The 560,941-nt window shown below is 37.5% G+C and overlaps 2 protein-coding genes and 1 non-coding gene across 4 annotated transcripts; all 3 read left to right on the forward strand.

Moving 5' to 3' along the window:
- The first annotated feature begins 21,599 nt into the window (after positions 1–21,599).
- GALNT18 (polypeptide N-acetylgalactosaminyltransferase 18) lies at positions 21,600–281,810 on the forward strand. 2 transcript variants are annotated; one of them, XM_062576816.1, is made up of 12 exons: positions 21,600–21,684; positions 50,843–51,108; positions 159,596–159,788; positions 171,196–171,362; positions 207,843–208,026; positions 209,318–209,515; positions 211,599–211,713; positions 226,824–227,009; positions 232,326–232,463; positions 236,927–237,022; positions 262,471–262,635; positions 281,343–281,810. In XM_062576816.1, exons 2-12 carry the CDS (start codon positions 50,874–50,876, stop codon positions 281,487–281,489), a joined length of 1,824 nt encoding a protein of 607 aa, XP_062432800.1. In that variant the 5' UTR covers positions 21,600–21,684; positions 50,843–50,873; the 3' UTR covers positions 281,490–281,810. The 2 variants fall into 2 exon arrangements, with proteins under 2 accessions (XP_062432800.1, XP_062432801.1); XM_062576817.1 differs by lacking the exon at positions 21,600–21,684 and adding an exon at positions 50,456–50,702.
- A 241,875-nt stretch (positions 281,811–523,685) lies between these two features.
- On the forward strand, positions 523,686–549,658 carry EIF4G2 (eukaryotic translation initiation factor 4 gamma 2). Its single transcript, XM_062576313.1, has 23 exons — positions 523,686–523,733; positions 537,463–537,501; positions 539,361–539,425; positions 539,600–539,665; positions 540,133–540,258; positions 540,615–540,717; positions 541,358–541,489; positions 541,595–541,661; positions 541,744–541,895; positions 542,318–542,428; positions 542,961–543,044; positions 543,133–543,231; positions 543,504–543,645; positions 543,731–543,891; positions 544,342–544,455; positions 545,231–545,356; positions 545,577–545,681; positions 545,759–545,974; positions 546,310–546,568; positions 546,793–546,997; positions 547,389–547,600; positions 547,958–548,079; positions 548,382–549,658. The coding sequence occupies exons 1-23, from the start codon at positions 523,686–523,688 to the stop codon at positions 548,445–548,447; spliced, it is 2,820 nt and encodes a 939-aa protein (XP_062432297.1). The 3' UTR covers positions 548,448–549,658.
- LOC134141725 (small nucleolar RNA SNORD97) lies at positions 544,497–544,658 on the forward strand. Its single transcript, XR_009958708.1, has one exon. It is a non-coding gene; the product is annotated as a small nucleolar RNA SNORD97 (small nucleolar RNA).
- Positions 549,659–560,941: the final 11,283 nt, after the last annotated feature.

Consider the following 560,941-nt stretch of genomic DNA (forward strand, 5'->3'; position numbering starts at 1 on the left):
AAAAGTGCTTAAATATGTTTTTGAGTCTCAAAGCAGTCTTGCCACTGACTTGACTTAGACTGCATTGTGAAGTTAAGCGTATGTCTCTGTTTTTTAAAGAACTGAGACTTAAGGACAAATTCTGTGTAAGTCATTAAGATAGTTAGGTCCTGTCTGTTGAAAATGTTTTTTCTTTAGAGTTGATGATCAGACATAAATTGATGATAGCAGTCTGAAGCAAAGTAGTTTCACATTGTTACATGTAAACTTGCTCAGTTATCAAGATGAGGTAATTCACATTTAAAAAATATTTATGAATTACTTTTAAAGTGCTGTAAATATATATATATATATATATATATATGTTCTTTGTAAATGTGAAAAGAAAGTAACTATTTTTTTTTTTTTTTAGTGCTTTACTTCTAGAGGCCTGTGGGTTACAGTTATACCAAAGGAACAAGTGAGGTATCGACAGAGTCTCTTACAGGATCTGATTTAAATTATTTTAAAGGCACTGAGAGACATTGTATCGACCTGAGAGTCCACAGGCTGTATTCTGTACTGGGAGTTCTTTCAGATTTGGCTGTGAGAACATATTTAACTGGAAGGAAAGTGAAGTTTGAGAGAAACTGGAGGCAAATTCAGACGTAATATAGAAATATGCAGACACTGTTTTCAGTGGAATTGACTGTAAGCGAGACTTAGTCTTTTGTTCAAGTAGTGACATCGCAATTGATTTGTTTTTATTAAAAATTTCATGTACTTAATACTGTAAAAAAGCCAGTTGGGTAAGATCTGAAAATTATTTATGGGTTTTTTTAGCCTGTAGCAAATTTTAGTCACTGATCTCTGGAACAAATTCTGCTGTAAATAAAACAGCAGTGATATGTTATGAAAGCAGAAAAACTTTTTACTGTGGCACTGCGCTCTTGAAAGTTAAGGGTTTTTAACCCTTGTTCTCATGAGTACCCATAACTCCAATACTCCAGAGTGAGTAGTTACAGGAGAAGTTACCTGGCTGTAACTACAATATAAATGCTTATCTATAAGGTTAAGGATTTTAAGAACTGAACCTTGACTACTATGGACCTGTATGTCTTCAGCGTGGTAGAAGCTCTACGTTAGGGTGAGTGAGCAAATCATGTTTTCCCTGAAATAAAATGAATTTATGATACAGAATTATGTACAGCTGTAACTCAGGTGAGTTGAAGTTTTGGTAACATTAAGTGCATTGGTAAGGAAACACTAGAAAAGCAGTTCTTGGATAAGTGTTTATATTACTTTTGCTTGCCAGAAGTTAATAGTACTAGACTTTATTGTCAGATAGTCCTCAGTTGCTCCATGTTTATTTTTGTAATATATTTGTGTACAACCAAAAAGGCCTTAGTATTAGATTTATGTTGTATAATACTGGTGAATCTTATTTTGTGCAAAAAATTTACAAATTTGCCACATGTTAGTTAACAACATGATTTTGAAGGCAGAAATAGGTCTCAGGAGTTAGTGGTAAAAGCAACAGAATGGGATGTTTGTTAGTAAAACTTCACTTCCCATGTGTGTTAAAAATATTTCTATATTGGCTGGAATATTCTATTATATCTTAGGAAATGGCTGAGTCTGAAAATAGGAAGCTTAGTGGACCTGCAGTGACTCTTGTCATCTGTAAATCCAACCTCTTCTTTTAAAGGTCAGAACTGCCAGGAACTATTGGTATACATGGTGTTAAGTTACCTTATTTTCACTGACATCAAAAAGGAGATACAAATCAAGTGTTTCCAAAATAAGATACAGTATTACAAAGTCTTGTTGGTCCTTTCCTCTCTCCTGTGAGTCATTCGTTTGTCTGCTCTTTAGGCACATGAGGAACAGGGATTCACATTAGTACAAATAGAGCATGGACTTGTATTCCATTCCTGATGAGATCCAGAAATTAAATTAAGCAAAAGGGATGTGTTGCAACCTGGGCACCTTCATTATTTTAGCCTTGCAGTTTTGCTGTATTAGACAGAGTATCAGTTATAGGATATGTATCTCCTGTGAGAGCAGGGCCAGAGAGAGAAGACTGAGGGGACATCTGAGCAATGTGTATAAATATCTGAAGGGAGAGTGCAAAGAGGATGGGGCCAGACTCTTTTCAGTGGTGCCCAGTGATAGGATGAGAGGCAACGGGCATAAGAGAAACACTGAAAGTTCTGTCCAGACATAGGGAAAAACTTATTTACTGTGAGAGTGACTTAACACTGGAACAGGTTGTCCAGAGAGGTTGTGGACTCTCCATCCTGGAAAATACTCAAAAGTCATTTGGACAACCAGGTCCTGGCCAGGCTTCTCTATCTGAGCAGGGGAGTTGGACTAGATGATCTCTAGCGGTCCCTTCCAACCTCAACCGTTCTGTGATTCCTCTCACTCTGGCAGGATAAGACTGGGAAAAAAGCCTCTGTCTGCTTTTCCAAACAGTATCCCTTCTACAATTGTTAAAAAAAAAAAAAAAAAAAAAAAGTCAGTAGTTTCATATACCTTAATAATTAATTTTTCCTTATGACCACTGAAAGCTATTTAGCTTTTGTGATCTCAGACTGCTAAAACTGAGCTCAAGCTGCTGATCTTTGTCTACCTTAAAGTTGACTTCACTGGTGATCATTGAGCTGAAAGTTTTGTGTTTCTAACTCTTCTGAGCATGTGAAATTAGTTCTGACCTTGCCTAAGGAAGTTCACTGGGAGGGCTGACAGTGATGATACAGTCTGACTTGGTATTGTTTAATTCTGAACATAGATCGGTAGGCAAAGAACTTTTGGTCTGCAGTTGTTTCTCTCTCTGTTTATGCATTCCAATTCTTAATAGTTTTGTGAATTTCAAGATCACTCTAAAGATCATCTAGCTTGACCTGTGTAACACAGGTCAGAGATCCTCAGACACTTCCCCCCCCCCTTTTTTCCTCTGTACAAGCTTTGCACTGCCTGTTTATAAAGAATGAAATCTTGTCTTGCAGGAAAAATCTACCAACCCATAAGCAAGTTGTTTCAATAGTTAATTAACTTTTTTGAAAACTCTGCATTTTATTTGTAACCTAAGTGTGCCTGGCTTTATTTCTGAGGTACTCCTTGGTACTTGGCATACATCTTTCAACTAGATTCATGAGCTTGCTCCATTATCACTTGGGATGTGTTTGTATATTAAGACCAAATGACCCCTTAACTTTCCATTGACTAAAATGAATAGATCGAACTGCTTTAGCTGATTGTTTTGAACACCTTGAAGGACTCCAAACTGTAAATATACAGAGATGATTTGATGGAGCAGTCTGTCACAAATCTCCCAATATGTAACAATAATACATTCATTCTGTTACATGCTTTTGTATGATCTAAAGTTCAGAATAAATAACAACTCCTTTAAAAAGGAGTTTGTATTCTGACACCTTGTCTTAAAAATCTAAAACCTTGACCATGTAAAACCTCATAATTCCAGCATGTTTTTAATGTAAATTAAATTTCTTTTCCATGCAGTTTGGCTTTACCAATATCTGGTACTGGTAAAATCCTACAGTGGAAGAGGATCTGTAATCTTAAAAAGCTAAATAAAGTAGAGAAAATATATAATGAAAAAAATACGCTTTAGCTTAGACCTCTCTATACTAAGCTTTAGCCTGGAGCACATTTTTATAGCTGAGTTATAAACCTTTAAAACAATGTTTCTTGAAAAGCAGAGCCAGTGATCTACAGTAGCTGAAGGCAGACTTTATGGTGTAAAACATCCTAGAATTGGTTTGAATTACTTAATGCCTATTTTAAGCACAAATTTTAGAGCTGTGTGAAGTTTCCCTGGCTGTTTGATTCTCTGGGAGACATGTTTTTACTGACTGACTATTTGTTAAATTCAGCAAAAATTAATTCAGCTCATAAGAAACATATTTCTGGTGAGGGACTCTGGAAATCATCCTTTAAAAAGCATTATTTTTTAAATCAAGAGACAAGTCAATTTTAAATAAAATGTTCGGTAGTCATATAAGTTTTAATATCATATAACAGAAATTTTAGGTATGGAGAGGACCTAGTCTGTCATTCTGCATATATTCTTTCTCATTCTGTCACCCTGCCTTTCTTTGCTGAATGTTTGTTTCTTTTTTTAAAAAAGAAAAACTTCTCATACTTTAAGAATAGCTTCAAATAAATAGCACATACAAAATGAGGGCTTATTCTACTTTAGACTAGACAGCCTTCTTTACTCAGAACTTCCACCAAAATTAGTTCAATTCCACAGTGTTCAACTCGGAATCAGGTTAACTTGAGTAAAAAAAGCAAAACTACAGCCTGCCCTAGAAAAGCTGCTTTATTGATCTATACCAATGTCATTGACAGGCAAAGATGCTGAAGCCAAAATCTATTTATGTTTTAGCTAGAAAGCAAGGAAGAACTGAGAACCTTTCCTACTCCTTGGATTCCCCCAAAAGAGGGGAACATCAAAGGACATATTTTCTATTTAATTTCTTAGCCTTTGTTCAAATTTGTTGCCCACACCAGTGTGGAACGGAGGAGACAGACCAGCCCCTTACTGAAATCTGAGCGAGAGGACAGGCCCTGCCAGGACGTGACTTGGGGCAGGAAGGACTCCTGTGCTGGCCTCAAAGGAAGCCTGTGCTTAACCAACCTGTTGCAGCCCTTCACTGTGACTTATTCAGCAAAATGGTGAATAGGCCTTAAATTCCAAGTTTTGGAATAGTGTTGTTCTTATGAATGGTTGCTCAGAAGTGGTCAGGAAAGGAGGAAGAAATGAAGATCAACTACTGAAGGGGTGTGGGCAGTGTTGGTACAGTTCTTTTCCTCGGAAAATATTATTCCAAGTAAGAAGATTTCAGTATATATGTAATAGATTAGGATTCAGGCTAAGCTGATGACTAGAAAGGGAGTTATATTTTCAGTTACTTTTAATAGAACTTTTCTTCAGCTATAGATTTACAGATATGAAACCATAAATGAGACTGTCCTCTTACTATGCTTTGCTTGCAAATGCAATTACAAGGTAAGCTTTCTGTGGTGGTGTTCTCTGCCTGAGGCTAGTGGCAGATCAAGCAAGTAATCTCTATTCCTATTGACACTGATGCAGTATTGTCTCTTTTTCATAACTTCAGTATACCTTGTCAGTAAAAATACAGTAATTCCCTCTGCACTCACCTCAAGGTGATTCTACAAAGCCTTGACAGGTTGGTGAGTTGCTTTCCTTGCTCCCAGCAGAATGATCACTTGCAGCTAGGTTAGCTTATGTCCCAGTTGTTGCTGTGCTGATGATATGAAGAGCTGCTACAGTCATCTGTTTGAGTTGTGTGTAACTAAAACAATTGAGGACAGCAGACAAAAAGCAGTCTTCCTATCTAGATTCTTTACGTTCAATATAGTAGATGGCCACAAACTTCTGTGAATTTTGTTTTGAAAGTGCTCCTTTTTGGTCTTTGTAATGTGTGAAGAGAAGCTTAGGAGAGGATTTAAACAAGAGGATTGAGGCTTTTTAAAGATTTTTTTAAATGATTTTCTGGAAGTTTTAGCAAGCAGTAGGGGGAAAATAGGATCTTAATATGACCGATGCCAAGGAACATTCCCTAAAAACGAAATAGGAAGAGTTTGTGTGCAAAGCCCACAGTTCTGGCAAGGGAAAAGGGACTTTAAAGAGGGGGTGGAAATGACTTAAGAAATATCCCTGCCTGTGTCTGTTCTTCAAACAGTGGGGAGCAGAAATAGTGTTGTGGCTCACACCAGCTAGATTTCCAGCCCTGCATGGGAAACTTATGACTATATAGGAAGGATAGTCCCAGGGTGAGATATACTGTGCTACAGCTGTTTTCCAGGGCCTGGAAGGGGCTCTGAGAAACAAGTATAAGCTGTTGCTAACTAAGCTTGTGCCAGAGTCTAGGGAGAAACACATAATCCCCCATAGCCTGAAAAGGTGGCTTCTGAACCACTCTTCTGCTCCATTTTTGTCCTGAGCACCTCATTTGGAATGGAAACAATTTCTTATCTAACTCTAACTGCAAAAATGTTGCTTGAGGGCAATCAATGTGTGAATAGGACATGAAAGCTTTGATTACTGGATGAAAATCGATCTTGCACATTGCTATAGCAAATGGTGGCAATAGGAATTGCTATAGGAGATGCTGTAGCAATGATGGGAAGAAATTTCGAGGTTCTTGTTCTAAAGATGATACCTTGTTTTCATGTGTATTTTTTAGATACCTAGTTTCCTCCATGTTCTGGTATTCTGCAGTCACTGTACTCTTCCAACAAAACTTAGGAGGATGAATTTGTCTTAACATGACATGACAGGTCCATGACATCTGTGTTTGAATAGCGTGCTCCAGAAATGAGAAACAATGCATTAAAGAAGCCTTATTCCCATGGTGTACCAATCACTTCCTGACAGTCTCCCTTACAGGTTATAGAGAGACTATAAAGGATGATGGTGAATCATGCTAGTCCTTTTGCTAGTGTAGCAGGAATTATTAACTCCAATAAATGTATTATTATGCAGCCATTAGATATTATAAAACTGCTTAATGTCTGCATGATTACTTATAAATGTATTTGGAAGGCAGCTAAATTGGTTATCTATTGACTGTACTGAACAGCATTATTTATTGACTTGACTCACTAAGCTTTTTTTTTTTTTCTTTTTTTCCCCCAAGCTGAGATAAGATTGTCTTTAATGGTCTAGCCAGTGTGTGTAAATTGATTTAGGAACACAAAGCTTTTCTATAAAACTACTGAACTTACAGTAAAAATTATTCTAGAATTAACCAAGTTTCTCTTTCCTTCCAAACCTACTAATTATTTTTAACTGTGCTTCTGAGAAAAAAGTCTGAAAAACAGGAGGAGCTTATTCTAGCTGCATTGAAATACTGGCTCCACGTAGCGTGCAGTCCTATGAGTCAGCAGAAGACAAGGCTATCAGGCCTTTGCAGACTGTAACAATGTAAAGTTAGAGCACATACCGCATTTGTCTGGTCTCTTTGCCTGGTAGATTGTTTGTTGTTTCAGGCTGCTGCTGTACTTTAAAGGTCTGAATCAAGTAAACAAGTTTAATTTCATGGGATGTAGTCTTTCCATTTAAGTTGATTATATTTATCTTCACAATATAAAAACTCATTTCAGTCTAATTATTTTTTCCAAAAAGGAAGGGCTGAGGGTACAGGCTACAGATCTATCTCTAATAAAGAAAGGAAAGGCAAAGAAAATGCTAAAGCTATCATGTTCCAGAGTTTGGGGTTTTCTTCTTCAGTAATGTGTGCATGTGTGTATCTTGTGCTACAGACAGACACTGCACATGCATACACCCCTAGAGTATCAGAAGGAAAAGAGATTGTCATGTCAATAACATTTTAGCACTTTAAGAACAACCCTGTATATTTTAAAATAGAAAAGACTTTTGTGACTATAAGGAGGACTTTGGCAAGCATTTTGGGATTTTATCCTTTTTGCAAAGTAGTAAAAATACATTCCTCTTGTGAAACTGATCAGCATTGTTTGACTTCTGTTTTTGGTGACTACACAGCTCAGACTTTTTAATTAAACATAGCATAAAAATTTCTACAGATTATGGCAGAAAAGAATAGGGAGTTCACATCATAGTAAAAAGACAGGACTTCATGAGGTGGAACATATTAAAGACTTTGAAGAGGTGCAAGCATGCGGAAAATCTAACTGAGGTCAAACTTTAAAAGATGCTGGAGAATTTAAACAAATTGTTGGATGTGATGCTCTGGAAGGCTAAAGTCACGTTACCCTCACTCTTGTTCTCCCTTCTGCTCTGTTCCACTGCTTTTGCACTGCAGCAGGAGACACAGCAAAGGCCATACTCTGGTGTACTCTTCACTATTACAGCAGACATAATAATGACAATCACTGCTTCAAACACAAAACACCACAAGAACAGAAGACAAGTATTGTGAGATCAGCCATGTATGATTGCCTTTTTTTTTAATTATTTTTTATTTTTTTATTTCCCTGGGGCTGCAGATAGGGTTGTGGAGCACGTGACTGACTTGTTTCTACACCCATGGCTCTTGAGAAAGGATTTGAAGTCCTTCAGAAGAAGATTGTGTGTGACTGGGTTATCACTGAACCTCCACGAGTGTTTGGTGTTTTCCTTGCTGCATTTGTCAGTATATAGCGAAAGATGAAATGCAGGCCTGGTGTTCCAGCCATAAAGAAAACACTGGAAATTTTTCAACTAAATGCCTTGTTTTTTAATTGAAGACTAAAGCTTTTACAGGACAGAATAGGTTTCAACAAAAACAAAATATATATTTTTAAATGATGTTTCAATGTTGTAAAAATTCCCCCATTCTTTGAATGCAAACCTACTATCATTTGTACTAAAAATATTTTTGCTTCCATGTTGAAGTGAACATGGAGCAAAAAATGCTCTAAATCAAAGTCAAATATTTTCAGGTCATTGAAACAGAACGTACATCTGAACTGATTGCCTCCCATCCCAACTTCTGTCTCTGAAGTGTTTTGCATTGTCTAGTTCTAATAACTCTTAAAAATAAAATCTCTAATATTTATGTAATGGATAAAGCTTTTAGGTTTTACATAGGAACTGTTTTGCTAGTTAGAAAAAATTAAATGTGAATGAGAAGAGCTGACTTCATCCCTTAAACTGATATTTTGTCTTACAGATGCACACAGGTTTGAATGTCTATGCAACTGTGAACTGTCTGGTGTGGGCTGCTAGATGATACCTATCCTTTTCTATTACAGCTTGCTGCCTCTATTTCACAGTATAGAGGAGTTAACTCGGAAATGTCTGTTAAATTCACAAGGATGGGAAGAAGGAAGAACTCTAGACAGAAAAGGCATGACATGCTGATAACAGTGGGGGTTTTAAAAAAACTGTAGTATGACAGTGATGTATTTAGAGGGAGACAGATAAGTACTTAAGTGACCTTTTGGGAAATACAAGAAATTAAACACATTAACAGCATTTTATATCTTGCACAAACAGTTCTAGACATTGGTAGGTTTCTGAATTCCAGTAAATATAGAAGCACCCAGTGATTATTCAGAGGGTCTTTTTGTAATGCAAAGAATATTGTTTCTACTTTGAAAGAAAGGAGGGTCCTTTCTTGTCTTAATGCATTAAAGCACTAAGTTTTTAGCTCCCTTGTACTAGCTTCCTTCTGTTTTAAACCGAGCAAAGTGTAATGAAAACATGTGGGTATTCCCTACTGACTACAGCAAGAGCACTCAACACTAATGTTAGGAGGATCTGTCACCAGAGTTCAAGGACTGTGTCTGCTACTTGGAAGTCATAGCAGTCAGATTCTCTATGGGTTGCTGGCAGAAAGGAAAATGTATATGCTGTATTCACAAGTATGTATATTTTCAATTCTGCATCAAAGCTTGTTGCCCATTATTTGCTTGTAGTTCACTGTTAAGGATTGAGGAACATTTTTCTAGATTTACAGCTCTATTAAACTGATAAATCAATCACTTGTATGAAGAGAGGCAGTTTGTTGGCAGTTGCTTTACCAACATACTGCTTCCCACAACTGTTTTCACAGGTCATCAAGGATATGCTGAGAGAGAGGAAGTTTTCCCATAACTTAATTTTCAAAACACAAAACCTGTTTCTGGTGCTCTGAGTAACTTTAATGAGAATATTCTTGAAGAGCTGACATCTGTTAATCCAATGTTTGACTTGCTTTGCTTTTATACTACTGATTAACAAGATAGCTGTATTACAGTGTAAGAGATTAAAAAAAAATATTAAAGTCAATTTCAGGCTATTTAAATTCTGATTCCCAAAGGGGAGAAATCAAACTAAATGCTTTGGGAGTTGCTCAGAATGTTTTTGCCCCAGTGTTTAAGTTGCCCTACCATTGTACTCTGGGATTTTCATGTCTGTTCTTTGATTGGATGCTTATTTCTGGAGTAGAAGTAACAGGCTGATTCTTCTTAGAAGCATCTTGGGATTTGGGTTTTTTTTTTTGAATTTAAGTAGTGATGAGTAAATAATTTTTACCAAGCAGTAGCTAGGTAGTCTGAGTGAAGTTAGCAGAGTTCACCATACTCTACTGGAGAGTTGCAGGAGAACAGTGCCAGATTCTGAAGAAGTGCAGAGAGGTCTCTCTGGGGAAAGTGTGCTCTACTAAGCTTTCTTGCTGGAGCTTGCTTTCCAACAGCAGATAATACAGACACAGAAAAGGAGTTTTCCTTTCTTATAATGCAGATTGAACAAAAATAGCCAGCTTCCTTTTGTTAACACAATTATCTTTGTACAGCCAAGGAAGAAGAATCGTATATAACTGTTCTATCTTTTCTAAAACCGGTATTCTTTTCCTTAGGTGCTACAGAGAATGTTTAGGGATAGTGCTAAATTTTATTATTCTGATCTATCACTTTTGTCAAAATAAGCTTACTATTACCTGTTGCCTCAGAGTTAGAATAATGTATTTGTACAGTTTTATTCTTTGGCGTGTGTGTAACTGATGGAAGACCAGGATGAGCAAAAAAGAATGAAAAGACAGAATGCAAAACCAGAAAATGTAGAGAGGAAGGACATGTGTAGACAGTAAGGTTTCATATGTAACTATGTTTATTTTAATGTGTATCTCATAATTTGTTGTAATGTCAGGATGAATCCTTTCATTTCTTCATGAGATTTAAATAAAATTAATAGGAGGCTTCATGAGACTTCTGCAATAACGTTATGAAGGAAACAAATGTGTAATGCACGTGATTATTTTCCATGATTGCAGAGACAGACTTAGTTATTGGTTCTTTCTTTGCATTTGACGTACAATTCACTTCTCTAACGCTTACCTGTGCCATTGCCTCCGGTGTTCTGTGGCAGACAAAACTGCATTGCCAGTAAATGTCATTTTCAGCAGGGCAGTTAGAATACTGCAGAGAGCAAACAGGAATGTCTCTCTTGATCTCCTGGTAGATTGGGTCATGCCAGTATTATAAGTTGTGAAACATGAGAATGCTTAGAACAGTGTGCTTGTGGCCGTGGTTTCCTTACTTAGGCAGCCATTCAGAGCATTTGGATGGAGTCTGTTTGTTCTTTGTGATACAGAAGTAGAATCGGAGAAAAATTTAAATTGGTAAAAATGTACACTTTATGTACATCTCTGAATGAGACAGGATGGAAGATAAGAAACACTTAAAAAAGGAAAATTTTAGGCTGCTGCAATAAAGTAATATTTGTACTGATAATAAAATAATATTTGTACCGATATACTTGTGCATAAGCCTTGCTTAACTTTCATATCTGGTTGAGTCTGGTAGTTCTTATTTAGATGAACTTTCAGGGATGACAATAAGATGTTCAGCACTTCTGAAAATCAGGTGTAAGCATAAGAGTTTGTCTAACTTTCAGTAGCCTACCAGGAACAATTTGTCCTCTGTGATAATATTATAGAGTATTTTGAATTCTGAAAGTGTTTCATTTCACTGCATGAAAATACATCTTTTGAGAGAGGGTTGTTTTTAAACCTGCTTCTATTCTGCCTCTTCACTCAGCTGCTCTGTTACTGTCTGTCCTAAACTGACCCTCTTCATACTGTGCAGTGAATTATACAGTCCTTCCTTTTCCCTGAAGATGGTACACAAGAAACTCAGTTTACTGGTTTAGAAGATCTGCCTGGTGCTGGTGTGCCTTTGCAACTGCATTACCAATGAAAGTGTTAGAAGAGGCTAATCAGAGGTAGCCACTATTTATATTTGGTACATGACATATGAAGACCTGTATGAGCTGTATCTTGTGCTGCCTATTCTGCTTTCAGAACAGACTCTTTCACTTTCCTGTTGTCATTGGAGATGTTATTTCCATAGGTGGGAACTCAGAAACTGAGATCTTGTTATGGAACAATGTTACTTATTCTCAAGAAACATTTAGTCAGTGGTGACCCAATTACTTTAATATAGCTTAACTCTGGGCTGTTGCTGAAAGAGGAATTTAGCCTTTATTCTGTTGCTTTCTTTGTGCTGGTGTTAGCTTTTGTGCTAAACACAATAGCTGCACAGTGTAACCAACCATCTAAAAAACAAATTGATGAAGTGGAGTGTTTGACTGGCCTGAGCTTGTCTCTCAGCCACATGAGTACCAGAGCTTACACAGATAAGGTGATGGGACTGTGTGGCTGTGCTTAAGGCAAAGGGGAGATGATGGAATCTTGTTTATGGAGAATTGTATCACTGTGGCATAAGAAACTTTGGGTTCTGCTGGGTAAAGAAAGATATCAGGGAGAAATATATGTATATACTCAGTATAGTGAATATCAATGGTTTTTATGGCGCTATTTCTGGACAAACAGCATACAAACAATATTTGGTTTTGAGGGTTATATGAAAACTCTAAACGTGGATAGAAAGGCTTGAATTTGAGAGAGAAAGAGCTACTTACTGGGAGTATGATGGATTTTGCAGAAAGACTGAAAACATCACTGAAACTTGCGGTTCATGAAACTCTTGAAGATACTAGTTTCATTCTTTGAATCACTATGTATATGTCCAAGAAAATCTTTCCCTTAGGTTGTGTGGCCATGATGCTGAAGTCAAAACATGCACAGGTGAGAGGACAGACTCACTAAGCTGCTACTTCATTAAATGTGTGATGTTGGAGGGGAAGGGGCACTGAGTATGATTAATTTAATTTTATGCAACAGTAAGTACATTTTCCAGTTGTATAACAAGCACTTCAAAACTGATCAGTCTTACTGCAGTGTAGGTTTCAAATTCACCCTTGCTTAAAGCACCTGGCACTGCTGGCAGTTACTGCTCTGGAAAATGTCACTTTTCAAATACATTGTCAAATTGCAGGTCGTAGGTGGATCAAAGTACACTTAATCTCTTAGACTAGATACTTTCTTGCAAAATTTATTGTAATTATCCTTGACCCATGAATGCAAGCCTGGGCATTAAGACACAAGCTTGCTCTCAAAGTTTCAAATACTGTTATTGTTGTGTTGGAGTCTGTGGTATTTTTAAGTGAGAGCCTATAGGGAATAAAGCACTTATCACATCAAACAATACAATCAAATTATTTATATTTTCTCCATTTAGATGCTTAGTTTATAGCATTGCCTAGTCCAGGTGTTATGAAGTCTCTATGACATTTCTCTGACAAGAAGATGACACTTAACTTTTCTGTCTTTCAGAACTCTTCCTGGAGGTCTCAATTCCCTAATGTATATTCACTGCTCTGTGCAATAAAAGAGGTATTGGATCTTGCGGGAAGTATGCATGTAAATGAAGTAATGAAACTGTTTCTGTCTCCTTTAGTAATAGGACCAGTTAGCTTTCTTGGATGCAATGGCAATGTGGGGACTGCACCCCCCCTCATGATAACATTGCTACCTCTGCTTCCTTGGTCAGAGTAAAGATAGAGAACTTTTTTCCCGGTTGAACAGTTTGAAAGGTTGATTCACTACCCAAGCAACTGGGCTTAGGCTCAGGAAAATGTTTGGCATTCAAATTCCAAGAGTTTGTATTCATTTACTATTCATATTCCAACTGTCATTTTCCTCAGCCAAGGAGTGTTGTTTGGATCATTTTGATTTGTTCCTCATGAAAATATCTGGAAATGCTACTTAATCAGAGCAGAAATGACTGAGAGGGAAAGCTGTAAGTGACTGCTGAAGGCCTACAAAGGGAAGAAGTTCTAGAAGGTAATATAAAAGATTTAGAGAAAAGAAAGGGCTTGAAAAAGTTACCTCCAAAAAACTGTTCTGCTGAATCAACCCATGCTCAGCAATATAATTTTCTATTTGATGTGCTGATGCTTGTTTCTAAGTAAGGATCTGTTTCGATTAATTAAAGCCTGCTTTGATTTATTTATGAGAAAAAAAAATCTACATGAAGCACCAAACCTAAGAGCAGCAAAAAGTTGAAGTGATTTAGAGACCCCCTATCTGAAGGAGGGGAACACTCCCCTTCCTATTACTGTGTCCAGAGACAGACATTGCTGGAGCAAGTGCTATGGAAATCCTTCTTCTGTTGCAAGAGATACTTACTCCAAAGCATTGCATAGAATTGTACAGATCTAAAATGCAAATCTTTGGTGCTTATCTTACTTTCAGGTGTTCATCTATCCCATGACAGCTAGTGTATGACTGAGCAGCTCTGAGAGGTGTCTGGAGATTTTCAAATTGAATACTTGCTGGTGAATAAGGAATTATTTTAGTATGTACCTTTCACATTGTAAGTCATATGTGCCACTGTATACGGTTTGATGAACAGCTCCACAAGTCAAACTAAAGAGCAAACAGAGCTGAAGAGGAGCAAAATAATTTGCATGTTTTAATCATTGGAAATATAGTCTTTCAAGAGGTGCAGAGAGAGGCTGATTTGTTTTAAAGTTGAACTACTATTGGCTACAAAATGTTAGCATTTGTGGTATGTTTCTGCATAAATACTATTCCTTTAATAGCCCTTCCTCTGTTGCTGAAGGTGCCTCTTGATATCTGAGATTTCAGGAGAGTCCAGAGTGAGAACACAGCTGTGCAGTGGGTAGAATATATCTGCTCTTCACTTAAGGAACCATTTCTGGGATACTCACTTTCATTTGTTTATATTAAAACAACTGACCTGGATTGCCCCTTTAGCACATATGCTGGATAATGATTATCTCCCTAAAAGCTGAAGCTGAAGGGCCAGCAAACATTGTTTTGTCTGGTGCTTATCTGTAGTTTACAACAGGAGGTGGCTGTTAAATATCATATTTAGCATTTAGCTTCTGGATGCTTCTCCCCACCCTTCTCTCCCTCCCTGAATTATTTTCTGTATCAGCTTGGTGGAAAGGAGGCTTCATAAGACTCCTTTCACTTCCTTTTCTGTAGCGGAATTTCTCCTGGGCATGATGGCGATAAATTAATGGAGTGGTATGGGATAAGCTTGCACTCCAGTGTTGATAATGTTACTATCTGTACATAAATTGAATACTTCAGCTGCCTGCTAATAATCTGGTACTTTTCACAGAATTCAAACATTTTAAAAATTGTGTGTTCTGGACAACAGAAATTGGTAAATCTAATCTGTAATAGTTTGGAAGTTTCTGAAATTATGATCAATTGTTCATGAACAAGAAAAAAATTAACATAATACTCAGTTTAAAATTATTTAGATTTAGATACTAAGAGATTTAGATGCATTAGGAACTCAGGAACATTTCAGGGCAAGAGGAAACTGTACAGGAATGAAGGGTTGAACCTGGGCTAAAAAGGATTACTGAAAACTAGAAGGAAGTTGCAGGTGCACCAGAGAACCAGGGTTGGACTGCTGTGATCTCCCCGCCCCCCTCCCCCCCCCCCCCCCCCAAAAAAAAATGGTTAATGTTCAGTATGGTCCTAAAAAGACTAGGAAGTAAACAGCATAACTAATCAACAGGCAAGGCAAATCAGACTGCTTACTATGTCAGCTGGTGATGCATCCAATATTGCTGGCAATAGACCAAGGGCAAAATTTACTGGTGCTTCTACATCAATGATAGAAGCCTGAAACCCAGAATGGGAGAACAAGAATGCTTGGATTTGTATGGCATGCCTGACAGAGAAGCAACTCAGAGATCTTGCAGGAAGGGGGTAGTCCATAGCAAGTGATGTTCCCAGACACCAGCTTCGCATAAATGACAGCATATGGTGTGTAAGTGGAGTGGTGGCATTGGTTTTGAAGTGTAACAGAATAAAATTACTGTTGAAAAGGAGAAAACAGTGTGAAATTCCTGTGGGAGGAAGTATCATATTGTAATACTAAAATTCAGTGTTAGGATTGTACTGTCACCTATTTCCCCTCCCCACCCCCAACTGGTTTATAGATGTAGCATAGAAATCAGGAATATTTAGTGAGATTAGACAGCCTGCAAATTTTGGACAAGTAGTAATAGTGGGATGTTTCAACTACATATAGAATCAAAGCATTATCATCTGTGATGATGTGGAAATAGTTTTGTTGAGGTAATACATAGCTACTTCCCAGAACAGTTAGTCTTCAAACCAAGAAGAAAAGATTCTGTTCTGGCCTTGGTCCTGAGTGTCACACAGGTCCAGCTCAAGAGGTGTTAGAGATCTGATCTGTAATAGCAATTGCAGTGTGATTAGTTTTTTCACTGTAGCGGGAGTGACTTAAGTGAAATAAATACAGCCCACAAGTATTCAATTTAAAGAAAAGGAACTGCATACAAATGAGACCTGGTTTAAAAGAAAAAAATAAAAGTAGGAGTAGTCTGAAAAGCAAGAAGCCTAGAGGCAGCCTAGGCATGGTTCAAAAATTAGAAGTCAAGGCAAATGATTTGCCTAAATTTGAAAGGAAAACAGTGGTCTAATAAAACTCCTATGGAGCTCAATAGAAATTTAAGGAGATTATCACAGAGAAAGAACTGGCATTTAAAAATCAAAAAGGTAGTCTGGAAAAACAGAATAGGAAAGCCCATAATTCATGGCAGATCAAATGTAATCAGGAAGTTAAGGCTAAGGAAGAATTTGAGGAGCACTTTGCAAAGGATGCTCAAATTGATAGTGAAAAGTTATTTAAATACAGCACAAGCAGGACATTTGCCAAGGTAAATCTTGCCCACAAAAAGTGGCTCTAAGCGTGTTGCTGGGAATGGTAGGCCATGAGTCTGACATATCCCTCATAATATGATACAGTCAGTAATAAAGAATAAAATTATTGAGCACATAGATGAACTGCCTGGAAAAAGATCTCCATCAGAACCGGAGAAATGTTAGAAACAAGAAAATTCTAACTAGATTTCCCAGTTACTCTTCCCTTTCAGTAATCTGAAATAGTTTAAGGTGACTGCAATTACTCTATCAGGTACTTGCATCTGCTATGTGCATTCTCACGCGTGATGAATTTGGTCTTTCTTGTTTTCATTAGTCTCAAAAAAAAGAAATTTTGATTTTTCGGGAATAATTGGGGAAATAAATTACAATGTTGCTAGCAAAAGGATTGCCAGATAAGAAAAGAGCAAATAGCGAAGTGTAATTGTAAGGGTGTAGAGTGTGTGTATTTGTGTGGTTGGTGAAGACAGACTGGGATGGTGTTTAGAACAGCTGGCTGAGGAATTTTGGAGAACATATCCCATATGTAGGAGCCAGCAAAGCAGATGGAATAATGGAGAGCAACATAATCCCTGGCTGTACAAAGTGTCTGTGGCATATGCAGGATAATTTATGAAGAAATGCAATTACTTACATTGTTATTTTTGTGTCTGGGGCTGTCGTGATCTTTCTATGTGCAGCTGACTGCATTGCCCTCTGGGCTATTACTTGCTGAACCCTGTGTGTGCGTCTTTCCCAGCTAGTCTAGCTCTAAATCTGTGCCTACCCTTACTGAATGCAGAAGATGTGGGTGCTGAGCAAAGGTGATGGTAAACATAAAGCAGAAATTGAAGATGATTTCAAATGTATGGACAGGAAGGACTCTGTGCTCCTGGACCTTGGGATTTGGCTGTTTGAACTTACAGATAAGCTTTCACAACACTGACCGGCTCTTCTAGAGAGAAAGTTTTACATTTGTAACTCCCGAAGCTGCTACATTAACCAAATACACAATGAGGTTAAAAGGTCTAAACAGAGCTCAGGATCTCGGTAAAATCAATGAACTTAAGTGTATTTTTTATGCTTTTGGACAAATCAACAATAAGCTGCAATTATTATGGAATCATCAAAGCTAGCAGCTCTGGTATTTTAAGATTTTTAAATAGCACATTTTGTCATTAAAAATTATTATTCTGGGGAGGGTGAAACTGAATTCTTCTGCAGTTAGTGCCATAGATCCATTAGAGAAGCATGTATGTTTTTCAATTGTCTGAATTATCATTCTTATCTGAACTGATCTATTGATCATTAATGATCTGGAAACCCTTAAGGCATGACAGACAAGCAGGAAAAATTCAATAAGCTCTCCACCATTACAGAATACCAAGAAGTTAGAATACTACTGTTGTAGCCTTACAGCATGCTGAGAAACGCTGCATGAATTAGTAAACAGGATCTTCTGGATGCTATAGGCTGACCTTCAGTTCTGTTAGCATATACAGAGATCTGTTGAGTACAGCCTCTCATTCAAAGACTACATATTTTCAGGTAGTATATTAAAAAATAAAATGATATTTATGATGATACTAGTGGAGTATAAAATGCCTACAATCTAAAATTAGTACCTTATGAATGCCATTAATTAACATGAACACAACATTCCCTGTACTGTCATCTTTTTAATAAAGTCAAACATTTTTAACAACTGTGCATGTTCACTTATGTGAAATAAAGACATTACCAATAAAGACATGACTGAATGTCAGAGTTATCTTCCTTGTCTTGCTGAGTTAAAATCCTGGTGGATTAAAATCCCTTACTCTGAGACAGTAAATGGAATGAAAAAAATGTAATTTGACCCTCCCATCATATATCACCAAATATCATAATATTATTGTTGGCTTTCAGAGATTTAAACATGCTTAGTTATTTATTAAGAAGCAAAAAGTACATTAATAAAGAGGACCTCTTAGATTTTACCTGAAGTGTGAGTTTATACCATGCATTTTAACATCAAGAGGGATTGCTGATCAAGGGTATCTGGGGCTAGTTACTCGAGGCTTGATTCAGACAGAGTATCTTACCCACTATCCTCTGTCTAACCAGTAATTTTAATGGGTTTTGTACAAATAGTCTCTTAAACATGTCCTAATTCCAGAGCCATGCTGAAAAATCTTACCTCTTCCACTAGGAAATGCAGTTTGGATTAAACCACTTTTTTAATTAAAGCATAAGGTTTTTGATCTAATTTCTACTCTTACTTAACAAATGTGTTTGTCTAAAATGTTTTTCTTTGTAGATGTCAGTAGTATCAAAATTGGTGTGTGGTCACATGGTTTGACAGCTAACATTTTCTGTAGGATTCATCTACTTTGTAACCACCAGGCTTGGATGCCAAGAGCTCATTATCTAGATACTTCAGTGCAGCATGGTGAACAGGTTTTTCAGCTGTGTTTGGCACAGAATGTGTCAGCTCTGAGTAGCTGTAGCAGGAGTCAAATGTTTTTAGTATGGGCGCTGTGATGTTCTATCCTGCCTTTGGTACTTTTGATGTAGACAACCTGGTCTGTATTTGTGGAGGAGTTACTAGAATTGTGGGATTAATGGTTTTCTGCTCTATGGCATAGAGCATAATATGCCCTCTCTCTGTTGTGAACTAATTTAAGTGTGAGAGAAGTGGGGAGATACCTACCAGAAGAAATAAAAGAAAAAAAAATGTTTTGCAGGTGACTCAGGGAAGGAGCGAAGTTATTATTTGTAGGAAGAGTTTTGCAGATGTTGGAGAGGTATCTAATAAGCATAATATGATACATACATACATAGAATCAGCAAGGTTGGAAGGGACCCCTGGAGATCATCTAGTCCAACCTCCCTGCTCAGCAGGGTCACCTACAGCATGTTAGGCAGGGTTGCATCCAGGCAGGCCTTGAAGATCTCCAGAGAAGGAGACTCCACAACCTCTCTGGGCAACCTGTTCCAGGGCTCCGTCACCCTCACAGGGAAGAAATTCCCCCTCACGCTCAGGCGGAACTTCCTGTGCTTCAATTTCTGCCCATTGCCTCTTGTCCCATCACACAGGACAACTGGAAAGAGTTTGTCCCCGTCCCCTTGACACCCTCCCTTCAGGTACTTATACACGTTGATAAGATCCCTCCTCAGTCTTCTCTTCCCCAGGCTAAACAGACCCAGCTCTCACAGCCGTTCCTCATAGGGCAGGTGCTCCAGCCCTCTGATCATCTTTGTAGCCCTATGCTGGACTCTCTCCAGTAGTCCCATGTCTCTCTTGTACTGGGGAGCCCAGAACTGGACGCAGTACTTGAGATGAGGCCTCCCCAGGGCTGAGTGGAGGGGCAGGATCACCTCCCTTGACCTGCTGGCAACACTCTTCTTAATGCACCTCAGGATCCTGTTGGCCTTCTTGGCCACAAGAGCACCTTGTTACCTCATGGTCAGTTTGTCATCCACCAGCACTCCCAGGTCCTCCTCTGCAGAGCTGCTCTCCAGCAGGTCAGCCCCCAGCTTGTGCTGGTGCCTAGAGTTATTTCTCCCTAGGTGCAGGACTCTGCACTTGCCGTTGTTGAACCTCATGAGGTTCCTCTCTGCCCAGCTCTCCAGCCTGGCCAGGTCTCTCTGAATGGCAGCACAGCCCTCAGGTGTGTCAACCACTCCTCCCAGCTTGGTATCATCAGCAAACTTGCTGAGGAGGCACTCTGTCCGTTTCTCCAGGTAATTGGTGAAAAGGTTGAACAGGATGGGACCCAGTACAGAGCCCTGGGGGACGCCACTGGCCACAGGCCTCCAACTAGACTCCACGCCACTGATGACGACCCTCTGAGCTCTGCCTTTCAGCCAGTTCTCAATCCACCTCAATACATAAACAGGGAGAGGAAGAGAAAGAGAGAATAAGAGAGAGAGGGAGGGAGAGAGAAAGATCATCTCATACTTAAGTCAGTTAAGTATTACCCTAGATATCTGGATTTCTGTCTTCATGTTTATAAAGCAGTGAGGTGTTGCAGTGAAGAGTAGGAGCTATAGAGGCAACTACAAGCAGTCTAATACTCCTGTTTTACAGTTGTATTGGAATAGTGTGCACTAAGTAGAGTACTGGCCATTTCCCAAGGAGCAAAAAAGAACAAAATAGAATATTGGATTGTTGCTCATTAAGAGAGCGATCTGTGTAGCTCTGAATGAGATGTAGATCTTGTAGAAGAAATAGTGTATGTGCATGTAATAAAGATGCATATCATAAGGAATATGCGCAGTCTTAATTTTTGTGTTTACTAAATTCTTGGTTACAGTTTTCATATCCTTACTATTATTTCTATGTATTTAGCATATATTTTTTTTAATCTCAGTTTAGTAATAGTGTATTCTTTCTTCTTAATAACTGCTTACTATTTTTTTTTTTCATTTTGGAGTGATCGTCTTTTTTTTATTTGCTCAGGTACCTATATATGTTTACAATATGCAGGATAACAATTGAAAGAAGGAATCCTATGTATACTTTTTGCATGCAGCTGGATATCTCTTAGGTTACTCATTATTTTATCAAACACAAACAGTACTTTCAGGATGATATGCCCAATAAACTTGCCAGATACCTTTTAAACAATGAAGTAGAAAGAAGACCTGACCCTGAATACAAATCAACTATGTTTTATTAATCTAACCCCATATTAGTACAGTCTAGAGGAAGACAGCTTAAAAAACTTTCAAGAACAAAACAAACAGAAAAAAAAAAAAAGAACAAATAAATGGTGTGGCAGAAGCAGCAAGAAATGAAGCTTGATGCCAAGGTAGACATGACAAAGTTCGTGACTGGAGAGAGGAAATGGGTTCTGCACCGTAACTGTAACCTCTAGATAATGAACAAGGGGGATGGAGTGGAGGAGAAAAAGGAGGAAAGAAGGTCTTTGTCTAACAACATGGGGAAACAACACAAGAATTCAGTCTCGCCAACTTACTTGTAGTAGATATTAAACTAATTTGGTGTATCTTGTAGTGTTTGGTAATTAAATCCTACACTAAGTGATGTGATGCCTTACTCATTTTGTGTTTTAGGGGCTCCTGATAGGCCAGGATAGCAATTCACCTGCTTATGAGAACTCCTTTACACATCTTCTCCAACAACCAGTTGGTGACTGGACCAAAAACATTCCAGTTCTGGTTGGTAGGTATACACTCCTTCAGCTGGCTAGATTGTTAGGTGGTCATGCTAATTAGCTGGCTTGCAACACAAAGCTAAGGAGGTCTTTAATCTGATTTTAGGTAATAGTAAAACATTCTCTTTGACTAATGCAAATGACTGATTTGTTCATCTATATCCACTGTTGTATTTTAATAAAAGTATGATATATATAGATTTCTGTGCTATATATAGATTTCTGATTCTGAAAAATAACAAGCATTTTCTTTATTTATCACATCCAGATAAATTAATAATAAGATTATTTGGATAGCTATTTGCTGTTGCTGGAAACAGTTTCTTTGTGTGGCTTTTATTGAGGCCACTATATTTCAGGTCAGTTCATCTTATTTTGTCTGATTCTGATGTAAGTCAAATTCTTCCCCTTTAGTTCTGTGTTAAATTATTACTGTCTTAGGCAAACATATGTGATATTTTCATTAATGACCTTTGTTCAAAAATGAAGAGTTTATTAATGAAACCTGCTATTGGCATGCAGCTGGTAAACACTGTCACTATGCAAGAGACATAATATCATAAGAAGGAACTGAATAACCTTGAGGATAGGTGAAAGATAAAAGAGATGAAATTCAGTAGCTGAGAGAACAGGTTCATGCCCTTGCAGATTGTTCTTAAGAACTTTCCTCTGTGAGACAGTAGTTGCCACCTAACTAAGTCAAAATCAGGAACCACTAAGTTTCAGACACTGTTCATGTGAAAAAGTATTTTTGACTTGAACATCACACCTTGAGCACTTTTCCCAAATCAAAACTATTGCAAGTTTTACAAATTATGTATTTTCCTGTTTTTCCTGCTTACACAGCCCTCCAGGAAACACAAAGGAAGTTGTGACATCCCTTGTATATTCTCAATAGCATAACCTTATGTCATGTAGCACAGAAGAAAAGAGAGGCTCAGTTCACTTGCCCATTCATTTTGGAGACAGAGTCTGAGTCTGTTGGAAGACTATCTTAGCAAGTGGGATCGAGAATATTCTGTTGCAAGTTTTCTGTAGCCTCCGGTTGAAACAGTTTCGCTACATAAAAAGTAACTTATTGCAACAGGAACTGGCGTTTGGGTCTTACAAGTAAGTTTTCCAGCTACCAAGCTGTGGAGTCATTTTCACTCACTTTCTGGCCCAGAGATTATCAAGTTTTTGTCTGTTTGTTTTTGACAAATAACTACCTGTCTCAGTATTGTAGTGTCTCAGGCAGATGTGTACCTCAGGAGACAAGTTTCTTGAGGAAGGTCTTGAGTGTTTGAAACTGCTATTTTTTTCCAGCAGCATTAGGTAGTCTAATGAGAGGTGTCTCCTGCCTTGACAAATGTTACTTTCTATTCTTTCAGCATGAGAAAGTGCAGTTTCACAACTGCCTTCTGTGCTGAAGCTAAAAGGAACTATCTAGTTCCTACCGTCCTCCTGTGTGCTATTTCTAGCTATTTCTACCATTCATGTAGCCCTATGGTAAAACCCAAACAAATACTCAAAACTTTCCTGCCAGGTCAACTGACAAATGCTAGTAGCAGAAAAGAGGTGGAGACATGTTGCAGGTAGGATGGGACTGCCCCTTAGACCAGCACTGGCTGCATGGGCATGAAGAAGCTGTGCCCAGATTATCTCCATTCATAGTCATGTGTTGGAATGCTTAGCGCTATGATGGTTAAGTCTCTGTTTTGTATTCAGCCCCCAGTCTTTGCACACCCATTTTAATTTAGAAGTGAAGACAGGAAAAGGTATTTGAGATGTCTGTCGTAAGAGCAACATCAGTAATTCATAATTTGTACTGACAATAAGTATTATATTGATCCGTGAGGATGGAATCTGTGGAACAAAATGCTGCCCAAAAGCTGGCCACTTATCTTTTCTTATTCCTTCTTAAATATGTTTTATCAGTGGTCTTGTGGTGGCATCTCTCTCTGTGACTGTTTTTCAAAATTGAAAGGCTTTCTTCCTTTCTCATGAGATCTCTTGTGCTGTGCAATAGGTCTTAGATTTACTGTTGTTTAAAGTTCCCTAGAGCATTTTTTCCTTTTCAGAAAGTTTCAAAGTAATCCTTCTTTCGTGGTCTTTCACAGTCACTAAAATGCTCTGGCAGACAATAAAGTAAAGGCAATTCATGGCTGAGTATGATATGGCACCATGTGGCCAGCCATCATGTGTGTTTGGCGTAAGTGTTGGAGGGATGTACAACACTTTACATCATTAATGAAGGATTTAATGTTTGGGGCATTGAAATGCTTCTCTTTCCTTTTAAAGCAAAGCCTCATTAGATTTTTTTTTTGGTGGGGGGGTCAAAATAGGCAAACTGTCTTGTCCCCACTGCAGAATAGTAACCTCAGGTATGGTTTTGTTTGCAGCTGTCAGTAATCAGTGACAGACACTCAGCTGTCCTGAATCCAACATGTTTACATTTACAAATCATAACCTCTAAAAGGTCAGATTCCTAATTGCTGAAAAGTAGACTAGGTTTCAGTGATAGCAGGTGCAAAACTGAGTCCCTGTTTTAAATCTTTAATTGCTTTTGTCCAGCTATTATTTCTACTTGTGGGACACTTTTATTCAAGTGTAGTAAAATTCTGGAAATAGTTGTTTGTAATGGAAATTGTAACCCGACTTTAATGTTGGCCTTGCTGACTTTCTACAGAAATAGCTGTGGCTTAAGAGATACTGTTATAAATCTGTGTCTACAGAGAAATACAAAAAAGAAAACTCATGTACAAAGAATTTACAGGATCTGATACAAGACCAGAGCAGCAAGAAACTTAAGGAAGAACTGATTAAAACTATACTGTGAAAAATGCTGGAAATAACCACTCTTATCACGTTAATGTTACTTGATGTATTTAGATAATTCTGTTGTCTCTACAGGGCCTTTTTGCACTTTGTGGCGTGCTGAAGAGCCCAACTTCAGCAGCTGCCCTAGCTTCACTTGTGTGCGCACAGGATAAGCAGGGTTTTACCCTGCCTTCTGCCCACCCGCAGCGTTGCCAGAGCCTTCCAGGTGCTGGGGTCACGGGGGCTCGCTGTGCTCTCGGCGAGGCAGCGCCTGGGGAAGGGCTCGGCCTCTCTTGCTCCCAAAGGAAGTGTGCTCTTGAAAAATGTGGTTGTTTCATGTTGTAGCTCATTTAGAGCTCTAGAAAGAACTTTTTACTGCAGGAGAGATAGAACTAAGAGTGGTTGCAGAGCAGAGAAAGGGCAGCTGTGTGGCCAGGTGTAGCTGCTGCGAGGGACTGAGGATAAGAGCCTCTAACACTGTTTCTAAATGTGGGAGATGGTAAGTTGAACTCTCTTGCTATCTCTGAAGTCATGTAGTGTTTTACTTTTCAATTTTGAAAAAGTTCTGTGGTCTGGGCTTTTCTGTGTATAACGAGCCTGCAGAAGTACTATTTATTGTGAGATTTTTTTCTGCAGTCCTGTGAGAGCCCCCCAAGCACAGCAGAAAGCTTCGGCGTGGCTGCTAATACTTCAGGCGGCCTCTGGTCGCGGAGGGGCGGCGCAGAGAGGAGCGGGAGGCGCTCGCTGCCCTCGGCCGTTACAGCTTCCCCGGGTGCTGGGCGCGCGCGCGGCGGCCGTTAGCGCCGCTCGGCTGCGGCGGCCCCGGCTAAGTGCGCACAACGGCCACAAGATGGCGGCGGGGCCCGGGCGGCGGCCGCCTCCGTCCCTGCCCGTTTGTCGGCGAGGCCAGCGCTGCCCGGGCGGCCCTTCAGGCGGCACGGCACCGCCTCGCCTCGCCTCGCCTCGCCTCGCCTCGCCTCGCCTCGCCTCGCCTGCACTCGGCCCGCGCCGCTTTCCCGGTGAGTGTACAGAGCGCACGGCGGGCGCGGCACTGCTTTTCAAACTCTCCAACTCTCCGAACGCTTCGAGCAGTGCCTCTAGCGCTGCGCAGAGCATGGCCCATGCTAAACGCGGAACGTGCCCGGCAGTTTTCTGGTCTGGGCATGGAAGCCCAGGATTCTGGGTTCAGCTTCCATTTTCAATGCCAGTTTGTGTTAGGGCCACAAGTAAGAGGCTGGTGTAAGCAGGCTTCTTCTGAAGGGACTGACAACATAGGTACTTGGATTTCTGAAAGCAATGAAGAATGCTTGGTCATAGCTTTAAAGCAAAGCTTTCCAATGTTGTCTTTCACTCGATGCAAAGATGTGTTATTGTCAACACATCTGTGGTGGTTTTGGAAGTGTCTTGAACTTGCTTGATGGTATGCTGTAGGAAAAGTAGTTTTGGGGGAGAAAAGAAATTCTGTTTATTTTTGACTCTCTCAGGCTTAGAAGAGGTGAAAGCTTCCTACTGCCCCCTTTCCCTCCCCTCCCCCCAGAAAAGGTTTTTAACGTGCAAGAGAAGATGCTCTCAGTGAAGAGTTTTGAACAGGTGGTTCAGCCTACTCAGGAAGCCTGTAAGAAACTAGGTTAATTCAATCTTTTCCAAGGACGCTAAAAACAAAATTCTCCAGCCATACTAGCTTTATTCTTTTCTTTATCTTCTTTTTCTTAATGCAGCTGTAGCTTAAAAAGCAAATGAATACCCTGCCTTAATCTGTAGAAGGGATCTTACTTCCAAATGTAGGGCCCAACAACACAGTGGGAATGAGGTTATGAAGTTCTTACACTCAAAAAAAAAGGGGGGGGCAAAAAACCACCCCGTCCCCTCAAAAAACAACCTACTGCAAATTTGGAGCTGGATGATGGAGCTGGGCAGAAGGGGTAAAGAGTTCTTTCAAACTGGGCAGTAGAAACTGGCCTATAGTGAGGAGTTCTGACCACCAGAAGAACCCTTAAAGCAGAATTCTGACATGAAGAAAATGCTATTTAAGGGGAAAAGAAAAAAAGGCAACTAGCTAATGATGCACAATATATTTATGAAAGTAACCTGAGTGTCTGTTTTTGAACCAAGTTTTCTGGTCTAGAGGATCTATTCCAATTCTAACACTTTATTTTAAGAATTATTGCAGTAGCTTAGCTTGTTTTGAAGTGTTGAGTTTTCAATGATGTCACTGTTAGCCATCTGCTATTTTGCTAGTTCTAGCTTATATTTGAATAAATCTGTCTTGCATTTGCAAAAGCATGTTCTGGGACTTGTATGTTCTGTCATTGCATGATCCTCTTGTTTTTATTCATCGATTGTGTGGGTGCTTAGGGGCAGGGTGTATCAGTGTGCTTACAACTCAGAACTGAGAAGGTTCCTGAGGGCTGTTCCCACCCTTCCCTTTTCCCAAATTTAAGAAATAGTTCTACCTAGCTTATGTTTTATTTTTCAGAAAGGGAAGTGGAAGGAGGATCAGTCACAGTAATCTCCGCTTGGTTCTGCTTAACTTCCAGCATTTTGACTTCCAGAAAAACACTGCTATTTCAAACAGTTACACTGCTCTAAATAAAAGGATATACCCAGAGTTTTCTTTTTGTTTTGTTGTTGTGGTGAAAGAATCAGCTGCATAACTGATGGGCAGATTTCCAAAATGTATTATTGCTTAGCAAAGTTCATTTTCCAGAGGAATAACAGTATGGAGCATGTCTTGATTCTGGTTAGCCTAGCTGCTGCCAACAGTTGGTTCTCCTATCTGTGTGTATTAGTTACTTGAAGCATTTATTGTATTTTTAGAACCACACATAAAATTCATTTTTTTCACTTTGGTTTTCATGTTACTCTATCCTATGAGAAATGGGTTTATGTATTTGAACTAGGATTCCAAACTGCACAAAGAGTAGGGATGATTGGGTCAGACTCCTTCACTGGCCTGTTACGCCTTATCCTCTCGTGACTTCTGTCCTTATCTTTTGGATCGCCTATGCCTCCTATATCTTGAAAGTCTTTCATACTGCTCCTTATGATTACCAGAGAGACAGCAGGAAGGATGTTTTCACTGTGCTACAGACAGACCTAATCTTGTTTCCAGTCACACAGCTGATATACTTTGGTCTGCCTGAGAAGGATCTGTGTTTACTGTTGCACTGATTAAGCACTAGGTACATTATATGTGAATGCTATTAATACTGAAAACAACAGTTTAACAATAAGCTTTATTGTACAGGAAAAACATGAAGTAAAACAGAAAAATGTCTTCATCTTCCCATTTTGCAAACCAAAGCTGAGTAGCTGGAGATTTGGAAAATAAGCTGCTACTAGGGAGCTCCGTGAGGAAAAATGAAATGTGGTATAACTAACAGATTTTATTAAAACTCTGGAAATTAAACTACCTGTTTTGAAGCATAGTAAGGTGTAGTGCATCTCTGTAAGAGAGCATTGAAAACACTTGAGTATTACAGATATACATAAGTCTTGTATATCATGTGTGCACTTCTTGCCTGGCTGTAAGTCTGTAGTTGACAGTTTACTTGCAGGAACAGCCTGCTTTACACCAAAGCAGCATAATTGTGAAGTGAAAAGGTCAAATGTAGTTTTACATATAAACCAGTACCTGAGACTGTTGTGTACCTTGCACCCACCTCTCTGATGCAGGAAGCTTTGTTTTTGTCATACCTAGCTTATAGAGAATTAGCCAAGTTCCAGAGCAGTCAGGTCCAGATAGGGCACTGAGGGCACGTTCTTCTAAACTACTGCCGCTGCGGCTTCCATCACGGCTGCTCACCACACAGACTTGCCCTCTCCTATGCAATGGCTCCAGGGCCTGTCTGACTCCACAGTGAGTCAATTCAGAGAGCCAAACTATCTGCCAAAAAGCCTAACTGTGCAAAAGAAATGGCTTCCTGCAGTTTAGCTTCCTGAAGTCGCTCGTTATTGTGTCAGACAGGAACCAGTGCTAGAAAAAGAGCTGGCATGCATTATATGGGGTAAGCAGTTTCTGCACTCAGCTATGCATGTATTCCCTGTATGTTGTTATCTGAATAAGGAATAATCAAACTAAGACATTTCAGTGTAGAAAAGAGGTGACATTTAATCATCAGCGGAGTGAGGTGGTCTCTAGAGAATGCTTGCTCTCTGTCTGCTAGTGCAACTACTAGACACATCGAATAGTGGAAGGTTGGGAGGGAAAAACAGAACCAAGGAGGGAGACTTTCTCTGCATTTGCATTGGGCTCCTTGCTACACAATTAGTCAGTCAGGGCTGTAGGGTACCCAAGCACCACATTTGGCTCAGGAACTCTGCAAACCATACATCAGTGGAGACTGAAGGGATGTTCTGGAGAAAAATTACTGTATTTTGTGCTCTCTCTATGCTCTTTCGAATCTATATTGTTCTGATACATCATTCTGATGTTCTGCATGTTAAACATTAAGCTGGCTTAGGAAAGAAGTTGGACTCGCTGCAGTTCTACTGCCTTTTTCATAGAACCACCTCTTCTAGTAGGCCAGCTGTAGAGAGGTATAACGTTAGGGGCTCGTTCTTACACCCTGATGGAGTTAATACCTGCTAGATTTTAATCCTGTGAAGTACTGAGCGCATTTTATCTAGAGATAAGTAATCTCAACTTCTCTTGAATTCACATTGTGGATGGATACTTAGTACCTCATGGCACATGGTTCTGATTTAAAAAAAAAAAAAAAAAAAAAAAAAAAACAACCAAACAACCTCTCAACTCCCCAAAACCCCACCTCACAGTGTTATGAGGAATGTAGTATTCCAAATACTACATGAAAAGAATCCTGTGCCAATACCCCTTCAGGCATTTAGAATAAAGTATATGGCAAAATATGATACTGAGGAAGCAAGCTTTGGTTTGCAAGAAAGAAATGGATTCAGTCTTTTGTTTTCTTTCTCAGGACTGTCTTACCAAATCATCTATCTTCTTTCTTGCTTTTTCTTTTTCTTTTGCGATGTACTTCCTCAGACCTGATTATACTAGTGATCAAAACAAAAAAGCTGCTAACCTCTTACCCTTTTGAAGACAAGGAATTGGGAGTAGCAAACTTTGAGAGATAAGTGAAGAGCAAATAAATAATGAGAAGATCAGCCTGGCAAACACTGCTAAGTTGTCCTCTTTGGCAAGGTGCTTTCTATAGGTGTTAACCTTTCAGAAGCTATTTTGAAAGAAGACAGCATTTTGGGTAGCAAATGCTTGGAGTACAAGTACTTGCAGCCTGCAGGTTTGCAGTGTCAAGCTACGATAGAGAGGAGCAAAGAATTCAGTGCTATTTATATTCTTTCTCATTTGTGAATTTCAAAGTGCCTTGTGTCATTTAAGTCCAAGTGTTGCCAGGTGTTGAATATTTTCAACTGCTACTGAAATCAGTAGGACCTGAGGTCGATTAGGATATAATGAGATGCCAAGCAGCTCACAATGTCAATCCTACTCTTGACTCTTCAGAGGGATTTTCACTGGAGCATGCAAGTGTTACTTTCTTCCTCATTTTCTTCTATATTGTTAACAAAGGCTGCTATCTAAGTAGAACAAATCTGTACAGGTAAGCTAAAGAGAATGCTAACTATAACCATGCTTTAATAACCATTGTTACGGATATCTCTGTATTCTGAATTAGCAGAGTCATATTGTGATTAATGACCTTATCAAAACTCAGGAGCCTTACAAAACTTGCCCAAAGCAATGCAGTAACTGCTACCACCATAGAACTTAATAACAAGACAAAGTGTGAAGCTGTATTTGGTGTTGTTAATAAAAACTAATGAGGTGTAGAAAAACATCTGTAGCTGCATCAGTTCTTGAGGGGGAAAAAAACAAATAAGATAACTGTGCTGATAGTGTAGATGATACATTAAAGGAAGAAGTAACATATCTATGGAGATCTTTTTAGGGGGAGATGCAAGGAAGCTTTTCTTCATGGGAGAAAACTGCAGGTGTCTCAAAGCATGCAGGTCACTGGGCTTAGAAAACTTGCCTCTTAAAGCAAGCACTTTTCTTTGGGAAGAGACCTTTTCTTTGGTATGTGTTGCTTTAAGATTTTTTTTGTTGTTGTTTTTAATTCCTTGAATGCCTTTTTTGCTGCTGTGTTTCATGTACTTTTATCTACTCTGTAACATGTTGTTACATGTCTTCTTAGGTCTCCTTAATACAGTTTGGTAAGTTTAAATGAGCCTCAGAATAGGAATTGTTTTGCTTTATCCTAGCTTTGATAGTTCTTTCTCTTCTTGAAAATGCCACCTAGATAATGGTGATAATACTTCTTGTAGGTACTTTAAGGAAGAAGCTTATGAGCATCAGTTAATATAGGTTTGAATTCCAACATTTCTGGAAAATAGTGTAGATCTCAAGTCAGTGTACCTCAGGGCAGGGAAGCTGGCTTCCAGGGTTACGGATTCCTTTGTACATCCTACCACTCAATAGGTTTGTAGAGGTGAAATTTCTTTCCCTCTCTCCTCTCAAAAAAAGACAAAAAAATGAGACAGTATTCTGTTTTGCAGAAAAAAAAAAATTAGCTCTAAACAGCCAGAGGTTTTGCTTCCTCCTGAAACTGATCCAGAAAGACTTCAAGTGACAGTTTTGATAATCTTATTTTATTTTATTTTATTTTATTTTTCCTGGAAAGTGGTAGCATCCTTTTATCTACCAGAAGACAGGGTTTTCTGCCAGGGCACCTCAGGGCTGTTGCTGAGGTAGCGTTGTGGCTGATGAGGATTAGCCAAGATGGTACAACCTAGGGACAGAAACGAGACAGACCAGAGAAACTGATATAAGTCATATAACTGGCCTGACACACAAAATGGGGCAGTTGTGTACTTATTCTTTATTTATATAGCCAAATGTTCTCCCCTTTGTAAGCCGGTTCACGGAGATTGATGGCATCTGCCACCAACAAAGTACTTGTTCAGTACTTTAAAGTGGAATATTCTTGCACCTTAACGTTTACACTTGACTGAAGTCATGACTGTGTTACTTTTTGTGTAATTTGCTCTGCATAATTTGTTGTAATGAAGACTATTGATGAATCGACTCCAATGAAAAATTGGATCTATGTCTGTGTCGTGAGTTCAGAGAAGTGAAAGTGTGAACAGCACAGCAGCAGGAGGATGTTTGGGAAAACAATTTTTGCTCACTGCTCCAATAATTATTTTGACTGTCAACGATGCTAAGAAATGTGTTCATTGATAGTGTCCAAAAAACCAGACAGATATAAAGTCAGAATTTTTTTATAAAGCATTTTTGCTTGAAAACAGCAGTGAAAACTTTGTCATTTTGATTCCTTGGTTCTTAAACAAACTCAAAGAAACTACTCTTATTCCAACTGAAATACTTGTCAAGTTCTAGCTTTGTTGTATTTGAAAGTTTTCTTTATAGTACCATCATTATAGAGGGAGAACTGCTTGGATGATACTTCTGAGGGGTTTGTTTGTTTAATACATTTTTCTTTCAGCTATCTGTTAGGATTTGAAATAGATAGGAACAATCAAAACCATAGACAGTAATAGCCAGAATTTCCACTAATGTAAAACTAAAATGATGTTAGTGTACATTTTCTGATGGATGGATTGCTTATGTCTTCCATCTCGTGATGGACTGGCCAAGAAAACTCTTTGTTCTGAGTAAAAGGTCAAGTCCCTTATGTTCCTAGATAGTTACTTTTACACAAAATGCAACTATTTTAATAGTGAAGCTAGCATTTACTAGTCTGGGTAATGCTCAGCTGGAGTATTCTAACTTGAAAGGTGGAACTTAATTTTGTTAGTCATGTAAAGCTATATGTAAAATAGTATATTGTATATTATTGCTTGCTGATGGCTTAATTTTAGGAGTACCCTTCAGGTTACTAAGCCTTATTACTATGGTATGTTGCTGTTACTACTCACAAGTATGTGGATGATAGGCAACATTGGGGGAGGGAGGAAGTTTCCTAAATCTAAGCTCTTTGCTCTGTATCTAGGCACCTAAAGAAGTCACCTACTTCACAAAAGTTCAAAGCACTTGACAGCTGTCACTGGCAGATTCTGTGCTTTTATCACTTGTGGAAAATCTGGTGATTATTTTTTGCCTACACATAGGTTTAATATCCAAGGTTTTAAAAAGAAAATATGAATGCCTACTGAAAGAGAATCTTGTGACTTGCAGTGAAATTGTAATGTGTGTTTTTAATCTTTTTGTCTATATCTTTTATTTTTGGCTTTGACCTTTCCCACGATTCAGCATATCTTAGGACACCTTCAAGTATTGAATTTTAACCATGATTTTTTTTTTTAAATATCTGCCCTGTGGATTAAAGTAAATAAAGTGATGTAGAGAGACATTTACTGGGAAGGTATGGGGGGGGTAACTTTTTTTCCTTTTAGAACTTCACTTCATAAATGTGGAATCTTGATATAGTAGGCTTGTGCACTATCAGTTCATTTGTGTGCGTCAATAGTCATTGTTACTGTGGACTTTAAATCTGTCTTCACAGCATTAGTTATGTGGTGTGTTTTTAAAGGATTTGTGCTTTTCACTAGATTATCAAATAAGCTACCTGTAATACCTAGAGCCACACTCTGCAAAGTATGAGTAAGTATTTGTATAAGTAGCTGTAAATGTGAAGCTACAGATGTGGTTCAGACTTTGCAGGGTAGAGAGGTGATTCTCATATCAAAAATCTTGAAGCAATTTTCAGTAATGGTTCACTTTTTAAAGAAAAAGAAAATCTGTATTTGTCAAAATAGTTATTTTTTCCCCCAAAAAAATTCTTCCTCCCTCCCCTCCCCAAAGAGGCAGCTTTAGCTCTTCCAAGGTCAAGTATCCTAAAATATGCTAGGAATACTGTTGGGTAGTTGTTTCAGATGCAGTTATGTTTTTGCCTTTGTGTCATCTACTGATTCCATACAAAGAATACACCCACTATTTTTCTCCTCAATTTCTGCATCTAGTAGTAATAAAATCTAATAACTAATAGTAATAAAAATGAAGTGAATATTCAGGTCCTTAGTCTTGACTTTAGCCAAACTACACTATAAAACTTTTTAAATCTTCAGAACTTTGAGTCTATCTTTGGCAACTGAGAATACACTGACTTGTCTTCCCCAAACAGCTGCCTGGCTTCCCCTTTCCACTATCAAGCAGTGAATGTGCAGGTTTTGTGACGTGACCGTTCTTTTTTTGGTGCCATCTCCTTTGAAAATGGACGTGCCTTTATAATTAAGAGATTGCACATACCTGTGAAATAACAGAAAACAACAGACATACTGATCAAGTTATGCAAGTTGTGAGGCAGAAGCATCAATCACTACAATTTGGAATACACCAAGATCAAGAAGGCTAATTTTAGTATCCTGCTAGGAAAATCACTTAGTAGAGAAGTTGCCCAAACTTGCAGAGAGAAAATTACATGCTGCCACTGTCATTAAGCTAATACATGTGCTATTGAGATAAAAGCACATGCTCCAGGTGCTCAAAACCTGGCATGAAATACAGAGGCAGAGTTTGCAGAAAAGGAGCAATGCTTCTCTTGCAGGGGTAAATAGTGCAAAGTGGAGGGAAGCAGAGAAATTTATAGGGCACAAAATGTCTACAGATTTTTAATGCTCAGCACTGCTGCTAAAGCCCAAGCACAAAGGATTTCTGGGAGATTCCCTGTAAGGGGTTTTTGCTGTTGTCAAAGTTTTCAGTAACTTGACCACCGCCTGTGTTTAATACTGCTGATAATGACTGCCACCAGGCATAAAGTCTCTGAGCCTTTAAGGAAGGAACCCCCCTCACTTCAATCTGACTAACAATACATACATGATCAATTCCTCCACTGGTTCAGGAAGTAAATATCTTTGAGCTCAAATATCCTTGTAAACATGGCATCTACACAATCTCTTGACTTCAGACATTTAAATGATACTGGCTGTGTTCAAAGGAGGGCAAAAGTTGCTTTCCAGCATTTCTTCTGTCAGCAAATCAGTAATACGCTGTCCTTCCCAAAACTCTAAACTTGCACTTATACATCTTGTTCTTATCTTCCTAATGAGGAGATGTTTTCATTCCTGTAACCAAATGACTTTAATTATGAGCGCTTACTGGGCAGATGGCCAAAGCTCTGGGCTAGAAAAATCAAATCATTTATGGATTTTTTTTTTTCCTTATTCAACCCAGTTGAACCACCTACTGATGCAAGGCCTGGAGGTCACAAGTTGTCATAAAACTGAATGTGAGGATGTTTAAGATGAGTCTCATCAGGTTGGCTTGGATTCATATAGAACTTTGCCGTATTGCTTTAATTCAGCTAAGCTTGGCTTTTTGTGGCATTTTTGGCAAAAGTCTGAAATATCTGATTGCAGAAAATCTGCAGAAGGATTGTACAGTGAGTTGTCAGCTATTTCCAACAAGAAGCTTGTTAGCTTATTGGTAGCATTCAAGCACTCTCTTTCCTTTGGACCCCGTAGTATAACTTCTGTAGCTACTACTCACTCTCAAACAAACAAACAAAAAGAGAGAGAGAGAATTTACAAAACCTGAAAGGAATGGCAACAGGGAAAATATAATTATACAAAAATTGCTTATAAAATCAAGAGCAACTTCTCCTTGCTCTCACCATATTTGTTATTCTACATATTCAGGTAAGAATACAAAGTACCCATTTCTCCCTCTCTTTATCATGAAGGATATCTTGTGTTTCTATGAATATTTTCATTTTCTTTGCTGTTGCATGTAGACCTCAGTAAACCCTTTCTGTGTGGTAGAGAGAAATTTTTCCTCAGCACTTCCTGAGCCAGGCTCAATATAACAGTGTTTTCCTACTGAAGAAGCAAAATCAGTGCTCCCTAAATTCCTGTCTAAAATCTGGAGAGATTTTCACTTTTCTTTTTTTCTTTCTCCTAGTTACAAGCTTCTTGCTAAGGAAGTCTTATTCTTGCGAGCTGATGTCTGTGTAATGCTCCTTTTCTAACTGGAGTCTGTAGCAGAAATTGTAAATTGAGCTGTATGAGCCTCTGCTGCCTGAGGGAAGAGAGCCTGTTTTGTCAATCAAGATAGTAAGCAGCATCATTAATCTCTGTGTGAGAGGTTAGAGAAGGACAGAGTGACCCATGGACTGGGGAGGGTTATACCTTAGTCATCTGACCCAGATGCATTGCTTGGGAACCATTGATGGAACGGGTAGGGGGCAATCGGTGTTTTCTTTAGCTGTAAACTCTCCTTCTGTCTAACTTGACCTCTTCAGTTGGTTGTGACTAGCTGTATTGCTGTAAGGGAATTCATAATTCAACTTCTTACTCAATTAGTAAAATGGAAATAAACTTTGTACGTTTTGTTCTGTTGCTACAGAACAGAATGTAGTCAATTTCATATAATGTTCTCCAGTGCACATACAGTGCAAGAACATTATATCCTAACTGATATGAAAGATATTCCCTTTCCAATTCATGAAGATGGATGTGAATTATGTAGCATTTTATGTCTGGATTTATGGTATCCTTTCAAAGTGGCTTAAAGGTTGAAAATAAGTGTTTCAGTTATTTTCTAAATACTTAGGTTTCTCAGATACATTAAAATTTAAATGCATATATATATATATATATAGATAAAAAAATAAATATGTATTTTATATATAAATATTATATATATGCCTGGTAAAGACTCAGAAAATTTTGCTAATATCTTAGGAGGTTATGAACTTACTCTTGGTTAAGTTTCTGTAAGATAGTCCAGAAATACTTTGCTCTTAAAGGACTCATATTTGTGTGCAATTAACTGATAGAGCTTTCTTTTTATTTCATTCCAAGAATGCAAAGCAGCTGAGAAGCAATACATCATTAAAAATACCATTTAGTGGAAAATGAACTGTAAGTTAACATCGCTTTAATACAGTTGATTAGGAGATATATATATTTTTTTGTAGTATTGCCTTTTGTTCGGTTGAAATCTTCTATTAAAACCAAAGTTTTTAATTAAAATTAAATTTTTAAAATTAAAACAATTTTTTATCCACAAAATGTATGCTTTCTATGGAAAAAGACGTGGAGATTTGGGAGAGCTCATAAGCTGAGATTTCAGGCAACAGCTTTAAAATCAGATCTGAGATTTTTCATCTTTGTGAAAATTCTCCCAGGGAAGAAAAGAGTATTTCTAAATGAGGTATTCATTGTATTTGTGCCGCATGTTGCCTGAATTTAATACCTTTAATATTATTTTGGTCAGATTCGAGGGTGCTCACACACCTTTGCTCTCGAAAAACTGAGTATCTTCTTAACAGTGGACATGAATTAATTTGAAATATTTTCTGCTCTTATTACCCAGAGTAACAACATTCTCTATTTTGTCTGACAATGCTAATGGTGAAATTTGGATTTCAGTTAGCCAAAATGTGAGCTATTTCATTGCATATACCCACATGTTAGAGCAGACAGAGGAGTGTTCTTTTTTTTTCTTGCTTCTGGAATGAGCTATGTTGCCTCATTTAAACAAGACAAGAAAAAAACTGAAGCAGTGTTGGCAGAGTAAAGATTTTCCTAGGCTGTTTTACTGGACATGGAGAACTGGAAATCATGCTTTAATGAAGGAAACTCACAACACTTCTCTTACTCTTCCTTTTGTGTTTATCCCAGGTGTTAGGTTACTTTGCTTTAAGAAAAATAACAGAAAATTGTGAGTTCTCTGCCTTCTCCAGGAGGACTGGCTCTCTTTGTCCAAAGTTCTCTGAAGGGTCTGCATTCTTACTGCCCTTGAAGATTTAAGGGCACTTATTTCTAAACCCTTGGGGTTTTTTTTGTTTGTTTGTTTGTTTGTTTTTAAGCCCTTTTAACAGAACTTTCAAGATATTAAAGGTATTACAGGATGGTGTCAGTTTTACTTTTCTGGAAAATGCAAAGAATTGAAGTTGCTAGTACTGTGGAAGAAATACTGTATGTCTCATGAGTTCTCTTTGCTACAAATTAACTTTAAAACACATTACCAACAGCAATTCCGTTACAGAACACCAAAGTCACCTTATTGCTGTATACTGAATATTTTAAATGTTGTCTGATTATCAGAACAGAAGAGAGTGCACTTGCTAACCCTGAATAAATATCTTCTGAGAGAAATTGATAGTAACAAACATTTATTCAGATTCTGAGTAGCAAAGAAGGGCGTGACCAACTCCTTGACGATATCCCTGATGATAACTCCCAAATTATGGTTACCTATTTTTCTTATAACTAAAAAATGGCAACTAAAATTATTACTGCTCTTAATAGCTAACAATGTATTCTGCAGCTTGGCATCACTTAATTCTGAAGATATTTTACAGAAATATTATTTTACTCAAGTCATCTTCAGAACATAACATTTTAATGAAATAATGTTTGGTATGTGCTAGATGTATCTGTGTGAAAGCTGGTAGATATTGTTTGAGCTGGAGGAAAAGTTGCATTCAAGTAAGTAATTTTTCTTCAAGTTTCATTATTTAAAACAAGTAAAATAAGTGAACATTAGCAAAAAAAACCAGAAAATATGGATGATTCTCTAACTTCTCCAGTGGTCATTCCCTTTAGAGATTGGGGGGGAATATTCATAGCTCTATGCTGAGTCACTCGATGAAGACCTAATACTAAACATACGTTTTTAATTACACTCCATTTTCTCTTTCTTACAGTTTAGTCTGTTTATCTCATCCTTTTTCCCCCTGTATTTCTCCACCTTTTGTCTACCCTTTGTTGTTTATTTTCTTCCACAAAAACTGAAAATATGCTTTCTATAGATTATTTATCACGCAAAATGGTATGTTTGTTTTGGTTGCATACCATCTTGTTTCTAAGAGACTTCAGTTGAGGAGAGGAATCCAGAAGCAGAAAGCGTGGAAGAGCCATCATCAACTAGGAAGGTAGTAGTAGTGACACTTTACATTACTTTTCCTTGGTAGTAGAGATGCACTAAGAATTGATGTTGAATCTTAGAGCTGAAAAGTGCCTGGTTTTAATGGACTTTATTTCTGAAGCATTTGCAGTGAAACCATTCTAACATCCTAATGAAAGAAGTTTGCCAATGCTGGCCTTGATGAGAAAACCTGAGACAGTAGTAATAGTTTTTAGCCGCAGAAATTTGGTTCAAGTCTCACATGCTATTTCATATACATGCTATAGAGAAGCAAATTCTGCAGCAAATTCTGCACTTTACAAATTGGGATCTATGGTTGGTATTGCAGATGATGGTGTAGTGATCTCTAAATCTGATCATAAAGTGGCATTTAAGATTACTGTAGTTAAATTTATGGTTTTTATGCAGTGTAGTCTGTATGTGTCACACACTGCAATGGCCTTAAGACATTGGTGTACCTGGTGATAGAACATTTCAACTTTGTACTCTTTGAATATTTTTGGGGTACAGATGTCAATAGAATATAATCCTATGGAGGAAAGAATCTAAAGAAATCTGTGCCACAAAACTGAATAATTGAATAATGCTGAGAAACGTATAAGATGTGCTAAGAAGGAAGAGGCAGCTTGTAGGTTTTGAAGTTCATTTTTTCTGAGTTAAACTTGCACCTTACTCTTAAGCCTGTATTATCTTGTAACTTTTTTGAAAATAAGATTAGATTGGCTAACACAAGCTGCTGGAATCTTTAAAGTGTCTAGGTACCAATTTTGTAGCTGAGCAATAATTACTCAAATATTCTCTATGACTGTGTAATTAATTTATAGTGTGGGGCAGGTTCTTAGATTTTAAAAATCTCCATTTTATTCACTAAAGCTATGGAACCTAAAGAACTGAACTGATGGCTCTTTTGTGTGAACTATTTGGAAGTAACTCAAAAAAAAATACAGCTCTTAAAGATCTCCTAAATTCTTATACTGCTTCCTTTTGTTGACCGACAACTTCTAATTCCCTCCCCGATTAGCACTCTGGAATTAATGCGTAAGTTTAAACTTCTGAACCTCCTTTGCTCATGAAATTCCGTGATAAAGTCATTTTGCAATTGTTTTCATTCTCAGAGCATGGTGTTTGGAATTTAAATAACAGGAAGGATTACAGTAGTTCCTTGAGCTGTTGCTTTCTATTTTGGACTCCATGAGCCCGTAATGTTTTTCTGAAAGGTTTCTGGTGGACAGAAATGAGTTTGGAAGGGACTGTTCCAGGATGTACAAAGCGAACACTATTAAGAACAGAAAGGTAAACTGCGCAGGAAGCCTATGCAGGGAAATTCAGCTATTTACTTTTTTTAGAAGACCTTGTAGTATTGCTCATGACTTCTTCCATGAAGTGACTTCTTCCATGACCGGAAACCCTTTGAGCTGGCATTAGCAAATTAGCTGGCAGAAGCAAATAGAAATTCATGCCCTTTCCTGTCTTAGCTCTTGCAAAAGTAGGTGATTTTTGTAAAGCAAAAGGATCTTTCCTAACATGCAGGCTATTTAAAACAAGCAAAGGGATAAATATTATTATGTTTTTCTGACATCCACTATCAATTTGGCAGAGAACAAAACAGTAAACATAATGATGTGATTCCTGTTTAGTTCTGAACTTCGCTAAAACAGAAAATACAAAGAAAGATGAAGCCATTTGCAGGGGGGGAAAAAAAGGTCTCACTTGCAGTTCTTCAATGAAAATGCCAGAGCATATTTGTAATCTTCCTCTAATTTTAAGATCACTGGTTTAAAAAAAAAAAAAAAAAAAAAAAGTTGCGACTTACTTAGTTCTAGGTGTCTATTACAAAATGTATTTTGATAGCTTTTATTTGGCAAAACTTCAGGGTTTTTCTGTGTTATGCTGACAAAAATTATATCTGTAAATTGAGCTGTAATTAATGTCACAACTGGCAATAAGTGTAATTCTGGGAGTCCAAAGTTTAGTGTATTTGAAGTTAGATTCCAAACTGGAAACCTTCCTAAGTATGTGGTAACATTTTATTTCTACCTTTGTTCAGTCAAACCACAGAAGTACAATGTAGTAACATTCTCCTCAGCTTCAAATAACTCATAAGCACCTAAACTTGTCATCCAGAATTTCTGCAGTATTCCCAGGCACATGGTAACCTTTCTCACTAAAATCCTCATTCTCTTTGCTTTTGCTCCACCTTTTCCTATATACCTGTTCGGTCATATTTCAATCATGCTCAATCATTTAATCTACCAAGTGAAGTCTTAGGGAAAGTAGTGCTCCGTTAATCATTGTAAGATTGCCAAATTATTTTACTTCACCTTTTTTTAAATCGGCTTACAATTCTTTAAGCTGAAAAACATACGGTAGGTCTATAAAAGTTGTTACCTTTTTGCTTTCAGCTTGCTTGAGTGGATTATTAAATCCTCCTGCTAACGCCTGATAGATTTTTGATTATTTTAGTAATTGAAAACTTGTTGATTTATATGGACTATTCAGAGATTTGGTTAAGCCCAGGTCCCTCAGCCTACCTTTTATTTATAGCAATAACATTCATTTAATGTCATGCTGTTTTCATTTTCCAAATCAGTGTCTGATGGGGTTGGAATCACTGTTTGGTGGAAGATCTCCGAATTGCATAGCAAACTACAAGAAGCTTTTCAGTGTGTAGCTATGTTTTCTTCAGTCAGTGTTCAAATGCTGTTGTTCCTCTGGCAAAGTATTTGGACTCTATGCTCCTAATTGTGCCAGGTATTGGATATGGAAGAGCTGATTTTCTGGAAGACTAGCTAGGATGCTTAAATAAAAGTAAGTACTAATGATTTGGCCTAGGTCAGATTCAAGTAAGCATTTAGATCTGTGTTACCATCCTCCAACATGGCAAAGCATGCTAATCTCCTGTGTTGATCTTTTTAAAATGTTGCTGTCTGTGTTGAAAAGTGATATGCTTTGATTTGGGCTCCACAATTGTGATAGATGAAATATTTGCTGTCTGTTCCTAGAGGAATGCTATAGGTTTTAATTAACAATGTTTGTAGAGTGCTTTGTGAGCTGCAGATTCTGAAAATGTAAATTAGGATTTATTTTAACTGGTGCAAACATACTGAAGCCAGTGGTTTTGTGGAAGCCCACTGTGCTATAATCTAATTGTGAGTGTTTTTCTGATCTCCCATTGGAAGATGCAAGTTATACAGACCTACCACAAGATGACAGGCAGAAATAAGGGACTGCCTTAAAAAAGAACTTTACTACCATGTTGAAACTCAACATTTTGTTGAGCAGTTATAACATGGAAGTGGTACACTTGATTTTTTATTATTATTATTTTAATACCAAAAGACATAGAACATATGTATTCCAGTGAGCAAAATGCAAGGAAAGTGACCATTGCATCCATGATTCCAATGTGTACTATCTGGAATACTGTTATTTAGTAAGGAAAGAGTATGTTTGGAAATGCATATGTCGTTCTTAAAAATGTTTTTTGTGGCTACCAACCTTTCCTGTATTAAAATAAAAGTCATGAGTTGCCTGAAGTTATTTATTCCTTGATATATTCTGTTTCAGTTCTAAAATCAGGAGCACCATATGAAGGACTAAAGACTGTTTATATATAAATTTCTGAATCATATACTGAATGAGCAAAATCCATCTTCCAGTCTATCCTTTCTCCCTCCACTCCCCCTTTTATTTTTTTGGTAGTTTAGTTGCTATTGAAATAACTGTTGGCTCTAAGCCATTGTTTCCTTAGCAGGCTTCCTCTTGGCTCACTTACAGAAATTTTGCAAGCATTCTTCTCTTTTAAAAATAAAAATTTTTTAGTACTGTTAATATGCTGCTTACTTTTATTGGACATTCTTGCAGCAGATGACTAGTGTGGCATTCCAGGTCCAATCAAATGAAATTTCCATCTCATCTCATTCTGTGAGGGTTGTTTGAACATTAACTTGGACTTAAATCTTTCTTGAATCAGCTTTCTTTAAAAGAGGCACAAAAGAGTGAAGTTTTTTTTTTTAAGATCTTTTTTAATGCAATGGATCAGAGGAAAGTTTACTCCTAGATACTGTCAAATCCTTAAAAAAAAAAAAAAAAAAAAAAAAAAAAAGAGAGAGAGAGAGAAATTGATTGAAGAATTTTTCATCTACTCAAATGATTTTCTAAAATAGTCTAGAGAGTGTAAATTGTTAAGCTGTGGCTGCAGTATCTAATGAAATAATATGTTGTTCTAGAAAATTGTTTCAGCAGTCTCAAAATATGATATCTATATTTCATCTGAATTACATGCTTGGATGTGAACTTAGCAAGAGAATGTCAACAGAGGGTCTTCTGCAGTGTATTCCATGGCCATTGGTTGAGGGACAGCTAGCCAAAACTGATCTCTAAAAGACTGGGGTAATGTTGATTGGGAAAGGAACAAATTAAAACATTTGCTTTCACTAGCATTACACTTTGAGGATGTGTCTCCTACCTATTGTTAAACCAGTAAACCAGAATCATATGGATTCCTTGTGATTTCTGGATAAGCAATTAGCTGAGCCTATAGAAGTCATCCATTTGCTCTAACAATCAATTCAGATTAAAAAGGATAATTACTTTAATATTGTGTTCTCTTTATGGCTTCATCTTGAGTTTTCAGTCACTTTTGAGGTTCTGCTCCTAAACTCAGTAATAGTTTGTGTTACCTGAGGCTCTGTTGTAAGATTTCTGAATGCCTCGGTGTCCCCACTCCTCTGAAATAAAATGAAGCTTTGAGCCTTTAGAAAGAAAAATATTTCTTACAACAAGCCTAAAAATGTATAATGCTTTTTTTCCCCCTCATTCCTTTAGGTTTTTCTTCTAAATTCTGTCAAGATAAATAGGAGTATTCTTATGAGCAACCGAGGGACTCAGCAACTCTTCATCTACTTGCTGAAGTTTTTTGAAATGTCAGTAAATGTATGGATAATGGTGGTCCAGTTGGTGCTGGATTTAATTTTAAATTTAATATTAGTGTTTGGACTGCTTCCTATGAGTTTCCTCTCCAAAGGCTCTTGATGTCTGTCATGAATAAGGAAAAACTCCATTCATGCATCAAAAACTGCTTCAGGCAAAGGAACAGAGAAAGGGAAGAAATCATTAGTTTTCAAAAAGATTGTCACTAGAAGGGGTTGTTAGGATCTATGCTGTTCATCATATGCAGACATGCTCATAAAAGGGCATAAATAGTGAAGATAACCAAATTATTCACTTAGTTCTAAAGCTAACTGCAAAAGATTGCAGAAGTCATAACACTGAATGACGAGTTGATGAAATAGGAAAATGTGAGGTAGTCTATACCTAGAAAGACATACAAATTTACACCTAATTATAACTGGGCTTTTTATTTATTGTTAGTGGGAAGAGATCTTTGTTTCTAGTTCTCTGAAAAGGTTAACTTGGAGCTTGGGGACAGTCAAAAAGCTAACAGTGGTAGGAATTATAAAGGAAGAAACTGGAAACAGAAGGAGAACATGAAACTGTGTATTAAATCTGGGTTGTAAGTCATGTCATCCCATCTCAAAAAAAATTTTTTTGAAAGAAAAGGTTAAGAATAATTGAAATACAGAATTCCTCTCTTGTGAGAAGTTTACGTATGTGAAACTCAGAGATTGCTAAGAAGGAATATGATAGGTCTGTAAAAGCACAGATGGAAAGGTGGCTCGAAAGTGATGGTTCACTTTTTTGGGAATATGAGAATGTATGGGTTCAAAAAGTTACATTAATTTGTGAAGTAAAGATGTATCAGTAGCTAGTGCAAACAATTGTTTAGTTATAGCATCTGGCACAGGAAGTTATTAAGCCAGTAAATGTTTTCATGCTTTGTCAGGCATAGTATACTTAGCCTGTTCTAGTCCCTAGATGTTCAGAGCTAGGCAGTCTTTGGAGGTAGGATATCACTTTGGAAACAAGATATTCACAGGACAGTTGAGGTTGTAAGGGACCTCTGGAGATCACCTAGTCCAACCCCCCTGCTCAATCAAGGTCGTCTAGAGGAGGTTGCCCAGGACCTTGTCCATGTCACTTTGAATGTCTCCAAGGATGGAGACTCCACAACCTCTGGACAACCTGTTCAGCCTTGCAGTAAGGAAGTTTTTTCTCAGATTCAGACGGAACTTAGTTTGTGCCTGTTGCCTCTTGCTCTATCACTGGGCACCACTGAAAAGAGAGTGGCCCCATCCTCTTTACACCCTCCATTCAGATGTTTAAACATGTTACTAAGATCTTCCTTGAGTCTTTTCTTCTCCAGGCCAAACAATCACAGCTCTCTGAGCCTTTCCTCATAGGAGAGATGCTCCAGTCACTTATTGATCTTAGTGGCCCTTCACTGGGCTTACTTTAGTAGCTCCATATCTCTCTTACCATGGGAAACTCAAAACAGGACACAGGTGTGGCCTTTCTATGAGCAGAGGGGAAGGATCACTTCCCTTGACCTGCTGGCAATGTTCTGCCTAACATCATCAAGGAAGCTCTTGGCCTTCTTTACCACTAGGGCACATTGCTGGCTCTTGATCAGGTTGCACACATCATGACTCCCAGGTCCTCCTCTGCAGAGTGGCTTTCCAGCAGTTCAGCCCCCAGCCAGTACTGGTGCATGGGGTTATTTCTGCCTATATGGCTGCATTGGTTTTTGGTTGATGTTGTACAAAGTTTTATATGATGATATAAGATAAAAGATACGAGAAATAGCATGGAGAACTGGACTGAGAAAGTCAACCAAGATTTTTAGATATCACAAATGATTTTTTTTTTAACTTCTGAACATAAAAAGATAAAAGATCAGAGATTTGATGATCCCCAGTCTCTGAAAATCTGGTTCATAAGTATCTAAGGTTTAACACCACAAAATGAAGGTACTTAAGGTCACTTCAGAGAGCAGAATATAATGCTTCTCTGGGTAAGTGTAGGTGTGTTACTTACAAAGTGCCATATGTTGAATCCCTTACTCATTAGTGAGTTGGTAGTTGCACATGATTCACTTCAGATGGATTGACTATGAGTTTTGTGGTAAATAAATAGTGCAATGCTGCTAGAAAAAATAAATCAGATGAATGCATAGAAGTAACTAATAAAACAGCATAGCAGAGATCAATTAACATATCAAATTATTTTAGATGTTTTGGATGGAAAAATGTTTTAGAAGGATAAAAGGATAAGAGAAGACTGACAAACATGAGACAGGAAAATGCCATATGGAAACAAAATATAGACATAAATTTTATAGCAACTGAATGAAGGAGATGACAAATATTTTGTAAGGCATTAATGTGTCAGTGAAGGAGAGGAAGGCATGTACCCATGTATTGCTCTCTCTTGCATGTTGTAGGTAATTAGATATTCTAATATTCCAGCTGGCTCTGACATTTTCCCTGTACACCTGGTGCATTTTCTGATTGTTTGAACTGCATTGAGAGCTCAGTCTGGAAGATAAAAAGGATCCAGTTCAGTTCTTAATCTGAGATAACACTGAATCTCTCTCTTGTTTTTGCATCTTCTGGGTTCTGTTTCATTTTATTTTCTTGATGCTAGGTGAATGCTTTGAAATAGTACCTCATGGATACTAGTCATCCAAATGCCATCGAAGGTCTCTGAGTTGAGTACCACATTACCTTTGCTCCTTGAGAGGTTACAGCATGGTGGTATGGGGTTGAATTTCACTGTATTTGGTAGTTTTAGTAGTCTTTGAGCATGGAAAATGAGAAGTTCTGTGCGGCCAAAATGAAGTGAAGGTTCATGAAAATGTAACAAAGAGTGATTTGTGTCAACCTAGTAACTGCTGTAAACTTAAAACCAGTTATTTTGAAATGGGAGAGGGAAAAGATGACAGGGAATAATGAAAGAGAGCAGATGTGGACCCCCAAAAGCAGGAAGGAAAGGAAAGGAAGAGGAATGAGGAAGAGAAAAAATGCTGGAAGACTAAAGATCATGATAATGCATCCCAGCATAACAAGAGGAAAGAGATTTTTATTTTTGTCTTGTCATCTTCCACTCCTTTTTTTCATCTGTTCAGCTTTTTTTGTTTGTATTTTCCTTCTTCTTCTTTTTTTTTTTTTTTTTTTTCATTTAGTTCAGGGGTCCAACAACAACATCCGTAGAATAAATCTCTTGCTCCAAATCTCCAGAATCTGCACAGGCATCTCTACAATACTCACATATGTCTTTTTATAATTTGTACAAGTTCTGAAATTGGTTTAAATATGGTGAGAGAGATAACTAGGGACAATATATACCAAAGTGAGTCAGATCACTTCCCTGGAGACTGAACTCATGGCCTTTACCTTTAAAATACAGAAACCTCCCTCTGTTCAGGAGCTAAAGTGACAGCTTCACAACTTGAACTGTTGGGAAAAGCTGATCAGCTGAAGGGGTGGGTCTCTGTTTAAGAGAATGACAGTTTTTGCTTCATTGCAATGTCAGAATTATTATCTATTAAGGGTAATTCAGACTTACTTTTCTATTTGGTCATCTATTTGGCCCTCTCGCTCCAGAATATAAATCTTTCCAAACGAAGATGTGATCATCATGGGAGAGGGAGGAGGAATAATGGAAGAAAATCTATTCAAACTAGACAATAATGAAGATTATATCTCCATAAAACAGACAGGATTTTAGCTAAGAATCTGAATAGAATACAGTAGAAATAATGTTATGCTTGTCCATTGATTTCTAACAAGACATAAGAAATCTATTTTTGTGGATGGGATGTAAATACTGTTGATAATGTTGTGTTTCACTACTGTTTCCTTGAACTACTTTGCTACTATTCTCTTACTATTAAAAATGTTCTAGTCTGCCTTAAAAGACACCAAAAAAGTAGTTCCTAAGCATATCCTTTTTTTTCCATCCTTTTCCTTCTTTGAATAGGATTGGCAGGTATGAAAAGCTAATTCAGTGGTTTTCCTTAGAGAACACTTTAATGCAAGGTGGCTATCTTTACTAGGTGATGAGACTAATATTTCCTTTGCATGATTGAAATTGTGTCCTATTACAGCACTGGGGGTGGGGGCAATATACATGTTATGAGATTATTTTTTCCATATTTTTTTTTAGAGAGGAATAGCAGTGAAATAATTTGCCGAGCATGACGTGGCAGATGTGTATCAGGGCTAGGATAAAAGCAGACATCTAGTTTAATGACTCACCTAATAGATTATGCTGTCTCTGCACTTAAACACCTGACACAGAATTTTCACAAATGCCGGTGTGATGTAAGAGAACAAACCTCATAGGCCCTGGGGTCCTCATAGCTTAAGGGCTCAAAAAAAGAGCCATTTAGTTTTCTTATCACCTAATCTGCCTGTAATTTTTATAGCTGGCCATAACATGAGGCTGGCAGCCTTGCTTTTCTCTTATTGCTCCTTTTCCTGTTTTTCTTCTAATTGGATTATGAAAGAGGACTGCTTAGGCATTTGTATAGTATCTTGCACAATGGGATCTCAAATCTGGATTGCAATACTATGCAATAAATCAAAATGGCAGAAATAGTGGCCAGTTTCAAAATAGCGTGCACTTGGATACCTTCAACTGTGTAAACTAAAAAGTACTTTTAAAGAGACCAGTTCAGAATTTTGTTACTAGAGACATGAAAGGCTTTTTTTTATTTTTCCTTAATTTTTTAACATCTTAAAATGTCTGGAGGTTTTGCTCCAAAGTCAAATGGAATTTTAACACTGCCTTGACACTCTGCTATTTAGGAGTGCGGCGTTGCTAATAAGAGAATAAAGCTATAGATAAAACTATTGTAAATATGATCAGAAAACTGTTGGGAGCATAGGGCTAATGAAATACTAATAGATACTGTAATAAAAAAAGTTAATTATGTGCTATTATAAGCAGCACATTGGTCGTCTTTTTAGAACATATATGTCGCTCATGAATGTACTGAGTCATTACTAAAGAAAAAATACTACTCATGTTTCTTCATAAAAGCAGTTAGTCAGTTGTTAATATTCTATAAACCTCCATGGAAAATATAACCTGCTTGGTAATGGATATTACTAGTCCCTTATTTGGGTAGATTTCAGATCAGTTTTGCTTTGAACTGTGAAGTCTAAGGCCAAATCCTGGATGTTGCTAAATTACCAGTGCTGAAGAGTTTGTATTTTGTGAGCACAGATGGAGCTGACAAAGATTATAGCAAGTCTAGGTAGCACTATTAAATTTAAGAATTCAGTGATATGCATTTACTGCTCTCTGTTGCTACCAGATGTGAAGCTGGAGTACAAACACAGGGAAATAAGCAATGTTACAGACAAATGTTCGTTGCAGACCAAGCAGGATCATTGACTTATGTGATATATTTGTATTAGTATATCATATACTGCCTTTTATAAAGCTTGGAATTTTTCATTGACTGCAGTGGCTGGTTTGTCCTGCAAATTTGTGTGTTACAAAAATAATTTTTTCTCAATAATAAATGTATATTTTCACATTCAAATACTTCAAGTCATATTAGCTCATATTCAAATGAGTTCTGTCATGCTACCCTGCTATAGAGTGTCACTTTGGAAATACTTACAAATGGGCTGAAATAGTTGTTAGTTTTCAGGGAGGCTTAGAAACAAGACTGAGGAGGCAGTTTGGTTTTTGAGGTTCATTTGGCAGAGTTTACTATGTAATTTATTGATGCTGATTTTGCTTTAGTTGTTACTAGTTCTGTGGTGTACCAGCTGATGGAAAGGAAGAGGTCAATCTGGCTTTTGCCAGGACAGCTGTCTGCCTTCCCTCTTGAATACTGGGTCTCACTTATGATATAGCTAATTGTTAAAACAAAACAAAAACAAAACAAAAAACAACAACAACAAAAAAACCAGTAACCCCAAGCCCTAGGACAAATCATCTATATTTACTTGTATTATGATACTGAAATGTAAATTCAAGGTAGTGCAGGGTTTGAAAGCTCACATATGCATGCTTCAGATCAGTAAGTCTTGATATCTGCTGAGCTTTCTGCGCATAAACAGGATAACTCTTGCTTAATCTCGGTTATTTGGTATGATTCACGTAGCAAAATAGATTTGTATGTACTGCAAGTGCAAAATTACAGTATGACCCACAGCATTTGTTACTTCTTGTTTTCATTGGATAATATTTTTATTTAATTGGGTAAAATATTTTTAGTGTGTTAATTAGCAGCTGCCTTATTATGCCTAATGCCAACATTCATTTCCTGTTTTGAGACTACCAAAAGTAAATGATCATGTAAAAGTCAGCTATTTGGTACAAAACCTTGTTTAATAGGAATGGAGAAGATCATCTATACTATATTTTTCTTCAAATCAATGAGATTTCATATTGAGAGGAATTTGCCTTCTTGCCTCCCTAATATTTTTCTAAAAGTGTATGCAAGAGATGAGGAGAAGAAAAGATAAAAGCAGCATGAATCTGCTGAACTGAATTGTGAGCTATTAATATTGTCTCTGGTACTGAGGCTGGTTCTGCGGAGGGTCTCCTCTGCTGTGTGCTATTCATGTGGAAGTCAGGGGGGCGATGGGTGGGTGCTGGGGGCTGCTGGTGTAGATGCAAGCAGCAGTTAGCTATTACTAACATAACCCGGGGGGTGCAAGCAGGATGAAGGACAAAGACAAGCATAGGCTAATACTGCACACGCACAGGTTAAAAGACAAGCATATACTAGTAGCGGGCAGTCATCGGGTATCTGGAGCTGCAGTACCAATGGCTTCAAGGAGCCGAAGGAATTTCTCTGGTTTCTGTCTCTACAGCCGAGCAGTGGCGCGGTCACCTAAGCAGCCAGCGGAGAACGGGCCGCTGCTTCCTCGCTGGGCTAGAGACTGGGCGGCCGGCTACAGAAATAGCAGCAAGGCAGCCGTCCCCGCCGTGCCGCCCCCTCGCCCCGGCTTGCAGCACGGCGGCGGGGCGCCAGCCTGTGTGTGTGTGTGCGCGTGTGCGTGTGGGAGAGCGAGCGAGGAGCAGGTGGGCCGGGCTGCGGCTCCGCCCCGCGCGGTTCCGCTCGGCCATAGGGCGCCGGCAGGCAGCGCCGGGCCGGAGCGGGCTCTGCATTGGCGGGCCCGCTTGTCAGTCCGCGGCCGTGCGAGCCCCACTCTCCCGCAAGCTGCTTCCAAGGTCTGATTCTGGAGCGCTGGCCGGTGGCAATGGGAAGCGGCGTTGGATGGAATAAAGTTTGCAGCACTTTGGCACTTGGCTGCTCACATCTTCGATGCCCATGGCAAGAATCGGTGCCTAAGCCCAGCAGCTAGTGGGGAGGCAGGCACGCCTTGCTGGTTCGCTGTTTGTGCGGCTATTGCAAAGTTTCAGCTATTTTAATGTACTAAACCAAGGATTCTAAGTATCAGCCCTCCCCACCCCCACCTCTCCTTCTAGGTAGGCAAGAAATATTTTTATTCTGTGGATTAGAGAACTTTTTGCATGGAAATTCACTGACTTCTGAGTGGTCTCCGTTTTGGGGAAAAGGGGAAAGGATTTATTTTCATCGCACTTTATTTTTGTTTTCTGGATCGCAGGATTTTTGGAGCTATATGGAGGGATCTCAGGATGGTGTGCACCAGGAAAACCAAAACTTTAGTGTCCACTTGCGTGATTTTGAGTGGAATGACTAACATCATCTGCCTGCTGTACGTGGGTTGGGTCACCAACTACATTGCGAGTGTCTATGTGAAAGTACAGGAGCCGATCTCAGAAAAAAAGTTAGAGGAAGACAAAGGGGACACTTTAAGGATTATAGAAAGGCTGGACCATTTGGAAAATGTCATCAAGCAGCACATACAAGGTACCACCTTACCCTGCGCTTGCTTCCCCCCACCTCACCCCACCGTGCTCCTTTCTGTGTGCAGACCTCCCACCCGCTCCCGCCGCGTTTGGGGGGGGACAAGACACATTCCTGTTGCTGTGGGGGGAGAGGCTTTCCTCAGCACAGAGGAGCAGTGTAAGGCTGCGGGGCGTGCGGAGGTCCCCAGAGGACCGTGCCGGGGCGCGGCGGTTTGGGGGCCTCTGCGATCCCCCCTGCTCCAGGTTGGCCTCTGCGCAGGGTGGTGAGCCGGGGAGCTGTGGAGACCCAGGCAGCTGGGACTCCTGGGCCGGCTTGGCCTGAGCACCCAGGCACTTCAGCTGGTGGCAGCCCTTCCCAGCTGCGCTCGGCTTGTTGCTTTAATAAACCTGACCTCGGCTCTGTGGGTGTCTGTGTCATGTTAAAATAGGGATTTCATGGGGAGGGCTCAGCACGAAGGGCAGAGGAGCCTCTTCAGGTCTTGCTGTTGCCATCATTGGTATTATCTTTCTTTTCCAAAACGGGTTGCTGCGAGGGAAATTTTTGTTCCCCTCCCCCTGCATGCCTGACTGTGCTAATCCATGCTGAGTCTGTGTGTGTCCGGGTGTGCTCAAGGTTTTTCTGTAGTGCCAAGAGCCCTTTGGGATTATAACTGGGACAGTCTCTCATCTGTGTAATGCCTTTTTAATTTGATCTACTACTGAGGGGAGCTCTAGGGGAAGGGTACAAGTAGGAAGGGGGGGGAGGGAGTGGGAAATAAGATGATTATTTCCTGGGCGTTTGGGATTTTACATGATTTTGCTTTTCTAGGTGATATTTAGCTAGTGTCTTCCTTTTAATGTTCATCTTCCACATCAAACAATCCCTCCCGCACTCTGTTAAGTTGATAAGATTCTAAGGAGGTGGGGAAAAGGGGTAAATGAGACCTCTCACAAAATCTAAAGGGACTGTCTTTTGCTGTTCTGCAAAAGGTCTAATGAAGGTTCAAATCCCAGGTCTGGCCTCTTTGATATGTGTCTTAAGTCTGCCAAGGTTGAGCAAACTATCTGGTAAATGATAATTATCACCAGTACACAAAATCTTGCCTGCTTCCAGGCAGCTTTGGCCAGCTGGGCTTCTGTGTTCTGGGAATATGAAGAATGGTGGAGTAGGCAGAGTGACTGATCGCATATGTACTGAGCTTCCCCCTGCCTAGCTGTGCTCAGGACTGTTAAAGGCCAGCTACTCCATTGTGACTTGTACCAATATTTAAAACTATGACATATCACTGTTCAATATGTATGTCCCTCCTTCTTTCGGATAGTCTTGTCATCTTGAGTACGTTAGTAAAATATTTCTTCTTTCTGGAAGATGAGTGATAGGGAGGCCTGCAAGTTTTAAACTCGAGGACTGCATGAGAGAAGTTATCTTGATTCCTGAAATGGATTTTGAAAAGGGAATAGATTTTTGTCCGTGTGCCAGTGGAGTGCACTGTGGAAGCGTGTATGAAGGGAAGCATTTTTTTCAAAAGGCCCTTTAAGAGCTAGATGTATGAATTTCATTGACTTTCCATATGGGTTTGGAGCATAAGTCCTTTTAGCTCCTTTGCTTTTGTCAGTGTGATGCCCTAATAATACTTTTTTCAAGGAAAATAAATGTTTGTATCACCATGTTACCTCAGTTATTGGTTTTCCTTAGAGTAGTGTAGAAAGGTTATAATGGTAGAGTATAGCATGGATTAGAACATAAATTTATTTTGTGACTTTTTGTGACTATTAAAAGAGAAAATATTTTTAAAATAAAATTCAGTATGAAAGTTGAAACTGTCTTCTAAAAATATATATTTAGAGGAAAAATGTAAAGTTTACAAAATTGTTGTAGCTTATTGGAACCATTAGCCCTTAACAAAGGGAGACAAAGAAACAAGCATAGATCATTATTCCAAAGTGAAATTTTTTTGTGCTTGTACTTGCCATGTCATAGGTGCTGGGGTCTATGAGGAATTTTTATGGCAGAGAATGCAGAGTAAGTTGTTACTGTAATCAGGTTTTGCTTATTGCTCTAAGATGCTATGACTTCAAGGCCATGCTGCAAAACTCATTGAAGTCATTGGAAGGAATCCCCTGAACTTGAGTGGGTTTTGAATTATCTTCAAGCTAATCAGCTTGAAGATAGCTTCAAGACACAAGTTTGGGATTCGTTGGCATAAATTGGGTAAGCCACTTGCCATAATGGTTCTGGACTAGTTGTAAGTTATCTCTAGTTTGCTGTTAAACTTTTGCTTGAACCACTTCTTTCTTTAATTTTGGTGAGAGCTGTCAATAGCTCAGATGTCTGTGACTGTGCATTCCCCCCCCCCATCCCATGTGCTCTCTTCCCAATTTCTTGCCCCTCTTCTTTCCTCCCTCCTTCCTCCTCCTCCCCCGCCTCCCCCCCAAGGTGGTACTCACACTGGTCTGCAGCAATGTTCTGCAATGCTGAACAGACTTGAGTTAGCAAGGGTAATATAATCACATTCTGTAAGATATTGTGCAAATACCAGAAAGCTAAACTGCAGTATTTTACACATGGGACTATGCTAATATTCTATTTTAATTTATTTTCTGATTAAACAATTCAGTTAGATGCCACCTGGGAATTCTTTTAGAATATAAGTTGCAATCTTGTAATATTTTATCAAGTGTCCTGGAAATGAGAGGCTGTAAGAGGTGCCTTCATATAAAATACTTTTTAAACTATGTATTTTAAAAAATTAACATATTTTCATGGCAAGAAAAGTATTAGACTGGAAATGGTTTTCCAGATGAGAGAAGCTGAGAGAATGAGAGTATGCATGCTTCCTGTGTTTGGAAAACAATATGAAAAGGATACTGGTCTTACATTGGCAAAGAATGGAAAAGTCTGGATACAGAAATACGTATCTGCCACGTTGTAGATCTTTTTATTCATGCTTTCTCTGTTCTGCAAATGCTGAAAGGCAATCATCTCTGTGTGCTCTATTTCTAGGCTCTGGAAACGGAATAAGAGTAGATACCCTCAACCATATCTGCTCTGCTTGTATGGTACTCATCCCCTTCTTCCTTACATCTTAATTTAGATCCTGTAGTTTGAGAGTTACGCAAGAGTCGCTACAGAATTAGTGCTAAAAAGATTCCTCCCCCACCCTTCATATCTTTAGTAGGAGGCATGCATTTTATACAAGCAAGCAACCTATTGAGAGAAAGTTTGGATTTCCATTTCCTTTCAAGTTTGCAAGCAAGATAATGTTTTTTTCTTTTTAAGATAATTGTGTCTGTATGTGTAAAAGAAAATGAGAAAGAGACCGGATGGACAGTTTTACGCAAAATGCAGTCTTTTTTGTTTAACAAAGGAGTGTAGCAAATATGTTATTTTTTACTCCAAGCTTTATTACCAGAAAGTATACTTAAAGGACTAAGGTTAATGAATATTGTATTAAATGACATGTTTATGGTTCCAACTAGAATTTGAAATCAGTTGTCTCAATTTGATCCAAAAACAGTATGTTCTATCAAATCCATAAGGAACAAACCGATTAAAAAAAAAAAAATCATTAATATTGGTACAAGAGTGCCTCAGATCACAACATCATTCGTCTTAATAATGCATCATGTATTTACTCTGTCACTTGAAGAAGTGCCCTGAGTAGAGTGTGCAGTAGGAAGATCATGTGAGCAGATAGGCTACCCTTATTTTGTAACAACAAGGGGAACAACATTAAATTGCTGCCTTATTGTTGTTCATATTTTCTGCAGCCTACTTTTAGACTGTCACAGATGGTGATGAGTGGAACCTTTTCCTTAAAAAGCTGTGATATGGCAAAGCACTTAGAAGACTTAGAACCTCTCATGCGTTCTATCCTGTTTGCCTTATTACACAATGTCATTTTACGTTGTTCAGCTTTCCTCATTTTAATCAGATGATGTTTGACTTCCTACATTATTTTAAAAGATTATGGACTATGAAATCTATGAAATTAACTTCTTTTCTTCTTATCCACTAGGAACCTAAAAACATTTAACATGTGTATCAAGTGTTTAGAGTGTATTTATGTTGAAGTTGTGAAAACATAGTACCTTTCTGAACCTTTTGAATTCTTTAAGACAGCAGTTAATCACTAAGATACCTGTATTGTGCTAGGCATTTTGTCTCTGATCTTTGCTGGGTGCTGCATTTGTTGTCGTAAATAGAAGGTCAAGCACTGTGTGGATATATATGGGGGATTTTATGAGAGAGGAGATGTATATATTGCCTCCTAACTTGCCTCTTAGAATGATTTGCTTGGTGGATTTTACTTCAGCTAATGTTAGACGTCTAGTCGTCATGTGTGGTCAGTTAGAGGGAGGAGAGATCTCCAGTGTGTGATTCATTCTGTGTGTCTTTGACAGGTGTAGGGTGGAAGGAATTGCCTTCTGAAAATGCATATTTTGAACCTTGGAACTAGGTTAACCCAGATTCTTTACTTTAGCCATCTAAACGTTTGGGTAAGTAAATCCCATGCTTGGTACTTCCCTTTTATTTATTGATCTCAAACATGTAGTATGCAGTATGAAATCCACTGCTTCATGGTAGCTGACTATTCTTTGCAGCCTGGTTAGCTAGGATCACGCTCCAGAATTCCATAAAGTCAGACTCACTGGCTTTCACATAACTGCTCCACCATGGCTCTTATTCTTGTAACCGTTTCCTTTTGGAATAGTTACTTGAGAAATCCACCCAGCCTATTTCCCTCAAGCACAAAAGCAATTAGACATATTTATTACTTGCTGCAGTACGTTTATTCTGCTGAGAAACAGAACAGCACTAGACCATAGCCCTGGGACCCCAGCTCTTGCTCCGCTACAAAGGACTCTACATTCACAGTGTCTGTACAAGCAACAAGTGTCAGCTGTCCTGTGTAACTAATTGCAAGAGAAGAAAGTATTTGGTTATATAAAGAATGCGGGATAAATCCCATTATTTTTTCTCTTTAGGCTGTGACTTCTCAAGTCACCCTAGATTACTGCATGTCAGTGCAGATTAAATTGAATTTAACTTTTATGTTCTCCCATGCTTAGAAATGAGTATACTAAAGAAAACTTCAGTACAGTGTTTTCAGCTAGCAGACTGTTACTTATAAGTTACTGTAAATTTACCAGCATTGCTGGAGGTTTAAGTCCACTGAGGACTTAATGCTGTTAGTCATATTGACTGCAACTTAAAAATTCTTATTATTAAAGATTTTTTTTTCATGCTTTTCATGTCTTTAGTTGCCTAACAATTGTATTTCTGGTGGTCCTTCCAATAAGGATTTGTTTTACTACAGGTAGGACACAAAGGCTGAAATGCAGAAGTTTTAGTCTTCCTTCATTAAAGTAACTGACTTATTACTGGAGATAGGATGACTTCTTTTATGAAATTTTCCTTCTTAAATTTATTTCTTTTTCTTCTAATTATTTTAGCTAGATTGGTCTGTTAATTCATAAGATTTGTGCTGTGGAAATGACAATACTATTAGCAAAAAAAATCTCCCATCAATCTAAACTTTTGCTGTTCATCATCCAGTTTGAGAAAGGCTTTAAAATTAGAATTAATAATAATAATAATAATAATAAAGCCTACCAACAACCAAAGAAATCTGACTGACTTATATTATCAGTGACATTAGTGCTTCTTAAGGAAAGTAGAAGGTGGAAGAAAAGCTTTCTCAGAGTAGTAGAAGTTTCTTTTTTCCTGAAAATACTGAATTCTGCAGCATTGACACTGGCGACAAATAACTTCAGGAGTAGTGAACAGTGAAGGAAATGATCTTTGTAGAGACACTAAGGTGTTTAATTTGTAACAGATAGTACAAGAAGCTTTGAGATTGTACCGTTGCATGGTAATAAGAAAAGAACTGTAGGATGATATAATGGGCATACCTAGGAGAAAAGTAGTAGTCAGGTATGGTTATTTTAGTGAAGGAATTGTTTGCAACAGGTAAATTTAAAGGGCCAGATGGAAAAGCTATGTGAGCAGGGCAGGGAATGCAGGAGGGAAGAATTTTCTCTTACAGAAGAAATCTTACATTGAGGAAACTGTTAGAGAGAAGACCCTTTTAGGAAGCTCTTCTTCTATAGTGTTTATATGCTTATTCTACAGGACCATATGAAAACATTTGTCAGTGATGATTACTTAGCAGTAGCTAAATATCCTATTTGAACTAACGGATCATGGAGTAAACTGGCTGACCTAAGAAAGGCAAGTAGAGATTTTTGAACCAAAAGCATGTGAATGTTTTCATCAGAATTTAGACTACATCATTAACTACTGTTTGTGTTCATAAGTGGATTACACTGAGATACGATTCCAAGGTACCTTAAACTAATCTAAGTCTGAGAAGTCCTGACACTCCTCTCCCATCTGTGCCCAGCTGAATCTCTTTACCTTCATCTTGCGCACTAGCAATCAACACAGTTTGGTGAATTGATTAAGGAGTCTGGTCTGGCTGAAAACGAACCCTTTCCTGTTGCGATTGTGCCTTTTGAGCAGGAAACACAAAGTTGTATTTGGCTGCAAAGTGAAACTGAGTGAAAGCTCTGTGGTTCGGAGGGAAATTGACCTGGATTCTGTTTCCTTCAAGCTAGGCAATTTCTGTAGTTCACATGAAAGCCTTGAGAGAGAAGGCTAAAAAATGAATGTGGAGTCTGGAAATTGTGACTTCTTGCCCTCCACAAGTTCTGTAGTTGCTAAGCTGGAGAATTTTGTCTTTTCTGTCTGGAAAAGTTCATCTTGTGTTGGTATTTGCTTTCTCTGCGTGAGGGCACAGCTTCAGTGGAAGAAGTAGATTGTGTACTACAAGAGTAATCTTTAAGTGCTGCACAGAGGTGGGGATGTGTTTTTTCTGCTTAAGGTTTTGGACTCAGCTCAGTGCTTCGTTTATGCTGGGTTGGTGTTGCTTTTGAAAATTTTGCCTAGACTGACACAAGGAGCCTGCAGCTATGCAGAGGTTCAAACTTAGGTCTCTTGGTTTTCTACTAGACTGTTGCTTTCATTTTAATACTAGTGAATCATTTTATCTATATGGCCAAAATATTAAAAAAGAAACACTTAAAAAGAAACGTAAAGCAAGACCTACAGATAGTGATTAGGTCTTATGTATTGTGTGTGTGAGATCAGCTTGGCTCGATTTGTCATATTTTCCTGTGACAATACCTGCCTTTAATAATCTAATACAATAGCCATTCTTCCACTTAGGGATATTGTGGCTATGGGATTGATTGTAATCTGCTGACTGATGGTTGGTGGTCTGGATCTATCAAAAGATTGATAGAGTTGTATGTGAAGTATATTTTCTGCATTCCTAAAAGAAATACAAGAGTGTTACTGCATGTAGAGTTCATGAATGCACTTTGAAAACTGGCTCCTACATACTAATGATATTTATTCTCTGCATTTTGGGAACCAGATAAAACCCTAGAACCATATCCTGTGTTTTGTTTGTCTGTGGCTGATTGAGTGCGTTGTTTTGCGTGAGCTGAGTGCTTATGAAAGAGTCTGGTACTTTGCATCCACTTGTACAAGCACACATGCACAAAGTATGGTGTGTTCCATTGTATTGTAAAGACAGAGACTGGAAACAGTTGTCTGTCACTGAGCCTGGCATAAGCTGTGTGGGTTCTCTGTTGTTTCTAGGGCCAAAAGGATTAAGTTATTGCCTGCCTTTCTAACCTTGCTTCTTTGCCTGTGACAGACCACAGAAACAATTAAATTTAGTTTTATGCTGAGCAGAAAGCTCTTGTCATCAAAATTATGATATAAAAACATTTATTAACCGCAATATGGTGCGATAATCTTGTATTATCCATCTGCATGCTAGAAAGCATAAAGAAAATCTGTGATGATCTTTAAAAGTAAGTATTGGGCTCAGATCTTGAGATGACTGTGGCAGTCACAAAGAAAGCTTAACTACCTCTCCAGGGACACTTATCACATGGGAAATCCAGAGCTGCTGTTGAAACAGCCCAGGATTTCCTCATCGGCTGTTAATGTGTGGAGTGTGACAGGGGGCATAATGGGACTCAAATCATGTTTAGCTGTGTTTCACAGCTGTGCTTGTTTATTGTAGCCACAAGGCTATGATAATTTAGTTATGCTTGTTCTGGAGACTGGAGATTGGACTTCATGCAGAGTACTCTAGTGCCATAGTGCCCTTTAAGTTTAGAGCAGGAATTATGTGAATGCTGCTAGGAGGTGTAGTTTGCTGGTCCCCAACTATGAAAACCACTTATTTAATGGAATTAAATTTCAGACTGATGAAAAAGTGAAAATTGACTTCAAATACTGTCAGGCCTCTTCAGGGACAAATTCTTTTTCATTTGTCAGCTATATTATTTTCCTTTTAAGGTAGATTTTTCCCTCATTCATTTGTATTTTAATTTCTCTTCTAGTCTTCCTTGTTTTATTCACTAAGTTGTATTGTGGACTGAGGTCGGTGCTACTTCTTTCATACTAGACGGTGGAGGAATCCTTCTGTGCTGTCCTTGGCCTTCTGATACTGTGACTGCAGCCTGTATAGAACCACTTCTGGACTTCTTTATTTTAGGAACTTGAGAAGTAGCTCAGCAACAGCGTGCATGGTGGGACTCCACTATGCCACCAGATCCATTGAGTAGACACTGGAATTGCTAGGTGCCTGAGACTTAGTGTCTTCATGTTGCTCACACCGTTAAATCTATTTTGACTACAGTTATACATTTTGCTGTGCAGATGTATTCTCTGCATAACAGCATTGCTTTTGTTTTCCTAATAAATTTTCTCTACTCAACTGGTGTTTTGTAACCAAGGTGCTATTTTTATCATGGTATCTTCAGTTTCCTGAGGCAAAGGCAGAGTAGTCTAAGAGCCAAAGTCTGTAATTATTATAGTTCTTCAGCATCTCTGCCTGGCTTTAAAATAAGAAAATAAGAATATTATACTTGTTATTTTTTTCCATAGTATCAAGTTGCTACCCCGGACCCCTCTGCCTTTAAAATGCCAAAATATGTCATCTTAAATCAATACTGAATTCTTAGTATTTTCTCTACTGAAATTACGTGAAAATCTACCTTTATTCTTTCAATTACAATAATACTGTCAAAGTTATCTGAAATCTGAGCTGTCTTACGATTAGAACTGTACAAATGTATGGTGGAACACTTACCTTGAAGTGATCTTACTCTCCATTGGTAAGATCAGCACAAGCTTGGCCAAGGAGATGGATATGTGGTTAAATTTATACAGATTCTTAGTGGCAGCAGGTTCGACTCCCTATCAGAATTGCTCAGACAGATCGGACAGAACATGCTCTGTTGTCTTATTCAGAGAAAGGTTGTGAATCCTGTAGGAGGCAAATGCCTTAAGTGTGTAATAGCCAAGTCTGTTCTTCCATGTTAGTTTTTGGCCTGACTGATTCTCTCCCCAAAACTCATGTTTTAATTAACACATCTATAATACAACATAACTGCATAATTCCATAGTTTTACCTTTTGAAAATTCTTGGTCTCAGTGACATTCTGTGTAAGCAATAGGGGTGAGGAGGTAGAAGTCCTATTATAGTTTGGTCTTGCCAGTTCCTACCTCCTAAACTAAAATCCTTATTTTGAATATGAATATTTGGATCTTCCTTTTATAAGAGCTGTCACAGATGATCTCTTGGGGAAGGAAAAGGAGATTTCTATAAGCAGCTTTCTGAAGAATGTAAGAAAAAAAGATAGTATTCCTCTGTATTTTTTTCATAGAAAAGTGGCCATTGTAGCCTTTACTTTAGGGAAATAATACACGTTTTAGGCTGTGAAAGGAGCTATGTTACTTGCCGTATGTAACCTGAATCTAGCTAGAGATCTGTTTCATGAATCATCCAGCTGGTACAGTGAAGTACCTGTCCCCACTTTCATTGCGGATCGTAGCCTTTGAAACTTTTCTTCCTGCATCAAGTTACAACTTGCCAAAGGCCTGTCAACAACCTTTGATAAGCCGTATGTAAAATAAAAAGTACTGGATAAACTTCTGCAGCAGAGAGTCTCTGTGAGTCTGCACTGCCTGCTAAGGAATTATCATTACAATATAGTTCTCATTAGAGAAAGCACCTGTTGGGGTTAAGCTGGGCCAGAATAAGTAAGACTTGCAGAAGGGAGCATAGCATAGTTTTTAAAATCACTTTGTTTGTTTGTAATTTTACTAGTATATATATTGCATGACCACAAAACATGAAGTCAGCATTTTGCCCTTCTACTTGTGCTTTCAGCTGCTAACATGCACAGTGGGAAAGTTTGAGGCCTAGTAGCACACTGTAATTTTTACAGTATTTTTGTCTTAGAAAATCCATTCACTTCATGTAGAGGAATTTCGAAGATGAGAAGGATCAGAGAGGAGACAGTACAGAACAAACTGAAGGCTGCATAAGAATACACTAATAGTTTATCTTTTTTAGTTAATGTGAAACTCTTGCTACTGAGTGGAAACTCAATGTTTTCCATTAGCGCTATTGAAACTGGTGAAACTATTGTCACAGAGTTTACACTGAGTGGGCGAAAAAAGCAATGCAACATTTCTGATTCTATTGTGAAAGCTTTTTACAATCTTGTTGCTTTCAAAACCAGCTTAACATTCAGTAGGTTATGAGAAATATTTACCCGAATTAATTAAAATGAAAACCAAATCTAACTTTCAGACATGCAAGACTTAAATCTAGTTGATCTAGTTTTAATATACAGGTCTTTTAAAACAGACTTCTGAATCGGAAGCAGGCAAAAAATACTCAGATTGCATACAGTCAGAATTTAATAAGCAAAATACAGGTATTGTCACTGAAGTTGCGTCACTTTTGGTCTCCGGTGGTGCAGTAACGTCTTGTTTTCTTTCTTGTCGGAGTCTTTTAAGAGGCAGTAGAGTAAGTGTTCTGTGACTTTGCACATGATGTCAGCCGTAAAGGATTATGACCTCTGTAAACTGGGATATAACTGAGAGATTTTAAGTTTAACTAATATCTTTTCATGGTTGTAAAGTTGTACAAATTTAGAATGAATTTCAAACTTCTTAAATGTAAAAGTAATATGTAAAGTTCCTCAGTAATGTATAAAGCTATGGAAGTTATACCAGGAAGACTAGTGAATTCTTCTAAAAGAAGCAGCAGGAAAAAGCAGTAGCAGAATGGTACCAGAAGGCCTGTGTTTGAATACATCGTTGCCACCCTCAGCTTTCATTGCCCTAAATGTGGCCTCATAACAAGAGTACTTTTACTGCAGGAACATTTTCCATCTCATTGATTTATTGTTATACCTCATAGAAATGCAGTTCTATCAACATAAATGAGTTTATTAGCACAGCTTGCTTTTTCTTATATGAAAATTGTTAAAAAAAACCCCACTTTTTTAATGCTAACACTAGTATTCTGTTTACATTTAATTTGTAAGTGATAAAAACATTTTGTAAATAAATGGAGATATGTGTGTGTGTATATATACACATATACGTAAGAAATGTGTATGTATACATAAAAACATTATGCACCCCGAAGGTCTAACAGAGTTCTCCTTATGTGTAAAATGGCTACACTGAGGATTCTTAAGTCATCTCTTGAGGATGGGAAGGGTCTTTGCCATTGCCACATCCAAGCTGATGTGGAAAGAAAAAGGAAGAGTTCACAAAGGATAATAGAAGCACTGAAGTAAGGACTTGATTAGAGCAAGTAGGAGCATGCTTGCGAAGCATCTCCGTATGGGGGCAAAAGGAACAGACTACCATCATCTGGGAGTGCAAAGGACAGAATATTGCCTGAAGCATGTTAGAGTTGAGTTTTCAGAGTTGTTAGTGCTCTCAGCAGTAACTGAGTAATTAGCTGAAGGCTGGAGGAGTGAACCTAATGTGTTTCATTTCACCACTTGTAAGAGGAGACATGACTCGAGAGGATTGGCTGTAGTAAAAGTTTGCAGAATACAGGGTCACAGAGTGAATGGGGAGTCACATTATTAATTTTACATTTCAAGAAGCAAGCAAAGGTAAAGCTTTTTATGTTGCAAGTTCTAGTAAGAGTAAATTTTTAATCATTCAGCACTGAATTCTTTTTTCATAATTAGGAAATAAGCTACTGTTGGCGAATTATTAAATTTATGGAAGAGCAAAATTCTTGCTTGTTGTGAGGAAGCCTGAAAACCTGAAAAGACATGAAAGGAATTTTAACTTAGTCATAAAGTGTCAAACAATTCCTTGGCTCCTTACAATAACATGTCAATATGTTTTTGTCTGCTTGATGATACGTAGGAAATACTTTTTTTTTTTTTTTTTTTTTTTTGTAAAATGGCTTATAATTTTTCAACACTACTTTTAATTCTATTGATTAAGGCTTTTCTACCTTACCTAGAGTCATTAAATAGCAAACCACCTGCTAAAAGCAGATTGGCAACATTTCTGAAAATTAACACATTAAAAAAAAGTTTAGTCTCATATTCTGTTTCTTGAGATGAAAAGAAAAGCTTCTGATATGGTCTTGCAAAAGTTTGCATTACTTGGTAAAATATTGATGTTTTCTTCATCATGTGGGAAGAGAAATGTGGACCACAGCAAAAAAATCACGTAGGTAATAGATGATACATTGTAAAAATTTCATTGCGAACTCTGTTCTGTGTGGCCATACATTTACCACTTTTATCAGTAGTACAGGAGTTGATGGGTAGTCAACCATTCAGCCTGAAGTGCCCTTTGTATGGCTGCCAGGAGTGAAACACATTACAGAATTACTAGCTATGTGGATGTCAGCATAGATTATGGAGTAAGCCTTATCCTCCTCAAGCTTTGTTAATATAATAAGGTGGTAAATATAGAATTGGCATGATCATGGGTGATGATTTTTTGATTATACTTTGTTATTGCTTACCTGTGTCCAAGAAGCTCTTAGGCTGTGAGTGGTTATTCTGTATTTGGAAATATGCTTATGTGAATAAGGACTGTCAGTATGTTTGTACTACTGGGACAGAAAGAAGGAATGTTCTCCTTTGCAAGTTGAGACAAGGAGCTTGTGCTTTTAGCCTAGCTTTTGCACCCAATTCTGCCAGATAAGAATGCCACGTAATTTACAAAAGTTTTTTTAGCTGCCTTGGGGCAAGAAAGTGCAGAAAGGAAGTAATATGCGGTACTCTGTCTGTACAGATTGAGTGGAAGATACTTCTGGAATCTTTTGCATCTTAGTTTAGATGAACTATAAACAGTAAAGCCATTTACACAGGTACTGTGCATATGTACCCTTTCTTCCCCTAAAAAGATAGGGGATCCTTATGTGAAAGTGAGAAAAAGCAGCTCCTGATAGAGGCTGTTTTGTCTTCAGATTCTGCCTTCTTTTAAAACCCTTAAGGTGTGGATGGAGATTAAATTCTTGTTTGGATTACATTCTTTTTACATAACAGAGGATCTCTAGACTGAGCTCTCAGTTAAAGTGAATGTACCTGAATTTCTTATTCTAAATTCTTTTCTCTGCTGCAGTCACATAAATAGCTGTCATTGGTACACTGCAGTAATTCATACATCTACACTATTGTGGGGCTTGGGGGTGGGAGGGATGACCTCTGCAGAACTGCATAAAAAGCAGTAACTTGCTTCCTATATCCCCCCATCTGCTGCCTAAGAATTCTTTCCTTGGTACCTAGGGGCTGGGTCAAGATCAGGAGGGGTAGCACTTGCCTCATATTTATGGAGTTATTTTCCTCATCACTGGGTAAGCAACTGAATGTGAAGTGTAAAGAGAAGGTGAGAAGAAAGAATCAAAGTATCCTCAAATACAAAAAATGATGTGATTATTGAAGGGTTATATTAAATACTGTCACAGAGGCGTTATAAGGCAAATGCAAATACTTGGCAGATTGCTCTCTATCTTCTGCCTATTTTTAAAATTTATGCTTAGGAATCTAGCTTGCCAGGCTGTTCTTGCATGTCAGTATGTAGCCACATAATTTCTTGGATGTTTTTATGATGAACATGTTGCAGAGAAAGTAAGAGTTTTAGCTGTAATGACAAATTGTGGCAGTGTAAGGTATACCAGAAGAAATGATAAAATAACCAAGCTGGATGTAGTTGCTTAGCTTTGCTATATTAAGCTAATAAAAAGAGCATATTTTAACTTTTTAAAAATCATTTTTGATGTTTATCTTCTACTCTCAGCTCATATTCCAGATTTATTAGGAGTAATTAATTTGTAATTTGTCTTTCTGCTGCTTAATTGGAACAGGCATTATTTTCTGCTACCTCTCAGACACCTGGAACTGGCAAAATTCCCCATGCTCGCTCTATTATCATCCAAAAAACAAGGTTCGGTCCCTGTTCAGTCCATACTTTACATGTACAGAACTGTATGTATGGATAGGTTCTTTCTTTGGTATGTGCTCCCTCAGACAAAATGTCTAAGTCCTTCAAAGCTTTTATAGCACAGGTCTGCTCTATCTCGCTTTGTCTGTTGTTCTTGCCAGGCAGAGTAACTGCATGTTGTTTAGCCAGGAAGCTTGCTAGTGTTGCTCTATAAAGAGAGAAAAGGAGAGGATAGACAGAGGCTCCCCTGAAGCTGCTGCAGTTGCTCCTCTCCTCTGCCTTTATGGAGGATGAACTCTTGAGCACATAAATAGAAGAGTTGATTTTATTTTGGTACTGCTAATGAAATTTCTCTGGCTTGTGTTGTATAGCTCTTTACATTTGTGCAAATTATGCTCAGGATTTGCATTACTAGTAGTTCAAATTAAAATGTGATTCTCTTGTTCTTCTATACTTGAAAGTAAAATTTTCTTAAGATCTGGTTGCAACCACTTTCCAGAAACTTGAAAGCAACCTGTTTGTCCAGCATGCTTCCTTTCTGCCTGCTGAAGAATGACATTCTTTGAGTAAAAGATATCCTGTTTAGTGCCTCAGTATTGAAGTACCATATAGGTCCAGCAGGAGATCTCTTCTTGCAACAAATATTCCAGAGTTCCAAATGCAAGTTGTTAGGCATATACAACTTATTTGTTGCCAACCTGTTTTGGAGTGTCAGTAGTTATTCCTTGCTTATTCACTGACTTTTACACATAATCTTTTAATTTCAGAATTGAAAGTTGTAAATGTGTGATATTGCCTGTGCTACATAGCTATCCCTATTCAGAGAACTAGAGCTAAAAGACCAACAACAATAATTCTGAGAAATTCATGTAATGAAGTTTGTTTATTATATAATTGCTTGAAATATTGCTAGTAACATTAGCATTAAAAGAAATCAAATACTTACTCTGTTTACTGTTTCAGTCTATTACATCTTAATCTGATTTTATAAGAAAACATTGCTTCTTCTCTCACTCCATCTTTCTAGTAATTTTGGAACCTAGTAGTCAGATTGATGGGAATTAGAGATTAAAAATTTTAGAGATAATCCCATCCATGTGAGTCTCCTGGAGGTAACAGAGGGAGACTCTGTTAAGTGCTCCCTCTGTGCCAGCTGAAAGGCTGCATTTATTTATACTAGAACCAGAGAATGTACTTGGAAAAAAATCTCACCCCGACCCCCTCACCCTCCAGCAGTATCCTAGTAATATCCTTAACTTTTGGAAAAGCTTCAAAGGGCTCACCTAGCCATGAAGGTAATTCCAAAGGAAAACTGGCATTATCAGTTCTGTGCTCTGTGAGCTGATTTAGTTGTGTCCTGGTGTTCTTTCTAAGCTTCTTAAAAAAGAATCCCTATTCAGAAAAGGGGCTATGCATTCTCCTAAGAAGACTGAAACTCCCTGATTTGTACTACAGTGCACTTGCTTCTGTATCAGTTAGATTGTGTTCTGATCGTAGATGGTCCAGAAACTGGGACACAGCAAAATTAGCAGCACTATTAATGAATGAGGCAGAAAGTGTACTTTGCTATCTTTGTATATAGTGCAGAAGATCTTCTGAGCTGGTTGCACATTTACCTCACATTCAGGATTGCCAGCGACAGTGGTGATGTTCTGTGATCGTAGGTTCTTTTGAATGTTGTGATTAGGAAGTATGGTGATAGTGTCTCTTGGAGTGGGACAGTGAAACATTAAACTGATTCTTCATTATGGCAGTCTTAGTTTCAAGAGCCCACTGATGCATTTGTGAGGGTGAGAATGTAAAAATAACGGAAATCTGCACGGAAAATTACCAGGCTGCGTGTGTGTACTTGCAGAGTTTGGGGAGGATTGATCACTGGAAAGAGATGTGCTCTTGCCAAGTATTGGGCTAAATTATTTTAAATTTGGACTTGTCAGAACCTTTATTGTCCTTATGGATTGATTTCCTTCAAACTGCAGGTTTTTCTTCTCTGTGCTGCCATGCTGTCTCTAGGCTGTGTAATACTTATTTGCAGCAGAATCTGACTAGGATTTGAGAATCAGGCTAGAAGTCTTTAGTGTCTTTAAATGGTATATGTTCACACATACAGTTTGGCAGGAAGTTTTCAGAGCAGTAGGTAAGATGTGGGAAACAGAGACACATTATATATGGAAACTCTGTGAAGCCCCCGTGAATAATCTGTGTGTGTGTGTGTGTATGCATGTATATTTATAGAAGAGCTATGTAAAAATGTATATGTATATTTAGATATGACAACTTCGGAAGACTTAGTTTGGAAAAAAAATGTCTTCATATATGTTGTTCAGTGGTCTGCAGAGATTTTCTATACAGATGTCTGGATGTACTGTTTTGGGAGGAAGAACAGTTTGAGACAGTTCGCAAAGCCTCAGATTGTGGTCCTAGATGGACGTGATAGGTAAAAGGTTTCATGTCTGAACTCACGAAATAGCTCTTTCAGCATAAGAAGTTTTTCGCTGTTTGCTTAGGATGTTTGCTACCTCCCATAACATATCAGCAATTTTCAGCTGAGGACAGCATTCTAGCTTGCTGAATGTGGCCAGCTGATTTTTACATAGTCATTTGCCACTCTATGGGAACCTAAAACTGAGAACAAATATTCAGTAATGTTCTTATCTTTGTTTTACCCTGTGGCAGTAAAGAATCTGAATAAGACTTACTGGTGGCCAAGCTGCAATTAAGAGAGCTTCATGTACCAGTCCGTGATACCTTTGTTTTCCAAATATTCTTAAATTAAGACCAATTTTATACGACATGCAAGTATTCTCAATGTAGCCTACACTGTTTTCACACTCTGCATTAAGAAGCAATTATAGGCCTTTGGATCAGTCTGCAGGTGAATTATATGATATATCTGAATTGACAGTTCTTAGTTTCCAGCAAGTTATTCCAAGTTTCAGGTTGAATCTTCACAGCATTTAGAGGAGGATCATTATTACTAATACACTGATCAGTTACGGGAAAGATGAATGTCTGGTGAAAGCCTGCCACTTTGGCGTTTTGTTTTTTATTTTTTTATTTTTTTTGGATACTTTTGAGTAGCTGGGATCTGGATTAAATCTCTTTACTAATGGACTTTCCTCTTTTTCATATTACCAGTGGTTTTCCTGCCAGCAAATGGGGATGATTTTTCCTTCCATTCTGGCACAGGTGACACGTTTGGCTTGCTGAGCTGATTTATATCTCTAAACAAAAGCTTCAGTGTTTACTCTTCTAGAAGGAGGCCTGTCAAATCCAATCAATCATTAATTTTACCTGGCAAATTGTGTTTGGGCTACACTGTAATCAGCCTGTGTGTAGTCTAAATGAAATGTTTGTATAAAAAAAAGCACAGAAACTTGACAGGAATATAAGCATTGCTACATTTTTGATAAGTGTTTTTTGGCTCTGATAATGGAAATTCTTTCCCTATTTTTGTTAGAAGTCTTCTTTGTAATAGCGCAAATTTATCTTCTCTTGTTTAGGGTCAAATCCTATGCTAACTGCTGAAGTAAAATGCCAGTTGACCTCCTGACACTTTTGTTTATAGGCACTAAGAATGGCCATCAGAACTGGGGCCCTGGATTGCTCTTTGCTGACATCAGATTGGGTGATGGATGCATCGCTTTTCTTGCTTTGCATTGCACAAGGAGGCTTTATATGTTTAAAATAGTAGATAAGGAATAAGGATTTGCCAGAAAGGTGCTGGTTTTGAGAGTAGCCTTATGATACGTAAGTAGTTTATTCCAGCTTTTGGGGTTTGCATAGTACTTAAAAGAAGGTAAGAAGGCCTTTGCAGGTTGGCATGTCCTACTCGGGGGAAAAAAAATGTTAAATCCTACTCAGGAAAAAAAATTGACAGTTACTAAAACTTCTAAAAAAAAAAAAAAAAAAAAAAAGAGTCCATTTGCTGACTACGATATTGTAGTCATATACTTTCCACAATTTCCTATGATTTAATTTAGCTCTATAGCAAAGGCTTTACGTCTCATTAAGAGTGCTTCCTCAATGAAGTCTTAAAAATCACAGTAAAGGCAATTAAGCTATTAATTTAGAATTCTAGTAGTACTATTCTTGACCAAGAATTCCCATTCTTTAGGGTAAGTTTATGTTTATTACAATAAAACCCACTTTAATTCATGCTGTAATAACAATTGCCTAGCAACTTACTGACTGAAGACAATTATTTTTCTTCTGAAATTTGGCTTTCATTAAATTCTTCATATGTAAATCACGAAAACAAAAAAAGGATTGTTCCTCCAGCCCTTAAATGTTGGACCGGAGGAACAGTGCGGGGAATTACTGTGAGTACCTAGGAGTATTATATGTATGACTTAAGACTTCAAACATAATGCTGTAAAGAGCTATAGTTTAAAAAGTCTGAAGGTCAGCATTAAGTTGATCTGATAGTACTATATTTGAGAGGTGTAAACAGAAATCCTTAAGTCTGAATACATACTCACTGAAACCTGTGTTTGCCCATTTTTCAAGGTATGTCTGATCTTAATAAATGTTGTTGATTAGTTTCCAACCCACACGCTCTGTTTAATTATTAATACCTCTCTCAGCAGGAATCACAAATTTCTTGTTTAAAAGCAAATACTCCTTTCTCCACTGACTCCCAAATCCCCAAACTGACCCTTGTGCCTTTACCTGACTATGATGGTCTTTACTCAGAACAGCAAATATAACTTACTGAAGAACTGAGTTGCCATTTACTCTTTTAATATCGTAATTCCATTGAGCTTGTGCTAATGACCTCAATTCCTTGAATACTTTCCTGCTAATAGAATAATTCAAGCTATTGATTCTTCAGTTGACTTTACTGTATGCCTTAACATGCCAGCAGTCAGGGGGTTCAGCTCTTCGTTCTGCAGATTTACACCAAAAGTGCTTCCGTACAGTTCAGAATAAGTATTCCAAATCAAAGTTGTCTAGCCCCAAGTTCCACTGAGTTTTAGGTACTCAAAGAAATTTAATAAACAGGCTTTTTTTTCAGAGGAAAATTCAATTAATAGAAATGATCATTTTGTACATCCTTTTTGCCCTCCTCACGTATCGTTTCCCATAACGACACTCTAGAATATAAGTGTCAAACATTTGCATGTTTGATTTTTCTGGTCTGGTAAATGTATACTTCGTTAGGTTAATCTCCATCCTGTGTAATTCCCTATGAAAAAATAAAAAGGTAGTAAATGTACTGTTGGAACAGCACTTACCAGAGCATTGAAGTAAAAGGCAATGTGGCTTAGAACGAGAGCTCTCTGTAGCAGTAGCCTGAGAATTCAGGTCAATGGGTTTTAAGCAGAATCTATTTAATCTGCTCTCTAGATACAGTTTTGCTGTCATAACAGAATGAGGGTGTAGAAAAATGTTTTTTATACTCCAATCTTCTCTGCAACCATGCCAAAAAGTGTTTATCTCCTCCCATAGTCTATTTTGAACTCTCCATGTATGAAGCATAAGTTCACACCTTTTATAGAGCAGTCCTAAATGCAGAGAGCTTTAAAGCAACTCTTTTCTTAGGATTTTTCATTCATAAAATATACTTGCAGTTTTTGTGTGGTGCCTCCTCAGATCTTATGCCAAACAGTAGGAGGATCTGGTGCTCTTTTACTTGAACTGATTTGTAATGTTGGGCTTTACCCTCTCCTGATCTCCTTTCAGAAAGAAGATTGTTCTCATTAAAGACCACCTTGTAGATGGTGGATATCCGTAGGTGTCACAAACAACTTTTCTCATTTGAGGGAGTGTGATCTGCCAGTTTCAAGATAAATGTCTCTAAGTCCTCTCTTCAGGATCCACTTTTCTGTCCTCCCAGTCTCTGGATGTCCAAACACTAGAGAGTAAACTGTCTGTGCTGTGACTTCTGGGATGCTGGTTTAGGAACATCACTATCTTTTGAGTGTTGGGGTTTTTCTGTTTGTTTTATCAGTCCCAACCTTATCTGTATATTTTCTTATCTCACGTTCCTTTTATTGGAGGTGGAAGTTCTAGCTTTCCAGATAAAATGTTTTCTTACTTGCATTGCATAGTATTTTACTCTTCCTGTAATCCTAGGGATTTAGGACTATGGATCAGTAAAGCAGTAATCAATGAGTAAAACTAGTATAATCTGTTCCACTATGCATTTTAGTAGAAATTAATCAAACTTTGACCTTGCTGTTTTTTTCCAGAGCAATCGGTAGTATGTTCCTTGGGTAGTTTTAGGAAGGCTGTGCTTGAAACACTGAATTTTTTCAATGTTTCTCTTGAATTTTTGTGATTATAGAGAAGCCTGTTTTGTTTTGTTTTTCCCCTGTATATTCCAGATTATTATGAACATGTACTATTTCTCTTCTTGCAATTTTTTACTTTCTCAGTCATGTAAGAATATGAAAAGTAATACCTATGGAAAAAATAGTTACAATTGCTTACATCAGTGGAATTAATGAGTTCAGCTTATCCCTTTGTGCCAGTAAAGAAAGGTGGAGAAGGCAAATTTTAATCATTTACCCTGGAAAAAATGCATTTATTCCCTCACAAAAATGTCCAAGGTAAACTTCGAAAAAACACTTTTAAGAAATAGCCATCTTGAGAGAGAATTTCAAAGCAGCATTTATAGATATTTATTTGTTTATGCAGCCAAGAGGAAGAAGGAAAGAAAAAAATCCATACCCAAATGTATTTGTACAACAGAATGGAGGAAAAAAAACGTATTAGAAGCTTTCTTTATTCCTAGTATATTTGCTGAATGTTATTTCTAGTACATTTTCTGCATAAAGTTAATGACTTTTCTTTGAAATCTCTTAAAATTTTGCCTGAGTTTCTTAAATAAGTCACAAATTAAGGGGGGGAGGAGGAAGAGACAAGAAAACCACCCAAATCCACAAAGATAGCCAAGAATCTCTCCCCTCCTACCTTTGACTTGATGAATCCAGGACATACTTTAAAAGGCATGCTACCTTTTAAAACCTGCACTTGATTTCTTAGTTGACTTTCTTTTGGCTAAATGAATGACCGAAGTTCAGCTTGTTTGTAACTTGGGACAGTTTATATAGAGTAGTTTTCTGGTCATGACACGCATTTAAAACTTCACATTTTCATTTTATTTGTTGCCTATGTCTGGCCTGTAGTGACTTGCTGTATTAGACATGCATTGAGTAAGATTACCAATAGGAAAGCAAAATATTTCTCTCCACTTCAATATTTTGTTGAAGAGGGAAGAAAGGAAGTTCAGTTTTTGGGGCTAGGGCTCTTTTGTTTCTTCTGTTTCTCTTGCTTTTCCTGGTGAAAGAGAGTCTTTCAGTGTCTCTTGCTATGAGACTGATATTTACATTAGTGCAAAGCTCTGCTCATAAGTTGCTTAATAAGATCCTAGTGACAATTAAATGTATGAGTCTACTGAGCATGAAGTTACCCTAAATGGTTGTATTTTGCCTGAAAGAGCAGAGGATGTGAAAGAAAACACAAATGACAAAACCTCATTTTTTGTTTTCAAAAACAAACCTGAGAGCTTAACTTTTAAAGGAAGTGTATATTTAAACTTGACTGCTATACATTCATGTTAGTATGGTTTTGGTTAGCAGTTTGGATGACTTTGAGTTTCACTAACATTTCACTATTTTGTTTCAACTTCAGTAGCTGATTATATTGCATGATAACTTTAGCATTGCTGGTTTTTTAAGTCAGTGTTTTAGAGGATTTCTCCTAAAGCAGTGACGGTTTCACTGTACAAAATGGAAAGGAACATAAGAGTGCCTGAAGTGCTAACTTTTAGAATGGGTCTCCAGAGCTCTAGATCAGGCTCTGCTTTTTGTTCTTTCTACTCAGAGAGGTTTTGATTTCAGATTAGAAAGAAAAGGTATACATTTAATTATTTTTCCTTAAACCCTAAATAGCACTCTCAGGTTTTCACTTTTATTCCTCCAATATGAGCACTATGGAGAGTGAGAGAGGGATTCATCTGACTGAAGGTTATGTCAGGACCTCCTTTAAAGGAACAGGCTCATCTAAATCCAACACATGCATCTAAATTTCTCTGTAAAAGCACCTATCTCTCCTTTAGCTCTAAAAGGAGCTTAAATGACTAATCCACATGTAGATATCTGTTCTGTAAATGCTTACAGTTAAATGAGATGAATCTTTAAAACCCTATCAATCTAAATCTCTTGAAATCAATAGAACTAATTACATGAGCAAGGGTGGCCAGTTTTGAGCCATTGTGTCTTCTAGCAAGCAAATGAGGCTTTTCTTTTCTTTTTTTTCTCCTCTCTTTTTTTTCTCTGCATGAGCTAACCAATATCTTGTTGTATTGTGTGTTCTAAGCTGTCAACTCTTCTTATGAGGTGTTCTAGATTTTCTAGGCTGGCTAGAACAGCCATATGTCAGCAAGAGCTGTATTGTTGATGCATATAGTCCCAAGATATTTATATCAGTGTTTTAGCAGTATTGTTGCTATCTATCATATCCATGAAAGTATGAGAGAGAGCAAATGTCCTTTTTGCAAGATAGTCTACTGTTTAAGTCCTACTTTGCTATGTTTTGAGAAGACCCTGTGTATTTCTCCAGATTTTTTTTTGTCTTTGACCGCAAAGTAAAATTGATGGTCCAATTGATGGTATGCTTTATTGTCAAATACTTTATATTTCTCCTAATAGCTTCTTTTGAAGCTATTAGGAAGTAGTTAATGAAGTCTGGTTTCATTAATTCTTGAGAACTCTTTCAGGCATACAGAATGGTACTTTGTACAGCATTCTTTCTTTGACATCATTTGCTGTAGCATGTCATAGGAGAAGAATAGAGACCTTGCCTGGCTAAAAGTCAGTGTCTGTGACTAAAAAGAGTTCATGGTGTATATATTCCAGTGAATTCCCAGATCTCAGACAGTAGCAAACGTTCTTTAAGTATAGGAAAAATTTCTAAATTACTAACTTTTTTCCTCCTTATTTTTCAAAAGCTATCAAATTTATCACCTAGAGTTAAATATGGAGAACATTAGCCCCTGGCATGCAGGGAAAATCAAAACAATCTGTGAAAACTGCTAGAGAAAATTCCTTTTGATTGTCAGGCACCTGCCCTGGCTTGAAGTTTTAACTCTTCTGCAAAGAGTATATATAAATGCATTGATATAATAGCTCTGTGTTTTAGTAACCTCTATAATAATCCACTGTTTTACTGATAATTAATTATTTTCACTAGCATGAGCTTTGGACTTGGACACTAAGGCTGATTAAACAAACCCCTCTTAAACATTAGACTTAGGATGCATTGTGCATGGTTGTAATAATGGTGCAGATTTTAGACCAGAAAATAATACATAATATGATGCCAGTAAGCAAACAAAATGTTTCCATGCAGATTGGTGATATTAATTTATATAAGAACTACAGTAAATTATTTCTGTTGCCATTTGGGAATGATGAGCAAAAAGCCACTATGAATGGGGAAAAAAGCAATTTATAATAATGCTTCAGTTCTAGCTTTTCCCTCAGGATGCGGGTATTGTTGGGTATTGGAATATTAAATGGAGATCATTTATTTTGTGCAGGGTTCAATGTAGCATCACAGAAATGTTGCACAGTGCATGTGCCACCGATTTCATTACTTGCCTGTTTTGTTTTTATTCTGAACCCTGAAGCTGTTTGAGTGCTGTTTGGCATGTGATTTATATATAATTAGGTGCATGCTGCTTCACGGTGGATACTGCGCTTTGAAACCTAAGGAGCTTTCACATGAGTAGAAACAGTTTGACAGCTCCCAACTTAATGCAAGAGATGAAAAGCAGCCTAATGGCAGGTTATCAGAAGTATTATGGTAGGGTTGCGGTCAGCTCATATTGTTCTGTTACAAGCTTCTGGTGAGGATACAGCTTAGCTTAAAAAAGCAGAAAGAAAAGAATAAAGAATGAGTCACAAACAGGGGGAATTTGTTGTGTTTTGTTCTTTAACATTGGAAGCTGTGCATAAAACATATGAAAGGTGGTAGTGACTGTGGCAGGAACAGGAAATCTTTCATCTATGGTACAACATGGCTAGAGACTCTGTCCTGCTGTATTCCCACCATGTGTTCTTCTGGCTTGTATTGCTTAGAGCTAAAGGGTGCTTCCTTTACCATGCTGATTGTTCCTGCTCATAAGGATGTGTGTATAAAGTTACCATGCTTTCTCCTGTTTTACGCAGTGGGAAAAGTGAAAATACAAAGCACAGTGATCTGGATCCTTGACTTCCATGGGAAGCAGCTTTGACTGTTATGGGCACCCTCAATGCAATTTGGGTGGTTGCCATCCTTTGTTTATATACCGGCGGGAGAAATAGGAAGTCACACGCTTGGAAAACAACTTAATTGGACTGAGTCTCTAGAGATCCTGCTCTGGTGCCTTTCACAAACACAAAATGACTTACTCATTCCATTAAAAAAAATGAAAGCAGGAAAAAAAAAAAAGAATAAAAGGCAAAAGGAAAGCATTTAATTGCTGCTGCTTAGGAGGAATTTGTAATGTAAAAATTATGGGATGTGGGGATTTTTGCATGGGACAAAAAGCTTTGAGAATGAACTGTTTCAGTGGAGGCTTGGCCATATGAGATAACCTGACCTCTCCTTATGTGGTTTCTTTTTAGTATTTTATTTATTATCTCTTTCCCCCTGGGTATCAAAAGGACAGCTGCTCTTCAAGTCAATACCATATGCTGGCCTTTTATATTGTTTTTAAGAAGGAGGAAAAACACACAAAAAACATGAACTATAAATACTCAATATGCTGTAATTAACGTATTTTAAAATTCTTTAAATAGCCTTCAGTTCTCTTGAGATCAAGGGAATAATAAATTTTAGTCTACATAGTTAAAAATACTTTATGCTAATTTTAGATCAGTCTGCCTTCTTAATTATCTGGATTTTATATAACAGGGATCTCAGCTGCAGTAAATCGGAGCCATAACTAGGTCAGGCCTTATTGTGCTAGGCATTCAGAAATCATGCAATAAATAAGTACCTGCTCCCAAAGAATTTAGACTGTGCCTGCAGCGTACAGCCTGCAGTGCTGATCAGGATAGCTGGCCTGGTTGCGCTGGCTCTGATACAAGGAGGAGAGTGGCTCTGCTGTGTGCTTGGACTTCGCAGGCCTGCTCCTGGGTAGGCTGCTCTCCTAATGAGGTTGCTCCCTGCCTCTGGAGCTCCAGCCTTGCTCTGCACTATGCCAGCAGACCGGCCAGTTCAGAGCTAGTTTGGACTTTCCTGTCTTGTGTGACAAATAATCCTTTAAAATCAATGCAGCCCGAAAAGGGTGGTTCTGATAGTTATGATGCTAGTCTGCAATTCAGAAAGCCTGGATTTAATGAAATTCTATACCTCTTTAATCCGCGAATGAAACAATCTAAGAAGCTGGACTAGGTAATGAAAAGATGAATGTAAATAGGCCTGTGTTTTAGAAGAGCATTTAGAGAATATTACACATAGTTCATTGCTAGTTGGTTGTCACAATTTAATGCCTGCTTTGGCAATGTCAGGCTACAGGTGTGCAGGTGTGTATACTTTTTTTTTATTATTATTTATTTACCTGAAGATATCTTTAAATTTTTTCTGTCAGATTAATTTTGTTCAGTATACTTATTTATTTCCAGAATGGCTCCCTGTGTGATTGGGAAGATGCAGAGAAAATATAAAAAAGCATAAAGCAAAATGCATACAGAGAATGATAATTTTTGCACTACATGCACACTTCAGGTTAGTTGAACGCCTAATTTGAGGCATTTGGGCAAGTTACAGCTCATGGGTCCATCCACTTACCTGTGGTTCTATACAAACAGTTGCTGCTTATTATACATGAGACATTATTTAGGGAGGATTAAACTATAAGGGAAACAAAATATAATATGTTAGCCCATAAAGGCATCTTTTCTATTCATAGGATTCATATGAAATTTAATAATGTCTAATTTATGGACATCATAAAATGAATTAATTCAAGCTAAATCTAAGATTCTTTTGTGAGATTACTATGTATTTGGCCACAGCACAGCTGATTGACCACAGCTTGCCAAAATTTTAATCTAAAAGTTTTGTGAGCATGTGGTCTTTGACATCATTTCTTCTGAAGGACTTCTTGAGGTACAGAATTAGTTCAGTCTATGGTGTTACAACCTTTTCACAGCATTAAATATGTCATTGGAAGAAAGTATGTGATGATGTTTACTGATTTGAAATTAAGGCCGTCTAAGAAATTTGTAACTACCCTCTTAGAAAACAAATAATCTGCCAGTTTTTGAAGGAACAGTCTGACCTGACTGAATTTCTTACCTCAGATGAACAATGACTGATGTACTGACTTTGTCTTGTGGGATTTTCTGTAGATTAATGTCTTTGCAATTTTTCTCCTTCTTTTTTTCTTTCATCCTTCATCTTTCACTTATGTCTTGCTTGCTAACTGAGTGGACAGAGAGAATCATGGATGATAAGCCCTTGAGGTTTTCATCCGAGAAACACACAAACAGGTATAAATTCTTAGTTTCTAACTTACATGTAAAATACAGTAAATCCTCTTGTAGACAAAGTAGAAAAATTGCTGTGGGTGACCTTTTATTTGCCTTCCACCTGGTTACTGTATGTTGATAGTCACTTCCCTGCAGCAATATTAACTTAGGTAATAGGGCAGTGTTAGCCTTGTAGCACCTGAGATTTTCTGACTTCTGACTTAATTGAGCAAACAGTCTGCTCCACAAGAAGACGTGAATTCTCTAAGGAAAACAAGTTTTATTTTGATGTTACAATTTTTGGCAAACTGAAAAATCAAATTTTGCGCTTACAGAATGGGTTTAGGAAGGAATTGGCTTTTCCAAGGAAATCAAAGCCTGGAAATGTTAGTGTTTTATGGTATTGATTATTCAAAAAGTCAAGGAAAGAAAAGGAGGATTACATCTGGTTTTCAAAGGAGGTTCACTTTGCGAAGTGCTGCCATTATCCTTATTAACACAGTTGATTCTGTCCCTCTGACTGCCAGCACAAAAATAGAAAATGAGTTTCTCATCATGCTTGTGATAAATGACCCTACTTAATGTTTATCAATCTTCAGTATTTATGGTGTGGAAGCCAGTTAAATCTCTATACACAGGGGTATCTAGGTTATTATCTAATATCACAGGCTGTTGTTTAGTACTTATGAAGATTTTGCAAGGACAGTTTTCTTTGAGCCCTGACTTTCCCATGTCTTTGTAGACTGTCATCTTAGAATCTGCTCTTGTTATCTCCTTTACATAAAGAACCACTGTCAACTGCAGTGAAAGTTGAACATATGGAGAGAATGAGCAACTGATCTTTTAGTCTGTCATTTTCGAGTGGTTTGAATCCCTTTTTTTAGGAGTAGAAGATACATGTAAATGAGAAGAGCTTTGCAGAGCTACGATGTTACATTATATAAAATCTAACAAATATGTCCTGTTGTAGAGTATGTTAATGTCCTATCCCTGAGTAATCCTTTTGTTCTTTGATCGTTCAGTTTTCCTTCAAATAGTTGATTTCTGTGAGGATTTGCAACAAATTGAATGATCTTGATTTTGTTAAGCAGCCAACAGTTTTTAAAAAATGAAGGGGAGGAAAAAAAGGAATTTCAGATTAAATGTAGGTGAAATATTTGAATTGTAAAATGGAAGAGGAAAGTCAAGATGACATAAAACTTGAAGTTTTTAGTATCTTCTTACTGTATGTTCTTTTGCAGTGAAACTGCTGAAATGAGTACAAGTGATGTTGGAAAAATAGGCAGTCTGGAACCGTGTGCCAGTTTTAGTGGCACGGTGTTGGTTTGAAGCCTGCTTAGCTGTTTAGAAGTGTGGTAAGGGAGTGGGAGTTTGTAAGTACAACATCAGCTCCTCTGTGTGTCTCAGGGATGTGTTTGCTCCTTATATTATGAAGTCTGAATGCTTCCCAAGCTTGCAATGCTTTTATCCTCACACCATTGCTCCTGACATAGAGAGATTATTGTCGTTTTACTGGTAGGGAGCAGAGATGTAGGGAAATGGATACAACAAGCCCAAGGAAGTGTATAAGCTGCTGTGAATTAAATTAGGGTCTCCTGATTCTAAAGGTTAATACATTTAACTGCTGTCACATCTCTCCAACTTTGGGCTATCTTGTGCTGTTGTGAAACTATAATTATGCTAAAGTGGGCTTGTTTTTCTATTGTTTTCTAAACCTGCATGTATCTGAGCATTGCTGAAGCACACATAGTCAAAGAAATGATTCATAGCAAGGTGTTATGTGATATTCCATTTTTTCCTTGTATCTTCTAATGAGAAGCTAACCGTTAAATGCATGTTTTGCACTGAGCTAGGAAACTCCCTTATGTGAACTTAGTGGATTTTTACAGAAGTGCAGAACTTCTCTGAATGATGAAATCCCATTTTGCTGAGATCTTTATCTATTCTATTTTCCTAACTGGTAATTTAGATTCCCCCCACCCCCCTGTTTTTTTAGAAAAAAAGCTAACTTGTAACAGATTTTTGCTTAACAAGAGTTAAACATTCTGTAAATGGAGAAAGTGTCTGAAAGTGAATCAAATTAATGACTGAACAGCCAGTCTTCTGCTTGGGCATATGTAGCTACCTCCATCTTACAGAAAGAAAAAATATTTCCATAGCAACCTATTAAAAGCACATAATGCTTTTGCCATGAGGTAGTTTTTTATTACATCCTTACAGCAGAGGTTTTTGATAGCTGTAACTGAGCCATAAAAAATATCAAATGATAACACAATATTAATTTGTGTAAATAGTTTATACTGTAAACTTGCTCTTTCTTACAAATAATTATAAACAATTATTAATTAAATTAACTCCAGCTTCAAAACCAAAAAAAATAAATTTATAAATAGCTATATATGTTTTCACATTATCCAGCATTGCTTTTGAACTCTGTTATGCCAGAAGCTGAAAAGACCTGAATATTTAGATTTTACTTCAACTTCACTTCACTTTTCTTCAAGATACCATGGGAGTGTTTTCTCATTCAAGGCATTTAGTCTTTTTTTATTATTATTATTTTATTATTATTTTATTTAATGGTGTTTCAAAGCATTTGTAACACTAACCATTATGGCTGGGCAAGCACTAATAATAAGTAAGATTCTGGACCATTCCAGTCATATGGAATGCTTTGCTGTGTTCCTGGATTAAATAAAGCCAGATAACAAAACTGCATTATGCTACGTAAGCAGAATAACAAAGCAATGCAGCTCTTGAGTAGCTTCTTGCTCATGACAGTGTTGGTCAGGCTTCCTGCTGCCAAATGAGGAATTGCTATATTTTGCATGGGTCTTCAGTTTCATGCCACTTGTGCTCAGCTTCTTTTTTTTATTATTAATTTTTGTATCCAAATTACATTATTATTAACATCCACTTGTCTATATTTAAATCTCTGTGTCATGGAAAAATCAAGAAAACTATTTGGTATACTTCTTTGGATGTCTTTCCTGAGAAATTCTGTATCCGCTATGGATTGTCTCTTACTTTTTACAGTATCACCCAAGCCATTGTTTACTGTCTCACCCCTGTTTACAGTATCCCAGTCACAGTATCAGTGCTCTAACCGGCTTTGCATCTCTTTGTAGTGATATGAGGGAATAATAAAGAGAGACAAAACAGTATATAACTTATTCTGTTAAGATAAATGGAGCCCATATACACAAAATGATATTATTTGGGCTTTGGTTCAAAGAATTTGTTTCCTTGGGTATTCAGCTTATTTTGCAGTGATAATCAAAATATGTGACTTTTTCCCCAGCTTCTGCAGTTCACTCCTCTATTGCAATCTAACCCTGTTACCATTACAAAGCCCGAAAGTCCTCTACAGGTTTTTGAGCAGATAGTGGTATAAGAAAAGATTTGATTGAAATATAGCTCATTTTATGTGTGATGCAGTAACTGTGATTAACAAAGAGCAAGAGGTGAGAAAAGGCAGGGAATACTACTATAATCTGATCGTTACCTTATTATGGTTATTTAGAGGACTTGCGAGTTCATTTCAGAGTGATATAACTTATTTATTATTTGATGTCACTATTTATTGAATAAAGATGTTAAGGGAAAGTTGAGTATCAGTTGGGTTTGACTGACTGCGATTGTGACCATTTTGCAGCAGGTAAACTTACTCAAATTAATTTTGGTTTTGCACTTCTCTAGATTTGTAGGCTGATATATTTTAAGATCATTCAGAGAATGCATACTTGTCATTGCTAAATTCAACTGTAATGTCACTCCACTGGTATAAGTCAAATGACACCATATTAAGTTTGTGTCTCTAGCTTAGGTAAGTCGTGTTGGTGATTGAGGCTGCTTACGTGTTTTGTGGCCTACTTGTTTAACTAGTGTTTGTATAGTTCATCATATGACTGATGAGCCAAGATGCAAGCCTTATTTAAACTTAAGACATGCTTTGTAGATTCTTATTAAGTAGTTCATACAAAATGTTATATGCTAACTGCAAGAATTGGATGATACACAATTTCCTTGCCTGAACCTTAATGGCAGTCAGATTCAAGACTGGGAGACGGCTCTTTATATGGCCCGTTTGTGAACCTCCAGCTTAAGTCTGTTAACCTCCAGCTTAAGGCTATTAGCTCTTTTGGGGTTGGAGTCCAGGGATGTCTTTGAAGAGCTGCCAGTTTAGCTAGCAGGAGTTTATGCTGCAATGACATTATCTCTGTGCAGTGCTCATGTGCGAGTAAGCCCTCAGGCTAACAATTCTTGTTGTTAAAGGCCACACTATGAGAGGAGTTTGAAGGGAAAACACGGCTTTGGGAAATCAACTGTTAGCTTAGTTAATGGCTAACATGTTCCAGTTTGATGCCTGCTTGGATTTCAAGTCTATCCATGCTTTGGTGATCATCTTGTACTTCTTCGTAAAGCTCCCTCTATAAGGATCCTTGTTCTTAGTAGAGTCTAATATGCTGCTGCTTCCGTTCAACTTCTGGGGTTCTGAGAAATGTATTTTCTTTTTGACTGTAAGAAGAGTTTGATTCCTGTCATTTTGAGGTAAAGTGCCTTTTTTTTTTTTTTTTTTTTTTTTTTTAGCAGATTCTTTTGTTATAGTTATTTACAATCTTGATGAATTTTGTTTTTCTTCCTTTTCAGCATTGGCCAGTTTGCTGATTATCTACATCTTTTACTTGGAATGTGTCTGTGTGGCTGAAATCACAGCATATAGCATATTTAAACTGAAAATGGAATCTTCTTGCAAAATAATTTTATTCATAGTGTTTTGAGCATATTTATTTTTTAAGTTGATACGCTCCTGCTAGCATTCAAGCTAGTGAAATTACATTTAAATTGTAGTAGACAATGTTTTGGCAGTGTGTATATAATGCCAATAAATAGGTTTGCTTTGTAGATAACCACCTGAACTTCATCCCATGATGAAATTCATGTTTAGTGTGACTTGATGTGAATGGAAACCATGTTTTGTGGCTTTGTTGTAATTCGGTCAGTATAAATAGTATCATTCCATTGCAGTGCCCCTTAACTCTTGAGTTCAATCTAAATCTTTCTAAAGTTCAAGATAATGTGTACTTTTTCTTTGGTTTCTTCCTTATTCAGGATCTGATAATATTCCCACAGGTGCCTAACACGTCATTCTACTTTCTCAGTAATATTCAGACAATTAAAAGCAGAAACCCAAAGATTGGTTCAAATGATGACAGAAAGTCTGTGCTCAGCTTTGGGTCTGTTCTGTGTGGACGTTCAAGGTCCGGGATCTCTGTCCGAATTGCCCATGTGTAAAATTTTTTCCTGTTTTCATTAGCAAATGTTAAGCTCTTAACAGTGCCTTAAAGGGACTCTCTGGTGTGCTTTTATCATGGTTAGCTGCCAGTTCTTCTTTCAGCTTTGTGTTTTCACTTTGTCATTCACGTCTTCTGACTGTGGTCCAGGTGGAAAAGATTAGTGATGATGTGGGAGTGTAATGACTAAACAGGAGATAGATCTAGCTACATTTTACAGGTGAATCACTTTGTAGCCATTAAGAACTGTGCAATGAAGAGCAAGAATGATAACCAATTTGTAATTATAAAAGCATCAGATGTGAAAATTGAAGAGTGTCTTTTATGTACTAAGAAAGAACTCTCAAGAGAGCCATCAGGAATGTGATAAAACATTTTGTAAGAGTGAGTATGTTCCTGGAACATGTTGTAAGCCCTAGATAAGAAGCATGCCAGGCAGTTTTGCATGCATAACAGTTATTTGAAGACAGTAGGTGTGAAAAAGGCAAACTACTGCAAAGTAATTTCTCTATTCTGACTCGCACTCTGTGTTTAGTTAATATCTGCCTCTTCTATAGACACATAAATCTGTGTAGACTAGCAGTAGCACTGCACTTGTAAATATTGCTAAAAATAGCTATATGGTTTATGTTTTAAAAATGCCTGTTTCGGGGGGGATGGATGGATTCTTGTTCAGACCATTGTAGATGTACAGATTTTTCAGTTACATTTTTTTTTCAAACAGAATCTACTTGCAAAATTGTGCTTCAGAACTCTCTTTTATCAAGCATACCTTTCAAGTCTGAATTATGTTTTCATAAAACAGTGTAACTACACCTCTCCTAGTCAAAATAGCTTTTAAATCAAAACAGCATTATGAATTTGAATATTTCAATATCAAAATCATTTAACTTAATTATAGTATCTCACAACACTTTGAAAGTTTTAATCAAAGCTCTTGCCTGTTTTCTCGTCTGTGTAACTTGAGGGAGACTGTCCAGTTCCAGCTTGCTGTGGAATAGATGGTGCCTGGAACAAGTGACAGATGTGGAGAATTTAGGAGACATCTAGGTTTAACTTTTGAAGTGCAGTCACATGTCATGAAGTTTGAATCCATCATTTCTTTACTCAGTGGTGATCACGCAGGTTTTCTGTGGGAGAACATACTCTGTTTGCAAATTCTATGGGGCAGTATGTATCTCTATGGTAAAGAAGTTACGCAGGCTGGCAGATCATATTGTGAAGAGGGTTTTTGCTTTGATGCCTTTTGCTTAGCTGCATACCTCCTGAGGCATTCAAACCAATGAAAGCTGAGAATACTATGGCTCTTTTTGTTCCTAGTGCTTTTTTGATCAGTTTATTTGAAGTACTTCTGTGGTTCAAGGTAAACGGACAATTAGTCTAAGCTTTGATAGCAAATTTAAATAAAAACTTTTTTTTTTCCATAAACTCTGTGAATAATAACAGCTCAAAAAAACATGAGTTTTAAAATATATATATGTACTTTTTTATCTAAAAATTTAGTAATGTCAGCTTCCTCTTCGTTCTTGATTCAGCGTGAAGCTGAACTCCTCTGCATCTCTGTGTCTTTTTGGAACCTTCTCCTACACAATAGACATCATTTGTCTCTGGTGTCCTAATTCCCTTCTGACTCTAAGAGCAACAGGAGCATTTGCAAAGAATAAATCTTTTCAGTGTACTGACAAAGCTTCTTCTATAATTGTGTTAACTGAACCAGACAATGCATCTGAAATCCCTTTTAAACTGGAGTTTATATAACAATATCCTAATTCCCAGCTAAGCCTTGCAGACTGATCTGGACAACAGTAAGCACTGCCCGCTTGTGTTTTACTGCATACAGAAATGTGTGGCCTAACAAACTAAGTCTGGGATTTTCCATTTTACTTTTTGTTTGGCAGTCATTTCTGTGTGGCAATGTTAGATGAGAAAGAAGGGGGAAAGGCTCAGTTTTATCTTTGTAGTCATTTCTAGGTATAAATGGTTCATGGTAGGGAAGAGGAGGATGGAGGAGAATCTCTTTGACTACTGGTGTTGACTTGTACTGTTTTCAGAAGTTCTGTGTGCGTGCAGCTGACAGAAGTATGGTACTCTCATTTATACTTTTACTTGAAATCATTCTCACTGAAATCGGGTTGACAACTAACAGAGCAGGCTGTGCCTCAGTGTGAGTAAGGGTGGAGGAATCTTTCCTGTCCAGGAGTAGGCAGATCATTTGGATTCAATTGAAAAGGGGCAAATACATGATTAACTCAACTTAGACATTTGGGAGGACATATAGGAGAAGTAGAAGGGGAGTATTTGTGTTTGCTAGTGTGTCCTATAAGGCTCTTTCCTACTCTTATTAAAAATCTGTCTAAAAAGAAATAACATGGGAAGTATAACAGCTGAATCTTGTAATATTGGCAGCTCAAACAGATGAGCATGAGAACATGGTCAATATCCTACAGGGACCGCCAGAATTGTAAGCAGGGTGCTAAGCCTGGAATGGTCCTTTCATGGTGAGAAAAGGCTGGCTCTGTGGTCTTCAGTGCTACTGGACCTCTTGAAGTTTGTTCCAATTTTAGAGGAAACTGGGATATTTTCAGTACAGGAATGAAGACAAGACTTCACTGAAATATCCTTTCCTTTGAAGGTTAGAAAGGAGTTGTTACCAAACAATTCATGCTTCAAAACATGCTGTAGGTCACCCTGCTTGAGCCAGGGGGGTTGGACTAGATGCTCTCCAGACGTCCCTTCCAACCTTACCTATTCTGTGATTCTGTAATTCAAACATGCTAAATGCAAGAACAAAGAAATGTGAAATAAAACTATAGAAAGAATACATCCAAAAATACTATGACAAAGAGTGGTGGTAGAAACTCTTTGGAAATACTGCCTTTTTTATAAGCATTTTTTTATATAGGCTTTTTTCTGAAAAAAAAATGCAAAGTGGTTAATTTACAGACCTGGGAGTAAAGGCCTTCCATGCTTTGCTTTCTTTACCTTCCTACTGTTACGTTCCTTGACTCTGATGATGATTGAAAAACACTGGAGAAGAATAAGAGGGCAGTAGGGTACATAGATGTAATTTGCCTTTACTTCCTTAGCATTACCAAAGGTGTTGTAATGAGTGAATGCACAACAAAATTGAATGGAAACCTTTATTAGAGCAGTGTGTAAAGAAAGCAGCTTCAATTTCTAAAGTATCAGAATAAGACTGTGTTTTTTGCCTGCACAGAATTACACAAATGCTAATGAGGTCAGTTGCAGAGCAAGTGAAATACTCAATGCCAGTCATTAGAAAAGAGGAGTTGTTTGATGCTACAGGTATCTCAGTGACTGAAGAATAGTAGCACTTGTCATATAAACTGTATGAACTTTATGCTCAGTAAAAAAGAAGACATAGTTTTATGAAGAAAATGCTGATGGTCTGAATTTTCTTCTATTTCATAGGCTCAAGTGGAACATATACTTTTTTAAAAAAAATTTTTAAATAGTCATGTGATTTTTAGTTTTCATATTCTGCAACGGAGTAATAGCTAGCATACTGTGTCCTTTCTTACACTATGTATTTGGAAAAATTACAAAGTGAAAAGTGAAGCTACAGCATTGAAAAAGACCTTTCTGGAAAAAAAAGGGGTAAGTTTTCCTGCCAAATGTTACTGTTTTTTTTTTGTTGTTGTTGTTTTGTTTTGTTTGTTTATGGAAATTAAAATGGATTAAAATGTCAGTACAAAATTAAAAATGTAATTTTTCTTCACAACTTCTTTAATATTTTAGTCTATTTCTAGTGACATTTAGTTTTGGACAAATTCTGATTTTGGTAGGAAATCAGTAAGAACAGGAACTGCTTTTTTACTCATATTTACTCTTTGAGGCAATAATTGCTTATATTGGATTAATATCCAGAGTTTTATCAAGATTATACAAAATACCCTTCAGTAGCTTCCAAATTCCTTGTGTTGTCTGAAATGTCATATTATCAAGAGTCAAAAATCTGAACTGGGAAAGATCAACAATAGTTACATTTCACGACGAATTTCTTAGGAAAATTAAAGAACTCCCAGGCTTTCCATAATTTGTTTTTGCAGAGTGGTAATAAACTCTATATTAGGTTATAGCTGATGTTTTTCTAGCTCTTGAGGACAGAAAAGGTTATTTGAAAATGTCAAGGAGGTTTTTGTTTGTTCATTTTTGTTTGGTTTGGTTTTGTTTTTTTTGCAGTTTCAGTGATGAAAATCTTCCCAGAAATGATGAGTGAAAATTTGGAGCTATGTTAAAAGTGCTGCTTGAGACTTATATTCATAAATATTCATAAAAGATTTTTCTCGGAACTCATTAGGAAGGAGATCTATGGAAAGATTTTCTCATGAGAATTGAACTCAGACTAGCAGTGCCAGGCAGGTGCTGGTGTCGAGATACTGCTCTAGAATAAGACAAACTAGAAAACCCCATCTGGCATCTTATTCAAGTTGACCATGTGGCGATAGTTTGCTAATGCTGAATTTGGAGTTTAAGGATGATGCTGATGTTGTTTTTGTGAAAGAGGCACATATTGAACAACATAAGCAAAATATTTGCCAGCTTGTATTGTAGACTTACAGGAGGAGTAAATATTTTTATTTATTTATTTATTTTTACTATACATGAGATTTATTAAGTATTCTAATGCAGTATTCTGTTGACCTTGTGCCAGGCTTACAAGGCTGTCTTGGATTTTGAGTTACCAAAACAGATACTGTAAGCATATTTCCCAAAGGTCCACAGTGGCAGTAGGTAAAATATAGCCGATTTTTGACAGTGCTGATGAAAATAAGTCAATCGTCGTTTTCAGTGTCACTGGACACTGCCAGCAGGATGTCTGAATTAATACACCGCACTGCAGTTGTATTCTGTAAGCCTGATGGTCTCTCCTTGTTGTTCTGACTCAGAATATTGATTTCTACATTCAATGTTTTCTCTATTGGCAGTTGTTCACACCACTAATCTAAGGTAATGTATGAAAAAATGATCGGAAGCATTTCTTTATGCTTTCTTGGGGATTAGTGTCATACACGTCTTGGTCTTTAGCATGGAAAATGACTCCTTGCCACACTGCAATTTTTGTCACTAGGGAAGTTAACATATATGTACGTACATATATGAATATATATGTATGTATGCGAAGAAAAAACTGCTATGAATAGTGAGCTCTTTCATATATCTTCAATTTTCACCTATTCTGTGTATAATATTCCAGCAAAATTATCTTTTTTGGAGTGTTTCCCTACTTCCCTCTAATATACTCTGTAGTATGTAACCTTCTGTGACTTGATTATACAAATGGTATAGTTGCTGGCCCAACCAAGTATTTCTCTGGAAGTGTGGTGTTTCCCCCCCACCCCCAGCTTTGAAAAAAATTCTCACAAGGAGAGTGATCACTTCATCCCTCACCTATTACTACTTTCCTTCCAACAAGATTACTGAAAGAAAGTTACTTTCCCTTGGTTAGATATCTCCTAATTACTGGATTATAGCAGCTTGGTCAGGGTACTGAGTACCTGTATCCAAGTAAAACAAAAAACTTGCAGATGCAACTGAGCATTTGAAAATATCTTCAGGCTTTCCAGTCATAAGCTCCCTTTTCCTCGTTAGGGCCAGGATCGATTGACATTAGGGTGGGTATTATGTAAGAGAATAATTGTTTAAAAGGGAGCCGGCTCTTGGGCGTAATGCTCTCTTTTCCTGCCTCTTCCTTTGATTGTATTTTTGTGTGTTTAAAGTAAATAAATGCACCTCTGAAAAATGTTTCTTGTGTGCTTTGGCCACATGCCCTTTTACTGTCACTCTACCTTAACAGTAATGAATTGAGTCTACTCTGCTGAAATACTGGAATGGAATTTTAAACTTGCTCCTTCAGATATTTCTGCTTAAGAATTAAATGTTCATATACTCATCCTAGCAAGGATCAGAAATAATAGGCAGTGACATATTTAACCGATTACTGCCTCACAGTTGTTGGTAATATTCAGCATTATTACACTCAGTCCACAGCATTGAAGAAATTGGCAAATATTTTTCATTTCAAATAAAATCTGTTTAATGATAGCATTGCTTAAGAATATGCTGTAGGCAATATATGAATCTTGAAATTACCTTATTTTAACATAACACACACATGTTTTCCTTCCTGAGGTTTATAATCATTTATTATCAAATTTAAATTTTAAGCTGAAGAGGTTGGCATGAACAAGCACATGGAGTTAGTGTGATTTTTAAATTTTCTTCTGGGCTGTTATGTTCCAGATTCATATCCTGACTTCTGTATTCTCACAGGGCAATGCGCTTTGTGCTACTTCCGTGCTATATAATAGCTAAGATTTTTTTTATTTCTCCATATACATTTTGGTCAAGAGTATGCCAGCCTGTCAGACCACTGGGTGGTTGTGACTGTTGACAAACCGGTATACAGCATGAGCTGCCCCATGTTTGACAAGCAATGCACTTTTAGTTGTTAGACTTTTCATTACACATCATTAGTGTAAAGCCTACTACATGGCACGAGGACAGCAAAAATTACTGGTCCAAAAATAGAAACACTCTCAGCTCAGGCACAACCAGTACCTAAATGAGGTGAATGATAATACCTTGCCAGTCAGCATGGATTCAGCTCCTTGCTGCAGTGGTGCAGTGGTTTTCTGGTACGCTGACTTGGTCTTTCATCTTGGATGCCTGCACTTTTGAATTAGACAGAGGACAGAAGGTGCCTGTTGTCCTCCTCCTCCGACAGACAAGACAAGATGTATTATCAGCTAAACTTCCCCAGACTGCTCAGCAAAATAGAGGTGCAAATTTCACAGGTGTTCTCCAGTCCTGCCTGGCAGTCTGCGCTCAGTTAGGGCATCTCTCAAGTTTCTGTCCTTGTAAGGAAACAGAGCCATGGAGTGCTTTGCTGAGGCTTCAGAAGTAAATTTCTGCTACCACTTTTGAAGACTTGGGGAAGAAACTGAAGCTCTGCATTTGTAAAAAGGGGAGGTTAAGAGAGAGGAAAAATGAGAGTTTAGTGCAAATTCTAGTTTGTTTATTTACTACTACTCATCATGGCACAGAATCAAGTGAGATGTGTTTTATTCTATAAATACTAATAGGCTACATGTTTTCAGTGTCAGTGTTAACTAAAATGTACTTTTTTGTTTTTAAGCTTCTCTTTTGTCCTTTTCCCTCTGATTGCATGAGATATTCTAGAGCTGTGATGACTGCTTTTAACTCTGTCATTCTGTTACTTTGCAACCAGCTCTTCTAGTTTTACCAGCCAGATAGTTGTAGTATTCATAAATTAATCTTGTTTCATCTGACCATGTGGCTGCTTGTTCTTGATGTATAATTGCTTTCCAAAGCCAATAACTCTTCTGTCTTTTTTTTAATCAACTTTTTTCTTCTGCTGAAGTGTTACCAGAGAGGCTCTGTAGTTCTTTTATAGCCTAGAAATCTGAAGAGGATCAAGTTTTTGACTTCTGGGGTTGCACTAATTTCAGAGTGGTATAAGGATGATTCTCAAAATAGGAAGAGAAGAGAGTGAGTTGAAAAATACTGTTATCTAACAGGCCATGTAATATTCCCTTTTCTGCTCATGTTAACAGTTAAAAATATGCTAAAAATGCCATGTGTTACAGAAGACGGCATACTAACTTTTATGCCACCAGAAAGAAAAATCTGTTTATGAAACTAAGAGTGAAGAAAAACAGTACTTCATTGTGTTTGGGAGACAAATCAGACAAGTTCTCTTGAGCCATGTTATTTTCAGGTCTTGTATACTAGATTTGAAAAATGTTTTTTGAGGCATCTTCTCTAAAAGATTACTTGTGCACAAATCTTAATGTTTTGGAAAGGGAGGCAGCCGATCATTTAATTCTTGTTGAATTGGGACTTGAGACTTAATTCCCCCTTGTCATACACCTCTTGTGTGTGTGGTTTTTTTTTCAAAAAAAAAATAAAATAAGGAAAGAATAGGATCAGGAACACCAGTTTCAGAATTTTCTTCACCTTATGAGAATACATTAACATTAAGCTGTTGGAAACTACTTCTATTTGACAATATGTGAGCGGTATGGCACAGATGGGACTTGAAGATAAGGCCTAGCAATTGTATAAAATTTTGAAAATACTCATAAGGAGAGTATTATATTCTCGGAAATCCAAGAGCTATTTCAGAGAGAAATGTTCAGGTGCAAGACAAAGTTAGAGCTGGTGTAAATTGTTTTAACTTCATGAAGGCAGACGAAATCATGTCAGGCCTCAGTTGTTAGAGGGGTATATGCACTGGTATATTAGAATTTAAGCGGACTAACATAGTCTCTTGACTTTATCACATCATCATCAAAACAAGAAGTACAGATGTATCAATGCTATTATCAAAGTAGCAAAGTGTAGCCAAGTGTTACTATTTTGACTTCTGAGGTATTATAATAGGAAACCAAGACTTGTGGCAACATTTTTTTTTCTTAAAACTGTTTTCTTCTGTGTTGAAAGTGTCTCTCTCTCCATGGTGTTTCTTCTGTAAATTGTCTTCCTTTAATCATTATGATCAAAGACAAAACAACGTCTCCACTGGTTAATTTTTGTACTTGTCAATGCAAGAATTCTAAACCAAACTGAGATACGAGAAAATGCTAAACCCAGTCTTTACCATAAACCATAAAGAAATCCATAGGATATTGAAGTTAAAAATGTTAAGAACATAAGACTATAAAAAGAAAATCTTCTCCATTTGGAATCAGTATAAAAGCTTCCTGATAATGCTGTGATGCCCTGTTCCTGTGCTGATTTTATTGCTTTCTGTGAATTAACATGAATTAAAGTGAATTAATAGAGAGGCTCATGACTCAAGGGTACCTAACAGTCAGAAATAGAAGAGCCCTTTTTATGGATGTGTTGTATTCAGAAGACAAAATAGAGGAACAAAAGTAGAAGACAGAAGGCGAGTGGGAGAGAAATTAGGGTATGGCTGTAAATTAACAGAAACACTTAAAGGTAGGCTTTGTTGTGCAGCTGTTTTTGTTAATAAGGAATAGGTGAAGTTGTGGACAGCAAGAGCAAATTGATCTTTCAGCAAATAGGAGTTTTAAGAAGTTAAAATGTGAAGAATGTAACCATGTGTCAGAGCTGGAATGTTTTCTGCATTACTAGACTTTCTGCTACTCACTTTAGATCTGATGATGTGTTCAGTGAATTAAGTATTCCATTAGCTTCAGCTCCCATCCTGTCTCATTTTCTATCATTCTTGCTTTAGTAGAGGCTGGAGGCTTCCAGTGATTGCTACCTACTATGTAAAGCAGTCTATAGATATCAGTGACAGTTCCTGCCCTGAAAAGCTTTACAGTGTAACCAAAAAAAAAATAATAATAATAAAATAAAATCATAATATGCAGTTGAAACAAAAAAGTGGATGGGCAGAATGAAAAGAATGAAGGCAAGATTAAAGGATAAGTTATTATGGACCTTGCTGTGTGAAGAATTACTTAATTGTGCAAGCCTGCAGAAGGACACCTTGCCTGTCTCTGCCCAGCGGTGATAGACTGAGGCCAGCTGGGCTTGGTCAGATTGCCACCAACTTTTGAACATAGATTTGGATCAATTGTTCGTTGTTGACAGGAAATTTTGCAGTTTTCCCTTTGGAATTGCTTCTTTTCTAAGCAGTGGCAGTATTCTTTGCAGTATTTTTATCCAGTCTACTTTCCTCTTAGACCACACATTTCATTACCTGAAAGCATAAGAAAGGCTATGCAACATCAAACCAAAAATACATCTTGTCCTTTCTCCTGTCTTGAGCAGTGGCCATAAGCTATCCAGAATGAAAAATAAGAACAGAGCAAGCATACATGATAACACCTTCTGTTTCTTTCCAAAACTTCACCCATTTTCAGCTCATGGATTTAGTGAGCTATGTGGTTTTTGTTTTTAATAACTGCATGTGGGTTTCCATGAACTTGCCCAGCCTCCCCTCAAACCTGTGTAAACTGCTTCCCCATTCCATGCTGTGGAACCTTACCACACTAGTAAGCCACCTCCAAAGCTAAGTTACAGTGCAGAATTTCTTCTGCAAGGTCTTTTATTAGTCTCTTATGAATGAAATTTTGTACAAACTTGACAGTCTGGCTAGCAGGCAATAAAAATGCACCCAACTGAACTCTTTTTATCACATAAACATATGAAATATTTAGTATACCAGTCACTTTATTCTGTGTTTGAGTGTTCCATCCCTGTGTCATGTAACTCTGACCTTTGTTCGAATAAACCCTGATCTAAATGAATGTCTTTTATTATTGCCCCTTTCATCATGCAGCTAATGCTAGCATTGATATTTGAGGGTGGCATGCAAACAAGGTGACTCACTCTTCAGTGTAGCTTTCTTGATAGTGTGTTAAATAAAAATGCTATTATCGGCTCAGTGATTCTTATATCTACATAACTAGGTACTCTGAATTTTTCTCAGCCAGAACTGTCTCAAATATCTCTAAAGCTTAGGAGTGAAGAGTAAAAGGAGATGAGCTGCAGGGTCTATCCTAGATGGTATTAGACTTTCATTTCAAATAGCTTTATTATATCTTTGATTTTTATTATTATTTGTTTCTCAGAATTAAATTTCTCCATACATTCCTGTAACCTGCCTTCTGTCAGAAAGAATGAAAATATATCTGCTGGAAAGACCAGCCAGAAAACTTAGAAAACTAAAACTCTTAGCTCCTTTCTGTGTGTGTGTGTGTGTGTGTGTGTGTGTGTGTGATTTCACTACAGGTGAGAAGATAAATCTGTATATACTGAAAAAGTTTCCTGCAGAGAAGATGAACACTTGCACTGATGTACATTGTACTTGAGATTTTGCTGTGTAAAGCATTTGTACATATTTCATCTGAATGTACGTTATGTTTGGCAAAAATAGCAAAAAAGCTGAAATAAGAATTAGGGTGATTGAGAAGGCAATGATGTTTGCAGGAGAATGCTGGTGATGTTACTTAGTTTACCTTAGGCAGTTATTCGTAACATGCTCTCTTGCACTCCGGGAGGAACTGAAGAAGCCTCCTTGCACTGCATGTTTAATTCCAGGGCTGCTAGGCTGCAGTGCAGGCTTTGTGTTCACGAACGTGGTGTCTGACTGCACTGGTTAGGATGTGCTTTTTCTCTGATTCCACGTATGAGGAATCTACTTTTATTAAGCATGGGAGTCTGAAGAAAGACCGTGCTAGCTGTTCCATAGATTTTTTTTTTTTTTTTTTTTGAGCTTGAAGGAAAAGGATGTCACAGTGTAAAATTTCAGAGAATTGAAAAAGCAAACAATATTGCAATATTCTGATGCCTGTTATTTAAAGCCTCAAATGAGATAAATTAAAACATATTTAAAACATTGGAAAACATATGAAAGCACATTCAAAACACCTTAAAACATGCTTCCTAACAAAAACTGCAACTCTTTTCCTTGTACGTTCTATTTAACACATAGTAGCAACATTGTGTAAAGAAACTCATTATAGATAATTGAAACAAATAGTTTGAATAACTATTTGTTCATTTACACCTTGATCTAGCAAAACATTTAATGACTGCTCTTTTAAGAAAGTTGTTTTGCTGACTTGAAGTGTATGAGTAGCTATAAAGTTAGGCAACTGTTAATAGGCTTTGGACAGAATCCTGGAAGTGTGAAGAAAAAATAGCATACAACTGGATAACTATTACTTTTTGGTCTTGATAATGTACTTTTCTGCAGTATGTAGTTGGCTGCATGTCATTTTCCTTTATTTCAAGAGCCATTTGAACAAGTTTTCCAAATGATGTTGGTTACATCTGTGTGCCCAGTACTGGGTGACGCTTGAAAACTGGCTTGTTTTAGTCCTGCAAAATTCTTAGAACAATTATGCCCTGAAATCAGTATGTTTGCAGGTCCCTCAGAAATCATTATGTATGTAGCCCATGGATGCTACAAGCTAACTGTTATTCTCTAGAAAAACATTTCATTTGCTTTAAATATTTTTTATTATGCTGAGGAGTGCATACAACTGTTTCTTGTATAGAACTTCTGCTTTGTGAATTTTGAGTTTTCTGGTTGTGTCAGTTTTGAGACACAGAGTATTACAGGTGATAAATTGCCCTGAATTGGCTGACTATATTTTTAGCTCATAAATACCCCTTAAATGAACTAATGATGAGCCAAATCCTATATTTAGACTCTGATTCTTGCTTGTATTGTGAAGTGCTGAGCGTTTACACTTCCACGTAGGCAGAAACAATGCAAGGAATGCTCTGCAGGGAGGATAGTTGCAGAAGAATACCAATTGTTGGTCAGTGGTTTTGAAATTTTTACATGGCTTTTTCCATTTAAAATTACCAAATGCATGAGTTGTGATGAAATCTGAATTTGGACAACACTAGTCCTGTTTTATTGTCTTTGTTAATCCAGCTAACCTTTATCTCTGAGATGACTTCCCTACTCTCTTCCTTTCTCTTAAACCCCTGTTACACTGACATGGCATTCCTTCGTGGCATTGCTGGGATGTGGGTTCCACAGAAACGTGTTATTTACCTACCTACTTGTGATAAATTTACTTGTCTGGATATTCACAAATATGTTCTCACAAGTGGCACACTTTGTTTTTTATCTGCAGGCAAACCTTTTGCGCCAACAAAGTGCTTTTAACACATGCACACATTTTCAAGAACTAGTCTAAGATGTAAACTATCTTTAGATTATTTTAGAAATTAAAACAATTTTAAGCCTGCATGAACAGAATTAATAGCATTTTAAAGAAAGTGTTCAACAAATACTGTATAATTGTGCAGTCAGCCCAGCTGCGACAGTGTTATGTAGATAAGAGAACTGTGAAACAAGACAAAAAGGAAAAGGTTTTGTTTCCTACTTATAAGTAGGAGGAAATAAAATAGAGCAAACCAGCATTTGATTTCTGTTAAAGTAATCGAAGGTTGTACTCATAAGAGACGTAGGGTGCTGTTGTGATTAGATGGATGGATTTCCTTTCCTGTGGTGCTTGCAGTGTTTCCTCTGTAAGAATAAGTTTTATTAACAAGCTGCTAGAGCCTGGATGGAATAATGTGGTAATGCCGCTCCTCTTTTTACGAACTGGAGGAGGCATGCTACATAATTGTATTTTGGATGATAGTTACTCCAAAATTTATTTTCTATGATCCCTCAGTTCAAATAGGTTGCTCCGTGTCACAAAATGGCAGGTTTTTGGTCAATCTAATTAGCCCCAAACAGCTCTTCTCATCTGTTTCAGTGTAGTAGTAAAAATAGACTGGAAAAATCTTGTTTTTATCTGAATTCTCTTATTCCTATGAATAGCTGGAGGTAGCTTGAATTTATGAAACCAAAAGAAAAAAAAATGTAAGAGTCTGGTGTGTTTTCAAGATAAGACATTTTTCATTTTCTGTCTGGTGTTTAGTTACCCTTTCCTGCTGCTCTTTGTTAGTGGCTTGGCAGCAGTGGTATTATGATAAGTGAAAATCAGCTGATAAGAATAATATTACCAAACAAAGGCAGCTTGTTACAGGAAGCAGCTACTCAACATATCCTTCTTTCCCCCTTGATGCTTTCCCCAATACACCAAACTTTCATTACTTCTCTGATGTAACACATCATGTGGAACACAAACAGGGAAGCAGAATGAGCAGATCAATAGCAAGTGAGCAGAGATCAGTGTTTTTGTTGAGGAGGATGTACTGAGGAAGATGATCTCCTGAAAAATTTTCAAAAACTGTGAGAGGTGGAGTGCTCAAGTGCTGTTATTCACAGCAGAAACTGATGGATTAGGTCTTTTTTTTCTTCATTATGCTTTTATTAAGAATAAAGGAATGGTGCTTGAGTGGGGCTTAACAGGGTCTTCAGAATTTGTTTATGGAACACTTTACAGCATAGCTTATTTTTAACATATAAAGGAGCAAGGCGAGTTTTTAGCACTTAGCCTTAAACAGTTAGTGTTAGCTGTTTGTATGCAGTATCCATAGTAAAATAATGATTAATTTAATCTCAAGGGTTAATCAGGAAATAATTAGCTTCAGTGTTATGGAGAACAAGAAACTGTCTTAGCTTGAATATTCCTTTTTTTCCTCCATGTTTTTTCCTGAAATACCAAATGTAGAGCACTAACAGAATATTATGTTGGATCACAATGTTTCTTAACTGCTGTTCATTTTATTCAGATGACAAATTGTGTAACAACTTGTTTTATTGCTATTCTCTGGAAGTGTAAACTTGCATGGGAACGTACATACTAACATGCAACCTATAGAAAGAAAGGAAGAACGATGTATTGGCATAGAAAGGGCCCCTATCCTGAACGAAATCTTCTAGTGTCGCTGTAAGATGCATTAAGGTCAATGAAGACAGGAATAATATGCTGGGCAGGCTGAGATCAGATCAGTATTAGATGTCTGCACGGTAAGCAGGATTTGTGAAAAATGGTAGAGGTACAGGGAAGAAGGATGCTTTCTGGACAAGTGGTAAGAACCTGCTCCAAATAGAGAGGACAACATGAGAAAAGCCAAGAGAAGAGATTTATGTACACATAGAAAGATAAAACAGAAACTGAAATTCAGAGTCAAGTGATAATCTAGCAGTGGCCTACCCATTGAGCACTACTAATGCAACTGCAGCAGTGTTACGAGAATATTTAGGTGTGCTGTGTTGGTTTCTTTTTATGATTATCCAGAGGAGTTCTGAGACTTTGTTGCTTGGATCAGCCAGTCTTACTTGGTTTGTGATGGTATTCACAGAGGCTGTGACATTGTATTTGGCCTTTGCACCTTGCCAAAGTTGGTCCTTGTCAGGTTTTATGTTGTTCTTGGTTGACTAACATTCCTGGTCTCAAGCTCAAAGTCTTAAACTTTCAGCTCTCTTTGAACTCCCACAATAATAAAGTGATAGTGGTATCTGCAGATATGCCTGTAAAGTCCACACCTTGACTTAAAGTCCAGTTAAATTTATTTGAGTCATCTTCAGCTTCCCTTACCAGATAATCCTCCTTCTTATTACTATTCCTTTTTCATTCATAGTATCTCCCTAAGAATGACTCTTTTGAGAGGTGGCTTTTGTGTTGCTGTCTCATGCTAGCAGTGGGAAGGCAAAAATTTTAGAACTTACTTATGATCAACAAAAAATATGGGGCGCACATATCCAGCACTCATATCAATAGCAACCTGCATAATTGGCCAGATCTCTTTCAAAAGTTATCCCTGATGAAACGGGGGGTGATGGAGGTCAGTTCTAGAAAACCAGAAAATAAAATACTAAACCAAGTGGATGGTATAGACAGAATGGAACTGTCAGACTCTGCAAAATCATATACAAATGTTACCACTTTAAGTTATTTTGATGGTGGTAGACCACTGTCTAACACTATCTCTGAGAACTTCATCAAATTCTCAGCACTGCAAGTTTTGGTATGTTTCCAGTTTGGGTAATGATATTTTTCTTTCCCCATCTATTTCCTCAACTTATAAAAGCTAAGTTACTATATGTTGTGTGAATGCTGGTTTCATCCATTAATTGCATACTTGTATTTCATTTTAGTTATGAAGTGGGAAAATTACCCACCTAAAGTGGGTGGAAAACAGTAAATCATTGATTCACCAGCAAACTCTCAACAGAGCTTGAGAACATGATGCCTGATTATACTGTCACTTCAGAGTAGAATTTAGTATTGAATAAATAATTTAATCACATAGAAAAGTTTTACTTTTAGATTTAGGAATAGATGGAAAAAATAGAATATCACAAGTGGTGGTGTTGCTGGAGTGACCCTGAAAGGAACATCTTCATTTTCTTTACATACTTGAAAAGAAAATTATGATGTGTTTTTTTTTCTCTCTCTGTCAAGATATGGAAATTTTTTTCTGTGCAAAAAATGTATTAAAATATCAGGAAGTTGTGTCTGAATTAAGTGCCTTAGTTAAACTAAGGCTGAGTAATGATGGATTCAGTCTTTTGCATGGTATGTCTTTGCTTAGCTGTCTGGAAGGGGTTAGTGTCCCATTTAAATTGAATCTGTTTGGGATCTGGTCTTTGGCTTCAGCACGTTGCCATTGGCCAAACTGTGGGGCAGACTGCTGCAATAGAAATGGTTTCCAGGCTAAAAACTCTTCCTCTTGCTATGCTGTCTGTGTCAAAGCTGCTAGGGATTTGCATGATTAGCAGAGGAACTGATTGTTTCTGAGACAGTTGCCGTGACTCAAAGGCCAGCTTTTGCAGATCAGCAACACAAGAAAGAGCTCTGTTCCAAGTATTTTCTATGGCATGGTGTATAGGCTCCTGAGGGGGAAAGGGATAGCATGTATGTGTTAGTGATGGGGTGACTACTGCTGTCATGCTAGTGTTATGCCTGCTGCTCTAGGCAATAACACGCATCAATGATACCACATCAAACCAGCTAGGATGCTTTGCCTCAGCCTGGGTCACCTGACCCTGCTGTGCCTCCTACCGCACTCCCAGTTGTTTTGCATAGAGCTTGGATGTGCAACCGTAGAGCAAAGAGATGGGGTGCTGGAGAGCCAGGCAGTCCCCTCCTGCCCACCCCATCCATCCTTGTCCTTGATGCTCTTTGACTCTCTTTGCCCATCTTGGAAGAATTTAAGAATAATGCAGCATTAAGAATATTGCAATATTTCTACCGGAGAGTTTGAAAGATACAAAGGTGTTTCTTATTGCTCCTGTGTACAGAATGTGTCTCTGATATGGAGCACTGGAAATAACAAGAGCTGTAATACAAGACTATAAACTTATTGAGGTATCTTTTAAGATATCTTACGGCTGCAGCTGAACGTGTTGTTTGTCTTCAGTTACAGAAACTTGATGTCTTTAGGTTTTTAGCGTTTGCTTAGGTTTGTTCTTTCTTTGGGGGAAGCGGATTTATTTAGCATTTGTGACTGCAGATCATCTGTTAAGTCTGTTTTGGGTCTACTTGACAAATAGTCTGACAGATGATGAAGTACATGTGGGCTATATGTTTTCAGCCTAGGAGGATAAACGTTCAAGAGTTTGCAGTGTTTTTGCAGAGTCTGCTCTGTTTGCAGTTGTCAGTCTTAAGTTTCTGACAGCTGTTTCTTCACTTTTCAGTGCATGTGTTGCAATAGTGAGAAATCTGGAAGTGAGAGCCAGTAACACTTGTTACTGATAATACTTAAGATGTCTGAACACGAATCAGACCTTTCTGATGAACGTCTCATTATTTTCTGCGGTTTTAACTAAATGACAAGCTTGTGGCCTATCTTCCTTTCAAGTTTGACTTACAGTTCTTACTTTGGTCTTAGCGCCTCTCCATCTCTTTCTTAACCAATTGTATACACTAGGGAATGGCAAATGCTATTGGCATAGCTGGTAGGGGATGTGGAAGGAAAGGAAAGACATTTGTTTAACCTTCAGCTCCGATCTGGAGTATCATTTCTTCAAATTTAATCACCAAAGACATTATTGTTTCCTGTTTCAAGAATGGCTGCTTTGATCTGTTTAAAATGTGAGTAGAGGACAGAGACATTTTCCCCATATTACTTGATTTATATTTCAGAGTGTCAGAGGTGCCAGCAATCTTACCTGTTTTCCTTAAGTCAATCTGTAAAGAGGATATTGCTGTAATTATAAAATACATTATTTGGTAGGGAACAGGGATTTTTTTTTTTTAAAAAAAAAAAGGTGGATAGTTTTTTAATTTTCATCATTATGGAAATGTAGGATAAGAACTATTTAATGTTTTAAGGAAATAAAGGTGCCTATAGGTATAAAATATGTGCCTATAGGTATATATATGTGCCTGGTATTCACATCCAGGAACTTTTGAACTTGGCTAGTTCATTGCAGCTAAGCTTTAGAAAAAGGAGGAGGTCTCAAAGGTGCTAAGTTCACGCAGCTTTTTGGAAAATAGTTGGTGAGACATAGAAAGGCCTCCTGTTTTTGCCTTTACTGCAGAAAATGCTTCAGGATAAGCTCTCACTGAAAAGACTGTGTGTACGTGAAAGTCTCCTATCAATGTAGAAATGGGCAAGTAGGCTTAGCTAGAGCTCATATCTTATTAGCAAATCGAACTACCAGACTGGAAGTCATGGGAAATCAGGCATTGTTTGTTCTCTTTGCTCTGGACCCACTTAGTTATCTTACGTTTTGCCAACACTACTCTGCCCTTTATTGACTCATCTTCTAAATTGTTGAGATTTGATGACCAAGCTGTGTTCTCAGTTAAATGTGCCCACTTCCTAAGAGAGTGGGCAAGAGGGATCTTCTGCATTACACTTGGCCTGTGGATTAAACCTTTTATTTAGCATCCTGTCTTTGTTTTACTTTCTGCTCATAGAATGGAAAAAGCAGACCTTTTTCTGGACTGCCTTTCAAAAGCATGTCTTCACTTGCAGTGCCACAGCAGCCCCGCATGATCTTGGAGCCTGCGGAAAGTAATACACAGATAGCAGTGTGTGGGGAGCAAAGAGCTTGAGGGTGTATTATTAACATTTTCAATAACTTGTTCTTCAGCAAATCTCATTTTTTGGTGATTGTTTTGATTTAGTCTCTTCACTAATAAGTTAGTGAAGTTTAAACTTTCTAGGATTTAAGTTGTGCCAAATACATAGCAAGAGTGGGGAGATAATATTAATATTACCAATGTATATGCAAGGCTGATGAACATGTGCAGCTAAGTTTACTCGTTTAATTTCAAATCCTCAATTGCACTTCTGTAAATACTATTAAAAATAGACAGGGATCACATCTGGCAGATCCTATTTCAGCCATCTGCATTTTTATTCTGTTCCATACATTGATATTAATGCCTACGCCTACACTTATACTTGCTTTCATTTTATATGTCTGTATTACAGAATCAATTCATTACAGGGGCTGCAGTGGAGTCCTTAATACTGTTGTATAGATTGCAAAATTTGGATTTAATATAGTACCAAATAGTCTTTTTAAAGTCATTGGAGACTCTAGTCACTGGTGGATATAAAACTCTCCTGTTCCTTTGGGTTATTGTATCTTATATTTAGTGAAATTTATTTGCTTCCTTTTGTACTTTATAGAGACTGGATGAAATGACTTTCTGATTTGGTTATATTGTTTTGTTTTCTATGTTAACTGTTGCCAGCTCTATGGTTAAGATGTCCAGTTTGGTATGTAGAGTTCCAGGAATAGTCTCACTAGTGCAGTATAAATGAGAATTTGGACAGAAAATGTACATTGTCCATGGTGGCAATGAGTAGGGGAAGGTGCATCAATGCTAGTCATTATCTCTTTGTGATTTGCAGTCTAACCAGTACACATCTGGTTCATTCTGAACAGTTACAGTGACCCATAAAGTTACCCTTGTTATGTGTATTCCTAAACTTGTGTCAAAATGCTGGAGCTTTTCTTTAGCTTACATCTCTCTCATTTTGCTGTCCAAAAGCTGTTGATAACGAGTGCTCCTTTGATGACTTAGTCTTTGAGGTTCCTGATGTCAGTGGTGTTAGTCACATAAGTGACTTGCAGTCAGGAAGGATGCCTGCCAAGATTGGAATGGAAGAAGAAAATTAACAAAAAATTATTCCTATTAAAAGCATATTATCAAAATAGTTCTTTAAAATTAGTTTCCCTTGATTGCTCTCTATATGAAAAAAAAAAAAATCCCTTGGGCGTTCTATGCACTGAACCAAATTCTAGGTTAATTATTTGCATGGGATGCCATTGAAAAGAATATGGTTGCACAGATGCAACTTAAATCAAAGTTTGTCTACATGTTTTCAGTTTAGACTTGTGGAAAGTGTGGGCAATTAAGCTGAACTAAAGAGAGTTTACACACAGTCTGAATCTGGTTTGTGATGTTCATGTTCTTTCCTGTTGCAACAGTTGTGAAATCCAACTTATTTACAGCAGCAGCTAATGGAACTGACTGGAGGTCTTCGGGTTTGCTCGTTAGAACCCGGAGGATCTCCTTTGCCACCCGCACTCCCATGCAGCAAGTAAAACCGTAAGACCAAGGCAATGAGATGAGCAGCTTTTCAATATGCATCAGATTTTAAGTACTAGTCACTGTGCCTCCCTTTAATAGAGTGACATGATACCATGTTCCTCATGATACTACTGCCAAATGGTTTGGGTATTTGCAGGAGGGGCTATAAAAATAGCAGTAGAATTATTTTTCGACTCTGAAGGCATCTCTGGTTAAAATAAAGAAGGCTTTAAAGACTTCATGAAGAATAATTATTAATTCACAAACAACACAATCTCCTGTCTTGGACAAAGATGGACAAGCACACACACGTGCGTGCGTGCACACATGCACTTTGCATGAACGTGACCATTAGGTGTGTCCCTTCCAACTGCTTGATGTACATGATACCAATATGGATTTGTGCATGGTTTATAATCAGTTTTCTCATTTGCAGTAATGGATATTGTCTCTGTAGGAGGTAGACATTAAAAAGTAAGATTTTTTATTTTAAAAGACTGTTTAACAACAAATATTAAACCAACATCTATAAATTGTTGCCACTGGGAACAACTAGTAAAGCTTCTGCCTTTCTGAATTACTTCAGACCATAATTGATATGAAATGATTCTTTTATTTTTATTTTTAGTGAGAGAGATAAAAGTGGAAGCAATGGAAGAATGCTCAGTAATCAAAATCTAGTCAATAATTCTGTTGAAAGTGCATTGGTCAGTAAAGAATCCATCTTCTTTTCTTTATTTCCAACACTGGCATTGGCTTTAGAGTGTAACTAGGAGAAATAAATCACTTAGATTTGTATCTATACTTATTTTCTCTTAATATGCAGTTTCAGGTCTGTGGGATGAGAGCAGCCAGCTAGTTGCTATGCCACTATGAGGTCTGAAGCTGAGACTAGGTAAATTTAGATTAGAGACTAATTTTTAATATTCAAAGTAAAACACCTAGATTTTTAATTTAATTTAAAAATCCTTACTGCTTTTTATCCTTAAACAAAGACTACTGTAGCTGAAACAGTGAGTTAGGTGTGAAATTACAGGGTAAAGTACTGATCTGGATTTATCTTTGGAGAGACTGTTTAAGATATGATTCCACCAAATGCAAGTCATTGAGGTCAGTAGAAACCTGAGTGAATGTCAAGAACTGCTGTGCAGGAGGTAGAACTTAATGAGTCCATGGTGCTTTCTGGCCTTTGTAAATCTAAAGAACTGTTATAGAATTCCCTTGTGTGTGAAATAAAAGTATAGTATTTGGCAAATATAGGGGTTTTTAGGTCAATATAGTAATATAGGTTACATTGTTCTAAATGACTTAAATGTTAAAAAAGTGTAATAATTTAAAGGCACTACTTTTGCATCCTTGCAATGAAGAACCTCAGCAAATTGTTACTGTGTTGAATTTGATGTCTCATAGTCTCCAGAGTGCTTCTAGTGCTGTTACTCCTCTAAGTCATAATATTCTTGCAAAAAAATAGTTTTACAAGCAAAAACTTCAAAGCAAGTTACAACAGACCTGCTTTTTGAGATACATACCTTTGCATCCAACAGTGCATCTTTCTTTTTTCTTTTTTTAATGTAACAAAAATAAGCTGAGTTGGTGAAGATGTTCGCTGCTCTTTCAATAGTTCCCCCCTGCCAAGGGATCCAAGAATTTGAAAATGAATGTTCCCCCAGTCAGAGCAGCAGCAGCTGTTGATAGTATATCTGAAATGCTGTTTTCTATTTCCAGATCATTTTACCTAGAAACAGATGAATAAGTTTCTTTTCTGTCATATACGAAAGAGGGAATTTTTAAAACATAAAGGAAGACTGAGGAAATAGAGGTAGGCATTTTGGAGCAGAGAAGTGAGAACCAGTCATGCTTGTCTCTTACTGCATGACTCTGTAAAAGCCACAGCACATTTCTGCCCCACTACTTTCCCCTGTTTCTCCATCTGTAAATATAGTGAATGATATTTATTACCTTGTGAAGTGCTGGAAACATAAGTGTTATACAGGGATGATAATGGGTGTGGATAAACATACATCAACACAAATTCTTGATTTTCTGATGAGGAGACATATAGAACATCTGACTGTGCAAAAATATCTTTTCTTTTTTTAATTATAGACAGTAGAAATTCAGACCTCTAAACTGAGAGTTCATAGATGCAGTCTCCATAACTTCACCTCCAGGAACTTTGCTTTAAATACAATGCTAGTGTAATTTGAAGGGCTAGTAGTGCCAAGAACGTTCCATTTTGGTTGGAGGTCCTCAAAGATTGTTTAAAAAGAGAACAAAAAAAAAAAAAAAAAAAAAAAAAAAAAGATAAGATCCGTTCTCCACTTAAAAATACATTTAAACCATAATTAGAATTTGGAATGAAATGGAGCTCTGTGTATAAATGAGAAAACAACAATGTATTAGTATAGCACTAATGTGCTACAGCATGTGCATTGTATTCCTTACAGCAGCAAATTGTGAGTTTACCACAGCGAATCATGGCTATTAAATTAACAAACAGGAGTGGATAACAGACCATAAAGGTAAGTGTGGAGAGCAGAGAATCTGCCCTACTTCAAACATCTCCCCCTCCATTTCTGTACTAGTCTTACAGTATTTAAATGAGTGTACTCCATCTCCCTAAACCAGTCTTCAGTGTACTCAGGAAAGAGCCTTGACATTTGGAAGTGAAATCCAAGGAAGGAATTAGTGTATTAATTAGTTTTGCATGCACAGATATAAATTGGAATGCAAGGATCATTAACCATGCATCTCTGATAACTTAAAATTTTTAGTTTCATTTGAGAAACTTCTTTTCCATTCTCTGCATAACTGGAAAATTAAATGATTGCTCTGTGTGTAAAATCTGGGAGCTTAGAGAGTTGTAGGAAGTTGTATGCAAATCCATTACTGAAATAAATTTATATAGGGAAGCCATAGGAGTGTCTTATGAGACAACAACTTCTGGTGAGACACACAAGAAGATAAAAGATCATCCAGCAGCAACATGCATAGTTAAGCTCTTAAACTATTCTCTGATTTTTAGATATATTCTCTTTTTCAAGATAGGGGCAGGTTTTCAGTATTTTGTCTCTTTCTCAAGGCATTGATGTTGGGGAATGGAACGTAAGCATCTCCTTGGCATCGTGTTGCAGCCCTTTGGGCTCATTTAAAAGTATATGTTAGTAATGATTCCTCACAGATCATGGGCAAACTGAAATTCTACTATGCTGACTTCACTGCAGGTTTTCCCTGATGCCTCCCATGTTCTTTGCTGAGGACCCTATGAATTAGGTTGACTCTCTTGTCGTTTGGCCATGGATTGACTTGTGGAGATTCATCTCCTATAGTTTCATAAAGTAATTGTATCTTCAGAGTTCTGCAGGTAGTCGGAAACTTCATGAAGTATCTGCAGTGCCTTAAGTGACCAAAAAGTATGCTGCCTGTCCTTTCTAAGGCACATGCTTAGCATTTCTGCTGGGTGTTTTAAGTGCATTTTGGGCAGATAGAATGAAGCAGTATCTGGTACAGCAGGCTGACCTGCCATCTTGGCACCCAGAAAGGCAACTGGGATGGAAGAAACCTTGTCAAGGATCTTTTTCTGTGATAAGAAATTTACCTTGTGTTCATTTCAACTGCTTCCTGTTGAGCTGTTTCTGTAAATGTGTAATTTTAAGACAGTCTTGCAGTGCACCTTTGTCTATATCCAGAGGTGAACAGAGCCTTAGTCTGCCTTATATCTCAGTTTAAGGTTACTGTCTTTCATAGTGTTTTAATAGATAACAGATGTGACACATCTTTGTTCTTGCTCCATTGGATCAAGCGCAAGAGAAATGATGGTGGTGGGCTTTGGGAGGCAGGACCTATTACTGTAGGGCAGGAGACACTCTTGACTCAGTTTATTTCTAGAAGGGCACTGGTAGCCCTGAAGAATGAGTAACAGCTATCAGTTTAACTTTGCAGCTGAAATTTCTCATTTACTATTGGTAACAGTAACTAGAAGGAATGAGCACATATATAGCAGAAGTGTTATGAACTGGCAGCTGGTGTAAATTAGCTTTGTTTCATTGATTAGTCCTTGATGTCAATGGAGCTATAATAATTTATATCAGCTGCAGATTTGACCTGAAGGTTTTGATCACCACCCATCTCTGAAATATATTAATCAGAGTTCTGGGTGTGGGGGTTTCATAAACACTATTTTAAGGCAGACAGCTTGTGACTGTTAAGTGACTATACAAGCATTATGTAAGTCCTCTTCAGTGTGCTGAAAGATGTGGATTTTCCCTCTTCTCACCCAAGTGAAAGAAAACTTCCAGACACTTATGTTTTGCATCAGCTTGTGCCATTGGGCTACTGCTATAATGACCTGTTTCCCTAGTCACCTTAGTTGGGGGAGCAGCTTTTAGTTCAGGCCTGACTTTGCAAAGGCTCGGAGAAGCTCTGATGGAAAGCCCAATGCTTCTAGAGGAGGAAACAATCCAGCGTTCTTTCCATGCCACAGCTTCTCCTGAGTTCTTCTCACACTGTCAGGACTGCGGGGTTATTGTATCTTGATCTTTGAAATACATTCCCAATCTGATTTCTCCCTTTCTTAACTTTCCTTTCTTTCAGAACAAAGATGGAAAGATTACTGACTTGATAATATTCTGACCTCATTGCAGAACAGCTTTGCACTTCTGCCTACTATCTGTCTTCGGTTCTATCCTGTTTTACCCTGAGATTCCCCTTCTGTTTACTAAAATGGTATTTAATGGTACAAGTACAGAGGAGGCTGTCTTGTGTTTAGTGCATACGTGTTATTCCAATAAGCTCTCCATTCTTTTGAAAATCTGCAGTTCGTGCTTTATGCTGAGGAGTAGTAGTAGTAGAGTGTTTTCAGTGCTGGTTTAAGGGCCCTTGATGATTCACTGACATTTGAAGTAAATGCAAGACTTTCAAGGTACTACAGTTAGTTCTCTGATCTACTCTTTGTCTTGTTTGAACATTATTAAATGCTTAAAGTATTTAGTGTTTTTTTGATGAAAAGAAAGGGAAAAGCCACATAAACATATACTGTACATTAAGAAAAACATAGCTGGCAAGATTTTAAGGATACTTGCTAAATGTATGGCAGTTCCCTCAGGGATTTGCTGTATCTTGTCAAGAGACTGTGAAGCACTCCCCTGTATCTGCATACTGAGAAGAGCCAATGTTTGTTGTCTTGTGGAAGATGTGATAAAGAAGGCAGATGGTTCACATTGTCTATGTTTTTCAGGAGCATCCTTGACTGAATATCTGTTTCTAAATTGTGACCTTCACCAGGCTAAACTGATGGATTACCCATACTTTTTTGCCAGGCAGCTGGGAAGAGCAAAGCCAAGAGGCTCTACTTTTCCCTTCTTAGCACTATTACATAGTGAATATTTGGTTGCCTTCTTTGTCATCTAGGAGATGGATTCTGATCCCAGCTGCAGTAATAACAATCTCTATCAATTACAACATTGATGAAATAATTGGATTTATATTAGTTAGGTTTATATTTAAAATAGATACAGATTTTATACAGGCTTTTAAAATGATATATTATGGCAAGTTTACTTGTTATGTGTATTGAATCTGAATTTCTGTGAGGTGAGCATTAGGAGGGAAGAGTTTAAACAAATTCTGTTCCATTTTATAGAAGTTTTTTCCCTTTCCCCTTTATCTGTTAAGTGAATTTCTATGCCGATTCAGTTGACTTTAGAGGGAAACATCTCCCTCCAAAGATATAATCCCGTTATTTCACATTCTACAGAATTTATACTTTTATGTATTTTATAAACTAGAAAAGATTAGTTCTTCAGATATGTTGTTGAAGCTGTTCCTGACTATGTTAAAGATTTTTATATTCAGGCTTTAGCATTTATGATTATGGATGTTTACGAAAGAAAATGGTTAATTTTCTGACAGATCTACCTGAAAGTCTTTAGTCTCTCATTTTTATGAAGGACATAGTGATACTAAAATTAATAAGGATATACGTACTGTAGTTTACTTTGACTTGGGAAAAGGTATGCTTTTGCTGGTGTGAAAGGGAAATTCATCTGCTAATGAGCCAATGTATGAAGTGAAAAATCTGCATGAATAGAATTTAATGGAGATGTTTTAGCTTCCAGTATCCTTGAGGCATGCCAAGATTAGACTGCATTGTCAAGATTCTGGCCAAGTTAATGCTTGAAAATATTGTGAAAGGGAGGAAATTGTTATGCAGGAGCAGTGTTAAAAGTATATTGAAGTAGTTAATGAATGGGTGTAACTGTCAAATTCAAGTGTGAATCTGATGCATTCAAGGCAAAAAGGACCAACTGCTACTCCTTCAGGTCTGAGAGCTGGAGAAACAGTTGCTTCCTCAGGATGAGATCTTGTTAGATGTCATTTTTCTCTTGTTCGTATCAATGCAGAGAGATTGTGACTATGAAAACCAGGAGAAAAAGGTTTTCTTGGAATGTTTACATGATGTCTATAATGAAGAATGTTAAATTTATCTTGTTTTCACTATTAGGCCAACATACAGTATTTGTAATAACTTTAACAGTTCAAACCTGTCACAATATAGAAGGTCGCTAGCCATCACTGTAGTGACAGCTTGGAGAAGCTCTACTTTCTTCATGGCAAAGGCCGTTTTCAATCCTCTCCAATGCAAAAGTATCTTTTTATGTAAACCTATAATCATAAAACCTATGAACCACTTTGCGCTGTGTCCTCTCTCCAGTCAGCACAGAATCACGTTTACGACTATACTACTTAAAGTGCGGACAACCTTTTCTTCCCTAATACAGACAAACAAAGTAAATGTTTGTTTATCTGGAGCATGGAGAATATATAGGGGTCATGTACAAATAGGAGATACGTTTCTTAAATGATTATAAATTTGATAAAACAGTGAAAAATGGATTTGGGCTGAGGATGGGGAATTCTGTAGTACCTGTTCAGGTTCATAAATTTGAAACTGTCCTGAGATTGAAGACCCAATAAAGGTAAATGATACGCCTGCTCTTAAGACATACTTTGGTAGTAGAAGTGAATAATGAGATACAGGACTTCCACCCTTGCAGCGCATGGAATTCTTTAGTAGTTTTTTTTTTTTTTTTTTTTTAACAAGAAGGTAAAGCAGACAACATACAGAAAGCTTTCCTCTCATTGTGCTTAATTGGTCTGGGTTTTTGTTGGCATAATGCAGCATACTGAGAATCAGTTGCTGGATTTGCCTGATACATTTGCCTGTTCACCTATGCCCTAACCCCAGCTTCTTGTGCTGACCTTTAATGCCCTCTGAAAAAGGGTAAGTCAGTCCCAGAACTCACAGGTAAAGTTGATAATTTCACCTTTTTTTTTTTTCTTTAATACCTTTGTATAGATCAGCTTCTGCAATTTTACAAAGAGTAGGAGTCCAGTGGTTCTGTTTATTCTATGGTTCAGCTATGTATTTAGTGAACAGAGCACAGAAGAGGTTATTCTACTGGCTTCCCAGCTAATATTCTGTGAAAATAATACACTGCATTCAGCCTTGATCTGGCACAAGGTGCCCTTTTAGCAAGGTTGGAGTTTTTTGCTTTTTTATTCATTTGTTTTATATTTTGTTCATTTTTAAATGCTGATATTTGTACGATAGTTTCCTTTGCAGTTTGCTCCAGTTTGCTGTCTGTGGCTTAGAAATCATGGTGTAATCACAATGGAGCCCATAGAATTGCAAGTGCTTTTCGTTTGTATGTCTGTGGAATGTTTAATAAGCTGGTGATATTTTGCAATGTTGCATAATGTTTATTTAGTATCAAAAGAGCAGACTGGTTTCTGAAAATTTATTGTTATAGCCTGTATCTGTGATGTGCTAAAATGCACAGTTTGTAGTATAAAATAAAACTTTCATTTCTTTGTTATATTAATATATGCTTTTAGCTTGTTCATATAGTTTATGAGAGTATTTTCTCATTTTTAACCATTTGTAGCTCTTATGCCTAACATCATTTTTATTTTACAGGCAAAGGTATGTAGAATTTTCACTGTATGCTTCCATTTGGGCATTGGAATAGGTGACTCAAAGGAATCTTCTCCTTTATGCCAAATGGGATGTCTGTATTAGTCCTACAAAATTCTGCACATTGAGTAGTGTGGCATTGCTGTTCTGTGCTGTTGGCCTTTTATCTGTCTTTTAGGGAAAGTTCAAACTAGATGTTGATGAAGGGAGGCAAAAGGTTGCTGTCACATCTTGGAAACATCAGGGTCCCTTCAAACCTGCTGACAGAGAGAATACAAGTATCAGTGTTGGCTTTTACGCCTGGAGGGTAGGTCAGACTACAGCACAGGGCTGCATGAGGCAGGTCACTATTGAGAATGTAGTTGTCGGAGCTTGCTGGGAAGCACTGAGGTGGCCAGTATAGCGAGCCAGTGACCGCTTGTATCTGACAGCAGACTAGCAGTAGCACACTGTGCCTGGCAGTGCATAGGAAAATTCTTGATAGGTATTGCAGTAGTAAAATTCAAGAACAAGGATCCCAGCCTGTATTAGCAGTGATGAAATGTTTTTCCATTGCTGGTGTCCTATCTGTTGCTAGAGAGGCATGGCAATCTTGGACAAGTTATGACTTCCAGTCCACAGGCTAAAAAAGTGGCTAAATGCCGGGCCTTCTCCTGCTGGTAGTGTGAATGTCTCCTCAATCTGGGGACACATATCGTTGGGCAGGGGTAGGCAGTGGAGAAGTTAAGGCACTCTTAAGGCTGCCCAGTTGCCTTTTCGTTCCCTTTTAATTTTGTTATTTCCATTTCTAATACAGAGTGACTCCTGTTAGCAGAGGCAGTAATTCATTCAATGTAGGAGCTGCTTACAGTACAGCTGTGTTGCTTTGATGATGCCATCTGTCTACCGTGGGTAAAAGCCAGCTTCCCACAGCCAGTTCGTTGGAAGAGAAGCCTTTCTTGATAGACCCAAGCATTTGTGCACAGAGCATGCATGCATTATAAAAAGTAGGAACAAAGTAGACTGGAGAGCTGTTGGGCGTCACTCAGTTGAGATCTGTATCTTCCAACTGTGGTGCTGGAATCTGGAATAATTATGTCTAATGGAGGGAGAATCATCAGAAGCAACCAAGCTGGCCAATTTAATTTCTCCTCTTTTAGATTAACTAATTCAGCTTTGTAAGGTACAGCCAACAGTGCGCGTCTGGGCATAGCTAGAATAACAGAAGTCCTAATCACTATCTAAATATATCATCCTCTTAATTGCTGCCAACTTAATTCATATTCGGTGAGTCTCTTTTTTTAGTGCTCAATCAGGAAGATACTGGAACAAAATATTTTTGGGAATGTATCTGTGTCTCAGATTACTCCTGGTGTTTGCTGTGATGCCTGTGTCAAATGAGGATTCCCAGTTCAGTAGGTGCATTACTGCTAGGCTCCTTGTAATTTAGAACTATGTGTGTATGCTGTGGCCAAAGTTGGTGGTGTTATTTGCCATTTCCTGGGACAGGCGAAGCTAATTAAGTGAAAACACCTGCTGATTAATTTAGCCATTTGGGTTATGTTACCATGTGCACTGGGCAGTGAAAGTCATCTTATTGGGACCAAAGGCCCTAGCCAGGATCATACATCACATCAATCAAGGATTAAAGCTGTTATTTGTTCCTTGTTTGCTTCACTGTGGTATTGAAGATTGTATTGCAGAGAGCAGACCTCAAAGACATCTTGAGCTATACAAGTAGGAGGAAGATATCAGGCGGGCTGAGCTTAACAAGTGTTTGAAAAATACTTGGTCTAATAAACGAGAGTGTGAGTTTTGTCCATGTCTATTTTTCAGAGGAAGTTAGTGAATGCTTTTAATCAAACTGTTTGTAAGGCCTTACACAACTAATTCTATACTTACAAGAAGAAAATAAAGTTTGTTTGTTTTGTTTTTTAGAAAGCCAAACTCTTTCTCCATAGGTAGCTGGATATTTTTCCCCTTAATTTGGTAATGCTTGTTCGGCTTGTCATGTCAGCCAGTGCTTGTTGAGCTAAATTGAAATGGATGTAGAAAAATTTTGTCCAAAAAATTGTCCAAAGAGAGCTCACTGATGAACTTTGCTCTGAATGCCGCTTGTCTGAATGCACTTCTGGCTAAAAGGAATAAAATTTACATTGCCCACTGTGAAAAGCTTGGGGTTAGTTTGCCCAATCCACAGATGTACAGAAGGACCATAGTATCTGGACTGAGGAGAAACTGTATTTGTTCCTGCAGTATGTTTCTTTTCCAATACATTGCAATTACAGAGTTTTTCCCAGTGGAATGAGGATCTGTTTGTGGAAACAGGTCAACACAGAGAGCAGTGAGTGCTGATTAAACTGGAAGCTCGTTAGGTGCGCAATAGATGGATGTTGTTTTTCTTCCAAAATGTGTTTTTTTGTTGATATTGCTGGAGGCAGCACACTAGAGCTGATTAACCAAAAATCTTGTCTGATATGATAACTGCTTTGATTTTTTGTTTATAATATTAAATAGCAGTCTTGACACTTGTGTGAAAGCAGTGTCAATTTACAGTGATGCTCTCAGCCATTAACGTACGGAGGCCTTTTCCCATCTGCCATTTATATCAGTCCAGAAATACACATCTTGGAGTTGGCTGGATGGTCTAATTTGCTCTGAGTATTTTATGAAGCAAATAAATGTTTGTTCTGTTTCTGCTTTAGACTTTTTCCTCCAGATGTAGTCCTTCTCAGTTTTGTGAGAAAGAGGAAAGCACAGAGTAAGGCATGTCAGCCGCCTTAATGACTGTTCATGTTACGAAGCTTAAAGCAAATGTCTATGTTTATCCAAGAACCAGGGTGAAGAAGCAGCCAGACGAGGCTCATATTTACGGCCGGCAGGCAGGCAGGCAGGTGCCCGGCCTTTGTGTCCTGTTTGCCATTGAGATTCTAATTCCTACAAAACAGTAGCTTGGAGACTACTGAGGTCACTTGCAAGGGAGTGATTTCAGGATGGCAACTGAGCTGTTAGAGGAGAACAGCAGTTGAGAATCTGAAAACAGCCTAAGGGTGCCAGACCACTAGTTTCCCTAGAATATTCTTGAGCTCCTTAGTTCAATGAGCCAGCTTATACTTAGAGGTATTTCATATTTCTGACTTACTTCATCTTGGGCAATATGAGCCAACCTGCTCTTCCTGGATTTCTATGCCATTTCCAGAACTAATTAGACACTCCCTTGCAGTAATACGGTTACAGTAGCTCAGGATTAGGGAAAAGAGTATAGCTGAATCCTTTATCAGAAAGTCAGCCAGGACACACAACACCCTGAGATAACTGGGAGACCAGTTCAGCTGGCTTTGAAGTTCTAGCTCAGGGTGCCTTACCCTCAAGTGGATATTTCAAAGCTAACTGATCTCTAGTCACCTGCTAATAGTTGTCTTTGAACTAAAAAGAGCAGTCCAGCTTACTACAGGCATAGCTTGATATCATTGCAGATGTACTGGATACTTAAAAGACTTTAGAATTCCAGCAAGCATAAATGGGTGGGAGAAGGAACTTACTGAGACAAATAGGAGTTGTACTTAACCAGAGTGCAGATAATTAAGGTATGGCTGTGTTTATGCATGTAAAGTTCTAAAAAAGTAATTCACACATCTAAAATACTAAAAAAGTATTATTCACACATCAAGGTGTTTAGCCTGTACTTCTGATACCTAGTCTTTTCATCTGCTGCCTAAAGTCTGGCATTGCTTATTCTGGTGGTCTGTATTTGATTACCACCAGTTAAAATAGAATTGCTGTGTTGAGTAACTTCTATAAAAGATCTGTGTGAGAAGCAGGAAGGAACAAAAACGCAGCTTAATAATAATAAAAAAACCTGCTTAATTGCGTAAACACAAGGTACAAAGTACTGTTTTTCCTGCAGAAAATGTTGTTTTATGCCAGCCTGTTGGCACTGTTAGTGAATAAATTTTAAAATATACATGCCAGAAACAATTAATTATGTATTATGTATTTCAGACTCAGAACCTAGCTTAGTTAAAAAAAGTGGGAAAAAAATGGTACTTTATAGTTAAACTTTTGGACTCTAATGAGAGTGAGTAAAAAGTGAGTGTGAACTTTTTCTGTGAATAACTGTTAAGCAAGCAAGTTTTTAAAAGCATCTAAAATTCTTTGACTAGCAAGACAGCATTTAGTAGAGTTGCAATGTCAAGTTCATATGCTTGAATATGGGCAATATCTTTGAATAAATGATATTTCTGGTGGTGATGCTGCACAAGCTGCCTTCATTAACAATCTTCCAAAGTTAAGTTAGAGAGGTTAAATCATATTCTAAACAGCACAAAGGTAAGAGGAAGAGGTTTTCAATTCTGTGGATGTTATACTGATGGTAGATTTGAAAGGCTGCTTTATAAAGAGGGAGACATGTTGCAAGGTCTTGGATATGGCTGTGAAATCTTCCAAGACTTCAAGCCTTATTTCTGCTGTATCTGAGTGCTCTCCAAGGAGGTAAAAATATCTTTTTGTCATCATTCTTGCTGGAAGCAGGAGGCTTAAAGTTGGGACTAATTTTGTAATATTTATATCGTATCATGATATTAGTGCAGTTGAGGGAAAAAAAAAACAAATAAGCAGAAGTGGACCAAATCTATCATAATTATTTTTTCCCTCCCCCAAAAGAAAGAAATATGAAATATTTTAAGTGGAGATGCCTGATGATATATTATTATACGCAGTCACCTTTGAAAGCAACTGCAATTCTGCTGAGCTGGACAAGCGTGGGAAATGCCTAGAGCTGGTGACTGCTTCTCACAGAAACTAAACACTGGCGGAAGGTGCTGAAAAATAAATGGCCCCAAAGCTGTGTATCTCACAATGCCAATCTCTGTCACTTTTGGCATTAAATGTGCACAGAGATTCCGAAATACAGAACACACTATTTCCTTTGATAACAGTAATACTGCTAATAGCAGCAACCTATTAAAAAGGGAAAGGACCCTTTTTGCTTGTATCTTAAATATTCTGTTTTATTGTGCTTCAGGAGGTGCAGGACAGCATGTGTCATCCTATAAATGCACATGAAATCAGTCAGGGAACATGCTCCTTGGGAAATCAGTTTCATTATGCTATAGATATAATCTCTGATTTTTTTTTTCAAGGTAATCTAGCATTCCTCTCTGACTGTCATTTATCCATGGGACATAACCTACTGATTACACAGTCCTGCTTTTTTAACAAGCATACTTTTCAGGTTGCATTTTAAAATTATCTTTTCCTCAGTATTTCTCAAAGTATGATACTCCCACTAATTTGGGAGAAAATATTTTTAATGAAACTATTTTAAAGTTTATGTTGAAATTAATAAACCAAAGTTGCCATTGTTTTTAGGAACATTCTGCATTTTGATGAGAGAAGATACTCTGTTCTTACTGTTTTGGATGATGTAGAACTATATTGTCATTTAACAGGAAATGTGAAATTGTTGCAATATTTATGCTGTGTCTTTAAATTCTCTGTGTTTTCAGTGAATGGAACCTGGAGAAATTTCCTAAAGAATTTTGGGAGAGACATTAAGTATTATTGAAAGAAATGATAATTTTAAGTGTTGAAATTCTGAAATGACCCTGGAATGGATATCTGCAGTCTACGTTGTTTTCTTGCAAGTTAAAAATTGCCATTGAAATATAATAATAGTACATTTTTAATAGTAAAATTAGCCTTATATTTTAGCTAATACTGCAAGTAATTCCTAGTGGGTTTAGTGCATATAATTCAATCTCTTGCTACTCAGGAAAAATTAAATGGCAAGACATGGTGTTAAGGAGTTACATTAAGGCATAAAAATTTCTGGGATGAGACTCTAGTGCTTTTTTTATCTAAGGCACTTAAAGCCAATCAGCAGAGTTACTTATATCTATGTATCGTTAATAACATTGTAAGACTAAGGCCTTAATCTATCAGTCTAGTGATTTTTTTTTTCATACCACAATAGCTTTATCTTGATGTGAATTTTCAGAATGTATTAATTAGTTTGAGGCATGTAACTTCATTAATTTCATGTATTTAAACTGAGGTCTGGAGAAAGCTCCAAGGGGCTGTATGCTCCTGGAGACTGACAGGCTTTTTGGTGTCGTGGTGATTCGTAATGGGTTCTACATCTTATCCCATTAGCCTTATGGTGCCCTCAGTGTTTAGTTACATGTCTACACCTTACCGGATCATAAACTATTGCTATAATAAGAAAGTAGGTGTTTTTAAACGTATCTGTTGTCAGAGTCGTCATGGTTTTAAAGCACTCTGTGAACCTTTGGGTTCTGCTGTTTTGGTTCTAGAACAGAGAAATCCAGTATGTGATGCTGCAGCAGTAGTTGAATCGTCCAACCTGCGGTTTAGAGCTTTTGTTTCTGAAGTTGTCTCAAGCTGCACATTTTGTGCTGAGACTTTTTGCTGCTAAATCTCATCATTATCTATCAAAACCGCTTGGATAATTAGGTAGTAGATTGAATAACATGTAGTAATTATCTAATAATTGCAATATGTAACATATTATATATGTGAAATATATAATAATGAGTTAAGACTAGATTGAATAGGTGTTGCACATCCTATGCATCTAAGAATAAAAATTAAAAATAGAAAGGCATTGCGCCTCACATTCCTCAACAGTACTGTCTTTGTTCTGAAGATACCTGAAGGTAATTGATCGATTTAAGAGTAGCTGGGATGAAAACTGTTTTGGGAGGAAAGGAAGATCAACAGAAGGTTTTGAAACAGCAAATTCAGGAATGAGGGTTTTTTTAAGTACTATTGTCAGTATGAGCACATACTACAAAAATCAGGAAAGAGAAGGGAAAGTATTATCAAAATGTTCAAAAAAAGTTACAAAATGACCTTTTTTTTATTATAACATCATCATTACACATTCTCAGTAAATAGCAGGAAGGAGAGCACTGGCAGATGACATTGTTATGCTACAATTCACAGTGCAAATTTACTAGGTTCTACACTCTAATTACAGAGATGGTGTCAGTTTTAAAGTTGCTGTCAAATTCATATTAGATGCATTTATGTAGATGGAATCTGGCCTATCTTCTTGAAGTAAATTATTAAAAAATACTGTGTTAATAACACAAGTTCATTATGGTTTTTGATTTAAGAGTCTCGAAGTGCAAATATCTGTAATTAAAAGAACAACAAACTCCATGTGATGTGCTTACAGTTTGCAAAGAATTTGGCATCAGAATTACTCTTCAGTACAGTTTATCTGTGAGTGAAATGTATGCAAACAACAAAACACAAATACAACGCATTGTTATGGAGAAGTCAGAAAATTTAAGAAACTTGGAAGTATTCTAATTAATTAGTATTTTCACAAGACAGTTCATTAAAATGTGTGAGTGCTTAACTAAACAATACCTTAATTGAAACTGTCAGAAGTGATCCATGGTTGCATTGCTGTTTTCTCTTTCATGCATTATTTCCTTTACTATTTAGTCAGATATAAAATACTACTTGACCTACTCAGTTTGGACACAAAATGTTTTTGTCTGATTTCTTTGTGCTCTTTAAGGAGAAGAACTAACACAGGTTTGGACTGAAAAAGGTATGACCTTATCGGCAAATCTTTCTGTAAACTAAAGTCAGTGTTCTGAAGAAGTGGTCAAAAGAAAATTTCTTGGATGCAAAAGGCTTTGTTGCATACTCTTACTGTATGTGAATCTGATTTACAAATAAAATTATCTGCAGAAGGTGAGAGGAGGGTATTTTAATTCCTTTAACTGTGTTTAACTTTTAAAGCCAGTGATTTGAATAAAATGGATGATTTAAATATTGTTTACTTGAGTTGATACAGATAGAAATATTGTCAATCAATATTGGTTCTAGCTCATTTTTTCCAGTATAACTCGATCTTCTGACAAAGATTTTTGTCTACAGCATAAACACTTTTGAGTAAAAATATTAAGTAGCGTACTCACCAAAAATACCTATCCATTACCCTGTCAATTATCAAACAAGAGTCAATTATAAAGCTAAGTTTGAATAAATATGTATAAAGACTTTCTACTGTACTATATGATATTTACTGCTCATTTAGATAGAATAGGTTCTCAACAGGCTTTCTGTATAATTCTGCAGAATTAAGTGGAATTACTCTGCCTTATACCAGCTAAGAATCTAACTGCATTATGTTAAAAGCAATCACACACGTCAGAGGGTTTTTTTTTTTTTTTTTCTTTTTTTCCTGAGGAATCCCTGCCTCTTACAGAATTAAAGAATATTGACCTTGTGTCCAAGTCTGCTTGAGTGGAAAAGTTATGTTGGATAGAAGATGTCCTTTTTGCATCTCTGGCGGAAAGAAGCTCTTAAATAACCTGAATACATTTTGGGGGCTTTTCAAACCTTGATCCGTTCCTCTGAATGATAGGTGTATCTTACAAATGTCTTGCAACATATCTGGCAAAAACATGACAAATTTGCTTTTAGCAATTTCTAATTGAATTCCATTCTAATGTAATAAAAGTTTTTCATGTGCTTTTGAAAGCTGTCAGGCAAGTTTACCCTGTGTTCACCTGGGCTGCTCTACTATGTAATGGTTGAATATACTGGTTGAAAACCACTCATTTTGATGCAGAAGAGGAAATTTATCTCTTGTAGCTTCACTATGCTTTGCTTGGTTTCAAAGACTCGTGCCGACATAAAATATTTTAAAAGGAAATCGCCTTGGTGTTTTGGACCCAAATAGTTTTGCTTAGGGCAGTGTAGGATACATCTGCCTTTTGAAGTTGACAGTTCTATCAATTCACATTTTTTACAGTTTTATTTCCTGAAGAAGAAAACACATGATTGTGTTTTGCACTAAAATCTTTCTGACTATCTCTGCAGTGGGAAACGAAGAGGGGAGAAGAGTTTTGAAAATTATAATTATGAGAAACTAGACTCGTAGGCAAGTTTCCACTGTACCATCATGCTGGGGAAATATGGAAGTTACGGATTTAAGCCTCAATGGAATGAGCATGAATTTTGGCCCTTTTAACCCTCATGGTTAATCAGATATCTTTCCTCACAAATTGCTATAATTGTGTAATTAAGGCTTAATACAGAAATTCCGTTTTCGATGATAGCTGATAAATAGCTGGATAGTCTTTGTGAAACAATCATGCATTCCTCTTGGAAGTTAGATGTTCTCATACCAAGTTCAATCCTTAATTATAAGGTTACTGAGTAATAAATATTAAATATGATAAGTACTAGATCCAAGTCCCTTTGTATGTTGTGACTCTTAGCTCAGATGACATTTGTGCTAAAGGAAAACCCAGCTGGAACATGGGATCCAAGGAACATGGATCCTAGAAAAATTGAGTATGGAAAAGAATTGTGTGGGGTCTATTTCAGATGAAGGTTGATGGAGGCAAAAAATGCAAGCTTGGATTTGTAATCTCACGTTCTGGCACAAAGATTCATGTAATAATGTTCCTGGGTTATAAATAGTTTGGTGTACGGAGTTCTCTGATAGACTGAGTCATTTCTTCCCTGTTTGCCTAAAAGCAACAAAACCTTTTATGTATAAACCAATCTTAAACTGGAAGTTGAGCATATTACTGGATTTTTCTTTGGGACATAGGCTGCTTTTCACTTCTATTTTTAATGGCACTTAATGGTAAAGCTATTTATACATATGAAACAATACATTTGTGTGTGTGGCTTTCCCCCTTACAGGTTTTGCTGTGTATGCTTCTCTGTATATGAAAACAGGGAAGGCTTTACTGATGTACCACCTCTGAAAGGTACTTACTGTTCATTTAGGGATTGCCTTGGGATTTTCACAACAAATGTATTCATAAAAGTCCTTCACCAAGTCTTTATTCAACAGGGAGGTGAGCTTTCCTTTTGAAAACAAGAGATGTTTTATGTTTGCATCTTTAAAAGATTGTTACTAAACTTGTCTTTATAGCCAAGCAATGTTGTACACGGAAGGACATAAAAGTATGTCACTGTTGGCTTGAATTTGTATGCAAGCATACCCAAGTGACATATCAATTCAGTAAGATATAGTTTGCTTGGAAATCTTATCTTTTTTATGCTATCAGCTTTGCTTTGTATAAGGTGATGAGCTGTGCTGAGTGCCTCTTCCCTCCCCCCCTGAAAGCATTAATCTGCAGGAGCTTCAGGATGTTGCCTTGCGATTCTGAGTGTTCGCTATTCCCTGTCACGTGGTAAGAGTCACTGCGGGCAGGTCACAGAGATTAATGTAATCTGTGTTGATCTGAAACACCACAGCACGTGCTGCAGATCAGTCCCTCACTCAACGATTACAGATGACCTCTTTTTCTGGCATGCTTATATTTCTGGCTCATATATTAACTTATAATGAAGGTATGCCGCAACCAAGCATCGTGTTAATTACCCCATTCAATACCTGTCATGCTTTGACCTTTTAGCACAGCTTCATTGCAAAGATACGCTCCAGAGATTCTAAAGGATGTCTTGTTCGAGTTGGAAGGAGATCACATTTTAGTTTGATTATTTTGCTTAGTTACTAAGGCTCTCCAACAAATTCTTTGCTATTATGAATAGCTAATATTTTTCATTTCACTACAGTGCAGAGCAACAGAGATCCAACTAAATAGTATCTCACTAGTGTGACAAAATATTCTGATGTGTTTTAAAAGCACTGCCATTTAAGATGAAATGAAAGCATGCACATGCCCCTTTTATGCCTGTCTTTGGCCAATACACAAGACCAGACCGTTCAATTTTTTTCTAAAATATGTTTCTGTAAATACTAAAAACTGGTGTGTAAGGTGCATTTAGTTTGTGTATTGCTGATGTTGCATGAGAAATAGTTGTGCATTTCTCAGTCTGAAAATTCTGCTGGTGAAAATGCAATTCTGGAAATTCAGCTGCAGCTTTGCATACCTGACTCTTGATATAAAAAAAAAAAAATTAGTTACTCAGATCAATCTTCAAAAAACTGCGCAAAAAGCTGCATTGGTTTAGTATGCTTAATTTATATTATTCCAAATTTTATTTTTAAATGTTTTAAATATTTTTTTAAAAAGCCTGATCCCACTGTGAAAGAATCACAGTTTACTGCATAGATTTTGGTGGATAAAGAAGTTATGCTGCATAGTTACCTGCTTCTGCATGTTCTGTAATGAACATTAAGCTAATCTAGTCTGTTTAGTCTGTCACCATGTCTCTGGCAGCAGACAATGCATACAGAGGAAAGAAAGAATGTATTAAATGGTAATTTTTCTTGAATATTCTTCCATCATTCAGCAATTAGTATTTTGGGGAGCTGATGAGGTAGATATCCCAGACAGTCAAAATAACCATTCAGTGAACTCAGAAGTATCAGTTTTCTTTCTGAATTTGTGTGTACTATTGGCCTGTGATAATGAGCTGTATAAAATAGGTGACGCTGTACTCACAGTGACACAGTTAATTTGGGAGTTAAAGTAGTGAAAAAAGGTGAAGGAGAGATGCTAGTTTCCTTACAGGATGGCCTTGCAGGGAAATATCATACTTCTATCACACACTTTGTATCCTATGGAATGTGAATCGTGAAGAATCCTAAACTCACATCTGTTGAATTCTTCAAAATTAAAAAGGTAATAAAAAGGAAAGAAAGATCAGAAGATTTCCCATACTTGCCAAATTTTGAGCTTTAACTTTGAAATACAAATAAATAAGCATAACAGTAGACTATTACATTGCATCAACTACAAATAGGGTGAAGCTGTGATATACATGTTAGCCATTATAGTATTTTAAGGGGGGGGGGAAGTATAGATTTCACCATTACATTTGAGTATAAAGTGTGAGGTAAGTTTTTCTTCTGTTTTTAAAAGAAATAAATTTGATTCTTGCTGTTTTCTTGTCATGATATGCATGAAATAGGCATTTTCTGATCTGGGAACCCAACACTACTGATGTCGACATTTCCCTAGTGTTCAAGGTGAACGGACTGAGTCACAGAAAGGCTTTAAAACTTTTCAGAGACTTCATGCTGCTTAAATAGACATATCCAATTCATTGCAGAAAATAAAAACTGGCAAGACTTATATGTTTTATGTTAAAATAGGCAAACTTCTTCCTCTGGAGTACAGCAGCAATAAACAAAGGAAAATATAAAGCTTCAGGCTTTTCAGCTGGTAAAATATCAGTCATCTGCTTAGGTCATCAGGAAAGAAAATGGACTAACCATGTTTTCATTTTGTTTTCGTTCTATTGTTTTCCCTCTGCTTCCTCTTGCAGACACTTTTCTCTTGCTTTCTAACATTTTCTACTGGAAAACTGTGGAAGAAAATCTAAAAGGTTTGGTTCTGTTTTGGAGGGGATTTATTCCCATACTTGTCTGTTTTTTCAGATGGGAGAGAATGCTCTCCCATTTCATTTTGAAAGCTTTGGTCTTAGACGTTCTGCAAGTCCAGAAAAAAGAAAACAAAGCAATATGAAAAAAGAAAAAAAACTATAATAAAGGAAACATTTGTTCTTGCAGGAAAACAAAAGCTACAGATAAAGTAATTTATGAAAATAGCTGTCTCTTGGGAAATAGCTGCTTTATCATTAAAAAGGGGGGAGTGCATTTAAAATCTGTGTTCCCCTCTTCCCTTTCCATAGATATTTTGAGCTTAATCCATACAATGCATTGGTAATATTCATTAGTGACTGAGAGAAAATGAGAGATTTTGTAGGGTGGAAGGATAAAAGATCTTAAAAGCTATTTTCTATTCTGGTTTATTGAGTTTATGGATTCCTTTGGAACAAGTCAGTCAAATATCTAAGAACTGAATACAGAATATCAGATCTAGGCCAAAAAGAAATAATTTTTTAAAAAGACATTTGAACATCTTCAGTACACCACATAGTTACAGATGTACTTTATCAGTGCTGCCTCTTGTATACTAGCATCCTTTTTTTTCTTTTTTTTTTTTTTTTTTTTGATTCAGTTGAAATATCACTTTGAGTTTCTCGCTTGCTAGAATTTAAGGTCCTCTTAGTTCATGTGATATGGCACAGTCTGAGTAAGTTTCTGCAGTTAGAGTGAAATTCTACTAATTCTTTTCCAGCTACCGTTCCCTAGAAGATTAATTCTGGAGATACTCTATCAGAGCACAGACTATGGGTTTGGTGTATAGCCATGTACAATTGAATTTTGCTGTGGTAGAACAATGTATCAGATGAGAGAGACTCCCTTGCAACCATGGCTATGGCTGCAAGATTGAAATATTGCGCTACTGTCAAGAAAACAATACTCATTTTGGCTCTGAATAATGGCAGTGTTTTCTAGATTAATTTCTTTGATTGTACTACTGTGCAGTTGCTATGAGAGATGGAGTATGCACGTCCATAAAGTGGAAGAGGAGCTGGTGTATCGAGCCAGTCCGTAAAGCTCTTTCTTGTTAAAAGTAGCAGTAGGGCTACCTATGTTGCAGTGTGTCTTGGAAGACTAAAGTAAAGGCAAAGTTGAATGAAGTCTTATATTTCAAGGTGGTAGTTTTCAGCTGAACTGCAGGCTGCAACTCAGTGTATATATGAAGAGACTAACTTTGTAGAGCCTACCGTGATGGTAAGTTTGGTTCATTTTGCTTTGAAGTTTAATCAAGATACTAGCTGGCAATTCAGAGCGCCTAGAAGATGCGATGCATCTTGAATGGTACAAACCTGGTGGGTTTGTACTTTGAGAGCTTTAACATTCACATCTTGTATTGCTTTCAATACTCAGCACCTCATAAAAAATTTTCTTTTAAGGGGGTTTGCATCCAGTCATTCGCTCTCATTCAATGCAGTGATATTCAGACTGTTGGCTTTTTGCCACCTGCAACCTCTTAGGAAGAGAAAGGACTAAAACAGTATGTATCTAATACAAATTTTAGTCATTCATGGGGATGGATAATCTTTCTACTACTGAGAAACAATAAGCCTTTACTATGCATGGACAAACTTTTATATACCTTCAAGGAGGAATATGTGTTTCAAAAGGTATAATTAATGCACTCCATAATTGCATGTGCAGACTCTGGTGCTAAAAACCAATTGACAGGTGCTATCCTGCCACCCAGTAGTAAGTTGAAAATTTGCAAATTGCTTTTCCACCATTGAACTTGTGTGAGATCTCATGATTTAATTTGAGCCAGGGGATGGATGTGGCATTAGTTTTCTCTTGGTAACTGAGAAGTATATGACACCTAATTCTAAGAATCGTATTCATTTTGTATAGCTTGTTGTATTTATTTCTTTAGAGGTTATTTATATGAAAAGTAGACAGATTTGGTTAATAAATAAGATTATTTTCTTTGAGGTGCAGTGCCTGAAAAATCAGCAGACTGCAAACTGAGTCTTTAAAATAATATACATACAAGTACAAGAGCATTTGTGCTTCTAATAGGTAGCAGGAAAGATGCCTGCTGTCTAGCATCCTTCTAAACTAGTTTATCCTATTCTTCTGTGCCTTGAAGCAGCATTTCCAAAGATTTGGAAAGTACTTGATCATTTCCAAATTGAGACATTCTATTACAATCCAGGCATTGGGATCAGATTTTGTGTGTAATCCTGAAATTCACCAAATTCTGCCTTGGGTCATTGGAAATTGTGAGAGCAGAAGAAAAGCAGGCTTTGAAGAAGGGTTTTGTGAAACTATAATTTGTCTTCTATAATTTTCTCAAAGTGAGATAGTTCCCTCTCCTCAAGTAATTATAACTTAATTTGTTTATATTAATTTTGCTTTGCTATTCAGAGAGCTTTATCTCTTCATTACATACTCTAGCTGTACTTTAGCTTTTAAAGTATTGTTAATTAAGAAGAGATTTATTTCACTGTGCTAAACATAATTTGAAAATGGATATCAAGACATCTAGGATGCACCTCAGTATTTTTCAGTAGAACTATGTAGGAGTAGAGCTATGCAGGAGTTGATTTTGTCATGACCAGAAGCTCTTAGGGATTTCAGAAATTTTCACTATAAATGGGACAAAATTCAAGAGTTTTATCATTAGGAAGGGGATTGAGAGTAGATTGAATCTTCAGGTAGTAACCAACCATTAGTAAGAGCAGTCATGTGGTATGCGATTTTTAACTTCAGGTTAGATCTCTGCTCAATTTGATACTTCTCCTTTTAGGATTTACATCTTAAGCAAAAGTTAGATTCTAGAGCTAAGAAACCTTTCTCAATGAAGCTTCATGATCGTGAATATCTTTCAGCAAAAGTTTCAGTTCTAGTAATTCGTTACTGTCTGTGTTGTTGAAAATTCTCGGCAGGTTATAGTTACAGGTAAAATATCAGCTCCTATAAGTTCTGCGAAACTAGTTTAGATGTTTCACGAAAAAAGAAATTCCATAGATGTGGCTTCCACTTCAGGAAAATTAATGGGTTACTTTCTAAATTTTTGTGCAGCAGACAAAAAAAAGGTCTTAGTGATTTGTGTCCACATTTTGGATCAGCCCTAGTGTGTACAATAGTTATAACCAAAATCATCAAAGACTTCCTCATTTAAAAAAGGAAAACAGTAGCAATGTGTCTGTAAGCTGAAGAAGCTTTGGTTTATTTGTGTATTACTAGGGGAGAGAGGGAATAGTCAAATCAGAAAATCAATTCAAACTGTGCAGTCTGTAACAATTTATACAATTAAAACATGGGAATGCTGTATTTCCATAAAGAATTTGCCTAGGTAACTGGACATTCAGTATTTGAATATGCTTTTTTGGAGGAAATCAAAATAGTGTTAAAATGACACCCCCAGATGTCATTTGCACTCCCTAAATATGTACTTGAAACTCTAATACTAGGCTTTTATGGGGAAGCTTTTTGATTACTTGAATATACCCAGTATCTTGATCTTCTGATAAAATGACAGATTTTAGCATTAAAAAAATCTATTGAATGATAGCAAGATGAATCAGTAAAATAAGCAGTGCTATTATCCATGAGAAATATGTATCAGTAGGCCTCTATTTGTATGCTTCATTTCCAATATTAGCATACTTTAATGTAAAAATTCGCACAATGCTTTTGTGTACTAAATTAATTTGTAATCCATGTAAGATTTGTTTAAAGAAAAAAGTTTTGTCTTTAATTTTGCAGATTATTCCCCTTATAATGTGAAATTGGAGGTAAACTAAAATTAATACTTCAGTGTTATTAAAATAGAATGTCATCATATTAATTTAGTATCCTTTCATGCATTTTAGGCTTAGTTCTGTTTGGAAATGTGAAAGGTGATTTTGGATGAAACATTCAATGACTATGTTGTTTTTCTAACATATCCGTTCTGTAATATATGGTTGAATAGTGCTGAAATCTAGAGAAAAATCTTAAGTGCGGCATGAGGCACTGAACGGGCACATGAATATGAGTAACAAAAAGTACAAGGCAAACTGTTGTACTGTCTGCAGACTAGGCATCACTAGTGAAAGAACTGTAGTACTGCTATGAAAAAAAAAAGATTATTAAAGGCTTATGTAGCACGTTGTAGTCTGTATCTTGGGCCAGCTGCTTGCTTTGCTCACATTGTTCAGATTGGAATAGTAGGGAATGGCCTGTTGTTTTGTTATTTTGTATCCAATGCAGCTGTTTGAATCTGTGAAAGGGGTATAATAGACCATCAAGTGCAAAAACCTGCATGAATTACAAAGCTGTGGAGAATCAGGCCCACAGTCAAAATTAGGTTTGCTATCTTTGTTTTACTTACGAAGATATTTTGAAAGTCAGTAAAAGAATGCATTCTGTTCTTAAAGAGAGTGTGTTCTTTTGTTTTAATCAAGAGTTAAGGAGTGTAAGAGCTTAACAGTCATGTTCATTGTAAAGGGATTTAGTTGTTTGAGCTACTGGCACTCATGTTTTGTTGACCAGTAATACTGTCATCAATACCGCTGGAAAGCAGGAGTCCAAAGGCAGCTGCTTACCTGTTTTATACTCGCTGTTGTGTGCTGCAGATGATTATTACAAGTAGTGCAGGGCAATACTATTACTAGTACAGGACAGAATTACTGCAAATAGAGCAGGTCTTACAATTTTCAGATTCTTTGTATTGTAAAGTGCTTTTTCTGGGTGAAAAATATAGAAGAAGGGCTTGTTTAGTGAATTTGATGGTGGCTGCAGCAAGACAACTTGTTTGCTAATGATAGCATTTTCCCCTTTACACAGTTGTGTCCATTGAATCGTAATCCTTTTATGCTAGACAGATTATCTTAGTATGTTAGATGTTGCAATGATGATATAGTTGTGTTTGGAAGAAAGTTATGAAATTGGATTGAATGAAATGAAAGAGTGCATTTGAAGCAGCAGCACAAGGATGGTGAAATAGGCAGTGAATCTGTTTCTGGGCCTACTGGAGTAAATATAATTTTAAATGTAAACAATACTGAGTGCTTGCTGTGGAAGAGGGTATACTGAAGCAGACAGAGGGCTTGTCAAATATGCCAGTAATCATGACCCTTGAACATCTTCCCACAAGGAGTACTATATGGGCTAAGTTTATGAGTCCTTTCCAGGGGGACGTTTTGTAATGATTTAAACTACATATGAAGAACAGCTTGTCCTACTGCACCCTAAATAAGAAATAAATAATGAGAAACAAGTCTATTCTTCTCAAACGAAATACATAGATATTTATTGACAAAAAGGAGGAAAGGTAACTGGCAGAGAAGGTGAGAAGACTGCAGTAGTCTTGGTCTTGACACAGGATGCTCTCGGTGTTTGTCCGAGGCAAGAGAACAAAAGGAATAATTAGGTGTGGCTAGAGAGAGCTGGGACAAGAGCAAAGAGGGAAGGTACAGCAATGCGCTGGTGCAAGGACAGCCTCTGGGAGTGAGGAAAAAGTGAGGCAGATAGGAAGACATTTCAAGATTGGGAAACTTTATACGAAGAAAATCGGGCATGGACAGCCTACAATTGTGCGACCTTTCCAAAATGTACCTCTTGTCTCGCCGTGCGGTTGGTTGTGTGGTTTTCCAGTTTGTACCTGACAGGGAAGAGGAAAGGTTGAGGCTTCTTTTAATTAGCCTCTGCATTGTAGCAGCAGAATGTTTACTAAAATCTTAGTTAAAAAAAAAAAAAGTCTGCATTTTGTTTAGTCAAAGCAACTCAAGTTAGTATCCCTTCTCACATATCACTGAATCAAGTTTGAGTTTTGTGGCACGGGGCATTGCGACAGCGTGATCCTGTTTGACTCTGCAGGCTGACAACACACTTCCCAATAACTTACAACCCAGGATCACATACTTCTTTGGGAAGGGTGACTGTGAGTACACTCTTAGACCTTCTGGTTATGATATAGTATCCAGTGTAGGTAAAATTAACTGTATGTAACTCCTCTATGACATTTAGAAGAAAATGCAAGATCAGCATAAACATTGATGGGCATAGCCTCTGTGGCTTGATTGTGTTGACAGCTATCGATAACTTAATTAGGTGCTGAATAAAAAGGCTTCTGGAATCATTTGTGTGCTCCCAGCTTAAGTGAGTCAACTGAATTCTCCTTTTTCTGTTATCTCAGTGAATTCAAAATGCTTAGCACTGAGTCAGGCTCTCAACCCCTTTGCAGTGCTCTACTTGAAGGAGTTCTGTTGTCACTTCAAATACTCATTTGAATGTTCTGCCAGCTGTAAGAGGATGCTGAATATGGATGTAAAAGTCATCTCTCTCAGAATTTTGATAATTTGCCTTTTGAGCCTTACAGAGTTGCTTTTGTGTCGGAAATGGTATCTCAGAAGTGACTAGGTCACCCTATTTTGACAGAGGAAGCCATCAGTCAGCAAAGTCCTCTGACCATTCCCCATTTGGTGTCATGATGAGGGCATGCTAGAAGATCTAGCTGGGCCAGCTGTACGTTGTCTTCAACTAGCTTGCAGTGAGTGATGACGAGGAAGTCACAAAATGCAACTGAATGGAATGGTGCACAGCTTGATTTTTGAACTGCAAAACTTTGTAAAAGATGCTTAGGACAATTTTTTCACCTTTTTTCTTAATTTATCTTGCCAGTGGGAAGGACAAGTGAACATGACTTGTATGATAATGAACTGCCAGAACCTATTCTTGTTCCCTGAAAAATGTTAACAAGTATTAAAAGAAAAGGAAGGGGCTGATTTTAGCTGTTAGGCAGAGGTCCACAGAGGGATTGCAGATCTGTTGAGTGCTAAATGTCAGTATCAATGTAATAAAGATGACGCACAGTAAGTAATAAGTTTTTTCACTTGAAAAAAAAACCATTTTCAATAAGTTGTCAACCTTTCTGGAGTTGTAAATATAAAAAACAATGGAGGGAGGGAAGGGAAACATGTTTTGACCTGCTCAGCTTTCAGAGGCATTTCTGCAAGTTTATTCTGTTGCCCTTTACAATAGGGTACTACACTATTTTGATGATCTACTGGTTTGGAAAGCAGTATACTTTAAATCTGTCGTGTTTACAGACGTTTCTTTTCTTGACAAGAGAGAGATAGATAAAGCACAACTGGAGCAGAATACAAGCCAATATCCTGTGGCATTTATTCAGCAAAACTGAACTGTCTGAAGTGTGCTCTAAGCGCTACTGCCACAATAGTCTGAAAAGAACAAAACAGAAAATTCCTGTCTATACACCTGCTGGATGGAAAGTTATTTTATTCCCTGGGGTTACACTTTAAACACTGAAAAGTTTTAAAATAAGTGTGTATAGCAGCTAATAAGATGTTCTAAGAAGTCAGGATGAGAACTGCACAGTTGTGCTCTGAATGAGACTTGGAATTCAGCCTTTTCAGCCCCACCACGCGATGCCTCTCTGAGACTCTCCAAGGATGGATTTTCAGCGGGTTAGGACCTAGTTCAGCATTTGCTGGTAGAGATAGGGGAATTTGGGTGGAGCTGACAGATGCCGTTCCTGGCTGATGGTCAGCAGAAAGGTTGCTGAGATGAGGCTGTCTACTAGCATCTGTGGCTGTGCCAGTTTGTTCCTGACAGGCACAAGAATGCAATTGAGTTTATTTTTCAGCATGTGAAATCAAAAACCACTGTGTAATTTATAACCTCCTTTGCTGACAACTCTGCTTTGTAAACTCTCTGGGCTGATGGTAGTCTTTTCAGGTTTTTGTTATTCTATTTGATCTTCTTAAAACCACAGATGACAATGCCTTAAACAAAATCAGCATGCTAAATGAGCTGTTAAGCAGGTATAGCTGTCTTATGCTTGAAGCTTTTTCTTTTCAGTTTCTGTATATCACTTACTCTTTCAGCTTTTCTTCTTAATTTCTTAATTCAGTTTAGTTTTTCAACAAAAATATCAGAAACAAGCTAAATTAGAAAAAAATCTTCTGAACCGTATTAAAGACCTTATCTAAAGGGTTTCAGCTCTCTTTAAATGCACTACCTTATCGATGCCAATACCAAGTGCTAATTATTAGTCAGTTCAGCAGCAGCTGCAGACTACATTTTTTGAAAGGCTTTTTCTACTGTTTGAGGCTAAAGACATTTCTGTGTGTTCCCGTAACTTTGGTTTTTGTTTTTCATGACTGTAATTGCATACATTGATCACTGACAACATATGAATCACATACCAAACTTGCCTGTGCTCTTATAAAATAGATCCTGAATAGAAGAGCCCTTTTTTTTAGCTGGGTACCTAATAGGTGATATTTTGTCACTAGAGGACAAGAAGCTCAGTGTTAGAGCTTCCTACTGAAAAGGAAAAACTAAAGCAATGCTGAATGTCATGAAGTGATGAGATTAGTAGCTGTAAAGGTACAAGCACTTAACATTTTGCTGAAGATGAAATTGGGAAGGAAACCGAGGCAAACTTCTGCTACTACTTGAACTGTGGGCTCAATGCTTTTTTTGCTGTAGGGAATATTTGATAAGCTTGTGTATTTCCTGTTCCCAGTGGGTGTCATTAGGAGCCACAAGTACAGCTGAGCTGTATAGAGGTAGCTAGCATGTATGTTTGTGAAGAGAAACTAAGAATGTCTATGCTTGTGACTGTTACAGAGACTTGGAGTCTGCTACTCTGGGCCTTTGCAAAAATGCAGTCTTAATCAGGTCACTCAACAGTGAGGTTTATGTAAATGCAGTTTAGTGTGTAGAAGTGGAAATGGAAAAGCTGTTTGTTACATGATTTGTTTGCTGGGTACAGTAGCAATAGTAATGACTAGCAAAAATTTAGGCAGATGATAAAATATGAATCATTTACCATCTTAGTCCCTAGAGGTAACAAATTAAAAAAAAAAAAACATGCTGATCTAGATGATATTGAATAAAGAGCAGTCTTTAAGGCACTGGGACACTTCAAGCTAGGGGACAAGGAACTTTTATAAACAAGAATTGCAATTTTGAAGTAGAACTGAGAATTAACGAGTAGCTGACAGAATGGTGGGATTATGGTTCTCTAGTACATGTAGAAGAGCAGGCCTCTTAATAACATATTTAAAGATGCGGGGAGAAGAAAATAGAAGAGGTGAAGTATTTTACTAAAATGTCTGAAGGATGATAAAGCAGCTTTTCTGCTTTTGGAGGGAAAGTTAGTGTTTCAAATTCTGCAGGAAAGTAGTGAAATACCTTGTTACGTTTTTTAATGTAGCCTTGCTTAATTATTACTGTATTGTATTTACCTTCTTTGCAGTAGGTGTCAACTTTCCAAATGTAACGCCCATCAAGTAAAATCCCTCAAATCCAACTCTGACTTGAGAATTTAAACTGACAATAATACTGATTGGAAAGACTATTGTCACAAATTGTCTTTTGAAAAAGTTAATAAATATGATAAATGTTTTAGCTCTATACTATTTTCCACATGCCACCATGGAGTTGTTCTCATTGTACAAAGACATTTGAAAAGAAGCAAAACAGTTGCAATGACAGAGTATGTTCTAATTAGTAAGCTGACGTATCTGCATCATCACCAAGCTGATCAGTATGTGAGACCGTAGTTTCACAAGTTGTTTATGGGCTTTTAAAGAAGGACATAAATAGCACCATCAAACTCATGGAAAATGCATTTAATTCTTTTTTATAGATTGCTTCAGTTTTTGCAAGGTACAGAATAGATAATTGTGCTCAGTACCTTTTAAAATAAAGTAATCTTTCTTCTGGTATTCCAAGGAATACTGCATGTGTCTGATATTCTGACCTTGCAGATAAATCTCTAGCTTTTTTGTATGTTTTGCTTTTCTCTCAGCCATTGCCATAAAGATCATCATCGGTGCTTGTCGCCAGAGAGCATTCTTGTCTTAAAGCTGTTTCTTCTGAGTCACCAGTACTGGCTAGATTGCCATGATTAAGAAGTGAGCTTGATAGTTCTAGTGGCTGTTAGGAGTATAAACTGCTTTCCTAAATTGAAGAGGCAATTCTAAAGCCTAATCTAAAATCTCAGTCTATAATTTCTCATTAGCTTTTTTGGAAATCTCCCGTTTACTAAGGAAACAATTTGATGTTTAATATTCACAGAAAGAGTAATGATCTTTTCAGAAGTTTTTGAAGTTAATCTGAAAATAAATCCATTATATAGAAGCTAAACACTTTCATTAGTATATTTGCATCAATGAATGGGATCAGAAAACGTTATGATCTTGTTTATGTTTTAAAATGTTATGTTGTAAAATGTTTTAATTGTATATATTCTATGAATGCTGCAGTTATTCCTATCCTTTACTATTGAGGATTACATTTTTAAAAATGAACTAACAAAGCTTTTCTTTAATATTAGAATGTTATAATGAATTATAACTAATGAGTCATGCATGAATTCATATGTAGTTAACTTAGTATATAATAGGTCTCTGATATATGTAACTTTAAAAATTAAGATTTTTTTAAATCATAAAGGTCAGATATTTTCTTGTGGTTCTCATCTGAGCTTTTTCCTCAGAGTGTTTTGTTACAGTAGCTTTTTCCTTGGAACAACGCCTCTGGTACCCTTCTACCTGATGTTCACTTTTTTTGTAATTTTAGATGTAGCTGCATTTAAGTGTTGATGGAAATATGTATTACCAAGAAGCTAACATTTTCCTAAGCTATTGGTCATGACAGTCTGTTGGATGTTGTAAAGAAAACATGATAGTCATCTTTTTCTGTGTTACAAATTTAGACCTATGTAGAATTACAAACTGCATTTTTGCAAAGTCACTTTGTATAAGGTAAATAATTTTTAACAAAAATACCTTACTCCAGGAATGCAATTGGAAAATGTATCAAAATCGATGCAAAGTTCATTTTTCAATAAATACTGCGTGTAAAATAAGCTGTAAAAAGGATAAGTTTGACTAGTTAGCATTAGCTCCATCAGTACAACTCCAAATACTTCTACTTATTTAGAGACTGATACAGAAACTACTCTGAGGAAGAACAAGCGAAAAATGAGATGGGGGCAGAAAACTCAGGCCTATTGTGGCTGAAGAATCGATATGTATTTTCACAGCCAACCAACTACGTTTATACTTTTGACTTTGGATAAAGACTGATTCTGGTTATTATGTAGAGTACAGCGATCACCTATAAATGATCATGTGTGTATTTGGGTACCATTGCAGATATGATCATTATGAGCTATTTGAGATTCAGTGACTGTAGTATGATAATGAGCTATCATATTGAGCAGGTAGAAATCATTGAAAGAGAAGTGTCATCAAATAGAATTATATGACAAATAGGACAAAATCTCCTTTCCTTAGTCTCCTGATCATTTCTACTGACAAATATTAAATAAGAATTTTTAATTCTGTTTTTATAAATGGACATTCTCTGAAGAAGCTAGCATCAATTCAGACTACTTAATTTTGTTCATCAAGAAATGCTAGAAGACAAACAGCTTATCATGTTAAAGCTAGACCTTGGAAATAAAGTTCAGCATCAGGAATAAAGTACCTTAGATCCATCAGAATTGAAATGCTTTTTTTTTTTTTTTTTTTTTTTTAGAGCTGCTTATACCATAATATCCATCAGTATTTTCTTCTGTCAGTACATCTTATTACCACTAAGAAAGATGTATTGAATCTTATTTTGAGTCTTGTACTCTGCAAGTAGTTCACATAATACTATTATTTAATTTGTTATTCTTGAAAGAATAGCTTCTTTTCGTTAAATAGTAAGAGAATTTGGGGATTACTGTTCCAATGTCTGTTTGCATTTTATCTTCTCCTTCACTAAGGATTGTTGTCTGCCTCAAAGGTGTGGTTTAAAAACTAGCCCATATTTAAAAATTAACAAGGCCAGTGTTGGTCCCTAATAGGAGACTCTGAATAGTCATTTCTGAAAACTCAGGAAGGAACAATACTGTGACTTGTAGACTGTACTTTTGCTCCAAGAGGAAATAGATTTTTAATGAATTTTTTCCTTGCATAATTTATTTATTTCTGTGTATCAATTTTGTTTTACTGATCAGTGTATCAAAGGGAATGTAACGAAGGCTCTTCCTCTTCCACTCTTACCTGTCCTCTGCTTTTACTATTCCCTGTGTTAGCAGCAATGTGTCTGAAGAGATATATTAAGAGATACCCAAAGACTTATAGATAAATGAATGTTATTGGTAGGAAATGCAAGTTCAGTGGAAGTTACTATGTTCTCTAAAACATTGTTTTTCTTAGTGGTTGGAAGCTATGACTCTTAATGTGAGTGCTAACAGCAGAAAATGCCTTTAGTAAGAAACTCCTTTTGAATCTGTCGAGTATATTTAAGTCAGGTGATTTTTCTTGCAAACATAGAGGAAAAAGGTTTGTTTTATGAGAGAGGTTTTTCCTTTTGTCAAAAGCATATCCTTCTCCTATCATTCTTCTGATTCTTGAATATTGCACTTCAGAGATGGAGAGCATAAATGCCCTGTAATCTCTGTGATTATTCTGAATATTTAATTTTATAAAAGAGACAATAAAAAATAAAAGAGACAATAAAAACAAGCTTACGTTTCTGTATTACGCAAGTGTCATGAGAATAAAACTTAAGTATCTTGTCAGTAAAAAAAAAAAGTGTTAGTTTTTAATGAGCTAGCATTATAAGAACAAATTGTAACACTTTTATTAGCCTTTTTGAGAATAAGAGTCTTCTCTTTCCTCCCCTAAAAAATGATTAAATAAATCTGATTGTAGCATTGCACAGTACATATGGAAAATATACGTATATACTGGACAGTATGTGGTGAATAAAGTGCCAATGTGTCTATTTAAAATAGATGTTAGGAAAGTCAGTGGAAAAAATTATTTCAGTGTTGCTCTTTTATACTGGATGTTGTAATTTGAGGTGAATTAAAGAAACAAACTCATTTAGTCGAAATGTTGACATTTAAATTTAAATTGCTATGCTGTGGTGTTATGAAGTCAACAAATGTGCAGGTATGTTTGGTCTGAGCCTGAACTCTAGCAAACAGCTGGCATATTTGGCCTTCCAGCTTTGATAATGTCAGTTTAAGGGAGTCTGGTTCAGATAGTTGTTAGACTGTATTAGACGGATGTACAGATAGTTTGCATACCTCTGAGCAAGAAAAGAGGAAAAGAGGGGAACAGAAAAAGGTGAGGAAAGCAGGCTGTATAATTAAGCAAGAAAATGTTAGGCTAAAAAGTATAATTTAAAATGAAATGATTATGCCCCAAAAATGTACTCCAAAAATGATTGGAGTACAACATACTCTAAGTTGAAAAATAACATTTTTACTCATTTATATGCTGTACTGTTAGGTCAGCTGATGCCTTCTGCCTAACGCTTCACCATTGTATCAAGCTGTTTTGTATTAAGTTGTAAGACAATGAATAGCTGAGTCTATGTATTTACTTGAGGGGAAAATAATTCTGCTGAAACATTTATTATTCCTCCCAACCCATACTCTAAAGAAATTTTAAAATCTAGTTGATCTCCTTACACACGGAGAAAATCCACTGTTATTTAGTTAAGGAATTGTAGTAAACATCTGTTCCTTGTAATACAGACTGTTAGAGACAGGCGGCAGGTAAATAGTGAGATGAGCATCTTCCGTATTAACTTCTTGAGGGACAGGGACAACAAATAATTGAAGATTGTTGGTGATATTAACTTTTTGCTGCTGAGGAGTTTTGCTGGAGAGGAGTTTGTGAAAAACCGCTACTCTGAACCTCTTCATTAATGAGGGGAAAGAGGATTTTTATGGTTTTACATTTTTCTTTCAATGATGGTTGGTAATGAGTAGCTCAGAGGTGTGGCTGTATTTTGATACTCCTGTGAGAGAGGGAAAGTAGTATTATCCTTGTTCTGCAATGGGGAGCTGCAGTCCAGGAGCGGGGAGCACGCTGGCTTTTCTGTAAGTGCTCAGCTGCACGAAGATAATTGAGGAATTACTTCAGGCAGAGGATGAAATCCTCTTCTTCCTTCACCTCTGTTGAAAGGCACTATCAGGAGCAGCAGGAGAAAATTACCTTCAGCGAAAGTTTTCATTGCAGCATGAGATACAGAAGGCCAAAGGATGTGCTTGCTGTGGTGGTCTGTTTGGCTCTTAGTCTTTGCTTCTTTCTCTTCTAGTTTAAGGCAACAAGCTAGCTTGGGAGTAGCTCTTTGAAGGTGGAGATTTTTTTGCTATCCAAGTAACTTATCCAGTTTTACACAGCTTTACATATTGCATGTGCCGTTAGGTCTTTGTTCCTTGCAGAGTTTGAAAGCACACCAAAATCATTAGTGAAGTTAAATTGGGAAGGATAGATGTTGGGAAGAGCAGAAGAAAAACTGTGCGCTGTATGTGAGATGGAGAAGATCTTTTATCAGTATTTCCTTGCTCATATTTTTTAACTTCTGCATTGACATAGATACAGCTGCAAAGGGAAGGTAATAAAGACTGAAGCGCTCCTTTGCCGAACCTTTTTTCAGGCTGTTCTTCTGAAATTAGAATGGATAACAATGTCGAGGTTCTCTTGGTATCGGTTTTAACTCTTTCCAGCAGTGTTGGCAAGCTTACTGGGCCCTGACTAGCACACCAAAGAACTTTCTGTCTGGGATTGCCAAGCTCTGAAAAAGGAGGCACATTTTTCTGAAGTTATCCTAAAATTCAGCATACTGAAATCCTGCAAAAGTGACACTGGAGTGAATTCTCTAGCTACCTGTAAGTCTGCTGAGCTGTTTCAGGCAACAACTGCGGACTAAGCATCAGTGTGGAGCAGAGAAGCAGCCTTGATATAACTTTTGATAGGGTGGTTGTCAAGACTGGACTGATAAAAGTCAGAGTCAATTGTATCAAGAGACAGAGATTGCACATGTACACACTGAAGTCAAATGGAAAGAAAAGGAGATTTATGACAATGTCCTCAGCAAACTTGTAGCTCTGCTCAGTTAGAAAGCCATGCAGCCTCAACAGGCTTAGAGAATCACTTTTCCCCAGTGGCACAATGAAAGAGAGTTTCCTAAAGAATCTTTACAGCTAAATTTTGGAGATGATGCTTACGACTACCACAATGAGCTTTAGTTCTGCTGTCAGGGAAATTACGTCCCCCCTTCTAACTGGCTTCAGTCTCTCTCACAGTTACTCTTTTATTCAGAGATTGCATTTAGAAAACAATTCCAGTAAGACAAAACACTGGTGGATTAAAATACCCCAGATTCCATTTTCAGGTGAGAAGTTAATTCTCTGAACACGAACCAGGCCACGAACAAGGCTTTGTTCACAAAATTCCTGGAGTCTTTCCTGATTTTTGTCATTAATCCATGCCAACTGTATTTAAGGCTGAAAGTATTAAAGGGCAGCTTTTCCACCAGGAGAGAAGATTAATTGGAGACAAATTGTTGAGAGTCTTCATTTTCTCTTAGAGAAAGCTACAGTCACTGTAGCTGTAGAAAATCTTTGGATTCATTGATGAACAGTTTTCCAAAATAGCATCAGACGCTCTCAACTCTTAAGAATTGGTTACTTCTAGCGTATTTTTCCTTCACTATTTCTCTGCAACCAATATCCTAACTCTTTTGGTGAAAAGATCTGCTCATTCTTGTCTTTTTCAAATAGAGTTTAATTAGCCCTTCCTACCCTAGCGATTTGTCCGTAATTAACTTGCAAGCCCTGCAGATTTCAAACACCTGCTGGGCAGTTGGGGCAAATGAGAAAAACACTAAATTTCATTTTAGGTACAACCTCAGGATTAATAAAATCTGTTATCATGCATAATAATTCTGAAAAGCAATACATAAATTAAGAATTAAATGTCTCATAATTCTCTGGTGTTTTATCAGCGTTTCTGCTCATATTATCTATCCTCCTGGTCCCTGCTGAAAATAAAGATAATAACAAAGTGACTTTTCCTCTATTATTAAAGGTATTCCCTAAATTTAGTAAAAATCTATTTTCATTACCCAGGTTTTTAGTCATTTTGGTGACATTTTCTAACCTTCCTGGATAATTCTATTTCTGCTTAGAATAGCCAGGATTAGTAACCCCTGTTTATGATTTTTCTCTATATGAAATATCTACTAAATGCACTACTGTATTTAATACAAAGCATAGGATCTGAGTCTGATTCTACTCTGTTTTGTAGTGGATTAGAAGAGTCAGAAGAAGACTTGTATGACATTACAAGAAATACAAGCTGCAGTTTCTTTTGGCAGTTGTTTAAATTTAACCAAATTATACTCCCAGCCATTCATTTTAATATTTCTTGGCTTTCTCCTCATCTTTTTCTGTTGCTTTTAATTCCAATCTAAAATGAATTTCTAGCCATAAATTTGATTCATTCCCTAATCTAGCTGTATTTTTATATTAAAGTTTTGACAGGGCTATGATGGCTTTAAAAAGTAAAACACCTTTATATGTCTTTAATTTTCAGTGTAATGACAGTGGAGTTTGTCACACTGCAGCAATCAGCACCTACTTAAGAAGATCCTAATGTGTTCTAGGCTTTTAGATCTCTCTCAACAATAATGATCATGTTGCTACTCCTTTTTTCTTTTTGCTGTAATGATCATTCATGGCATTACAACTCCCTTAGCCGTAAAACTGCACGGTATCTTTTCTAAGGAATACACCCAGTGTGTTAGTGTGTAGTAAAGAACAAGGCCTGACAGTATGAAATAAATACTACTTTATCTCCTAACACTGTTCAACAAATATTGAATAATTGACCTGTGCTGTTCTGTTGTTTTTATTACTTTTATTATACTCTTTTCAAAAGTAGGACCTGATTATGGATATAAAGATACAGCTTTTCAAGATTGTGCCTATATTTCTTTCATCTAAAGATGATACTCTTTACTGTCGAATGTCACTCTATGTATAGTTGTTGCCTCTTGTAATGGTCATCAAAGTCCTGAGGCAACTTTAAGCTTTAGTGAGGAGCAACTTGATCCTTTTACTTACCTAGAAATGAAGGTGGTTATAGAGTTTACCAATATTCTTTATTACACTCCAACTTTTAAAAGATATTCATCCTTGATAAGGGAGACTGGTGGGGAGATATCCCCTTTCATTTAATTTTTAAAATATTTTTACCAAATTCTGGAAATATTTCTGTAAACTCATCAAAAATTATCATCTTGTTGATGGAGCAGGACTACTTAGAGTGGACACTGGTCAAACAGTTCCATTCTTCGTGCACCTAAAGCACTGAAAGACTAGAGTTAATACAGCTTGAAATAGAAAATAAATTTTTAAAGTTACTCTGATTTTGAGGTTGCAGATAAAGTGCAGAATGTTGTAAGTTTTACAGCCATTTGATCTGCAATTCTTGAGATAATATATGATAGAAAAAATTCCTGTGATAGTAACTATATATCATAGTGACTAGTTATGGGATAGACTCTGCAAACAGCTGAGAACAGTAAACAAACTAAAGTATTTGTTGAATTTAATCTAGAAAGTCCTTTTTGCCTTCTGTTTATGGCAAGTTGTTAAGGCAGTTGTTTGTCCAGGTGACTTGATGTCGTCTTTTGCATACTTTTGATGACTTACCCTTTTCCCAAAAGTAAATTAAAGACAAATGTAGTCTTACAGCAGTTACCAAATACTGTCAGGTTGAAGACTTGATTTGACTGCATTTTCTTTAGTTTTTCTGATTAATTCAAGGAGAATTCTTGTAGTCTTTACAGTCTCAATTTATTAGTGCTATTAAATTAGCACAAATCTTCTACTTGGTATCAAAGAGTAGGTATCAGAGACACTTGGGAGAGTGTTTTTAATTTGTCATTCATCCTTTTCTGCAAAGAGAAGCTATATTATGCTTTGTTTTCTGTTTTTGTTGTGTTGTGCTTTGCAAATCTTTAAAATGTATTTACTGCCTGCAACTGCCTTTGAGTATGTCTAATGCTTTGAGCATGAAATAAGCAACAGCAAATGGGGATGGAAGATGGTATTGCAGAAGTTCATACCGACTCTTCTTTAAACTGCCCAATTGTTCTTCAGATTAGTCGAGGTTTTACTTGAAAAGCTAGTTAATCTCTGTGTTACGGTAGTTTAAAAAAATCTTGAAAATGTGAGCTAATTACCAGTGTTTGTGAAGTGCTTTTGAAATAGTAGCCCTGCCAAGTGCAGGGCCGCTTATCGAAATGGCTGTTTACTGTGCTGCCTGTGATGCACTTTGATCGGAAGTGGTCAAACTGCTTAAAGTGTTCATCGTAACAGCATAAGCAAAAGGTGAGAAGTCTGTCTAGGGGATCTGCTGCTCCTTTGAAATGATTGCCCTTGTGAAGAAGGGGTCAAAGTGAAGTTCTTCGGGGAACTATGTAAATTGGTGAAGGAGAACGAGTCCGAGGAAGCTCAGTACAGCCCAATAAATAGGGAAGGTCTTATAAAAATACTCAAAGAGGAGGCGTATTTTTGGTGTCTCAAGTTGATTGTAGAATAGTGATGGTTCTAGTCTTCTCTGCGGACTTTACCTCTGGGTGTGACTACTCAAGTTTTGTATAAGATTAAAAACTGTACGCATTACTGTAACCAGCATTATAGCCTGATAGCTTGTGGAAAATAATGTTTTCATGATAACTGAGTACTCTCGTCTGTGCTTCAGGTGACATGGCTTTGGCTTTATGAAATGAAAAACTGCGCTTTTAAATACTCTTAGCTGCACAGATGCAAACTCCATTAACCTCAAAAGAAAAAATGTAGTTTGCTCTTCATTAAAGGCAGATGCCATTCCTTATTTAGTGAGCATATAAGTAGATGCTTAAATTTAGGAACATGTGCAGTTGAAATCAGTGGACTATTTTCGAAACTCTTTATCTCCTTTCCTGCACTGGTGTTTAATAGCTGCTCTTCTGGAACTCCCTTTGCAATGTCTTTGAAAAGTCTCTGAGCCTAAGCCCTACTGTGGAATTTACTTAAACATGATTTATTCTGTTCCCTTTGCACAGTGTTCTTCATATGTAGATTTTGTTGAGGTTTAAATCTTCCTAGCATTTTGTTACTAGAGAAGCTAGGAGATGTCTGTACTTCAATGCTCATTTTGTAAACATTTCCATACTGCTAAGAACTGAGGAATGCAAGTATGTAACCTGTTCAAGTATTTGCTGGACTACAATAACAGGAGAAGCAGCGAAAAGGATTTTCGTTATTCAGTAACTCCTAGAATGGCCAGCTTTTTTTCAAGTAGGAACACGCTCGTATATGGCCTAGTGTTTAAACCAATGTACTAAGCATGTCATAGCTAGCCTAGAGTATCTCAGCTGAGAAGGGAAATTTCAATGTTTGTTTTGGTTATGGAGCACAGGTAAGGGTGGGGGAGGCTGGGAGGAACTTGGTGGTACTAGGGAATGAGAGGAGATGGGAGGAGGCTGCAAGTCTGCCTTTCCTCATCTCCCCATCCCAGCAGGAGGTTGTGCTGCTTTCCTTGACTCCCCATTTGCTCTCTCCTGGAACTGCAGCTGGGTGATCCATCACCTCACTCCTCCTCCTCCTCCTCTTCAGAATCGTCTCTTCTCTTTCCATCTCCCAGAGAATCTCTGCTTACCCTTCTGGCTTGCTGGGAGGAGGAGGGAAGAAGAAAGGACCAAGGACAGGGTCAGATTAGGTAACCATTCTACCAGTAGGAATTGAATTTTCTGTTGGTAAAATGCAGAGATTTTGGTTTTGTTGGGGTTTTTTGTGAAGTAGATGTTTCACAATACGCAGGAATGTTACAAAGCAATTTAGGAAATGAAGAAATTGCATGACATTGTCAACTGCAGTAAGAATTTTGTCATGTAGATCTTTGTCATGTTGGAATTTGGTCAGGGCATTACAGGATCAATGTGTCTGCTTCCAAACAAAGAATAGGAGGAAAATGCAAACATTTTAACAGGTAGAAGAATGAAAGTTCTAAATAATGTAACAGGCCTCAGCACTGTGCTTGGATAATGAGATATTTGACTCAGAAGACTGACTGACGTGTACTAAATGTGAAATATCTACTCAATCTGAATAGATCACCTTTAAAAGATTTTTAAGAAGGCTCTGTGTCCACCTCTCACTCATCCTACTTTGCTAAATGATGAAATTTCTACTGCCTTCTATGACAGTAGAGCTTGCTGAGGAGTGAAGTTTTGAACAGCCTCCTACTGTTTCAGAGATCCTGCTCTAGCCAGCGGCAAAAAATACTGTGCATTATGAGCACAATCTTTACAGTTTTATCTATGATCAGTGCTTTATTTACTGGTCTTACCCCAGAAAGTTTAATCCTGTCTGACTGCACTTTAGACTGAGGTCTAAATTCTCTGAATTAAAAGCAAAACTTGCTTTCAAAAATTCACCTAATGAGCATCAGCTATGAGCAGTCTCTCTGGTTCCTGTTTGCTTTCTGGTCCCATGACTTTGTCATCTTTCGCTCTCGCCTGGAAAAAATTTGCAGTGTAACCAATTTAGCTAGTCATGAACTGCTAAGCAATTGTGAGATTGTATCCGTGGTTGTAGTTTGTTTGAATTCACTTGAAGGAGCCAAAGTTAATGAGGCTTCTTGTTTGTGAAGTTACTTTGGGTGTTTGCAAAATGTGAGTTTAGTTAATACATGCTTCTCTATCTTTTTATTTATATAATGCTCAGTGTAATGAAGTTTAAGTAGAGTTTTGCAAAATATTGTTGCTAATTGAAAAGGGGCCATTATATGCATGACAGCATGCTCTCTTTTTGGACCAAGTCATGAAATGTGAAGCCAGTGCCCCAGCTCTCAGGAATCAGCACAGATGGGTGATGATCAGATTAATCTGGTTTAGCACTTAATTGAGGATCTAATGCATTAATAGTTCTGCAATTTAAAATGAATTTCTTGTAATTGAGAAGTCCTTTAAGAAGAAGTCAAGAAATATTTCTTTTGAAGACCCATTATCTAGAATGCCTGGACTTAACCAGTTATATGTTACTTTAAAAGAACCTACGCCTTTTTAAAAATTGTTTTCCGAGTATGAGAAATGTTTTTGTGAGATTTTCTGCTTTGAACAATCTTAAAAATGTGTTTTAGTGTGTCTGAAGACTTGGAATGTCTTAGCAGCCTTGAAAAGTCCTTCTAATGTGTTTTTTTGAAAATTGGCCTTTTAATCGTTTGAGAAGACAAAATTTTTGTCTTTCACGTAGTAAATGTCAAAACACACAGAATGTCTTAAAAGTGCAATATGGTATGGGTTAGAGATGTCTACGTCCTTATTCAAGTTTATTATCAGAGGAAATTATCAAAGGAAAACATGCATTTCCTTTGGTAATATCTTTAGAGTAAACCAAGTTCTTGCACTATTTCTAGGCTGTGCGGGCTTGTAGTACATTTATGGTAACTTTAGCAGAGCGATACGAGGACTTACCTAGTCTGATTCATCATAATTATGGCTAAAGGGGAATTTAATGGTAGTAGTAATGAGAAGGGGTCTAGTAGAAACAACAACCATTAGAATTTATAGTGTTTTCAGATCAGAGTAGGCTAATTCTAATGTATATAGGAGAACTCTTACCAAGACTTTGTTCTTGTGAAGTGTTATTTACATGCACACAAACAATTTGCTTTAGTATTTGCTTGATGATGTAATGATAGCCTTTTTTTTCATTTAGGAAATAACTACTGAAATAAATTTGCTGGTTAATTAGCAGTTTAAAAGTTCACTACTGACAGTTCTGAGAGCTCTTAAGCAAGTTCCAAAGTCCAGCAAACTTCACCTTTCTCTTAGAAGACATTTTTTCCTGTTTGGTGCACTGACCTCTAGTGGTCAGCACGTTTGGAGCGTTATCTTCAAATCTCTTCCAAGGTAAAACACAGGAGCCTTTTAGGAACTGTGAGGTTATCAAAGCCTGCCAAAGCTGCAGGCATCCCACTTCTCTACACTAACTTCTATCCTTCTGGGGCAAGCACTCACATACATTATGTAGAATATACAGAGTTTTATTAAAAAGAGCAAACATCCTGTTGTCAAAACCCCAAAGCTGCCCACAGTTTGCAACCTGACATCTCCACCAGTGCAAAAAGAAAAAAAAGTTAAGGATGCATAACTTGGGTATATAGGAAATCCTGCAGGATTTATACCAACCACCTTCATCCTTCTGTGTCTGGTGGCTTCTCCTATGTCTTCCTCCCTGTGAGAAGCAACTGGATTGCCTTCTTTTTGTAAATGTCTTGATTCTGAATTTAATCTTTAGCAGGAGTGAGCTGCTTTCTTGCAGTTTCCTGAGCTGGGTCCAAGATTCCTGTGAAAGCTGTTTAATTCAGTGACCCTTCGTTTTACTGTAACAGTAAAATTAGGATTGGGGAGGGCAGTGCTGAAGATATCGTAAGACCTCTTGCAGACTTTTGGTTTTAAATTGTATAGTTGATTTCTTGGCCACCATACCACAAGCACTTGATGTGTACTAAGCTGCAAAAGGAAATAACTGAAGTTGAGAATGCATTCCTGTATGCTATCTGTATGTGGATAACAAGATTTAATTTCATTTAACAGTAAAAGCATCTATGTGCATACATTAAGAGGAAAAATAGTGCTCTTGAGTTAGAAAAGTAGACTACAGTGTATCATTAATAACTGCTTCTGTTACAGCTCCTAAACTCTCAGCAGGATACTGATTTTGGTTTACAATGCATCAAATCCATATTATTATGATGATTGTTCTTGGTCTGATTAAGCTCCATGCTCTGTCAGAAACAGATACTAAGGACAGACATTTTGCATTTTATCTCTTTAGGGAGGAAGCGCCTTGCAATCTGGTGAGCCTCTAGAAATCAGTGTAAGCTATCCAAACACTAGTGACTTAAACTGCCATTTGCAGGCTTTTGCCATTGATAGTACTCTTATTTGTGGTATTTGATAATTGATGTGGTAAGTGAAAATGTATATTTGTTAAATAATAGTTGAAGAATACAACCATTAGATTATTCCAAGGTTTCCAATACAAATACTGTTTGTAAAAGAGGTATGTAGATAAGGGTAAAGATGCCTGTACGTTTTCCCTGACTTATATTCATAATCCTTCTTGAAATTTTGGGAGGATTTGGTTGGGGTCCTTGTGAAGGATCTTGGACAATGTTCTACCGGTACTGCTGCCTTGAAATATGCAGTGTTGATCTTTCTTTTCTTTAGGTCTATTTTCGCTTTCCTTCTATGTTTTTGCTTATGGGTAAAAAAAAGCATTACAGCTACCGGATCCTCTCAGCTATAGTGCACAGGCAATTTGGCCCTCTGAGGACACAATTTGATTTGTTTGCTCCATATAGTCATATAATCCTTGAAACATCAGGTTTTAGTTAGCTTTCAGTGCTGCAGATATTGAATTTTAAATCTCTCTGTTTTGAATTTTAAAATAATTTAAAATCAGTGATCTACCTGTGACGTTTTTGAATATACTGTGTTACAAAGACAGTTGCAGACAGCATATGATATTGCAAGGATGGATTTTATTAGTCCTCTGTTAGCAATTGAAAACGAAAACAGCATCTTTTGAGCTCACATGTAGTGGCAAAGGGAATCTCTTGTAAATTTAAGACATGTCAGGAAACTGCTTTGGTGAGGATGTGGATGTCTGTTACACTTTTAGTTGAATTTTAAGAATCAAAACGTGGGAAGAAAGACTACAATGAGAATTCAGTATCCTTTTTGTCAGCTAGGCACAAGAAAAGTAGCCCATATGTCAGCAAGCTGTTTACAGAAACATACTTAGCTGCTCTTAAGAGATTTATATGACACCTGCAAGTTGCTTCTCTAATCTCGAACCTTAGTTCTAATCAAATTCCTCGTGGTAGAGAATTTGAATGGGAACAAGAAGGTAAAAATGGTGTGTGTGGCCTTTCTACTTCTTTGATTCTCATCATTTTTTTTAAGGGATTGGGTTGAAGATGCCTCAACTGAACTGGTGTCTCAGCACCTCTTGAGTGTTGTTATACAGCTTGGGGAGTGATTCTTTGAATGCAGGTGAGATGTAGTTCTGCTGGAGTTCCCCTTCCTAAGCCATTCTTTGTACAACTAGGAAATACTGAAGGAAGTTCTGATCTGGCAGTGCTGATTTTTCAAAGAGCCTTTTTTTCCCCTTAATCTCTGGTTTCTTCAGCTACAAGGCTCTACTGTAGTGCCACTATAGGATGAAAGAAATGTGCTGTAAAGGGTCACATGCAGGCCCGTAGTGACAGATGTGTTGTCTGATGATGCACACAAAAGAATGAGTTGGATCTGTACAGGAATAACTCATTTTCCATTGCTACCTTACACATTACCTGGAAATGAAAATTGCTGTTACCCAGACTGTCCATGGGGGATTCCTTCAGGCACTCTATGCAGTACTGGCATCACTAAAGCTCCAGGGGGAGATGCCTGCTGTATCCATACCATCTTTTCTGGGGCCCAGCATTCCCAGGGGCTCAGGAAGGCCTATTTGGTCAAAAATCAGAGAGAAAAAAAAAAAGTGCAGAGCACTTTGTGGGGTGTGAATCTAGATTAATATTCCAAACACATCTACTTTTTTTCTAGTTTTTATCTACTTGTGTAATTCATGTAGGGTAAAGCACAGTCCAGTGTTTATGTTTCTAGAGATTGTAAGGGACTTAAATGAGAGAAGGCTTAACTAAATAGAAGAACCAGGCTGAATTTCTGCTTTAATGAACACAGTGCCACAGAATTATTTCTTAGAGGAAAAAATAAATCCCTAAGAGATTGTTTAGAAACAAATGAAAACACACATTAATGGTACTCTGAAAGCTTACCAGTATGCGTGTGTACTGACTACATTAAAATTCAGTAGTGATGTCATTTTAAAAAAATGTATTTGAAGTTCTCAAAAATGTCAAATTTATTGAGATGGATTTTGGCATTTCCCTCTTCTATATGTGCTACCCTTTAAAGTTTAATTTTTAAATTTTCGTGTTAGTTGTGCACTATTCATAGTAACATGGCTCCTTGACAGTTAACTTTTCAGGAAAGAATCACCTGCTTGTGGGATTTTGATTTTTTTTTTGTTTTTGTTTTTTTTCCCCATTCCTTATCTGTCCAGTGTTGACACTAACTATAGAAGGTACTGGAATATGCAAAGGCTAATTACTGAGTTAAGTTTTCTCTGGTTTGCATGTAAGTTGAGCCAGTCTTACTTTGTTTATGTTCCTCTTACTCTGTACAGAAAGACTGACAGATTCTTGCTGTCTCTGAGGAATTCTGGCAATGTCAGTGAGACTTGCTGAGATGCAACTAAGCAGTGGTACCAGAATTTGACCCTCTTAGATATTTCATTTTTTCTTGAGTGCTCTTCCTTTGAACTCAGTTCACTGGGAGCAAAACTAGATCCTGGTAAGAGGAATTAACTCATTGCAGAGATGCATTCCTCTGATGAAGGCTTTATAGCAGCAGCCTGCACAGGACTAGCTTTTCAGGGCAAGAAGTGTTGGAGCATGATTATTAAGGATGCTGATAATGTGTTTGCATTAATTGCAATGGTCTTAAAAGTGGCAAGTGGCATCTTTCTCTGTGACAAAATTTACATAAAGCTTGACACTTTAAAAGGCAATGCCAAGGTGGCATGGCACAGGGTGGCTCCGAGACTTCTACCTGTTTTGTAAAATGATCTGTGGCCAGAGCGTACCAACTGTCTAACAGAAGGGGAGGTGCACGGGAAAAGGATGAAAGGTTCCCTCCTTTACAGAAAGCTGAAATGCTGTTGCTTACAGGGGATTGAGTATATGTGTTCTGAGTGCTGGAAACTAGGGTCTGGGACCATTATGCCTGTGAAAAAGTCTACCCTTAAAATCCTGAAACAGCTTCCAAAGTACAAATAGAGAGGATCTAATGAATAAAGCTGCTATGTTTTCTTCAAGGTCATTGCAAGAATCTGAAGGTTGTTGAAGTTGTGTGAGAAAGTTAGTCAAGCCATCACTCTTCTTTCTGTCTTAGTATTTCTTTAAACTTCTTAAGATCATTCACTAGTTCATCTCTGCTTCCCAGAAGTCTAGCTATAAGTTTATTTTGTCCACCTAGATTTGCATCATTATTCCACCTTTTCTTGTCGTGGCATGGTTCCTGTGTTAGCTCTTTCGTCATTGCGTATTTTTTGCTTTCTAGGCTGGTTACTCAAAGCAACAAGAATTACAAAAGTAAAAAAAAGTGTGTGATCAAAGGCTTCCTGCCTAAATCCTGCCATCTTTTCTAACCCACCTTTCGTTTCTGAGGAACCTATTACATATGCGTGTATTTAGCTTTGCTAAATTTTTGGCACATTCTGCCTATCTTTACCTATTTTTATGTTTCTGTATTTTTGTAGATGAGGGCACTTTTGCTGGCTTACTATCTCCCTGTTCTAGTTACTGGCACTCATTTAAATTGGCATATAAGGTTACACTGCCAGTGAAGCAGCTCTGATGTCAAATATGATATGAAACACTGCCCCTTTGGTGAGAAGACCTTCAGTCAAACGAGGGGTAGTATCAAAGTCAGTATTATGGATCTGTAACAATAAACAATATGTTTGAGTCTTTTTCTGCAACTGTTTTCACAGCCCTATTTTGCCTTGATCCTTTCTCTTAATCATCAGCCTCTTCATAATAACTTTTTTTAGGAAGATAAGTTGAAATTTGAATGAAACTGGAAAAAAAAATATGAGTGCTTCTTAATGAGCTTGAAGAGTCATCATGGAGATGGAATTAACGATGCCAGTTTATTTTATATCGCAATCTTTATGTTTTGTCAGCCCTGTTCTCAGCAAAGTTCGTCTGAAAAGAGATTTTCCTTTTCAAAGTACGCAGTACACATGTAAGTGAGATTTTACAAAGTTTTACTAGTTCATTATATGGAAGCATATGCTTATACTTCCAATTACCATAGTATATGACACTGCTCCAGAAGTCCAAGTTGTCGTTAGTGGCCGTCCAATCTTTCTGCTACCATTTCCTGTTGCGTATTCTGATCTCGGTCCTTTAATTCAAGGTTTTGTGGTAGTATTTGTAGGAATGGTTAGTAATAGTTAAGGGGACTGCTTTTATATCACGGAAATTTAAGGAGACAGAGACAGTCCTGAAAAATAATGAAAAACATCACCACGGAGAGTGAATATCATATCAGTCATAACCTGGAGGAAAATTGTGCAATGTACAGTTTAGGAAGCTAAATAAGAGGAAACAGAAAAAATTTGTAGTAGTGGCAGCATTTGATGGTCTAAATTATGCAGCACAGAGGATAAGCACATGCTGTATACTGACTTGTGAAGTATTGAATTATTGCTCAATGCTGTCTTTATGGCCTCTTTCATAAACTAAGTAATTGTTAACTGCAGATGCGTATTGGAAGGGAAGACAACAGATTTATTTTAAGGCATGAGGGCTTCCATGGATGGATCATGGTACAATGGAAACAGCCAGAGTGCCAATTACAGATTTAGATGCTTAATTGCTTTAAAATTATTCCTTATGCTTTATTGTCGTTGTGCCTTAGCTACCACTGAAATTATATAAGCATAGCAGTACTCCATACCCATTCAATCTGCTAAATGCCAGCTGTTAATGTGATTACATGCATTCACTAACTAACATCTGAAATTTGAAGCAACCACTGAAGTTGTGATGTTTTTTTTCTTGATAACAAAGTATAGAGGGGAAGGAGCAGCAGTTGCATGGCAGATATGCAAGAAGTACATTGGTACAACATGTACTGGAGATAAAAACTGAAGACACTCATGGTAAGTCAGCACTGAACCTTTGCATAGTCAATACATCAGTGCTGTTAGAGATGCCGTTTTTGGTTCTGAAACTGAAACATGCATTTGTAAGGTATATGTAAGGAAAAAATATGCATGTAATTAATTACATTATGCCAGTAGTAATTAAATAATTATATTTTGCCTTTTACTTATCAGCAGCTATAGTTACAATTTTATACTACAGTCTTCAATTCTTTCCTCTGACAACTTACGAATGTTGTTATAAGTTAAGTGGTTGTCCTGTACCACCTTGGAAATAGTTGCGTTTTTATGGGGACAAGAATGATCGCTATGTCAGTAGTAGCTATTACCAAATGATGCCATGAATACACTTGAATAGTAGTCAAGAATATCCTTTCTGAAATCCTTTTTATCTGATGAGTTTCTTTTTTATATTGCTGCTCTTTGACTACCAGTTGTATGAGTTGCCAAACAAAGACTGGAAGAGACAAATATCTATTAGGAAAAGGTAGCAAAATAAGTGTAGCTTATAGATAAGGAATGAAGGAGGAGGAAAGAAAAGGTTACAGTAGTAGCACTACAGTAATTGAGGTCAGTAAAAGTGAGTATGTAACTTTTGATGGGATAGGCTGTGTCTTGCCTTTTCTTGTAGAACAGCTTCTGACACCTGAGTTTCTTGTCCATAGTTCCTTGGTAATTATGACAAGAGGCACTTTTTTGCTTGGTTGTACACCCTCTGAAGAAAGCAAGTATCTAGACAAAACTTTTGAAGCCTGAAACCTTTATGTGAATGAATGAGTGTTTATGTGTTTGTGCACATGCGCACGCATGTTTTATTACAAGAGCAGTTTAAATACAAAATCATTCTAGCTTCAGTTAGTAATAAAAATATCCTTCTTTACTAAGAAGAATTAATTTCATGCCATGTATACCCTGGGTTTCACTGATGTCTTTTTGTCTGGTATCTGTGCCTTGCACTGTATAATGAGCCATAGAAAGAGGAGAGTGGATTTCTGACTGGGAAGCTGAAATCAGTGACATAAGATGAAGCAATAAAATTTTGTATTAAGATTATTGCATAACTGTTAAGCATAATCCAGAAAGTACAAGGTATAAGGTTTTTTGACCTAGCTATAAGCAACCTGTGACCAAATCCCGCCAATCCCATGACTGGTCTGGTTTCTGCTGGGTGTCCTCCACAGTGCAGGGGTACAGCTGGCTGACATCTGTATAATTTACCTCTGGTACCAGTTGTTTCAGCAGCGCAGCGCAGCCGTGCACACCAGCCTTTTTATCTGTGTATAAAGCTCTTTGCATGATGTGAAAAGCTAATGTAGTGAAGACCCTGTGTTAACATTTACAGCAATGTGGTGTGGATGATAAGCTTGCTTCCTGCAGGGAAAATGGAATCAGCAGTGAAATGATCTTTCCTCCATAGTAATAACTAAGCACATAAATGTGCCTACCTTAGCATTGCTTCAGGCGGTACTATCTGCTGGTTTACGTTTGAGTCTTGGCTTCTCATGATAATTCTGCAATTGTAGAAGAAGGGATAAGAAGGAGAACTGACTGTGAGAGTTGGGGCTAAGTTCTGCTCTCAGAGACAAAGATGTAGAACAGCCCTGATGACTAGTCGAAAGCAGATGGTCTTATAGTAATTATTTTTTACTTCTTTTGAGAGCCTAAACAGAGTCCTTTCCCCAAAGGACTTTCAGCCACATGGAGGGAAGAAAAGCTTTGTCATCAGAGATTCGTGCTTAATGCCATTGATTGATATTATAAGTGAAAGTATTTAGTACTGTTTTGTTTCCCTGTAGAATAAGGAGCTGAAATAATGTTTGCTTAGTGTCTGGAAAAATAGCAATGTTAGGCAAGTGGCATTAGAGCTTCTAAACTAAATTCCCCAGTATCAGTTTGCTTGAAAATCTTGCAGTCTTGGGGATATCACCTGGATTACTGAATGCTACTTCAATCAGAAAATAGCAAGAGATTCATAGATCTTTTTAGGAAATACCCTTACCCACAGAATGTTAGGTAAAATTCAATGTATTTTCCGAGGACAATTGTTTCTGGGATGTTTCTGTTCATCCTGGAAAATTATCCTTGGAACTGTCTCTATTTGTAATTGCATGTGTATGCATGCGCCACTCTTTTATCATTTTATTGTGAGTTTTTTTTTCCCTCTTTATGGGGATTCATATGCTATTTGCAAATGGGTAGAACCTACATTGGTTGTTCATCTACCGAAAGTATAACAATAAATACAAAACTTAAAACCTTCAGGGGAAGTTTACTTGATTTGGAGAAATCCCGATTATTACAACTTTTAATTGTCACAAATAATAGGAGGAAGGGAGGACTCAGTCTTGGCTTCAGAAAATGTCTTTGTGCAGTATGGATGGCTCATGCTTGCTTCCTGCTCTTAAAGACCCTCCCCTCGCAGTTCTTTCAAGGGATTGTTCTGCCTTGAATGTGTTAATTCTGTACAAAGTAGGAAAAAAAGTGACATTCTTGTAGGTTAAACTTCTAATAGATGAAAAATAATTACCAAAATATTTGTAGAAATTATACTCTTTTAGCATTTCACAAGCAGGATGCAGAGACTCAGGCTTAGCAGCACAGAAAGTGGAGGAAAAGGGAAGATTGCATGTGAAGCTTTCCACCTGTTGGATGATAGTGCAGGTCTGTGGCCTGTAGTGGTACAGAAATTTTACCCTCTGGACATATTCTGCGATAATTTTATTTTATTTTATTTTATGCTTGCTTGCTTTTTAAATTGGTTTTACTTCAGTGTCGCTGTGTCCATGTCCCCAAACCCGGCTTCCTCATTGTACCTGCCTTTTCAAACGCAATTCATTTTGTAGAGTTCATGTCTGGTGCTGTTCCTTGCTCTAAGTTTATCTCAGGCCAAGTTATACCCTTGATTGTTTTCTTATCATGTATCTCCATGAAAGATTTTGATCTTTTGTACTTGCTTTTGGAATTTTGGAATCTTCCTCTTCTGTGTTTCCTATCAGTTGTCTTTTCCCAACATCATTTTCATCTCTAATTGTGTTTCTATGCCTGCAACTCCTTTTCTCCTGTAGTCCTTCAGTCTGCACATTTAAATGTGTTGGGTGCTGTGTTTGGGAGAAAAAGATCATTTGTATTTTAAGCATTTATTTGTGGGAATCATGAAAATATTTTTTGCCTGGACTAAGAAGAGTAAGGCAATATTTTGCTACAAGAACTAGATAATGGCAAATACCAAATACTCCCTTGGAAGTGTCACAAATGCCCTGAGAAGTCACTAACAAATATGACTTGCATTTTGTATTCTATTTCCTGTAAAAATCTTTTTTGCTAGAGAACTTAGTGTATGTGCTGAACATACAACAGGTTGAACAAATACTTGCCTGCTTTTCTTGACAAGCATGTATGTGTATGTCCTTGAAATGTGCCAGGCAACATTCATTTCTGCTGGCTGGGATCAGGAGCACATCTGATCTGCCTGTCTCCTTTGAGGTGATGGTAATTGGTGAGATTATTTGCATAAGTTCAAGTTGGTTTTGTGACAGTCATGTAGCTGTTAAAGAACAGACAGACCTACCTGTGACTTTCTCCTCTGCAGTGATTTTCAGATGGATACTTAAAATCTACTCTGCTTTTCTCAACTTAAGACCTTCTAAACATGGTCTAAAATTATTGAGCTTTCTTATTTCTGTTGCAAACTTGTATTTCAAATCACAGGCTCTATTCTATCACATTTATCTAGCAGGGCCTGTCAGAGTAGTTTCATCATTAGACTGAAGGTTTAGTGCATCTTTCTTCTTTGCAGAAATGAGACTGAGTCCAGGATTCAGGCTACAAAAAAGTGCCTTGACAGGTTAAGAAATATTACGTATTTACAAATGTTGGAATCTAATGTGAGAAACCAGTGTCATTATTTTCCTGTCAGTATTGTCAGGGGGAAAAGGAAAGTATCTTGAATGAATTAAACAACTTAATCTTCTCAATTTATGTTTTTGTTTTTGTGGATCTTTTTAGTAAGAGATCAAAGAATGTGCTTCTTGACATATTTCAGGAGTTACATGCCTGGTGCTGTAAGCTATTACTAGATAAGAAGTTCTTTTTTGATGTTTCTGTGCAGCTAGCTGAAGCCAACTTTCAGGTCTGTAGGCGACTCTGTGGGTGCAAAGTATGATACCGTACTGTCTCTGGGGACAGTGTCAGTGAAGCTTCTGCACAACAGATACTTCTGAAGGCTTTTCAAAGTTTGGCTTCCCTGTCTGCCATCCCAAGTCTCTGCATGACCAATACTAGTGAGTTACAGTTTGTGAGTACAGCTCTGCAGAAATTAGAGTTTTTATTTATTTGGCTAGTTCTTTTTGTCTGTGGAGACTGTTCATAAGTAATTTAGACTTCCAGAAAATGAAGACATTTTCTTTGTGAAACAATAGGTTATGATAACAAATCAGGGACAAGTACAGTGTTTGAATGGTCTTAATATTATATTCTATGCAAGAAACTGTTTATGGAGACAAATGTGGTCACTGGTCACCTGAGAAAAAATTGAAGTGTTGGTTGGAGATGAGACAGTGCAGCTACAGAGAACCTTACAGGTGACCTTGAAGAAAAATCTGGTGCAACTAAATGCTGCAGAAGAATGCTGTGATTTCTTTGTACTGAAGCTCTTCTTAAAATAAGGTCTAGGCATATAATTTCCCATCTTCTCTTTTTGTTGCTCTGTGGAACAAAAACATGTTATAGTTAAACAAATATTACAAAGTAAGGATTCCAGTAGCACCATTGCACGCCCCTAAATTTGGACCAGAAATTAAAGTAGACTGGATTGATAAATTGGACTATAAAAATACTGTGCAACTGAAACTGATTTCATATTTAAACATAGATGCCAACTGCAGTGAAATTTTTCTCTACCTTGAGTCTGTAGTTTCAAAGAGGGTGTTCTGTGTATAGGGTTCAGTAGCCATAATACGCATCCTGTACAGACTCTCTTTTCTCATCCTTTCTCTTTGTTTTCCTTCCTCAAAATTGTATTATTTTTCTAATGTGATAATTTAGTCTGAAATTAAATAGTTCTTCTTTGTATTTAAAAATAACATAACTTCTTAGATTTATTGTAGGTTAAGAATTGTTTTGAAATTTAATTCATTTAGAGTTATCAGTCCTGGCCTTTAGTCATATTGTGATGAGTAAAAATTGTTTTTAACTAACTATATTTTGAATATTAAATATTCAGCCTCAGAGGCTGATAGGTATGCTACCACAGAAGGTATATGGGGACATGTTATGTGAAGATTTACAGACTGCAATAAGCCAGCAGCATATGCTGTCATAGGTATTCTTTTCCCTAAAGGTATCATAGAATCAGTAAGGTTGGAAGGGACCTCTGGAGATCATCTAGTCCAACCTCCCTGCTCAGCAGGGTCACCTAGAGCATGTTAGACAGGGTTGCATCCAGGCAGGCCTTGAAGATCTCCAGAGAAGGAGACTCTACCACTTCTCTGGGCAACCTGTGCCAGGGCTCCGTCACTCTCACAAAGAAGAAATTCCCCCTCACGTTCAGGCGGACCTTCCTGTGGTTCAATTTCTGCCCATTGCCTCTTGTCCTGTCACATGGGACAACTGGAAAGAGTTTGTCCCCATCCCCTTGACACCCTCCCTTCAGGTACTTATACACATTGATAAGATCCCCCCCCCTCAGTCTTCTCTTCCCAAGGCTGAAGAGGCCCAGCTCTCGCAGCCGTTTCTCATAGGGCAGGTGCTCCAGCCCTCTGATCATCTTCGTAGCCCTACGCTGGACTCTCTCCAGTAGCTCCATGTCTCTCTTGTGCTGGGGAGTCCAGAACTGGACACAGTCCTCGTGATGAGGCCTCCCCAGGGCTGAGTAGAGGGGCAGGATCACGTCCCTTGACCTGCTGGCAACACTCTTAATGCACCCCAGGATACCATTGGCTTTCTTGGCCACAAGGGCACATTACTGGCTCATGGTCAACTTGTCATCCACCAGCACTCCCAGGTCCTTCTCTGCAGAGCTGCTCTCCAGCAGGTCAGCCCCCAGCTTGTACTGGTGCATGGAGTTATTTTTCCCCAGATGCAGGATCCTGCACTTGCCCTTGTTGAACCTCATGAGGTTCCTCTCTGCCCAGCTCTCCAGCCTGTCCAGGTCTCTCTGAATGGCAGCACAGCCCTCAGGTGTGTCAGCCACTCCTCCCAGCTTGGTATCATCAGCAAACTTGCTGAGGAGGCGCTTTGTCCCCTCCTCCAGGTCACTGATGAAGAAGTTGAACAGGATGGGACCCGGGAGCCCTGGCGGACGGCCATAGCCACAGGCCTCCAACTAGACTCCACGCCACTGATGACGACCCTCTGAGCTCTGCCTTTCAGCCAGTTCTCAAGCCACCTCACTGTCCACTCCTCTAACCCACACTTCCAGAGCTTCTCTAGGAGGATGTTATGGGAGACAGTGTCAAAAGCCTTGCTGAAGTCAAGGTAGACAATGTCCACTGCTCTCCCCTCATCCACCCAGCCAGTCTTTCCATCACAGAAGGCTATCAGATTCGTTAAGCAGGATTTTCCCTTGGTGAATCCATGCTGGCTACTCCTGATCACCTCCTCCATATGCCTGGAGATGACATCCAGAATGAGCTGTTCCATCCCCTCTCCAGGGATGGAGGTCAGGCTGACTGGCCTATAGTTGCTTGGGTCCTCCTTCTTGCCCTTTTTGAAGACTGGAGTGACACTGGCTTCCTTCCAGTCCTCAGGCACCTCTCCAGTTCTTCAGGACCTTTCAAAGATGATGGAGGGCGGCCTGGCAACAACATCCCCCAGCTCCCTCAGTACCCGTGGGTGCACCCCATCCGGGCCCATGGATTTGTGGATGTCTCGCCTGCTCAGAAGGTCTCTAATCCTTTCCTCCTCAACCAAAGGAAAGTCTTCCCTTCTCTGGACTTTCTCCCTCATGTCCAGGCTGCAGGATTCCTGGGGGCTGCCCTTAGCAGTGAAGACTGAAGCAAAGAAGGCATTCAGTAACTCTGCCTTCTCTGTATCCCTTGTCACCAGGGCCCCCGCCCCATTCAGTAGCGGGCCCACATTTTCCCTGGTCCTCCTCTTGCTGCTGAGGTATTTGAAGAAGCCCTTCCTGTTGTCCTTAACATCCCTGGCCAGACTCATTTCCAGCTGGGCCTTAGCCTTCCTCGCAGCATCTCTACATACTCTGAGTGAGTTCCTGTAATTCTCCCAAGTAGCCTGTCCTCTCTTCCACATTCTGCGTATTTTCTTCTTCTGTCTGAATTTGGCCAAGAGCTCCTTGCTCACCCATGCAGGTCTCCTGCCCTTTTGCTGCACTTCTTACTCATAGGGATGTGCCACTCTTGAACTTGGAGGAAGTGATATTTGAATACTAGCCAGCTCTCCTGGACCCCCCCCTTCCCTCTAGGGCCTTAACCCATGAGATTCCGCCAATTAGGTCTCTGAAGAGCCCAAAGTCCGCTCTCCTGAAGTCCAGGGTTGCAATCCTGCTTGTTGCCTTACTTCTTTCCTGCAGGAGCCTGAACTCCTCCATCTCATGGTCACTGCAGCCACGGCTGCCCCCAACCTTCACATCTCTAACCAGTCCCTCTCTGTTGGTAAGGACAAGGTCCAGCAGGACACCCTTCCTCATAGGCGCCTCCACCATTTGTGACAAGAAGTTATCATCAGCGCATTGCAGGAGCCTCCTGGACTGTTTGTGCCTTGCTGTGTAGTCCCTCCAGCAGATGTCAGGGTGGTTGAAGTCCCCCAGGAGAACCAGGGCCTGTGATTGTGAGGCTACTTCCAGCTGTCTATAGAAGGCCTCATCAACTTCCTCTCCCTGGTCAGGTGGCCTGTAGTAGACACCCACAACAGTGTCCCCAGTGTTAGCCTGCCCTTTGATCTTCACCCATCAGCTCTCAGCTGCCTCCTCCTCCTCTGTCCCTAGGCAGAGCTCGATGCATTCCAGTTGCTCTCTCACATGAAGAGCAACTCTGCCACCTCGCCTCCCTGGCCTGTCTCTCCTGAAAAGCACATAGCCATCCATGGCAGCATTCCAGTCATGTGAGCTATCCCACCATGTCTCCATGATTGCAATGCAATCATGGCCCTTCGATCTCCTGCTCCTCCTGTTTGTTCCCCATGCTGCCTGCAGTGGTGTACAGGCATTGCAAAGAGGTTGTCGTGCCTGCAGGTTTCCCAGGAACGGTGTACAGGGGTCCCCCATAGCATGCACCCATTGGAGGCCCCGCAGCCCAACTTGTGTTTTGTTGTCTACCCTGTCTGTAATACACCCCTTTCCCCCCTCCTACCTAGTTTAAAGCCCTCTTTACTAGGCTGGCCAACCTGTTTGCGAAGGCAAATGTGCCTTGCTTGGTGAGGTGAATCCCATTTCTCCTCACCGGTTGTTGATCTTCAAACCATGTTCCATGGTCATAGAATCCAAAACCCTGTTGCCAACACCAGCAGCGTAGCCAGTTGTTGAAGTATACTTTTGTAAGTAACATGCCCTAGAGCCTGTTGGAAAGGAAGGTCTAAAATTGTTTTTTTTTCTTTTTTCTTTTTCTTTCTTTTTTTTTTTTTTTTGTAGAAGCTCCACCAAAACTGGAAGAAAATCCTGCTGAAGCATTCACTGACTCATCTCTCTTTGCTCACTGGGGCCAAGACCTCAGTCCTGAAAATAGACGTATTGCTCTTAAACAATTCCAATATTACGGCTACAATGCTTACTTGAGTGATCGCCTGCCGCTGGACAGGCCCCTACCTGATCTTAGGCCTAATGGGTAAGTGTTGTAGTTGAATCTTGTACTACAGTCCCTAAGTTCTAGACTCTTAACTCGTTTTCGTCTGAAAGTTTTACATTGTGTGATGACCTGGTAGGTAAGTTATACTGGATGGACAGAATGAGTCATCTGTATAAAATACACAAAGGTGAAAGGTTTCAAGTGTATCCTGAAACACTGAAGTGCCCAACTTAAGTCCTACTGAAATTCCACTAAGTACTCATCAGAAGTCCCCAAGTTGTTTGAAAGCTTAATGTAACCTATAATTTATAGTAGACAATCAGTATTTCATTGCTGTAAGAATGATCTTTTTATTTAAAATTTCAATTTTATGAATAGATCTGTTTAGGAAATGAAGAAAGTAAGAATTATTCTTTTTGAAAGCCCAGGACTGTCTGATAAAGATCAGTGAGCACGTGAGGCTGGTCAGCTACAGTAGTAAAAAAAGCAGTTCAGTCAAGCAGTGTGAACCAGCTGGAAGCCTCCAGTGGAGTTTCATTGAGCTGTTCTCTACTGAAGCATGTGTTTCTGACAGGATAAATACATCCACTGTTATGCCACATGGGCTTGGTGAGATGAATGGGACTGGGGAATGGAACTCTTTAGTACATTTGAGTCTTATTCCAGTAAGACCACTTACATGGAGAGTTTCTTTTGGCCTTGGTATTACATCTAATACGATGAAGCTGTGGGTGGAGGAGAATAGTGGGTATGTGCAGCTCATTTTTTTCAAAAATGTCATAAAAATAAATGCAGTAAGTAAGTACTAAATTGAACCAGTTGAGCCAAAAGACTCCTTGCTAATCTCCAAAGCAATCCAGATGTGATCTTATTCACTTCTTTTAACTGAATGTTTTAATAACTAGAGCAGTGAGCAGTAAATTTTATTGTATATTAATATGGTATGTTAATATGTTAATTATATTAATACACTTTAATATATTGTTTGCATATGTATTGGTTATTAACATACATTAATATAGTGTCCAATATTAATGAAAAGATTTAAAGTTTCAGGCAACAATTTAGCAATTAAAGATATATCTATGCTATAAAATGTAATATATAAATACAGTAAATCTATTATATATATTTATATAATAGCAACATAGGGAAAATGACAGTATGTGCAATTATATTTGTGTTTTAGTTAAATCAGTTTAACACGGTCTTTAGGGACAATCTGTCTCTTGTAATTGTAAACTAATTGAGAAATCTTTAGTGACTAACAAAACATCACTGCCAGAGGTATGTCTGTTCTTGTATCTCCTTTGAAATGATTCTTCTGAATGACTTCAATTTAAATTTTTTATAAGTATAGCTGTAAAAGATTAAAAAGACAGAAAATGAACATTACTGTAGCTGAAAGAAACGAATTGCAGTTGGAATTTTGAAAGAAATTCCAGTTAGAAACAAATTGTGGTTCTAATTTCTGTGGAAGTTTTGATCCTTAGTTAACTCTCTGCCAAAAATGTTAGACATTGTAGCATGTTTAAGGATTCATGCATGCAGAATAATAGCTTAGTAATGATAGCCCCTACCTCCATCATGGTTCATGAGCAAGTGGGTAACACGATACTGAAATTCTGATACCGGGGAAAATTAAATGTGTTTTCAGATGGTATGTACATTGTTCACTGTATGCACCATACTGTGGGGCGCACTACAGCACATTATTGTGAAGCCAAATTTCTGAAAAAAAAAAGAATTTCTAGTCCTGATATGTGAATTCTTATTTATGTGAGAGAATTTCTGTAGCTATTGCAGGAAGAAACCTAGGGAGAGTTATGTTTTCCTCTATAATCATCCATTTTTAGGATTGCTAGCAGCTATTTATAAAGCCTATAGCCTTAGTCACTTCCAGACTCTGTATGGATACATGTAAATTATCTATGGGCAGATACTAGGCTCAAGCAGCATAGCCTGAAAGCAAGGGCAGCTTTATCTGAAAGGCGCACACAGCTGTTTCAAGTGGCATGGAAACTGGGTTAACCTTGCTGGTTCTGTTCTGACAGAAATGCAGGAGAACACAGATATTGCAGAGATACCAGAATAGCTCAGGAAGGAGATAGCCTAGATCTAACCAAGTACATTAACTGGTGTTTAGCAGTGGCTCAGCGTCAGCATGACCTAGGAATCCCACCCAGTTAAGGCTTTTTGGGAGGTAGTTGAAGGGAATGCAGTTCGCATGGATATGTCCAAGCTGAACCATGGTCTATCATCTATATTGTTATGTATCACATGAAATATAGGATGTCTGTAAGGCAACAGAAATACATGTATAACTGAAGTCTAATGCAATTCACACATGACTGGCCCCACTTGAGACTGGGAATTAAGCAATCTGCTAAGAATGCGTGTTGACAGTTAGTTGGCAGGTAAGAACAGAAGGAGAATATCCTATGATTCCCAAATTAGGTTTGAACCAGGAAAAAGTTCCTGAGGAATCTACAGAAACCCAGTGATGTCAAAATGCTGTCCTTACTGGCTGTCAGTCCAAGCGAAGCATCCACGTAGCCTCCTCTCTTCTCCCTGCAGGCTCTTATGCTTGTACAGGACTTTTAGAATATAGAAATATGAGGACAGTATCTTCATTTCATGTGAGTGCCTCTTAGGTTCACAGCCTCAGCCTTCAGTGATGTATTTTTCCTCTATCCCAGGCTGCTTGTATTCATTTCAAGTTTAATTGGAAAAGCAAGTGCAGTAGTATCAACAACTAGGAAAGTGGCCTTAAAATCACACACAGGAAGAACACTTTCCACCAAGGGAAGCTGTCTGTGCAGCCAGTCTCTTAACTTTTCCCATGTCTTATGTTTTGAAACTTAGTGCCTGCAACCAAGTAGGCGTGTAATGATTGAATATTGAGGAAAAGGCAAGCAGCAGTAGAGGAAAACAGGGTCTGTGGTAAGGAAAAGCTTGGGTTGTGAGGGAAGAAAGGGTAATAGAACAAGGGCTGACTTGAGCACCAAAAGGTGCAGCAGTCTGCCTCCCCTGTAGGATTGAACATCTGTGCAGTACTCCTCAGGCTCCAGGATGTCTGGGCGTTCTCACTGTCCGTAGCATTCCAGCTTCCCATTCCCTTAGATAAGGCAGAATTGACCACACTTGTATTATTTACTAGGTTATTAAATTCTTAGAAAACAAAGCTCTAATTTAGCTCTGTTTTCAATGTGATGTTTGACTTAACACACCAATCCAGAATTATGTTATTCATGATATTGAGAATGAAAATACCAAGAAAATGCTACTATACGTTTATTTATTGTATATGAATCTGTTATTGTTAATGGATCTGCATAAGATGCACTTCAGACATTTGCTGGCAAACAGGAGACAAAATACCAGTAGTATCCAGGTGCTTGTGCATGTGTGTGTACTTCTGAGGAGGAGAAGCAGGCAATTAAGCCTAAATCAATATCTTTCTGTCAATTTTAGTGCTTATTGTATACTAGAATAGTTGTTCTGAAAAATAATCAAGCAGCAAGTTTAAGACAAATTAAATTCCTTCTTCACCCAATGCACCATTAAGTGGGCAAGCAAGCACACCATGTAAGCCAAGGTAGAAATAGATTCAAGATGGGAGCAGACGTTAAGGAATACTAAGAAAAAAACATAATGCATACAGAATCGCAGAATGGTTGAGGTTGGAAGGGACCTCTGGAGATCATCTGGTCCAACTCCCCTGCTCAAGCAGGGTCACTTAGAGCATGTTAGACAGGATTGCGTCCAGGTGGGCCTTGAATGTCTCCAGAGAAGGAGACTCTACAACCTCTCTGGGCAACTTGTTCCAGTGCTCTGTCACTCTCACAGTGAAGAAGTTTTTCCTTATATTCAAGTGGAACTGCCTGTGTTTCAGTTTGTGCCTGTTGCCTCTTGTCCTGTCACTGGGCACCACTGAAAAGAGTCTGGCTGTATCCCCTTGATATCCTCCCTTAAGGTATTTGTAGATATTGATAAGGTCCCCCTTAGTCATCTTCTCCAGGCTAAAGAGGCCCAGCGCTCTGCAGCTGTTCCCTGTAGGGCAGGTGCTGCAGTCCTCTGATCATCTTTGTAGCCCTACGCTGGACTCTCTCTAGTAGCTCCGTGTTTCTCTTGCACCAGGGAGCCCAGAACTGGACACAGTACACCAGACGTGGCCTCACCAGGGCTGAGTAGAGGGGCAGGATCAATGCACTTTGTTTGAACTAGATGTATTTTTGCCTTATTGATAACTCAAATAACAGCCAGCAGACATGAATCCTTATCAAAATAATGTGTCTGTGTCCCTGCAAAGCCTCTTGGTGCTGAAAAATACAACAGATCCTTTTATATCATTCTAGTATGACTCAGCTGTGAACCTCTTGTTCCTTTCTGCAGTGTTCTGACAATTGCCATCAGAATAACTTAATGGGGGAGCCCAGTATCTCTTTGTGAGGTCCTACAGTTAGAGATGCCTCTCGACATACGTAATAAGCAAAAATTGTAGCACAGAGGATTTTCTAATGCTGATTTTGTCAACATTTAATGCAATAAAAATATCAGAGGATAATTAGAAATTACTGAGCCCCACACACATGCGTAGGAGAGGGCAAGTATTCAGCCTTTCCCAGCCCCACAATGTGGGCAGCACAGTCCCTGTGTGCAAATACAGGAGACTGCATTCATTAGCTAGGGCGGTATGTTCTGCCCAAGCAGATTTTCCTAGTCTTCTCTGGAAGAAGGGGGGGGGGGGGAGAAGGATCAGTCAGAAGCATCCTACAGACTGCAACTGGGTCAAGCACAGATTGTGGCAACTGTCACACCTTGCAGTGGGATTTTCTTCTACTGTGGGTAGTGCACAGGGATAAGCCCTCTGCTCTATGACTGTAACTTTCAGGATTTGATCACTTTTTGCTGTGAATGTTTGCACTAGCACAGTGCAGTCTCCAGACAAGGTCGTGACTCTAGAATCTGTTATAACACAGGTTATAATAAATAACTGTCATGAGTATCTGGACCTCCTGAAATAATTGTCCTGAAATAAGCACTGAAGTAGTCCCAGTTTTTGTGGTACTTGGCAGCGCCAGCGGTACTGTGGAGGATTCCTTCTGCTGACTCTCCAACGCTTCCCTTTGTTTCCAGTGCCGGAGTTGTGGTGAGCTGCTGCTTACCGTTGATAAACCTATCTGTCAGCCAGCGGCGCATCTGCGTCACCGGTTAGCAAGTAACTGCTGAAGCACTGAGGAAAGCAGCGTGCAGGAAGCGGCCCTGCTGCGTTAGCTGACGTTCTGTTGTGCTCATTACTTTTAGCAGAGGGCAGGGAGTAGCCACCAGCCTTGTTGGGAGTGAAACATTGAACAAGCTCACACAGAAATACCTCATAAAAAGTTGGGTTAATTAGAGATCCCAAAGCTGTGCGCCAGATCCCCTTTTGAGTGAATACAGTATTAAGCTGCTTCTTTGTCGCCTTTAATATGTTTTGGGGATTTTTGTTTGTTTGTTTTACCTGATCTAGTTCACTGAAGCACATCTGTGAAAGAACAATAACGTTGTCTTTTCTTGCATAGGGATGAAAGAGTGAAGGATAGTGGAAAAAGGTGTGCAGTAGGACCTCAGTTACTTCGTAGAATTTTGTTTCTGCATAGCACATACGACAGAAAGGAGCTGGCTGATAGGCATAAAGCAGCTTTTTCAGTCAGTATAACTTCAGGCAGCCAGATTTCTTTTGCATTGGTACAAACAGCATTTGCGTGAAAAAGTGAAGGCAGGAAAGGTGGAGGAGGAAAAGAAACATTTAAAACTGAGACAGCTTTTCTTCTGGCTTTGGAGAGTGCTATATTGTATAGTACCTGCTTGCAACAGATTTGACTGACTGACTCCCAGCTGACTCAGTGTAGTTTGGCATGTAGAAAAGTGCAGAAGAGATTTTCTGTTTCTTTTGCAGAGAAAAGCTTTGGCCATTTAATAGCTACTTCTTGTTTCAAACAGTTCACCAATCCCAATTTGTATTACATGGAAGCTCAGTTCAGAAAGAGACTGTGGTGAAAGCCTTGAAAAGGAACAGGATTAGGCTTGCGATAAACTGGCCAAGAGCTGAGCGGGTGAGGTATCCAGTGAATGCAAATATGACTGCAGGGTAGCGAGGAAAAAAAATATTAGCTGGTTGATGGGGGAGGGGGTGGTACTGTGTTTTAGTACTAAAACTGTTTATGGGCATACATCTGTCTGAAATGTGTGTTGGTGTTGTGGTGGCATATATTGTGAAGTAGTGTGCAAGGCAACGCCAGGCCTGAATGAGCCTGTACACTCTCCTTTATTAAAATTGTTACAAGATCAACCTGTGATCCCAAACTGTGAGGTTAAAGTTAGCCATTTGCATGTTGGCCGCACTTCTGAAAAGCCAGCGTGGGAGGCTCACGCTCCATGAGCCTAGGCTTCAGTTACTGTGCGTCCTTCGAGCCAGTCTGTCTCGTTACATCCTTCCCGTTACATCTGAATGATGCCAGTGATGTATTTTGCTCCGTGTTCAGTTCAGGCTGAGTTCTGTTATCTGTATTCATGACAGATAGCATAAATATTATATGGGGTATTTGACATTTCGAAGGACTTCTTTATAAAGAGCACGTAAGCCTGCTCCTTTACCTATTAGATTATTTTGGTCAGAAGTCCTAAGACTACCCAGTTACTCCCTCCCCCTCCCTCCCCCCCAATATGTCGTAGCTATGCAAATGTGCTAGTTCTTTCACTTGGCAGACATTTGCACTAAAAAGTACTCAGAATAATCCCTGGCATAATACTGTAAGAGAATAACAATTTTTGCCCAAATAGCTACATAGAGTTCTCAAGTTCATATAAAAGGAAGTTTTACTGAAATCATCAACTCTTAATTTAGTGTTCTTACAATTTTATGCAGACACAGGTCTTGATTTTAAGTACCCAGAAAAAAAATGGCATAATTTGATGGAGATGAACAGCTTTTATTAAAAGAAGTAATCTGTTACAATTAAATCTATACTGTGAGATGCTTAGGAGACCATGATCTAACTACTCTTTCGTCACAGTTCTGGAAATTATCTGCATATTTATCAATTTCTTTGTTATTCAATCTTTCTTAAGATACATTTCTGTTTGTTTTTTTAGGCAGTTATATCAGGAGAAAAAAAAATTGTCCATATTTGCTTTTATAGTTACATGGTAGCTTGCAGATTGCTCACAGGATTGTACGCCTGTCTTTGCTCCCTCATGATGGAAAATTACAACCATACCTCAAGTTCTATAAATCTGTAGCAGGAACAGTTTGCTGTCTTGTTGGCTATAGCCAATGTAATAGGTTATAATCTCTGAAGAGGCACTTTTAATGTGTTTTTCAATGTCAGCTTTGTTACCACCGTTTGGTTAATACTTAAAATACTGATAGTAGTGAAAGGAGAAATGAGGAATGATCACAGAATGAATTGATAAACATAAATAGTTGAGCTGCAATTCTTACAAGACCTGCATCTTTAGCAAGATATATAGTGCCGTTTATTTTATTTATGCCAGAAATCAGAAGAATAGGCTTTTCTTTCCTCTCATACATCTTGAACATCTATTTGCTATTTTGGCTGATGACAAAATGTTACCAGGTCATGGAGAAAGTGCAGTTCTATTTCTTCTCGTGCTTTTGAGTAATTCTTATTTTGTTTGAATTAATGCATCCTTCTCTATCAGTTCTTGGGAAGGATACCTTAACCCTGAATGTTTTATCTGCATGCGTTATTTCATCCTTTATTCAAAACAAACAAACAAACAAAATAGTAATTTGGCTGATGTAGTTTTGTGGTCAGCTCTTAGGTGAAAGGCTCTAAAGAATTGGAGAACTATAATTCTTTTCCACCATATATGTACATGTTTGTAGAATATCTCAAATTATGTTATTAATTCAGGAAAATGCTCTTTCTCTGTTCCAGTTGTTTTAAATTAATTTTAATGCAGCTGACTGAATTGCTTTAGCATAGTGTGTATGTTCTAGATGAATATGTTTTTCTCATGGACAAATATCTGAAAGAAAATTTCTAAGGTATTCTCTCCTCCATTTATCAGAGTTATGCTTGAAATAGAACACCAGGAATTTCTCTTAATTTTTAGTAACCATGGTAACTGTTACTTTAGTGTTATTAGCTCAGTATGATTTTAGTAGACTTGGTTGTTGGAGATAATTTTTCAGCTACATTGTGATGATACTTGCTATTATAATTATTATTACTATTTAGAATTTACATTTAAGAATACATTTAATCTCAGTACTCAATACTCTGTGAATTAGTTACTAGTGATAGCCACAATTTACAAAGAGCAGTGTCTAAGATACAGGCGAGTTAGGGATCTTGTCCAAGGCCCTCGAATGAGTCAAAGGCAGAGCAGTCAGGAAAACTAGCAAGTTGGTCGTTGCCATGCAACCATTCAATTCTTAGCACTTACTGCATCTCAGATTTTGAACAATACAATTTTATCTCTTTGTATACTCTTCAGTGAATGTTTGACTTACACATGTGTGCGCACACATACACTCTTTATAGCTATTTCTCATTCATTGCTAGAATGATGGAATTCAACGTAAAATATAGTATGAAGAATAGGATAGACTTTTTCATGAAACTGTACAAATTCTCCGTTCCGTGCAAAAAAAAAAAAAAAAAAAAAAAAAAGTTAATGCATACAGCTAGAAAAAAATGATACATATCAGTTAAATGGAAGGAAGAAATGTTAGGAGCAGAAATTTTGTTGGAACATTTCAGTTTGCATACTGGATTTATGATAGAGAAATGGGGGTGGAAAGTGAGGGGGAAGGAGTTGTATGCTTTTGTTTTTGTTGTTGTTGTTTGGTTTTGTTTTTATCATCCAGAACAGAAAATCAATTCTGCCTTACACTAGTTGTCTTCTGAAAGAAAAAGCAGCTCCTTGTTGTAGCCTTTTATTTGGAATAAAAATACCTAGGTTCCTCTCTAAAAAAGGGCCTATGGAGCTGAATAATATTGAGGGACCACAGTCCTGCCTGGGAAAAGCTTTTAAGCACTCTAAATTAGAATTTTCTCTATTATTTTCCTCAGCAAGTTCCCTGCTTAAATAACACAGGGGTTTGTTTAAATACCATTTAACAGCTCATTCTGTCTGTGCTCCTGCTTTCCTGCCTTGTACGTACACTTCTCAGTAGCTATGTACTTTACAGACTACATACAACTTTGCTGAAAATTACAGTACTTGGATTTCCCTTGTAAACCTAGTGATAAGTCCTTCTTAGAAAATCTTGATTTCCAGAAAAACTCAGCAAAACCACTGAGAATCATAACTGCATCCACCTGAAAAGGCCAGATGTAGAGAAGGTCCAACATAAGCCTTCATGAGGTTGTAGCCTGGTTTTCGAAGAACAGTGAAATTTTGTTATGAGTTATCTTTAATTAATTGACATTCATTAAAAAAAGAAAAAGGTAATTGACTATAATTAACACTTCCACAAGCTGTCACATATTTATCTATTGTCCAATCCATTCAAAAAAAGTGACATTCAGATCTGTCGAAAGCTTCAAAGAATATGTTTCTGTCTGATCCTTAAAACTTGAAAGCCTTCTTATTGGTAGAAGTAAGAGACTAATATGTCAGTAGAAATGCAATCTGCTTTTGGAAAGTAATTTTTGATTTGTTATACTGTCAAAAGATCAAGCTACAAATGGGAATCAGCAAATCAAAATACTATTGTAATTGCTTAATTCTTGTACTGGTGCAGTGGAACAGAAGGCTGTGAATCTCTGTGAATGGGTTTCTTGTTTGACTCTGAAAGATGACTGAGCCAACTCATTTAAAAATAAAACCTACAGCCTCTTAAAACAAATGCTTGTCCTAACTTTTTCAAGATCGTGTTTTCTATTTTGCATGTCTATGTAATTCTTTCATGTGGTGAAGGAGGAAAAGGGGCCTAAAACATGAAAGAACTTCTTTAATGTGATTTCCAGCAAATGCAAGCTAATGACCGAATTGAGAAAATTGGATGACCAGCTGCATTTTGAATATTATCCTGACCCTTTATAGAAGCTTTAAAAACATGCATGTAAATTCATCATCATGATCAAACTTAATTTTTATGTCACCTCCAACATGAGAAGAGGAATACTTACTTGCTGCTTTCCTGTATTGTCTCTGCAGATTAAAAACAAAACCCCCCAAAGTGCTGTGCTTTCTCTTCTGATTGAAGATCAAATAAAGTAAGCATGTTCAAGCATAATTTGAGAATTGTGACTCCATGTACATCCTTCAGGAGGTTCTGGCTGGAGTGAATCTAGGCATCTTCAAAGATAGCCACTTAAGTGTTGTCAGAAGACAGGAAAGGGCATTAATGTCAATCATATGCAGCTACAGAATGTACCTGAAAATGGTGCTTGGATCAGCCTGTGGCCTCAGTCCTGTTAAAAGGGGAGTAGTTGTTCTGAAATAAACTGTTTTTCATCCTAGTAAATTCTTTCAGATCTGAGGAGGAAAAAAAGGTAGAATTAACTGTTCAGAATGTGGCATTAAAATACTACGTTTCAGAGAAAGTAGTTCACTGCTTTTGCTTAATAAGCTTCTGATTTTATTAAAAAGCAAACATTTGCTCACAAATTAAAATATAGTGGAATCCTTTCTGAAATGAAGGAAAAAAGAACCAATAAAACAGTGAGCAACTTTGAAGTAATGGGCAGCACCTTCGTAACAGTGTTCGCATCAGCAACTGGGGACGTGCTCAGAATATAAATAAAACACGCACACACATGCACACACACGCACACACACACAGAAAAACCTAGCAGGCTAAGCAAGTATTCCTCAATCTACTCAAAATTCTTCAATGAGCTGTCAGATGTCAGTTCCCATCGTTGTACCTGTTTTTCTGGCTACACTGTCTTAGCTTTTGTTACAGGATGTTCTTTTGAGTGGAGCTTTTCACTATGTTTTTACTGAATTGAGAAAGAAATTCCTAATCTTGATGGGAATTACTGGTAGATTCTGCAGCAAAAGTAATTATCTTGGCTATTCAAGAAGATGCTTTTTGAAGTTTGGGGCTGACTCTGTTTTGTCTATCTCCACTGTCCAGAAAGACACTGTGAACAGTAGCAGCTGGGAACTACGTTCAAACAAGACTATTTTTCACTGTTTGGGGCTTTGCAATAAAAAGTGAATTCATTCTAGGCCTTGATTGCACAGACTGTTTCACTAAATTGTTCTCAAGAATTCCTTTTTTAGATATTTAGATAGAAGGTCATCTGGTTCTTGCCTGTGCTTGCTCTGAGCAGCTATGGGAACCTCCTCATTCCTGCCTACAAAAGCTCTCTAGTCACTGTTCTGGCTGTGGGTAGATTTTTCTAAACCTATCTGTGTTGACATGATGACTCCCAACAGTTTAGATCTTTTTTTTTTTTTTTTTTTTTTTTTTCTCCAGGTGCAGAAACCTTACATTTCCCGATAGGCTCCCGGAGGTCAGCATTGTATTCATATTTGTTAATGAAGCGCTCTCGGTGATTCTGCGCTCCATCCGTTCTGCTATTGACCGGACTCCTGCTCACCTGCTCAAAGAGATTATTTTAGTGGATGATAACAGTAATAACGGTAAGAGTTGTTGATTGGATTTTTTTCATACAGATTGGATCATACGTAAGAATCCTTGAATTGTGGCTCTGAGTCATGCCATTAACATTTCAAATAGTGCCAGCATATTTTCTCTCTTCTTCGTTCCACAGCCTGCTGGGCTTTGTCTTTAAATACACACAAGTGGGGCATGTAAAAAGAGTGGGTACAAAAATAGAATGTTGTTTCTGTACATTAAGTAAAATATTAAGCGTAACTAGAGATCAGAGACCTAAGAAAGACATTTTACACTTTGTAGCACTCGAATGTACTTTGAAGATAATCTGCTTTCTGTGTTCTTCCTGTTTCAGTTGTGTGCTTGCATGTGCTTACTCACTTTTCCTCTTTTGTATAAAGCATCTCTCTGTGTTTCTTAAATATCTCCTTTAGATTGCCATTTCCTTCTGTCTGTTTTTCCTAATCTCTCCTTCTCTTTTGACTGTTTTTAGATTCTCATTACCAACATTTTACCTTGCTGCTTTTCTACTGTGTGCCTTCAAACAAATTTTGCTCTCCCTGGTCTGAAGGACTAGACTTTTCATTTCTGATTGCTCAGTGCTTGCCTAGGTGTTTGTCAGGCCATGCTGGACATTTTTTTATGAGTCCTGTTCTCTGGCCAGGTTACTAATGAAATATTAATTATCTGTACACAGGATGCTGAAATTATAGAAAGATTTGTGTTTGCTGGGGGGAGGGGTTAATTTTGAACTCCTGAAATAGAAGGAGAATCTGAATTTATTCTGCCCAAGGAGAATGCTGAACAAAGGGCTTTTCCTGTCCTTACCATCATTATAGCTGTTATGTGATCCCTGTGGCTAGATCCTGGGGCTTGCTGCTAGTCACAGATTTATGTCAGTTTTGTATAGAACAGAAATTTAGTAGGAAGCAAATAAATAAGTTCTCCTCTTCAGGCTGTATGTTTCACTACCTCCTCTTCCACTGGCTATCAATGAAGGAGAAGGTAAAAAAGAAAGTAAAATCCTCACTCCCTAAAATACACACAACCCAACAGCTTGATTTAAGTTCATGTCAAATATAATTCCAGTCTCAGTGAATAATGCTACATTTAGAGTCAGCTAAGGCTGATGAAGCTTTTCTTGAAACACCTACTCATGAAACAGAGGGAAAAATTGGAATGCAGGATTTATGGATTGTTAGTTTGTGGCACAATTTGTGATGTAGCAGTGCAGTGAAATAAAAGAAAAATCATATGCAACAGTAAACTACAAAGGGAGTTAATCACACATGTGCATGCACACATGCACACACACATGATTCAGAAACACACATATGTGGTTTGCAAACATCTTGTGAACTGAGGTAGGTTTTGTTTCAAAACATAGTTCAGATGCCATTTGACACATGATTTTACTGATTCACTCTTAGTGGCCTTAATTTCCACACTCCCCCTTGCTCATGGTCTACATGTGTTTGATCAGAAAACATTTGAAGTACAACTCCAATTAGTAGATTTGGATTCTGGGGTGTGTTTGTAAAAATTTATCCATGCATCTTTCAAACAGGTCCTATTAATATGCCACGAGCTGAAGGAATTTGGTTGGGTATTGGTACTGCAGTGCCTCTGAGGCCTCTGTTCACAGAGGAACTGGCCACAAGAAAGTCATAGAAGAAGAAAAATAATCTGGCTGAAAAGGGAGTTTTCAAAGGTTTCTAGAGCTTGAGTCTGATTTTATAGAAGTTACTGGCACTTACTCCAGTAAGTAAATTACAGAGCAATGTCAGAAATGTCAGGGTTTCTAGGAGCCTGTCATTATAGCTGCCTAACACACACAATTTTTGCAGTCCAATTTATGGGCTTGTCAAAATTATTCTTTTCTTTATTTCTTATCCGAAATAGATTAAAAAAAAATCACAGGAACCACCTAATGTTTTAGAAAGATCCATTAATGTATTGGTACCAGTTTTAGTGCTGTACAGTACCGTATTTTTATTCAGGCTTATCTTTCTTACCCTCCTATACCCCAAATCCTTAGGTTCCTGACCTCAGATGGGAAGATAGGAGTTGACAGGGAGGTAACCTTTGCTTTGGCTGTCTTAGCTTGATGTTATGTATCATTCTGCACAAAATAACATTGTACGGAACCATACGTAGTTTCCTAGAAAATGTCAAGCCCATCCAGGATTTTCTGCTGCTCCTCTAACCCCTTTTGTGGTGTCTCTTCCCTGCAGTATCAAATTAGATTCCTACAGTGCTCTCTATCTTTTCGGAGAGGATGGATGGTAGGTAGGAAGGGAGCAATTCTAAGAATGATTTATGGGCTTTTCTATTATTAGTTTAAATCTTACAATATTTATTTCACAATGTACTTTTGCTTTTAAAATACTCTTTTTGTTTTTTTCTCCCTTCTAGCATCGTTGAAACTAATCCTTTATATTTAGTGTCATTCTTTTGTTGTTGTTGTTGTTACTGGCTTTTTGGCTTGTGAATTTTGCTGCCTGTAAGATAACTGGGTTAGTCTGGGTTTCCCTGTATTGTTACCTGAGGGAGTAAAAACTTTATTTGGGCTTGCATCTGATTCCAGACTCTTCCTCTTGTAGAGTCTTGGTAGAAGCCTAATCATAAGCAGTATGTTTGCTTTCAAACTTTTCGTGGGAGTGATAATCTCCAGAATTTGCTATAAGATTTTTTCAGTGATGCTACAGCCATGGATCTTTCAGGTGGGAAACATACAATACAAGAAGTGACTAGATAAAGAAATTTTGATCAGGCGAAGTGCTGATGAACACTTGTTTTTATTTTGAGTCTCATGTAGTATTTGATTGGATTCACCTGGCATATTGGATTAAAATCAAAGTAAATATGGTGACTGGTACTACCAGAGGGTACCTGCATTGCCTGCTTCCAAGGGTGAAGAGGTATTGGGGTTTAAACTGGTGTAAATTCTTGCTGTGGGACAAATTCCATATCTATTTGTGAATACTTGAATTTTTTCCAATTTCAGTTAATCTAGACTTCCAAAATTTTCAAAAAAGAGCAATGGAAAAACTGGCTGCTGCTTAAAATTCCATCAAGCTGATTTAAGAAACAGTATATTCAGGTGTGTGGCCAAGGTCATTACCTTTGTTCTGATGTATTTAAGTTCTGATATTTTATTTCATGTATTTCCAGGCACGTTAAACAAGTTATCTATGAATTTTTTTTAACCTAAATGCAATTCTTTAAATTCCTAATTATGTTTCAGGAGACCTCAATCTCTTTGTGAAGCTTCCCCTTTTTCTAAATAACTGTTTCAAGTTAGCAAATTGTGAAAATGCCAGCCTGTGCCATTTAAAAGCAAAAAATAGATTTAACAGATTCCAAAATTTTAATCTTCTATTTTAATAAAGCAGTTCACATGGCTTATTGTATGCATTTCACTATAGCATCTTCTCCTGTAGAATTCTGATAAGCATAACATTTAAATGTTTTATCTATACTACCAGGTACATGCCTGTTAATATTTACTTTAATTGAAGGTTAAAAAATTAAAAGTGCATCAGTGACTGCTCATTTGCTTTAAAACAAGAACAAGAAACTCATTTTTAAAAAAGCAACAACCATTTATCAGTGCTTTTCATTCTGCTCTCGGTTGCACTGATGTAAACTAGAGTAACTTCCCTGATTTAGGCTGTCTAACTGTAGTTTGTGCGATATGTCAGATCAGAATCTTTCCCATTCTCCTTGGGAATGCTGTTTGCTTTTCAGAAATAATGTGCTCCTTAGTTTATAACTTGGCAGTAAAAATATTTATTAATTTTGATGTCAGAAGTGGCACAGATTTCCAGTTGGTTTAATGGAACTGAGGAGAGGGTTTTGCAAAGATAAGGCATTGAAACATCTTTAAGTGACCCTCCCTAAAACTGCAGAGAGTTAACTAGTCCTCAGAAATATATTTAGAAAAAACATTTTCTGAGCTGGAAACTACAGGAACAGTGTTTTGCTCACACTGTTGCTTGTTCCGTTCTGCGCTATGGGAAGAGGGTGGTGACCACCTTTACCAGTGGAATACTGTCTTGGCTTTGGAGTCTTTCTGCTGACATTGAGCTCTTTTGCATTGTCAAGAACCTCTTGATGATATTTTCAACTGATCAGAAATCTATCTAAAAAAGTCACTGTGAGCTGCAGTGTGCTCAGCTTTGTGGCATGGCAGGGTGCATTAATGTGTCCAGGGTATTTATTACAAAATTTAATATTATATCAATAATTATCTTTTTCTATGGCAATTTTTCATGTTAAAATTCATAACAAATGTTCCAGTAGGCTCGGATTTCATAAAGTTTCTTGCTTTTTCTTTTGAATCGCTACTTATGAATGAAATGTTCTAACATGTTCAGTTTAATAATTCTCATTCTTTGCCCAGAGATTTCCATTAACACTGCTACTGAATTACAGTAAGAGTGCTAGATATCATAGGACACTAATTCTATGACTTGCAGTGTTGGAGAGAAGTACTACAGAATGGTAGAAAGTGGGTCACAAGCAGCTGTGTTACTTTGAGAGATTTGCGGCACTGTCCTCAAAACACTGAATAAAAATAAACTTTTCAAAAAGTACTCAGAACCAATGTTTTCATTAGAAATCTGTGTTTCTTTGTTAGTTATCTTTTAAGAGATATTTGGGAATAGGAGATTGTCTATATTTTCTTTACATAAGCAGTGATCAATAAATGACAAAAGTACTATCCAAATGCATGCTCAATTTCCTGTTATAGCATAACTTGAAGACAGCTTTTGTGCAGACCAGACAAAATTGAGCGTTGATTTTTACAAACCCACTAATAATAATCTGCTGGGGAAGTTTTTAGGGATTGCTGTGCTTCTATTTGGCTTCTTGTTCAAGCAAGGGGAAGATGTTTTTTCCTACCTCAACCCCAGCAAAATATAAAGGCAAATAAAAACATAAAAAAAAAAAAAAAAAAAAAAAGGAAAGATCAAACTTTATTCAGCCTTGTATTCAGTTTCGGCCATGGTTTGTGCATTGTGAAGGTTTTGCTTTATCTATATAGATTCATTCCTCCCATTAGGTAAAAGCTTTGATTCTGAAATCATTATTATTGCACAGTCAAACTTTACACAAGCAAATTTGGTGGAGGTAGTGGCAAAGATTTACATGAGAGAAGGCTGTGTAATCCTAGTTAGGAGTCAGGTGCTAAAAAACATTTTGTAAACCTGAAAACAGATTTTAGCATTGTTGCAAAGTATACATTTTACTTGCATAGTAACATTTTGCACTAAGACTTTAGTAAATGAAGTAAGACAATTCTTTGAGCAAGTGTTTACTACTACATATTCTGTGCTGATGCTAGGACTGCAGTGCGGTGTGTCTTGGTTTGTGTGTCAGCTTTTGTGGATGAATCCAAAAATATGTAAGAAGGAAATAACCAGAAGCAAAATGTAGTGCCATGAGCAGATGTTTCAGAAGGCAGCATAAGTTAGGAGACTGCAGCAGACTGAGGAATGTTGGTCTTGTTCTGAGGTGGGAGGAGGTGGAATACGTTTGTGCTTCTGTTCATATCCCAACGATAACTGACTATACAACTCTAACCTCTTTAAGAACCACTAATCTAAACAGACTGTAAGATAAATGTAAGGACAGCAGATCCTAAAGACAAAGTCCAAAATGGTTGTAAACTGTTCTCTCCTCTTACTTGCCAGTCATTGCCATTATTGTACTCAATTCCATCTTCAAGGGGAAGATTTAAAGTAGGCATGCAAAAAGTATAGTTGCTGATAAGTGCATGAAAACCTGCTTCTGTGTTTGAAGATAATAGTGAAATTACATGGAAGGAAGTATAGCATGTCCAGAGGAAATGAGCAATAAAGCGGAAAAGAAAGGGATGCCACAGAGGAAGAAAGCTGTCCCCAACCATTCTTGTCTCTCTTCTGCTTTAATTCATCAGTCTTCACCCCTTTTTCTTCTGCCATGTTCATTGTTTTCTTCATTCTTTTTTCATCTAATGGTCTACTCCATTTTTCCCATGTCATCATTCAGCTCCCCCTGGCCTTTAGTCCTATTAATTAAACTTCTGCCTGACTCATCCATCCATGCCTTCTCCCTTCTCCCAACAGTATTCTCTACTTCCTTTGTGGTGTATTTTCCTCATTCTTTTCTCCTCCCCCCTTTTTCTCTCTTAAATCTTTCTTTTCAAATATGTTTTTTTCTGTTTTCTTTTACCTTCATTTACTAATAAATATATCCTTTTAGATTAGTGTTCCTTAACCTTCCCGTATCTGAACTCTGTACTGCATCAGACTTGAGTGTAGACTTGCATTCGGTTACACAGAGGGTGGAGGAGATGGCATCCCTTGCTGGAGGTAAGACCCTGATCTGTAGCATAGAAATTATGATGATATGAAAACTTCAGTGGCTGTTTGATAATCTCTCTAAACAGATTAAATCAACAGATTGAACAGATTTTGTTATATAGTGGGAATGGTCACATTTTCCATTCTTTATAAGCAATGTGGAAGGTCCTAAGCCTTCATTTTCTGGAAGGATTGGAAAGCTCCACTGCTGTGAGAGTGAAGGGGAGCTCTCTCACCGCTGCAGTTAAGTGCGGCTCTTTCAGTGCATCCACAAGAATTCAAACATCTGTTGGACCTTTTGTCCCTATGAAAGTGTTTGGTCAGCAGATGTTTACAGCAACAAAGTGACTTTTCAAAAGAGCAGTTATTTTAATCACCTGCAGTATAGTATAGTTCAGTCTGTATGGTTGGAAAAGCAGAGTTTAAATGTGTTTGCATTCTGGTAGCATAACCTGTGTCCACATCAGGGATCAGCAGTGGACAGCAGTGCGTTTATTGTGATCTCCTGCCGTCGTAGTTTTTGATACCGCATTCATATAATAAAATGAACTGAATCTTCCACTTGTTGGTCTTTTACTCCATCCCCAGGATAATTCTGTTCATATGTTGACTGTTGTTAACAGTTCATTCAAATCATCCCAGTGAGACCTAATATCCAGTACAGAATTCCTATTTCAGTGTTTTAAATAAACATTTAACTCATTCAGTCCCAATAGAAAAGCAGTTAAGGAAATAAAATCAGGTTTTTTTCAATAAGAATTCCAGGAAATATTTTGAACTGTATATGCTACCTATTTCCAGGAAGAAACAACTTGCAATGTTGCAGTCTAATAAATACCCATTCTGTATGCCAGATTCAATACAGAGAATACCAAAAAGAGAGCAGCCACTTCTAAAGCCAACATTTTCCTTATTTTCAGCCTAAATGTAGGCAAAATAGAGAAGTTATTTTATACAACTCCATACCTGATCACCAGATAGTTCTTTTTTTATAGAAAGACAAGGCCGTTTCCACTAAACTTAGCTTTAAGATTGGAATAATAATCTGTCCAATTTCAGTGTGGGAAGAACTAATTTAAGTGTCATCTCAGCAATATCTAATACTATATTTAATCCTAATGGAAGGTAGTTAAGTGGGATGTCTGAAATACAATATACAGAAAATGCTGAAAAATTGGAGGTAGGAAACTAAATCAGTGGATTATTTCAGCTGCAGTTCTACAGATTTCTAATAACTTCTCTTTTCTCATTTCAAATGAAACTCAAAACTATACTGGCAGTTTTTCACTGTGGTTTTGTTTTAGCTTGAATCAGAGTGTACCAATTTGTACTATAAATCCATTTCACATATGATCTTTCCCTGTGTTAGTAAAGCACTGCAATGCACAGTGAGTGTCATTTTGTTCCTCAGCCCCTGGGTCTGTTTTCCCATGGCACAATCCTTAGCATGAGCACAGCTATTAATTCCTTTTGCCAGTTTGCTGATCGTATTAAAGCCCAAGGACAATGTAGCTGAAGTTCCTATCTAATGATAAGCAACCACCTATTGCTACTCTGAAATCTTCTGAAAGAATGATTTGAGTCAGTTTAAGGGAAATGTTGTCACTTGTGTCAGGTGTGATTTAAAAACCGTATGTGGCCACAGTGTTAAAGGCCACCGTCAGATTCTGTAAGAACTAAGCAACTGCACTGTCCGTAGCAGTGAGGAAGTTGGAAGTAGTGTCTTGTAGGCTGATGGCCTCCTGGCTATGAGAATGCCATAATAAATGCTACATTCAAGTTCCCAGTGCTTTTACTTTGGTTTATCCTTAAAATAAATGAATAGAGATCTCCCAGAGGTTGCTTGGTTGGAAAACCTTCCCCCCTCCCCTTTTTCTTTCCCAAGAACTCTCTTACTATTAGGGAATTATATTACCTTTGTTCAAGTATGCTTGAGCTGTTTCAGTTGGTAGCATTCTCAAATAGGTCTTGCTGAATTTAAGTAGCAGGTGAATGTATATATATCCAACTTGTAGTCATTATGTGTAGTGGCATACAGTCATGTAGAACTTGTGAGAGAAGTGCCAAAAATCTGTTAGTGTCAGTAAGTGATTCTGGTTTGGTAAGGTATTATTTCCTTTTGACATCTTTTTTTTTTTTTTTTTTTTTTTTTTTTTTCTTAAAGTATCCGGAGATCTCCTTACATCCAATAGAATTTGTTCTTGAAATAGTCTATTAATGTAAGCTGTTATAAGCCTGCAAGGCTTTTTAAAGGACTTTTTCTTCTTTCTTGTTTCTTTCTTCTTTCTTTCTCTGTCAAGAGAATAGTATTTTTAATTGCAAGAGATTTTTTGGGGAGATACTCTGAAGTGTTAGACAAGGGAATTAAAAGGTTTTGTCTTATATAAGGTAAGCAATACAAATTATCTTTTAAATGAACTTTCTTGAAGTTCATCTTTTTCTTCCTAACCCAAGCATACTTTTCTTAAAAAGAATGAATAAAAAGATGACTTCTGTAAAGTTAATACTGAGTTCCTAACTTATATTCCTGATAAAACTTTCTGCCAGAGCTGATAATTTCAAACACTTCAACTTCTCTATGGTAGAATCTGGGAATTGTCGGTATACTGCAGGGCCCAAGGCATGATAAGAGGTTTAACTGAGGAAGTATTTAAGGATGTTAAAGTAACCACCAAGGGATAAGAAGCAGTTTACAAAAATACGTGAATGAATTGGAATTATGTGTTCACTCCATGTGGATGCACAAAGGCACATGTTACAGGCATTGTTAGGCATGTTTTAAAGACATTGTGAAATTATTTAAGTCAATAAGTTAATATTGTCAGTTAAATTTAAGTCAATAAAGTTAATATTTAAGTTCAAGTACAGAGCGTTTATCATAAGATGCTTGAATTGATTTGCGGACAGAAAATTCAGTTAATACTGACTTTTCTTTTGGCGTACTCCTGGTTTATATAATTTTATTTTTCTGTGCATTTGCTTGAGATTTAATTTTTGAAAGTGTTCTTCAAGCATTTTGGATGAAGAGACTTTATAGGTTTCATGTGAACAGTTCACAAGCACTTGATTTCATTTGCTCACATTAGCTATTTGTGATGTCAGTACTCAAATAGTGCTTTCCTCTTGCAGTGGAAGACTAACATTTTGAATAACATAGTTCGAGTAACAGTTTGGGAAGCTTTTGGGTTATATAAACATTCTTGTGATTCATTCTTGGTATTTGAATATTCGTAAATTTTGAAATATGAAAAAAATTGATAAATTGTGCTATGAATATATTCATGATTATTATGTATGTATATGTGATTCAGCTCTATTTAGAACTTTGTGGAAACTGTAATGAAACTAAGATATAAAAGCTAAATTTCCATTTCTGACTGTTAACATGGGAAAAATGAAGACTTAGAAGTTAGTTTTGGAAAGTGTGAAAATTTCTCCCTGTTTTTCCTCACCCAGTTTCCCTGGCAAAGATACAGTCTTTCTTTGCTGAGCTTTCATTACCAGAATCCTTATAAAAACCACTTACTAGAAGTCTGTTTCTGAGTCTGGGTAGAGAGAAATATAGATGCAAGTTCATATGAAGATACAGGTCATATATTAAAACTCTCCCTTGATTATCTCTGTGATCTTCACAAATGTCTAGAAATCTTTTAGTACTTTGAACAAGTTCTGCAACCAGCTTCATAAGGACAGGGCAAATCTTGCTCTCCTGACAGTCTGAGAGACCAAGACTTCTGCTTGGAGAATTTGCATGGAGCTATATTCCGGTAAGCCTCCTGCCATGCCACTATGGCATTCTGTAAAGGTTGCATTAATGTTTTATGAGGCTGAAAAAAAGATACTATACACCTAACTGAATAACGATAAAGTCTTACAAGTCCTGAAGATATTTGTGTGACTAAACACATGGTCTGTCAGTTTTACGTGCTATGGAATGATTATAACCCCTGACCTATCGCCCTCATCTCAGTCCTGGTTCATGTGCACAAAGTAGAAAGGAAAAATGATCTTCTAGAAAAGAAAACAAGTTGACAGCTCTTTTGCTTGCAAATAGATTTCATAGATAAACAGTGATTTTTAATAATTATATGTATGTATGTATGTGTGTGTGTATGAATATATATGTATATATTCTTATTGCCATTGGGGAGACCAATGTATCGTTTGGGACTAGAAGTTTTTCTGGCTTGTGCTATTCTTAATTATTGCATGAGCAAGTAGTTTAAAACATTTTATTATAACATACTTCCCATTTGAAATGTTTATGATTACTTTTTCAGTGATATTTGTGCCCTTGAAACTTCTTTCTGCCTGTGACAATCAGATTTAAACATGCAAGTGAAATTTGTAGCAATGAGTTCTGATTTTGTGTTCTCTCATCACGTGACTCGCAGTTTGCAAAGCAATGTGTCTTCTATTTTCCCTTTTCTGGCACATACTAATAAATAAAGCTTAAAGAATGCTGTGGCAAAAATAATATGATTGTGTATATGATTTGTGCCATACATACAGAGTCTTATGTATTTAGGGTATTCCTGATGTATGACAAAACACATTCTGTAACTAGCATTATTTTCTGTGGTGCTGCATAGCATTGCATATGAGAATAAGAACTGATTGAGAATATGAAGGCAGGACAACTTCTGGATCGCCTTTTGTCCATGATGGATTCTTCCTGAGAGTATGCAGTTGTTACCTTGGTGAACACTGTCTCCCAGATGCAGGAAGCTGGAAAACTGCTTGATACTGAGGGTTCTCATTCAGCTAGGAACAAATCTTAGGAATTCATTGTTGTCCTTAGACACACAGAACCTAAGACTTCTCTAGCAAACTAGAGGAATTGAGGGATGCAAGAAGGAAGAATGTAGTATGCAGAAGCAAGGAAACAGGTTTTTGTTGGAGAGATTCACATGGATTATCTTGCTTTTTTGTCTAGATTCACATTACTAGTGCTACCTAAAATAAGCAGCGGCTGAATTTTAAAATTTTCATCTAGTTTGTCTCTTTGCTTCAGCAATTGTCTTCTAGAAGAGAAGAACAGCAGAAAATAATGAAGTTACAGGAAACCTCAACTGCTTGGAAAGGGAGTATTCAAGCCCTGTGAATATGTGGACAAAGATGACATTACACTAAAACGATCACTTAGATCATAGAAAGAGAGGCATGTCAGATGAAATAATTTTACATTTTGAGTTTTAACCTATGCACTTGAAAAGATCTGTCATTATACAGTGGGATAGCAGTACTTTACAGGTTGCCTAATACTCAGTTGACTCTGAAATGCAGCAGGCAGTGATTTATACGGCTCCATCTCCATTTTCACAGATCCCTCTTCTCTTGACTTCTTATTTGAAATTTGAATAAGTGGCTGTCCTAGTGTATGCACCAGTAGGAGCTCTGGAAAGAGTTCTATGGAAGGAAATATAGTAATTCATGTCCTTGAAAATACATTGTGAAAAGTACTTCGTGTTTTTCTCACAGAAAATCCTACAACAAACTGGAATATTCTACAAAGCTTCAGGAATCATGCAGGCATGGTCAGTTCAGCAAATCCAGTTTAAGGCAGTCAAAATTCTCATTTTATTGCACACTAAAATCAGATTTTCTGTTGGCTTTGCAGATGTACACTCATAGTCCCTGGAGTGAGAATGGTATAATAACTGCGGTGTTCACGCTTCCATCACAAACAATTCCTTTAAGTTGTGGTGTGTTGGCTTTTTCAAAGTGATGCTGAGATTCAACTGCTTATGTCAGCACTTCATCTTTGTTGAACACTGTCTAAAGCTTTTGACTTTTGTTTTTAGTTTAAGGGTTGATCTTAAAAGGTGTTGACTGTCTCCTAGGACTCCCTTGTTCATTAATAGGTCACATTCTATGGTGTAAAGTAGCTTCTTTCTAGTGAAATAGAAAAATACTATCCATAAAGTTGTATAGCTAGTCCAGAAAGTGTTATCACAAAATGAAAAGGGTCAGTGATGTTAGGTCAGTACAGAAGTACACATATCCCACGTCCCTGAATTAGACGTGGCTTGCAATTGAAAGCAGATGTAACTACAGACCTCTTTGATCTTGTCAGCTCTCATCAGAAGTTTCAGCTCCTTTCAGAGAGACTGCCTAAGGAGACTACCAGGAAGATGAGTGCAAAACTAAGCCTAGGTCACTCTTGGAGATGCATAATTCTGACTGTGCTCAGTGCAAGTTAGCTATGCCCAAAGTTTATTCTTTTTAGCAACCTTTTAGTAAAGCTCAAAATTAAGAAGATAGGTCTTTTAAAATATATTAAAAGAAAAACCTCAGGGGAGCTGAGTTAATAAAATGGTTTATTAAACTAACTTTCATTTTATGGACTTAAAGTAGGAGCATTGCAAGATATGACTTAGTTACAGTAAAATGGAAAAATGGTCTAATCAGTGAACGGCTTTCTTTACAGTGGAAAATGCTCTGGAAAAATATGCCCACTGCATCAGAATGTATCAAACTAAGCCTGATCAACTGTGGGTTACTGCACAATAGCTCAATCAACTTAGGGTTTTGGTCAGGAAGAAAGAAAGTAGAGGAATTATTGTGCCCAAGGTGATGCTGGTTACAGGAGTAATTCTGTAGTAGTTAATTCTGGGAATGGAATTGTTTACGTCTCTTTAAGGTGAGGATCTCTTCAATGTTTTTACAAAGAGTTGATAAAGTAATTATATAAGTGCTTATGGTGGTGATGGTGACATTTTACAAAGGAAAAAAGCATTCCAGGTTAAGTCAAGCAGGGTTGGATCAACCCTGGAGAAAGTATCGTGGTACGTTCAAGGACATAGTTCATTTTAGTGAAAAACGTGAGATTTTTCTCATTGATAAATCTGTTCTGTTCCAAATGAGGGGAGAAATTAAAAAAATAAATAAATAAGAACATGGACATTAGAGTTTCCTACAACATGGAAAAGGTAAAGAACAGGTTGGGCACCCCTCAACTCTCATTCATTTGGTCTAAGTAAAGCTTGGTTACTGTGTTAGTGGGTTTTATTTAAAAAAAAAAAATCCTCAGAGACATTTTAGAAGTTAGAAGACAAATGATAAAAAGAAAAAGGTTTTGGGGAAGTGAAGGAAGAATACATATAAAGAATACTATAGAAGGTCACTATAGAATAATCTCCAAGCTTTTCTTAATCAAGTCTCAAATGCCTCTGCTGGCCACAAAATTTGCCAAGTGCAAGCAGAAGTGTGGCAGGCTGTCAAAGCCTGAACTTTAAATATATTTCCTCCCTTCTTGTGTCTCTACAACTGACGAACACTCAAAATAGACATAAATCTTCTCAGTCTCAACCAGAGATTTTACAGATGGCAAAGTGTCAGCTGAAGTGTGGCAAGATTGAGCTGGTTGCACGTTGTAGTGAATCTGTACAGATCACAATCAAAACCACACAAGCCTTTGCACAGCTTATACCTACACTCACATCTGAATTTCAGTTCGAGTTCAGGTTCTGGACAGCTCTTGCCTGTACAGGTCTAAGGAAGGGGTATGCCTCAGGACCTTGTTTAACTGGAGAGATTCAGCAATGACTTCCTGAGACTGGGTTATGAAACTTATCAAAGTAATATGAAAAGCTCTGGTGATGCTGAAGTATTCATTAATTTTGTACAGGAAAAGTGGAGAGTAGTGAAGAGGAGGGAAAAAATAACCTTACAACACGTGGAAAGAGAGAGTTTAGAGGGTCGATAAAAATAGTTTTACTGTGTGGCTTGAGTATTAGGGAGATTTTTAAATTTGTTTAGGGTTAGTGTTAAGGGAGGTTGAATCACAGCATAGTACTCTTAACAAGACCTGAGAGACATAAAGGAGAATGAACACAGAATAGTGGATGATCAAACTCTCATTAAAGACACCTTGGAAGATTAAATAGTCTCCAGAGAAAGATGAGAGACTGATCTCTAATGTGTTGGTTGTGCTACTTCTCAGGAGCTCTTCAGCTCTCATAAGAGCCAGTATACATTTTATCAAAAAAAGTCTGTTGTCGAGAGAGAGAAAAGAACTTTCTTTTTTAACTATAGCTAGTTGTGGACTGTGGGGTACAGCAGCCTATCAGTGAAATAACTACTGTCTTTGCTATTACAACAAATCCGTGCAAATTAGGTTTCTTATATTCTTGATAGCAGGTAAGCACTGGGATTAAATTCGAAATGACAACACTTAGCTGCCAACTACAGAATACAACCTAAATTGAGAAGCAATCTGTTCAGTCACGTAGGTGAAGGAGATGAATGCACTAGCCACTCGACAAAAGTACAAACTGGTTTATTTTCAAATGAATTAAAGTAACCGTGACTTCCGTATACATCCAGCTGAGAGTGTCATTATGCCTAGAAATTATGTAACAAACTAAATTAACGTCAAAAAGGTTAATTTTTAAAGAAGTTTTTTAGAAGTGGAAGAAAAAGATTGAAACCTTTAAAAGATGAAGACAAGAGTATAAAGCAATCTTCTTCAGTTGTAGCACAGTGGGGAAATTTAGGGACTGAGAGTGACATTGCTTAAAGCAAAAGAGAAATGGAGAATTTATGTATGAAAGACAGCTTATAGGTGGTGTGTGTAAATCAATGAGGAAAACAGCTTCAGTAAATTAACTTTCTGTATATGCATTCTAGTTGTTTGGTTGAATATTGCACAAGAAATTTACTTATGAAATAGAAGCAAAAAAGAAAATGAGCAGGTTATTGAGCCATATTTCTATAGTGCTGGCCACAAGTGTTTTCACTTTTCTTTAATGCCATACAAGAACGTTATTCTGTATTTCAAACCATCTTGCATACATGCCTGTTTCGACCCACTAAACTTTTGAGAGAGTGCAGATGAATGAGTGTTGAGCAGATGAACTCTGACTCGTGCTCTTTTTTCTTGCTGATCTTTCCTTGAATTTTTTTAGCATGTGGTATCATTCACTCACTGCTGTAAAGCTCATACAGGGTATTTTCTTGAAAAATGCAAAGCTCTCAGCTAGTCTAGCTACTTTTCCACTTCAGCATTATAGCAATAATAGGCATGATTTATTTAATCCAGAACAAAGAACACTTCCTTTATACCAGATATTGCCTAATTTCACAAATCTGTATGCTGGAGGCAGATTTTAATTCCAGTAAATTCCAACTCATGTTCAAAAACTTTTCATCACAGTAGGTAACTTCAGATATCAGAGCCAAGTATTATGCTGGCTTAACTTCACCGATGTAGCCATCTCCTCCTGAGCTAAGCAGATCTCTGCTTCTGTTAGGAATATTTAGAGATTGCTATCAATGTGAATATTGCATTTTGTCTATGCAGTTATACCCCTTACAGCAGAAATTCCAGTCATTTATATAACTGACTGTGATACAGCAAAAGTGTTTTTCTCTGCTTCTGTACTTTCTTCTTAAAGTCTGATTTTAAATATTATAGTTATCTGTGTAATTGGTTATCCAGTCAATAGTTTTCAACTGAAAAGGCCCATGGAAACATCAGTAAGTATAGAATAAATAAATTCCTATTTTTAAGGGATTCTTTTAAAAGTGGCAGGGCATCCTATGCCATTTTTGGATTATTTACTTAAAGATACTGCTGAAATTGAGGGCTAAACTCTGCCTTCATTATGCTGTTAATAGCAAAATCCCTGTTGACATAAGTTTCACCCCAAAGGCTTAGTGATGTACTAAAAGGAACTTGACTGGAGGCTGTTGAGAAGTCCAGAATTAAATTATATAGCATAAAAAGCAAGCTTTGAAGGGATCTTTGAATGGATTCTTGACCTGGTTCTTTTTCGTTTCTGAAAATCCCGCTAGGTATTTTGCATTAAATCTAGAGTAAATGCATAGCTGCATAATATTTCTGTGTTTCTTAGGTAATAAGAGGTATCACCTGCCTGTGTTCTGCCTAGTTTTCTGTAGGAAAAATGTATTCAGGTTTCTCCATAAATAATCTGCAACATTTATATTAGATATAATTCTGATTCCAATTGCTCATCTCTCCCAGGACATACGAATTTGCGTAGCTTCTGTGAGTGAGTTGCCCAGTGGGTGAAGCAGGCGCACAGGAGGGTTCAGGAGTATGTGCAGAGCTCTGTTGCTGCTGTTCTGTTCATGGCACAGATGCCAGAAATGTGAATGAGTCTCTTGCAGACAGTCTCACTTAAAGATAACTCTTTTTGAGAGGTAGCACTGTTTTAACCATACTCTTTTGTTTAGTAGGGAACCTTCATCATAAAATCCAACTAGTTACTCATGGCTGATTGTTTATAATTGCCATAAATTTTAAGCCAGGTTTAGTTGCAGTGATTTGTATTAGTTTATGAGACATTATACAGAAAAAATGAGGTACTCCTTGGAAAAAGTACTATTTAATGTCAGACTGGTAGTTAGACTCTGTGTGAGCAATAGTGGACCAGATCCCATTCTCCTTATTGCCATTACCTTAAATAAGAATGTTGACATTATTTGGCACTGTAAGTTGTAAATAATTCTTCCATAGAGTGCCATTTTACCGCAGATTTGCTACAAAATATGTATGTACCTTTTAAAGGGCAATTAAAAAAAATCCAAGGGTCTATAAGTACTGTGAAAAGTGCCTGCAGTCTTTATTAGACAAGCCACCAATTCTTGTCACCCTATCCTTTTTAACATTTAATAACCAAATGATTTCTATATATGTAAGGAAAACCAGTGCAAATAACTGCATAGATAGACTTTTTCTGTAAGGCTGATAAGGTAGATAAGTTTCATTGTTAGCTGATTTTAGAAAATTTTTGTGTTGTAAAATGTCTTACTCTGAATCAGTTATGTCTGTGATTTGATATGCTTGATTTTTTTTCTTGTTCAAGACTTAAAACTGTTTTTTCTCCCTTTTGTTGAAATTGATAGCTTTGTATCTAACTCCCTCCATTCTACTGCTATTTAGTATTTAAAGTTCTTTCTCTGTAGCTATTTCTTTGCCTTTTTTTTTTCTTTTGTACAAATAATTTGGCAGTGAGCAAATTTGGACCGTTTTTCTGTGTTCTGTATAAAAGCTGTTTTTTAAATGTTGCTGATGAATGTGTAGCGTTTAGAGCCAGCTAGCTATCCATCTTGCCAATCTGTTAAAGCTATCGTCCCCCTACAGGCTGCTGGTGTGACTATCGAAATTGCTTGTGGGAGGATACTGCATTTTTCTGTGAACTTTTGTTCAAAACAAGATCTTCCAGCTTGGCAATGGGAGAGAATGCTTTCTGTTGTTCCATTTCCCCTTGTCTAAGGGTGATCACAAGATACCACCCCTACATGTTAAGTTACTGCAATGAGTTTTCTCTTTTGAAGTAAATTACCATTCATGAATGGAAAAAAAATGATCGTTAGTGAAGAGTTCCTCTTGGTCTTCAGATTTATGAGGAGAAAGTACTCCTGTGTGTGGGGAATTGTGAAAGGAGTTTGAGATCTTTTAATTTTTTTTATCTTATGGTTACACCAGTGAAATAGCTATGTCTTTAGCTTATGGTTCTTGTAATTAATTATTTTGAGGCAAGTTATTTTCATGTTTTCAAACACAGATACCTGAATTTAATCACTGTAGATTTTGAGTATTGCACATTTTAACGACACCAAACAACATACTAATGTGAACTGTTAATATATTTAGTCTACTCTGTGTGCTTCAACTCATCCTTCTGTAAAGAGCAGGTAACAATATTTACTGAATAAACCTAAGAAAAGATAGACAAGCATCTGTCAGGTTAATTTAGATATAGTTCTCCCTGCATTGGGGCGGGAAGGAGGACTAAGTCCTCTAAGTTCATTCAATTCTGTTCTCTTTGATTCTGTATTGGTTAAATTATTTTTAATCTTTAAATGGAAGAGCTTTAAAGTGCAAATTATATAGGCTCAGTAACTGTTCGGTATTTGGATTTTCAGGGCAAGGATTTCATGTTCAAACAAGCTTGTTACAGTTACTGGCCCTCACAAAAATATATCAGGAACTGTTTTGCCTGTAGAAAGAAAGGTGGGAATGTTACAACCATTGGTAGAAAGTTCTGAGTGCATTTGATGGATTTATTTGTATTCTAATACATATAATTTCTGGTATCAAAAGTTTCTGAAGCTAGACAAGTATGGAAAAATTAGACCCTTTGAAAGTCCTTAAGCAGTATCATTAATATTTCTCTGCTAGCAGAGAGAGCTGGAGTATCTGTAGTATCTCAGATGTTTCAGTGTTCAAAATGGTATACATTACCTTTGTCCACACTAGCAATTTTTTGTGAGACTGACTTTTAAACAGAGATCACTGTTTATATAAGAAAAAAAACAATAAGACTGCAGTACATTGGAATTGTATATTTAGAATATATGTATAAGAGATCACAGCTTATTCTTTGCTTAACAGCTTTCCATCCAGAAAGACCACCATACCCCTTCTCATTTGTCCTCTTCTCTGAGGATCAGCAAACAATTGCAAAGCTCAGTTGCTTTAGCAAACTAGTACTGTTGAAAGATGTGTGTGTAATGGAACTCCACCTGACTGGTATTTACTAACTGACACATGTAGTTTGAAAGAGGGAGGGGTTTATTTAATTTAGTCATTGTTATGCTGAGTTGCAAAAAAATTAGTGTACCACAGACTCTTTCCCATTATCTTAGTACTGATGAAACCACTCATTCTGCTGAATGCTGTAGTGTTTAGTCTGTGAAAATCAGAAAAATCTTTACCGAGTCACCTAAACTTGGGCTTAGGAGCAAAACTTCGGGCACCTATTGCTAAAAACTTGACCCTTAAGCCTCAGAAATGTGCCTTTAGGTGCTTGGCAAGATTTTACTTTGTTTATGAACTTGAAAATAGGTGGGTTCTTTTTTTTTTCCTTGATTCTAGTGACTTTACAGCTGGATGTGGTTAGCTCACAGAAACATTCAAAGGATAAATTATATGCCTCCTAATTCCTATATTGTTCTCAGACCTTCATGCTATCTTTTGTTCTAAGGCTGCTTGTTCATTTTATCAGAAGATAGACATGCATTGAAAGAAATTTATCTGTGCTCTTCAAAGCAGATACAAAACTCTAACATCACTAAAATTATTTAAAGTGACTGGAAATTTAGGTCAGAAGTATAAAGGCAGAATGTAATCAAGTTTTGACTGCATTTTTGTTTGTGGACATAACCTTTTCCGAGCTATGATCCTAACTGAACCTCACTGACCCTCACTGCCTGTACTTGCTTAGTTCAGACACTGGGTAGTTCTCACCAAAGCTAGTGTCGCCATTGTAATTCACAGCAGAGGTGTCGTATCTGCTGGCCGGATCCTCCAGAGTTGCAAAACTCCCATTGACTTAACTTCAGTTAAAAAGGTAAAGCTCCAGAGCCATGTCTCATATGACTAAAGTTCTGCTGTTATTAAAAATACATGTGGAAAGAGAATGGTTAGTAGTATGTTGTGAATGAGGTATTGGCATGAAAAATTAAAACGATACTGCACTTCTCAAGGAAATGGAGCTGAGATAGGTGCGTATGAACCAGCTCTGGGATTTTTATAGTTTGACACAGGATCTAGGTAAGTAGAATCAGCCCAAGGGTGCACCCAGTCAACAGACATCACAGTCTACTCTATGCATGAAGTTCTCTTAACATCTTTAAGTGGATCTAAGGTCTAAGTCTTCACCTGCAGGATGTGCTGCATGACCTGGGTCCAGGATATTTAAACATAGGTTTGGCATTTCAGGAAGAAGACCATAGCAGACCATTCCTTGGGCATTGCAGAGCTTTCTTCCAGACCTGTAAAGTGCATCTAGCTTTACAGTGCCATCTTCCAAGGCAAACGCAGTCAAAACCTGTAAAGTGAATTTCCCTGGAAACTAAAGTTATTGCAAATGTTACTATTCTATCCTAATAGGGGAAGGATCTTTCCTTTGTGATTGCCACCTTAAAAATAGAACATCTACCAACTCATCTCTCTCCCCCATACTGCAGGTTCAATCTTGCAGTAAATCAGCCAAGCTGCTCCCAGACCTGAGTCAGTACATCTGCACAGTGTTTCATATGTGGACAGAGCAATTCTTTAGTGTTAGCTCAGTTATTTGTGTGCTGCTACAACATAGCTGCGTCCTTGGATGCCATGGTGTCATATTTTTCTAGCACATTGTAAGAGTGGGTCCTTACTTGTTGAATGGTAAATCCCTATCGTCTATACTTCATAATACTATGCTAATTTAATTAATATTTTAGGCATCCCAGTAGAGAGAGTTTAATGGTACTTAGTTGTGTAGTAATGAAATACAAAAGTTCTTATGAAGAGAAAGAAATGACTGGATTTTAGTGAAGAGAATAATGAACAACCTTTTAAGAGGTATGCCTTGGCACTGCCACTGATTTTGTTCAGTACAGTAAATCAAACCAAAGGAGTCAGTGAGTTTCAAAAAGAAGGTAGCTGGAGAGTGGGAAGTAATAAGTGTTTGCTAAGCACAGACCTTTTAAGTATCTATATAGACCTATATAGGATACAGACAAGAGAAAATAAGAGATGGAGCTTGCCCAGCCTCATAGATTTTGAGTATGTTTTCATGCCCACTAATTTTAGAAGGATTTGTGAGTGCTAGTACTTATCAAACATCAGGTTCGTTCCACAGCTTTAGGAGAGTACAGTTTTGATGAGAGTAAAAGAACAGGAAAGACTGGTGGAAGACTTATGTTAGTGATGGTGGCATGGGACAGTGCTTGAAGGATACTCAAAACACATTAGTTTTGAGAAGAGTAACATAAGTTTGTATTTGGAACATTTCAGAACCTGCCAGCTATGTCTGAGATGACTGATTGCAAGATAGAAACAACTTATTTCAAAATCATAACTGACTTACTCATGTGGCTTCTAGTAGACACTGATACATTTCAAAATGTGATGTTGAATGTCTGTCTTCCTCAAGAATATTCTTTCACAATGCTTATCGTGGCATCCCTTAGTTTAATACATGTGTGTATCTGGGGGTAATTTGAACCAAGGCATGAATTAATGGCTTTAAGTTTAGCTGTAATGAAAATCCTTTGACTAGAAGAAAATTGCTGCTCCCTCTCTTTAAGATATGGATTCATATGTGGTCTGTTTATCTACCTGAAAGGATTAAACAAAACATGAAGAAGACAAATCTTTATTAAGATTTGATCAAAAAAGTCTTTTCTGAAGCATAAATTGCAACACAGTAATTTTAATTAATTTTCACAAATGCTTCCAATTAGCACCCACAGTGTTTACTTTTTAGCTGTTGAAAAGATGCACTTATAGAGAAAATTATAAAAAAAAGAAAGTGGCATGGATTTTGATGTGAATGAATCAGCAAAAACACTGATAGTAACGTTTTGGAAGTTAGTAGTCTGTCTTGGATTTCAGCAAGGTTGTTTACTTTTGCTGTGTATTAGGTAGTGGGAAGTTTTACTCTTTTAGATGATTTTACAGAAGAAAAATGACCATCAGGTATCTGCCAGGTTTTCAACAGAGATGTTATGATGTTGGGTGTTTTAATTTACGTTTTAATTGCCCTGTTTTGTCTGTGGTGAAAAGCAGGAAAGTCTTCATTTTGCAGTAGTTGAACTCTTGCTGCTACTTCCTTTACCTCTTCAAGCATTTTGTTTGCTTGCTTGTGACATTTACTGGAGTTTCTTACTTTCCTAATTTGAGTTCCCTAGTTTGAACGGCAGAATGTGGTCCAGGTTGTTCCATGCTTGATATTGCCTGGGCAGCTCTGGACATTCCTCATGTGAGCTGCAAATGTAGCTCTGGCAGCTCTTCGAGTTACTTTGACAACAGCTTTGTAAATGGCTCTTCAGGACAGCATATAAATTTCTTCAGTGGCAATATTGGGCAGAATGCAAGTGGTCACTGAACTGAATAAAGCTGGGCCACTTTGCTGTCCAAAGGCAAAAATATGCAAGACAGTAAGTTGGGTGGAATTGCACTCCAACTTGAGCAAGAGTCACATGACTGGAGGTTGTTCAGCTTCCTAGAAGAGACCCGTGTCTGAGCCTTCTGGAACTTTGTAAAGGTCGTCAGAATTCCTGCGGAGGAAATGCTGCTCAGGATTTTAAGGATCTGGATAGTAAGCTACAACTCTGAGTTTATTTCCTTCTGGAGCAGTCCTCTTACAAGGCATAATAACAGTATAGCTGTATAATAACCCTTTAAAGTTAACGAAGATGAATGTTATACAAGAAACTAAGATTATTAGCTGCTCTGAAGTTGTATCAAATGGTTTTCTATGCAACACACTGCAGTATACAGACAAGACAGAAATTTAATACATACAGTCAGAGAGAATTTAATTGTGGAATTTCACTATGAAATTTAGCTCTCCATAAAGTATTCCTAAAGATGCTAAAAGGCTTAAATTTGATAGTCCAACAACAACTATTGTGGAAAATGTAGACATTTTCATTGCAAGTTAAAATCCATTCCAGGGAAATCAACCTGTATCTGTGCAAAATCTTTATTGACAATAAAAGGTCAAACCATATCCTGGAGGAATTTGATAGGAAATGGTAATTTTACGCCCTCAAATCCCTGTAATAAATGGAGTTTGGTAGGTTTACGGTGCTGCAGAACACATCAGGATTGGTAAGAGAGAGACAGTATTTAATGCTAGTATTTCGCTGTAAAAAGATCTCCTAGAAAAGACCTTAAAATTCCTGAGCAATATTTCATGTATGTCTAAGGATCAAAAGTATGTGTATAAGAAATTATTTCAGTAAAAACTATATTGGAAACTTTTCGTAAAGAGGTTTAAAAGTCATTGTATTTTTTGCGAACTTGTTTAAACTATCTGAAAAATCCCATAGGGGAGGGCCTAGATACAAATGCTTGTGTGCCTAGTTATCCACATGAGCAGCAAGTTTGACACGTTCTGCATGATATTTACTGTGCAGCAGCTGGGGGTCCTTGGGGCCTTTCTGCTTTGACCATAGTTTTTAAAGTAGTGCTTTAGAAGGTGAACTTAAAGAAAATAAATTTCAGCCAGAAAAAAATAATTATAATGGATGCAAACTAAAATTAATATAATCTTTACTGGAACACAAAAGACGAAAAAGCCTGTTGTAATGTATCTAAATATTAGTTACAAAAGCTGTAATTCAAGAATAATCTTTTGGAATCTTGTTTGCCTTATACTCTACTAGAGAAATACAAGTTAGAAGCTATTTAAATGTTTTTGTCAAACTTTAGTCATTGTTTTCGTCTGTGTACTATCATTTTCTTTAGTAGAACCTCCCGGGAGCTAAGCAGTTTTAATGCCTGGTTTGTGCGTTTCATTTCAGCCCATTTTGTGTAACAGTTATCTTTTAAAATCTTCTGCAAAAGGTAGTGCCTCTAGGCACTGATGCACTGGGCAGTGTTAGGTATCGGAGCATTGCAGGTTCAGAGAGAGGACTGCTGCCTGCTGAATCCCAGACAGCGGCTGCAGAAGTGCCTTGCCTCTACTGGAGGACTTGCGCTGAGCAGCTCTGCTTTTGCTGGTGGGATGAGGACTTCAAACGGGAGAACAGACTGCTCGTCCTAGGCTAAAGGAGCTAACGCCATTCTCTCCTCGTCTCATCACTGTGCCTTGTACGGGACAAACCCGCAGTAATCTGGTCACCTGAGCCTCCTGCTGCTTCTGCCGGAGCAGTCCCAGGAGCGCTGAAATCAGCGGAGATGTGGGCTGTTTCAGCGTGGTGAAAAGAGACTTTTGCTCCATACAGTGTCAAAAAACACTGACGCTCCTGGCAATGGTTTCTGGGGAGAAGGAAACACAAGGCTGGTATGCATTCCTATGTGTGAATTTTATGCAAGTATAAAATTTCATTGCACTTGGGGGCATACTAACAGCCAGATTAGCATACTTTAGTTTTAAAATACGTTGCACTTGAAATTAAGCAGAATTTAATCTAATTTTCACAGATTACAGCAGAATGCTAGTAAGAATTCTGTTTCTGTATTCTGAATTGGAAAAATATGATGGATTTTAGTTTCAAGTTACTGCCTGGAATGGTTTTATTTATTTTTTTTTGGGGGGGGGGTAGGGGGAGCAAAGGATTAGTGCTAGAGTGCCTCACATGGTTCTGATTTAAAAAAAAAAAAAGCATAAACAACAATTGTAATATGACAAAAAAACAAATATTTCGTGAAAGCCATTGTATAGATTGTGATTAGATGACTACATAGAAATTCTCTGTACTATCTAACTAAACGCTTAGAATAATTTATTCTCAGTAAAACTACAGGTGTATGCTGATCAGTTTCATCTAAAAATACAAATTGCATGCCTGATGCAGTTCTCCTAAGACTTGGAGTTTAGGATTTTTAGGAAGCAGTGAACAAGGCAATACTTTAATGAGCAATCCTTTACTTGGAGATATGCCAGACAGATTTTCCACAACTACCAAATGGTGCAGTCCCAGCATTATGGCACTCTCAAGAAGTTATTGAAGATTCTGGTAAAGAAGCAAGCCAGAATTTATGTTGTTGATTCACCCATCCGAACAGAACTCTTTCTTTAGACAGAGCCAAATCCCGCAGCTCTTATGCCCTATATTCAATCCAAATCACTTGTGATTTAAATGAGTGCTTTACAGGAGTAAGAATTGTTCAGATTTTGTCTTTAGGTTTAGGAAGTTTCAAAAAAGAGAAGCTATAACCTCCAAGTTGTTCAAGTCACAGTCACATAAGTTGCATTAAAAATGTATTACAAAAATACACATTTAGAAATCTAAGGAACAGGGCTCTTATATTTCTGTCTGCATCAGACCTCTAACAGCAAGGAAGTTGAGGACAGGACTATGAAACAAAAAAGCAATCATGGAATACTTCAGGTGGGAAGAGACCTCTTGATTTCAGTTCAAGCTTGTGACTTAAATGGCACAGTAGATACCTACCAGATTGTTCTGAATATACATTGAAAGGTGGCTGTGCAGCAACGCTGCTCCTACGATGCTGGTGGAAATACGCAGTGAAAGCTCTTCTCTGCTTGCTGCATAGGTGAGGGGATAAGTCGAACCCCTGCTCCGTTTTGTTCCATGTTAGCAGAATCCTGGGATTACATGATCCAATCCAATGCTTTTGGTAGATTTTTTTTCCATGACTATATCTCGTAATATGAGGGCATGGGAGAGCTTGCTTTTCTAGGGACTAGTTACAACTTGCGCTTGCTAACATGTATGATGTTGAATGTAGGGTCTGGATGTGTAATGGGTGTTTCTGAAAAACTCCTATTGACTTCTGGTTTTCACTCAGTAAAACCATTACTTGCGAGCAGTATTACCTAACCTATCCTTGTTTGCACTGCCAGCATCGCTGTAGCCATAAGAAGAATGCGAAAAGATCGTGCTCGTATTGGTATAATTTGCTCTTAATTCCATCTGTTGATGGAAACATCTTGCATAATATATCTCTTTTGATTTAAAATCCTTTCCCATTAGGGAAAAACACCTTCCCTCCCACCTCTCCTCCCAAACCCCTGATAAACTCTATTTCTGCTTGGTGACCTGGGTACTGTGTTACTGTGGTGAAATACATACAAGCTGCAGTCTGCCTTTGAAATGGCAAAATATGATCAAACATAATCACAGGTACTCAAAAAATCAATCTTTCTGGCCTACTGGAACGTTTTGCATCCCAACATGTAGGAGTCATCTGATATGATCTGATTCTTTCATAAAAAGTGGAAGAGCTGGCAACTCTGTATTTGTACCATGTAGAAAATATACCAGAGAAGGATTTGTTTTTTTCTTAACTGAAGTTTGATCTCTAGTGTGAAATCTCAAAAGGCTGGATAGTATTATTGCTGTCATGACCCTCTAGGATACTTTCACCTTGTCATCAAATTTGGTGCATGCTAGCTACTGTTTTGCTCTCAGGGAAGTTGTTCTATGCCATGTTTATAAAGTTGGAATACATTTTCTCATTTTAACTAAGATTTTCTTTAAAAGCTATGTGACATACAAGGCTAAGTCCTATTTATTAAAAAAAAAACAACTTTTAATACTGTCTGACATTCTTTTAAAGTAGTTCTTTAATTATTAATGATATTTAGTATTATTTAATTGGATTTGCTTTGAGCAGGGGATTGAATAGATAACCTGCAGAGGTCTCTTCCCACCTGAAGTATTCCGTGATTGCTTTTTTGTTTCATAGTCCTGTCCTCAACTTCCTTGCTGTTAGAGGTCTGATGCAGACAGAAATATAAGAGCCCTGTTCCTTAGATTTCTAAATGTGTATTTTTGTAATACATTTTTAATGCAACTTACGTGACTGATTTCTTCTGAAACCACTTCAAAAATAAAGTAGTTACTCTTGGACTATTGTGATTGTGTTTTAATTGGCAGTTTCCTTCTTTCTTTATGAATCTGTTATCATAGTACAAATTACCTCAGTGTTTCTTGGACTCATGATGATTTATCAAGTTTACAGCACAGCAAGCAGCTTGCTGAGTCTTATGGTTATAGAAGTACAGAGTAATGTGGTTTTCAGATTATATTTTTCTACATTTTATATAGTCTGCTCTGCCTCTGTTCAGGCATTTAGTTTCTTTTTTCTGCATAGTGATTTTTTGGCTCCTTACAAGTCCAAGATATAGATTAGAATTAAATACTGTATATTAAAAAAGCAAATTAGATTACTGGAAAGAGCTGCTATCCAACTGGGACTAGAATGCATTTCTCAGACACTTCTCTTTAGCATTTAAAGGTCATTTTACAGATGAATCCAGGAACACCAAGAAATGAGATTATGAACTCATAGAATTCTGGCAGTGGTTATTTCGGCAGTGTGTTGTATTCACTGTGTGAGGTTTTCGTGCATATTTGTGGTGCTTGTGTATGTCTCACTCTATATCCCCTTCCTAAAACTATTGTATATAAATAAACAGCGTAAGTTGTCCTTGCATCCGATGTAATATAAATATCCTGATTTCAATGATAGTATTTTTTCCTGACCAGATTAACTATTGTTGTGTTTGCATTATTGTAGACATAGCATATCCAGTGACAGGCACTAAATGGGATATAGTTGTATACAGTAAGCCCAGAGTGGAATAATGTTAATGCTGAGACTAACTCAAGCTTCCAGTAATCAGTAAATGGAGTGGAACAATTAAGGTTATATGATTATAGGTCTGTGCTTAAAGATATTTTGAGGATGTAAGCACAATTCTGGAGAGAGGATCCTAGATGTTTCACTGAAGAGGTATGCCAAAGTATCTCTACTCTTTCTTTGTTGTTTGTATGTTAGTACTATGGTGGTGCCTACAAAGCCCCCATTCTATTTTTAGGTTTTGTTTGCATATTTGCTGGGATAAACACACATACACACAACCTGGCTTTTATTGTCATTTGTGATCCTTCTAACTCGGGAATTTTGTAATCTAAGAAAAGATATTTTATACTTTTTTTTTCTTCCTGCTTTGCTGACTACACTTACGTTCATTAAGTTCATCTGAGAGCAGATTTATTTTCCCTTCCTTTCTTGATGTTGCTTCTTATTTTTAGTATGCTCTGCTCTGTACTCAGAAGTAAGCATCTGATTCTCACATCAATAGGGGGATGGAGAGCCTTAATCCATTTTTGTACTGCATTTCTGTTGACATTAATAAGAGGTTCAGGTATCAGCTGGCTTTTAATCCTGATCCAGTGTTGTGGAATCCTGTGTGGATGAGCTCCTACACAGCACAGAATTCTCTGGGCTCTCCATTGGCCATGACTCCAACTGCGGAATTGCAGCCTCAAAGACTGAAGTGTTAGTGTGCTGCCCAGGGATTTGGGAGACCCAGGTTCAAATTCCTCTCTTGCTTCGACTTCTTTCTGTGACCTTGCAAATTCATCTAGTATTTCAGTTCATACCTCTGTCTTGCAAAGTGCTGCAGAACATGCCTATGATACCTTCCACAATGTGGCTATGGGGTACCCATGACAGGATGCAACTTAGTACAGAAATTGTGTACTGTCTTTGAACCTGGCAGAGAAATAGAAGGGACTTACAGCCCTTAGTACACAGATATCAGTACAAGTGAGTAGTACTAACAAAAAATAATAGATGTAGTATATCTTGCGACTGTATCCTCCTCCTCCATAATGTGGTGCTCAGCTGTTACACTTCCTAAAAGATACTTTTTAATGTTCTTGCCATACTGTGGGGATTTACTAAGATACAGCAATATTCGTAGACAGGACTTAATGATCTCTTATGAATTCTGAATATTGAAATTTAGCTGAAAATCAGAAATGTAAGACCATGTTTTTCTGGAGGATGGGATGGATGGTATCCCGCTTTCATGGCCAGGGTCTGGAACTAGGTATCATTTAGAAAACACAAAATGAACCTGAATATTGTATTGCTTATTAGAATAGCTGCTTGCACAGGTCTCTTCTAGAAAGCCTATTTGGTGTTGCAAGACACGTGTTAGTTTACTAATTGCTGTTCTGAAGTGGAATTATTTGCTGGAACGTGGTGGTTCTGCTGTCAGATTCCCAGAACCATACAATTTTGTTATTTTGTTGAAGGCTAAAAAACTGTAGAAATCAGCAAGAGGATTCATTGAGTATCTACTTAAGCTCTTTCCATGCTTAGACATGATGTTTGTGGGAGGACCTAAAAACTATGGATCAAAGCAACCTCTGTCAAACCCTTTGAAAGCAGTATGTGCTTCACACTGAAATATGTACTAGCTTCTCTTGGGCAATTTAAAGGGCGGTTGGAGGATTAGGAGAGGAAACATGTACTTGCATGGTTTTTCTGCCTTTATTGCAGGAGGTGGGTGCTGTTCATGTGCTAGGCCAAAGAAATCTTTGGTTTGTAGTCTAGGGTATGAGTGGGAATAATTTGGTGTTGGCATCATTTGTCTCAATAGAACTGTGGAGATTTGACAGCAGTTGAAGCTGTGGATCACTGCATACAAAGGTTGTGACTTTGAAAGTCTATTACCTTGTTTGGCTCTACCTGTGATAGCATGAACTTCTGAGGTTAAATTCTGCATCTCTGTCAGCAAGACAAGTAGTAATGGAGAAAAAGGACTATATTGCTCTTTTTGATTTTGAGATCTATAAAAAGTTTAATTCTTTACATCCTGTTAGTAATCTCCTTGGGGTGGTTTATCCATTATCAGATAATATGAGGTTTTTAAATATGAGTGCGCAACAGGCCTTCTTTATCAGTTTGTGCATTGTTGCTTTCTGTTACAAACATTTTATGTATACATGTACATTATAAATGGCATGCCTCTATCTGCTCTTAAGTGTTTTCCATTTGGAGTTATCTGCTTCTGCTACAGAGATGAGAAGTGACCACTTGAGCATGAAAGATAAGGGGACAGCGGAAAGGGAAAAAATATGAAGCATAGTAAACTTTACTGAGCTGCATGCCAAGTAAATGACATAATAGAAGGCACCATCCTATTAGATAGTTTTCTATTATTATTACCTATTATATATCTATTATTTCTTAAATAATTTTTCTTTTGTGAAGTGGTTGCTGCAATGAATTTAAATTATATCATGAATAATTCTGCAAGTTGTATGCCTGCAGAGACTGAGAAGGAAGAGAGGGGCTTTTGCAGCAAAGGATGTAATAGGATTTCATTATTTGCAAAAAGGAAAGGTAGGTATTTTATACGTTTTTGTAAAGAAAGGCTGTGAAATCACTGATGGAAAAACAGCTCTTCTCCATCATAAGACTTTGGGCCACAAATTAGCAGATAAAATAGATGCAAGATGGTTTGAAATTCATTAATTCATAGAAATTCTGTGTTTTTACAAACTTGAATGCTTTTTATGCAGAAGCGAGGTGCACCTGGTAAGATGCTTCTAGCACAGCAGTAGCTCTCACAGTTCGCAGACTTTGTTCGGAAGTGGAGCAGGTGGCCTTGTGCCGAGTCGGGTGACTCTTGGCACAAAGTAAAGTGGAGAATCCTTGCGTTCAGGGAGCAAACTGCCCGGGAACCTCGCTGAGGCAAAGTGACCAGTGCTGCCTTGCCTCTGAGATAGGCAGTAGCTCCTTTGTATTTCTGCCACTGCTCTTATTCACTGATTTGCCTTTAGAGGTGGTATTATGGTCGAAGAAATATGAGATGCAGTTCTTTACCTGGACTTTGAAGACGAGTATGTTTCTTGTGTGCAGCACACTGAGGACACCAAGTTGGAGCACAAGTAAAGGAGTTGGCAGAATTGTGCCCCTTTTATATAATGTGCCAATCCACAATTTCTGGCACAGAGAGGAGCATCAATATATTAAACACCATTCCATATTGGAGAATAATTTCTGTCCCATCATTGTAAAATCTGTTTGACCCAAGAGCTAATATAAAAGAGGGACATGGTAATTCCTGGGCCTTTGACACAGAAGTAAATTTTATGCTAAAGAACAAAGTTTGCAGCAACATTCAGTGTGCATTCTACTTTACCAAAGTCATCAGTGACTCCAGACTTCAGAAGAGGTGGTACAGCACAGATTTATGTGAGATCTTTTTGCATCTTAGCTCTATTGGCAAGCTTAAAGCTAAGTAGAAGAGTTTTGAAAAGAGAGTAGAATGCTTCTGTCTGAGGAAAACGTGAGTGTTGGACTTTACAAATGTAATTGTTCTGAGATACGAGCACTCATTTAAGCACACAAAATGGCAGCACATTAAAGCATGAAAGTTATTGGAAATGAAGCTAAATTGACTGTTCTTCAAACTTCTCTACAAATGCAAAGCAGTAATTTGTTATTTATGACAACACTGCTTGTAACAATAACTTTAAAATGATACTTAAAGCCTAGGGCCAGATCCACAGTTCCTGTAAGACGTTGGAGTTACATGGAGCTAAAACACTTTACTTCATCTGACCAGGTATCTTCCCAATATAGGGAAGGCGTAAGCAGTTTGTGTGCAAGTGAATGAAGAGCATGGAGCTTTCTGCAGATGGTTTTCCATCTGAGAAGCCCCCTGGGCAGGTGTAAGAAATCTTCTCCATGTTGTGGGACCTGTGACAATCCCTCAATGTGCAAGGTAAAGGGCAGGATTATGGCCCAGATTGCGCTTCTGAGCCAGGACTGGACACAAGCCAAGTGAGCTACAGTGTTACAGGGAGAAGAGCTGCATTGCCAGGGCTTATCTCAAGCCCACAGTTGTCTCAGACCATTTCCTGAAAGGAAGATAGCCTTGTGAAGGGATTTTTGTGAACTAAATGATACCTTCACATATAGTCTCTGTAGCTGTGGGATGACTGATGTCTTCTGACTCCTGCTGCTCCGTACCTCCATCCTGCTGTGCCTCTCTGCATCCTTCCCAAGAAGGCAAAGTTGCATGAATTAGTTCTCTAGCACTGTTGTAATACAGAAATAGGAGGAACTTACCAAAGGAAATCTTTGTGGTGAGTTTATTAAAAATAAACAAAGATCTCTTAGAAGTATTAGAACTTAATTATATTAATAATAAACATAATTATGTCATATAATTATGTCTTCCACATTTATGAGGAGAGCTCTGATGTACCCGCCAGGAATCTGTACTATATAGTAGTAGCATTCATGATTTCCAAGGGTCAGATCTGCACCGTTTTCCCATTCCTTATATGGTGGTTCTCTCTCTCCAACTGCAGATACTGATTCAGCTTAGTGAAATCAAGTCTTTATTTGAGAGATTGCATGCTGAAAGGCAAGCACATCTATCTTTACAAGCCTGTTTGTTTCCATAATTAGAAACTGAATCAACAGTGTATTGAAGATGACACATTTGTTCATTCTCTTTCTTTTCCCTATGGTGGCATAAAGCAGTGAAGCATAATAATTAATGAAGAAGACTGTTTATTATTCATGCAATGTATCTGAAGTGGAAAAAAAGAGCCCCAGTTAAAAATATTTCTGCTGACGACCATCAGCAGCATCAAAAACTGTATGATCTGTTCTAGGGGGAAGAGTCCCATCTTTCAATCCATTTGGGCAGGGTGTTCTAAAAATGTCAAAGACAATTGAACTCAGGTTTCTTATGCAAAGCTCAGGAAAATATGGACTGCATGATAAGTCTGACTCAAGTCTCCTGCTCAGGCATCTTTAATGTTCTGCACAAAATGCAGACTTTTTTAGAGCCATTTACATGTCTGTTGTGTCCTCTGGCTGTGTCCAGAGGCTATGTTTCTTTTACTAGACTTTCTTTTCTTCTGGAGAGTCTGCCCAATAGGTTTTGTAAGGCAAAGGGTGCACAAAATTCTGTGTTTGGCTCTCTGCTCTTATAGAGCAAGTCAAAGCTTTTTTTGAATAATAATCGCCAGAAAATGCTGGACTGAAAAACAGTGCTTTGTCTACTGTGACCACTTGCAGGCTAGCATAGAAGATCAGCTAAAATACACCCTCCTCTACCTCCTGGGGCTGATACTGAAGTCCAGAGAAAGAAAACCAAATAAAACTATGTGTAGGCCCTGCCTTTCTTAGGCCATTCACTTAATTCACAGAAAGCTGTAGTGTAACCAGAAAAATAAGTGTGTGTACTGCCTAGTAAGTACCATAGCTATAATGTGTGGCTGAGGTTATGCTGGTGGCAGCAACATGACTTAAATCTAAGATTTGGATCCTATTCCATTTCCACTTCTTGTCATACTAAACCTAACTATGAAAAAAATTGTGTGTTTAATCAGGCTTGTATGGTCAGTCCACTTTAAGAAGTATAGTTGACAGCCATAAGAATAGTCCAATTGCTAAAAATTAAGGTGTTTGAGAGAACAGCAACTCTGTCAAAGGTAGTGATGTTCAAGTCCTTGATTAGAGCCTGCTTTTCTTTTATATATTTGGTTCTAATGCTCAGTGTTGATGTTGCATTGTTGTAGCAAATAGTTCCCTGATTTTGAAAACCTATCAGCAGCAGCTTATGCTGAGAATGAGCTTTGATCTTCATGTTTTGATATTCACACTCTACAAGACTTCATTTTGGGAACAGAAAACTGTTTTGCACTATTTTATGTTGGCACAATTTCAGTAACGTAATTACCTTCTTTTTGAATTTAAACTGCTGCTATCTAGTGTTTGGTTTTATAATTTTGTGCTGGCTATGAATCTCTGCGTGCTAGGGGATAAGCAGTAGGAACATGTTGCTCTGCACAAGCACAATAGACAACCCGAATATGATTTTTTGGCTTTATGAAGGAAGACTGATGAATATGCAGCAAATCTAATATAAATTAGAATAGTATGCTATGCTGCATGTTAATGCTGCATATTGCTTGTTCAAGAAGATGTAGTCATGAACAAATTTTTTTAAAGATATAAGTAATATAGTCTAAAAAATTCTAGGAATATATTGAGTTCATTCCTAAAATATGGCTACAGTTTAAGTACTGTGGCAGACATGTATTGTAGATTATTTCATTTTAATTCCTGTTCTTCATGAAAAAATGTGTTAGCAGTTTTATGTGTTACTCTATTGCCTCCGTGCCCTGAGTTTACTTATGCAAAGGTATGTGGCAGGCATAGCCCTGCAGCACCAGTGGAACCAGCTGCAAGAAAGTCACTGCTGGCAGCTGTCTGGGAGCCACTACAAAAGGGGATGAATCTAAAGGATCTTTGTACATGATCATCTTGTCCGTACCTCATATCCTCAGAGAAGCAGACTCATTAAATCATATAGTTTGGAGCAGTGTTTAGGCTGGAGTACACCTTGCGAAGCAGCTCTGCTTCTGTTTCTCAGCATAGGAGTAGAGGGCCCATTCACTTCCTTTCTAAGGATGAACATTTAATGTGGCTAATAAAATGTGTTTGCTTTTGATTTTGTATTGCATTAACTATTCTGGTGTGAATGTTGCCCAGCTCTGCTTGAGATGACCAGTTCTCAGAGTGGCTAGTTTGCCATGGGGAGAACTTACCTGGGCTCAGTGCAAAAATCTCCTCCTTGCTGGTAGCTAGGGGCAATTGCACAGCTAATGCCAGTTACAGCAATAGAGGAGTCAAGTCTCCTTGGTTATGTTTAAAAAAAATCTTTTTATATTTTAGTACCCTTAAAGTAATTAGTCTCATCAGAACTTCCTCCTCTTCTTCGAAGGAGTCCAGCTATTGAGTTTATTTGAACAATATGTGGCACAGATTTGGGTTCCCAGAATCCCAGAAGGGTGATGAGAAAGTTCACAGTTGTGCACCTATTGGTGAGGTGTGTTATACCCAACATATGCAGAATGCTAAGTCACTGACGTACAGAGATATGTGAAATCTTGCCTTCTGTTAGCTCTATCCTGGGATTGTGTTTTCAGCTGCGCTGAGAATCAGTTTAAATAGAGAAATTAATAAGAGAATGCCAAGCAGGTTTAATGATGTAAGGTTGTCTGAAAACAATCAATACGTATATGAGGTATATGACAAAAAAATAAGAATGTTATAAAAAGTAAATATTAGATGCTATAACGTAGGGAAAGGCTCCAGTTATTTTTATAAAAACATACTAGAACCAAAAATAACATACTGGCAGGAGCAATTGTTAATATTGCTATTGCTGCTATGGGTTGTTCTGTAATGGCTACCAGCAAATATGTCTGTGATTTATGAAATATTGCAGGCTTCCTGGACTTTATGGAAGTGCTAAGATACCTCGCAGTCTGGCTAATAGAAGAAACAACTGTTTAATTAAATGTTTCTTTGTTCTGTGATGGCCAAAACATTAGAAGCTACTGCCCAAGGGATCGTTCAGGATTGAAAGCCTGAGCAAAAACTAAAACATTTTTTTCTCCAGAACAGATGAAAAGAACAGCAGCTTGACCATTTCATTTGGTGAAAGTGTGTGTGTGTGTGTGTGTGTGCGTGTCTGTCTGTCACTAGAAGCTGAAAGTAGCATGCAAAGAAAACCAGAGAAGTGGCAGATGGCATAGCCAAGGCTTGGAGGAACAGAACTGTCTGGGAAGCAGATACAGATTTCTGAATAAGAAACATCTTGCATAGATTCAGAAGGGAAATAATTTGTCCACCTGCTTTGTGAATCAACAAGATTACCTGACTTACAAAATCAGCTAATACAGAAACCTACCAAAAGTCCCCAAACACGAACTAACTGCGTAGGTCAACCAATGTGACAGAAATTTTTGTACTCTCTCCCTGCTGTGAACTATATTGTCCTGTTCTTTCCTCTTCCCTGACCCTGGTGCTGTCAGCTGTCTGATGCAACCTCCCCCTCAGTCCATTACCTCAGTGCACAAGGTACTGTGCAAATAGAGAGAAAAAGAAAACTAGACCTTAAAAACTAAATAGACTGGAAATTAGTAAGTGTGGTGTTCACATTTCACAGATGGGAGTTGATTTATGGAGAAGTTAAGTGGCTTGCTCAAGGTTTCACAGAAAGGGCTAGGTAGCATTGAGTTTTTAATGCAGATTTGATGATTTCTAGTTTAGCATCATAACCACAGAGCATTATTCTGTCTCACAGCAAAGATATTTCTCTTGCAGAGAGCCTAGGAAAAGAGGAACCTAGTTACCCCCAGGGAATTCTGAGTGCTGCCATAACATAAGCTGCACATAGCAATGCTCATAAAGAATAATAGAGACTGTTAATTTGCACACTTAGTTCTACTGATTGCAGTTCTACTGATTTTCTTATGCAGTGGTCTTTAAGATGAAATAGTTGTTGATTTAAAAAGTTCATCTTTTGATTAGGAATGATTCTCCTCTAGTAAGAAAAGAGCAAAAGCCATGGAACTTCTTAGTAGATATAGAAAGGATTGTCAAAGTTTAGAAAAAGTATGGGAAAAGCATAAATAATTCACTTCATTCTTTCTCTTATCTCTTTTAAATATTGTTAAAAAAAGTTCATGGATAATACTTTGGAGTATTTTTCTAGAAATACAAGATTGTTACCTTTTTGGTTAATATAGTAACACAATATTCACTTATGTAAATAACTGGTTAATATTGCCCTTGATATGATACTTTTTATGAGTGAGTGCTTTATTTGGTGGCATGTTACTGTTGAACAGTGATGTGATTCTGGTAGAAATCATGCAGGCTAAGTAGTTATAGATGGATTTTTTTTTATTATTATCTTGTATCTTGATCCTTTTTTTTTGTATCTTGTATCTTTTTTTCTTTTGGACATGACTTTGAGAATTCTCCCTAGTTAAACTGACACAGAGTATTTCCCTGTGTGAATATTCCTATTTTGCTGTAAGAATAGCGTTTTGCATCTTGATGAGCTGATACTGCTTGTTAACATTTAATTCTTCTTTGTACAGAAGAACTCAAGGAGAAACTGAAGAAGTATATTGATGAAGTGAACGCCCAGAAGCCTGGGTTCATCAAGGTTGTTCGACACAGCAAACAGGAAGGACTGATCCGATCTCGCGTTAGTGGATGGAGAGTTGCCACAGCACCAGTAGTTGCTCTCTTTGATGCCCATGTAGAATTCAATGTGGGATGGTATGTGTCTTCTGGTAATCCTCTGATCAATGGACCTTTTACAAGCACCATTTATGAATTATGAATGGCAGCTCTCTTGCATATGTGGGGATGAAATAACATTCTGATCTTTTTGATGAAGATTCAAAGTTGGAGGCAGTTATGGAAAATGTATTTGTGCTGTGCAAAATAATCTAGATCCATTTTTCTGGTGTGACTTAGTATCTACCGGTGTAATTACAATGTTTTTAAACTATAAATGTATTGGAAAACAGCATGTAAGTGACCTACTGTTTCTTCTTAAAATACATCTAAAATATCTACATCTCTTGCTTATTATTATTTCTCTTTCATTGGCATGAAGCTGCTGAGTAAGGTAGGCTAGCTGCAGGTAGGTAAATGTTTGCAATTAGGGGGAAGCACACTTAGTTTATGATGATTCAGGACATGTTCCCTTGTGTTTCTTGAGTTCTCTTGAAATCTCAGGCCAATATTGGAAGTTGTTCTCCAGAAATATAGAACTGTCTTCATATTTGTGTAAGTAATTGTGCTTCTAAATAATACAGAGCTTATACTCCTTTATAAATACTGTAAAAGCACTGACAAGAGTTCCATTTTCTATGTCTGTACTCCTCAGAAATCATATTTTCCCAAATAATACAGCATTTCAAGCCCTTTCTCTATACTTCTGAGGCAAATTGTCCTCTCTTTCCCCCACCTGTTTTTAGTAGAAATTAAGTTTCTTTTACATTCTGCAGTGTAAACAAAAAAGTGTTATTTTGTCGCTGAGGTTTGTCGCTGAGGTTACTGGTGTGTGCCTAAGTACTACATAGTTAAAAACATGTGTTTTAACTTGTTTAATTTGGGTTTGATGTCTCTGTTGCTTATTCAGTTAAAAAAAGAAGAAAGAAAAGAAAAAAGAAAAGAAAAGAAAAGATGGTAAAAAAGGCAGGAGCTTCTGTCCCTAGGATACATCTATTATTAACTTTGATCTTGATGTTCTTGATGATATTGAGAGCCTGAAGTTAGCATTTTTTGATAGCAAGGTTATAAATGCTCTATGATATGCAGATAGTCATTTCTTCTATTCTCCAGCACACATCAAGAATATCAATAGGGCGTCCTAGATTAAATATTGCCATGCATTCTTTTGGGGCAGGTCCTGCTCTGTCAAAGTTCCATTGTAAAGCAAAGGGAGCTCTGAATGAGTAATAGCTACAGATTTTGCCCTTTTCCAAATATATAGTATAGGCTGCTATTTCCATCAGTGCTGTGCTTCTGCTGACAGTCTCAACATTTTTTCTGTTTTTAGGGCTGAACCAGTGCTCACTAGGATAAAGGAAAACAGAAAAAGGGTCATTTCTCCATCATTTGATAACATTAAGTATGATAATTTTGAAATAGAGGAATATCCCCTCTCTGCACAGGGGTTTGACTGGGAGTTGTGGTGCCGATATCTGAACCCTCCTAAATCATGGTGGAAACTGGAGAACACAACTGCTCCAATAAGGTAACATGCTTTGTCATGGAAGTTAATGCTGGTCCAGCATTTGTATGTGAGCAGTGACTGTATTAATTACTAGCTTTGGTACAATCTAGCTCCATATTTTTCTTTTATTATGTCTGGAGTATTGTTAGGGTGATACAGAACAACACCCCTATCTGTGGAAGAGGAAAAGGCGCTTCTGAGTCCTCTCAGCAGCTCTGCTGAGGTTCCAGTCCTCTCCTCTCCTTGGCATGAATTCATATCAAGGAGGTCACTGGTACCTATCTTCTCGCTCTCTGCAGAAAGGAAGTGCAGAGACTGCTCTCACCAGCAACAGTTCTGCAAAGCACAACTTTAGGTTGCAGTGGTGGCATGAGGGGATCATTACCAGCAACCAGTAACTTGTTTCCATGCAGTCAGTGCAAGGGGTATCTTTGATCCACTAGTCCTGTCTTTCCAAGCTCTTTACTGGAGTTGTCAGCTGAGACTGTTGTCTCTGGACTGCACTGACCCATGTGTTGGCAATCAGAACAGGACTCAGAACTGGAAAATAGGAGATGAAAATTCACGGTTTTGCTACAGACGTATGTAAAAAGGGATGGTAATTTCCACAGCATTGGAAGCATTCCAGGGTTAATGAGTACCTATTAACATTATGAAAGTGCTTTGAAATATTCTGCCAAGTCCTTAGGAAGCAAACCTTCTATATAAATTATGGTTTTAGTGACTTTTAAAAATAAACATATTTAAACTCAGAATAAAGAGGAAATCTACTTTTCCATTTACCCAAAAACTCTGTGCTAATTGAGGATCATGGAGTAAATGTACTTTAAGAATATTGGATATGTAAATTTGTACCCTAGCCCTTTCATTGAGATGCATTGTATGTGTGTGCTGTGTAATTAAAAAAAAAAAGTGTCAAAAAAGAAAAGAAAGGCCATATGCATTGATTGATGACTTAAATCATGCTTCCAAAATGCCTTCAGAATTGTAACAAAAGGAAACAGGCTTTCTGGAAGATACTTTAAAAACACCACCAAAATTAACATCCATTTCTAATAAATGGAACATTATGTTCCATTTATCCATGACATAAGTTAACTGATATTTTCTTTACTATTAAATACGTCAGAAACAGTCTTTCATTGTTTTGAACTGGGTGCTATAGCACTTCAATTTAAACACACAAATGTGTATATTTCTGCAGAATTCTACAGCTTGTGATTTAGACATGCTATAATCTCTTTGAAAGTAGATGTCTACATTGTTGGCAACTTGAATGTTCCTAGTAAATGCAGGGTGATTTCTCTTTTATTGGTGTTAATTAATACCCTGTTGCTCCCAGAGTTCCTAATGCCACCGTAATAACCAAAAAAAGCATTTTTCTTTTTTGCCATCATGCATTTATAAAATAGGGAAAATAAAAAAGCTGAATTATTCTGTATTCTTCTCCACTGCATTTCATAAAGGTGAGATTATACTCTCTGTGGCTGAATTCTTACCTTCTTAAGATTGACTCCACAGTAGTAGAAGTTAGATAATTTATGTTGTGACATAAATAGAGCTTACTGATTCAGTAATGGCATATGACTTGTTTAAATTTGGCCCAGGAAAACACACTAGTGTTCATATTTACAGTGAAGACATTTCTTGATACTGTATTAAAAAAACTGATCTGAAAGTCCCTCTTCACTTCTTTAACATTAGCTTAAAGAATAATGTTTTCTTATCTGGAGATGTCCTTAATAATCACCATAGACAAGCCTGAGATGGAGACATTTGGCCACGATGGCTGCTGCCTCAGAAACAAAGCTGGGAGAAACTCTCAGACCTAGTATTGTTAGTGCCTAAGCTGACGTATTCTGGCAAATGTGTATACCCAATTATTTTGAGTCTATTTTCCTTCAATGTAGTGTCTATTTGGCCTTAGGATCAAGAACATTAAAAGAAGATAAAGCTGGATAAATCTATTTCAGAAACATCTCCCTGAGAATCTATCTTGGCACACCATTTGGCTCAGCAGTGATAAATATAATCTGTTTCTGAATAACAAAATTGTTCCTATTTCTGTCTACTAATTTTGTCTACTGCTGTTTTATTCTTCCAGAAGTCCTGCTTTGATTGGATGCTTCATAGTAGATAGAGAATATTTCCAAGAGATTGGCTTACTAGATGAGGGCATGGAAGTATATGGAGGAGAAAACGTGGAGCTTGGAATCAGGGTAAGACACACAACCAACCAGCACTGGCAACTTGCACTTAAAATGTAATATGTCCCTTGTTATTGAGGGGTAATATGGAGCATGGCAGGCAAAGGAGATACTTAGCTTTATGTAGTAATATGAAAAGGAAAAAAAAAAAAGGCAAAAGCTTCCATATCTCTTTAAAGAACTTTTTCTTGGAAAAGCTCAGAAATAAAGAATTTGGTATTATTCTTTCCTTCAACTAACAATGCTAGAATTCTACAGAGACTCTCTACTTACCTATGATCTCAGTCTCAGTAAGGAAGATAATTTCTCATTGATGTAATGGGAAAAGACTTTCTAGATTCATTTATTTATTTAAATTAGAAATATCACTATGGAGCTAGCTGAAATATAAAGGCATTTGTACTGCCTTCTCTCTGCCTCTTCTGGGTATTTAAGATATTCATAGTGTACTGAAGCTGCATAAATTCTTCTTCTATCATACACTGCTCATCTATTTACTATGTGTAAAATTTGTGTGCTTTGTGTATCTCTGTCTCCCTTCACAACTAAATGCCATCCTGAAAACACAGTACTGTTCTTTTTCAGTTTTTTGATAGTTCCTAGATAGAAAGGTAGTAAAGAAAAATGGTATGATTTGTGTTATAAAATTAAATCCCCAAATCTGTTATTGAAATGTTAGTGGAAGCTTGTATTTCATGCCTTATGGTTGCCAGAATATAAACATGGAGTTGTATAATGACAATAAAAAAAAAAAAAAAAAAAAAAAAAAAAAAACTTAGAGAATTGTCTCCTGAGACTGTGAGATATAACTAAAAAATACTCATTTTCTGCTTCTGGCTTTCTAAAATTCTTTTCCTCCCACTTGTCAGAAATAAAGTATTACTGCAGCAAGAGTGAAGGGAAGGTCTCCTCTCAGTTGCATTAGAGCACAGTTGAAAAGAAAGGGAAAGAGAAATGCAGGACTGCGTCTTTTAGTAACACCATTCTCTTCACTGTGAGGGTGAGGGAGCCTTATTCTCTTCCTTAAAAATTGATTTTCGCAGCTCATTGTTGTGATGAGCTGAAAATTAGTGTCACTTTGATTTTTCCTTTTTTTTCTAACTAGCAAAACTATTGTTTCCATGTGAGGGCAGAGTTTTATCTCGTTCTGCTTCATGACATATATCCTGTCCAGTCCACTATACTTAGCTTTGCAGAAGTTGATTATGAAGAGTACTTTGATAGACAAGGCTAGAGACACAGAAATCTCTGCATAATTGAAACTTTGGAGTACAGCGGATCACTGGAATAAGGCCCAACACTGCTCTAATTTCCTTACAGCTTTCTTCTGTCTCCAAGGAAGCAATGCCTGACCTACATAAAATACTTTCATCTGTAACTGACTGTGGTGTGCAGGGTGGCATAATGCATGCTGCCTCATCTGTCTCTGTCTTGACTTGGATCTGTGTTCCTGGCTATATCAAAACAAATTACTGAGGTGTAATGAACAGATTTTTCAGCAGTTTATTACCAACTCTTCTCACAATTCTCAGCCTAGCCCAGATAATACCAGGATTAATATAAATGTACAGTGCAATATTAGAGCTTCTGGGAACTGTAGTGTTATTTCTACAGATGTTAAGCTTCACAAGTGGACCCCTTCCCTCAGTCTTCAGCTTCTGGCTCAGACCTGTGGCCATGCACTGCTTCCTGGCAAAATGCAGGAGACTGCGCAGAGTGGCTGCCACAATATTGTGGGCAGCCATGTGGTTTGGTTGTACTCTAAACAACTGTTAGTGGTACTGCTCCCAAGGGCTGCCTTTGATTTTCTTTGGATTGAGGTATGTGAAAAAACATAGCCAGAAAGTGATTTCAGGCCAGCTGGTCTGTCTTCACTAGTAAACTACATTTTCTTGTCTCTGCAGCACTGAAGAGTCATCTCTAGACTCCCTGTGCTGCTTTCAACTGCAGGGCCTGCAATGAATCACCTGATAAAGGCAGTAATTGTTCTACAAAAGCTGCATCAATTTGTATTTTATAATTACAGGATCAGTACAATGAATAAAGTTTCCATTTTAAAATGATCTCCAATCCATGATTACAGATTGCTCACCATGATTCATCTTTCATTATCATTTTTCTTTTCAAGAAGCATCTAGCTTGATCTAGTATTCTGCTGAGTAATATCCGTTATCATGTGGTGGTGAAGAGGCAGACACCAAGTGTACCAGACTAGCGTGAAGAAATAGGATGTTGTGTATCACCAGTTGAAAGCTAGGCAAATTTCCTGGATTTTTTTCATGACTTGAGTTTGCCAGTAAAATTCACACAGGCTGTTCCCCTTCCTTAGGCACTGAAAGTCAATTCTTACTCCTTTATCTAGAGATTTTATGCGTAAACCTATAAGAACAAACACTTCAGCAACAAGAGAGGTTACATTCAACTGCAGAAATAGCAGCAAGAGTGAGGATCACTTGTGCTATCTGTTTATCTTAAACAAGAAGAACAAGGTCTTGCGACCTTATGTTACTGTTCTGTTCCAGAGGATGTAGAACTACTGCAAGCCAAACTCACATGCCCAATAGCCACAGCATCCTGTGATGACACAACTGACTAAATCAGTATCTCTGTGTGAGCTTATGCACAGACTCAAAGCCTTGTTCCCTGTGTGCTTTGTTGGCAGCTGCAGTTTCAATGATAAAGATTTAATCTCCCAGCTGAGATGCTTCTGAGAAGCAAAGTCCATCTCCTTGGGATTCTTTTCACTGTAAAGAGGAAACCACTTACTATGTCTTCTAAAATCTTGAAATGTTTTGTTTTCAGCTGAACTGATGAGGTTTTCACTATGTAGGGCCAAGAATTAGACACAGACATGGTGGAGTCTTGTCCCAGAATTGTAGCAGTAGGAGTTATTTTTCTCACCTCCATCATCAGCACAAATGTAGTTGTGTTACATGACTACAAGAAAAAGGAAACAGCTATTGGAAATTGTATCTGAAGCATTTGTTGTTGGTAAACCATATGAAGACTACAGGATTATTCTCTCCACTCTGATGAATTAGCTTTTCATCTCAGGTCCATTTATCTCTAAATTGAAGTGTTATTTTACCTTCTAAGGTTTTAACTTTTGTTTATGGCATTGTAATAATATTTGTGAAATAATAAATATGCATTATCGATACATATTAATAAAGTTCTGTTGCCTTGAGCTAGAACCCTTGACACATGAGTTCAAGATATGAATACATTTTGAATCTTGGAAGCATCACTGTATTTTCTCGGTAAGCCAGATATTTTCTTGCAAAGCTATTATTTGCCTCATAAGAAAATAAAATCAGGCTGGTTCATTCAAGACTGACAGCATCCTTTTAAAGCAACTCAGTCACTTCATCAAGGCTTTTACAAGACTTAGTTACTGCATCGCAGTATCAATATCTTAGATTCACATTAGGATAAGTAATGGTTCCCTTTGGTTTATGTTCAGTCATTCCCCATTGATAGGACTTATGCGTATTTTTAAGGGACCAAATTACATTTTGAGGGCAAACTGGGATCCCATTGCCTGGCCAAGAGACCAGCTAAGAACTGTATTGGTAACTGTTTTATAGTGGAAATGAAGTGTGAATGTAAGACAGGTTTCTCACCTTTATTTGTATTTCTGTGCTGTGCTTGCACAGAAGCCTTCCTAGTTGCGGAAGGCCCTGCCATTGCAGTCAGCCCCTGATGGTTCGAGTCTAGTTCTTAATATGCTTCTTAAATTCCTTTTCCAATTAAGGCTTTTTCCAGTTCCCACTGAAGTCAGCATAAGTTTTTCTATCAAGAGCACACCCATAGCAAGCATTTTGTGTGTAAAAGTAGCCTAAAAATGTTTGATAAAGCTTTCAAATACTCCGTTGCAAAGTTGTTTATACCACTTTTAGGAATGCATGAACTCATGAAGAATCAGTGATTTGCCTCAGGTCACAGACTAAGTCATCATCAGAGTCAAGGGAATATAAGCCTAAGCTTATATTATATAGTTATATGTAATTATATAAATCACAAAAACTTTGTACTTGCAGATGAATTCATGTTCACAGGGATATAATGGTTCTGTTAAATGGGTACAAGAACAAATTTTTAGAAGGTGATGGCTTTTTAATGGAAAAGGAATGGGTCTTGCTCCCACTAAAACATATATCAAGATTTAACCATCAGCTAATCCAGGAGGAAAATTGCATTTATAGATCAGACTGAACAGGACACTCTGTACACTGTATTGCCATAGTGAAATTAATCATATCTGCAATAGCATTACAATAAATACATCTGCTTCATTTCCAGTTAGTGTAGCAGTTTGTGTATAGAGCTTAAATGAAACAGATCCCACTGCTTTCTCTATAAGTAAGCAAGCAGAGAAAGGCACTTTGTGGAGAGGCTAGAAGGAATGAGTATTTGAAGTCTGTCATGCCTCTCCTTGATATACTATTTTTTTCTTCTTAAATTCCATTTTTTTATGAAGGTCCTTTAGACTCTGTCTCTGTTTTTGTTTTGTTTTTTGAACCTCCAACTTCTGAGACCATAACTCTTGATTGCTATCTGATTAACCTACTACCTGAGCGTAGGTGCATAAAAGCCTGTTGCTGGTTTACATATCCCATCATTTCCATTCCAGAGGATTTATTTATCCTTATTATTCTCACCTGAGGTCTCTCTATGATAATATACCCCTGTAAGAGTTTTCATTTTTCATTAGCATGAGCAAGTGCAGGTATTTACATTTGTCCCCAAATCTCCAAAATTATTTGAAAACATTTTGTTTTTTTTTCTTTTCCTTGAAAGTTTCCCTCTGTTTTATGTGTCTTTGTTTTTCATACAGGCCATGAATTACATGTTATATATTCATGATTTCATATAAATAGATGTCTGTTTTTATTAAGAAAATTCTCCCAGTATGCACACTGTCCGGTGGAAGTTAGGCTGTAGATGTTGCCTTAAGCAGCTCTGCAGGTTTACCTTTCTCGTGCTTCTCCTTCCCATCCTCTTGTTCTCACCCTTATACTGCACCGCTGCTTTGGCTCTGCCGGTGTAGCTCTTTGTAGGGTGCACTGTACCCTGTGTCTCTGAAAACCTCTAGTTCAGAAATAAACCTTTACATTTGAGCTCTTTTTTCTTTAATCCTGGAGGATTATTTTTAATGCTAATCAGTTTGTGATTTACCATGCTGCTTCACAAACTGTTGGTTTAGGAAAATTGAAAGGCTGACGTGCCAAAAGGTAGAAGCAACTGTAGGCTGGAAAAAAAGTTGGGAGATTTTTTCACCAAGCCCCTGTTTTGTGGAACTGCTGCCTGAATCTGTTTGCCTAGTGGGAGAACGGTGGAATGCGTTATGCGTGCGCAGCAGCCTGTCGGCGTTGCTGCTGGGACGCCTTTCACTACGCTCCGCTGAGCAGTGTGGACGTTCTCGGAATTCCTTTCAGAAAAATGAGTCTAGATGCCCTTACCCTTGCTGAAGTCTTACACTTTCAGCCACTCTTACTTGCTGTAGTATATATTTAGTAAGTAGACAGCAGCCCTTCCCACTGGGGCCTGATTTCCTCTAAATAAAAATTCCTTACAATATGATCACAGGGGCTGTCCAACAGTATTGGATTGATGATACCTGAAGGGGGAGAACTGAAAAATACAGGAATACAAATATTCTTAGTTGCTATTTTTAGAAAACATTTAAAATACTGCTTTTTAAAATACTGATTTCTCATTAACTTTACATTAAAGCTTTAAATTCAAATTACATTAAAACTTTACATTGAAAATATCTGTTTTTATTCATTTTGTAAATTAGAAAGAGATCATTTCTTTCCAGACTGAACTTTGTAAGAAAAATATTAAAAAGTAGACCAAATTCTTCTTACAAGAAGCAGTCAATACTTTTCATAGCCTACCTTTTTACCAAGAAAAAAATTTTCCTTGCAAGTACCATCTTAAGTACTTGCCTAGCATACTGTATAAGCAATAGTGGCTTTTCAGTATGGCCAGAATTATTGCTAAAGCTAAGTTTGTCTTGGAAGATACCTCACTGTGTTAACAGCCTACCTCCCAAGATGACACAGACTGAAATTCTGTACTTTCAGGCCTGTAATTTCACCATAAGAAATAGCCTCTATTGAAAAGGAAAGAAAGAATTGCCTCTAAATTGTCATGCCTCCGAATAGTGCCAACCATGGTATCAACAGAAACTGGCTTTCTGTTGCTTGGTCTATTTTTGTGTCACACCTCCAGTGGAATACTTTTTTCCCCTGTTCTGCCCATGGATGCCTCAGCAGGTATCCTGCAGTTACAGCATATGTAATTAATACATACAGACGACATTATCAGTTTGATAATGAATTATTTTTTGCATTTTTCCACTTTCTGAGGTGAGAGTATTTTATTAGCAGTTCACACAGGAAAGCAAACGACTAATACAGGTCAGCTGATGCGTGGCATCACTATACCCTACAGGGAAGGAGGAAGAGAAGCTTGAAGATTTCTCACAGATACTTTTTATACTGTTTATGCCTGTGTGGTCCCACATTACTAACTGGACAGTAATACAAACATCTTGATGCTTTATGAAAGGAAATTGTTTACAGTGATAAGGAGGGAAGTAAATCAGCTTAAGCCGATATGAACATAAAAATCAGTGGATTCAGGTAAGATGCGAGTTAACTGGTGCGTTATTATGCCTCAAAGCCTCATGTCTCATACCTTTCAGGACTTTCAAGCCGTGGCATGTTGCAGATGTTATTCTAGCTTCTGGTACCACAGTTCTTCATGGATTAATTTACAAAGCTACCATGCTGTGTTTGTTGTAATGGGGAACTGAGGAGACATCTGGTGGGAATTCAGGCTTAAGTTGGAGAGCTTTTAGTACTGTAAGGCTGTGTTAGTAGTCTGACAAAGGTTAGAGAAAGGCCTGTGAGAAAGAGGGAAACGGACTGTTGTGCTGTAACGGAAGAGATTAGATGACCAAGACAACCTAACACATTTGGGTCAGAGCTGCAAAGGCCAGACACCCTCACACATGTTACAGCACCTTTGGCTTGGTCTTTTGGTACTGATCGAGTCTTTAGGATAAGTGCAGGATTAACAGCACTGATCAGGCTCAGTAGAGGTGTGTTGGGGGAGAGGAAGGCAAAAACATAAACAATGGACAGTACAGTATGTTGTTGTATAAATACTAAACTGCTGGTCATCTGGTTACTTGCTGCTTTTTCATCTCTAATGGTGAAAGGTGATTTCTTTTACTTCGTATTTATGACTTAAACTTGGCAATGTGGCGATTTGTGTGTCACAGTTATTTTGTTGTGCCTAGCAGTGAGATAGATGCATTTGAAAAACAATTGAAAAAAGCCTTATTCCTTCAGTGACCCTTGAAGCATGTTATCTCCTAGTAACATAAGCCATAGAATAGCTTCTGCAATTATAAAACAGTAACACAACATACATAGTTTAACAATACACTGTAAAAGTTATACAGCTTTAGAGATAAGTGCAAAATTAATCCCTGCAGAACAAAACAATTTAAAAAGTACATAATGAGGCAATTAACTAAAAGGGGGAAAAACTACTGACAATTTAACATGGGGAAAATCTTTACATGTATTATTCTTTCAATGACAGTGTTCTATAAAGGCACAATTAATATGAAATCAAGTCTATGAGGCAATTAATGAGAACTTCAAAAAAATTAAGAAATAATTTATATTTTAAACATTGAGAGCAGCTCTAGTTATGTTTAAACCTTTTTATTTCCTACTCAAAATTCTTTTAAATTGGAGAGGAAGTGTCTTTTTGTAGACTGCTTACAATTTCACATTAAGATTTTCAACCCCTGAGTGTGGAAAAAAAGCAGCTGTCACACATAAATAGGTGTGCTTGCCTGAAAGGCTTGTATGATGAAGAAAAGTAGAATAGTCTTCAAAAACCTCAAAGGCTTTCAGGAATTTAAAACTAAGGAAGAGTTGTATCCTAGCTAAAAAATGAATGAACTGATTTTAAAGATCTCTCTTCACTCACTGATTACTCTATGCATATTGTTTTGAGCTGTGACTACAGACAGGCATCTCTTGAAATTCATTAACACCCTTATTTCCCACTCTGCAGAGGTACCCACCAAGGACATGATTCTCTTTTCCAGCGCATTCAGTGTCTAGAAGCAGGGGGTAAACCAGAATCATAGCTTCTGTAAGCACACTATTTTCTTTCTCTTCCTGCCCACCTATGTTCTGATTTTCTAATTCTGAATTTAACTGACTTACCCCAGGACTCTGTGTTTAATTCTGCTGTTTGGGCAGACTTTTTCAACAAGAGGAGTCTCTTCAGTACAAGTAGAATAAAGAAACTGTGTGGTTTCTTGCTGACTTTGGGGAATGTTAGCCAAATCAAATAGTATTTATTTGAACTGTTGTGATAACATAGTGAAGTTTATCTGATGTCAGTGGAGCTATCACCTAAATAAAGATTGACATATATGATCTACTGAGTATAGTTTTTAGATTTACAGAGAGAGTTGCCCAAATACACATGACAACCTGAAAACTTCTCAGGGTCTGATCCAAAAGCTGTTGTGTACTACTAGAAACAAGAGCACTGTTGTCAGCGGTCTGTGCGGGTGACTGCTCTCCCTGTGCTTTCTACAGCCAGCTGGGAAGATACCAAGGCAAAAATGGAGTCACAAAATGATCACACACCCACCTCACCATATTGGATAAAAATAGTTCATTCATACCACTTGCCTGTAAAGCATCAAGCTCATTATTGGCCATCTGTAGATGAGTAATGATAACGGCAAAATTAAAAAAAGCAAAAAACAAAAAACAGCTCAAGTGGAGTGATTCACAAATATTTGTGTTAAATTGATCCCCAAAAGGCATGCTGAAGATATTTGTGACTATTTGTTTGACTCCATAGTAGTAATTATTCACACTGACATTTTTTTTTTCAGGCCACTTTTAATGAGTTCTTCTAATTTTGGCTTTTGCAGTCTTCACAGAAGCTAAAAATGCTTCAGCTTTTTGAGAAATCCCAACAAACTGCTTAGACCGCAAACAGAACTTTTAAATAATTAAATGCAATGATAGTTTCAAACAAGGTCATACTAGTTCTCTGAAAAAACTGCATGACACACAAATTTAACAAATGCAGTATATGCTAATAAACTGCTCAACATCATGTAGGATTTATTTTTTAATAGATTAAGCTACCATAACATGAAAAGAATACCCAGTGACTAAAGAGATATAAAATAAACCCTTTTAATGAAGAAGTGTTATATATCATTTTATAAGGAGGTATAAATTATAGACTAGAGAGAGAGATCAGCTTCAGAATTGTAATTGTTTTGATTGAACCTGCAAATTCAAATATGTTTGCAATTGAAAAGGTTTTACTCAAGGACACGGTTACAAAAATAAATAGAAATGGAGAGACTTTGTTTAATGAAATAAATTTTCCAGATGTGAATGGAGTTTGCTTTTAAAAAATTATCACCAGATTAAGTTAGAGAAGTATAAGGAGGTGTCAGTGACCCCTCTCTGCCCCACCCTGGAGGTTGTGCAAACGCTGCTGCTGCCTCCCTGTTTGGTGCAGGTGAGTGAGGGATGGTGGCATCACTGTAGTAGGGTGGAAGCTTTTGCCGCACGCTGAAGGATCCATCTGGTGCCTTACTTGATTCCCTTGCTGGCCTGCTCGTGCCGTTTCTTTGGAGTGTCCAGTGCCTAGGTGCTTTATTCCTGCAACACAGGGCAGGTGGCAGCAGATTTGCTGTGCCACACCTGTATTGCCTGCTCTCTTTTTCCGTCTTCCATTTCTGTGACTGTTCCTGTGCTGATTTTACCTCTGTATTCAGGCACTACCATAGTTGCATGTGTTTGTGTGATTATCTTGGTTAGTAAAGTTTAGTCTTGGTTTCTGAGATGAATCATACTTGATAGTTTCTACTGTAATATTAAACAAAATCCTCTTCCAGGAAGCTGTCCAAGGAAATCTCATGCCGTCTGTCTGTCTAATTGCCTTCTTCATAAGCTTAATAATTCATTTACACTTTGTAAAGCCTATACAAGGTCAAAATCAAATACCTATTGAAGGATAAATAAGCCCCTAGAATTTCGATAGTAGACCTTATCTTCACTCGTGCAGGCATCCCTCTCAGCCTGTTCTAGATGGGTTGCAATGGCAGGTGGTGAAGAACATGTTTTCTGATTTTAGGAAGTTGTTCTCCATGGCTGCTTTAACCTCAGTGCACATAAATTCACAAATGTAGTGCCACAATTACGGCTTACGTCTAAATCTATGTTCAGTAAATCAGCAGTAAGCAGAGCTTAGAGCTTGGCCAAGTTCTCCACGTAACTCATAACAAATAAAGATTTAGAAAAGAGAGACACACTTCCCCTATCCTTTTTTCAAATGTGCTCTCTGTATCCATGTGATGTTCCTCTCATTTTCCACTTGCTTTCCCTAGTTTAGGTCATAGGCTCTGCTGATTTCAATCTGTAAACTTCATAGGTGTTAGAAATTGCCTAGGTGCTATTCCTGTTGCTTTTCTTCTGGAGTTCTGCCTGTTTAGATAGTTTCTCTGTCAAGAGGAAGAAGCTTTGTAAGTCCTTCCTGGGGCTGCATCAAATATATGAACCGCCTTGGGAAATTCAAGAATAAACAACTGGTTCTAAGGTAGTCTTTTGGAGGAGAGCACTGAGAACACTGAAGTGGATTCTGACACCTCTTTGAAAGAACAACTGGTTTTGCAAAGTAAACCAGCAGAAACAGAACCTAAAAGAAATTCCTCTAAAGAAGAACAAACTGGAAACATATGTATTGCCAGGGCTTCTCCAGTGACTTTAAATATTCCCAGAGGTATGCGCTCCCTCACACTTGAAAACTTTCTAAGGATTCTGCCTTCAGACAAAACCTCAGCTCCATTGATTCAGCTTTGCAATTTGTGCCTTTACAGAATGAAATACGATTTCTCGTTATTTATTGTGTTATGGTGCTCAAATCATATATTGTTATGACAAGTGTAAACATATGTTTAGGTATTTGGCAGGGAATTGATGCTATCAGTAACAATTTTCAGCTCTTGCTACCATAGGTTAAAAAAAAAATCTTAATGGGTGAAAGGAAAAGGTGGTATATTTTCTTTAAAGCGTAGTTTAGGAAACGCATCCTTTCAATTTTTTCCTTCAATTTGTGTAAGTGGGTTTGTCATTAAGTATTACTGATTGCAGCAGCAGTTTATTCAGAGATACAATTTTTTACTTTGAACTATGCTCTGTGGTAAAAATTAAAATCTTTATAGAGCTGTTTTACCTTCAGACTTCCTACTAAAGTTGTTGGTACTAATCTAGAAAGACTTCACTTATTTTAAACCTTGGTAAATATAGTCATCATGTAAAGCGACAGTGGTAGAGAATTCAAAAGGTGCTATTCAGTACCAATAAAGTATGAATAAAGATTACTGATAATAGCAAAAAATGAGCTCTGGAATTCGTGTGGGAAACATGTGGATGTGTGAGGAATTGACCCCACATTTCCTGTTCCTATTTCTTAACTATAAAGACAATCTCTTTCCATAAAAATTTCATGAGATAAGGAACAAAACACTCTAAAAGGCTTCACAAAAGCTTGTTTTAAGCTGAGTCTAAGAAAATGTATTTCTTAATATAGAAATATTTTATAAATGACAAAGATAAATATTATTGTTGCTCTGATGAGAAGTGCTAGTTCAGATTAATTAATGAATCTGTTCCATGCTCTTTTGTTGTAAGATTTATACTTTGTTAGATGGCTTGGAACACAAACTGTGCCACAAGTAAAGGAGGAAGATGGAAACAGCCAAATTCAAGTCCATCTAAAGGAAGAAAGAACGAGAAGATGTTCCTGGTTTAGCTGCAAGAGATTCTTTTATTTCAATTATAACCAGGGAAGAATGAAGAAAAGCTAAAGCTTTCTGTAGCAACTAGTCATTCATGTTATAGTGTTTAGTATTCACGTACTGTGTTCAGTTGGTGTTTAGTACAGTAGGGATAGCAAAACCCTTCGTTCCACTGGCTGGAGGTTTTGCACAGGTTTCGAGTAGCTGGGAATTCAGAATCCACTGAGGTTTCCAGGAGAGTTTCACATCATTTGAAAATCCCACCGTGATGCCTCCCTACAAATTTTTTTCTTGACAACTGGCCTAAGTTGTCCATGAGTGCAATGAAGAATTTGGGCAAAAGACCTTTCTCACCCTACTGTAATTCTCTGGGCAAAGAACACTTTTGGGGAGCAGGAAACTCTGGCTTGTCCCAGCTGAGCAAGCCAGGACCGTGCGTCCTGCCCTTATACAGAATTGCCTCTCCTTTCGTGCCGCAAGGGCTCCGCAAGGCTTTGCAGCCTGCTGCTGCAGAGGGGGTTACTTGTTCAGTGCTGCAACTGCAAGCTCCACGCACACTTTAACTTAAGCTGATTCCCAGCTCCCATGTCACATTTGTGTCTAATTTCTTCCTCTTTAAAAGAATTGTTAATTAAAGGACTTATATTCATTTTGATATATGGGAAGTATTAGCATATACCTCTAGACTGGTTTCAGTATATGCTAGTCACATTTTCATGTATTGCAGGAACTTTTGGTTTATAAACAACAGAATTTGTTTTAGAAGCTGCTCAATGTAGCCAGCCTGTTCTGTATTGATAATTCCCTCTTAGCATTAATTTTTTAAGTGAATCCATGCTTCTTGCAGAGCAACTAATTAGTCTTTAGAAAAAGAACAAAGACTGACAGTGTCTGAGAGAAAGGAGTGGCCAAGAGATTTGATTAATTGGAAATTACTCAGGTAGTGGTAATTGTTTCCAAACTACTAAAGACTTTTTCATCTCAGAATGTCCTTGGAATATACATATGACTTCATTATGAAGTCAAATTAGATTTTGCTGATTACTGAATAAGTAGTAAAAGTACAGATGAGTTCACTCCTCAGATTCAGATCCTGGAAATTTATGTGGTAATTCAGCTTATTACAGGCAGTGAAATTTTTGGCTCAGCTTGTTGTGGAGATGGGATTCTGATCTGACTCTGATATTCCTGCAAAAGATTTGGTGTTCACATGGCAGACTTGGATGAGGGCCATCCCTAGTTAAAATGCGCAAAGGCTGGGCAGAATAGCAGGGCATGCAGTTTGTGGATTGTCTTGTCATGGGCTAAGCTTTGTCTGTCTCTACATCTTCCTTGTTTCTCCTGTCATGAGTTTAAGCAGTGTACAGTGAATAACTCTAAAACAATTTTTAGCTTCTTGTCAATGCTGTGCTGAGAAGTGGCTTGGATTGAAAGCAGGCATTGTGTGAGCACTGGCTGATGATACTTCATATTTAATCTTTTTAAGAAATGTAGCTGAACCATTTAGCATTAGATCTTTGAGAAACTACTCTTTCTTGACAGCTCTTTAAACTGCATTGACCGTGTTATTTGAGGTTTAGAAAGACAGAACACAAATGCTCTTTTCAGATTATTCTCAATGCCAGATCCATTACTCATTTCTTTCCCAATATTTGTGATCATCTTTGCTGCGATGTTGGCTATGATAAGGTTTGTTTACTCTTACGGGATTCCAAGTTTTTAAGACAGAGACATGCTGAAATCTTTTCAGCTCCATTCTTGATTTTACAGTAGGTTCATGGGAGAGCTCATCTTGCAGAGAGCTCCGAACACCCAGGCTGCCTCTCTTCTCCCAGCATATGCTGCCTGCAATTAGGCACCAGTTCAGAAACGGCTTTGTAAACACTCTGAATCCGTGCCACATTCTTCTGCTCTCAGGAGCTGCCAAACGCCTAAATGCTGTATTCAAGCCAGATGTCTAAACATATAAAATGAATGACTGAACAAAGTGCCTCCTTAGCAGAGCATATGCCTATAGGACGGTCGGACCTGGAGGGGTCTGAGATCGGTTCCAGAGAGCGACGTTCTGCCAGCCCGCGGCTCCGGCTCGCTGGGAGGGAGGTCGGGTGCGGTCTCTTCGGGCCTGGCTAAGCCGGGGAGGAACACTCTCACTCTCATTTTTTGCTCTCTTGGTATAGGATACCAAGTGCCAGGAATCTCCATTAGCAGTATCGTGAGGCAAACTCCCTCGCTTCTCAGTGGAGCAAGTCTGTTCCTGAGACACTGAGGTATTTGTTCAGCAGGATCAAACAGCTTGAACACATCTGGGTTTTACCTGAGCAGTGTTCACTAAACTGTCACGATTGCACTGTCTTGATCTTGTTCTGAAGTTAACATAATACAAGAGGCACAGAAAAAAGAGCTTCTGTGTAAAAGAATTTAGCTACTTCACTGACTGTTGAGCCTGCTGAAGTGGTTTTCTCTTTAGCTGAAAGCAGAAAGAGAAATTAGAAATGAATACAATACTCATGATTAATATTGTAGGCATTAGCTCAACTGTGACGCTTGAAATATACTTGAGCAGATACAGTCATCTGCATTTTATATGTATTATCAATTACAATGGTTGTGCATGTTGAAATTGTTCCTAGAGTTATTTCACTAGGAAATTCTAGTCTTTGGCACTCCTCAAAAGAAATAAATCTGATTCCTTTTTGAGCTATATTTAAAGCAAAGCCTAAGATGCATTTATTTTCCTGGTCTTCCTAAAGCCTGAAATTTTGGTGACCTTATACCTCTTCTTTGGTGACCTGTACATTAGCTTAGTTTCACTGTTATCTAAGGCTAGTTCTGGATTCTGCAATAGGGCCTGTACATGGTGAGAGGCACTACACACAATCTAAGAGAAATGTCTGCAAGCTGTTAAAACTTGAACCCATATGCCATTGTATTGAGTGCCTTACAAATTATTTTATTAATAATACTGAAGATAGCTAAATGATCCAGGAAGATTGTGTTGAGAGGCTACTGGTAATGTAGTTAATTCTGTGGTAAGGTAATTAGTGGTAATAATTAATTAAATAAGGCAAGGTAATAATTCTCTCTTCTCAAAACTGTCTAAAACATTCTCCCTAGTCCAATAGACCCTGAGTTATTATTCTTTTTAACATAGATAAATAGAAATAAAAAGATTTCCATGTATTTCCGTATACTGATGGACAGCAGAGGTGCGGGGAGCTTTAATTAGCAGGGTGTCTTCCCTTCCTTGTAGGTATGGCAATGTGGAGGAAGTGTTGAGGTTCTACCTTGCTCCAGGATTGCCCACATTGAAAGAGCCCATAAGCCATACACAGAAGATCTAACTGCTCATGTCCGGAGAAATGCACTAAGGGTGGCTGAAGTCTGGATGGATGAATTTAAGAGTCATGTCTACATGGCGTGGAACATACCCCAGGAGGTGAGTCATGAAGAGTGGTGTTTGGAGGCTTTGGAGTTGATGCTTTGGGCTTTGGCTGCTATTCTGAACTCTGATTCTCTGTGATGATTTTGTTATTCATATGTGCATATGTATGTAAGTATGTTTATACATACTTACATGTATATTTATATTTAGTTGTGTATTATTCTAGAGATAATTCCTTTATCTTCAGGTTCCTTAAAAAAGTGAATTTCTTCATCAAAATGAGTATTCTTGTCAAATTCATTTTTTACCATCCTCACTGATTACTCTGCAAGATTTTAAACTAGTAATTGCAAGAATGAGAAAAAAGAAACATTTTACCCACATTACACATTTTATTTTGAGTTTAAGTTTCTCATTTATAGTCAGATATTCAAATTTGTAAGGAGAGTTTTACCTCCTTACAGCAGTGTTTGTATCTGTTGATAAAAATGTGATTCTATCATTCATGAATAATTTCACATCAGAATAAGAGTGGCTGGTATATGCCATAACATATTGCAGGAATCTAGCTGCAACTTCCTTTTAACCTATTTGTCCAGTTATCTTTACCATAGCTGAGCCATGTCTGGTTCGTTATACTGGAAAGATACTGTAGGATAAGAAGCCTGAGAGTTCGGTTTGGCATCTGATCCTAGTTGCTCTTCATTTCTGTAGTCACTGGTATTTAATCTATGAACTGTTAATGGGGCTCGTGAGAAATGTGACTGTTGTCTTATACCTCTTTCTGGAACATATTTGAGGACCCACCTAGCGTAAGAGATTGGAAACCATGGCAGTAGATGAATTTGAGTTTTGATTTACAGCATGCAGTTCTCATTCTCATCATTATTAAAAGCAATTATTCTAGCCTGAACAAATGGGCAATTTATATTTCTTTAATAAAATTTCTCTGTAAAATTTCTGTCTGCTTTTGCTGCCATTTGTGGTTCTAAAAGGTAAAAAGCTGTATTTCCTATCTATTATTTAACAAGGAAAAAGATTAGAAATGAAAACCAGCTCAGTATATGAATGCTGAAGTTGAACCATCTGCTTTCAATAATTCCCTCCCTCCTCTATGGTTAAAATTAGATAATTAAGGCAGAATGGGGAAGTTGTCAGCCTAGTTCAGGTTTTAGAAAAAGTGAATTAGTCACATAATATACCATGAAAGTGCCAAGTAAAATTTCCTTTGTGGTCTGGCAAGGGGAAGGGACCTTTTTGGAAGTCAGAGCTCCACATTCATAGTGTCAGAACTATCCATGAATTGTCGCTGTTTTGAGGTGTCTCACAGCAATGCAGACAAGAGAAAAAAATGTTTCTAGAAGATAGCGTTACTTGTTTTATATCAAAAAAATTTAAAATCAAATTTACTTTTAATTCAAGTAATAGTTTTGAATTTCAGTGTACATTTTTATTTTTAGTTATTTTCCTGATGATTGTTAGATCTTCATTGACTGTTCTTGAGTGGGTTGATTTGCAAACATAGCATTAATGCAGAGCTCAGAAATTCTTTTTGCTAACTAGTTTTAGTGTTTTGTGCATATTTGTCTAGTATTAGTCCAAATTTGATGGTGATATTTCATCTCGTGCAAAGCTAAGATTTGAACGCTATTTAGAAATCAAATTCATAAAAAATATGAAGATAAATTTTTATTGTTTATTACTGGTTAAGTGAAACTGCCTTGAATATGCTGATACATCAGAAAAGAGTAAGGCTTGTTATAATAAATTTTAAAACTGATTGATCAAACAAAGGAAATATAAATGAGATTTGCAAATTAAAGTGATTTCTTCAGGTCACCATGTCCATCTAGATATTTGCATGGTAGATCTTGTACTGCCAAAACTGATTTTTGTTTGCAGGGTTTTTTTTTAAAAAAAAATTTACTTTTTTCAATCTGTTGTCTTTTTTTCCACTGCAAACGTACTAGTCATTGCACTGACTTGCATGAATAAATTGTAATGTAGATTATATTCTCTCTTCGTCTCCCGAAGGCTACTGCTGTTGAACACTAGTACAGACTTCAAAAGCTGGAGATGATGACAAAGGCTGAATCAGCCTTTAATATTGGTAGCCTATGCAACGAAATGCCTTTGTTTTAGGGAAAAATCTGTTACTATGTGTATGTACAGAACCTAGCATGAAATACCTTCATTTTTATTTTTTCACCATCACAGAAAAACAAAAAAGCATGCATATGCCCAGGTACTTTTTAAAAGCACACTAGGAAATGGCTCAGTTTTTGCACAGCTGCAAGAGGCCTACACAGCCTGATAATTCCTGGAAATTGCTGCACTATGTTCAGAGGAGATGCGGGATTTGGTGATCAGCAAAAAATTTCCCTCTCAGTTGGGAACCGTCATTTACAGATAAGCCCATTTAAGTGTTGTACATCCAGCCTCCATCATTTGCCATAGGGAAAGGAAGGAGGTAGGCGAGCACTGGGGCTCTGTTTTGTTCTGACAGACTTATATGTGCTCGTGTTTCCCAAGTCAGTCATAGAATTTAAAGCTGTTTCAAGCATCTTTGTTTTATCTGTGCAAGGCCTGGTGCCAAGAGTCAGGGGAAGAGCTCCAAGGATCTAGGACTTTCTCTTCCTTTCCCATGCCGAACTTCACTGAAACCGAACTGAGTCTAGAGCAGCAAGAATGAACAACATGTTTAAGGAAAGCTTCTGGCCTTTAAAGGGGAAAAGGCAAATACAGTACAAAATTATGATCCCAAGAGTTGTAATGGAGTCAGTCAAGATAAAGAAATCCTATGTTTGTCGGTGTGGGAGTCTTCTCTCATACATCAACAGGTTAGGATCAGTGCAGCCTCGTGATGGTATAGAAGTATCAGTAGGAAGGAGTGTTCAGTGTAAAGAAGCAACTTAAAAAATAACTTAAAACTTGTGGGACAGTTGTAGCTTAGTAGACAAGACAAAGAGATGATGAATGAGAAAGGCTGGGGATGGATTAGAGCAAATTTAGATACCTGACTGGGTTACAGTATTTCTATTTCATCTGTCTTACCCCAAGATTAGATTGAAGATGAAATACAAACCAGAGACAATATTCAAATCAAACTTGGCTTGAGCTTAAGGAAAGCAATGTGGAAACACCACAGTGAGAGGGATGCAGAGCGGACAGACGGACGGAATGACCACCGGCTGTTATACAAGAGGATAACTGCAGCAGTAAATCTCTAGCTGGAAGCTGATGAGATAGCGCAAAACAGGGCTCTGGAACACCGATAAGGGGCCACATAGATAACGGAAGCGTATCTAGTTGTAGCAATCATGACTTGAAATGTGTTAATCCCAAATATTAACCACACAACGTACTTTTCCGTGGAAGGCTTACTAGACCTGTGAAAACAGTCAGATGTTTCCAAAGATTTTATGCTTTGAGAGCTAATAATAAGAAGGAATTTGACTCATTTGACAGTAAGCTGTGACTGCCATCCTGGGATGTCTGTGTGTGGCTCTGAAGTACTGAAAGCTTTTAATGGGGATTTCAGATGCCATGGTGATCCTGCATCATAACTGCTTAGCTAAATCGATTCAGAAAAGTGCTTAAAACCCAAAGGAAAAATTTTCAAGTGCCACAAGCAGGAGGTATAGTCTCCCCATGTCCTGCCCTATGTATTTTTTTTTCCTTTTTCTCTCCCATCACATTCTCGGCTTTGGAGAACACACTCGGTTGTTCCCGACGATGCCACTGTGTTAGTGTGTTGTGTGTGCGCTTTTATCCTTTCTTTGATCCTGAGGCCACAGATACACTTTCTTACCTCATGCAATAAACTGAGGGGAGAGCAAGTGTTGATGCAGGCTGAGTTGTATGAGAAAGGAGTAAGGATGCACCGGACCGGTTGGGTGTCCGCTCCTAGGAAGCCTTTTCAGTGCTGCGAGCTGCACGTCTGCAGCCATGTGCTCCGATCCTTTCATGCAAGTGGCAGATACCCCAGTGCAGTCAGAGCGGTGCATGGGGCAGGACTGGTCTGAAGGATCAGCTGGTTTTCCTGCAGCATCCTACAGCTTGTTGCTCTGTCTAGTCACTTGCTAGGAAAGTCAGGAAAAATGATAGCTTAACGAGCAGTTTCCCATAAGGTTTTATGAATGATATAGGTTTGAGGGGGGGGGGGTCATTATTATTATCAACTGTAGTTATGTCTGTTTATGCCAGACTTAAGTTAACTACTTTTTAGTATGCTTTGCTAATGTGCAAGTCAATTTTACTTTATTATCAGTCAGAAAATGTCTCCATAGTAAAATGTACATGTTTCAGATTAATGCCAATTAAACGCTTTGGGATGCAACAAACAGTCTTTGTTTCAGCAGCTCTGAAAACTAGACACCTATAAAGACATCCTTTTCATAGAGCCAAGAGATTTCAGTGCTTTTAGTGTTATTTTAAAATCATGTATCTGGTGGCTGAAAAACCTTTGGGGCATTTATGACCCAGTAAAGTCTGTGTTATAAGTAGGCAGATTCTAAGATTTCCCTATGAAAGTATATTTATCCTGTGTTTTGTTCTGAGGTAAAAATGTTAGAGTACAACGTAGAGCAAAATGTCTCATTTACTCCCTGTTAAATAGCAGCCACAGATTTGCACTGAGATGCTCCTCTGAAAATTTCTGCTGCAGAATTTTAACTTGATAAATTACTGATTTCTATATACAGGAACTTCACGAAATTCACATTTTATGATGTACAAAGAAGTATGCCACATGAAATTAATTTAGCTAGAACTGTAAAAGAGCGTAAGATTAGGGGAGGGAAGATTCTGCAAACACTGTTAACAAAATATCAACTTCTCTTTTATACTACCATAGAAATTTAATAAGTGATATTTCAGAAAGGTGAGTAGAGTTACTCTTTGCAGTGAAGCAGCAAAACCAGACTTTGGAAATGGCCAGAAAGTAATACTCTACTGATTAGGCCACAGTGGGATGCCAACAATAAAGTTGTTTCCAGGACAACTTGTTACCTATTGCCAATTACTTTTGCATTTGGAAAGTACCAGGAAATTAGAGAGCAGTTACATTCATTGGAAGCTAGATCTAAACCCTACTGGAGTCAATAGCTGTGTTTCCATTGACCAAAGCAGACTCTGAATGAGACCCCATGGTGGTGACCTGCGTAACACATTGGTATATATCACATTTGCACAGAAGGCTTATGGAATGTATATTGGTAACAGAATCACTTCACAACCAAACGCTGGTCGTTACAGATGATTATCACCTTTGCAAGGAGTAGAACAGTTGAGAGACTCTGAGTGATTGGTTTCTACAGAAACAGCTGTATTACTGATGTATTTTTTTTCTGCCCTTTGTTTCATGTGCAGGACTCTGGAATTGATATTGGTGATATTTCTGAGAGGAAGGCCTTGAGGAAAAAGCTCCAGTGCAAGACCTTCCGGTGGTATCTTGTCAGTGTGTATCCAGAAATGAGAATGTATTCCAATACTATTGCCTATGGAGTGGTAAGGATCTTGTTTACATTTATTATTTAAAAAAAGATGGGGGAAAATGTGTAACAGTGGAAACTCATGCAGACAGTACCTGGCTCCGAGTAAAAGAATCAGATAAACTCCAAGTCGCTTATTCAGTTGTTTGGTTAGTTGACAGAAACTGCTGTGTTGCTGTAGTTCCTAATGCAGGATTCTGTACATCATCTTTTCTGGTTTTTTCACCCCATGGCTTGCATTCTACTCAGATATTTTGAAGGCATGATTTTTTAGATGTTTTGGAGCCTATTAGGCTCAACTGCAAACTCCTTAATATAGCTGCACAACCTTAATTTTGAGCCTCAAATGTTTGTATCTAGGATAACTGTTATCAGTACTTGTGTGACAGTAGTACCCTTGTCTGTTGAAATTAGAATTTAGTGCACTATGCTAATTAAAGCCATGACAATCCTTGCCCCTAGAAAATTGGCAATATAAGCAGAGAAGACAGGTATTTATGACACAGAAGATAAGCATAGTAACTTAAGACTGGCATATAACAAGCTAGTAGAGCTGAGACATCCTTTTCAGAGTCGATGTTTGGTGTTACATTTGCAAGAATTGAGTCCTGTGAATTAAACTGCATCTTTTGCATGCAAGTTCCAACTAGGAAACTTAATAATAAAGAGAAGATCATACAATTGAAAGATTTGACTTGAGACATTCCCCCTCAAAAAAAAGCCTTAACAAGTTGTGCAGTTTTTGGTATGGCTCTGAGAAGACCCTTGAGGGTCTTGTAGAGCAGCTGCTCTGTTTTAGCAACTGAGGTGATTATATGCCCCACAAAGCTCCATGACTCCTTTGACAATCAATTGAAATTATAGTACTGGCTTTTCATGCAAGCCAAAAAGGAAAGCAAACTGCTTCCAACAAAGGTGCTGATCATCATTTTTAAATGGGTGAGATGATGAGTGAATTCCAAAATGGCTCAGAACAGCGTCAAAATGAGAGGTGTGTGCAAGGGGCCTATTCCACAGATATACGGAATTGTTCCTGGTGATGCCATGATCTAGTCAGGTCCTAAGTTTCCTAAGGAGAAAGGAAGGGTAGCACCTGACAGGTGCATGCGTTTCATTTTAGGTACAAATGGCTAAAGAATCCGTGACTGCACGTGCAAATTTTACTAGACAAAAAAAAAAGGAAGACCAGTGCGATAGCTAAGATACTTGCTGAATAGTCTCTGGATTGACTTGGCATTGCAGAGGTCAAAATGGCAATCGCACAAGGGGCACTCTAGGATTTTATTCTGCAGAGATTTTTTCACCAGCCTTTGAAGGTTCCTTGCTGACAATATAGAAGACAAACAAACAAACAAAAACAGAAATAGTGACCCCACTGTCAGCAGAATGTGCATATTTTAAGTACCACTTAACAGTGCATATAATACAGCCTCTCTTCCGCAGCACATTTCCTAGCTTGCTGCATGATGTAAGGAAGATGGGAGGAGTAGCCCTTATTTCATTGTTTGTAGTATCACAGAAGAAATAGAGGACAGCTATAGGGAAGTATCTGTATAGATAAGGGGACACTATTTTATGAAGCACTGCATGAAATAATGTCCTGATCTTTAGAGAGAATGGAGTGTTTGGGTCTCTAGTCTTCCTTCATGTCTTTTCTGTTTGTCTGAATGTCCTATAATGGAGAATAGCAGGATCTTTCAGAGCAAGCCGGCTGCTTCCTGATTGTCTAAGTACTTCTGTTCATCAATTGTCTGTATTTTTTGTATACAATAGAGATTTTGTTATTACAGCATTATCATTAGTTTTAAAAATGCTGAATAATTACAAAAGCCACATGAATTGGCATTGTTTGATCATCTGGAAACAAAAAGCTGGAAAGGAAGTAGTTTTCCTTTTGTATTACTCAAAAGGTATTGCAATCTGGTGTTGAAAGGTATTGAAATCAGGTATTGCAATGGTATCCCAGTGTAATATTAGGCTTTATCTATAGCAAGGACCTATGTCAAGTATGACAGAACAGAACTAGGCACAGAAGGCCATATACTTATAGAGCATACAGCCGCTCATTTAAAAACCTTGGGTTTTTGATGCCTATTTATTTACATCATCCTAAACTATTTCACTTGAAATATCCATTGGTATCAATTTCAGAGCTTACAGAATTAGTGTATCTGTGGTAGTTTCAGAAGCCAACAGCACACTGTTTGTTGCCATAGAGGAAAATTATTTATGCTTCTCTTAAGCATGTAGATTCGTCTCCTTGTTGTTTCTGAGGTTAGGATTATACTTGAGAAAATTAAAGCTTCCAGAGCCCCTTTTCTTGCTGGGTTTTGTAGGGCTGACATAGTTAGAAAGATTACTATCATCAGTCAGGGTCGGTGCCTGATTTTTAATGTCAGTATTGTTCTTTAGAGTATATATAATAGAGCTTAGGTTTGATGTTAGATATATGACTCTGGAATCTAATAATTCAAGGATCTAGTTTATCTCTAGATTTTTGATGGCCCACAGAAATAAGAAGCGAACAGTTTTTAATAGCTAATTATACAAATTTGTCTCCTGCTTGCCTTTAATGTTAGAATTAGAGTTGGGGAATCTACAACTTCCAGATTGCAGTGTCAGGAAGAGGAGATGCTAGAAGGCAGAGTTGGGATTAGTGGTGAAATGATGGCTTGAGAACCAGGAGTTCTGAGGATTTAGTTTCCCTCTCTCCTTGCAGGGCCGCCAGCTTGGAAATGGACTGTCATCTCCAGGGCCTAGTAGCTCCTAAGGATCCTTGTGCTGGTTCCCGGGGTAGGGGCCAGGTTTAGCAGTGGGGACTTTCTAGAGCCCTGTCCCTGCAAGATCCGAGCCTAAGCTAAAGAGTTGGGAAAAATGATGATATTTCTATCAGGCAGATCTTTTATTCACATACAATTTATATATTTATCCCCTAGGTAAAGTAAACATTGGGTTTAGGGTATCATACAGAAATCTAAAGTTTTCAGAGCTCAGTTTATTGCTAGATTCTGTTAAGACCACTGACTGTAAAGAGAGTAAATGTCAATTACAAATAATACCTGCCTGTATAATATTTCTGTCATACAGTGGTCCTTTTTTATTTCTCAGATTAGAGTTAGGACATGGGCATCCAAAATGTCAACTTCTTTGCTTCCTGAGTATTAGGTTCATGAGGATTAAGAAAATGGTTTATCATTATTCATTTCAAGTTTGAGCTGTGGAATATGGATAAGGTTAGCATTGGTGTCAGGGTAGAGACTTGGAGACCAATTTTTTTCTCAATTCTGCAGTACCTTTGGAGTTAGGAAAAAGCACTGTCAGTTGGGCCAAAAGAGTGTCAGCTAACATCTGATTAAGACTGGAGTTACAGTTGTGGTTACGTTTATGGCCAAGGAATGTAAAGGTTTGAGAGATGAAACTTTACTTAATTCTACAGGCTTGCAGCTAAGAATAAGGCTTGTATTCATACTGATCGCTTATTTTCTCCTTAATGTTGAGATTTGTCCAGGCTACTGTTGGAGTCAGGTTTGGAGTTAGGGTTTGGCAATCTTGTAAAAATAAGTTCTGTTGATTTTATTCACTGTCTGGCTTTAGTCCCTGTCTTGTCCACGGTTCTTACATGCCGGTGCCCCTCTGGCCTTCCTTTTTAAACATAGTGACTGTTTTTTCTGGAGGAGAATCCTGACACAGCTGACAGGACTGTTCAGTCACTCTCAGATGGCTGCAAACTGCACCAGCTCTTAACCCTCTCCTTCTGACAATTCTCTGTTTTCTGAACTGACCTTATACCATTAAACACCTTTATCCATGCTCATGGGCCTGCAGCCCACAGCTGTGGCATCACACCATAAAAAGACCATTTAATCATCTGTGCTCATTTTAGAACTTCTCTAAGAAAATTCTTTCTCAGCATTGTATAGGAAACACAGGGCACTTAGTGAAGAACAAGGCCAAGTGCTTTGCAGTCTGTTCACAGCTAAATTGCTGAATGTGAATGTGAGAAAGAGCTAGGTGCATACCAATTGACAAAAAGTCTCCCAAGTGTCAGCAGAAGTGATATTTTTGTATTATTTCTAGAAATTATAATAATCTCCTGAATGATTCTGAAAAGTAGCTTAGTTACAGGACTTCTCTTGTGTTTGAAAGCCCACTGGTGAAAAATTTGTTTGATTAAGTCTTTTGTATATAATGCATACCTTAGAAGCATGAGGCTTCATATTTGAATGACTGCTGTCTCTGAAGGCTTTCTGAAGTCTACCCTCCTTGAAAGCTTGTGCGACATTTTTGAAATCAGTAGTTTATTAACTACATGGAAAAATTTAACCTAGATGCTTTCTGTGCTTCTCTTCAAACATTTTCTCTCCAACAAGTATTTTTATACTTGCTCAAGTACACGATTTATTGCAAAGAAATGTAAGCAATTACACTTTTTTTTTTTTAACCTAAGACATGTTTGGTCTCTCTTCTGTTTTTTTTTAGCTACAGAATTCCCTGAAAAGTGATTTGTGCCTTGATCAGGGGCCAGATACAGAGAATATTCCAATCGTTTATATCTGCCATGGAATGACACCACAGGTTAGTTTGTCTGATGATCTCATGTATCGCTGCTGCTCTTAGTAGACTGGGTAGGAGGAACCATTTTGTACCTGTCTTTGTTTTTCTGCTATAATACCTCCTTATGCTGCTTAGTAGCTGCTTTATAGAAAGCCAGAACATTATTTATGCCATAAGCTGAGAATCATTAGTATATTAAGTGCTTAGACAAAGAAGTTACTTTATTCATCTCAAAAGATTTTAAGCGATACGAGGATAAGCAGTGACCCAGATTTGCTGGTAAAAGCTTTCATTTCTGATCTTTACTTGTGCATCTCATAATAGAAACAATACATTTTAAGTGATTTTATGTACATATATACACACACAGTTTATTTATACATAATCTGAAGCAACAATTTTTCTGTTTACTTGGTATAAATACTCAGTTTCACAAATCTGAAATATATAGCCATCTTCGCACAGTACAGTTGTGTCAAAATCCAAACCCTGTTCTTGTCCAGTTCCTCTTTTACCCCTCCATTTTTCTTTCTCTAGTGTTGTCCTGTTACTTCAGAATGCACAAAAGACTCTAAGCCTCTAAATTTCTTTATACAACAGCTACATTTATTAATTTGACAAATAAGGGGTTGAAGACATAGTATTTCCTCATGTGGGTTACTGTAAGATTTGAAATGCAAATCTTGACAATAAAAGCAGTATCTTACATGGGCCAGAACATGCTTGTCAAAGACAGATGTGCAAATTATCTGATGCTGAGAAGTAGCAAAAGCAAAAACACCATAAAGAAAACATAAATGTGGGAGTGATTGGAGACCTGAAAAATCCCTCTAGTTTGAATGATTTTTTTCCCTCTGATTACGTTTTGTATTTGCTTTCTCAAAAAGGCCCTGTTGCTCTTCACTTAGAACCATTCCAGAACGTGGCTTTACCCGTGGTATTGTCAGTTATGTGATCTGGCTATGCCGCAAAAGGGAATCCTGCTAATACCTCAGAAACAAACACAGAGCAAAAAGGTAACACTGCGCTCTGTGGCTGGATAGCTTACTGAGCCGGAAGCAGGAATCTGATGAAATGTTGGGTATGCCTCTTACATACCTTGCCAAGTTGCACATTCTGTGACTGTGTTCTGTGCTGGCTTCCTTCATGGAGAGTCTGTAATACTGATCAATAGTGGCACAGGGCTTGAGTAAATTACGAACGATGAGGACAAAAATGTCTCAAAGCCCCATCCACCAGTTCACGTGACGTCACAGGTGTTTTGGTTTCTGAAGTGTTTCATGCATAAAAGGGTAAAGGTACTGGGTTAATTCTATTACCATTGAAATAAACTCCTAAAGCCAAATGAGGACAGAAATGCCTGAAAGCCCCATCCACCCCACCCGCGTGCTGCATGGACTGTGGCATATTTGTCACATAGTTACGTGGTAACTGCTGTTTCCCTCCAAGAGGTTTGTAAGCTAGTCCTCAATGTTAGCTGCGCATCCACCTTCTTCCTGAGCGTTTACCTGTGAGCCAGAGCTGTTGTTGTTCATCTTCTGGGAGGGAGCCATAATTCTCTTCTGGCATATCATCTGTGATAACACCACACTGCAGGTACACCTGTAAATTCAAACGAAGGATTTTAATTATAGTTAAGAGGCAAACAACAACAAAAGAGAGTAACTTCAATTACCTTGGTTCAGTATTTACCATATCAAGAATTATTTTTGAATGTCAGCTAAGTTCTGTATAAAAGAGATAAGGGCAAGTAAGGGAAAGGGGGCAAGGGAAACATTTTTTGACAGGATTCTGCTCCTTTTAGACTTACAATGTTAATTGCATCTCTTTCCCATTAACATGGATTTAATTGTTTTGTAAGCAACTATGTAGTTTTTTTTTAAAAAAAAAGCCCATACGTGAGCAAGATCCCAAAAATGAAGGAAAACTTTCGTCAGAAGAGGGGGTACAGTCTTGCTCTGTGTTAGGGATTAAGTTAGAAACAGGAAAAGCGCTAATAAAATTGATTCAGCATACTTCTAGAGATTTCTGTTGTGTGTACATAATCTCTTGGTTAAGCAGAGCTGCAGCCACTTCCATTTTCTCTAGCATATTGGAAATATTTGAATAAATACTCCTAATCTTAGTGAATTTACTAGTGACCATGGAAGATACTGTTAAGATGCAAATTTATTCTCAAAATAGTGGTGATTAAAAACTATATAACGTCTGGTCCAGCTGGCAGCCTTAGCAAACAGATCAGCCAAAAAGATTAGTCCCATGATTCAGGGCTGCTTGTATGAGTGAGGGTTTCGATGCTGCTGTTAGCTCTGGTACAGAGCTTTGCTGTTGCAGCATACACCACTTACAGTTTTAGAGTTAGCACATGTACAGCCAGCCTGCAGCACCTTAATAGATCTGGCTGCCAAGAACAATTCCCTCATTTGCAGCTTAAGTTGCTGTTCTTAGTTATTGCTATAGCCTCTCTTATTAAGCTGGGTTTACCAAACTTAATTTTCTTTTTGCTAATGTCTTTGAAATTGTTTTGAATTCTCATTAAGCTTTCTTCTTGGGAAATGGCTTAGATGAGCTATTGACATCAAGTAATAGTTCCAGAATGGTAAATATGGTTACTGTTTTCTTTTAGCATGTTGTGCATGGAAAGGGATAATTTAAGTCAACAGAAAGGGAAATGCATACCTGACATTAGAAATCCAAGTTCCGTTGTTTGCAGACAATGTGAAGAGCAGCATGCATAGCTTCACAAGTTTTTTTTTTTTTTTTTTTTTTTTTTTTTTTTTAAAAAAAAGGCAAGGAACTATTGCATCAAATATTGCAATGAAATGATTGCAAATCATTTTCCTGGCACAGTTTCAGTACCATTTTGAAGAGGCATCAGAATTAATAAAGGTTAGACTCCTGTTTCAGAGTTCCCCAGCTTTTCAATAAACCACTCTGTGTCTACTGTAACAAACATTAACAAATTCATAGTTCATTCCTGCAGGTATCTCAGAGTACTTTACAGTTAGTACTTACTAACGTAGCAACCTCAAATAATATTGTTGTGTTTCTTTTGTATCATCGTTCTACAAATAGAGAGATTGAGGCAAACCTTACATGTGGTTGAACAGTAGGATAGAATGGAAAATCAGAAAACAATCTGTCCAAATTCTTAGTCCTCTGATACTACCAATGAGAAACAATTTTCCACAGCAGGGTATTTTGTTTGGCCTAAAAAGACAGAGGGCATTCGAAAAACTGGAACCCGAGATTGCATCCTCCTTCTGTCTTCAGTGGGTGTCTCCCAGGTAGCAATGTTTCGTCCTCATCCTCAGAAGCCTGGACTTTTCAGGAGTTATGGTATCATCCACTGAGTAAAGCAACACGCACGTTTAAGCAATGGGCTGGGGGGGGGGGGGAGAAATACGGGTGCCCACTCTGCAGTGTGATCGCATGACTTTAAAGGATCACTAATGATTTGTTAATGTTAGTAAGAGTGTTTCCATTATGAAATATTGCCAAGATACTTGTAGATTTTTTTGAAAACTTCCTTGTCTGGAAGTCCTTTCCGAGACTTGTCAGCAAGCACATCACCGTCACAGCTGAGCATCTGCTTCTGTCACTGCTATTACTTCTGTTGCCACCTTGGATATTGGGCAGCCATTAGGTTTGCAGGAAGGATGGACAGAACAACTGTTCCTGGTTCCTTTGGTGTGCTGACGGTGAAAGGTCTGAAAGGGGCTTACTTCAGTGTGTATCTTAGCCTGGCACATCTGCTGCTGTGCACCGCTGCTGCTTCTTGAAACAGCTGCACAACTGACTTCTGCAACTGTTAAAATAGCTAACATAGTTGATAAATGCAGCATAGGAAAATAGTTAATAATAGTTAAAATGGTTTCCTACTGTACTGTTCCATGTTACCTCACTTTATTTGCATGAGAACAGTTCAGAGGCAAAACAGAGCAGCCCTTAGTCCTGGGCCAAGGAGAGTACTTTGGAGACAGCTGGGGGAATGCCCTCTGCCTTGAGGAAGTGCCCTGAGGAAGCAGAAAACTGGGAGATGAGGTGGGCTGGGAATAAGGATTTCTCCTTATTAAGAGGAGAGAAATGGAACAGAAAGGGTGGAGACAGAAGAAAAATCAGGGCAAAACAATTCATAACAAAGTTCACGTGAAGTCATAGGTTTTTTGCTTTTTGAAGTGTTTCATGCATAAAAGGGTAAAGGTACTGGATTAATTCTGTTACCATTGAAATAAACTCCTAAAGCCAATTGCTGAAGCCAAGCTACAGTTCAAACAGGCTTCAACCTTGAAAAGAAGTCCAGCAGTGTCCCAGTTTTGCACAGAAAAAGATGTTTAGTTGTAGTTGCAGTAAGCGCACGTCCCAGGCCTGCCTGCATTCTTTTCCTAGAGCTGGGACCCTCCGGAGACTGAACGCTGGGTGTTTTCTAAGCTGCTTTGTGACCAGCCCGGTAACCGTGCAGGCACACTGCTGACAGTGTGTCACTTCCATTAGATCTATTCCTGAATGATAATTTGGAAGATTCTTTGCTGGGCATGGAGCACTGCATTATCCGAAGTTTTATACCTAGTGTTTAATAAGCAAGTACCATCAGTCAATTAAGTGTTATATTAAATACAATTTATTTTGCAAAGTGCTTGTGATTGAGCGGATAAAAATGGGCATTCCGTGCATCCTCCTGTTGAAAGAGTAGTTCACCTCTTTTGAGTGATACCAGTATTCAGAAGGAAGAACATTAACAGCTTGAATAGCTTGAAAACTTAAGAGCCAGGAAGACTCTAAAACAACAAAGTTCTGAGTATTAGAGATAATCAGAGGAATCAGTAAGCATTTTACTGACTGAGAAATGACTTTTGTGTAAGTGGATGCAACAGAAGAGTCTGTCTGTGTCATAAAGGATGTGTGTTTGAAAAAGCAAATAAAAACTAAAATCGAAAAAATCTAACAGGAATAAAATCAGTTATCCACTAATGTCCTATCAGTTGAATCATTCTTTCCCCTAAATGAAAGGGAAATGTACATCTAAGAGAAAGGGTAAGGGTTCTGTTAAGATAGCTGTACTATTTGATGTTTTACAGTAAAGGTATTGGTGCAAATTTACAGGTATTACAAGATGTGTTGGAAAAATACAGAATTGTATGATGACCTTTAATGAAAGATTGCAAATGCTGATCAGATATAACACTGAGAAGGTATTCAGAAAATGATATTGTATGATTTAAAGGTATTCAGTTAGAAAGCTTTTGCCTCCTAAAGCAAAATTTTCATAGGGATAACAGAAACTTCAAATGGGAAAATTCTAATGTAATTTATCTGGACTTAGCTTTCATCAATTTACTGCAGAAAAGAATAATGTATCACGTCAGCACAAAACCGTAGTAAGCAAATTTCTGGACTGCCAAGAAGTGCCCAGGAGACAACAAAGAATGCCAGTGCACAGAAGCAATAGGCTGAAGAAATTAATACCTCTGTTGTTCTCCTAACAATCTCATAGCTAGTGCATTTGTTTTTTTTTCTTTTTTTTTCCCCAGTAGCATTGATTAGTTGATGTTACTGTGCATTATGGAACGTTCTTCGTATAGTTCTTTTTTTTTTCCTCACTTCTTGTAAAGTCTTTCCTTTTGGTGTTCTGTGTATCATGTTATCATTATCTTGCATGTTTTCTGCACCATTTTAATTTCTGTACTTGCCTCCCAGCCTTTGAGCTATCCACTTCATCTTGAATTCTGCTGCATTTCTATACAACTAACTCCTACTTCAGCATTATTAGCACCTTTGTTATCTTACCCACTGTTGATATGTCTATTAATGGTAAAGAAGAGGAGAGACATACACTTGCTATCTCTACGGTTTGACTAGGAACAATGTATTCAGCATCTTGTCAAACAGGTGAAGCCGATGCAGGAAAAGAGGTTAGGCAGAACAACAGAGAAGCTCGTTTTTGGACTATTTTTATAAAATTAATGTCTTCTATTCATATTTTTTAAGGACTCAAATCATAGTTACCGTACCTGTGATGGCCATGTGCTCTGAGAACTTTTCTCCTTTGTTTATAGATTTTTAAGGTAGTTTGCACAGAATAACTACACTAAAAAAGCTGCACTGAAAATGTAGTAAAAGCAAACAAGCTGTTGTGAGCATGTGCAATGCCTAGGAATTTAAAATTACCAGAGCATTTCAAGTTTCTCATGTAGTCTTTTAATTTAGAAGAGATTGGAGTTGTTGGCCTGAACGTTAGTTCAAAACTGTTCTCATCTGGGAAATAAAAATCCTGGCACAGAGATCTCACTAAAGCCCTTGGCAAACAAACACTTGTATGGAGCAGCACGCAGTATCCCTCCCCGTGGGTGCTAGACCTGCTGAAAGTAATGAAGGACGGCCACAGAGGCACCACGTGCCTTCAGAAATGAATTATGCCTCGTAGCTCAGCGTCCGTGAAGCCGTATTCATGGTCTTAAGGCCATCAGCTGTGTTACTAACCAGGCTGTACACGTAACAGCCCGTGATCCTGCAGAGCCCTTGGGAGGCAGCAGGGTGGCACCTGCACCCAGCGCTGCCTTGCAGGACGCCCTGCTGGCGGCCCCTTAGCAGGTGCTGCTGCGCTCGCTTTTCCCCAGGGTGGCACTGGCCTCCTTCCACTTGGACATGCACTTTTGATGTCCAGACAAAATTATTCCTCTAGGGCCCTGGCAGCATTAGAATGTTGTTGTCAACAGCACAGAAGCTGGCGAACTGCTGGAAGCCGTCACCTCCAGTCTGCACACGCGTTAGCTGTCTCTGGCCTTGGGCGTGATGTGACTGCTGAGGAAGTAAAATGTTATCTTCAGGTAGAGAGCAAACTACTGCAGATAAAGCTGATGATTAAAAAGTGTGTTCCAGCTTCTTTGGTTATATCATAATCATTTCAGTGGTACTTCAGGAGCATCTTTTTTCTTTTAATAAAATTGTATTAAGCCATTATCCTAAGGCTGCATTCCTACAGCACACTGATATTCTGGGTACTATGTCAGTGCTGAATTATTTTTTAAAAATGAAAAGAGTAATTATTTTTCTCTTTTCTATGAACATTCTTTTCTGCAAGGTGGAATAGGTCTAAAAATTTACAGAATTAAGTTGATTTTCATCTCAAAAATATTTAGTAGAATAAAACACGAAGGACAAGATTTTCAATTTCTAAGTTGAAAATGGTTTTAATTAAATGCATCTGAAGAAGTAAAACAGCCATGTTGAATACCTGCAGTGTCTTGTAAGCTAATACTATCTGAGCATTTCACATTTGGTAACTGCATTAATCTGAAGTACATCAGAGTTGTAGGTTTGCATATTATGTAGCAATTACTAGAGTTATCCGTATTTTACAGATGTCTCTTCTCATTGCAAATTGGCATTTCAATCTGTAGTTTTTAAAACCAGTTATTGCTTACGATATAAATTCAGCATAAAACCAACATAGTTACTGGAACACATGGCAATTAATGTTGCAGTAACCACGGGTTGTTGTCAATTTAAATATTCTCTTGATTGATGTTACATTATTTCATTTGTTACTGCATCAGAATCAGAGTTCCAAAGGTCAGATTTTTTTTTCTCAATTCTTCATAGTATCTGATTAACTGATAGAGAAGGTAGTTAATACAGTAGATGGAAGACCCACTCCAGTGATTTCTTTGGTTTTATTCATAGTTTTATTATGTCACTGTATTAATTGAAGTCATTCACTGGCTCATTTAGAACCCGTAGACCAAACACAGTCCTCATGAAAGCACAGACGACTCTCCGTGTAATTACATGAGCCGTATTAGTTTCACAGCATTCATTTGAATTCTGATCAGCTATTGAGTTTCAACTAGTTTTTGTCTAGTGTTGTTCACTATTTGCAGAGTACTTTCTATTCAAACAAATGTTGATTTTTCTGTAGTGTTTTCCTGTGAACAAGAGATCTTTTTTTTCTTAATCATCAACCATAATTTGTCTAATCAGGAAGCAGAAAGAATATAAGAATTTACTTCTGAATATAAATTTGTCATTATTTATTACTAGTTCTGAAAAAAAATCAGCATTGATTTGTACACCAAGAAAAGAGCTCTGTTTGTCAGGTAATTTATTTAAAGTCTGCACTCAAGATAGCACTTAGCAAGTGCTGACTTCAGTCTAAACTTGGAAGTACTTTCTCAGAAACAAAGTAAGGGGTACTAGACACTTCCTGAATTAGGCATTGTTCCAGTAACTGCTGGCTAGATATTAAAACTGGTTGGATACAAATTAGGAATAAGGTGCATATTCGTAACAAACTAGATGATTAGCCATTGGCTTACACTACTGTAAGAAGCAATGAGTGAAACTGTTGAAGTCATCAAAGTTGATACCATTCTGGGAGCTGTAATTTCATTAAATTACAATATAATACAAGTTACTGACTTAGAGGTAAGAAGGCAGAAGTATATGTGCTGTGGCAAATGGAAGATCAGACTACAAAACCTAATGGTCCTCTGGTTGTTAAATCTACTAGCATGTCAACTAAGTGGCAATCACAGTGAGTATTACTTTGAATTTTGTCTGAATTTAGAATATGAACAAAAAACGCTAATTGTTATAGTAACCAGAAGATTGGCACACATTTTCTTTACCTTACAGCTTTACTTTTTTTAAAGGATTTACCTTCCTTTTTTTTGGTGTGTGTGATTAAAGTTATACAGGGATAGCTGTCATGTCAAATCCGTCTGCTCAGTTGCCTGTTTCATAAAGGCTTATAGTAATCAAGTGCAAAAGCTGATGAATGCATTTAAGTCATTCAGGTGTTACTGCACTATTAACCTTGTATTTGTTTAGCAGGGAATTGTGCTGCCTCTGAACACTGAAGCTCTGTTGCTCTTACTGTGCTGTTGTTGAAACAGAAATTATTGAATACCATTGCATTGGTTTGATTTACGTATCTCATCAAGTTTATACTCTGTCCTCTCAGTAACTATGAATTTGGTCAGGTTGCTTTTTTCTCAGCATACGTTTTTTTAATTCAGTGTAACTCACAAAAGTAAGTGTTTGCATAAGGATGGACTGTGAGAACTGGGACCTTATTGAGCACTCAAAGCATATTTAAATAAGAACTGTCAAGTGAGGCAAGTGTTACTCCGCCAGATGTGTAACGTACCTGGTTAGTACTCTGAAGCAGCTGATTACCTACTTCCAGGGGGAGCCATGCTGAATACTTAACTGTTTGCTACAGAATGCCCATTTCTGGCTTCCAAATAGATTTTTAATATCCTGTATGGCCTGTTTCCAAATAAAGCTAAATTTGCCCAATGCAGATGCCATTCATCACTGCATATAAATCACATGAAGGAATATGCTAATCTGAGAAATACTACCTGGGATAATACTGTAAAAGGCAAAAACATCCTGTAAGAGCAGCAGCAGACTGGATCTTTGTTTCTCTTTGACTTCCTTGGCACTCTTCAAACTTCTGTTCTAAAAATATATGCACTTTTTTGGGATCAAGCAAACGTTATTTCTTATGATCCTTCCCCTCCCTTCAACTTTGTTGCTCTCCTCCTGTTTGCTGTGTTGCAGTTGCAGACAGACTGTTTCTAACGATGCTTTCATTTCCCTGCTCTGGCAGTGCAAAGCAGATGTAAAGCCAGCAGGTGCAGATTCCCCACTATGGGGAAGCACAAAGTGGCACTGAAATAATTCCGTCTTCCTGTACTTGCTAACACCAAGAATTTGACTTGGGTTCACATCCCTTGGATGTGAAGATAGGACCGTAAAGATTCAGATCATCTTTCTGCACCGTTTTCAATATATTTTTCTTTCTCTCAATGTCTACAAGCATCAAATTATAGTAAAATCTCTAGATCCAGATTATTAACAGGTCAGATCGTGCTCAATGCCTTATGAGGATCAGATACGTTAGTCTGATTCAGTGCGTCTCACGTACAGCTGAGGATGTAGCCCGTCATCCGAGCGTTCCTCACTGGTTTCCCAAGTTGGTGAGTGCTGCAGCAATTGCACCTTCTGGCACCTGCTTTGAGGGCCGAGGCAGCCGAGTTCACGAAGGGCTCCGCTGGCTTGATGCGCACCTGACATTTTATCTAGAAGTTCAGTAGTGTTTTGTAACTCTCCAGGTTTCCTTTCCGCTGTGAGTCTGACAAGCCTAAGTCACAGCGAATGCTATCTGAGTTTCTCTGACAGATTGCTCCCTTGTGATTCTGCATATGAGAATGACAACAGCATTGTCCAAAAGGAGCACACAGAAGGAAAATAACTTTTTATTCAAAATGGAAAGGAAAATGTAGTTCTGTCTTCCAGGTGCATACCATGAATGGATGTGAACAAGCAGCTTGGTGACTGAAAATGTGACATTTTACTCCAATCTAGCTGTGTTTGGGGAGAAAGCAAAGTATAATTGTGGTGTGAAGTTAAATTTAGCTCTGCAATTGCTCTTTCTTTCATCTTTTTGCTATGCTTCATTCATGAGCTACTAATATATACAATAAGTAACATTGTTTTTTCACGTTTTTCTCACTGTTAGTGGGAGGTGCTATATAGCAGTAATCTCTCTTTTGCTGAGAAATCCAGGAGCCTTGAAGCACGATGGGGCCAGCATGCTTTTATCACAGAAGGGCCGTTTCCAAAACCCACTGTAGGAGCAGCTGCAGATCCCAACATCTGCAGTCACCTACTACACTGGGGTGCCCAGGAAACTAAGGACATGGCTGCTGGTTCAATGAAGTAACATTAGCCATCTGGCTTCAAACCTTTCCTTGTGGAAAGCAGAGGACGTAAGTACAGAATTGTCTCCTTGGCAAGTGTCTGCACAGACTTCCTTGGCCTTGGGGCTGGCTGTCTAGGACCAAATAGGGATTACCTCCTACTTCCTGATGGTTCAGAGTGGGTCAGGCCCACAGCAGCACGTCTCCCCTGGGCAGTGTCTAAACACAGCATGACGCCCTTCTGGCCTGGGCACGGGCAACTGCCCCCAGGGAGGAGCAGGGGAAGCAGGGAGGAAGAAGGAGCAAGTAATTCCCAAATGGCTGTTTTTCTCAGGGATGCTCCTGCAGTGACGTATATTCTAGGTTTGGGGAGAATCAGCTTTACAAAAGCATTCAAATCACTAAATAGAAGGTAATTGTAATCATGTTTCTTATGATGTTATTCATATGCACATTAGGAAGATGCTAGTAGTAGTAATTGTTGCTGGTTTAGAACAATGACAATGATGTAAAATGAATTTGCTTGCAAGAGTGGTGAAAGAACTGTATTATTTATCCTACAAATATTCAGCGACTTTGATGATGACTGATGTACCTAGTTTTCATATTCATTCTGAACAGCAAAATGAAAGTTTTTTTTTATGTCTGTGTCCTGCAGATACCTTTATAGGATAATCTAACTCAGATAATAGAATGAAGGCCCCAAAGACAAGGAGAAAATGTAGGGGAAAGTCTGTGACATAATCTGCCTTTTGTCATGAAGGCTTATCCTCAGAGCCTAATGGTACCTGAGCAGCCTGAAGCTTAGCATAGCTATTTTCTTTTCACTAGAAGTTTGTCTGTTGTACTTTAAGGTCATTTAAACAGCTAGTTTCTTGAGTTTATTGTTTTGCTTTGCTGCCTTATCCACCTGCTAAGCTATTACTCAAAACTTGAGCCTCTTCTACTTGGCTGATGGAGACCTGTAAGGTCTCACTTCATATGTGAGCCTTTAGAGTATGACTGAAAGCTCCAGAAATCGTACCATAACGAATGAAAGCAGTGAGAAATGTATCATCATGTTTGCTCAATTAAGCAATGTGCCTTTCCCTAGTATTTACTGTTACGTATTTTGCCACGTTTTACAGCATGATTTGTGCGATGGGCGCAGTATGAAATTGGCAGTGTTTCTAGTTGTAACAGGAATGAAGCTCAATAGGCAAAGCAGAGGAAGGCTTTCCGCAGGGCTACGACAGTTGAACTGGCATTAATGCCCTGTTTGACATGAAAGTGATTTTCTGCTTGTTTCCCATCTATAAAGTCCTTCTACTGTCTGTTAGGCATTCATGGTAAAAAATCTTTATGTATAGTTATATGTGGTATGTCGCCTTCATTTCCATCGTTCTTTAAAAAAATTTATTAGCCCTAAAAATACAAAAAGCGATGAAGATCCATCAGGTGATGCTTTTGCCATTTTCTTAGGGGTAAGAGGAGCAGAAGAAAGGAGAAATGTTCAGGGGTGAACACACTTGGTATTCCAGCCTGAGACACGTTTTTTCTTTGCTGAGCTTTGTCATCTTGGCAATTTATTCATGAACAGAGACAGGATCAATGCTACAGTTTTTGCATGAGGCCTTATTGTGTAGACTCTTCATTTAAATTCTAGATGCTGACTTCTTTCTCTGAGTGTCATTTACTGTTAGCCTACAAACAGTGGAGCCACTACTTCAGTAGGCAGGAAAAGTACCACTTGTTCAAAAATCAAATATACCTGTTAGCTACATATAATTCTCCAATTGTCTTAGTTTTAAAACATTGCAGCAAAGAACTTACTTTTTTTTTTAGGATAGAGCTGGGTCTGATAAAATTTTATGACCCTTTGTCAGTCTCTACATGGTATTAGAAGCTGCTAATAAAGATTAACAAATCAGTTCAAACAACAGACTGTGTTCCTTGAAATACATCCTCTATAGCTAAGGAATAATGTTTTTTTGCTTTTTGTAGGCTAGTGTATTTGAGGGATTTGCTTTCATTTTGATGTTCTCTATTTAAAACATCAGAAATCTCTTTCTTCAGCTTCATGGACTTGTTTTAGGAGGATAAATACTGCAGCATGTGCCAGGGTGAGTAACTTTGTTCTCCAAGGGACTGAAAGCTGCAAAGTCCAATTTGCTCCTCTCATCTCTATCCACTGAATAGCCATGGAAAGGCCCTCATCTACTGAAGCAACTAAGGACAAAGTTAATGTAAAATGTAAATGAAACTTTGACTTTTTTTTTTTTTTTTTAAAAAAAAAAAAAGCTCAACTGTCAGTGGCAGAACTAACCCAACAAAAATGGTCGCGGGTGCTCTCTGCTCTTTTGTTATCATGCATATTAACATCCAAACTAACTTCTCTGCCGTGAATATGCTCCAAGTCATTTAAAGAAAAGGAAATCACAGCAGTCATCAGTCTGAAATTTTATTCATATTGTGTGGGGGGAAATGCCACTCTTTCTTTAAAGAAGTAAGGCTGCCAAAATTCCTTATGATTTCAATTGCTATAATGCATTTATTAAACAAAATGAACTGAACATGGAAGTAGGAATATATAGTCTTTGCCTATAAAGTCCTGTAGTTGTAGACAAGAATAGATTACTTTTTGTATGAAAACCTGAGCAAAACCTTACTAACTTAAATGCAGCCAGGGTTTTACTGTGAAAAAATGCCTAGTTCTAACCTCGTAAAAGACTATAGAATATTCAATGTTTAGCACAAGAGATAGTGCTTGGTAAGAGAACTGCTTACCACTGAAACTGTAGCACTAAATGTTCTGTATATGGAAATGTGGAGTATACCTGGAAGTAATAAAACTTCGATGGAGTTTCCCAGATGATAGAGTGTCACATTCTCAGCAGTATACTACAGTTCCTTAAGCCACCATGCAAGAGACCTGAAGAAAAACAAAACTGTGTATTCAGATGCTGTGCATCTGTGGTAAGTGTCTCTCTAGCACTTCTGCATTTAAGCAAAGGGAGAATCTTCTAGCTTTGGTGTTGATTTTGAAGTCTTTTGTTGCACTGATGAGGTCTTGCTCACTAGCTAAGGTATGAGAAGAGCGACAGTGCTTCAGGTATCTCCGGCTGCTCATCCATAAGTTGCCATATTGCCTTCTTCACTAAACCAGAAGTTTAGTAACACCCGTAGTAAGATCCTCCTACAGTTTAGCTGTTTAATGCCAAGCGTAGAGAGAGCATTAGTAAGAAGTTAAAAGTGCTGGAGGAAATGCTCCCAGTAGATCCAGGAGAAACTGTCAGCACGGTAGCTTCCCTTTTGTCAGGCGAGCTACAGAGTCAGGATAGACTGCTGAATATCCTAGGCTGGGACTTCAATTTGCGCATTAACTCAGTGTGTGCCAATCTTTTGTGACTTAGTCTCTAGCTGGCTTGTTTACAGAGGTGCCCTTGGCTTCAGCTACTGGTCTAATCTAAACTACATGAAATGACAGGTGCCTCATCTTCCAGGAGCACCTGGGGTGATTTTGAAAATCTCAGTGTGAAGCACCTTTCACTGTCATGCATTTGCTGCATCTTACAGGATCTGTAGGTTCCAGCTTCACTTCAGCCTTCCACTTCTGTTCTGGCTGCAGACCCTGAAGCATAAAATTGACATCTGTTTTCATTTAGGTCAGTGCATTCCTGCTTATTATGTATCATCTACAGATTTTTGCATGTGCAAAGGAGAAAAGACTCCTCTGGATCTTGAATATTCATCTGATTTCAGTGAAGTTACTTCAGATTTCTCTTAAGAGTTGCTGCGAATAAACCAAGCCCCCTCTTCTTCCTATGGGACTTACTCCTTTGCAGGTTAGAAGCAGATTTTAAACACAGTTTGCTGAAGTTTTATAAGCTTTACACGATAAGCAGTTGTTTTTGCATTTCTGTTTGTGGTGTTCCCAAATATGCTTGCAAAGACAGTCACTTTATAAACTTTAAATTTGACTGATGAACCCTTGTGGGTTTCTTGGGGCTTCTGGGGGTTTTTCCGTGGGGAGAAATAAACATGTCCCTGCTGGTAGCCTAAAATAAATTATAAAAAGAATGTATCATACTTTAATCATTCAACTTAGGTCGAAATGTGCTCCTTTTCTTTTTTGTAGATAATGCCCCACTTTCCTTATACTCTTCAGTCAGTTTACTGCAAAACTTTCTAAAAGAAGGTCAGTTAGTATCGTATTTTGTTGTCTCCAGCACCAAAGCAAGGAGTTTTTAGATGTTTTATCTTGTATTTGCATATAGTTGTGTCAGTTTGAGATCTCTGAAAACTTTAAAACAAACGCACACAATATCCTAAGACAGACAAGTCAGATCTGACTCATCTGAAATTAAGAACAGATTTGTGATTACTTTCAGTAGAACCACAAGTGCCAGTGAGCATAGGGGTTAATTAAGTAGTATCTTGAAGAAGTCTTATCAACTGTAAAGTGTTCTCTAACTTGTACATGTAATTATTGACACTAATTATCACTGTCAATAGCACTCTAGTTTACTTGGTCTCCTTCACAAAGAATGTTCACAGCACTTCTGGAAGCCAAGAGTATTTAAAGGCCCTCTGTATCCACAGTCATCACTCACTACCATGCATAATTAAACCAGACAGACAGGACTGGCTAAAAAAACACAAGATGTTTGTTAGATGTCTCTTGATGAAGTAGTTGTGGCAGTTGCTTGTAATTTGCCTGACTTATCAGTTGCAGACACCAGATTTTTTCGAATTCAGGTTAAAAAAACATACTAGAAATAAAAGAATTTATTTTAATAAACCTTCAGAACAACCTGTCAGGATTTGATGCCTTTGGAAGAGGTACAAGCTGAATATGCATGTAAGTAACCAAAATGCATCACTACATGCATATGACTCTGCCCGTAATAATCTGAACCACTTGGGTATAGCTGTGAAGACTTACGATCTCTAATCTTGCTGATGCTGAGCTACCAAACACTTACAAACAAACGGCAATGAACTAGCCATTTAGTTTGATCAGGAGTCATCAACTCTGGTGCACAGCATGGATCCTACATACGGGATGGTGGTTGAATTTAGGTTTGTAGATGCACAGGTGTTCACAGAGAAGAAAACGGGGTAAGGAGTGGGATTCTGTAGGAACCCAGAAAGAAAACTGCAAAAGGGGAGGAGATGCTGAACACATACACTGAGAGATTGATGGGAGAGGGAAACGGAAAATTCAGATAGACAAAATCCAAGGAGCCATAGGACACCATGATTTTTGAAAAAAGGGCAATCGGTATGTCAGTGTGGTTCTGAACTTTTTGTGATTGCTATTTTGTTGTTGCTGTTAGGTTGCTGCTTCTTTCCTGAAGTAAGCTGTAAAAGATCTTCTACAGAGAGAAAAGCAAGAGGAGCAGAAACTTTAGGAATTAAATAGAATTTTAATTTATGTAGATCTTATTAATCCTGTTCCTACCAGTATTAGGGAAGCTAGAGAAGCAAGTATTGAAAGCATATAAAAATACAATGTTCGCAGTTCTATTCAATTTTAAAAGTGGAACTTAATGAGAAGATTTTTGTTTGCTTGTTTTAAATAAAAATGAAATAGAACACCAAAGCAGGCAACAGCCTACCGCATCACAGTATGTTGTTTCAAGTTTCTGAGCACCATGTCTTTATTCTAATCAAATTTTGATTGTTGCTTAGAGTTTTGAAGTTAATGAGTGCCCAAGCATAAAGAGCAGCAAGTAGGTCAGATGATCAGTATTCTGGTGGCTTAACTCAGTAGATACAAATCTAAAAAGGGAAATGAAGTAGTGAAAAGTTCCTTATTACGCGCTACATAATTTAAGCCTGAATGATGGTGTTGCCACCCTTGATACACTAGCAGTTTACAACTAGGTGTTTGTCAGCACATCAATAGGAGGACAAGTTCCACAGATACTCGACATCAGTAAAATATGGTTGAATTTACTTCGAGTTGTATTATCAGTTTGCATCAGGGAAAATCTACCTCAGAAAAATTAAATGCATCTTCTAAAGGTCAATTTGTGGCTTGGGGCAGTATGCCTACAATTTTCTGTAACTCTCAACAATGTTGTTATGTTTTTGCTTCTTGAGCAGTGAGTTTTTTTTTTTTTTTTAGGGCAGCACAATATGCAATTACACTGTTGACTACAGGGCAGCACAGCCTCTCTGTGTCATGTCATGTCAAGTGGGTGTGGGTCTGCGTATCTCTTAAGAATAATTCTATGAGTATCTGTGACCCAGGAAAGCTTTTACAGATCTGTATGTATGTGCATCAGGGTACGTACGTACAACTGTGCGCTTAGAATGTGAAGGTCATTCTGTACTTAAGATAGTAAGCAGAATTACGTAAATTGAATAAGGATGTTCTTTGCATGCCTTCAGTAACAAGGGAGTTAACAAAGCTATCTAACAAGATGTTTCAATGCATAATTTTGCACAACACCTTCATGCTGCTAGTATCATGCCAGCTGTGTCTAAATAGAGTGATTCTGCTCTGCATAATTTGCTATCTTATACAAATAGCACTTTCTAGTGGATGCTATTCCTCAGTCACTAGTTAATTTTTACAGCAGGGTTTCTACAGGAAGGCTTTCCTGTAGGAAGAGTAAATGGGAAAACACTTGATTTAGATCTTAGTGAACTATTTGTTTGTATTGTTCATGATGAACTTGGATTCAGCGGAGAGAACTTTCTCATCAGGGCAGTGAAGTTCATTCATTCAGTTGTGCTTATGTAGTAAGAAATACTGAAGTATAAAGTCAGGGACAATATAAAGAGCTAAGCAACACAGATGGCCTTAACTAAATCTGGACTCATTGTAATCCACTAGACTGCTCTGTAGCTGGAGTTGTACTCACATTTGAATCTGCTCTAAGACTCTGGACCTATTATGTTCATGTATTACTTCAGTTTCATGACAATAAATGACTTTTTGGATTCATTTGGAGAAAAATATGGTTCAAATATGGACAAAAGCAGTGGTGAATCAGGCTTCTTATTCCTTAGCTATTAAGTGAAAAGCAGAGTAGCGAACACTACTGGTGGTGAGCATTAAGTTTGCTCATTACAAATGCAGAGTCAGGTACCAGTCTCCAGCATGACTTCATCTGGGAACACTGCCATAAGGATTACAAATGGCTTTCAGCTGGAAAATTGGTGTGTATTGCTTTAAACTTTCAGTAGGGAGCTGGCAATTTATCTTTCAGATAATCATCCTGTGTTAAGTTGTGCATCTTACTGTAACTTCCTTCTCCATGATAAGCCAGCTCCTGTGAATAATTCACTGCAACTGGCAACTCACTTCAGCTCTGAAGTCTTTATCATCTCTGGTGGCTTTTCAAAGTTTAATATTAAACTTGGAGCCAAAATCTCTGTGAACTTTCAGTGAGACTTTAGTGTCAGTTGCAGTGGGTACCCTGATGACCTCTTAGGGCAAAATTCTCACGGACAGAACTCCACATCATTATGAGGACCAAGCAATATATTTATGTCCAGACGAACAGCTCGTTTACCTCCCCTTGTACTCAAAGGCATTGCATTTTTTGTACAGACTTTAATTTTTTCTCACGGCAGAAATATTCCAAACACCAACACAAGATAAAGTTGGCTGAATTACCTGAGCCTTTCATTACTCTCCTGGCAGGTTTAGGATGTGTTGTGTATGATGCCACTGCAGTAAAGCCTATGTGATGTGACCATCCACCAAAGTTCAAAGTTCCATTCCAGCTTTGCGGTGTCTATCATGGAAATGCAGTTAGTAGTTTTCTAGAAAGGATTTTTCAGTTTGCTAGGTGCCGGTAGCCTGGCTGATCAGTACCAGTGAACGCTGTCCCAAGCTTTCAGTTCCCTCTCTCTGGCTAGGTTGGGCCTCATTGCCTTCTTGAAGCAACTTAACTACTATAATTATTATATATTATTAGTGGGAATATTCTTCGCCACTTGCCCCCATACTCAGTCACTGTAAGCAGAGGTAACCAGATCTTGTCAAAGGAGTTCCAACATCAGCGAAGTGGTGTCTGCTAGATGCATATCCTAGATTCAGTTTGCATTATCTCAGCTCCAACCTTTCATAAATCACTCCTTAACACTGATTTTGAGCATTCTTAACCAGATCTCCTGTTTTGCCTCTTTGCTATGTCCACTGTTAGGTCTCTGGTGCTTGCACATGGTGTGCATGTGTTTACCAGAATGTAGTAGCTTAGCAGAGGATAAATTCTGTGGTATTTAGGTAACTGTCTCTACCAGGGCAATTTCAAGGTTACAGCTGAAAGAATCTGGCTAGGGGATGAGAGGAATAGAAGGGCAGAAGGACCATTTGTTCCTAGTCCAATAATGAAGCTTTAGGCATGAAATCTCCTTTTTTCTTTTCTACGCTGACTTCTATGTGAAACTGCATGAAGAGGGAGAAGTCCAAAGTAACCAAGGATATGGCAAATAAAGGATGATACTTCTTTATTTTGGAGTTGGACTGAGCAGCTGTAGCAAAGAAGCAGAAGTGAACTTGCTGTTTTCATGGCAGTATGCTGAGGGTCTTTCTGGTATCTGAGCAAATTCTGTCTCCAGAAAAAATGAGGCTTAGAATATCAAAGTGAAAAAATAACTTGCAGCCGGTTAGTTCACATGAAATGCAGGTGGGGAAAAATATAAGACACCCTTTTTTCTCTAACAGTTAATAGTCATTATGAAGATTTCTTGAGAACCCTAGGCAATGAGTTGGATCTCAACTACCATTTGTATTTTTATCTTTTGGCTGACTTCCCCCCTCCCCTTTACAACAAGTACCAAATATGCCATGACTAAATCTCACTCCTTCTCCTTACAAAGATCTTGTAAAGTATTTTACTAGTTGTAATAATGTGGTATCAACCTCAGTTTGCTTGTCTTATATTTTGTCTTACTGTGAGTAATCAAAGGGATTATCAGATGGAGCAAACAATGAGATAAGAAGACATATCTAAGAAAAAGGTTCAAGAAAGCTAAGGAATAACCAGTCCATTAATTGGAAGATGGAAATTTTTACAGGCACCAAGAAATTCACAGGGGAACATTCTCAGCACATCTGCAGGAAACTGTGAACAGCTGTAAATAATGATAAGAATTGGCTGTAAACAGACAATTCGATGTCCAGAGGAAGGCAGGTGATAAGTTACGAGGCTGTTTGAGAACAGAAACGTTATGGCACAGACCTATGTCAAGCTATACACTCAACTGATATACTCTTTTCTTTAGCCCCACATATACAGGCTTTTGCTGTTTTAAACCTTTGCTTGCTAGATTAACACCATACTTTGTTTTGAACAAGTTCTTTCACATTAATCTGCTGCTAGCCCTAGACTTCCAGAGAAAGTTTCTTGAGGACACTGCAGTGATGGCAGGATGAGAAGGTAGCTTGTGGCAGCCTCCAGAGCTGGTGCAGCAGTGTGTCAACTGCACATCCACCCTGGGGAAACACCTGGGGAGTGTGGTTGACGGGTATGTGGAAGTGCCTAGAGCACAGGCTGTATTTTAAACCTGAGACTTTGCGCCTCACAAATCCTCCCTAAATTTTTGCAGATTTTCTAACTGACAGTAATGATGAGTCCTTGCAGAACTGCACCTACTTGAGACAAGGACCTTGTATCGAACCTAGTTATTTCCTGAACAAAGGTACTACCTTCCAGTTGCCCAGAGGCACAAATCTGTGTATCAGTACTGCTGCAGTGAAAGAAACACGATGTATAGTGACCTAGAGCAGAGTAACGGAAGGTAAGGAGGCTTACTTTGTTACAAGCATTTTTTTTTAAATCATCTGCTTGACTGTCAAACTCCATGGAAACCCAGTGGCTCTTCAGGTAGTATTTGTGTGATGGTGATGTGGAAATATATGGTTGCGTTTTGCTGAGGCTGTGTTGCATGAAAGTGGAATGGAACAATTGCAAGAATGCTGTAAATCAGCATGGAGCAAGTGTCTTGACTTCAGTGGTGCTAAGTGACTTCAGCTACTGAGACTCCAAGCACTTGAGCAGGGACTACTGTGACATTTGCCATGGAACGGCAATCAAAGGTCCAAGCTCTCAGTCAAATTTTCACCAGCACCTTAATGACTTAGCATCCACATTCAGTGTTCACTCATTTGGATTTCCAAGTAAGTACCAGAGCCATTCTTCAAAAATTATTGTGAAATTTCTATCATATTGTGTTAGTCAATGATGGTATTGCAACATTGTAGAAACGGATGTGCTAGTAAAATGCGTCTTGCCTGCGTCACTTGCCATTCTTCAAAAATTATTGTGAAATTTCTATCATATTGTGTTAGTCAATGATGGTATTGCAACATTGTAGAAACGGATGTGCTAGTAAAATGCGTCTTGCCTGTAACTTCTCACAGGTTTTGAACAAAAGTGTCTCAGTTGTCCACCTTGTGCTGAGCGGATTACAAAGCAGCTAGCAATTACTGATGTTTGTTAAAAGCATCCTCTTCATGCAGTGATCCATGTAAGAAGTATTGCTGTGGGCATTCATCTATTTAGCCACTTTTAAATCACTTATTTAGCCACTTAAATCACAAGTACAAACTCCTTTTCATAGGGCTACATGTGAGATGATTAAAAACTGTGTGTTGTTTTAATTCGTAAGATCTTATCTGATCTGCAGATTAATTTAAAATACAAATGATAAGAAGTCATGCAAATTATAGCACGATAGATCAGTTAATGTAACTCAGCAAGATAATTTCACACAGCCCAATCCAGAAAGACAATTTGTTTACCACCTTTAAACTAAAAAAAAAGAAACGTAAAATGCACTTTTGAAGATGAAAATAATCAGATGGAAACAGGAAAATACAGTGTAAAAGCAATTTAAGTATATTTTGCTTAATACAAGAGATTTTTTAAAGGAAGGTCACCTATAGGTTTGTGTTTAATAGCTTTGGGTTTCAGACTAGAAGAGCAGCTGGTCTTTCATTGCTAATGCCAGTAATTATTTCTGTCTCACCAAACTGATGCCCTCCCTGCGTTCTGACATGCTGACTATTACGCTCTCTCAGTGCAGGAACTGCATTTCAGGGTTGGAGGAAGAAGCCAGGGATTATCTGTAGTAAGAGTATTCTGGCCAACTGCAATTCAAACCTTTATCTTTCTGTTTGCTAGTAGCTGAAGATGAATTTGCACAGTGTATGTGCGTCTGATGTGATACCTCCAATAGAAAAACATAGTCAAACTGTCAGATTGTGCCTAATGTGTTCAATTCTTTATTTCACTTGTGTAACAGCAGAGCAACATCCTGAAAGAACCTAGTCAGAAAGACTAGCCACCACTAATCGTAAAACTGTGCCACAGTTTGCTCGACTTTGAGCTTACTTCTACCTGTCACTTCAAGAGCTGAAAGGTGCCTGTCCCAACAGTAGGTGAGAACAGAAGGTTTCACTCTGTTTCTGTACAGTTTTGCCAATAAACAGAATTAGATAATTCCCCCAGCCGGAGCCACTGTACTACTCCTGCCCAGAAAGATTCACAGACGGAACCCTTGCTGGTTTGACATCAGAAAAGCCTTTGAATTGCACTATGGATTGAGTTTGCTTTATCCACTAAGGTGACCTGATCACCTGAAGCCTTCAGGTCATTCTGTGAAAGGCTGAGGGGAGTGAGCTAACAAAAACAGCTCAACCCTAAGGCTGAGCCTAATGTTGCAGGTACATCACTTACATCACTAAGGCTGAGCTATAATACTGTGCACTTTTCAGAGCTACAGCCAAGCCTGCCCATCTGTTTTCACCGATTAGCTTGTATTTTGGGGGAAAAAAAAGAAAAAACTCAGAAAACTTAACTTTACTCTAGCGTGTTTTTAGTGGCGACAATGTGCTGAAAAAAAGATGCCATTAACAAGTAACTTCCACTAGTAAAAAGGCACAAGTAACACTGACAAGTTCCCTCTCACTCTTCTAGAGGAAATTTTAGATAATATGCAGAAGAGCTACAACAAAATCTTTTATTTGTAAGAGACAATATGTGTCATAACAATCACTTTTAAGAACTATCTTAATCTTGCTGCCTTCCTATGTCACTACTTCAATCTCTGGTCTTTCCCCCAAAAGCATCTGGATAGATCTTCTACTTATCAAAAGTATTTGTTTTCCACGGTCTTTTTAGACACCTTATTCTAAATGGCTATTGCTCTTAAAGCATCAGTTGCTCTATGCTCTAAAGCATCAGTTTTGTGTGCAGGAACAATAATTAGAAGAATTAATTAGAAGGCCAATGGTATCCTGGGAAGAGTGTTGCCAGCAGGTCGAGGGAGGTGATCCTGCCCCTCTACTCAGCACTGGGGAGGCCTCATCTCAAGTACTATGTTGGTCTAGGCTCCCCAGGACAAGAGAGACAGGGAGCTACTGGGAAGAGAGCCCAGCATAGGGCTACAAAGATGCTCAGATGGCTGGAGCACCTGCCCTACGAGGAACGGCTGTGAGAGCAGGGCCTGTTTAGCCTGGGGAAGAGAAGACCGAGGGGGGATCTTATCAATGTGTACAAGTACCTGAAGGGAGGGTGTCAAGGGGATGGGGACAAACTCTTTTCAGTTGTCCCATGTGACAGTACAAGAGGCAGTGGGCAGAAATTGAAGCACAGGAAGTTCTACCTGAATGTGAGGGGGAATTTCTTCACTGTGAGAGTGACGGAGCCCTGGAACAGGTTGCCCGGAGAGGTTGTGGAGTCTCCTTCTCTGGAGATCTTCAAGGCCCGCCTGGATGCAACCCTGCCTAACATGCTCTAGGTGACCCTGCTGAGCAGAGAGGTTGGACTAGATGATCTCCAGAGGTCCCTTCCAACCTTACTGATTCTATGATTCTAATTCTCCAATTTATGGATGGTACCTGTTGGCGTGCCTTCTTGTTAATCTTTCCACAGTTCTTAATGGTTATTTCATTCAGTAATAATAAAAAGTCCTTTTACTCTTCTCTCCTCCTGTAACACAAGACCGAACCAGTCACCTTTTCTCTAGGTTCAGCCAACTCAGATTTCTCTATCATTTCTGTAAGGTGAAAACAACAAAAAAATTGATGAAAGGGTTAAACCTTTGATAAGCGTAAACCATGAATGACAACTCTATTAATGTTAATGAAACTATGCCAGTTTACATCCACTGAGGATCTGCCTCAGGTATGTTACAGCAAGGTGAACAGAGTCCATAGCCTTGCACAGAAACAGCACCACTTGTTTTGATTTCTATTTAATCCCTGCTTTTACTCATTTCAGTATGTATGTCAGTCTTTCTTTTACAATGTGTTATTCAAAGAGTTTTCTACTCCTAGATCCCTTCTTAGTTGTTTTTTTTTCTGTTTAATCTCTGATTTCTCTCCTGTTTGCAATTAATATTTTATCAGAGTTTTCACAAGAATATGCACATATAAAACAAGCTACAGCATCAATAATGAAGAGATACCAGGATATAATACCAGCAAGCTCTGGGAACAGACAAGTTTCCCAAACAAAAGCAGCCCTATTTCCAGCTCCTCTTTTTTATACATAAATGGTATTAATAGATGCAGTATGATGATGGAAACATAATTTTGCACTTCTGTCTAGGTCTTGTCGCTTGTGACTGATACCATCTGAGTTGTCAAAGCTTAACACCAACCCTTAACAGATCATGCTGCTAAAGGATGATGTTGCCCATTCATCTTTCTCACGGTTCTGTTAAGAGAAAGGTTTGCTCTTACCAAAATTAAATTCTAAATTCCTCTGTTACATTACTAGGATTGTATATAACTTGTTATTTTTTTTCAAGAAGACACATTATCTATTCTTTCTGGCACGCTTACGTCTTTTCCCCTTCACAGAATTGCAGAATGGTTGAGTTTGGAAGGGACCTCTGGAGCTCATCCAGTCCAACCTCCCTGCTCAAGCAGGGGCATCTAGAGCATAGGTGACCACTTCTTCTGAAGAAATCCCTCACATTTTTTTCCAGGCCAAGTAGAAAAAATAATGTGTGTGAGATAACCATTTTGTGACTTTTGCTCTTACTGCTCTCAGTGATTACAGGTACGGCCAGAGCAGTATTTTGCTAGAAATCCAGACTAGCTGGCTCTGGCCTTTTTTTCCAACCACAGTGTGTTTGTAAGTGTATCAACATGTATAACAACAGAATAGATAGCCTGAAGCATGGCCATTCTATTCTCTCCTGCCACATTATCTGTCTGTTATCAAATGCTAAATAATGGGTAGTATTTTTTTTTTATTGCATACATTTAATTCTGGTTATCTGTCTCAAATTTGGTACTTGGCCTTTTTGTACAAGCCTTCATTTATAATTCTAGCACTTTTATCATCCGAAGTGAACACAGAAGCTGAACTTCTGTGATTATTCCTCTTCCTTTCTTCCCTGCTCAACTTTCCAGTTAGGTATTATTCTCAGATGAAATGGTCTAATCTGAACTGATGGCATCCTTATGCTTAACCTCACTTCCTGCTAGAAACTGTACACCTCGCCCTTTTGAAGACCCATGGTGAATGAACATAGGAAACAGAAGTTAAAAAGGCACATGATGAGACAACATTTAGTTTTGTTCATGTATTTTCCTAGTTGCTAGTTAATCAACAACCACTTGTTGGTAAAAGTTAATTGTTAATTTAAAACAACTTTTAACACATTGTGTTGCTTCCTGCATGAAAGGAAGTAATTTAAAAGCCATCATAGCCATCAGCATATTTTTCATTTGCTGTCGCTTTTTTGACAGAAGTGCTGCATCTGTCTTGGGGTCGCAAATCATCCTTGTGCTTCCTCTTGCAGAACGTCTATTACACAAGCAATCAGCAGCTCCATGTGGGTGTTCTGAGTCCTACAATCGATGATGATGACAACAGATGCCTGGTGGATGTGAACAGCCGGCCTAGGCTCATCGAATGTAATTACGCCAAAGCCAAGAGAATGAAGCTTTACTGGCAGTTTACTCAGGTAATCTTACTCAACAGGTATTTCAGGAAGTTCAAATGCTTTTGTTCCTGCTTTTTTTCTGTATCTAAAATGTGAGTAATCTGTCTACTAACAAAACAGAACCAGTGCAGTGTCAGGAAACTATTTTTTTACATTTGAGCTCAGAAGGTTATATATAGCTTGCATTGATAGTCTTCCAAGTTCACAATAAATGATTTATTATTATCCAGCTTCTATGACAGAGCTGCTGTTAAAAAATGGTTTTGATCTCACAAATGTGATTTAGAAGAATCAAATGCAAAATAATATATTTAGGAGTAAGGAATGTAATGCTGGTGTGACTGTTTTGTTTTGTTTTCCTTTTGGAAAGAAGTGACTCTGAAAAAGATGTAGAGAGTCATGGATGGTAACATCCTTCTAAGGAAGTATGTGTGCAGCCCCTTCTCTGTAACAGCTACTGCATTTTTGGCACTGTAAGAAGAGCAAATAAAGACTGAGAAGTGCTTCCACAGTGATGAGAATGCTGTTAAGATACAGAATCCAGTGTTTATGCACTTTGCAGATGATTTATAAATACACGGAGAACTTGGAAAAAAAAGAAAAAAACACACACAAAAATGTTCTGGGGCTAGAAACACTGCTCCATGACATAACGCTTACAGAGAGCACTCTGTAGTTTAGCTCAGAGGAGGTAGCAAGGTGACTCAAACATATCAGTATTTCTGATGAAGGCGATAGGTTATCATCTCGATGACAAAACAAGCTCCAAAGGCTGGAAGCTAAAAATAGTCAAATTCAATCTTTCAAAAGAAGATGCAATTTTCCTAAGATAATTAAAATATTGGATATTTACCTTGTGATATAAATGATGTATCTGTTGCTTAGGATAAATAAAATGAGACTGCAGTATGTTCTAAAACAAGTACCTAATTCAGCTTCTGGGAAAAAATTGGCTAGTGGATGCCAGAAGTCAGTCTCAAGAGTCACAGCTGTTCCTCTGCAGGCTTGAGTCTGCGAATCAAGTTGTGTACTTCACTTCTGTGAAACAAGGCACAGTGATCCTTTTTCACAGAATGGCTGAGGTTGGAAGTGGGTTTTCCCCAAAACCCTATCTTAGTGGTACAGAAGCCGATGGGCTAAAATTTGTGTTGTGACAATTTCATCCCTGCATGTATTTTCTTCTGCAACATGCACAGAGGTCTGCAGGTATCTTTTCTGCCTACTCTTACTCGTTAGGTCTTTTTTGGGGGAGAGGGATTTTTTCTGGATTTAACCAGCTGTGATTAGTGTATTTTAGGACATGAGTAGTGGAGTGCCTACCTTAGTGCAGAGATCATTTGGACACTGATCAATAAAGCGTAATATTAACATAATTTGTATTTATAATTGAAAGTAATCCAGCATCTTTGTTTTGAAAGGTAACAGCCAAACAGCAGATGTTCAATACCTAATCTGGAAGGACATCCCAGCTTTCACTTTCAGTTCCCCTACTGGCAGAGTTATTTTACTTATGTCTTCTCTCAAATTTTAACAATGGTTTGTTATGGAGGCCTCCCTGTGGCTCTTGATTTTTCGTACTGTTTTTAAAAGGTATAGTTAACGTATTTATTTAAATGGTATTTCAGTAACATTTCTGTACAGTCCATCTCTTTGATTGCTGTATGGAACCTGATCCTGAGAGTAATCAGGGCTTGCCAAGATCAACTGATGGACTACACTTGAAATGCTCCCACTTAGTCTGGTGGAAGGCTATGTTTCTATGAATGCACTAGAAGCTATCAATCAATCAGAAGTAGCTTTTTTTTTAATTACATTTTGAAAGCTCTAGTATTTCTTTTCAATGTTATGCAGTGAGCAGAACTACTGCAAACCAAGCGGGACTAAGTTTGTTGATGCTTGTGAGTCTTCAAGCTTGTGAAATACTGATTTAATTTAAATGTAGATGATGGCTGTAGCTTTTTACAGCACCCTCTTTTGACTGCAAGTGCACTTAGACTTCTATAGATTCCCTGGTCTGCCAGTAATTCCCACAGAAAGGTCTGATAATGCCTATCATTAAAATGATGTAGCAGTGCCAGGGGAGAATTGTCTTAGAAAGGAAATGGGAACCAGGTAAGATTTACAAAGCTGGAGGAGCATAAACAAATTGAACCAGATTTCTATGACCAGCACAAAAATCAATATATTTGGCCTGTGCTCCAGAGATAGGAATTGGGCCACACATTTGAATAAAGAAGCTTTCTCATTCTCCTGAGATATTCTGTGTTCTGAGAGACAGAATGAAAGTCTGTGAAGTGACATGGACTTCAGTCTGATTCATAGAAGACTGTGCAGCTTTTTGTACATGTGCTGTTTAGATTAGATCTGCTTCTCCTCACTTGCATTGGTGAAAAGGAATGATCAGAAACATCCTTTTGACACAAGTAGAAAAAGATGAGTCATCCTTAGCTAGTGCTCTTCTTGACTCTGTTTATCTATTACAGGATTATTATTTAAGTCTTTGAAGGATGAGAACTGTATGTACATACATCAAACTTGATTTCTAATTTATGATTCACTTTGGTTTTAGAAATTTGATTTTGATCAAGTTATGTGATTACCTTCCAATGTAGGCAACTGGAGTCAGCTATTCAGGGAAGTCCCACCACTACGCTGTGGACAGAACAGTGGTTTGACAGGCATTCACATGGTAGGGACACTTCCCCTCACCACCAGCTTCTCTGGCCCTGATGATGTTTTCACTGTATGTCATGTTGGCTGACTGGACAAAGGCCTTAGAAGACCATGCAGAATCCTTCTGTATAGGATGGACTTTCATAAAGCATTCAAAGTCTGGTATTACGGGTTTACATAATCAAGGTCCATCTAATCTGACTCTGGGCAGGATTCCATGCTCCACGGCTTTGTACAGCTGCTAAATGCAGTGTGAACCAATAAAATGTAGGCTTCTGTGACATTCCTGCTTCCAAGGCTTCTTCAAGTGTTTATGTCTGTAAGTAAGTATGTCAAATTATGTAAATTAGCTCTGAAAAGACTCCCTTCAACTGGGTCGTGTTCGAGTTTTATTGCTCAGGTTCTCTGTCGTGTGTTCTCCTCGGGAAATGCTTATTTTGGGAATACTGTTATGCTGAACTGTCTTATTCATGTTTGACAGATCATCTATTCCGGTATGTCTTACCACTTTTTCATTTAATCAGAACAAATTTAGACCTTTTAGCAGAGTAGTAAGTGATCATCACAAATTATACGTGGCAGAGAAGATAACAACAAGAATTATCTCGTAGTAAAATGGTTGGTATTTTATTAAAACATTAATTTTAAAAAGATTAAAAGAACCTGCTCTGGCATCATAAACTGTAAGGGAAGTGAAAACTACCTTTGCTTATCACAGAGTGCACTTTGTTTAATATTTAGTCCTCCCAATATTTCCTAGATTTACTTGCAGTAATTACTACAGTTCTTCTGGGGACACAGTTAGCTTGAAGGCCTGGGAATGATCTGATGCTGGCACTAAACAATTAATCCTACTCGCTCCCTGTGGGCTCTTCATGGCAAGCTGCAGGTACACGTGCAATGTCCTAGCAGCAGCACTCCGCTCCCTGCTGTAAGCAGGGCTTGTGGGAAGCATCAGGTCTGCGGCACACGTGCTTGATCATCACCGTACACGCACTCGGGAAACCCAGTCACTGGGACTGCCAGATTGACTGCCAGTTGCAAGTGCCAAACAGAGCCTGTGCTGTGACAGAGGAGGGGCTCGGAGGTGCAGCCAGTGTCCCTGACTGTACAACTTCTTGGGACACCTTTCCGTGGAAAATGTTTGTGTATGGCCAGAACTAGGATTCATAGTTAGTTGAATCTACATACTAGATACTGACGCTATCTTGTAATAACAAGTCTGCATGTTCTGTAAACTAAGAAATTGTATGTTCTAAATGCTGCAGCCAAGTCATCTCACACTGTTTAAAAGTTCCTCAGTCTCTGGTACAATTTCTCAGCCTTCTTGCCAACAGAGAGGCAGCTGTGACACGAAGCCTGCTTTGTGAGTAAAATTCATCTCCACGTACATCACCCACCTGCGTGACAGAGTTTTGCACATAGGAGATTTAGAAAGTATACTTATGGCATTGTTAAGGCACAGCACCTTTCTGATCTTCAGGCGTGTTCTCCAGCAGCATACAAACGCCAAGAAGTTTTTCCACAATTATTCTTACCTGGTAGCATCTTTATAACTTGGTAGAGATGTGATTGTTTCTTATGCTTCTAACCTGCCTGTCTCAGCTGTGGTGGTTTGCTGTTCTGAGAAACACATGTCGGTGAGAGACCTGCACAGAACAGGTGTGAGAAAGCAGAACAAGCAGAACTACTGGGAAAAGATTAAAAAAAAAATGAAGTGGGAATTTGGATCCAAGTATAACATGGTGGATTTTGAAAAAGGAAAACCTGTGTAAAAGATGATTTTAGAATTAACATGTTATGGAGAATTGTGATCCTAATCAGTGTTGGAGGTTTCTACAGGAAATTCTCCCATTTAGAAGTGTTTGGAGAGAGTGGGATGCTCCATCTTAGGTAAATAACATCTGGTGCTAACAACTGTAGTTGTTGTATGTGTACTTTCTCCAAAAATACCATAGTGGGAATTGCTGTGAAAGGAATGGGTAAGACAGAAGGGACCAAATGAATTACTCAACTCTTAACAACATTCCACTGATACTACGAAGCACGGTCATTCATGTTTCCTTTTAAAAGATATTCCATGTAGTTATGCAGAGAAAGAATATATTCAATTACAGAAAGCATTTACACCTTGTTCCTTGTACAGATTGTGGCTTTTGCAAGATAGTGATTCTGAATTATTCTTACCTGTTTGTATCTTACGAAATTAAGTGATGTGCAGTCCTAGTGGTAGATGGAACGATCACCCCAACTGTATCCTAAAGAAGGGAATGCAGCATCCAGATTGTATGGTAGGAGTAAACTTGAGACCTGTGAACTAAGCAGAGAATTGTACTAATTTCATACCCCTCTTGCTGAGCTTACATAGTGCAGGTACATTATTAAAGTGGTGGCTAACACCGATTAACAGTTGCCAGTGGCTTCTAATGCCTACTCCCATTTCTTCTATCCATACATTAGCCTCAGATATCTGCGTACAATAGGCATTAATTTCAGGAGAATTATGCATCTAAAGGAACAATTGTCTCTATGAACTACTTCAGATTCTTTCATGATGAAAGCCACAGGGTACAAAACCAGCATCATTAATTTATGAAGCATTTTAATTTATGCTGTACTTCTCTAATCCCAAAGGATGGAAATATATTCAACACGTATTTGCAGTATAAAACATGTACTGCTGTACAGCTATATAATTATGCAACACTATCTGCCCAGCAGCTCAGAACAGCAAGTGACTGTGATCCTGTTAAAAGAAATACAGATTTTGATGCTGCAGGAGAAATACAAAGAAAAACAGTACCTAATTATTAAATTAATTGAGTTAACAGACTCAATCAACAGGTTAAACCCGTTATTTTTAGTGAGGTTATCTGATTTTAAATAACCACTGTGGTCAAGTGCTCAATTTTAAATCTCCATCACGAATGAGCACTTCCAGAAGCCCCGATGCACTGGTGGCGTATGGGTTCAGTACATCAGCAGCACTTTTTTCTACACTTAGCTATTCTTTGCCTGTCATTGATCAAATATTGCCCTAGCTTGCCTGTACTTAATACTGGAACTAACAGGATAACTGCACAAGGTATTTATTATAGCTAGAGGATGAGGAACCTCAACTATTATGCTGCTTAGACATCAGAAAGTGGTATTTAGTGTTTTTCTCTTCTTGGTGCCACAGTACATTTGTCCTTAAAGCATATGCCACTTAACCAATATTGTTTTCAAATCAAACACTTCTCTTTAAAAATATATTATTTGAATTTTAGACTCCTTGGACTACTTCTTATTATGAACTTACTTACGATCTCTTTAACCCTATTAATGCAGAATAAAATTACTTAGAAATATTAAAATTTTTAAAGCCTTCAATTCTTTCTCCATTATGAATACTTGATTTCAATTTAAACACTAGAATAGATAAGCATAACATTCACATGCAAAAAAATATTAAATACAAATAATACTACATAATACTGTGTTTTAATAACTGGTGTTACATTTGGCTTGTAGTTATTGCTGTAGTTAGTGGCAACAAAAAACCTTTTCTTCTAGAGTTTTAGCCTTATATTTGGAGTAATTTTCTAGTAGCAGGTTTTAATCTTTGTAAATTAGGTGCAGAACTTGCCAGCTAGAAAGAATGCAGCAGAAAAAGAGGCTTTTAGTGGGTGCATTTCAAGTCTTTTCCAGCATATCACATTATGCAGTATTTACTCTCCTGAGGACTACGTTTAAGCTCCAAAGACACTTGTGCTGAATTAATTTGAAGGAAAGTTAACACATTGCCATGTTTTTCCTCCAAAGCAGATACCCTATTTGCATATTTTAGCATACGATTTTCAACATCACATTTATTTATGAAAAAGTTATTTTTTTAGTTCCATGTTATATTTTTAGTTTTCTGATTCCTAGATAAATTCTCTCTGAAAAATTCACAGATGACTGCTTCTGACAGCAAGGTACTACATGGCATCGTATGAATGACACACATGCAAAAGAAGAACCAAATCCTGAACACTATCACTTGACTGATAACTAAGAAATCAAGTGACTGGGTTTCAGGAGGCCTGACCTCCATTCTTGGTTCCTCCTTTATTTTCCCGAACCAAACCCTTATTGTGTCTTGCTTTCCTCAGCTGTAAAATGGATGCAAGTACTTTTACCATTAGAACATGTATGTCTTCTATTATTCTAACTTCCTAGGGAAAAAACAAAAACAACAACAACAAAAAAAAACTTTGTCCTGATCAAATCAATAACTAAGTTGCATCTTTCATTCCAATAAAAGCAAGAGCAATATGTATGCAAGCAAGATTTGGTTACCAAATAATAGCCAACAATCCAGTTTCAGACAAAAACACTTTAGCAAATGCTCTCGTGGAAGAAAATTAAATCAGGATGCAAGAATGAGGTATATGACAAGAAAAGAGGATTTGCTACTTAGTGAAATGATCAGGCCATCAAGTCTGGTATCCCAGAACCTGATAGTGATGATACACAGTGTAACAGACAAAAAATAAATTATTATTTCCATTATTGTCTAAATTGTGCAAGGCTTGTGCTGCAGCTGCAAGGAAATTCCTTTCCTAGTATCAACTATAATCAGCTTATATCTTTCTATGGCGACTGGGGGAAAAGTCGTTTTGGATAACTAGATACTGTGACCAAAGGCCCAAGGAGCTAAGCCTAAATTCCCATGTTAGGACAGGCAGACTGACTGAAATACTAGTACAAAATCCTTTCTTAATTTTCTTCAAATGGCGCTCAATTTATTTTTTGGCCTCTGCAAATGGTGCTCAATTTATTTCTTGGTCTCCAGAGATAAGTTTAATTACAAGCATATAATGATAATACTAATGGTTCAGTTTCTGGGTTAAAGTAAGTTGTGCAGCCCTCAAATTGAGCATTCATATTAGAAAGCCTAGACTAATTAAATGCAATCACTGCCCCCCTCCCCCCAAAAGAAAAAGAATATTGTCAGTTGGTATTTTGTTTTTCAATGGAGTTATATTTTAGTAAGAAAGAGTTATATATTTCACAAAGAAATAGGAATGTATATTTTCTCTCATTTAAAAACTCTTAATCTTTGGGAGTCTCTTAGGAGGTCTAAGCAAATCACGTTCCCTTTTTTCAGGGGGGACGGACAGACGGACTTGTGTTTAACTGTTTAAAAGATGAGTAACTAGATATTCACTTATGCAAACGCTGGTAAAATAATGTAAACTTTCCTTTACATTTCTGGGTATTCTGTGTTATAACAGTATTTTCATCCCCGAGGAGAAAAAGAGCGTAAGGCATATTATGAGTGAGATGCTCATATGCATGACTTTCAGCTACATGCTGCGAAATGGTTTTTCATTAGCAACCTAATACTGCATCTTACATTCACTCAAAAAAGAGAAGGGAAAGGAAGTTAACAAGAGTTTTGCATAGGAAAACAATGCAAAAAGAGCTCTGGAATGCAACGTATATAGATCGATAAATCCCACAAAACTAAGCTAACAGATAAAACCTAAGCAAATGTAATTTGCCACATCACAGATCACAAAATTAATTAATTACCTTGTCTAGCACCTGCCTGCCTCCACCAATGGTCAATTCTTGCTATTTCACAGGAATGAGTCCTTTTCAATGCCAGCTGTTCAATGAAGTATCGCAATGGGGCAATTCCCTTCTCGATCCCTAACATGCTCTGTTCATTTGACAATACCGTTATATTAGCAGGCCTTCAGAAACTTGTTTCAGCAATGCCCTTAAAATTAATGCAGCTCTTCAGAAAAAAAAGTCACTGCCCTGTGGCAGGGAATTTGATGATAGGTTTCCTACATTCATATAAATAACAACAGTTGTTGCAAATTTGTAGGTTCATCTTTTTCCTTAGAAAGTTCATTTACCAGTTTTCCATCAGTATTTCTATTTTTGATCACTAAAGTCAGATCCCAACAATTTTCATTTATATCCTAAATAAAGTCCTGTTTTTATTTCATTTTAGAGTATGTTGTAATCCCTTATCACTTGCATATTCCATCACTGTGTAAAGAGTATTTGTTGCCTTTCTCTGTCTTCTACTTTAGACATCTTGAAGCAAGCCTAGATCAAGCCAGAGAGATCCAACCTGACTTGTTTGCAGAAGTCATTTGTATGTAATCTCAAAGTGAAACAGAATTTTTTTTTCTAACCTTTCCACAAAATGTAGTTGTAGAACATGCAAATAAGAACAGTGTCTCCAGTAATCCAACCTTTTTCCTATTTATCATAGTATTGGTTCTCTACACAGACAACTACTGTGTGCCAGAACCCATGTGAAAAGAGATTTCCTATGCAAAATTTTCTGTTTATTAATTAGACCAAAGTTTTATACTGCCAAAGAAACTGATATGCTGGGCATATCAAATGGAAAAGATAATGCTGGGCATTATCTTTGGACTCTTCTCCAACAGGCCAGGGCTCACTCAAGACTCTGGAGACTTTTAGAAACACAGGAATGACCTACATCAAAGGCTGACCTGCATTCTTTAAGGATACATAAAGCATAGCATTTCTTGTTAACTTGCATATATACATCTTAGGTAAGTCCTAATAATTTAGAACTTAGGCAAGTAGAATTTAAAGCACTAAATAGAGTTATTTCATATCACTCACTACAGGGGTTTCTGCATTTACGGTTTTCTGAATTCTGCACAGTAGGACAGTTGGCAGTATATTGTTAAAGCAGATTGTAAGAGAGAGACTTAAAATAACATTTCTTTCAACAGCGAGGAACAAATGTCAGAAAATATCAACATGTGAATCACAGATCCCACCAACGTGCATTCCTAAAGCTCATCTGTTCAGCTGTTATGCGTGTCAGTTCTCAAAAAGGCATCCAATTTATTTCTAAATGAACTGTCCTATTCACTTGTTACTTAGGGCAGGGGCTGTAGTCAGAACATTGATGCTTACTCTCATCAACTCCCTAGGATGAAGTTCGTTTTCAATCCTGAGTATTATCTTCTGTTTCTACAAAGGTCTTACTAGGTGAATCTGGCTATTACAAGATGAACCTAAACATATCATCACCTGGATTTGTTGCCAAAACAACAAACTATATATTCAGCTGCAAATTCTGCATTTAGCCAGAATTGTAAGGACGATATGCATACAAAAGATCCTCTATTTTTTAACTCCTTCTACAGGAAATAATAGCGTTGAATAAATAAAGAAGGAACACACAGCATACCAACAATATGCACTCCTGCAGGTATTATTCTAACAGGTCAGAGAAGATTTCCTGACCACAGCTGAGACAGTGAAGTCCCATTTAGACTTTCTGAAAAATGCCTAATGATCTCACCGATCTGAGTAATAGATTTTACTAAAAAGCGTTCTCAAATTTTCAGTTTTGTCACCATTTTCTGTAGTAAAATGTTTTTTCAGCTATTGTATCCTGAAGAGCTTCTGTATATTTCAGAGGCAACTTTATTTCAGAGGGGAGTTACTTTTTCTTAACCTTGCTTAACAACATGCCTCTGTAACCTATTATGCTGGAACTGAGTATATCCATGAAAAATATTACTGTTAGGCTTAAATCCATACATTTGGGTTCTAATTTTTGTATCGCTTTTCTGTAATTTGTTTTCCATTTCAATTACATTCTCTGTAGGACACTGTGTTTCATCTTGCCAGGTTTAATTGCTCTTATTGAAATACTTTAATTAATAGTACTGTGTATTTCCACATCCTGTAGCTTTAGCTATTACACAGATTATTTAAAAGGCTGTTCTTGGAATCTGGCTGCTCTGTGTTCATGAAGCATGGATTAAACAAAAAGGTAAAGGACTGTACAGTCCACTAGTTACTAGAACCTGGTATGGACAGACATGGCTGCATCATTTGATTTATCGCAACTGCAGTAGTAAAACTTTCTTGCCTCAATATGAAAATGGAGTATTTATAATTATATGAATCTGAACAACTGTCCAGAAGTCTCAGCAGTGGAATGTGACAAAATAACATAAGCAGAGTAAATTCTTACAACTATTGACTGATGTGTCTGCTGCTGCTGTCAGTGGATGTTTCATTGGATTTAATCTCTGTGCACAAGTGAGTGGATGTAAGAGAACTCTCAGATGGCTGCCTCACAGCAGAGCCCAACTACAGGGTGAGCAGAGGTGGGGGTTTTTTGTTTGTTTGTTTGTTTGTTTTTTTAACTTAAGAAATAGTTTGGCTGATTCCTATTATAACTCCACCTAAGTTTATGGCACTATACTGAGCAATTAACTTTGAATACTATTGAGAAAATACTTCAAAAATCACATTTAGAAACAGCACGCAGTATATTTTTCCATTTGGCTACCTACCTGTAAATAGCAGTGATTTAAATAGCTGACACACTACACCTTTCTAAAATATAACATTACTGTATATAGTATTTCATACACATAATAGTAGTTAACTGCACTTTATTCTCACAGTATTGTTACCAAATATATTAGAAACCAAATCACTTCAAAGAAGAAAAACAGCTAATGATATACTTTACTCAGGGGTATTTTAATTTAAGTAGAATTAATTTTGAAAGACCTGACAACTTAGTATATTCTCCAGTTTGCTTTATTTATTTGGAGGTACTTAAGACCTCAGTGCAGATGAGTCCAACACCCATGAACTTCAGGACATTGAAAGTCTGGAACTATGTTCTTTTTTTGGTTGATGTAACAATCACTTGCGAAAAGGAATCAGTCTTGTTTATCTGAAATTCACTTTTGTAATGATGCAGTCTGCTGCCAAAGAAACACAAGTTCTTAGCTTACTTGTGTTTATCGGATATAATGAACCCCAAAACCCTGTATGTTCAATGAAAGTTCCAAAATTTGATTCTTGTCTAATTTTGTGATTAACATGTAGCCTACATTTAAGCCTACTTACATTTTTTCCACCTGTGCTGAGTAACAGATTGTCATGAAGTCTGGAAAACTGAATTTAAAAAAAACCAAACATTTAAGTTATGTATTATCTGAGGTAATTTGTATTGAACATACAGAATTAATATATTGCCTGCAACTTCTTACTAGTCTGAAAAACTAAGCAGCATAGAAATAAAACTATGTGTGCATATGCATGCATGTATGCATGAATGTGCCCCCACACTCAACAAGTTGACAGTACACAATTAAGTTGGAATTTACATTTCAAATCTAAATTTGATTATTCTGAGAAAGAAAGAAAGAAAAAAAACTATTTTTGGTGATGAGGATGGCAAACGTTTTTTTCTTTTCATATTCAAAAGAGGGATGATGACTCCATTATTCTTTTGCTATTGACTGAATGAAGCCCTTGCTAGATAGGAGGAGACGGAAAAAAGAAGGGGGAACACAGTTGATGATAAATTTCAAAAAGCCTTAGGAGAGCAACATTATAAACAAAGATGAAGTAGCTGTGAGCCCTCAGGATAGCGTTCTCTTTTTTTGATGATATTGAGACAAATATTAATTTGACACTGATATGCAGTAAAGATAGTCTTGTGCTATTCTTATTTTTCTTAAATTAAATGCTGGTACTCTGAGGAAAGCAGAAATCATAAACTCAAAAAAAAAAAAAAAAAACAAAAAAAACCACAGTTTTTCCAAGCATTAGATAGGTAATGCTGAAAATATACGAGCTACTTGGAATAAATTACTGACCTTTTCCTATGCCATCTTTCTCACTTCAGCAACAGCTATACAGAAGTGACCACATAGACCCAATGGCTTGTAAAAATCCAGTTATTTTTAAGACTAAATTTTGCATCAGTAGAAATTTACCCGCAGTGTTCTACCCCAGAAGATTATGCATTCTGGTTAGAGTGGAGATGATCTACAATGATCCATGATTTATATACCTTATCATCATGCTTTAGTTCAAATATATCGAAGTATTTGCAAAGATTAGATCTGCTACTTCAAAACTAGACTGAACATGTACATGTTTGGGTCATGGATTGAGGTACAAATAGAAAATTGTAGACTAGTGAATACAAAGATCTATACAGGATATATACAGGATATACTTACTAACCTACTAAGACTTTTTATTTCAAAATATACATCATCAGACAAACTGATAAGTGCATTTTTTTAAGGTACAATAACAAACTTGTGTGTGATGAGCAAAAGGTAGGTTTAAACTGTAACAAATGCATACACCTTACCGTAACTTGCTATCAATTGAATTTTCAGGAATTCTGACCACTGCAGCATTCATTTCACGTCTCCCACTGTTAGAGACGATCAAACCTTGTGCAAGTTTCATGCCCAAGGCCTCTTACCAGGTTATGAAGCCCAGGTATAGTCTAAAGCAACCATGTTACCTCCCTGTTTTCCCTTTCTACAGTGCATTTTCTGAGAAACTGGGAAACACATTACAACTACCAGCTTACAGAACCTATCACACCTACCTAAACAACCTGAATATCGTGGATCACATCTGGCAGATGTGCTGAGCACAAACGGAGAATAAACTTACCAAGTCTTTTTTTTTGGTGAAATATTTATTCAGCTTTAATTATGCTCTACACCCACGTATGAATCCTTCCTTTAAAATAACCCAACTGTGTAAAGCAGCACCTTTGTTCTTTTCCCACAGAATGTTTTTTTGTTCATCTGTCAAAACACAATGTTGGCAATCTAACTTCAGAGTAACATTCATTCCATACCCTTCTGAGTAAGGGAAGGGAAAACTACTAGGTTCTTTTTCTTCTTCTCCCTTACTGAAAAAAGTTAGAGAATAAATACGATGGTAAAAATTTCTATGAAATACAGCCAGAAATCAAAGGCATTCTGACCAATGTCATCTGATTAAATAAGCCTTTCAGTACCTGAGACACTGATTTTTTAAAAATCTGACTGTAGACAAAATATAAGTAACTTTGAATAAAAGCTTGAATCTCTAAAATATTCTAAGAAAGGCATTTATAGCAAGAAAAATCTTTTAAATTTGTTGGCCACGGGAGAACTTCTGAGTGCAGTGGATATATTTCTGCTACAGTGATGTTTTGCCACTGAACTACAAAAGAGTATTTGAGAGCTATGGTCAAATCCTACTTCTGGCGCTAGTACACTGTCCTCAAAAACAATCTGTCAATCTCCTATTGAAAGATTCCTGTGATCTCATTTGTTTAAACATACAAGCTTTTTAGTGAGAAAAATCAGGAACCGTTATGAACTTTTTTGACTAGGTGTATGTATGTTCTATACTTTCTAATATATCTTCTGTTTTTTGCCATGAAGTCAAAAAAATGCTTGGTTTTGAATGGAGTTTTTGAGGAGCCTAACAATATCTAACCCTTTTTCTGCAATAGCAGTTGTATGGAGAGGCAGGAGTTCCACTGTGTATGTGCACTGTATGTACGTTTCTGCAAAAGAAATTGTATTTAATGTCTTCTCTGGTACTTTTACTAAGAGAACTGTACCAGTAGTCTGTCCCCTTCTTAGCTCTCTGGATGGAAAGCCTTCTAGCCATTTAAAGAAACTTTATGAAAGTTTTTATCTAAGCTTAGCTCTGCAAGGCCCAATATCCATTAAGGACCTATCCAGCTCCATTATTCTACAGCACAAGTGCAGGAAGGGGGATGGCAGAACTGTGCGCTCACCAGCGCACAATAAACCACAACAAAACTGATAGAGCAGTTCAGCAAAGACTAATTGCTTTGCACAGCTAATTTGCATTCCAGCTTTTACCTAGAACAGATAAATATTTGCAACATGCTGCTCCTCCTAAAGGCATGTTATTTTTTAAATAGAGCTGAGTCACATCAGATACCCTACTAGACATGCTGGGACATCCTCATATCGCATGCATTAGGGTTTGCCGGTATCAAAAGGTATTCTCAGGTGCCATATTGGTTATTTTCTACTTTAGTGAAAGACTTGAAAGCTATCAGATGTGACAAATATGCAGAAAGCACAGTAATTCTAAAGGAAGGCTTCAGTGTTGGGTTCCATTATGTCTGCTACGTGAGCCAGGCATTCAGGTTCGTGCACAGAGAAAGACGTACAGCCAGTTTTTACGACACCAATCACATGGGAACAGTTGTGTTTTACTGTCACTAGTTATACCTTTGACCAACATACCAACTAGACATTTAAAGTATTTGTGTATTAAGTGAAAACTGCTTTGGTATTACAGAGTGTACACTCGACAGAGAAGATCAGCCACAGCTTTAGGTCACATTCCAACAGTTACTGGCCAAAACAGGATGGTGCATGATTATGCATGGGACAGTGCTCACATCAGAAGGATGCTTAGGAAGCACTAGGTTGGTTTTATATGATCTAATGATACCAGCAGTAGTCAAGAGCATTTGTGCTTCTCACAGGAATTACTGAATCCACCTTGCAAAACCTGTCAGATTGTCATCAAACTTGTTAGTACTGTTACATGCAGTCCATTTTTATATAATCGTTTACCTTAATTTAATTATCCTGATGAGACTTCTGTTGCCTTTAAGTTGTCCCTTGTCATCAATGATCTTAATCCTAACCCTGTTCAACTAGGCGGAAAAGGCTTATTTTCCTCCCTGACTTGTTTCTGCCTAAAGAATTGTATTTAATGCATCATGGTAAGAGACATTACCCTAGGCTATCAGTTTTTTGCCTTTAAATTGAAAATTAGGGTCCTAGTAGCATAGGGAAAGGGAAGCAGACAGGCAGACAACTTGCTTTTCACTTTCTGTTAGCCTGAAATGCTATAATACAATAGACCATTTTGCTAAACAGTAAACACAACTGCCATCAGTTTTTTTATACAAATTTTACCGAATAGTTATAAATAAAGGATTAAATAAAAGGACAGCTTTGTTCTTGCATTTGGCTTGAGCATTCCAAACACTAATGATGATAAGCAACTGCAGAAGCCATTCAGGAACAATCTGATTTGGAGGCCAAACCCAGGTCACAGTAGCAAAACATGGATTTTAGCGGCAGTTGCTTGCTTGCTCTCACTGATCATCCAGTTAACATGCTTTTATGAATTATACAGCTAACTAATTCAGGCTTTGCCACATATACTGGGTGTGCTATCATCTCCCTAGAGATAGAAGACTAAGAGAGCTCTAGCAAGGTTGTATTAGACATACGAAAAAGCACAAGAAAAATCAAGAAAATTAAATAATCCAACAGTACATAATTTTAAATAAGTACAATACAAATCCTTCCCACTCTACTTCAGAGCACTTCTTTCACGTGACTACTGAAAGGAACCAAAATTGTATAGACTGCTACCTCTCCGAGAGATTACGCCATGGTTCTTCTGTACGGCCCTCATCTCTTGGGAGCTGTTTTTCTGGTTCTAACAGGACTTGAATCTCTATGTCTCTCTTTTGTAGGAAAAAAAAAAGTCACCTTGCTAAAAGCCATCTGTGCTCTCTATAACACTTAACTCGCACGTATTAGCTGCTACTTCATTTTGGTGTCTCTTTTATGTGTCATACAGTAGGCTCCAATGTGCTCAGCAGGGTGAATTTCAGCAGTCACTGCAGTGCTTGGCAGGACATCAAACGGAGCTTCTGAGGCTCTTCTTCCGTTTTCTCCTGAGTCATTCATTTCTGTTAAATGCTGAATTTCACATAAGGGCACATCAGGAAAGAGGAGGGGCATCTGTGGTTTTTTTGTTTTGTTTTGTCTTTCCTTAGGAGTGGTTATCCTTTGTTTACGTAGCTGCCTGTATTAAAGTAGTCTCACATACACATCTACTGTAATACCAGTCTGTGCTCTGCATGATTCAGAACAGAATATTATTCTCCATTATGATCACCTTTTCTTTACCTTGAAATCTTCAAAGAAAGTTATGTTGGAGAGCAGAAATAAAAATCAGGCAAATGAGGGATGCATAACTCCTCAGTTTTCTGAGGAGACATCAAGTGGCAGTGCTTCTTTATCCTGCTTCATTAGTGCAAGATCAGACCAAAAACTTGAGCACGTCTTAGCCCTCCCCAAACTGAGAAAAGGACTAGTTTGTGCATGTGCCTGCATCAGAAAGATACAGTCCTAGTTAACATAAATGACAAACACAGGCACCTCCAGCATTACTTGGAAGCTCAAAGAAGCTGAAGATCTCAATATCGGGTTTAGGGGGAGAAAAATCCACTTGTGCTAAATTCCAATCTCTGATTCCTGCATACCACTGAGCCTCTGTGCCATGCAAAATTGAGTCTACTTACACGGGAAAAAAAAGGGGGGGGGGAATGTATACATTTTACATTTTAAGAAATTGAGGTTGTATGCGTCGTTACTAGAGAAAAAAAAAGATTTTTAGCGATGAGAAATTATCCATTACCCTGGAGTTTTATATATGAAGGACCTAATTCAAAACTCACTGAATTCACATGGAAGACTGACTTCAGTGATCTTTGGATCAAGGCCAAAGTAACTTGGGGGGAGGGGAGGAGGGAATAAGGGAACAAATGACATATACTAAAGCTTTTACTAATTTCCTAACTTTGTTTCTTTAAATACATTTTTTGAGATTGAGTTTATGCTCTCACTAGACACATTTAACTACTGTTATTAATATGAATGACAATAATAGTTATTCAGCAATGGGAAAATACAGTTCACTTAGCATTCAGTTATAGAGGTATACTAAAATGCCTGTTTGTCTAGCAATCAGTGAAAATTTTATCTAGAGTCTGCACCTAGGCCCTTCAAAGAGGGCTTATGGGAGCCTCATGTTTTCAGTTTCATGGACTATTCTGAAAATGCTTACTCACTTTCTCTTATCCAAACCATATTTAAACCTTAGGGCTTTTAAACTTAGTTCTGTATTCAATTTGCCAGTCTCCAAATATTTTTTAGAAGAGTCGTTCCTCAGAGAAACTACTTACTTAGTATTACTGATATGACTGGAGGAGAGGAGACCCTTCCCCCCGCCCCAGGCACCTGGGTGAAGTGGACCCCATACCGAGTGGAATCAGTTACCCTTGCTTGAAGAAGAACATTCCCTGAATACAAATCTCAGCATTTCTATGGAATTTATCCTAATATTTTTACGCTTGTAATAAATCAGTCACAGTTGTGACTTTTTAATGTAAAGTATAGCAGACTTGAAAAAACAGATTTTCTTCCCCCTCCAAAAACGGCGACTCCACCCCATGCAAGTAAGCAGTTTAAGTACATGGCTGCTATTTCCGTACTTTAGCTATAGTTATCTGGTTGTACTGAGTTACACTCCTTTCTTTGATTTGCAGATTAAGCCAATAATTCTCTGTTACACAAATCCAAGATACTCTAGAGACAGTCAGACTTCGGACCACTGCACAAATTATTCTACTCTGTGTATTCTGTAAGAAACTTTGCAGGCCCTAATGCGTACAAGTTACTATTAAACAAGAGAAGGTGTAAGAACAAACTGAAATCATAATTGAAGAAAATACCTAATGTAGGTTATCTACATGATGATGATTTAATTGTAGTTTAGATCTGCAGTTAACTATGTGATAAACCCAGTACTTTAAGATTTGTTCCAACTAAGAGAGAAGATAAAGAGGGCTTTAATGGAGGAGTATTAAACTGCCAAATGAATGAAAAATTGATACTGAGGATTAGTAACACTGTAAGATTATAAAAGACAGCTCTATTCAGAATTCAAGGAATAAACTATTTTAGGCATTTTCTCCTCTATGAGGAAATACAGAACATCCTGGGCCAAGACACAGGTCCTCTCTGACACTGTTTCATGTTTCAGAGGTGCAGCAGAGCTACACAGCTAGGTAATTCAACAGGAAAACTAGTCCAAGAGCTTTCAGCTTATGGTTAAGAGCACGCCAGAAACAGATTAATTCTAGGAGTCCCATTTGCTGAAATGGTAACTAAGCAACTGAGGCTATTTCAAACCGAATCAGAGATTAAACTAGCCTGTGCCAAAAGGCCTCTCCACTCCAAATTCAGCCTAGTGCTTATTTTGTCTCTGAGTAATTTTTCATAGCAGCAGAAGACAATAGTGAAGATGGACACTGGAATGCTCTCTAATCTGTATCATCACATAGTAGCAATGTTTCAAGATAGTAATATTTCATCATTTTTTTCCCTCCATCTTTAAAGGGAGGCCCTATCCAGAACCGAAAATCCAAGCGCTGCCTGGAACTGCAGGAGAACAGTGAAAATGAATTTGGGTTTCAACTCGTCCTTCAGAAATGCACTGGACAGCGCTGGTCTATAACAAATGTCCTGAAAAGCTTGTCATCATAGCAGACTAAAATTTTTCTACCCAGTTCTTTTGCTACTGTGTAGCAAATACTGCAATTTTGCCTGCTGTACTATATTTCCCCTTGCCACCCCATTCCTTCTTTCCTCTCTCCCTTCCCTTTTTCTTTGTGTGTGTGTGGAAGTTGGGTTTGTGGGCTGAAAATAGACATTTTCGTTTCACAGTGATGTTGTCATGGCATTTATAGATATGTTGAATGGCAGGTTATGGTAGGTAATCCTAAAATATTTTGCAACTGTAAATAGGAAACAAGAGGAAAATATTTATAACTCAAGCTTTTATTGAATAAAAAAGTATAAACACTATTACTGTCTAGCTGTCTCCATGGAGATCAGTTTGGAAATTAAATGGAGGTTTCAATGTTTTCATTGAAAAATTAATCTCGAGCCTGATCTCGGCAGTACCAGTATTCTCCAGACACACAGGTTAAAAAAAAAAAAAAAAAAGGATGTTGACCAAGAGCAGCCAGCACTATGCTGCTCTGTATGCATTACGCCCAGTGATAGAGATGTGATGCTAATTCCATGGCATCAATAATACAGGCCGTAAAAGCTTTATCTCAGTTCACACCTTCCCTAGGTAAATGAAGTAATGGCTAGCAAATTATCATCATGCTCTCTCTTATCAACTTGGTTACAAATCAAACACTGTATTAAAAACTAAGCTGGTGTTCTCCTGCAATCCATCATTCTCTTGCCTTCCCTCCACCCCTAGTCAGGAGTATGAAGGTACAACAACAAACCAAAAAAAAAAAAAAAGAAAAAGAAAAAGAAAGAAAGAAAAAATCAGTGAAGGCAATCACAGAAATAAGTTTATGTTGTTTGTTTTCCATGAACAGAATGGAAAACACCACTTAAGAAATGCTGGCTCCTGAAACAAGTGGACATAAAATAGTTCAGTTCTACAGCTCCAAGATGAAGTGGGAGTTTCTAAACCTTCAGCACTGACCTATTTTGCTGTAAATGAAAACAGAGTCAGATGTATGGACATTCCTAGGTGAGCATGTACTTGGACAGCACAAACACCTTAACTAAAACCTCCTGCAGGATTATGGAGGGCAGAAAAGAGCTGGGGGCGGGGGGAGGGGGGAAGGGAGGGCACAGGGCTGCAGGATCAGTAACTTGGGGACTTACTCCACCATCCTTTCCATGCACGAAGGAAGGAATGAACTACGGAGACTTCTTCAGGAACCAGAGTGAAGAAGCAGTTGCACATCGGCCTATGGGAATATTATTTTTCTCCTATTGCCTCTCAAAAGATTTGTGGATCCCTGCCAAGTTACTCACACCATCTTGGAGGGGGTTTTATCACACACGGAAGTAATGCTGTTTCCTACTGCAAATGTTAATATAAAGCTCTGCTTTTAACAGTGTTTAGTTACTCCCCCATTTACGTATTAAGAGGTACAAGACTAAGCCAATGCTTAGTATGTAAAGCCTGCTCACAGATACTAGTCCTACTTCTGTCTGTTCAAAAAAGAATCCAACAGCCACAGCTTCACGCTCATGAGCTTGGTGTTGTGGACAAAAACTGGCTTTGTGATGCTCTGAAGATAGAACTGCATAATGCACCACTTCACAGGAGCATTCCTGCTTCTCCTGCTGCCTCTGCCGAACAGCTAGTAATTGTATTCCTGATACCTTGAGACAGACACCTAAGACAGCAGCAAACTACTTCAGAGAACTGGTCCCACCCAGTGGCGCTGCCGACAGTTCCCAGAAGCTCCTCTGGGGCTGTTCCACGCTCTTTGATACAATTCACTGGCTCCTCAGACACACACCAACGTCTACCCACACACGTGGGCTCTGCCTATAACCAATCTTGCCAAAGCAAGCAAGCACAAGGACAGCAGTCTCCTTTCCACCATTAGTAATTTATCCAGCGTAAGTTAAAAAAAAAAAAAAAATCGCTTCTTAAACTACTGTATTTCAGTTTCTCTCCTCAGAAGTCTTCCATTAGCACTCCCTATTTTCACATATGTATGTAAATCATATGTATATGTGTATGCATTTTTTTTAATATGCTGTTTCCTGGCCATCAGTGACTTGGAGAGAATGCCTTCAGCCAAGAGCAGCAACAAGAAGTGTAAATTCACTCAGGCTTTACTACTCAGCTTTAAAAATGTGCTAATTCAATGCAGTATCATTTCATCTCAGCTAAGGCTAGGAGAAGAGGACAGAACAGTCTGATGAGGTAAACCAGGAAGACTACAATTACTGACCTATTTATTTCTGGCAGCTTTTATTTGTATGTAAATTAGCTCTCTTTTATTGTTCTATTTGTTCTTTTTATTCTGTTGGTTGTTGCTTTAAATGGCAGTCATAACCTCTTTAGCACTTGTAATGTGCCAAGCTGTCTTTACAGACATTCACATTCAGAACCAGCTAGCATCATTTTTCTTAATGACTGTTTAATAAGTCATGTGGCACATTAATTATATATGTTCATCCTTCTGCTATATATAGTTACCATATGTTAGTTTCTCAGAGAAAAAGCTGCAGAGCCAACGACAGGAAAACAGTGTATAACAGCAAATAAAGACGGACTTTACGCCTGTACTCTGACCAACCTCAGACATCTCTCAGGCCTTATGGGGCTGAAAACTTTCATTAATTTGGGAAAGAACATAAAACAGCCTGAGTGTCAGGGTACCACAACTGGAAAAGATTACAGACAACACTAGAGGTTGTGCTTTCTGAGAGTTAATCAGTTTGCATGCTGAAGTGTGTGCAGGGTGCTGATGAGAGAAGGCTCAGTATCTGGCATGCACAACCATTCTTACCAATCCCAAATTCAGCCACTGATTAACTTATTTTTCACAGGCAAGTATCTCCTGAAGGCCAGGTGAGTGAGGTGGAAACAGCCAGTTCAGCCAGAGAAAAGCACAGACCTTGTATAGAGCAACATGACATGAACTAAGCCTCCATTCAGCAGCAGTACCAAAATCTCAGTTGTATTGTGAGATGCAGCATAAGGGACAAAATGGGAAGCTTGGATCAAACCATCCTCCTCTGCTTCTCAGAGGCATAATGCACTCCGAGCAGTTATTTTCCAGGCTTTTATGAGTAATGTAGTATGTCGGAGGAAGACACCTGCCAAAGACTTGACAGATGTGAAAGGAAGGTGCTGAGCTCTAGCCTGTCTTATTCCACACCAAAATGTACACTGTACGTGCAGTGATTGCCCACAGAGGACTGTTGTTCCTGATTACACCGCAGCAGTGTGTTCAGGTTCTCTGTTAAGTGAAAAGCAGCTAGTCTCACCAAGCCACGTGTGGTGCTGTCCAGCCATACCTCCCACTACACACCAGTTTCAAGGCTGTTGGCCCTGTAGATTCCCATAGGGCTTGCTACTGTTTGCCCTGAAGTGTTTGCTTCAGCTCTTCTAGAAACAAACGTTACAGGGAATCCTCAGAGAATAGTGGGCTTAAATTTGATCCTAGTGTTAATTCCAGTAACAACAACGGAATTACCAAAATAAACAATGAAAAAAATCACTGAAGTCCAAACTTGAAACATTACTTCATAATACAGAAATTTCAGCTATTTGTAAAATATACGTGTTATAATAGGCTGTTGTTTCAAATCACAAAGTAAACATTTTTACTTGATAACTTATAGAGAAAAGGAAACAGGTATAAATCTGGAGCTAGGCCTACTAAAATAATACAGCAGTAATTACGGAGGAGCTGTTGCTACATGCCTCACTTTAAGGTCTCAAAAAAAACCCCCACATTTTCTTTTATATGCTTCTCTTGAAAAAGTGGGGGGAAAGAACAGTAGGAAAAGCATAATCAGAAGATGGAGACATCTGCTAATATTCTGGAAATACACTCTTGGTCACAACCATGTCCTCCTCATCACTTTACTCTTCAGTTACAGAACTGCATAGATGGAGCAACAATGCCTTGTACTGTAAAAGTCATCAGCTGCCTCAAAATGACCGAGAACACCCCCAAATCTACTTTTGCAATGGTGAGAGAGGAAAAAGAGGGAGGGAGGCAGGCAGGAGGTCAGCACTATGGCAGAGGGAATGCATGCCAGGCACTGTAGCCCTCTTCTCCTGAGGAGATGAACAGACCAGCAAGATCCCATCGACTCGCTCCTCTCCTTGCTGGTACAATACATTTTGATGCTCCCAATACATTTTGATGACTTTTTCTTCACAACTAGCAACAGTGTATCTACTACCTGCTGAAGTTTTTCTTGCAATTAAAAGAAAGTTTCAAGTAGCCCTCAGGCTTCCTCTTCCTGTACTTCTTCAAATACTTACAGACAACATGTAATTATTTTTTGTATTTCCTTTGCTATCATTCAGCCAAACTGTTCATACCAGGCTACTATCTATGACGGTTTCTCAAGGCTAGAATTCCACTCCACGTCCTCTTGCAACATCTGCACCTGTGGCAAGGCACCAGCAACTGGAAGGAAAGAAACTGCTGACCTCATGAGTACAACTGTGCACAGGAAGCAGCTTTTCACACCCTTGGGGAGAAAATACTGGCTACAGTAAAGCAAGCAGCTGTCACATGTCATTCTGTACTAGATAGCACTGAGTACACAGAAAGGGTAGTCCTGAGATTTCAAGGTCACATAGTAAGCAACCAGAAGGACACATAGTACATACTAGAATTTTGTTTATATCTTAAAAATACATATATATTTTATATACAAAGCATGAGGATGCGTGCACACACTCACACACACTGGCTGTTTACTGGCAGATAAGATCACATTAAAGAACACCTCATCCAACTGCAGAGTTACAACACAGAAGTAAGAAACTCAGGAATAAGGTTTGGGGAAAATTTTATAACCAGGCTACTTAGAATACCATCAACAACATACTCCAACGCTCAGCCATACTACCTGCTTTTAACAGAGATAAAAAAGCAGAAGATAGCTTCCGCACATTTGCACTTTTGTTGAAGTAACCTAAGGCTTTCAATAAGGTTAAGTCAAAACATCTCAAAATTGGTACACAAAATAGACAGACTAATACAACATATCGTATCATTAAAGCTTTTAACAGTGGTACTGCTTTTCCATCAGCAACAATACACAAAATTTTAAAAATACTGACACTTTCTTACCACCAGGAAGCCCCACCTCTCGTGGGAGTCAAGCTTTGGCATCTCCTAACCCAAGTCTCTGCCTATCCAGGAATCTCTTGCTCCCTCGTTTACCCACAAATAGACAAGTCAGATTTCTGGTATAAAAAAATCTATCTCCTTGGCAAAAGAAAACCACCTTGGTATAAATCCACATGAGAGTAAGTCTAGTCCCCAAATCTCATCCATAGCACAGAGCACTAGCTGCAGGGGCTTGCCGCCTCTCAGCCAGGCGGAGAGGGAAGAAAAAGCTGTCAGCACACTCAGAGGGCACAGCAAACCTCAGCTTGTCATTTGGGCTAATACACTTACTTCTCTTAACTGCTATCATTGTTAAACCCTCTTAACAGCTTCGTGCCTCAGTTTCCCATCTTCAATACTTCCAGATAATAACAGTTAACCTCAGGAAGATCTGCTCATTTCCTGAAAACACAGACAGCAGATGAGACTCCTGTATTTAAAAGCATCCATATAAACAAACCAAAAGCTACATTCTTACCTATGGTCCTGTTAGTATGTGGTTTTATACATCATATTTTTGTTTACTGTTATTTTATAGTTTTCTGTATTTAGAAACTGTTCAGCAATACAGCGACCACTTAATCTCCAAATGCTATGGAAATGCTTATAATTAAAGAGGAGACACAATATAGCCTTAATAAAATAGCCCCAAATATTTCTACAGATAATATTGAATAACCAGTGACAAATCACAAAATTGGAAACTACCGTTACTTCCCACAGTCTAAAAATGGCTAAGCAGTTCTCCAACTCAAAGCCAGAATCAAACATTAGCATCAAAATGCTGAATTCTGTGCAACATACTGTACTGATACCTTCCAGTAAGAGATGAATCCTCACCTAGTAGAGATTAGCATACATCCAATGCCTTTGAGGAACAGTATCAATTTCAGCCTATGAGGATTCATCTCCTGAACCCTCAAAACACCTCATGAGCAAGACTCGCACTGAATTCCATAAATAACCCATTTATACATGAGTGTTAAGTAGCATTCAAGACTCATACATCCACTGTAAAAATAAACAAAAAGAAGATCCTACTCATCAAGCTGACTGCTGAAAACACCCCACTATACAGATGAAAAGGTATAGCACAAGCACTACCAAGACAAGATTGAAAAGTTTTCCCATGGACAGTGACTTTCCAAAACAGGTCTTGTGGTTGCTATTTATGGTGAACATACCTAGCCAGACTGGGCAGCCATTTGGAGAGAGCTTGTTCTATTAAGAGATGAAAAAAATAACCCATCATCATGTTGGACAAATGGATCACCTGGATTTTTACTGTTCTTTTATATAATACGGTGTTCACATGTTTTGCTGTAGAGTGCATTTTACCTGGGTAAACATCTTTCAAGAAGAAACGCAATCCCCCCGAAAGAGTACTGGTGATAATTTCAGACTTCTGGCAGGTACCGCTCTTCTAATTAGTCTCACTTTTCTATTCTGTGGAGTCTCAATTTAAACTGAATTGCTTTGACTCCAAAGTGGTTGACTATACATTAGGTATCTAACCCTTCTGCCTATAGCCGAATGCAATGTCAGCCACTTCCTTTTTTCCCTATCCTTGTATATTGTGCATATGCAAAAGGGGTCTCTTACTCTTCACTTTCATATGTTTAAAATTCAGAGAAGGCAGGAAACAGGGAGAGAAGAAGAAAGAAAGGAAGTGGAAAAAAAGAAGAAAAAGCCCAAGTCTCTAAAGTTTTATAGCAAAGACACAGAAATGTTCAAGGTAATACCTCAGGCTTAAAACAGTTTACATTTAAACCTCTGTACTGTTCCAGAGCATGACTTTGTCTACCTGGGCTCACAAATAATAACTCCTTAAAGGATGGCAAATTGAAGTCATTCTGCTTCTTTGAAGTGATGCTCTCAGGTATTAAGCCCTTGACTGCAGTTTCCTGAGCGAAATTAGGTTGCATGGAGCTTTAGCTATCTGAAAAGATCTCTAACATTGCCTGTTACATACAAGTTCATGGAAGTCAAGGTTTACTGGTACAGTTTCAGAAGCCGGTCTATTCACTTACATTTCCGATTGCCTGCAGAAGCTGGTTTATGGAAAAGATTCTGATATCCTCTCATGAAAGATGAGTATTATCAGTTAACTAAATTAGCATGACATTCATCAGCTTTTCTTGTACGGCCATTTCAACAGGGCAGCTTGATGAATCACATGCTTCCCAGAAGAAAGAATTTATTAAAATCTGTCCCTTCAATTACTTGTTGAATTATGTCTTACTGATCCCATATCTTCCTTTTGTCTCAATACAATGTCTGGCACTGTCAGGAGCACTGTAGAAACAACAGACTACTACTGATCACAATATGAGTTAGAGGTACAGGGAAATCAGATTTTCAGCAGATCTGCTGACAAGTCACATCTCACACTTCCCACACACTACTCTCTGATACACAGTATCTCACTGGAGATCTAAATATGACCAGTTCTGACAGAGTTTAGGAATCACTTACGATCGCGGGAGCTAATTTACTCTCTTGATAGCAGGACTGCTGGAAGAAGGCTATAGTAGTGTAATCACTCAGCAATTCCCTCTGCATGCAGGCATAGTTGGCACTGCACAAAGAAGGAATGGAATGGGACATGGACGGGGCAAAGGCTTGGGGTTGCTCCATGGCGCATCTCCCACGAAGCCTTGGCTGCAAGTAAAGCTTCAGGAGAGTACATGACAAAGCTGTGCACCTTTGCTCTCCAATTTTCTTTACTAATTGATTTTTCTAGATCATTGAAGTAGGAGCATGTTAGCCTTAATTAGATGTGTCTTGCCTCTTGTGCTAAAGGAACATTAGTTTGTGTTTAATAGTTATTTTTATTCAAACATTAAAAAACAAGAGAATCTAAGTCTGCTCAAAATTAGTCTACTCATCTGCCGAACTGTCCAGCTCAGGATATACTTTGCTTCTCATGTTAAGTTAAAAAAGTAATTATATGCGTGAATAAGGTTTCTAAGGTTGCTAGCTTCTTCAGTACATTACTCTGGATTCACTTAGCCATAGCTTTTGTCCTGACAGAAGAGATGTTGTTATCACGGGAAGAACAAGGTTTGTCTACAGTCCAGAACTCACTTCTACCTTCTAAAGCATTTAAGAAATTTCAAAGGTTTCAAATGGGTTTCATGGGTGTTAAATGGTGCAAACTGTATTTGGCTCCCAAATTCCTGTAGATCTTTGTCGAGTTCTTTGATACAACAGGTAAGTTTGAGTAGTTTGCAGTATATGGCAAAAGAAAGATTGGTGTCATAGTCAGTATTTTACCTGACTTTTAAGTATTATATTTTATAGCACAATGGATGTGTCTTTCAAGCTTTCTCATCCAGTAGAGAAAGCATATGCCTTCAAAGTCAGACAGCAAACATGAAAGTACTTTCTTCTACTATCACAAGTTTTCCTCCTTGGGGCTCATAACCAAAGGAGTAAAGCACAACTGTAGATACTGATGACTTCGTATTTGCACCAGTAGACAAGCAGTTATCCAGCTAGAATGGAAGTCCAGAAGAACAATACAAAGAGAAGAGGAAGAAGAGGCTGATCAGCCAGCTTACACTTGCCTACAGCTAGCTTATTTTCTGATGGAAAAGACAACGTGTGTGTTAAAACAGGCATGTGCTCTTATCACACAGTTGTTCGGTATCTACAATTCACGCATTTTCCTTCCTGTGCTCCAATCATCAAACGGTGAACATCTGATGCTGAAACTAGCATCTGTCACAATGTGGCTGCTATCCCTAGCTGCTTCTCCACATAGCACTTTACAGGCATCGTGTTTAACAGCACCTGTATTACCTTTGCTTTTGAAAACTGAGCACAAATTCCTCTGACAGAATGTCCTCACCGTCCACTGCAAGACCACAGTACTACCATTCTTAGGTTTATAAGGCACCTTTCCCACCTCTCCAGGTGCTCTACTGTTACAGTAATAACCACCACAACAATAATGTAAAGCAAAAACTTAACAATCATAAAATGAAACAATCAGACAAAACTAAAAGTAAGTAAAGGAATAGTCCCAAGTCAAAGCCAGAGGCCAAACAAATGCAAGACCGCAGGCAAACTGAAGGCAAACACATAAATGCAAACCCAACTTCATAATCATAAAGTTTGGGGGGGAGGGACCTGAGGGGACTATCCACAAAAGTGCTACAAACGTTGCTTCAGAGTGTTCCTAAATTACTCATTAAACACACAGTTGGGCAGGCAACAGTTCCCACCTGACTCAACTCAGATGTCTACCTAAGATCTCTAGATACTCATTAAAGACGCTTCACGTTTCCCTGGTACTAGGTCAGAAAGAGTTGGCTACAAAGATTGACACCAACTCTAGTAACCTTAACTGAAGTCTGTAAGAATAAGCAGAAATTATGTATTATGAAAGCACGTCTAAATGGGAAGAAAGATTGAAAAAAAAAAAAAAAAAAAGGAAAGAAAGAAAGGGGCAGCAAAGAAGTTCTAGGAACCCAAATTATTTAAGAACTGAGCGTAAAGATCTGTGGAGTAAAGAAATACATTTCTTACAATATCATGATTAAGAACATGAATCCACATGACCATTGTTCAATCTAAAGTTACCAAAATTCTTCAATTTGAAAATAAGAATCTTGATGGGTATGTTAATCCTACATGTAAATTTATGACAACTTTTCTCTACTTATCTATTTCCAATAGAGTTACACCTTTTATTTTTTTGACACATTATGTATGTTCTATTTAGAACATACAAAATGGTCTACATTCAGTTGCTTATAAGTCTACCTTCTACACACCAATGTATTTATTGCCATTTGCTACACATTACCCTTGTCCGGAACATATATGTACTATCAGTTAACATGAGTATCTTTGATACAACACATTTGCAATCTTCATGTAAAATGCACCCAAATGTTTTTTTCTTTAACACCAATAATAGTTCATATAGCCTCAATAGCTACTTAATCCTTTTTAATGTCATCAGTGATTCGTACCTGACCTACTTAGGTTTCTTCAGTTGTTACTGCCAGTAAAATACCCATAGGCACAGTCCTTAAAAAGTCTCTTGCAGAGTTGACTGCACTATTTTTCTTCTCCTCATGTTTCTTTCCACTTCTTCCCTTGATAGTAATATTCAGATGACTTTGAAGCCACGTTTGTTCTAAGTTGAAGATTCACTTGTGGTTCTCCTTGGGCTCAGAGCACTTGCCCAGATCTTTCTGAAGTTCCAAATGGATGGTGATGCAAAAAAGTTACATGAAAATGACTGCCAGAAAAAAGAACAAATTGCATTGTACACTAGTCTTGCATCATAAAATCAAACAAAAAAAAGAAGGAAAAAGATATTAATGGAAGAGAAAGAGGATGCATTAATGCACAGCCCAGCTTTCTATGCCCTTTAATGAGACTATTTATAGCAGTTCTTGCTAAACTGCAACTGGAAAGATGGTAAGATGAATTCTGCACTACAACAAAAGACCTTGAGCTTTTCTGACTACAGGAGCAGTTCCTGGAGCACTAACTTCCCAAAAGGACAATGAAGCAAATGAAACAACGCATCTACTGCTTTTTTTTCCCTCTCTTCTTTAATGGCATGAATCAATCGTGAATAAAGCATTCTGCACTTTATCTGGTGATGCTTAAGTATGCCCTGTACACACATGCCTGAGGAAGCAGTATTCCTGCTTAGGTACAGCACTAATCAAACTTCCTCTTCAAATGGTAGTGCATTCCCTTCACCATTTAGCACCAGAAAAAGGAAGCATGAGCACACTCAAGCACAGAACTGCATAGAATTTAAAAAGAACCTCCATTTAACACACCGCAGCAGCTTGCTTTTGGCTGTGAAATAAGAAAGCCATTCTCACAGCAATAAGGGTGGGTTAACTGACATGCAGTCCCAGTACTGTCCTGATAAACAAAGCCTATATGCCACACTGGAAGAGAGAGGGAAGAAATACCAAATTAAAGAGGGAAATGTCTAAGTTTCTAGTATAAATGAAAATGGACAGTGAAAGAAACCACAGGAGATCCTCTCCTACAAAGTCTAGAAAATTAATCTATAAAGAATTATCATGTAGTCTGCAGTAAAAACATTATAAATGTTATGATGACTAAAAAGCAGACACAAAGCATGCCTAGCTGTGCAGTTCCAGTGTTGTCTGTCTCCTGCAGCATTAACATCAAGATGCTACTAGACACAACCAATGCAACATTTTTCTTCTCATTTTTCTTTTTTTCGAGATTCATGCTATTTGTGACATGCCTTCCATGCCTTCTCTTACTGCAAATCCGCAGTGTTTTAAGCTACCTTTGCCATCTAAAATTATCTGTGTACTTTCTGGGTACTGAGAGTTTTGGAAACAGCATTCTGACAGTATGTCTGTCTGTGTGCAGCCTGTCTGCATCTATGTGCAGTTGATGCTGTCCTTGGCATATCTCTGAAAGGACAGAAAGTTTCTGCGCTTATTCCAGCTCTTTCTTTCTGCCAGGTGTTGAAATGCTATTCTAACCAGAACTAAATTGAGCTAATTCGCAAGAAAATCATGTACTAGTAGAAGTGGTTTCTCAGGAAAGAAGCAAGCCTTTTCGTAACTGCTTACTATTCTTTGCGGGTAGTACTATTCTTCTCTTGTACCATACAGTACCACTAAACACAGAAGATATCATGAAAGGGATCAACAAAAATAGTATCCTGGCAAGGTTCACACTTACAAATGAAAAAGTGTAAGTACAGTCCAAACACACCTATTTTCACGTCAAGTTTACGCTGTCCTTACTATCGGGGCATTGTGTTTTATTACACAGGTAATTTAATCATAACAACACCCATACCTGTTACCATCTTCTGGGTCTCTAGCACTGATATTTGGATGCTTGTTTACTTTACCTACACAAATTCAGAACAAATTATACAGACAACCTATCAGCTATGACTATTTTTCCTCATCTCTAGTTACGAGACACCATTCCTAATTCTGACACTGAGGAACTAGCTTAGAACCTAATGAATCCTTAGAACAGTACCACAGAAATACTGATAAAGACTTTGCAATAGTTGTCATAACAACTGCTTTTAACTCTACTTGCTAAGGCATACAATTTTTTTTTGTCCAAAGACTAACAATATCTGTATTAGTTATTGGTAAGCAAACATTTGTAAAGTGCAGAATTCTTTAAAAGCTATGATTCTTGAGCATATAGAGTTGCAAGAATAAAAGGAAGGTGCTGTTTACTGTTCAGAATAACAATCCTAATTAATATCTTAGGTCCCTGGTACACGGTTCTTCAACTCCCAGCCCACAAATACACACAGAAACGATTTTTCAAAAGAAAAAAATTCAGCTCTACTCAAATAGAGACAACATCCATCAGCTTGTTCATAGAAGAACATTCCTTGTACTTTACAGGTAACCTGAGTTTATTTCTGTCTCTATATAAAGTTTCAGTGATAAGGAAATGCTGATCATCACTGAGATCCATGTATTTTCCTTCATCTCTCTATCCAATATACTTTAAAAATGGGGGAAAAGAGGCTGAATTTTGCTTCTCATTCTCATTTTTGAAGACTGCACTTTTCTAAGAGATTCAGTTTTTCCCAGTCCAGTCTACCCAAAACAGGGAATGCTGCTGCAGTAGCTAGTCTGGCCTGAAACATCTGTAATACATGGTCAGGACAAAAAGAAAATCAAGAATCCCAAGTGCAGCGCTACACAGTAGTAACATTCAGTGGCAGATGGAACAGATTTGAGCAGCCCGATGAGAGTTATGTAGTGGAGTCAAACAGTAATGACTCAAGCAAGTTCAAAGCAGAATGAGATATACGGATTTCTACACCAAACTGTACATACATCAGTCCAGCACAATGCAGGACACAGACTTATTGCCAGCTTGTTGTCACATACAGATGAGAATAGTCTGAGGGCTCCTGTATGTCTATCTCTGCCATAGTGTATTGGCTGGCAGCGATATCCAAGAAAACCACTGACTGGAATGGAGAGAGGAGAATAGCTAGAACATACTAAGCTCTAGTGACTTCTTTAGATGCACAGGAGTAACAAATTTGTCCTCTATAGTGCTGCTTCTTGAAGAGGAAGCGCAGAGCAACAGCCTCCTAGATCACAGCACAAAACAATTAAGGCTTTAATCTTTAGGGCTAAGAGGGATGTTTGGATCATTTAGCCTGCTCTCTTGCCTAGCAAAGGCCATGGTGCATGTAACACAGGATGTTGAAGAAAGTGTTAGATCTAAGCAGTGGATACAAAGTGCATTTGAAGGCAATCAAAAAACTTCTAATCCACAGATTTTTGTTAGATCTTGTAAAAACATAACATGTTCAATAGTACTCACTCAGAAACTCACTCAGAAAACTCAAGTTTTCTCATTGAAGAAACAAGCTAGCACACCCTTCTGGAAGCTCATTATTTCTTTTTAAGTCCTAAGTGGAGTGCTTTGGAATTGTGGTTCTCAACGGTCTTGCTTGGCAAAAACTGTGTTATTTCCAATTATCTTACATATTCTTTTGAGTCCCACATTCCAACTGTCTACAAACAGCACCTCAGAAAACCAGTGTTTCCACATCCCTTAGAAACTGCAAGCACCTTAGCCATCAGTTACACACAATGGCTGGCTTTTATAGCTGTTACTTAAAAATCACAGTTCTACAAATAACCATTCTGACAACTTGGTAATTTCTGTTCTCTCTCACGCAGGCACTCAGACTATGCCACAGACAGTGCTGTCATTTCTTATGCAACAGAAGAGAATATAGTTTTAATTTTCTAATACATTCTGCAAACTAGTAATATAACACTATAGCCTATGCATTGAAATATGAGAAGTAAGCGGGAGAAACTATTCCAACGTATTATCCCACTGAATTGTTTAGTGGAAAATGTATATACACTTATAGTGATCAGCACTGCTTTAAATAGAGGAATGTTTGCAAGTGTATTGGCAGTAATACAGTATGTGTGAACGATCGTTTTCTGCAACCCCCTTTTCCCCAGTAGCTGATCATCTAATGGACACTGGCAGTCTAATACAAGGTTCCTTACTTTGTGTGTATTTAGTCTTTACGCTGGCCAATGTCTGTTGACTTGCCACATTGTTTATACTAACTGCCCTCTACATCAAGAGCTCTTTATAAATGCTTTTCTGTGAACTGCATCAACTAAACATCCAAAACTATCTGCTTTCAAATACTCCTCTGTAGTGACGCAATTCAACCAGTTAAGCCAGTATCTACTTTCACAATTATTTGCTATTCAATCACAATAGCACATTGCTGGGTACTAAATAAACTTCGAACTGTATATAGCAAAACTCTGAATGACTATTTGTGTAAAGACAGATTGGGCAAAAACCCAGGATGGAAATGAGGATTCAGTCTCTAACGGTATTATGTAATTATAAAATCCTGACCAAGCACTACAGATATTCAGAGTAAGCACTCATCTTTTCCTGAGTAATACTTTGTAACTGCTAACCATTTTGTTACAGCAGTAATTCCACAAAAATACTGAGCTTAATTTTTATCATTATAATTAAGCACTTACTGTAGAAAAAAAAATAGAAGGTACGTAGATACGTTTTTCTATCTGTGAGTCCAAAGACTAGAAATAATTAGTCAGGGAGCGGAAAAAAAGTTTTTCATCCTTTTGCCAAAGTTCATACTCTACTCATAAGCAGCAGTATTATATGATATTAAATGCTTTAAAATATATTTGGACAAGTTTTACAAGCCAGACCTCACAATTTAAAATCAATGTACATCTGAGCATCAAACTCCATCGTTCTGAATTCCTTCTCAGTCCTTGGCATATACAGCTGCTCAAGCTTTTGAGTGAAGTTTTTTTTTCAGGAAAATCGAGATTTTAGTCACTGTTGTCTACCTGCAAATTTGCTCTGCAGGCTTTTTGCAAAACCAAACTTAGAACATTTGTACTTTTTGTTAACTGAAAACTGCTAGTGTACAAGGGACTTCTTTGGGGAAATTTCTGAAGAAAAACTTGAAAAGAAGAAAGAAAGAAAGAAAATCATGAGCCAAAAGTTTCATGGGACCTACTATTCATACTACTGGCAGTACATTGCGATAGTTATCATGCCAAAACACCTGTTAATCAACATCATTGATATTCTCTGATTAATATTGCTACTTAATTCATACTGTGGAACCAGTAGATAGAGTGCTGCACTAGAGTTGTGCAATCTTCTCTGATAATCCTTTCTCAAAGGATAATTTTGGCCAGCAAAACAAAAACCCATGCTTAGTGAAGTTCTGTCTTATTATGCCGCCACTAGCTTGGCCCTTTTCTATTGATCCCAAATGCTTTGGATTCTGAACGTCTGAACTTCTCTGAAGCATTTTGAAAAACTGTCTTCACTTTCAGTGTTTGTCAACCATAGTACTTAACGTCTATTATGGTAGCAGCCAGTCAACATTTGCATGTCTTCTATATCCTGCCTATGATGCGTGTTGAACTAGCATTTATTAAATCATTTTTTTCACCTTTCCATTAAGATGTTTGTCTTGGTTTTCTCACCTGAAACAATGACACCAGAATGCTTGCCATCATAGTTTCCTTACTATTTAGTAGGTAGCCATCACATAAGAAGAAGATGAAGAACAGACCAATGCCGCATATAAGTCAGAAGTCTGGCTTATATATTCAGTACTTGCCTTGCTCTCTGGCAAGTAAATTTAGAGTATAACATGGGATGTATTAATTAATAACACTGGTATTTGGAATAGGGAACACTCCTTATCACACAAAATGAAACATAGCCTTAAAGTTCTCTCATGACTTACGACAACTCTAATAAGCTTACTGATAATGTCCCTCTCATCTGAGGATTTCAGAACTCTCTGCAGATTAAATACCTCTGAGGTACATCATTAGTCTTCCTATTTGGCAGAGAAGTTAAGTGGCTACCCCAGGTCCCATGCTATAGCAAATCACTAGCAGGAATAACCAGGGGAGAACTGTCAGAGGTAGAAATGGCTGTTAAGCTTCCAAATGCCATTTGTTATCTGAACACCTTCACCATTAGTACTCATCACTTGCTTATACCACTGCTCTGAAGTGCTGCACAGGTAATTTATTAGTCTTTATAACATCCCCATGATATAGGTAACTGATTTATCTCCACTGTATCACAATTAAAATGAGGCATGGAGAAGTTAAGCATTTTGTTCAGATCATTCACCAATTATGAACAAACACAGAGTAATAAATGAGTAGATCATGATTTTCAAGTATTTTCTCAGTGTACTTCACCGTAAATACTCCATTTTATTTTGTTAATAATATTCCCTCTGGATATATAGATGTTGAGTTTCATCTAATGTAGTGATATGGAAGTTCATTGCAGGAACAAAAAAAAAACCTGTCAAATAATGCAAGGGAGTTCTGCAATACATGTATGTTGTATTATACATGTGGATATATAAATAAAACTGTGCTTCCATAAACTAAGAGATAAACTCATCTACGTATGTTTAATTTGAAAAAAAAAAAAAAGGTAAATAGAAGAGTATGGAATGACTCTGTACTTCTTTCCGGAGAGACTTTCTAGACAGGAATACTGTATTAAAATTTGAGAAGTTCCTCGAGAATTTAGAAATATAAAGATACACAGTGTTCTAAACTTGCAAGTGACTTCAAAAATAAACACAAGAAAAGAGCAATAGTTTTTCACTCCTGTCGCATCAGAAGGTAGCTGCAATTTTACACCAAAGTTTGTAAAATAATGGGTTGGGGGAAGAAAAATGCAAAATTATACAGTTGTCTTCTTTATTGTACAACCCTTCTGATCTTTTCCCCTTTTCTCTCTCTCTTAGAGCTATTAAATAGATTAAAGCCAACATTATGATTATGTAAGAACTACAGGGATATATACTGGATATTTATTGTAGACAGCTAGAATGCCATCCAACTCATATGCTCATCTGGTGCATTCACGGCACCACAGAAGCAGCGCTGCTTTGTCTCATGGCAGCTGTACGCAACTGACTGCGCAGGTCTGCCGGGAAAGGGGTGGCAGTGGTGTTTCACCAAGAAACGCAGTACCACAGGAGATAGTTGGTGTTTTTTTGTGGTGGATTTTGTTTCTCCAGTTATTTCAAATAACACTGAATAGCGTGCAGACGCTGAACTCTAACACGAAATCTCCTTTCATGTAGTTTATTTTTCGTAAGCTAAACTTTGAATCCTAGTGCTAATGATTCTAATAATTAGAAAGTACAAAGCTGAAATGGGATTCTGGTATTCTTTTTTCATGTTTTCTGCTGTTGCCTATCCCAGGAAGTCACAGAAGCAGAGTTTGCCACACATTCTCATTTGTTACGCTGTTCTGCAGAGCCACCGAACAGCTACAAGCGTGCAGCCAGCTGACTGCCTTCACATCTTCTTTTGGAAAAACTCTGCCAAGCCTCCACAATCAGAAATGGGTACTAGAAAGACATGGAGGGGAGTGGCAGGAGAAACAAATAGAAAATTCAGTGATTTCTCAGCTTAGTCTACTCTAGGCAAGTATGTCAATGAACAGAGTTTTGCAAAAATGTTTTATTTCTTACACCCTACCGTAACAACATAACAAAAACTTCCTGTGCCTTACTGCTACCATAGTAACGCAGCTGCTGGCTTATGCCAAGAGCAGTAGAAAATTTCTGGCCAAAAATTTCTGACAAAGACTTCCTGTGACATCAAAGAAGGTACATGACTTATCTACCGTCAGCTCATAGGTCCTCAAAACAGAGATGAAAAAGCTTTTTATCACAGTGTTTGAAAATTAATTCATTAAAATTTGTACAGGGCTAGTAGATGACCATTCACTGCTACCCTGAACACCTCCAGGTTTTAAATTGGGGACCTTCAGAACAAAAAGCAAGAGTTTACTGACTGACCCAAGGGACATTTTCTATTGCTAACATCTTTAACTGATCCCAAATCCATGGGAATCTCTATGTATCAGTACAAACTGCAGCTCTGGTACTTATTCTGGCTGCTAACCAAAACAGAACACACGTAAGGCAGGAATAGAAAAACTGACAGTGAATTTAGAGTGTCTGATTTTTTATTCACTGCTATGGGATGATGACAATCTCTCCTATGGAATTAACTCTGTCTTTTGCTATGTATACCTTTTCCCAAGTGGTAAAGTCCTCCAGTTATCACCATTAGCAGCCTCTTCAACAGAATTTTTATGTGTAGAAATACACATTCTCTCTATCTGCAAAATTTGAAGTCTTCAGAGAAGCACAGCTATCAGTACTTGTCAGTCTGACTCAGGCTATTCAAACCCAGGTTGGTCTATCTGGGATTTACAAGCTTCTTCTTTTTTTTTTTTTTTTTTTTTTTTTTTTTTTTTTTTTTTTTTTTGGGGGGGGCAGAGAAATGATCTGCTTATCCTGCTACACTTTGTTATGGACAGAAATAGGAATCTCATTCATAACTAGAGCTACTGATCTTTGAACTACATCTTTCCACAGTGAAATGGAGCATGTATACGGAAACTTAATAAAGTCCCTTGGCTCACAAGGTAGGCCAAAGCTTTTTTCTTCCCAGGAAAAACTCTGGTTTTCTCACTGCATTCCTAACTAGAACATGACACACATCTGTAAAACATTCCAATCTTCCAAATGAGAAAGTATTTATGACTTACAGGTGGGTCAGGAGAGAATTGTCTTATTTTACTCTAACACTGTCCACAAGCAACTTTGTCCAGTATGTAAACCTCCCACTATCCCCATCTCTATGCACTGCCAAATTGTCTCAACCCATCTGTCCTATCTTGTCAATTAAACTATAAGCTCTGTGGTCAATCATGAATTTATAAACATCTAGAACAGTAGTGCTCTAATTTGACTTTTGGGCAACATATAAAGTAACACAATAAATAAACATAAATATTTCTAGAGATTCAGCAGGCTAAACAAGCAAGGAATGGAGAACATGCCTTTTCAAAGATCTGCCAGCTACAAGAGAGAAGTAACTCTAAAGAGCAAAGAAGATAAATCACAACTTTAGGAACTCCTTCCAGTTTCTTTGTCCAACAGCCCAAGAGTTACTATGAGCTTGCCAGTAGGGCATAGATGGAGATGCTTCACCCTGGAAGTCTCCATTCTGGCCGCAAAGGCAGAAAGTCCTCAGCCCTAAGCCATCAGCCCTACCAGAAAATCAGCTCATTCAGCAAGGTAAGTATGTTCTGCCGTACCCCATTAACAGAACTGCCCCTCCAACAAGGAACCCTCCACTCTCAACTTCTGAACAGTGAGTAACTTGGCATTAGACACTTATTTTGCTGAATGTAAAATACAAAAAAGAAGGGAAACAGCACAGAATCTGGATATACACAGCTGAACTGTAACTTTAGGAGGTTGGAAAGAAACTATTTATGCCATCTATATTTAGGTAAATGCACATCTGAAAGAAAAGAGTGAGACGGACCCACAGTAGCCATATATAAAAGTCTTGACCTGCTAAACTATATGAAAATGTAAAGTTACAGAGACTCCATTAACAATCAAACCCTCTGACCGAAAGGGATCAAAGATGAACATCTCTGAACTACAGTATGGTACATGGACAATGCCTGTTGCTCCAGAACTGATAAAACTTGCCTCTACCTTACAGATAGCATTTTTTCCCCAAAACCTCAAAATACACAAACAAACAAGTCCCTTAAGAATAAACCCTTTAGCTGTCAAAGAAGTGTGCTCTATCTTTATCTTGGCCACACTTTCCTATTTGTAGCCAGACTCTTTGAGGACATAAACTAACAACACCTAATTAAACATTCCATGCAAATAGCAGCAACTTGTACGTTGAGAAATCAAATACTTAAAAATAACCCTAGAAAATCACTAATATTAAAACATCCACTGGATATATCAACTATGTCACACTATACAGAGATATACCCATTTCAAGGAAATTTTGGCACAGGTACTCTTAGCTACTTTACTTCATCCCAGTTAAAGAATGTTCACGTGAACAAGGATTTTACAGATGCCTCATTTAAAGCCTGAAATTCAAACATGGACTAGGAGCCAAAATTGAACATTCAGAGCTATTCAGGACAGTCTAGTGCTGTAGATACCAGCTGTCAGATTTTGATTTGGCAAGAATCGAGCATCCCCAAATTCACCCAACTATCCCAATCTATTTTTTTTTTCTTTGCTCAGATTTTTTCCGTGCATGAAAACTTTTATAACTGCACTGGTCTTCATAGTTATACAGAGGTTTCTGCAAGTGTCTAGAATACTGCATCAGTGGGGCTTTGGAAATGATATGAACAAGCTCGCTACAGGAACAAACATCTAAAAATTGCATTCTTGCCTTCTATGAACCAATAAAACCCCACTGAAATCTACAGAAATATTCTGATTCAGACAATCATCTATAACAAATGCCATATTCGTGAACTTTTCCTTCTATTTAACTTCACTGAAATGAATACTTAAAATACAAAGCATTTGGAAGCTACCCACGATCTGTGCTATTTAAGCTTACACCTGCCAACGGTTCAAAAGCAAGACAGTTCCTCTGGGAACAGTTCCTCTACTTGTTTATTATATGGTGAAATCTGGCCCACTACAGCAAAGGAGTATCTCTGGAACTTCAGATGTCATCAAGCAAGAAAGAGAACAGGATACAAACGAGCCTTGAAATCTGATCTAGAGCATGCTGCCAGTTGAGAGATGACCCCTGACTTCAATGGACTTTAACTGAGGCATCTCTGTACAAAGTAGTTTCAAAGAAGTAAAGTAAAAATAAGGCACAGAGTGAGACTGTAATTGTATCATTCTGAAAATGAACTCTATAAGATTATTCACTTTAAGTACAAAAGGTTGGGGTCTAGGCACCGTATCTGTATTGGCTCTCTGTTAGGCTTGTTTGTTACCAGCTAGGGACTAATCTTTAAAGTTGCAGGATTGCTTTGGCATTCTTTTACCCTATGATTCATCTTATCTCCCCCCCTAGAGAAAGCCTTATTTCTTGACATGAAACTTTTGAATACTGTAGACTGAAAATGCTGTAGAACTTAATGTGTATATTCAGAGTTCACAAGCATTCACTTAAATATTCTGTAGTTGAGAAAACTGAGGCAAAAGATGAAAGGTAAATACCAGATCTGGAGTTCCCTTAATAAACAACTAATAAAGGACTTCTATTTGAAGCAACTACAGAAAAACACTATTCAAAAGCTACTTTCTCCATTTATAGCTGTGAACCTGGAGTGAGAGCTCTAGTAGCTCACGGGGTTTTTTAATCTGCTTTTTAAGCACAAATACTAGCGATTAAATTTTTTTCTTTTTAAGTGCAGTTTCATACAGGAAAGATTCAGGCATGATACAAATACATTCATCAGTGTTAACAATTCTATGAAAACTCAGGTTTCTTCTCTCTTTGAGATACACTAAAAACAGAACTATGTAGAGTAAAACTCTACAGCATGAAAGAGTGAACTTCTCAACTCCATCTCAGAAATAGCTTCCTGTGTCAGTATGTATTATTTGGTTAATTTTGCGAATGAGAAAAATGACAAAAAGTGGTATGATGAATACCTAATTAACTTGAATATCTAAATGAAAAGCTAAACTCATTACATAACATTAGTAACTTGATTTGGGGACGAAGTATTGTAGATTACCATAGCTTCCTTGCATTCAGGAAATGTTGCAGAATGCCACTCTTGGTAACATGACACACACTGATGCAAACATATTACTCATTGGTACCAAGTCTTCAACATCAGAATTAGTCTGAGCAGGTTCATATAACACTCAAGTTGAGGCCAGTGTCTGAGCACCTTACATACTTGAAGTCCTTCGAAAACCTTGACCTAAAGAACTGTGTGGCTTCAAGTGGGATCCAAATGATGTTAGCAGACTTTTTTTTTCTTTTTTTTTTTTTTTTTTTTTTTTTTGGTATTTTCAACAGGTTCATTAGTTCATATTCTACCCAGACATGAGGAATGTGATAGGGAATATTTTAAACTAAACTGCAGCAATTTATTATTTACATGTCTTAGGATTAATCCTCAGAAAGGAATTCTTTACTTCAGATTTACACTACAATGGCAGATGATAAAATAAGTAACATACTGTACCCTTTTGGAGTTCTTTGTCAAATGTGCTGACCTGACAGAGAATCTGCAAAGGGAACTCTCAAAAGTCCCCAAACTTCAGCAGTGTTCTCTGAATATCTCAAGTTTCCAGACTTAAGAGTTACTTTTAGAAGAAGAGAGGGGGAAAGTAAGATCTGTATATACCCATCACATAACACTTTGTCCTTGTATAGCTCCAAAACTGAAAACCAGATGATGACAGTTAAGGCCCATGCCCCCAAAGCCAGGGAAACAGAAGAGAGATATAAGTGTAATTAAAAAAAAAAAAAACACAACACAGAAGTGAAAAATCCTGTCACAGGTGAACTGAAAAATCCTATTAGAAGCTCAGCTTTAGCACAACTGATGTTAATTTCACATTTGTTTTACTTGAGACAGCAGCACACCCCACTCCTGGGAGAGCCTGGAAGATGTCACTGTGGAAACTCCAGTAACTTTTTAAGTCCTACCACTGCCAACTGAGAGGTACTCAGTAGGTATTTAGCGGTTTCTGAAAACAAGCTTCTAACTTCTATTTCTCAGTTAAAGGGTAAATGGGTCTGATTTCAGGCTCCCATTTTCTGTTTGCTTTTTTTCCTTTTTCTTTTCTTTTCTTTTTGAGTAGAATTTAACCTCGTTTTGTCTTGATGATTTTATTTCAAGCAAGGTTAGTAAAGGAAAAGGTAACATTTTACTGACTAAATGATACTGTAGGTGACAGTGGATGAGCCCTTAGACATTCAAAACCCTCTGCAGGTTTGTTCTGAGACGTGTTTCAAAAGAGAGACTTTAAGAAAGAAAAAAACATGGTAATAAAAGTGAAGGGACAGGAGGAAAAATGGGGAAAAAAAAAAAAAAAAAAAAAAAAAAAAAACTATAGCCCTTGCAGATGTAAAGAAAAACATTAAAGGCTGATTCATCCTATTATTGAAGAAGCTTGGTCCTTTGAACAGACAGAAGAATTGCAGTCTTCCATCCAGTGGAGAAAATGAATCAGAGCAGTACTTACATCAGAAACAGACTTCTGCATTTCAAGCAACTGATTAAAACCTAGTATCTCAAAGCTACTGTTGATTCATGGACTACAGATCCGGCACACTTTTAGAATTACATAGAAACAGAAAAACATGTTTAAAAAGAAAAAGGAAAAACTGAGAATCTGAGGTCTTTTGTGTTCAATCTGTATGCAAGATACCCTCTCTAATCCAGCTGTACTTGCTGGGAAGCCTCTGCATTCTACAGCAGGACTCTGATGGAGGAGTGGAGAAAGAGATCACAGTAGGAAAGCTGGCTCATTGTAGCTTTCGGTGACTGAGAGTCAGCTCTTGTATTGTTCTTTTCCGTTTAAAAAAAATCATAAAATTCAGCATATACACTTGCAGAGGATAGTTCCTGCCGTGTGTCCAACATTAGGCACTTCCCTTCCTCTGTGAGGAAACAGAAGAAAATCAAAAGACTTACTGTTCTTCCCTTGCCATTTAACAGAGCTCAAAGCAGAACTTTTCTGCACAGGCTCTGCAGGTTTCCTTCCACTTCACCTAGGAATTCTAACATCGGTATTACTATTGTCTGCAAAATCCCCGCATCTTTTCTCTTCATCTGTATCCATGGTCCTCCCTTGATTCACCAATGAATCAGATACTAAAAGTTGCCTTTTATCCTCTGTAAAATATCGCTCACCAGCAAAGCTGTTCGAAGCCTCGCAATACAGAGATACCGATTCATGTACAGATGTTCTGTAGGCCTGAGTAGAGTAGCAATGCTTTTCCACAACAACCTGATTTTCAACTTGCTGTTTCAACATATCTAAAACCCTGCAGTAGGACTAAAGACAATCAAAATGAATGAATTAAACATGTGTCCAGGAAGGTCTCACACCTCTCTTCTGCTATACCGTATCACTTTCTTAGTTCCTCAAATACTATAAATAAGGCACAAAATAATCAGCCACTTCCATCCATGCCTGGATTATTCTAGAGATTATTCCAGATAGAGTCATAAAAACTAGGTTATCAATTGTTTTCTCTTTTGTTTTCAGATAAAGTCAGAGACAGCATCATAACCTAATTCAACAGAATTCATCAGTAACAACTCTCTTTGACAAATAGCTTTTTTGCAGGTTTTCCCATATAAAAGACAGCTGTAGAAGATATATATCAAATAGGACAGCCTTTTTTGCTAGGGGAATCTTAATGAATACAGTACATTTTCAGCAGTGTACAAGTATTGCTGTTCCATAAGCAGAATGCATCTCCTCCTTGTATCTTTGCGAGCTCAGGCCTTCCTTTCAGGGAATCTCTAGAAAAATGAGGTAGTTTAGATAGTACTCATTCCCAATCAAGCTATAAACTCTGAATGTAGGAGTCTGCACAAGACTTAATATGAAGTACACTCTCTGGTATGTCTCACTTTAAGTTACCTTGTATACTTCAGTATGCATTAGTTGGACACTAAGCATTACCTAGCCTTTAGAATTACAAAATTTTGAATTATCTTTTATGCAGATAAAATCAAGATTAGGACTTCATGGATGAACTTCCTGTACATACAGTTTTAGAAGAAGCAAATACAGATTTGATTTTTTTTAGAACCTTTCAGAAGAGATTCATATGCCAATGAATGTTGAGATTATAGTTTTTCATTCTGTGTATCTGTTGACATGACAGACAATTGTATGCATGTAGTAATTTAAAACAGACACCCTTTTTTTCCTATACCTCAAAAAATACCTGCTTGTGGTACGTGTACGTGTGTTTCCAGAGTGTTTATTATTAAGCTATTACAATAATAATAATAAAAAAACTCTTCCATTTTGCACTGATCAACTGAAAAATTGAGACTGCCAAAAATCATGAAATTTCCTGATCAATCTGCAAAGCATCTGTAGGTTGGCATCCTCATTAAATAATTGCCAAAACCTACCCACTGTAGCAGAACGACACCTGAAAAGATTTAAAACAAGATACGAAAAGCTATTTGTTTCTATATATTCTTTGGCTGCTGCTATATATTCAGTTGATGTTTTCCAAATTCCTTCTTAATTTTTTTAAAATAATAAATACAAAAGATACTAAGTAAGTCAATATTCTCTTGAAAATATGATTTGAGAACTGACTAGAATTAGATCTTTCTTATCACAGGAAATTATTAAGTCTAAAGCATTAAGGAAAATTTAAATCAAGGGGAAAAAAAAAAGAAAGAAAGAAAGAAAGGCTTCCAGGGCTTCTCTCCACCTTCTACATGCTTTAGCAGCTGCTACTTGCATTCAAAAGCTATATCCAGATAGCTTGGGGAAAAAATGAACAGAAATGTAGTGAAGTCAGAAGAACATTTCCTCAGCCAGGAGATTTCAAAAGTAAGAGATCAATATATGTATGTATATATATGTGTATATGTGTATTTATACACGCACACACATTGTATGTGTATGTACATACATGTTTTCAATGTATGTTTCAAAATAAGCTGGAAAAATGGCACGAGTACATTTCATCTTAAAATTTCACTTATATAATGTAACAAAATGTTAAGGGCTTTTTAACCAAAGTTTCTGCCACTGACATCTCAACGCCTGTTTTAATTTTAAAATTATATACCTTGTTTCTATTCATTCTTCAGGTTAACCTTCTTTAAATGACCAAGTTAATACTGTGATTAATGAGCCAAATATTTTCATCTGAGAGATGGAACAAAAAAATAGCCTTTTCCCCTTCAATTTATTGTAAATAGTATTCCTTCTCCCATCCCCCCTTTTAAGGGCTGCTTATACTGGAAACTTTTTGATGGATCTCCCATGCTATTCACTCCCCCAAATTAACAAGACCTGAACAAGGCAACTAGCAATACAGAATTTTATTTGCCTTCGGCATTAAAGCAAGATGTAAACACAGCTTTATTATTCTCAGTGACAAATATTTATAAGGCTGATGGTAGACAAAAAAGCAGAAAAACATGCACTTTAAGACAGTCACCCTTCATCCTGCACTGTAAGCTATGGAAATAGCAGCTTTCTTCCCTTGTGTTCATGTTGTTTAACATTTCCACATTTTATTTCAAGAAGTCTCCTTAAGGAATTTAAGGAAGGTAGAGTTACCACAAAATAATCCTTACAAAATAACGTGTAAAATTAATTCCAAGCCACATGCCTGGAGATTTAACGTTTTAAGAAAGAAGGAAAATGAGAAAGAAAAAAAATATTTAAACCGTGGGAAAAGCTTTCTCTATCCTAGAGTCAAGCAAACAAATATTCTGGAATGGCATCAAGGGAAAAGCACTGGATCAGACTCTTGGGAGAAGAATTAATACCAACAATGCAAACTGTACAAGGGCCATGACTTCTAAACTACAGGTCTTGAGAATCTCATGAACCCCTGAACATCTGTAGATACCAACTCTTCTTTCCTCATTCAGCTATGAAGCCTCTGGTATCCAACATAATCTGTTGAAAGAGTATTCCTTACAGCAGCAAGAGCAAGCAATTGGTATTTGCCAGTACTGGCTTCAAAAGAAGTTGACTTTTTATCTGTACTGACAGTCTACAGAAAACACTGACTCTACCTGTGATGAAAAACAGCGTAGGATATGCAGAGTGAACACACTGCTCTTCTTTAGTATTTCAGTTTCTTTGGGCTCCGATTTCCATTTTCTTTTTGATAACTCATGAAAGAGAGGAGAGAGACACCTCCTCTCTTTCGAGGTTATTGAGAGGAAGTTGAGGAGATACAGTGCACAGATTCCAGTTTACCTGAAAAACCGCTCATTATACTTAGTGTAGGGCTTTAAGTGCCAGGTCCTCATTAATATTTTAACAATATTAATGGTTATACTGTTTTAATACAATATTAAAACATTAACCATTAATAATATTAATACCTTATATTAATGTTTAGTAATATGATTAATATTAACAATATTAAAAATTAAACAAGCCCTTGTACTGCAGTGTTTAGTATGAGGATACAGTTCTGTGCTCCTTCCATTAGAAGATCTCACATTGCTCTACAAACTACAATGACAATCACACACACATGCACACAAAAGAGAGACTGGGTAAGTAACCTGCCCAATGTCATTCATCAAACCTGTTACAGACAAAAGAAAAGAAAGAAGAAATACCCTCTCAGTTGGACCTCCAGACAACCACTGAACGGTCCCTTCCCCTGAATTTCGATTATGTTTTATGTTTATGTTTTGACTTGTATTATTACAAATGATGCATCATGTTGAAGTTAGCATTGTTCTTTGCAACACAGCAAACAGAAACTGTTTCAAACAAGTCCAAGTGGTTCAGCATCATGGATACAAAGTATTCAAGGTGCAAACTTTGGAGTTTAGACATTTATAAATACCTTAGAATACAAAGGAAAAGCTATTGCTTTCCCCGTATATTTCAGAATACAACAAAGAGTTTGTCTATGTCCAGTGCTGCAGATTACCCAGATTGTAAATCAAAGTATTTATTGCCCTTCTGTGTGTCCCTAATCAATGTTATCCCCTTCCAACTGGAGGAACACAGATCCATGGTACAGGAGTCAATCTCCTCCATCTCTGAACGAATAAATACATGAATGAATAGGAAAGGACAGAAATCTTTCTTTTCCTAGCTACTAAACATGGATCCTAGAAAATACTGAGCATTACAAGACTTTTTATTGATAATTACATTTTGCATTGTGCATCAGCCTATGAAGTATGAAGAAAGTAAAGTTACTGAAATAATGTCTTTTAGAAACAACTTGCATCTTACAGGAAAGTTTTTAGCACTGATGCACAAAACTCGTCTGTCCTCTTTGAGATGCCTAACACTTAGAGGGAGTCTATTATTCTGAAACTCCAACCTTTCATCAGTGTAATCCTTAAACAAGGCTTCATAATGCGTACTTGATGAATTCTGCTAACAGTTTTATTTGGCAATTACTGATCAAAACACTCAACACATGATGAACCCATTTGTCTTTTTAATGTTTACAGATGTCAGTGTATTAACAGTCATACTTAAAATGAAAATTCAAGGTGTAAAAGTATTTATACAGACAGACAGTAGGAGTCTTGGAGGTACACACACAGGTGGGATCATAGCCGAGACATTGTCATCTCCAGTGCTTTGTCTGAACAAGAAGACAAGGCACGACCCTCTTCATTACTTAAGTTTGCATTTTATGATACTATCAGGATTTCAAGAGTGTCCATTTTCCTTTTACTGATGATGGTCCCATACCAATCTTCAATCAAGGTTCAGTTCTTACAGTCCTTCTAGGGCTTCAGCAGTGTGGCAGAGAAGAGATACTGATATTATTTCTCAACCACTTTATTTTACTCTGAAGCATCGTAAGTCATCTAGCTCCAATTTCCACTCTATGGCCATCAAATAATGGAGCAATCAGTGTCCCACTGATTCAGAAAAATCAGTGACACTGTTCTGTTATAGGAGGCGGCTCATTTCCACACCAAGCCTGCATTTGTGATTCTCTTTCCTTTTTCACACAAATGCTTGCCATTAATGCAGGTTTTTGCACTACAATGTTAAAACTACTAAGGGTATGAGGGATATAAGGATACCTATTTTACCTTGTTTAATAAATACCTGGAAAACATTGAGTTAAGCTCCTTGTCACAGATGCAAGAATTCAGATTAGTGTCAATCAAGTGATAGTGACAAGAGTCTCTTATCTCTGGATGAATGTCCTATTTATCACAGCAGATCATAAATGCTACCTCTAAGCTACCCTGTAAATTCTTTTTCAAGGTTTCATTCAGATGCTGTTAGCCCAGAAATATGCAGCATCTAATGAAAGCTTTCCAAGACCTGAGATGAAATATCTAGGCTTATTTAAGTAAATTTTTTTACCATAACCTACAACCATCTCAGTGTAGAAAACAATTACTTTGAAAGAGACAAGTGCATCTGCTCCAGCAATAGAGTAGAACACTTAGTCTTCATCTTAAAATACAAACCAAAGTTTATGACAGTTTTTGGAAAAAAAAAATCTTTCGTGTTTATTAAAAAGCAAAAACAAATCAAAACAAACAAGCAAACACATACCACAGACACGATCAGCCTTAGAGGTCTACAGCTGTTCAGCTAGAAAAACTGAAGTTCATTACTAATATACATTACAATAACTCCATAGACTACCCACTTCTGTATTTCATCATCATCTTTTTGAAGTTCCAGAAAAAGCATCCTTTCTTTATGCAGCACCCACGTAACTATTGCATAATGCTGCATGGGAATTGCATAACATGCAGTATTATTGCTGCATGGGAATATGGTCCTCAGGAATTTACTCCTCAGGCAGACCTGATGTACTAATGCTCAACAGTTAACATTCCCTGCAAATATTATCTTAAGAAAAGAATATGCAATGGGATTATCACATTTCTACCAAAACTTCTTCTAAGCCTTACTAGTTTGCCTCACTGAAGCCTCAAGCCAATGGTAAATTCAAATAGTCTGAAATTACTAAAAATAACACTGGTATAGACAAGATTCTCTCCTTTACTGTCTGTTTTCTTGCCTTTGAGTTGCTCATTAGAAAGAAGAGGTCTAGCTGCAAGGACTCCATCCATCACATTACCTAAACTTCCTATGAAGGCAAGTCACAACTCTGCTTTCTGAGATCAGAAAAAAGAAAGAATTTAACACATGAGCTTAAGCAGCTGAAAATGTAGAAGAATTCATATAGAACTGAGCAGCTAATCCAGAAAAAAGAAAGACACTTCCTGATAGAATAGTTGGACACTATACCAAAACAGCTACACTAATTTTAGAAAGCTGAAAACACATATCTTCCTTAGATCCAACATGCAGATCAAGGCCTAAACTTTGATATACAATGTACAACGTTACAAAAAAATAAACATTGGCAATAGCAAAATTTATATGTTTTCTGGAGGATGCATTCTTCACGAATAGAAGTCAGACCGCAGAATGTACATACTACATTCTGAATATACCTGTGATGGTGTGTCAAGTTCGTACCTAGCTCTGCTCTTCTGTGGCTTAAATTCATTTTAGCCTTGCTGTATATGAGATTACTCCCTTAAAAACACACACCTCATACAACACAGATGCCCATGCAAATCCTTGAATACAAACAAATCTACTCCCTTGCGTATGAATCTCTAGAATCAAACTCTAAGGCTGCTTTTAAAGTCAGAAGACTGAACAACACGTATAAAACGTCATCTTTTGCATATGCAAACGTAGTCACTATCACCATGGATATGGGAGAAGAATCTTAACAAATCCAAGCTGTAGTTCCTAATAGTTCATCATGTTTTACAAAAACAATTTCTCATATCCTACTAGATCATGAAGTCATAGGATTTCTCACTTCTGCCTGTCCATACTAAGGCGTAAAATTTATTTTTAGTGTATTTCTTGAATTTGATCCTTTGCTTCAGAAATATGTTTTTGGGTGCTAAAAAACAGCTCTTTCCCATATATGTAATTCATATTTCTCTTCTAGTACTTTCCTCCACAGCTGTTTCTATCACTTTCACTTCTAACCTATCAAGGCAACCCCACAGTTCTAAAATATCATTACAGGATATTCAAGCAGTATTCCACCAAATCAGAGCTAGAAGTTACATTTGTATAGGGAGTAAAACTAAAACCAGCTCCACAACAGCTTCAGCATGGCTTTTTTTTTTCTTTTTGCCTTTTTTAAACTGAAAGTATACTGCCATGTATACCAAAGCAGAACGTCAAAGTTCTAAAACCAGCATAGGCACCAAGTGGTTTTCCCAAACTATAATTGAGAAGCAGCTTAGCAGGAGATCGGGTTCCCAAACTATAATTGAGAAGCAGCTTAGCAGGAGATCGGGTTCTACTTGAACATAGCACCCCACACAAATTATCTTTCCCATCACTGATGTGATTCTGCATCACAAATCTGGGAATTCCAGGAGGGACCTGCAGCACTTCTGCCACTCGGCATGCTTTCTCTATTGAGGGCCATTGATACCTGTTGATCTTGACAAGCATTGATAACTTTGCATCTCGGACTGATTATGCTCTCTGTAGGCATCAGTGACTATGAATATTGACCCTTCTCAGTTTCAACAGGTCTTGGTGAGTATTGATTGACAGACATTCTGCTAGGGAACAACATCTATCAGCATCAGTCCCTAGTGAAAGGCATTGATACCTGTGAATCTTGACAGCCACTATTTCCTATTTTCATACCTATCGATATGGATCTATTTCCATAGCTTTCAACAGTTACAGGTAACTATCAATCCAAACTGATAGCTCTATTGGTAACTCTTCATTTTAATAGGCATCTACAGCCTGTATCTTGACAACTCTTTTCTTTACTTAAATAAAATTTTAATAAAGAAACAATCCACAGACAGAGGACTTTCCCCTGCTAGTATGCCTGTTGAAATACTTACTGATTAGAGAAGAATATGCAGTTCATGTTGAGCTGCATATCATTTTCAAATGTTGGCTTCGTTCATTTGAATTTCCATTATATTTTAAGTACACAGTATTTCCAGCGAAGCTTCTAAGTATAGCTACCAAATGTTCTTACAGAATATTCCAAGTACAATATAGCAGCAGTTTACTTCCATTTATTTAACTGCAGTAAGTCATTACAGAACTTTTTGGTTGCTGTTAAATATGCAGAATAGCAACCTCTTCAGCAATGCCCTGCAGGCAGGCAGAGAAAAGATACCGAAGAGCTTGGGAAATATAAGCCTACCTTCAGCATAATAAACCAAGAAGAGAAAAACACAATAGACTTACTTTAAGACATATCTAAACTAACTACTCTCATTTTAGAGGCTGAGAAAACCATTACACAAATGATACAACTGATAGAATAGTAAACAGCACAACTCCACAAGCAGCATTACCTATGCATGTCTCCCACTGTCTTACATCCAAAGACTGAGTATGTCTGGTAGATGCAGTAAATTAAATCTTAGCTCCCGTCACACTTGCCATCAAATGACTAGACACATACCAACGCATGTGTCCAAACTTATCCCTCCCAAGAATTATGGTCTAACTCCAACTTCTGCAATTCCTTATCACATCAGACCAATTCTGTGGTTGAAATTAATTCACAGTAGTAAACTGCAAACTCTTCCCAGAATGCTTACAATTCATTTTTCTTAGCTTTGGTGAGTGTCATAATTCATGTTTAATAATGCTTTACTGCTAGATTTCCTGAACTTGAGATTAAGAAAGAGGAGACAGATTGCATCTCCATTTTTCAAAATTAACCTAGCTACAAACTGCCTTTCTATTAGTTATCAATAATAAACATTAAGCTACATGTCACTGCTGAGGTAAAACAGAGATAGGCCAGAAAACTGCTGATGTCTGAAGGAATAGTAAAGATTGTAACTTGCCTTTTGAGCTATGCTCTTTGTCACATATTGTTATACTTTTAATTTCCTCTCACTCTAACCTCACTAATATCCTGCTACTGAGATTGCTGGTGCTGTTTTCAGTAAACTGAGTATGGCTATATGATACATTTTTGACATTTTAAAAACTTTTTCTATTTTAGCCTACAGACTGAGCATCTGTTTTCTCAGAGCTAGTTCTATGTCAGCTTTTACTGTGTTTGACTACACAAACTGAACTGGACTTAAAAAAAAATTATCTAGATTTTAACAAACCAGAAAAAAAAAACAACACCTACTAAAGCAAGAATAAAATTCCAAGTCAATTATTAAAAATGTAGGAAGCGCTTTGGTCATGAAATCTTAATTCAGACCCTTTGTGTGTAAAGACATTATGAAAGATTTTCTCCCTATCAAAATCCTGCCTTGTATAAAAGTTTGTCTGCTGGAGGTTGATCTCACACAGCTTGTTTCCTCGCCACAACTACAGGGTTAACTAGTTATTTGGACTGCATGAGGAGTTTAAACTACGTCAAAACTTATCTCTTTCAAGTTAAACAGTAATCAAAAATTTCTGAGGTTTGTGTAGGCCTCACCTTTGGTAGGAAACTAGGAGTTAAGAGTTCTTACTTGTAAGATCTGTTTCTTCCTCCTTCTTCTAACTCTCCATAGGGCTGGTGCTTTCAGTCTAGTAACAAACCAACAGCACCTGATGCCTTCACATCTGTCACTGCCATTCTTGAAAGATCAAGGCCCAACTGACTTTGACTGAAGTGCACGAAACTGCGAAGGTAAGAGATGAATTGAGGAGGATTTTTACTCTACTAGCAAATACCAACATACTCTAAACAAAATTCAGAAAGTAACCAAGAAAGCAAGATCATTTATGCTTAGATTCCAAAAGATGCCTGGTTTTAGAGGTGTTCATAGCATATTCACCATTAAGATTTTCCTGTTATCTTCTCTACAATTGGGAAAGAATAATCAAACTGTGGAAAGAATAATCATTCACTGATTGTATCTGTTTTCCTTTCTTTCTGTAGATTCTACAGATCACTGCTTCCTAGTCAGGGCATTATGACTGAGTAATAAGTAGTTTCAACAGGTCAATCTACAGCTGCTCCAAGGCATTCAATGATATTTCCTCTACATTCCCACAAACAAACGTTGTTGAAAAAAATGTTTTCCAGAACCCTTGATTTAAACAAAAACATTGTGTACAAAGTAAAGCAAAGGCAGTGAGTTATAAAGAGTCTACGTCCTGCTTCACACAGAGTTCTGAAAACCCTGATTTTGTTTCAAGGCAGCTTCAAATATTCATTAAAACAGACCTGTCATATTCCAGCGTTTGAACACTACTTAACATTTTAGATCTATTTTGTAGACCTACATCATTGTAAAACAGGCTTCAGGGAAAAAAAAAGTTTAACACTATCTTTAGCACCTCTTTTGTTTTTGCTCTGACTACTCAATTTTGAATATCTGCAGCTGCTGAGAGCCGAGAGGGTGATTTGTTCCCCTGAATATACTGTCATATTGAGAACAATGATAGACTAGTTGAACTGTCTGTACCCAACACAATGAAAATGCCTGTGGCAGCAACAGTATCCAAGGACTAAGTTATATCTAGATGTCACTGGGAACTAGGGAGATACCATACAGGAGTTCTGGACAACATTTACTTTTAGCAAAATTCAGCCTACATCTTTTTCCAAGTGACTGAAAGACTGTACTATAAAACATTACTTAGAAATTAGTGTAAGAAAAGAGGCAGGGAAAAGGGCCAGGGGGCAGGGAAACAAAGAAGCTTTTCCCTACTCCCCCTTTCCTTTTTATGTTTTCACATCAGACAAAACCAATCTCCTAGCTGCTTGGAGCAAAAACTGATGGTGTTGCTTCTTCAGAGTTTTCTGATGCTCTCTCAATGGGAAACTTAAAGTAAGGTCAGGTCCTGGTATCTGCTGTGTCAAACTAAAAAGATTTTTCTCTTAACCTGTTCCTTTTTGTGCTTAACTATTCATCGCACATTCCCACAAGGGGTTAAATAGTGTGCAGGATTACACTCCTCAAATCCCAGTCCTCCAAGAAAGGTAACACTGCAATGCTGAAGAAACTGAGTGTATGTTGTCATTTAATCAGGGTCACCTCTATCACTGAGTATAGTAGGAGAGCGGTATTTTCAAGACACATGCATCTATCTTGTGCACAATTAGCCTTTAGAAAGTGGCATCTAAGTATAGCTAGAGTCATAATAGCTAGAGTCTATTTAAGAATTTCTATTATGCCATTCTAAGGATTTGCTTTGAAGAAGGTCCTGTGATGTACAGAATTCCATATGTTTGCGCTGGGCTTCATTTTTAAGAGACTGCCAGTCCATCCATCTACCAGCAGTAAAACTCCCCAGTCGACAAGAGCACTTTATTTCAAGATTCCTGCCATTTCAGAGTGAGCAACTGTCACCAACTTCTCACTGAATAAATGTTTTCTCTACTGCATCTCCTAATCATATTCCCTATTCCAAACTATGTTTATTTTTGGTATACGGAAAGCACAATGTTTTGGCCCAATGCAAAGGTATCCAATGTCCTTATTTTGGATCATTATTCTGAAAAACATGCTTTCCTGCTGACTGTAGAATTCATCATGAAATGTTTGTCCAACCTGATGCTGAAGAAAGCTCTTACTGGAGATACCACAGCTAATCAAATTAGTGGTAAAAATAAACATCCTAAGATTAAAACCTATGAGAAAACCCAAGCAATGTAACAGCTGAGTGAAGAAAAATAAGCTGGTGAGTATTATGGCTTACAGGATTATTTTAGCTTCACTACGAAGTAGACCAATTGTGAAAGTGCGTATTGGTAAAGTAGCAGAGGGAAGCTTAGACTGTTGCCACCACTTCAGCTCTAAAAGCTTCTAATATAAAATTAATTAAAAGAAAGGAAAATACAAGCTCCATGACAGCCCTTAAAACAAGCACTTGAGTACAAAATTACAGCAGATTATCTCGTCTGTGTAAGACTTTGTCTAGTACCTGCACACATCAACTGAAACTGTTTAGAGCATAATTTATAATATTGCCTAAGAAGGAGATGTTCTTTCAGAAACAATCTCAGATGCTATTTTGCAGGATGAAGACTCTAACTCATTGAATTACAAGAAAGGGATACCACTGAGTCACTGGCATGTTAAACTTGTTAATTACTTTAAATCAATCTCTGACAAAGAGTAAGAGATTTCAAAGGAAGAAGGAAAACATCCATTCAGAAACGCAAGTTTTCACATAGATTTCCCCAGTAATACAAAGCACAAACGAAAATGTGGGTGGGAAGGGGGAAACTGTAATGTAGAAGTTACATTGTAAAAAAAGAAAAGGTGGAGAAATAGAGTGCTTCTCAGATGCTTCTGCTAAGCAACTGTAGTTCTTCAACCAGATCAGATAATGTTCCTGCACCAAATATTTCACTTATTTGGCAGGCTGTAGATTGTATACAGCTATAATTCTTGTCAGCATTACTGCAACCATGTTACTTTCGTTACTCAATTGAGCTTATACACATTCTAGCAAAATAAATGTCACTTAACCTGTGGACACTTAGAGATATATTGTCAGCACTATCTCAAAGAAGAAAGAGAGCAACCACTCTGATCTTCCTGACATTTGCTTTTCCAGCCTTCAATCTGTCCGTCTTCACTGCATAGTAATACTCATCCTTATTCTCAGACAATATCAAACATTTTAGATTAGTATTTTTAATAGAAAATTATCTACAGGACTGCATTATAGAACTATGAAAAGATTGCAGATGATTATTGATTTTAGCAATGAAAATACTCCATCTAAGTTTATAAGTTCAAGTCTACCTTATATCCCCCTTCTCCCTCATTAAAAATATAATGAAAATACTTAAGTTGAAATTCATGCTAGGAAGTTAGAGCTGAGCAACCATCATTAACCATCATTTTCATCCAGAATTTTTCATGCAGATGTCCAGTTCTTAACAAGCTATTGAAACACAGACCTAATATTTTAAACTGTTCTCAAGGCAATTCCTTGTGGTAAACCAACCACCTTTTTCCTAACACATCCCCCTCCTCATTTTTTTCTTTCACAAAAGATCACAGATGTGAAAATTCAAAAAGCAATGAGAAGAAACAGTGAGTTCTCATTTCAGAGATCAAGGAAGGAAAACCTAAAGAAAAATCCTTGTTCTCCAAAACCCAGAAATAAAAGGCAATGGAAATATTTGCTTTGCTACTGGGAAAACTGGAAAGGAAATTCAGGGAATGTACAAACTCTGCCTTGCCAACAACCAGGAAAGTAAAGCCACAAGCTAGGCATTCCTCCACACCTCTCAGAGAAGAGGATGCACAGTTGCAATTCTTTCCAATGTTATCACACAGCCAGTGTAAAAGAGTAAGATTAGTCATTAAAAACAGAAAAAAGAAAAACCTCCACCAGCCACTTATCTACCCACATCTACATAGAGGGATTATAAACAAGTCATGTCAGTTTAATTTGGACTGCAAACTATAAAAGGCAAGAATCACCTTGGGTTTGTAAGCTACATACTCTTAATTTTTCTTATTTCTTATATTATTATTACTCACAAAATTTTATAGCCGCATAACTCAAAGGCAAGAAAGGCCCAAACTTTGCTGAAGGAATTTGGTATTGAATGCTGATTTCCCCACTGAAACAAGCAAGCTGCTCTCCAAGTTTAGATCCAGAGCTTAATTCAGGTAAAAGATGAAAGTTTTACTTAGAGCTATTGGATGGTTCTTTCACTGTCACTTATTCACATTAATATATCTGTTTTATCCAACTATTCCATGGCTCAAATTCACACAAAGTGGAGATTTGCTGAGCTATGTAAGAATAGGGTCACTCACAATTCTGAGCTAGAGGTCTAATGAAGTATGTCAAAAATATACTTCCTTTAGAAATAGGCTTTCCATCCTTTCCAAGAGAGTATCACGTGAGGCACTGAGCACTTTTCCTTATTCCCTTCGAAGTTGTGACTGTATCAGTCAAAGGTTCTGTCCTTACTCTTCTAAGAGTACTAATCTCATTTATTTGGCCTACTCCTATTACTTATCTATTATTGTGCTATTACAAGACCATTCCCATTTGCAGTTACAGAATGCTAACACCATTCTTTATGCTCTGTTAGGTCTTCTAAATAGATACCTAGAAATGACTTTAAACTGAAGTATCAAGGGGAGTTTTTTGAGATCTTTTTTCTATTGAAAGTTTTAGCCCTCTTCACAACAAAGGTTTGCAGATTTTGATGCTAGAAAGGGCCAGAGTAGTTGTTCCACTGAACAGGATGCAGTTTGCATAGCTCTCAAGGTGCTTCTCACATCCAACCCACAACTTTTAGACAACACTGTTATCTCTTTCGGTCACTACCCGCAATGAGTTACTGACTCAAGTGTGTGAATCGCTTTCTGCCTTCCTACTTCATCCACTTCACGTACGCACCAGGCAAAGAAACAGATCCCCTCACAAGAAGCACAGATTCTTTACCTATTTTTCTAGGTTCACAAAAAGAAAAAAAATCAAGAATTCAAAAGAAATGGAGAAAGCATATGTTCCAAAAAGTCTGCTTGAACTCTGCTCTGCAGAGTTATATCAATACTTTCTATCAGATACGGGGATAATGAGAAAAGCCCTGAAGTCCCTTGTGACTATCTCAGAAAAAAAATCCCAAATTTCATTATCCTTGAAGGTAGAAGTCAAAATAGACAGAATTACTGAAGTTTTCTTGCAACTACAGAGAAAATTATAACTTTACTCAATAACAGCATTTTTTGAAATGTCTTTGAAATAGTGCATAAACTACAGCACTTCAACCATGAGACACACCCCAGTGGTTAGCCATATTCTTTGTTTTAGAACATAAACACAGGCTTAGCAGAAACATTTCACATTCACAAAAAGAATTTTAAGGATTTCAGCCCAGAAATTATCTCCAGGTTTTCAACTTAAAGCATGATTCCTTAGGGTATACATCCAAGGGAGGCTTTGAAAGAATATATTTAAGTAAGTGAGCTAAAAGGAACACCAGCATCATCTGACATTGGAAAGAGTGGGTTTTTTTGCCTGAAGGAGTGTTAGCCTAAAGGCTGGTCTTTCTTTTTTTATATGGCCTTGTTTGAAGACTTTGTTGGGTGGGGTGGGGGGGTTAAACATACGCATTCACTGTTAGAACAGAACTGAGCTTCAGACTGAAAAAAATACAGGAACTGCTTTACTAGTTTTCCAAATCAGAGCACATGAACCTCTCTTCATTGCCTAGTTGCTAAAATGACATACAAGTAGATGTAAAAAATTTAGCAGTGAGATTCTGCAAGCAAAAAAGGAAAAAAGGGGAGACATTAGAAAAATTCCATCTGAAGCTCTTTGCTTATTAGTACGTTTTTCTTGAGTGTTGCAAAAGCTGAGAACACAGCATAAGATAACTAAGACTGGAATTTAACCTCTGTAACTCTTGTGTTGCCAGAGAGTTCAGGCCCAATTTTGCATTTCTTGGTCAGCCCAAATTTCCATTAAATTGAGAGGAATTTTCTTAAATGGTGAACAAGTGTGTTTCAGTTGAGAAATGGCTTTGTACATTAATAATGCAAGGGCATTTGCCACTGAATTCACATACTACTCAGCATGAAATACTGTTGTCACCTCACAAATCACTTTACAGGACAGGATTCACATGGCTTAGTTTTTCTATGTGAAAGACGACAGGAATCCTCCTATAGCAGAATTGCATAAAATGATAGTTTAGGATGCAAAAGCAATTTCAAGGGTCAGGAGATTAAAAAGATAACATCCCTCATTCACAGTAGCTCAGAGTGTGTGCATGTATAAATGCACCCACTCCCCGCAAGTGTCCTAACTCCTTCAGTTCACCTGCTAAACAATACCTGAGGCAGTTCCTATGTAGTGCATTTCTCTGGGTCCAGCAGCACTTTATGCCTTAGTATTTGTAAAATGCAGAAAGTCCTCCAAATGAAAACTGCAGTCTACTACACGGAGCTACCTGCAGGACTCTTAGCCTTAATGTCCTTTACAGTCCTCCTCAAATAGTCCTGGATTGTAGGTGCAGGATAGTGAATTTTTTACTGGGAGAAGGCATGTTTTACTACTACATCAATTAGAGTTCATCTGATACTTCAACTCTAATAACGGGAAATCTGTATGTAGAGTGAAGTGTTTTATGCTTGTACAATATTTACAGACCCTAATTCAGCACCAGGGAGGATTTTTTATTTTATCATCATCAAATTAAGGCAAGCCTTTAGGTTCATGTGAAAGAGGTACTCAAGAATCCTAATGAAAATTCACACAGAGCTCAATATTAATTCATTTTTCCACTCAAATATATGCTTGATATTATCCAGAAAATATATAAAAGCATATATGGCTTAGCATGAAAAAGAGAAGGGAAGCCCATGAAAAAAGTAGATAAAAGGGCACATGCTGAACCATCAGTTAACACAGATCATATGCCTTGTAACAGCCTACCTAGACAGCAGCCACCAATCTCAGTCTCTGTATAAATATCTCCAGAAACAAATGGCTGCCTGACTAGAAGAAGTTACTACCAAATCCCGCATCTTCATATATTACCAGGGTCAATGAGAAGCCAAGAGTTTCGTGAGCTATGACATCTGAGACTCTAGCATATAGTACTTGGCCATACCATGCCTGTTTTGATTGATACCTCTGTGTCTGAGGTATCAGGCCCATTCTATCACTTTGGTACTCCTTGACTTTACCAAACCCAGATGTTTGGAAAATCTGTTATGCTTATTTGGTCTAAACATGGTGCTGGGTTATTTCAAAGAAACACTCTTTCTAATGCCGCTTTATTTTCACAGAACTGTAAGTAGCTACAAACAAGTAGTTTATAGTTTCCATACTTACACCAACAGTCATAAACTGAAACCAGAGTAATATTTTAGGTTTCTCTAAGTTGGGCTAAAAATCAGAACAACAGATTTAGTTTAAGTTATTTCACATAAACCTATTTGATTTCTTAGCCTTGCTCTGGAGAAGCCCAGAATTTATTCTTTGTCACATGTTTCCATAACCATGTACAGGACTGTTAACCAGCTGAGACACAGTTAAACATGTCGCTACCAGATACTATGTGAAATAGATTTTTAAAAAAGCAATATGGTAGCGACATGTTTAACTCCTTTCTTCTGCATTTTGATTCACATGATTAACAGCCTTGTTCATGGTCAGGAAAACACACGTGGGGATAAAGTCTTCACTTTCTTCTCATCACTTCATACCCTGAGCCAAGGACCTTGCAGTAAGCGAGTAACACTAATTAATCGAACTTGTAGCAGCAGCATTAGAAGCATCATTCTGATCTCCAAAAAGGGTTCCTATCTTATTTCACATGGATCATAGTTCTTTCTGGTTCCTGAATTTACTGTATCATAAAAGGCACCAATAAAGAATCGGTAGCATATAACTGTGATAGTTTTATATATATAATAGATTTTAATATTGTTTAAAACTCTATGTTCTACTGCTGAAGTACTTCATTACTTTTAAATTAACTGTTCAACCAAGAAGTTGTGGATCCTAAACTAAGTTTTCATCACAAGTACAAAATAGCATTGACAACACTAGAAGCCCACTACTGACAAGGGAAGTGCATCTGGAAAGACCTCAGGATCCTAGCTCTCCTTGAACCTTTTCCTAGGAAGCGGTCTTAATCACAGACTTTGAAGACAGATATGAAGATCTCACAGAACTTCAGCACTTTCTTAAAAAAAAATAAAAAAAAAAAAGGGAAAGATAAGGTGATGTCTCACAACAGATCAGCAAACCAGATGTGCTAATTTATCTTCAGGAATTTAAATTCATTTTGTACTTCCACATCCATCACAAACTTGGGAGAATTCTGTCTATCTGCCTGAGGTTCAGTATTTCATCAATCTCTTACCTAGGATAAGACAACTAAAAACACAGCTGGGTCAATACCTTAGTAAGGTCAGCAACAGAGCTCTGTACAGCCTGTTTTGGGGGCAATGAACATGGTGATTTTCCTTGGAAACTGATTGTCAATGTTATTTAATGTTTGCTAGTATCGGCACTTTTTAGAACTCTAATTCAACGGATTTGAGTTTCAAAGTTTACCAAACATTAAAGAATGAAAATAAGGAAACAAAGTGGAATCCATGTGCTTGTGATAGTTTTTTGTCTTTTTCTGTATGCAACAGATGCTAGGGTTTTTAAAATTCAATACAACAGCTAATTTACCTAGTACTCACAAGCTTTATGTATTACCTCATGATATCTACAATTCTGGGTAACATGAATAATATCACTGCTGACAGTACTTAACCAAAACTTAAGTCATTTTGCACTCTCTAACTCCAAGAACTATAAAAGCAATGCCAGAAAGTCAAACTCAACAAAAAAATGAACACTGATCAAACTCATTAACTGAGTTGTTGCCTCCCTCCAGCCTTCTCATAAAGTACTGTTTTCTCAGTAATTTATCAGGGTGCCAACTTGCAAGAATGAAAGAAAACCCAATGCAACCAGTAGCTCCTGCTTACAAAATGGCCACCATTCAGTATTTAATAAAAATGCCATTTTTTACAAGCCAGACCAAGATTTGGGAAGAAAGTTACTACCACCAGAAGAGGGAAACTACACAGAATCATTAGAAACCTAAGAAAAGGACCACTAAGTAAGGACCAGCCAATCACCCTTAAATCACTTACAGGAGCAGGCTGAACTGGTAAAGGTTTGTCACTGAAGTAATTCTGCTGCCTTCTTCCCAGAATAGGAGGGCCCAGTTGCAGTCACTGGCGGTAATGTGGTGGGACTAAGTTTCTAAAGGTTACCCAATGCCATGTTCTCTTTCCACAACTGCTAGGATTTGGAGTAAGGCAAGGCCAAAAAAATCTGCCACCATGACATACTAGCAGTGCTAAGGAGGAATGAGTCCCATGAAATTATCATATAGTATTTTTTTCCCCTCATGCTATACCTTTTTCTATTTATACAACACCTGCAGGGTTCCCCAGCCCTCAGGAGAATGCATCAGCCCCTACAGCTGGACTTGCTGATGACCTCATTTTAGCTGTCTGCCATCATCCCTAATTCCTTACACCTAGTGCTGTCTGAATTTTCTTCCTTCCTCCTGCTTCACTTGTTACCCTAGAGGTCTCTGCAGTTTGCACCACCGATCTGACTTGTTTTAGTTTAATGAGAGAAGTACATATAGCAAGTTTTTCCAGCTTAGACATACTACTATAAGATATATTACAAATCTGTTTCTTTAGGGATGCAGAGGACTGGAGTTTTCTGTTTATTTTCTCTAGCAAAGTGCCCACCACTCTTAAGAATCTCGCAATTCTGATTTTTTTTCATTTTAAATGAGTAGCTCAGTATAGGAAACCCACTGTTAATTTATGTTCATGTCTGCTAGACTTTACTGAGAGGAAAAAGTACAGCTAGGAAGGTTAGACTCACTGAAGTCTGAAGTTAAAAGCAGTGTAAAGTAAGATGTGCTGTATGTGCACAGAATTACTTTGGCTCCTCTTAAAGTTAATTAATATTCCTTTCCTTGAAACCTTAAAAGAATAAAGCAAGACTGGAAAAATTAGATTTTTTTTAAGAATTTTAATTGACTGCAATCAAAATATAAACAGTGTAATGTCATAAAATATTGCTGAACATATACTAAATCTCTGGGATCTTATTTTTTCTGTTTTGTCTCTATACCCAGTGATTTTCCTTGGAAACTGATTGTCAATGTTATTTAATGTTTGCTAGTATCTGCATTTTTAAAAAAATCAAGAGAAGTATTTGTTTATATGTGGTGTTTTAGCTGTATTTGTTCAAGCACTTGTAGCAGGTGTCAGTGTTACTGATGTCAGGAGTTCTATGGGACTCCTGAGAGCAAGCTATTGATCAAATGGCAGCTATTGATATGGGCAAACTTACTTAAATATGTGAAGTGTCTCTTTTGGGAACAGAATCTGCTACTTCCCTATTGCCTCTGAATTTTCCAGAAACACAAATACTGAAAACATAGTTTCAGGCTACAGCAGTGTAATTAACTCTCAGGCTGACAAAGAAGAGACAAAGCACTGTTTGGCTGACAAAATGACCAAATGATGATCTACTGCTGTGAATTCAGTGTGCAGGACAACATAGATTTAGTGGAAAGTAAGACTAAGGCAAGATTAATGTGTACAGTATTCAGATAGACATATGTTATTTGTTATTGTAAGATATATCAATAATTTTCAAAATTAAAACATTCTATATTGGTCATATTTTTAATCAGAATCTCAAGCAGTTCACTAGATTGAGTAAGAGATAGATGAAACACAATGAAATCTGCACTTCAAAAAGGGAAGCAAGTTTCTGCATATGTGTATTTTCAATCTTAGTTGAACAGGAACTTTGTCAAAGAGACAAAAGTAAGAGAAAACAAAGATTAACTGTTGAATCTATTCATACAATAGATTTGATGAAGTACATTCAGCACTATCACTTCCTGACTGAAAAATACATTATTTCACTATTCATTCTGATGACGTAACAGCAAACGGGGGGGGGGGGGGGGGGGGGGGGAAGGCGGCACTGAAGCTTCTGCCCGACCTCCTGAGTTGGGTTGAGGCCCACTATAGGTGCATGTTTCTCCTAGATACAAAAGTGCACAAAAAGGAGTCAGAGAGGTAATGTGCACCTACAAGTTACCTCACCTTGGAAAACAAGACTAATAAAATACCTGTGTTCACTGGGAGGATATGTAGTGGGTCAAATACCCTTACTAAACTGCAAGACTCCTTGAGCAGAAGGCATGCATAATATGGACGCAAAAACTATAGCGTGGTTTAATGTTTATTATTGTTCTGTATTTGTGGACTTCTGATACCTTTTCCCAACCTGCTAACAGGTTGCTACATGTGTTGATTTAACACAACTTTCCTTCAATCAGTGTAGAAGCTTAAGAACTTTGCTATCCACTTGTGAATTCTCCTCCTGAACGTAAGGTTCAGAGTCACTTGATTTTTGTGTCTAATGCAGCAGTAAGCCCTCTGTTGCTATTTAATCTCTATGTATTACATACTAGACGGCCCAAATCAGCCCAGTTATAATCAGAATAGAATACTTTTGTTACAGGTGAAATTACCCAACTGCTAAGTTTGGTACCACTTAGTCTTTATCCTACTTGACTTCTAATGGGACTGATTACGCTTCTGTCTTTTCCTAAAGATTTTTTTTTTGTTTGTTTAACGCTACCAACCTTTGCCAAATGTCTCAGAATGATCACGTAAGATGTTACATAGACTTATTAGACAATACTGCTAGCTTTGGGAAAAGTGTTCATATCCTTATCTAGATTTGTGTGTGTGTGTGTGTGTGCGCGTGTATACTCTTTTCTTCCTCTTGCATTAAGACATCTACAATCAGTATTTGCTTCTTTCGTTTTTTTCATGCCACAAACCTGTCCATAAGCACAACTAAGCATGACTACCTTTTACTATAAAAAACACTAGTTTAAAGAAGTAGAGCTTTGCTGCTGATGTAGAATCACCAAGTTTGTACTACCCTTTTAATTTGCTTTTCAAAACTGAACAGACCTCAAGGAATCATGGAAATAAGGAACAACTGAAAGATGGAGAAAATGGCAAAATTCAGGTAATAAATATCACTACCATTTCAAGTCTAAAGTACATGCTGAGAAAACCTTAATGTTTCACAGTGTTTTGACATTCATGACCTTGATATTATCCTTTTTCTTGTATGCTCCAACAAATTACATCCTTTGCAGCATTTACATGGGTTTTCAAGCTACCTGTAATATGGAGTATAATCACATTTAAAATGCTTATAGTAAACAAATTTCAAACAAAGAAAACACATGCAGACTAAACTTGATTTAGTGTCTTTCTAAGATCACTACTCTTTCTCAGGCCTGGAGCATCTTTAATTTGGAATAGACCAAAAAGCTGAGATTTTTTTTTTGGGGGGTGGGGAGGGGGGAGGAATGTCATACTTAGTTGTTCTCAGAGTAAGCACAGTCACTATTAATTTGGAGTAAGAAAGAACATTCACTGGGACTAAACACAGTATGTCCTGTATCTTAAGCAAAGATCTTAACAATTTAGGTGCCAGTCCCCTCTGACAACTTCTTTAAAAAGAAGGTAACTACAACAGCCTATGAATAATCCGATGCTGTGATCTGCTCTGAGAATCTCTAATGTAGCAAACTACTTCAGGGGACTTAAGCCAAAGAAACTTCAGCAAAGTTGCTGAATTGCATTCAGGTATACGTGGGGATTTGTAGCTGCTTTGGTTAAAATGAGGTAACTTAGCTTCTTACGCTTCTACATGTGTAGAACAGAAAGTTGTGTGTATGTAAACTGAAAATGTAGGCTTATTATTTGTATATGAAGAGCATAAAAATGTTTTATTTCATAATACATATTGCAAGATTAGTTCAAAAAATAATCCATAATATTCCATATTCCAAAATATTTTAATTGCATGGTCAATACATATGTTATAAGCTTATTAGCTTATCCATTTCATTCTCATTTCAGTAAATTTAGGAAATGCATGGCTATATACTGCCATTATGGATCTATGGAATTGTAAGAAACTTCGAAATTTTGTTATGTGATCAAAAACAATGTTAGTATAAGCACTTCATGGCAAAGCGTAAAAAGTATGTTAATATTTCAAACCTGAATGTTAATGGTAGCTACCAGATACCTTATGTAGTTAATTTTACTTTCAGATCACTTGGGCTATGCAGCTTTCTATTATTTTTAAAGAAACAGACACCTATTTTTCAGTGTTTATGATGTAGTTTTTAGATACTTATCTCATTTCAAAGAGTAGTGTTTTTTTTTTTTTTAATCTGATACCTAGTATCTTGTTTTACACATACGTACCTACACTTTTGTTGGTAACTTGTAGCGCTGCTTAATGCACCTCTTTCACTTCACAAAAACTACTACTATGGATACCATATTCAAGTAGTTATATAGCCTAACTGTGCATAAATAAGCAAGAACTATGAACCTAATACTCCTCTGATTGCTCCTTCCGGTATCTTCCAGAACACAGACTACTGGGTGTCAATGAACACTATTTAAAATAATGTTATTCTACTTTAATATGAAACAGAGTCACAAACTGGTAGCCAGTATATGAATCATTTGTTAGCAGCTAGCTCACTAGTTACCTTCACCTCTAAGACCAGACCGGCATGGGATTATGTTTATTATCCCATGTATTAAAAAAGTCCTCAACTGCCTGTTACTCACTTCTCAGCTGGATTCATGCTGATACAACTTCATTAAAAAGTTTGAGTGTAAAACACACCTGACAAATTTCATGGTCTGCTCACAGACTACTTGTAGATACACAGAGACCAAAAGGAATGTTTCATCACAAACTGCTTACACAGTTTTAACATTTAATATAGTCATCTCCACGGAAGGCAATTTTAAGATTGAGCTGTAACAGGCTGGTAAGTATATTCATTTACTTGGAATGACTGATGTGAATTGAAGTCCTAGTGTAGTCTGTGTTACATATATTTCCAAGACCCTCTGTTTAGGATTTTAAGTTAGAACTACTTGGCAGAGGAAGGAAAGTTGGCATATGTGTTTAAATGACGCTACTCACCTAACTTCATTACAAAAATAATTCAGTACCCATTTGGCAAAGCAAAGTTATTGTTAATTGGTTGATTAATTCAAATTCCACTGCCAGCATCTTTTTCACTGGTGAGGCCAATGTTCTGTGATTGTAGCAATAAAATAAGTTATGCATATACAGATAAATTCATAACTTGCTCATTTCCATTGCTAGTGTGATATAAATAGAATCATGTATTACTGCTCCAATATATATTCAGCTTCTCTGTGACTCTAAAATAATGTTCCTCTTTGGACTTGCTTCATGATTTGTTTACTTAGGTGTGATAAATGACATCTGCTGTTAGGCTTTGCTTGAAGATCACAGCAATGACAATCAGATCCAAAGCTGACAAATTACTTGAGCTTTCAGACCTTGAAATAACCTTCTCAGTGAGTTACTTCTGTGCATGGCCCTATGTGTTACTTATAAATGAATGTTAAAAATATATACTATCACAGAATTGATATACTAATCTAAAGTCTGGCCATTACTCATTGTGATGCTGGGTGTGTTTTGAACTCTAGCTGTTATTCTCTGTGCTCTGGAAAAAGATCAGCACTCAGTCCTTGGGATCAAAGTAGGATGGCAGAGTAGAGCAACAGAAATTCTCCGTGTTTGGTGAATTTCCTTGCTTCAGAAACCAAAGTAAACACAATCATACCATGAAATATCTCAAGAGGCAGCAACGTGAGAATTTGTTTGCCCTACATAGTGGTTCTAGGGTGCATCCTCCAGTTCTTGCTATTTTAAGGGAACAACTGACTCTTAGAGGAAAAAATACAGGATTTTGCTTCTACCGAATTTAGTCTTGAAGACTTTGATGGACATGGTAAAATTGTGTGTGACACTTGTCCATTATATAATACTGAAAATGCCCTGTGTATGGGTTGCTGGAATGAGGATGCACGAATGAAATTTACTCCTAATCCCTCAGGATGGCTGTGCAAGATCTTTTGATCACAGTCCATTTACTAATGGCACTCTAGAGAACAAAATGACTTTCTCTTTCTGCTCGTTGCCGTTTTCTAAGCAGCAGAAATTGTAACAGAGGTGAAGATAACACAGCAGCCTCTCAGTAAGAATCTCCATCTTGAGAATGCTCTATCCTAAATTTGAGAATAGGATCCTATGACATGCGAGACTGTTCTCCAAGAGTAACAGAGTAGCTGGCTTCTGAATGCCATAAAAACCTAAAATTTTGGCTGGGCTATCTGATATATCTCAGTGTCCTTACAAAATTCCTTGTAACTGAATATGCATGAGGACACTAAGCATGAACCATCTGACCTATAAGTTTTCCTTGGCGTAAAAGAGCTGCAGCTTTTTGTTTTTTCTGGAACATCTCTGTGAGGCTTCACAGTCCAGATACTCCCAGGTCTAGGAACAGAGATGGCTTCACTTCTGTGATTCACTACAGCTTAATCAGACACTTTCTATAAACTCCTTTTGGGTGAATTAAAACTGATTCCCCAGTTAAGTTCCTAAATCCTACATACGGACTGCATACAGTGTTTGCAAAGGCATGAACACATATGCCAAAGAAATCTTTTCAGACCTAACAGTTTTGTACTATTTTGTCTTCAGCAGCTTTCCTTCCACATGCTAAAAGAAGACAACATCACCAAAAACTAAAAACACAACAAATGCTTCCTTCTGAGATCATCTAAAATATTTTGATTTTTTTCAATTGGACAATTGGTAATAATCTCCTATAAATACAGAATTAATGAGAAATACAAACTGTGCATTTTTACAGCATTATAACTCTCAGTCATACAAAATATTTTCCCTTGTACTATCTTTCTACGTTGCTATATTCTTTATAGTTAGAGTCCTTCTAACGAATTTTTAAGCAAACCTTCAAAATAACGGATTTTTTGTTTTTTGTTTTGTGTGGGCAGAAATGCAAGCTAGACACCAATTACTACAGTTGCATACAGCGAGACAGCATAGTTGTCTGTGTGTAATGGACATAATCAAGCTTATCCATGCAATTATAGAAACTGAAATACATTCTCAAAGCTTAGACTTATGTTTTCTATTGAGTACCGATTCACTGGAAAAGAACTCCTTCCCACGTTATTTGTGCATACTTATTATCTGTGTTTTTTCAAAATATTTTGTTTAAAAACCTATGTCCAACACTTTCTATTTTAGTTCATAATAGTAAAACACCCACATCCCTTGTCACCAGAACAATTCTTAAAACTATCAAATACATCAAAGTTGATGCATTTTTCTACTGTGGAATTGAACTTCATATAAAGTCACCTAAACAAATGCCTTTGTTGTCAAAGTTTCTCAGTTCTGTTTCCTCAAAAAGACCTGCAGTTACTTAGAAATTCTTACAATATACCACTAATTCTGGTCCCTAAATTCAGGTATTTAAACCAAAATTGAAGGAACAATCCAGGTGGATTTCCTGTGTTCAGGCATTCTATCTGGAAATTCTTACAACTTCAAACTTAAAGAACTGCATTAGCTTCACAGCCTTTCCTGTAGCCAGTGTTAACTGCACTTTTTTTTTTTTTAGATTCAAGTGACCTGACATTCAAAATTGCAGATTAAGCATTAATCCCACTGAAATCAATAGGTATTTATGCGTTGGAGAAATTCAGGCCACGATTAAGTGTACAAGCATGCAAACTACTACGGAATCTGTCTGCAAGTTACGTACCAATGACCAAATGTATTTCAAGCCAGCAGTAAATCTACATTCATCTTTATATTGTTCATTGGGACTTTTTCCATCTATGAAGACCCACAACAGAACAGAATTCTTGCTAATTTTTGTCTCAATTTTTTGTTTTTCCTCATTTTCAGCATTTCTAGCAGTCAGGGTAATTCTGTCATCATTGTTTTATTTAGTAATAATTTTAAGATAATATTTAAAACTGTGAATAGTAAAACCAAAATCACCAACTACATAGTGGTCCTTGCAGAAGACAATTAATAGTAATCATGACAAAGAATAGCTTGAAATGATACAACAAAACATTCCTAGCTAAGATTAAGGTAGGGAAAATGTACTTCTAGTATAAATGAGACATAAGTGAAGTAGTAACACTCTTTTCTGAAATGTCTGTTTTTATGAGCTGTACAGTGACAGATCACTTTCTTACCAGCTTTGAGATAAAACAGAAATACTTGCTTATTGAGCAAATTATAAAAACCTCCAACCTTTATATTAAAATGTAAGAGCCATTTTCACACTTTTAAACCAAGATCTCTTTTGGTCTTGTTTTATATATTTAATAGGATGAGTTATTTCACAAACAGAATTCCCTACCTTATCTTTAAGCACATAATAATGTCAGGCTGTACGTAGGCAAGATAAATCCAGGTATTTGTCTTTGATTTGACTGCAGTGGGGATTTCAAGATTTTCTTTACTATGTAGCATGTAGTGCCTATATTTCGTGCTACTAAGTCTTGTAGCCAAGGATGGTTTTCAGTGACATTTTTGAAAATGCAGTGTGCAAGCTGATACTTAAAGCAGCCTTAGAAGTTGGACCAGAAAACTAATAATTGCTACATTTACACAGTGCTGTCAAACATGAACAGTGATGATTGCGGTATTAGTATCACTAATTCTTCTTCGAAGCAATTAAACTTGGCAATGCTATCGTTACCCAGTGTGTTTATATCAGCTACTGTAATTGTTTTTCTAAAGCCATAAGTTTCTTAAGTTAATTATAAACAATTTGGCATGCCTAATTAATGAGTCCTACTAATAATACATTATCTTAGATCTGTATGAATTATACCTAATTACAAACAGCATGGCACCTGGATTAACGATGCCAAACTCTCTAACCTTGTTAATACTGAGAGGTTCACTTGTACTCCGTGGGAAGAGGAGTTGTGGGGGGAGTCTTCAATATACAAACAAAGCAAAAGTATACTGTATGAGGGCAAAATAATGCTTTCACATATTAAGCTTAAGCAAATAACTGAATTTGTACGGAATAACACAGAAAAATCTTGCATAATATTTACTTCCTCACAGAATTAAGAAAATCCATATTGACTGAAGAAAAGGTGCCATGTCACTGCTGTAATTCTGTTCCTGTGTAGAACCAAGAAACGTAAGGAAAACCAGGCATGTGAAATTCTTTAATTCTGTTTAGCAGAATTCTGTTTTACCAGAACTGGTAACAATTTTGTTTGTCAAGCTATCTGAACATAATTTAACAGGAACAGTTTACTTTTCTGGCTACATGAGTTAGACTATAAAATTATAAAGGTGGATTTACGAGAGGTGGTTTGGCAGTAGGGCCTTGCTGGTAACATCCAAAAATGATACTCCTGCCTTTCTTGTAGTTTATTCATCCTCCATTTTACTTCCAGTGAAGAGAACTCTTTCATACACTGGGTCACTAAAGCCACCACGTTAGGACAGAGTGATTTCACGTAGCCAGGCAGAGAGTTGGTGCAATAAACAATGCTTTCCTTCAAGATTCTGGAATTAACTTTATTCTGAGAACATCTGATGCTGGGTCCCTTCTCATTCCTCAGTCCAGTGGCTGAAACCTTTACCCACAAAGAGGAAATCTGTGTTCAGTTTCTGACGCTGCCTGAGGGACATTTAAAATCACTTTCATTACTTTTCTAGTAAAAGGATTAAATGTAAGGCTACTGAACCCTCTAGGAGCCAAAAAAAAGAAAAAAAGAAAAGGAAAAGAAAAGAGAAGAAAGAAAGAAAAAAGAGGGAAGCTTAAGAATGGTCTCATAATACTTGAAGGAATTATTTAAGTTTTATGTAGCTGACTTTACAATAAACTCTATATATTTCTAAGCATTATTTTTACATACTATATAAATAAAAGGGGTTATGGCTTTGTTTTGCTTTCTTCCAAGGGAGCGGTCTCATCCAATAAATAGCACAAGCATTCTCCCCTGTTTTGATTTTCAGACCTAATAAATCCTTTTAGTAAGCACAACTTCTCCATGAGTAACAGTCGCACAGCATATAAGCAATGAATATGTGTATCCTCCTGCACAAGACATATTGCGTTTTACCTATGTCAGCACATCCAATTATGAACAGCTTACCCAGACCTTGAGTTTTCAAAGGGTTAGAAAAGTCTCATGCTTCAGGGTGTAACAAAAAGTAACTAATAGCAGTTAAAAGGAAAGATTTCCTATAGAATCTCAGGATTTCTTGCACCTTATTCTACAGTATTCATCAATAGCCCATATGGCCTAGTACGTTGCCTCTGGCAGAGAGCAACTGTTATTTCACTGTATTTCATGCAGTTCTTGTATTTTTTACATTTCTGTACTTTATAGTATCATTCCCCAACTCACTATTCTTTCACTAAATTTCAATCAATTAATTCTCGCACCAAACAATCAATAGAAAGTATGAAAGGTCACAGGTTTTTTTTTATCAAAATTCATCAATTACATCTACTTTCATAGGAAAGAACAACCTGAACATTGCAAATTGCCCAAACTGAAACACTAAGATAGAAAGCTGTCTCCTTTTCTCTCATTTTCTGTTGGTCACAGCAGTGTTCTTGTGAACCCTGTGCTTAATGTAATTGCTTATATCCAAGTGCTTTCCATTATCCACATTATCATCATTTAATTTTATATACATCTGTAAAATATCTAGAACACTTCAATTGCTATAAAAATTAATACTTGAAAGAGCGCAACAAATGGTTAAGTTAGCAAAATAAGATTACCCTTTCATCAGTGTTTAAAATCACTAGTTTAAAATGATACATGCTTTGTATAGTTTAGTATAGAATGGTACCTGAATGCCTTGAAAATTAGTCTGCTTGGTAACACGTTCTTACATTCTCCCCAGGAAGGAAATGAAGAGGAAGGATGAAGAAGAGAAAAAACCCAGCCATGTTCTGTGAACACAAATCAAAACTCCTTTTTACACACTACCTTCAACTCTAAGCTTTGTTATTTCTTTCAGATTTCATTAATTGCCATGAATAAGCCTACCTGGAGACAGATCACATTTGAATAAGTTCCTGGTCCTAAAAAATAAGCCAAGCTACAGAAGATACTCAGTCTTAAGAGAAACAACCGCGCAGGACAGGCTTTGGCTCTCTCAGCACCTGTGCAAACTGTATTACCACTGGCCCTTGAAATTATGTTGCAGCTATCATAAAAACATTTGAATAGTCTCCCCAGTTCAGAGATTAGTATTTCATTTATGTTAAACAACCTAAAATCTAGATTTTGCTAGATGACTTTAGCAGATCCCAGTTAACTCCTAGCGACCAAAACCATTTGGTTTTCCTTTTAGGATGCAAGGACTTCATGTCCAAGCCCTTATAATGACATTATGTTTGTCATACGTATATTTGCCCTATTAAGCTTCTTCTGGTCAGCACCATTTTCAGGCAGCTAAATTAATTTATTCCTCTCTGTTGGCAATTTAGGAAGAAAAGCACAGTATTTCTGAATAGCACTGAACCACAATACTCTAGGAGGTCTGTGTGTTGACATAAATAAAGCTAGTAAGAAATTGACAATAGTAATTTAAAGACAGTGAAACAAAAGCAAGTTACTCTTTGCAAGCAATTCAGACTGTAATCGATCATCTCTCTGTATTTCTAAGGGAAAAAAGATCAATGGCTTTCTTGTGCATCACGTGCCCCAAAACGATACTATGTGCTGATGTACTTAGCCTAGAAAGCACCACTTTGCAAAATCAAACTACGCGCAGAAGAAAAAGCCTTGAAATCATTCTTAAGTAGTCTCCAACCTGGCATCAACCTCAGGTGAAGATGACTCTACTATATTCTCCTCATCATCCTACCATGCCTGTTGAACTGCAACCTGCTACAGCAAATGGGAGCTCCAGAAATAATGTAAGCTGTGCTTAGAGTAGCTTTGCCCAAGGCATCTTACTGAACATATTTTGTCATGCTAACAAGTTCTATTATGAATGCAACAGAGTTTTAAATCACTACCAAAAAATTCTTGTTTCCTGTTTTGAGAGTGATGAATGGACCATCCAGCAGGTCTTTTCCACCTTTAATTTCTCTACTACTCTCTCTCACTGGAAAGATAATCAAAAATCAGACTCCTGCGGGCTAAGTATACTTTAAAAAATTCTGCTCTCTAACAGTACTACAGGTCTGACTTTTCTCTCTGTAAGGGTCATTGTGCAGTGGAGTTTTCTAAAATGTCTGGATCTATGTGTCTGTGAGAAAGGCAACATATTTAGAGGCCTAAGAGCCAGTGGGTTCAGATATATTACAGCCTATCCAATTTTTTTAACTTGGCTAAAAATCATTTGGCATTTTCTCAACTCAAGACTACCGTAACAATTTAATCCTATCTCAGCATTCTTAAAACAGTCAAGTTTCATTATTAGGCTCAAAAATTTTCTGTCAAGGGCGGATTGAGTCACATGCATTCATCTTTATTCTCATCTGTCTTCACTTCAGAAAATTTTAACATTTTTGGGGGCAAATGTCTGTTAAGCTTTCTCTGCGCTTCACTACTGATTATCAAGTTATTAGTTCTCATAGATAGCTTGGCTTTGGCTTTTGAGTGCTCAGGTCTACAGCTACAGTCCCAACACACCAGTTTATTTCACTGTTTGTAACAGATCAGAAACTGCTGCTGTCATTGTTTATTAAGTCTACAAAAACAATAGCTATTCTCCCTGCCTTTTTAAAATTACAGATCTGATCCAGCAGACCTCTTTCATCCTAAGAAAAAAAATACTTTTAAAAAAAAGGGGGGGAGAAAAGTACTGGAAAATACAACATTGGACACAATGCACTCCTAAACAGAAGATGTTCAGAGTGACAATATAAATTGCTTTTAATAACTGTACTCCCAATATTTGATCTGACTCTACACTTCCAGCTGCTTTTTATGACATATTCAGAAAAGATGCCTTGGCATTTTTTTTATTAACACATTCAGATCTAACTTAGCTTGTATGTCCAGCTGCATCAACAAGTGTCTAACATGAAGCCGTCCCTTACTTTGAAATAGGCATTGTTCTCCAATCTCCTTTTAGGTTGCACTGACTCTGTGTTGCTCTTGTATGACCTACTTCACAGCAAGATTTATTCTGCTCCTCACAAACCGTGCCGTGCTTTGCAATCTCGTGCAATTCATCTGAACCACAAGAACTGTTACATTCCCAGAATTATTAATAAATATGGGAGCTTTTGCATGAAATGGATGAAGTACAAACATCTCAGTGATGTAGATGGGAGACAACAGTGGTATGACCTTAGTGAGATCTGGTGTGTTCTTCACTTAGAAAGGGTATCGTGGGCCGAATGAGAATCTTCCTGAGTTTATGCACAGCCACGTCTCCCACTTCCTAGCATCAACAATTCAGTAACAGCTCACAATTTTCAGATAAAATTTGACAAGAAAACGCCACTTAATCCTTAATAAAGTATTTTCATTAAGTTATGCATAAATATTTTGCCATCTAAAGATCTGTGCTATGCCTTCTGTATCTACATTGTTACATGTTCGCCACCTTATATAATCAGAACTGCCAGCAACACATTTCAGTAAGCCACCAAAATATAATTTATTCAATCATTTTTTTATCCAGTGTAACAAAATCTTCCACTTCTCTGCTGAACAACGTAATAAACCTGCTGTAAACTATTACACAGCTTTAAATCACTAGGTTTGCCACAGCAAATAATCTATGAAAGCAGTGGCTCTTAATTTCTTGTAGATTGTTTATACATGTATTAAGAGAGAAAGCATTCCTAGCAAAGTAGCTGTCTAGAAAGATGTTTGACATAGCTGTTAATTTAAACAACAGACAAAATTCAGCTGACTATCTATGCATGGTAATTTCAACTTTAGGGATTCAGGAGGGCCATCAGATCTATTTTATGAACACTGTATATCATACTATGGTTGTGCTCAATTCCAGGACCTTGCACAGTACTAAAACCTTCACCACTGATGCAAAAGACTATTCAAAGCATCGTTTAAAATAGCAAGCATCACTACATCATATCCCTTACATATCTGGATCTAAGCAATAAGAGCCTCCTGCACAGCTTCTTGCATAGTATTAGTATGTAATATAACCTGTTAATGAGAAGAATTTGAACAACTATGAAATTCCATCCTTCTTAGTGTAATAATCTATGGCATATAATCTATGGAAGAAAAACATCAGATGACTATGACAATTAGAAGCATGCAGAGAACAGTTCAATTAGAATTCAGGCAACAGAAAAAAAATACTGTTTTTCAGTGAGCAAGATGGAGATGCTCCACTTGGAAGATCTTCCAGAGGTTTTTATCTGGATCATGCAGCTGACAAGTCTGCCTTCCAGGTAGCACATCAACAGAGAAAGCAGCTGAAGGGGATATTTACACTTCTTCCCATAGTAAACAAGAAAAGGCACTGCCAACTGCATGTTTAGACAGATGCATTTGGGGCTGCGGTGCTACAAGGATAGCTGGATTTTCTTTTTCTAAACCTTAAGTAATGTCCTGACAAGATCAGTACTACTTCAGTTCATATGTATACAGTAAGAGAATTTAGAATGCAAAAAGTAAAAAGCAATATAATGGCTGTCAGCTTTTTAGGCAGCAGAGAGACCAAAATGTTACTAAACAACCAGATGTGTGAAACATTGTGACACAATGTAAATTGTGACTAAAACATAGCTCCACTGGGTCATCTAATCTAAGACTTTCAAGAGGGACAAACATTTTACAGTTACTAGCTCAAAAGCCATAAAGGCACGAAGTTGCCCAAGTTACAGTGATCTAAACCTTAATTTGTATTTTAAATCACTAGCAAAGTTAAGTGTAACAGAAATACCTGTATCAGAATCTGGCCTAAATATGGAGTAATCTTTAGAATTTAGAACTGTAATGTTTTAAAGATAAGTACTAATATAAGGCTACAATTCTTCTGCCTTTTGACCTAATCCTGCAATATTAGAGCAACCCACTCGAAAAGCAGCACCATGAAACTTACACGTTGGTAGAGAGTCCACAGGAAAGGGCAACACTTACATTCACACAATACAATAAAGGACAAATACCTCTGATGAAAGGTGGTATTAACAGATAGTCCATAATAAATAATTTCAAGTTGCAAAAGTAATATTGTAAGACAATAAGCATTTGCTGATTATTTACTGATTATGTACCTGAAATCTTGAGTTAACCATGTATGAGGCATGAAGATTTCCAGGTTTTATGCTAAATGGGTGCTGAAACACCTTTCTCTTCTAATCATGTAACTTGCAAGAACCTGGCCATAGCTTTACTAATGATGTGACTTACATGCTTTTACAATTTTCTGGAGACAAAAAACTGCTTCCATATAACAATGGGCATTCTGTGTTATGTGGTTTTGTTCAGTGGATCAGTAATTTGTGAAATTACTATTCAAATTTTTTCTGACATTAAAAAAATGACAGCATCTTACTATGAAGACAAATCTGCATCCATCAAACTAATCCTGGCTGTAGAGAAAAGAGATTATTATTTTGTTCAACCAGCATGAAAATGTACTCAAACTTCACAAAAGCTTTTGATGGTTGGAAGCATACATTTTATTATGCCCAGAGTACTCACGCTTTTATATTAAATATTTGATCACATAATATATAACATGTCAAAAGCATTTCACTGAAAGCCTATTTTAAAAAAAAGGTTTCTGTCCAATAATCACACACCATTTATGACTTAGTTTCTCCTAGAGTTCATTATGTCCAAAGAACTTCCTCTCCATAGCTTATTTCTACTTGGTTTTACAGAGGACATGACTGACAAAAAATAAGATTCTCAAGTACTCCTGCCAGAACAGGTTATTCCAATTAAGGTAAACATTGTGTCTGGTCTGATCCAAATGAGAGTTTAACAACTATATAATTTCTCCTTTTCCTTTCAGTGTACACAAGAGAGATTTTGTGCTGTATCTCTTAGAGAGTAGGCTGTACAATAGAGATGGAGTAGGTTTCAGTGACTGCAGGTTCTAAGGAACCTTTTCTGTAATGTCATTTCTTGGGTTGACTAGAAGCAACTGAGATGCCCAGTACCTCCAGCAGACTGGAAATTAGGTGGTTCTGGAGCACCTGATCCTGTGGAATAGGCCCTAACATCTTTCAGTCTCTTCCGCAACTTCTTTCTGTGGCCAGATAACAGTCTTTCAAGGCCATCTTAGACTGTATTCAGGTATTCAGGAGCAAAGACAAGGAAGTGAGAAGTACTCATTTCAAATTGCACTTCTGAAGTCCAGAGAAACCAAATTAAGTCCTTTTTTCTTTCTTAATTCTGCTCCTCCCCACTCTGTTCTTTAGGCAGTTATTATGGATGTTTAAAATCCTGCTGTTCACTACTGATTTTGTTGCCTTTTTTGACTAAGGAACATGCTCTTTCTTGCTTTGCATACTTCAATAGCTGCACTCAGGAAAAGGTAAATAAGGCTTTTGCTTTGTTATTTTATTAGCATGTGGAGTAAAACATAGTAATTTCATAGTTTTCCATCAGGCTCTATGGACAACTATCTTACGACAATAGCATGCTACACCTAAGTAATTTGAATCCCACGAAAAACTGCAAAGAGAAAGAAAAAGGGAATTTCAGAGGATCTCAAAGACCCTCTCTAAGTTTGAGGGAACTGAAAGGGAACAGTCCAACAGAAAAATTCTGATTTATTTGCTATTTAACTGATTTGAAATGAAACATCTCAAGGCACTTCTACAGAATAGCATGTCCTGATTTGACAGTAGGAAAAAAATGATTATCTTGGTAAAAATCCCAGTTTTCACAGAGAATATTCTGACTGAGAGTCAGTTAAATCTCAAAGCACTTACTGCAATTCTATTGCCTTTAAAAACTGCATTTCTATTCCTTCTTCAGATATTTTAGTTATTCTCAGGTATGGCATAAGACTTCTATAGGATGAGTGTGACAGGAAAAAAGAGATTCAGGAAGCTGGTTTCCCCTCTCTCCAATCGATACAATACTTTGTTCTAGAGTATGGCAAAGGAATACAACTTACCTTTCATCATCATTCACAAATATAGTCTTGTCTATACAAAAAAAGTTTCCTGTGTATAATTTTAAAAACTGAAGTATTTACAGAGATACAAACACCACAAAGGCCTTGTACTATGGGACAGAACTTGAAGTGTACTTGAAGTGCAATTTTTTTTATGAAGTACAGATCTAGGCAAATGCGAAGTGCTTTTGAAAATGTCATTGTATACTGTGTAAAAAACTAAGAATCAGCTGACATGAGTATTTCAGATTCAACCACTGAATTACCCCTCCCCATCATCACTATGTTTATCAGGCAACGTACAAAGATATGCCTAAAGACTCAGATGACACTAAGAAAATGAACAAAACAAGGCTTCAGAAAAAACAGCTTACAGAACAAAATACATACAGGGATATGTTGCCTCTGTAAGCATCTAACAGTATACAAAAATACTGCCAGGATAAACTGGCAAAAACAGAGAAAATTTCTAGAGCAAATTCAGTGCAATTCTGCATCCGCATATTCTGTAAAATTCTCTGGGCCTGACCCTTTGGAAACAGGGCAATCACAAAACTCAGACTGGGGTTCCAAATCAAATCCATGTATATTTTGTATGTCAGCTCAAATACAGCATTTAAGTCCTTCTCCAATGATATTCCAGAACCTTTTACAGCACCATAGCTTAGTGAAGGAACAAGTCCCATAGCTTTGCATGCATCTCCTACGATAATAATGGGACAGAGTTAGTTTGCCAGCTGAAAGACTAACAAAGACAAGTCTTCAGAGATACTCATAATCTTGGCATCTATCCAACAATCAGGGCAGTCTGAGTCCACTACAGGCAGCCAGGAAAGCTACCTGCTCTCAGTTATGCTGGCATTTTTAAAGAAAGATAGTTTCATTACACAAATAACGAAATTTTTTCTCTCAGCACATGACAGCTGGCAGGATAGCTTGTGCTGGCCTAATAATACCAAACAAAAAGCATCTTGAAAAGAGAGAAGTGCAAAGTAAGAATAAATGCAGGTTTCCACTGTTCTTTTGGTAGAAGTATCTAAACAGACACAAAGTTGACATTCACGGGTTGCCAATTCAGACTGTTATTGAGACTGGCTAATAAGAGGAATTAGAAGGTTCTACGAAGGTCAGCAGTAGTGGTGAAGTGCAGCTTTGCCTCAGCAGTACTTGCCAGGGAACACCTACGTTTTCTACCACGCTTTGCTGACCCTGCAAACACAAAGTATTTGGGGGTGGAGGGTTCCCCTCACTTTTGTAGGGTACATTTGCTCTGGCTTTTTTCTGTATCACATAGCAAAGGGCCAGATCTCATCAACTCCATGTACCTGACTGTAAAAACTACGTAAATAATTACTTGAACCACTTGAATCATTAGCAGAGAAGATTAATTCAGTGTAATGCCTTTTCTGAGAATAACCTGAGCCCCAAAAGCCCTTTCACATTAAAAACAACTGCAGTAGCCACACTTCAGAAAACATGGTTTCATCCCCAACACAGAATAGCAAAAACCTCCAATTATCTGAAACAAGTAAACAAATGGCTGTTGGTGGAACTCTGCAATGGAATCTATTTCAATTCTCAGCTATGTCAGATCTGAGGTCTCAGCGAAGTGTAACACTTCAAACACTTCTATATGAACACAACATAGGGGACAAGCCATTGAACCTGCTGCACTGTAACAACCTAACACCTGAATGCATCAATAGCAATAACCGAAGGAAAGCAAAGATGGATACCTGGTTGCAGGAAGAGCACTGGACTAGCTAATGTCAGGACTGGATGAACAGCAGGAAAATCCTCTGGAATGTTCCCACTGGCCCTATTACTGAAGCAGCCAAACTGCACGGAGGTGTTAATGAAAAGGCTTAGGTAAAATTCACCAGGGACAATTCAGGGACAGTAACAGCTAATAACAATACAACAGTAAATCTTAGGCACTTTAGAAGAGCAATACCATTCCCACTTGCAGCTAGAGAAACGGAGAGAGTGATACCAGCTAGCTCTGGAGCAGTAAGAACTAGTTTTGACAGGTCAAAGAAACAGGTCAAAATTAAATCCATGTCCTCTTATCTGTGTTTGCAGCATTTGTTCCAAGCTCTAAATGAGCCTAACTGAGATCTTATCGAAATAAACTGCAAAGCCTCACAGAGAGCCTGCAGAGCTTTGCAGCACATTTAACACAGAGATCCAGATTCAAGAAAGCATCTAAATACATACTCAAGAGAAAGCACTTCTTGAATCAGGGCTCCAATCAAAAAAAAAAGAGATAACATTAGAAATAAAGTTCTCTGTTCTGACAGAGCATCCAAACATCCATTTGATGACTGTCAATCACCTTTGTAAAAGCTTTTATCACCTGTGAATGACAATACTCAAGTACCTGAAAAACTGTGAACATTTTTGAGTGAAGTTATTTAGTTATAACAGATTTAACTAAGGGAAACATATTTCACCATACCTTTACTACCTAGTCTCTCTATAGCCTTTTCTCTTCCAAGACTTTGAACACATTCAGTGTCCATGAAAGTCAACAGGGGTTGAGAATGTCTGTGCTCTGAGGAACGTCATCTGTATAGTTTGCAAAATCCGTGTATATCCTTTAAATAATAAAGGTTACATGTATAAGATATTTCTGATAGTACACAACAGTGATTTAAATACAAGCAAACATAAAAAAGTAACTGAAGTGGAGATAATTCTAATTTCTTCATTCACTACCTTGCCCTACAACACTTCATTCCACATTCAATCAAAAAATCTGAACATTTAACTAAACTCTAACCAGAGCTATGATTTGAAACTGCTGGCATCAGTGATTTTAGACTAAGTCACAGCAAATGACTTTTTCCATTAAACACTCTTGTTCAATAAAATGAAATTACTGAGTAAGTGACACAGAAGTTTCCTTCTCCTTGTTTTCTATTAGGAAACAATCAGCTTAATAGAGAAAACATCAATACTACATTATCTACTTGACAGGAATGCCAGGAAAAACACATGCAATGCAAGTCCTGAAAACTCCCCGACTTGCGAAGTGTATGTTTCTCTCCATTTGGGACTCAGTTATCACTGACCCTCTTTAGCCATCTCATATTATTCCACTGCTGATGACTGTCTGCTAAGGACATTCTAGTATGTGCTAAATCATGAAACTATGATTAAAAAAAAATAAAATTTACATATATAAAACAGACTCCCACACCACGTCAATCTTCTGTAACTACTGGTTTCACAGGACCCATTTGTGCTAATGCTGAAGATCTTTTTCTCCTTTGAGCAGTTTGGACTATTGAGACACTATAATACCAAGGAAGTGAGCGAGTCCCAAAGCTGTATTAGGGAAAGTATTGCCTTCAGTAAGATTGTAAAACAAACAGGACTCCAAGTTCTCTTTAAAGCTTTTACAAAGACTTAAACACATAATTTAAACGGCAGCTACAGGCAATGGAATTGGCAGGAAAAATTAAGACTGTTTTGAGTGACTAGCATAAACCAATTTTAGTGCCATTCATTGCTCTCCTCTAGTGGAAATGCAATCTGTGTCCATGAGAGATCCACTGGAGAGCACCAGATGGACTAACGTAAAGCAAACAAGACTACCTGCAATCTCCAATCCAGAGTCCTTTTTCATGTTCCTCATGTCCTTTCTATTCAATGGGACTAGTCACACGATGTTTTTAAGATGTCCCAGCTGTGGTACAAAATAGCAGGATTTTCAGGTTAAAGTTTTTCAGAATGTCTTCACGGTTTTCCAAAGCATTAACAAGATCTTTTCTTTTTACTAAGAAAATTGCCATTTTACTGTGTTAGTAGCTCCTGTCAGACATACTGCATTGTTTTCTGAACAGAAAAACAATTTTAAAGATTAATTACCTACCTGTCCATATTTTTTAAATGACCACAAACAGTAGTCAATAATTTCACTACACAGTTTCTCATTCAGATATGGTAACATTTAAGTGCTAGAAAGACAGTAAGCAAAATTCACTAACAGAAGAATGCCACGGAAGTCAAGAGGTCTCAGACCTACTGAGACTAAGCTAGTTAAAATGCTGTTGTTGCTCACCACAGGAAAAAACACTATTCAGATTTTTAGTAGGTAAGACTTTTTACAGACATTTAAAATCACTTATTCCTACACTGAAATGTAAATTGCAGCATGTAACTCTTTTTTGAGAAGATTACTGTAACCTCGCACAATGTGCACTGCAGATTATGCAAATGTTTATTAAGCATGGTCCAATTTTGCAGAACTTGGTACTTACTATCACTGAATCTTGTAAGCTGCACTTCAATCTTCTGCTGTTGGCACTTCTTGAAAGGTCTGCAAATAGCTATGTGACTGTTTTTTTTTTTCCTTATTTAGTGCTAAAAGAGTTCTCAGTGCTTTGCAGATAAATGCACACATTCCCATAAGAGCTTATAACTTAAATATAAATACAGAGTAATAAACGCGAGAATTAAATGATACATCACAGGAAATATTATTTCTATTCTATTTGTAGTAAGTTAAAAATTAGTAATGGGCCCCACATATTAAGGTGCCTTTGAAGTAGACAACACACTTTGCATTTGATGCTTTTAATCAATTTTCCAAGGAACAATAAACCCAATTAAAAGATACATGGAACAAGTTGTGAGTTTGATTAGTGAACTGTGTGACATCATTATCCCCCTCTTTCATTCTCACCACTGAGGTTCCTTAGGTACCTTCTATCTTGTGTAGTGCATTGCCTAGTATTGCAAAAAGCTCTAAGAGAAGCTCATAAATATAAAATTAAATTCTTCATGATGTTGTTCTTTTAATTCTCTCCATTTAAAACCCAAATTTTGAACATATTTCAAGGAAAAAATTATATGTTCAGAGGTTTCTCTTCTCCTGAAACAATGCAGACAGTACTCTTGAAGACTTCCACTTCACCTTTTCGTGAACATTTTATTATAAAGTCACAGAAATCGGACAATTCCTTCCTAAAGTTAATAAAATATTCCCTTTCTCCCAGCAATTCCATATTGGCTTTTTATGCCAGCAGATCTCTGAACAATGTCATACTGTGCATTGTTTTAAAGGTACCAGGTAGGTGTTCAGAGCTGGGTGATTTCACAGCTCAGAGAAGCACTCAACCAGGTAACAGATCAGATTTAACCTTCAGGCTGTCGCACATGTCTGTGTTGTTTCCTGAAAATCTGCTAGATCACACAATTAACTCTTAATACTCATTGCAAGCCATTATTCATCCAGAAATTTCCAGTGACAATACTGAGACTTCTTAATCTAGGTAAAATGCTGATCATTTTGCCATCCATGTTGGAAATAATAGTTTTTTCTGTTTCTCATCATTAGTCTGTCTTGTATATTTACACAATAGCCTCTTCTGGGAAAGACCTTCCTCAGTATGTATCAAATGTGTGCACAGTCACTGATACAATAAGTTTTGATCCTACTGCCTTCAAGCACAACTACAGAACAAATGCATAATAGAATGGAACCACCTGTTTTGCCACAAAAAATATGAACGTTCAAGAGGTCCACACATCTGTTCACAGCGACCTTGTAGACAGTTTCAGCTACAAACTGGTATTGAATTCTTTCAATACAAAGATTTGTTGTAGAGCTAATACCACTGTGCTTAATTTATAATAAAGTATTGTTAGTTGGTTAAGTACAGTAATATTCACATATACAGTTAAAAGGCATCAACTGCTGTGACTTATCAGCTTCATTCACTGATAATCAAATTAGCCTTTAAGATTTTTCATTATTGTTCTTCAATATCTAAACTATTCCTGATGCTCATCACAATAAATGGCCTGTTTACTTTTTCACTCACCTTTAAGTAAATTGGTCAATAATGGAATTCTCAGTGACTCCAACAAGGAGTAATGGATGACACCCTAAGAAAATCAGAACAAAGCTATGCCAACTTCTGCATCCAATTATCAAGATATTCGCAATCACTTGTGCGAATACTGACCTCAAAAACTTATTCAAAAATGTATTGCCTTTGCTTTTATTAAAAAAAAAATCAAGATTGACTGGAGATTTACTGTTAAAATTATGGATTAGATATTGATCAATCACAGGCAAAATACTGCTCTTGGTTATCCAAAAAAAAAAAAAAAAAAAAGTCAACATCAAATCACTTCTGATAGGCCCTGATGCTGCAAATGTAATTTCAGTAGTTCACATGCAGGTTGCACTAAATAATATATCTACAAAGGAGATTATCACCACTTTCCTCTCAAATAAGAATAATTTAAAAGGAATATTTTAGTAACTTAAGAGTCCATCTTCAATCTACTTTTATCTTAGCAACCTTCCCTATACCTCATTACTTAAGATTTTCCGCTAATCTGTTTCTTAACTCACAACAACTCAACTTTTTTGTCAAAACTCAAAGTTTTCAAATCTTTTTATTTTGTATGCTTCCTGTGCACCTTTAGGAATAGTTATCAATTAATAATACATAAAGAATGAGACCTGTCTTTTTAATGTAAGGAGGTGGAAGATAATTCCACTTGTTAAGAAAAAGTAGTAAAGATTGAGATAAATCCCTAGAGGTAAAGAGCAGCATACCAGGAACATCACTAGATGCAGTAATGGGAGTTTTCACGTGATGTCTATACTAGTGAATCAAATCCAAGTGCCAATCCTCAGAAACGAAACACTGCACTATAGGTGTTTCATAATGGATGAGCAGACCCTATGAGCAACTGTCTAAAGGATTCATAGTAATTTTTAATGTATATGACTGATGAAATTAATAAAATCTATGCAAATAACGGAACATTACAGACTGAAGGCATTCCAGCATGCCTCCTTCCAGAAGGTCTCTCTCCATGAAACCTAGTCTCCAAAAAACAGCTGTTTTAGAATTCACTCTCATCAGATTTCAAATGAAGAAGTCCTCTAACTTTCAGTATAGTCCCTTTCCAAAAAACCAACGCTGCAATACAGAACTTTTCCAGTTTTGCATGGCAAAACTAACAGCCTCATAAATTTTCCCAGTGTGTAACTTATTCTCTCAAAAAAGTAAGTAACCAGAAAACTTTCTATAGAAATAATAAAATGTTGTAGTGTTTTATGTAATGTAATAGAATAAAATATCGAAACTTCCACATCTGAACCGATTACAGTGGCAGATAGAGATATCAAAAGGAAAAGGATGCTAAAGCCTAGCTTGGAACGGTGTGCAGTATCTCTCAGCTCAAACATAATTCCATCAATCTGAGCAAACTTCTTTCTGCATGCCAAAATAATGCAAACAAGAACTGAACCACAGGAAGTTCTGCCTGAACATGAGGAAGAATTTCTTCCCTGTGAGAGTGACGGAGCCCTGGCACAGGTTGCCCAGAGAGGTTGTAGAGTCTCCTCCTCTGGAGATCTTCAAGGCTCGCCTGGATGCAACCCTGTCTAACATGCTCTAGGCGACCCTGCTGAGCAGGGGGGTTGGACTAGATGATCTCCAGAGGTCCCGTCCAACCTTACTGATTCTATGATTCTAAAGCAATAATGATTCTTTCCCCCCCACCACCTCCAACTGCGAGAGGTGGGGCAAAGAATTAGATCTTGAGATAAAAATTGAGCTCAGATCTCAAGCTCAGCTTCTATTCGGATGTATTAATGGTACTTTATGCAGTACTCACCCTGTTTTTTCTGAACTATTTAGCTTGGTGTACAGATCAGCTCTGTTTATTTCATTATTCTCCTTGGTAAGATTAAAAATATTTGAAGGAATTCAAACACCTTATGCACCACAAAACCACTAAATACACTCAAAAGATCACTCTGGAAGGGAAGGATCTTATATAGGGAGAAAAAGTGGTGAGCTTTTTTACACAAGTCTTTTCTCCTTTTTCAGGTGATAGTCAGAGGCAAAACACATCACTGCAAGTCCGCTGGCTGCCAATCTCCACAGCCTTCCTTAGAGTTTCAACATTTTGCCATTTGGCAGGCACTTAAAATCACTATTTATTTTCTTAGCTTGGGGGGAGGGAGGGCTAAAAGAAGTAGTGCCTGAATATATTCCCAACTTTGATGAAGCATTACCTTTCCCCTCTAAGCAGTAATACATATTATAAATGGACACATGAACAGAAAAAAGATCTGCATATGTTTATAAAGACGGAGTGGAATAGGAATTGTTTCAGTTTCATTTTTCCTCATTTTCCTACATTTAGAATGACCTTAATTACTTATTCCCTGAAACCTTTTACCTCTTCCTTGGTATTCTCTGCAGTCTGTTCAGAGTTGAGATTTCCAAGTGAAATAGTATCATCAAAGACTATACACATCAGTTGATTAGCTTATTTTGGCTAATATCTGAGAAATGAACAAATGCTTCACAAATGGCATTGGGAAATTAGGTGATTTTACTCCAAAAATGATTGCATACACAAACTACAATTCACCTCCACAGTTCGTACGTGGAGGCAACTTTTTTCAATGTTTTGGATAATTAGCAGACTATTTCTGTCTTTTAATTTTTCATTAGCTTACTGCTACATCACATCTCTGCTATCCTGTTATACAAACAAGAACAGACTGTAGAATTCAAGAAAATTCTCCTTGAAGCCAGAGTTGCTTTATAAAATGTGGCTTCCTTTGGGGAAAGCAAAGTACTTCAAGGCAAGGAAGTGTACAGAACTGAGAGCATTTCCTGCACCATCTCTGAAATCAGCCTGTCCAGTAAAGCCAGCCCTCCTAACAAACACCAACAAGGTATCCTTGGCATAGGCCGAGTTCTGGTTTATCCACCACACTATTCATGGACTGGATGCTGGCCTGAATTCATCTGGTGCCTACAAATGTTACTAGGATCTTCTGTGCAGCATACATATCTACAGAACATAGCTTCTGTGAGTACAACCATCTGCATATGGAAGATACATCCTATTAGCTGAACAGGATAGGCTAAGAAAACTGTCATCAAGAATCATCTCTTCAGGGAATCCTTATTAGGGCAGTGAGGCTGAAGTCTCCTTGTCTATGGAAGAAATAATCCAGTTCTTGATACTGCCATGATTTGATGATGCTATTTATATTTTAACTGAATGTGTAAATGAACTCAAACAACTGCTTCATAGCATTTTGAGGTATCTATGCCACTACTAAGAACATTAAAAATACAATGCCATGAGAATAAACTTTGTTAAAAACACACCACATTAGTGGTATGCCTGGCAGAAGGCATTATCCTTTCTAATAAAAAATGAAGAGCCTCATAGAAGATTCAGTTCTACTGAAGATCCTGTGTCCATGCCTCTTCAATCTCTCCTGGCTAAAACCAGTTTTACTTAGCTTGATACTGCACATACTCTCTGCATATTAACCACATACAGATCTTGTAAATATGAAGTGCAACAGAGGAAGTAGAATCAGCAGTTCAACGATTCCCATGTTTTATTTAGAAAGCAAAGCAACAGAGTGAAGTGATGGTTTGTGGAATATGGAGGTGGCAAATTACAAGAGCTGAAGAGGCAAATGAGACAGAAAAGCAGGAGACTAACAGATGTGCTAGAATTGGGGTGGAAAAAAAGAAAAAAAAACACGTTCTCTGGGCACATCATGCTGAGTTGTTGCCAAACATACTGAACAGAGCTAAATATTTAGGGCCTGAGACCATGAATGAGTCTAATATCTACACATTGAGAGCAGGAATAGGGAGTCAGCACATCTCCAGTGTAATGACAACAACAGGAAGATGACTTACTGTATGCCCAGAAAGCTGAAGAACATCCTATGGAGCTCAGAGGAGATTCCTGATTAGCAACATTGAAGCCTGAATGCATTCTGCTCCGAACAGACGCAGCAACAGCAGCACAATATAGGTTTTCCCTGACAGTTTTGCTAAGATATCTCTGTTCTGACCTGCTGAATAAAAGCTACTGCATTAGCCAGCTTCTAGACTGTTTAACTGTGGATTTGTCCACACTGCAATTTAGCGGTAAGACTGCAGTTCCTGCAAAAGTATCCAAGATTTCTTAGAATGAGTTAGTTTAAGTGATTATGTAAGTGTTACCGTGGCAGCACAGACTTCCACATGGAATGCACAAAACTTCCATGTAGGCATTGTAAATGTTTAAAAGTGCTTGAAAATGATCAAAACTTGTACTATTAGAGAGCCCTAGTGCCACTGGTAGCCTTAGATACATCTTCAGAAGCAGCAGAAGCATCTCAGGATTTTGGTGTACATACGCCCACAATGAAGACAAATGCATCTATATTCATGTTTTAGTTCAGAACAATAGCATGCTTTTGAAGCAAGTATCACAATTATCACCACTTATGATGCTTTAGTTTGCATCATGGAGCAGTCCTTGAGCTCACAGACTGGATTTCCTTCACAGTAAAATGAAGTGTAAGACATTTCAGAAGGTTACCTAATATATTACTGCAGCAAATGGGCATTCAGCCTCTGTGACAAGACTAAAGCTATTGGTTGTTAAAAAGCCTTAAAATTTGTATAGTAGGATGTCAGGTCTTCAGCTCTGTTCTGCTCTACAGACGTGCTTCTTTTGGCTGAAACTGCTTGCTAATGTAGACAAATACAGAGGATGACGAACAGACACTCAACTGCCATCAGGATTCTGCTCACTAAGGGACTAGTACTTAAAAATCATAATTTTTTCCACATATTCCTCTGCATGCTCATTCTCTGAGAGAATAAACAGACCAGAAAACAAAGTCCAAAACTTACAAGAATCACTACAAATTGAAAGTAGAAACAGGAAGATTTCAAGATCTATCACTTCTCTCTGCACTGCTTTCTTTCCTCTCAGGCTCTGCAATTAAAAACCTTTCTGTTTCTAAAAAGAGGAGCTTTGTTTTGTCAAATAAAAGAGCAAAGCATGAATATTGTCACACTGCAAGCAAAGACAATGCAGAAGCACTCAGAAAACAAATAAAATACATGAACACAATATATTTTCCATACCTGAGTGTAAACATTTTTAGAACTGAGAAAAAATAAAATCATTAAGAGAGACATGGAGCTACTGGAGAGTCCAGTGTAGGGCTATGAAGATGCTCAGAGGGCTGGAGCACCCGCCCTATGAGGAACGGCTGCGAGAGCTGGGCCTCTTCAGCCTGGGGAAGAGAAGACTGAGGGGGATCTTATCAATGTGTACAAGCACCTGAAGGGAGGAGGGTGTCAAGGGGATGGGGACAAACTCTTTTCAGTTGTCCCGTGTGACAGGACAAGAGGCAATGGGCAGAAATTGAAGCACAGGAAGTTCCGCCTGAACGTGAGGGGGAATTTCTTCCCTGTGAGGGTGATGGAGCCCTGGCACAGGTTGCCCAGAGAGGTTGTGGAGTCTCCTCCTCTGGAGATCTTCAAGGCCCGCCTGGATGCAACCCTGTCTAACGTGTTCTAGATGACCCTGCTGAGCAGGGAGGTTGGACTAGATGATCTCCAGAGGTCCCTTCCAACCCTACTGATTCTATGATTCTATGTATCCTGGGTATACATAAGAAATCAATGGTGGTGGCTAACTCACCATGACATTATCTATAATGGCAAAATTTTTATTACATCATCACATATAAAACTGGAGAACTGCCCAGGATAGTCCAATTTCAGTATATACTAGCCAAAACTTGGACTCATTAAGGAATAGAAAGTAGCAGTGTAAGAGAAGATAGATATTAATAAAAAATGACCTACATAGATTAGCAACTTCACTGGAGAATTTAGGTTATCAAATTATAGATTGTGGGGAAAAAAGATAATGGAAATGGTTACAAAGCTTTCGGGCATGATGAAAAAGGAAATCTGCCAATGTTTATGAAAGCTGGCAAAGTCTCAAAGAAAACGTATCACTGATCATATAGGATTTTGATTACCGTGAAACAGACATTACAGAGAATCGCGGAATAGCTTAGGTTGCACAAGTACTGGGAGCATATTAGCAAAAATACAAGAAAGGAGTTTGGCTTTCAAAGAGAATCAGAGAAAAATCAGAGAAAAAAATGATTAAAAAACAGACATTCACATCACAAACCAATCACAAAACATCAAAAACAAAACAAAAACAAAGGAAAACATAAGCAAGAGAAGTGTGATGCCCCCCATCCCCCAAGGTATATTTGCCAGTAAAAATACTTGCTAGTAACAGCTCCATAGCTTCACTGCTTGTCTTTAGCATCTTTCCCTCCTCTAGTGTCAGCTCCTTCAGTGGGGAAGTCTGGCAGCTGCTAGCTGACCCTCTTCATTTTCACAAGTATAATTTTCAAGAGCACCAAAGTGATTTGCAATCCTATGAATCAATTCAAGCGCATTAGGAACCTAGAAGCCTAGACAGATTAAGTCACACCAAAATGTGAAAACAGGCTCTAAGTCATTTTGATAATTTACTCAAAGTCTACCTGGGAAGAAACAAGCTCCTACTTCCTCACTCCAGTCATACTTCCTTTCCTAACTATCCATCTCCCATAAAGGAAAAAATCTCAATTTTGCAGGTAAGTGAAGAAACAGAGTTACTAAGTACTTTGAAAAGTGGTATTTCCTCACACTTTATAATGATTTCATTTACGTGTGTATTGCTTTATCAACTTTTTGTCCTTATCTGTATTATTAATAGGGTGTCCAATCCTGGGAAATGCTAAGCATGTCCTAGAATGTCTCATACCTTCATTCAAAGCCTCTTCTGATTTGATTTAGAATAGTGAAAATGTTCAAGGAAATGGGAAAGCATCAGAATCTTCTGTTTTAGGTGTCTCTTGTGAACTAAGAGAATGCATTAAGTAAAACAAGGTCCAAGTAGATGCACAGACTTCCCATGTATCTTCTAACTCTGGCAAACAGAAGTGCTTAAGTCCTACCCAGCAGATTATTGAGCACCACCAAGTATTACAATGCAGTGTACTCTCTTACCAGTTTTACTATACAGATAAAAAATTCAAAGTGTGATGAGCTACCCTGACCCAAGAAAAGGAGCATAAAAATGATGTCCATGCAATATATATGAAGTAAAAGATCACTAACTCAACCTTTAACTGACTTTTTTAAATAAAAAATGAAAAGAAATTCCTAAAACAGCATTCCAGAAGAAAAAACCTTGTAGAAGTTGAATTACCACTTGACTATGGCTGTCTATGCTTTTCCCCCCTTTTTGAAATTGTCATCTGCTGAAGAACTCTCAACTGCTCTCACCTACATTCAGAACTAAAATTGGTGCCAGGTACTTGTTCTACATCTAGTGCAGCAAGAACCTGGCTGGTAGTCTATCAGACTTTGAATATAGCCCGGTTCATCTTTTTTTTCTTTTTTTCTTTTTTCTTTCTTTTTTTTTTTTTTTTTTTTTTTTGCAGAGTAAGTCTTTGCCTGAAAAAAACTATCCCAGCTTCAGTTATACCTCAGGATCCAGCCATACCTGCATGAGTTGGGGAAGCAGCTAAGACTCTGAAAAGTCATTTGTATCAGTCGATTATCACTTAAAAAACAGAGAATTATTTAAAAATACATATTCCTCACCAGGCGACAATCTAAATAGCAAGTGAAATTAGTATTTTGTCATACTCAATCAAAAATCTATATTTTCCAAAGAAAAGTCTTACACTGAAGAAAAAAATCCTATTATCTACAGTAACTGTCAATTTTCATTTTAGCAGTCCCAAGAGGCCTGACAGAGCTGGAATCCTTTTTTTGCTGGGTTCCTTACTGAGTGAAAGAGAAATAAGAAGAGTAAAAGCCAACCCTGAGAGGTTTCTTGTGTGAAAGGAAATGATAGGCTCATGAAAATCCAATGCAACATATAAGAGATAAGCACTGGCAATGGAAGACACACAACACAGTTTGCATAAAGTTCCTCACTAAAAGTTCACTCAGTTTTTGGGTTGGATACAGGCTGGATTCCACAAAGGAGCATGATCTGCATGACCCAGCATGAAACTGCTTTTCACTTTTGCGTATGTATCAAAAATACACATGATGGATTTCCATTTGTATTGTTCCAACTGCCAAACATGCTACTGCAGTCAATAATACTGTATTATTTCAATCTCACGAGGAAGCCGAGCGTATAGTAATTATCAAAGTGTAACTGGTCTTCTGAAAATGAAGTAGACCTCTAAGTGCTGAGAAACAGAAATATCTAAAGCGTGTTCAACAGGGAAAAAGACTAGATAGACAAGTATCTGTCCCATCTCCTGCTGAATTAATATGAACTTTGCCAAAACACAACCGTTTCTTTTGCTGCCTTCTAGTACTTACAGATCTTACCTCCTAGGCTTTAGGAGTACTTTGTCAATCTCCCTCAAAGATCAAGACCTAGATTTGAAAAATGGAAGGTCTGAAGTTTGATTTTTGTGAAAAATATTCCCCCTCTGAAAAGGAGTTTTCTATCCTTCACCGATTATCTGTGTAACCACATTCAGGATTTCACCCATTCAGTTCCTTTTCCCAGCTATTTGGATAGATTTCAAGGAAGAAAATCAAGACTCTTAGAAGGAATGAAGCATGTAGCAACAAAACACAATGGCAACTTCCTTTCTTTAGTTGTAGCATTAAAAAGAAGTGTTGCATTAAGAAGATATGCAAGTATTAATTTGTTTTATCTTTTATTATTGTGCAAATAAGATATGCCAGAAATACAGTCATATTCTTACCCCTGAAGGCTTAACTGAAACAAATTCTCTTTGTTTAATCCAAAAAAATAGGTAGTAAAATTTGTTTTAATTTGACTATTGCTATTAAGCCAGTAATATAAGGTAAGAATACTGTGGTGTTCAGATCTTATGAATATGTTAGACCTTTGTATAACACTGATTAATTCTTTCATGTGGTAGGCTCTACACTTGGATATATTTAAGAGTTTAGCTACTTTAAATAAGGAATGGGATTCTATTTGGTATCATATTCCACAGAGGTTCCTCTAAACGACAGAAAACAAGTCCGCTTCTACAGTGATATAAACCTGAGTGACTGTTACAATACTCCTCAGACACTAAATAGTGGTCCCTTGAAGAGTAATATTGATTTACAGAAAATCCAAGAGATTCGTGAAAGTATTAAGAATTAATTGATAGTTTAATTTATTTTCAGGCCCTATAACATTTGACTTAGTACAGTTCTGTCTGAAGTCAAATGCTACCTTTGAAATATGATAGTAAGTAGAAGAGAGAACTCTTAATGAATTATATCACTTAATGTCAGCTGTATTTAAAACACGTGACTTTTTTTTTTTAATTACAATTTCATAGTTTGGATTAGTAAAATCAAAGCTTGAAAATGACGTAGCACAGGAAGACAGTACCACGGTACTGAAATGAACATGCCAAGACTGAAATAGCTGACATCGCAGAAGCTCTTAGGAGTACGTGGCAAGCAACTAGTTGCCTGCTTTGAAAATCTAGAGTTCAACAACTACCTTTTACAGACCCTCAGCTCTCTCTCTGTACTACACAGAAACAGAAATTAGTTGGAGTAATTCTTGGGTATATGCTGGGGTATCAGAGATTGAAATATTTAAGTGCTGAATAACTGAATGAACAAATGGTGTGTGGTAAGGCAGTATGTCCTCAGAGGGGGAAAAAAAAACATAAAACAGAAATTACTTACAGTTTTGGATAACTAACTTGAAACACTTAAGAGGGCTTGATTTCCAAAGGTAAATACATAAGATTGTTTAGTAAGATCATAGCTCTGTTCTGTGTTTCAATATAAACAACTGCAAGCTAAAAAAATAGTCATTTCTAAAAATTGAAATCTTGGCCAAGCTTTAAAGATGCCAAGCCTCAAGAAACATACTCTGTAGAGCATTCATTTATACAGCACTTAGAGTGGAATTCCTATCCTTTAACTTTAGGCATCTGAAAGTTGCACATCAGTGTTTCTTCTATCAGAGAAGAGCATTAAGTGCATTCAGAGGGCAATTCATCCCACAGAACGAGACAGAATATTCTTTCTAAGTGCATTTCAACTAGATGAGACAGCTGTAGATAGAGAAGCAAAGGGTGCAGAAAAACAGAGTATCTTTTATTAAATCAACTGTTACAGTTGGAATAAAAGACAAGTTTTCTAGCAAATAGAAGTATTTACTTTATGTGAAAGATTTATCTACTTATGATGAAATTATCATACATAAGAAAGAATAAAATCAATTAACAATGTTATCTAATAAATAAGCACAGAGAGAAAATTTGTATCAACTTCAAGCAACACCTCCGTGCTTGGTGCTGAATATCATTAACTATTTGGTATTAGGGATAAGGGGGGGGAGGGGGACTTAGTAAGTCCTGAAATCACAGAAACACAAAATATTTGTCAGTTACTTCTGAAACAATACAATGGCTTTCACCACTCAAAGTTCATTTAAAAACTCTATCCTCTTCACTGATGGTTAAAAGATGCCTTGATCCCTTCAAGGAAGTGTTATCCCATGAATCTGTAGCTGTTTCACCTGAGGTTATCTGGCATCAATCTATGCCTGAAAAGACTTTCTTTGAAAGACAAAAGTTTTGCAAAATTGTCTCCTTGAAAATGGCACAGATGTGCGTAAGAGACATACTAGAAATAAAAGACAGTAACAGAGAGCCTCTTGCTTTACTGTGTTGTTAACGTACAGAAGAAATGAACATACATAAAAAATTTGGCAATAGAAGGGCTCCATAGCATGCATGACAAGGAGAGAAAGATCAGTACTGCAGTTCCTCTGGCCTCTTTCTTACCAGAAAAAAAAAATAGAAAGTCTAGTCTTTCTGTCCCCCCTGGGACTTCATGGTTTTGGGCAGCAATACGTGGAGGAGAAACCGTTCTCTGGCCTGAATTCAGCCAGTTGTTCCATACAGTTAGTGCCTCAAACCATTTTGCAGCTCCAGTTTCTTAAGTTAAAAGATCTTCCTCTAGGAACCTGCTCACAGGATGGTTCATTAGCATAAAATTCATACTTTTAAAGGTCATTTGGGAAGAGTGGACTAATTTTGTACAGATCTCGGTTACTGTAAAGATGACTGAAGAATACTGCCTCAGTGAGATACTGTTAGTCACAAAATTAACTGCAGTAGTTTGAAGGGAAATCAATGGAACGCCAAGCAAACTGGGCATAATGCTGCTAACTGCAGCATGAATCAGCACCATGCTGTTTTTTACTATGCTGGCACTGAACACATCTTAGTCAGCTTGGCAAGCAGGTTACCACTGAGGCAATACTATTAATAGGACTTTAGAGTTCAGTGAGCTTGAATATCACAACAATATGGAATAGCAAAGCCTTGATACTGACCTTCCAAGAGTACTGGGGAGGAATGAATGAGATGTTTTAAGACATCCTTCAATCACTGCTCATTTTTGCTGGTTTCCTGTTAACTCCATAAAGCAATTTTGTACCTTCCGTAAGGTAATGAGACTGTAGCATTGAAGGTACACCAAGTGTGTGGTGGGAATCTCTGACAGTTCCAAAGAGAGACCAAAAGTAAGGATAAAGTTAACTCGCACCAAGGTGTTCATTTGTGTTTGAAATTTTCTGGATGAGCTTGGGTCCGCATCTTGCAAACAGGGAAAGTTCACCAAGTCTTGTGTTGATGGTCAGTCATAAAGTGACATTGTTACCTGTTTTTATTTCACTACCACAAGAGACTTCCCTTCCTCTATACACAAATAATAAACACATGCTAGAACAACCGGTTTCAGACTAAACAGAATGGTAAGAAAGACTACATTCGACTCTAACAGTCTATCATAACTGTTGCCATGAATACTATTTATGTATTAGAAGAGCTCTTCAAACCTCTTGAGGTATTTTTGAGAACAAGGATATCTTAGTTTCACCACTGAGCACACAATGCTAGGACAAACAAACATAGTGAATGACATGCAAGTTCTCTTGTTTAGTGACTCAAGTGTCCATTCACAAAACTGCAGTAACTATTAGGTGTGTACTGTCAACTTTGTAAATTTTAGTCCTTTTTTGGGGGAACCAAATGTATTTTTAATCTCCACCTAGTATCTCATGAGTATATTCTAAATGGAACTTAATAAATGGTCATACATCAGGTATATCAGAACATAAGATTTGCTGAAAATATTTGCTTATGAAAATTCTCACAGATATAATAGCACATTAATTGCCAAGCCACTTGACAAATCAGGAAGTGTTCTTATGGTTAGGGTAATCCATAAAAATGAGCAATAACCAAGTCACAAGAGTGCGACGCACATGTAGAACATGATTTAAAGCGAATGGTTAGCTGATACCAGATGATGTAATGGTTTTCAACTGTAAAGACACACCTGGAGCCATATGTTTATTAAATGTGCGTGCTCCTTGGAAAATAACTCTTGCCTACAAGATTTTAGCACTGTAGGTATTTCACTACCTTTGAGTACAGTCCTTTTGTAAGGATACCTGACCCTACAGTTAAGAAAGAAACAGTAAATGTGATCTCTCTTGACTTTAGAAAGTGAAGTCCTACACAACACTCACATAAACAAGCTAAGAAAGTACAACTTACATTAAATGAATGTAGGTTGGCAGAGATCCCTGTGAAGGAATTTACTGTAAGAAAGCTGTCAATTATTTTCAGTCAAGTAGAGGAGACCCATGAACTGTGATCCTGTAGCAGTCTGTTCCAGGACTTTTGCAATATGCTGGATGGTGGAATGTGTGGTACACTTAAAAAATCCAGAGATGACCTCCTAGCTGGAGGTGTTACAAACATTTTGGAGAACAGTCTCAGAACTCAAAATCATCAAGACAAACCGAAGAAATGAACTGAAACCTATCAGGCTGAAAGGCCAGAGAAGTGTAGATTGCTGCATATACTATACTACATAAGGATAATTAAAGGCAGAGAAACAAAACAAAAATAAACTGGAGAGTATCTTCCTGGGCAGCAGTATGATAGCAGAGGATCCACAAACTGACTGATGTGCGGAGGCACATGTCATGTGATATATTAACAGCAATGTTTTAAGTGAGAAACCAGCAATAATTATTCACTCTGTTTCATGTTAGTGAGGTCTGGATACAAGTTAACAGATTCAAACCCTACTGCAGGCACAAATTTAAACTATAAAATGCAGAGGCAGCAGTTAACAAAATCTCCGCAGGGACTTCGTTACTGAAATGGATTTTCTGGAAAAGGCAATGTACAGGAAACTATAGCAAATGGGCATCAGTAACATACCGAAACTTAGAACAGACAAATAATTGTTGTTTCCTTGAATACTACTGCCGCACACCGTCTAGGCAGCTATAATAGCTACAGGGCTATTATATAAATACATAGGCATATTCCCAAATGACACCAACTACTCAACTTTCATTTTTCGTTTGGAGAACTAACCAACTTTTGGTTTCCCTATAAAGCAAGCTTTGCATAATGAAGCAGTAGAATTCAGCATGTTTGTAGCCTTTTTTTTCCCCTAGATGTCTGCCACATCCCTAGTACTTTTACCGTATGTGAACTAAACCATCTTTCTTTTCCAATTTTTTTCAACACAGTGAGAGAATCCTCAGGCTAACTCTGCAATCTTCATTATCCCTTGAGGAAGGAGTTTATTAAAAATACCTATTTGTTTTTAGATTCATTCTTGATTTTCGTATTTAATAATTTATCATCTAAGACTCACTGCATTTTTGCTATAGTTTAACAATTTAATCAGTTGAGCTATCAAATAATATACTTGAGTAGGTTTTCACTAACAATTCCCTGGATAGAAACTAAAACCAAAACCAGTAAGAAACAGATATCCTCCATAACTTTAACCAAAGAATATAAGTATCACATTAATAAAATGCCACAATCCAGCAAAGACATTTCAGTGTAGGAGACTTCATTATCTCAAGCCTGATTTGGACAGAAGAACCATGTTATGGATCATCTCATTTTCAGAGTTAGGTTATTCCTGAAATAATTCTAGCTATTAGGCACATGCTATCCTTCTCCATATAGGGATCTCAGCGAATGGAGAAAATTGGTTTAACTTTCAGCTTTAAAGTTGGTAGAAGACTTTAGCCTTTTAAGTTAGTTAGTAACTTCAGGAACCTACCTAATTAAAAGCAGAATTAATGCTTTTGTTGGTCATACTTTTATAAAGGAGACACTTCTTTGATACATTACTGCGGTGCTTTGGTTCATTTAACGGAGTACATGAATAAGAAAAAAATTCCTCTTACTACATTAAAAATTACAAGGATTTTTAATTCATACACAAAACAGAAAATTATCAGTCCTGAATAACTAGAACCAATTTGTAACGATCTGAAATATGACTACAGCAAGGAAAGGCTCAAGCCTTTAACATGAAGCTCAAAATGGTAAAAGTATGATGCTGTAGTTTTATCAGAGATAGCATGTGACTTTGTTCATATTCCAACCTCATTTACTCACTACAATTCTTTAAAGCGCTTAATAATTAATGATTTTCCAGCAGTTTTTTAATCATTTAAGTATTATATTATATTGCACATTGACTATTTCTGTCATCAGAAGTACAGCTTTAAAGCCTAAACAGGAAATATTCAAATAATACTTTCTCTGCAGCACTTTTGGTTAAGTATTGATGGCAATTCTGTTACTGGATGTAAACCAAAGTATTTCTAAAAATTATTTATTTATTTTAAAAAGACACACGGATTCATGGTTCCCCATATAAAACAGATGAAAATCAGCCACGTATCTGGCTTCAAAGAAAAAAAAAATCAGCTAAATGCTCATTTTGAAGAATATTGTTTTTAACTTAATTGCATTCAAGACTCCTACAGAATTTTTCACTTTTTTCCTACAAAATGGAACGATTTATCCTGGCAATGAACAGCTTTCTGTTTTTTATACCCACTGACACTCCTATTGAAAGAGATGTTCCAGTATCACTCTCTGGACTCTAGAATGCCTTATAGTTTTATGTTATGCTTTCTTCACATGCTAGTGTAAAATATTTAGAGTAGATTAGAACTTGAAACCTGCCTCTTCCTGTAAGCATCAGATCCTTGGCTGGCAAAAATCTGACACATACCCTTTTGAAATCTTAGACAATAAAAACTTTGGGGTCTAACTGAGGTTAGAGATTTAAACAGCATTTTTCAACTTCATTTTTTATCTAGTAGATGTCACACCAGTCACTAGCCTACTTGATGTCAATCCAGTCATTACTATTTTAGATTACTAATAGGGTTACTAATTTCAGATGGTGGAAATGTATCATCTAGTAGGTGCTGATTTAAAATCCAGTTAATAGATCTTCATTTAAAAAAAATTAAGAAGCATTTAAAGATACAACTTTGGCAGCCTCCTAAAAAGAAAACTGATAGATCACCAGTGAGAGCATTTAGTTTAATACTGATTACTCTTTTTACAGCTCAATTACACTTCTAATTAGGGTTGACTTGTTCTATCCTTAGCAATGAAAGCAAAACTGACACCTAAGAAAAATAAAGCGGATTTTTTTTCATTAATGTGGACATACATGCCATCAGAAACAAGAAAAACTTGTGTATCTGACACTTCTGCTTTTTTTCCCCCCATATTAAGTAAGCTGTATTACCTGAAAATAGGCTATAGCAAATTCAGACTACAGGTATGCAACCAGCTACATCTAGGGTAAGTCTTTTTTGTGATTCTGACTATCTGAACAGAAAGCACCATGAAAAGGCAATGCTTCTTTCCTGTTATTTCCTGAAACAATACCTTACACATTCAGAGAGCAGAAGGAAAAAGAAATTGTCAGTTCATTGGTTTTCCTCACAATAGTTCTCTATGACATTCAAAGTGATTCTCATTTCTGTTCTGTCTTACTGCTTCCCTTTCCAGCTATCTCATTAGAGAGTTAAAATTCCCATTAAAGAGGATTAAGATCTCTCAGTAGTTCCTAAAGAATATTCACTCTCTTTTCTCACTTTTTCACATCTATTTAAAGCAAGTATTTCTGCCACGAGCAGATGACTTGCTCAAAAGAAATAGGTAGGTGCTAACCTTTAAGTTCTGTAACTGATTTGGACAGCATGGCCACCCAAAGAACTGAACCCCACCCCCAGTCTTTATCTATGTATTTAGTATTTATTTCAGTAAGGTACCACTTTCCTCTCCCAAAGCAGAAAATGATTATCAACCACATCTTTATTTGACCTTCAGAATGTCTATTTCCATTTATCTCTGTTGACCTCCTCCAAGATTCTCTCTCTTCCAAATGATTTTCCACAGCCTTCCTGTAACAAGTAACTAAATTTCTTCACATACTGGGGAAATGTAGTGACTGAGTCCTGTCTCCAGCTCCAGTGGCAGCACCCTTGCACCACGCTCATCTGTCTGCCTCACTGTCTTCATTTGGTAAACCCACTATGTTAATGGTAATGTCTACCTGTTGTCTGGATGCTGTGACCTTAGTACCACCTCCTCCTTTAAATGCTTCAAAACCAAAACCCCATGAACTTCAGTGAACAGCAGGTTCTTTCACTGCCTTCATGCAGTCTTCCTGCTTTTGCAATGATGTCACAAAACTGGCCATACTACTTACTATTAATGTATAGCTACAACCTTTCGATGGTACAAACCCATCTAAAAATGATTCTGCACATACAAAATATGAACATTTTCTCATAGTCACATTCATCCAGGCCCTGTCAATTTTAAAGCATATTAATATTCCTAGAGTGACAGAAATTAACACTACCTTGTCATATCTTAAGAACTGACTTTGTACTGGCAGGTTAGCTATCTTATCTTAGGAAAAAGATGCATTAATTGTCCAAGGTAGTAAATGGCAGTAAATAGCTTTGCTTTCTGTAGTATTTAGAAGTCATTCATAGGTTTATTCTTGTTAATGGTAGTAACAGTGATGTGTTCAAAATAGAAGTACGTCCAATTACAACATCAAATAGAGGTAGGCTTAGGTACTGAGTCACTGTTCATGAACTATCAAAACAACATTATCATGTTTTAAAATCAAAATCCCCCAAAATAATTGGGGCTCATTTACACCAATTATAGACAGATCTTAATAATTTCAAGTGTACTTTGGAAATCTTCTATATACCTCACCAGCAGCTGTAAACATTATTCCCAAAGGTTAATTTCTATGTAACTGTACTTAGTATTAAAGGTTGACTGAACAACTGTAATAGCAGGCAAGGTTAATTTGTCCTGCTTTTATACTTGTTAGCTTCCCTTAGCCTGGATAGTTCTTAGATTTCTGTATCCAAGAAAGTACTAGGTAAGGCATACACATTCTATTATTTCAGCAATGACATTTGTTTATATACTTTGGAATTGGTTTGATAAATGTTTTACAGATTCTGTATCTGGAACATTATTCTTCCCAGCATTCACTGGGCTATACCACCAAGCATAAATAAAGCAAGCGCAAAGGCCTCAAAGGTCTTGAAAGTCTTTTGGATTCTAATTATTTGGACTTCGCTACCTACGATTTCTATAGGAGACTGTGAAATAACCTAATAAAACCAAGGACTCGAAACAGTAGGCTCCAAGACCAAAAGCTCCACAGTGAACTTTCTTGGAGACAGGTACACAAGTGAAAACTGCTGTGTCAAAAATAGCATTTTCCAAACTATTTCTAGGAAAAAAAAAAAAGTGTTCTTTAATGTGTTAAAAGGAATTGTTCTGAATGGAAAGTGGTACATATCTGTGTGTGAGCAGACTTTCTAAAATCAGAAACTACGAACTTACTTAGAGAATTGTTATTTGTGCTGGAATTCATTGTCACTGCAGAACAACTAAGAACCAACAGGCATGCTCGGAGCATCATGACTTTGTTCAAAGAACTGGCATAAGGTCTGTATACCACTCAAACCCTTAAAATATTTATACTAGGATTTGGATTCCAAAACAGTAAGAGAGCATCAGGAAGTGTATAAACCTTTGTTATACTGGGCCAAACTTCATCTAGGGTAAGACAAATGAAAAGGCCATGAACAAAATAATTTGGTTCTTAGAGTGACAGCTGTCTGAGCTCCAACACTATTCTCACTGCCCACTCCACTAACCAAGGGTTTCAAAATGGGGAGAAAAGTGCAAAGCACTCTCAAAGGCAGCAGCAAGTACCTCCGCTGGTGTTCTGTTGAAAGTCCTGCTCCCTTACTTTTTTATGGCATGTGCATTAGTGTATGTGGAATGCGGACTGACGTTCTGCACTACTGATTCATACAGCTATTCACGCTCCTTCCAATTGTGGCTTGTCCTCTTTTCCAGGGAATGCAAAACTCACATAATCCACAATGTTCTCATTTTACTCGTGTACCCAACACCTGATACGCAACTTTTGAGTGCCTAACAGACAAAGTCCACAGATTACTGCAGGATTTTCCCATTTCCTAATTGTTCACCTCTACAAACATTCTTTGTTACCCATTCCAGGATTTCTTAAAAGTCTCTTGATTAGAATTCCCAGTTGTCAGAACTGTGATATTCTCACCTGTCCTGCTCATTAGTGTCAATCATGCTACACCATCCTGAAAAACCTTCCCTTACTTTTATTGTACAATGTGACAGACTACAGAGTGCTGCAGGAGCATAAATGTACTCTGAGACAAATGGCCTCAAAAGGCAAAAGTTCATAAGCATGTTAATTTTGATCCTGGACACGTAGTGGTGTAGAAGTCCTGTAAAAGGAGTAAGCTGATTTCCAACACAATTTAATAACTGTCACTTGTACCAGTTCTCCGCCCAGTTGAAGGATTGGGTAGAAAATACGCTAACTGAAATTAAATAAAATGGAGAATAGGTTGTAGTTTTTAGATTTCATTTTTAAGGCAAACTTCCCTCCATTTAAAAAATGGATGGTGAAATATGGCCCCACATACCATGACGTATTTGATATTTTGTAGGAAACAGAGTCAGCATTAAGCACTTTTAGGAAAAGGAACTAAATGTCTTTCTAATAAATATTTAGGTTTCTTTTCTTTATGACATCTGAAGCTTGTCAAGAATCAGAATCTGCACCAATCCTCACTAGTTTGCAATTACTATTTTCTCTGCTGAAACTACAGGGTAAGCTTCAAAGGAATTCACAGATCACTTTTGCCATTAGAAGGAATTTAAAATTTTCGTTATGGAAAGATATGAATCGAACACAGAAGTTCTACAATTTAGGAAAAATGTGCTCAATATACTTTCAGAAGAACTTGTTTTAAAAAAATGCCTATTATAGATCTTTTTAAAAAACTTTTCAAGTATTTGGAAAGCAGGAAATGATCAGACCTTAAAATGCACCATGTAACAGGCTTTTACCAAATCTATATCCAAAACAGATCTTTAGCAAAACAATCTTACTTAGAAGACAATTACAAGGGGAATTTTAAATTAAACTATTAAATATCTAAAGAAATTGCATTCATATGGGTCTGACTCTGCCTGCAAACACCTTGTAATTAATAAATATTAATTAATGCAGGAAAAGAAAGCAAAAAACCCCAAAATATTTCTAACCCATGTGTTAAGAGAAATGTCAGGAAAATTCTCCAGAATGTTCATTTTCTAGTATTTTATTTTGTTTATACCTTATAACTGGATCTACGTTTTTTTTCCCGATTAGAGTGTTCATAATAAAATAGAGTAACCATGAAATCAAAAATAATTTATTGCACTATTAATACTAGAAACATCAAAACCAAAAACTTCAATTTATTTGTTTAGTTTCATGTGAAATTATTCAGATTTTTTTTGCTTTTTTGGTATCAACGAGAAAACAAAGTTAGCATGTCTCACTAGACAAAGATTTTATTCTATGAGTAGCCACACTAAAGGATCCTCTCCAGTATAGCACATTATAGCATGCTAATTAGTTAAATATTCATACCACTTAAGTCATCAGGTCACCTAAACTTTAAAATCCTCAACCAAGAACCATTCTTTCAAGCTTGATCAAAGAATCTTTAAATCACTGTACATTTTTGGAAAAATGTTTATGTTCAGCAGTAAGTTCCAGCCTACTATAACATATGAGCTTCATTATGCATAGAGAAACTAATGATTAAAACACTGTTAGGGCAGGGGTTGCCTTAAGCCCTTGTATTCAGGGAGGGGAGACTGGCTGATTGTAAGGAGTTTTTACCAATTTTTCTTTGTGCTACACTTTTGTAATGTAAACAAGTGCTTAGCATTAATAGCAAGCCAGTTACTTTAAAAGTCTTTCATAGGAGTTACATAATTTGTCAAAGCTGGAGTTCACCTGTCTCACTGTATGTGGAGATGGTTTTGACTGAGTACCTGTAACAGCCAAAGCGAAAAAATAAATTCACAGTATGCCAAAACCCAAGTCTATTGTATTATGTGGGGTTTTCTGTTCATTTTGGTGGATTCTAGTAAATACAGTCATAGCAATGGTGCACATGCTCCTCTGCGTGACTTATCTCTGCCCTAGACATAAGCTGGTTTCAATGAAGTTATTCCTAATTCACACTAACGTTGACTGCAGATAGGCTGCAAGAACAAGAAATGTAGTTCTCAGAGATAAAGAATTCTGCTAATACAACATACCAAAATATTTGGCTTTTAGACCCTTATTATATTTAGTGAATATACTGAGCAGCAGCAGAAGCACCACAATCCCTGGTGTATGATGTCCTGAAAATAATGGGACGGGGAGGGTAAAGTTGCCTTATCAATTTACTTCCCTCTCCCATTAAAAATGTAATTATTTTGCTAGTAATTTTACTTCAATAAAGCCAACGTTTTAACAATGTTCACTGAACCAGCCTGTACATTTCTTTACACATTAATTCAAGATATGCCGAAGTAAACAAGGCATCATCCCTCTTAATTCTCTGCCTTTAGAGGTTTGATCAGTTGCCCAAACAGCTTGATGATTACAGAAGATCTTAGAAAAGAGAATTTTATGATTTGAATCCTTATGAGGACTTTTCTAATTTCATCCATGAATTATTTTTGTAACTAGGGAAATTCCCCTGTAGCACCACTGGCTGAAGTCAGGGAATGTAACTGACCACAGTTCACATCATTCCTTTACCTAGTGGTACCAAAACGATTGGCATCCTGCTGCCATTTTATCCTACCTCCAGTTAACTAAGCTCTCCCATCCTCAGAATGGTAGGCTGGAGAAACAAAGAAATTGAGGGAAATGGAAGGAAAAAATGACAGAGAGGGAGTCTTTTACATTGGTATGAGAGTAGGGGAGGCCATTTGTGTCCTTTTCCCTTTGCTTTGACACAGAAGTTTGCCCAAATATGTTCCTGCAAAAAGAGGGATCAGATCAGGTCTTGCTGGCAAGCAGTGGTTTATCATGTAACATTTATATAATTGCATATTTACAAATGTGTTTGATAATCCTTAACTACTTGATCAAATTCCTTTGAAACAGTCTGATCAAGGAGGTCATGCAACTGGTGAGTAAAAATTAATTCCTTATGTAGTAGTTCAAGACTCCTTGGAATTGAAATTTTTATACTCTGCTGAACTTTGAGGTATAATTTGAAACAAGGGAAATCTGGAAATTGATCACTATCACTATTAAAATAGCCTGGTAATTCCTTGACATCTTTACAGAACACTGGAATAGGGGTGAAGAGCTTTGTAGGATTGTAGAGGGAGTAAAAGGAGGAGAAATTTCCCCAACTACTATGCAGGGCAGGACAGGGCAGTTTCTCTCTACTTTTTAGTAAAAGAACTGGTGCTGCTGTAGCTCTTTTGCTTCTCTCTTTTAGCTGTCAAAGATACATTGCTGTAATAAAATCTGGATGCTCTGGTCCTTGCAAGTAGCAAGGTAGGGGACAGGGGGGATAAGGAGCCTGACAGTGAAGAGTTGCCTAGTTTGAACGAATGCATTCGTCTTTATGATTCATGCAAGTGAACTATTCCTTGGACAGTTTACTACATCCTTATCATCCCTTCAGCGATATCAAACGTGCCTACCAGAACAATATCACTTGCACACACCACAGTTTATTTTAAACCATCCTGCTACTATGCTTTCAAAAAGAAAAGATAAAAAAAACTTAAGATTCCAGAGCAATTACCTTAAAAGCATTTACACTAAAAAAACTGCTACTGATCGTTGCTCATCAGCTTTCTGCACATGTACAGTGCAACAAAAGAAGAATTAAATTTAGATGTCTAATTGCAAGGGATGCACTGAATTACCAAAAACAATTCAACAGCTCATTCTGACAGCAGATACTGCAGGTATCTGGGCATTTAGCAGCTTAAGTTCAAACTCCATGCCTGTGAATATGGGTTTCTAAGTTTTTCAGAAAATTGCAGTATTTCTTTTACATCTCATACAAAGTATAACATAATATGATACCACTAAAAGCTAAAAATCAAGGACTTCCGCACATAACAATGTCTAACAGAAGTATAATAGGTCATGTTATTTAAAACTGAATCATATTCCTAATCTTGAACTGTAAGACTTTCTATAAAAAGGTAAATTCTTCAATTAAAAAAAAATTGCCAAAACCAAGGAGTGAGTATGATAGTCATTAAAATTGTAAACAGTTATTTTCTATTGGCATCTATTATTGAAATTTGGAAGCAGATGAAAAAACATTTCTATTTCAAGTGTGGTGCATCTGAAGTCACGTTCAAGTCTCTTCATTCACTACATTAAAACTTACTCCCACCAAGTTTACAGGTGAGTTACAAAAAGCTACAGAAAAAAAGGTCTTTAAAAGAATTAAACTATTTAACAAAAAACATTAACAAATGCGAGAATTAAAGAAGTACACAACACTAGTCTCATTCCAAGAAAAGTAGACAAAGGCTTGAAACACATGTTGAGAACGACGCCAACACACGTCATAGAAAGTTTGCCATTGCAGAAGGCCAAGGAATATGCATAAGGGTCTGAGTAAATCAATCCCTCCAGTAAACACTACTCAAGACAGAAATCTTACAGAACTTAACAAGACAGAGGATGTAAGAAGCAGACAGCAACAGGTTGATGTAACAGCAGCACAACTTGTGTTTCAGAAAAGAGCCTACACTAAGATCTTGTAATTTTTTAATACAATGCCTGCATTACCACACCCAAGATAAACATAAGGTATTTATCAGTGCAGACTTAGACTGCAGCAAGAAAACACTGACACAAACATAACTGGGGGAAAACAGAAATAGTAAGAAATTTAAAGAAGCACATTGAGAAGGCCCTTCCTCAGTATGATTTCTGCCCAGTTTACAAGCATCTATTTGTGCATCCACTCTGAACCAACAGACACTCAGCTGAATTCATCTGTTTTCCATCCTACTAGCCTCATCTGAGATGGAAAGTCACACAGAAGAAGCCAGCAAATTTTCTACTTGAAATATGAATTAACTTAACTTTCACTGAGTTTTTAGTTCAGGGTGGCCATGTATCTACTACAGATTTAAGAAAAAAAAAAAACACTGATGGATTATTATCTTGTTCAATCTGATTTAACACTGGACTACCGCTACCATTTTACTCTGTGCTACTATAAATGAGATTCAGGTTCATACACTTTAGGAATTACCAGTTTCCACATTTATTGTCATTAAACCAACCTCCTTTGTAGTAGCTGGCTTCTGGTCTGTAGCACTTTTGCAGTTGATTAGTTTGGTATCTGCTAGTTACAACTCTGAAACTCATCTATGAAGCCAGCAGGTGGCCACTTGGCAGATTTATGCTCACTGCTGTTGCAAGCAACAACCAGCAACAAAAAGCAAGGAAAAGAGTTACCACTCTTTTAAAAACGTGTGTAACTAGTTCCACAAAAATAACAAAATTGTTTTGTTATTGTTCCTCTATTAGCAATATTGCTCAACTGAAATAAAAACTGAGCACAGCAATTGGAATTAATATTATACATATTGCTCAGTTTTTACTGCAGTATGGTTTCACATGACATGAGGCTGCATGTCTGTTTGTTGCTATGGATACTATGGTATTATATAATGACACTGTACACTACTATCTGGGGTCACTTCATTAGTAAATGTAAGATCAGGACTGGCAAAGACAGTGGTAAGTGGGGTCAGATGCATCAGTCCAGAAAGAACCTACTTTACAATGTCTAACCACCTCTCAAGGTATGTTGTGTTTCGTATGCTTCCAGCTGTACTGTGTGTGTGTGTGTGTGTGTGTGTGCGCGCGCGCATGTGTTTCAAGGTAGCATACTTCTAATGATGCATGGGAAATTGTTCAGTGTAAGAGCAGTTTAAATACATTGTTTACATTAGACAGAAAATTCCTGCAAACGCTTCCACAGTAACTTGCTTCTTGAAATTGAAGATCAATTTTCTGACACACCAGCTAAGCCTCTCTCTTTTAGCAGGATATATATATTGGGTAACATTTTACTTGATACCACAGCTGATCTTTCTGTGGTAGTAAACAAGCTTTATCAGTCCTATACCACTTGATTGCAGTAAAAATATAACCAAAGAGAGATTAAAGACTACAAGTAAGTAACCACATTCTGGTACAGTATCTATTTCTCTTACTGCTCTTGCCTATGAAAACATAGAGAAATTTCTCTATATAGTCCATGAAAGTTGTCCTACATATTAAAAAACCTGTATGAGTTAGAAAATGAGTTGCCTCTTTCAAGCTGGTTATGCAATATCAACATCAAAGCAGAAGAAAAATCTCTGAAGCAATAGCAAAATGCATTCACCAATCTCTAAGTAGAGTTGATATAGATTTCCTTGACCCCCCCCCACGTTACATTTGAATAGATCAAAAAAGAAAATAAAATTTACTGAGACAAGAAATGGAGTGGGTAAATACTCTTGTATTTTTTCTTATTCACTGAATATTCTACATCCACTTACAGTGAGCCTACATTATTAAGAGCTGACCGTGTATTATACAGCTTTGACGTGACAGTGAATATAAAGAAGTCAGCCCTCAGTTTTGTAATTCACTTACAGTTAGAGAGTTTATTTTCCCTTTCACATCAGAATTTCTTAATAGAGGCATTTTTTAAAAAAAAATTGCCCAACAAAAAAGCTGGAAATTAAACATTTTAAAGATGTCAGGTTTTTCCTGCTCTGCAGGCAGTAAGTCCACACTTTGCACTCTATTATAGTATTCTTAAGAAAGGCTCATCAAGGATAAAACAGAAGGCAGCACGAAAATCGACTGGAATGGGAGGAAAAACAAACTAGCATCCTCAAGCCAACAGGAAAAACAAAGGTTTCAAGAATACACTGTAACAATCCCTCAATACTCAAAAGTGCTGCAAAAAAGGAACTGTTTTCCAGGTACAGAGTGGATATGACAAAAGCTGATGAGATGACATTTCTAAAAGAAAAATTTCAATTGGACATCAATACAAAATTTCTAGTGGTAAGACTAACAAAGCATTACTATGTATTTCCTGCAGAAACTGTGTATTAGCAATCTCTTAGAACAGACATTGAACTTCTGTATAGAATGACATTAATCCAGACGGATTAAGTCTTGAAGTTTTAAGGACAGCCATAGTAGAGAAACAACAGAGTAAATGACCTTTTGATTTCTTCAAGATTTTCCACCTGGCTGTAACTGAAGGCTGTTTGAAAGCTCATACACAAGAGTAAGTCCTATATTCATCTGCTAACTTATTCTCGGTAATTAATTTAGCATAAACATGAAAACATAATTTTAGAATTTAAAGAAAACGGAAGTTTTAAAATATATAGGTGATTAAAAGTTATTAAATAAATACCTATATACCCTGGTAAGCTAGATCCTAAAGCTGGACACTTGGACTTATTCTACTTCGTAGTGGGCCTTTGTGGACAACGCACTGCTTATAGACAAAGTGATAATATCATTTTTTAAAAAATAAAAATGTAAGTAGCAGTAGTTGTTCCCATTACTATCATTCCTCTTAAATCTGTTAGTCCAGCTTACATCAGAGAAGGTACTGTGGTACCAGACAGCAAACGCTACCTTTGACTTAAGTTCCGTCTCATGATCTAGGTCTCTTACCCGCACAGGAGTCTGGCTATCACTATGCTGATGACTTCCAGTCATGAGTAGAGAGGCCCAGTGCGCAATGACTAGCAGAGATGCTTGTTCTCTGATGGGCTTCAGATCTGAAGCACAAACTTGGTAGTAGGGTTTTATGTACCTTCTTGAGCTCAACACAGAAAAAAACGTAACACTAGAAGCAGGTAAGTTTAACAGTGTAATTCAGTTTTATGCATCAATCATATACTCTGTTTTAATGGGGCTTCCTTAATCATTCTCCCTGTAGAAATATGGAGACCCTGACAATGTGAGTAACATCTAAAATGTATCATCTTCCTGTGCACTAGAAATCTTTGACAAATTACATTTCTAGGTTCTTAGGTTGGCAATCAGTCATCTTTCAGTTATCTTACGTCTAAATGAATAAGGACAGGACTCTGGTTTAAAATTAACTAACATGCAAGATTCATGCTGTATTTTTTTTAAACCTCCAGTAATAGTCAAGGTATTCCGCTGGCTATACTTCAGTGCTAATTTGTAATTAACTTCAGGTGCTTCTTTGATCTTGCTGATATATTTTTTCCCTTTTCCTTATCAAGGGTTTCCATGCAGTCTGTAATTACACTTCTAAGTGTGACACTGACTTTGAATAAGTGGATGCATTAATATATGCTTGGGGAAAATAGCTGTTGAGCTGAAGTAAGCTCTTACAACCTAGCTGGAATATCATCTGAAGCAGTGCTGATTAAAGATGTATTATATAAGCTTTTAATAGCTTTGCCATAAAAATAAAACAACAATTTTCAATTTTAAGGTAATCAGAAGACAGCAGCAGTGAAACTAGTACATTCTCAACAATCACAAACATCAAGGCATTCAGAGCATTAATATCACAACACTACAAAATGCAGGTGTCATGTTTTCTACCTGCCTAAGCTCTTTTTCTTCTTCTAAACAGAAAAAAATTTTAAACTCTTTCTGAATAATGAAATACTGAACAAAAATATTTTGAAAGTATTAAAAGATGCTATAATAATATAGTGATACTCTCCTTGCTCCTGGAGGGAGCATACCTAACCCACCTGAAACAATGAACAAATACATAATGCAAGTGAGCGGAGCAGTATAACTCATTTCCTCAGCTAAGGGAATGACCTGTAATCTCTGAAGACACAACTCTATTCTCAATAAGCCTACTTTGTAAATTATTTTTGTGTAAACAAGAACATCCTAAGAAAGTGAGAGATGGATAAAAAGACTCTAGAACTTACAGATTTTGCAGAACATGCAAAAAAAGTACAAGTTGAATCTAAAAATTGATGGGTGATTAAATATGAAGCCACATCTTTTTATTAACTTTCTGCACTCTTGAGATAAAACCAAAGTAGCATAGAAATTTTGTAACACTAAAGAAACAGCAGTCTTCCCATCGTATCTCATGAGATAAAAGGCATGTTGTGCTTATTTTACTGCAGATCCATTCATTATTTTATCCGGATTTTTTGAATAAAAATTCCTATTACAGCCTCCTTACCACAGAGTACATCTTGAAAATTAGCCAAGTGCAAATAGACTCTTTGGGAGAATTTTTTCCTGTGTTGACAGTACAGTTGCCCATTCCCATATAATCTATGTAGGCTATTGTATTTTTCCATGTAAGACCAGAATTTTGCTGTGTGCTTTTCAGCTAGGAGGTTGAGTGGTGTCCATAATAGAACTCCCACTCCTACGTAGCAGTACTGAAGTATGCCAGAAAAACACCCAAACGCATTTTCCCAAAGGTGTTTTGGGAATGAGAAATTTTGAGGGGTCTATTAAAAAAAAAATTGTCTTTCTAAAGAATCCAATGCTCTATTCAAAAAAATATTTTAATCCTTTTTCAATTATCAAAGCTTGCATTTCTACATCATCATAGACAACTTTTATTAAGTGTTGAGAAAATCCATCTAAACTTATTTATAGTCTCTTCTTGCTGTTGGGTCTTGTCTTAGACATTTTAAGATCTTTGTGACTGTATAGTAAAGACTCATCTAAGTTTATTTTCCCATAATGACATCCTTTTTCAAAAGGTGATACCTAATAATGACTAACATGCTCATCCAGAAAGACGTGACAACTCAGGGTGTCTAAAACTCTTCTCAGAGATGTATCAGCTAAGATACACCTATGCAGATGCAAGCCTTTTAATGAGACTTTCAAACGTGCGTGTGAAACATCTAGAAAACAACCTACAGGAATCTGAGTACCATTAGCAAAGCACACAAATTCATCATGTATTGGTCACAAAGCTAAAACTAAGTAGGACTACTATTAGTCCCCTTTTTTCCTTCAGTTCTGGACATTTCCTTCTGTGTTAGAAGCCATCTTCCAAAAGTTAATGCCATTATCCTTCAGTTCTTTAGTTCTTTCCACAGCTAATTTTGTCTGCAGCTGTTGCTCTAAAGCAAGTTGTTTTACATTCTGTGCTAGAAGTACACTGTAAACTTGCGATACACAAGCATCATGCCAGCATACTGGTATTTTTTAAATCATTCAAATCTGTAGAAAAACATCTACCCGAATGGATCTCCTTTTGTAACACAGCATAGATGGACAGCATCCTAAGAAACATGAGTATCAGTTAGCTCTACTAACAGCAGAGCTCTGAGCATGGCAATATAGTCACCACTACGATACAATGATCATTAATGGTAGCTGAACCAGCTAGTTTTGAATCATCTCAAATGTTTCTAGACTACTGAGTCACTTCTGCACAGCCAGTGTACAAAACCTTTGCCTGGGATTGTGGTCCAGGTCTCTAGTACAGTTCACTGCTGACGTCAGATAAATGTTAATACGTAAGAGCCAACGCTTGAAAAAGCTGTATCCTGACCTTTTCTTTTCCCCTAAAAGAACACCTTTTCTTTCCTTCTGCAGCTGCCCAGGGGAACCAAAAATAGGATTTCATTCATTACTGAACCTGTTACTAGTGACTGTATTTTCCATTCAAGTAATTTTGCTCTATTTCAAAACCTGAAGGACATTACAGTGAAGATGGAGACAGGTTTTTTACTGAAGTGCACGGCAGGAAGCTGAGAGATAATGGTCATAACTCAATATATAAGAAAAAAAAAATTATCACTCTGAGGAGAGTCAAACATAGGAACATGTTGCCCAGATGGCCTGTAGAATCTCTTCAGGTTTTCAAGACCAGACTGGATAAAACCCCGAGCAACCTGCTCTGAATTCATAATTTACCCTGCTTTGAGTGGTTAGCAATTGGACTGTATCTAGATGACTTTCCGATGACCCTTCCACTGAGAACTGTTCCACAATTCCATGATGATTGAGGCAGTCTGAACTCAAGTACTGTCTTTCTGTATTTATTCAGTAGAAAACCACAGCATGTTTGGTGGCCTAAAGATACAAACTAAGATTGCAATACTGAAGGTTTTGGATTCCAATCCAAAAATAACTGTGCAAGCAGCAAGAAACTACAGGACTCTCTCTCTAGAAGTATTCAACAAATTAGAGATCAGGCTCAAATTTGTATTAGTGGGTGTTTAATCACTGCAACAAGCTGCAAAAGTCAGCAACAGAATCACCCTCCATCATCTATGACATATGCCTCCTACAAGGTATGTAAGCAGAAATTGAACGCTGATTTCAGTCCATGGGGTAACTGAATCCACAGGGCCACATTCTGTGGTCCAGCGCAGAAAAAAAGTCAGAATAGATAATCTAGTCATTGCTTCTGCTAATCTGCAAGTTTACAACACCATGACTGATCTACTGGGTTGATGTACAGGAGACACAGCCTTTGTTTTATAGAACGAAATACATATGACTTAGTGTTCAGAAACGTAGTTAAAACATCAGACTCATTCATACCTATGGAACACTCGCATGAAAAATTCAGTTATTACTTAAGCTCATGAAGTCAGTTCCCTTCTCTCCTAGACATTTGAGATGCTTCAAACTATTTTATCAAGTTGTTTTCACAGGGTTAAAACAAACACCCATATACAAACATGGGGACCATCAGTCCAGGAATCCCACATAATTCCAACTTTTGAGGTATAAAGGGGGGAATAAGCAGGGCATGTGTTGGCTTAAATATAGTAAAAATTCAGTGACACAAGATGTAACAAACAATAGCTGAAAACTGAGACAAACTCAGATCAGAAATCAGCCTCAAATTTGTAATAGTGAGTGTGACTCTTTCTTACACTGAGTTTACTAAGTGCTCAAGGCTAAAATCTCAAGTATTTCTTTTATAGTCTTCTTCATAGGATTCATCAGTTATTTGCTTTGAAAAGTATACAGTCACCATGAATATACAGTACATCAGCTAGTTATTCACAGACGTGCTGTTATTTTGGATGCAAAGTTTTACTGCATGGTAAGAATCCCTACATTAATCATGAGGTGAAATCAATGATGTAAGTAGTTATCAGAGTGCTAGCACACTGGAAATTCTTACTGCGGCTTATTCATGAGGTCTTACATGCTCATAACATAGTGCATATTTTGGAAAAATTTAATTAAAGCCAGTTTCTTCTTGAAAGTAGGTATAGCTCTTGATGAATCTTATCTAGTTGGATCTTACCATAATGAATACCTGCCTTCTCTGATCAAAAGGGTGTACAAACAACACATCAGCCAATCAGTGACAAAAGACTATGTTCTTTGCATGTACTGTACTAGTTAAACATGCAAACGCTGCACAGAATCTTCTTCCATTTTTGCAGCTAAATGCTTCTAAACAAATCCAAAATCTTGAAGCAATTTTTCAAGCACCATGAAGAGATACATGGAACGAATCCCAGTGACTAAGTTCCTCACTATAGACATATGTAAGTTCATACAGACAGACTACCTGATCTGCACACTTAGATACAGCCATCTAGATTAACAATGTCAGAAGCCAAGTGTCTTTAAAGAGATAGGAACATATACTCAAACTCAGCCTTTTATTCAAGAAAACGAAGTAAATAACTTCATTTTGTTTTGTTTTCATGTTAACCTTAAACATCAGGTGACTTGAGAATTGGAAAGTAAAATGGATAGAGAACGACTTCAGGTAGGACTTTTGTATGTGGCTAAATCAAAACAGTTTTTGAAGCACATAAAAGAAAGATCAACACAAAAAGTAGACCTGCATAAAGGGACTCACTACTAGCCTCTTAATAAAAGTCCCCATTAAAAAATCTAGTTCTCTTTCTCCAAAAGGGGCATCAATGCTGAAGAAGAAATAAACCTGGGACAATAAAGCTTGGGGAGGCCCAGGCTAGCTCTGCGGGCACTCCATGAAACTCATGGCAAAATTTCTTCCGAGTTCAATGGGGATTCAAATCCAGTTTCACTTAAGTCCATGCCTTTGCCTCAAGTCCACATCATTGTGCATCACACTGGGCTACAACTTAAATCCACTTACAAGCTAAAGCCAGAGCAAAACCTACAGCTTTTTTGGGGGTTAAACTGCCTTACCACAAACATACTCCTGCCCAGTTCTTGGAGCCACACTTCCAGCCCCAGAGCTTCTAGCAGGAGGAGCTAAAGCACTGATGTTAACCTGAGAGAAACTGCTTCCCTTATTTTGATATACTGACAAAATAGAAGATCTGAAGAATGTCAGAATGTCACCTTCAGTTTAAAAGACGGAGGAAGGAAGGTAATACATGAATACATTTAACTATATGTTTGTTTCTATCACAGTAGGCAGTGAACTGCTAGAGGCTGTACCTATAAACCTTACACTTCCCTTCACTCATCAGAGCCATATGAAATACAATTCATTCCACAACTATGTGGGTAACATTTAAACCATTTGTCCTCCTAGGAAGAGTAATGGACTACAGAAAGAAACAATACAAAATGATATGGTATCAAATGTATGTATTCCCTTAAAAAGTTAAAGAGTACAAACCTCCAGCATCCCCAATGCTGATCATCTACCGCTTCCCCAACATCCATAAAATCCTATTTAGGAATAAGTCATGCTCCATCCAAGAAGCAGTAAGATTTGTTCTGCAGCTTCTCATCATATTTGAGTGAGTAGGCCAGAAGGGACTGTCATCGCTATAGAGGAAGAACTTGTCTATAGAGAGACCATTTCCCTGCATTGCTACAGCAAAATACAATGCTATTTTTATTTTGCTCTAATGATGCAGATAAAGCTGAAATAGTTCCCATAAATAGAATACATTCAAACCACACCTCAAATTTGAGGTTAAAATATATTTTTTTCCAGGATAAAAAACATCTTCTACTAACTCTGTGGGAAATGATACCACAACAATTATGGAAAAGTTAATTAGCATATCTTTGTAAAATATGTCCCCCTAATGCTACTGCAAACACACCTCTAGAAACAGCTCAGATTCACACCACTTCTTTTCAGGGCCTGTTCCGCTCCAGACTAGTCTATTCACCCTCATATGGAGCACGAATCCCAGCAGGCTAGGTTACAACAGACAACCAGAACTCCACAGTATCAGTCCATAGTAACTCCACAGAGACAACCAAACTGCATTTCAGTGTTTCACACACGTAATTCTAGTATCATTAATTAAAGTAACATGGCAAGTAACCCATCTACTAACTGTACTCCTTAAAAAAAAAAAACAGGTTTTGGGGTAGGGGGATTACAGAGCACTATTTTAAGACCGCAAGCCTGACTGCAGAAGGCAGCCCACACTACTTAGTGGTGTGACCTGCTGGCCTCGAGGGCTTGGTGAGAGAATTCTCTAATCAACTTCAAAGACTTTTACAATCACCTTTTTCAGCTTAAGCAATGAAGTGCTTTGAAGATAGCAATTTGCAACAAATGTATTCCCAAACACGGCCTAGCTCCAGCTTCCAGTAATTGGGGGCAGGGGAGCAGCAGCGTAAGACAGGAGGTGGCACACTGCAATTCTTTCGGCAATGATTTATTAACAGTAAATTGTATGCACCTGTGTCTGAGTCCACGCAGTAATCATACAGACTCACTGCATCTTGCAGAGCACTGCAGACTGCCTGGCTAAACAAGGTAAGCCTCACTTGGCCACCTGTGTCCCACTTTAACATACTTATACAGTATATTTAAACCAATAAATTTCTAACGCTGATTGTTCCTGCAGTAAATTCCCCAGTGCCCTTACTACTAAATCTTACCTTATATGCCTGCTTTAGCAGTGTAATACCGCCTAGAGAAAACCCGAGGCGTGCCCCAGCAAACGGCAGCGCTGCAGCCTCCTGCTCCCCTCTGCGGCCCCTGCCGGCGCTGGGGGAAGGTCCGCTGGGCCCCGCCCCAACGGTCGCGGCCTCCAGAACCTTCCAGGCGAGCCTGGAGCCGCTGCTGGTGACGGGAGGAAGCAGCCTTCGCTGGGTTTGCCTCACGTCAGGAGTCACCTCGTGAATTGTGTTACTTTACTCAGTGTTACAGCTCGGGAGTCTTACTTGCGCAAGCAATTAAATGTGTGCCCTTTCCAAAAGGAAAATAATATTGATTCTAATTTTGGCTTTGTTGAGAAACCAGTTTTATGTGGAAGGATATTTGGTCCTTGAGCACTATCTCCTACCCACTTCCAACCTCAGCTTGCTGGGTATTAACAGGCCAAAGTGTTTCCTGACCCCAAGAACGGCTTCATTTCAGCACAGCGTACAGCTGCGGGCCCACGTACACACACTCCGACCAAGGCAGCCGAGCTGCCTGACTGCGGCCTCGGGCTGCCTCCCTCCAACCCGAGCTGGGCAGCAGCTGCGCTGGCTCCTACACCCCGTCAGTCAGAATAAACCACACAGGGTTAAACACATCAGCTGGGACGTTTTCAGCGCCCCAGACTGAAGCTTCTCTTCAGCTGCATGCAGAGGCTGACTTAGAGATTTATATTAAGACATTTCAATTGTAGACTGCTTTATTCTAATATTTTTCAATCGGAGTTTTTTTCTGAACTTTTCATTCAGCAAAAAGTTTTCATGCTTGGACTCTTAGGTCAAGCTGAAAGCAGATGTTGAAATAGCATTTCCCTTAAGACAGATTCTGTTTTTCAGACCTCTCTAGTTATTACTTTAATCATGACTCTTTACAAAATATTAAATGGCCTGGCTGAGCATCAAATTGGGAATTGTTTAAGTATGCTCTGTTTCTCCATTTCTCAGAAATCCATATACAGCGTTGCTTAAAGGTATTTGCTTTTATATGCAGCCAGCGTTTGTTTCTGCTCCCAGAGCAATTTTGCTTTATATCTGAACTAGCACTTTAGGAAAGGGAAAATGGAAGTATTTATTTTCTACCTTTAGAATTAGAGCTTTTAGCTTTGAAACGTTATCAGTTTTCTGTTTATAAACAGGAAATAGTATTTGGTTCTTTAAGACCTACTTTCATTTTACCTTTAATACCTTGTGTTGTTTTCAACTTCAGCTTCACTATGGAAAGATCCATGAAATGATTTCATAATCAAATGCTTTATAGCTCAAATTCAACAAAATATTTAGGCTCCTACTCCCTCTGATATCAATGCTAAGTTATGACCAGCACAGAAACTCAGAGCCAAAATACTTCAATAAACCTGGCCCCGATTCAGCAAAGCACTCAAGGATGTATGCGTTTGGCTCACTGAGGACAAGAGAAATCAAGCGTAGCCTTAAAGTACTGTAGGTATGGATATACAGAACTGCTCATGGCATGTAGCTAAGTACATTTTCCTGTAAGTTACACCAGTTCATTTGCTTTTCTTCTCCAAGATAGTCATTCTCAGGAATCTGAAAGTACAGCTGGACCTTTTAGCTACATAATTTATATAGTTTGAGTACTTGCAGTTTTGTCATGCGAACAGACCTAATAAAAATGGTGTCTTAATATATCCATGAATGTATTATCTGTAAAGAAATGCCACCTACAGTATAAGGAAAAAACTGCTAAAAACTTTCTTCTGTCCCAGTTATTGCAGATCAAAGCTATACAGTGAAAACGTGCTAAAAGAGAACCAGATAAAGAATAAACCTGTTAGGCAAATGAAACTAGCCAAGAGTGAAATGGTAAAATATTGAAAGAACTATTAAAAAATACATCCCTAAAACTCTCAGTTAAATGAATACATATTCTAATGCTCTCTGATTAAGTATGCTGTCTCTCATTTCTCTTCCATTACACAGTAGTATAATAAAACTGTTTTCAGGAATAAATCTCTCTGCAAGAGTATTAACTCTTCATTGGCATATGCATCTCACTACTCCTTCATTACTGTATAAAGGGAGGGTTTGTAATTCACAGATGTTTGGAGCTAAAACCTGGTCTTTTATTTACCCCATGTGATAGAAGCATTTTTCCCCATCATTTTTATACTGGCCCTTAATCTTGATCCCAAAGAAGAATGTACCAGTGACAGTAGTTAGCAGCGCTCTTTATCATCCTACCATCTTCCTGGCCAGTGATTCCTCAAGCTTTGGAAACTTACTTACATTCTCTGGGAGAAGTTCTGTTGCCCAAGGAAACCTCTTATCCGAAATGCGCTTTTCTTCCACAGCAAGTTTGATCAGGAATATCCTTTTAGAAGTCGCATGTGATCATTATAATGATGCTATTACTAACACTCCATAAAAATAGTCTAGTTCCTTATGGGATGTGAACAGGTGTGACTTACTAGCTGATGATCTAAGCCACAGTCTTTCTTCACAGTTAGACCTTAAATTTGAATGAGCAAGGAAGGAATTACATGCAATCACTTTTAATAAATGAGCACATTAAAGAGCAATGTGTATTTGAAGCAGGTTTACGATTCAATATAACACTATACAAAACTAAGTGATACCATATCCTGGTTCCTCTGTACATTATACCTGCTGTGCTTTTTTTCTCTGAGTCTAGGTATGATCTATTCTATGACATATGCATACAAACTGGTTTCATTGCCTTTTATGGTTTTGCCTCCAGCAGAATTCCGTATTGCCTGTAATCTGGTACACAAACAGTTACAAATGAGATTTTCTAACTCCACAAGACAAATGATTGTGATGCACCTTACAGACAGGGTAGTACTGAAAGATCTGAACCCTCTAATACCATATACCCCTCACTAAACTAGATTAATATGAATGCCAGCTTCCTCAAATCAGGATTAAAGACAGAGCTGGATTATTAATTAAGTTTTAGTTACCTATTGTTGGGATACCATCTTTACTCATCAGTACATAAAAATCCTATACACAAATTCATATATTTACTATACTGCATTAGTGTACAAAAGATCTCCCAGTTTTCTTGAGTTTCCAGGTCAATTTCCAGATTCCTCCGTACCACTACTCTTAATTCAATTCAGATGCACTTGTTTATTATTAAGCCAGACTGAATGTAAATATTGGGCTCATGCCTATAAATGCACAGACGCACACATAGTCATATACAAACACAGCTGAAAACTAGTTGTCTTCCTCAAACATGAGCTATTTAGCAGAAAGCAGGTCCTTGCCCTCTCCAAATGGAATAGAGAAAATTATTAGTTCTCCTGCTTCACTGTTCTACCTCATCTTTCAAACACAAAGTCACATTCAGCTTCATTCAATTTACCTAAATATTATTCAGCTCTCTTAATTTCAGTTAAAATTGTAAGTATTTTCACATGGCTCTCAGGAAAATTAGGCTCATAAAACAGCCTCAAGACTTTAATTTATTCATATTTGCAAAAGCAAGGTGTAATTAATGCACATAGATATTGAACAAATTAAATGAAAAGTCTTAATCATTCACCCATCTACTATTTTAAAATCACCCATATTTTTCCATGTAAAGTTATTATTACTGTTATTCTTATGTCCCCTATATCACCATAATAATCTGCCTCTACCACGAAAACTTTATCACACTATGTCTGCTGGCCCCAGCAGAACAACTAGGATCTGATTCTTATGTTGGTTCTGCACTGCAGAAACACATTTCATTTCTATAGGATGAAGAGATGCTTGTTTTCAGGTCAAACAATCAGCTATACTTCTGAAAAATCATCTCTTCCATCTTCATCCCTCACTCCTAACCTTACAGCAACTTCCTTTTCAGTGGGCCATCCCCACTGGGTGCTCTCATTATTATACACCCATATTGTATGTAGAAGAAATACTGCCAACCACAGACCTAGTTTTCTAATAACTTACTAGGTACGCCATGTTAACTAATCTGTCTTAAAATATTTATCCCCCTACAGAGATTAAAAGAACAACATGCTGCTGTTGTGAAAGCAAGAACAAGAGAAGTGGTGATTTCCCTGACAGGCCTGGATGGCTTTTGTGAATTCAGCAACATTAACATACAGGAAGCAGAGCCTCTATGCACTGCTTTAGCTAGAACATGCGAGTCCATCATGTTAAAAATATCCATGACTTTAGTCGGCAAACATATGTATCTTATCCCCCTGCCTCTGATCTTAAAGCCAAGCAAAGGGCTCATCATATTCCACTAGACTTTATTTGGGGAAGGACTGGACCAAAGTTGAATAAGCATAAAATTACTCAAACACTTCTGAGTGTCTGTACTTCGTATTTCTTCTATTCCCAATTGTCTGTGTCAGCTCTGTAAGTATATTTTAATCTAGACAATTCACTGAACACCATGGTATTTGAATTTCTTATGTTATTAATAAAGATAGTAAAAGAATTGATGTATACAATGCACATTCTTCTTCTAGCAGACTCTAGCTATTAGGGAAAGTAAGACTATTTTATGATTCAAGTGTATGTCCTACTAACTATTTTCACATTTTAGCTGTCAGAATAAGTAAACCACATACTTTTGGAGAAGGCATTAGAGGTCTGTTTGCCAAGCTGAAGGCACTTAACATTCTGGTTATATCGTATCTTATTAGAGAGACCAGTAAAGGATAGCAGTTTTTAGATACTGTTATTATGATGAAGCTTCTGCTGTTAAAAATATCTGAAGTTACTTTTCTCTCTCAAAAAATTTTGCAATTACTACGATTCTGTCAGACAGAATAATGAAATAACTTCTGTGTAGTCAAAGGTTTTTTCTTCCATGCCCGCCACCACTGAACTTGAAAGGTAGGTTATATGATATGGGAGGCTGACTTTGTATATAAAACATAGCTCCATTTAGGATTGATTTGGTAAGCAAATAGGGAAATCAGGGTGATCAGTCAATCAATGAAGCCATTACCACAACACCCACTGTTTGAATAATTATTTACAAGACAGGAGTTCTGCTCCTACTGTTCCCATCAGTCCTCAGTAAGGCATGGAGTAACTTGAGTGTCTACTGACTCTCTTCCCTCAATTGCAAACGCCTCACTCAGGATCCTTAAAGAGCTAGTATTTCTTACATATTGGCAAGACCATCATTCATCTCCCCTAACTTAGCTAAAGCACCTGAGCTAAGGATGCAGCCCAAGCTAGAGCCTCCTATAAGTTATGCCTGCAATGCAACGAGCAAAAGAAATGCCAACAGAAAATATAATGCAAGTATAGTCTGCTGGGTAGTGCATGCTTATAGCCCTCATTGAAACTAAATGACTCCAATAATGCAAGTAAGATATAATGTACCTGCTTTTTCCTAGCTTTTGTCAAAATATTTGTTTATATTATTTAGTATTTTAATTTTATAGCTCTCATGATTTAGAGCTATCCTTGCATCTTCTTCCTTGAAGGCAGGGCAGGTGTGCAGAGATTTGGAGGAATGCAGAGGTCTTCTTCGCACACTATGTTATTCTTGCAGGTAAAGGAAATGTTTCAGCCTCAGGATATCCATGCATAGCTCAGCCTGCTCTTTGCTTCTGCTTAGTGTCCTCACATGTCTGACTCCTACACATTTCTGGACTCTGCTTGATTTGACTGAGCTCCTTTTTAATCCTCTTTATAGACCACAGACAGCAGAGCTCATGCTGACTCTTCTAAGTTAATAACATTAATAGATGAAGGGTAGTATCATATCAAAAGGTGTGTATGTACCTCACTCAGAAATCACCTAAGCCAAGAGACTCTTTGCTTATACAAATGGAGTCTGTGCCAGAGAAAGCCTGAGGCAAAGCCTGTTCAGACTGCTGGGGATACATCCTTCTACATGTACTCATTGGCTTTCTTGCTCATGAAGTCAGTTGAGAAATACTGACAGCTCTGTGTGCTGGGAACAGCCCATACAGACACTTTTTGTCACCCTGCAGCCTCTGGTTACATTTCCAGCTTTAGCACCATTCTGCATTCCTGCTTCCTTACTGGTGCATCTACCTAGGCGGCTAATTGGCACATGCTATGCCACAGCTTTTATTTTAAAATCCTTTCAGACTTTACTCACTTTGAGACAAATAATCCTGCTCTAATCACTGAATAGCCTGTCTTTAGGATGGAATAGGCTGAATAGGCTGTCTTTCGTATACATGTGGCCAGGTCAGATGACTGGATTACCCAAGATGTAGATACTCAGGTGCTCTAAAGCTGTGTGATTGCATCTGGTCGATCTGTTTCGGGCAACCCCAGCATTTAATAGATGTAAGTTTAGTTTTAAGGAATACTCTACAACACAGCTTCTGAAATTCAGTATTTTACTTTTCTCAGATACCAGAGCTCATTTAATAAAATATACGAGCAAGATTCCTGCATCGCTAATCTCTGCAACAGCATGAATATTTACTTTTTGGCATCCCAGTGAAAGAAACAGAAAGGCTAAGAAAGCTGTTGTAACTAATAAAGCAATTAACAATAGGCAATACTGTGGCACAATTTGTCTCCTTTGATAGAAGAACATAGAGAGATGTATTTCTCAGGGAGTGCTGACCACTTTGCTTTTTGACCTAAGCCTTTTCTTATTTTGCAAGAGACTTTTTTTTTTTAAACATGATGAGACTGAATCTTTAGTCCAACTACAGGGTGTCAAACCACCAGGCGAGGGAAATACATGACAACATTGCCAGTTCTTTTTGTGAAGACCTGAAGCATCTCAGTGCGAATGAGATGTTAATCCTGTAATTAGCAAATCAGTCAGCATTAATTGTGTGTATGTTACTTCACATCAATCACTGTCATTTCCATGTAGTCAGGATGTTTCACAGAACCTAATTTGTAAACAATATGCAAAAGTTTAACCCACTTTAAATTAAAATTGTCAAACACCTGACATAATCTTCTCTGAACATAGATAACTGCACGCAACTGTGTTTTGGTTCTTAAGTAGGAAAAGTGAATGTTTTAGCTATTTGTTTCTATATGTAGTCTTTTAAAATCCCAATAGGACCTCTTTTAAAATCCCAATAGGACCTAAGGGAAAACAAGCATTCATTGGAGGCCATCAGTCCACATCCAAAACCAACCTACAACACCTAATTTCTTGTCAGGAATAACACAAAAACTGAAAAATGTTAAGGGTCACAGGCAAAATTCATTCCAGTGATTCATTCATTATGAAACAGTATCTGTTCTTGATTCAAGATACTTCCAGGGAATCAGAATCCCTGGCAACTCTTGGTAAATGGTGCCCCATTATTAAAAATATTTGGCATCCCCTGACTCTCAATTTATCAGTTTTAAATACAAGAACTTACTTCATTTTCATCTGAGAGACTTCAGGAAACTCTCCATAAGAAAATTCATGTTTCTCATATAATGATGACTACAACCACCCTTTCACATTAAATTGCATACTTTAAGTAGATAGAGCTCTTGGAACTTTTCTTTAATACCTCATTTTTTCCATTGCTTTAATTATTCCTCTGGCTCTTCTCACCAGTGATCAACACCACTGCTGAATTGCGAGCATTAGTCTCCCACTCAGAGACCTCTAAAACACCACATAAAACAAAATTTTGTCTTAATATTCTCAGGATCACATTAGAACCTTTGCTGCAAATTAATTTATTTCTCGCCTACAGTTTAACTAGTTCTGACTGAGAATTAATGCTCATCTATATTGCTTATGAGCCATTCAGATACTATGTTTAATATGCAGAGTAGGTTTCTTAGGTATGTTTCTTACTGTGAGATTCGTAAAAGCTGAAACAAAACAATCATCAGAAAATTGTTCACATGGATAGGAGAAGATCATGAAATGAAATGAATCACAAACCGTAAGCCTCTCCTTCAGGCTCTCTGCTCTGGAGAGCTCAGCCCAGACCACAGTCTGCAGCTCTTCTGTGAAGCTGCCAAAAATGCAAATTCCAAACCAGCTATGGGCTTTCTTGTCGCTTACACTCAATCTTAAAAGCATATACACTGTAAAACTTAGACAGTGTTCTGCACTGGTTTCAGATCTACTACCTGCATACAAGTCAATCTTTTTAATATCCTGTTACTTTTATGACAGATAATATCTATGTATTAAAGTGGCCAGAAACAGAGGGATATCATTTACTTTTTTTTTAGTACATAGTCTGATTTTTTCAATATCTCATGCCTTACCTCCAGTTTTGCACTCATAAGCCACCAGATCAGAAACGTTGCTTAGAAATACTCAGAGCTCACTGGCCTCAAAGACAGAATAATGAGGTTAGTCTTCATTCCATTTTCCTGGCCCTTTAAACCCTGAGACTCTTCAGTTTTAGCAGGTATACATTTTCTTTTGAAAAGCTAACAGATGCATGGAGACTGAAGGCTGTACTATAGTTGCTTGAAGTGTAAGGGATGTACAGTATTCATGACCACCATTGCCATAAAGGAGAGCACACACCCTAAGGATTTCAGAGCAGTTTCCAACAGAGCTCCAAACTAAGAGCAAATACAATGTTCTCTAGACAAAATGGTTAGTACTGCACAAATGAAGTGAACGTAACTGAGATTAGGAGACAGATCAAGGCATGCAGCACAATGATGGAATAAAGATGAGCTCAATGTGGCCACAAAAACAAAACTAGTATTTGAAGGGGAGTGGCTGGAGATGAAGGATCCAGCCACTTGTAAGCCCGATAACTACAGATTTCTCTGTTATCTCCATCTGGGAAGTGTATGTGTTTCACATGAACCCTAATTGTTCTGTGGTGTTTTTCTAAAGAGGCTGTTCTTTGCAGAGCAAACAGTCTTCTCAGTGGTGCACATAGCACAGTAGGAAACATTTTGCAGTGGCAGAGGACATCCTTGTCAGAAAAAGGCAGCATTTATTAACTGCTTAGAATACAATACCTTACAGTCCCTCAGTTAGAATGGACAAGAAAAGGATACACCCATGACGGTATCTGGAAGCATTAATTGCTTCCTTAAGAACAATTTGTGATTTCTTCTCTCAATTTGCTTGAGAGCAATTGACTGCCAGCTAGGTCATTCCAGTCTGCTGTTGCACAGTTTTCCTATGTTCTGTTTCCCTTAAGAGCAAATGTCCATCCGAGGTATCTCTACTGTATCTCCATGGTAACACTGCTCATTTTGAGATACTCCTTGACAGTTCATTTGGATTTGCCTTTCTGATCAGCACCTCAATAGAGAAATTAATACCTACAGTTCTGTTGAGACACAATACAAAAGTAAATGAGGAACAGCATCCTGTTCCTCAGGATACATTTTACATAAAAAACAATGCAGGAACTGTTTCCTCTACAACTGTAATTCCTCCTTCAAGTAATTTCTATTTCTTTAAGAGTTTTAGAGTGAAATTCTACTGTTCTGAAATTAATTACATTTTAAAGGAGTCAAGACTTTACATAAGTTCTCTGCCTACATCCACACAGAATGTTACTGAGCGAAAAGTCTGGTACACACCTACTTTGGGCTCTGGTACACCAGGATCCATCAGCAGAAATCTAATATTGTCTCCATGCTTCCACCTCTTCCTCCAAAATTAGAAAAGCAGTTTTTGTGCTCATGTGGGTTAAGCACATGTTACTCTAGAAGCAACAGAAATACTGTCTCCAAATTGCTCATCTCAGAAATGTCAACGTATCATACATTTTCAGTCACAGTTTGAAATGTCTGTGGTCTGAGATACCCTGCTTCTTTTTTAAGTATTTGATTCCTGCTCATCTTCACACCATCTGGGATCTTATGCTGCTGCTTTCAGAAATTCCCAAGACATATACAGAAATTCATTCAAAAGCACAAAGAGATCTCTGTACATTACTGGCCACTTTTAAGGAAAAAAGATTATTAGATCCTCATGCAGGATCCAGGAGAAGGCATATGAATTAATTTACCGTCACTGTAACTGCAAAATGCATTTTGGGGTATGCATAGAACAGGTAGAGTTCTACCACTACTTAACAGCAGCAGGTAAAAATATACAATCAAGCCCTGAATAAACTATCTTGCATATGGGCAGCAGTGCAGTTTGCCTGGTGTGCATATACCCTAAGAGCTGCATGTCCAAGGCAGAAGATGCTGTGCTTCCCCAGTCCTGAGCTTCTGGGCAGGTTCAGCAGCACAGCTGCCCCAGGGATCAGTAAATTAGGATCTTCCTACTCAGCAAAATTCCACTGGATTATTGCTAGCTTAATCCCAAACCAATGTAATGAGAACACTGCTGCCTGAAGCATTAAATGGTTGCTTTCACCATGCATGGAATACAAGAATCCAGTGGGCCAAATCCTTCTCTGAGTTCAAATGAAATTCCAAGAGATAAAAGTATTGACACTGTGCTCCAAGTGTAGAGACAGCTTTCTAAGGAACTAGAGGACTCACCTAGAACATAACAAAGTGGACAATAACCTAGGAAATGTGCTGGAAATTCCTAGCAACTACTTGGTATGGATGCTGTGATTTAATAATTCAGTCTTACATATACAGTTCAGCCAGATTCCACATTGCTTTGCAACATTTCTGCTTCAACAACCTTGCCTGTGTAAACTAATGTTGACATAAGAATTAACGAAGAAGCTGTTTTAATGCAGAGGTTTGTGATTAGCTTTTGTTTCCAGTTGCACAAACTACAATAACAGATGGAAAACTACTAAAGAGCAGAAGAGAATGAATTTTCAGAGATGTCATTGTCTTTCAGAGATGAGAAGTGCAAAATAACACCTATTCCATTACACGTCAGGCACAATGGGCTTCTGTCTTTGGGCCAGATGTGATCCGCTTTTTTAAAGGGAAGTGGAAATCTAATTAGAACATACTGCAGAGTGACTGACCTTACACTCATCTGCGTTTTCATTAAAGCTGCTATATAAAGCACTTTATGTTGCAGGTGCAGCTGTCAGCTTCAAGAGCTACTTTTGAAAGCTCTAAAAAAGGAATAATTGCAAGGTAATGTTAGCAGCACAATGGTTAGGGCAGCTCACAGTTCCACTGCAAAAATAAACATTTAGTTACCAACAGTCAAAAGGGGCAGTTCCTATAGACTCTGGGTCAAATTCTGGAAAAGTACCCACAATTCACATTAACTTCAGAGTGCCTTGCAAACGTTTATCACCTCACAGGATTTCACTCCGTAAAAATAATCATTTTCTTAAATAAATACTTTCCTCTGAAGTTGCAGATATCCAGTCCTACCTGTGGTAGTACACTTGATGAGGCTATGTATTAATTTCATGTATTTAGTTTTTTAAAAGGTTTACTTTTGCAACCTGAAGTTCTTTATTTCCAAATACACTGTTCTTTTTGACAATAGCATCAATGTATATCACCTGCTGTTCTTGCCCTTCATTATGCAGAATGACTGGAGTAGATGTCAGAAAGAGCTGAATACAGAGTATTTGCCAGTTCATCTCCTATTCCAATTAAATTCATAGCTTTAAGAACCCAGAACTTTTCCTTGATAGGACAGGCAGCAGAACAAAGCACTTGTATTTTAGGTGTTGTCTGTCATGTTTTTTCTGAGAAAGACATTTATATACTTCAGCGATGCCAAGAACACAGGCTTCCAAGTTCACATACAAAATGGAAGCTTTCATTAATCACTGATTAAGTAGACAGCAATCCAGAATAACAGGTTGCTCTAAGAGCTTGATACCAAATCTATCAATAGATTTCTAATATATCTGAGAACATTTTGTACTTCCTCCACAAAATTCAGAAGCAGAAATGTCAAAGGAAATTACAGTAATGAATAATTATTTGCTATTATTGCCAATAAGTTAATATACTAATGGAGTTCTGCTTTATTCCCCACTTGTAAGATAACTGATTGCAAATGCATGTTTTTATCTGGTAATATCACTCAAACTCCAAAACATGACATCTACGTTTTAGTGAGAAGGCTCTGATACTTTGCTACCCATTATTTTATTGCAACATTGCAGTTCTGCAAATAGCGGTGCTAAAAGCTGATGTCTCATAGAGACTGAGTTGACTAAATGAAGATCTACACTGTAATTCAATAAAAAGAACATGAGAAAAACATTTAAAAAATTATTTCATCCATTTTCCATACAAAAAGGCTCAAAAGAGATGAAATAATCACTGTTGTCGCTTGTTAGCATCAAGTAATGTCCCTAGTGGTTGTAGATGAGCCCAAGCCAGGAATACAAGAATGTCTATATAGGCATACGCATGATATGTACCTTTTGCAGGATGCACGGGGTTATTTATCTCTTGATCAGATCTGTGGCTTCACTCTTCACCCAAGCCTATTTTTTGGAGGAAATGCACCACTAGCATTCAAAAACGTTTATGCTGTCCCTAACATTGACACTCCATTACTGCCTATTGGTAGTTATGAGCACCAAATGTAAACCAAAAGTTTGCTCTCAATCAGAATTGCAGCTGTTTGCACATCTATGAGTCAGCGTATTTTTCTGTACTATATTCTTCTGCATTGACACTTTACACCCTTCACTTCCATCAACCCCAGTAATAAATTTTCAGCTACCTGAAATATAAAACAAGGAAAAGTGTAGCAACATTCGGTGTCTCCCAGAGCAATTATGGTAAGTATTTCTAGGAAGAATTAACATGATTTATTTCTCAAGAATTTCCATGAATTTCCACTGATAGACTGCATGATATAGCAAACCAGTATGGCTGATGTGATCTGAGTCTAGCTTTAGTGATGGTGTGAAACAGCTTATAAAGATGTTAAAAAAGTTACATGCAAAGAATTGAGAAGTACAAGCTTGCCTAGCATAGCCTAAAGCAAGAATGCTGGGGATATAATGTTTCACCTGAGTGGTAGTTTTTTTCATTACTAAAATGTGATAGATACTTGCAAATCACTTTGACTTAGATCATAACCTAGACTATCTCCTGATGCAAAAAAGCAAAAACCCTCCATTTGTCACAAGGATTCCAAGTATGACTCTGCGGGCATGGTTAGGTATGTACTAACTTACTAACACTGCCTAACTCTCTCCCCAGAAAAGATCAATGATCTGGAAAGAGAAAATATTTAAGCCTTTATTTCATCTTTCCATTGCACTAGCTAACTGGCTGATGTTACAGGCCAGGAATGAAGAGGTCATGCTGGGAGCCAGGAAGGAACGGTTCTTCAAAGAACGGGCAGTTTTTCTGGCAGAACTGCTGTATAGCACAGCTCATGCATCACACTCACCTCCTGCTTAGGTTCAAGTCTCACAGGACAATCCAGCCCATCAAATAGTGAGGAAAAACAACTTTTCCACTTGTGAGCAACAAAAACTATTCTAACTGCCAGCAAAATAAACCAGAAAGTTTTTCAGCCCTGTTGCACTTACCTAATAAAATCACAGACAGCTCTGCAGCAGCAACTCCATTCATCTTCAAAATTTTAGAAACGTTGAATAATCTTCACATTCCTCCCATGGGCAGGAAAGTATTAGTACCTGCCATTTAAAACCATGACAGAAATAGAGGCGTAGGGAAGCTGTACAAACACAGTTCAGATGTTCTGGGTGAACAAGACTGCCCAGACATTCTTCAGCTAGAGAATGCTTCGCTTCACTTTGCTAAGAGCCAACGTATCTGGTATAGAATGGGGCTCCCGCTTTTCCTCTCTTCTCAATACAGATGGTGGTAATAAATAGGTAGGGAGATAAAACAAAGGGCTCAGAAGAGCATGTGGAGCATTCCCTCTGTTCCATCTCTTACAGCTCAGGGATAAAGGTTGTCTGGCCAAACATGAAAGAAAAGCCCAGTTGTGACTTCTGTAGGAACATAGTGAGTCATTTGAGCTCAAGATCAAAAAAAAAAAAAAAGAAAAGAAATGAGGCATGTTCATCTCTGAAAATAATACTCGCAAATAAGCTCACAACATACTGCTTCCCAATATAAAGGACTTTGTTATATTTTTTCCATGGAGATAATTCAAAACACATTTTTTAATAACTCAGAGTGCAATGGTAAGCAGTACTGAGGAACTACAGGAGAATCCTTAAATATTTCCTGGCTAAAATATTCTGAAAGATAAGAATTTAAGATGACTGAGTGCAATTCAATGTTGACAATCTCTGATTCATCATGCAAACCAAAAAGGTTCAAAAAAGACAGTTGTTAAAACTGTATGTGAAATCTTGCCTGCCATTTGTGAGGGTAGGAGTGAACAGGGAGAAGTGAAGGGATTGATTGCACGGACTCCTGATAGGTTCTGATCAGAAGACGTTTATCCATATCAGAAGGCAAAATATATATATCGATACAGTAAGCACGAGTTGTGCATGCGACATACAAAGCGCAGTGATTGGGTATACAGCGACAAGCACGCGCTCCAGCTACTAAAGCAATTGGTTATGTCCCTTGATACAATTTTCTCACAAGCAGACACCACGGTTATCTGCTTGGCTCATATTCTGCATTCTTGTTCTGTGTTTCTCACAGCACACCTGCTTCTAGTCTCAGTTGAAGGACAGGTCGCCTAGTTCAGTGTCTAACAAACCCCACAGAGAAGGGAATAATCTTTCACTGTTTTACCCTGAATCACAATCTTTGCATAGATGGAAAGGTTTCGCCAATACAAGCCAATTCTGCTTGGCTAAACTAAAACTTGTTCCACACAGCAGGAAGAAAATGTGAGCTTCACCTTCCTTACACATGTAGAGACTCAGTAGGATCTTACTGTAGAAGCAACTGAGCAGTGGTTTTCAGTCTGTAGTCTGAATGGACCTTGAGGGTCCATCCACTACTTTTGAAAGGTCTAAAAGACATATCAAAGGAAACAAGCTTATGCCTGTAAGCCTTAACTGATTAGGACTCAGACCATCACTGAAAAAAATGTTGGGATCTGTACACTGAAAAAGTTTGAAACTATTGTGTTTGGGTGATGTTCTATTAAATAACGCTACTAAATAATAATGTAAAAATCATTATCTTTAAAGATACACCAGATCTTAATATTTTCATGACAACTTATGTCTATTATCCAAGAATCACTCTCTCAGATGACCAACATTTCTCATTTGACAAAATTTTCTTCATTTCTTATCCACAAAATAGTCTTTGTAGATAACAGAGTAGGCATTTAAGCATATATTGATAAAAACACAAGTCAACCCACCTATGTCAAATAAACTCCTCAGTCTTAAGTTCTTCTTGCTCAGCATGTCATCATGATTTCCCCACCATACCCCAGCAGCCAATTACATTCAGAATGCATAACAGATCCATGCATCATATGCAATACAACCTCATACATGACTAAAAAATTATGTTTGGTATTATAAAGGATTCAGAGGAACAGCTGAAAACTCCAACACTTCCTTGGACACAGCTGAGATAGAAAGAACTTGGAAGTGTCTAAAGAGAAGAGTAGAGTTTTACCTAATAGTGGGAGGCACTATACTCCTAAAGGTCTCAAGGGAGCTTTGCATCACATACCAAGCAGCACTGATGACACAGGATACAAGGTTTTGATCAGTTAAAACTGTAGCAAGAAGATCCCTCTGACTCCTTTGTTCCAAGGGGTTATGGAATTACAGCGTTCCCTAGAGATGGAGAACACCCTCCATTGCAATCTAAGAACTGTTCTGTCATGCCTTTGCTTTCAATATCGTTTTCCAGCCACTATCATTATCCTTTTGTACAGGCCCTGCAATGAGGAAAAAAATGACACGTTCCATCCAGTTTTACTGCCAGTGCTTGCTCTGTGCTTTCCTTCACCTCAAAAACCCAATGCCTGTTTCAAAAAAAGCTTCCTATAATCTATAATCCTGCTTGTACCCTGCCACAGCCTCTACTGATATATGGTGCTTGTCTGTTGCCACAAGCTGACTCTGTAAAAGGGTTAAATTTAAAAAATGAAAGGGAAGCAATAATGGCCACTGCAGGTCTTGGGGAAGCTAGTAGTGAGGTGTCTTCTGTAATTACTAGACAGAAGTTTAGCATTTGTCTGAATTATTACTGCATTCATCAGCTTAAGTTTCCAGCTTTTTATTCACTTTAGTTTGCTTAGTACTGCTTGATTTGTTTTAAGGGAAAAAGAAAACAGATTATCAAAAATAAGGAAGAGCTCTCATATAAAGGTGAACTAAATATATTAACACCCCTCAGCCAGGTAGACATAACCAAGCTTCTCAGATGTGATGGAGCTTTATAAAATCATGAAAGGCACAAGGAAGCTGCGTAGGCAAGAAGGGATATACAGAATATCCAATCTTTCTTCCAAAATGAGAATGGGAGAAGGAGAGCGCTGTGAGGCATCAGTCACAGCTTTCTTTTCTGCCTTCTGCATTTGGGCTGTGGGTGCCTCAGTCCTCCTTGAAATCTGTGCTAGTCATTTACAGCTCTTCATGGAGTCAGTTCCCAGTGGATTCAAACCGAGGCCATATACGCTGTGCCTCCTGGCCAACCGCTGTGTATGTTCCAAGGAAAACCTTACATTTAGTCATAAACTCAGAATGACTTAAGGCTACCGTATTCTTGTACGGTCTATCAAATACAGAAATTATGTATGCTGCCAAATATACTATAACAGCATCTTAAGCTTTAAGAAACTATTTCTCACCTTCTTTTATGCAGCCAGATACCCAGTCACTCGCCAGCTAGGACATTTCTAGGTTTGTTTATTGCTACGCTTGGCTTAGCTCTTGGTGATCCAGTCTCAAGATCAGCTAGAAAATAAGTATTAGTCTGAAATTGTGCAGGCAGAACTGGAACAATTTCACCCAAGATTACTTAAAGCCATAAGTTTCACAGGGCATTTTGTCCTGGCATATCTGTCAGATTCCGAGAAATGGAAAACAATGAAGTACAAACCCAGAAAAAAAATAGCCTAAATTGTAATCTGTATTTTAAAATGGAGTTCACAACAGCTCATCTCCAGCCTTAATGGAAATGTCTGCATTCACTCTATAAAGAATTTAACTCATATCAAATTTGTATTATTGCCTAGTTCTTACGGACAGTAGAGTCTACTCTAACAGTGGCAACTCTGCTTTTATTTTTCTGATTATTACAATAATATTTTTAAAGAGATGCAGCACGAACTGACAAAATATTAGACTATTTTCAACATTTTTATTCAATTACTGTATTAGCTAAGGTTCATTGGCTTTTTAGCTCAGATCACGAATTCTAAACTAGCATTCTTCAGTCTAGTCTTCCCAGTTTCCTTCTCTGCATATTTTTTTTAAGATGAAGACACATGCAAATACCTGTAACATAAATGTCACAGGCAATCAGAATGATACAATTTTAAATAATGGAAGTCAGGATGGTCCAACAATCTGCAAGTCAAAATTATAACTCAAAATTCAGTGTTTATCATCCTTACTACACCCTGAAGCATCTAAACAGCCAGGACAAGGATGGTCTCCCAAATTTTGCAGCATGAAAATGACTAGAAACAGGCGCAGCTGGTGATCATCAATTTTAGATAACTGGTAAATGCACTGATTACTTACATACTGTTTATTTTCCTGCACTAAGGTCACAACCAAGATGAACATTACCCTGTAGCAGATGTGGAGCAGATTAACACCTAAGAGAAGACAGTCCTCATTCTCTGTAATTAGTGAAAATAGGCCCAGTGTGGGAAACAGAAGTGACTTATCCCAGCCACATGGCACAAGAATAAGTAGGAGGATCCCAAGACTAATCCAGCAGTCTACTAAATACATCGGGGAAACCTAGCAACATTTATTTACAAACAGCCACAGTAAATTAATTTTTTAGTTCAATCTGCAGTAAGATTGTGTTCTCTTTTTCTGCATAATAGTATGCACAGTTACTATAACACTTACAAAATGAAATGTGAATTGTCGGTGTACATTTAGGCTAATTCATTGCTGAGAAATGTGTGCTCTGTTTACTAGGAGTGCCATGCTATCCTTCAGACTGCCAAATATATTTCTTCTCAGGGAACTGTTTTGTTTGATGCTATGCTTTTGTTTGGTTAACAGTCAAATCCTCATGCTGTTTCTTTGGGTCACAGTGATGGATCACAATGTAATTAATAAATCAACACAAAATTTAAGATTGTGGACAAGTCCCAGGACATCACAATGAGACAGGTCAAAATCTTTATCATTGAATTACTCTGAATGCTACTGGGACCCTAGGAATATCTCCTAGATCATGTCCAAGAACCTTTCTGGATAAACCTCTACAATTATCTAAAGAGTAAACACAAAAAACTTTGAAATGGGGAGAAACAAGCTCTAGGGTTTGTTTGTTTTCCCTCCTCTCTCAAATTAAACAAGGAGGATACCTCTAAAATGAGCCCAATGTACTTAATAGAAAGGGCTCTATTCCTCCAGTCATTCTCATGTGAATATCTGCCAATGTCCTGCAGCTTTGGTAGGCATGTGTAGAAAGACAGACATCTGTCAGTCCTTTCTGAAACACCAGTTAACTACAGTGCCCGTCAGGAGGTACAGTGATCATCTTTGAAATCTCTGCATCTACCCATGATTGTCATAGAGCAACATCTAAGGTAACATGCGGAGAGAAATACTACTGTGAGCCAACTGCAATCACAGCAGATTTTTATGGTGATAAAGCTAGTGAGAAATCCATATAAACTAATCTGTAAAGGAAGAGGAGAAAGAAATACAGAAGATGTGAGAGAGCAAGATTAGAGGAAGATGTGCAAGAAGACAGTAGAGAGAATGGCAACTAGAATAAATCTTGAAATTATAAAGGAAAAAACAAGCCAAATACAGACAAGAGAAAGAAGGGAGTTATGACAGTAGACCTGGATGAATAGGCAGACAGAGATTTACGGGGCAGTCTGCAGATGGAGTATGCTACAAATAGGATGGTTCCTGTTCCCTTACACAGTCATTATCAACAGGTTTGGAGTTGCAGGCTCCGTAATGTGGATTTAGCTCCACCAATTAAAACAGTTGTATCAGTGGTAGCTTGTTCTCCTCCTGAACACGAGTAACTCAACTGTGAAAATGAACCTTTTTACACTCTCTAAGAACAGTGATGGGACAGTAACACTTGAGGTGTACAAGACTTGGCATGTCATTTATCTCATACCATTATAGCTTAATCTCCTTAATCTAACTTCCATCAGAGGGAAATCTAATTGTTCATTTTCCAAAAGCGAAAAAGAATCAGTAGCAGTATTTTCATTAAATGTGAGCTCTTATTGGATTCTAGATTGCGTATTTTAACCTATCAGAAGAAGAATTACTTTCTTTAAATAAGCAAGTGCTACAAAAAATAGTGCTGCTTCTAGTCCTTCTTTCTTTTCCTTTCTCTCACTCTATTATTACAGTTTCTTCTTTACTTTGACAAATACATTATAAAAAAAAAACCACTCAAAACAATAGAGTTGAAGAGCTCCTCTACTATCGCCTACTAAATATCTAAACAACTAGCTCTGACCATACTTGAAACTTAAAAGATAATACCAAAACAGAAACTTTCCTAGGAATTTCATTTTAGACATAATGAATGGAGACATTTTCCTCAAAGATCTATTAATTCCACAGAGGCTTACTGTGTTTACTGCAGGCCTTTAATTGATTCCATTTGATTATTTTACATTATTTAATTCTGAAGTACTGCAAACTACTATCTTCATTAATAGGCTTATTGGATTAAATTCAAAGACTTATCAGGATAATGTCTAGAAAATGGCCAGTTGTTTATCCTGTTTATCTTCATCCTGATCTTGGAATCAGATACATTTACACATCTCAAAGCAGCCTCAGAGTGCATCAGACTGCCAATAAGGGCCATCAAAGGACTTATGCATCACATAAGGTGCATCCTCACTCCTGAATGGTGTATGCAAAGAGGGAAGGATCAGGGTTCAGTTTGCTGCAATCTATTACAGTTCCAGGACTTACTGGCCAGGCTGCCTCTTTTTACTCGCAATGAAGTTTAGACTGGATGATGGTCCTGACTATGCATGGTGCATACCATACATGACAGCTAACATGTTGGAGAATCTCATATTCACATTTCAAGTGGGAGATGGAGGGAGCATTAAAAGCAAGCCAAAAATTTGGTATAGAAAAATTTATCTAGAAAAATTAAACTCATTCAATTTTCAGAGACATTCAAGCCATCCATTCAAATTCAATGGGGCACCTTCCAGGCAGCAAGCATAACTGTTGTGCATGTCTTATTTGCAGGAATTGTTCTTCAACACAATACATGGCCTGCTTTCTTGACTTACTTATATTTATCATTTATAATAAAATGGAAAATAAATAGTCTTTTTTCTCCAAGTTCCAACTGCCGAAATACATCACGTTCGATAGTACAACATGTTCTTATTGCACACTGTAGCCTGTCAACGAAAAAGCACGGAAAATGCACTTATAAAATCTCTCATATAAGATTTACTGAGTAAGCCATAATAGCTACATCAGGGAAAAGGTGAAAAGTATAAAAATAATACAGTATATTACCATTCTGTAAGATGTGTGATATTATCTATGCTGCTTGTAACTGGAACTTGATTTTGTCTGTGATTTTTTTTCATCATCAACAATGATGATCTGGTCTCCGAAGAGCAAAGTATTTCACCCAAAATACATCAAATTGCCTGCCTCTCAGTTTTCAAGGTCTTCTGGCATATGATTTTGTTGTTGCCACTATACTAACAGATTATTAATTTTCTGGCCAAATTTCAAATCAATGTTCATCTCCCAATTTAGTGATCACAAATTATGAGCATGACAGTTCTGAATACTCAATGTTTTAGTTTAAGCATAATGTAAGAAGTGACAGTTCAGTCTTTCACTTTAGTATGCCTGAACTATAAATTCTTGAGCAAAGGGCCAGATGGTGCCAGTCGTGCAGTCGCTTTGCTCTGGGCAGCTGTCTTTCATTACTAGACCAACAATGTGAATTTACATAAGGAGACAATAATTTGTTGTTACTGAACTACTTCTTTGGAACAGTTTTGTGTGCCAGAAGCATACCTGTTGCAGTAACTGATGAACTAGTGGCCTTTCAATGCTGTCTCAGGGCATTGCCACGTAGGCACATATGCATGATACAACAAGAGGATAAATTTTAGCATGAAAAACATTTTTTCTGTGTTACAACAAGGGACAGAAGTACAGATGTTCTCTAAACATGTTCTACTGTTTCGCTGGATTTTTTTAATTCCACATATGCGTATTTATTTTTAGTAAGAATATTTTTACTATAAGTAATAAGTACATTTACCTCACTAAACAAGTCTCTTATTCCTAGATCAATGCAATTTACATACACTAATTGATAAAACAAGAATGACAGAATATGGTGTTTGCCTCTCATGCAATTAGTCACAGGCTATGTGAGGATGCTGTCTGTTTACAGTTAGGAATGACCAATAAACCTCCTAAGGAAAGAAAATGCAATCTTTTTCAGAAGACATTTTCATGTTGTGAAAAGGGAGATTATCTAACATGCTCTAGGTGACCCATGGAGGTTGGACTAGATGATCTCCAGAGGTCCCTTCCAACCTTACTGATTCTATGATTATATATGGAGATGTAGACTGCATATACAGAGAATAGAAAAACTATCACATAAGCAAAATTAAGAAACAAAACTTAGATTAACTGCAAGTTTTCCTGTTAGGATATTTCTCCTCTCCAGCAATGACAATATGTAAGTAATTCAAGGTATCCATCACCTCAGAATTTACAATAAAACCATGCATGAACAAGCAGTGCCAATGTAGCCAGCTGCATTTCAAAACATATGTCATATTTTTGTACTGTCATTGTGAAAGACATATTTCACCTTTGATGAGCAGCTGGTGCTTTTAAAAGTCAGTCTCCTCTTAGATGAAATATCTTGGGTAAACCAATAAATACAAAATCAAAGTCTGCTTCCAGACTCATGATGTTGTGAAATACGATCACCTGAATGGAATGTACATCATACACAGAAGCTGTGATCTATGTCACAAAAAGATGATCTAAGACACTTACATTGATAAAGTGATGCTTCAGATTCAGTATAAGACAGGCACCAGAGGATAACTTCCTTATCATTTGGCAAGTCACTGAAGATCTACTCCACGAGAACTTGACCTACAACAGAACAATACAATGCAGAGGACTGACTTTCCCATCGCAGCAGAGAAACAGTCATAGATAGTTGTAGTTACTAAGCTGTTTTATTACCAATAATGTGCTCCAATAATGGGCAAGCCTATAGCAACAACCTTGTCAATGAGTCAGCATGAAATCATCTCTGTGGAAAGAGATAATTTGCTGATCTATCCTTCTCTTAAGATGATTCATGTTACTGGTATGGCAAACTTTATCTTTAGGTAAGCAATATTTTTTGCTTTAATGATAACCTGACCAAAAAAGATGTTTATTCTGTTGTTGATACAGGAAAACAATTAAAGAATACCTATACAAATTTAGACAAGGTTTATAAGAAGAGGCATTATCTTCTCTTCTATCAATTGACACTGTTGGAAAAAAGCCATCAGACCTTCAGATACACACATCCTTTCTTAGATTTGCTTCCTCAGTATCTATCATTTTGACATGCCAATTAGAAAAGCACTTTTGGCTCCTGGCTATCCTCAGAAACTACTCACCATAGGAGTACATCACATGCTTGATAAATGGTGTCATATTTGCCCAGAGTCTGTTGACCAAAATAGGCTGTGAGCAATGCAGAGAATGAAAACAATATAGATGTGCTGACCACTCCATACAAATAGTTATGTAGGAAAACTGCACAGAAGGTTAACCCTTGATTAAACTCTGAAGTCTTGTTGCTAAGTTCAGTGAAGCTTTTTCAGTTAAAATATTATTGGGTCCTGAGTGCATGCCTCACAAAACAAAGAAAAAAAGCATTAAGCTTCTTGCAACATTTGTCTTCAAACACTGGTTGATTGCGGTAGCCTTCCAGCTACAGTTGAGGTACAGTCTCAGGCCATAAGAAAATTAATGCATTTTTGACTGACAATTTGAAAGAGTAATATGATAGCTACAGCACTGAAGAAGCAACTTTAGATGAGACTATTAGCTAAAACTGCTTTGTTCCATCAAAATAAAATCTGTCAATAACAACTTGTTTTATTCTTACCGTTATCATGAAAGGATTAAGTGAAAATGGCCCAGTACCAAATGCCACACACATGAAAGAGGGAGACCCTGCACTGAAAAACTTTTAATGGTTATGTGCAAAATGGTCAAACTGCATTAGAATAACTGTTTCCCTGTTGTGGATGGGCTCTGAAGCACAGAGAGAATAAAAGACTCATCCAAAGTCATGTGAGAAATTTCTACTATGATTGTGAATTTTATTTCAAACATCTTCAGTCCTAAGCTAGTGCTTTAGTCGCCACCCATTCTTCTTCCCTGAACTAGCAGGTGAACAGGATCCAGTGATGAAATGCTTCAGACTGGTATTTATTTTTGGCCTTTTCTGGCACTTTCGTTTTGCTGTAGAATTTGGGAGCATGGTAACATAACACAGGTGATTCTTTTTTTAGAATACATTTAACCTAAACTGACTCCTTAGGTTAAATTCTTTCACTGCTACACTCACAATATTGTAACTGTAATTACTACTAAACACTCAGTGCCCTTACGGTAAAAAAGTTTTTCCACTCTTTATAAGCCATTCACTCCCCTTACGGGTGTTGTAATTCTTCACGTTTCATCATTTTCTCATTATTTTGCATTCTGATCACTTTATCATTATTTTAATAATCTACATACTTATCTTTCTTTCTATATCTAGAAAAATATCTGAAGTGTTCAGATAAAATATGACCATTTATTACTTGCACCATTCCAAAAAAAAAAAAAAAATCAATCAAAAGGAATTTTGAGATATGTCATTATATCCTTAGAAGATATTTAAATGTACTTTAGATTAATTCAGTCAAATGTTTCTTAGGATCCTCTGGTTGAGATAATCACTTTCTCTAACCAGTGCAGAAAATTCAAATTATTCACAGCCTAAAGTTTTTATTGCTTAGCATAATCTTCTTTGAACTCTTCTATGATATCTGAAGCTTAAGTGTACCTTGGCTCAAACTGTGTGTCCTGCTGAAGAAATCCATATAGAGACCTGTGTAACTGGAATAGAAGATAAATTCCAGCAAAGTAACAACAATAAAAAGACAAAGTCTGGGAAGATTTTATATCTGGAAAAATAGAGGGCCAAATACATGCAGAACACAGAGCCATAAGTCTCAATACTGGTGCAGCAAGAAATGGTATAGAATAGACAAGTTGCTCAGCCCAGGAATACTCTTCAGCCTCACAGTCCGACATCTCGAAGTAAGGACTGATATTCTAGTAGCGGGGCTGATGCAGAATGAAGACAATGTCTCAGATTATTGTCTCAGTTTTTTATAAAGCCTATTTGGGCCAAAAGCAAATATGAAAATTAGTCTCTAAAATAATTTGAGTTGTCAAAAGCAAACAAAAAAGTGAGCTTTAAGAGAAACAATGTATTTCACATATATTTCTTTTACCTGAGAAAGAGCAACTCAGAGATGTGCATGTTTACATGTTAGATGAAGGTCTTCAACCTTCAAACACTCATTCACCTCTTTTAGTTTCTAGACCTTGGTACTGCAAATTTATGTCTCATTTGAAGTATGCAGATTGTCCCACTGAAGTCAATGATAATCACTCAGCAAAGCATGTATGTACTATAACCAGGTAGAAAATGACATTTTCATTTAGTCATTATGTTATTTGCTACATACAAACAATATTACAAGCCTTGATCTTTCAAACAGAGACGCTCAAGCTTAATGTTATTTATTGCTTAGTTCCAATGACTTTAGTAAAGCTTAGAACCTGTCTGCAAAGTTTATGACATTTTCAAAATAGCAAAGAGTTTGGAAAACATAATTGTTAGCTTGCATATATCTGATTTATAAATCTGTTTGAGGAAATTAATTCCATAAAATTTAATAGAAATGTAATTTGACATTGATGCATTTTAATCAACATTACCATTTGCAATCTTGCACAAATCAGAATGAGTACAGCATGATTTTTGTAAAATTAGGCTATTTCTACGCATTTTAAAACTACATAATAATTCTCCTTTATTGAATGGATACTTTTTAGTGCAAGAATAACAAAAAGGACTGTTACGCTATTCTCTCATACATAAAGCTAATTATACGGAAAATTCATTGTGAACTTAGAGCTTGCGTTGCTTGACTTGATTCAGAATTAGAAAGAATTGGGTTGGTTTGTTTGCTTTTTCCCCATCTGAAATGAACAACAACTATACACACAGAATTCTCCAAATCTTTGTATCAAAGAATTACCTAGAGCTGGAGACTACTGCTGTTTAATGCAATCTGCTCCCACACACAGTCTCAATGATCTCCACGGATTTTGGTGCAGGCACAAGGATCTCTGTGTGCAGAAACATCTGCAAAAATGGGGCTTTCCTTTCTCTTCCTAGTTTTTACTTATCTGGCTACGTTTCTAATTGAACTGCTACATTTTTTAAAAGGATCCTAACTAACAGTATATGAACTTCTGGCAGCCAAGTCAGCACACACAAATCCCCTGAAATTACATATTTGCTCTGTCCTTGAGTAGAATCCTGGTATCTTAAGCTTTAAAACTGGCATACACTTTGTGTTGTTTAGAGGATCTCTCTTTTAAGAAACTGTAGGAACTTAATGGGTGAGATAGGCTATTTTTTTCTCTGCTAACTTAAAGAGGTCCGCCTATGGATATTTTCTTTCACGGATGAAGCAACACAGGAAAGATTCAGGAGAAATCTACTATCTCCCAAACTTTAGGGACTGAGACTATTATCTTATGAAAAGCAAAACTATTAAGAAATGGTCAAACAAGCCTCAGAAAAGTAGAGGTAACAATACTGGTATGAAAAATGTTTTGATCCCTCCAAAATTAGGGAGTACCACATATTATATCACAGCCCTGCAAAAGAGGCAGTATTTAGGGGAACGGAGACTCTCAATATTAGTAAATTTAGGCTCTTTTATAGGCAGAAAAAATCAGGGGCATAAGATCTACAGTAAGACCATAAATTATCATGAGTTATCATAAGTTGTCAGCTATCTATTGAGACATGATGACATCAATATTTAAGTTTACAATGAAGAAACAAGAGATGGAATATTGTCCCTATGATATAATGCTTTGCAGAGAGCGTTAAAGAATGTAGAAAAGTGAATGTGCCCAGGATACATCATAAGAAATACTCCAAGTAACTGCATTGCAAAAGAATAAAGGAAGGTTGGTTTGTGGAAATGAACTTTAGTGAATGGTGTCCTTCATGATACACCTAAGAAGAATACAGGAAGATCAGTTTCACTATATCTGAAGTTACACTTGTGAAAAATAACATAATCTCTGATTAAAAGTGTCACAAGTATGCACAGGTATCCAGAAACTCCCATAGTAATTAATTACTGTTTCAGGACACCAATGTACTATCCAGAATCCTAAAAGAGTACAGATAGGCAGTTTTGGCTCTTATCATCACTTCTGAGAACATCACTTCTGGAAAGGAAAAGACATGAATTTCTGAGCAAGACAACCTATAGCCATGAATTTCAATTAGCAGTAAGGAACAGCACTGAGGATAAGAAACACATTAACATGGAAAACATGAAGTTTAACAAATTTGTTGGAATATAATCAGTGATATAGTCAGGAGAGAAAACTACTGACAGAAGAGACTACTGCAAGAATTTCAACAAAAAAAAAAGAGGAAATAGGCAGAGTTTGATTAAGACTGACAAGAATTGAGCGTGAATGTGCTATAATGCTAATATGCTCCCACCCCAAACAGAATTAGTCACAATCATCTGTGGCATTTGTCAAGCCACACAAAGCACAGTGAAAAGTAATGCATAAAATTCAGAACCTTCATGACTGGAAGATATGAAATGTTATAGAAGCAAAAAATACTGTAAAAGCATTACATAAAGTTATTAATATACGGAATAAATTATACTGACTGAAATTCTGTAGAGAATGGGAAGAAAAACATTTTGATTTCAAAGAATATGTCTCTGGAAAGCTCTGTCTAATACTTTGTTGAGTTTTTCAATGCTGAAATTGCTACAGGGAAAGAACAAATAGTTGTTTTTCTGAAGAATTAGCTATAGGAAAAATAGGCTTTGAAGAGGTTCTAGAATGATCAGAAGAAAAGCATCAACTATTGACTGTGCTTCCAGTCAATTATTAAAAGTAACAACAACTAATAGTAATAAATAGTAATAATGCATAATAGGAAGTCAAAAACGTTACAAATTAATTCTGTTATCCTAGACATTAGAAAGATCCAATTTGAAAAAGGGTGCAAAACAGAATTAAAACTGCAGGGGAATCCTCTCCTTGCTACAGCTTTTAAATCCTAATCAAAATACTTTTATATAGATTATACAGTGAAGAGAGAGAGAGAGCATCTCTCTCTCTTTTGTCTGGACTTCAGATAAATTAGTCTAGGGCTGAAGAAAGTATTTTAAATTTAGGATGATTCAAAAAAAAGAAAGAAACAGATGAGAATACATAGCTTTTTCTGGGAAGAAAATGTTGTGAAATAGTCCTTGTATTACAGCAGTGTCCTAAAGAATCACTAAAGAATTATTAAGAAAGCAGAACAGCTTGTTTATGAAAACTGGTGTGCGAGAAAAAGTAAAAACTTTGTCTCTATCAATAAGAATACAAAAATAAAGAAAAGAGATCCACCATCCTTGGTACATCCTTTAACATAATCATAGAGAAAGTGTTGCCTTCACTATATCATTTTTAGAATGGGGTGACTTCAAACAGACGGAAACCAATTTTTTTGATGAAGTACCTACTTTAGAGGAGTCAGAAAATACTATGTGGGCTCCAGGGAAAGTAAAAGTATGACTTAAGATCACAAGTGCAGCTATTGGCATGAAGCAGAGATATCCAACAGGTTACTAATAATCAACAACTGTAAGTATCAGAATTATTCATAAAAGTTTGAGAAGGAAAGTAATTAAGGCACAGATTCAGAACAAGAAAGCCAATTATCTTCCTTTGTATACAAGATGTAAGACCTGAACGCTTACAAAAATGAGAAGAAAGCTAAGGACTTTCATAAATTGGGTGCAAGGGGAGATCATGAGGCCATTCAAATATATTGAAGTTCAAAGAGGACATGGCAGAAAATATATGAAGAGCTAAATGTAGAAAATGCAAGCAATCCTATTGATTTCATAGGTAGGACTTACAACCAGGATAAAAGTAGGTCAGTGTCCTGGGAATGTCTTTTTATAGGCTTTGCATTTAGTTTATCAAAAAGAATATAAATATCTTATACTCACCACAACCTAACTACTCTTAACATAAATTCCCAATAAGAGGAAAAAGACAGCTTATAGAGGAAAGCTGAATTGCAAGAGCAGCCAAAAGAACTCTCCAGGATCTATGAGGCAAAGAATGAGGAGGAAATACAATTAGAGAGTGCCTCACGTGATATTTCTTTAGTACAGCAAAAAGCATGTTGTTGATTCCATTGACACTACTTCAGCACTGGGCCTGAAGGAAGCAGATATTTTGAACAAGATTCACAAATCATTTCTCTAGTTAGTATGCTTTAGTAAATACTTCTCTTTTTGTCTCTTTGAACCACAATATTCAGCATTCCTCAGTACTGAAGAACTGCTGTCCAGTAGCCTGTGTGGTGGGTTTTTTCCCCCTCATTGCGTAACTGTTCTTGGTTGACCTCAGGTTAGAATCACCTATTCCTTGATGTTACAGCAAATATTTTCAGAAGTACTAAAGGTAACACTTTCAAAAAGTATATTTATGATTCTAAAGTATAAATTTTGTTTTCAAAAAGTAATGCAGATATTTAGGAACATACTTTCAGAGGTATATAAGGCACACAAATATGAAGCTGAACACTTAGTTAGATTTTCAAGTATTTAAATAGACATTCTATTTTATTCTATGTCATTTCATTTCAAAAGAATTTACTGAATCTGATTAGTATTTTTTTATACACCCTGCTACAGAAAAGTAGGCATTTAACAACATACCTAAGGTAAGAGTTTTGAGGACAGGATCACCAGAATTAATCAGTGGTAGAAGGAGGAAAGAGAGGGATAAATGGAGAAATGTCAGAGGTTAGAAAAAGCATCATATATGCCTAATCCCATATCTATTTTTTTAATACATCATGTTTAAACAAAGCTACTGATCTAACAGACAGTAAAGGAATATCAAACTGTTTTACTACTTGCACTTTTTATTAATGTTGTTGTAATATTATATATTTCCTTAAATTTAAGGGTGAGACGCAAAAAGGGTTTTAGTTCTCTTCACATTTCAACAGAAATAGAAAACTTCAATAAAAATATTGGAAGGCTCTTCTTCATCTTATGACTCCTATTCTGTTAGGATGAGATATCGCTTTTTTTTTTTATTATTATTTGAATTTTCAATCCCAACAGTTTAACAATATCTGGGAGCTAGAGAAAGAACAGCATGTGTCATGTTGCTAAAAAGTTGGGCTTAAAAGTTGTGACTTTGCTCTGATCATTGTACCATACCCTAGTATTCCTTCTTTCCCTTTGTTCTTATAAATAGTATTTTAAATGGGCCCTTCTCAGTGTTTGTTCTTTTAGGTCAATTTATTCAGCCTGTGTCTACATGGGCTCACATCTCATTGATGAATCCTTCCCTCACCACAACCCTTCTGAAAGCTTCCAATTCCTTGTACACCAGAAGTCTGAATAGGTGCCTGGACATGCAATACATTTCAAAGTGCACCTGCATTTTTTTTCTATTATTTCAAGATCTATAGAGAACACAATGTACTGTATAGTGGTGCCAGCCAACTGCAGTCTGGCTCATTAGGATGAACTTTCTAAAAAGAAAGCAGAAGAATTGAAAGAGCCACCTTAGCTTCAGGCCCAGTTGCAAAGCCTCAGTAAGAACAAGAAACCTCTGATGCAAGCTGTTTTTCATGTGCTGTCCAGTTTGAAAAAAAAGACCTCTACTATTTGTGAACAGAATTAAAAAATACTAGCTCAAAAATGAGGATGGAAAATTTAGATAGTCCAGAATAACTGAAAATTGGCCAAAAATCAGGAGACACAAATTTAACAGTAAAAAAAAAAAAAATCCCTAATACTGCACGTCCGTATTCCTTCTTTTTGTGCAACTAGCTTTTTATTTTCCCCAACAGTCCAGTTTTCTTTGCACAGGGATGTTTGTTGAAAATTCAAATTCCCTGTCTTCTTCATGTTTATGAAGACTGTGGACTTGCTTGTAACTGATCTTTGGCACAGCTGACCAGCTGGTTCTCTGATTAGACTATTATTTTACATCATCTGTGAAGAAAGAACTATTTTTATTTGCAGATTACAATAGCTAGACCATAGGAGTCTAAATTCTTCTGATACCTACAACTGCTATCGTATTTCAAGTAAAGTAATAATCTAATGATAAAGGAAAATCTTCAAAATCTCTGAAAATAATCTGTAAAGAACATATTTGTCATTTTTCCCTGGTTTTGAATGTTTATAAACTAGTACTTACAACAACAGAAAACCAAATAATACAAAGACATTTTTCATCCAAAATTATTTCATCCTCTAAATTTCAAGAGCTGTTCTTCCAAAGTATATTGTGTCCTTAATACTGTGGGTAAGTCACATTATTCGTCTCATGCTATTGTTACCTGACTAAATGTCAACTATGATTTTAAAGGTATATTCTAATCGACTCATTCTTATAAAATTCTTTATTTGATAGAAGTCCAGAACAGTTGGTACACTTAGCAGAATTCATTTTGTTAATGTACTTGTAAAACTTTTTCGAGGCAGCTGAGTAAACAATTCTACTGAATCATTCTGGCTACTTCTGATATAACTACAATTGGAAACACAGATTTTGGCTGAAATATTTGTGGTCTAATTAGGATTGTAACATGAGATAGTTTCACAACTATAGGCTGCTGTGAAAACTCTGTCCGGTATTAGACAGATGGGGAGACATGAGCATAATTACCTGAAGGAACAAAGTATAGGAGGGCAAATGCAAATGGAGGATCTTTGCTGCCAACACATTAAAAAATTAAAAAGGATCCAGGAGAAAGCAGAGAAAATTATACCACTCCATTAGGAAAATAAGTGCTTTTACACTTGGCACTGTATAAACCATAATGTTTCCATTGCCAAGTTCTTAAAAATACAGACCTGAATTCTAATCAGATATTTCTGATCTGCAGACCATCTGCAAGAGGCCAGTCAAGAGGAAGGTGAGAGGATCTATGGCAGGAAAACATATTCGGATATGCTGTCCCAAGCTGGAGTGAAATCTATTGCTTGGACAGGGCATAGGGAAATAAACAGTAGCAACTGCAATGGCAGTTTTATAAAAAATGTCTATGGAGCTCTGAACTGCAATTTGGGTAGAAAGATTTGGCATGAGGCACTAACTTGCACCATAAAAGAAACTGGGATTACTTTCAAGAACATGTGGGTTCCTTTCTTGATTCAAGTTCAGATTCAAGATTCAGGAGGATTTACTTTAGGTTGGCTGAGGTTACTATCTACAGCTGTCCACACTACTCCTATACTAAAATCAATTCCAGATTACTTTAAAAGAGCATCTGTTTCAGAGCTGCTTCACCTCTAAGCACAGTGAAGGCTGGGGGGCAAACTTTGGCAATGTTATCAGTGACACTAATGTAACTCACCTCCATGCTGGGAGCAGAGTGCTTGGACAACTCTTAGCAATCTGGATCTTTGGTGTAAGCAAATAATCAAAATCCCTTTTTCTTTGGGGCTCCCTTCTCCATATAGATAATTCTCTACCTCCCTACCAGCAGCTCAAACAGGTCTAAAAAGATGGTCAAGTTTCTCTTGCTGGTAGCTTAGATTTCAGTTTCACAACAGTATGTTGTGTCACTCTTGCTGTATTAACGCAACCTGAGGATTGCTCTAAATTACACTTTTCTTTAACCCATGGTATTACTGTGCCTTTGAACTTAAAAGTTCACAGCGCTTTTCATAGATTTGTGTCATAAACTCCAACAGCTCAGAAATTTTGCTTACTTGAGGCAAGCTTTACAGGAAATTTCCTTCTTGGCGCCGAGCTCACCATGACAAGGCAGGGCAGCAAGGCAGGTTCACATTCACTCTGACCTTGAGAAGTAGTCATTTCCACTCCCTCCACTTACTGCATTGCAGAGAAGAGGAGGTGGACAAGGGTGACATGGCACCACGACAGCAAGGAGCTCCTGGGCTCTTCCATGCTTGTGGGGGACATGGGGTAAAAGGCATTAAGAGCCATTCAGGTCAGGAAGTCCACAGAAAGATGGCAAGCTTTTAATTCTTTTTAAAAAAATCTTGTTCTCTGACTGATCTCAAATGTATTTATTCTGATTCAGGTCTGGCAACATTTATGTTTCTGTTGCTATGTCCATTCTTGGTTAGCCTTGGTTAGAACAGGTTTATAGCTAAATTATATTTAAATTTCAGCAAAAAGCAGTGTTAGATAGTGTTTCATAGCTTTATGCCAAATTGTATTTTGCTTTACATATTGTTTATTGGGACAACGTGTAGGATTTAGACAGTAACTAAAGGGTAAGCCATCTACACTGCCGCAGTTTGTCCGATGAGTAATGGAACTGTTTATTTGGATAATTTGTTATTTAGACTCACATGTGCCTGTGGCAAAAGCTGTAAAAAACAAACAAAAAAACCCCAGCTCTTGAAAGTAATAAGAAATAAGAAGCTCAGCTTCTTACATAAGTTTATATTCTTCATGGTTTCAGAGGAAAGCCTAATAGGCCAAAACTCACAGGATTGCTGATTCAGATTTTTTTGATTGCTTCAGGTTGATTGTAATAGATAAAGCAATCACAGAATATCTAACAATTCCACAGAGTTTGCTTCATTAAACTTGAATTCAATTCATGAGTTCATCATCATGAAGATGATTCCAGTCACCCTTACATTTTAATTATTAGAATTTAAGTGAGGATTTTATCTGAATAATTTTTGACACCTAAAATTTAGACATGTAGGCTAAATTGGATATTAGGCTCCCTCTCTAGTCAATGGAGAGAAAAAAAAGACACTTCTAGAGCAAGTCTAGTTCCAACTTTTTTTGACAGTACTGTGGCTAATTAATATTCAATAAGAATACAAATCTCCACTTAAGTAAAAACTAGCTAATATATATTATCATGGCATGCTTATAAAACACTGCACATCAGTCAAGTCTTTCTCCTGTTAGAACAGCCTTATGTATCTCTAGAAGAATTCCTCAGATGCAATCACTTCATAAGTTGTGTTATTTCATATTGTTGCAATACATCGCTTAGCACTGAAATATCTGTTATTCTAATGTGTTCCTATTTATCAGACAATGTGATTTACAGCTCCTCAGATAATTTTAGATAATAATAATACAAGGAATAAAAAAGGTATTGTCAGTGGTTCAGATCTATTTTTTTAAAAGGTACCTTAAACTTTGGTGTGAATCCTGTATCCAGTGACTTTATCTCATTGCAATGAAAGCAGAACCGCAGATTCAGCTGGAAACAGACACAGTCAGTTCCACTTGCTGAATGCAAGCTGACATTTTCAGATAAAGCAAAAGCTAGTGCAAAAAATCTCCACAATCATTGCCTTTTACATTTGAAAGTCAGCAACTCGTGTTGGTGCTGGGGATAGAGAAACACCTGAAAATGTAAACAAAGGGTTGCAATTCAGGGAAAGGTGTCATGCAAACTTCAGTGTAACGGCTGAAGAGATGCTAATTACCTACACTGAACACGCAGTGCTGCTTTACTCATAGGTGGTGGTGTGTGAAGAACTATGAATCTGATTTGTTTAGGTTAAAATATGTAGCTATTATTTGCTCTTTCCTCATACTTCCTTCCATCTGTTGGTTACATTTATCTGCTCTGTCTTGTCTTTTAGATTATATCTATTAAAGGGTGAAAACTCTAACCTACACGTCTAGTGTCCTGGATGTCCCTGACCTGAATGAAGTTCTGAGACATCCAGCTATAACATTTATTATTTATCACACCAGTTAAAGCAGCTGCCCCTTCTTGTAGTACTTTTTTCCTTTTCTGAGCTAACTGTCACGTGCACACTGCACACAATGCCTCTAAGGTATGGACTGCTTCAAAAGGACCATAGCTGTGCCAGTTCTAAATTATATTCTTAAAAAGCTATAGTAAAAAAAAAGAGAACTTGAATAACAAATATCTTGAACTAAGAAGTTCTTAAACGCTGGATCAAACCAGCCAATACGTTTAGCTGATACAGCACATGCAAAAAGCTACATAACTATAAGGCCAATAGCATTTTTCAGGAATGTTCAGTTCGTATTTATCAAAGTGGCCCTGGAAATCTGAAGGGTTATAAAACCAAGCCAGCACAGACATGAAAAAGAGACTGTATGCTCACCTGTTTTATTTTAAAATTCTCCTGAGTGATTAATCGAGGAACAGAGTGCTTCTAGCAGTGACACTAAATCCAATAGAGAAATTTCTCTCCATTTCTACAGTGTCTCTTGTAATATTAAATCACCATTTGCAAGATCTCAGCAGGAGGTGACTCATATTATCCACTTCCGAAGTGGACCAGACAGTATATTACCTTTGTAAAAACTAGGCTGTTGCTTTACTCTCTGAAGGATCCAGGCTTATATATGGAAGCAATTTTCAATTACCTAGAGCTGTGGGCTCTTTATTAAGCATTTTTTAAAGCCTGCAGTGAGCCTAATTTACTACATATTTTAAGTCTGTTCTTTCTATTGATCAATGGAGTTCTAAATCTTGGATATTTTAAAAAAAAGATTAACAATTTTATAGGCATGTATCTCCAGAAGTACCTCTATTTCATGGGTTTAACTATTAAAAAAAAATCCAATGTCAAGTCATGACATGATTTAAAGAGTCTGATGAGAATTTAAAGTGATTAATTACTGCTGTATATATCTGAATGGTCTTTCTTTAAATCACATGAAGTCACTCTGATGATGTAATATATAACTACATGAAGAATCTCTTCAGAACAGATTCTGTCCTTGATATTACAGTACAACATGCTACCAGTCAAGATAAAGAAGATGGTTTTATAGTGAGAGGAAGAATTGCTTGAGTATTATTTATTAGATACTTCTTGTGTTACTTCTGTCATTCACATAAATTCCAGAAATATTTGACACCTCTGTCAGTATCTGCTGAGGAGGAGTAGGATCTACGCTGCTCAGATCCACCCTGTTCCAGCTTGTTACCATTTCTCATTTTCCTTTAATTCCACGATGACTGACATAAAGATAATAAGCCAAGAAGGGAAGAAAATGTAATTTCTGCTTCCCAAAAACTTATTATTTCTGACTTTTGTTCATCACAGAGACATCTGTCTCCTCCAACTGAAAAGTTTGTTTTTCATGAACTCCAACTGGTAAAAGTACACTTTAGAACTAGAAGAGTATTTGGAGATGAAACATTAGCAGAGACTGCTTGGCTTATTTTGAAATGCAGTTAAAGACAACGTCAAAACAAAACACATTGATCTGCTGGGCTGAGAATGAGAAGGGCATTTTATTTTTTTTCCTCACCCTTTTGTTGTAAGAAAACCATACAAAGGTGGACTGTTGTTGTGCCCTGTGAAAGCCTGTCCTTTGATGGCAAGTTAGACAGACCCAGGCAAGCAAAAGGTTGAGTTCATTCCTGGCATACCTCTACTGGCTCTTGGTCTGGCTGAACATGGTATATAGACGCTATTATGAATTTTGCCCAAATAAAAATTAAGATACAGGCTTCCACTGTGCTTTGTTATACTACAGCCATCAAGACAGAGCGTACAGGCACCCTCTGAATTATGAGATTGCCGAAAATATTTTCATGTGTTATTAAAATCTACCAAATTTACCAGACATCTGAAGTCTCAGTTTCATTGTTCCTGCATGCTGGCATAGCTATACAGAATGACAAATTCATAGGTGTGATAATTTTTGCAGTGATATCACTCTGCAAGCTGCACCTGTATTAAAGATTTTCTTAAGGTTTTTGTCTCCTTTTATGTATGATATTTGTCAAACCCTTCAGCACATTTGCATTTTGTTTCCTCAGGGAATCTCAGATGCCTACTCATTAAACTCTGAAACTTGAAGAAAAGGAAAGACATAACAACAAAAGATTTTATAAAACACCTGTTTTATACCGACCTAGGTAAGAGCTAAATGGGGGCATATTGGCTCTGAAGCATTAGGAAAACCTACAGAATCCAACTTTAATATCAAATATTCTTATTAGTCTTATTCTTAGACAAAATAGACTAAAATGTGGAAAAGAACCTAATAAAGGATATAGCCAGTTCAATGGAGTAAGACATATTTTCTTCACTGATCATTGCTTCAGCTATCGAATATACCCCACTAAACATAATTTTAAGCTGGTTTTTATGGAAGCACCAGAATTAAATCAAGCTTAGGGTAAAGCAGCCATGAACATTATCATCATAAGAAGACTAGTACACATGACATACAAATAAAGATTGAAAGCACTGGGCTTTCGAATGAGAACCACCCTATAAAGACTTTTTTCAGGGCAGAACAAAGCCCTGCAAACACCTAGATATAAGCCAGGCAGTTCGATTCATGTGATAGACCCACTGCAGCAATACTTACATGCATGAAGTTGTGCATGTGCACAGTGAGTTGCAGACCTGCATGTTCTGCTAGTACACACAGAAGGTAGGAACTATTATGGTAAGATGTAAGAGTTAAATATGTATAACTGTTTTTCATCTTAAGCCTCTCTCTGTCACACATTGCTTTAAAAAATTGTTCATCATAATATTTCCTAAAAGTAATGAATGAAATAATTAGTATTTCCAACAGTGAATTGATTTAGGAAATTTGAGCATTTATGACTACAAAGAACATTTAAAAATAAGACTGATTTCAGATGCATTTGAAGCTAAAATGACAGAAGATTGGAAGAGGGAATCTGACCTGAAAATAAACTTTTCTGAAGAGAAGTTCCTTCAAATGTTCAGGAGGCAACTCATTTTGACTTCAAGAGACTGAAAATTGTTTTCCTACTAAATTCTTAAAGTGCTCGGGTAAGAATGTAAAATAAGCACATACATCTAAGTGAAACTGCAAGCTAAGAATGTATAATGAAGAAAGCATGTGCAAAAGCAGACTTAAAAAAGGCCTATCTTTAGCCAGCGAGCATTATCATCATTTCTCTGTTACTTCATCTATGTAAGTGTGATCATTCTCATTTGGACTGAGTGAGACTATTCCAAGATTTTAATTCAAAATAATAACTTTCAGAGATCCTAGAGTAAGTTTTACTTTACTCCTTCTTATAAGCACATTTCCCCCCAAGAAAAGTCTTTTAAGTTCAAAGACTCTTCACCCTTCTATAATAGCTTAAGCAATATATTTTGAAGCAAAAGGAGCAAAGTGAAAACATGTTTGTTTTCATATCCATGCATGCTACTGCTAAATCAGTTTGGCATATGCCTTCTGAACATCTCAGAGCAGTGCACAGTTTTCTCCTCACTTTCAGTCTGAGAGCTGTGACTGATAGAAAATTTATCATTCTCTGTCTGATCCACTTCAATCAAAATGACAGCCAAGAACCAGGGAACCCTGGTGCAAGGTGCAACCAAATAAATACAGCATGCAGCTGCGCATGCCTGGCCATGGGTTCCCTGTGCCTGGAAGGCAGTAATAATGAAAAGACAGTTTTCCAAAGTTGTGTCCTCCTCAGCAACAGAAAGCAACTCCAAGTGGTAGTTTTAAGTTCCTTCTGCTAGAGCATAAGGGTATCTACGTATGGACATCTACAGAGATGGCACAGGGGACACTTAAACAGGATGAGAGCTATTCCACACCTCTCAAGTCAAAGAATTAAACAAGCAAGTGACCAAAAGGCAGTGCGCTCTAGCTGCAGTGGAAGCATTATTTCATCATAAATCCTTGAAACTAGTATCGGAGTAAGTGAAGTTTTTCTCCCACTGTCAAACTGACCAGTAAGACTGACAAGTTGAAAATCCTGTCTTATATTATCTTCCTTCTCTCAGCTGAAAATAAATTCCACTGTAAATGCTGTGCTAGAGTGGCTGATAATGAAGAATTTTTCTACCAGCTTCTATACCATGAACAAAAGAAACAGTGACAACTTGTCCCACTACAGTTTATAAATGCATTGTAAAATAGCCCCAAATATCATTTAGTGAAAGTGTAACTGAGGATTTATTTTTGTCTGTTAACTCTTCGGAGGTGCACACAATAGATGATGCTACAATTTTGTAAAACCACTAAAAAATGTGTGGATCTACAGAGATGGTAAAGAATTTACTTTATACTGGAACTTGCAAAACACAGATCTCGTCTATTACTCTATTACTCACAGCATGTTCCATGCTGTAGCCACTTTCAAAGGGAAAAGAAGCCATACACTCTGCTTTATGTTGTTTTCAAACTGAACATACACAAATAATCTGTCAAGTAACTAAGTGGGTAAGAAGGAAATGACTTTTTAAGCACAAAGCACCAGACTGAGGATATGAATATATATGTATATACACATAGATACATATTTACTGTTTCAACTGGTTGCACAAACTTTTGCAGCTGTAATATCATTTTCCATCATACACTAAAACTATTAGAAACAGGTAAAAATAAATACAGTATATGTTGTTCATTGTTACTTTACTCAATCCAAACCTCCAAACCTGTGACCCAAAAGAAGTGCAATGAAATTGATATTTACATAAATCAAAAGAAATAAGAAACAAATAACTTTGCTGAAATTGAATGGAATTCTACCAAGAACTGCACATTTTTTAATAGTTGCTTAAATAAAGATTTACATTCTGGAGATGACAGTGAAGGTGTATCTATTTGTATTGGGGTGACTGTTGAAAGAATCAGTCTGGCTCTTTGGAGAATCTGAAGGATAAAGTCAAGTATACGCTTTTTGCCCTGATATTTTAAAAGCTACCACATCTTTGTCTTGCAAAAATTCTCTCTCCCCCTCTGCCCACCCTCACAACACATGAACTACCAGAATTATTGCAGACCTTGCACAATTCTGCTCCTTTTAAGCTAATGACAAAATTCTTACTTAGTTGAACAGAATTTGGTCCATTAATAAACTACAACTGTAAGAAACTGAAACAATGTGGCCTGAAAGTCAGAAATAGGACTCAGCTAACAAATCTCATGGAGAAGGTGAGTTAGCGACAAATACTGCCAGGCGAATGTATGTCTCTTCAATACCCCACAACTTGTTATTTTTCATTTCAGCAGGCAGCCATCTGCAGAAACTAAACTGGACTGTCTCAGTCTGCTAGGTAAACAAAAACAGTGAAGCTTTAAAGAAGTAATGCCAAAATAGCCCTATGTCCATTCATAAATGCAGAAGCAGATTCTCTCCTGTGGGCACTACTCAGCACCAGCTGACACCTGTGCATCTTTGAAAGCAGGTCACTGATGGTGCACAGCTCAGCCCTAGCCTAAGACAGATTAGCAGCTCTCAAATGCTCTCACCCTAGTATCAGTAGGGACTCAATACCCCAACACACATTGCCATCGATAACCTAGGGAAAGCGAGGATGTCAACTAACAGTGCATGAGCAACATGACAGCAACAGTCCGTGTTCATACTCCAGTACTATGCAAAATGTGAAGTGGCACCACCACAGAGTTAGTGAAACAGCATTTACCCAGAGGTCAGAGTATAAACATACATAGTTACCACGGTCTCACTGGGGCAGTATACATTTAAGCTACTGCTTGAAAGCTAAGGCACAGTATTCACGCACATGTAAGTGATCTGGCCTTAAACTATGAGGGAAAAATTTAGAGCAATTCCGTATTAATCCATTTCCTACCAGTCTCAGAGTACCTGCCCTCTATCCAACTTAAGAAGGCGCATTAAGCAAGGGGAGACTGACCACCGCCAGCAATAGTAATCCAAAATAGACAAAACATACAGAAGAACCTGGTCCTGCAGCAGACTGAATGAAACAAACCTTGCACCACCTCGTTTTCCTTTGCCTGACCTGCAGATTGCATGCTGCACGAGGGTCCTCTACTGAAGAAAGTAAATTCAAGTGAGCTGAATGCCTGACTGTTGATTAGGCTCATTTTTTGTTTAAACAAATACATTTGAAACAAATATTGTTGAAAGGAAAATATAAACAAATTAATTTTACCTCTAAGCCTAATAAGCTTTTATTGATAAAGCAGTAAAACTATGGCAATATTAATAGTATAATTAAACTATAGTTGCAAAGTCTGATATTATTCTAAATTATTTGAATTATTTGAATTATTCCAGGTATACCAAGCTTGGAATGGAGACTGTAATTTTAACTAGCTTTGATACCTGGTATTTTCATTATTTATTTAACAGTAAGCTTCACTAGGCTTTCTGGAAAGTTCATCACTGAGTGCATCCTTTTTTTCTAATTTTAAGAATGTCCTGGAAGCAAACAAAATGGGACTTGTGCTAATCAAACTCTGCTTTTTGGAGTGCGATAGATGCTTTGGCTCACCCTCTTGCTGTCTTCTGTGATGAGCTGATCTTCCACTGAAATTCATTAAACTTCGTCACTAATTTTCAGTGAGTGTGGGAGGGAACTTTAATTCTCAGAACAACAAACGCTGAAGCTCTGCGGTGTCAAAAATGCAGTTTTCAAGGATGGGACTGGTCTTCCTCAGCAGTGAGCTTTCAGATTCTTTACCAGAAGAGAACCAGAAGCCTTATTGCATTCAGAACAAGATTGAAGATGTATATTAAAAATAGAGCAAAGAAAAACAAGAAATAGAAAGGAATGGGCACACAGAAAAGACAGAGAGAAAAAGAGATGAAGAAATGAAAGAGAAGGGAAAAAAATGCAACCTTAGATGGCTTGTTAAAAGCAGAGAGAGGAAGGAGAACTGTACTACAGTATCAGCATACACTTGAATGCTACTGCTCTGAGTACTCTGAAACTATGCTGACAGATTAATTGATATTTCAAGGGAAACAGATTTCAAAACAAGACATCTGAAACATTGCCACTACAATCAAACTATTTTGTTTTTCTCTGAAAACTGATTTCATAATTATGTTCTGAATTGTTATTTTAAAGGCAGAAACACAGTGAAAAAAGTAACCTTGCCTTTCATTGAATCACACAATGTCCCTGTCCGTTGGAGTAAAAACTATGTATTCATTTTCAACTAATAGTACATGAAAAAAGAAAATGTTTAAAATGTTAACATTTTTCATGAAAAGGCAATAGACAAACTCAAAAATATGTTTATGGGAAAAATTCTAATAATCTCTACTGCGAACAGAAGGATTACTTTTTCAAAAACACCTAGGCCTAGTTGGCTAGTTTTCGTCCTGAAACTTCTCTTCCCTAGAAAGTGCACTGCTTGCTGAGATTGCCCTATTGCTCCTCTAAAAGAACACTGAAGAGGCGAGAGTGGGGGAACTGCTAAATATTCAGTGAGGTTTTGTTTGTTTTCTTGTTTTTTCACATTCCTAGAGCCACGTCCACCATGTGAGTCCTCCCTAATCTCCTACTTCTGTCACCATCTTGGAGACAATCCTAAAGATTTAGTCTCATCATTGACAGCCTTCATAAAGAACATCTACAGAGGCTTGACTTCATCACATGGCCTCTGTAAATTCTGCAAACTGCAAGAAAGCACAAAGAGGGCCTTGGCCCTTTATCTTCTCCACCCTTCCCCAGCTCCTACAGAGGATATTTCAGTTCTTGTTCTTATAATCCTTTAGGTTAACAAACTGAACGTACTAGCTCATATTAACTAGAATCAAGAATAGTAAGTCGCGAACTCATAGTCTGCTCTATTAATATTTATGGAAAGCCATAGGATCATAAGCAATTGCAGAAAATTAAGCGTATTTATCAAATAACTGTTTCATAGTCTATCCTTTTCTGCATTGCTGGCTATTATTGCATCTCAATTCCTCCTAAAGGATCTTTGCTGATCTTCACACAAGATGCATGTGGGAGCTGTGAATTACATAGTCTAACTTGCAAAACAAGCTGGGCAGAAGAGGATGGGAGATGAATGCGGGGGGAATCTCCCCTAATGGAAGCGTTGTTGAAATTGCTTCGTATGAACGAACAAACTAAAGCAGGCTCAAAGAAAGTTCATTCTCGGGCAGTTCGCAAATTACAGCTAATGACTATGTAAATTGCTCCTGGCTGCAGATTTGAATGATGATGTACATGATAAACCAGCTATGGTACCACAAGAAGCCAGTAAGTTCAAACAAGGCTACGTGGTTAGAGGTTTTACAGTCCCTTCCCACCCCTTCTCCTTTACATATTAATAGCTCTAATTTTAGGGCAATGCTACCTTTTGTTAAGTGGTCAGATGTTGACATGAAATAGTGGGATTCAGAAAAAATATGATCTAGGTCTCTTACTGAATCCTTTGGACTGAAAGAAAGGAATGAAAAAAGTTCTTACTGTCATACACCTCAAATGTATCACAGATAGATTCACTTAAATTTTGAATATTTCTTTGATAATGATTTACCTAATATCTGTCTCATAGGAAGAGAAAAGAGCAGTGTGGAAACCTATAAATCATACAAAACTCTGCATAAAAGAGCAGAAGACATCTCTGGCTGATGTTGAGAGGCCTGACTGTCACTCTCTTACAGCAGTTTTATGCTGATTCCACATCACAAATATGCTGATTCAAATTTAGTAAGATTTAAGAAGTTATAATGCTAAAACATGGAATTCTCCTCACAAATTGTCTATGGGCAAGTTGCAAGTTTGTGAACTATATCTTCAGTATTGTATTAAAAATAGGTGCTGTGTTGATTTCTCACATAAGTCATCCAATCAGCAAACAGAAACAAGGCTACATTGATATCATTAAGATAGCTAAAAATATGTATTTGAAGCTTTAATTCTAACATTCTTAACCTGATCTGCCTTTTCAATAATGCAATCACATAAACCCAGAGCCAAATATCATTCATTTAAGGTCTTTAAGCAGTCCCTCTTCTCCCCATAGCTTTGGTTTGCATATGGTCCTGCTTTCCACAAAATGGGATGCCTATGCCAGTCACAAACCATTTAGTGAGAAGGCTGCATTTGTCAGAAAATACTGGATTATGCCAATTTTGAAGGACAATTTTTTTCAGTTTACAAGATGGAATTTCTAGCTGAGGCTGAAGTGAGCAAGTGTCTGGGTGCGTGTTCATGCAGAAAGATGCATATTTGCAGGAGTAGGGGGAAGAGAAAAGCACCCAGTTATCATACCCGGTGCCGGAGTTAGGACTACACACAGCAGGGGCTTGCCTAGGCTGCCGGGAGGGACAGACCGGGAGGCCAAAGCCCCCTCTCCCAAATCCCTGGCTGACTCTCTCCTGCTCTTGTCACCATCACTGGGGAGAGGGCAGCCAAGGTGCCTGGAACAGCAGCTCCTGGAAGAAGCCGGACACAAGGAACATCTTCTACCAGTAAAAGCCACCCCTCCCATTCCATCCTTCAGCGCTCATGTGAGTATGTCAGGTCCTATCTTTCCCTTGTCCCTCTGCTTCGCTCAGGAAAGCTAGCAGACCAAAAAGGGAAGTGGAAAAGAGAAGAGGACAAAGATGACGAAAGAAGGCAGAAGGCAGAAGCAGCAGCCTTGGGCTGCCTTGGAGCAATTCCCAGCAACTGAAGCCTGGAGTTCAAATCCCTGCCGTGCCACATTCCAGCTATCCCCCTTCTCCCTCATATGGAAAGTCTCAGCCTGATGCAGAATAATATTTTAGCATCTTGAAAATATTCACAGCATGTGGAAAATATTTCCTGCCTGCTTTAATTTACAGGGGGCTCTGCATTATTTCATCTCCCTCATTTCATTGCTTGTTTAACTTAACAACAACAAAATGCATGTTACAGATTGGAACACACTTAGTCATTTCTGACAAACATTCAATTATGTAAGCTAAGAATGGTATCTCTTACAAGTTTTATATTAGTTAAGCATCTAGATGTTTATTCAAAAAATAACATCTAGATGTTCAAAATTCAGTTTAATGTCAAATGCATAAAATTGTGGAGGATTTTTTTTTCTCAGCTCTGATAAACAATTTCTCCACTGACGATGAAGTTAATTTTAAAAAATCTTTTAGTATTTTTTTCACTATTTCCCTGGCCTGCTTCTCAAATTCATAGTAACTGGCAAAAAATGATTTCACCACATGCAAAATCCAGTTAAGTTACAGTTACCATTTTATTTTATTAAATTGCTTACCTTCTTACCTGCTCTTAAAAACAAAAGGTTTGCCTACTATAATCCTCTCAGCTTTGAATCATGACTGAATATCAAGCCTCAAACCAGTCAACTGCAAAACTAGAATAATAAAAAATATTTTTGGAAATGTTTCTCTACATACAGCACTCTTCACTCAGAGATCAACAAAAGACAGGCAAAAAACCAGCCTAGTTTCTAATAAATTATGCCCAAACTAAGAGCAATCAACTGATCTCCCTGTGGTGCACGTAGGTGGCTGTGTTAGTCCCCTTACAAACATTTCTGAAGTGACACACGCAGAAGATTTTGTAACAAGAAACCTAAAACATCAGTACATGCATTTCTGCAAAGCCAAGAAAATGGTGCAAAAAAACCCACAGAAACACTGTTTGTAAAACTTAGCTTCTGTTCAACTGGTGTATTTTTTCCTAAGAACAGCTGTGAAGGAGACATCAGTCAAAATAACTGAAGTTCAAAATGGTAGTAGAAAGTAAAAAATGAAAAGTATGATTAGGCAAAATATTTTACCATAAAACTGGAATTCAAATAAAGGTGTTCCTTGGTTGCTTGCTTGCTTGCTTTTCTAATACAACCAAATTTATGAAGCTTCATAATTATATAAACAAGTTTTTTAAAAATTATGCTTAACATTTCCCAGATACACATAAACTCAGATAACTTTCTTAATTGATCTGTTAAAATTCACAGAGGCTCCAGATAAGACAGAGTCCTCAATTTGTCTCAAGCAGTGAGAAAAAGTCCTACCCTTAAGAGGTTACTGTCCATATGAGATAGGGCAGGATATGGGTCAGGATCATCGCCCCTCGCATGCACATTAAAGAAAACAGATACATTGCCAAATCAAGTGACTTACAAAAAGTCACAACTGTAGTGCTTCGAGACCTTGACTGCAGTGTCTGGAGTTCAGGCGAAGACCACCCTGATTTCCCCATGCCTGGCCACTTACTCCTCCTGTTACCATCAGTTCCCTCCTTCTCTTAGCTGCACTGACACAACTGTTTCTGAAGCCATACTGTAAATCAGATGACTGAAACGATCCAGATTAAATATAACCTGGTCTGTGTTCGGAAAAGGACATAAAAGTTTTTATAGCTTTAATGAGAGTGCAAGGAGAAGAAAAAGGACAGGAGGGAACTTTAAGTTTTAGGCGGAAATTTTAGACATCTAAGTCTTAACTGGGCAATTTATAGGCAGCATATTTCTGAATTCTACAGTGGTAATATAGTTCCCTCCCAGCCCCAAGCCATTCTGTAAAAGAAATAAAACAGACGGAGGATAACTAATTCAACTGATGGTCATTTCTCTATTCTGAACAGCCTAATCTGGTCTGACACAGCTAGATCAAATGTCCTTGAACAACTGTCAACCTACTCATACTCATTTTTAGTATTCTTTCTGCTGGTAATATCCTTTTCACACCTCTGAATATAAAGCCTACAGTAATGTCACACATTTTGAGCACGAAACATGAAGTATATCTATAGATATATCTAAAAATATATCTTTATTTTAGGCCAACAATCAGTTGTGCAGGTGTCTCCGTGCAGAAGCTCTCACATGTGTTGGGTGTACACCAGCAATAACAGCAGGCCCCAACGGAATTTCAATAAAGCCAAAGAGAGAGAGAGAGAGCACGCAAAAACAGAACACAGCAAAAAAATCTGAAATTACAATATCAGCAACTGTGTCAGTGGGAAGGGAGGATTTCTTTTTTATATTCTTCATCCAAAATAAACTCAGAAAATTATTCAATGTTAACTTAAAGCAAACTTGTTTTACTGAAATTCCAATATTATAAGCCTTTTCCTTTAACCCAGGGATGATTTCATAGCCTCCAGTTTCACTGGGCTTAAGATCCCCTTCGTTGTAAAGATTTCTCTAAGGTGCTCCCCTTCATGAAAAGTAGATTGCAGTGGAACAATTTCTCTGCAGTATTTTCTTAGTGAAAAGGTCCAAGAATTAATTCTTCACTCTTCACTCTTCCTTTCCAAATTCCACCTCAGAATGACCTCATATGACTGTATATCCAAAAGAAGAAGAATCTGAAGAAAATATTACACTACATAATTTTAGTTCTAACTAACTTCTACTAATTACAGTATTAGTACAGATATGAGGCTAGCTGCTTAATATTAAGTGAAGAAAGGTAGGTGTCTCTCGAGACTGATTCAAGACATAAACGAGAGGACCCCATTGTGCCTTCTTAGGTAACTTCCATCTCCTGAAGCTAGCAGTCTAAAGATACCTAAATGTTAGATGCCTAAAATAAGATAATGTGAATACCCCTTCTTGGGCGGGTTTTCCTTTAACAATAAGGTCCTGAACCTTTAAGTACTTGTTTATATTCTGAACTCTACACAGACATTGTTTTACTGCTATCATGGAGCCAGACTGTCACCAAATATATTTACATCTTGTTCCTCAAGTTGCTTTACGACAAGGCAACATAAATAATATATTAGACTCACATTAATAATAAAAGCTACATGAAGAGCAGACAGAGCCATTGGGTGATTTCATGATGTTTCAATTAAAAATAAATTAAAAAAATAATTTCTAAATTTAGAAACCTGAAAAGATAGAAATATGTCTTCCCTCTTAAACCAAAGGAATGAGTTATATCTCTTGTTCTATAGAAATTCCAGTCAGCAACACATTATACCATGACATTCTTAATGTTTGAAATATTATTATGGATCTGTTTGTGCTATGTATACCTCATACTTAAGATTATTCACAAAGCCACTACACTATTGGAAAGAGAGTAATCTCTGAGGAATCCAAGACTCAAACTATTAAAACATTTCATACATTTAAAACAATTTCTTAAATGGCACCTGGAAATGAAGCCCACAGGTAGAATATGTTCCCTCTAGAAAAACTGCTTATATCTGTCAGTTACATTCTGCTGAACTTTCTGACTGCAGCCTGGAGAATTGATAAGATCTGTCAACGAAGTGCCTACTTTCAAGCTAAACAGCTATGACAACAAAATGCTTGGAGATATTTTCAATACATGACATCTTTATTAAAAAAAATTATTAGTATTCAAAAGCAAAAAAAAATTCCAGAATTGGATGATTTTGCATCAGATGCTTTCTTGTTTTTCAGAAAACTTAAAATTAATTTAATTTTTTATGTTATCCTGCACAGGATATTTACAGATTAAAAGATATTCCAATTTTATATAGCTTTGAGCATCAATTTGGAGAAAGCAAATAGAATTGGTACTCCATCCTACTGTCCATTGACATTAGTTTTCACTGTGGTTTTAGCTAAGTCATTCTCCCTTTTCCTCTATAAAGAGAGACTGAACCTTCCTACTTTAAAAATAGAGATTATAATAAATATTTAGCATCACAGAGAACTGGTGTGATTTAATGTAGCAACAGGAAAGCAAATTGTATTTCTAAAGCACTAGAAAATGTTAAGTTCTAGTTTTCTTTCCTTGCACAGGACATAAAGTAGCGACATGCAGTACCTGAAAAAAAAAATATGCGAGGCCACAGTTGTGGGCACCCACTGTTTCATAAATCCTGTATATCATAAATACCCAACAGTATTCATCTTTACGACCTACTTTATCTCACTTGACATTCAGAACAGTTCTTCGTCTCAAAAAGAGCATGTGTATGTAGCCTGTAGTCTGGAGAAACTTCTTCCAACTCTAACAGCCTTTAAGCAGTCTCAAGTTGACAACTTTTACATCACCTTATTAACAGTGCCTTAGATTAAAACTCAGAGATCTGTCTGAACACCAAGTTGTCAATCATTTGATACCCAAGTACTTTATCCTCTTCACTGTTTGAATTAAAGTAACAAAACTGAAGATTTTGCTGTGATTACTCCTTTGTCTCTTCTTAGAAATTAGAAAGTCACTTCAAAACTTGCTTATAACTGGTTTCAAAAATCTTTACTCCTCCATAAAGCTAAAACACATGTCATTAAAAGAATGTTATTTTTGTTCGAAATTTTCCTTGAAATGTCTCTCCTGGTAAACAGTGACCCTTCTTTTGTTAAAAAAGCATCTATACTAATAACATAATATGGTTTTTCACTATTAGTTCTGAGAATCATACACTCTGAGAATCATAGAATGGTAAGGTTGGAAGGGACCTCTGGAGATCATCTAGTCCAACCCTCAGCATAGCCCATACAGGGACTGAACCCAAACCTTGGCATTAGCAGCACCATGCTCTAACCAACTGAGCTAAACCTGCCCCCCCCCCAATTATGGAAGTTACAGTAAGCATAGCAACTGCTGCATAAAAATATTATACAGATACTGGGGATCCATATCCTTTCCAGCATATACCAACCAGTTGTGGACTTGGAGTAGTACAAAGTCATCCCACCCAAGCCCTCTTCAGGACACTATGGTCTATCTATGTACTGCATTCCTTTTTGCCAGCCATGAAAACAGATACTTCAGTAGTAGAGACTATTTTTGTCAATAATCTATTAGTATTTTTCACAATACTTTCATCTATAAAGACTTAACTGCTCTCAAGCTATCAAAGACAGTAATCACAGCTGAATTTAACACTGTTAACGAAAGAGCAGACCATCAGAAGAAGCTAACTCTTGGCTCTATCTGCACTGGTAAATGCATGTATGCCTGAGCACATTATCTTGCTGGTACAGCGGTAGCCCTTGTCTGTGATGCTAAGAGTATCTGAATATTCTGTGTACTAGATCAGTTATAAAAGATTATTAGGAACACATTGCTTCTAATTAGATAACCTCTGAAATAAATACATATAGAGATTTCCAAGATGAAATATGTACACAGTTCTCATTTCACAAAATATCAAAACTAGAGGGAGAATTACAGTCCCGCCACTTATTTGCCTAGCTCTAAATTCTATTTCTAGATAGAATTCCTGGCTGTGACATTCTTGCAGACAACCCAGACAGCAATTAAAATTCCTGCTACTGCTTTCAGAAGTTGCTAGACTGTGTATCGTATTCCTAGATAAGGCCGTGCAAAAAGATTCTGACAGGTGTAGCAAATACAGACGTGGAAGGGCCCTTCCACACCTTCCTTCACTTTGCCATTAAATTGTCTCACTTAGGTTTCCCTTTTACTGACAAGCCCCAGTAAGCAATCTCATAACCCATTAACGTCTTCGCTGCAGTCTCTGCAGTGCCTTTAGATGCCAGTAATTGCCTGATTTATAGCAGTGGGTGTCCAAAAATACTGTGGACCTTACTGGCAGCTAATTATTTATCTGAAACCAAATTCTGCTGTTAAACTAAACAAAAAGATAGTTTCTTCTAGAGACAATTTTCCCTGTAAATACATACCATGGCCAACAACGAGACTGTTCCTCTTTAGTTCCCCACTCTAGTATTTTGACCCAACTATTTTGACCTTCCTGGACATGAGAGGTTCTGATTTAGAGGCAAGCAGACATTCCTGTCAGAACACAGAACATTGGATACAAGTCAGCAAAGCCACAGATCTTTGGATGTTTAGTGGATCACATAAGGGAAGACCACAGATAGCTCAACTTGGCTTCTGAGGATCTTTCAGATGGATACGTCAAGCAGTTGTTTAAAGCAGCTATCAAGTGCAGCATGAGGGAAAGCAGGCCAGGAGCTGAGTGCGACACCACTGCAGCCAGGGGCAGTGCAAGGCACTACCAAGAGCAAAGTCCCACAGCACTCAAGCAAGGGGAGCAGAGCAGGTCTGGTGATAGCAACAAGTTCAACCAATAGCCCAGTGACTGCCAGATATTTCATGTTTGCTAAGTAATGAGCTAGGTCTAACATCTATCTAGGGAGCCCAGGCAGCAGGTCAGGATCAGCAAGGGACAGGGCTGGGGACAGGTTTACCAACGGCATGCCTCAGGCAAGGGCCTACGCTCAAAGGCAGCTCCGGGGCCTGTGGGCAGAGGGTGAGTGAGTGGAAGCTCCTGATGAGGCTGGTCAGGGCAGTTAAGGCCTACTGGTGCACCCAGGGCCCCGACAACAGCAGCTCGAGTAAATGCACTAGAGAGCAGCCTTTTGGACCCACCTCCTGTACGAACTCCCCCTGTGTTCCACCAGAGGCACACTGCCGTGACCCGAGAGCGCAAGTCCTGCTGCACTGCAGTATTTTCTGGCTGTGAACTGTCATTAACAGGTCTCTAAAAATGCAGCTTTTCTTGTTACTACAGCATTGTTTTTAAATGACAGTTTGAAGATCACCTTCAGAAATAAGATTATAGAAAGGAGAGAATTATGACTAACTTCTCTATTCTTAAAATATTGATTTTAAGAAATTAATGCGCATGTATTTAGGTACTTAGACCACATTCAACTTGCAGATAAATATCTCAAGAAAGCCTGCAAATATTTAGTAAAAATTAAATTGGAAATTTGACTGTTCGAACCTTCTTGCCCAATTTCTGCGATTATTTGTGCAAATCTGTAGAGAGATAGAATCTACTTGTGAAAGAATAACTTTTAAGTTAGTTACTTTCTAAAGCATGTAGTCATACCAGAACCCTGTACCCAAGTATTATTTCAATCAAATGAATAAGAAGGAAAAGGCAGCAGTTACGTGACCAAGTAGAATGAACCAATACTATTCAAATATTGAATAAGTAATATTTACTACAAATTGAAGAGCTTGCAAACCAGAACTTCTCCCTAAATAATTTTAAATAGTATTGAAAGACTACAAATTTGAACAGAATACTGAACTCCGTATGTTGCCAAAGAGAAAAATGATGTTCAATTAGTTAGCTATAGGATAAGCAGTTATTTAGGAAGCTTGACTCATATGCATAATTCTTCACAGTGAAGCATGCAAATCAGATCAGGTAATTCTACATAATCATGTGATTATTATTTTCATATGCAATTACTTCATTAGTATCTGTAGTAGCAGTATTTACAAGTACATGTTTGATATACACTTGTTTACATATTTTACACACACTAGTGCCTTTTCAGAGTCCTTGTTGGTACAATAGAGAATAACAATTTGTATACTTTAATGAGCTCTAGATAAGGCGATATGCTCACTACGCAGATTTTTCATTTAGTTGTAAAAGAATATTGGCAACTTTTTTTTTCTTCTTTTTTTTTGTTTTGTTTTGTTTTGTAGGGCTTAAAGGGTCATATGTTCCAAATCAATTTTTTTTATTAATGTCAAATAATATATTCCAATATTCATTTGTGAGAGGATGGAGAGCAAATATGGAATGGTCTTTTACTTAAGTCCTAATAATTGCTGTCCTGTTGCCCTACGGTAATTGATAATTACCATCAAGTGTTTTCCTGAAATTTTCTTTCAATTTACTTTCTGTGAAGTTAGGAATATAAGAAAAATGTATTCAGATTTCCTGCAGATGGTTATACTCAACAGTATGTTCTTATTTGCAGTTTCTATGACTACTAGAACAGCACTAATTTCTTCAAATTGAATGGACTCAGAATCCAATTTGTATATTTTAACAAGAACATGCACATTTTTTTGAAAGCTATTCCAGCAGAAAAAGCATACATATACCTATTTTAATGCAAAACACAGACATATATATTCATTTTCAAAGATCTATCAAGCAGACCACAGTGCAATCAATTTTAACTCTGTATTTTATATGCAATGTTGGGAAGTTTTAGATAGTATTGAGTGAATTCTACTTTCTCCTTTTCCAAATTTTCACTGTAAGGCATGTGAATTTATACTTAGACAAAACAATACAAAAAAAGTAACGACATAGATTTTGTGCTCCTTTCTCAAATTCCTGTGTATCCTATAGGTTTCAGCTTCCAAGACTTAGCTCTTTTTTTCCTGTATCACATACACCTGTGATTTCATTTATATTCCCTGACCCTAAACAAAAGAAAGCACTGAAATACATGCAGATGTTGTGAGACTATGACTAATTGTATGGAATTCAATGGTACTAGACATACATCTGAGTAATACCTTTTCTAGTAACTACAGTTCCTTTAAAGATATCATGGTCTTAGCCACAAGAAGTTTCATGACACCAGAAGAGTACATTGCCCAAACAAACAAAATTCACCATAGCTATTGAAGGTATTTCTAATTTAAGAGATCCTTCCTTCCTTTCTTTCTTTTTTTTTTTTTTTTTTTTTTATGTTATTCGCATTTTTCTGCTTGGCTTTAATCTACTAGTTTTTAAACATAATTTTACTCTGTTTTGATCATGCACCTACTGGCTTCACATTCAAAAGAATGCCTCAGACAAAAAAAATTCAGGGTACAATAAGATCACCCATTTCATAATCCTGCTAGTTGGGCAGCCACACATCCTCCCCACCAGCCAGCACGGCTGGCAGCCTGCAGCGCTGGAGAGGCTGCACAGCTGCTAGCTGGTGAGTCTGGAGCTCTGGATAGCCACGGAGCTTCTGAGTCAAGCAGCTTGACTACCTTGTTTCTGGCCAGCAGGCTCACCTGTCCATTTTCTCTTCAAATATTGATGAATCACATTAAAATACCTATCTGTTAAATCAACATTTTTCAATGCACTATCGTATGGCCAGAAAAAATCTGACTGGATTTATATTAAGTTCTGGATAGTAAATTAACATTTAATCTTCTGATTTAAATCAAACTATCAGCAGAGGCATCTTTTGTCCTCTAGCAACACTCTCAGGACCTAAACTTAATTATGGCTTTAGGGTAGAAACGGAAGAGCTTTTGTTCAAGCATCAAGACGGTAAGAGAGGCTGCCAGTTGAAAAGGGAGGCAGGAATCTTGATAGATATGAAACACAAGAACTTATCAGCCAATAACGGCATATAGTAAGTATGTCATGTGGTTTCACATTACAACAACTACAGCTAATGAAACTTTTTGCATGGCAAAGTCTCTCCCTCAGGGGTCAAAAAGAATAAAACTGACTACTGACTGAAATCTGCTGTCCTCTGTAGAAATCTAAATAATAGTCTAATATGAAAATAACTATTTGTATCATTAATTACAGCAGTTAAAAATAATTAAGTGTATTTTGTCTTTGACAGTATGCGATGTTGTGCTCTGTTCTCAAAAACATAAAAACCTAACCATTTCCTTCAAAAAACTTATTGTTGTAATTTCATAGGTCAGAAAGCCTAGTATTATCTAGGAGAGGCTAAGAAATGAAATGCAAATAAAGAGATGTAAAGGGCGATGTAAAATTCATCTGGAAGCATTTGCCAAATGGGTCATGTCAGGATAAACAATTTTGTCTGATGTGGACTTCGAATGGCAAATGACTGATTGATCATTCAAAATATATTTTGAGTGTTTTAGGTGTTCTGTGTGAATTTTGGTTTCCACATGGCAGAAATCACTCCATTCTAACGCACAACATTGCGGGCAAGTGTCCTGGACTCCTTAGTCCCACTGCTGAACCACAGGTAAGATTTTGGCTGCAGTGCCCTGCAAGATGAATACCAGCAAAGAATGCACTGACACTTTCACAACCTTCAAATATGTAGGATATTTCTTTCTGTCACCCCTTGAACTGCTTCTCTGACAAAGACAGCAACAAGAGAGGTGTTGTACGTACCTTCACTGTGTGAAGTAACAGACTATTTAAGAAGGCATAAGGGTATCCGCACTTGGCCCAACAGACTCAAAGCACATGCTCTGGTGGTGAAATGGGTATTTGGATGAAATGCTAACAGCCTAAGAGACCTATTGACGCAAAAGAAAATAAAGTAGTATATGAAAAATGATGAGGTGCTCCCTAAACTAATATTTTGCTAGCGCAAAATAACAAACTACGTGAGTACAATTGACAATCAGCAAAATGTAGCCATCTAACCAGACAGTATAGAAAAGGGGTTTTTGTTGACGTGTTTTTTTTTTAATTATTTAAAACATTCTGAATAAGATAAAAATGAGATTTCCATTATGGACACTAAACGGTTTGCACCTCCTACTCCTTCCTCCTCTCAAATAAACAAAGCTTTTGTCTGTCGTTTCCAAAACGAGCAGAAAGAAAACTCTGCTTGTCTACAGCGACCTAGCTACTTCAGCTGAGCAATTCACATAGCTCAGGAGGACAGCAGCACAAGTTTCCCTGCAAATGACGGTTCGTATTTCAGTAGCTGGGTTACAGTAAGTTACAACCTTTTTATGCTGTATATTTTTATGTTAAGATTACACCTACTGCTTGTACTATTGGCTGTGCACTGAACTCTGTGGCCTTACATGTTTTCAAAGACAAATGATTCAGTATTATTGAACTTTGTGAAGTACATGGTGGAATGTCACCAAATCATGCACTGTACTTACTGTTCAAGGTTACCAGGTTCAATTGTTAATGGATTATTCCAGCTCCCATGATACATACAAAACAATCTATTTCCTATCTTTGGTTAAAAAGACAGCTTATCTATCCCTCAGCTATCATGGCTACAGAGCGACAGAGGTGAACCATATGTCATATCTTGATGAGAAAGATCAAAATTGTAGGCAAGAAAACAGAAAACAAAATGGAACTCAGTTAAAAAATTAACTTTGGTTTTCATTCCACACTATGATTTTGAAAGGCAATAGTTATGTTACTGGCTCCAAATTTGGCTTTCCTACTTTTTCCCTCCTTGCTTCTTTCTTTCTACTATTTTCTGGGGCTTGATTGCCTGAAGTGTAATTTTTAATGAGACCTACTTAGTCTGTCTTCTCTTTTAGGGACTCTGTTTCACAACAATAACAAAATCAGAAATAAAAAGTAGTGCAATGTTGTAATCATAACACATACAAGGTGAGACAGAAATGAATGATAGATCAGAATCAATGATAAATCCTTGAACTGAAAGAATCCACAAGTATCTGCCTGGGTTTCCTTGCTGACATTAGTATCCCCTACATTCACTAATTAAAATGCGTGACCAGCACATCTCTTTTCAAAATAACCAAAAAAATTTCAGTCCTACCCAATGACCTCCTTCATTAGCAAATGACTGAGTCATCTGTAAGATGCTGAAGAACTTCCTATTCTAATTGAGAATTACCACAAAACATTCCACGAATCACTGTCTTCAAAACCATAAGAATTAAGATAGGGTCAAATTAAACTCTTATTTCTCTCTCTCTTTTTTTTTTTTTTCCTGTGAATGAGTGTATTTTAAAATGCATAGTTCTTTCTAAATTAAAAATGAGCAAGAACTAAGTAATCTGTATTCTCAGATTGTCCCAGATGACATCCCTAATACACACCACATGTATTTATGTCTAATCAGGTCAGTTTAACACCTGAAACCGTTTCCTGTTTAGTTTATAGACAGATAGATAGATCATAGTGAAGTTAAGCAATAAAATATGCTGAAAGTAACGATATTTTAAATATTGCTTTGTGTCGATCAGTGCTAAGCTACAATCTGTCTTTTGCCTGGCATACCAATAAACTCAACTCTTGTTGTGATACAGTTTGCACCCTGAAGATAATGATGTTTCAACTTTGTCAGACTGAATCAAGTAAGAAATACTTTCATGTTCCTATACAAAAAGGTTCTCTAACATGTCTCTTTAAAAAGTTAAACACTATTGCTTAGTTCAAGAGAAATGAATACCTTTAAAATAATATCTTGTCTTTGGTTCTATCACAGATGGTACAGTGGCAGACAGCCTGACGCGAAAAAGAAACCAGGACCACTGATAGTGACAAAATAAATGAGAATTTCTATGTGGTTACTTAGAAGATATTAGCATTCGCAATAAAAGCAGCACTTAAAAATAGAGATCTAAAAATCAATCTTAAACAATTTTTTTCCACAGATCTGAAAAAGACGTTTAAACAACTGTTTGACAATTTGTTTTAATCTGTATCTCAGAGGAATTTCTGAAGTTTACTTGATTTTATATTCTCTACTATTAATCATGACTCCTAAATTACCTTAGCAGAAAGAGGCTCCAACAGACCTGTCAGTGCATCAGGTCCAGAATACGCAATGTATAGAAAGATCACATGATAGAGGTGCCAGAAGTGGTCTCTTCATCTCAACATAAATATTATGATCGATTTGTCTTTCAATAGACTCTTTTTAAGGACACTGAGGAACTTACTTACTTAAGGGGGCACAGTATCAAACATTGGTTTCTCATTTACACCACCAGCCTGAGATAGTGGTTATTTAGCAAGTTGTTAATTTTAGTAATCTTATTACATATTACAGCTCCAACATGAGACACAAATATACTTCCGTGTATAGTTAACATCTGGAACTCTTTTCACATGATGTTGTGAATGCTAAAAGTTCACGTAGGTTTACACAGGATTGGACAAGTTCATAAAATGGAAATCTACTGAAGATTACTACGCACATATAAACCAGGCAAATTACTGACAGCAGGGACAGTAGTCACAGAAGGTTTCACAATAGGTTTTCTTTATTCTTACATCCTTCCCTTTTGGCGATCGTTAAAGTTTGGGTTCTCCTCTCACATGAACTGGCCCAGCAGAGCCATTCCTACAGGGAAAGAATGAAGCTACTGCTCCTAGGAGTCATCACGCAACCTCTGATTCAGTAGTCTTCAAAGTGTCTTGCTCCCAGATCTCCCAAAACTCCAGTATTGGTTACATTTCCTGTCTTTCAATAAAAAACTGACTTTTTCAGCAGGAGAAAAAAGATTCTAAACAAATGCTACCACCTAAAGCATTTAAAGCTTGCCTTATTGCTGTTTGCCTAATTTTCAGCTGCTGACATGCATAATTCAGGCCTGTTGTGATTAAGTTAAATAGCTTTACTCTCATGAATTACGGACAATTGCAACATATGCAGCAAGATTTTTTATTTCATTTTAGTTTTCTTAATATCAGTCACGTTTGTAGAATCATGAAGGGAAATTTTAAAAACACTGTGTTCTTCAGTCTCTCTCTCCATAGCAGCTATGTATTTAGGGAAGAAGCTACAAATCTGCCCATCTGCTAAATATTTCCCTTAGTTATCACTGGCAATCTGATTTGGGGAGTATCAGCAGGGAACAAAAAAAATTATGTTCTTCTGTCACACAGAAATACTTAAGTCACTTATCTGAAGAATCGGCAGTTCAGTAGCTTGTTCTTTTCCAAATCCTTTGCCAACAGTCCATGTAAGCTGATAAAAGCATTCATGTTCTTTTTTCCATTTCATTGCTAATTGCTATACTTCGGCTTTGTTAGAAATGCTTGACATAATGACCCTGTTGTTCAGAACAAGGCTGTATTTTCCAGAAAAGTTTGTTTTTACTGAGGAAGAATCTCATTATCAAAACCCAGATAACATAAAGTATGAATTTCATAGTTGAGATGTATTTTGCTTTAGTGTGAAACATTATTATTATGTCTGCAGTTCTCAGATTATTTCAGGAAAAGTGCTAACATCATAAAATACAGGAAACAATTCTGAGATCCCCCCTCACCTCTGTGGTGGCACCTTAAATTATTTTTGTTGAGTGAGGCAGACTGAATGCTCAGACTGAATAAAATCAAGCTTGCCTCAGAGGCAGGCAGTTGCAGCCTGGTGAAGATGGTCCTCTAAGCTCTCCTTCCCTTTCCTTTCCAAGGACTCTTCTGTTCAATAACACAAACTCAGATTGTTAGCTCACAAAATCGTACGCTTTTTAATAATTTGTGGGAACCACAGGAGTATTTAACTACTCAATGCTCTTCTACCTAAGTCAACCTTCTAGTCTCAGATTTGTTTAGCTTTTCGTTCATGAATATCTTGAAATCTAAGCAGCTTTCCTTTGCCTTTGTCTTTACTCAGCAGTTTCTTAATTTGAAGGATAGACAGTTAAAATTTAACTAATTTTTTTCTTATAAAAAGAGCCATTGGTAAGTACACAATTAGAAGGTGAGTATGAAAAAAGCTTGTGTTGTCTGCCTCAAACAAACAGAAACATGAAAGGCACAGCCTAAATCTTTTTTAAGATCTTTAAAATCTTTTAAATCTAGTAAATTTTACTACTGTGACCTTATGTATGTTCCTTAATTTGAATTGCTGGTCACTCTCTGTTCTTCCAAGTTAAACCATAAGTATCCAGTGTAAGAGCATTGAGTCATTCAAAATACAGAATATTTTTTTTTCTTTACTGTTCCACTACTGCTCCTTGGTTTAGTCATCAGATACTCAATTGCAAGCTCGTGTATTCACCTTGTTTTGTATCTTATTGTCTGATGCCATTCAACTTGTTCCAATTCACCTCACAAAAAGTTTTACTTTCTTTGACAGTCTCTTTTCCCTAGTTTGATAAACTTTGGGGATATTTAAAACAATTCATAAGCCTATATTGAGTGATCTACAATCATCTATGCATGAAATAAGAATCTGATGGTCAGCTTCTCTTATATGCAGCAAGATCAACAATTCGCAGATCAATGAAGATAGTAAATACTTACAACTTTTGAAAATGCATTAAAAAGACTTTCTGCTATTATGTCTATGAAAGACAAAAGACACTTTCTACATCAAATTCAAATTTTGGGACAGAAATGCATGAATTTTGGGGGGTGATGATACATACCATGTTTTTAGATGTATTCAAGAACCTAGGAATGGCTGAAAACAAAGGAACTCAACCCAGAGCCTTCACAAAAGCTTGTCCATTGCTCTGCTGTTTCCTTGTAAAAATTTACTGCATGTAGGACAGTATTCAAGACCTATCACTTTGCTATTATCGTCTTCTCTTAGTGAATAAGGAATAGATTAGAGTTCTTGAAAATGGTGAGAAACAGTACTCCTGTTGGCCCACAAGCTGTGCTCAAATACAATTAGTACAAGAAAAAAAAATCAAGTCTGTGTCATCAGTAAAGTAGGTATTATAAAAACCTATCTGCTCCCACAGACTAAATTCGACAATAATTGTATTTGATTTCCAAAGAAATCCATGAGATTTGTCCAGAGGCACTTAAAAGAAACATAATTATGACTTTAAGACTATTTATAATTTTAAAAGGAGATGGGAATGGAAATTTATGTTACCATGAAATAAAATGTAAATGGGAAATGAAGAAAATACACAAGTTGGAAAGAATGCCGATGGAAAAGGCACATGTACTTTTCCATTTTTCTCTAGTAATTGGTTTGGGACATTCTTTATTTTGTTCATGCCAAGTACTCTCAAATTCCTGCTGTCATTACTGGCCATGCGCAGGGAGCTTGTGGGCCCAGACTTCCAACAACTCACAGCAACAAGTCTCTGGAAAATCATTTCCAACTGCTAATTTGAGTCTGGCTGTTACTCAGATAAAGAAATCCTTCCACTTACTTCATCCTCTCCAAGGAGCTAGGCATATGTGAATCTTTTCCGGGTCTTGCATCTTATTTAATAAGGAATACGTCTCTATGGAGGAAGAGATGACATGAATTAGACAGGGACAAGGTGGGGAAGAAATCCAAAGCTACTGGAAATTTTAAAATCTGAAGAATAAAAACCTCTCGCTCTGCATAGCTATGTATCAAAAATGCACATGCTGTATAATTTGAAAGTCAGTTCATCATTAGTTCTGCATTATACAATGAAAGCATACACTTATTTTTGTACAAACCACAGAGTATTGGATCCTTTACACAGATCACCGGAACTGAAAAACGTCTGGTTCAATTATCTTTCTGAGATTTTTTGCAGATATTTCAAATCTCATAAATGTCAAAATCCATAAATGTCACTTATGAAAGTGCAATTACATCACCTCTTTGCCAACATCTGCATTATTGCCCTTAGCAGCAGGCCATTTCCCGTCCTGCTCCCATCCCTTTTTCTTTCCACTTCTTTTCTCTTTTCTTCTTTATTAACCCACAAATTATCAATAGTGAATGCACAAGAAATACTGTGGTTATCATCACTTTGAGCAATAGTCTGAAAATTTTCCGCCTAAGCAGTTGAAGTTGGTGAGTACTACTTTTGAAGGACCTGAGGTTCACAGCTGTCCATCTCACCCCCTTGCAGGAAATTGCTGCCCCCGCACCACAGCATAGCAGGGTACATATAAGCAACGCTGCCAATGTTCACCAACAGAGCATCAGCTGAAATGCTGAGCTCTGGAGTGGCAGAAGTTTTAGCACACAACTCTCTCTGCTGGGGCAGTAACCTCTGGCAAAGGAGTGGAACGCAGAAGCAGGGACAGCAGAACTTGAAACTGCTACCACTAAATCGCCAACATCCAACTGTCAACGTCCCCAGGTGTCCTGGCGTGTCTCCCTAGTACTAGTCTGCAACCATGCAACCTCAAAGAAGCTTCTTTTTAGGACAGTTAGCTCAAATGTTGACATGCAGAAACCACTACTGTAAGCAGTGCAAAAGACAGCTTTGAGCTCACTCTGGTACCTTTACATACCGCTGCACGAAGTGCCTGTCTGCCAGTGCCCACTGAGACTTCAGCTTCTCACTGCCTACATGAGACAGACAGCAAGTTCCTAAAAGCAGAGCCTTCTCCAGGAGACAAAAACAGTCCCTGGGTATTAAGAATGACAACTCTCAGCAGTCAATATTTCTTATTGGTAAAATGTTCTAATGTGCAGTGGGATGGCAGGGCATGGACAAGAATGGATCGACAAAAATTAATTACCACCTTCTTTTTCTGTCTCTCCGCTGGTTTTAGACTGCCGTCATTGCCCACTCCCCACACACCCTTTGGGACAGGCAGCGTTGACTGGACAACTTCAGAAAAGAGTCATGCAGAGACTGCATGTATCCCTGCAGGCTGGTGGGTGTAACGTGAAAGGGGAGAAAAACTCCATTACCATAATGTGGAAAAAGACCCAAAACTTCAGGAGACAGACTCACACCTAAATTAATGCTTTGTCTGTATATACATGTTTGAATTTCTGTAGAGTATAAAAAATATTTTAAACAGTGGGAAACAGCTTAGTTTTTGGTATAGACAGTTCCTTTATAGCCAAGAAGAATATGCTGACCTAAGCAATATTTTGAGGATTTTTGGCAGAGATACAGTAGGTATAGACAGGCTACACCATTAGAACATTTTTATTCTGCAAGAAAATGTTTACTAACAATGTTTAGTAAGAATTAGAACAGATTCTGTAGCTAACAGACTATGCAAAATGTTTCAATTTTGTTCTAATGCATCTCTAATGTAGAGATATTTCTCACAATATTCAAAAGTAATGCTAAACCACGTCAATAACAAAAGCTTTTTTAATAGACTCAGTTCATAAGAGTTTATGTAATAAATGTTTATACAAAAGTTCCAGTTCCCAGGTCTGTATCCTGGCAGTCTCGCAAAAAATGCAGCTAAGCTATTCATACATAAATGTATTCAAATGCACAGAGCAAAGAAGTAGAAAAACTGGAAAAAACTAACTGAGTACTGGAGATGTTGATGCTCTGTCAATATAGAAAAAGCAGTTTTCAACCTAGGAAAAATATTAGAGGGCATTCAGATCAACTGTTCTACCATCATAATCTACAATTAATCTCACTTGTATATGCATAAGTATATATATGTGTGTGTGTGTGTGTAAAGTGTATACACACACACACACGTATATATATTTCATATACATACACACACACACACAAACACATATATATTTTAATACAAAATATTTTTCCTCCATAATACTAACCAGTTTTATTGAATGAAGACAGGTCACTCTGAGTACTTAAAAGGAACAAATGCAGCTAAAAAAACTCTGATTTTATGCTGCACTTATAACATGCTAGATCAGACTTTATACCTCAATAAAGCCACAGAAAAATATTAACATTTTACTTCCTTGCAAACCTGTTAATCAAATGTCTAGCTTTCATTAGCACAAAGCTAGCATTTTTTACCCCTTTGGAAAAGATAAACTACTTGCAAAGACTTGATTCAGCAAAGTATTTAAATCTGAAATCCCACTTCATGAGCCACTTTCATCTCCTAAAACTGGCACCCCAGAAAACTATACATACAAACACACATTCCTTTCATCAAGCCCTAACTATAATTAAAAGCACAAGATATGCACCTAAATGCCTAAAAGCTCCTTTGAAATACTGAAACAAAAAACATAACATGAACCCTTTTGTGGCAATTTATGAATGTAATCAAACAAAAACATTTTGTTGCTTAATTTTACAATAGCTTATTTTCAAAATACAATAGATACTGTGATTTTGATAGGGCATCACTATGTAAGTTTAGCCTTCTTCCCTACAATCTCAATGTCTATTCCTAAGAGGAAAGATTTATAGGAGAATGAATTATCAAAATGTTTTGGCTTCAGTCTTGCAGATTATAATTTTATTGGTAAGGCAGCATTAGAAGAAAAGACTTGAAATGTGTTTACTTTAAAGAGTAAGCATTTTTTCCCCATACACACATCCAAGTGTGCATGCACAAGGTATAAACATTTACATTTTACAAAGGCCCAGTCCTCTGCTGAGCTCTCTGTAGCTGAAAGTGCCTTTCACAGAACTGTATATAATCACAGGTATATAGCTGATAACCAAACCAATATCACCAGGAGTTTCTTCCTACTACTGATTTAATAGAAAGTGTAATGAATATAAAAGATTAGAAGCAGACATGATCCTTCCCCTCCCTTCTGTTATTTGTTCACATAATAATAGGCTATCTAGAAAGTACTTCTTGTTTCTGTTTCCTGGATGCAGCTCAGCAGATAAGTAAAACTATGAAAGCTTTAAAATGCCCGAAGAAAATAACTACTAAAATACAAGATCTGCCTCTTACTGTAAAATCAATTTCCTTTTTTTCCCTCTTTTGTTTACTTAAAAGCTTAAGTTCAGAACTCATCAAATTGTTGTTTTGAGAAGACAAAATACATACCTTTTTTCAAGAGTGCTGTAAAAGGAAGAGCTTTAATTCTAAAAATAAAATAAACGAATCCTTAACATAACCATCCCCAGAAAAGGTTCAAAGATGAACCATCATCAGATTGTCCTATCTCTACTTTTGCCAACCGGCTCTGACTAGTACTATGACGCAAGGTGAATTTACCAGTGGTGAAGCCACCAGGAATGTTCTAAGGTACACAGCATACGATGCCCTGAAAAGACAGATATCCAGCATTCTCTAAGAATCAGGTCTCTAAGATGTCTATGGTATCTCAGAAATGATGCTCAAGATTCCTGGTACCCAAAAATCTCTCAACATCCCTGGCCGACAGCAGCAGAGCCCACAGGCTTAGCGCAAAGAATATAATTACAATTTCCATATTCAGCAGCCTTGTTAGCCGTTGAATCAGATGCACTGGAAATACTGCCCCTCTCCACCCTTTTGTTCCTCAGACAGAATCTGTCCATGGACAGGCAGAGGAAATAAGCTGGTCTCTAAACAGTGTGTGAAGGAAAACCGAGGAGATAAGCAGCACAAAACTTGCTCTGTCATGATGCTCCTGCACTGTGAGTAAACAAAAGATTAATATTTTAAGGTTATCAAATCTGATATGCTTTCATAGCTTCATATTCACTACAAGAATTTTAATTAAAGAGAAATCAACAATACTTCAGAGCTTGTGCAAATTATTGTTAACCTAGTTTCTTTCCAAATTAATCCCCAAATCACTGAAGCAAATTTTTTCTTTTGATGGTGCTCTTAATTTCAGGCACTTACATCTTCTTTTCTCTTTGTAGAGGGTAGAATTCAAAAGACAGGAATAGAAAGCTGAGACAGAAGGAATACCAAAGAAATTAGACACAGAATATCAGGCAGGAGGAAGCAGATAAGATTAAATGACAGGTTGAATGAAGATGAGATGAGCACTGATGATGAGGATAAGAAAATAAAATGTAATGCAGCAGGACTGTGGAAGATAGTGAAGAAGATAAAACATCAGGAAGAAATTGGAATGTGGGAAACACTAGAAAGTGCTAGAGTATTACCTCACCTTGCTGACTGGCTACAAGTGGAGTAACTGATACTCTGTAAGTGGGAAAGAGCTAAGGGCATTCCTCACCTGTCCATCAGAAATTACGTGTGTTACACAGTGGAAGGATCCCATTAGATTCTATCACCCTCCCTACAACCTATTAAGTCGCAATTCCTTTAATCTCCTTTCCTTTTTTCTTACTCAATATACAGTTGTCCCCCAATGTCATTAGTGCCTCATACTAAGAAAATTCTCTGGCAAATCCCAGTGGGGCAATTTATTTAGAATAACACGCCTGAGACTAAGCAGCAGTATTTCGTTTCTATGATGGTCATCTAGAGGCACAGCAAACTGAAGAAATGCTAACATTCAAGATGGAACCTGACATGAGAAAAGCTAAAAAACTGGCAGACAAATGTTTCTTTGTTTTACTCCATGTAGTTTTGAAATTTTCTGTTGTCTATTAAATATGGCATGGAACAGACCAAAATACAGAGTATGGGTATTTTAAACAAAATGGATGGATGGAAGATGCATGCTTGTCTGAGTACCTTTGTCTGGGACTAGATGTATATACCTGGACATACCTGAGGAATGAAGCCTGATATGTTGCTCTAGAAGATGAATAGTTTATTCTATGGAGCTGTCTGAATGTCTTGCTAAATTAATTAGTACTGCAGAACAAATCTATCATATAAAACAGTCATAAATGAAAACAATTTTATCATGATGTTGAAAGCTAAGGGATATTTTTCTAATTTGTCCCAAAGACTATCACTACAAATATTTGATCAAGTAGTTGCTTCAAAAATCAGTCTCATTTTCTTCTACTTAAGGTTCCTAAAAGAGAACATGTAAGCTTACAGCATTCAGAGTCCTAAAGGAACTTGATCACAATATGAAAAACAGATAAGATCCATACCATTTGAGTGAAGTAACTTTCCAAATAATTACACTTTGTACTGTACTGTACTTTAAAAATATACTTTCGGTCACATAATCTTGAAATTATCACCTTCTGGAAATTTTGGGTGCATTTACATTATTGAGCAGTGATGCAGGAAGAAGGAAGGATCAAGGTCTGATGTGCTACAATCCATCATGGTTCCAAACCACACTGCATCTCTACCCGCAATGAAGTTCATACCACCTGCCAGTCCTCGGTGCACACTGTGCATGCACAGAGAGCTCACTGCTGGAGGGCCTTCGTCTACACAGCAAGCAGGGTAGCCTGAAGGGCATCCCACTACATGCCTTCAGGTTTGGTTCTAGCAGGAGGAAAACCAATGCTGCACATACACACAGCAGGTCTAGTACAGGTACAATGCAAATTCACACTCAAAAAAATCCTCTAGCTCAAATCACTCATACAGATACACCTCTCATGACCCCAAGGTCTCATCCCAGCCCTCACCAACAAGCAACACCATCAAAGACAGAGGTTCTGCCATTTTGACAGTATACTCTGTATAACTTCCTGTGATTTCTATGAGAGGCTGCATCTGTCAATCTGAGTGACAGGCCATCCAAAATTTTAAGCATTGCTCTGACAGCAGTCTTTTCTATGATCTTCTACAAATAACTTTGCTTCAGCTTTCTCCTAGTAAAAAGTGAGGAATTACCAAATGGGGAAGACTATGCCCTGAGGACCATGTGGGACAGTAGAAAGTGTACACCAGAGTAATTGTGTTACTTGATAAATCTCCAGAAAAAGATGAAACTCTGAGTGGTTACATAATACTTCACACATGCAGAAGTCTCTCCATATGCACAAGGACTCAAGAGCATCACTGCTTGAAATATTTTCTTCTAGTGGCAAAGACGTATGCACAGACCTCATGAAGGAGTTAGAATGAGATAAACTGCAGGGTTACACTGGAACTTCTGAGAAATCAGAACCCAAAGACACACGAGTCAGTAAGTCAGAGACTTCTGAGGGTCATCTGAATCTCAAAGCTGAGTGAAGTAATGTAAAGTCTAAGTCCTATTGTCACATATTCTGAAGGTTTCCTGTGAAAAGTATTTGGCCGGTTTTCTGAGTCTCTAGTTATTTCAGTACACACTGTAAGATGACACATGTGTATCCAACTTAGATCAGTTACTGTCTTTGTTTTCCCTCTGTGACTGTTAAAGATGTGCCAGTGGATTCGAAGTGAGAAGAAAAGCGCTTGAAAGTTTTAAGTAAATTCCTGGTCGAAAATTAAGCTTCATGCATCTTTTGTCTGTGGTTCTTAAGGAAAAAGAGGTTCTGCAAAAATCTTTCTGGAGGCATAATAAAGAGCATACAAGTAATAATACAGCTGATAAATTACTTATAAAGAAAGTAAAGGGAGAAAACTCCCAAGTGCCAATAAGGGACGTATTTCCACTAACATATGAGACATAATAAATATATTCCATTTTAAAACAGACAGCCCGGTAACTGCCCTAACTAAACATGCACTACTGTGGGAAGATGTGAATTATGACAGCAAGCTGGCAGAATGCAAGCAATCCAGTGCACATTCAGCCTATTTTCTTAAGAAGAAAATTTCTTAGGGAGAAAATAGGACCTCACCTGTCTATTCTGTCATGACTCAGTGGAGGAGTTAAAGCTCTTGGAGAAACAGCCTTGAAAATATCTTGGAAAATCCTACTGGGCTTTACTAAATAATGAACAGTGCACTTGCTTGTCTTCTTTCATCAAATGAGGAAAGGTTGATGTTTATCTAATCCTGTCCACCCACAGCAATCAAGTTATGGGTCTTTGTCCTTCCCTTCAAAATTTCCTTCATCGGTAAAGCATTTTTTTTCTGCAGGGACTAAACAGAGTAGTGATAGTGTCAAAAAAAATCTCATTCCTATACAGCTTTAGCTTTGGAGTCTCAGATGGCTTGCTTGACCACACTCGCACCAGTTTCAACAGTCTTGCCAGTTTACTTCCCTAAGAGATTCAGGCTATGATGTTATGAGGTCACATTTACTCACAATAAAAAGAGCCGTCTTTTAAAAAGATTTGGCTATTTTTAAATACGAAATGAAACTTTTAGGGTTATAATGTTGCCACAGAAACTCAATATGGTTGCCATCTTTTAAACTTCTCATGCTGAGTGAATATTCAGGAACTGATCATTGGCAGCCTCAGCATCAATTCTTGGCACACCTGATCAAAGACTTCATATTCATAATACTGGCAAAGAGTAAAAATACTACCTGATTTCCAAGGGCAGTGTTACATGAATGGAGACACTCTGCCTTTACATATAAGCTAAATGATTATTTTTACAAATGTTAAGTTCTTTGCAGGGTAGTCAGAATACACGCTTAAGAATTATTAACATTCACTGAACTTTACTCAATGAAACATGACATTGTATGATTAGTTGTCCTTTGTCTTACTCATCATCAGCCCCTCACCCTGAACTGCAGTATTAAAAGCCTTCATATTCTCAGATTTTGCTTTTCTTCTTCTTATTGAGATAGCATATTTGCATAGACAAGACTGTCAAAAATTAGACAGCAGAACATATTACACAATAAACCAGGATAATTAGATTACATTTGAATACCACTTTTTCTAACCCCAGTGAGGAGAAAGGAATGGAGTGACACGTTCTCTGATGCTTTTGTTCCTGAATCTAATTCTATTAAGTCATTTACTAGTTTTCAAAGGGCTACCAAAAAGTAAAAAGGAAGAGCATCCCAAACGATGTATGATTAGCATAGTTTTGAATTTGTTCTGAAATAGAGTTCCACAGTCTGCATCCAGGAAAGCAGGACAGAACCTGCAAGCCTGGCCAGATACATCAAGGTACAAGACCCTGCTCAATCGTGACATGATACTGTTGTTGCTGAATTCTTCAGTTCACCTCTCAGCAAGATTTTGCATGGAAAAAAGGCACCCTGTCATGTGTCTTCACTCCTAGTCTGCTATTTAAATGGTGGATGCAACTGCCGTTAAAAGAAGCTGCAAAACATTTCTAAATCTCATCACTGCAGTCCCAAGGAGTTAGCCCTCATCTGACCACAAAAAGTCTTTCAGATTTTCTTCGGGAATAAGGCCTCATCCATCTCTTCGTCACAATGGAGATCTGGCTCGTCTCTCTCTCTCTCTTCAACCATGCATAAGAGCTTCTATTTCTGTTCCTAGAAAGTCATGCTTCCAAATGGATGTGCCTCATCACTATTAAGTGCATTTAAAAGTAAGATCTTGTTTGCAGACAAGCAATCTGAATCAGTCTCTGAAATTCTGAAACCTAAATTTTTCTGAGCATCCTAGGATTGGTGTGTGATGTAATAGCTCAGTCATGTTTGTATTTTCTTTTGTTATAGTTTAATTTTCTCTTTACAATATTTTTTCAATATTTAGATTCTGGATAGATCTTGAGTTTTCACAAACATGATTTTAATCTGCTTTGTGAATATCTTTGCTCACATGAACACAAAAATACTCATTAAACACCTGAATTAGCTTCCCGATTAAAGGATTACTGGATTACTTGATTTAAAATTTACTGTCTTCATCTGGAGACAAAAATCACATGCAAAGCTTAACTCATCTGAAAAAAAGCATCTCACTAATATGTCTAAGATGAATCTTCAGTTGAGAAGGAAGAAAACACAAAAATATACTCACGGGGTTCTTTATTCAGAACAAAGTCATTCTATTCTAGAAAGTAAATCTACAGGTAACATCTCAAAATGAGCAGTTCCTTATTGTAAGCTGACCGCAAAGACCATTATGCCAAACACCCAGGTCATGTGAAAAACAAGTCATAACAGTAATCAACAGCATTGTTTGCACTCCTATTTGTTGTGTAAAATCAAATAGAACAAAGACTATTTTTTGGCTGATGATGTATAAGAGCACCTGAAAGAGGGTCACAGAATAGAATCATATCATATCATATCATAGAATGGTAAGGTTGGAAGGGACCTCTAGAGATCATCTAGTCCAACCCTCAGCATAGCCCATATGGGGATTGAACCCACGACCTTGGCATTAGCACTACCACGCTCAAACCAACTGAGCTAATACTTGCCTGAATTAAGATTAAGGGGCTCTCATCCCTAACAGTGTGCCTATACAGTCATCTCTTATGTAAGGCATCTGTATAAATCTACCTCTGGAGTAGCTCCTCCTTCATCCTGATGCAGTGGATAAGGAAAATTGTTCTGAGTAGCAAGGAATGGCAGAGGAGGCTAGTACATGTGCACCAAGCAGCAGCTCCTGCAGGCAAGACAAGGCAGGCAGTACACAACCCATTGCACAGTCAGTACTTTATATGCATCACATAGTGCCTAGAAAGTCTGTAGACAACAAAGAAATGGTGGGTTCCTCACAGAGCCTCTTGTTGTAAACTGCCTGCAGCCACCCCTTTGCAGTATCATCTGCTACTCACTGTCTAATGCTGATCGCACTGTCAGACATTAATAAAGAGTGCTAGATGCCCTCAAATAGAAGGGCTACTTGTGGGGGGAGGGGGGAAATAAGAAATATAAACACATGATCTTGTTTCTGTCATTTTTCCTTTTATGTGCTTAAAAGAAAAGTCATGTAGAGGCACACATGCTGGGTATTTTTTCCTATAAACACATCAGGCAGTCTCCAGAGCATAAATGGACTGTTACTCCATTTCACCCATAAAGCAAAACAAAAAGGCCAGCTGCTTATGGATTTGACTCACTGAACTCAAAAAGCTGCAGTGAGTCATATGTTCCCTATGCTCACTGCAGCGTTGTCATAGTAATGATTTCTCCCTGTCATTTTTCACTTTACTGCAAGACTCTCTTGGCTGGATGGTGCTTAGCTCAGCATGGGTAAGTGTATATGTAGTAGACGAGGGAATAGCACTGAAACTTGTGTTTCCCCCCCTCACTCTGTTGCAATGCATCCTTCCACTCAAACAGCAGCCATGTACAGAAGCATTAGAGTTCCTGACAAGACTGAGCTTGTTACCCCAGGCGCACCAGGCAAAAGTGGCTGGCCCAGAGCAAAATAGAAACTCTATTTACAGAGTCACAGTCAACTCACACACCCCCAGGGAAAGCAGAATATCTAATTTATGCTCAGGTATGTTGTCACACACTACAAAGTAGAAGTGGCTTGCTACTTGTCTTCAGACATAAGCTCCTAATTCTCCTTGGTCTTTGGTAGGAGGTGTATAACTTCATAGCCTGCTGAGGGGGGTGGTGCTTGGTCCCACTGCAACTTTGCTGTGGTTCAAGACATTAAGTAGTTCACTTGCTCACTGAAAGAAAAACAGTGATATAGAGTCAAGACATTTTCTAGCGTCATGTTTTTATCTATTGTGAAGAGAAAGAGTTAGAAGCAGCACAAGGGTAATTCCTTGCAGAGGCCTCAGTTAAGATGTTATCCCTTTCAGCACTTTAATATTTTAGCACTGTCAGACTTCTCCTGCCCCAGTCCCCAATCTTCTCACCTTGGAATTGCCAAGCCTAAAGTTACTCCTCTCAGAGTATACACCTTGGGTGTAATTGCTCTTCAGCACAAAGGAACTTCAGGCAGGTTAACCTGGAGCCAGTTTTTGGCCAAAGGAAAGTACTTATCTAGTGCAAGCTCTCTCAGCGATCCTCAGTATATAACAGTTCTGTGGGTTCCTTCACGTGAAGCTGTCTGTGTTTAAAACTGTAAAGCAAGTTCCACAACAACACAATCTTTTTTAGACCAAGCATTTACTATAAAAAAGCATAAACAATACGCTCAGTCTCATCTGCCCTTTTAATGTTTTAAGCATTTAAGTTCTCTCTCATTAACTCTGCTTGCTTTTAGCTGAAATAGTTTTGAAATTCCTCTGTCAGAAATGTTTGCTATGTAGAAAAGAAAAACTCAGAGCAAAGGTACAAAGAGTAACATGCGGAACACGGGCTTGGTTACTGAAAGACAGAATCATACACTTCAGGAAGAGAAAGGGCCTTCAGGTCATATATGGCGGTATGCAGAAGATCTAACATCAAAAGTGCAGTAAAAGCATGGTAAGAAAAGTAAACCTAACTGATGATCCAGAAAGCAATTTACTAAACGGTCAGACTGTCAGCACTGATCATATTAGACAAAACTTTCATAATGTGTAATACAAAAAGCTTTGGCTAGCTGCTAAATCAGGAGGTAATATCTCCGGACTTTGAGAATTTTGCTGTCAGTCAGGCTGCATAACTCCGAATTCCCAGATCACAAACATTTAATGAAGCCTAAGCTCCAGTATTATTACATCTGAATATAGACAGTAATTTATTCAAAGGCTTCAGTTACAGGAAGAAAAACACACATGCAGAGTTTACCATATCAGTCCTTGAAAAAATAAATCAGTTGTGTCTAAGAAAATTTGTTTAGAAAAGATTTCTAAGTACCAAAGCTCTTCTTGAACCAGACTTGAGAGTGCAGATTAGAGTGCGTGTGGGCCTCCGGGTCTCTGGGTACGAACAAAGTGCTGTAAGCATTTTGCCATACACCCGAACAACACCTGTTGCTCTCAGTGAAGAGAAAAGAAGGAAACATCCTCAACCACTTTTTCACCTAATGAAACCATCCTCAAAGCAGATCCACTATTGCAAAGCGACCCAAAATAAAGCACAAACAGAGAGGAAACACCAGTTCCACTCCAAAGATAGGGAAATTCTCAGTGTGAGAATGAAAATTACTGAGCTGCAGTATGGACTTTCCGTTTTGTTCTGAGAAGTGCTCAGTGCAGATAGCAGTCTCTGAAGCAAGGGCTTTTAATTAGATTTTCATATTTTTGGTTATGAAGGACTTTATCATCTTTATGGCTACATATTTCAAGCATTACCAAAAAAATATATGGCATACAAAAATGGTCTATTCAGACAGAATTATACACAAAACCAACTTGTAGGCATCCATTTGCTCTACTTGAGCATGCAAGCCATACTGATTTCTTCACTTGCCTGTTTGCACGAACAACTTTCACCCTATTTTGAAAAGGTAACCTCAGGTTGTTTAGTAGGCTTCACTGTATGCTGTACTTAGCACATTTGTAACCCCCCAGTCCAAAATGTTCCTTGTCTGTAGACTGAAGTTAATATAATAAATGTAGAATCACTACCTTTTTCTTTACTTCCCACATAATCCAAATATCATAATCGAAACCTCACAAAACTTGGCATGCTATTAGACTCTGACAGAATAAATAATGGCTCAAAATATTTCTGAGATATAAGCCCCTGAAGGTATCTATTCCACACAAAGCCCATGTCTGAATTTCAGAATTAATGACTATTGTCACTAGTGACAGGCATTATGAATCTGAGTTAATTATAACAGGAAGGACTGCAAACAGAGTCACAGCTCATAGGAAATATATCTTTTTGATAAAATGTGTTGTGGATTTTTAATACCAAAAAATAGGGTCCAGAGCTACTGGAGCGAGTCCAGCGTAGGGCTACAAAGATGATCAGAGGACTGGAGCATCTGCCCTATGAGGAACAGCTGCAAGAGCTGGGCCTCTTCAGCCTGGGGAAGAGAAGACTGAGGGGGATCTTATCAATGTGTACAAGTACCTGAAGGGAGGGTGTCAAGGGGACAGGGACAAACTCTTTCCAGCTGTCCCGTGTGACAGGACAAGAGGCAGTGGGCAGAAATTGAAGCACAGGAAGTTCCGCCTGAACGTGAGGGGGAATTTCTTCACTGTGAGAGTGACGGAACCCTGGACCAGGTTGCCCAGAGAGGCTGTGGAGTCTCCTTCTCTGGAGATCTTCAAGGCCCGCCTGGATGCAACCCTGTCTGACATGTTCTAGGTGATTCTGCTTGAGCAGGGGGGTTGGACTAGATGATCTCCAGAGGTCCCTTCCAACCTTACTGATTCTGTGATTCTGCTGAAGAACAAAGTTAAATTGACCCAAAGAATTATGTAATACAGAAATACTGCCTCTGCTTGCTAGTTAACATGTTTAAAAGACTGGTGTACAACAGATTATTCATGAGAAAACTGATCTCTTTGACACTACAAGCAATACCAGTATTTTAATGAGCAGCTGGCCACCAGTTCCAGAGGAACTCAGGAACAACATTAACATTATGTATCAGTTTGCTAGCAGAATACCACAGTTTCTCCTTGATAAGGAGCTACAAGTCTCCAGAACTCCTTCTGCCAGAACACAAACAAAACAACCACATTTAAGTATAAAGATAGGCTCATACCCATATATTCAGAAGTGCTTCTGTGGTAAAAGCATATGATGTGCTAAGACTGTTTAAATAAACATTTACAATGACTTCAGAAATTTTTCATGGTCTCAAACCATGCCATCAGTGTAACTTTTTGTCCGGGCCAAAAGTATGAACATTTGACTCTTTAGAGCAAATGGAGAATTATTATTAAAACAGAATAACTAAAATGCTATTACACAAATAGAGCGCACTGTCTTGGGTAAGAATCAGGTGACAGAAGGAACCCTAGACCAACATAAAACCCTTGCAATTTTTATGTTATGTTCCAATTACATCTAGATATCATGATATCTAGATGTAACTATCTTCCATAAAAATGATTAGACTGTCAGATGTCAGAAAGTTCCCAGCAGATTGCCTATTTGTATAAAACGAGGTACTACAGTTCAAACACAATGTTTTTTTGTCAAAATACTCTCCCCAGTGATGCACTACAACTGTATTGCATACAACAGCAGAGCTGTACAACTGTACAACTGTAAGAGATTTCCCTTCTTTCAAAAGTTAGCAGATTTATAGTTTTAATCAATTTTACCTGGTATTAACTTTAGAGCAGCCATCCCCCACATACTAAGGAAATATCAGAACTATTTTTTTCAAGCTCTTTATTTTGGTATATGACAAAGAAAGTCTCTATTCTTTTTTCTGTGGATAGTTCATCCCTTAGAAGAAGGGCAGCTAAAGAACATTTTAAAGTCTGTTCTGCACTACTCTGGAGCATTTCAAGGAGTTCCTAACAAATTTTAAAATCATTTCCAGAAAAAGGGTCGGGCTTTTTGTCTTCATGAAAAATAAACAAAAAGACACTCTGCATTTGAGATCTTTTGGATGGGAATATATGATGATACAGTTTTAGCATACACACAGAAAAATATCAACCTAGAATCTACCTTGAAATTCCCACCAGATGTCTGCATGCTGGACATATTTACATGATTCAATGTGTCTAAATTCGCATGCATTTGGACAGGAGTTGGACATTTTGCTCACAAAACATGAAATGGTACGCCATTGAAAACAGATGCACATATGTATACTTCTACTAAGATGCTGCATCGTTAGTACAATGTATTTTATGTTTTGTAACACATTTCTATAGAAATTAAATGTGGAATGTTTTATTTACCCATCTGCAAAATATGAATGAAATAACATCACTAAGATTACACAGTCTTTTGAATACACAATATACATTTATGAAATACAGTGAGTACAGCCTAAAAACACTGCTAACAAATGCAGCAATAAGATTTTAAGATCATTTGAATAGGCAGAATCCAGGTTGCAATTTATACTTAATGTTAAATATAAACAATAGCATTTTTAGTTACAGGTTAAGCAAATCTTCCCACCAAATAACACAATACTGGTGCACTTCAAAGTACTTCCTTACCTCAGGGACCTCTCAGGAACACTGCCTGCCGAGACCCAAAGTTCTGGACCCTAACAGTCCCGTCAGGGGTGCTTTTCATTTTGAATGACAATGATCGTTTCTCATGTAGTTGTTCAAACCTCTGTTGTCGCCACATGACTTAAAACTATGCATATATCAGAACATAGTTACGAAAAAAAGAGCCAAAGGATGCAAACGGGGAAACATTTTAGGAGATTCAACAACATATAAATGCACAGTGCAATTGATCAATGCCTTGCCTTGAAACATCTCTACAGAAAAGCTCTCATCAGGGCCGTTCTCAAAGACATCATACAGTACCACCAGCTATCACTGAGAAGCTTTTCTTTTTCCTTTTTTTTTTTTTTTTTTTTGTTTTTTTTTTTTTTGTTTTAATTCTGACAGCCAGAATTCTACAGCCTATGTCTGTGATATGTCACAGAATATTGGATATATTTCCTTAAATTCTCTTGCCAGCTTCTCACCTCCCTTTAACATACATCATTAGTTTTTACTTTGCAGGCAAGATGAAAAAAAGCATAAAGGATTTTTTTTTCTTGCAGTCTCTGTCACTGGCTTTAATTGACTTTTATTGCTCACTATATCACTTGAAAATCCATTTAAAAACTGTATTACTCTTCGTACCGCTTAAAGTAGAAAACACTTAAGTTTTCTAACTAAGTAATAATTACCTTGGCATCTCTAGACCAATTGTTACCTGCATACTCCATTTCCAACTTGACTAATGTTATTAATCAATGAGGGAACCATTTATACCCAACATTACATGATAAGCGTAGAAGGGCTTTAAAAAATTATTTTCTTCTAAGACATTTCTTTAAACTAGCTGCTTTGCATCTCCTATTTTACCAGTTCTTTCATTTTCATAATGCTTAATTTGTACTAAAGAGCTAATGAACTAGCTCTGTAATATCAGCTGCTGCCCTGATTTTTTTTTATTTTTCCCCAGCCTCTAACGTGCTCACAGTAGGTTTAGTGCAGTGGATGTTTTTTCCTCCAGTTATTCTTAGAGACTTTCAAATGTCTTGTTAGGAGAGCTGTTTCAATGTCTCAATTGCTTTTGGAATATACGACATGTTAAAGCAAGCCAAAGCCTGAACCTCTTAAGGGAAATCAATCAAAGAGGAAGAGACTGACTTTTCAAGAATAACAAACAGCTTTTCTCATATGTGCACATGGATCATGCATCATTAAGGCATCTGGTCAGGTACAGACTAGGGCACATGCAAAAGGAATCGCTGCAGAGTTGACTTTAATAACAATGTCAATACGAGGGCAGGAAGAAGTTCAGTAAAGCACAGGGGTTGGGAAAGAAACACGGTTCAGATTAGCAATGAACGCAGGCTATTCTCAGAGTCTAGCCTTTAAAATATAACAGCCTGGTACTTTCTCTGAACATTTTGTTTGTTATGTTATAGTAGCACCACTAAACTTGCACAGTGCAGTGGATTCACCACACCAGCTCCCCTTCAGCAGAAATGTTGTTTCAAACAGTAGATTAGCTTTCTGGAATTAAAAACAGTCTTTTCAGGAAACAGGGTTACACTTAGAGAAATCTACAGGTTTTATATTTTGAAAGTGATTAAAATTTCTGGAATTAAAACCAGCCTTTTCAGGAAACAGGGTTAACACTTAGAGAAATCTACAGATTTTATATTTTGAAAGTGATTAAAATTTCTAACAAATCGTATGATACTGTTTTAGAATGTTGGATTTTATTTCCATCCAAGCAGATGCTCAGCCATTATAAACTAACACTATTTCCTAGAGAAAACAGTCTTTTCAGCAAAATTTAGTCTCTTCAGAAATTAAGTTTTGTGCTTTTTTGAATGAGATAAAAGCTTTTGGAATAAATCACCAGTGGGTTAACTAAGGTTTTTGAAGATTATTGAGGATAAAAATACAGTTGCTATTTGCAGTTATAAAAATACACAAATACTTCTAACAAACAATAAATACATACCTTTTTCTTCTAAGGGGTAACAAAAAGTGTACAGGTACCAAAGATAACAGCCCATAAATAAAACTCAAGATTTTTCTTTGAAGAATAAAGGCTACTCTGAGATCACGGAAAAATGCTCTAGTCACTACCTAAAAGCTCCTGTTAGGCAATACACCAAAAGCTAACCAGATCTCTAATCTGACAGTAAAGATAACTTTAGTTAGTATTCAGATGAGCAAAGTTGCAAAGCAGCTGAGGTGCTGCCAAAGGACTCGGAGGCTTCGTGAGTGCTAATGCAATATTCCAAAGCGGTAGGAACGAAGAAGCTCTTGCAGGGCTCTCCTCAGACCGAAACAGAAAACACACTCCAACTTCCAAAATCCCTGCTGTTAACTCAATTAGCTATGGCAGAGATTTTCAATTTTTTTCAACGTGGAGTGCAATCCTATAACCAGCAGGTGTGCAGCTAACAGAAATACAGCATATCAGCTGATCAATAATACAATCATCAAGAAGAATGACAAAGTTTTTACATGCCTTAGACTCCATCTTTTTCATAACTACTTCAAGCAATTTCTAAGGATTTCTGATTAAGATTACATAAAATCCTTCCTAGCTAGTCATGCTATATATTAGATTCCTTTTTATATTGCATTCTCAGAGATCTTCAGCAAGTCAGAGATATGAAAGAGCATACTATGCTGTGAGCAGGCCAGCTAGTGAGCATTTTGGGGCAGTAAGCTCCTGGTCTCCCTAGATACCTTCTGAAAATTAGATGCTAGTATAATGTTGAGAAAACTACTGTTCATCATCAGGAATTTATGAGTCTAGTTGCAGACAGAAAGTTGGGGAGCATTTGCATTTTTTGGTTTCACTTTGAATGGATTAGAAAGGATAAAATAGCTGCAAGGCACCTGAAAAGCTACAAATAGGTAGCATTTAAGGTATCAAGCAGCAGAGATCAGGAATACTGTGTAAATGAAATGAGGTGTTTGGGTCACTTACAAAATGAAATAGTGTTTTAGAGGTATTTCTCTCTCAGGACTTATTTATTGGCTATTTTGTATATTCTTTTGGCATAAAATGGAGTGCTAGGAGTTTGGTCTTGCATGCAGATCTATTTTCTGAGAAAGCTAGAACCTGAGCACTGGAAATAGTTTTAAGTGAGCTTGAATATTTCACATAGCAAAGAGAAGGGGAGCTGCTTAGACACAGTCTATGACTAACAGCTTTACAAGGCCACCATTGCTGCTAGAGCTGTCTGTTATGACTGGAAGACCTTAAACCATCCATCTTCAACACACGTTCTTTCTCTGGAATTTCATTTTTGAGAATTTTGCAGAAACTATCAATTAAGCAAGACTAGACAAAATGTGGTGGTAAATACTTAAATACTTATTTGTCAGTTGTTAAATGGAAGTCATCAGCCTTAGTTCTTCAAATGTATCCCTTAAATGTAACAAGCTGTTAAGAAAGCTCACAATTTTTTTTTCTGTTCCTGCTGGCTAGATCCAACAGCATGGTAGTTTTGACAACTTACAGATGGATCTCAATCAATCACTTTGCTCCTTTGCTAAAGATCACTTTGTGTTAATGGCCAGCACTAGAATCGCAGTCATAAAATACAAAAGGAAAAAAATCCTGGCATGTTTTTGAGACAGGAAAAAAGAGCTGTGCTGTCAAGTCACAGCTGGACTTAGTGATGCCAGGTACAATAAAAGAAAAGCTCATTCTAGATGCTTTTCCCATATTCTTTAGTTTAATTTTTTTCCTATTTGAAGTAATTCATGGGTGGGTTTTTTTTGTTGTTGTTGTTGTTGTTTTTTAAAGCAACTCCTCCAGTAAAAACTGATTTTTAAACTGAGGAGAGAGGCCCTTTCACACTAGATTTATCTCCATTTCTCTTCTCTCCCTGCTTAGTTGGCTCTAAAAAGAGGTGGGAAAACTATTTTGAGCCTCAATTTGAACTCTCATAACTTCTTTTCTACCTTGCTTTATAGCAAAAATTATATTTCAACAGTTTATTTTATGTTCCAGCTGCTTTCCTTTATTTTTAGTGATTTTGTTGCTCAAGTTTAGCCAGACATGTCCTTGAATCCCTTTCAATATAACATGTTGCCATGCCTTTTATTTGATGGTTTCAATTAAGTATATAAATACTTCTACCATTTAGAAATCTGTGCCAGATCAGTGTCACAGTTCTCCACAAACTTTTTTTTATTTAGACTAACTCCCTACCTTGAACTGCACTTAAATTCAACCAGAATTTCAAATAACAAACAAGCCTTGCCTGTGTATGTCCCTACCCTTATCTTACATTGAACTTAGATCATACTCAAGTGAAATGAAAATCTTACAACAATTTCACCACACGTGGACAAACTCCAATACAATTAGATCTTAAGCTAAGGAGTATAAAATATTATTTTGCTCCTGCAGTTCTGTAGAGCTATGTGAAATGGTACAGGATCTATTTGGGACAGTTTTCTTGAAATTGCAAAATAACTCAGAAAAAGGAAATTGAATATTTTACCCTTTTCTGTTGTTGTTTTCCTCAGAGAACAGTATTTCATTAAGGCTGTTTTCAACCCACAACAAAAACCATGAGAATGGAATTACATTTTAATTAAGAAAGAAGCATAATACTGCTGATCTGTGCATATTTAACAGAATGTTTGTCACACATTTTTAAGTGATTTACAGAGATTAAGCAGTTGTGGTATCCGTGCTTCAGCCTATAATTTAAGATTTATGACATCTTTAGTGTATTTGAAAACATGCCTTTGCGTCTCCTCCACTTGATTTTGAACGAGGCTACAACACTTTCTATTTCAAAACAAAGGTAAAGAAGATTGAAAAAGTAAGCTTCATGGATGATTTACATCTTCTTTACAAAGATACTCAAACTTCTACAGACTCCATAGTGTTCTTTAAACATACTCTGTATTCCTGAAAGTCAGAAATCTAAGGATATGAATCACAGAAGTCAAAGGAAAAATTGGCTCACCAATGCTTAGAGATTATAGCAATAAACCCTTGGTCTAATTTGGTGGATCCACCTTCTAATTAGGATATGAATACAGTTTTCAGGAGCAAAAGGTTGAGCTCCTATCAATCAACTGCATCCAGAAGTCTACTGAACGTTGGATCTGTATATATACCAACTTATCTGATGTTTATAGTTATTTGTACACTATTAACTTGGCAAAGCTTGAGGGAATTCGTGCTACAGCACTGAGTTCGTGCCTTTATATTTCAGAGCTGAATTTCTCATGACCTATTCAGAAGAAGCAAGCAGCATGGCCTCAGGTTTGGTCAGCAAACCAGGGAGCAATGTGCAATTGGTAGACACGGCCTTAACAACAGTCATAGTGATGAAGAGATTGTCAAGAAGATGAAGCCAAGCTCCTCAAAGCAATGCACAGCTGGAGGACAAGACTCAGTGGGTATAAGCTGAAACAAGATGGACTCTAACCGTATATATGGAAAAGCATTTTCACCATGGGGACAGCCAAGCATTGGAACAATTAGCCTGAAGAATAGTCTCCATCCTTGGAGGTTTCACACACCCAAGTGCATGCAGATTTGAGCAATCTGGTCTGGCCTTACAACTGATCCTGCTTTGAACAGGAAGTTGGACTAGAGACCTCCATAGCTGCCTTCCAACCTGAATTATTCTGTGTTCATATACTGTACTGCACAGTGCTTTGCCCGCTTTCAAGTCCCGTTATACTTGCTGAGTACAACAGTGATATTCAAATCTAACATCTGCTTTAGCTTTTTTTGTTTTTCAATTTTATTACCATAGTACTCAAGTGCCTCAAAAGCATAAAATATATCTAGCTTCACTACATCTCAATGATGTACAGAAATGGAGAATGGGAACAGAGTAAGACAAAGCACTAGATCTTTTTCTCATTTTCTGATAACTAAAATGCAAGCAAGAGTCTTATGGGTGTCTCACAGCTACCAAGAACCCTAGTTGCCCCACTGAAATCAAATCTAGGCACAAGTGACTTAAAAGGTTTACAGAGGATATTTGTGGCGGAAAAGAGAGTTAGGGAGAAGCCGGAGCTTAGTCTAACTACTTGATGAGCCAAATCCAGAGCAATCTCAACTAACATTATTTATCGCACTGTGACATAACACAACAGAAATAGGTCATACAGTTGTTCGCTTGTATCCCATATCTAGCTTTCCAAGGTTGTCCCTAGAAATTAATAATTACTACTCTGATTCCTAGATAAAATAATGTCCAAAAAGCAATAGGTGTCTTGAAACAATTTACCCCAAAACCTTTGTGCTCTATAGCATCTGGCATACAGTCCCTCCAGCTACACAATCTGTGCAGGGGGTTTTACTTGATGGGCAAGCTCTTCACATGGAAATGGCGGAATTGTACTCAGTTCCATGTATTTCTTTACGTGTCCTCTCTCTAATGTAAACAGGGACCAACTCACTCTTAATTATCAAGAGTCTTGATTTGAAAACTTAAAATCATTTATTTAAAAAACAATTAAAAGTAATACATTCTCAAGTTTTAGGCTAAATTCATCTTCCAAGTACTCTATCATCCACTAAAGCTTTCCTTTGGTGAAAGAAGGAGAAGAATATGTATGTATTTAGATAAAAATACCAATCATTTTAAAATAGCTTACATAGCTAAAAGAAAAACTATGTAGAAATGGACCTAACAAGGTCCCAGTGTAGCGTTAATATTATGCTATAATAAAAATATTACATACAATCTGACACAGAGGAGCTATAGATTGAGAAAATGGTTTCCACTTCAGTTTACAACTCTCTATTTTAGATATCACAAACTACAAACTAAAATTACAAGCCAGAATTTGGTTTAATAAGGTAAGAGCGACACAAAAAGACTGTGAGATTCAATCAATCTGCTGGCAACTGAGAACTCAAGTTTCACAGTCAAGTTTAGAAACATAATATAATTAAGACAGCATCATGACTCCACTACATCAAGCAGCAGCAAAAGAGGGCACGAGCTCTGCCAAATATACATTTGTGATTTTTCAAACCCACAGATCTAAGTCCATTTTCTCCATATATTTGGCATTTCTATAGCAATTTAACACCTCTCTTAATGCCTTTGCTAATTTAAACCCATAAATGTACATGAGTTATGACCATCAGAAGAGGTCAAGTCCATTCAATTATTAGAAAAGGCTACACTGTTTAGTCACTGTTATATCATTAATACTTGAAACTCTCAGTGACTTGGATTATGAAAGAGCATTTCTTTCATGTTACTTATCTTGAGTCCTAAACCAATTATAATGTGATGTCTTTCAGTATACATGTTACTAAAACTTCAAAACAGTAGACTTTCACCCAGTTTATGTAAAATCTTGAACCCAGTTTCCTCAAATTCCTATTAAAAATAAAAAAGGAGAGTGAAAGAGAGTGACAGATGGCAAAAAGTTCCCTTAAATGTCTTTTTCTTGTGAATTCCCCAGGCCAGTATCTGGATAGGAAATGCATTAATGATATATAATGAATGCAAGATATTCTTTCATTGAGATAAGAGATACTACTGGAATTAAACTAACATTTCTAACTGTTTTAAGTTAGGGGGTTTTGCACAGTACATTGTATTTCCTGTTCTTCCTTAAAGTAAGGTAAGAATTTTAGAACATATCGGAAGTCAGAGCTCACAGAGAAATGCTCAATTCTAATCAGAACGGATTCACTCAACCGTTCATTACCAGTGTATATACAAATCACAGGTTCTCTGGTTTGGTCCACAGGCTACTACTGACTGTGTCATACCAATGGAGACGTCTGGTCAGGGGCAGACGTTCCACACCATCTACTGCTTAACAAGAGTTAAAGCATTCAGTTTTCCCCTATTCTTTCCTTTCTCCCTGACTTGTTTCAGAGCTGCTACCCTTCTGTACCTACCAGTTTTAGAATAATTTAACTTTTGCCAAGTCAATGACACGGTGATGAACTAACACAGCAGAATGCAGCGGCGAACTTGTGTGCTTGTCCTCGGCTTACTCTTCAGCAGTTTAAAGTAGTTGAGGCCAAACTTTAGCATGAGACAGGAGACAGGATATTCTTGCGTGAATCTCACTGCATGTTGAACTTACTTTATGAACCTTTATAAGGGTTTAACTATGACTATTCTGACTACTACAGAAGGAAATGGTGCTGCCTTCCTCTCTTGAGGAAAATCTATTGCATGTTCTCACCACTTAAAGAGATGGATGCTTTTGGGAGCATATGTCAAAAAATTTTCAGCCTTGCCCTTGGGTCTTAGTGTTCTATCTCTGCCTTTCTTTGCCTCCACTGTCTTTCTTCCTCTTTACATTTCAGTCTCTGTTGGATTTCACCATCTCGGCTTTACCTTCCTCCTCTGAGAGCTCCTTCTGCTCAAGATTGATGTACCTCTCTGAAAACATTAGTCAAACTAAACAGAGACAACTTCACATTAAAATTCCACAACACCAGATTAAGTTATTATAGACCATAAAAAATGTCACCTTATGAACTGAATGCTACAAAAGTCATCTGACACTTCAAATGCAAGGCAATTTTCCAACACCCCCTTTGAAATACATGAGGTATCAATCTATTAGTATGTGTTTGTTTTGCTGGAGTAGATTAAAAAAGCGCCAAATGTGGCACCATCAACAGAAGTGGTATCTCCATTAGTAAATACTATCATCACTTAAGCAATAGATATGTTTTAGCAATATGATCACTAAAACTAATCAAAGTATGCTTTCTGCTTTTCCTCTCTCCCTACCTTATACATTCATCCACTTTGTTTCTATATACTTCATTAGCTTTACTGTTCCACCTCCTAAAATTAATCATTCAGTTTCTTCTTAGAGAGTGAATCTTTCAAAGCTTGTAAAGAAAAGAAAGAAATGACTCAAAGAATGTTTTCCAGAAGGCTTTTTAGAATGCTGAATAAGAGAGTATGTATGCATATCATATTTCATTTTTGATTGTATTCTAGATCCATACATGCACCAACTACATAATTTCAAAGGCTCCTCCCAAAAGCAAAAATGTCTATTACGGATCTACTACCCAATAAAGAGAATTACAGACACACTGAGCAATCCTTAATGAATCTTACTGACAGGTCAGGTGTCATCCCAAAATAACTCATGCCTCTATGTCTGTTACATAGTTAACCACGTTAAAGTTACCAGGTAACTGTGACGAAATCAGGGAATAAAACAAAGACAGATTGTGATCTTTAAAAATCCACAATTATCAATGCAAGCAATTAAAAGACCTCAAAACACTGAATTATTTTGTAGTGATCATTTACACATCATTCATTATCAGGTGACAATATTTTTAAATTATAAGAGAGTCCCCCAAAGCATCAGTTTATAAGTTATTTCATTTCTCAGTCTTCAAAGTAAAAGAGTAAAGTTCAGACATGATCGGTGAATTTCACTACTCTCTTGATTTCCTTGTTACACTTAGAATTCAATCTGTATTTCCTTCAGATTCATGATGGCACATGATGACTGTAGCTAAATCAGTTCTTATATTTCTGAGGTAAGTCTAATTTTTGCTAAGAATATTATGGAAAAAAGAATGTCCTCATTTTGAACAATGTTCAGATTTTTCCTTTTTTTTTTCAAGTGTGAAATAACAAAATGTGAAATGAAGATCTCGTTCCTTTACATACAGTCTTATCCACAGTAGCCGATCAAAGATCATCAGGCTTAACGTAGCTGTGAGAAACACCATCTTTTAGACTGTCACTATGTATTACCTTGGATCCTATAAATCTTTCTTAACTTCCAGTTTAATTGTCATCAGAAGAAACTATTTTACAAATTCCCAAAGCTATGGCCTCCTACCGACTAAAACAGTCCATTTATCTAAACATATCATTCAGAGTTTTGGACTTTCAGATTTTCATCAAGTTAAAATTGTTTCATAATGCTATAGCCATCTTCTAGCTCCACAAATTATTTGTTAAGAACAGGATTAGACACCTATCAACCAGAAGGAGGTAGCTTCCGAACAGAGAGAACTCTTTCATGGTCCAGGATTACATAATTCACTGAATTAGAATGGTTTCATGGCTGTTGCTTGTGACAATATCTACTGTCAGAAATACAATGTCAGACTTGCTGGTTAACTTGTCTGCATCCTCATGGCAAAATCCACATGCTTCATTTGAAGGTTATAACACAGAACTTGTTTTGGATATGGTTATCCATATCCATATATATGGATATTGTTTGCATAAGGTTTTGGTTATGGTTTGGATATTATTATGGATATGATTTTAGTTGTGGTGACTCCCCTGCATTTATTGTCTAGTTTCTGGCAATGGAATCTCTCATTTATGCAGTGTGATCTGTAGCTTTTAGTATTGCATTTGTCTTACAAAAGGGTCAAACCTGTGAGCTATGGGCCAGCCGAGGACTGCTGCAATACTACATCTCACTAAATCTCCTTTCGGCAGCTCTCTTTCTTTGGGGCTCCAAGTCTCTCACCCCCTCCCCCCATAAGACAGTGAGCTTGTCCACTACTCTGACCAAAGCACAGGTGTCCCCTGTCCCCACCAGGGTATGCACCTCTGAACGGGGCACGAAGCATACCTAGGTTTTAGTCATGAGACACCTTCCAGTTACACAGCAGGGAAGAGGTTAGGCAGTTTGGTCCATAAGATCCAGGTATAGCTCCCTAAGATGCTATACAGCCTGTTCCAGACCCAACATTAGCCCGTGCTATGGATAAACTCATGTTTCACCACTTCACAGGTAGCCCAGACTTAAGGGGGGAAAAAATGATTTCCCTCTTCCCAGTCCATTTCCCCTTGACTCCACACAACTGTCCCTTTATATTTTACCTATCAGTATATCCACACAGAACATTGTAGAGTTTCAAAACATCACAACAAAAACTAAAGTTAGAAAATCCAAATTTAAATAAACTGTCAAACACTTACAAACATAACTGAACACACGTAGTTCTTTCCTCTGCAGTCAACTACCAGTTTTCCAGGTAGGCTACTATTATATATATGATCTATATTGGGAAATAACTCCCTGAATTAAAAATGGGTAAGTTAATTGTACTTGCAGCAAGTACAAGAAACCACTATTTTTTTTCCTTTCAAAAACTTTTATTACATTTTAAACTCTAATAACGAAAGCTGTGAATATGAAAAAAAAAAAAAAAAAAAAAAAGCAATGACAGTAACCTAGAGGAACTAGGACTGAAATGTCTGGGTTGTTCTTAATCAAAGTATTCATTAAACTTCAGCACATAGTATCATTTCATACTGTGGAGAAGAAAAAAAAATCTCATTATTTTGTCAATGCTATTCACGTAAGTATGACTTTATAGGGAAACAAAGATGCTTGGTGTTTCTGTGCTTGAGGCCAACTCAAATTTAGCAAAGCACATGGCTGTGAAAATTATTGTATTTTTTTTAAACCATAAATGTATGCCTAAAGAGAAATCATGCAGTGTTTTTGGTTATTCTCACAGCATTAGTAACCATCACTGGACATAACTAATGCTACAAGGTTTAATCTAATATGAAAGCAAAATATTACTGAAATGCACGATCATTTCTTCACATTTTGGATCAAGTATGTAGGCTACAGATTACATTGTTCCTTTTTTAAAATCAAGAATTTGCTTTCATATTCTAGTATGCAATAATAAAAAGAATTTGTTTGCAAAATGTTCAAGTCAAATTGAAACACCAGAATTCTAATTTCCTAAAACTTAAAAGGATTAAAACTTTCCTAAAACTTAAAAGAAAATATTAAGAAAATCAGACACAAATCAGACTTTCAGAGCTTGCACCTTTTTCCTTGCGAGTGACTGCTTTTAGGAATAGATTGCCATGCTGATCACAATGAAAAAAATAAATACCCTAGTAGAAGTTTTATGTTAAAGATCGCATTTTAAAGGTGGTGGGACAAGAAGCTTATTAATAACATCCATTTTTCTCAATCCCATCCCATGCATGTTCAGCATACAGAGCATTAAGAAACTTCAGTAACTTGCAGAAGAGCATGACAATTATTTCCAATTCAAAAGACAAGGAAGAAACAGCTGTTTCTCAGATACATCTTTTGATGACTTAAGAAATGCTGTTCCTATTATTATTTTGAGTGACAGCTACCATAACCAATTGCCTCTAGAACAACACGCAACTTTACGGGAGTACAATATGACTTGTTCATTGGCAGAGCTATAATGTTTGTTGGGCTGCAAATATTCCACACTTTTCAAAGATGATGGAGAAGGATCCTAAACACAGATTAGATACTTAGATCACAATTTTGACAAGAATAACTCTGGATAGGAATTTCCAGTGCTGGCTAAATATATGTAATTATTATTCCATCACGTGCAAGTATAGCTAACAGAAATGTTTAAAATTTCAGAAGATCCAAATCTTCTATCAGCATTTTTTTCCTTCTGATTTGCTTTAAATTTCCAGATATCCATTTCCTACATGAATATTCTTCTTGCCAATTCAGAATGAAGCAGAAATGAAGCTTTACCCAGCTCTTGCTATTTCTACTTAGCACTCCTTTTACTGTTCTCTACTACACATTTCAAAACTATTACCTTGCTCTATTTCTGCTTTCTTCTCCTTTTAGGCAGCTTCGCAATCTTTGTATTCTTTTTGATTATTTGGTTTCTCATCCGAAGCCTGGTGTTGCTGTTATTTCTTACTTTCCTCCCTACTCTGTGCTTACTTTTGTCCTTTATAGATCAGATTTTTTTTTTCCTGTGTTGATTCTTATTTCTCCTATCCATGGTTCAGAAATTTGTATTTATGGAACAACTACTTAATTCACATTACTTTATTATTGCCTAAGAAAAACAGTCAGACAGATAATAGGAGTGTGTAAGATATCAATTTAAATTGCAATATAAACTCTAGACCTCCAGGTTTAAGCCAAATTCAGAAATGTTATTAATACATAAAGCTATAAATGGAGCAGCACCAATTCAGACCAGCTAAAAGTATGATCCTGTAGATTTAAAATCAAGATGTATAAAGCGGTCTTAAGCTCAAGTCTTGAATTTTGCAGATTTCTGCAGATTTTCCCCATTCCTCTGAGGGTTATATTCTAGCACAAAAGCACCTATATAAATAGTACTTTCATGGGTAAATACAGGAGCTGAATGTTCATTCTTTGCACTGCCAGAATTGCAGAAATATATTTATATTCTTTCTTCATTTAACCTTTCACATTCATGCAAAACTCCATAATCAACTAAATCAATAATATTTTGTCCATAAACACATCTGAGAGAATATTCAGGATGAAAAAAGAGGAAAACTAGGGGAGCTCAAGTCTCCCTCTTTTATTGTGGCAAAATAAAAAAACAGTAAGTGTGAGTTCCCTTAGCTTACTGGGCTTACTCATCAGTGAAATGATCTGCTACAGTCAAATCTGCATCAGAGCTGCTTGTCATCTCCAAAAACATAGTGCAAAAGCAGCTTCATAAAAAAGTTACTCTACCTCTTAGTAAGGGCTCAAAACAGAAAATGATTCTCCTGGCCTCTGCATAGTTTTCTAACCTTTGTCATCCTTCACAGAATGTATTCTCCCTTTCCAAAAAGCAGTCTCAGTCTTTAGTTTGCACCTCTTTCTTCAAGAAGCCACACTAGGCTTAAAAAGGGTTAAATCACCATATAAAAACATGAGAACTAGCTGACTCAGTTACATTAGACAGAGATCACTATTCAAGGCCCTAATTTTGTCAATTTGTTCACAATGAGTAGTTCATTGCTTCATAAATTTTCCCCTGCAATTTCAATCAGTTCCTCAATGATCAAGTTAAATGTTATACAGTAAACATTGACTATAGTAGGTCAAAAGGTGTAAGAGAGGTACTTTTGCCTTCAAGTAATTCCAAGAAACTTTCCTAATGTTTATGTGATCTGTAATCAAATGATGTGATTTATAAAGGTAAGGACTTATGGGAATTAAATTTAGTAAAATGCTGCACTTTGAATATTTCTGATGCACCCACTGATTAGTCCAATAAGGTCGTAAGACCTTAATGCAATTGGCATTGCTGTTCAAAAATGCAATACAGATAGGCTCAAAATACTTGCGAGATTCCAGAGCTCAAACTGACCTCAAAGAGAGGAATTAGGTCTTCACTTCAAGTTTGGTTCTTAAATGTCAGTCCACCATTTCATAAATATTATCACAAATTGTTTCTTTCTGTATAAAGTTGACTTAGAAAGAGCATTTTCACTCAGAGTCAAAATATGTTCAGAAGCGAGATATTTTGTCTCATTTCATCCTCATTCGATGCTAATTTAAAAACACGTTAATTTAAAAAGAAAAATAGCACAATCATTTTTCAACCAGTTTCTGTGATCTTTGTCCAATCTGAAGTCTATATAGCCATCCACAATATTTTCTAATGTACCTGAGACTATCTCGTTTTGCCCCAACAGCTATTATCCCAGTATCCTTCAGAGAGCAGTACAGAGAACAGAACCCTTGGAGCTTGCTTGCTTGCCTTGGAGCCAAGGATTTTTTGCCATGTGGTCTTGAGGGTGCTACAAGAGCTTTCCATTTAAAAATATAAGATAGAGAGTTTTTTTTTTGTTTGTTTTTTTTTTTTGTTTGTTTTTTTTTTTTTTGTTAAGAACCAATTACAGTTGGTAAGCATCTCCAGTTTAACAGAACAGCAGTTAGCACTGAAGCAACATTTTTTCCCATCAAAAGATCTCTAGTAATGATGGGGTTTATCTTTAACCTTTTTTTAAGGTAGGGTTTCTCAACTCATTACTGAGTAGCACAGTGCTACTGTGACTACATACCAAATAGACTAGCATGTGTATTTTTCAGGCCAGCAAGAGCTACCTATGTGCCAGTAATGCTGCTATTAACAGTAATGGTCCATATTCTACCCTGAGCCACAGCGGTGTAAAAAACTTCACTGAGCTCAGTTTCTGAAAGTACTAGTTTAGTGACAGAATTAAAGCAGACTATTGAACTCATTTCCAATAATTTGATAAGTAAGCAGGTAAGAGATTTGGAGTATCTTCAAAACATATCAAAAAGGTATCAGAGATCTTCCCCAAAATGTTATCAGCTGTAGTTCTAAAGGCATTTGCATCACACCTGATGGCTATGCAGATTTCCATTGCTCATCACAGTCAGTCACACTGCAAATAGCATCATTATTGTCTCAGTATAACTTAGACTGACAAAAGAAATTAATTTCACAGATGCTACTCAGCATTCACGATGAAGCTGTCCTGAATCCTGATCCTGGACAGGAAATAAAGACCTCCTCAGATCATTAGCAGGTGCCTGTATCAGCCCCACATCATGCATAAGAAAAAGATCTGATTTTCTTCATTTTTTTTTTTTTCTTTTTGGCCATTTTTTGGTAAAAGGATGTATAAAGAATTATGAATTATTTTTCAAAATTTTGCTAGGCTAATGGCAGCTTTAACATCAGTCTCAATAGAGTCCATTTTCATCCAAAATATCCACTCAGATTTTAGAGCATTCAGTAATCATAAGACAATATTCAAACTTTCTGTTCCTCAAGATAAAACTACATTATTTCTACTCACTGATTAGATGACCAAATTCTTTACAAAAACGGGTCTTCAGCTGGTTGATGAACAAGAATGTAATACTGGATAAACAATTAATATTTTCCAGCTCAAGTTGCCTCCAATTTTCTTCCCTGGAAGGTCATAAAAAGTCTCTTTAAACAAAGTATCATCAAATAAAATGTAATACAGAACTCTACATTAATCTATGGGTTAGCAAAATTAATCCCACTCCTTGCATTTTATATATAAAGAGAAGGAACTAATACAGCATCTTTTTTAATGAAACATATTAATCAATCTTCTTTAATTGCTTTAATTTTAATTTCTGTCATTTAATTTTAATTTAATCTTACTTTCTTTACTGAAACAAACCAATGAGTCTTCCGTCTATTCAGTACCACAGTATGGGTTCATAAAGTAACAGGACAGAGTTCAAAAAGTTAAAATACAGCGTCTGACCTTCAAACAATGGTGTCAAAGACAATATCTCAAAAAGTTATCCAGTCACAATAGTATTAGGTTCAGAAAGTTCTGCCTGACTGATCCTTCATCTGAACGAACTCTAACAGTACAGTCTTCACACTGAGAAAAGTACAGTAAGACTAAGGGAAAAAATTACAGTGTCAACAGCCCAGAAGATTAAATTCCTCTTCTGAAAATGTTTAATTATATTTTCAGATATACCAGGGCAAAGTCTCATAATATAGAAAAGGAGATGATAAGATTTCTTTATTTAGAAAACAGTGTGTTCCAAGCTCTATGAATCCAGGAAAAAGCAAAAACTAAAATGACAGATACTGCAAGAAGCAGCAATATGTTGTATACTGTTTAGTATACTAAAGCTAGTAGAAGTGGTTTAACGAGAGCTTATAATGACTATAGAGAGTACATAAATTCTCTCTCTCGCACTTAGCTTTAGCAGTTAAAAAAAAAGTGACTTTATTCGAGATGACATCTTCAGTTCCCATCTGCGTCAGCAAGACACAGATGCTTCTGTGTACAGATGTACAGATGTCTCTGAATCCTGAATTAATTCCAATTAGAAGTTTAATACATGCTTACTGATGTCTAAATTCTATAAATACTTATCTTCCAAGCAAGAACTATAATATGTGCAGTGAATTACGACACGAGGATTTTCTGCATTAAGACAGCCATACCTTTTAACCTCAATGATACATGAACAGGTATCATTAGCCCGTAACACTTAAAGCAGTGTTAAATATCATGCAACTACGAAGGCCAATATGCATCTATACTGTTAGCCTTTGGCACTAACACTAACTATTGTTTACTCTGAACATTTTAAGGTGCATGAGGGACACCCACTTGAGGCCCGTAAGTTTGTTCATCCTTTGCAATTATCATCTGATCTGACAAAATATACTACTCTACCTCTGCCCACAGACATTACTCCTTTCATAGGAGTCATGGACTATCACAGCAATTTCATGGACTATCACAGCTGTAACAACCTGATTTACTACAGCAAGTTGCATCATTTGCCAGTCTGGCACCTGTGCTCCCTATTCCTCTGTTCCTGCTGTTCTCTATTCCAGCATCATTGCCAAGCATCCTGTGGTGCGAAGAATGGGATGTGACATGTTGAGATGAGAGAGTCAACAGGCTGGCTCTCCTAAAGAGAGGGCCTAACAGGAAAAAGGAAAACAACGTATCAGAAAAAAAAGGTGGATGTAGCAATCTAATATAAGGCGGAACTTCTACAACTTTTTTCCCTAACGCTTTCCTGGGCTTTCTACCAGTACAGAAACACATTGTGCTAGGATGTTTGCTATTTAAGTTCTATCAGCCTTGAAGGCATCTGTTTTTCTGTGCCAGTGGGAGGTGTGCAGTACAAATCATGACAGCAAAATCATGGTGTATTTGCAAAACTGCTCTATTCTGGACATTTCAAAAGACTGCAAAATGTTTTAGTTGATTTCACAGAAATATTGAGAGGAGACACTGATGAAGAACTGTATTCGTAGTAGCTTAGTAAAACAACCAACAAATAATCCAGATAGGAACTATAAAAATATGGCTAAAGTAAAAGCTAGAAGTGTAACAGGAAGGATTATGGGGTGCCAAATTATATTTGCTCTTAATTCTGCTGCCATTTAACATGTGCATTTTAGCCAAATGTTACCCATCTACTGATTGCATTCTTGTTTTAGACTAAGTTAATTTTATTGGTGCTGAATTGCTGAATTCTACCAGCTAGCCTTTACTATTTTCAATAGATTTGAGGCAATACATTTTTATTGCAAAGATGAGTATTGATTAAAGCTTCTGCCTTCACTTATTTTGATTACCTCTCCTAATCAGGAAATCTGATAAAAGAGCATGAAGTACAAATAACATTTACATGAAGACCTGTACATATCCTTTACCAATTGAATACACTTTGAGATACACCAGTCCATGAAGTCAAGGAATGCAAATGAACAGGAAGGCAGTACACAAGCCAAGACATGAAGAAGGAAGACTCTGGTAAAGTGCTGTGAAACAGCATGGCAGCTTTAAGGTCTGCATAGAACAGAAAGGATTCCCACATGTGAAGTCTTCCCTGCCCTATGCTGTCCTTACACAGAAAGCTAAGCTTATACCATCTGAGATGAATTGCTCCATTTTAAACCATAGTTAGAAGTTTTTTAAGCAACACATCAATTGCAAAGGCTCCAATCCTACCCATATCTGCAAGATGCAGGTAGTCTCAAAGCTACACTAAAGTAATAGAGGGTGTATGTAAGTGCAGAAATCCAACTGAAACAAAACAGCAAGGGCAGCCTAGGCCTTTTAAACAGGTGAACAGGGTTTGCCAAAATAGACCAGACCACTTATCTGTGAGCCAGCTTTCCGGCTGCCGCAGCAGCCAACACTCATTGGCTCAGCTGGGAGTGTGAAGAGGAATGTATGACAATGTTTTTTCCATATCTTCTGAAAACTAAAGGTCATATTTGTCACAGATGTAACCTAATTTGCCAGACAATCTGCTGAGTGACATTATACAAAGTTTAATGACATTTGGCTTTTATGAAATGGCTGATTAGACTGACTACAAGTAAGAAGAAAGGAACTTTGAAATATATTCTGTGAACAGATTTAGAATACATCTTCCATTAGTGCATTTTTATTCCCAAATAATCATTTTTAAAAGTCTGAGAAATCAGGTTTGGAAAGCACTATGCAGGCCCATTTTCCTTCTCCAGCCTAGGGGAGGATGCATTACTCATGTACTGTATCATGCTTTCTAGCTCTGTCTTACTTTAAACAACTTTAAAGAGGCATCCCACACTTCCCTTGGGAAACTATTTCAAAAAAGTATAAAGTTTCTTTCTGAGGTTTAATGTAAGCTCTCATCCTCAGTTCCACCTCATTACACTCACCCTGCTACCTTTTAATAGCTTCAAAATAAGCAGACATGGATTTCCTGAAATCTTTTGTAGATTCTGGACATGGTCACACATCTGAGACAAGCATGAGAAGCTGCCCCAAGCCTGACCCACTTCGTTTCCTGTGCTTCCATCCCAAGTTGTACCAACAGGTTTCTGACACACTCAAGAAACTTCAGTAAAGAAGGAAATTATGAACACAGCCCAAAATGGAGGATGTCAAGAAGCCGATTTGCAGAAAGCTTTAATGTGAATTTGCAGTCTTTGCAGGATACTTGTCTCATTACTCCTCCAGATTCTGACAGCAGCACCTGAATTCTCATCACTTTCTCCACTGAAAATATGAAAGGTTTTCTATCTAAGTGTCCCATACTAATGAAGTGTAAAGTTCCTTGCACCAGCTAAACTTTCCTGAAGGACCACCTTTACACTACACGAAGGAAAAAAGTAAAGAAAAATACCCCAATCCTGAATTGCCTTTCATTTCAATATACCAGCTAAAAACATAGGGTAACTAAATAATTATAAAATACCTTCATCTTAAATATATGGTTTTAGGATAATTCATCTCAGTCCAAAGTTTATTTTTTCATTTTAAAATACAGCATTTCACACACTATACAAATCTTGTGTTAGCTATTTGAAGAAACATAAGCCTTGAGTACACAATAAATTTCTCCTTTAATATCTGATACTGATCATAAATTGTGTGGCCCAGCTGGCAGACTGTGTGGACCAGTGCCGAAGGGTTCCAGTCTAGTCGTTGCTTAGGACACTACTTTCATTTTCCCCCCAAAATAGATGGCTGCTTATGTCAAGAGATGAGCTAATGTCACAGGCGAAGTGCTCCAAAGTCAAACTAAATCACTTAGTAACTTTCAGGATAACAGAAATAAGAGCAGAGGGAGAGGCTTTTCACTTACAAACTGCTTTATGGAGAAGAGATTATCTGGTTTTATTAATGTCCCCATACACATGAATAATGCCTTTTCCTCCTTATCGTGTTTCCTTATGTGCAACATTATGATCCATTACCATCCTTTCTGAATTCTGACAGATGACACTGATGCATCTCAATAAGACTGAGCTGCTGAAATAGAGATAACTGATATACTAATGTTTTCTTCCTTTTCCCACAACTAATTAAAATTCCAGAGTTTGAGTAACTGTTATTATCCCCAGAAACAGATAAATGGATACATAGAAAGCTCTGTATAACATGTGCATGGAGTAACTTTAGCAGACAAGAAAGGGCAGAATTAATTGTTCTCAATTTGATAACAGTCCTAAATGTTTTGCCACTGTACAAAACATTTATACATCTGTAGCCTATTAAAAAAAAAAAAGTAATTTTAAAATCTATTCAAGAGGAAACTTTCTAATTCCTTCAAAAGATCTTTCAGAATACTAAACAGGTCTTTACATGCTCACAGGAAATTTTCTGTTATTTCATTAGGCCTCAGTGTTAACATATTTAACTTCAAACAATACATTATATCCCAGAGTAGTTACTTAGTTACAGGCATCTCATACCCATGGACTCTCTGGGCATCAATAGTTCAAGCTTATAAAGATAAGAATATGTGTAGGAATCTGACAGCTGGGACTTCAGAGAGAAGCTTTTGTGAAGTACCATGTGATTTTCAAAAATTCTTAAGCTATGTTCAAATAAAGCAGCTAGAACTTCAGATGCTGAGTCAAATTATATCCAGTACCTCTTTGTCTAAAAAAGACAAACTGGAACACTTACCATAAAGCCATTTTGGGTGTTACTGAATTCCGTCCTCTGTGGAAGAGGAGCTGCACAGAAATAGAAGGGAAAGAACCATCTTCACTTCCAATATGCATCCATCAATTAGGAAGCTTCAAAAAAATACTCAAGACTTCATTCCAATCTCCTTCTCTAGAGTTTAAATAAACTCTTCAAAGTATATACTCAGGCCCTAGAAGATTTCTGAAACTACATCCTTTCAAAAATGCTTTTGTCTTTCATTTTCTTTCAGCAGTAGGATACAAACAGATACTACACATTAGCTTAGTTAGAAAGTCAAAGTACAATTAAAACTAAATACGCTTAGTATTTGAATTGCTAGTGTGTAAAACAAAAGCGGTTTTGCCAGAAGTCCCATCAGTCATTCTTCTGAGAAGCTGTTCTGTTGCATCATATTACTAAGAGTCAACACTGAAACCGTCAGTGTACTGATACTTTGCAAATTCTTTTTGCGGGGGTGGGGGAGAAGAGAGGAGAGAGACAAAAAAAATGAAACCCAAACAAGATTGATTTTAAATAAAGTAGCTGAAGACAAAATAAGTAAATCAGTTTGGGGATTATCTGTCACTAATGAAGAGTGTTCTTAAGAGAAATAAAATCAGAAGAATGAAATGTTAGGAGAGCAGACACATTCACCTTCAATTTGCTGTTTTATCAATCACACTCTTCAAGTTGCTCTTCTGCACTAGTTTAGAACACAAGGCGAGGTGGGGAAATTTTATCCACAGCTAATGGCAATGTCCTGAGAATTAGATGCTCGAGAAGCAAATCTGTTCTTTGAAAAATATTATAGTCCATTTTATATACTGTCAACAGACCCTAATGTAGTCTTTCTCACTGTTGACGGTCAAAAACAGAGAAATGGTTTCCTACTACCAGATGGGGGGGTTGGAAAAGAGAGCATGGAGGCATATTGCTCTTGCAAGACAATAATGAAACATCATCCTCATTGCCCTTGCGATAAAAAGGAGATATTCCCATTATGATGTTTCGGTTCAAAATAATACAGGAAATAGTAATAAAAAACAATTTCCAGTATATATCAAAGAAAGAAAAGAAATTAGATGACAAGAATTTACAGGCAAAGTTACATTGTTTATGGAGTAAGATAATAAACACACGCAACTTCACTTCCTTGCCTACAAACAGAACAAAAAAAAGTTTTACTTTTGTCCAGGCACACATCAGTGAATGAAAGTGACTGTGATGAATGATACTGTATTGCGCTGTTACCTGCTTTCCTGGTGCATTGTCCGAGTTGCGTAACCGTACTCTTTCCTTCATATGTTGCATATATAAGGAAGTACAGAAAGATTAAAATGCATATAAAATACGAACCAATCTCTATTCATTCATTAAAAAAATGAATTCAAATCTATTTATTATTCCAGAGCAGGCTGTTTGCAAACATTTTCAATCTTCAGGTCAGTTCCTATCAGGTATTTTTATCAAGCAGATGGATTATACTGATTACAAACTAATACGCAGCAAATCTAATGTTACAGCACGCAGAGGAGTAATGCCATTTACTATTTACATATATCTAAGCATACACTTGGAATTGTTGTACCACAGGGTACATTACTTTTCACAGATTCTGATGTATTGAGATTTCTAGAAAAAGGGACAATTTAAGATAAAATCTATACCAAGACAGAGGAATACTCCCATTTTTGTACTTTCTAACCATTAGAATAAAGAAGTGCAGAGCTATAGCAGGTGACAACCACTCAAAAAGAGACGTAAGAAGAGACATGCCATCCCATCCCCTCTTTTAAAATCACCACCATGGGTAGAAGGAAAATAGCTGTTGAAGAGTTTTCTTGTCTCTTCCTCTCACTCCTGACTCTGCTGTGTGAATCTCCAGAACACCTTTGCTGGCACCTCTGCCCTCACTCTGTTACTATCTGTCAACAACAATACTACATGAAATAGCTCTGCTTCATTCTTCAGCTTTATTAGGTTTTACAACCTTCAGTATATTTACTGTTATGTTCTGGACTCCTTACATATGCTTTGGATGGGCCTAAGATGTTCCTTTTCACACTGGCTGGTTTCACCACGTATCCTGATCAGACTGCTGAAATCACTCAGCTTCTCATGGAAACAGGTATCTTTCCACTATTTTAGTGCAAAGAACTGCATTGAAGCATCATCACACAAATGTCTGCAACTCTCAGCTACAGAACTTTTCAAGAAATACATTCCTAGTTAATCAGAAAATCCAAACCCAGTTTCACCCAGCTTGCAGCTTTTCTGCTGGCATTTCATAAGGCAGCAATCCAAAACTCCAGCATCATTGATTTTCTGAGACTAATGATGTGTTACTATAAAGATGGAAAAATTGAAATCCCACTGTTACTTCATATATCTGAAAACATACATACATCCAAAACACAGAACAGGGATGTTATACAACATAGTTCAATTTTTTCAGGGAATAGGAAGTGTATTTTTCAGCAGTCAGGAATGGAACATGAAGAGAGCACTGATAAATAAGCATCTTCATAGTACAGATGGTAGCATACCTTAATATCAATCAGCTAGTTTACCCCAAGATGAACCCAGAAGTCATTCACAGTTAAACAATCCTAGATCTCAACACAAGACGACTTTTCCCACCCCATTTATCTCATTAGCACTCTGTCACTGCTGAAGTATTTCATTCTTAGGATAGCTTGAATTCACACTGAAAAACAAATAAGGTCAAGAGCACAATACCTAATCACCTCTACAAGAAGAAGTTTTAACTGAACACAAAGGAGAACAGAGGAAGCCAAAGCAGAGAGAGACTTCAATTAAGTGACTAGGTCAGCAGCACAAAGTAAGGTGACTCCAAGCCTTCTTTGCGCAACTGTCTGCAGACTGGCTTATGTCTCCCTCTTCACAGCAGAAGCAAGGTGTTCTCAATACATCTCCAGAAATTCAAGTTCTTAAACAATTAACTTCAAAAATATGAGCAGTCTACAAAATGCAGCTTTTGATATAACAAATGCATTTTCTAAAATTATTTGAGAATTGTAAGAGGGAATTAAGTATATTTTACCTCTGCTAGTTAGTCATAAGACGTTGACTGTATTCAGCCTATAGCTAGGCTTAATCTATATGTTTTGCTTAATTTATCTTTTTGCACGTATGTTTACTGCACTTCCATGCCTAGCATGGAAGATACGGTACAAATCGGCATTTTGGCATAAAAGCCCAGCCCATTAGACAGGCACACACTCCATTAAAGCATGTGATTTTAATGCTTTCTTTTCATCTGTGTGCAAACGCATTAGAAGTTGACTTAGGGTCAAAGTTGTATGAGAGTCTGACCAGAATCAAAACCTGATGCTGTTGTTCTGTGCCAGAAAATATCTTGGACTTACATGCAGAAAATCTACACAGCTTTGCTAGAATAGTCCTGACGTCTGTGCCAGTAAAGGAGCCTCAGACTACAGTGCTTATTTATATTCATACTCCAGAAAGCAAAGTTGTTGTTTTGCATCTCCAAGACCCTTTATCTCCTACTTTCAGGAAAAGGGAATCACAAATGTATCCTGCCTCTGAAGACCCAAGGCCATGATCTGATCACAAAGACATTCATTTAAAAAGTCCTGACAAGAACAACAATCTCTGTAGCATAGCAGACTCTTAAAAGCCCCATGGCAAGAGAGTTTGGGGATGGAAGCTACTACTTTTAGAAAAGCAGAAGAAAGGAGTAAGAAAAGAACTTGAAAGCAAAGATAGCCAAACTTTCTGCCTGAAAATTACCAGCTCTGCGAGAAACTCCTTCCTCTCTTTCTTTTACCCTTCAGTATAACCAGACACATACCTTGATGGGCTGATCCAAGTAGTGCCAAAAAAGAAAAAAAAACAGTGTCAACATTGATACTGCATGAGAAGGTTCTGTTCCTCATTCCTTGCATTAACTCAGCACTAGCAAGACCAAGAGTATTCCAAAGGTTCTGCAAAATTTCACCCTTCTCCAGAACATCAGAGACAGACTGGAGAAGGTGCTCCACAAGCATTTTGCAGAAAACAATGCACACGAATGAATGGTACAACCAGTGCATGACCTGTCTGAATAACATCACTGTCTTTAAGCAACATGTAAGGAAGATGAAAAGAAAGGCTCAGCTGAACCTCAGCACAATGTTTAGTTATGATTACAAAAGGTAAGAAGACTCAACCTCAGTGATGCAGCAGCTCCACAGAACACACCATTCAGGAGGCGCTATAAGAGGGAAAGGGCTCTGTATGGACTGCACATGTTAAGAGGATGAAATCACAGCAGTAGGGACTAAGCTGTGTTGTTGATCATTCTGCACTATTCAGGTTCATCTCAGCACTTGAGAAGAGTTCCCAAGAAGAATCTTGCCCATAATTCCCCTGGGGTATTAGAGGTATCCTTCCTAGTAAGCAGTCTGCCAATGATGATGCAGCAAAACCAGTCCTGTAAAGGAGAGAGCAGGAGGCCCTGCCTACCTGCATCATGGAAATTTTGTAAGGATTAGGCTGTATGTGAGGTAATAGGATTATGATATGGAAGATCACTGAAGTACAGCCCACATTTCTCTCTCTTAAAAAAAAAAAATGTAGCCTAAAATAACTCCTCAAGAGAGCAAATCTGAGGACAGAGTGTCCAGACTGCCTCCAGGAATATACCAAAACCATCTACATAAGCTGCCTGCATGAAAATTCCTAAAACCAAGGTAATGTGGCTGTTTATAGAATTAGTCCTTGAGAATACCATAAGGGCTGTAAAAGGAAAATGTAAATATAGATTAAGATCTGCTATACAAATGTTTTCATGACCTGATGCCTTACATGTTGCAAAACACCAGTAAGTGTATGAGCAACCTTGGCATGGGAATTATCGTTTTGTTAATTCTAAAGGAGGTCAATAAGGTTAGTGTCTTTCATGCTGTGTTTATCTTCCTTCCAGAAGGAAAAGCATAGAGATGATTACAAGTTTGAGGAATACAAAACTTTCTTAAAACCCCCAATCCTCCTTTTGCTAATAGGGGAACTCTTAAAAACCAGCCAAGTGATCCAGCTGCAGTTTTTAGGGGCAAGAAGCATACCAGCACTCCAAAAACTGCATGCAGAATTACAGTCAAATCAATGCTTACACTCAGGTTATAAAAGTTGTAGCAATAGGCTAGCCACCCTAATGAGAAGAATTGCACAGGTATATACTGATATAAACTGCTCGCCAAACTAATTTTCAGAAAAACGTCATGTTCCCAGGTCTCTTTTCCCCACCAGAAGGGGGGGGGAATGTCAGGATGTCAGCATTCTCTGTGCATAACTGTTACATGAACTGGTCCATTTATTTTGTCTTTGATTTCTCTCACAAAGTCACTATATACAGATAGTTAGTTGTTTCTACTGCAAAATATCAATCACTATTACAGCCTTGGAAAACATCTGAAATAAAACGTCTTTAACAGTCCTCACTGGAAACACAGCATAAGCCATTTGAAACCCTCCATGGGAGGTCCAATGGCTATTGCAAATGCATTTTTGCATTTTTTTTCAGTAAAATACCCCAATTGTCCAATGTCGTGCACAAGCCAAGACAGAGCAACCACCCTCTTCTTAAGCTCAAACTTCTCTGAATTGTTTGATCTCTCCTACCCCATCAGAATCACGAACCAATCCATACCCAAGCATATTACCCGACGAATATTTAGTGTAAAATGAGTAAATAAGCTTTGGAGAAAGGACTGGAAGCCAGGTCTGCTCTCTTGCATGTGTGAGAGTGCTGTGCACTCTCCAGTGCACAGCTATTTGTCAACAGAAAGCTAATCAAGATATTCTGAAAGATCAGCCTTATTCTAGGAAAATCTTTATTATGCCAGATCTGCTAATATGTGCACGTATCACACTATCTATAGACTCCTCTCATCTCCAGTTCATGAAGTGAATACGGCATTTGGAAAGTTCGCTCCCTACGCTACAGAAGACCATGACAGGTCTTGAAGACATGGGCTTTTCTATACTCTCTCAGGATCATTAGAATATATCCCCCAGGCCTCTGTATCGATGTTCCAGCATCTACCAGCTCTGTTTGTGCCTGCTGGCATAGTTCTCTGTTATTCTGTCATCTGCTGAGGACTCACTGTATCACTTCCACGTTTTTCAGAATTCTTGTGCAGCCAACGCCAATTCTTGAATTTTAGCCTCAGCATGAAGTCACTCACTGATTTCCCCAGGAGCTTTTCCCCAGAGCTAACCCCAAAATACCCTCCCAATGAAACAGGAACAGTATCTTGAAACACAATGGAGAGAAAAGCAAACGGGACATGTGCAGAACAGGAAACAAGGAAAGATGCCAAAGACTCTTGTGGGTGTAGATACCCTACCTTGTGCTCTGAATAATTAAACGTTAAGTGTGATACTCCCCTGATACCTGATTCAGATCAAATTTCTAGTTAACTTGTGCACAAATCCATTATTAATGACTGTGAAATCATCTGTGGCCTGAGTTATTTTAGGTATCTAGCTGTAGGTGTTGGATGCAGAGGCCATTAAAAAACAAAGGAAATGCTTTATTGTCTTTAGTAAATTCTGAGGAAGAAAAAAAAAATCAGCAGAATAAAATCCTTCTTGAAAATACTGGAAAGTTCATATTTAGAGCTAATCAAGATTTTTTCCTAGAATATGGTAATTCTGTTTTGACACATGATGCTTCTGCTATTTTTATACTGTGTGTAAGGATAAACCAGCTTTGTATGCACTTATGCCTCAAAAAGTAAATTACAGAGTTTGCACTCTGAAGTCTGAAGTGGTTCATTACTTGACTAATTTCATAAAATAAGAAAGTTTAAGAAAAATGAGAAGAAAGTTATCACAATTTTAAATATGCATAGTGTATTTTCCCACAATCTGTTCATATGATTCCTGGAAAAATTAAACTTATGAACACATTGAATACTCTCAGGAATTAACAAGTTTTAAAGAAAAAGATTCTACTGATAACCAATGTTATAAAAGTTGTGATACACAAAATGCACCTCTACTCAATTTTTCTCTCTGATCTAATGTTTACATTTCTTCCTGATAATGTTTCAGAAGAATTTATAAAAATTAAAATACATGTCCACATATGCAAGCATACTTCATTCTCTTCCTCCAAAACAGTTCTACTTCCTAGAAATTGCAAAATATTCTGTAATTGTAGTCATTTTTAAAAAGTGTATTTCATACTCTCCTATCATTAAAAAATAGAAAATGATGATTACAGATTTACAGAACTCAGTTCTAGCTTTTATTCTGGTAAGCACAGATTTCAATTAGCTTTTGAATAAGAAATAAAAAGGGAGGCCTTTGTCTAAATTGAACTAAAACAAAAGCATTTTCATAGCAGAGATTCTAAAATTAACATTATCAAAATCCAAATCCAATATCTAGCTTTGCCACCAAGCTCCCCCATGGCCCTGATGTCTCCATCTGTGCAAGAAGGATCTTTTTCTTTCATTTTTTTAAAATCTGTTTTGTCTAGTAAGACTTCATGCTCTCTAAGACACGGTCTAGCCATTACCCTAGGGACTGTGTAGTGCCACATAGAGCAGGATCTCAATCTTAAAAGACCTGTTCAGTATTACCAAAACATGTTACAAGTCATGTATTTCTGAGGTATCTATGCAGTAAACATCTCTGAGCTCTCCATAATAATTAAAAGCTAGTCAGGAAACATATGCCAAAAGGCAAGCATTCTGCTTACTCATATGCAAGCTATGCCATATGAAGCAAACAGATGTGTTCTTAGAAGATGCTTCCTAAATCATGGTCTTTGACACAGAAAAACAAAGTGATAAGGCATTAAAAGACAATAAAACCATGCGAAAAACTTACATCCTACTCTTAAATGAACTTTGAATGGTTTTGCTGTCTAATCAGAAGGTGGTACCATTTTAGAGTGTGGGGACGTTGAAGCATTTAATTCCACTAAACAATACCATGCTCTGCGTGCCCCAGAACACGTTACAAAACAAGCCATTAGACGTACACCCCACTGGGAGCAATAACCTAGACTGTGCAAGAACAGCATATGACAATTTCCCTTCCTGAAGGTAGCAAAGCCAGCTCTCTGCCATATACGTAAAGCTCAGCAATTTGCCCAAGACAGAAACTGTGAGATTATAGGTGATTAAAAAAACATTTTTTTTCTCATATGAATGTCCTGAATCAAAGTAATAAATTAAATCTCTTACTTTCAACATCAACTTATATCAAAAATCATTCTGGAAAATAAGAACAACAACAGAGCTATTTGAAAAATGACAATGAACAATCAGAAACATTTCTGAAGAGTTCTCAGAACTGGGTATTTTCTTCAATCTGAGGAGATCTATGAGTCACCCTCTTCCCCTGTACCTGAAGTCTGTGACACTAGAAGGAACATCTCTTCATTCTTCTAAAAATGCTAACTGAGCCATGTGTAGATACTACTTTCAAATAAAGTCTATGGGCATTTTATACATGATGCAATAGTAAAACCCAAAGAAACAGAACACAATACTCTCAAATAATTGCTTTTAACCTTTTTGACATAATGTTTTGTGGATTTGCTTGTTGCTCTACACACCACAGTCACCAATGTGTTACCTAAGGTCCTGTTCTAAGACACCTTTCTAAGCCACAGCCACTGCTGATCTAGTTGCAGGATTTATTCCTTGGAGCCCTAATGCATGCTTCAGATTTACTGTCACATTGGGAATGTGGCACTGCTTCCAGCAGCACTCTCACAGGAGCTCCACTGCCCTGCAGCTACACACACTGTTGTATTTTTTTCCAACAAAGGGATCTCAAAAGGAGCACAGAGGAATCAAGTGCAGAAAACACAGCAGACAGAGCTGTTTGGCTTCATATTCAGTAATGAACCATTGCAGCTGGCAGAGAAAATACAACTGTATTGGAAAGTGAACCGATTTTCCCAGCTGTAAGGCTCTATTTGTGATTGCCAGAATCAGATGTTTGCAGGCGCATCAAACTTCTCTGTTATTAATTTTCAGTCCTGTGTTATCTTTAAGTCTCAATCCTTTTCTCATCCATCTGCTAGTCGCAAAGAATTGGTCAGACCTATGAACTGCAGTTGAGATTTGGGTCAAAGAACGAGCACAGCTCCAAGGCTGTTGCTAACGCTAGGAGCAGCGTTTCCCAGAACCCGCCAAAGCAAGGCGAAGGGCGCTGTCATGCTAAGGCAGCAGCGCTAGTCCTTCGGCACAAGCACTTCTTCCTATTTGTAGCCCACTCTATGGTTCCTTTCAAGGAGTCTTTAAGCATATTTTTAGAGCTATTAGAGAGGGAGAAAATTAGCCTCCTGAGATAGTGTGGCTGCTTCCTAGTTTCTCTGCAGTTTAGACCTCTCCTTCACACGTTTTCTAAATAGTTAGCGGTAAAATTTTGATCAAAATTGAATTACACCAAGAAACCAAAAGAATAATTGGAGAGATTATAGCAGTAAAAGACTTGCTTTCATGCAGCAAAAAAAAAAAAGTGCTGCTGCTAATTAGCTTGCACTCCTGCAGTGAGGCCATGCTGGTGAACACACTGAAAACGTAGTATGTAACCAAATTTCCCTAAGCAACGGATATTGTGGTAATTTGGGTGCGGGTGGGAGAAGGAGGAATATTTTCTTAATAGTTTCTTGATATTGCTTATTTCTACCAGGGAAAAAATGTGCTACAGTTACCACAGATATTTAAGAAACTGGGATCAGGAAAAGCAGCAGTCTGCATGATAAAGACTTGGAAAATTGATCATAAATTTAAATGCTGGACAATGACTGCAGTAAGAAACACAAACTCTGTATTGAATTTGGACTATGCTTTAACAGAGGTAAAAGGATCGATTTTTTCTTTTTAAACCTAGACATTAATTAGCTACGTTGACCATTTTTCTCCCCAAATGCACAACTTCCTTATATATGCATCCTGAATAACAGCTTTCGGATAAAAATAAAGCAAAAATTCACTTATAAGCATTTGTGTTTATTCAAATTGATAATATTATTTTTACAATGTCTCCCAACACTATCATTCACCAGTTCCCAGCTGCAACATAGAAGCAATTTCAAAATCATGTTAAATGATGTCTTAACAGACTATTGCCACTTCCCTCCTTGCACTGTTAGGAATAGCTCCTGCCACCTCACTTGAGAGGCTGTGCCCAAGATCACCAAGTTTAGCTCATACCACAGTTTTCTAATCTAAGGTTTCATCTCACTCCCCTTGAAATTTCTGGAAATAGTATTGTCTGAACAAAACTATAATGATTATTTTAAACACTCATTCTCTAGTCTTATGAATCTTAATGTATCTTTATTCCATGCTCATCATTTTACCAAAATTATAGCCTTTCTCTTGGCTACTGTTTGGAAAGACCTCATCCAGATTATCCTGAGTATCTAGCAGAATCATCTGCATGATTCTGTGAAGACCTGTGAAACCTTTGGAATAGAGATCTTATCTTTCACCAAGTATCATCTACCTCTAAGAAAAGATAGAAAGGTTTTTGAAATACTAGGATCTCTGTGAGCCCTCAAATTTTTAAGCTTCTACTTAAAATAAACAAACTACAGTGATGAAGGACTAAAATAGCTTTCTACCTGTTTTAGCCAACTGTGGAATATTTACCCCACTAGAAAGTGAGTCTGTACTTACTGTTCTCAATTAAAAGTCACTGCTGATACACTGGCACTAAGAACTGGCACATACATTTCAAATAATTATTTCAAATGCGGGCTTTTCAGCTTTCTTAGTGTAAATGCTACAAAATCTCAAAAGAACCAATTTTCAAAGACACTCAAGAGATCCCACAAAACTTCTTACAAAACTTCTTAGAAGCAGCAAGTATTCAGCTCTACCTAAGCTATAATTGCTACTTTCTTGGCAATGAAATCTAGTTTTGTACTTACTCAGGTGCAATTTACATAGACATATTCCTTGGGTATGCCTCAAATTCTACATTTTTTTTTAACAGTTCTAAAAATCTCTTTTCTTAAAGATATCTTGCCCAGGAAATATGGATTATAAGAACAGATGATTTGCTCCACAACAGATCATCTTCTTGTCCATCTTGCACTGAGCACTGGTGGGAACATTCATGTCTTCAGCCTAAACACTGCAGTCATTGTGCTCAAGAACAGAAATGTGAAGCAGCATTACACAAATATTCATGCTGATTTTTCATCAATGCCCAGCAGGCTCACAAGTATGGACAGATATAATTACTACAGCAGTGTTCCAGCAGAAGTGATCAAATGGGATGTTTGCAGTGCTTCAGGGCTCAGCAGCAAGCCATGACAGTTTTATATCACCTATCCAAGTTGCTGGGCAAACAGAAAGCCTGTTGTAGACTCTTACATGATATATAGGTGTTTTACATATATTCATTATATATATATATATATATATATAAAGAATATATAGATATTTTTGTTTTCTTTCCTTGAGAAGCCATGCAACCTGCAAAGAGAAATGCAGAAGCACAGAGTTTATCATATATATTTACTAAAGCTGCAGGCAAATGACTAAGCCTCTTACTGGGCCCTGACATGAGATTAAACTAACTGAACTGGACAGGGAAAATTACTGAGTATGACAGGTGAAACTACCAAAGGTTACGTAACTTTTGGTGGCTTCTCACACTGTTACAGACAGTGCTGTGAAGAATGGCTGGGTTTTGCAAGTCGTTAAGGGGAAGCTACATGAAAAGTGGCCAAACTTTACAAGTAATTGGAGAAGACTGCGGACCTTATGAGGAGCAGAGCTGTGCAAGACCAACAGCACCTGCATAACCATATCGGTAATATCACAGAAGGCTGAGATTCCCTAAGCAGCAGTATCAGAAAACCCAAATCTGGGTACATATGTAGCAAAATTACGATCAACGGGGAAAGAGAAGTTAGGGGTGGGGCATTTATTTCAGAGGGCACTAGGGTGGAGAAAGGGAGGTACACAGGCAGCAAAAAGGAGGGCAAAAAAGTTGGAAAAGAGACAAGAAAACATGGAAATCATGTTATTTCAGGGTACCTCCTATGCAGCCCTGCATTTGACCACCTCAGCCTAAAACTACAAGCCAACTACAGCCTGTTGTGCTGACCATACTACACTACTCAAACTCACTTCTGTGGTTAGGAGAGCCAGGGAAGGGGGTGCTTTCCCCAGCAAGGGAACACTCTGATGGACAGAGCAAGCGTCCTGGTACTGCTGTGCAGTGTTCCAGCACTGGCAGCTGCTCCATAACACTATCACCTCTTTACAAGAGTACAGAGCGGTCAGCTACACCTGAGGCCTGTCTGTCACTCACTGTTAACTAAATGTTATTGTAGCAATTATTACAGTGTTGCTGAATCTAACTACACTACAGCAAATGATGGCCAAAACATGCTTGTAAGCATCTCTTAAATACAAGCCAAGACTTGCTTGCATACATCCACATCAGACAAACAAGTCTTGGTGCTATAAAGTACAAGTTGCATTATAAACATGATCCAGAGTTTTGAATTTCTTGCTCTGCCCTAAATATACTCCAGGCAGTACGATTAGGAAATTAGAGGAGAGCTGCAATATCATTCATTAACCTGAGCGTGCCATTTGTATAAAGACCCTGTTAGCTACAGCACCTGCAATTGGGACGATGGCTACTCCACGTGCTTGCAGTTAGATCTGCATAGTAGTCTAAAGCTGCATTTGAGATATTCAGGAGAAAGAAGATTAACATTCTGCCTTACTGTGCAGAGCACATAACTAAACGCAGCATGTTCTATGCATTGCAGCACTCAGTTCAACTGCTGGATCAACTTAGTGTTCTAATATACAGTTACAGCTGAAATATATGGCTGCTGTCTGAATAAAAATGCCAATTCTGACACCTTTTAACTTGGCTTTTCAGTAAGAACTTTTTGTGCTTCTCAATCTTCAGGGCAGAAAGAACTGCCAGTGGCCGTTTCTGCACATTCATAGCTGTTATTTCACATTTTCCTCCATCACGTTTTATGGAGCCAGCATAAATACATGGACAAGCATCTGCACCACCAGCCAAGTAACTGCAGAACTGTGAGATACTAAGGAATAAAATACCTTTCATTTAAAAAAACAATATTCTTTCAAAGCGTAACTCAGAGTCACTTCCCGTATTGCAGATTGCTACTGGCCAACAGCCTGTTTTCAAACTACATGTGATGCAGCAAAATAAGCAATAGAGGTCTGTGCCACGGGGACACTGGGTTAACTGAAGAAGAGTTTTTTTTTACTAAGGAGGGTACAGGCCGTTGGGTATGCCAGGAGCTTGTGTGGACCCGGCTATGTTAGTCAGTCTAAGCAATGACATGCAAACAGGCCCTGACACTGGGCTGATGTTTAAAAGACCACTAGAATAAAGGACAGAAAAAGCAGCTGTTTCTCCTCTAATCAATGCACACCGTTATAAAGGCAATCATAGCCCCAGCAAAGGTCCTCCAGCCACAACTCAGCAAGCAGCTGGACCTGAGCTGAACAGCAATTCAAAAGGAGATGCAGTCATTCACTGGCTTTAAAGCTGGCAACTAAACTGGGTTAAATGGGGCATGGGGGAGAGCCAGGAAAATCTAGGAAAGAACAGCACATAGTCCAAAAAGCTCCTAAACTAATGACGGTGAATATACAGAGCAACTCACCAAAAAGTTATGTAAAGAAAAACAACATCTCTCTAAATTGAAGCAAGAATGGTAACTACCTTCAGAACTTCTGTAGTATTTTTCCTATTGTATGTAAGACTGACAAGCTTTATATTTCTTTAATGAATCAATACCTAAAAGCACAGACCAAATTAACAAAGACAGCATAATCTCATTATTATTTCACGGTGAATGGAACAATACTGTTTTCTGCTCATGCTCAGCTGAAGTGGAATGGTCACTTTATTGGAACGCTACTAACTGCCTTTCCAGTCACAAAAGAAAGCAAGTCTGTCATGTCCTCACTCACTGTACTTCTTTTCTAAACCAAGCAAAAACACATGAACAGTCTTACTCAAAACTCTGCAGGCTTAGTCTCAGCCAGCTACAAGTGTTTAATTGCAGTTTTTTAGAATGGCACAAAAATAGAAAAGCACTAAAGTATATTTTGCTCATTGTATTTGAGGATCAAGACTCATTCTAAATACACTATAAAACAGTCATTCACATATCAGCATCAGGCACTGGAAACAATCTTCTAATACAGCAAGAAACCAGCAGAATTTCTCCCCGGGCGTATGGCAGCGTTTCGAACCATCTGCCTGGAAATACTGCACACGGTCTTCTTGACAAAAGTTAGTAGTGCTGCAGCCCCACTCAGCCTTCCTTAAATGCAGAGTGCAACAATTGTTGCCAAAAAAAAAAAAAAAAAAAAAAAAAAAAAAAAAAATGTCTTTTCAATCTTATTCTCCAGTCCCCAGAGGTTTTGCTTAGGCCTCAGGAAAGCAGATAAACCCTGGGATTTTGTGACCCCTTCTGCATTTTGGAAACACTGTAGATATTCAATAAACCTCAGTTTAGTCATCAAGATATGCCCTTGGGCAAACTTGACAAAGCTTTGGTGTTATTTTTAAAAAGACGTTTGCTACTGGAACAGGCAACTGCTATGCAGTGGCCAAGAGGAGTATATTGTTAAGAAAAAAGAAGGTAAGTCCTTGAAATGTAGTAATAAGGATTATTGTAACACGAAGCCACTCTTTTGAAACATTTTATCTGGAAGAGAACTTAAATCCCATTAGAAACCAACAGAAGTAAGATTCAAAGAAATTTCAAAATAATTTTCTTTCAAATTACTTGGCTAATTTAAATGAATTAAGCCATTAAATTAACAAGCAGTAGTTTTTAAGCTACAGAATTCACTTCAAAATAACTTTGAAATCAATTTTCATTGGTTTCAGGTAGAGTCTTAAGGTTATTGTTTTAATTGCCATATGGAAAACAATTATCTTAAAAATTCATACCTGAATACTTTAGGACCCATTCACATATTCCATACTCATCCCTTCATTTTTTGGCCACACCAAGAACTCTTGACTGAATGTGAAAGTGCTACTATACACTAATAAAACAGGTTTCAACCTCCCATAAGGCCAGTGAGGGAGAAAATGGGACTATAGACACTGCAAGAAAGTGACAGCTGAACAAAAAATGACCATTATATTTATATGTGTGAATGTATCGGAAAATAATGAATCTTGAGTTCATACTTTCAAATATATAGCTGGCACCACAGATGATACCAACAAATCCTTTTTCCTCAAAGAAAACAGCCTGGGAAACATGTTGTCATGATAGCTAGACTGCAGAAAAGCAGGAAATTTGTCCTATTTTTTTGGAGAAAGGGCCAGCACGTGTACCACATGCCTTCCTTCTGAGGCAGATTACCATCAGTACCTAGAAATAATAAAGAAGCCAAGCAGAAGCTATTAGATTCTGCGACACATATCAGTTCTGAGAGCTCTCCATCATTTTCTTCATTTAGATTATCTGACAGATAATTTGTTCATATGCATAACAAATATGAAAATCAGTATGATCACTAATATAAGCCTCTTATAAAAAAATATTTCAATGACTGTCTAAAGGCTCTGAATAGTACAGTCATCAATTTGATTGGGCTTCTTGAATAACCAAGCAAGATGCTTTATGACAGAGACACGGTATAGAAGTTTGTCCTAGCTTTAGTTTTCTATCAAAGAATCATGTAAATATTTTTTAAAAAGGCAAATCCTAGAAATGTTTCTTTTAGAGATGAGAACAAAATTTCAGCCTGGCAATTATGACGGGGAAGATCTTACTAAAATTTAGTATTAGTTTAATTCAATAATCATTACAGGGCTATGGGGTGGGACGAGGGGGAACATATCTTAGGATATCCACTTCAAACTAGAAAAGCAGTATCCTCTTCTGTTCTTTCAACTGCCAACTTCCTTATGGCATGGAAGGATTAGTAGGCTGTCATCTATTTTCACAACAATATCTTTCGGAAAAAAAGCTCTGTATCTACAATCAGACGTTGAAGTGAAAGCACAAGAAGTGAAATAATGAAGAAAAAAAATCGTACTGTCTGCAGTATATTTAGGGCACTCACACGGCCCAAAACAGTAGCTGTAACTACCAAGCACTGCCAAAAAAATCTTCATTGTCCTACGATACTAAAAGTAATGATTAACAAGAAAATCAGTTGTTTTTGAACAATCAAACAAAAGTGATCAGTTCTACATCAATATATGGGAAGGCAATGCAAAAGAGTACAAATTTAAACTATAAATGCAAGAGAAAAAGACGACATTTATGGTCAGTAACATGCCAAAATAGCCAAAAGGAAATCCAGGTAAGCTGTAAAAATGGCAGACTTTTTTTAGAGGTACATAGAAAGGACTCTGATCAACACACCTGATACACCAGAAACATAGGAGGAAGCCCATAATGTGCTGTAGATGCTACTTCTAATGCAAAAGGTCTCATCCTTCCATTTTCTTGGGCGATGTCCCAAGAGCAATTAACAGTTTGATCATTGTTTTTTCTAGTAGACTATTCTGGTGAAAGCATAAATACTTAGCTTCTTTCACTATATTTCCTGCTTTCATTTAAAAAAAATGCAAGTTTGATTCTTGTAAATGTTACTCAGTTGGCCAAACGTAGAGAGAGAGATTCTCATTTATTCATACAAACACTGGCTAGATAGCATCAATTCAATTTAACCTACATATCTTAATCTTGACCTAGGGAAAGTATTTCTAAATTGACATCTATACCAAGATTAATTGTAATATCCTTTACAGATGAGCACTAGATAGAACAGGATTATAGGCAGGTGTCTATAAATAAATACAGTGTCTAAATACTTGAAACTAGTGTTAAACAGACACCCTTCTTTCTTCCTAGTGTTCCACAGGTCCTAGAGTCCCCCGTGTTGCTACCAGGAACACAGCTGACCTACTAGCTTATCTCCTCCTACCCGCAAATTACAGAAATTATCTGATACTTCAGTTACTACTGAGGCAGCCTTCTTTCTTTATATGATGTAAATAACATGGCTGTGGTTAGCAACAATGCGTGCTACATTTTCTGATAGGAGTATTTTCTTCTGAGATCAGCTAAATCACTTCCCATAGAGCATTATGTTTCATTCTTAAAAGATTCCCACAGAGAATTGGAATAGTTCACTGGATCAATATCTGACAATCTGACTCTTAGCAACAAACTCCCATACAAGCAGATGGATTCCCTGTGCTAGGACAAGTCCATCTGTTTGGTTCAGTATTTGTGGGAGGAAAATTTTTATGTTGCCGGGGGTAAGAACATCTAAATGCCACTCTAGTATTTGGTTATGAAATTTTGCACGGTTCAGGGAACATCAAATTCTGCTGCAGTTCAGGGAGATTCTTGCCATTAATTTCTAGAGGAGCGAGAGGTAAGGCATGATCCTTATGCACACTATTTTCTTTTGTTTAAAGCATCTCTTATGAACCTTATTAAGTTTGCATTTTTAAGACTTCCTTCCCTTCCATGCTTTTACTTGCCCAGTTATCTCAGGTGAAGCAACTACTCTCCAGAAGCTACATCAGATAAATATTAATAAGTATTTTTTTTCTTCAGTACCTATACAGTCCACTGCTGCTTCTATGACAGCTGAATTCACATTCTCAAATACACTGTAAAACAAGTGCTGATAAATGCAAGAAAATACAGAGGGCAAAAATAAGCCAGTTATAATCTGAGAGAAACAGTAAATACTCCATTACTGAAGCATAATAGAACTTAACAAATGAGTGGTATTTAATGGAACAACTTATCTACATGATCACATCAGAAAGCATCACTGTATCTGCAGCTAAGCTTCAGGCCTGCATGACTCCATCAACTCCTCAAGCTTCCCTCCGGCAAGGTTCAAACAATATTCACACGTTTAAGTGACGTTATTTCAGCACAGAAGCAAATACAAAGCACAATTTTTGATATTATCCTCAAATCACATCAGTTTTCTTTATCATCAGTTGAGCACAGTTCTGCCTTTAATATTATTGTATTTGTTTACATTTCTAAAGGCATTTTTTTCTGCTAAAATCTACTGAATGAACACAGACATGAATGAAGCAAGTATCCTGAATACCACTGAAATAACTCTTTAAGAGCTTCTCTTTATAAAGCACTGACACAAAACCTGTTCTGTAGAGCTATAAAATGCCTTTCAGTTCACGTCTCTGTATTTTGCCAGGGGGAAGGTAAGAAAAGGACAGAAGGTCAAATTTACAAACTTCCTCCTGTTCATCAGGAAACAGTTACAAAGACTGATCTTCCAGAGAATGACATAATCAAACCCACCGACAATTCCCATTTCAATACCTAATGCAAGCATACATTGGGGATAAGATGGAGTAACTACACTTCTTAAAAATCAAGCAATTATAGAAGAGAATGAAATGACATGGATAAAGCAAGTTTCAAGGATCACTATCACACATAGTATTTTTCCCAGCTGTGTGTAACAACAGCCTAAATATTCAAAGTTTCTCTTATCAGTAAAAGCTTGTTTTGGATAAGATTTTTTTTTGACTTTTTGAGCAAAACACACATTCTGAGAGAACATGTGAAGATTTAAGCTGCTCAGAATACAATTTTTTCAAGATCAAATTTTATTTTGTATTTCAAAATACAGCAGGAGTTAAAGAGATAAACCTACCTTCTAAATTACCTGTACATAGTTCATATGCTATGCAAAGAACTCAAACCAGTGCAAGACTCAGCTTCTGATAGCCACTGTTCTACTGAGAATTTCTCCAAGAAAAACAGAGCAGAGCTAGAACTAGGAAGTCAATCATCTCATAACTTTTAGAGGACATGAGCTTTAGAAAATGAATGCAGCAGGTGAGGATTTTTTAAAACAGTAATATAACAACTTCTTGAGAACTGAACTAAAGGACTCAGGAGAGTAGAAATGAGAAATGGTCTGTTTAAGCTACCTTTTTCATCTTTTTTTTTAGTCCTAAGCAGGACATCATATTTATTTTAGCAGGAGACCAGGCATGAATATACTGCTACAACATTTTCCAGACCTTAGAGTACAAGGTACATATGTAGATATTCAAAAACCATCATCAATTAAATCAATCACTATCATTGCCAACATTTTCAGTTGAAGTATCAAAGAAAACGGAACACAAAGACTGTATTGTCTTCTTGTGCCTAGAAGTACATTCTTCCAAACAGAATGAAAAACTTTTGTAGGGCCAGCATAACAAATCATAGTACCAGGTTACTACTCTGGTACTAAATTATGCTGTATTTTTAACTGCATTTAATGGAGCAAATACTGCAACAAATAATCCAAATTTTTGCTCTCTTTGGGTGAGATGTTTCTTGGTGTTTAGGCAGATGTTCCACAACTACAGGAATATTTTAACTTCTCATTATTAGTACTTTCATTTGTCCCCACTCCAGAAGCTCTAAGTGGGCTTGTGCGACCTTGCACAACTGTCATCCAGTTCTTTAGCTGAGATTGATAGGAGATCAGCCTCAAGAGGGCCTAAAAGACTAAGGCGAGCTGTGAGAAAGACAGCCGAGTAAGTAAGCTGCAGTAACTTAGACCTGCTTATGTTTGGACAATAACTCACAGGTGAGACTAGAATACAAACAGACTGGGCATTTACAGGACTCACATGGACTAAATGTTACTGACAAGTGAAAATCCCGGGTAGCTTAAAATAGATTGGAATACTTACATCTCTGTATCATTTTTAGCTGTTCATAACACATCAACTGCTTAAACTAGCACCTTGAGAGCAAAGGACAACATAGTACAGAAGTTCCAAACTCAGACTTTTGTGCTTCACTTTCAGACCATGTATTTACAGCAATACATGGTCACCAAGAGAGGACGGGAGGTTCCTGCATTCATAAAAATTTTGACCCCTCTCTGCTGATTTTGTAACAATTTGACATTTAAGTATTAAAGACATGAACTTCACTAATCACCTCAGAAGGATGTTAATGTCAAAGTTCATTTGTGGCCAATAAATGCTGGCATTGTTCATGGCAAGCCAAAGAACCCAACACCTGCGTCACTGAAATACGAAGGAACAGCTGTATGCAGTTTTGACCTTGCAGAGTACTGCAAAATAAAATGCCACAAATCCACAAGCATCCTTTGACAGCTTAATGGAACACAGGCAAAGAAAACCCATGTGATAGATTTTAAATTGCTGCTTCTAATGGACCATTACAGAACATCAATTAATAAGAAGTTTAGCTCATTGGCATAATCTAGAATGACTTTCAGAAGTATATTTACTTAGGGTCAGATCTTCTCTCTTGCATATTGGACATAGAAAATGGCTAAGGAGACCAGTAGGTGATGGAAAGGGATATAATTTTGACCATTCCACACCAACTGCTTCTGTCTTAGGACTACAGAAAAGCTGTGTCTCCCACACTTCACCTTACACTGGAGAAAGAAATGAATGTATTTTTGGATGTGGCCATGCTACAAATAAACAGATACACACATACTCCTGTATGCAGAGCGTCTGCAGAGGATTAGGAGAGCTGGCTAATATTCAAACATCACTTCCTCCAAGTTCAAGAGCGGCGCATCCCTATGAGTAAGAAGTGCAGCAAAAGGGGCAGGAGACCTGCATGGGTGAGCAAGGAGCTCTTGGCCAAATTCAGACAGAAGAAGAAAATACACAGAATGTGGAAGAGAGAACAGGCTACTTGGGAGAATTACAGGAACGCACTCAGAGTACGTAGAGATGCCGCGAGGAAGGCTAAGGCCCAGCTGGAAATGAGTCTGGCCAGGGATGTTAAGCACAACAGGAAGGGCTTCTTCAAATACCTCAGCAGCAAGAGGAGGACCAGGGAAAATGTGGGCCTGCTCCTGAATGGGGCGGGGGCCCTGGTGACAAGGGATACAGAGAAGGCAGAGTTACTGAATGCCTTCTTTGCTTCAGTCTTCACTGCTAAGGGCAGCCCCCAGGAATCCTGCAGCCTGGACGTGAGGGAGAAAGTCCAGAGAAGGGAAGACTTTCCTTTGGTTGAGGAGGAAAGGATTAGAGACCTTCCGGGCAGGCTAGACATCCGCAAATCCATGGGCCCGGATGGGGTGCAGCCGCGGTACTGAGGGAGCTGGGGGATGTTGTTGCCAGGCCACTGTCCCTCATCTTTGAAAGGTCCTGAAGAACTGGAGAGGTGCCTGAGGACTGGAAGGAAGCCGGTGTCACTCCAGTCTTCAAGAAGGGCAAGGAGGAAGACCCAGGCATCCATAGGCCAGTCAGCCTCACCTCCATCCCTGGAGAGGGGATGGAACAGCTCATTCTGGATGTCATCTCCAGGCATATGGAGGAGGTGATCAGGAATAGCCAGCATGGATTCACCAAGGGGAAAATCCTGCTTAACCAATCCAATAGCCCTCTAGGATGGAAAGACTGGCTGGGTGGATGAGGGGAGAGCAGTGGACGTTGTGTACCTTGACTTCAGCAAGGCTTCTGACACTGTCTCCCATAACATCCTCCTAGAGAAGCTCAGGAAGTGTGGGTTAGAGGAGTGGACAGTGAGGTGGATTGAGAACTGGCTGAAAGGCAGAGCTCAGAGGGTCGTCATCAGTGGCGTGGAGTCTAGTTGGAGGCCTGTGGCTAGGGGCGTCCCCCAGGGCTCATTACTGGGTCCCATCCTGTTCAACTTCTCCATCAATGACCTGGGTGAGGGGACAGAGTGCCTCCTCACCAAGTTTGCTGATGATCCCAAGCTGGGAGGAGTGGTGACACACCAGAGGGCTGTGCTGCCATTCAGAGAGAGCTGGGCAGGCTGGAGAGCTGGGCGGAGAGGAACCACATGAAGTTCAACAAGGGCAAGTGCAGGGTCCCGCACCTAAGGAAAAATAACCCTAGGCACCAGTACAAGCTGGGGGCTGACCTGCTGGAGAGCAGCTCTACAGAGAAGGACCTGGGAGTGCTGGTGGATGACAAGTCGACCATGAGCCAGCAATGTGCCCTTGTGACCAAGAAGGCCAATGGTATCCTGGGGTGCATTGGGAAGAGTGTTGCCAGCAGGTCGAGGGAGGTGATCCTGCCCCTCTACTCAGCACTGGTGAGGCCTCATCTTGAGTACTATGTCCAGTTCTGGGCTCCCCAGTACAAGAGAGACATGGAGCTACTGGAGACATGGAGCTAGCGTAGGGCTACAGAGATGATCAGAGGGCTGGAGCACCTGCCCTATGAGGAAAGGCTCCGAGAGCTGGGCCTGTTTAGCCTGGGGAAGAGAAGACTGAGGGGGGGGATCTTATCAATGTGTATAAGTACCTGAAGGGAGGGTGCCAAGGGGACGGGGACAAACTCTTTTCAGTTGTCCCGTGTGACAGGACAAGAGGCAATGGGCACAAACTGAACCACAGGAAGTTCCGCCCGAACGTGAGGGGGAATTTCTTCACTGTGAGAGTGACAGAGCCCTGGCACAGGTTGCCCAGAGAAGTTGCGAGTCTCCTTCACTGGAGATCTTCAAGGCCCGCCTGGATGCAACCCTGTCTAACATGCTCTAGGTGACTCTGCTTGAGCGGGGGGTTTGGACTAGATGATCTCCAGAGGTCCCTTCCAATCTTACTGATTCTATGATTAGTAGATGCAAACATTGTATTGGCATCCTCTCCATCTCATAGTATCAGACTACAATCCACAGAGATCCTCTTGTTCCAAGGGCAGTGAGAAACTCTCAAAATAGAACATCCTTTAGTTTGCGGAAGGATGTGCCTTCTGGCTTCGCAGAAGAATGCTCCCTACAATGTAATTTCTATAAAATAGAAGCAGAGAAGTTCTACAATGTTGAGGATTGGTGAAAGACATACGGCAGGATACGGCATTTCTCTCCTACCAGGAAAAGGAAAGCTACCCCTTCACTGTCCAGCTAGCCCCTAGATTTCTTGCCTATAATCTGCAAAAAATAGAAATTCTTTATCTTTAGTGGATCTGGATTTTTCTACTGAAAGGCAAGTTGGATATAAGCAACATTTAATTTTTTTTCCAACTTTAGTTACGCGCTATTTTATCCACTGCTAAAAATAGAGTAAATGTGAACAAATGCTAATGAATACAACATATAATCCACCTTTTGAGGCTAAAAGCCTATGTTGAATTTATAAAACTAGTTTCTGTTGATATAAAGTTAAGACAAAATGAAGTTTTCCATATCTATACCTACACATTGATGTTTTAGTGGACCTGTCTACAAATCTATTTTTATTCTGTAGCTCTATTAAAAAATGTTAATTTATAAGCAAAGAAACTAAATACAAAAAGGTTTAACATCAGATGAAAAACAAAATTATTGTAGAATTTCAGATCTGCTATGCACAGTGGAATTTTTGCAACAGATGCATACCAATACATTCTTTTAATACCAGAGAATCTCAGAAAGTCCTTCCCTATATTATTAAGCATCATTTAACATATTCATCCCCTATGCTGGAACATACTAGAATGAATGAGTAAAAACTCTACATATCATCATCACTAACATTCTAAGCACTGTTCTTTCTAAAAATTTAATTCTTAAGGCCACAAGGCTAAATAAGAATCTTTACACCTCTGCATATTTAAAAAAAAAAAAAAAAAATCAGGTTTATGTAGTTGATGTATTAGTATTAAAGTACCACAGATCTAAGCTAAGAGTGACATCCAGTGGAAAAACAACCTGTATTTTCTTTCCTCTATTGTGGAGATAGCTTTATCTGAGCTAAAGCCCATCACGTAATACATTTACGTTATGAATATCTGGGAAGGTATCTCGCTCTCTTTAATTACATGTGCCACTGGGATAGTGCAGGTGTGAGCAAATAGGAATTATCATTGAACTTTCATAGATTTGAAAGTTATACTGCATCTTGATTCCTTTGACCTGACAGCCAAAATTCTCGCTATTGTTCTTGCACTGCAATGGGTTATCTGTCCTGGACTTAACAATGAAATCAAGTCGCAACTGAAGATTTGGCATGCAAAAGTAATATGCTTGTGATATTATATTTGCACTGGTATTTACTATCATAGTAAGTCATCTTTGGTGATTAAAGTCATCTTTAAAGTCATCTTTGGTGATATTCTATCCCACTTTCTAAGAGCAAATAATTTTACAGGGAAAGGAGAGACTATAAATGTAGAAGCTGCTATCTCTTGACCTAAGGGAGCTGAAACGTGGAAAAGATAGGTGCAGGCTGACAAGATGAAAGCGGCATGTATGCAGGATTCGAAGTGGACCCCTTTTACGTGAACAAGATTGTTTCTCTGCTGCATCTCCTTTACTTTTCTCTTTTCTCTCCACTTGCATGAGGGAAAAAGAAGAGAGGTGCTCCACAGAAACCTAGGTGCCCTTCTAAGCTCCCGGGGGTGGTAGGAGCTGAGAGTGTTTAAGTGAAGGGAGACATGCTCCTTGTTATCAATGTCATTTCCACACTTTTTTCTATATATGTAAAAAGGAAGAAGAGGTATTTCTAATGTTATCCCCTTCCTCTCTCGAGTTCCTGAAGACTCCAGCCACACTGGTTCTCAAATTGCTGACTGAATTTGGAAAAAAAAAAAAAAAAAAAAAAGCTTTCCACTGCTCTGGTGCCACCTTCACTGTGTCTCCTTTCTACCTTCCTTGATCTTAAGATTTGGCATGTCTTGAGAGAAAGGATTAGAGGGAAACAGTACTTTTTCCTTTGCTTTCTACCATGTTCCTTTACCTACTGGCTCTTATCACACCAGGTCTCACCTCTGCAGCATGGGATCTAAAGCAGTCTTTGTAAAAATATATTCATATAGCATCTGCTTCACAAGTTTGATAGGGATGGGACAGTCTCCCAGCCCTGTCAATAAGACACTTAGTTATTAACAGACACTAACAGTAAAGCCTAAGTAGTCAAATCAGTCATATTTGGGTTTTGTGAGAAACTTGTAACAAGACTACTGTGCACCTGAAAGGCATTTTAAGTATCTTATCATGCCAGTTTGAAACTAAATCCACATGTAATATATTTAGATACTGTTCCAGAGCTAGGCAAATTCAATTACGTACAGTCTTGCCTCTCCAATAAAAGTGACAGGATTTGACTACTAGAATTAACTATAAACACCTATAAGGTACAGTAGAAAGATTTTTGCTTTGGTGTCATCTTTACAATATTCTACTACTAACAAGGAGCACATCTCCCTTCACTTAAACACTCTCAGCACTACATTTAACCTCTCCAACGTTTTAAAGGCGAATACATGGATTATCTTTTTTTCTGGCTATATCTCCAAATGATTTTCCTAGAACATTCTGTGGCTTCCAAATCATAAATGTTTAAAAAGTATGATAACAAATTAGTATTTCTGCTATTTTGCAACACATTTCATGTAGCCAGTGATAGTGACATATCATTATACAAAAAAGTAAGACATCAAACCTAGACTAAAGAAAATAAACTTCTTTAAGCCCTCATTAGATTTTGTGCATGGGAATTTGGACACTAATGTACTGAGAATCTCTTTATTCATTCAAATTCATATTTTGGAACAATAATTATGCATAGTATCAAGCACTGTGGTAAAATGTGTAATTTCTTTCAGTATTCAACATAAATCACCCTAGACAATATCCCTTCCATAAACAAATAGTAAAATCATTTTCCTTCAGAATGTCCTTAGAGCAGTAGGAGTTCACGTTGGTGGTAAAGGTAGCCCTACTAAGAGATCAAAGATACTATCCAAAAGCATTATTTCACTATGCAAAACTCATTCCCATAGGCATAAAGAACGACTTTCTCAGAGACAAAACAATTCAGATGCAAATCTGCATATGGAGAATCTCTTGTCTAATAACCATGTGCATTTTATATCATATTACAAATTACTAATGTGCAACAAGCTGTCCTGTTGTGGCAATGAGCTAAGCGTACAAATTAAATGCAGACATGTATGCCATTTTCTTCTTCGCATATGGCCCAGGGCTCTTGACGATGAAAAGATGAGCCTTTTGTAATCATCAGTAAAATAGCAACAGGAGGTGAATGTGGTTTGTCAGATAGTGATAACAAAGCAATAAACAGTGAGAAAAGGGGTGTATTTCCCTACAGCAGATAGCTAAGTAACTCATTGTTATAAATGGAAAATTACCCCAGCAGAGCTGTTTTGTGATAAGCAAGGATTAAAATGAGTAGCTGAGACACCACATAATAAAGCATATTTAAAAACACAGCAGAAAGCAAATGAAACAGAATACTGAAATATCCCTTTGTTGCAAATAAAGAACAGGCAGATCCTCTAATTACTGCACTGAAGAAGAAGGAATGGGGTGAGCCAGGAATATGACTGGAAATGTGAAATATCAGAAAGTAGATCTTTCTTTTGAGACAGAAATAGTGACAATATTAATTGGGAATGATTAAGTCTTATGAGGGACATTCTGCTGATAAAACATGGAAAACAACTCAGATAAAAATAGAAAGGCATGCCTTGATGCACTGGGTGTGGTAACTATGAGAAGAATTTGCTTCAGCAGAGAAACAGAAGTAATTCTAAATCACTGAATCCTTTGAAAGCAAATTGTAGCTTTTTTCTTTCCATTCATTTATACCTCAGTCCTGCAGCTCGGGCTGCATGAAGAGACATTTATTCTTTTTGTAATGTACCTTCATTTTAGTAGGAGATTGCAGTTCAGTGGAAAATGCATCAACCTCAACATCTAGCATTTATGAAACAATTCAAGAAATATTCTTGCTAAGGATAGAAGCACGAATCTGACTTTTAGTTAAGATTTGTTAAAAGCCTACAGTTGCCTCGCTGTAATTTAGAGTGGCCTAGAAAGCGAGTAAGTATTCCTATTTCTCACAAGCAGAAACACTTACAGAAAAGAGATTATGATCCTAATATTAAAAACATCAAGCACATGTTAAACTGAATGCACAGTGAATAGCCCCAGTCATTTCAGTGTGGCTACACAAGTAGCCACAAGATAGCAATTACAGTTTAAGAATCATAAATTTACTTGAATATATAAAAAACAGAAGACAGTTCTTCCACTGGTTTAAATAATACAGCTTCATTTAAATCGATAAAGCTGTGAGTGCTGTGTTGGCTGAAATCCATTGAGAGTTTGACATTATCTATAGAGAAAGGTAATTGATCTACAAAACTGCTGTTTTCACAGATTATGTACTTTAGCATAGTGGAAAAAAAATATATAAAGAGGGGTGCTGTATCACCTGAATAGAATCAAGTGCCACTCCAGACTAGAAAGGCCTAAAGCCCAACACCTTAATAGCCAGGTCTTGCACTCAGGACACCCCATCAGCGGTCACCCCTACAAGTCAATGGGGGTTATCCGGGTGCAAAAGGGGAAGAGCACCAAGATGTTAAGAATGACTTGGGCTGGCAGCACAGAGTGAGGCACCAGAGTCCTCTTCTGACCAAACAGAATAAGGAGAGATCTGAAAGGCTAAGGAGTAGAAAAGGACGTTTATGCTTCTGGAATTCATCTCCTTTAATAATAGAAGAAAAAGGCTTCCTCCAGTCCAAATTCTGAAATAAGCTAACTTGACAAGTCCCCTGTGTCTGCACCAAATTTTTAAATCAGCCTGGGCTGACATATTATAGACCCAGTGTTTGTCAGTAAAAGCTCCTTGCAGGACTGAAAACTAATTATATTGGGCAGAAGGCAGCAAGCTAAATGTAAAAAGCTATGTAACCATATTTTTAAAAATTGATATTAAAAGATAAATGAAATTTAGTATCACAGTGCAAACTACAGCATCTAGAGACAAAACCAGAGGGACTCAATACTAAATAAAACAATTGTACTGTAAAGCTGATTAAATAAATAAATAAGGCTCACTGTGGGCAATTCCATGAAGTTACCAGCTCATGCTTCGACAATGTTAGAAGGAAAACTTCTTCCTCAGAAGCAGGTACAAGGATTCCATGTCCATACACAGAAAAATAGAAAAAATATGATTCAAGGCAGGTTTATATTATTATTAAGACAAATTCTGGGTACAACCCATATTTTTTGTGTCTGTGGATCCAAATGGAAGCTTGAACTTCTGAAGCTTTGAGGGACAAGCAGTTAAGTTCAGAGATACAGGTTTTCACAGTATCTCACACAACATGACAGACAAATCTTAATGTGGACCCTGTAACTACTCTCTACGAAAACAGGAGGTAGAAGAACTTCTCAAGTATCTATTCTTCCTCTCAGTTATTTTCTGTGTGTATCAGGAATGTGGCCTGAAAGATTATGAACAGGACCATACAGAAATCCACTGTCTTTTACTTGTCAAAACAGCTTCAGAGGGAATGTAAATCAGGCTATTCCTTTTATAACAAGAATTCTGCTGGGACTATAATTAAATACAGAAGAGGCAAGATAAATCTGCCATCGGTACCAGGAAAAGCTCAAAAACCATCACAACAATAACAGCAAAACATAACAGAGGATACGAGCTTCTAACAATGGAATTGTCTTTAAATGTGGGGCAAATAGGTTTGATTTGCCGAAAATTATAAGCCTGATAGAGTACTGCACATTAAGTAACAACACTGAGTCGCTGCTGTAACAGGCATCAATTCCCCAGAAGTGCTCAGTCCCACAGTGGTGCCAATCAAAGTGCTTGTCCCTGAGGCACTCTGGAAAAATACCACCACAGGAGCAGTCACTGTCGAAGTAAACTCAGGTGAATTCAAAGCACAAAAATAAGCTTAATCCAGTGCGTTCACCTTAAAATTAACAATCTAGGTTAATGCATCCTTTGAGGATCATAAAGGCATCAAGAAGTTTTGGCAGCTTTATTGCATCGAACACATTGCAGTAGCATCTTGAAGAATCATTAGGGATTATAGCCCTATTAAACTGGCAGAGCAAAACAGGCAGAAAGAAATAGTCCTATACGGAATTGTTTTAAATAGAAGAAGGAATACCTGTGACAAATGTCATAAAAGCAATCCAAAAAAATAGTAATACTGTGTCTTCAAAAGATCTCAGATATTCACATCTGAAAAGTCTTAAAAATAACATGTTTCATTTTTGGCCTAAATATTTGGAAAACACATGACAGAACAGACTTTTTCTGCAGAACATTTTGATTCTGCAGAATCAAATGCTATGTCAATTTTTTTAATTCTATGTTTAGTCACTACTCAAAGATTTCACAATCTCATTTAATACAAGATATAATTCATGCACACAAAAATTGATCAGTATAAAACATTTGAAAGGATTTGCTTATAAATTCGTAAGTAAGTTACAGAATAGTTGGTACTTACTAAAATCTAGAAGCCTTGAAAGATGAGTATTTGCCTTGCTGCAGACAGTCTTTTGCTTAAACTGCCAGTTTACAGTCTCTCAAGGCCAGATTATTTCTAACTGAAACTCAACTCCTAAACCTTTTACTAAAGCTAACTAATCACACCTACTAGTAATTGTGGATCTGTATGGCAGTATATAGCACCCTAGTAAAACACACTCTAAACATCAGATCTAGATCAAATGTTTCTTTGGATGTGGAGATCATAACGAAACAAAAAGTCTATTTTTTAATTACTCTTTTCTTACAAGCTTTTGAGAAACCTACGTAGCAAGGAATTAAAATAGCCAGTATTGCATCCAATCATTAAACTAAAGGAGCATATACAATTCTGGAAGCTTTTTGAAAGAATGTCCGTGCTGCAATCCAAAATTCTGTGATTCAGAAAACCTCTGAGGCTAAAAGCTCCAACAAAGATGGAACAGTATGCCTAATATTATCCTCTGGCTGTATTAACATACTGTCCTGCATAATATAATAAAGACACGTAGCATTGAAGAACATTGATAAAAAGTGAATATAGTATTTATACTCAGTCTATTAACTCAGCCATTTCCCATAAGAACAAATTTACATTATCTTGTACCAGGAAACGGCAAGAGCACATTCTATTAATCTGTATGTACTTGGGAATAATTCTCTTATCTTACGAGTGAACTTAAACCATTTAAAACTACTTCTAATTATGCTAGAGCCAGCTGCACAAAACCTTTCATAAGAAAAAAAAACGTGAGCTCCCACTGTCCTGCCGGTGCTGTGGTCACCCTCGGCTCCTGGCTCATCCTCCCCCCGGGGCAGCCCCACGCTTGCTGCTCCCTGACAGAGGCTCTCTGAAACACAAGTTATTTCCTTGGGAAAGGTAAAAGAAAAAAAAAAAAAAAAAAAAAAAAAGAGGGAGGGGGGGAAGACCCAGCCATTCCATCTAAGTGTCCACGATGTCCGTTAAAAGCCATTAACACGGTTCCCTTTTTCACAGCTATGGCAATTTCCTTTCCCTAGGATAAAAAATTTAAAACTCTTGCTTCCCCCTTCCAATCAGCTTGTGTGCTCACTGTCTTACCTTCTATTTAAAAACACTAAAAGACACTGCATTTGAGCTATTTGGAATAAAGGCAGAGAAGGTCAGCCCTGCCGGAGACGATGCCAAGCCAGACATCCTGGTTCTTGAAGATCAAAACCAGTGTGCCTCTGCTGCCTACCGCAACGAGGAGGCATCGCGAAGCGGGAGCACTGCCCCCCTCTCCCCTGCCCCCACCCCAGTCAGAGCAGCACAGCTAAACCAATTAAATGAAAGTAAAAAAAATCTGGAAGAGAAGTTGGTGCTTCAGTGATTCCATGACAAGCAAGAAGTCTGGAAAATCAAGTAATTGGCTGAATTTTGTCCAAGTGTCAGGTACAAAGTTTTTAATCTTACAGACAGGGACTTCCAGCAATTTCCTCAGACTGCAGCTCTTGGAAATATTAATCAAACATATTGCTACACCTTTTTGTGATCAAAACAATGAAAATGTTTTGGTTTATGGAAGCGCACACACAACAACAGAGTCCAAAGTAACAACAAAGGCTTTAAGAGCTTTAATCACACAAAGTTTGGAGAAGAATGACACAAAGATTTCAGAACAGGATTGAACTTACCTTCCAAAAAAGGATGGAGGTGAAAAGAAAGTATGACCCGCTCTAGAACTGTTTAATTTCTGTCTCCTTTCTTACTACATTCAAGAACTAAATCACTTCATAACATGTTTGCTTAATGACATTTTACCGCTATGCGAAGTATCTAACTGTGCTCCTGAATTCAAGAACTGGTGCATTTTCAATTGTCCCTACGCCCGCAAAAGTAATTCTGACATGTGAAGTGTGCAGAATATGGACCAAGTCTGCAGAGACTGTGAAACAATTCTTTTGCAATTGAACTGTGCCAGTCATTCCAGTAACATGATCATTCCAAAGGTTATACAGTTAGAATTAGTATCACTGTTTTTCTGCTGATCTTTTTTTTCTAAAGATATCAACTCGAGCAAACTGGCCAATTGTTTGGTATGCTTTTATTGTGCAGAAGCTGCAGAACTCATTATTCTGCAGGTCTGCGGTGGTGAGGAGTATGGAATTCATACCACTGCTTTTCATTCCACCGCTGAACATTAGAATTTGGAAGTTAGTATGTAAGTTTTTCTGGAGGGTCTTCTCACCAAACATTAAGTAGATTTATTTATTTTTGTTGTTTGGTCTGACAGTTTCTTCCAGTCTCCCTTTCAGATGCATTAAAAAAAAAATCAATATTCCACAGAAGGCAAACTAATTGCTTGATAACAACCTTTTAAATGCACAAATTAACCTTAATGGCTGTAAGTGGAGTTGTTCTGAGTATAACTACTTATTTGCTATTTATACCCATAAAGTTGGGCAGAGCATTTTTGATTGAATGGAATTCTAGCGTAGGATATTGTTTTAAGCTGATTCTTCCCACAGAGGTATATCACAAGAGAGGCACACGTATGTATACATCCACACACACTTGTATTCTCACTTGACGTGCCTGTAGAAAGGGCAATGGCTTGAACAGGGGGAAACCAGACTCAAGTCCATGCTCTGCCCAGCTCAGAGCAATGCAAGACAAACTGCTCTGAACCTAGAGAATAGAGATTCAAATCTCCACACTTCCTGCTAGTGCCCTATGCTTACGGTGATACACATACACACTTCCCAGAAACACACATACATGCTTCCCAGAATCAAAAATCTCAGACATTGGTATTGAATGAATATATTGATAATTCGCTTTGTAAAAATGTTCAGAACCTTTGATTGTATTCTAGTGTGAAAGAATAATAATAATAATAATGAAACATCAGGAGTTCCTGTGAAATGGAAGTACTGTTCTTTGCTCACAAAAGTATGTTTAAATATGATATAATGTAGATTTGTACAAGTATGTTAGTATTAGAGAGGCTGGCTTATTTCTTAGCAGAAGGAGGCAACAAAGTTACACTTGCCAAACCCCTAGCTTCTTTAGCCTCTCAGACAACTGATAATAAGGTGAAGACACCGTTGTTTGTTTTGCTTGAGGTGTTACTCAATTTTTAAGGAGTAGCCAAGCAATAATTTTTTTTCCCAACTCTTACTCCAATTTCTGCTACTCCTATAATGTAAAGATTGAGGCACAAGACTTACTAATAAAAATTACAAAGGCTAGAGAGGAGAAAAAGGAAAGAGACAGGATTAAAGGTTGTCTTACGAATCTGAGGAGGAGCTGAGGATCAACAGATGATTAAATTCTCTCATAAAGAAGAGAAGCTTAACTTGTTGAAGGAATTCAAATTCCTTTTGCATGTCTGCAAAAAGGCAGGGGGGAGCAAAGTATCTCTTTTTGATTGAACCAATCCCAAATTTAATTTTTTATTTTCTTATTTGAAAAATTGAAGCTTTCCATGAATAGTTTGACCTTTTATCATTATAAAATATTCTACTGAGAAAACTTACTTTTCTATATGTTTCACAAGAGATTTTTTGATACAAGATGAATGGTTTGCCCATGTTAGTTAGCGATTCTTTATATTAATAAAATATATTTCTGTCATCCTAACTTTTTTAATTTGCTACTGGAACTTACGCAAATTCCATGAGCAGAGCTCCAGTTTAAGTAATTCCATTGATTGACTAAAACGACAGAAGAATTCTGGACAAATTTTTGCAAACTTTCAGAATCTGATCCATACAGTTCTCTAGAACAAAAGGAGGGGGGAAAAGGAAATTCTTTTACTTTTAGATATCTAACAAAAGCAGTGGAATGAAAGCAAGTTTGAGAGTCAACCTCAGCAGGTTCTTTATATGAATGTTGTCAGAACTCCTTCAAGTAGCACTTACTATTACATTACTCTGTCATACTTCTCTATCCTCAAAGATACTTTTCCCTCAGAAATTCCTAGACACAAGCATGTGCAGATTTAATTATTTTAAAAGGACAAAAAAAAAAAGAAAAAAAAGGCTATAAAACATTCTCTCCTTTGCCTAACTGACCAGTTCATGATCTACATGGAGCTGACAGACTACAGAGAACCAAAGCTGTCAGAAGACTCAAAACATAAATCACCATCAGTAAGGGATTTCGCCAAATAAATATAGATTCAAGTCATGAGGAGTTTGCCAAAGTGAGATGCATTGTCATTCTGGCGTGTTATAAATCTCTCGTGGGTGATGTTGTGTGACACACAACAATATGGCATGCCTATATGATGGATCATTAGCTCTTCACTGAAGAAGTACACACTTATTGTCACCTTGGTAAGCTGCAATCACCTCCTATTTCTACGATAAAAGAAATGAGAAGATCAGTATGGTGTAAATGGGAAAATGTCCATGTGCGTTATGTGCTTACAAGCAGAAAAGGGAAAGTTAGTTGATCCTTGAGAGAAGAACCAAACTACTTTATTTCACCCTCTTATCTCCCATTTCCTTTCTCCTCATTCTCTTCCCATATTTTGATTTCTCAAGGCTATGCATTTCATTTCTTTTTCTTTGCCCCAAACTCTTTGACTTATCCTTCCTCTAATTTTTGGTGGAAGCACATCTGACATTAATTTAGAATATGAAAAGGCTTTCTCACCCCACTCAACTTCTTCCTGCAAGATGCTTACAGAAATTGCAAGCTATGAAAATGAACTGGAAATGTCAACTGAGATTTCTCAGAGCAGCACCGTACCTTACAAGCATACAATTTACCACAGAACTCCCATAAAGTAAACAGCAATACCGAGTATTAATACCACTTCTATTTTTATGTTTAATTTATGAAAGCCTTGTTTTAATCTCCTTAGTATCAGTGTGTTAGAAATTCAAGATTCAGCGAGTATTTTTCCTTCAATTTAAATTAAGCATACCTTTGGTAAGTGGATCAGAAACTTACTTTTTTAAAACACTCATTACTATCTTCTCACAATTTGCATGGACATGTTCATGACGGAAGGCCTTTGAAAATCATGATATAGCAAAGATAAAAGTAATCCAGTACTAATTGCAAAGATTCCACACAAAGTAAGAATTAAAGCAGAATAAAGTGATAAATGCATATAAAAAGCTTACATACAAATGCCATAATAGATAACTATTGGCACTTGTTCTCAAATCAGAGTCCAGGAGCTTAAGCAGACTTACCACATCCCTTACACATGGCTCAAAAGGAACAGAGCATACTTAAGTCAGCTGGAAGAGAGTACCATTGCTAAAAGCATATGCACGGGCAAAAATTTTATAGACAACAGTACGTCTCTAAATTTCTTTCTCAGGTTTGATGGAAAGTATTTTCACTCACTACAGGTCTATAGCCTATATCGCTCTTCTAAAGTTACAAATTCTTTAGTCTAGTCTACTCCTGTAAAGCATGGCTAGAGGAAATGAAAGTTTCTAAGAAATAGAAAGTCAGGTTTGATTTCCTCCTCACTAGCAGGGAGCTCAAATTCACATCTATCCATTTTTCCCACAAAATGTACCATCAAACAAGCCAGAAACTATTTCTTTCCATTCAGCTAAAGCTGTACAACTACAAGCAAAATAATTCAAGACCTCTTGGGCCAGGTGGAAGAATCACACAAGCAAATGCAACTTTGTGCCTCATTTTTGTATCTTATATTTGTTATTAGATAAAAACTCTACTGAAACAGAAGCTCAAGATGTTGCACTTCCCAGATGAATTGTCTAATCAGTGCAACACAAAAATACCACGTATTTTTTTGATTTCTTAAACACTACTACATATGCCCTGAAGTTTGCCCACCACATACTGAAGGAACAACAAAACTGTAGCTTTTTAATGCTCAGTAGGTCAAAATTGAGAAAGTTTCAGCCGTACTAGGGTCCTTTTGATTACAAGAGCAAAGCATTAACTCTTTGCCTTTCTATTAGGGAACTCAAAGTACCACCAGACAGTACTTGCAAGTGTTTTCAGGAAGGCATTTAAAACATGTAAATTTCACCAAAAACCAAGCTTTTAAATGCCTAATCTTTTGGGAGCAAGAATGAGACTCTGGCTTTTATTCTAAGGCACTGAACATGTATAAAACAGAAGAAAACCACAGAAAGATAAAAGAGCAAAAAAAAAAAAAAAAAAAAAATCCAGAATGTTTCAATATGTTACAGTCTTCCACTGTTAATCTTCTGACAGGGATGTAGTGTTTCAAGGGATTAAGGGTAAAATAAGGCCTATCAGCTGGAGCTGATACATCAGTCAGGAGACATGCAAATTAAGTTTCTGCTTTCAGTAACTTCATTTTCAACATCCAATGCTATAAGAAAATGAGCCTGAGGTTTTCCACACGTCTGCTCTTTAAAAACAATTCTCCTTTAAGACACATTCATCAGGGAGAGAGGCAGCACCAAACTGACATCCTCTCTCAAGTGCTGAGAAATCTAATTACTGTTGTCCTACTGTGCTCCAGAATCGAAGTCATTCCACAGAATTTGTTACCACCTGCTGGATAATGGTATTCTCCCTTTGCTGTAATCATGAAGCGTATTTTGAGCTTAGAAAATAATTTTTATGGCATATAAGATACCTCCATATCTAATAAGTGTAGTAAAGTTCTACATGTACCAGAGACCGAACGATTCTTTCTACCATCATAGTTGGTGTCTCCAACATATCATAATCTTGCAAATCACAGGACTTGATGCCCAGTAAAAGCAACAATGTGAAGTCTTTGCTGGACATCAGATTAGGTACAAACCTTCTAGAGAGGTGGCTCTGCAGGAAGTTCATTTAAGGATCTTCCCCAATTAGTGTTCTCACCACAAGTGATTAGATAATTGCCTGAGAAATGGTAAAGATGTCCTAGAGAGTAATCAGAAAATTGGACTAACAAGGAGACTAATATCACTGCTTAAAGGAAAGTTAATTTAAAACTAGCTGCTATTTCAACAAAATCTGTACAAAAATGATGTGTTGTTACCATGAAATTAATGGAAAATATTTGGCATTAAACATGCTCAAAATGTTCACATTTCTTGTCACAGTAACATTATTCAAAAAAAAAAAAAAAAAAAAAGAATAAATCTGAGTCAGGCTTAGTCTACTGCCTCTGAGGAACTAGAGGCTCATTACCAATATCATTATCTAAAACTAATTAGCAGTTGGTGAATGTCGCCTTCTGGCACTAGGAAGCTGATTAACATTCCTCCGAAGCAAACTAGGCTCGGTTGGGAGGGCAGGGGAAAATATTTCCCTTTTGTTTCAGCCTCAAATAGCAAAAAAGGGAATTAAATAATTAACTATTTATACCCGTGCACAATGCACCTCAGTTTCTTTCATTAGTCTATAAAACATAGTGATATTGGATATGCTGGAGGCATTTTCATTACTTGACATACACTGAGTTCTCAATTTTTTTTGCCTAGTCAAAAAATAAGAGCAGAAACCTTAGAAGTGCAATTTAAATATTTTATTACTATTATTTAAAGAGATGGGCGTATGACTTGTCAAAACAGATTTCACTGGTGTATTACAACGGCACTGTCATTTTCTTCATGAATGTAATTTGTGGCTAAATACATGATGATTAGTGTAATTACCTTCTGTAGTACTGAGTGCATTTAGAGGAGAGGGATGGACCAATACTGAGTATTCCATGGAAAACAATTCCTTTTGTTTCCCAAATAATAGTCCACTTTCCTTCTTTCTTCAATTGAAAACAGGCTGATTTAAAAATCTCGAATTTTATGTCAAATTTATGTTCCATTAAAAATAAATAAATAAAAAGCCCTGTAGTGTCACGTGTCAACAGACTCTTACTTAGTGGAGACAGTAAGATTCAGACTTGCAAATAAAACTTTCAAAAAAAAACAGATATTCGTGTTAGAAATTTTTCCTTTGGCTATTATTCAGTTACCATGTAAAATATGTGTTACCATAAGTAGTTTATGCTCAGTGTAAATCCCCACCATACTGAAAGACCACATGAGCATGAAGAGGTGAAATTTTACTTGCATCTCTGTTCATTTCTAAATAGTTGGAAATACCTGTCTATGCATACATATGAGTATGTACAGTTACACACAGCTAAAATATGTGGAGAGAAAACAGATCGGTCGACTCTGCTGAAAATAAAGCAAATAAAAAAAAATCTTTTAGTTAGTATTCTGAACTACTAGATTTAATCATTATGACAGCTGGGAAGGTTCAATGGTCACTGTCACACTGCATCAAGTGCATTACTGACCTCTGGTGGATGCACCTGTTTAGCACTGCCACAGACTTTCCTCCAGCCTAACATAGAAACATAGATTCTCCTTTAGTTCAAAAATATATTTTCCTTTATTTGGAATAGGACGATGCAAGATTAACCCCCTGCTTTTATGATCCAGTACACAAAATAATGACATGCCTGAAGTCCTAAGTAACAAATCTTCATCTACAGTAACATTGCAAAGAATACTCGTTTTTGAAAGGGAGAAAAAATGACTTAAAACAAGAAATAATATGTCATATTTAAATTTAAAGACCGTATTTGTGCCATACAAGTACTTGAAATTGTGCTCAGAGCCACTTCTTCATAACAAGATTAATTACAATTCTAACATAATATATGCAACGTTCAAATTGCCTTAGTGAAAAATTAGCAGCACAAAATATCTGTACAAAATAGTGAGCAGTAGCAGTAACACTAAATTGAACTATGTTCATTAAAGTAGAACAAATTGAGAATGCTTAAGCTTCTTAGGCTTTGGATTCTATTGCAGATATTTCACAGGGCTGTATTTAGAGAGCTCAGACTCGAAATCTTCACAATTCATACACAGTGACTACAAATATTACATAGATTCTTCTAATTTTCTAGAGTCAAAGTAATCTGCATGCAAAACCAATACCACTTCTGTAAGTGTATGTCTGAATGTTACCATATTTCACGCTGCAGACATTTGATTGTAAGCATTCTCTGATTTTAACCTAGGTTAGGAGGACATCGTGTGGCAGAATAATGCATGAGCAAACTCTTTCACTTTCCCACACTTTGAATAAATAAATAACTTTTAAAGCAGTTGCCCTTTGCAGCCATAAATATAAGAAGTGTTGACTGACTTTGTGAGTGCAGAGGTGATGTCTAATATTTATCATTATAACAAAGGACTAGATTATGAGTATGATCTGCAAATCTGTTACAAAACTACGGATGAACTAATGGTTTCAAAGTGAAGGACTACTCGCTGAGGAACTCACATTATAAAATTTTTCCTCTTTTACTACACAGTCCTATTTATAGGATGAAATTTCATCCTTCTATGCACCCAGATTAAATGGTCTTTGCTACAGCAAAGCAACTATTTGTGTACCTGTGACCTGAAAGCATCATTAAACAACTCTAAGGAGTATTTGAGAGTCTCATCCTATCCCATTAGTTAAATCTCTTCTGAACTCCATGATTTCTAGTGCACGAAAATATTTTTTTTTAAAGTCCTAAACAGGTATTTTTGAAATTATATGGTTTCTGTTGTATTTCCCTGAAAATTCTATTATATTAGAATCCTCTAAAAGAGGAAATAATAAATTCTCAGAGTATCAGCTAAAGATGAAACTCATCTACAGGAGTCTGCTTAAAGTTTAATTTCAAAAACTAAAAAGAAAGCATCTCATTTTAGTTGTAAAACTAGCTGCATACCATGGAATCCATTCAGATTGTTGTTCTAGTATCAGTCTAGGAAATTAGCTATATCTGAAAGGACAAAGAATAATTTAGTATTATGACTAAGAACAGACAAACTACATATGTAGAGTTTCATTTCAGAAATTCACTAAGGAACACGGCAGTTCTCAGTCAGCAAAACAGCTGAAAAAAAATAGAAATTCTCAGGAAATTATTCCTTTCTTCCTACTTTCTGGGCAAAGGACATAAGCTCAGCTCATGATATTTCTTTTCCTGAACTACTATTTTTTCCCCCCACTGAATTAGAAAAGCTATCATAAGGACATTAACACTACTTTTCAATGTATTCTAGAAATAAATCCTCCCTGTGGACAGGAAGAACTTTTTAACACTGACTTTAAAGACATGACTGAAGACATCCTGGAACACTTCTGTTTACAGGTCTTTTGTAATCTATACTCAAAAAAAGCCAAACATTTCTTCTGCTGCTGTAGTATCATTTAGCAACCATCTATCTTCCACCATATTCCTACATTTTTTATCAAATACGTATTGCCAAAACAATAGCTGTCCATTCCCGTAACTCACTTCAGTGAACAATCTTTGACATACCTAAACCAAACCTTTAAACAACCCCCTGCAAGGCAGTTAAGACAATGCAGGAAACTGCACTATTGCTTGAAAAGTAGTTAAGCAGCTCACAAACTCACAGGTTAACTAGTCATGAATAAACCTGGAAAAAGAAAGCAGGTTTTAATCAGTGGGGTCCCAGAACAGCTTTCTGACCAAAACAGCTAGAAGAAAACAATCACTTCGTTACTGTATTTTACTTCTATATCCTGCATTTTTATCAGTTGCAAAAAGCTTACTTAGCAGTCATGCTGTTAGATGAGGGAAGTTTATTAAGCAGAGGCACCTCTGCTAGCAGCGAGCAGAGCTCAGGCCCTTAATTTTGAGGAACAATGTTTTTTTAATCACGCAGAGTATCTCAGTACAGGTGAGGTGAATGAAAAAATTGTTTAGAGACTGAGGTTGGTTAGTTTTAACATGACTTAAAAGATGTAATGCCTGCTGCAGCAGAAGATTGAATCCTATGACCCAAAGATTCTCTTCTAGTCTTATGTTCCTATTCTGCAGGCACAGATTCAAAAAACTTCAAACAACAACAACTGAATCCTGAGACCGTAATTATTCACTTAGTCAGAAGCAAAAAAAAAAAGGGGGGGGGGGGGGGGAAGTAACTCTGGAGTTCAGATTACCCTGATAGAGAAAAAAGGAAAACCTTTTGGCTAAATCACACCATATTCAGAGGCCTATAAGGTCACCCATCTCCTAGTGGTGACAGCAACTAAAACTCATAACTAAGTTCAAAAAAAAAAAAAAAAAAAAAAAAAAAAAAAAAAAAAAAAAGAAGAAATTTTGCCCTTCTCACCTGCTGCTGCCATCTATCCTGCTGAGTACAGCCAGTAGTATGGAGTTGCTCTTCTTTCATGCTTACTTGCTATCTTCCACTTTATTTGCTTTTGCACTATTTCCTGCGAAAACACATCAACAGACAGCATGCACAAAAGAAAAAAAATATAGCATCAATAAAAGCAGACTAGTACTGCACGGGAGGCTTCTATTTAAGCAACTTCAGATCTACCCAGCTGAAGCCACAGAAAGATGAGAAAAAATGTACAGTCAGAAGGTTATCTAATCTCAGCAAAGGGGGGGGGGGGGGGGAAAGAGGGGTATTTACAAAAGAGCAGCCTGTTTTTAGAACCCTGAAGGCACACTCTCCAAGGTCTATCTACAAAATGCTCCCTGCAAGCCACAGGGAAATCTCTGCATGGCAGGAAGCAAAGGAGCTTGCACAATGGGATTTCAGTCTCACCTGCTCTCATCAATCCTGTTTTGGTAAAGTCAGCAGGGTGAAATGCAAAAATGAGGAACATGTATTTCTTCAGCCATAGTGCTCAGACAGCAAGGAAAAGGCTTGTATCAGCCAATATCCAAAATAACCCAAGGTCAGATTTCCTGGAACTCATTTACAGAGGGTATGCACTAGAGAATACATCCCTCTGCCAGCCTCCTATCTCCTGAATCTCACCAGGCTACTGATTTACATCTTCCACCTGCTGGGAAATCACATGCTATCTACCAATAGGATTTGTCTGCACCATCTCAAGGATCACTGTCTTTAAGCTCCGGATTGCTGAAGTACAAAATCTCAGGTGACTACTCTTCTGTACAACTCCAGAAGTAATCAGAAGGAGCTTATAGCTGCCTGAGAGAGGCCTACACGATCCTGCTTGGGAGGTGCTCTGAGGGGATTTTCCATTTCATCTTGTTGCCTTCTAGCAAACAGGTGAAAAGTTTCTTAAGCCTCTGGGATGACTTGTGTTTAGGGTTTTTAAACTTGGCCAAAAAAAATATTTGTCCAAATAGATGGAAACACAATACACTGGTCTCTAAAGTAAGCACACATTTGGAAAATCTCATGCCTGAGTGAACATCCATAGTTGGCAATAGCTGGTTACCATTTCAGAAGTGTCATTGAACACCAGTGAGAAAATGTCATCATTCTGCTATGTTTTTTATACAAGCATAATATCTTCTCTATAACCTAAGAAACATACACGTAATCTGAGTAACTGAGAAAAATCTAATAACATAGCAGAGCTATTCATACAGAAGATGAGTCAAAATTACATTTATTTTATGTTGTGAAATAAATACACATGCACATCCAATCTTTGCAAAAACAAAAACCCTCAGTAAAGCCAAATCTACATTTAAAAGTTTTGCCATCCAAGCCAGGTTGGTTAGAAGGAATACAAAAAAAAAAAAAAAAAAAAAAAAAAAAAAAAAAGAGAGAGAGAAAGAGAAAGAGAGAGAGAGAGAGAGAGAGAGAAATCACACAGTTTCTCACTACTTGTATACATCAACGCATTCCACAAAGGCATTACTGTATTGGAGGGGAAAAAATTGCTTTTGACTGTTTATTTTACTAAGTTATAGAGGCAAAAGAATTACATGTTAAAGTTTTTTATACAAGTGTGGATTACCAGTGTAATGTAGTAAAGCTGTAAATAGTCCAAATGTAAATAGGAAACAGTTAACACTGGACCTAAACTAAACAACAAACTTTACACTGACAATCTTTGATATTTAGTCCTAGACCAGAACTTTACAAACAAAATTTTTATCTAACTTGTAGGAGATGATACAGCTGTGATTGTATTAGCAGGTGCAAATGAATAGTACCTCCATTACCTTTATATTGTAGTATATATTATGGCCTAGGAGTTGATTATGAGAACTGAAAAACACTCTGGGCATGCTGACATAATAAACTCTTTTTGTAAGAAAAAGTTACAATCAACTTATCATTTTGATGGTTCACTTTTATCACAAACCACAGTAAAAAAGCCTTTGACACTTCATCACGAAAAGCCTTCTGACAACTATCATTCGTGGAGGTAAAGTTGAGGAAAAATTTCTTTCTGCATCCTCAGTAATAACATTTATTTGTATCATAAATTAAGTCATAAGAATGTCTTTAAAGACTTTATTTGATCTTAATGGAGTTTACAGATTATCTGTACCTAACATCAATACAATGAATAAGTACATGTACATATTACCAGAACATACCTGTCTTTATACTTCAATCATTTTTTAAAATTTAAATATGTACATTATAAATATGTAAAATATGTCTTCTGGAATAGGACTTTATGAAAATGTGCTTCTCAAAAGTGTTCAATAAACTGGTTTTGACTATACACTTGGCAATCAATTATTTTTGTAACAATTTTTGGTAAAACAAGTTTTACTCTTGTGCATGACCTTCAACTTGACAAACAGCACATAACACCTTGAGGAAAAATAAAAAGCACAAAACAAACCATCTTTTACTTCTGAGTAAAAACAAAAACATTTCTACATGACTTCTTCTATCATCAGAATATTTTCTTTTGACTGTACAGACACTCAAATTAATAATTACTTCTGAAAGCTTTTATCTAACTTATCCAAAAACACACAGTGAAACAATTACATGGGTTCTCTCCTGTAACAAATTTACTTTGCCTGTATTACTTACATATAACTGTTGCCTGTATACTTGTATATATCTGTCATAAGACTTCACTTGGTCAGGATATAGCCACTGATGAAATTTTCAGCATGCATATCTGCACATGAACTAAGCATGTTGTAGTATGTATATGCAAATACACTTGAGTGCATACATGAGTCATAATTTTCAAAAAACAGAAGTCATTTGGCTTAAAATCTTTTTTCCTGGATCTGATTCATCCATATTGCTTACTTTTAAGATCAAAAAATTCAGCCCAGGTCATTTAATTTCTGGGGTTATTTCCTGATTTTTAAATGCTCTAGTTCGCAGACTTTACATTTATTTTCTTTAATATTAAATATACCTTTTGTCATGATTTCTGCTTTTATTTATAATTATCCAATAGGTATTTGAAGTTAAACAGATTTTGTGGATCTAAACAATCAGACCCTGATCCTGTGGAATTACTGAAGTTATATTAGAACACAAATAACCTTCCCTCAGGAAAGTCTCTCTGAATTCTACAGGACTGTCTAGCGAACAGTCTTAGTAACGACGAGTAAATGCTTGTGGGATCAGACCCTAGTACATGTTATACTTACTTCTTTTCTGCTTTCTCAAAAAGGGGCTTTAAACTACTACATTACACTTATTTACTGCTCATAAATTGTCACTTGGCATAAATTGTTCTTGCTTTCCCTCTGAATCCAAAATTTTAATTACACTACCTCTGACCTCACAAGCAGACATGCTGAGAAGTTCTCACAAGCATCACACATACCTCAGCAGAACTGATCTGCCACCTTTGCAGTGCTGCTGTGGATGTTTCAGCCTTTAAATGTGCATTGAGAATCTGAGTATTACATTTAATCCTGGCCACCATACGTCAGAAGATTTCTCCAGAAACATAATTTTAAGCTTCTTTTCAATCAATCATAATGAATGACATTAACATGAGCAAAAGATGTTGTATAGATATTTCTTCTCATAGGTCTCAAATCAGCTGGAAGCAAAAATCTTGACCTTCCCTGTAATTTGCAATTATCCTGTTCTACAAAAGTTTAGTGGAGGGAGACACCACTTCAGTGTTTTACAAGAACACGTTTTTAGCATAGTTGCTTAGCTGCTGAATACATATGAACATATAGAAAGACAGAAAATCAGATCAGGAGTTGAAGAGAATACAGATACCTTTAGGGAATTAATTAAAGGCTGTAGCCTTTATAAAAACAACCCTAAGGAACTGGGTAGCACTTAATCAAGCAATGGTTAGAATTACTCAGGCCCAAAATATGATTAAAAACTTGATGTTCACAGCAAGGTACCAAGGGGGAACCAAATGTTCAGGGGTCAGGCATTTTCCAAATGCAGTGCGCTAGACTGCACTCTTCTTTCTCAAATGAGAGGTTGAGGGCACTAACGGAAAGGTCGTACAACCTAAAAACACACCATCTCAAAAACAAACCAGCTGGTTTTAAGATTAGCTGTATGAAGAAGGGGCTTCCCAGCTCTGAGGCTTCTGCTGAATTCTGTACAAGAAAATACTGCCTCTCTTAGCCAACTCTCTCAGTACATCATGGCTCATACCCCATGCCAGCTCCTTGCCAGCCTTTCATAAACTGCAAGCCATCTTTGACACGCATGCTGCAGGTTGCCAAACCTTGCTTTAGACTGTACTCCAGCAGAATTCCTGCTGACCAGCAGATACGCTGAGTGAAGAAGGCAGTATCACATGTGAAATGCCAATATGTATAAAGTGGTCCAGAAAAGGGGGGGAGAAGCTTGTGTTTAAAGAATGCTAGTTTTACACTTTTTTTTTTTTTTTTTTTTTTTTTTACAAATGCAAGTTTTCAGTGCTGGATTAATTTCCTGTACACAAAGCAAGTAATTTGCATGTTTAAAGCTACATAAACACTGTAGCTATGGTGCTAAGGTTTTTCAGAGCATTGATAACAAGTTTCTATATGCTGCATTATCTTTACTCACTCGATAATTCTTAGCAAAAGTCTGTGTAAAAAATGGAATTACTTTTGCCTATTCCTTTTTACCTGTGTATCACATTGTATGTTGTTAGTTTCCACTGAGAACAGTATCAAGCACGAGTGCAATAAAGCACAGTGCAATCAGCTACCCAAACAGAGTTTGAATATTAAAATGTAGGGTTCAATTCCGTCAGTACTTTAGTATTCCATTATCAGGCTGTCTCATGGAAATTATTGCATTCATTGCTCAGAGCAAGTCCTGTTTCATTTGAATAAGACTGCAGAATCAGCCTCCTCGCATTGTCTTCCCTCATGGGCCTCTGCTGGAGCTTCTGTAAACAACTGCAGTCTCAGAAGGCAAGCCTTGGCAAGAAATCCATAATTTTACTAATTTCAGAAGTGTTTGAATTACATAACCCTCTCCAGTCCCATCACTCTTACAGAACTGCCATACTTCTCTGCTTATGCTGCTTATTTACATGAATGTACTGTACAGGAATGACTAATTTACAGGAATGACTAAAAAGAATACAGGTAACAATAACAGTATGTAACTGTATGGTCCGCAACTAATGCTGTAGAATTTAAGAGATATGTTGGATTTCATGCAAAGTCTTGTATTTATCAGTTCTCAGAGATTATGCAGAGTGAAAAGAAATTTTAAATCACAGACAGTTCTCTTAGTTGTGACTTTAAAAGGTAAATACTGACTGTTTTCAAACAGTAACATTACATACACATAAGATACATTTCCGTCCATGTACCCTCCAAGGCCTTGAAGCTCTCACTTCCTAGGCTAGCCCTTCCTTATTAATATAAGTAAAAGCGGCTTCCATTGTGAATACCCTTATCTTGTATCATGTTTCCCTTTCATTCATCCTAGCCCACTGGCATATCTTTTTAACTATCAGTGAATACAGGGATAATTCATATTCATATTCAAAGGGTAAATGCATTATTTCCTAACAGTCTGGCTGAATATGTTTGCTTTTGGAACCATTCAAACAATGCACACACCTACATGAGTCTTTGTATTTAGGTTGGGTTTAGGTTTCTCAAGTGAATCTCCAGTTCACTCCCATTTGCCCTGTTTTGTTTCACTCTGCAGAGATCTCCGAGCACAGCTGGACTCCTTTCAAATGAAACAAAGCCGGAAGATGCAATCTACCAAAGCACTTAACGCGCTCCAACTCTTAATGGACTTTCAGTTCACAGGACTAGACTGGAGCTAGGTCCAAAACAGACTCTGTCCTTTCCCCCACAGTTGCATGCAGTGTGCGCATCAGGTCCTCAGTCTTAACTAAAGATTGGCTCTTACTGTACCACACTATTTCCTAATGTAGACACGGACAATACTAGCTCTGGAGAAGGTATTTTAGAGGCAGATATTGTAAGAGATGATGTATTTCCTTCTTCTATCTCCTATCTTCTATCTCCCAATAAAATTTCCTTTGATGAAGTTATTCAGAAAAATAGATCTTTTTGTTTGGATAGGAGGAATGCATGCAAGTTAGTTTTACATATGCCAGAAAGTTCAAGACGGAAACTCCAGGTTCCAGCAATCACAGCCTAGCTCGTGAAATATCTGCATGTACGAAGACAAATATACATGAATATGCGATTTATACTTCTTTTTATTATGCTTATAGTCTGCAGTCATGATTACTGACGCCAATACACTTTAGCTTAAGCTTAAAAACTTATGTATTTATTTCAAAGCAATTTGTAGCAAATAACTTTAGGTAATTGAAACACTGTAACAAAATGCAAGTTTGGTAAGCACAACTACATATGTGAGAGAGAACTAAGAAACCTGGTCGTTTAATACAATGCACTTATTTAGCCTGAATATAAACTCATGATTGATAGAAGTTTTGCTATTTTTGAAGCACTGTTATGGAAAGGCTAAAAAGGCCAGATGGACTTTATTAGAAGAATTAAATTGTTTTTTAATATAACCTTTGTTTTTGTGTCAAACAAACTGGAAAATAAATGTACTTACCCTTAATATATCTTCCTTGAATCTTTGTCCATACAAAAAAGACATAGGTTACTAAAATATAGAGAATTTGTGAGGTAGGGTGAGAAAACTGTTCTATAAGAAATGCAAATAAACAGGGTATTTTTGGTGGAACCAAGCTAAACTCACTGTGGAGTTTTGGGCAGCATAAAAAACAGTATTAACATTGCAGTTCTTTTTATTTAGTTGATAACTCAACTGTCTTTATATTTTCATCTGTAGATTATTTTAGAAGTAGTTATTCTGTGGCAGAAATCTCACACACTACAACAGAAAAGACCAACTTGAACCACTAAGAGAAAATATGCAGTGTTCTTAATTTTTACAGGACATATTGCTCAGTCCCATATAGCAACTTTAGGTTTAAACTAAAATTTATAACTTAACAGTATGAAATGTAGTAATGTCATTCTGCAGATCCTGGACACCCTAGTGGATTCCTAACAGGAAGAAGGGAGTCTGCCTTTATACTGAAAGCTCTTCAGTACCTCATATTAAATATATGTGATGTTGTTAAATCTCGGAAACAATCCACCACCAGAACTGGCATTAGTTGTCATTTTCGTTTGCAGTTCAATGAGAAACTAATGCTTGCATGAGTATGAAATACTATTTCCTCTCAAAAAGCGTTCTCTTCAATTTAAGATTGTCAGAGATGGAGGGAGAAACTTTTGTTATTACGATATGCTCTTTATCCTCTACTACATAGTATGACTCCATGATGTAATCACACATCTAAGTGCACTAAGACAACTGATACACCATAGCCACAAACCATCATGCGGGCTAGACTGAGGAATAGTGTGCTATCACTGCCACAAATAACCTATGAGTGTTCCCTGGATCCCTGTGCTTCCCTTCACCCCAGGAATACAATGATGTTTCTCACTGTATAATCACCTGTGTCTATGTGCACTTCCGAGAGGGCAACATTACAACATCTCCTTTCCAATGTTCCACTGCCTTGACACAGTTAACAGCACCACTAACATACCTAGTACAGTGCAGTCCTACAGCTTTTCTCCATCTCTTCAATTTTACTTATCAGATTGCCTCAGTTCCTAAATATGATAAGTGACACTGAGGAGATACAGTAAGCTGTGATTCTGTGTGGGAACCACAAATAATAGCAGTGCTGTGGCAGAAGAGTGTAGAAAACAGGGTTTAAATTCTACCTCCACCTGAAGCCCCATTCCATGGGATCACCCACAGCATGTGATCATTTCTATTTTTAAATGTTATATTTTCTAACATGAGTCAGTTACCAATCTATTTCTGATCTCAACAGGAAGGACAGCAGAACAACTTTAATGACAGCTGAAACAAAATTAGAACAGAAAATGGATTGGTTCAGTTCCTTCTTTTACACTACTCAACTTCAGGTGTATCTAAGCCAGTTACATCGACAAAAGAGTATCCATAAGCTCCTTCTGTAGATACCGAGGGTCAGAAACAGCTTTAAGGCATAATTCAAAACACAGCCTAAACTGGGTACTGGAAGGGGCCTGTTCTCTCCAAAGCTTTTACTTAGAAGAGCAGCCAGGTAGCTCAGCCAGCTAAATTAAGTGATTATTTACGGGGTGATGTCGCTAATGGCTGGGGACAGTCACCCACCAAATCAGTCGATGCCAGTAAGAGTCACCTCTCCACCATGCTGGTTTCATTACGGAGTCTGTGCATCTTGAAGCACACTGAGGTCCTGATTGGAGACAGAAGCCTCTGAACACCAGCACAGAAAGGGAAGTATGGCTCCTGGTAGAAGGCAAGCTGAACACCAGTCAGCAATGCGCTTCTGCAGTGATGAAGGCTAGCAACATACCAGGCAGCATTAGCGGAAGTGTAGCTAATACACTGGGGGGAGTGATTATTCCTCTCTGCTCAGCACTTGTAGCGCCACATCTAGAATACTGGGCACAGTATTCCTGTAATTAGTTTTGGTACTCAGTATAAGAGAGATATAGACAAACTGGAAGGAGCCCAGAGGGCAGCCACTGGCTAGGGGACTGGAGCACAGGCCATGAGTTGAAACTCAGGGAACCGTTTTGTTTAGCCAGAAAAAAAAAAAAAAAAAAAAAAAAAAAAGCTACAGGGAACCTAACTGCAACCATCTACTAGCTAGAGAACAGTTAGAGAAGACAAAAGCAGATATTTCCAGAGGTGAACAGTGAAATGATAAAAGGCAATTCTGACTGTACACACACAAAAAAAAGAAATGCTTCACCATGAGAGCGGGTGAGCACTGGAGCAAGGCCCCAGAGAGACTGTGGAATCTCCATCTTGTGGAGATTGCCAAAACCGCACAAGGCCCTGAGGAACCTCTGAAATTAGTCCTGCTTTGAACAGGACAGTGCACCGCATCACCTCCAAACATCCCATTTTTATGAGTCTAAAATGGAGACTCATCTATCATGCATGTGAAGCTATAGGTTAAATATATGACATGAATTTGCTAAAAATTAATTTAAATTAGTTCAAAAAAACATGGTCATATCAACGTGTGACTTAGAAGCCTTTTTTTCAAGGCAGAATAGTGATACTCTAGCTACAAAATTACAATAAGAAGAAAAGGATTATAAATCCTTAGTAATAGACTATGATGTTATTGATGACCTCTCACTATTAGAAGAACAGCAAAATAAGCTGGATAGCACTGGAAATGCAATCAAAAATTAGGATAGATTTGAACTAATTACAATATTAAATAGATAAGCTTCATTAAAACTGCAGAATGATTGTGTTTTCTGTACTATATGCTGTTGCTTTTGAAACTAACTGATCTATCTCATGATTACTTTGGAAAATTTGCAGAGAATAACAGTAATCAGTATGTTACAAAGACATTAATAAAAATACTGACCATCTTGATGTAAAAAGACATGGATTTTGGTGGATAATGTATAAATAGCTCTTCTAATAGCTCAAAAGCTAAAAGTAATTCTCAGCAGCAAGGCTGTCCTTAAAGCTAGTTATATGTGACAGAAATACTTCTAAAAAGGGAGGAGGAAACAATCAGTGCTTGTTTCCAAGCTGTTTTGACTGTTGACAACTCAGTTTCAAGGTAAACAGAACATGCAAACAGAATATGCATAATATATGCAGTGTGCTCATATTTGGAATTTACATCTGTATTAGGTAAATTTGTAGATGTGTATATGGATAAGTGTAGGGCCAGGCATGGATACACCGAAATGCTTAATACAAATATGGAGGGGCTTTGTTTAGTTGCCTAGCAATAAGACCTGGCTCCTGGAAGCTAACAAATACTGATTAGAGAATGGAATATAATTATTTAATGCATCTGATGTATTGTACAAAAAGGCATATAAGTCTGTTTAAGAAAGGGAAATGCAACGCCAGGAAAAGTCAATTCTATCCAGTGAAATCTATCCAGAAAATATGACATAGCAACCACAATACCTAAATTAAAGGAAGCCTCAGTCTGTTCAGTCGGTCAATATTTTTCATTCTTCCTCTTCTTTTAGCAGAAAGTCTAATTCCATTTTGGCTAATGGATCTGTTTTTGAATAGCTTTGTCTAACTTTGCCCAACCTCCTAAACAGTGTTTGGAAGCTATATATAGACAGTTTAAAACACTAAAATGGCTGAACATTATGGCATTCCTCTTCTTGGAAAATACAGTATGATTGTACTGGAATGTTTGATGATATTTACTACACTGGTCGAGAGGCAAAAGACCACGTTAGGGTTTTATTTGCTATGAAGAGTTTTAAAATTTCATTGTTGCTTTTTAATATATTTATATGGTCTCATTTCTCAGTTCTTAAAATATTACAAGTGTTTCGGGGTTTTTTTCCTCCATATTTAAGAGCTAGGACAGGAAGGTCACAAGCTAAGGATAGGATAAGTTGAGCACAGAGTGGAGATACGTCCTGTATTTACATTGATTTTTTCCCCTACAGTCTAAATTGAAATAGATTACTCTAAGTTTCAAAATGGGAAAAGAGAGGCCAGTGGATGGGATTTCAGCATTAAAAGCAAGTAGGCTTGTAATGTGCTATCCATGCATTATTTAAACTTGAAATAAGACATGTAGCAATTCTTTCTGCCCTTTCAAACCTCTTTAAAACATTCTTCTTTAGCAAAGTCTTTCCAACAGTACTTTCCAAAATTTGCTCCTGTTGGAGCTGTTACTTATCAGTATTTAATTAGTCTGCTTGTGACAGAAACAGTCATCAGATTTCCCTCATCTGTTCTGTTACATGAGCATAAATCTAAAGTAACTCCACAGATTTATTGTGTGACATACTCAGGGTTTGTCTACAAAAGGAAATAAACATATAGTAAATTAGTCTGAATTTATAGTACCGTACCCACTGTGAACTAACTCACTGCATAAACATTCTTACTACACAGAAAGCAAAGGCAGCATATCCCATTTTGGATATGGATTAAGTTACTTTGAACAAAAGACAGTCCTAATAAAAGCCAAAGGTGTAAGTTTCAGTATCAGAAGCAGCAACTGTCCTCCATCTAGACCTATTTATCCTTCTTCTTAAATATACCCCAATTTAATTTAGGGGTAGTTGTAGATACTCTATACAGCTTTGCACTATAGAATAAAAATACCCTTTGACTGTCCAAAAAGTAAGTTTGTATGGCATAGCCCATAACCTCGTACTTACATAACACTAATTTTCCATGAAATTAATTTCTTAATTTCTTAGTCTCCTTTCCCTCACTGTATGATTACTACATAGACCAATTAAGTAGATCTTGATTTGTTGTACTGTGACTCCTTTGTCCTTGTTATGGCAGTATAAAATACCCTTAAACAACACATAAATTATATTTACTATATGAAATATCTTAATATAATTGGATCAGCTACATTCCTAATACTGGTATGTTAAAGGAACTAAGAGGCAATACTATTTATTGGCACACAATCTTCAGAGGACACTTCCTGTTTGTGAAGATCTGTCAATAAGGAACAGATGTGCTGAGACAGAATGCATTGTTCCTAAACCTTCTTGCACACATCTACGATTCTGAGATGCTCAAAAAAGTGCAGTCAGCCACCTTTACTTATCTCTACTGCAGATCCTCAAAACAACTTGGCTTTAAGCAATTCATATGGCCATATAAAAATTCAGAATATTATTGGAAAAAAAGCTGCAGAGGCACTGGGCACACAGACCTGGCCTTGATCTCTTGTTGATTCTCACAAGTACTACAGAGATTTCAGAGATTTTTCCCAAAAGAAACAAGTTGGGTAGAAACCTCCAAGAGGGAAGTAATCTCCTTCCTCTAGATTCCATGTTTAGGACAACACAGTAATGTTAGCACCTATCCTGATATCAGAAGTACAGAATCCAAGCTTAACATCTTTCCCATGCCTAAGAAATAATAGCTCAAGCTATTAATTTGACTATCATACACATCTGGAATGTGAGCATCAATCTATTCTTTATTCCATTTATTTTAATTTCTTTTGCCATGTCACAACAGATGTATCGTATAAAGTGTGAAGTCTTCATTCATTGTGAAAGTAGTATACTCTGCAACCCAGTTTTGTATCTCCACATCACTATCTGTTTAAAAGCCATTCAAGATCTACTGCCCATTATATAACAAAGACTGTATCTAATTTGAATTGAAAGGAGTAAGTATTTATAAACATATTTACACACGATATTCACTGCTTGTTAACAAATTCATTTTGTCTCATGCTGAGCTGACACATTCAGTGATTGATTCACATTAAAGATGAAACATGTTGAAATTCAGATGCAGGATAAATCCTCCATTCACTTGCCAATAACTTGCTGTGCAACCTGAAGAACTTGACAAGAATGATAAAATACTAATGTCATTTAATCAGTAACTTATAAAAAGAAATTGTCAGATATTAACAGTCCTGTGTTGATAATCTTTAAAACTGTTTTCTTGTAAATAGAAAGATTTCATTGGCATTGATAATCCGTGCTGTGGTAAGTTGTCAACATACAGCAAGACACCATTACCTTACTTTCTAATGCTTCACACTACACAGCAAACCATACTAGCTCACACCTTCAACCAAGATCCAGAGATCCTCATGACTTATAGGTACTCCAGTGTGGAGGATGTGAAAGGGAGATCCTCTCTGAAGACTCAAGTCAGTCTTTTTACATTTCCACTATGAAATGTGATTACCGTTTTGTATCTTTTTAATCTAAATCATTCAGCAGTAAATACTCAAATACTGTCTTAATAACTTCATCTGATAATATATTACTAAATATAAATATGGCACATATATATACAGCCCAAAATATTGTTCTAATTTGGACTAAAATTAAAGTGCCTCAAGCTATTTAAATTCCACTCCCTGTATCATACAACATACTAACAAGCTAGTAATGCCTCTCTTTCTTCAATTAGAGGTCAGTATGGTGCACTGCATTAAGTGGTCTTCCCTTCTTCCTTTCATTACCATCCATTCCACAAACCTTGCATTCATAACCTATTTCTAAAACCTCTTTCAAAAATTAGTAATTCTAAGGTCTGAACAAATTATGCAACTGAGTAACAAAAAAGGCATTCTGGTGCATGAACACTCTGTAAGTTTACATGTGCAAATTTGGAGATCTGTGTTCACAGTCGAAGTAACCATACTTGAAACTGGCATAAAGCAAAAGGGTTGAGCGCTCTCATTGTAAGCAGGAAATACCCACCCCTTTATCTCTGCTGTCCTCTTAGCCAGGTAAGCCTCAGGCATATCCTAGCTGTGAGACAAGATGTTGTCCCTTTAAGTGAATTTCTGTGAATTCTCCCTCTTACACTCCATGAAAGCAAATTCAGTAGTATAACAGTCTGATCATAAATTTTTAGAGGCAATAATTACAATTTCACTTATACAGGTTAGTTAACAGATTATAATATCATACAGTGGAGATGGCATCATAAGAGGCTAAATCATTAGCTGACATCTAAAGGAAGCCAACAGCATTCTCCGAAAGGGTTTCTGCCAGACTACCCTAGTTGCAGTTACTAATGATCCTCTTTCAAGAACTGAGTGACAGCAATTCTGAGAGGGGACCACAGTAGTGACAGCTTCTTGTAAAAAGAAAGAGCCGTTTGAAACATCAGTGCCAATCCTTTTATTATCAGCTCTAGCAATGCTGAGGAGTGAGTTTCTAACATGATATTTTTCTTCGCTTACTATTCAGCAAAATTTCTTGCTGCAAAAGCACCATTTGAATCCTGGGTTCAGTGATTCTGAGATCTTACTAACCTAGAGTACAAATTCTGAAGTGTTTTTTCTCTTCCCCTTGAGAGACGACTAAGCCCCAAAGAAAACAATGCTTCTTAATAAAATTTAGAGGGTTTACTAAAAATAACCTATGAGATGAAATTTATCAGCTGTAATAAACAGATAAAATTCTGGATTTGACTTTACATCTGGAAAATAAATACTGTAATGATGCTCTGCATTTTTTAAAGAAGCCTGAAGACTTCTTGTAGATTCTTTCTGTCTCAAAGACTTAAATCAATGAAATGACACCTGAAAAAGCAGGAGTGATAATCTGTTTAAATACTGATCAAATTTTGAAGTATTAACAAGGATGTGTTTTTCTGATGAAATATCCCTTGTCTCAATACAGGCTTGTATCTTGTGAAACCCACCCATCCTGTAAAGCTTTCAGGAAAGAGACCCATTATCACAGTAGAGGATGTTGTTACAGATAAAACCTGCTTTTTATCACTTGGTGTCCACTGCTTTGCAATTTTTGTTCACACATTAAAAACAGTAATAAAACAGCTATCTTCTAATGGGGCTAGATTAAAAATCAGATTTGGGTTGTTTGAAACAGCTTCACTTTCTCTAAGCAAGCAAACAAGTACTCCATCGCTCCGCTCCCAGCTACTTCTCTGAGTGCTGCTGCATTTAATGATTCAATAAAGTCAAAAATGAGCCAATGTAAGTCAGTAAAGTAAATAATATGGATAAGGTGCTGAGTCAAATTCCTCCCTGCTACAACTAACATTAAGCCAGTCATTGCAAGGCTATGTCCCTTTGTGTTTGCTCAAGGCCTAAAAGGAGTTCCGCTGGCTAAAAAATATAGTATTAGGAGACTACAGGAGGAAATCAAGGCTTTTGATGAGCTCCAGAGTGGTTTTCATGTCATTCTTTTAAGTATTTCGACGCACGCATACTCAGTTACTCTCACAGTAATCTAAACAATATTCAGCTTCATTTCTAGAAAATTTTGTAACTCAACACAATGACATCTCTATGTCGGGATCCAGCTATTTACATCTGAAGCAAATACATTATCTGTGGGCAGATACAGTAATTTGAATTCACTGTATGTATGACTTGTGTTCCAGATGCACATCATGTAAGTACCTGAAAGTCTCATAAAATTCAAATCTTTTAAGTATATCATTTGTGTTAACCTGAATAACTACCTAGTATGCAATTACGCTCACTTGTATTTCCTCACTCTTGAAAAAAATAAAATTAATTTCCTTCTTACCACAAAAAAAAAGAAACTAGCCCCAGCTGGAGATATTTGAATACAGGTATTTTACCGAAAGCATATATACAGCTTAACTTTCCCCACCATCACCTCTCAACTTGCAAATCTTCATGAGATTGCTCCCCAACCTTAATATATGGGTTCCCACAATCCCAGTGGCTGCATGAGGCTGTTGCAAGGGGGGGAAGGTCCCACCGGCTCGGAACCAGCCAAAGAACCAACTTTTCATAATCATCTCTTTTCATACCTTTCAAATTTATTCAAAATTGCACAGGAGAGAATCTGTACAAATGGCACCATGTTGTTTAAGTATATCCCTAAAGCCTCTTTTATCACTTGTTAATGATTATTCATCTACTAATTTCACTAAATGTGAGTGAAGCTGGCTAGCTGGAATCAATTCTGTAATGCTGACATGCACTGGATTGCCCAAGATAATTAAATATTATCAATCCACAGAATATGTTTAACACTTTCTCCTGTAAGTTTTGCTATATGTCATAAATTCATGCCACATGAAGACAGAAATACCAGTTGGTTAACAAAAGCTAGCTTCAGTGTATCTAGTTCTTTCTTTAACATCTGAGGGTCTTCAGATGTGGAACCTGGTATAGGTCCCATTCTGATAATGGTTTTGGTTCTCTTCCTCCTTCTCTCTTCCCAAAGTAGGTATAAGTAACAATCTAGATCTGAATGGGGAAAAGGCATCTTCTTGCAATGCCTTTAGAATCCAAACTGTTTTCACCAAAATAGGAAAAAATGAGGTAATTTCAATATGTAGATACATTTGCTTTAAATAGATTAAGGAATAAAATTTGTCAATATGAAAATATTCTACGGAAATGCAACACAATTTTAACATAGGCTGGATATAGTAAAGCGAAACACATATCAAACAATGAAAATGCTGTCTACTGTAATCTAATAATCTAATGTTCTTGAACCTATTTAAAAATGCAGATTTGTAATAACATACTCATACTTAAAACAAGTAGTAATCATTTTTGTTACAGTATGAGAAGATCTTGAACTTCTCTGACAACTAACTATGGAAAACAGGACTTCACTGACTTCCAAAAGGTTAACCTAGATCTATAACCATTTGACTAATTTCCTGTGTTTTTGCTTCCTCTTGATGACTAAAAATGCTATGCAGATTTTCCTCGTCCTTCTTCTAGCTCAGGTGGAGCTTTAGTGCCCAAATAACAGAAAATCTGGTCCTTACAGAAACCTAACAGATCATTAATGTCATCCTCTGTCATTAATGTAAACTATATTAATGGTAATCATTTAATGATAACTATTATATATGAATACTAACTTAATATTTAAGAAGTCATGCACATTTTACATTTCTGCCAATGGAAATGTAAGGCAAACAGCAAAGAGTAGCTAAACACATCCTATAAAAACTGTTCCCTACAAGCAACTAATAGTATATATATGTATGTTCTGTGGGGTATTCCTAGCATTTCCTAGACACAGCCCCACAAACAAACTGTGACATAGCATTTTTGTCAATAAAAAAGATATTACAAAAATTACATCGGTAACACAAAGTGCAGCACTTTAATAGTAGTATGTAACTACCTACTTATGATTCAGGATTCAGCAATAATATATTTCTATAAAGAACAGAGTCATGCTGTGCAGTATAGGACACTGATGCTCTTCCAGCTCAGTCAGCTATAACTTGTCAGCTCCATTAGGTGTTTATGGTAATTATTTGCTATGGAAGATGACTGCCACAAAACCACTTAAGAAAGAGAATCACAATAGAATTAAGCCAACATGTTTTAAAACTGAAACAAGGGCTACTACTTCTTGAATATTGTACAATTAAATCACAAAACTCACTGAGATATGGTACTTCAGGGGCCTAAATTATGTGTCAAAATTAGACATTAATATAGAAAATTGTAACACTAATAACTATAAAATGTACAGATGATAAACACATTCTTTTAGGTAATTTAAACATCAATTGGCAGTTGTTAGGAGAAATAAATGTTCTTCTCTTTATAAATAATGAAATGATAAATTATAAAGCTTTCCTACCTGATTTTAAAGCTGTTGCTAGCTGATCTCAGAAACATAACATTGGACTATGTTGTCCAGCACGGTTACTATGCTGATCCTGAAGAGTATGAACAAATGTATCAATTTAAAAGACTGGAGAACATAAGAATTTTGCAGCTTACATGTTTCATTGAACTAGACCTACTGAGGAGACAATTGCTGTTTTTTTCCCAGAATATTCTGAGAACACACATGCAACTTCCTCTTTCAAAATTATGATACTTTTGCATTAGAATAATTATATTGGCTCAGAATATTCACTGTTCTAAATAGGACTGCGAAAGGAAAGCAAGCTGGACTGGTATAGACATTACCTCACTTTTTTTAGTTACCTATATAAACATTTACAGACAAAACATCAGCATCTCTGACACCTTAGTAGTGTACAGGCAGTTCTCACTGGCTCATACAAAGTCACACTCCAAATATCTTTCCAAAATTTTTTACAAAGAATGACCATGACAATCTGTGCAATTTTAACTCCTAGACTAACTGTTATACTCAAGAAAATCTAGTGAGTCTTCAGGGCCAGAAACAGAGAATGATGAGGAGAAATTCTTCAAATATATCTGATAAACTATGAAGGATTGGTTCTGAGCAGCAAGAACTCTGGAGGCTGAGTTAAGGTAAATGGAGCAGCATTTCTAAAGACAACTGGATGAAAGCAAAATAACTGGTTTTAACAGACCCAAGATCCAATTAAATCTACTGGAAATGATTTTCAAAAGAAACGGGAAGTGGAGAAGTGATCTCCCCAGTGCAGGGGTTTAAAAGTCCAGCACTGTTTAGAAGGATTCAAATGCTTTTGCCTCTGTGAGTATTGTTAAATCAGCCTCACTAAAGGTCATCACAGAGGATGCTTCTGAAGAAGAAATATATGCCAGTAAGTATTTTTCAAATTAAAATACTATAGAGAACAACCACAAAGCTTTATAAAGTGCCTTCAGCCCATCTCTGCCATATTGTACAAACTAGGCACTCTATTACATGTGTTAGTGCATTTTTCCAAAACACAAAGCAAACAATTTTTACAATAGTGCATCTGTATGGAATAAAGTATTTTCCAAGTGTCACAGCATTCCTCTTCAGTAAAAGTGCAGAAAAGAATTATTAAAAATGAAAAATACTATTTTTCCCAGTTCTTTTCCCAGTCCTTCCTTCTACAGGGAAGATGTGCTTTAGACAGACTCTTATTGTAAGAAAACTTACATATTTGACTAAAATGCTGGTGCCAGCTTCTTCATTAATGGGTCAGGAACTATAAATCATCCTGGAAAAGCACAGTTCAGAGTCACAGAAAAGGCAAACAGAAAAGCTGCTTGGTATGTAAGAAGGTGCATTGGGGAAATTGGCATGGAGTAAGCTATGGTGTGAATTTTCAATAAATTAGCTACACTACACTAATTCTCTACATGGATGCTTTGGTTCATATTACATCTATACTACATAATGGGGCACTCTGCCTAAAACCCAGCCTAGCCAGATCTAAAACCAGTACAGCAGCATGAACATAGCGATGAGATGTAATGTTGATTGGAGACAGTACAACGCCACACTACTGCAGCTACCCTGTTACCAGAACTCAGCCTACAATTTCCACCCAGCAATGCTCAGGTCTGCAATCATTGCAATGTAATCTACTATACAGGATAAATCAGAGTGATTCCAACTTGGCAGTAGCAAGGAAAAGCTCCCAGTTTTGGAAACTTCCTTATCCACATTTTGTGTGATGACAGCAGCAGCTCTGGGTTCTGAGCTGGGCCATACGCACAGCAAGAGGCACTCCTCTTCCTCTTAGCCAGATGCTACATGTGGTTCTGTGCCATGCAGCCTGCAACACAGTAGGTTTCTCATAGCACTTCTTTACAGACAAGCCCTCTCCTCCACCTAGCTTGTGACAGTGCACACATGCTGAAATTATACAGACTCTACAAGTTAAGACTGAAATCCAGAAATACCACTATGTCAATTGTAATCTAGATACTTTGAACTAAAGCATCACTGACATTCAAGGTAAGTGGCAGACAGGAAGGGGAAAGCTAAAGTGCAAAAAGATGATGGACAATAAACGAGGTAAGGCTACTAATGGCTGAAAGCTGCTCCCAAAGCTGACAGTTACTGAATTCTGCTTGCTTTTTTTTTTTTAATGGAGTCAAAGGGGTAAAGAGAAAAAAAAAGGTCTTGAGGTAAATTTCTTACATGATATTGGGCTGTTACATTATCAGACATGAATAATGGTGTGTCTTCCATATTAATTTAGGAAATTTAAGAAGCAGGTGAGAGGTATAAGGCATTTCATATATTTTTTTTTGTCCTCTCTTCTATAGTTTACTGCCTTCATCTACTCTGCTAGTGGAGCTGATGTATGAAGCTTGCAAAGTGTGGCACAGATAGGAGAGAAAGCTATGAGCAGCCAATGGCAGGAACTTCTCAGGTTCCCACCTGGCAAAGTGCTGTGAACTATGAAATAATATATATCCTGCTGATCGGAAAGAGACTTAAACCTAACATGGGTGTTTTACAGGATTGAGGCCTGAACAAACAATCACAATTTTAGTAAATCAATGATCATTTGCTGTTACTCTCCTACTAAATAAATCTAGTTTATTTTTTCTGTTGCTATAGTAGTAAATATTCATAGTGTACTTAAAAAAAAGCAAATAAAAGGTGATGCTTCAGTCTATTAATATCACTTACTATGCTTTGAAGGTTTTTCATCCTCCACAGAAAAAAAATGCAAGAGAAATTCTCCTTTATTTTCTTTTGTAGGGATCTCTGCCTTATCCTGAGTGGGAATGCTCTCTGGGAACAGTGGGAGAATATTCCGCCATCAAAAGCAAAATAAAACCTTGCTTTCATGTCAGTTTTTAAAACTTTCAAGTATTTTTATTACAATTTTTATTCTAAGAATATTTATTTAAATAACATAATCTGGTTTTAATATTGCTTTAAGTCTTGTTGGCTTTGCTGTTGCATCCGTGCCCTTTGACCCCTTCTTTCAAACTGAATTCCAGTGATTTCAATGGGGTTCTGCACAGTTCTGTTCTTGCAGATTCACGTGCAAGCTATGTAAGTCCACATTGTTGAAAATGACAATAGCTGAATGCAAAAAAAGTATCATTATATACAAATATGGAAAAGTACCATTCATAATTATGTCCACCCTTATGCAACATGCGTGCTTTCAGATAGTTTGTTCAAGATTTTCCATAAACATATGTAAACTGCTCTTACCGCTTAACCAATAGGTAAATTGTCCTCAGTGCTTATTTGTATGAGATAGAGAAAACCATCTTGAATAAATTTCATCCTAGATAAGATGAAATATAAGAACTCCTATATGAAGGCACCCTTTGCGACCTTATATAACTCTTGGGACATAGTGGCACATTATGCTGAAAGCATTAGGAATGAGGTTGGCACTGGGAAACTGGAAGTTCTGTAATACTATTTGTTGGGACTTGCCAACTGAACCGTTCAAGAGTTAGCCTATGTATCACTTTCTCCCAGTCATCTGAATTATGAGTCACACAAACCGAAAGCAGAAGGTGTGTATGTGTGAACAAAGCAGATGTGGATGCCTGTGGGGATCTGCTGTCAGATTTACTTCACTTGTGTTTTTTTTTTGGGGGGGGGGTCATGCCATATCTAGAACAAGTAAGCCTAATTCTTTAGAAAATCTGTGTAGCTGCTACCTCAGTAATGACCTAAGACTGGGACACAGTTGCTACTGAACAATAAAATTCCAGATGGTAACTCTTTGGAAGTTTTCCATGACTCAGACTTCCACCTTCAGTTTTATTAAACCGAATAGGTGCAAGAAAACCTCACCAGCTGTTTGCTTACCACAGTAAACACATAAAAATGGCACACAGGTTCAAGAAGCTTGGTTGTCCAAAGCTTGCTTGCAGGATGCCCTACCATGGACAGGATAGTTAACAGCTAAGAACACGCAGAAATATAGCTTCCATACCAAGAAAGTAAACCTGAAATTGGATCCATATAGCAGGCTCTTGAGGCTCAAATGGCAAGCCTCCTCCCTCGGATCTGATTGCAAGCTCAGGGCCATAGCCTACAGCTTGGAAACATTTTACCACAGTCTCAACGAAATTTGAAACATGGTCACACTGAAGTAAAATCTAGGTTAAAAAACCCGAGAACTTATGTATACACACATACATATAAAGCCGTCTCTGCTATGAACGTGACAGAATCAACTGTAACTCACACAGAATAACTTTGAGCCTCTAGAACTGGGGCTCTGTAATTGCTGAAGCGCTGGAACAAACAGCGAAGGAGAGACGCAGCCCAGCTGTCTCCATTAACTGGGTACGCCATTTGCGCAGATTTCCCTTCCCCCTTAGGCTCTCTCCCCAACCACGCGGCGTAATTGCTTTCTTGAATACGGGTACTGCACTGCGGCGCTGATACTGTTCAACCAAACTTTCTCCGTCCTCCTCCCACTGCTACGTTAAGACCACCCCTTTCCTCGGTTGCGATTGGCGAGGCGGGCGGGGCCCTCGGCAGCGATTGGTGGTTGTTAGCGGGAGGTGGGGTAGGTTGCGTGAAGGGTAATAAAGTTAGTGGAGCGGCCTCACTGCGCGTTAGACGCGGCAGCGAGTCGGCTCTCTATGGAGGTGGCGGAGGGAAGCGTTGGGAGGCAGCTGCTCCTGCTGTGGTGACTCGGAGACTCGCCCTGTCCCGCGCGCTTCCCCCCTTCCCCTCCCCAGCCCCGGTCCCCGGCTCCCTTCCCCTTCCCCCTCCCCTCTCTTGCCTTTTCCCTTGCCCTTGGTAGCCGCCGGGACCCGGGGAAGCTGACAAGGCCTTAGGGAAGGTGAGGAAATCGCGACTGGTGAAGAGCGCTCTGGGGCTGCCGGGGAAGAGGTGGGGGAAGATCGGTACTGCTGCAGCCGCCGCTTAAAATGGCGGCTCCCCGAAGTGGCCGCCATTTTCTCGTCGGCTTCTTCTCGCTTTCTTCCGCACAAAATGGCGGCTGAGGTCCATGGCGGCTTCTGTTGCTCAGCGCCCACGGTCATCCGGGGCCAGGCAAAGCGGATAGACGCGATTGCCACCCCTCGCCGGGCGGGGAATGAAAGCTGAGCAGCATTCTCTGAGATTGGAGCTGATTACGGACGATGAGGAAAACTGGGTCGGTTAGTGCCGGTTTGTAGCTCAGCCCTTCGGGACAGCGGATCAACGGTGGGTCTCTGGCTACGACCACCAAGGGCGCGGGGGGCCCCGGATGCCCGAGGGGCTTGTCCTTGGGAGTCGCCTCGGGACACGCGCCCGGCCGCGGTCTCCTTCGGGATCCGCATTGCTGGGGGGGAGGGGATGGGATTGCTTGTCGTCCTCGCAGGGTGGGTGCGAGGGGGTTTTGTTTACTTGGGGTTTCTTCTTCCTCTCGTATCCTCCTTTCTGTGCCTTCTCGTGGAGGGGGGAGAAGACTGCAGAGAAGCTTTTTTGTGGGCAGGAGCTTTGCCTCGCCCTTGTTTCCTGTTGCGGCGAGGGCGTCGCGGCGGGAGGTAGCGGCCGCCTTTTCCCCCTCACCGGCGGGGGCTGGCGCTGGGAGCCGAAGAGGCGGTGGCGGGGGAGCGGAGCCCGCTCGCCGCCCTCCGAGAGAACAAAGAGCCGTCCGTGCGCCTGGCGGCGGCCGAGCCTGGAAACGGGCGGCGCCCGGCGCCGGGGGGAGGGGGGCGCCGGGAGCCGGCCGCTCCATGCGGCAGGAGAGCGGCGGCGCCCGGCGGGGGGCGCCGCTGAGCTCCGCGCTCTCCCGCAGCCCTTTTGTTCGCGGCGGCCATGTTGGGTGCCGCTCCTCGTGCCCGCGGCGCTCCCGGCGCCCCGGCCTGGGCTGGCGGGGGCCGCCAGGGCGCTTAACGAGGAGCGGCGTGCCCGGCAGCGCGTCTCGGGCTGCTGCGGTCGTCTTGCCTCCGTGCGGTAACGTCTCGGAGCTCATGTTTGGCATCTCAAGCGCCGGAGGCCTCTTCCTGGTTCTCAGGCGTCTTTATCACCGTGGTTTACTTCCTGTGACATTGCTGCGACGAAATTTTACATTCTAGTCGTTCAAGATAAAAACGGTGGGGTGGTTGTTTCCCCTTTCTCTTTAATTCGGTAGTGTAACTGTTCGTTTCTCATGTATAACATATCCTGTCTACTGTATTAGACTTCTATTTGGTGCTTTTCACTGTAAAACGAGTGTTGCCCTTAATGCTGCCATAATTAGGCATATCCATAAAGGGGTCATATTAGTTATGCTATATGAGCATAAAAATAGTCGATCGTTAAAAGCAGTGATGGAGCTGTTGCTGAATGCAGTATCATACCCGAATTCTTGGGGTTGACATAGGAGAAGGCTCGTTAAGGCATTTCTTGGTCTTTAGTCCATCCGCCCCGTCTCCCAGCTTTGTGAAAACATGGCAGTGATGATTAATTTTGCCTTGTTGTTGGTATCCTGAGTACTAAACTTTCCTGCCTTCTACCAAGTTCAGGGTTTAGTGCCTTCTTCCTCCCCTCCCCCCCAACCTGCCCCAACAAGTATTCGGTTGTACCAGTATATTTGTATATTTTTATTGATGGGGAAATGCTTTAAGTTAAACACTATGGTTGCTAGTAAAACAACCGTAATATAAATGCCTAATTTGTCTTTCTAGGTTTTGTTTTTCCCCACCCCGTCAATTTAATTTTATTCTTTTGAAGATTCTTCGTTGTCAAGCCGCCAAAGTGGAGAGTGCGATTGCAGAAGGGGGTGCTTCTCGTTTCAGGTACTGGTGCTTTTTTGATTTTGGTGACAATTGGCAGTAGAAGCTCTGAGAAAGTTTAAGTGTGTTTTTTTTTTCCTTCTTTTTAGGTAAAAGAGTAGTTAGTGCAGTACTGAAATGTAATTGAAAATCTTGGAAATCAGAGCTTAAACAAAACTACTTTATTGTTTTTAACAGTGCTTCTTCGGGCGGAGGAGGTGGTAGGGGTGCACCTCAGCACTATCCCAAGACTGCCAGCAACAGGTACTTAACCTTACTCTGAATAGGCTTTTAAGGCAGAGAATGCATTGTTGTGAATGCTGAGCTCAATACAGAGTAGCTTTAATAAGTGTATATGAAGAATGCTTTATAAGTTTTTTTTTTTTTAAAAAAAAACTTATTTAATTTTATAACTAACTGCCATTCAGTCTCTGAATCCGCTTCTATCATGATATTAAGTGGACAGTTTTTGTCCTGTGTATTTAATTTCTAAGATTTAGAGAAAGTATTTGAATGTTTTATTTTGTATATGTGGAGGGCTCTTTTCCCTTCTAGCTGTTCAGTGAATATTTTACTATGCAATAGATACTGCAGTGTTGCTAGGGCTGATCAGGTTTCTGCTGTTATCAAAAGCAGTAATGGAATTTCAGTATCTGCAGTATTTACAATAAGATAAAAATGCCAGCTCTTGAAACTGCTTGTTTGTTTAAACAAACTTCAAAACTTTATAGCGAGTTCCTGGGGAAAACCCCAGGGCAAAACGCTCAGAAATGGATTCCTTCACGAAGCACTAGACGAGATGACGACTCCGCAAATGACAAAGAACGACATGATGCAATCTTCAGGAAAGTAAGAGGGTAAGTTCTGTTAAGATTCATGTTTTCTTTTTGTATTTATAAACAAAATGGAAGTCTGGGGGCTTTTTGGGGACTGATTTATTTTTTCCTCATGTGGAATGAGACAGTAACCAGTGGGCCAGCAGTAGCAAACACTTGCTGTGCATTGTAAGTCACTCTTTTGAGAGAATGTTTTCTTCATGGTAGTGTTTTGAAACAAGCACATGCTCTAGTGTCTGGATGAATGGAAGAATTGCCTTTCCTTTTCTGTCTTAATGTTTGCTAATTTAAAATTAGATCTTACTTAAAATTGCTTATACCATGTTTGCAAGATCTGTAATATGTGTTCTCTTGTTGTTTTTTCTCTGCTAATTTAGCATACTAAATAAGCTTACTCCTGAAAAGTTTGACAAGCTATGCCTTGAGCTCCTCAATGTGGGTGTAGAGTCTAAGCTCATCCTAAAAGGGGTCATACTGCTGGTAAGTTGGCTGGGGGGATGTTTTTCTATAATACATCTTTCTTAATGTGGTAAGAATAGAGGTTGGCTATTCTTGATTGGGGCACAGAAGTCAAGTAGTTGATAGTGTTTGATAATCCAAACAAATAGAGGAATATCAATTCCTTTCGTTGTAAGTGGGGTATGTTGGAGGGGATAGACTCTTAACTTCTGTTGTAGGCTTAGAATTACTAAGCATCACAAGAAGTCTCTTTCCCTCCCCCCCTTGTTTTTGACACACTAGGTTCTAACCTTGTTTTTCCCTTCCTATCCCTCATTTTATTTGCTCATCAAGCCTGGTAGTCTTTAAAAAGCAATCCCTGTGACATTTTCATACACTGGTTTTAATTACATGAATTTTGTGCATTTTTTTTAATACGAGATCAGATTACTGAGAACTTGGATGCTGTGAGGGTCAACTTAAAACTGTCCTTTTAATTGGTTAAAGATCATAGAAGCTCTTTAGAGCTGCTCTGGGCTACTATCTTGTTTCAGCATTAACAATCTTGTATTGCATGTAACTTCTTAAAATCTGTTATTTCTGTTATTTCAGAAAATACTAAGTTTTGGGACAGATAGAATGGTATTTTTTCCATTACGTTATTGGAAATATCTTTATTTAGATCGTAGACAAAGCCCTTGAAGAGCCCAAGTATAGTTCGCTGTATGCTCAACTATGTCTGCGACTGGCAGAAGATGCACCCAATTTTGATGGCCCATCAGCAGAGAGTCATCCAGGACAGAAGCAAAGCACAGTGAGCAATTCTTTTTTTTTTTTTTTTCTTTTCTCTCAACCTGAGATAAATTTTGTAAGCATGGAGAGTTGCTTCTTTATTCTGCTTTTGTTTTCTTCTGTTCAGACATTCAGACGCCTCTTAATATCTAAACTTCAAGATGAATTTGAAAACCGAACCAGAAATGTTGATAGTAAGTTCAAAACCATTTCAGTCTAGAACCTGCTTCTCTTCTGTTCTTACAGCCATGTTTAACAGGCCTCTTTGTTTTCCAGTCTATGATAAGCATGATGGTCCCCTCCTCCCTGAGGAGGAGGAACAGAGAGCAATTGCCAAGATCAAGATGCTGGGGAACATCAAATTCATTGGAGAACTTGGCAAGCTTGATCTTATTCATGAATCTATCCTTCATAAGTGCATCAAAACAGTAAGTATTCAGATTTTTCTTTAAAACTCCTGCTTTCAAAGTATTTATTTTTTTTAAATACTTACTCTATGTTAGGAATCTTGGAATGTAAAATCTCATTAAATGTTTGTCAATTGTTGTACTACACTGCTTCAAACGAACAGTATTTTGGTCTGATTAAAGTAATTACTTTTTTCACTGCCATGGGAGTTGTCTCCAAGTGAAGATCTAGTTTGGCCTAGACAGAAGTACTACAGGTACTTCAAAGTACAACAGACTTGTATGATAAGCAGTTCAATTTTATAGTTAACAGTTCTAAGTCAGTTGTCTTCAGTAAGTCTGGGCAGTAAGTCTGTAGGACTAAATCTTAGGTACAAAACTCATCTACTAAAAGTTATATTTTAAGATAACATAAATTACCTGGTTACTCTTTAATATTTCAGCTTTTGGAAAAGAAGAAGAGAGTCCAGCTCAAAGATATGGGGGAGGATTTGGAGTGCCTCTGTCAGATAATGAGGACAGTAGGACCTAGATTAGACCATGCAAAAGCCAAGGTATGTGCATATCCAGTGCAGTCATTAAACCAGTTAAAACTTAAGCCTTTAATTGCATGAACTTCTGCATTGTTCTGTTCATAAGCAGAAATCTGACTTTCCAAGAGCTAGAAGACAAAGTAAACTGTTGTTCTTATGTCAAATCTTTTCATAGCAGAAGGGGGGTCGGTCTTGGAGGTGTCTTTAAAGCTCTTCTAACAAAAAGTATTGTTATTACTTGGCACTCACAAAAGCAAGATGTGCTGTTTTTCTAAATCCTACTTAAAGAAGCTACCTCTTGTAGAGAATTAGGTGCTGTGACAGGTGCATTTTGTGCGTTGGCTTGTGAGCTTTAAATGTAAATGTCCCTAACAGTATCATAGCAAATTCATTAAGACATTAAGCTGCACTGCCATCAAGGAGACATAAGATCGCAGGATAGGGCAGATCTGTTCCATTATCTGCTCTTAAGTGTTTTGGACTTCATTGCCTTTCCAGATACTTCTCAAGATGTTATAGCTAGTTCATTTGTATGTTGTGTTTTCTTCTCCAGTCCTTAATGGATCAGTACTTTGCCCGTATGCGCTCCTTGATGTCAAGTAAGGAATTGCCAGCAAGGATTCGTTTCCTGCTGCAGGTATGAAGATAAAATTATTTAACTGCTTCTTTTTTTTTCCTTGTGAATTTGTCTTGGATGTTTTCCTAATAATTTATCCTGCTCAAAGGATACTGTGGAGTTGAGAGAACACAACTGGGTTCCTCGCAAAGCTTTTCTTGACAATGGACCAAAGACTATCAATCAAATCCGTCAAGATGCAGTAAAAGTAAGTAAACTTCGGGCTTTGCTTGCTTTGCTTGCTTTGCTGCTGCTTAAGTCATTGATGGAATCATTAGAATAGTGATTCCATGTCACAAGACTTCATTCTCTGTACACATGATTGTATGTAAATTAGTTCTGACTTTGCAGCAGTCTGTAGATTGGACTGCAGTGATTAGCAGTTAATATCACTTGGACTTAATTCTGGACAAAATCAAACTTTCCACTCCAGGGACTATTGCTTGGAATTGACCAAAACTATTAATTCTTGCATTAAAGGATCTGGGAGTCTTTATTCCTGCTCCTATGTCACAAGGGATGAGAAGCGACTTCTTTCTGGAGGGACCGTTTATGCCACCCAGGATGAAACTTGACAGGGACCCACTTGGAGGGCTTGCTGATATGTTTGGACAAATGCCAGGTACACTTGAACTAAAAGGCTGATGTGATGCCACAGCTGTACTGCATTGAACACCATAACGGACTTTTTTGTCACCTTAATATAGGTAGCGGAATTGGTACTGGTCCAGGGGTTATTCAGGATAGATTTTCACCCACCATGGGACGCCATCGTTCAAATCAACTTTTCAATGGCCATGGGGGTCACCTCATGCCTTCTGCTCAATCCCAGTTTGGAGATCTAGGCAAATCTTTTCTGAAAAGTCAGGTAAGGACAATGTTGTTTACTTAAATAGTGACTCAAATATTTAGAAGCTCTTCTACAGATGCGTATGTTATGGATTGTAGTCTACTTGTGTTGAAAGAGTTCCTCAAATTTGATTCTGATAAGAACTGATGCTCAACTGATACAAAAATTCTAAACCATTTCTTAAATTGTGCAAGAGATGCAAGGAATACATTTTAACTGCAAGAAAAGGTGCATGTGGCTTTGGTGGGTCAGAATGGTGTGTTTTTTTTTTTTTTTTTTTTTTTTTATTTAAAAGGTAGCCCTGTTTTTTAGGGATAGATGCTACTTTCCCACCACCCCTGCTCCTTCTTTTTCCTTTCCTGGCAAATAGAATCTTTGTTCCTCTGGTCCCTCTGGTACTACTTACCATATGATGTACGCCACTCCATCATCTGCACTTCTTTCTCTATATCTCCCTTTCTGAAATAGGGGCAAAGCCAGCTCTACCATAACCAGAATCAGGGACTCTTATCCCAGCAACAAGGACAGTCGAAGGATATGCCACCTCGGTTTTCTAAGAAAGGACAGCTTAATGCAGATGAGGTACATTACATGCCTACATTACTTAAAGCCTATTCTAAATATTGCCCAATGATTATAGCAAGACGCGTTATTATGAGGACTAATGCTGGAACTCTTTCTCCTCCTCCTGCTTCTCCTTCTTTGTCCCTTCCTCTTTCACCTTACCTCTTCCCTTTCCTTAGGGTATCCAGCGTCCTATGAGCAAGACTGAGATATGAGGGCAATTTCTTGGGGTGTCCCCTCCTTCCCCCCCACACCTTCCCCAAGAACACTACTCTGACATCAGTTCCCATGCATCATATTGATAAAATACATTTAACTGGAGCTTCAGAGATTCCTAAATTTCAGAAAGCCTGAAGTGCTGTACCAGGTTCAAATTATTTTTTTAACTGTCTAATAGACACAATTTCAAGTGCAGAGTAAACTGCAGTGTTTTTGAGTAGGTATTAGTAAACTTGTATCCTGATTTCTGAGCAATCGGTAGAGCTTTATCTTAGTAATAAATCTGTTAGGAAACAAACTCTTCTTGGGTCTCTAACATACTGCATCTAAAATGAGCAATTCTGGATATTGATACAGATGGAGCTAAGAATAACTTGGAGCAAATTGCAATTCATTGAGTTCTGCTTTTAGGGATATTTTGCCACACTTACGGCTTAGTCTGGACTCCAATGTTAACATGGTAGAATCTGAAAACACATGGTTTGGTAGGATTGGTTGGTTGAGTCCATGGCTGTGTAGTCTCTTGTCAGAGGTAATTAAAATGTTTGAGGTTTTTCTGACTGTCTGTTTACAGATTAGCCTGAGACCTGCTCAGTCTTTTCTAATGAATAAAAACCAAGTGCCAAAGCTTCAGCCCCAGATAACTATGATTCCTCCCAGTGCACAACCACCACGCACTCAGACACCACCTTTGGGACAGGTAAATACCAAAACTGACTATGCTTTTTTGCATGTGTGTAAAATCTGGTCTAGTTCCTAGCACAGGAAGGGGAGAAGCTTTCTTTGAAGCATAGATTCTGTGAAAAGAATGCATGAGAAGGCAAGTTCAAGTGTGTATAAAGGCAGCTCAGGTCAAATTTCTTAGAGTTCTAATACTGTTCCAGAAACTTCTTTAACATGTAACATCCACTCTCTTTTAGCCTCCTCAGCTTGGACTCAAAACCAATCCACCACTTATTCAAGAAAAGCCTGCAAAGACCACCAAAAAACCACCTCCCTCTAAAGAGGAGCTACTGAAACAAACTGTAAGTTGTTACCATGTGTCCAGAAGCATTATGCTTTTGAAAATTTCAGTTGTCTTGATCTCTCTTCCTTTTTCCAGGAAGCTGTTGTGACTGAGTATCTGAACAATGGAAATGCTAATGATGCCGTCAATACGGTGAGAGAAATGAGAGCTCCAAAACACTTCATTCCTGAGATGTTGAGCAAAGTAATCATTCAATCACTAGATCGATCAGACGAAGACAAAGAAAAAGCTAGTACTCTAATCAGTTTACTGAAACAGGAGGGAATAGCCACAAGTGACAACTTTATGCAGGTAAGTCAAGTGGCTTTACAATTGTCATTGCTTTATTGTTCATGATCCCTCCTTTGGGTAAAAGCAGCTCTACTTTTGTGAAGCTTTGAGTTTACATTTCTAAAAAAATACTCCAAGTCTTGTGGATCTAAGGAGGTGTGGAAACAATGCGGTGAGACTGAGGAGCATAGTAAGTGACCAGGGAAGAACTGTAAGCATGGGATTTCAGGAACTGTTGACAGATGATGGGGGGGGAAATCCTGTCAAACATTAACAGTGACACTAATAGTGAGGGTATCACTACACACAAGAAAAGTACTTCAGTATTCTAATCTGATACATGTACTGTTTCTCAGGCATTCCTAAATGTATTGGACCAGTGCCCAAAACTGGAGGTGGACATCCCATTGGTGAAATCTTACTTAGCACAGTTTGCAGCCCGTGCTATTATTTCAGAACTGGTGAGCATTTCTGAACTGGCTCAACCACTGGAAAGTGGCACCCATTTCCCTCTCTTCCTGCTTTGCCTTCAACAGTTAGCTAAGTTACAAGATCGTGAATGGCTAACAGAATTGTTCCAACAAAGCAAAGTGAATATGCAGAAAATGTTACCAGGTAAGAGTTAAGGCATAGCTTTTATGGCAGCTTGTGTGTTGTGTATCTGCAAACATCAAGAGTAAAACTACACGTGAGGGCATTTTGATTTTTTGCAGTCAATTCTTTGAATTCTTTCAATGGTGATAGGGTTTCTTTAGTGCTGGTTAAGGCTTAGACTAATAGTTGGTTTCAGTTAGCACAAACACTTAAGTGTGTGTGTGTGTTAATTTTTATTTCTTCAGAAATTGACCAGAACAAGGACCGCATGCTGGAGATTTTAGAAGGGAAGGGACTTAGCTTCTTATTCCCACTTCTGAAACTGGAGAAGGAACTGCTAAAGCAAATAAAATTGGATCCATCCCCTCAAGCCATCTATAAATGGATTAAAGATAACATTTCACCCAAACTTCATGTAGATAAAGGATTTGTGAATATATTGATGACCAGGTAGGAAACTTGCTTTGGTGTGATTCAGGCAGAAGTGTGTGTGTGTGTGTGGTGGTGGTGGTGGTTTTTTTTTTCTTTTTTTTTTTTTTTTTTGGTCAAGTTACCAATATTATATTCTCTTCAAAGGCTGAAGTGTAGGTTTGTGCAGAATAAGGTTGTTTAAGATTAAATGGGGATGAAAGTTGTTTTAAGTTGTCTTTCCCAGTACAATACTGTTAATAGGGAGGAGCAAGTCTCCAAGCTTGAGTCAGGGGGAAGCCTCCCTTTTGAAGGGGGAGGTGAAATTAACTGAGGGGACACTCTTCATTCCTGAAATACTACAGAGCTTTAACAGAATGTAGACTATTACTTGGCTTACAAGATTTAGCTCCCTTTTTCTTTTCCCCTCAAGTTTCTTGCAGTATATTTCTAGTGAAGTAAATCCACCTAGTGATGAATCGGATTCTTCATCTGCTCCTTCTAAAGAGCAGCTAGAGCAGGAAAAACAACTGCTTCTGTCCTTCAAGCCAGTAATGCAAAAGTTCCTCCATGACCATGTTGATTTGCAAGTGAGTGCTTTATATGCACTCCAGGTGCACTGCTACAACAACAACTTTCCAAAAGGTATGGATATGGTAGTTTCAGTGGGGGAGGGGGTTCAGTATAACCCAGTACTAAAAGATAACAGATGCGGTGGGTTTTTTTGCATGTTACAGAAGAATGCTTTAGATAATAGATACATCTAAGTACCTGTGATAAACATAGCTCGCTATCCTAACTGGAATGTCTTTTAAAGATGGTGTGTGTATCTGTAAAATCAGATACATATGATAAGGTATAGCTTACCCAAATAAAGGAAGCTTGTTTGCTTTTTGTCTATATAGCTTTCAGGTTAAGTTTCATATGGTCAGGAAGATTCTGAACCTGTGTTTCAGAAGGTTATAAACCTAATGTGACACATCAATTGAATACTTCCAACAGGCATGTTACTGCGCTTCTTTGTTCATTTCTATGATATGGAGATCATTGAAGAAGAAGCCTTTTTGGCATGGAAAGAAGATATTACTCAAGAGTTTCCAGGGAAAGGCAAAGCTTTATTCCAGGTAAATGTACTTACATTCAAATAGAAATCATCATAAGTTTCTTGTGATCTCTGCTGTGCTGAGACACAAACATACTGTAGAATGGTGTTTTAAGACTTGGTAGCATCTAGAAACTTTGAGTAGCTAGCTAGAAAGGAGCAAAGCAAGTTGGTTTTCTTCTGCATTGGGCATCATTGCTAGAGACTACATGTAGTACAGCATATGGTTGAAATGCTACTTTTAAACTGAACTTGCAGGGAGGGGAAGTGTTCTGAAAAATGTGAAGAATTTTCTCTGCCCTAATCTGGTTTATGTAACTGCAGGTAAATCAGTGGCTAACCTGGCTGGAAACTGCCGAAGAAGAAGAATCTGAAGAAGAAGCTGACTAAAGAACCAGCCAAAGCCTTAAATTGTGCAAACATACTGTTGCTATGATGTAACTGCATTTGACCTAACCACTGCGAAAATTCATTCCGCTGTAATGTTTCACAATATTTAAAGCAGACGTATGTCAGTAGGATATTCTCTGCAAAAGGTTTTTGTAGTATGTCTTAATAGTCTACAATAAAAAAATATTTTAGAGTATCTTTAATGTTTAGATAACAGTGTATTAGCAGCATGCAATAATTACATCATAAGTTCTCGAGCAGAAGCAGTCTATTGCAAGGGTTGTCTTTGCTGCCAGTTATTATAGGCTGTTTTTAAGTTAGAAAACTGAATAGCAACACTGAATACTGTAGAAATGCACTTTGCTCAGTGTAATACTTGAGTTGTTGCAATATTTGATTATCCATTTGGTTGTTACAGAGAATCCTTAACTGTAATCGATGGTTGTTGCCGTAATAGTTTATTGCCTGTATTTCTACCTCTAGTAATGGGCTTTATGTGCTAGGTTTTAATATCTTGAGCCTGGGCAAGTGCACAAGTCTTTTTAAAAGAAACAGTTTACTTGCACAAAAACTGATCAGCTTGGAAAGATGGTTTAATGCCCTTTGGAAGAGGTTTATGTGGGTGTGAAACATGAAATGGTGAGAAATTTGAATTGGTCCCTCTATTATAGTATTGAAATTAAGTCTACTTAATTTATCAAGACATGTTCATGCCCTGATTTTATATACTTGTATCTTATCAATAAACATTGTGATACTTGACTTGTTTCTGAATGTCTCCCAGCAGAAAAGTATTGATAGCTGGTCTAGTTGCTGAAAAACAGCAGGAGTTAACATACCCTGGGACCAGATTAAGATTTGTCTTTTATCAGATCTGTCCAGCATGCAAATAAACCCCAAATAAAGTCACAGACAGGATTAGGTACTGCAGACTTTGTCTGACAGGAAAAATTTCTAGATCAATTTTAATAGAGAAATGAGGAGATTGCATGTTCTGGTGTAACTTTTTTAAAATCTCTGTGCAATTGCTTTGTAACTTTCTAAAGCTTTGAACTTTTCCCAGGTCATATGCATGCTTTTTGACTGGTACTGACCATTAGCTGCATGTTTCTCAGGTAATCAATTGGCAAAAGTTAAACAGTACATTGGAGTTGTGTTGTGTAGCCTTGGAACGTCATTATTAAATATTCAAAATATCTTACTTCCTAGAACCTTGTCCCTAATGAAATGCTTTTTTGTTGCCCTGCCCCCCTTGTTGTTCACACTTCACCTGTTAGGAGGTGTGGTATATTTATAACAGTAGAATTGTTCTGTTACTGAAACTTTTTTGCCAGAACTGGAAATTCTCTGAACTAGGTAGAGTAAGAGAAACTACCTGAAATCATGGAAGGGCTTCCTTTGAGGGAGGGGTAGTTTGCATTTATGTGCCTTAAAGTGCTGTGGCTGAAGTGCAAGGAGGAGATGGGTCTAGTCTCTTCCATTGGTAACTTACTTTGAAAGGAGGTTTCCCAAACTGCAGTTAGAATTAGAAATTTAGGAATACAGTCTTCTCTAAGGTGAATTTGCTTAGAGATCTGATGTTCTGAATCAGCTGTACTGTGTATAGCCCAGCAAATGAAAGTACTGGGTTGCTGTAAACCAAATAACTTCTACAACAGATGTCTTCTACTTGAATTACTAAGTTTTCTTGCACAAGAAAAATTATGAAGTTGTTATGCCCTACTTTAAGTGGCCTATCTAGCTGTAAATAGGACAGTAGAAGGATTTTTTTTCTTCCTCCTTTTCATTCCAGCCTTTTTTTAAGAGGGAAAGGAAATGAAAGGACTAAATTCTTGGATGCCATGATGTAATGCTGCTGATGGGCCAGCAGTTTTTGCCAGGAGTGAAGCTCAGCAGTCTGAGCTTCAAACTCCAAAACTCCAGTGGAACATCATTCTCCCTAGTCTCAGTGAGCATTCACAAACTGAAAACAAACTGTACTGTCCCTCTTCTCAGAGGAGTACAGTTGACATATGTTCCTCCTTGCATTCATCTCCATTTTCAAATTACATTCTCAAATTAAGATACTCCTCAGGAGATAAAACTGCTGTACTTGCTCAGCAGACAAGTAACATGTATTGGGACAAAGTGTATACCTTCAGTTCTTCTCTCCCTTTGACCCCCTGCCCATATTTAGTCTAGTGCTCCTGATTTGTGTGTGGAGGGAGGAGTAAGATCTACTGTTGTAAGACTTGTTATTAATTTTTTCTATAATAAGGTTGCATTTCACTAAATGAATGAGTTTGGAGCTGTTCAGTGGTACATACTATTGAAATGCTATGTTAAACCTACTTCAGGTGTAGGTTGCTGGATGCACAGTGTCCCTTACTCCTAAGTGCTGCAGAGCTAATCATAGGGAAGAACCCCAGTTTGTGGAAGTGTGGTACCAACTGATAAACTCCAGCTAAGTGCAGTAGAGGAAAAAGAACAAGAGGCCATAAGTGGAACAATAAAGTAACCAAGACTTGGAGAATGGAATGAGAACCTGTCACTGACTCTGCCTGAGGTTTGGAGGAAGCTAAGCTGGTAACCTGGTTTCTGTATGCCTAGCTACTGTCTGCAGAAAGTCTTGAGTAGTGTGAAGAAGCTTGTATTCTTGCCCAGTCTTAACTGTAGTTACTAGAAGCTTATATATTTATACATAAACACCATACATATACTATAGCCAACTGTGTGCATGAAGGCTTTGCTGCTTTTCTTGGCTTGTTTGTAACTCTTGAGTTTAGAGCAGGTAAAATACTCTGTTAGGAAGAATGAAATCCCTTAAACAAGGGGCTATGCATGTCAAAATACTTAAGTGTGTTTAAAAACGTGAAGTAGGAGAAAAAGCAGTGAAAAATACTGAATTGTGAAGCTGCTCTTCATCATGAGAGTTAACTTGTAAAGTTCATATACAGTTGGTATGAACAGATCTGGTCTCTTGAAACTGATATAATGGCTCTTTTGAGAACAACAACAACAAAATCCTGAGGTGTATACTTTGAAATTATTCTGCCACAAATGAAGAAAAAGTTTCTTATTCTTTTGTTACTTGTTAAATTTTTAGTACTTTACTAGGTCAGCGCAAGCAAAGGGGAAGAGAGCAAACAACCCTTATCCTAACTTCTGTGTAGCTTTTAACTACAAATTGTATTGTATTTTATCTGTAAGTAGAACTATTTTAAACAGAATGAAGCTGTCCCAATTCAATCAGTGTGAATCTGATCAATGATAATAGGGTTTTTCTTAAGCACTTAAAAACTTTCTGTTAAATGTTAGGAACACTACAATTGCATGAGGATTAGAGGAAAAATATTAAAGTGTTTCAAACATGTTACAATCATGAGGTTTACCTTCTGTAATGTTGAACTGTTACTATAATTCTTTGGAAGTCCATTTCAGCATGTCAGAGTAGCATGATTCAATTTTAATATTAAGAGCATCATAGCTAGACTGTTAGTGTTTAAAAAACACCTTGGTGTTCATTTCACTGGATGCTGTCTCCTTCAAGCTGCAATCAGTTCCTGGCAATTACTTAAGTTAAACTTGGATGTTTGATGAAAGTGTTCAGATCAAAGTTTGAGAGTCAAAACATCTTTATCTGCTTTGTATAGGTATTTTTTTTTTTTTTTTCCCTCAGATTGCAGGAGGAAGTGCTAGGGGGTAGATCCTTAGAACAAAATTCTCATGGGAGAGAATGACTAGCTAACCTGCTTTTGGCAAATGGAGCCTCCACCTGGATGCTATTTGGATTCAGAAGTTTTTCTACAAAGCAGTGCATAAATCAGAATGACTAGATAGTTTCTGTAGGTTGTTAGGATATGTCTGAAACAAGTTAATTATAGCTTATAATAATGATTTGGGTTTGCAGAAAAATGGAGTAGAGTAAGTGTGTGCTCTGTGCCCTCCTCCTTGGGAGGGAGGGCTGGATGAATAGGCACATAATGTGCCAGCTTATGTCGAGACGTTAAAAAGGGGTCATCGTGTAAGTGTGCGTCATGGTTAAAATTGTGTCTAAGGCTCACTCGCCTCAACTTGCATTGATAAGAACTTCATACAATTGCAACTCCAACTAACATGGAAGAAGAAAATCAGAGATGGTGGTGGTGGAGTATGTCAAAGTATTTCATGTATTAAGTGCACTTGTGTAAAGCTTTTTTTTTTTTTTTTTTTTTTCCTCTCCTCCTCACATTTATGTGTATAAACACCTCTATCTTGTACTTTGATCATTGTTCCTTTTTATCTTGAACAGCATTGGCCAGAAACTAGAAGTGTTAAGCAGTCTCTACCTCTGCTGGCAGATACAGGCTGTTGTATATCAGTGAACAAAGCCTGCTCATAGGCACATGCCAGAACTTGAACTTGGTACAGTCATTCTACCCTATATATCATGAAAAACATCTATGTGCAGCTGGTACTTGGGCTGTTGAATGTAACAGGAGGGGAATAATTGTATGGCAAATCCGTAGTTGCACATATTAGGTTTTACTAGAACTAATAATTTAAAGGAAAATATAGCAATATGGGTTAAAGATTTCTGCAGTTTTTTCTGTATTTGTTTCCAGAAAAACAAAATCATCAAAAGCAAGCTTGCTGTTGCTTCAAAATGAGCTGTATGGAAAAACTTCAGCTGTCTTGCAAGATTACAAACAAGCAGTAGTCTCTCCCTAGATTATCATTCCCCATGCTTTATTGTTTGCTTTATCTCATATTATAAAACAAGCTTCACTTTCAAAGGACTAAGAACATAATGAAATCAGGCCTTCAGAGATTCAGTTCCTACCATGATGTAGGAGTTCCTTACAACTAGGAAGGTTTGTCCTGAACAGCAAGAGATGGATGGTGTGACTTGTGCTATGGAGCAGTTGAAGTGATACAGGTTCATCTGGATTAATTTTATAGTGCACATCCACTTCCTTTAACAGATCCCAGGGATAAGAGAGATGCTATTTTAATCAGTTGACTAAGTAGCCATGACAACAGCATTACACTTAGCATAAATAAATTGGTTGGAATGAAGAAAACAACTATTTAACAGTGATTTTATATTAAAATACTTTGAAATTAAGTCTTAATCCTTGTTAGCAGGGAAAGGGCTAAAGTATTTGATGTGTGAAGTAGCTTTATAACTGTATTACTAAAACTAAAGTGCTAAACTTGTGAAGGGAAAAGGTATCTTTAACTGTTCAGACTTAAGTATTTGGACGATGAAGTTTATAGAACTTGTTCAGACTTAAAATAGATACTCACTGCTTTTTTTTGTAGGTCAAAGTGAAACTTGAGAAATGAAGGGAAGAGAATCAAGAACACTATAGAGTTGAAATCTGAAATACAGATGAACATTTGTTTTGCATTTTCATAGTGACTTAACTTTTTAGATGTGAATGTTGCAGGCTATAACTAGACATCTTAATACTAAAATTTCAATAGAGGGTGAGTTCATAGATGTGGAGGCTGCTGCCAACAGTTAGCTAGGGCTAATTTTATTTACTAGGTAAAATATGCTTACACTTGCAGACAGTAGATTTTCCATTACCAGAGTTGAACAGAACATGGGTTTTCAATGCTGACAAATTTTTAACAAGGTATAGGCACTGTGTTATATTCTTGATAGGCAATTCTTGTGAGAGGAATTCCAGTGAAAGGGTAGTGAGCAGACCAGTTGTTTCACAGGTCTTTGTCTCCATAGTAAGAGCTCTGAAACTTTTTTTAAAGCATTTCAAGTTACTACTTATCTTTCCAGCTAATGCAGTACAAAATCAATTTGGCTGGCTACTAAATTCATCTCCCTTCTCAGTCCTTTGACTCCATGGCCACTTACATTCTTGCTGAGTAGCTTAGACCTACCTGCCCAGAGGAGAGTACTGGTTTGTGGTAGCACTTCCCTAACCATAGTTACTCCCCCATGTAGGATTAGTGGTTAATACATTTTCTCAGTCTGATTCATCTGAGGATTAGGTTATGAAGTTAGCATTTTTGTGACTTGACTCTTTCCTACCACTGCTGAGCTGAGTACTGCTGAAGAACAGTGAGAATCTAGCTTTTAATTCCTCCAGCTCACTACTACTTGATTTTACTTAGGCTCCAACGCAGATTGTGGAGGTTGAGCTTTAGAGCTGGCAGTGAGGCACAGCAAAAATATTATACATGTTGACTTACATTCAGAAAATAACAGCAACAGAATCTGGACAGCTACACCCTACATGCAGTTTGTCTTGGAGGCATTTTGTCTATAAGTAGTACAACATCTTCCACCTAGAGCCGATAGGTCAGTGCATAAACCTTTGTTATTTTCTGCCACAGAAAAATTAAAAAAAAGAGCCTGTCTGCCTTCCTGAAGTATGTATAAAATGAGAGTCAAGTCAGCCCTCTAAAAGTAGTTCCATGGTTTGAAGTTTGGGCTTCTGGAGAGGTGTGTGTTGCAAAATCTATTTTTTTTTTTTTTTATGTTCATAGAATGGTAAGCTTGGAAGGGACCTCTGGAGATTAACTACTGCAACCCTCAGCATAGTCCCATACAGGGATTTAACCCATGACCTTGGCATTAGCAGCACCATGCTCTAACCAACTGAGCTAAACCTGCCCAACTGAGCTATTATGAGTATATATGGAAAGATAGATGGGAGGATAATGATCCTTTACAATAGTGTTTCTTAGGTGTTACTGATCTTTACCTGTAACATCTCTGCCCCTATCCTTGCCCTTCAGATAATATTTTTATTTCAGTCAACCATACAACATGTCATCTCGGGGACCCACACCAGTATGATCAGATATTTGAGAATGCCTGCAATTGATCACTTACTTATAATTTGCACTAACATGCAAGAAATGTTAACCCTGAATTCTAATATAGCTTTGGCTGGAGAATTTACTTTCTGAAGAATTTCTTTCTGCAGATTCCTGTGTGTGCATTGCCCTTATGACTCAGTAATAATCTAAAATGCAAGTCTGGAGAATGAATTTGCAGCTGCTCCTCCACAGCAAAGAATGAAAGGACCAAGCCTGCTCAGAAAGTCATCCTTGCATTTGTTCAAAGGCAGATGTACACAACAGGGGAAAGTACTTAGGGCTTTTTTTTTTTTTTTTTTTTTTTAAGTTACACCATGCACACTCTGGAACTTACATTATTTCATCTAGCAGACAACACTGTTTAGACTTGCAATATTGACTTAATATATCAAATTCCAATTAAGAGTAGAAGCATTAATGTCAACCTCCCTCCCCTCTATTGATGTAACAGAAAAACAGGAGCTGTACTCAGGACTACAGCTGACATTTTGACCTTAAAACAGGCATGGCAGTAAGCCAACTTGAAAAATACAGAATTGCATCCCAAATTATTTCCTACAAAGAATATGATTTTAAAGTAGAATACTAACCAGAATTTTCTGGAGGATGTGCCATCATAAAGAATGCGTGTTACAGTAGATGTACTACACTTTATTTTTCACTTCCAGTTTCTTAAAAGTTATTGAAAGCTTGATCAGAGAGATGCCTGCTTTTAAGAAGACATAGACATGGTGATTATTCATTAGATCAGTACACAAGAATTTATTTCCTGGCTGCAATGAAAAGTTCCAGTGACATGCCCTAGCTTTCCATCGATAGTATAGATGACATATTGACACTGCCACCTCATTTTACTTTTAAGACAATGAATTATTTAGATACGATAAAGGACTGTAAAACACAATGGGTAATAATGGTATGAATCCTATTAAAGTCTGCTATTCTATCAGAGATCCTTACCAAGTTCTTATCAATGTAAATTCCACTGGAATTATCATGAAGAGCTGAAGAAAAACCCTTAGAATTACAGGAAGTAGCTCAACTCACAAATGATTTAATAAATCATCTTTGAGCACAGACTATTTTATAATGTTGTATGTGCTGTAGTTAAATCTTAACACATGTCAACCCAAGACATCAGTGATGAACTATACTGATAGAGTAAGAATTCCCCACTCACTGCAACACTATACTTTATACTATACTATCAAGAACAAACTTACACGAAACTTCAGAGTTGCAGCTTGATTTCTCAGAACGCTCATTTGCTGGTCACTTTCACAGATGCACAAGAAGTAATTCTTAAATTTAAGTTGAGGCTCTCAGAAAAGCTTGTGGTTGACATTTGCTGAAAATATTGGATCTAAAAAACAAATTGGAAAAAAAAGCTTTATAAAATCCAAAATAAAAAAGGAAGTGGAAGATGGATACCACCTGTATGCAGGCCTATTCTTGGAAATCTTCCTAGTCATTCTAGAGAGAGTGTGATCAAGGCTCTCAAACTTTTGATCCTATTCGTTTGTTATTTGTCGAGGGAGTAGGGAGGCAGAGAATACTAAAGTTCATAATTGAAAACTAATTCAAATGAATCACCAAGTTAATGTCTGAAACAGGTTCCTCGAAGTGATTCACTCCATGTAACCTAGGTAATTATCATAGGATAGCACAAATCTCCTGGAGATGCCTGTCCCTCTCTGTGGGTTGTAGAAAGCACCTAGACTACTAATTTTTAGATGTGTGAAGATAAATAAAATACATACATACATAAAATAATAAAATATAATAAATAAATAATATAAATAATAAAATATATCTTATTCACTCTACCATGTAACACTGAAGTAAAATTTGCTACAACTCTGTGTAAGCACATGTCTGTCATGGAAGGGGGTTTACTCAGGCCTTGACTCAAACTGTGTGTGTGATTCAAATCACTACAGGTGCCACTACTAGAGGAACTAGAGCCTTACATGTCCTAGTTACCTACTTTAAGGACCAGAAAAGCACCCTTTTTTCTATGCACTAGAAAAGCTAACTACAGCACAATAATTCACTTAAAGTTAGTTACTGTCAATGACTTACAAGCTGCTAACTTAGGCTCTTAAAAAAAAAAGTCCTGGATATTTCCACAAACAAAATAAAAGCATTGAATTATTTTGTATCCTCAATGACTGTAACAGTCTATGCTGAAGCTTTCCAGAAGATATTGATTAATTGCCTACAGAAGGTATTCTGTAAAGAGCAAAACTGCTTTCTAGCTGGTTTATTTAGGACAGGAACAAAATTAAATTAATCCTGACCCAAAACATCAACCTAGAGATCAATAATTAGATGGGGCAGTAAAGGTTTAATTCTGTAATACTGACAATTCTATCTCTATTTGTTTCTGTTCTGTATCTATTTGTTTGCAAGTCATCCTGTTGGCCAGGACTTCAACCTTAGTAATAACAAAATTGTATGTTTATATTCTTATCTTTCTAAATTATTTAAATTAAATCATTAAGAACAGAGCTAGAGTGCTTTCACTAGCCTATCTACTTTGAAGGAGGAGAAAGCAACTAGAAAAATATACACCAGTTGTAACATGTTTGGGTAAACTATAATTAAGCAAGAATGAAGTAAGATATAATCCATGCTCCAAGGACCTTGTAGATCAGACAGAAAAGGCCAAATTACAGAAGATGTAGTCTCCTATAGTGAGTTAATGGTGAAATGCGTAAGGGGTTGAGAATTTGTATGAGCAACATCAACTCAATCTGTATGCTTCTATTTTTGTTGATCAAGTGAATTTTTTTGCCACATGAGACTACACATTCTTTCCATCCAATTATAGAGAAAATAAAAGGATTACAGCCAATATAATTAAGTTTAGCAAAATAATATGTTGTACCGATTATTAGAAACAATAACCATAATTATGACGACAGCAATAACAAATACTTAAGGTATTTTAAGGTAATAGCTAGAGATCCAAATAAGTTTGGCTTCCATTATTTTAGGTACATTACAACTTCACTAAGAAGCTATCCTGGCCCAAAGTAGCTTAAAGTCTATTCAGGTCTCACAAATAGTGAAAGGGGTAAAAACACCTTTCCACAGCCTAGATGAACCTCCCGTCTCCTGGTCGACAATCTGTAGTCCACCTACCCGTAGTCTGCTATGTTTTCTCACACAAGGGGATGACCATGTGGACTAGCACTCATGGACAGAAGTGCTGCAGGTTTTCAGTATACTTACCTTGAATTTCTCCCCTCTATATTCCCATATTAGGTATTCCCTCAGATAATGTCACCAATCAAACCATCTTTCTTCACAACTTTTGATTTCCAAATTCATTTACTGTAAGTTAGGTATTACGATCTACAAAGTAGATCACCACAGTACTAAATTATAAGGGCAGAGAACCTGCACGAAAGAAAGTGCAATTAGCAATTTAAATCTGTGCGGGAGAAAAAGACCTTGATGCAACAAACATCATAAACGCAACTCTGGGTAAAAAAATAGACAAGGCTATAGTAAACACGACTCTATTACAGAAAACTAAACAATGTCAGTTTAAGAAGAATATAACAAATATATTGTATGTAAAATAAACTTGTATTTTCAAAATGTTTTTTTCTTCAAAAAGCACTCTACAGACTCCATACTCCAAACAGTAGCTTCTGTGGCGAGACTGACATCATAGGATGAGACTGTTATACCAGATGTGAAAAGAATGGGAACCTGGGAACTTCCTCTTGAAGAATTACCATCTCCCTGCCCTCTCTCTCCCCTTTCAATCCTCAATCTTCCCAGTTAAGCTCTTAAAGAATCAGTCTTCCCTTGCTTTAAACAGTGAAAAATTTAATGCAAAAACAACTTATTCCCAGAAAGAGACTCTACTTTATGAAAACAATTGGTATAATTTTAATTGAAGTGCTCCAAGCATAGGTCTTTCATTGTCCAAAGCACTTCATGGCAGCATGTTCCAATATATGTCTGCATCTTTCTTCTATGTTGATAGACTGCTGTTGCTTGCAGAGTTAAATACATATTTAGAAAGAGAATGAATCAATTTACACATAGCAGTGTGTAAAGAGCTTGATATTTAGAATTGACAGTTACCTCTTCCCACCAGATAGTGAAATGGAAAGCAGCTCCAGAAAAACTTCAGCGGGAGGATTAACAATGTACAACAGTTTAGCCACTTATTTCATCTTGAATTACACTTGAATTATTTGTTCTGTGAAGGGCCTAGTCTAGAATTCTAGGATCAAGATAGACATTCTATCAATCACTTGCAAAATGTGAAGTGTACCCAGATCCTCTTTCACTGTATCGTACAGAAACTACGCTGAAACATGAGGAGAGCAAAATGCTACAGCACAGAGCTCAAAAGAAAGCGCTCTTTTCGTACAATCATGTAACCCATTAGTGGAAGCACTATGGAAACTAGGAAGAGAACACTTGCCTTTCTCCTATAGCAATGCAGTATTATACTTCTAATTCCAAGCATTTTATTCTGGAATAAATGACTATAAATAAAGGAGTGTAATAGCTACATACTAATTGCCTGTTTCAGAAGGGAAAGAATGCAGCCACAATGGGATGAGAGCAAGATTATTCCTCACTCAACTTTCACAAAACAAACACTAGAAAATATGAATTAAGCTAAAACACAGCTTTGTCTCCAATTACAGAGAGCATGTGATTTTTGATATAACCTCAGTTCTCCCATTAACCCCTCTCAAACCAAATGAAAGTAAAAATGAAAGTTGTCTCTCCTTCTCTTTTGGCTGATTACAGGGGTTGTTTAGGTTCACAGCTTACATATTACACATTTCAAGGACATTTTCAAGTCATAACCACTCCTGACAGTGGAAAAAAATGTTGTTCCTCCTCAGAAAACATTCGTAACATAGAAACTCCTTTTCCTTCAGTGAGTAAGCATACTTCTCTCCAATTGGAAATCAGCTGTGAAGACTCTCTCAGTCAAAGACTATTTTTTCTAGAGACCTAACTCCTTTTACAAAAAGATATTTTCTTTGCTATACACAGTGTATACCCATGAATGCCAAGACATTCAGAATCACACTCATGCTTTCATAAGGAAGACACAATCTGCAACATGTAGCAAAGGCTATGAAAGTGAAGATGTATTTGAGGCAGAGGTAAGTTTTTAAGATCCCATATAAGGACACGCTGAGTTCTGTAACTGGTATACGTTTTCTTTCCTGCTGTCAAAAGCTGATAATTCTCATATGTTTGCCAGTGCTACTAATGCTCCATTTGTTTCACCTTGCCAGTGTTATTTTTCTTTAGTTCCATTCACTTCCTTGCACTTCACAGCTTCAAAAGTCAAGTAGTAGTTTGGCATCAAGAGTACAGACCTAATCTATCCGCTGCTGCCTTTGGATTCTAGGATTCTAATGGAGACGAGCACCCAGCTGATGACAAACTTTCTTGGTAAAAGCATGATTTCCTACAATGGCCACAGATGTTCCTCAAGCATGTGCTTTCAAAGCTACTTCAGTTCCAGTCTTACCATGTGGCAAGTCTTCTACCTAAATGCCTGTGTCATCAACAACAGGACTACTGAACATTCAGGTTTGCTTTAATACAGATTGCTCTATTCTCCTACTCTTGATGTTACCAAGCATGTAAGTTTTAGGTAAGACCGCATACATGTGCTTGAGACCAAACTG

Source organism: Rhea pennata, chromosome 5 (genome assembly GCF_028389875.1).
Source record: "Rhea pennata isolate bPtePen1 chromosome 5, bPtePen1.pri, whole genome shotgun sequence".
In the NCBI taxonomy this organism is placed as follows: Eukaryota; Metazoa; Chordata; class Aves; order Rheiformes; family Rheidae; genus Rhea; species Rhea pennata.

What these genes read in the sequence shown, in the direction of transcription:
- GALNT18 (XM_062576816.1), top strand. Translation starts at nt 50,874, where the DNA reads ATGGTGTGCACCAGGAAAACCAAAACTTTAGTGTCCACTTGCGTGATT. An exon ending in CCTGATCTTAGGCCTAATGG is followed by an intron (nt 159,789 to 171,195) that starts GTAAGTGTTGTA and finishes TTTTTTCTCCAG; the next exon opens with GTGCAGAAACCTTACATTTC. An exon ending in ATACTATTGCCTATGGAGTG is followed by an intron (nt 232,464 to 236,926) that starts GTAAGGATCTTG and finishes GTTTTTTTTTAG; the next exon opens with CTACAGAATTCCCTGAAAAG.
- EIF4G2 (XM_062576313.1), top strand. Translation starts at nt 523,686, where the DNA reads ATGTCGCTAATGGCTGGGGACAGTCACCCACCAAATCAGTCGATGCCA. An exon ending in TTCATAAGTGCATCAAAACA is followed by an intron (nt 541,896 to 542,317) that starts GTAAGTATTCAG and finishes TTAATATTTCAG; the next exon opens with CTTTTGGAAAAGAAGAAGAG. An exon ending in GACAGCTTAATGCAGATGAG is followed by an intron (nt 544,456 to 545,230) that starts GTACATTACATG and finishes GTCTGTTTACAG; the next exon opens with ATTAGCCTGAGACCTGCTCA.